This window comes from Mesoplodon mirus (genome assembly GCF_964341445.2).
Source record: "Mesoplodon mirus genome assembly, chromosome: 9".
Lineage (NCBI taxonomy): Eukaryota > Metazoa > Chordata > Mammalia > Artiodactyla > Ziphiidae > Mesoplodon > Mesoplodon mirus.
Window position 1 is genome coordinate 38,560,262 of NC_138985.1, and position 503,902 is coordinate 39,064,163.

The 503,902-nt window shown below is 40.1% G+C and overlaps 4 protein-coding genes, 2 long non-coding RNA genes and 1 pseudogene across 9 annotated transcripts; 3 read left to right on the forward strand and 4 right to left on the reverse strand.

Annotated features, from left to right (window-relative positions):
- Positions 1 to 7,765: 7,765 nt before the first annotated feature.
- Positions 7,766 to 112,427, forward strand: GRM3 (glutamate metabotropic receptor 3; the record flags this gene model as incomplete). The annotated part of the gene is made up of 5 exons (XM_082631574.1): positions 7,766 to 8,233; positions 29,192 to 30,047; positions 87,060 to 88,126; positions 98,822 to 98,996; positions 112,354 to 112,427. 5 exons carry the CDS (start codon positions 7,766 to 7,768, stop codon positions 112,425 to 112,427), a joined length of 2,640 nt encoding a protein of 879 aa, XP_082487700.1.
- Positions 112,428 to 120,337: 7,910 nt separating this feature from the next.
- ELAPOR2 (endosome-lysosome associated apoptosis and autophagy regulator family member 2) lies at positions 120,338 to 299,795 on the reverse strand. Its single transcript, XM_082632908.1, has 22 exons — positions 299,429 to 299,795; positions 211,867 to 211,987; positions 195,645 to 195,840; positions 188,802 to 188,949; positions 185,501 to 185,587; positions 182,937 to 183,042; positions 181,495 to 181,647; positions 180,792 to 180,880; positions 167,588 to 167,768; positions 165,993 to 166,121; positions 160,226 to 160,316; positions 159,520 to 159,622; positions 156,173 to 156,310; positions 154,105 to 154,368; positions 153,209 to 153,382; positions 150,769 to 150,958; positions 149,393 to 149,489; positions 148,735 to 148,836; positions 139,694 to 139,820; positions 135,070 to 135,248; positions 133,902 to 134,067; positions 120,338 to 121,618 (listed from the first exon to the last, which is right to left on the reverse strand). Exons 1-22 carry the CDS (start codon positions 299,615 to 299,617, stop codon positions 121,559 to 121,561), a joined length of 3,090 nt encoding a protein of 1,029 aa, XP_082489034.1. The 5' UTR covers positions 299,618 to 299,795; the 3' UTR covers positions 120,338 to 121,558.
- A 36,664-nt stretch (positions 299,796 to 336,459) lies between these two features.
- LOC309810708 lies at positions 336,460 to 407,974 on the reverse strand. Its single transcript, XR_014295047.1, has 4 exons — positions 407,878 to 407,974; positions 381,415 to 381,479; positions 338,922 to 338,995; positions 336,460 to 337,938 (listed from the first exon to the last, which is right to left on the reverse strand). It is a non-coding gene; the product is annotated as an uncharacterized lncRNA (long non-coding RNA).
- A 138-nt stretch (positions 407,975 to 408,112) lies between these two features.
- On the forward strand, positions 408,113 to 452,652 carry DMTF1 (cyclin D binding myb like transcription factor 1). 2 transcript variants are annotated; one of them, XM_082632909.1, is made up of 18 exons: positions 408,113 to 408,215; positions 418,088 to 418,210; positions 419,604 to 419,720; positions 420,647 to 420,769; positions 426,387 to 426,481; positions 430,475 to 430,589; positions 431,363 to 431,439; positions 436,678 to 436,835; positions 437,953 to 437,985; positions 438,871 to 438,980; positions 441,062 to 441,290; positions 442,514 to 442,665; positions 444,160 to 444,369; positions 447,136 to 447,221; positions 449,714 to 449,869; positions 450,418 to 450,795; positions 451,374 to 451,521; positions 451,674 to 452,652. In XM_082632909.1, the coding sequence occupies exons 3-18, from the start codon at positions 419,612 to 419,614 to the stop codon at positions 451,781 to 451,783; spliced, it is 2,289 nt and encodes a 762-aa protein (XP_082489035.1). In that variant the 5' UTR covers positions 408,113 to 408,215; positions 418,088 to 418,210; positions 419,604 to 419,611; the 3' UTR covers positions 451,784 to 452,652. The 2 variants fall into 2 exon arrangements, with proteins under 2 accessions (XP_082489035.1, XP_082489036.1); XM_082632910.1 differs by lacking the exons at positions 408,113 to 408,215; positions 418,088 to 418,210; positions 426,387 to 426,481 and having other exon boundaries at positions 419,613 to 419,720.
- Positions 452,653 to 452,796: 144 nt separating this feature from the next.
- Positions 452,797 to 474,976, reverse strand: TMEM243 (transmembrane protein 243). 2 transcript variants are annotated; one of them, XM_082632914.1, is made up of 5 exons: positions 474,848 to 474,976; positions 474,018 to 474,306; positions 455,855 to 455,905; positions 454,696 to 454,800; positions 452,797 to 453,406 (listed from the first exon to the last, which is right to left on the reverse strand). In XM_082632914.1, exons 2-5 carry the CDS (start codon positions 474,093 to 474,095, stop codon positions 453,284 to 453,286), a joined length of 357 nt encoding a protein of 118 aa, XP_082489040.1. In that variant the 5' UTR covers positions 474,096 to 474,306; positions 474,848 to 474,976; the 3' UTR covers positions 452,797 to 453,283. The 2 variants fall into 2 exon arrangements, with proteins under 2 accessions (XP_082489040.1, XP_082489041.1); XM_082632915.1 differs by lacking the exon at positions 474,848 to 474,976 and having other exon boundaries at positions 474,018 to 474,819.
- On the reverse strand, positions 463,988 to 465,346 carry LOC309810709. The gene is made up of 2 exons (XR_014295048.1): positions 465,224 to 465,346; positions 463,988 to 464,109 (listed from the first exon to the last, which is right to left on the reverse strand). It is a non-coding gene; the product is annotated as an uncharacterized lncRNA (long non-coding RNA).
- A 14,232-nt stretch (positions 474,977 to 489,208) lies between the features above and the next one.
- LOC309810094 (heterogeneous nuclear ribonucleoprotein K-like) lies at positions 489,209 to 490,660 on the forward strand (annotated as a pseudogene). Its single transcript has one exon. The product of its transcript is annotated as a heterogeneous nuclear ribonucleoprotein K-like (transcript).
- The last annotated feature ends 13,242 nt before the right edge of the window (positions 490,661 to 503,902 follow it).

Here is a 503,902-nt window from a genome sequence, read left to right on the forward strand (position 1 = left end):
TGCCTTAGCAGGTACTTAAACAACTGTGGATCATTTTAGCTTTGTTAAGTTTAGTTTTATTCTCTGTTAAGGCAGGTGTATTTTGGATGTAGTCCTAGGGCATGCCCCTTATTCCAGAGCTTGATTCTTACACATGGAGGGTAAACTTTCTGGGAATTTTATTGAAAGTGCAATAATGCCCAGTGTGTTCTCTCTACTCCAACTGGGCTGGAACTCCAATACCTCTCTGTATGTATGACCTCTGATATAGATATTTCCCTCTCAACCCTGCTGCAGGAAAATGATCTCTGCCAGGCCTCACTGAGTCTCATTCTGTGTATAATCAGCCTAACCCTTGCACAACACAGACCTTAGGCTCACCATTTCCATGCGGCTCTCTGCCCCACAAATTGCAACCACTTCAGAAGCCAAGAACTCTAGTTTCTGCCTCTGGAGGCCAATACGGCTGCCACTGCTCGGTGGCAGAAAAGCACTCCCATGCAGAATGTTGGGGAATAGGGTAATCATGGCACTTGTCTTGTGTGATTCTTTTTCTCAAAGATCACAGTTTGCCTTGTATGTTTTGTCCAGCTTTATAGCTATTTTCAGCAGGAGGGCAAATCTAATACCAGTTACTATGACATGGCCAGATGCAGAAGCTGGCTACAGATACTCTAAAGAGTTCACTTAGCACCAGGCAAAGATAGTGCTGTTTCAAACATTTTACCATTTACATACTCAGGAGAATTTGATAGATGGGGGTGAGATTTTTGCAGAAACATGTGTGATATGCATTCTCTTTTGTAAGGCCTGATTGGAAAGTAATTATTAAAGTCTTCTTAAATCCTAATTCTGTATTTACTTTTCACTACTATCTTGAGTAATTTGCCCTACTTTCTCTCTCTCTCTACTCAGGAAGCAATAAGAGTTAATTCATTGTGCAAAACACTTTGACATTATTCAAGAGGAAGGGCAGTATACACACAGGACATTACTAATAATATCCACTTGATGGATCATATTGTTAATAGGTAAAAATGTTCTCCTGTGAATAATATTCCTCCATTTCTTCCCCTTCACTATTTTGTCCAGAGCTAGAAGGAAAGCTTTTGACAAACCCAGTTTCTGTACTCTGTTCACACTGACAAACCTGTAACTTCTAGTAGACTTGGCAGCTTCTAAGAGGAAAAGGACAAAGGTGCACTCCAGGGGCTTTGGGGGGGCTCCAATTCCAAGGCTGGTAATGGGGTTAGGAAACTTGAGGATGAAAAAACAGCTGAAATAGCAACACACACACACGCACGCACACACACAGGAAAATAATGCACACTTTGATATTTACAAAAATAAAGATTGACTTTGAAGGGAAATAAATGAATCTTTAATATAATATATATTGAATGACCAACCCAAGTTAATATTATTGTTTAAGTAAATTACCAACAATTACCCTAAGGACCAAAGTTTAGCACAACTGTCAACGTTTTCCTACCTCATAAAGACACTTCCCTCTAAATTCAGAAGATAAAGGAAATTGGAGACCTGATGTTTTGTGAGGTGGGGAGGGTTGTCCAAGGCCATTTAGTGAAGTGGGCATGTCTCCTTTTGGCAGCATCAGCATCGCTTTCTGGCTCCATCATCCCAGTTGGTAGTGTCCCCCTCTTCACTGTAGTCACGTAGGGTTCCTGGGCTTCTTTTATCTTCTCTATGAATAAAACAGGCTCACAGGAAAGGGTCTGATCAATTTGTTCCCAGTTCTCAACTTAAGTTTTTGGTTACTTGAAATCTTTTATTTATGGTGGGATTTCAATCTTCCTCAAACTAGAGAAACTTGAGAGAAAGCAGAACTATCCTTCCTAACTTCAAATCTTAATACATAGGCCTGGCCTCCACTCTTCTGCCTTGTCATGCATACGTTCATGGAACATAACCTGTTATTTGGTGTGCTGCTTTCCATTCCTCCTAATCTCTCTCAGAGGGACAATGCATTTCCTAATCTTTCTAATTTCTCCAAGTGCTCTCAACTTTTCCAATTTTACTTTATTTTTTTCCTTAAAAATTAGCAATTTAAAGGAAAGACTAGAGCTACAGAGGCCAAATTTCTCTAGTGCCAAAGTTGAATCTTGACCTATGATAGCATCATTTTGAAAAAAAATAAAACGGATCTTTTCAGCTATCTTCTTTATTCTCTGAATGGAATTTCCAAATCATTTTTTCCAGTCTTCTGATCAATCTCTCAAAAACTTAGATGCTATTTAGAATTTATCATTTGGCAATAATGTACATTAGTTGCTGTGGAAAATACATTGTCTAAGGCATTGACCTTGATATCAAGTAGCTTACAATCTAATGAGGAAAGAAGAACAAATTCCAATTGTTAGATTTCAATTTTAAAAAACTACGTAAATAAATATAAAACAAAATATGATCATCATAATAAACATAGCGCAAACTATAAGGAAATTAAGCAAATGGAATTAGGCCACCTTACAGCTGAAGTAATACAGAAGGCTTACAAGGAATAGAAACTTTAAGCTAGATCTGCTAAGAATGATTGGATATTAAGTAGTCAGTTTCTCATAATAATTTCTTAAACGAAGTAGAGTGGTTCAGTAATACATTATGCTATTAAAAACACCAGTATGGCTACAGCCTCTGTTTACCCATTTGAAAATGGTAGTCTAAGAACAAAGGCCATGTCTCTTGTTGCCTACAATTCTGGCAGCTGAAAACTTTATAATCAAATGTACAGCCAAATTGTACATGCTAGCACTAACCCTAAATTTTCTCCAGATCAGTTGGGTGTGCAGGCTTTGAGCACACTCAGAAGCCTTTCAGCAACTCAAGGACTTATTTCTAGGAAAGAGTAAGAGTGGTTCTGGCATTAGATCACCCCTGGATAAACTACTTATTCATTGAGTCAAACTGGATTGCATTTCTGACACTAAGTCCCTGGGCGAAGTCAAGAGAGGAGGGAAAATATGTATTAGCATATGCAGAATATAGAAATACTTCCTGCCCACATCTTTCAGGGGTTATATTCACAGCAAACCCCTAAGATTCTATTAATGCACCAATTAATAAAACACTGGTGAGCAGGTTGCCTACAGAGAGGGCTACACATGCTTGTTTATGGTTGACACACCACTCATCGTCCCTGAATGGAGAACTTTTGAGTGCAGAGCTGCAACTCTCTGGCTGCGTATGAATGTGGCTGCAGTAGGGAGTCTGTGTATCTGAGGAATGTGCTGCTGGCTGATTTATAATGAAAGGAACATGAAAAGAAGTAGTGGATGCCCTTTCCCACAATCCGATAAACTGTTACACAGAGATAAACAGTTGCCTTGAATTAAGCGTGTTTGTCTATTTTTCAATGTTAAGTTTTAATTTCCTGTTCGTTCCATTTCTTACGGCTTCATTTTAAATAATGCTAAGGATTTTTAAATTATGCATGCCCCTACAGTCTTAATCATTTCAAATTCTGCTTTAAGGAAAAGGTAAATAAGAAAATATTAAGACTATTTAAACATTACTCTAACTGATTTTTAATTGGTAATTCTCTAAGACTGCATTAAGTGCTACTTAAAGACACCCTGTCAGAGGGCTTAAGGAAAACTATTTTACATGACATGGTTGTTAGTCAACTTGTTTTCAAGTTCTGTATATCTAATTTTTAAACGTACATAATATATGTAATATGTCATGAATTGCTTTTTGAATCAAGTACTTAACAATTACCATGTTAGAGGTAACTGTAAACTTATTGTGAAGATTTTCATAAATGGTGGAGATAATTGGAAGAAACAGAGATGAGTACGTTTCCATCACTCTCTGTATAAAAATATCCAAACATTTAAATTATTTGACAGCAGGCATAATGTTCACTTGTTTACAATTAAAGTTTCTATCCTAGGTATCCAGCTCATGGCCCAGCACACACAAAGTAGGTGTTCAATAAATATTTGATGAGTGAATGCATCTCTGAAGCTCTGAAATAGGAAAATAGGCATGTTTCTTATTTAGTATTCTCACGACCAAAAACTTAAGTAAATGTAGGTCAACTTGAGGCCACATTTTTCTTGGCTTCTTATAGACCCGCCTCAGCTACAACTTTCAAATTCAAAGGCATCATTTTCTCCTGCATGTATAAAAAGTACTACCTGCTGGCAGTCCTACCATCAAAGAGCATAATAGGGGAAGATCATTTGGGATGATTAGGTAGGTAATAAAATAAAACAACTGATTTCTGTACTTTAACTCCCACTTTCTATGCCACAAATAAAATAGTAAAGAGTCATTTGCAAACAGCATTATCATGGATGTCTGGATTCCTTCAAGAAATATTTATTGAATATCTTCTGGATTGCAGATACTATGCCAGGCCCTGGATACACAAAGATAAATAAAACACAGCCTCTACTTGTGAAACAGATAGACTGACACATACCACTACTTTCAGCATAATGTGATGTTTCATTTGAAGTCTTCTTTGGCTAAGAGCATCCTCTTAAGCGAGAATTAAGCTTTCCATAGACTACACGGTCATCTTTACTCTTTGTGTAGTCAAACTTCCTTCATATTCAAGAGATATCTACATCTTTTATAGATAGATGGTTAAGACTGCGTTGATGACCTTCTTTTAATTAACTATTCTCTTTTATTAGGCACATAAAACAATTATTTTATAGAGGCAATTTCAGCTTCTTTATCATTAGTGATAATGACCGCAGTGCCTTTTACCTTCCATGGCAGTTTTGCTTCAAAGGGAATTGCACATAAAAATCAAAGAGAGACCAGAAACTGATATGAAAAAAAAAAATTCTACTACAGTATCAACCTCTTTAAAAATTATTATTATTAGATTTTCTGGTGCCCTGTGGCAGATATCCCAGAGAGGCTCTAGGTTAACATTGAGCAGGCCAATCACTGCCGCTCTGAGTGCTGAGGTTCACACCTAAATAAACCAAACCAAACCCAGATGACTTGTGTGTCTCAAGAAAACAGCACTTCACTTGCCCCATGAAAAAGGAACAGAAAGCATGTGGAAAGCCAGGTTTTAAAGGGCACTGCTAACAGGAGAAGGGAGAAATGTCGAAAATGTTGAAGTAAACACTGAACTAGTTCCTGTCTGGATATTTTTGCTGAGTTTTGTTTTTCCCTTCAAACCTTAAAAATCCTAAAAGTTGTGCCATTTCATTTATCCCTAATGAGCAGACAAGGAAACAAATATCAACGGTAATCACAAAATATTTCTTGAATTAGCTACAGCAGGAATACAAAGCAGGAAGTAAACAATTTGACTGGGGAAGGAAGATGGGAAAAAACTCTTGGCCTTTCCTGGTACTGACTGTAAGGTCGTAGATGCTAAGTGGGTGCTTACCAGACAAATGGTGTAGAAGGGCATTCCCAGCAAAGGGAACAACATGAGCAGAAGCGAGGGGTCGGCACCATCTAAGTCATCCTCTGAAGTGAACATAGTTCAAATAGCAGAAGCATAAGGTTTGAAGGTAGATGTGGGATGAAGTCGATGGGCATGGTAAACAGAAAGACTTGAGAGCTTGCCAGGTTCAAGATCATGGAGCATTCCAAGATCAAGACCATTCTTCACCCTAGAGGCAAGGGGAAGTCAGTATAGATTAACAGGAGATGGGCACTCTGAACAGCAATTAAGGTTATACATTAGATAGAGCACTTCCTCCAATGGGGCACCATTCAGATTGCTAACATTTCTTAGTACACCTGAGAGTACACCAGTGGTGTGCCTTTCAGGCATCCTGATTGAGCCGGGGAGCAGCCAGGAGAGACCCCCTCCTCCATAAAACCTCACCGATACACAGTCATGCACAAAAGCGGGAGAGCAGACAGGCACACATGACCACACACACGAGAGCATGCAACTGTGCCCTGTCAGGAGACTGCTCCAGGAGTCCCTGCGCTACCGTCTCTCACCTGACTCTGAATGTAATAAGCTTACGTCATCTAGGGGCCAAGGGGGTGGTCACACAGAGTGACTGTGCTGACCAGTGTTTGCTCTACTGCCAGGGAGCCAGGTGTCAAGAGTACAACACTAGGTCCATTGGTTTCTGTGGGCATGTGACCAGATAGCTCCACACCAGGATTTTAGAAAGTTCCCTGGAAAGACCCCAGGGAAAAAAAACATGATCCCCCAGGAGGGCTTTGCCTGACTCCTAAAAGATGCACATGTTCGAGCCTATCATGTAAAAAGAAGCTTGATTTATGAAACTGTCCTAAGCTCCAACGTCCTGTGCAAACCCCAGAACTCATGCTTACCATGCTCCCTGAAATGTGAGGCCCATGCCAGGAGCTGCCTAACCCCAGCTGGAAGAGGCAGCCAGCAGGCATCGCACCTTCTCCATCACTAATGTTACAACTATGTTACAGGTTATACAATAACAACTTTTAGAATTTTGCACTCGAGGAAGGTTATCTTTCCCTAACTCACAAAACGGTGCTTTGGGGGCTGGCATCAGCTCCCTAGGAATCTATTGCTATGGTCCTGCTAGAGATAACAAGAGCCTGGCTTCATGGGTAAGAAAAAAAAAAAGAAGGTGGCTTTGAAAGATGTTTAGCAGGTAGACTCTACAGAAATTTGTGGCTGATGGGAAGAAAATAGGAAAGGTGGAAATGGGAAGGGCTCTTCTGTGCAGGTTTCTGGCTCGAGAGCCTGGGTACAGAAAAGAACCCTTCACAGAGATAAGGGGGAGTTTATAACAGGTAGACCCTGAGGGGTCAGAGGGATGTGTCCGTTGAGCTGTTTAGCAGGCAATTAACCTAGGAATCAGGTAAGTGGTCGTTGAAACTGTGAACACCAATTAAGGTAGCCCAGGACTGCGGTGGGGCGGGGAATTTGAGATGTAGTCAGACATGCAGCATGAGAAGAGAAGCCTAGGAAGTCGGAACACAGAGAGAAGAGTTAAGATTTCAATTAAGGTCAAGTCAAATGAGGATTACAAAGGGTTAAAGGAATTAGAAACTAGGAGATCGGTAGTCGCTTTCTCCAAAACCATTTTGTTAGAACAGTGGGGGCAGAAACTTGGCTGCAGTGACTGAGAGCATCTGGGGTGACAGCAAGTGGGGACAATACTGCGGACAATCCTTGTGAAGAGGTCAGCTATGAAGGGAGGACAGGGCTGTGGCAGCAGAGAGGCAGACACAGGGACAGAGTTACCATTGTGTTTTGTTTTATTTCCAAATGGAAAGGGAAGAGTGGGTAAGAAGGAGTTGTTTAGAGTTGAAAGACAAGGAATAAAGACTCATAACCAAGTTGTTGCCCTACCAATAGCAAAGTAAATGACTCAGAAGAGGGAGTGAAGTGAACGTAGCATTAGAAAAACCAGGGTCTGACCACTCCCTTCTAAGTACACGTTGTCAGGTCACTTTATCTCATTAGTCCTCAGTGTCCATTTCTGGGAGGTGGGACCACTAAGAGCTACATCACAGTGTATTGTAAGGACTGGGTGAGAATACTTGTTGGAAGCGTGCCTGGTGCAATGGTCCATGTGTGTTTAGCAGATGGTAATTTGAGTCATTATCACACCAAAGGTCTGAATGGAGACCATCAATGTAATCACTGTTGCTTTCTTTACCATTGTTGTTCATTTAATTTTTATCATCTCTTTAGGAATTTGCTGACAGCCTCTGCTAGTCTGTTCCTCCCTTATATGAAGGACAGAACAAAGATCCAGTTTGGAAATGAGAGAGGAGGACTAGCGCGCAGCATTGGCTCCATCCACTGATATCTCCCAGAGGTACAGATACGGGATTCATGAAGATGTTGACAAGACTCCAAGTTCTCACTTTAGCTTTGTTTTCAAAGGGACTTTTACTTTCTTTAGGGGACCATAACTTTCTGAGGAGGGAGATTAAAATAGAAGGTGACCTCGTTTTAGGGGGCCTATTTCCTATTAATGAAAAAGGCACTGGAACTGAAGAATGTGGGCGAATCAATGAAGATCGAGGGATCCAACGCCTGGAAGCCATGTTGTTTGCTATTGATGAAATTAACAAAGACAATTACTTGCTCCCAGGAGTGAAGCTGGGGGTTCACATTTTGGATACATGCTCGAGGGATACCTACGCATTAGAGCAATCACTGGAATTTGTCAGGGCTTCTTTGACTAAAGTGGATGAAGCTGAGTATATGTGTCCAGATGGATCCTATGCCATTCAAGAAAATATCCCACTGTTCATTGCAGGGGTCATTGGCGGCTCTTACAGCAGTGTTTCCATACAGGTAAGATTGGCAGTGCTGCTGATAAAACACTGTACCTCTTTGGTTTTATGTCTTGGGAGAACAAGAGGAGAATATCCTAAGAGCTTCATCAATGGATGATATTAGCCATGCAATTGTTCCTTGCTATGGGTCTTTGATAATATAGATTTGCAGACAGAACAGTACTTTAGCAATGAAAATTGTTTAGAGATATATCAGGTAGCTCCTGTAGCATAAAAAGCTACCCCAAAATTCATTGACTTAAAACAACAATTACTGCTTATTATAGTTTATAAGTCTGAAGATGGGCTGGAGTGAGATGATGAAGGCTATAGGTTCAGCTGCAGGTCACTCTGCTCCCAGTTTGTCCCTTATCCTCCGCCTGGAATCAGTGAGCTAGCCCGGGCATGTTTTTCTCAGAGTGATGACAGAGATGCAAGAGAATGCACATTTCACTGTACAGGCCCCTCCCAAGCTTCTGCATGCCTCACAGCTGTGAACATCCCTCCAGGCAAAGCAACTCACAAGGCTCAGCCCAGAATCAAGGAGCAGGGAAATATGTGCTTACCCACAATACACGTGCTGCTGCTAAATTACATCACAAAGGATGTGGATACACGGCAGAGTCATGACTGGAAGTCATCAATACAATCAAGCAAAAGAAAGTACAAAATCACTGAGCTTTACTTTTTTCCACACTAATTTTTTCCCAAGCATTGTTTTATTCAGAGATAAATTATAAACAATTTCTCATGGTATAAACCTGAAAATGTATGCACAGAAGCCAGATAACTACTACCAAAGGAAAAAAGAAAAACAGGGAACAATTTAGCACATAACTTAAACTAGATAAAAAGCTGATAATTGGTTCTCATCATTTTGTTAGGGAAAGAAGGAACGTATTAGTCAAACCCTTGCAATGCTCACAGGGTCACAGAATTAGAGGCGGAAAAGGGCTGAGAATTCATCATCCTCAAATTTCCCAAGCCCCAGAAATACTGGTTTCAGGAAAACTCCCATTGGTAGATAGCACATGAACTAGAACTCAGATAGATCTTTTGTGCTTTTGGGCTCTTTCAACTGTCCTATGTGATTTCTATATGTCACTTCAATATTTTCCTAGTGAATGTGGCAGTAATAAAAGTCCATAAGAGTCACATAGTGAATACTTTGCCTCCTACCAAATGACTATAATCAAAGCCCCAAGCACTAAAGGAAGTCATAATACACACATGTTGTCTGTATAGGTCACCAACCACTTAAATTGGTTCTATTTGCACTGGAATAACCTTATTTCTATATCAGAGATTCGTGGCATTTAAAATTCTACCTGCAATTCTGTGCTGTTCTAAATGACTACTGCAAATTTCTTTCCTTCTACAGTGTACACACTCATATTATGAGTAATTAGGATAATTGGTTTTTCATAAACACCCTTTGACTTCATTAGATGGATAGAAAATACTGCACATCTCAAAGCATATCATGTTAATTTTGCCACTGTTTCTATACTTGGATCAGGTAAGACGGAACTTGCTATTTAAGAAGAGAGAACTAAAATATGTATATCTGTCATACTTCAATAATGCTTTCACCAGATGAGTGCCAAACATTTTATAAATATTTATATTATACTCAATATTACCACTAGTAAAGAATTACAAGTATGTCTTTCTGACCTTAGTTTCTCCCAATGCAGTAAATAGCACTCCACAGCAGATGTGTAAATATCTATTTATCCAAAATAATTAACAAACTATGCTAGGCAAATAGATTTTTAATCTAATTTTACTTTTTTATTACCTATAAACTCCTCAAAAGAGGTCAGGTTATCTTAAAAAAAAATGTAGGTTATTAAAACCCTGCACTTGTTCACAGGGGAAAAAGCCACTTCTTAATCATCAAAGGACCTGGCTTATTATTTCACTTATCTGGTCCATATCACTATAAAGTCACAAATGCTGATATGGCTTTTGTCTCCACAATATAAATAAAGAAACCAAAACTATCATGCTATACGGAAAAGGTTTTGGCATCAGCAAGACTGGGGTTTGAATTCCAACCCCAGCATTTACTACCTTACCTGTAAAATAAGGAAAAACCATCCACTTGAAGAAGTTGTTGAAAGGATACACTGAGAGAATCTGTGGGAAATGCCTTACCAAAAAACTAACAGATTCAATAAACAGTAACTATTATGGCCCTAAAATCACAGGAAAAAGCAGCGGGAGAGCCACATCTAACAAGAACTCCGTGGCCAAGCAGCCCCATGAAATCGTTGCTGGTTCCCCATGGGCTTCATCCATCAGTTAATCTGTATAAAGCTCCCTGTGTACATCCTGCCCTGTTGCAGGGGTTAGAGAGACCCCTGAAGTCATAGAGAACACAGCCTTGACCTCGAGGAATGTGAATTCTGGCTGTGGGTACAGTACTATCATGAAATAACAGTGACTACAATTCACAATACATTCATGGGGTTCACAAAGTAAGAAATGACCTCTAGGAAGGTTTTGAGGATGACTGAGAGAATGAAAGTTGCACTAGAGAAAAGCTAATTGAGCCACAGTGTGCATGAAAGGCTGGATCTGAGGAAACCCATCAGAAAGATATGGCAGATGTCTGTGAGCAAGAGGGCAAAGACCTTGACAGAAGTAAGGGGATGAGCTAGAGAAGAAAGGAGAGAGAGGGCCTCACTCCCCGCTCCATGGTCCTCAGGCGCTCAGGCTCTGATTAGACCTCACGCTGGTCCCCTCGGCCAAAGTAAGCAGGGAGGTGGAGCCATCTGTCTACACAGTGATCTCCAGGCAGCCTTCCAAGGAACCCTTCACCACAGGGCCTTGCTTGCAGCTAAGCACCGTGAACGAAGAGGTCTTAGGGGCTCTTATATAGCTGAGAATTTAAGTGTGTTATCCTTGTGAAACACATGTCTTTTAATAAGAATTCTAAAAAAAAAAGAGAATAGTCAACAGCAATCCAAAGCAATAGATTCCTAATGGTGATTTTAAGACACTCTTGTACACAAATGAGAGATATTTTAGAAGAGAGGATTTTTCTGGGGGCTCCTCACACTCACGTACTCTTTTTCCTGGACTGATTGATTCTGATCCTCTGGTAACCGTGGTGACAGTGTGTAGCAGGTAGCCGCAAAGATCCATGCCCATCAGTCACCTCTGCCATCCATTTTAAACTACTTATGACTTCCTAAATGTTTACTGGAAAGTGCCTCTGCTTGAACTAAGCTGGGGGAAGAAAAGAGGGTTAAACTGTAGAAAAATCTACTAGTACGAAATCCACCACACAATTTCAAAGACTCCACTTATCTAATTGTTGCATCAAGTCCCAAACCACAGCACAGAGTTTTCAGTCACAAAATTGTCTCTTGAGAGAGAGAATTATCAAGAATGATAAAATCTGTGCATCTTATCTTTTGTGGTTGGCTCAGTTTAGAAGTTATCATCTCCCCATTGGGCCTGAATAGCTTTATTGGTGGGAATGCTTCAGCAGGCACTTTTCTCTCCCGTTTCTGCTTCTCTCATTATCTTCCTACTAAAGAAGAATGCTCCTAGAAGTCAGCAGAGGAGATATCCTCTGCTGTATTCGTTCATACAACAGGCAGTTTGCAGATAGCGAAAACTTCATGAAAGGAGAAATTTTTAATGATTTTCTGAGTTAACCTGTATCACCATTGATGAAAACACGGGATATTTTCCCAACACTCTTATTAAGTAAGACAAACCACTCTGTGGTGGTCTCTTGTCTAAAGCAACAGGACTGATTTTTAAATTTGGTAATCAATGAAAACTAGCATCAAAATCCTTCTTTATTAGCAAATATACGTGGGGTCTATTCACCCCCTCTGGTGAATAAGCTTCTTTTCAAAACATTTTTAAGACTGTATTCTGCCCTCTTCTATAAGCCTGCAATCCACCCACTTGGGGGAAAGTAGTATTTATTCAGGAAGAGAATCAGGCTGGTTGGCTTTAGTGAGGCAATTGTCTACGTGGTACTATTTTGAAGCAATGTTTACATTTGTGTTCTTTCAAATAGACTGTCGTTAGAGCTCCTAAGTTGTTCAGTCAAAACAAAAAAAATGTCTCTTGAGATGTTCCCCCAAATGTTCCTCACTCCTTTCAGAGGGTGTATATTTTCCTCCATCTTTCTTGCCTTACCAAAGCGAAGTTCAGCTGCAACAAGAGGACAGGCATTAATTGACCCAGTTATTGTTACGTCCCAGAGTGTTAAAGTGACCTCAGCGACAAAAGGGTATTTGGGTTAGATAGCTCATAAAAAGGGCAGAAGAGAGCCTTGAAAGAATCTTACGACCTCTTTCCCATGCTTGGGAAACAGATCCTTTTTCAGAATTTTTAGCAATAGCCACATCCCAGGAACTCCTGACCCTGGGAGGTGGCCATTATATCATTTATCATGACATGGATTTGGACATGCCACCCGTTGCTCACATCATGTCTCTGAGAAGAATAACTCAAACTAAATCCCTTGTGGTAAGTTTCCCAGATTTTTTCTACATGGGGTACGAAGAACAGTCCAAAAAGACGCTCACCACTCTATTATTCCTCCTCCACCTAATTCCACAGTGTGAAAGTGGACCTGTACTGGTCAATTTGTATTAAACATCGCCCTCCCTCAAGGATTCATTCCTCCTTTAAATTCAAAGGCTGTGGGGAAGAATCACACATGAATTGTTGTTCTTATTATAGGAGTGTCAGAAAAATAGTTGAAGGACTTGGGGTTACAAAAGGCTTCATACGGTTAGCTGTGTCCGAATATCAGACAGACTACAGAGGGCAAAATAATGCTTTTTCTGGGCTTCCCTAATGGCGCAGTGGTTGAGAGTCCGCCTGCCGATGCAGGGGACACGGGTTTGTGCCCTGGTCCGGGAAGATCCCACATGCCGCGGAGCGGCTGGTCCCGTGAGCTATGGCTGCTGGGCCTGCGTGCGTCTGGAGCCTGTGCTCCGCAACGGGAGAGACCACAGCAGTGAGAGGGCCGCGTACCGCAAAAAAAAAAAAAAAAAGGTTTTTCTGTGGATAAACAAATTTAACCTAGAGCAGAGTTTCTCAACGTTGTCACTATTGGGCTGGATACTCCTGTTGCGTGGAGCTGCCCTGTGCATTGCAGGATGTTTAGCAGCATCACTGGTCCCTCCCCACTGGACTACATGCCAACAGCACCCTAAATTGTGACATCCCATAATGTTCCTATACACTGCCAAATTACAAAGTTATCCCCCTTTCCCTCTGACAATCACTGATTTAGAGCAGGGCATATTCAGGGCCAACATAAAGAAGAGTTATTAGAAACGATAGGATAGTCCTGAAGGACGAGGATGTAAGGAAATGAGTTCTCGGTCACTGGAGTTTATTCAAACAAAAGCTGGCCTGTAACTGAGGAGACCGAAGCAACATATTAGTATCTGAACTATGTTGCATTTAAGGGCATTTCTTACTTTTATAATTACACGTCGCTCAAGCAAAATACTCTATTAGGATGAGTGATTATAAAGGCAGTGTCTGAAACACGAAGCAAAATAAATTACAGACTCTTTTCCATCAGGATTAATTTGAAGAAGTCCAATCCATTGTTACTTCACTTGATTATGGTAGTATTTGTGTGAATTTGGTGAATCAAGCATCTCGACTGTGTACTAATTACAACTAGGGCACTCATAAAATCATTTTTCATCAGAAAATAAGCATTTATTAAGCTTATATATTTTAGGTTCAGCAAGAACACTATTCTGTAGACTCTAGGTAATGTGAAGCAGAGAACATGCAAAATAAAATTTATAAATGTTATTACAAAACAGAAAACAAACTTAGGATTACTGAAGGGGAAAGGGGGGGCAGGGATAAATTAGGAGTTTGGGATTAACAGAGACACACTACTATATATAAAATAGATAAACAACAGGATCTACTGTATAGCACAGGGAACTATATTAATATCTTGTAATAGTCTACAAGGGACAAGAATCTGAAAAAGAATATCACTTTGCTGTACACCTGAAACACTGTAAATCAACTATACTTCAATCAAAAAATTTATAAATAGTAGACATCTTATAAGCCCCTGAGGCATCTGTAAGCAAATGAGGAAATATCAAATCCATACATAAAACAGGTACAAGTGTAAGACCGGAGAATCAGCTGATGACATAAGTCCTAGGAGACCAGAGAAGATGATAGAATGAGCAGAAAGGAACAGAGGTGAAGAGGAAAAAGACTTTTAGATCCGTGCGAACGGAAAGCCTGCCTTTGAAGTGTCCCTGGAAAGTTGCTTTCTCGTCTACCGATGTGTACTACCTGCTTATTCTTTCCTAAAAAGGAGACCAGTGTTTCTTCCACCTGGAATGCACTGTCCCTCAGCTGTCTTGTAGGCCTTGCCAAATCCTTCTCTCCTTCAGTTCTCAGCTCAAACCCTATCCCTTTTGAGAAACGTTGCCCAAGCGCCCACGACCTAAGCACACACTTCCATTACTAGCATATTAACCATAATTATTCCTTTGCATATCTATTTTCCCACCTAACTATAAGCTACTTGAGTTTGGGAACCACATCTTTTGTCTTTGTGTTGAGGGCACCGAAGACAATGCCTCTACCAGGTTGAGAGTAAATGCTTTTTGAACGAATTGAAAGAACTAACAGAATGATATCCTGCTGCATGTCCAGAAGGCATCCCTAAAGGAATCTTGGGTTGCAGATCACAACCACGACCTACCTATTCTAGATCAGTCTGGAAGACCGCAAATGAAAAATCAGCATTTTCCTACAACAGAAAACTGTGTTTGATACAAAAGCCAGATGCTGTAGCAAAGTGAGCTTGTGGGACAAAAGTCCCCCCACCCTCCCCACCTCCACTGCCTACACGTGTGCCACAAAAGGTGCTTTGATCTGAGAGTAGCAAGGGTTCCACTCCACTTGTCCTTAGACTGACTATTCCCAGAGACAACTACCCAAGACTCAGCATAGCTGGGCACCCAGGGCCATTCCAGATTAGGTTAGAGCCCCATCCTTACTCTAATCAAGCTCTATGCAGTCTCTCCACATAAAGAATATGCACAGGGTCCACTAGGCCAGATACCACGCTTGGAGCTAACACAAAAGAGAAGGAAATATCACCCTGTACTTAAGCAAAGCAGAGTGACAGCATTAGAAATCCATTTACCAATCTATCTTTAGTGTCTCTATCACTAGAAAAGTAAAAATGATAGCTGCCTTTAATGAGTTTAATATTGCAAATACAATAATCACAGCACGGATACAACTACACATTTTGACCGTGCCTTCTTTATTTATTTATTTATTTATTTATTTATTTATTTATTTTTGGCTGTGGTGGGTCCCCGTCTCCGCGCGAGGGCTTTCTCCAGTTGCGGCAAGCGGGGGCCACTCTCCTCATCGCGGTGCGCGGGCCTCCCACTGCCGCGGCCTCCCCCGCCGCGGAGCACAGGCTCCAGACGCACAGGCTCAGCAGTTGTGGCCCACGGGCCCAGCCGCTCCGCGGCATGCGGGATCCCCCCAGACCAGGGCCCGAACCCGCGTCCCCCGCACTAGCAGGCAGACTCCCAACCACTGCGCCACCAGGGAAGCCCTGACCGTGCCTTCTTAAAAAAGTTCAGCTCAGTGATTACAACTCCGGATGCAGACGACCTCAGATTTATTTGATCCTTCATTACCTCTCTCCTCATGTCTAACACTGAGATATGAATAGTACCTCTTTCACTGGGCTATTGCATGAATTAAATGAGAAAATACATGAAAAACAGTAAAAAAAAAAAAAAATAGTGGTCCACACATAATGAGAATTAAACATTTTAGATTTTAGTGGATATTATCTGTTAGCTTTTTTAACTTTTAACATCTGCAGTGCAAGAGGAGTAGTTCCAAGAGGAATTGAGGGTCATGAAGGTCAAACGCCAAGTTCAAGCTTCTACCACTTTACAACAGTAAAATCCGGATAGCTTGCCTCCGACACTGCCTCACCCCCTCACGTAGTCTAAGCTTCAGAAAAACCCGACTCAACAGTTATCTCTGATAGAATCTTTTATTTCCTTCCCAGACTTTTCACGCAAAAGCAATCTCACCAAGCTGACGTTTTGAAAACTCCATTGCTCCTGCTCTCCTCCTCCAAAAAAGGGCAATGCTGTTCAAGGACTTTATCACAGAGAGAGAGGCAACAGCAAGAGCAATTCAAAAATGCTTTTGCTCAGCCGCGTAGCACAGGGAGATCAGCTCGGTGCTTTGCGACCACCTACAGCAGTGGGATAGGCAGGGTGGGAGGGAGATGCAAGAGGGAGGGGATATGGGGTATATGTATACGTGTAGCTGATTCACTCTGTTATACAGCAGAAACTAACACAACACTGTAGAGCAATTATACTCCAATAAAGACGTTAAAAAATAAAATTAAATTCAAAAATTAAAAATTACAATAGCTAAGGGAAAAAAAATGTTTCTGTTAACACTGTTTCATTATAGAAATTTCTCGCCAGATGTAATTATCTAAGATGCACTATTTCCTTTCCTTTGCTTTGGAGTTAATTTATTCCTTAATTAATTCTCCTTCTGTCATGTGTTTATTTGGAAACTACTCGTGAAAAACAAGAGGCTACTCTCAGGACTACTGTCCACAGGGCAATAGAATGGCCCATGGCTGAGAACCAGCTTCTGTGGTGGTCACACATCTGTGATGGAGGTCATGAGATGAAAATCAAGGGACACAGGTACTCCTGAAAGATCAGCAAGTGTTTTATAATATGATTACAGATTAATCAGTAAGCTCATCGACGTAGGACTGCTGACACGTTCAATTAAAACAAAGTTGTGATTTTGCTTTAACAATACAAAGTTCTCTTTCCGAATCACTATTAAATATGTGTCTTTTTAATGGAGCAATATGTACAAGGCTCAGTATTTCAATATGCAAAGAGCCAACACTTAGCAGTTTATAATAATTAAAGTCCATTGATTTAATGTAATAGAAGTGCTTTTACTGGTCTGAGAAAAATGCAGTTGAAAACTTACAGAGTATTTTTCCAGTTAGTAGACTTGGAAAATCTAAGAATATGTTCCAAAAACACCTGCAGTTAAAGTCTAAGTAAACGTTGCTACTCCAGGCGGGATAGCAGTGGGACTTTGAACACTAAAATTGTGCTGTCGCTATTTTTGACATCACCACCTGCTATATTATGGTAATCCCTCTGTTACTAGTGACAAAGGCTTGATTCATGCCAGCTCCTTGACTTTACATTCCCGCAGAGGGAACTGTAACACAGGGGAAAATACAATAGGAAGAACACCTTCAAAAATTACGTTCCAAACACAGACCAGATTTCCTTGCCAAGCGGTCAGAATGGCAAAGCATCTTGAGACACTCGCCATCACTTAATAGGGTCGAATTTGCAGGGCACACATCCCAGGGGCTAGCCGGCCCCTCCCAAGCACTACGCCTCCAATCTGGGCAGCTGCCATTAGGTTCACAATGAGGCCTCAGAGAATACAAACCATGCAGTTAAGCTCTCCCAGTGTGGAAAACAGATGTGAAGGAACACATAATCTACAATTTGTTCAGAATTTTTCTACAAAAAAGTAACTTTCCATCGAAATAAAACCACCATGTAAATTAAGCACATATTACCTATGTTGACACAGTAGGTTTTTTTTTGTTTTTTGGGGGGGTTTTTTGCAGTACGCAGGCCTCTCACTGTTGTGGCCTCTCCCGTTGTGGAGCACAGGCTCCGGACACGCAGGCTCAGCGGCCATGGCTCACGGGCACAGCCGCTCTGCCATGTGGGATCTTCCCAGACCGGGGCACGAACCCGTGTCCCCTGCATCAGCAGGCGGACTCTCAACCACTGCGCCACCAGGGAGGCCCGACACAGTAGTTTTAAGGAATATTGTTTATATAAGATTTAAAGAAATGCGACAATAAATACAGGTGGGTGTCATCCAGTGAATTTCAACCATTATCAAAGTTTACTTACCTGACTCTCAGTTTTTGTTTCCACCTTGAAGAAAGTCTTCATGCTCTTTTTTCTGAGATGCTTCCAGGAATTTAAAAGTTCTTTAGCCTTTTTATAGTCTCCAACGATGAAAATTATTTATGACCTGCTTCTTTCCAAGAAGAATTCAAGGTGACCTGTAATGACATAAACAGGAGAACAAATTAAGACATGAGTACTTGAGTAATTACCACCAACCAAATAAATGGTTTTAAGTGGACTCAACTTTTATTTAAACCTCTGATCTTGTCCTTTCTATTATTAACTCACTCACTGTTATTGGGATTACAAGGTCCCTGGCCTTCAAGAACTCACAGCCTGAGTCAGAATGAGTATGTCGTCCATCTGATTACCCTTCCCTGACTCTTTCTTTTCAAGTTGGATGTCATCCACTGTGGCCTTTTTAGAACAGAACTGTGGTCATGTCATTCCCTTAATTAAAAATTCTAATGTCTTTTTTATCTCTTAAAGAAGAAAAATTCAAACTCTTTAGCATAGTGTATAAAAAACTTAGCAGTGCAGCCACTGTCCTTCTATTTTTCCTCACCCTGCTAAACCCTACAGGGCACTGGGTACCCTGATAATATTGAACCATTTGCTGCTCTTAAAGCAAAAGTGCATTTGCCCATCTCTGTCTTTGTGCTCTTCTTTCTGCCTGAAAACTTCCTCTCCCTTCCTCTGCCTGATAACTGTTCACTATCTCTTCAAGATCAAGTCTAAATGTTACTTCTACATGGAAGCCTGCCATGACTCACCTGAACTTGCTCCTTCACCTGTGTTTTAGTATTAGTATGTGTACACTTATCTCAAAATTTTACCCTTGTGATGTTTCTTTGTCCCCAAGAGACTACAACTTCCTAGGAGATAGTGGGGATACATTACTCAGCTTAGGACAACCTAAATTTGAGAATAGCACCTTGTATAATGAGCACTGCTTGAAGTTTGCTGAATGAATGACTGCTGGCTTAGCCATTCTCATGACCTCCAACACTTTTTGAACATTAACTATGTGCTAGCCAGTGAGTTAAGTGCTTCACATGTGTTATCACTTAATCCTTAAAAAAATTCATAAACCAGAGACTACTGAATCCCTTTTTACAGATAAGAAAACTGAAGCTTCAGGAATTAAAATAACTTGCCTAAATTCATGCAGCTAGTGAGAGAAGGGGCTGGTTTGATTCCAGTCCTATGCACCGAATGGTTATACTACTTGCTTTTGTACCCGCCAGTTCTGTTGAAGTAATGAACAGTTAACAAGAAAACCATGAATAACATAGTTCTATTTGCTACAAATAATATGGTATATAGCCATCTGCCCTAAATTATTGCAAAGGACCTCAGAAATAAATACTAATCATTTTTTTTAATTAAGCTACAGCCCTTAGCTCTTCCCACGCTTACCCAACAGCTTTTGGACCTTGGTTAACAGTCAAAAAGGATAGGAGTGCCTTTTTATTGATAGGACTAAATTTATCATATTATGTTATACAAGTGACTTCAGGGCCACAGAAAAATATGGATTAGTTCAACTATGGCTCTGTTAAATCCTCAAGAGGCATTGTCAAAAATCAATATCCAAGGCACTAAAGGATATGTTTTTAACAGGTCTGTTGGTGTCAAGTTATCCTTGGAGTCATCATTTCTCAGGTGTCGCTGGCAAACACTAATGCACGCTGGACCAGATATGCCACACACCTTCTGATCTTACTGTTAGGGACTGCAATTCAAGCCAGTTCAGTTCCATGATTTCTCTTGAAAGTTAGTTCACGGGGGGGAAAGGAGCAAAGAGCAGATACAGGCTGATTCAGTGGGCAAAATACCATCTCGTTCCTCTTCTAAGTACCTGCTAAGTCTAGTTGGAAGCAAAGTCATTCCTGAGATGGTGCCTTGTTAGTAAGGGAGAAAGACAGACCCTTGTCAAATGTGCGTTTCTTACGAGGAGAAACCTGACATGTCTGATGATGCCAGTCTCCCAGAAAAACGTGACCCAAGGGATCCTACATGGTCTGCATAGCAGTTCAGCCTCAGTGACACCAAAATGGCTAAGCTTGCTATTCATAAAATCCTTCGTCACAAAGGAAGAAAATGAAAGTGTCTGCCTATCTGAGTTGCAAACCACAGGTGTCGAGTGCAAATATTTCAGGAAAGGGAGGGATAGAAATCAGGGTTACTGAAAGCCATTTATGAAGGTTTCTGCCATTACTAAGGAGTCCTTTGTCTGGAACGTCCCTGCAAAATCATCAGGACTGAGTCATACCGTTAATGGGAATGGCAGTGTAAATCTTTGACTAGAGCATTTTTTGTGCTCATGGCATGTAAGAATCAGTGACTTCTGCAGATTAAACTGAGAAAACTGGCATTTGCTACCCTCCATTACATGTTTTCCTAAATCCAGATTAATCTCTGACCTTCAAACATGGGCTCCAGTCAACTCTTTTCATGTAAAATATTCCCAGATGTGCTGTAGGCAGTTTGGTCACAAAAAAAAAGTGACTGATCCTTTCTGCAATAACAATATGATTGGCTTCCTTTATGGGCAGATAACTCACGTGATGGGAACAGCTTGAATTCCTCAGGCAGTTTCTCAACAACACATCACCTCCAGTTTCAGTTTAAAATCCAAGCCAATCTGGGATTTTGTACAGCTAATAGTGACGCTTGATCAATCTGAATAGGAGGGTCACTGAGGTCTCTTCCCATCACAACTTTTAGAACTGGCTTTATGTAATTACATGGGTTATAAGGTAGCAGATGGTTTAAAGTACAGCACTCTTCCGGGCTTATATATAATCACTTAATTAAAAGAATGAAACAGAGCAATCAGCACTGCACGTGTGATAAAACAATTAAAGGTGTAGGCTTATTCTTAGAAGACAGCCCCAAAGCGATATGGGAATAGCATCGAATGCAAAGGCAAACCCATGGAGGTTATTATCAAGTCTCCTAATTCCCAGGACAGCAGCAATGGCTTATTTTTCAAATGTATACAGTTCAGCTTTGCAGATAGCACGTTTCTTGGACAATCACTTTAGTGGGAAACTTATTTCTACCGGACACTAGACGTACATATGCCTTTTTGTCTTCTGTTGAAAAAAAAAATGTTTGGCACTGTGTCACCACAGAAGGCATGATGCTCATGTTTAAAATGGATACATCATGGATAACCTGAATGGGAAGAGTGACCACAGGATGTGGGAGTTCACAGGTGACTCAGAAATTTCCAATTCATATTCCCTTTTTCCACAACCTCAAAGAATAGACTACCCGAGCTCTTTCCCATAGTTTACATTCTTTTATTCTCATGATCGAAGCATCACTGAAATGAAGCATGACACCTGGAATTCTAAAGAGTCCCTGTGACTTGCTGAAAAATGTCAGAAGTAAAACTCCCAAATAAATTGGTCTTTAACTCAAAATTCCCAACAGTGAATAAGGATGGTTTGGATGCCTACAGTAGCATCACTTCACAGCTGGCTATTGATTATGGGAAAGACATTCCCAAGAAAGAATAAGAACTGAGCAACTGATGTGAGCGCTGAGTGTTTGGCTGCTTACGTATCTTGTACATAATGCATTTGTCTCCAGAAAAACCTTACCTTATCAGCAGAGCTTAGTAAGTGTTCATTTGATGAAGTCTTCCCTTAGGTATATGTTTATACGATTCCTACTTTTGATCTATGTGATTTGAGGACTAAGGCTCCACGGTAAGACCTTAGTTTGTCTTCCTTAAGACAAAAAGGCACCTTTGTAGCTCAAAGGAAATTGGTGCAATGGCCAGATCCAGTTGGCATAATATTGACTTCCTTTAGTATATTCCTAGTTAGTTACACAGAGATAATTTGGAGAAATTGGTTTTAATGGTATGAAAACCTTTGCTTCAGCTACCTCAAGGTCTAAGCCAGTTGTCTATGTGTCATCTCATTTTGGTGAAAACTTGACAAGGATTAGTGAAGGATCCACCCCGCGCAGAATATTGTTTATAGGTAGTGTTTGAGAGGAGCTTTACACTGCTTGCTGGTGGGTAGCTAGTTTGGGGGTGGGGGAGTTCCCACAGAAATGTATCCTTGCAATTAGGAAAGGTCACATGAAAGAGCAGCAAGCTATCAACTCATTTATCAACTCACTTATTTAACAAACAATATGGAGCATCTCTCTACTCTGCAAGACATCGAGGAAACAGAGATTAACAATGTTCATTCCCTGTTTTTCAGAGTTTTCACTCCAGTAGAGGAATTAGTGAATGATCTAGAAGTAACCATACACTTTGATTAGTGCCATGAGGGAAATACATAAAGGAGTGACAGAGTCTCAGAAGATGGGCACACAACTTGGCCTGAAGTGACAAATCAAGGAAGGTTTCTCAGAGAAGGGGCCCTTGAATGGATTCACTGAACAGACAAGTAGTAAAGGTCATTCTAAGCACAAGGAACAACACATGCAAAGGCTCATAGATTTGAGGAAATAAGTATATAGAGAAACTATATAGAGTTGAGTTCATTTGGAGGGTAAAATAATGGGAAAATGGTAGCAGAAGTTCAACAGCATGTACCATTGGTTTGGTGGACAACTATTGCTGGTGAAAGCCATCCTAAATAACTCCAGCTTAAAACCGCGAAAATGGGACAGAGACAAAAATACTCATTTCAGACCATAGCATCTACTGGAAAACATAATAGTAGCTGGCCAAGCCTAGCACCTTAAGCATTTCTCCTCGGGTCAAAAAAAAAGTCATACATTTGTGACTTGAGAGGTTACAGTGAAAACATTGCACAACATAGTCTGGAATAAATTCAAACCACCCAGAAAGTGGATACCCCAAGGTGTTTAAACATTGAACATAAAACTATAGTACACGCTACATGCAGAAAGGGTTTCTGCAAAACTTGTATGTGGCCTCTCAGGCCCTACGAAACAACAGGCTCTGCCATAAGGTCTTGGTGTTTCTCACATAAATCATAAAGCCAAACCTGATCATGATATTTATAGCTTGAAGCTTTCAAACTCCCAGCTGAAATGTCCCCTGGTTTCTTAGACAACTGTTCTTATCTCTTTAGATGGTCAGTCAGTAAACAAATGTCTATGGAAGCATCTCAAAGTATAGACTGACAAATGAAAAAGTATACTTTTGATAACAAGGAATGATTGCTCATGGTCCTCCAATCAAGGAGTTAGTGCATTGAGAAGTGAAAAAAGACAGACATGCTATAACTTGAAATATATCGTTGCTATATTGTAATGAGAGGAATCCCATACGGCAGAGGCTAAGAGCTTGAATTACGGAATGGATCGAATAAGTGTGGGAAGTGGAGCATAGTGTCAAATGCCTGGGATCAGATCCTGTCTCTATCACCTAGGAGCTCTTCAGCAGGATCCCTAGCTGCTCTGTGCCTCAGTCCCTCAATCTGTAAAATGGGATAATGGTAGTATCAGCCTCATAAGATTGTTATGAGGATTAAAGAAGATAATATATCTACACCAGTAGATCTAAATTCATATATAAAGAGAGCAAACCACTTAATAATCCCTCTTTGACTTTAGCCCCCTTTGGATTTCTGGTGGACTTTTGCAACATTCAACTTTGCATGTATATCCTCATATTTTCCCCTAGTTTTCTTAGTCTTTCTTCACTTGTGTAATTTTAACTTAAATCCACAAACATACACCTCTCCCTATGTAATACCACCTTATTGCCAGAGAAGGAGACTAGACCTTTGGAAAAATCAAGAGACTGGGCTCTAATCTTAATTTTTTGCTTATTGGTTGTGTAAATTTTGGAAATTCACTTCACTCTGTGAGCTTCAGTTTCCTCACTTATAAAGCAAAAGGCTTAGATTATCTTCATGGCTTCTTCTAGCTCTAAAATGTAATGATCTTAGAGCTTATTTATATCTTTTCCCAAAGTCATTGATAAAAATTTAATCTCACTTGACCACCTCATACAGACTTTCTTCCAAGCTGCTCTCTTTTAGTATATTTAACTTTTTCAACCAATTCCTATCATTTTCCCTTTTTTACAAGAGTCCAAGTAATGTCACCAATATCCGTTGAAGTCACAGGCCATGGCTACAACTCCTCCCTAAATGGTTCAACTAATGTTGAAAAGACTCTAGTGAGGGGCTTCCCTGGTGGCGCAGTGGTTGAGAGTCCGCCTGCCGATGCAGGGGACACGGGTTCGTGCCCCGCTCCAGGAAGATCCCACATGCCGCGGAGCGGCTGGGCCCGTGAGCCATGGCCACTGAGCCTGCGCGTCCCGAGCCTGTGCTCCACAACGGGAGAGGTCACAACAGTGACAGGCCGGTGTACTGCAAAAAAAAAAAAAAAGACTCTAGTGAAACTCATTCTTAGTGAATCCATGCTGATTCCTTGTAACTGTCTTGTTCATTTCTAAGTGCCTGCTTGCTCTCTACTGGAAACTCTATTTTAGAAAATTACCAAAGTGTATCATGGTTATTGATTTATATTTATTCCTGATTTATACTTGCTGAATTTGCCCTTACTCCTCCATTTTTACCCTCTGGCAGTCCTCCCATTATTGGTTTCTCAGAAGTTATTAATAATGATTATCTAATTTAATCTGCAATTTCTTCCAGAACTCAGAACTGGAGGCAAACTTACTTGATTATGGGCTTTTCTTTTGGTCTTCTCTCCTACTTGGGTGTGAGAGAACTTTTTCATATATTTGCTTCACCATTTCCAGATTAGGAAACATTCTCACTTAGGAGCAAGAAAGACACTGGGCAGTGTCTTTCTTTCACTGTTTTGGAAACTGCTCTCTCATCCAGCGATTCTCTCTTCTCACCACACCTTCTCCTAAAATGTAATTTAAAAAAAAGAACAACAACAACAAAAATCACTCCATTTTCACATTCTGTGCTTTAGTCTCCCTAATCCTCACAGGTTCCTGCCAATCTTTTACATGGTCCACGAGGCTGCCCAAGGACCTAACACACCTACAGCTTTCATCCTCTCACTAGTCCTTTCAACACGCAAATGCCCCATTGGAGCCTAGCAACCCAGTGGCTTCTTTGGAGGTCTTGTCTCTTGTGTCTTATTGAGACTATTATGTGTTGTCTGAATTATTTTTTAAGTCTTCATATTGCTCTTAAGCTATATACCTTTTTATTAGAGTTTCTAACCATGAGAAGTATATCTTGACTTTTAAAGTGGTTTTTTCCTAAAGGATATAACTAGATCTTTTTTCCTTCCTCCACTCCTACTAAAACTATAATTGGGTAACTTTCTGCCAAAAGTCTACTTTATTTCCCCATCCTAAAACGATCTTTTATTTTTAAAATGATGTCCAATGTAGGAGTCCCCTTATTTCTTCATGGTTTCACAGAAGAAACCATATGGCCAGCAAAGCAAGTCAGGAACATTTCAGATACCCAGTTTTTAGGCAAATGAGGCAGGAAACACCCAGCTGACAATTATCTGGCTATCCCCCAACCCTAGTTTTAAGTTTTATGTTAAAAAGGAAGCTCCTAATAGCAATTAGGTGATCCATGGAGTAAACCACAACATTGCTTCACTTCCTCCCACCTATTCTTCCTACGTGGGTGTCTTTCTGTGCTTCAGACCTCAGATTCGAAGTCACACAGAAGACAGCAGACAGGAGGTGATGAGAGGACAGCCAGGGTCCTTAAGGTCAAAAGACCTGCTTCTGAATCTTGATTTTGCCCTCACTTTCTACTCATATCATTATGAACAAGTTTCTTCATCTAGCAGAACTCAGTTTGTGCATCTCTAAAATGGAGAAAACAATATCCATCATAAAAGGCAGTTGTGAATATCAAAGGAGAAAATATACACATAAATACCCAGTACATTAGCAACTGGTTTTACAACAGTATAAATACATTCTGAAAATGCACAAACCAAACAAAGAACTTTATTCTTCTCTAGAAATCAGGTTGGGGTGGGTGAGGGAGGGAAAGGAAGGGAGATTTATAATCTGCTGATTTCTGTAGTATTTACTTTTTGCATTAAGCATTTTGACTCTTATAATCTAAGGAAACTAGTTTTAAAATGAACAGTTCACCATGACAAAAGGACTTCAACACTTCGTTCTATCATTCATATGCATCACATGTGGTTCTGATGTAACTCTGAACATCATAATTTTGATTATATGATTGCTCCATGCTATTTAATATAGGTAATACAATTGAGATTACACTTATTTCTTTATGAGTGTTCCATTCTCATGTTCAGCTCACTAAATATGCCTCCTTTTTCTAAAGTAGGCTGTAGTTTCCTCATTGAACACACACATATAACTATTCTTTTTATTATTGAAGTAGAGTTGATTTATAAAGTTGTGTTAGTTTCAGATGTGTAGCAAAGTGATTCAGATATATATGTGTATATATATATTCTTCTTCAGATTCTTTCCCATGAGAGGTTATTACAAGATACTGAATGTAGTTCCCTGCGCTATACAGTAGGTCTGTATTGTTTATCTATTTTATATACAGTAGTGTGTATATCAGGTAACTACTCTGAAGATGATGGCAATAGTTGCAGTTTTATTCTAACCCACCATCTTCCCACCCATGTTACAGCTCACTGTGCTCCTTCCCAGCCCAGAGAACCTTCTCCATATTTCCATCATTCTATGGCTACTTCACTGTCTTGTACAGTCTGCCTTGTTTGTAAATTGTTCTCAGATATCCTGGAGAGGTAGAATGAAGCCACAGGACCCTATCCGTCAAAAGACAAGAACTTTTTTCTTCAGCAGCTTTTCATTACTCATATCCCTCCGGGAGAAAAAAGTTTCAGCAGTTTAGGACCCTTTCACTGTGGTTCCTAGATGCCAGAAAATGATGTCTCTGGGCATTTTTCAGGTGCTTTCATTCTCTGCCTCCCTGAGGGGTTCAGGTCCTGATGAATAGAACCTGAAGATTAGAAAACTGTAGCATCCAGAAGAGATGGCCTCTCCAGTGTCACCCAGAAACTCCAGAATCAAGCCAAGCCCATGCACAGACAGGGCTCTTATCACCAGTCTGCCACAGTGGTACTTGCATCCGAAAGAAGCCAGGTACTCAGTACAGAAGTGATGACAGTACTGGCTCAGTGCCATCTCAATCAGACTGAGTAAACAAGCAACACCCCCCTGTTCAAATGAACCAATAGAGGTCATTTTGTTCAGGGTGTCTAGGCGTGAGAAAAGAAAAAGTAAATGGCATACTAGCCTTCATCCATCCACTCACCTCCATTCCCCAAAATTCACTCACATCCTAGGATATATATTAAAAAAGAGTCTTTACCAAATGCAAAAAATATCTGGATCCTAAATCTGCATTATATTGTGTGCTAAGCACCAGATTTTCTTGCTGTTCTCTTTGTAGTTACGTGAGAGGTACCAGGATTTGAAAAGATATGAAAAACATTTTTGATAGCTCTGGGCCACATTAAGGGTTGGTTTTAATAGCAGGCACGATCTCTAAGAACATGCCACGTGGCTGGGTATGACTTTGGCTGTTGGTTTCTGTTGCCAGATGAAATGATGATTAACCAGGACTCAGCTGTCAGTTGTTTGATAGTACTTGTGCTCTTTGCTAACAGCTGCCTATTTCAAGCTGTGCTTCCTACATGTCAAATATAAACCTGAAACCAAAATTTCCAGAAGGGAAACTTCAAAGTACTCGTAGAGTATATTGGAATATTCAACGTTGTTTCCAATTGAAGTCCACTTAGTATATATATTATGTAACTAAAGTCAGTGAAGAGATAGAAATGTTCAGAATACGTGAGGTAGGTAGCCAGGAAAAACAAAAACAAACTTATTAGATTTACACATAATCTGTGTAAATATTTTAAAATGTATAAATTTCACAAATACTCTAAGCATAAAATGTTCCTTGATATGCTAGTGTCACTTTCCTTTTTTATTCTGTAATAAATAAAAACAGTGAAATATTATTGACAGGTAAATTATAACAATTTTACATTTTTTTTTTTCGGTACACGGGCCTCTCACTGTTGTGGTCTCTCCCGTTGCAGAGCACAGGCTCCGGACGCGCAGGCCCAGCGGCCATGGCTCACGGGCCCAGCTGCTCCGCGGCATGTGGGATCTTCCCGGACTGGGGCACGAACCCGTGTCCCCTGCATCGGCAGGCGGACTCTCAACCACTGTGCCACCAGGGAAGCCCCCAATTTTACATTCTTTATTCGAAATAAGTAAACATTTTAAAGTAAATGGTTCTTTTTTTGACCAGGTCCTCGATACTTCCTTATTTGCTTTTTAATCAAAAATATCATAAGAATAGCATTTGTATCCTTGGACTGTGTATAGTCCAAACAGAAACAAAATGTTGAAAAGGCAAAGAGAATGTTGGTCAAGCTCGTCAGAAGTTTAGAAAGTCATATGCCTAAACTTTGGCATGGACCAAAAAAAAATGGATTTTTTTTTTGTTTTGGCTTAACCTAGATAATAAATGTCTAATGTGGACTGTCCATGTGGTATACAGTTCCCAAATTAAACTCTTTCAGAGACTGCTGTTTTTAGCAAAAGAGGGGGAAGTGAGAATTAGACAACACCCAGCCTCTTTCTATACAGCTGCAGCCAAGTTGTCTAAAAACCTAATTTGGCCAATTCACTGTAGTTCATTGTTAGACTGAGTTATAAGAGGACCCCAGAAACTTAAAACAACCTCACTGGGAAACCTGAACAGGATGAATCCTGGTCCAGCGTCTATTATAAAGTCTAGGAGAGAAAGAGGAGTGCCCTTCTCATTTCTCTTTATCTTTTCCCCACCCTTGAATTACCTGTTTGGGACCTACTTCCTAATACTCCAAATACAGTATCCAGGGAAGTATCTGGCAAAGCGTCCAGAAAAGCTTAGCGATCTAGAGGTGAAAAGGGAGCTGGGTAAAGGCCTGCTATCCTTCATCTTTCATGTACAGTCAGTTACCTCCGGGTTTCTAAAAATGGTACCTCCCCTGTCTCCCTCCCCCAGGTGGCCAACCTGCTGAGGCTGTTCCAGATCCCGCAGATAAGCTACGCGTCCACCAGCGCCAAGCTCAGCGACAAGTCGCGCTATGATTATTTTGCCAGGACCGTGCCCCCCGACTTCTACCAGGCCAAAGCCATGGCCGAGATCTTGCGTTTCTTCAACTGGACATACGTGTCCACTGTGGCCTCCGAGGGCGATTACGGGGAGACAGGGATCGAGGCGTTCGAGCAGGAAGCCCGCATGCGCAACATCTGCATCGCCACGTCGGAGAAGGTGGGGCGCTCCAACATCCGCAAGTCCTACGACAGCGTGATCCGCGAGCTCCTGCAGAAGCCCAACGCGCGTGTCGTGGTCCTCTTCATGCGCAGTGACGACTCGCGCGAGCTCATCGCCGCCGCCAGCCGCGCCAACACCTCCTTCACCTGGGTGGCAAGCGACGGCTGGGGCGCGCAGGAGAGCATCGTCAAGGGCAGCGAGCACGTGGCCGACGGCGCCATCACCCTGGAGCTAGCCTCCCAGCGCATCCGCCAGTTCGACCGCTACTTCCAGAGCCTCAGCCCCTACAGCAACCACCGCAACCCCTGGTTCCGGGACTTCTGGGAGCAGAAGTTCCAGTGTAGCCTCCAGAACAAGCACAACCACCGGCGCCCTTGCGACAAGCACCTGGCCATCGACAGCAGCAACTACGAGCAAGAATCCAAGATCATGTTCGTGGTGAACGCGGTGTACGCCATGGCCCACGCCCTGCACAAAATGCAGCGCACCCTCTGTCCCAACACCACCAAGCTCTGCGACGCCATGAGGATCCTGGACGGGAAGAAGTTGTACAAGGATTACTTGCTGAAAATCAACTTCACAGGTAAGCGAGGAGCCTTTAATCATCTTCTATGGTGCGAACAATGAATCAAAGAGGAATCAAATACCTCTGCCCCCGACTAAGAAATCTTTTTTTTCAGAGCTACACAAGGGGTTCAAACTGTGAAATATTCCAAGATGCAATACAATGGCTTTTTGATGTTCTTACTTATTTTTGAGTGAATATCTTGGCTGGTACACCACATAAAATTGAAAGGCCCCCTAGGCTGGATTGATCTGTGGTAGCTGCCTAGACGCGGGCCATGCTACATTTATTCTCTTTCTTGTGATTAGCTGTAGGATATGACACGTGTGATATGGGCATTTAATCTTCTTTAGCAGAATTGGCAACTCTCTAAGGGACATGAACTTCCAAGCTTTCCTTCTGGGTGATTTGACCAAAAGAATCTCGTAACTTTCTCAGTTGGGGAGAGAAAAAAGTCAGTCTTTTCCCAGAGCCTAATTAGGGAGGGAGAGGTAAAGATACTCAGAGCATGGTGATTCCAGGCATTTGAGTTTATGTCTTCTGCTGTACAGCAACATTTCCATGTCAGTATTAAGAGCTGTGGATTTTCTCAAATGATGTTATGAAATGAAACTGTTTTTCCTGGGAGCTTGACTTTAAGCAAACTGAAGACTGATGGAAGTCATTCTGATACAGACGTGAACATCCAAAGGTGTATTCAAAGTGGCTATTGCTGCTCCTTCATTTCTTTATAAATATGGTCTAAACATTTCTCAAAATAGCACTGTGTTTTAATGCACTATTAATATGTAAACAGCAAGAAATCTTTAGAACTGTATTGTCTTCTAAGATGCATGTGATATCAGTGCATTAAGGTACCAGTTTTGGGGATTTTAGCTTAATCCTAAATCCTAAAATGGTAAGTAATATTATTGGGCACAAAAGATTTTGATGCCAAAAATATTACAATGATAAAATGCTTTCATTGTCTAAATTGCTAATCATTTCCCATGCCACTAGGGCATCATTCTAGTCTGCAGAGTCTGTTTCAATTGATTTATCATCCAAGACATGGAATTTTGTATGCTCAAATCATACTACCATTGGAGCAAGTGGCAGTTCTCACATCTCCCTTACAGATAATCACTCAGAAGTCAAACGGCCTGAAAAATCACTGGTAGTACTGAGAAAAGACCTCATGACAACTGGCTCCTATTCTAGAACTCTAACCCCTAAACTAGCCTTGAAAATAAGCACAAAAATTACCAGACTGCATTTTTGCACATCCTTTCTTCATTCCACCCAGAGGGAGCCAAAAGTAGCGGAGATCAATTATGTCAGTATTTCCTCCTATTCATCTGACAGATACCATCTTTATCATTAGAATGACCACTGTGAATGGTAAAGATTAAAACTTTGCTGTGCCCTGTACTCCCACAGGTATATTCCATATAGGAATGTGTGTGTGTGTGTGTGTGTGTGTGTTCTCCATATATTTATTTATTTATTTATTCAGGATTTATCTCAAAATCCCAGATCGTTCACACTGACATCTCCAGAATATAAGACTGCACCACACTCAGTAAAAAAGAATATCTTTACTCTAAATATAAATGAACTCCCAGGTATCTATAAATAACATCTACAATGCACTTAATTCTTAAAGATGAATAAGATGAATTAGCACCCTTCTCCCCTTTCAGACTACCCTTGGGGTAGCCATTTATCTTTATGCACAACAAGTATTAATTAACTCTGTTATTCTAGTATGCAAATATACAAATATATCCACTCATCAACAGCTAATAGAAAGAAACCTCTTGGATTTCAGAGAGCCTTTACAAGGTGTTATCTGTAAGCAAAATATTTTCCTTCATTTCACTGACTGAGTCTTAAATGGCAAAGAAAAGTGAAGAAATAAGGCCATTTGGATAAATAAAACAACAGGACCTTTTTTTTAATTTTTGAATTTTATTTTATTTTTGTATACAGCAGGTTCTTATTAGACATCAGTTTTATACACATCAGTGTATACATGTCAATCCCAATCGCCCGATTCATCACACCACCACCACCACCCCCCGCCACTTTCCTCACTTGGTGTCCATACGTTTGTTCTCTACATCTGTGTCTCCACTTCTGCCCTGCAAACCAGTTCATCTGTACCATTTTTCTAGGTTCCATATACATGCGTTAATATACGATATCTGTTTTTCCCTTTCTGACTTACTTCGCTCTGAATGACAGTCTCTAGATCCATCCACGTCTCAACAAATGACCCAATTTCGTTCCTTTTTATGGCTGAGTAATATTCCATTGTATATATGTACCACATCTTCTTTATCCATTCGTCTGTGAATAGGCATTTATGTTGCTTCCATGACCTGGCTATTATAAAAGAGTGCTGCAATGAACACTGGGGTGCATGTGTCTTTTTGAATTATGGTTTTCTCAGGGTATATGCCCAGTAGTGGGATTGCTGGATCATATGGTAATTCTATTTTTAGTTTTTTAAGGAAGCTCCATACTGTTCTCCATATTGACTGTATCAATTTACATTCCCACCAACAGTGCAACAGGGTTCCCTTTTCTCCACACCCTCTACAGTATTTGTTCTTTGTAGATTTTCCGATGATGCTCATTCTAACTGGTGTGAGGTGATACCTCATTGTAGTTTTGATTTGCATTTCTCTAATAATTAGTGATGTTGAGCAGCTTTTCATGTGCTACTTGGCCATCTGTATGTCTTCTTCGGAGAAATGTCTATTTAGGTCTTCTGCCCATTTTTGGATTGGGTTGTTTGTTTTTTTAATTTTGAGCTGCCTGAGCTGTTTATATATTTGGGAGATTAATCCTTTGTCCGCTGATGCGTTTGCAAATATTTTCTCCCATTCTGAGGGTTGTCTTTTGGTCTTATTTATGGTTTCCTTTGCTGTACAAAAGCTTTGAAGTTTCATTAGGTCCCATTTGTTTACTTTTGTTTTTATTTCCATTTCTCTAGGAGGTGGGTCAAAAAGGATCTTGCAGTGATTTATGTCATAGAGTGTTCTGCCTATGTTTTCCTCTAAGAGTTTAGTAGCGTCTGGCCTTACATTTAGGTCTTTAATCCATTTTCAGTTTATTTTTGTGTATGGTGTTAGGGAGTGGCCTAATTTCATTCTTTTACATGTAGCTGTCCAGTTTTCCCAGCACCACTTATTGAAGAGACTATCTTTTCTCCATTGTATATCCTTGCCTCCTTTGTCATAGATTAGTTGACCATAGGTGCGTGGGTTTATCTCTGGGCTTTCTATCTTGTTCCATTGATCTATGTTTCTGTTTTTGTGCCAGTACCATATTGTCTTGATTACTGTAGCTTTGTACTATACTCTGAATTCAGGGAGTCTGATTCCTCCAGCTCCGCATTTTTCCCTCAAGACTGCTTTGGCTATTCGGGGTCTTTTGTGTCTCCATACAAATTTCAAGATATTTTGTTCTAGTTCTGTAAAAAATGAATTGGTAACTTGATAGGGATTGCATTGAATCTGTAGATTGCTTTGGGTAGTATAGTCATTTTCACAATATTGATTCTTCCAATCCAAGAACATGGTATATCTCTCCATCTGTTGGTATCATCTTTAATTTCTTTCATCAGTGTCTTATAGTTTTCTGCATACAGGTCTTTTGTCTCCCTAGGTAGGTTTATTCCTAGGTATTTTATTCTTTTTGTTGCAGTGGTAAATGGGAGTGTTTCCTTAAGTTCTCTTTCAGATTTTTCATCATTAGTGTATAGGAATGCAAGAGATTTCTGTGCATCACTTTTGTATCCTGAAACTTTACCAAATTCATAGATTAGGTCTAGTAGTTTTCTGGTGGCATCTTTAGGATTCTCTATGTATAGTATCATGTCATCTGCAAATAGTGACACTTTTACTTCTTCTTTTCCAATTTGTATTCTTTTTCTTTCTTTTTCTTCCCTGATTGCCATGGCTAGGTCTTCCAAAACTATGTTGAATAATAGTTGTGAGAGTGGACATCCTTGTCTTGTTCCTGATCTTAGAGGAAATGCTTTCAGTTTTTCACCATTGAGAATGATGTTTTCTGTGGGTTTGTCGTATATGGCATTTATTATGTTGAGGTAGGTTCACTCTATGCCCACTTTCTGAAGAGTTTTTATCATAAATCGGTGTTGAATTCTGTCAAAAGCTTTTTCTGCATCTATTGAGATGATCATATAGATTTTCTTCTTCAGTTTGTTAATATGGTGTATCACATTGATTGATTTGCGTGTATTGAAGAATCCTTGCATCCCTGGGATGAATCCGACTTAATCATGGAGTATAATCCTTTTAATGTGTTGTTGGATTCCATTTGCTAGCATTTTGTTGAGGATTTTTGCATCTATATTCATCAGTGATATTAGTGTGTAATTATCTTTTTTTGTAGTATCTTTGTCTGGTTTTGGTATCAGGGTGATTGTGGCCTCATAGAATGTGTTTGGGAGTGTTCCTTCCTCTGCAATTTTTTGGAAGAGTTTGAGAAGGATGGGTGTTAGCTCTTCTCTAAATGTTTGATAGAATTCACCTGTGAAGCCATCTGGTCCTGGACTTTTGTTTGTTGGAAGATTTTTAATCACAGTTTCAATTTCTTTACTTCTGATTTGTCTGTTCATATTTTCTATTTCTTCCTGGTTCAGTCTTGGAAGGTTATACCTTTTTAAGAATTTCTCCATTTCTTCCAGGTTGTCCATTTTATTGGCATAGAGTTGCTTGTAGTAGTCTCTTAAGATGTTTTGTATTACTGCGGTGTCTGTTGTAACTTCTCCTTTTCCATTTCTAATTTTATTGATTTGAGTCCTCTCCCTCTTTTTCTTGATGAGTCTGGCTAATGGGTTATCAATTTTATTTATCTTCTCAAAAACCAGCTTTTAGTTTTATTGACCTTTGCTATTGTTTTCTTTGTTTCTATTTCATTTATTTCTGCTCTGATCTTTATGATTTCTCTCTTTCTGCTAACTTCTGGTTTTGTTTGTCCTTCTGTCTCTAGTTCCTTTAGGTGTAAGGTTAGATTGTTTATTTGAGATTTTCCTTGTTTCTTGATGTAGGCTTGTATAGCTATAAACTTCCCTCTTAGAACTGCTTTTGCTGCCTCCCATAGGTTTTGGATCGTCGTGTTTTCATTGTCTTTTATCTCTAGGTATTTTTTGATTTCCTCTTTGATTTCTTCAGTGATCTCTTGGTTATTTAGTAACGTATTGTTTAGCCTCCATGTGTTTGTGTTTCATATGGTTTTTTCCCCTGTAATTGATTTCTAATCTCATAGTGTTGTGGTCAGAAAAGATGCTTGAAATGATTTTAATTTTCTTAAATTTACTGAGGCTGGATTTGTGACCCAAGATGGGATCTATCCTAGAGAATGTTCCGTGCGCACTTGAGAAGGAAGTGTAATCTGCTGTTTTTGGATGGAATGTTCTATAAATACCAATTAAATCTATCTGGTTTATTGTGTCATTTATAGCGTGTGTTTCCTTATTAATTTTCTGTGTGGATGATCTGTCCATTGGTGTAAGTGAAGTGTTAAAGTCCCCCACTATTATTGTGCTACTGTCAGTTTCCTCTTTTATAGCTGTTAGCAGTTGCCTTATGTATTGAGGTGATCCTATGTTGGGTGCATATATATTTATAATTGTTATATCTTCTTCTGGGATTGATCCCTTGATCATTATGTAGTGTCCTTCCTTGTCTCTTGTAACATTCTTTATTTTAAAGTCTATTTGATCTGATATGAGTATTGCTACTCCAGCTTTCTTTTGATTTTCATTTGCATGGAATATCTTTTTCCATCCCCTCACTTTCAGTCTGTATGTGTCCCTAGGTCTGAAGTGGGTCTCTTGTAGACAGCATGTAGATGGGTCTTGTTTTTGTATCCATTCAGCAAGCCTGTGTCTTTTGGTTGGAGCATTTAATCCATTCACGTTTAAGGTAATTATTGATATGAATGTTCCTATGACCATTTTCTTAATTGTTTTGGGTTTGTTTTTGTAGGTCCTTTTCTTCTCTTGTGTTTCCTACTTATAGTTCATTTAGCATTTGTTGTAGAGCTGGTTTGGTGGTGCTGAATTCTTTTAGCTTTTGCTTGACTGTAAAGCTTTTGATTTCTCCATCGAATCTGAATGAGATCCTTGCCGGGTAGAGTAATCTTGATTGTAGGTTCTTTCCTTTCATCACTTTAAGTATATCATGCCACTCCCTTCTGGCTTGTAGAGTTTCTGCTGAGAAATCAGCTGTTAACCTTATGGGAGTTCCCTTGTATGTTATTTGTCATTTTTCCCTTGCTGCTTTCAATAATTTTTCTTTGTCTTTACTTTTTGCCCATTTGATTACTATGTGTCTCAGCGTGTTTCTCCTTGGGTTTATCTTGTATGGGACTCTGTGCTTCCTGGACTTGGGTGGCTATTTCCTTTCCCATGTTAGGGAAGTTTTCGACTATAATCTCTTCAGATATTTTCTCAGGTCCTTTCTCTCTCTCTTCTCCTTCTGGGACCCCTATAATGCGAATGTTGTTGCATATAATGTTGTCCCAGAGGTCTCTTAGGCTCTCTTCATTTCTTTTCATTCTTTTTTCTTTACTCTGTTCTGCAGCAGTGAATTCCATCATTCTGTCTTCCAGGTCACTTGTCCATTCTTCTGCCCCAGTTATTCTGCTATTGATTCCTTCTAGTGTAGTTTTCATTTCAGTTATTGTATTATTCCTCTCTGTTTGTTCTTTAATTCTTCTAGGTCTTTGTTAAACATTTCTTGCATCCTCTCAATCTTTGCCTCCATTCTTTTTCCGTGGTCCTGGATCATCTTCACTATCATTATTCTGAATTCTTTTTCTGGAAGGTTGCCTATCTCCACTTCATTTAGTTGTTTTCCTGGGGTTTTATCTTGTTCCTTCATCTGGTACATAGCCCTCTGCCTTTTCATCTTGTCTATCTTTCTGTGAATGTGGTTTTTGTTCCACAGGTTGCAGGACTGTAGTTCTTCTTGCTTCTGCTGTCTGCCCTCTGGTGGATGAGGCTATCTAAGAGGTTTGTGCAAGTTTCCTGATGTGAGGGACTGGTGGTGGGTAGAGCTGACTGTTGCTCTGGTGGGCAGAGCTTAGTAAAACTTTAATCCACTTGACTGCTGATGGGTGGGGCTGGGTGCCCTCCCTGTTGGTTGTTTGGCCTGAGGCAACCCAACACTGGAGCCTACCTGGGCTCTTTGATGGGGCTAATGGCAGACTCTGGGAGGGCTCACACCAAGGAGTACTTCCCAGAACTTCTGCTGCCAGTGTCCTTGTCCCCACGGTCAGCCACAGCCACCCCCTGCCTCTGCAGGAGGCCCTCCAACACTAGCAGGTAGGTCTGGTGCAGTCTCCTATGGGGTCACTGCTCCTTACCCTGGGTCCCAATGCACACACTACTTTGTGTGTGCCCTCCAAGAGTGTAGTCTCTGTTTCCCCTAGTCCTGCTGAAGTCCTACAATCAAATCCCACTAGCACTCAAAGTCTGATTCTCTAGAATTCCTCCTCCCATTGCTGGACCCCCAGGTTGGGCAGCCTGATGTGGCGCTCAGAACCTTCACTCCAGTGGGTGGACTTCTGTGGTATAGTGATCTCCAGTTTGTGAGTCACCCACCCAGCAGTTATGGGATTTGATTTTACTGTGATTGAGCCCCTCCTGCTGTCTCATTGTGGCTTCTCCTTTGTCTTTGGATGTGGGGGTATCTGTTTTGGTGAGTTCTAGTGTCCTCCTGTCGATGATTTCCAGCAGCTAGTTGTGATTCTGGTGTTCTCACAAGAGGGAGTGAGAGCACATCCTTCTACTCCACCATCTTGGTTCAGGCCGAGAGGATCACCCAACAGGATCTTCTTTTTGCCTACTTGTTCAATTACTGACTTTGGTTCTACAATTTAGTTTGGCTGTGCAGACCTGACCACAAAGTGCTATTTTCACCTTCTCAATTTGCTCAAAATTGCCAATCATTCTCCTTCTCTGAGGAGAATAGAAGGGTGAAAAACAGACTCCAACTACAGAAAAGAGGGAATTTAGACCAGCCACCAGGTACATATGCATAGCAGTGAGACTTGGATAAGAAAATGCCTTACTACTTGAGGATACTGAGATGATGAATTAGCTAAATATGTATATTAAATAATAAGGCTAACCTAGTCAGCTATTGAAAAGCACGTCTGTTTTACATTTTTTTTTCTGAAGTAGTATCTCTGATTTTCTAACTTGAATATTGAGGTAGTGGACTAGGCACAATAGTGAATGCTTAGCAAACACTACACAATCTTTGCTCAGATCAAAAAAGTCCCCTTCCAGCCAGCTGCTTGTAGTCCATGCATTTACTCCAGGATTCTTCTGACAGACAGTTGTAGCCAATGCCCTTAGAGCTCTAGCCCTCTCAGGATGGAAGAGCTAAGCCTCCTGAGAATACTCCTCTGTCCCTTGGTATATCCCTACTAGCAAGTTCCAGCAACGGCCACCATGAGTATTCCTTGAAGTTAACCCAATATGAATATTCCTTTTGCAAAAGAGATTTGGCAGAGTATGCTTTGCTAAAGATTCTTATAAACAGTAAATTCTCCTGGCGTAAGATCTAACGACCTCTCTAGACTCATCTCCTGCCACACACGCAGCATTCACCCTTCCTTCCATTAAGACTACTTGCAGTTCGCCAAGCACGCACCTTTATTTTTGCCTTTGTCCCCTCTGTCTATGCTGCTTCCTCCACCTAGAACACTCTCACCCCAGCCCCTTCTGCCCTATCTAGCACCTTCACTTATTCCATCTCAACTGCTACTACCCTGGTCCAAGCCAGCAACACCTCAACACTGCATCCCTAGAATAGTCTCCAAATTTACTCTTGGCCACCTCCAACACAGCCACAACACAACAGCCAGGATGCCTTTTTATAGTGTAAGCCAGAACAAGTCACTCCTCTGCTCAAAACCTCTTAGGGAGTTCCCCCATGTCACTCACAGTCAAAGTCAAAGTCCTTACAATGTTCCGCAAGGTCCTACCTGATCTGCCCTCCCCCCGCAATCCCTTGCTGCTCCTCTGTCATCACCTTTTACTCTCCCTCTTGCTCACTTCACTCCAGCCACCTTTGTTTCCAAACTTAGGGCTTTCCCACCCCCAGTTCCCTCTGATTGTAATGCCCTTTCCCCAGACATCTTACTTCCGTCAAGCTTTACTTAAACCCCAGCCTCTTATTGAGACCCACCTGGCAATCCTTCTTAAGACTGCAACTCACTGCCTCCAACCCCACCATTTCCCTTTAACCTGCTCTAATTTTATTTACTCCATGATTTTTTCACCTTCTCTCATACCACATGAACATTTTCATGTTTATTCTTTATTGTTTGATCTTCACACTTGAATATAAACTCCATGAAAACAGAAATTATTGTCGGTTTTATTCACTGATGTAGCCCAAGCATAATAGATGTTCAGTAAATATTTGTTGATTATAAATAGCACTTAACACCCAAATTCATATTTCCTTCTCTATCTCCATTACTAGATTGTGAGCTTTTTCCAAGGCAGAGAACATATGTTTCATCTCTGATCTCAAATACCCAACACATTTTCGGGTACAGAGTTGCACATTATATCAATGTTTACTGAAGGAATACAGAATGAGAAAAACAGTCGATAGATTTATAATGTGACTTTTTTGTGAAAATTAAATGTGTATGTTTTTTTCATTAACAAATTAATTTCAAGAAAGAAAAGTATATGCCTTCTAGAATGGCTGGCTTTTTTTTAACCTAAGCACCATCCATTAGTTATGTTCTATCTTCGTATTTGAGGCAAATTTAAAACCAAAGAGCATTAGCAGTGGATCTCTTGTTTGTCCCTGTTTTATAGATGAAGCCCCAAAAGTGAAAGTGATTTGCCCAAGATCATCATCTGGCTAGTGGCAGGGAACAAGGTTGAAATCCAAGTCATCAGATCCAGTGCTGCTTTTATACGTAACACAAGAACTCTGGGAAGTTGAGGACTTTGATCCCAAACACCTAACACAGTTTCTGACATACTCTCACTATTAATGGAATGTTTATTAAAGGAATGAAAGACGATCAGTAAATAAGTTCAAAATACGTTTCTTCCTGTGCTCCTTTTTATTATCCCTTTAGTGCTCCTGGGACACTTTCTCAATTATTTGGAGCTAAGGTGATTCATAAAACACCCAAACTTTGGAAGCTGAGCCTTAGACTCTACACCTTAGGATATTAAAAAAAAAAAAAAAAAAAAAAAGCTTCAAAGCATTTTTTATTAGTAAAATTTCTCCATCTGAAAGAGCCAAGTTATCTTGAATTCTAAAATAAATATTTAAATGAGAATTATGTTTCGTGGCACGAGACTTTTCCAAATTATTTTGAATAAATTTCCATGCACTCATCATGTAAAAGGAAAGCTTAAACCACCCAAGGCAGTCACAAACAGAGGAAACAGAGAGGGCTATTAAACTTTTAAAGAAATGCAATGTCACTGCCATTTTATGTGTTCACAGTACAATATAACCTCTTTCACTTTTTATTCTGAGACGAGTCCCAGAAAATGGAATAGACTAAAATCATAGAGTTACAAAAGGCCTTCCTGAAAGATGAACTTGCTTCTACTCCTCACTTGACAGAGGTGGAAATTCAGGATGTCAGCATTATGATCTTCACTTACTGAAGCACATAAAAGTGAACTCACCTGTCAGGGTGACGTGGTAACCAGAGTGCACCCAAACAAAAAGAAAAAAGAAAGCACTCCCACTTACTGTGCATGCTGCCAGAGGTGCTCCAAGACACAGCCAGCGTCAAGGATGCATTATCTTAGGAATAACACTCATAATGTTCCTTTGCGTGATCTGCAGGCCTGGGCTAAAATGTTTGAGAATGGAAAAACTGAGAATTTTACACAACAGGAAATTTATCCAAGATCACATAATAAATAGGTGACAGAGCAAACCATAAGGTCCTGAATATAGCCATTGATTCCACAGATAAGTTTAGACTTTATGCTGGGACCTGGGGACCCAACAGTTACCAAGACAGACGGGGTCCCAGCTTCATGGGGCTTATACCAGCAGCCAGTCCGCAGAACAGTCTCAAAGTATAGAAGCAGAATTAGTGGGGCTGCATAAAAAAGAATGAAATAATGCCATTTGCAGCAAGATGGATGGACCTAGAGATTTTCATACTAAGTGAAGTAAGTCAGACAAAGAAAGACAAATATCATATATCACTTATATGTGAAATCTAAAAGAATGATACAAATGTACTTATTTACAAAACAGAAACAGACTTAGAAACCAAACTTATGGTTACCAAAGGGGAAAAGTAGGTGTGTGGGGGGGTGAGCATAAATTACGAGGTTGGAATTAACATATGCACACTACTATACATAAAACAGATAATCAACAGGACCTACTGTAGAACACAGGGAACTATACTCAATATTCTGTATAACCGATATGGGAAAAGAATCTGAAAAAGAATGGATATATGTATAGGTATAACTTTGCTGTACACCTGAAACTAACACATCATTGTAAATTCATGATACTCCAATATAAAATAAAAATTTTAAAAAAGAATTAGTGGGGCTGCAATAGTAGGGTCTTGCCTTAAATTTTGTGTTCTATTTTGGTTTTGAGTTTTGCTTTGGATTGGAAAATCATTGTGCATCTTATGTCCAGAATAAATCTAAATTCACTGAACAAATCTTAATTCAAGCCTTATTCCCAAGGCTTGAATTATAAGTGAAGAGGGCATCTCCTTGTTACTGCTGGACTTGGTAGTCATAATGGGCTGGATAGTAGGACACACAGCTGTGACAGGATTTTTGCTCATTCGTTTGTTAGTTGCTTTTCTTTCTCTATTTCTTTCTTTCTTTCTTTTCTTTTTTTTTCTTTTTTTTTTTTTTGTGGCACACTTATCTCCTGGTACCAGCAAAGAGACAGACTACTGAGATCAGAGGCCCAGAGCCTCACGGAGATGGTCTAGCTTTGTTCGTATGTTTACAATCGTCCACACCTGAAAGAGGGGCAGAGGCAGAAAATGGGTAGTCCAGCCTTGCTGCCCCATTCACCTCTGTGTCTGACTCATTCCCATAGGTAGAAAGTTCCCTCCTGGTTGGAGGGGTAATCACAGAGCACAGGCTGGGAAGGGCAGATTTTCTGGGACACTGCACTCTAAGGAATATGTGTGAGCTGGCCCCAACCCAGCAAGGCTCTCCTCTTGAAAAGTCCAGGGCCATCCAAGGCACAGCGAGCAAGCCAAAATGGTAATGGCCACATCTTTAGATGAATGGGCTTTGAAGTTCCTGAAAGAGCAAACTGCTCTTGATCTCGCTTCCTCCCCTGGAACATTTGTAGTTCCCACAAAAGCACAGAAACTTGTTCCAGCTCTGCTGATCAAAAGCATTTTCAAAAATGTAAAGATAAATATCCTGTATTTTTTTGGCCCCTTTGTCTCTGGTCAGCTTCCTGGGGTCACCAGAATAAGATCTAAACCCCCAAAGGACACCACTCATGTGATTACTTATTTGTTTATGCATCACGCATCTGTGCTTTGGTAGCCTAGAAGCTTGAGAAATGATTCTCATTGTAAGGTCACACAATGGAGAACAGGAGCCTCTAGAAAGACTAATTGCCCACTTTGGCCTGAGCTTTCTGCTACTGCTGCTTGTTATTATGCTTATATGGTGGTTACTGTTATTACTATGATTATTATTTCATAATCCTTAATTTTTCTTGATCCATTTGAAAAGCCATCCTGTCTATGAAGAAGAAAAACATAATCATCCCCAATAAAGTATGAAAGAAATGGATTCTACCACCTTGCTAATTGGAAAAAAAAAAGTACAATGAATATGCTGTTTCCTCTATGTGTCCAGACTTTGGGACACTGTAGTATATTTACAAGGACATCACCAGTAAAGGTGTCTGGAGGCTGAAGAAAATATTCAGAGCATTTTTTAAAAAAATATAACTAACAATCTTCAAAAACAAGTTTAGCCTACATTCGTGACCTTTGGGACACCCAGTATTATCCCACAATAACCTAGTCTTCTAAATGCTTCTAATCACTGGAAATATTATCAGAGTTGAGTTGAAAATACACGTTTTTCCACTTTCATATGTATTTCTGCTAATATTCATCCTCAACACAACACTGGAACGCCAACATAGAGAAAAGAAGTATTTTCAGTGGGTTCAGAAAAAAATTCCTGACTAGGGTGGCAATCACATACTGAAATAGAAGGCTATTTGTAATGAGGTGGATAGACCTAGAGTCTGTCATACAGAGTGAATTAAGTCAGAAAGAGAAAGACAAATACCGTATGCTAACACATATATATGGAATTTAAGAAAAAAAAATGCCATGAAGAACCTAGGGGTAAGACAGGAATAAAGACACAGGCCTAGACTAGAGAATGGACTTGAGGATATGGGGAGGGGGAAGGCTAAGCTGTGACAAAGCAAGAGAGTGGCATGGACATATATACACTACCAAACGTAAAATAGATAGCTAGTGGAAAGCAGCCGCATAGCACAGGGAGATCAGCTCAGTGCTTTGTGACCACCTAGAGGGGTGGGATAGGGAGGGTGGGATGGAGGGAGATGCAAGAGGGAAGAGATATGGGAACATATGTATATGTATAACTGATTCACTTTGTTATAAAGCAGAAACTAACACGCCATTGTAAAGCAATTATACTCCAATAAAGATGTAAAAAAAAAAAAAAAAAAAAAGATTAGACTGTCATCTAATGGAGCATCTGATTATGGGAAGTCTCCCAGAGTTGGGTTTAGTAAACAATCTTAGGAACCTAGCAAAACTCTCATAATGCCTAAGCAGTGCGCAGAGCTTCCGAAGATTAAGGAAACTGATGTTATATGCTGAGGTAGGCACTGAGGAGATGGCTAAGCAACTCAAGGACAGGTCACTCTTCTGACCTCCCTCTTTATTGTTTTTTTAACTTTTTATTTTATATTGGAGTATAGTTGATTAACAATGTTGTGATAGTTTCAGGTGTACAGCAAAGTGATTCAGTTATACATATACATGTATCTATTCTTTTTCAAATTCTTTTCCCACATCAGTTGTTACATAATATTGAGCAGAGTTCCCTGTGCTATACAGTAGGTCCTTGTTGGTTACCCATTTTAAATACAGCGGTGTGTACATGTCAATCCCACACTCCCTAACTATCCCTTCCACTCACCCTTCCCCCCTGGTAACCATAAATTCATTCTCGAAGTCTGTGAGTCTGTTTCTGTTTTGTAAATAAGTTCATTTGTATTATTTCATTTTAGATTCTGCATATAAGCAATATCATACGATATTTCTCTTTCTCTGTCTGACTTACTTCACTTAGTATGACAATCTCTAGGTCCATCCATGTTGCTGCAAATGGCATTATTTCATTCTGTTTAATGGCTGAGTAATATTCCATTGTATATATGTACCACATCTTTCTCTCTTCCTCTGTCGATGGACATTTAGGTTGCTTCCTTGTCTTGGCTATTGTAAACAGCACTGCAATGAACATTGGGGTGCCTGTATCCTTTCGGACCATGTTTTTCTCCGGATATATGCCCAGGAGTGGGATTGCTGGATCATATGGTAGCTCTATTTTCAGTTTTTTAAGGAATCTCCATTACTGTTCTGCATAGTGGCTGTACCAATCTACATTCCCACCAACAGTGTAGGAGGGTGACCTCCCTCTTACTTTAAACATTTAACAAATGTCCACAGTATCTTTAGTTACTATATGTGACATCACCAGGCAAGAGTACATAGTCATCCTTCACATTTTTTCCCCAAATACCTAGCATTGTACCTGAGGTAACAAAGACACTCCACTTAGGTGTGTTTCATTCAAAAAATTATGATAGTTAAAGGATTCTTTTCACTGTCTAAGATAAATTAGAACTTGATAAGATGGCAGAGTCCCCAGAAGTTATAGTACTAAATAACAATTCAGAATATTCAAATATTTAATTCCATCCAAAAACTATAAACAATTTTACTAGCACAGAGTTCACCCTATATTAAATTTGCAAAATAACATCTCAAATACAAATTTATGTTCATCCACAAACTAAGCCACTGACCCAAGTATGATTAAATGTTCTAAGACTGGCCATTATTATTTTTCTTTATTATTTAAAAAAACATTTCCAGCTTACTGCGATATAATTGACATACAACATTTTGTAAGTGTAGAGTGTGCAACATGTTGATTTGACATACATATATATTACAAAGTGATTACCATCATAGCCTTAGCTTACACCTCCAACCCATCACAGAATTACCATTACTTTTTTTGTGGTGAGAACATTTAAGAACTATTCTCTTTGCAACTTTCAAGTATACAATACAGTATTATTGGCTATAATCACCACGCTGTATGGATACATTAGATTCCCCCCAAACTTATTCACCTTATAACTGGAAGTTTGTGCTCTTTGACAAACATAATTGCTGTATTAAAAAATAGTATAATTTTGAAACTTTTCAGAGAACCTTTGGTTTTCAGGGTGAATTAGTGTCAGGTACAGAAAAGGATGCAAAAAATGAGTAACTAAGTCCTTTCTGCACTCAGGTAGCTTCATGACTAGTAAAGGCAGTAAGAGACTATAACTTACACCATACAGCATTTTATCTTTGGCATTTTAAGAGAGGAACAAGTAGAATAGTGTGTAGGTACAAAGGAGAAATCAACAGAGAGCAGGAGTTTAGAAAAGGCTTCCTAAAAGACATAACACTGGATATGACTAAGATTTCGTTAGAAGTGGAGAGGGAAAAGAAGATTTTCCAGGTGAAGCAATCATTCCACACCAGCATATCAATAACTTTTTAAATGTGTCATTTCTGTTTAACTTGCATTAATTCAGACCTCTTTTGGAAACTAAAATTAAATAGTCAAGAATTGATCTGATTTTTTAGATTAAATCTGAAATGTGCCTTTTCAATCTCTTTCTATAAAAATGCATAAAATGTTCCCAAATCACATTGTTTGTGTTATTATCTTAACCCTGAACTTCAGCTAAAACCAGTAAAGTGTTAATCTGAAGAAGGGATGAAAAGAAAAAGAAACCAGAAATTATTGATGGCTACCTGCCTGACAATAGCCATTTTATATTTCATTCATTAATTCTCACAGAAATCCTGTCAGCTAAGTAGATATTATTTCCCCAAGTTTAAAGATTTAAATGAGACCCAAAGGAATTAAATCACTTTCTCAAATTTGCAAAGCTAAGTAGTGTCCAAAGCCAACGTAAGACTGTTTCCTAATCGCACACAATTTTCCACTATTGCTTACGAAGGAGAAAAAAGTGAGTTTTTACTGAGAAAAAGGAGGCAGCCCCATTGTCATTTGGCTTAGCTTACTGTGCGCAGCTGCAGTTAAAATAAAAAATTGCTCCAAAATGTTCATTATCCAAAAATGAATTTGTTAACTCTGTCATTAATTGCCATAATGGTGTCATCAATAAAGAATGACTCTTAGCTGCAGCCTCCGATTATATACTTCACTCCTTCCTCTGAGAGCATCAAATTGCACTAGATCAATATTCATGATATCATACTGTTATTTCTGAGAATCTATAGTAAATTGCAAAAAAAGAGTAATCAGCCTATAGGTCACTGTGTCTTAAATGCTCTTTAAGACTACATTTTTCTTTCCTGTCACCCCATTGTCTCATTCTAATTATAAACCTTAACACTTAATTAAAAGTAAATTGTTAAAAGAAAGAGGGAAAATACTGGGTCTGAAAACCTTCCAGAATTTCCATCCCAGACCATAATAATTTTGTGGGTTGATTTGTTTCATGTTTTTCCTGTTGTGTTCTTATTGTTGGGTAGTGGTGGTTGTTTTGTAGCACACATCACAAGTCAGGTTTTCTTTCTAAAAAATTTTAATATACCTTTGGTACTTTCAGAAATTACAACTTTTTATTTTTAAGAATTTTTCTGTCACAAAATTTGTTTATAGGTTATCCGATCACTGATGATCACATGGTAGCACTATACCAGCCTCTTGCGGTACTTAAAAAATCTTCTCTGTCCCTAAAATATTATATATTTATATATTATATATATTATATATATATATATTATATATATATATTATATATTATATATAATAAAACCTTAATCTTTGATTATCTCAATTTTAATAAAAATAGAAAACAAAGAAAATTTATCATGTCCCAATCATCAAAAAACAAGCTTTTGGATAATGAGGTTGTTTATATCCTCTTCATTTTTATTCATTAAGAACGCTGTGTCAACTCCAGAAATATTTTAAACAAAACAAAACAAAAAAGCCATATATATATATATATATATATATATATATATATATATATATATATACACACATATATATACACACATATACACACACATATATAAAATGTTTCTAAAAGAAAAGCAAGAGTGCCAACTTCCAGAGATGAGTTCCTTCACTGCTTTTGCCTACCTAAATTCTCCTATAAGTATATCCTATGGATAATCCCTCCTCCATTCAATTCCTCCCTTTTCAGTGCAGAAATTTACTAAGCTCTTTTTCTGTCCTTTTTCTTGCAAGGGTCTTTTACTGATGAATTAATCTAGTAGCTAAACAGTGTAAAAAAAAAAAAGGTAACGGAAAGTCTACTTTATTTTATTTTTCTTTAGAACATTATATCATAATTTTATTTAAAATGCTGCAGCAATATTTAGGATTCTGACAGACACTTTTAGAAGTGCAGTAAGATAAATTCATTTGAAAACAGAAGTAAGAAAACAAGAGGTGGATATCCCAGGAGTAGATATCCACTCCTTTTTGCTGGTCTCTTCAGTTTAATTTAGTCATCCAAGCTATTAGACCAGGGATTGAATGAATTAATACAATTCCATGAGTGTATAGGCTCATCCCTTTTTACCACGTCTCAAGCCACAGTGTGGCAAGGAGTTTAGTTTCTTGTCCCTCATGTTTGATGGCCCATCACAAGAGCTCACTCAGTCAAGAAGCTAAAAATGAAGACTTTGCCAAAAATTCAGAATCCTAAAATCCTAATAATAGTTGTGAAGATGTATGTCATTTAACACTGTTATTTTTTAAAACACTTTTTCTTTTTTTTTTTTTTTGCGGTACGTGGGCCTCTCACTGTTGTGGCCTCTCCCGTTGCGGAGCACAGGCTCCGGACGCGCAGGCTCAGCGGCCATGGCTCACAGGCCCAGCCGCTCCGCGGCATGTGGGATCTTCCCGGACCAGGGCACGAATCCGTGTCCCCTGCATCGGCAGATGGACTCTCAACCACTGCGCCACGAGGGAAGCCCAGTCATTCAATATTAATTGCTGACCTTCTGTACATCAGTCCCAGCTCTAGACACTAGGAATCAAGCAACGAAACCTAACAAAAGCCCTACCCTTGTAGAGCTGATGTTCCATAAATAAGCTAGCAAATATACAGCATGTCACAAGGAGGAAAATCAAGCAAGGCTAGGGGACTATGGAATCCCAGGTGTGTGAGGGCGTAGTTGCTGTTTTATATAACGTGGTCAGGGGAAACTTCATGTATGACCTGGAAGCAAGGGAGCAAGCCATGTGGACACACGGGGGAGAGCATTCCCAGGAAGCAAATAACAAAGCCTGAGGCGAGAGTCTGCTTGAAGTATTCAAAGAAGGCAAGGAAGCCGGGGTGGCTGGGTGGAGTTAGCACAGAAGAGATAGAGGAGGTGAGGTCAGGGAGGCAGTGGGGTCCAGATTCTGGAGGACCTTTTAAGGATTTTGGCTTTTACTCTGAGTTAGATTAGAAGCCATCAGGAGGCTCTGAGAGAGGTGACAGGAGCCACAGAGAAGATTTAGAAGAGGGCACATTTTAAAATTATGATTACCCATCAGAAAAGCTAATAAAGAAACTTAAAGAGGCCTGTCAAGGTTGGCATCCTAATACCTATCTTCTATAAATTCGGAAGATTCTAAGACATTTTAATTTCACGAGAGTAAACCTTTTGTTAAAATCTTCAAAGTACTCAACTAGAACCAGAATCCATTCTGTTGTACGCTACCAACAAAGCACAGATGAATTTACTTTTCATATAAAGTTGTGATTTTTATACTCCTGACTCAAAAATGGACAAAAGTACTTACCCAAATAACAATGTGGTTCTATAGAAGTTTGTGCACTCTCCAGCCAGACTTCCTACCATACAACTGTTGATCATATCTACAAAAAGAAAAAAATCACAGAGCAATGCTTGCTTAGCCCTGAATGTCATGGTGATAAGAGGATATTCTTTTCTCTGCAAACCTGTCTTCCCCACAGCACAAGGCCCCTACTCCACTTGTGTGACTTGAGTCAGTCCTCAAATTGTTCTGGCCTCTTGCACTTCCTGTGCATAATAGTGATAGTAAGGTGGCCTACTTCTGTCCCCATAATATTTATTATTAATGATAAAACCATCATAAAATGTTGTGCGCTTCATTGATCAAAGTATTAAGTCATTTCTACTACAATTATTGAAGCATCTTTCTTATGTCAGACACTGGAAAGGGGACAAATAAAAAGATGTGATTACTACCCTTGAACAACCACTAATCAGCTGCAAGAGGCAAGCATATATCTTGAAACATAACGTGAAAGCAGGATGCAGTAAAGGCTAGAAGTATTAAGGCAATAAAATCACCTGTTTGGTACTTTACATTTTAAAAACATACTTGTACATATAGTATCTCATTTGATTTTTATACCATTTGTAAATGAACTGTGCTTATTAAACACAGTTGAAGGTAATGCAAATTTCAACTGGGGATTGAGAAAAGAGTAGGATTAGCTCAAGAGAGCCCTCTCAAGAGGAACTTGAGGAGTAAGACATTTTAAAATTGGGTAAATATTTGCACAAGTGTAATATGTAAGACACCTTAAAAATCCCCAAGCTAAAGCCATTGCCTTCTCCCCCAAGGATGGAATCTCTTGCTCTTTGGTTTGTGATGACCTTGGATTTTCTATTCTGGGGAAAACTGCATAGATTATGGCCTGTGATGGTTTATTCAGTCTCACTCCGTGTCAAAAGGTCAAGATACCAGAAAATTCTGCTCGATATTTCTTAAGAAAAAAATACTGAAACTCATTATATGATTGTGGTCATCATCAACATTCCGGAACCTAGCAAGCACAAACTTTGCTTTCAAGAGCAACATTGGTATAAAGTGAAATTTCAGAAATGACATTCTGCTAGAAGTTTATAAATACTGCTTTTATCATGAAGAAAAACATTGTTGATGTATCTTGTGTCATCAAGAGTTTCATATTCTGGTTCTGCTTCACTGAGAATGACAAGGTAATCTTGCTTGGTTCCTCCAAATTGGAAACCACTTCACATAACGTGTTGACTGAAAATATTCCCTCTGTAAGTTTGGAAATGTCTTCTTTCCCGAAGCCAGTTTTTGCTTAATAACTTTGTCTAGAAGGTAACCCTAATTGAAGGTTAACTGCATATAATCAAGTATTATGATATAAATGAAATATACTGAACAGAGAATCAGGAGATGTGAGGTCTGCCCCAAGTTGTGAGATTAACCAGCCCTGAGGTCTTGAAGCAAGTTATCCAAGCTCTCTGGTCCTCAGTTATGTCATATCAAATAAAAGAATCTTTCTTGAAAAGAACCTTCCTTTTTTAAAGAAAATTTTAATTAAAACCCTCATTTCTCTCTCTCTCTCTCTCTCTCTCTCTCTCTCACACACACACACACACACACACACACACACACATCACACACAAATACACCCATTGGAATAAGTTCCCATCTTTTTTTCACAAAATCACCACAGAATAGTTTCTTTACTTTATCTTTTAGTACCACTGAAACAATGGATCATTTTCCCCACTTCATCAAAATTTCATCTAGTCAATACTGTTTCTCATCCTGTGGGAGCATCTTTAATCGACCCTGGCCAGTATGTCATTTTTCCTGTTTGTTTGGAGTTCAAAATAAAATTGCCCAGAATATCCATTTTCATGTGAATTTCACCATAAGGGAAACAGCAGGTAAGAAGTAGAGAAGGCAGACCAGGAATTGACAGCAACTCATTTCGACCATCAATTTTTGTTTATAGCACATGAGATGCCATCTGATTGCTTTATAAGCCATCATTAGAGTAAACGTTCATGGTCAGGGGCAACAGTAAATTTACTGAAAAGCTGGAAAAAAACCCATGTAGCTTTATGTCTTCAAATTTTTTTCAGATTGCTAAAATAAAGAATCAACTTTTGAACTTTAAGACATTTTTAGCTTGTCCTAAAAGAACACATAAAAGCAACTAAATCATTCTCTGAACCATTTTTTGTTTCTCTAGCCTAGGTATTTGATTTTCCCTTCCTGCATCGTCCCCACTTTCCAGGAAGTGTCATCTCCAGGGACTGCTGAAGGTAGACTAGTGAGAGAGATTCAGCAGTTTGGATGATACTCTTCTACCTACTTGATGCCTCCATGGCAAATAGGAGGCAAAATAGGAAAAAACTCTGAACGATGTTCTTGATGTTACCTCACAACCATCTGATCCCACATGCTGAGAGGCTTCCAGAGAACTCGCACTGAGCGGATTCTTTTAGCAAAATGGGGTGGAACCTTTGAGATTACTCAAAGTTTTCAAGCTCTTTTAAAAAATTCACCTATTTCTTAAACAGTATTATACTAAGAAATACAATATTGAAGACAGATAAAAGTGGAGTCACTTTGATTGAATTCAGAAAGCACTAGGAACCCTGACACCCATCTGATAGCCTGCTTCCTATCTCTTCCTTCTCCTCAGTTCATTGTACTCATTTGCTAGACGAGGAAACTGGAGACATATTTCAATCAATAAGAGAAAGTTTGTATAATAAATATATATTCCATTGATACATTATATAATATAGGACATATATAATAGGAGCTTCCCTACTTACAGATTTTAAACTTCTTAATTTTTATTCAGATTAGCGAAGTTACGATCTGGAATAAAAATTCTACCCACTCTATCACCATCAAATGAGGGCATGAGCAGTTGCATGTGGCCATCATGTCCACAGCCACTGCACTTTGTTACTTTGAAGTGTTTTTATGAAAAGCGTTTACCCCATTTTGAAAGGTTAAAAGTAGCAAGAATGTTAACAGCTAGTAAGGAGATATACTTGTAAGAGAAAAGAGATGTGGGATCATTTTTTCTAAGTGTTGAGAAAAGTGACCAATTTTGCAACACACATATGAGATCAAGCATCGCTGATCAAGTTCTGCTGATTCTCACAGACAGCATGACTCAGAACGTGGGGAAGCCCATGTCCTTGTGCTGAGCAGTTGTGCATCAAGAAACAAGGAGAAGCAACCGACCAAAGAGGGGAAACTTTGGAGTGCGGGGCTACAGAATTGGTAATTTATCTCTGATGCCTATTGACCTTGTGATGATTCGTAAAAAAGATGTTAAGATTCCGATCAAGAACTGAAAACTGACTCTTCATAAAAGCATTGCTGTTGAAACTTCTGTCCCAAGCCACAGGTGGTTCATTGGTTTCAAAGCCCACGTAAATCTAAACAGAATCAAAGTGAGTATTCAAGTTGTGAGGGAGAACATAGCTGCTGAGAAGATCCTCAGAGCATGTGCAGGGAACATCAAGGGTAATCCCATCCCAGCAGATTTTTGACGTAGAAAAATTGGTGTATTTGGGAAGAGAATAATATGCCCATTTTACCACTTCATATGTTTAGTAAAAATGATGGGACTGTAGGTATAAACTCCCCTCAGTCACTTTGAACTTAGGATCAAAGGATTTATGGACAGCTTTTGGGAGTCCAGTTATATTACAGAGAATATAATATTCATATATCTCATATTATAGAGAACCAGTTTGTTCTACACAATGAAAAAATAAATTTCTGAGTAACACTAAAACCCCCTTATCTTGAATGATGTGGTCTATCTGAAGGGCACTAAAATTTTTATTTTCCTTTGGAGATACAATTTGGTTGACAGAATGAAGTCTAATCACAGTAGCCCTCATTATTATCAGAACTTCTTGAGTTATTTCCAAGTTCTGAGATTATTTTCATTTTTCCCCCTAATTTAAAAATACAACATAAAAATAAATTGTATTGTGTTTCAAGTCATAAAAATCTCTACTCATCTGCTAAATGTGCAAAATTCTCCCCATAAAGCTAATTAACTAGATAAAAGGTCCATATCAGGCTTGAAGCAGTTCCTGTCTCTAAGGGCCTAACTCAGTAATTAATTATGTTTCTGAGAGCCTCTGAAAACACTTTTCCCTTCCTGGGTCTTTAGAAATGAAACATCTTGGGATTCCTCCAAAATATCTTAATCTCTCAATCTGCTTAGAGTCCAGCAAGTTCCTACAAGGAAACAGAGCTAAATGTGAGTCCTTTATATCCTCATCATTTAACCAGTTACTTACCTCAGGGTTCAGATAACACCAATTAAATTTTAAATCAACCTCATTTTTCAGGCATTGTTAACATTCAAGTGGCCATTCGTTTGGGGTCAGCTTAGCACATTGGCTGGGTTGAAATCAAAGATATTAATAAAGCATGAGTTAAGCACTGAAAGTGTAGAACAAATAAACAGATGTGCTGTTATTTAATAGGCCACATCTTGGTCCCTATTAAAGTTCCAAATGTTAGGTAGGATGGGTATGGACATGTCCTACTGGCCGAGACTCTGGCAGCACCGCCTGCCATACCATCATGTTAACTTCATTCCTCTACTGAGGAAAAGACCTCCCAAGAGATATGGCATTTTATCAGCTAGAACCCTAGTTGTGTGTGAGCTGCTGAGGGCAAGATCCTGAAGGAATGTACATGGAGAGGGGATCTAAAGGAATTGGTACCCAGGAGGGAGGAGAAAGGCGAGGATTACCTTCCCCACTGAATCATTTTGCCTAGCCCTCTACTTTGTGCTTCCCCCCAAATCCAGACCAGATGGTTTTTTAAAGCTCCTCTGGGGAAAGTAGACTATAAACCATCTAAGCATAATCAAAAGATGTGCACAAATGACAGTGATTTTTTTTTTTTCTTTTGCGGTACATGGGCCTCTCACTGTTGTGGCCTCTCCCGTTGCGGAGCACAGGCTCCGGATGTGCAGGCTCAGCGGCCATGGCTCACGGGCCCAGCCGCTCCGTGGCATTCGGGATCCTCCTGGACCGGGGCACGAACCCACGTCCCCTGCATCGGCAGGCGGACTCTCAACCACTGCGCCACCAGGGAAGCCCGACAGTGATTTTTTATAAAGCCCATGCATGCCTAGGTGTTAGCACCTCAAATTACATGGCTGTGTCACTGTCACAGTCTGAATGTACTCGCCCCCTCTATATTGTCTCCAGGTTTGCAAAGCTTTCAAGTTATTCTTAAAGAAACAAGAGTAATATAAACTTCAAAAAACAACTAGTAGAGGATGGGGTAGATAATATCAGAAGATATATACCTTCTTGAAGATACAAAGCTACCCTCCAAAGACTACTTGAAATGAAATGTTCTTCCCTTTCCCTTGGAATTTCATAGTGTCACCCTAACAAAGCTGAAGAAAGTTGGAATTTTTAATTACAGGCTCCCTTGCTATGTTTACCAAACAGCTAGTAGCCCTGAGGGTGGAGTTAGGCTGTTTAAAGTCATGTTTTAATCTCCACTGTAATTGCAATTCGATCGCTGGTGTAAATTACCTAGTAGGCTTGCCACCTTCGGTGCCAGCCATTTCCCAGAGTGCGTAATTTTGAATTAAAAGGCTGATATCCATCCAAAAGCTTCCCAGAATGTTTCATGGGCTCAGTGAATTATGCATTAAACAGAATTCTTTAAAAAGAAGGCAAGAGGTTCCTTTGATGTCAGCTGGGCTTTTTCATCATATTATGGACTATTAATTTCTAGACTCTCTTAGAGGTCGTTTCTTGAAATCTATGTTCAATTTAGGACTTATTACTGATCTTTCTCTAACCTTTATATTTTATTTTAACAGCATCATACATCACCCTGAATATGGCAGGTTCTGGCAGAAACCTGGTGGTTAATTTCCTTGGGGGGTGGGGAGAGGGAGAAAATGACAATTTGCTGCAAACACACCATCTGCTGGACAAAACATGTATATCCTTTTAGGAACTTGCCTGCAGTTAGGAAAATGCTTCAAAAGCCTTATATAGGATAAGACCAATTAGGGAGATGAGATGTATATGGGGGATCATCTGTGGGACGTCTCTCAGTTGTATTCAAATGCCAGTGGCCTCCTTTGATGATTTGTTTAACACCCCGTAAGAGATAACCATTGGTTGGTATGTTTGAATTTGAGCTATATTCCCTATTCAAATGTAACATTACAGGTTGTAATAAGCAAAATTGACCCTAAGAAAATAAACAGGATCTCCCTTATGCAAAAGGATATAAGGGCAGTCAAGTTTCCACCATCACGTGCAAATGCAGATTCTGGGGAAATTATTTATGTTTTACAGAATTGCATATTACTATTCTCCTTTTTTTCCATACACGAAGCACTTTGAAATTTGTCAAGAGCTGTGCTTTTCTACACCCTTATAAGTTGGGTGAATATACACTTTATCATTCAACACAGACACTTCTGAGAGTGAAAGAGAGAGCTGTGAATAATTACAGCAGAACAACGTGCATAAACTGGGACTGTCCTGGGCTAATTCAGAATAAAATGTCTCTCTAGTCAGAGGTGATCCGATCTCCTCACAAAGAGAAACCAACTCTCAGTCTCTATCTACTGCCAACTTATGTTAGAGAAGAACAAAAATTAAAAGTTGAAATGATCCAGCACAGTGAAAAGGTTCCAGACTGAGGCAGTGAGTAGAAAAACTTCGGTTTTCATCACAAGTAGGTTCAGCATTGAAATTTTTCGATTCTATTTTTCATGCATTAATTCATCCATGGCTAAATACCATGGGAAAGGCCAGATAAAGTTTCACGAGAACCTAAAAGGGATTTAAGTCCCTTCTAGCTGAATAGATACACTATCACATGGAGGATGCAGAATTTTGAAGTGAGCTTTGAAAGACAAGCAGGATTTGGGCAGTGGGCACTCCAGTAAAGACAGCAGCTTTCAATAAGTAATGGGGCAAATCAAGAAAAGTACAGTGCTTCCCCATCACATCATTAGTACAGCTTTTCCACAAACATTTCTTGAAGCTTACTAAGTATCAAACACACTTGGACACACTGATGGATAAAACAGACATCGATTCTTACCTGCAAGAATACACAGGCGGGTAAGCAGTAGGATTTGAACGTATCTATTTAAGAGGCCATTTCTGAATTAGAGACAAATTTAGGAATCACCGGCATATTTAAACTGACAGGAAACAGATAAGACAGCTTAGGGAAAAAAATGTAGAGGAAAGAGGAAAAGGCACAGAACCAAACCTGACTTACTCTAATACTGAGAAATAGGATGAAGAAATTCTCAAAGGAACAACAAAAACAAAAAGTTAGCTGGTATGGTAACAATTAAAAAAAAAAAGATTAAAAGGATCATACACCATGATCAAGTGGGGTTTATCCCAGGAATGCAAGGATTCTTCAATATACATAAATCAATCAATGTGATAAACCATATTAACAAACTGAAGGAGGAAAACCATATGATCAACTCAATACATGCAGAAAAAGCTTTTGACAAAATTCAACACCCATTTATGATAAAAACCCTCCAGAACGTAGGCACAGAGAGAACTTACCTAAACATAATAAAGGCCATATATGACAAACCCACAGCCAACATCGTTCTCAATGGTGAAAAACTGAAACCATTTCCTCTAAGATCAGGAAAAAGACAAGGTTGCCCACTCTCACCACTATTATTCAACATAGTTTTGGAAGTTTTAGCCACAGCAATCAGAGAAGAAAAGGAAATAAAAGGAATCCAAATTGGAAAAGAAGAAGTAAAACTGTCCCTGTTTGCAGATGACATGATACTATACATAGAGAATCCTAAAGATGCTACCAGAAAACTACTAGAGCTGATCAATGAATTTGGTAAAGTAGCAGGATACAAAATTAATGCACAGAAACCTCTTGCATTCCTATACACTAATGATGAAAAATCTGAAAGGGAAATTAAGAAAACACTCCCATTTACCATTGCAACAAAAAGAATAAAATACCTAGGAATAAAGCTACCTAAGGAGACAAAAGACCTGTATGCAGAAAACTATAAGACACTGATGAAAGAAATTAAAGATGATACAAACAGATGGAGAGATATACCACGTTCTTCGATTGGAAGAATCAACATTGTGAAAATGACTACTACCCAAAGCAATCTACAGATTCAACGCAATCCCTATCAAACTACGAATGGCATTTTTCACAGAACTAGAACAAAAAATTTCACAATTTGTATGGAAACACAAAAGACCCCGAATAGCCAAAGCAATCTTGAGAAAGAAAAATGAAGCTAGAGGAATCAGACTCCCAGACTTCAGACTGTACTACAAAGCTACAGTAATCAAGATAGTATGGTACTGGCACAAAAACAGAAATATAGATCAATGGAACAGGAGAGAAAGCCCAGAGATAAACCCACACACATATGGTCACCTTATTTTTGATAAAGGATGCAAGAATATACAATGGAGAAAAGACAGCCTCTTCAATAAGTGGTGCTGGCAAGACTGGACAGCTACACGTAAAAGAATAAAATTAGAACACTCCCTAACACCATACACAGTAATAAACTGAAAATCGATTAAAGACCTAAATGTAAGGCCAGACACTATAAAACACTATAAAACTCATAGGCAGAACACTGTATGACATACATCACAGCAAGATCCTTTTTGACCCACCTCCTAGAGAAATGGAAATAAAAACAAAGATAAACAAATGGGACCTAATGAAACTTAAAAGCTTTTGCACAGCAAAGGAAACCATAAACAAGATGAAAAGACAACCCTCAGAATGGGAGAAAATATTTGCAAATGAAGCAACTGACAAAGGATTAATCTCCAAAATATACAGTCAGTTCATACAGTTCAATATCAAAAAAACAAAACATGCAATCCAAAATTGGGCAGAAGACCTAAATAGACATTTCTCCAAAGAAGACATACAGATTGCCAACAAACACATGAAAGGATGCTCAACATCACTAATCATTAGAGAAATGCAAATCAAAACTTCAATGAGGTATCACCTCACACCAGTCAGAATGGCCATCATCAAAAAATCTACAAACAGTAAATGCTGGCTAGGGTGTGGAGAAAGGGAATCCTCTTGCACTGTTGGTGGGAATGTAAATTGATACAGCCACTATGGAGAACAGTATGGAGGTTCCTTAAAAAACTAAAAACAGAAGTACCATATGACCCAGCAATCCCACTACTGGGCATATACCCTGAGAAAACCATAATTCAAAAAGAGTCATGTACCACAATGTTCATTGCAGCTCTGTTTACAATAGCCAGGACATGGAAGCAACCTAACTGTCCATTGACAGATGAATGGATAAAGAAGATGTGGCACATATATACAATGGAATATTACCCAGCCATAAAAGGAAACAAAATTGAGTTATTTGTAGTGTGGTGGATGGACCTAGAGTCTGTCATACAGAGTGAAGTCAGAAAGAGAAAAACAAATACCATATGCTAACACATATATATGGAATCTAAAAAAAAAGGTTCTGAAGAACCTAGGGGCAAGACAGGAATAAAGACGCAGACGTAGAGAATGGACTTGAGCACACGGGGAGGGAGAAGGGTAAGTGGGGACGAAGTGAGAGAATGGCATGGAGTTATATACACTACCAAATGTAAAACAGATAGCTAGTAGGAAGCAGCTGCATAGCACAGGGAGATCAGCTCGGTGCTTTGTGTCAACCTAGAGGGGTGGGAGGGAGATGCAAGAAGGAGGGGATATGGGGATATATGCATATGTAGAGCTGATTCACTTTGTTATAAAGCAGAAACTAACACTCCATTGTAAAGCAATTATACTCCAATAAAGATGTTAAAAAACAAACAAACAAACAAAAACAAAAAGAAAAAATATCTCATTCTTCTCTCCAATTTGGGAATGTAGGTAGAGCTCAGAAGAAATGAAGCTTGTCAAGGTGTAGATCAGATGTAGCTTTAAGTTTCCTCCTTATCCAATAATTATCACAATAATTTTAAACTTATGAATACCTTTCTCCAAGGAACCCTAAATGCTCTGTGTGTCCCTTCTAATGTATTTCCCTAGGACTGTTATTAAATTATAAAATGATACATTATTGAAAATTATGCAAAAACACTATTACCATCTATGCTATATTCAGTTTTAGATTTCCCGTGGGGAAATACTCAGTTCTACCTTTTCACTTTCAGTGAGGCAAATCAAAGCAGAGCTACAATTCCAATCTTATTTATGAATATAAAATTACCTCGAAATATAGCTCAGTCATTCTCCCCAACTCCCTCCTGTATGGTACAACCTGTCATGCTGTCCATCATTTTTTAATGAATCTTATTCAATGAGCTGTTTGGGGCCTGCTTCTGATTTCTTTTTATGTTAACCTTTACAGAAAATTTAAAGTATAACTTGGGCTGGAGGTCAGTGCAAGGAACAGCAAATATTTCTCAGATTTCCTGAGCCTAGTCAGAGTTCAGCTGTTGTCTTATTAGGCTTCAGTGTTAATTTGTCCACTCAGTAAATATTTAATAAGCATCCAGTACATGTTAGGCCCGGTACCTACACATTGAGGCTAGAAAGGTGTCAATGTCTACCCTCAAGAAAGTTAGAATCTTTTGGAGAATACACACGAGTAAAGAGGTGACTACAATACAGTGTGATAAATCTACCCTACTTTGGACACAATTAACCTTTCACTTCCTTATTCATTCCTCTTTAGGCTTCTATGGCTTCTATTTCTTTTCACAACACTATTCTTCTATGACTTCCATGATTCCATACCCTCTTTGTCTTCTCCTTCCTCTTTGGCCCTTCTCTCTCAGTCTCCTTGGCAGACTTCTTCTCCTCATCCTGCGTCCAGACTCTAAATATTGGGATGCCCAAAAGCTCCATCCTACCAATCCTCTCTGTATAGTTATCGCATCAGATCCCTAACACTGAACATCATCCATGTAATGATGATTCACAAATGAATTTTCTCCATCCCTGACCTTTCTGCTGGCATATGGAATTGTATATTTAATGACTTCTTTGACATCTCATCTGGATAGCCAAAAAATATCTCAAGTTTAGCATATCCAACTCAAAGGTCTTTATTTTCACCTCTCCTCCCTGCACCAAAACACACACACACACACACACACACATGCACAACGACTCCTTTACCAATTTCAGTTAATGGTACCATCATCTGTTTATTTAAATAAAATTTTATAGCCAATCAAAGATTGACTCTCTTTTCCTCATTCCCAATGTTCAGCTCATGGCGCCACTTCAAAAGATATTTTCTGGGCTTCCCCGGTGGCACAGTGGTTGAGAGTCCACCTGCCGTTGCAGGTGCCCCAGTCTGGGAGGATCCCACATGCCGCAGAGCACCTGGGCCCGTGAGCCATGGCCGCTGAGTCTGCACGTCCGGAGCGTGTGCTCCGCAACGGGAGAGGCCACAACAGTGAGAGGCCTGCGTACCGCGAAAAAAAAAAAAGATATTTCCTAAATCTGACCACTTCTTACTGTCTGTACTCCTCTTCCAAGCCATCCATCTCCATCTCTTGCTTTGATCCCTGAAACTGGAGCTTAATGGTTTTCCTTGTCTCCATTCTTATGTTCTTAGAGTTCATTCTCCACATAGTAGCCAGAGTGAGCTGTTAAAAATGTAACTCTAATCAGAATATCCCCTGAACACTTTTCATTGATGATAGAATAAAATCTAAATACATTACCAGGGTCCATAAGCCCCTATAGGATCCAGTCCCCCACCTGCCATGACAACTTCATATCTTGCACCACTTTCTTTTTATTCTCTATGCATGAACCACACGGGCTTTCTTTTGTCCATCAAACACTCCAAGTGTGTTCCAACCTTAGAAACTGTATTTTCGGCTGCTTCAATCTAGAATATTCTTCCTCCAGAGCCTCGAATGTCTAACTCCTTCCTGTCTTCAAGTTCAACTCATATATTACTTCCCTGAAGAATCCTCCCAACCATCATGACCCGTCATTCTCTACTCCATTACCTTGCTTGACTTTTTGTCATAGCACTTACTGATCACAATTTGAAGTTAGAGTATGTGTTTGTTTGTTTGTTTGTAACCCACTAGGATAATCTCCATGGAGGCAAGGATCGTAGGCATGTTGTTCACACATATAGCCTTAGCATCTGCTGGGTGCTAGACAAATACATGAATCAATTCAAGTTAGAATCACATACTATGAGGATATAAAGGAGTGTCACATATCCTAACTTGGGGGGGGGCAGCAAAAAATAATACATGTCTTGAGACATAAATAAGGATTAGTAAGAGGGAGTCAGGTAAAGGAAAGGAAAAAAGGCAAATACGTGGAACTTTCAGGGAGTGGAAAATGATTCTGTACTCACAGAGCACAGAGCTTGAGAAGGATGGTCTGGGACACAAGTAGTGAGGACACACATTGGGGAGAAGGAAGGAGGGGGAGGGAACAGTTAAGCATCTGTTAGAGAAGTAAAAGGATCACATTGTCAAAGGCATCGAGTCTCCTGTTGAGGAGTTCGAACTATTTTTCATGAAGGCAAAAGCCCACTGACAGGTTTTGATCAAGAGGGGACCTAGCAAATATGGTTTTAGGAAGATTGTTCTTGCCACAGTGTGGAGAATGGATTGGGGTGGCGAAGGGATGGAGGTGGTCTCAACTAAAGTGTGGAAAGTCACTTACTAGGCTGCAAAGTCTCCTTCCCTGGAAGTCCATAAATGTAGTCTTTCTGAGCTGCTTTAGTAAATGGAATAGTAATGGAACCCGCCTCACGGGTTGCTCCTAGAAGTCAAAGAATTAATGCGTGTGAATCAGGGAAGATGGAGAGAATTCAGGGTCTTTTAAAGTTTCTCAACCTCTCCCTTCACCCTAATTAAAAAGATGCAATTTGGGGGGCTTCCCTGGTGGTGCAGTGGTTGAGAGTCTGCCTGCCGATGCAGGGGACACAGGTTCATGCCCCGATCCAGGAAGATCCCACATGCCGCGGAGCGGCTGGGCCCGTGAGCCATGGCCACTGAGCCTGCGCATCCGGAGCCTGTGCTCCGCAACGGGAGAGGCCACAACAGTGAGAGGCCCGCGTACCGCAAAAAAAAAAAAAGCCATTTTTTAATTGCTCACAATTAAAACTCACAAATATGGTCTCAAAAGTTATTAATCAATGAGAAGCTCAAAGCAATAACACTGAATCTATCCAGAAGACATTTATACCACAAAAGCAACTATCTAGTATGCAGCCTTGAGCCAGAAAGGGATTTGGATCTACTGAAGTAGACCATGCATTACACACACACACACACACACACACACACACACACACACACACACACAACACATGGCTGTCTCCTTAGACATTCTCTCGTATTGCAGACTGCGGTATTTCTAGTCTGGATCACTGCTTTCCATGGTGACAGGAGAAAAATGAATTCCTTCTCAAATGTCCCATTTATAGAAATTTTCAAATCACACTCTGAAGGTGTTTGCTTATTTTGCCTAAAAGCCCTGGTTGTCATTCCTAATCTTCATTTAACAATTATTGAAATGCTCACTATGTGTCTCTTACTGTGCTAAATAGTAAGGATGCATAAGACATGGTTTCTGCCTTCAAGACAACTAAATCAGCATGTGAAAATCACGGTAGATGAACTCAATGTTTATGGAAGCACCATGAACAAATATGTAAACTGGACTGCGGAGCCAAGATAGCATAGACCATAGTTCACAACACAGGTGCTGGAGTCATACAGACCAGGGTTTGGTTCTGAGTCATTCACATACTAGTCTCATGACTCAACCTCTTTCACGCTCACTTCCCTCCTCTGTAAATATCAATAAGGACCCACTTTATTGGGTTAAATTAAATGAGATGATGTATGGAAAGCACAAGAGTGGATACTAGCACAACCCAAATAGATGCATACACAGCAGTAATCATAAATATAATTTATGATTCCTTCCTTACATGAGTATAAGAAGGAACTGTTGAGAAGGTACTAGAACAAGGGCATTTATTATCCAGTAAAAGAAGGTGCATGTATGCCAAATGCCTCAATGTCCAGAAGAAGCCTGCAGCCTTAGTCACTTCCCAGCAACACCTACAATCCAGAAACTAGATACAACAATTAGCAATAAAAGAGGAAGGTCTGACCCAGCAATGGCGCCTGATGTGGTCAGCTTCCTGGACATGCAGATGTATGCTTTTGACCGTAAGCTTCTCTTCCTGGCACCAAATCGTTATCTCATTGACCAGATCTCTGATGGGAACTGGGCAAAGACGCCGTAGGGTATCCCCCAGCCATCACACAGTGACCCCAAAACATCTGTCTCCAACTTCATTGCTGTAAGATGTATCTGCCTGCAAAATGTATCCCTGCCGAGCCTGCTTCAATAGCTCCAACTACTCCACCAGAAAGAAGACTTCACTTTCTGTGGCAGTTATCACAGCCAGAGACGCTTGATGCCATTTGCTGAATTCATAGGATGAAAATGAAAAGAGAGAGTAATAGCTGTCATTGTTTGTATGTCTTTATGCATGTGTGGGAAGCAGTAAATCTCAGGAAAAAAAATTGTCTTCCATCTTTCCCCTTTATTCCTGCAACAAAGTTTTTGCAAATTTCTTCTCTCTCAAATCATACATTATCAAGAGAAGCTTTCAGGAAAAAAAAAAAAAAAAGGAATTTACATTCATTCCAATTGCTACCTTGAAAATGCTATTGCTTATTGCTTGCACTTCAAATGAGTTACCATATAGTACATTTAAGGACAATCATACACCCGAAAGCCAGCAAAAGAAATGCTCCAAGGACAATTTTGAACCTGTTTGAAGAAAAGTATTGAAAACTGACCACTGTAGCAGCAGCAGTCAGAGATGGAGGGGCTGAGGTGAAGCTGATACCAGGCTGCCCAGCAGGCCCAGGGGTACAAACACATCACAATGCCTATGATAAGCAACCAAACAATGAACTCGCCTCCAAACTGCAATTTCTGCAGTGCAATTACTCAGAGGCCTTTGATCAAAGATGTATAATGTTCTAGCCCGTGAATGCCAAAATCACAAGTCATCGCCACCTCCTTCCAAAGCTGTCTGTCATTAATTCTGAAGTGGAAAGCCCTCGCTACAGTGAAAATAGTCAAAACCAAAAGAGATTAAAAAACAACGCAAACGAAAAACAAAGCAAACCCACATAACACACACAAATCCCTTTCCACCCCACACTCCACAGAAGGTACTCTGAAATCAAAGTAAAATGGGATCTGCCAAACTCTAGGTAAACCTGGAGAGGAGAAAGAGTCCCCACTGTCCCTGAATTTATTCTTCCCACCCTTCCGAAACTTATGTTCCCAGATGACCATATTCAATCCCATTAACTAGAACAAAGCCTTCATTTTCTACAATATGATTGCAGAGTTTTACAAAATGAACATATGATCGAACTCTTACAGTGATTTAAATTTATACCCCGGTCTCTATAACCAATAATCACACCCTTTCTGGGGGGAAGTTTTGATGTGGAGAAGGTTTCTGGCTCATAACACATGGAAAGGGTATAAATGTTGTGGGAAAGAAAACTAGGTAGTCACAATTTAATTGACATTCAATGCCAATGCCTAGAAATAGCTATGAGTGTGGCTAGTCCTGGTGGGAATAGACCAGACCTGCATTTAGGGCATGGCCAAGTGCTCTCCGATTTCCATCTGGATCTCAGCCTTGGTCTTGCGTGGAGAGGCGAGGAGGTGTTACCTTATCTCTAAGTCATTATCTTAAAATAGATAATGGAAATGAATTAAAACCTTAAACTGGGTTTTTCCAAATAAATTCATTAGGTAATACATATTAAGTACCTCATTCAAGCAGATAATCTACTTCATTTCCAAACATTTTTCAGTATTCAGATGAAAGCTTTGAAGCATTAACCCTAAATATACAAAGTTTCTTCAGAGTGTTGTGACCATATTTATAGCACCATAATAATATACTATAATAATATATACTATTGCCATATATGTTTATAAGAGTTTTATCAACTTATCCGCTGATGTTTGGAGAGGTCCCTTGCTTTCTGCCTCATATTATTCATTCTTTCTTTCTTTTTCTGGTTCCTTTATCCATTCCTCTGGAACAGATTTTTAAGTGCTAGGTACAAAGGTTTTAACAATTAATAAGACAAAAATCCCTGCTATCAAAAATTTCATAGGTTCTCTGAAAGAAAAGGACAGCTAGGAAAGCAGAACCAGAACAAACTCTCCAAAGCAAATGCTTCAAGCCTCCCAGGCTCTTTCTTCTTCAACATCCCCAATGCCCACCTTCTAGCAAAAAGTGTACAGAGGTACAGAGGGACAAAGTCACGGGTTCTTTCTTCCTCATTTCCATAGAGAAAATTATGTCCTGCAGATGAGGTCCAACATCTCTTCACTACTTCTAGCTTTGTGTGGGGTGTGTGTGTGTGTGTGTGTGTGTGTGTGTGTGTTGACACCCAGTTCTAACAGATAGGTAAGGTTTCAGGGCGGTAGGGTGGGATTCAGCTAATTCATAAGCAATTTGCAAAGTTGGAAAGGAAGACAGTATTATAGATAATATACTCTATGGTATCAGGCTGAATAAAGAGCAAAGGGTTTTTTAACTAGAAAGAAATAGATTACGTTATAAACATTTAGGTGGTTTTAGTCTAATTTAGGTCAATGCAGTCTGCAATCTAAAGAACTATGGTTCTTAGATTAGCTATGGTTCCTAGCATAATTACTGGAACAGACCTAAGCCATTAACCAAGGCTCAGAGAACCAGCTGGCTGACAACACAGTGGCTATACAATGGTGGACACTGATTCACTCACTCATTCATTCATTGATTTGTTCATTTAACAAACATTTGTTGACTACCTACCAGAGGGCAGATACTCTAATAAACAAGCCTAGACTTATGGAGCCTGTCTATACACTAGACACTGGCCTAAGTACTATCAATAATGCTCCCAGGAATCCTGTGGGTCACTGAAACATGAGCAAGTGAGGTAACCAGTAAGTGATGAAACCAAGATACCAATGTAGGCAGGCAGGCTCCAGGGAAAAATGATGCATGACACAGTCCCAGTTCACGTGGGGCTCTCAGTATAGACGGGGGCCCCAGAGCAAATAAACAACTTATTGACTGTGAATCATTCTCTGCTAGAGGTGTACCCATGGGCTCTGGAATCCCAGAAGAGATTTACATATGGTCAAGCATCACCTGTTTACTTGCATTCTCCACCCACACAGTTCCTTCATTTACTCCCTCTCTCCTCACTTTGAAAAGAAAATCAAATTTTAAAATCTAAAATTTTCTTTCTCACTTAATAGGATTTTTTCCCTTTCCCTTGATATGTGTTGAGGTAATTACACCTGGCTTAAAACAACTGTTTTTCAAGAACCTATTCTGTATTAGGCATTGTTTGAGGGGTGGAAGTTCAAATACTTCAAGTATGTATTTGAACTGCAACTCCCTCCAACCATAGCTGTTTCTCATTAAGGCCCAGGGTTGCCTGGTCTTTCTCTGTTCCAAGATATGAAAAAAATCTAAACTTTTCTCTCAATATTTTAATAAAGGATGCTAATTCAGGTGTTTTGAAAATACAGTGAAGGACAAATACAATGTATTTCTCAGGCTGATCTTAGCCTATAGATCTCAGGTTACAGTTTCTGTTTGAAAGTTACTAAAGTTTGGTTTCTGCCCTTGAGGAGCTCAGAACATAGTGATAAGATAGTAATGGAAGAGAGAGAGAAAAAAAATTATATGTGAGAGAAAGATGATAAGTTCCAAAGAAAAGGAACATTATACATCACAGAGAGGAATTACACTTCCGGCTAAGATCCAGCAAAGGGCAGCTGATGCAATATTTGTGCTGGCCTTGAAGGATGTGAGCAATTTTACAGGCACTTACGGGTAACAAAGGGCGTATGAAGCACACGGACAGGTGAGTTAAGCTGCACAGGTGGAAAAATGCAGGCTGCATCATGGCAAAGAGAAAGAGGGCTGTTAGGATTTCTTCTGGGTTGTGAAGGGATAAAGTGAAAGATACAAACGGTGAGGCAGACTGGATTCTGCAGGACTGTGCAATTCATTGTGATACTTTATTCTGTAGGGTATAGTTCCAAAATACACCAATACACAAGATGTTAGGCATCCTTCAATAAAATAAATAAAATAAAGTTTGGAAGTCCAAAACTTGCGGAAAGGCTCTATACCATATCAATCTCTGGATGATTCTTAAAACAGATTCACAAGTTAGATGCTCTAAGAACTGGCCCCTGCATCTAGTCATGAAATCTCTTTAGCTCTGTTAACCTGGCTTATTATTTGATCATAGAACTTTTTTTTCTTAGAACATTCGTTTTTACCCCCAAAAGGAACAAAATAAAATTCCATCAATGTTGCTGGATGCAACAGGAAAGCCATTTAGGCCCTCATGCCATGGAGTGATGGTTACTGGTAGTTGTGATGCCTTAAAGACCTTGTACGAGGAGTGTGAACCAGGAAAAAAGGGAGAGACCAGTATAGAAAATCATCTAGGAGGCGATCACAATAATGGTTTTCTATCATGTAGCACTCCCTGTGTGCTCCAGATATCACATGAGGTGCTGTTCATCTTGTACATAGTGTAATGAGAGCCAGAATTAAGGTAAAAACAGCAGTCACTATCCAGTTTCAGGGAAAAAATAGATCAACCAGTATTCATCACCTCCCTTCCCATTGTCTCAGCTTCCTCTATAATGTTTCCCTGTCTTTTCTCCCCTAGCACAGGTACATGTGCCCTGTAACTTCATTTGAAAGAAAACAAACATTTGACATTTGAACGCTGCCATTAAACCATTTTTCCAATAATTGAGATTCATTCCCCTCTCTTTATTGCTCTCTGCCCTTTCTTTAAGATATGTCATAAGCTAAAAACTAACAGGGAAAATGGGTCATTAACTATGCCAAATCCTACTTTCTCCTTTTCTTCTCCTGGGTTCTAACACATAAGGATCAACAGCCAAGAGGAAACAAACTTCAATTTTTGTTAAGAAGTGAGCAAGTGCTTGATCTCCTTCCCACACCCCTCTCCCTACAAGACTGCTCTGATATTATAGCTAGAATACTAGGCAGAGGCCAGAAGCAGCAAAAAGGCTTTGGTTTCCCACAACCCCTCTCTAAAGAGCTGGATCTTTAGAGCAGATTCCAAGCCTACTTATCCAAACATCCATTTGCATGAGGAGTAACTATCAGGACTTCCTCCGCCCTCCGCCCCACCCCCCACCCCATACAGGGGCAACAGAGAGTTTGGAGGAGGGTCAGAGCTGCTAGGAAAGGCCACCGTGTCTGCATAGCCTGGAGACTAGAAGTGCAAACATGGGCATGAAGATGGCCCAGGCCGGCCATGAGAGGTTGGTCCCTCCATCATTTGGCCATGGGAGGGAGAAGAATACCTTCCTGTCTCTCTTCATCACTGCAAGTCTGCCAGATAGGGAAAGACAATCCATGAATGTCGGACTTTGCCAATCACATCCACAGATTCTCTCTTGTGGAGGAGAAAGATAAGATGGAAAAGGTTGTAAACTAAGGAGCAGAAATTCCCCTTTCTTAGGGCTGAGGGTAAAACATGATCTGGGAACAAAAGCATTCCTTTTTCCCCAAAGGATATTATTTTAGGAAAGATGGACAAATCTTCTGCATAAAATTCTTTCTCCACTGAGATATCAGATTCCATCATCAATAATGTATCCAGGATGGCCTTTCACACTGTCCTCTGACTATGATCTCTTTCAATATGAATAGCCCTGAAAGGGGTAACCTAAACAGAATCTAGTACAATACTTTGATGGGAATTGGTTTTGCCTAGGGCTACATGGGAAGCTGGGGTACTGGGAACAAGAAGGCATGCTCAGAAAAAAAAGGAAATGGAAGAGCCCCAAGGACACTTGTGTCTCCTTCATAATTACACACCTGCTTGGATGCTGATATGCAAATACTATCATGTTCTCCATCGATTTCAAGGATGACTTTGGGTAAAGTCCTGGATGTTAACAATGCTCCATCCCCTGGTTTTTCAGTAAAAATACCATCTGGGAAATGTGGGAATTTATACAAGAAAATTATATATATATATATATGATTTTGTAATAGATAAAATTAACTTGGTGATAGAATCCTAACATATCATTTAAGCATAACAATTATACATTATATATAAGTATATATTAATATGTTATATAATAAATGCTATCGATACTATGTCTATATTGTCTAATTATATAATTGATAATTACATATCAATATATTATATAATTATAATATAAGGGATATGTTAGAGTTCTATTAGCAAGTTACTTTAATCTACTTTATTTTAACACAATTGGAGGAAGAGTGGAAGACATCTGAATTAAAATGATTTCTGAGGTTGATTAATTTCTACGAATATTTTCTAAGAAGGAACAAAATAACCAGATTTATGATACCCTTTGCATCCTTATTTTTAGAATAATTCAAAATAGAAATTATGGCACAAATTGGGGTGAAAATGTAAAGCAATTACTTTCAATTTTGTCACCTTAATTATTTCCAGTGGAACAGAAACTCTTTCAGGGAGATGTGGGTTTGGGATTTTTAACAGTGTGTGAAAGTGCTTGATGCCCTGACAAGGTCACTTAAAATATGGGAGTTCAATGACGCAGCCCTCTCAGTGAAGACGAAGACCCGGCTACCCTACGGTGGCTGAGGAAAAACATGACAACGTAACAATAGACCCGCATGCTGGGAGGAGAAGTAATTTATTTTCCCTGTATTCTCTTTGCAGGGTATCACCCAAAGAGTCAAATGCATGTCCAGGCATGCATAAAGCAAGAGACTAGAAATTAATTTGCTGCCCCCATAGAACTTGCAGTTACTGCATGCTAAGCTGATGTGCTTATCTTTGGAAGTTCATCCTCGAAGGCTGAATAAAATTTCTGCTGTTCAGCTTTTTATATGAAGTAGTATACTGTTTGCTTAAAAATGGAAAGCTCATTTTATCAAGTATTCTTGCGACCGTGATTATGTTCTTCAGAATATTAGCTCTGCAACTATTTTTCAAATGAGTATTTTTTATAGTTTGCACTGCTGACTTACTATCACCTCTCTGAGAGGGAGTTTCTCAGGCGTTTTCACCTTCTGTCCATATCACGTTTCACTCTCCTGCAGGATTTAGAACTAGAGTCCAGCAGGCGAAGTGATTTAAGGGCAGGACAACGGGAAATGGGTGCCTTCTTTTTTTACAAAGTCATGGTCCTGTACTTGCATCCAACTTTGTTTTGGGGGAAGCATATTTTTAATCTATGTTCTACTACGTGACGTAGTCACCTTTACAAACACGAGGACAGATTAAATTCGTCCTCAGAATTCAGAATTTCTTTTCACAAAATTGAAAACCTTTGGTAACTGTTGCAAAGTCACAGTGTTCTTGGGTGCTTAGGTTTGTGCCAGAGACATGACATTAAAGGGGGAGAAAATTCCCGCAGGGACCCCCCTTCCTGCTTTCCCCACCAACAGCTCTCCTTGCTGTGAGTCTGCTCTTAAAGGGTCTACGACACCTACCCCTGCGACACACAAGAGCGTGCTGCTTTCCTACAAGGTGATTGATGGCAAGGAGACACCCAGCGAGGTTGACTGGTTTTTCAAAAGGGATAAAAGGAAAATCACGGAGATCTGTATGAAATGGGGTCTGTGGTAGAGGTGAGAGGAAGGTGAGGACGGGGGTCAATAAAGCTGTTGACAAACATGAAAAGGAGAGGACTTCGAAGAAGGCTGAAAGGACTCTGTAAGCTGGTAATGACTGTAGGAAGAAAAAAAAAAAAAAGACTAGATAGTCATAACCCCAACATTAAAACACCAATAAAGAATTTCTCAGGCATGGGTGTTTTCAATTTTTAAAGAGGTTTGAGATTATCAAAATATTTCTAAAAATCCAAACAGGTATTACCCTAGACCAGGGTTTCTCAATCTTGGCACTGCTGACATTCGGGGCCGGATAACTGTTTGTTGTGAGGGTGTGTTCTGTGCCTGTGGACCGGTTAGCAGCTCCCCAGGCCTCTGCCCACTAGATGGCAGCAGTAGCCCCCGCCCAGAGTCATAACAACCAAAATGTCTCCAGACATTGCCAAATATTTTCTAGGGGTGCAAAATCACCCCTGGCTGAGAACCACTGGTTTTTAACCTTGGCTGCATAATAATACAGTAAACTATCAAAACACAAGTGCAAGCCCATTTCCTAAGATTGATGTTTAAGCGGGCTCTGGTATGGCTCAGTCGTTGCCATGTGTTTGAAGTTCCCAAAATGATGCTTTTCAGTCTAATAAGTCTAATCATCAGTTTAGGGAACAATCAGTGAACGCCTACTACATGCCCAGCACTGCCTTAGATCATGAGAGTACAAAGATGAATGAGACATTGTCCTTAGCCTCGAGAGGCTTAGGATCTAGTGAAGAGATGGACACACAGTAGATACTTTCCCAAGAGGTACTCCATTTCCTTAAAGTTAAATGTTCAGGACACTCTGTCAGCACAGAGGAGGAACTGGTAGCCTAATGGCACAATGTTTGAGATATCACTACATTTCCACCAGAACTGCTAAAGTTCAAAAGCAGCAACCTTCAGGAAGTAAAGCAACTGGAGCTCACATACATAGCAGTTTCACTACTGCATACATGTACACATATATGTACACTTGTACACCTACACACACACACACACACACACCAGAAATGCACACATGGATTGGAATGGTCACAGCACGTAGGAGATGCTCTCTGTGCCTCTCCCAAATCCCCTTAGCACTCTGTTCTCATACATGTCAAGGGCTTCCTAATCTGTGACTCTCTGCCAGGGAGCTTTCTCTGGCCACAGGGCCATGCTGTGCCTTACCTAGAGCAGCTGAAAGGGCCTGAAGTTACAATTCCTGGAGCAGCCATCAACCAATGACAAACAAGAGCTGTTCCATCCAAGCTAGTGAGTACCTGTGGTTTTCTGTCCCAACCCCCATTCTATGCTCTTTCCCAAAGGACCCCAGGGAGAATGAGGCCCACTGGCGCTCATCCACATACTCTGTATTGGATTCATTCCTGTCTATATCTTATTTCTCCATTTCCCTATAAACTCCTAAATCAACTATTTGAACCCAAATCTAGTCTTAAGGTTTACTTCTGGGATAACCCAGCTAAAGATGCAGCATTATTCATATAAGCTAAAGACTTAAAAAAGAAAATACACGTCCATCAACAGAAGCACGGCTAAATAAACTGTGGCACATCTATATACTAAAATGCTATACAGCGATAAAAGTAAACCAAATATACCTTAACACTACTTGAATGAATCTCACCCAACTTAATTTAGAGCAAAAGATATTAGAAATAACATAATCCATACTTTATGATTACTACATTAATCTAAAGTTTAATATCAGGTAACACTTGTTCATGGTCCTAAAAGGTATGATGGTGGTTATCTTTGGGAAGAAGGAAGGGTAGAACAGGAACAAGGGGACTGGTAATGTTCCCTTTCCTAACATCCATAATGTTACATGGGAGTTTTCACTTCGTGACAATTCTCTTATTTCTACCCTTTTTCTGTATATGTATTCCCATTAAAAGTTTTTAAAAATCCCATCATAGGGCAATGTGAGAAAAGCAGTAGATTATGTAATGGAGATCAGGACTTGGGAAAGAAAGAGTAGAAGAAGATGTGATAGTTACATTAGCTCACATTAAAGAGGGTCCCTAACCAAAGATTTGGGGGCCACCGTGAACCTTCCAGCTAAAATGAAAATAATAAGCAAAGGCAGGCCCTAAGCCTGCTCCCTGAATTGGGGTTGAGGGAGATTGGAAACTCAGTAATTTCCACTCACTGCCATCTTCTCTGTGCCTTGCCTCCACACTCTTCATTCTTAGCCTAAGAGTAGATTGTTCCTTTCTGAGCTGCCTTGAGTGCCGAACATGTCAGCCATGATATGTAGATACTAGGTAGGGAAACCAGTAAAATACATAATGAAGCATCAGAAGTGTTATCTGTGCTCACTCTTCAGGAGAACTGAAGAGAGGTCTTTACCGAAGTCTTAACACCCTAAAACATGCTTGTTCTTTCAATAGCTTTTCTAGAACACTCACTCTCGCTAGCACCTTAGGTACTTACCGAGCATTTTTCATGTGTGAGACAGCACCTCAGACATCTAGAAGGTGCTGTGCCCCGGCAGCTACTCTCAGTTGATAAATAACCATGGAAACGCTTCAGCAATTGTGTTCCTAATCGGTAGGTAAATTAATTACAGATAGCCGAGGATTCATTTTTATTCTTTCCTGTCTTCCTGACGCAGGATGTTTGTAAAAGATTCTGTTGGCTCTAGCCAAAGGATTTTGATTTCTTTACCCCTTGACCCCTAACAAGGTCTTTCAAAGGAAAAGCCATTTTCTGTCTTCTCATCTATGTCTTTATTCCAATCCATCAGAATAGTGCACGGAAATTTCACTGATGGCCTGGTTGTAAAATTGGAGCCATGTTGCTGCTGGTAGCTTTTGCAATCTTCATTAGTATTTATGGATGCGAACCCAAGCAGCGGCAGTTATATTCCCATTACTGAGAGCCTATTAAGAGCCACATTATTGTCCGACCTTAATTGGACTTCTGTCTGAGAGGAAAAAATAACTGATTTAATTTTCTCCTGCTATTGACCTATGATATTTGTAAGGCATAGACTTGCCTTGTCTCTATGAAATGAGCCCTAGGAGGGCTGGTCACCTTGGTACAAAACTTCTCGAATAAATCCATTTGAAACTGGGGTCAGAACTGATCGTTTGATGAGCTAAACTGAGAAGTCATTCTCCTGACTCAAGGCCAGATCAGGTTCCTTCTGTAAAATGAGGACCTGATTTTGAGGCACTAGGGGCAGTGAAGCAGATTTTGGAGAAGGCTCTAAGTCTTTGTGGGGAAAAATAAAAAATAAAACTCCGCCATCTTTCCAGTTCTTCCCCCCACCCCTTTAGTTTGGGTTTTTTCGTGCTGTTACAACAACGAAGGTGAAGTGATTTACTTTTCCATGTTGAGTGATGCTTGCTCCCTTGGGGAGATTCAACTGGAGAAATAGGAAACTCCAGAGCTTCCTGTACAGCTCAGCTCCAGAGAACCATGCTTCCGGTTCACTGGACTTGAACTATTTCCCAGATGAGTCATCTGACGCAGAGGCAATGCTAAGCGCATCATGAAGGCGACAGGATCAATACTTTCACGCTGCTCTGTCACTTCAAGTCGCCCCAGCAGCACCTGAGAAAGCGCTTGGTTTTCCTACCTGCCTCTCAGGCTGGTCGTGTTTGGATCAGCATTCTGGTACAGGATGACTATTCTCCGTTGTGAAATATTTGACCGATGTGGTTTCCTCTTTCTTCTAGGTTCTCCTTTCATTCTTTTTCCTTCTAAGTATAGACATAGCAGCCCTTTATTCCAAACTACAGATCAGGACACTTCTGCTGACAATGGATTTTTGTTTAAAATTTGTAATGTGTTCATTTGAAAGACTTTAATATGCTTTCTTGATTTAAACGATTTAGACACTAGACCACATTTTGTTAGATATTTAACAAGACAAATTTAGTAAGGGGAAAATTTATATTAAAAAACAAAACTCCACCAAAGGACTATTTACTTGTTCACCACCCAGTTGTCAAGGACTTGTGATAATATTTGCAGCAGTATCATTTTCCTAATTTATTTACTTTGCAAGCTGACCTAGCTCAATTATTCTTTGTACTTTTTTCAACTTTATAATTTATTTTTATCAAAAGTACATAATTTTTTTACGTGACTTTGACAAGCTTATAAGAAAGAGCAATAGTCTCTTGTCACCCTTTCCCAGGCCAAGTTCGTTCAATTATTTACTTTGACTCTTTTGATAATGTCCTCCATTTTCTCTGTCTTTCTCAAAGGTCTGTTGATTGACTGTTGAAATTCTACAGAATGTTCTCAATTTTTTGTTTTATTTTCTACTTTCCTTCTCAGCATTTTTGTCAAACTTTAAGAGTTTTCTCAAATTTAACTTTCAATTCGTATACTGAATTTCTCTTTCTGCTTTCATTTCCAAAAGTTCATTCTTGTTCTCTGAATGTTCCTTTTTAAGAATAGACTGTAGGGCCTCCCTGGTGGCGCAGTGGTTGAGAGTCCGCCTGCCGATGCAGGGGATACGGGTTCGTGCCCCGGTCTGGGAGGATCCCATATGCCGCGGAGCGGCTGGGCCCGTGAGCCATGGCCGCTGGGCCTGCGCATCCGGAGCCTGTGCTCCGCAACGGGAGAGGCCACAACAGTGAGAGGCCCGCATACCGCAAAAAGAAAAAAAAAAAAAAAAAAAGAATAGACTGTACCTATCTCATACACACAGCATCTTTTCTTATCTCTCTGAGCTCATTATTGTTTTAAAGCTTTCGTCTTTTGCTCCCTTCACTGCCTCTATTCTATCCAAGTTTCCTTTTCTGATTGTTTAAGTCTTTCTCTTTCAGGTTGGAAGTTTACTCAACTATTGGTGATCCTTGACTGTAAATGTATGTTTTCCTTTTTTATTATTATATTTTGAATAGGTAATAAAATCATATGCTTCAAAACACAAAAAACATATAAAAGAATTTGGTAAAAATTTCCCTCCTATCTTTGCCATGCATCTGCTCGCTTTGAATCTCTTGACATTGATAACTGCTATCCCTGGGCATCCTTCAAGAGTTCCTTTATGCATAGAAGAGAAAAAAGAACAGATTCTTCTGTTTTCTCCATTTACATAAAAGATAGCATATTAAATGTTAAATTAACTGTATTATACTTTGTTTTACAGATAATTGTGTGACTTTTAGATTTTTTTATAGCTTCAAAATATGTGCAACATAGAACACTTCCTCATTTCTCTTCAGAGCTGTATAGTATTCCTTGTCTTCAGGTAAAGTGGGTCTATTTATGGATATCTCATACAACTCCACTGGTTCTTTTCCATGCATTCATGAGTCAGGACCACAATGTTTTAATGATCGAGGCATTATAATATGTACTAATATCTGGTAGTGCTAATGCTCCCTCACTGCTCTTCTTTTTCCTGGCTATTCTTAATGAATTATTTTTCCATATGAACTTTGAGGTCAACTTTTTTTGTTTTTATAAAAAGTTGGAATTTTTATTGAAATTTATTATTTATAAATTATTACTATCATCATTATTATTATTAAAATCAACTAAGAGAGAATCAAATACTATCCAAGAACGTGGTATGTCTTTTCACTGATTCCAGCATTAGTGTTCACACAGGTCTTTCACTTATTTTGTTAAATTTATCCTGAGGTGGTTTTTTTTGTTTGTTTTTGATGCCATTTAAGTGGAATGTTTTCTTTCGATTATAATTTCTATATATAAACTATTTTTTCCAATATGTCTTAGCAAATCTTTTAGGAATTCATTGTATCAACAGAAGCAACTGATCATTACTACATTCCCAGTCCCCACATGGGAGAGTCAGGAGAAATAAATCTTGCAGCATTAGTCCCCTAGAATGACAAGATTAATTAATATATTTTATTTGTGTTTGGAATAGTATATCCTCAAATTTTAATTTTTAAATATTTTTATTATGAAATACTAAACCATACAAAGAATATACTTAACTCAGTGCAATTTATGAAGCACAACAATAAAATAATCATCCATGAAAAACACCCCATCCAAACAAGAAACAAAATATAATAAATTGGTATCCACCTTTGTGCTCTTCCCTATCCCATCCTTTGCATACCACCACTCCATCCCATATGCACTATCCTGAATTTTGTCATTATCATTCATTTAGTTTATTCATTACCATTCATTTATCACTTCTGTATGTATTCCCAAATGATACGTTTAGATGTGTTTATCTTACAACTTAGTGTTCCTTATCTTAGAACTTTATGAAAGTGGAGTTACATTGCCTTTTCACACATTATAGCTTTTAAAATACATTTATCTGTTGTTACTTTAATTTCACAACAATATATTATTGTTAATAATCCACAAAATAATTTGTGATTGCTGTTGGAAACTGGTGTTGATTCCAGTTTTTTTTCTCACTTATATACAGTACTACCAACATTCATTTACATGTTCCTGGTACATATGTGCAAGAATCGTACAATGTGACAAAACGTTCACAATTCATTAATTCTAGGTGACTCCAATGCAATCATGTCCATTATACTTTTCTTTCATCATTACTGTGGGTTTGAAATTTTTCAAAATAAAAAGGTCAGAAAGTAGTTGACCTAGCAATCCCACTCCTGGGTATATATGCAACAAAACCTAAAACACTAATTTGAACCCCAATGTTCATAGCAGCATTATTTACAATAGCCAAGACATAAACAACCGAAGTGTCCATCAACAGAGGAATGGATAAAGAAGCTGTGGTATATATATACAATGGAATACTTCTCAGCCACAAAAAAGAATGAAATTTTGCCATTTGCAGCAACATGGATGCACTTGGAGGGCATTACACTAAATGAAATAAGTCAGAAAGAGAAAGACAAATACTGTATGTTATCACTTATATGTGAAATCTTAAAAAATACAGTAAACTAGTGAATATAACATAAAAGAAGAAGACTCACAGAGAGAACAAACTAGTGGTTACCAGCGGGGGGAGGGGCAAAATAGGGGACGGGTGTGGGAGGTACATACTATTGGGTATTAGACAGACTTAAGGATGTGTTGTACAACACAGGGAATATAGCCAATACTTGTAATAACTGTAACTGGAAAGTAACATGTAAAAATCATATAAAAACAAAAAATTAAAACCTAAAAATAAAAAATAAAATAAAATTGCCACTAACAACAACAATAAAAAAGGTAGGAAGCAAAAAAAACTGATGAAACTCTACCTATATTCTGCACGCACTGATTTAAAATAGCCTACAGAGCAACAGCCAGCTCTACCCACCACCAGTCCCTCACATCAGGAAACTTGCACAAGCCTCTTAGATAGACTCATCCACCAGAGGGCACACAGCAGAAGCAAGAAGAACTACAATCCTGCAGCCTGTGGAACAAAAACCACATTCACAGAAAGACAGACAAGATGAAAAGGCAGAGGGCTATGTACCAGATGAAGAAACAAGATAAAACCCCAGAAGAACAACTAAATGAAGTGGAGATAGGCAGCATTCCGGAAAAAGAATTCAGAATAATGATAGTGAAGATGATCCAGGACCTCGGAAAAAGAATGGAGGCAAAGATTGAGAAGATGCAAGGAATGATTAACAAAGACCTAAAAGAATTAAAGAACAAACATAGATGAACAATACAATAACTGAGATGAAAACTACACTAGAAGGAATCAATAGAATAACTGAGGCAAAAGAATGGATAAGTGACCTGGAAGACAGAATGGCGGAATCCACTGCCATGGAACAGAATAAAGAAAAAAGAATGAAAAGAAATGAAGACAGCTTAAGAGATCTCTGGGACAACATTAAACACAACAACATTCACATTAGAGGGGTCCCAGAAGGAGAAGAGAGAGAGAAAGGACCTGAGAAAATATTTGAAGAGATTATAGTCGAAAACTTCCCTAACATGGGAAAGGAAATAGCCACCCAAGTCCAGGAAGCACAGAGAGTCCCATACAAGATAAACTCAAGGAGAAACACGCTGAGACACATAGTAATCAAATGGGCAAAAATTAAAGACAAATAAAAGTTATTGAAAGCAGCAAAGGAAAAACGACAAATAACATACGAGGGAACTCCAGTAAGGGTAACGGCTGATTTCTCAGCAGAAACTCTACAAGCCAGAAGGGAGTGGCATGATATACTTAAAGTGATGAAAGGAAAGAACCTACAACTAAGATTAATCTACCCAGCAAGTATCTCATTCAGATTCAATGGAGAAATCAAAAGCTTTACAGACAAGCAAAAGCTAAGAGAATGCAGCACTACCAAACCAGCACTACAGCAAATTTAAAGGAACTTCTCTAACTGGGAAACACAAGAGAAGAAAAGGACCTACAAAAACAAACCCAAAACAATTAAGAAAATGGTAATAGGAACGTACATATTGATAATTACCTTAAATGTGAATGGATTAAATGCTCCAACAAAAAGACACAGGTTCACTGAATGGATACAAAAACAAGACCCATATATATGCTGTCTACAAGAGACCCACTTCAGACCCAGGGACACATACAGACTAAAAGTGAGGGGATGAAAAAAGATATTCCATGCAAATGGAAATCAAAAGAAAGCTGGAGTAGCAATACTTACATCAGATCAAATAGAATTTAAAATAAAGAATGTTACAAGAGACAAGGAAGGACACTACATAATGATCAAGGGATCAATCCAAGAAGAAGATATAACAATTATGAATATATATGCACCCAACAAAGGAGCACCTCAATATGTAAGGCAACTGCTAACAGCTATAAAAGAGGAAATTGACAGTAGCATAATAATAGTGGGGGACTTTAACACCTCACTTACACCAATGGACAGATCATCCAAACAGAAAATTAATAAGGAGACACAAGCTATAAATGACACAATAAACCAGATAGATTTAATTGATATTTATAGAACATTCCATACAAAAACTGAAGATTACACTTTCTTCTCAAGTGCGCACGGAATATTCTCCAGGATAGATCACACCTTGGGTCACAAATCCAGCCTCAGTAAATTTAAGAAAATTGAAATCATTTCAAGCATCTTTTCTGACCACAACACTATGAGACTAGAAATCAATTACAGGGAAAAAAACTTAAAAAACACAAACACATGGAGGCAAAACAATACGTTACTAAATAACCAAGAGATCATTGAAGAAATTAAAGAGGAAATCAAAAAATACCTAGAGACAAATGACAATGAAAACACGAAGATCCAAAACCTATGGGATGCAGCAAAAGCAGTTCTAAGAGAGAGGTTTATAGCAATACAAGCCTACCTCAAGAAACAAGAAAAATCTCAAATAAACAATCTAACCTTACACCTAAAGGAACTAGAGAAAGAAGAAAAAACAAAACCCAAAGTTAGCAGAAGGAAAGAAATCATAAAGATCAGAGCAGAAATAAATGAAATAGAAACAAAGAAAACAATAGCAAAGATCAATAAAACTAAAAGCAGGTTTTTTGAGAACATGAACAAAATTGATAAACCATTAGCCAGACTCATCACGAAAAAGAGGGAGAGGACTCAAATCAACAAAATTAGAAATGGAAAAGAAGTTACAACAGACACTGCAGAAACACAAAGCATCCTAAGAGACTACTACAAGCAACTCTATGCCAATAAAATGGACAACGTGGAAGAAATGGACAAATTCTTAAAAAGGTATAACCTTCCAAGACTGAACCAGGAAGAAATAGAAAATATGAACAGACCAATCAGAAGTAAAGAAATTTAAATTGTGATTAAAAATCTTCCAACAAACAAAAGTCCAGGACAAGATGGCTTCACAGGTGAATTCTATCAAACATTTAGAGAAGAGCTAACACCCATCCTTCTCAAACTCTTCCAAAAAGTTGCAGAGGAAGGAACACTCCCAAACTCATTCTATGAGGCCACCATCATCCTGATACCAAAACCAGACAAAGATACTACAAAAAAAGAAAATTACAGACCAATATCACTGATGAATATAGATGCCAAAATCCTCATCAAAATACTAGCAAACAGGATCCAACAACACATTAAAAGAATCATACACCATGGACAAGTGGGATTTATCCCAGGGATGCAAGCATTCTTCAATACATGCAAATCAATCAATGTGATACACCATATTAACAAACTGAAGAAGAAAATCTATATGATCATCTCAATAGATGCAGAAAAAGCTTTTGACAGAATTCAACACCGATTTATGATAAAAACTCTTCAGAAAGTGGGCATAGAGTGAACCTACCTCAACATAATAAATGCCATATACGACAAACCCACAGAAAACATCATTCTCAATGGTGAAAAACTGAAAGCATTTCCTCTAAGATCAGGAACAAGACAAGGATGTCCACTCTCACAACTATTATTCAACATAGTTTTGGAAGACCTAGCCATGGCAATCAGGGAAGAAAAAGAAAGAAAAAGAATACAAATTGGAAAAGAAGAAGTAAAAGTGTCACTATTTGCAGATGACATGATACTATACATAGAGAATCCTAAAGATGCCACCAGAAAACTACTAGACCTAATCTATGAATTTGGTAAAGTTTCAGGATACAAAAGTGATGCACAGAAATCTCTTGCATTCCTATACACTAATGATGAAAAATCTGAAAGAGAACTTAAGGAAACACTCCCATTTACCACTGCAACAAAAAGAATAAAATACCTAGGAATAAACCTACCTAGGGAGACAAAAGACCTGTATGCAGAAAACTATAAGACACTGATGAAAGAAATTAAAGATGATACCAACAGATGGAGAGATATACCATGTTCTTGGATTGGAAGAATCAATATTGTGAAAATGACTATACTACCCAAAGCAATCTACAGATTCAATGCAATCCCTATCAAATTACCAATTCATTTTTTACAGAACTAGAACAAAAAATCTTAAAATTTGTATGGAGACACAAAAGATCCCAGAGATCCAAAGCAATCTTGAGAAAGAAAAACGGAGATGGAGGAATCAGACTCCCTGACTTCAGACTATACTACAAAGCTACAGTAATCAAGACAATATGGTACTAGCACAAAAACAGAAATATAGAGCAATGGAACAGGATAGAAAGCCCAGAGATAAACCCACGCACCTATGGTCAACTAATCTATGACAAAGGAAGCAAGGATATACAATGGAGAAAAGACAGTCTCTTCAGTAAGTGGTTTTGGGGAAACTGGACAGCTACATGTAAAAGAATGAAATTAGAACACTCCCTAACACCATATACAAAAATAAACTCAAAATAGATTAGAGGCCTAAATGTAAGACCAGACACTATAAAACTCTTAGAGGAAAACATAGGAAGAACAGTCTTTGACATAAATCACAGCAAGATCTTTTTTGATCCACCTCCTAGAGTAATGGAAATAAAAACAAAAATAAACAAATGGGATCTAATGAAAATTAAAAGCTTTTGTACAGCAAAGGAAACCATAAACAAGAGGAAAAGACAACCCTCAGAATGGGAGAAAATATTTGCAAATGAATCAACAGACAAAGGATTAATCTCCAAAATATATAAACAGCTCATGCTGCTCAATATTAAAAAACAAATAACCCAATCCAAAAGTGGGCAGAAGACCTAAATAGACATTTCTCCAAACAAGACCTACAGATGGCCAAGAAGCACATGAAAAGCTGCTCAACATCACTAATTATTAGAGAAATGCAAATCAAAACTACAATGAGGTATCACCTCACACCAGTTAGAATGGGCATCATCAGAAAATCTACAAACAACAAATGCTGAAGAGGGTATGGAGAAAAGGGAACCCTCTTGCACCGTTGGTGGGAATGTGAATTGATACAGCCCGTATGGAGAACAGTATGGAGGTTCCTTAAAAAACTAAAAATAGAATTACCATATGATCCAGCAATCCCACTACTGGGCATATACCCAGAGAAAACCATAATTCAAAAAGATACATGCACCCCAATGTTCACTGCAGCACTATTTACAATAGCCAGGTCATGGAAACAACCTAAATGCCCATTGACAGACGAATGGATAAAGAAGATGTGGTACATATATACAATGGAATGTTAGCCATAAAAAGGAACGAAATTGGGTAATTTGTAGAGACGTGGATGGATCTAGAGACTGTCATACAGAGTGAAGTAAGTCAGAAAGAGAAAAACAAATATCGTATATTAATGCATATATGTGGAACATAGAAAAATGGTACAGATGACCCAGTCTTCAGGGCAGAAATTGAGACACAGATGTAGAGAACAAACGTATGGACACCAAGGGGTGAAATTGGTGGTGGGTGTCGGGTGGTTGTGTGATGAATTGGGCGACTGGGATTGACATGTATACACTAATATGTATAAAATGGATAACTAATAAGAACCTGCTGTATGAAAAATAAATAAAATAAAATTCAAAAAAATTTAAAAATAAAATAGCCTAATGAAAAATAGTGGCTATAAATGACCCAATTTCATTCCTTTCTATGGCTGAGTAATATTCCATTGTATATATGTGCCACATCTTCTTTATCCATTCATCTGTCGATAGGCATTAGGTTGCTTCCACGTCCTGGCTATTGTGAATAGTGCTGCAATGAACATTGGGGTACATGTGTCTTTTTGAAATATGGTTTTCTCAGGGTATTGGGTCATTTGTAGAGATGTGGACGGACCTAGAGTCTGTTATACAGAGTGAAGTCAGAAAGAGAAAAGCAAACGTATATTGACGCATATATGTGGAATCTAGAAAAATGGTACAGATGAACCTATTTGCAGGGCAGGAACAGAGACGCAGACACAGAGAATGGAGGAGTGGACACAGGAGGGGAAGGGGAGAGTGGGATGAATTGGGAGATTAGGACTGACATATATACACTGCCATGTGTACAATACATAGTTAATGGGAACCTGCTGTATAGCACAAGGAGCTCAGCTCTGTGCTCTGTGATGACGTAGATGGGTGGGAAGGAGGTGGGGGGAGGCAGGTCCACGAGGAGGGGATATATGTATACATATAGCTGATTCACTTCTTTGTACAGCAGAAACTAACACAACATTGTAAAGCAACTGTACTCCAATTTTTAAAAAGTGCCTATGTTTTGTAAAAGCCAGAGCTAAAGTCCTCATTTAGGCTCTTTAAAAAACCTACCAATGCTCTGTATATTCAAACGATTAAGAAAAAAAATGGAAATTGAAATATTATTACCAGATTTTCATGAGTAGGAATCAATATCAGAATTCTTATGTTACATCAAGCTAAGTTTGTTTATTCTATGCTTAGAAAAGAGGCATTAAAAATTTCAGGTATTCCTTTTACATGTTACAAATAAGTAAAATGTTGACTATTTTAAAACATTTTACATCAAGTGTTAAGACCCTAGATGTGTTATTAGTTTTGTTATTCTCAACTAGGCCACCAGTCTGTTCCAATATTCAGTTAATGATATCAGATGATTTCCGAAAAAGATTTATAAAAGGAATGTTTTACATCTTTAGTGTATATATTATTAGCTCACATGCCAACAATCTTATCAATAACCCTCTCCGGCTCAGATTATGCAAAACAACCAATTTTCTCACCTTTCAAATATATTATTTTTAAGAATCTTTACATTCAAGAATAGCTGTGAAAATAGTGAAATATTTAAAGCTATAAAATATATTTATTTTACAAATCTTTTCCAGAATGACCTAACAACATCCACTGAACAATGGTGGAGATTGACTGTAGTTGAGAATAAAAAAATTAATAACACATCTGAGGTTCTTATACTTGATGTAAACTATGTTAACATATTCAACATTTTATTTATTTGTAACATGTGAAAGGAGTCTCTAAAATTTTTAATGAAATTTTTCTAAGCATGGACTAAATAAATTTAGTTTTATGTGATCTAAGAATCGTGATATTGATTCCTACTCCTGAAAATATAGCAATAATGTTTCAACTCCTATGTTCATTTGTTCTAACATATTAAAACATAGTCTAAAGCTGTAGTAGTTGCAAAAAAGATCATACTGCTGTGGAAAGAGATCAAGAGAAACAACAAATAACAGAAATGAATTATCCCACAATTTAGTATCTGGCAAATGTTATAAACCAGTAGAAAATGATCAATTTATTTAGCATTTTTACATTTATTTATAATTTATATTTATATTATAATTTGTTGATTAGGAAACAGAGTCAGAAAGGTTAACTTGCCTAAGGACATACAACTATTAAAAGGCAGAGATGAGAATCACGCATAGTCCGTCTAAATCCAAAATTATGCACTCATCTATGACTACAGCGTGTCTCGCTATGAACTTGAAGCCAATCCCCAACTGCAGTACAGACACACACAGACATAGGTGATGGGTTTGAAGAATGTGGCAGAAAACTAGGTGAAGTTTAGCAAAGTCAAATGTAAGTGAGATAACAAGATCACTAGCAGAAAATAAATCATAATAAGTGAGGAATAAATGTGGCATATTGAATTACATTTGCTACCAGACTTTATATATGGTACATTACTGGAAACACCAAGCCTGACACTCTAGAAGCATCTATGCATCCTACGTAGGCAAGAGCTATCAGGTGCAATGTGAGGTTTTCTTTTACCAAGGACCCAAGCAACTCATTGAGGGGCTGTTTCCTCCATAAAATAACTAGACCCAAGAAGAGTAAGCTGTTTCCCACTGGCTGGAACAACATGAGCCCCAGAGAAGACAGAACGGAGCTCAGGGAGGAGGTAGTAAAGACAGCAAAGACCTGCAGAGTAAGAGACTGCAGTGTCCTGCAAATTCCCCTTTCTCATCCATAGCTGTAGTTGGGCACATCAGCTAAGCCACATTTCCCAGCTGCTCTCGAAGTTGGGTGTGACCCTGTAACTAATTTCTAGTCAATAAATGTGAATTAAATCACGTGCCACTTCCAGGTTTATACTTTTAGGAAGCAAGTGTACCTAATTCGTACTCTTTTTCTCCTTCCACTGCATGGATGCTGATGAGAAGGAGGCCCTAGGAATTGGTACAGCTTCAAGATGGAAGGAACGTGGGTTCCTGAATCACTGTGTGGAGGAGAGATACCCACCGACCAAGACCTTAGCCTACTGCACAAGGGAGAAATAAACTTCCATTGTGTTTGAGCCCTTAAACAATTTGGGGTCTATTTACCAACAGAGGCAAGCCTACCCTGACTAATAAAGTTTGTCTCTGCAACAGAGACATCAGCCTCATTCTTCTACGTTTAAGGAAAGAGTAAAGGTCGGCAGTGTGAAATAGGAGGCACAGAGTAGACCAGAGAAGGTGGCATAAAAATGGTGAACAGAATGGCAGCTGATGTTGGCAAGAGAGACACGATGAGCAGCAGCTGGAAGAGAAGAGGAACCAGAGATGCTTAGAGACGTGCTGCTCTTAGGCACTGGCTGTAAGAAAGGGACAGGGTTGAGGGTTACCAATCCTGTACAGTTAGGAACAAACTTTAAAGCAATTACCTAGCTTCTACTGTAGGTGCCTTCAGAATATTCAGGTTGTATGTATGTGGATAGGAGTATGCTATACACAGACACATGCAAATATGTAGTCAGAATGAATAGCCTCCAAAACATGAAAATACTACAGTTGAAGGATTATGGATGAGTGTTCTTTTTTTCTTTCCTTCTGAATTATCTAAACTGTTTAAAAGAAACATACCATCCATTTATAATGAAAATTTTTTTCTTGATTTGAAGGAGAAAAATTCCTCCTTTTAATAATATAGGTTCATGAAAATATTTAATTTCTATTCATAAATATATAAATACGTAATAGAGATGAGATTCGCAGTTTTGTCCAATTCCTATTGTGGAATCTTTCAAGAAATGAATATTTATATACCACCTAAAATATGACTACATGTTCACCGGTTCCCCTGTTAAATTATCAGCTCCTTTGAAGGCAGACACTGTATTGTACTCATGATTATCACTGGCACTTGGCACACAGGAGGCACTCAGGAATGTTAAGTGAATGAATTTATGAATGCTTGAAGACTCCAGTAGTTTTTAATATGCAAATTCAATGGTAATTGATAAATTATCTCAGTCTTGGAATTCCTATTCCCTGTTATCTCAGTTTTGCTAAGTGTATGATATAAAGTCATTGACTGATCACACTTAAGACACCTAAACAGTGTTCTTTTTTTTCTTTTCTTTTACTTTACATGTCACAGCTCCATTCAACCCAAATAAAGGTGCAGATAGCATTGTCAAGTTTGACACTTTTGGAGATGGAATAGGACGTTACAACGTGTTCAACTTCCAGTACATGGGCGGCAAGTATTCCTACTTGAAGGTTGGTCATTGGGCAGAAACCTTATCAGTAGATGTCGACTCTATCCACTGGTCCCGGAACTCAATCCCCACGTCCCAGTGCAGCGACCCCTGTGCACCCAATGAAATGAAGAATATGCAACCAGGGGATGTCTGCTGCTGGATCTGCATCCCCTGCGAGCCCTACGAATACCTGGCTGACGAGTTTACCTGTATGGATTGCGGCCTTGGGCAGTGGCCCACTGCAGACCTATCTGGCTGCTTTGACCTTCCTGAGGACTACATCAGGTGGCAAGATGCCTGGGCCATTGGTCCAGTCTCCATTGCCTGCCTGGGTTTCATGTGTACATGCATGGTTGTGACTGTCTTTATCAAGCACAACAACACACCCTTGGTCAAAGCATCAGGCCGGGAGCTCTGCTACATCTTGTTGTTTGGGGTTGGCCTGTCCTATTGCATGACATTCTTCTTCATTTCCAAGCCGTCACCAGTCATCTGTACATTGCGCCGACTAGGGCTGGGGACCTCCTTCGCTGTCTGTTACTCAGCCCTGCTGACCAAGACAAACTGCATTGCCCGTGTCTTCGATGGGGTAAAGAATGGCGCTCAGAGGCCAAAATTCATCAGCCCAAGTTCTCAGGTTTTCATCTGCCTGGGTCTGATACTGGTGCAAATTGTGGTAGTGTCTGTGTGGCTCATCCTGGAGGTTCCAGGCACCAGGCGGTATACCCTTCCAGAGAAGCGGGAAACAGTCATCTTAAAATGCAATGTCAAAGATTCCAGCATGTTGTTCTCACTTACGTACGATGTGGTCCTGGTCATCTTATGCACTGTGTATGCCTTCAAAACGCGGAAGTGCCCAGAAAATTTCAACGAAGCCAAGTTCATTGGTTTTACCATGTACACCACATGCATCATCTGGTTGGCCTTCCTCCCTATATTTTATGTGACTTCAAGTGACTACAGAGTAAGTCTCGGAATGGTTTCTCCTTTTCCTTCTTCTTGTATCCTGCCACTGTTTTGTTATGTATAATTTAAAAGAGACTCCTTTTATTTCATTTCAGCAATTAGGTAGCTAAATTATAAATGCCATGATGCACCACCATATTGTATATGGAAATTAATTCAATATGTTTTAAAACATTTAATTAGTGCTTGCTATGTGGAAAGCATTGTGCTAGGCACAGAGAGGAAGATAAATGTAAATGGTATGGTCATTCAAGCAATTTATAATCTAGTGGGAGAAAAGTATAATACACACACACACACGCACACGCACGCACACGCCCCTTAAAACTTTTAATTTAATTTAGAAAGTGAATGACAAGAGAATAAGACTTTAAATTAGACACGAGAGGACCTGGCTACCACAGATCGATCTGTAAATTAAAGCAGAGTTGCAACATTAGCCAGGATCAGTTTAAAGATCTAAAAACTTTCACTCAAGCTTCAAATAAGCATAATTATTTCTCTAAAACAAGTTAAAATATGATATTTGTTATACTTTTTCTACAACTTTACTTCCTGTAGATGTGGTATATGTATGTAATCCCTGAATCAGTTAAAACTTTTACTGTCTGTATCCAGGTAACCTAATTAAGTCATTATTCATATAGTCTCCAGTAATATTTAGTTCAGATTTCTGGGCTTCAATATAATGACCATCTCTCCTGAAAGAAATACTTCATGATTCCATCAAAATTTCTCAAGTTGTTGAAACCATCAATCAGTTGCTCTCACATTTATAATTCTCATTTTCGTATCGTCCAATGAGTGAGTATAAGAATTTTTTCCTCTTAAGGCAATTGGTTTTTATTCTCTATATTTCTTAATTCGTCATTAAGTTTTCCAGAGGCCTTATGGTTTCCTTGTTACAACATGATTTCACAAAATAAACTGCCTCTGTAGGTTGGAATAGTCCTCAAATGTTTCTGTTTACCAGCACTTCCTACGTTACCAAGCTCTTGAATATTGCAGCTCAAAAATAAGACAAAGCTACTTAAAGCAAGAGATCAAGAGACTGGCAAAGCTTGATGTGTCTAGTCTAGTAAATTATCCACAACGTTGTGACTGAAACCTATGGACCACCTTAAAGGAGCAGCAAGAAAAATAAAGAATATACATTCAATGTTGGGATAACGGTCAGGCTTTCTATAAGACTACCTATAAAAATCTTTGAAAATCTGTCAAAAGAGAAGACATCAGAACTAAATCAACAAAATCAAAGGTCAGATTATATGCACACGGGAGTCCGTATCTTTCTAGTGTGGGGATTAAATGGAGAACAACAGTTAATGCATTTTAATGCCCCCAATTCTATCTTTTGTCTTTCTATACACATCCTCCTCCTATAGATCTGGAAGGATTTTTTTTTCAGTTCTTAGGAAGCCATCCTTAGTAGACAGGACTTGGGGTATTGGAAATGCAAAATAGTTACAAAGTTATTTGTTCTATCCTCACGTATGATTTGAAACTATTCATTCTCAAAAAAGCTAATGAAAAAATAAAACAAAAATACTACTGAGAAAAAAATTTAATTTTATTGAATGAACTAGCATTTATTCCTAAAACATAAAAAAATGACTTCTTCCTTTAACATGATAGCAATATCATGATTAAATGAAATTAGCTGAAGATACCAGAAGTTTTACCACATGGCAGAAGTTACAAGGAAAATGGGGCAGAGGTTGTAGAGTTGCGTGTTTTAAGGGCTATGCTAGTTAAGGCAATGAATCCCACAGAGATCATCTGAGGTCTCACTTATCCTTGCAAATAATCCCAATCCTAAATTTACAAAAGAAATAAGACAGTAGCCCAGAGCCTCCAACACAGAGGTTTTCATATTCAACCACACACTGAATCAACTGGGTAGCTTTGAAAAAAAAATATTGATACCTGGGGCACAGCCCTAGATATTCTGATTTAATTGGCCTGATCTGTGGCTTAGACATCAGGATTTTTCAAAGCTCCCCAAGTGACTCTCATTTGCAGTCAGGATTGAAACTCCCTGCTCTGATGAATCACATGCTCTTCTTGGCCCACAGATATCTCTAGTTTGGCCTGCACTGTTTTGAAATGTTTGCCAAAGTAAGAAAATTGAGAAATTATACATAACTATCTAGATTCTTGGCTTCTCTTAACAAAATAAAACATGGGGACCCACAATTAGCTGGTTGAGTAGTGCTTATGCCTCTAGACAGAGCCCTCTCACTCCTGTTGCCCACAACGCCCACCAGCCCCTGAATGCTTACACGTGGCTACCCTCACGTATGAATCTGCATAGCCCTATAGGTATTTGAACTCAGGACCCTTGTTTTAGACTGCGATTTAAAATTTCCTGGAGGGAAACCATGAGGCTCGGATAGAATCAGCAGCATTAGAAAGGTACCCAATAATAATCTAAGTACCAGCATTAGGAATTTGGCCATCGGTCAACAAGGTTTATGACTCAGTACTTTGCCACCCACTGGGAGTTATAAAAAAATATAAAGCACTATTCTAGTCTTCAAAAAGCTTACATCTCAGTTGGGAAAAAAATAACAAGCACGAATAAATTCAAGATTAACACAGAGTAGTTTATAATTAAATTGCTGATATAAACTCTTAAATGCCTATTTGTTTCAAAAAAGAGTTGGATCAGTAAGAGCTTGGTCTTTCCAGGAATCTCCTTAAAGAGGTGGGATTTCATCCTGTACCTTGGTAGGAAAGTGCAAGTAAGGTAGTTAGAGTATATAGGGCCTACAGGGAATATTCTTGAGGCAAAATAGAAATGAACCAAGAAGAATGCAATAATATCGGTCATGCTCAAATGCAAGATAGGGGGAGTCTAGTGAGAAATGAATGGGAACTGGCAGCTTGGTCAGATTATACCAGGTAGAGGAATTCATTTAAGTAATGTTTAAGGGCTTTGAGGTCTTGTGATTTTTAAATTTTTCTTGCTTTCTTTTGGTTGGTTGCTCACTTGGGCAAAAAGTGACATGATTAAGGTAAGAGGGAAAGAAAGGAACTAAGCCTTCCTGACCAAATTCCAAGACCTTATTCTACTAAGTGCTTTTGCATACATGAGCTCACGTATTCTCATTAGCACCCTGGAAAGCGAATTTCATTATCCATTAGAAAGATGAGTAAACAGACTCAGAGGGCAATTAACTTCCCAGGTGGCACAGTTAAAAAACAGTAGGACTAGTTTTTTGGATCCAAATCCATGCCTTTCCTACTATATCACACACTTATCTATCCTTAAAATGAAGAATGGACTTGTAGGAGTAAAACCTAGAACAAGCAAGACTAGTCAACGCTGTAAGAGACATCAAGACAGAGCAAGCAAAAACTTGGGTAAGAATACAAAACTTCAAAGGATCTTTGAGAAATATCCAGCCTGCCTCCTTCTGTATCACAACAAAACCATCCCAGAGACCATAAGAATCAAACATCGATTCATCAGGGATCCAATACATAGTTCAAATGGTGTAAAGAAAAACTAGGTCACGTTTGGGTGGAAAGTTTACCATAAAAAGTTTAAATGGTAATTACTGAGTATTTCGTTCATTCATGTCTTCCAAAAGTATCTGAGCATTTATTATGGGTCTTGGGGATACAGCTATCAACATAGACAAGCCCCTCCTCTTTTATAACTTACAATCTGGTGGGGAATGAGAGGAGGATAGAGATGGTGAGTAAATAATTAACAAGTGAAAATTCACGATAACTCATGCAGGGGTGAGTACTATGATGGAAGGGAGCGGGGTTATGCTACTACAGTGCTTCCCAAACTTTAAGGCGCATCCACCTGGGAATCTTGCTAAAGATTCTGATTCAGTAAGAAGGGATGAGGCCCAAGGTTCTGGATTTCTAGCAAGCTCCCAGATGATGGAGATGCTGCTAGGCAAAGGACTGTACTCTAGGTATCAAGATGCTGGATTCTTACTGGGGTTGGTGCAGGCAAAGCATTTTGCCTAGGCAGACTTGGAGGTGACTTTAGCATTTTTACAAGGTTTAAGTACTTGCAGAGAAATTCCAATTCTCCCATGTTGACTATTTTGAAGATTTAAAGAAATGTATCACATCTCATTCTTTCAAAAAATGTTTGCCACCCCTACTAGTGCCTATTTCATAATACCCTACCGAAATATGGGAAGGAGCCAACCAGGAGAATTCTACCCGCTAGACAGAAGAAACAGCAAGCGCAAACAGCCCTAGGCAAAAATGTCTTAGAAAAGAAAGGTGTATCTGGCTACAGTTTAATGAGTAGATGGAAGAGTGAGTTTATATGAGAGGTAGGCGGTTGGGAGGGTGGGCAGCTAGACCACATAGGACTTTATAGGCCATAGCAAAAATTTAGATTTTGTTCTCTATGGAAAAAGAAACCACTGAAATACTTTTAAATGGAGCAGTTTAATAATCTCATATTTTGTGATCTCACATTTTAGGAAAAAAAAAATCAAGCTGCTAAAGACAACGTATGACAGAAAGGAAAAAGCAGGGGTGGGGAGAGCAGTTAAGTGACTGCGATAGGTCAGAGATGATGGTGGCCAGAGCAAAGGGTAGGATGTCAGTGATGGAGACAGAACCTGTGAAGGACCGAGAAAGGTTTTTAATCCATCCTGCAATCTAACAGGTTAGCCCGCCACAGTTTCGGGGATGCTGACAGAAGACCTGAGACTCCTAACTCAGAGACAAAGGACTTTTATTACCCGCAGCCACCACTGTAGCCGGAACATCAGCATTTGTGTAGGTTCCACAAGTCCCAATTTCCAGTAGGCAGTGCAGAGGGGGCCCGGTAACACCTTCATGAGCAGTCATCATGATAAGATCAGTATTGCTGACTTTTCTTTTTGCCTTCACTTTGAATACATCACAGCCCAGCACTGTTACCGATCTTAACCTTATTTAAAAGGTTGGTATTGTGTTCATCATAGAATTTAGCATGAATTTTTATTTTTAAAAAATACTGCAATAAAATATTATTTGTCTTGGGGCTTCCCTGGTGGCGCAGTGGTTGAGGGTACACCTGCCGATGCAGGGGACACGGGTTCGTGCCCCGGTCCAGGAAGATCCCACATGCCGTGGAGCGGCTGGGCCCGTGAGCCATGGCTGCTGAGCCTGTGCGTCCGGAGTCTGTGCTCCGCAGCGGGAGAGGCCACAACAGTGAGAGGTCCGCATACCACACAAAAAATATATATATTACTTGTCTTGATTACTGAGTTTTGGGTGCCTCCTTAAATGTGTTATCTCAAGCAAGTTCCTCATTTGCCTCATTCTGGTCCCAGGCCTGCCTTCTCCCTAACAGGTCTGGGTAGGATGGTGACTTGGCTGTCTGTAACCAACAGAGCATAAAAATTTGAGTTCTTCCCTCCCCAGAGTTTCCCAGCATACTGGGTCTGGTGCGTATGGATGGCAGCCACCCTTGGGGATGGGGAGACATTGTTCCTCTCCTTCCTTTCTTCTTAGGGCAGCTACAATCAGGATGGAGAGAGTAAGGGAGGAATCAGGCAGCATGGACATCTCCATGCCAGGAAGGAAGGCACATTTGCTCTGTGTTTCAAGCATGCAGCAGCTACGCATGGCTCAACCAAACGAAGGCCCAATGTTTCTGAGCACCCAAAACCCTGAATTGAATGGCAACATCATCATTACTGTCACTGTTCATTTCAACTTTGGGGACCCCTTGACTCAGAGGCCAGAGCCAGATATCGGTAGCTGTCTGCCTGGGCCACGTGGTTTGCATATTTCAGCTCACTTGCCACTGACTTGCACAGACAGTAGCAACTTTTTTCAAGGAGTTCATCTTAATCCAGGGCATTTGCTGTCTCATCGTGACAACATCTCTTAGCGTCTTGCCCGGTTTTAGCATAAGGGCTAAGCAAGCTTTCCAGGGCTGCAGCTGACTGCAAGAATTTGTCCAGATTTCCTCGCGTCAGTCTCATTCTTTGGTGCAGCACTTTTGTCAGCATTTTAAACCCAATCCAGGTCAGGAAGAGCCCAAATACTGGTCAGTGCCTCATCTATGGCTTCCCAGAGCATTATCCTGTTTCAGGGTAATCTGACAGAGAGGGTCAAAGCTCCTTTTCTGCAGCCAGGTTCCATTGTAAAAAATTGAGACTTCTGTCATGGCAGAATGGATCTAAGTTTGGCGTGAGAGACTATAGCAAGGGATGAGCCCTAAGAGGGCCTAGCTGTTGCCATTCTTCCTTCACAAGCACTAGTCGCCCTCTTCCCTCATTTCCCAAGGGGGCCAGCCAAAGTTCAAGTGACTCACCTGGTCTCTGCTTCTCTGAAGCCTTCTCTTTTCAGGGTCAATGTAGGTGCTTGTCTCTGCAACTTTTATGTGAAAAAAGAGTAGAACTTTCTGTCCACCAAGGACCTGAACCAGAATAGGGAGGAAATCCACGCCACCCCCAGAGGTGAGTCAGCAACAATTTCAGTACAGGTCTAGCAGCTCTATCTGAATCTACTTCCTGTTACTCAGCCTGCGAACCATCCCCCAAATCCTCTTCTTTAATGGCAATAAAGTGGAGCACTATTTATTGCCTGGTGGGCTGTACAGTTTGGTCAGCCTGTTTGCTTCGGATCCCCATGGACTGCTCTCAAGGCCTCTTCATCAGCCCACGAGGCCCTCATCCTTCCTCTTTGAGAAAGCCTTTCCAATCTCACTGTCACAACTGTCAAAGACTGAAGGGTCTGAGATTTTACTTGACTGATTCTAACTTAACATGTTAGCTTGCCACAGTCTTGTTGACGCTGACAAAAAGGACTTTGACTCAAAGCAACAGCAGTAGCCAGAGCTCCGCACTGGCTCTGGTTACCTGAGCCCCATTTCCCACAGGAGATGCAAAGGGCACCATGACCACGGCACAGTCAGCGGTGGCATTGCAGGGAAGAACAGTTAGATTAGGGAACCTGAATCTTCTCTAATGAGTGATATGCTGGTCCTTTGTTCCACAGGCACTACCTCTATCTTCTAGGGCTCTTTGCTATAAAAATACCATTGAAAAGAAAGTCCAGAACAAAGGCAGTCGGAGCCGCTGCTTGAAAGACATACAGAAGCCCGAGACCATAAAGGATTCTCTTCCAAAAGAACCAACAGAACTTGCTATTGGATTAGATGTGTGGGTGTAAGGGAAATGGCAAAATGAAGGATGACTCTCAGGTTTTGGGCTTGCACAAGTGGGTGGCATTTGGTGTCACTTAAATGGAGATACTTGGAGGAAAGGATCAAGTTCTGCTTACATATTCATTCTGAGTTGCCCACTACACATCCACAACAATATGCCAAGATGGCAGTTGAATGTATAGGTCTGGAAGCCCAGAAGATAAGTTGGAACTAGTACTGCATATATGAATATCATCCACATAGGAGGTACTTAAGCCACGGAACTCGATGAGATGGTAAAGAGAAGAATGTCCAAAACTGAGTTCTGAAACACTCCAGCACTTAGAATTCAGGTAGAAGAGAAAAAGTCAGCAAAGGTAACTCAGACAAGGAACTGTCCAGTGAAGGAAAGATGTATCCAGGAAGTGATTAACCATGTCAAGTGTTTCTAGGAGCTTGAAGAAGATGAAAACAAAGCAGCATGGACTGGGAGTGTTCAAAGACACAGAACAAATAATTATAGATAAATACAGACTCTTTATAGTGTGAGTTATAGAGGGAATTGAGCAACTGAAACTAGGAGGCTGATACTTGGGCTTTGAAAAAAATTAAAAGGTATCAAATTTAAAACAGGTATACTGAAAAATATGCAGCATAAACTATGACCAAAATGCACCTTTAGTTATGCTTCCCAGTGTCCCTTTAGTAGTTGGTGAGATTAGTCACCCCTCCACCCCTGGATGGAAATTCCAGTGGATACATCCAAACACTGACTGTTCACCTTATGTGAGACACCATCCTAGTGCTGGGGATACATCAATGAATGAAAACTCTCATGACCTTGGTAGGCCCATGAATTTGTGTGCCCTTAGGTGACAAAAGGTCCTACAATCATTTTCAATGGAAAAAAGTCTCTAGTAGGAAATTCAAATGACTTGTCCTATGTAGTTATCAAATCATATCATGACGTAACATTCAGTATCATTTTCTCCTGAGGTCTGGCCTGCCTTGGAGCCGCAGTGGTTGGCTTCCCCTTTCTCCCAGCTCACACTCCCCAGTCCACCAGTTGCTATTTCCCTCTCAGGCCCGGTTAGAGGGTAATAAGGAAGAAGTAGGATGGTTCTTACGTAACAGGATGACTTTATGATCTCTAAGTCTGCAGTGGCTAAAGACACATCCTTGGGGTAACCTGGAAGATGATTAAAGGGTGTTTTCACCTGATCATCAGAAAGGTCCTGCTGGCCTTTTTCTCCCGCAAGTCCTTGAGTGAGTTGGCTGGCAATTCACTACTCTGAGTTGTCACAGTCCAGCTACTCCCCTCTAGCCTCCTTCTGAGAAGGACTCCAGGCCCCTCCATATGGGCCCTAGATGACCCACAAAGGCTCATCTTGTCTGGCATATCACTCACATAGCATTTGTTTTGATAAATTTTTAGAGTAAAGGACTATCTCAATACATCAGCAAGTCTCCTTGCTCTGCTACAAAAGTGACTACTCATTTCTCACCTTCTGGATTTTCAAGACAGGAATCAGGCTCCCAGCCAGAGCATCCTCCAAACCACAGAAAAACCTCAAACCTTCTGTGAAGGGCCACAGTGACGTCCTCCTCTGTAAGCTTTAAGTGAAGAGATGGACACAATCCCCCTAAGGGGTGGAGGGCATGGAATTCACAGCACAGCTTTCGGCAAGATCTCCTCACAGAAGCCTCCTTTCTCCTCTCCTTGTAATGTCTTAAAGTATGTGAGGAGTTTCAAAGTTATAGAAGGTTTTCTTGAAAATGTGCCCATCTGAACTTGTCTCACCCTCACTGGCATATCTGATAGCTTTCACATTGGTACCACAGTCAAAACCGATGCAGGAACAGCACAGTTCTAATATCATATTATACATATATGTAAAAAAAAAAATTACATCAGAAATGGACTTGCTATAAATAACATAGTTATGACTTATCAAGGCTTTTCCATCATGGAATTAGATAGTAGACTTTTCTGGTAAGCTGACAAAAGAGAGAAGAGCCTGAAACTGGGGACCAAGTTGGAGAGCACTGGAGTGGTTAGGGGAGCAAGAGCTTTAAGATAATGAGGAGAGGGCTTCCCTGGGGGCGCAGTGGTTAAGAATCCGCCTGCCAATGCAGGGGACATGGGTTCGATCCCTGGTCCAGGAAGATCCCACATGCCGCAGAGCAACTAAGCCCGTGAGCCACAACTACTGAGCCTGCACTCTAGAGCCCGTGAGCCCCAACTACTGAGCCCGCGCGCCTAGAGCCCGTGCTCCGCAACAAGAGAAGCCACCGCAGTGAGAAGCCCACACAACGCAACGAAGAGTAGCCTCCACTCGCCGCAAGTAGAGAAAGCCTGCACGCAGCAACAAAGACCCAACACAGCCAAAAATTAAATTAAATTAAAAAAAAAAAGATAGTGAGGAGAGATTTACTTTTAGCAATTAAAGTAAAACCAGAGTCTGAAGAATTATGATACAAGCGTAACCTGATTTTTTAAAAATCAAAAACAGAAAGAAGTCTTCTAAAGTTATGTGGCTCTTCCAGTTAACTGTTCAGTCTTCAGCTTCCTTTGATTACAGAAGAAGGTCAGACACTTTAGGGCATGAGAAATTATTGCTATCTGGTAATAGCATCAGCTGGGGAAAAAGGAAAAAGAACTCTAAAATGACTCTAGGACTTACCATAGTTACTCTGAGTAGAAACTGATAGAAGAAATAATTAATTTCCATTTTTCATACTGAAAGTGATTAAATATGTAGAATCTAATTTGGGATTTTCCAGAAAATCTATGGGAGCTGAAGCCAGGATAAACGAGGAGAGCAGAGAAGATGAAGAGTGCAGACCAGGGAATGAACAGAAGAGATAAGAAAACCTAGTTCTGAGGTTTGCTTTCAGGGGAAGCAAAGAGGGAGCAAGGGAGAATTCTGTCAAGGATGGGTGCATAGAAGCCTGGAGAACAGAAAGATGGAACAGTGAGTACCTGATGTATCAAAATTCCAGAGAGATGCTAATGAAATAATTAAAAGAGTAGGTACCCCAGAAGAAAGTTGATAATGTCCCCCAGTGTTGAATAGGGAAACCAAGAGCTGATAGAGCTCCCAGCAAGAAAGAGAAATGGAAATATGAAACAGGACCAGATTTGTTCATAATATAGTAAACCTTAAACAAGCCAAGTTGATTGACTCAAATTATCAGTTATCTGGTCACTTCATCATTGAATATTGATATTTTACTCTTTAAGATTCTGACTTCAGTGGCTCTGCAGAAATATCTTTATACAAAGCAAAGAAGAAAACAAACAAAACAAGAAAATCTGTGTGAAGTCTTGGCAAGCCTTCAGGACACCAAACACGAAGAGTGTTTGCTTACAAATCCTAAGCAATGTTTCCATGTGCATCCCAAACTCAGAAGATCCAATATAATTGCTGTATTGGTTTGGCTAGAATAAGAACAGAACTGTGGATGATCTGGGTTTTTTCAGTTTGCTCTTTTTTCAGTGCTCTCTTGAGTTGGCCACTGTATTGAATTTATAGTCAAGACACTTAACTAGGCAATCTTTTCTTATAGGTGCAGACAACGACCATGTGCATCTCGGTTAGCCTGAGTGGATTCGTGGTCCTGGGCTGTTTGTTTGCACCCAAGGTGCACATCATCCTGTTTCAGCCCCAGAAGAATGTGGTCACACACAGAATGCACCTGAACAGGTTCAGTGTCAGTGGAACTGGGACCACGTATTCTCAGTGTAAGTATGGAACTTGACACTGACCCCTTCATATAGAGTAGGGAGCAGGCTAGAAGGAGAGCAACAGACATAGACAGAAACAGGCAACACATGTCCATCCCCATAATCAATCTCAATTCAGTTTAGTAAGTGCTGGTTTGATCACTGTGTGCCAGGTACTGTGCTGGGTGCTAAGGATACAGTGATAAGCGGAAGAGGTTAAGTTTCGGTTTTGGCAGTATGAGGTCTAGCAGGGATGACAGACATTAAATCCATAACCACAAATGGGATTTTTGACCAAGTTGTAGAGCCAGAGAACCAAATTTCTAGTCCTGACTTTGCAACTAGGTCAACAGGTAACCTTGAGCCATCACTTTACTATTTCCTTCCTTAGTTGGCCTAGAGGGTTGGACTAGATAGGTGCTCTGTAAAGCATGTTCTGTGTCACATAGATGCTGAAGGTGCTTCATAAAAATTCAAAGAGGAAGATAATCAAATAAGGTGGAAAATGCGACATCCTAAATACCCACTTGGAAGTTCAAAGCACCTCCTTTGACATGAGCATGATAAAGGTTTTTAAGAATCTCTACAGCAGGGAAACCTGTTTCACTTTGTTATTTACAGTTTCTTAAAAGTAACTGATCACAGTAAAATCAACTGCACATCCCATGGAATACACTTTGGAAAACGCTAGAATAGATCTTCCTCCTATTTCAAAGACAAAGACACAATGGTTTTTCAGCTGAGAAGGCAGTGCTAACTGAAAGATACCAGGGTAACTCCCAGTCAGAATTCTCTCACCTCCTGGCCTGCAAATATCTGCAACAGTAGCCTTGGAGAATCATTTAATTCTTTAGAGGCATCTAAAACACAAACGTAGCTAAAGGGGACAACCTTTTAAGCCATTTTCAGCTAATCTATGGTATGAAGTAGGAGAAAGTCACTAACAGAAGGATGAGGGGGAAGGGGGGGAGAGGAAGGGGGGAGGGGGGTGGGGGGCAGGAGGACTGGAAGTGACAGAGACAAATGACTGCTTCACAATTTTGCCCTGAGCCGATTAGAAAGGAAACTTCGAAATAGCTCAGCATCACAAAGTGAGCAATCGCATTAGTGCCCCAGTTTCTCCAACAAAGTGCACAATTTTATAGGGCTGCCCTTTTCCTAGCAAACAAAGGGAAGACTGATAGCTGACAGCACATGTTCAGTGATGCGCTGTGCATACCACTCCTCCGTCTCAGCTGCTATAGAGATGGAGACCTTATCGCATTTTCGGCTAAATTTCCAGGTGTCACGAGGGCTGAGTCCCAGGACCTGGTAAAACTTGTGAAATAATTTTCCTTGAACCTTAAAGAAACCTGCTTATTTCTTGAGCAAACAAATCTCTTTTCCAGCAGCTGAACTACAAAAGCTAGCTAGTCCAGACCAGAAAGAACTGGCATATAACTAATAATGATAACTAATAAAAACAACAATAATACAGCTAAGAGGAACTATCATTTATTGTTTCCTTTGTGCTGGGCACTGTGCTAAGTACTTCATACATGTGTGCACGTGTGATATAGCTTATTTAACGCTCACAACTCTTGGAGATCTACCCAAGGTCACACGTATTGAAAGTGGCAGAACCAGAACTTAAGAGCCAGTTTCTCTGATTTCAAAGCCAGGGCACCAAACCACCTTATCATGCTCCTTCATCCAGAAAACAAGCCGGGAAATTTCCCATGAACTACTTACTTGGTAGACTTTCCAGGGAGAACAAAAGGAAAATTACCCTAGGCTATGCAGCATGATTTACCTCTGGGCAGAAAGAGGCTTAGAGCTCTTGGCTGTTATTAAAACAATTTAGCAGAGTCCCTAAGTCTTCCACAGACACTTTTCAGATCTCATACATCCAAACCTCAGTAATTTAGATATGGTGGCATTTTCTAATGTATGTACTAGGAATTAATAAATTCCTGAAGAGTTAACAAGGACACTTTACCCAATCGAGTCTCCCCTCAGAATTTCAGAAATGTCCATTTACACAAAAACAATGTACTGCAACTGCCATGGACCTGCTTAAGCTGTCACTCAGTATCTAATCTGCTAGTGGCCCAACTATTACTTCAAGGTAGGAGTCTATCCAGCCCAACATTTTAGGACTACTTTGTTACTCAGTGAAATTTAATTTTTTTCTTTAAAAAGGTCTAAATTTAGATATCATTTTTCCCACAATTTTCCTCTAATTAATCCAAATTAAAGAAGTGGCAGTAAAGTAACAAAGTGAAGTATTTGAGTGGTATTTCTAGGCATTTCAAAGTGCATAAGTAATGAATCCATTGATCTTTTATTTTTATTTGTAACTCTTTATCTTTTACTCATGATAGTTTAATATTTGTGGGCTCATTTTATCCCATGTGGACAAGATATCACAAGTTCTATTTTATAGGTGAGAAAAGAAGAGAAGTTACTTCTCAAGGATATACAATGATTCAAGAGTTGACACTGGATTTCCTGACTTGTGATTAGTATCCTTCCCATTTTAATAAATTGGAACCACTGTCATGAAATTCATTAAAGTCATTAAATGCCTGAATGCCTTCTATACACCAGAAATTACTAAGCACAGTGGTGAATAGGACAGAATCCCTGGTCCCAGGAAGGTTAGTGTCCGGGGCAGTGTTTTTCATACTGTAGAATGTAATCCATTAGTGGGTCATGAAATTTATTTGGCATGTTTGACCAGCATTTTTTAAAAACGGAAATAGAGGGACTTCCCTGGTGGTCCAGTGGTTAAGACCCTGCACTCCCAATGCAGGGGGCACGGGTTCGACCCCCGGTCAGGGAACTAAGATCCCGCATACCGCACAGCGTGGCCAAGTTAATTAATTAATTAAATAAATAAATAAAATAAAACTGACCTGGACATTTAAAGAAAAATAATAAAAAAGATAAAAAGATAAGAGAATAAAGTATCTTAGAGTGCATCATATGTAACAGGGTAAATAGTATTTCACCAAGTTTGCTCAACTTTACGTATGGGTACCAGGTTCAGGTAAAATATTTATTTCTATGAACTGCAATCAAAGATATTTGAAAGCCACTTGCCTATGGGATCTAGTTCTATGTATAAACGTGTTACTGACCCACTATGATGAAAATTTAAGCAACTGGTTTAATATTTCAGTGCCTGTTTCCTCCATTATAGATTTAGCTCATTTAATATCCATTTCCCTCCTAAATACTGGGAAGTACGCTGTTTAAAGAATCAAGAAAAATCCTTAAATTGCTCTGCATTCATTAAGTACAGCATGTGTTTTTCTTAGGTTGCACATAATTTATGTTCTTCTGGTTAAGTATTTGCAGGCATTTTATTCCAATGGATTATTGTTACCAGTATTGCTGCTGTTTTTCTGACTTAGTGCCTCCAGAGGTAAAAACAAAAACCCCATGTATGGACGAGAGTAAGCTGGTAGAGCAACAGAGTTACCACACACAGACACATTTAGTTATCTATTCCCTCATAACAAAATACCCCCAAATTTAGTGGCTTAAAAGAAATCCCTTTTGTTATCTCTCTTGATTTAGTGGGGCAGGAATTCAGGCAGGGCTTGACTGAGCAGTCCACCTGCTCTGCAAGGCCTTGACTGGGGTCCTTCTGTGGTGTCAGCTGAGACTAAACTGATCTGGAGGGTCCACAGTGATTCACTCTCATACATGGTGCCCTGGTGGCAAGCCTCTCCACATGGGACCCAGACAGCATGACAGAGCCCACCCAGATTCAAGGGGAGGGAGGCAGACTCCACCGCTCAAAGAATTCGTGGCCAGTTTTATTATGCTGCACTCTCCAAATCCCAAATCCAACCAGTACTGCACTCTTAGCAGGGATTAAGTGACATGACACACTTAACCTTATGCAATACCAAGAAGTCACCTTGACTGGAAGGTGCGGCCATATTAATTCAGGGTTAATTCTCTGGCGAGAGAGTAGCAGAGATACCACATCACTCTGGAGCCTAAGTGAGCTCCCTGACAGCAGCTAAGGTGGCTGACAGCAGAAAGAAGATCAGTCAGTGGGTTTTAAAATCTGAGCAGTTGCTCCAAAAAGATAGAAAAGCATGGCCAAACTCAGAAGCAGGCATGGAAGAAAGACCATCGTTAAGGACATCTTGGAAAACTCACCATTTGAGAAACGTTTACATAGTACTATATGCAAAAGAGACCAATTTTAGTTGTATCTGATTAACTATATACAGTGGGAGTCAGAATAATAAAAATAAAGGAAACAGTAACTTTTCTCCACTAAGTATACCCATAGGCCAGTTGTCCCCAATATTTGTGTATTAAAAAAAAAATCTTTGAAATGGAGATTCCCAGGCCCCACCCTTTGTATCATGGGGTCTTGGTAAAGGTCAGAAGTCTGGTCGGTAACAGATACTCCAGCTAGTTCAACAGAGATGGTCTGAGGAAAACGGGTTGAGAACCTTGGCCCAAACCATCCCGTCTGCTTCATCCACTGCTATCAGTGCAGAGCAGGGAGCTCCACTTAGATGCCCTCAAAGAGAAAGGAGGCCCTGGGTTCAGAGAAGGAGGGGCCCTGGAAGTCCCATCCTTTGCCTCATGATGTCAAGAGCCACATCCCAGCACAGTCATCTCCCCCATTGCTGTCCAAACCCTCAAAGGCATTTCCCCCATAGGAGCACCTGGCCACTCAAGAAACATTTACTGAAGGTGGGAATGCACCTTCCAATAGCAGTAGAACTCAGAGACCCTGAAATCCTAAGCTCATATTTATAATGCTGCTCCCACACCCACACACATAAGTAAACATCCTTTGTATTTGGAAAAGGAAAAAAAAAAAAAGAGGTCATTTTTTGTTTTGTTCAGCTTTAGAAGCAAAGGAGCTTCCCACAGCTGATTCCCACAGACAGGCAATCAAGAACGTATGCTGAGAATCTTAGCATCTGCAAATTCAATGATTTTTTCTTTCTTTTAATTAAAAGCCTTCCCTTCAGCACTACACTCGACAGCATCTTGTGCTACCAGCATGGGTGCAGAATGTAAGCGAATGGTGTTATTTTGAGGGAGACAAGCTGGATGCACACGTGAGGTTTGGCAGCATAAAATGCTATAGGCCCTGCGCAGGTCAGAATATTGTTGACACTAATATGGGTTTGCATCAGCGTAGACTGGGGGGAGAAGAAAGAAATGGAGTGTGTCCCACAGTCTTCAGAGCTATTATGTACCCAGACGTGGTCCTACGGGGATGTGTATTTCTCTTGCTCATGGTGATCATTCAGATGTACGTATGTCATTATCATTAAGATCAGCCAAGAGGCTTCTGCTAATTAATGATGCCCAGATTTGGGTCCCGGAGGAGCCATGGGCATATGGAGATTGATTTTCTCTGCCACAACCTTATTCAGAAAGTCACTTGTCTAGGTGGTAATGTGCGAACTGCTCAATTAATAGAATTATTCTTTATCACTAAGCATTTGCACATTATAATAAGAAAGCAGCAGTCTAAAAAGATCGAGGGAACCGTCTTCTAGTTTCACAGTATAATTTGCCACAGAGCTTCAGCAACAGAAAGCAAGTGCCTGAGGATAAGCTTTTGCATTTATCAATGGCCAAGCTTTGAAGATACCCCGGTTGGCCGGGGCAAGCCATTGTTCAACTCTGAACAGGACTTTATTAAAAAAATAAATAAATAAAAGCACATAATGCCAAGTTTCTTCTCTACAGTGCTAGTCCAGAAAAACAGCATAATATACCTGCACTTTACAGTTCAGGGAGTCCCATGATGACTGGCCAGCAAATTAGGAAGTTATTTGGCAACCCAGACTGAAATGAACGTCTTCTTCGCCACAGGCATAAGTATATTATAAACATAAATCCTCTCTGACCAACGTAGGAAGAGCCTAGAGTTTTCAGCAAGTTGAGCCATTTGCTTCCAGGCAGAATACACCTAGTACATCCGAATCAGATAGATGTCAATCCATTTTCCCTTAAGAGAGCAAAGTCCACAGCACTCCTGAGAACCTCATTCGTTCTATTCCCTTTCATTCCCTCATTGAGCACGGGAGGATAGTCTCCAGCTATAATAGGTAACCCTATATACATTAGGAAATTGATGTTTAATACCTCTCCTTCTTTTATTTGACATTTCCATTTACTTCTCTCACAACCACTCTAAAGCAACCCTTAAATCATTTTCTCTTTACCTCTACTGTTTTGCTAGGTTTTCCCCAAGCAGCTATAGCCCACCTTCTTTAATACACAGACTGGAGCTAGAAGGGATGCTAAGGATCATTTATTCTAACAAACACATTTATAGATGAGAAAACCAGGGTTCCATCTATTAGGTACTTTAAGGAATTTGATAACTGAAGTCATAGATAAAACTCTCAAAAGCTGCTCTATGGCTCCTGTGGCCTCTGGATTTTCTGCCCCAGCTCAGTTACAAAATTCATCTCAGAGACTATTCTGACAGTGAGAATCTTAGCATCTGCACATGCAATGATTTTTTTTCAAGTTAAAAGCTTTCTCTTAAGCACCACACATGACAGCATCTTGTTCTACCAGCATGAATACAGACTTGTGTTCCTCTCAAAAGCCCATACCAGGGAGTTCAACAGCATAAATCATGTATCTTTGGCCCCCAGTGATCCCCACACCCAGGCTGCACACAGACAAGGTGTGGCATTGATATTCCAAAGAGGCTACACACTAAGTTTCTTAGAAAATGTGATTTGATGAAGACAAATGAATATAGTTAATGTTTATGTCAGATATAATTTCTCTCATTTCCATAGTTTTTTAAAAGCATCACTTTCTTGAATTACATTACATTGTACAGTTTCCCTTCTGTATTGTACATTAGAACAGAATGTAAACATAGTAGCTCAAAGAGAGTTCCTAAACCAGCAAGTCTGATATTGTATGAGAGATACCTATAGTCATCTGCATTTCCACGTAACCCCAAATTTATTAACGCCTTTGGGAACAGGGTACCATGCTGAGAACTATGTTTATATGTCAATAAAAAAGAAAATATGTATTTAATCAAATACTGCCCATACATTGATCTCAGATGATCAAAACCTTAAAACAAAGCAAAGGGTCTAACCTCAATTTATTATATGCTATTTCTATGACCTCCTTTTCATTTTTAGTGAAATTCTCTGGAGGACATCTATAAATGGAAATATCTCTGTGCCTATAGCAGGAAAATGCCTACTCATATGGAAAAAAAAATTATTTTAACATGTCTGCCTTACCTGGAATAATTTCAGAGGGTTTGGGAGAGAAACCACTAACCAAGTAAATGTGACCAATTTGATGGATAATTCACTCCTTCATTGAAGAAATTTTTGTGCCCAGGCTCAGCTCTAGGCACTGGAGATGTGGTAATGAACAAAACAGACCAACTCTACACTCACGGTGCTTGCATTCTAATCAGGCAAGAGGGGGCACAGACAGACAAACCGACAATGCTTAATAACTCAGGTGCTGATAAGTGATGCAAAGAAAATAATACGGGACATAGGCAAATAAGGTGGACTGAGGATGCAGAGAGTTCCTGTTTTGATAGAGTGGAAGGAAGTGATAAGATGACACTGAGCAGAGACACGATGGAAACAAAAGAAGGGAGCCAGGCATTGTCTGGGGGAACATCTGGGGGAAAGACATTCCACACAGAGGGAACAGCAAATGCGAAGGTCCAAAGTTAGAAGAACATCCAAGAGGCCAATGAGGCTAGAGGGAAATGAATAAAGGTGAAAGTGACAGGAGATGAGGACAAAGATGGAGCAGATCTTGGAGGACTCTGGAAGTCACCGTAAGGACTTTTACTTTTCTGTTGCAAGAACTGAGAAAACACTTGAAGGGTTTCATCGGCACTGTGGCAGGAACTGACTTTAAAAGCATGGTTTTGGCTGTGTGGGCAAAATATAAGACAGCAAGTAGGCAGAGACCTCATTCTGGAGGCTACTGCCTAACCCAGATGATGGTGGCTTAAATCAGGTTGGTAGCAGTGGAAGCTAATACAGTGTGCAGATGCTGTGGATAACTGGAAGGTGAGGCTGACAGGATCAGCTCCACTAGAAAGAAGGAGTAATGTCTGACATTATTTTATTAGAGTTTAACCCTTTTGGCTTTTGATTTGGATCCCTAGATGTAGTAGCATTTATAGCTCCTATTAGTTGTTTGAGCCTTGGGGTGAATGAGTTTCTGCTCCTTGCCTGAAAACACATTTGGATAGAAAAGAGGGTGTTAAGCAACTAAGAGGATGTGAGAAGAATGAAAAATAGGAAGAAGAGTACAAAACATTCTTGAGTCTTTTTATTTACAAATTATTGTGCATCCAACTTTGGTACTTCTTGGGGGAGGGAAGAGAGAATAAAAGAACATGATTGGAAAGGACCGCATGATGTGGCAACAGTGGACTGAGGTATTAAGTTGAAGACCAAGTGGAATTTCTGTTCATGAGGTAATTAAGTTGCATCGCGGTCTATAAAAAGGTACATGCTGTATTTCCTCTTCCCATGAATGTCGTCTCCTAAGAGATGAATCACTGAATGAAGAAGTCTTTGCTTTCATAAGTTCTAACTCCACACTTGGAAACTAAATCTTATGTTTACAGATTTCTATCCAACATCATAATGAATATGATTTCCTCTTAAGACTACTAGTAACAGTTTATGACAATTACTTTGGTCATAAAGGGGGAAACACCCCCTGAGAATCTAGCCCACTTTTATTAATAATGGATTCTCAGTCTCCCACTGAGAAATCTCTGACATAGCAAGGCTACCAAACAAGTGGCTAGCAGTGTCACATCTGCCCAGACAACATTATCAACACATATACTTCTTTTGAAATGGGACCAAGGGGCCCTAGCACAGGTAAATTAAGGTGATGAGTAAAAAACGAGGTTCAGTGACAAAGCAGGAGGACAAGTCAACAAATAACGGATGGAAATTGTATTCCAGGACCACAGAATTAAAATATCTAAACAAGCAGACATGCTGGGAGAAATTATTTGGGGTCACCAGGAGCAAGGAAATGGAACAGCTGGGAACAGACTGGAATGTCCTTTCTGTTTAAATGTTTGTTTTATTTTTTTCCAAGTCTGATCTACTACACAGAGTAACACACTGATTCTCAGGAACCAAGTCTCAGTCACTAAATTGACTAACAGACTTGGCATCCATAAGAATCTATTAAATAAATATGCTTAGCATTGACTGAGGGCCCAGTTAGAAAAAATCGGGTCATTTTCTCCAAAGCCTGGCCAGTCTCTGCTTTACTGGTACAAGAAAAGTGGATTTCACGGCGCTAGACAAAGCTGCCACTTGGCTGCATTGATCTCTAAAGCTTCATCAAGTTTGTGAAGCAAAACGTACCTTTTGATGGGTGTGAATGGTCCTTCTGTGGTCAGCTGTGGAACTTATTAGGTCTTTTTTCAGCTATCTTCACTTTTCACTTTAAATAGCAAAAAGTACCACGTTAGCCTAGAGTAACAGCTGCTACTCACCCCGACTCCCAGAAGAGCCAAAAATAAGCCTGCACACCTCTTATTTCTGACAGAAAGGATGATTATAGAAATCTGCCTCACCTCACTTAAGAAAATAGGCTAAACTTACGCCATTAAAAATCTCGTGAGAATTTCATTAAAATCGTAGAAAAGCTCATCACAAACACACACACGAAAATGACAGCACTTTCCTCTTCCACATATTTTACTACCTTGGGGAATAACAGATGGGCTAATACAGGAGCATATGTAAAATATTTATGAAAGGCAAAGTGATTGAGATGGTAAACTCATAAAACAGTAATTTCCTCTGCTATATCCAGCAGCATGTACCAAAATGGGAATATTTTTAACATAATAAAAAAATGCACTGGCAAAAGCTACAGATGAAACAGAAAAAGAGAAGCAGAAAAATACAAGTTACAATCCCCTTCAATACACTAAAAAGTGTTTAGGGAAAAAAAAATAATTGCAGAGTCTTGTGGGGCTTTTTGCTATTGTTATTCCTTGCAAGAAGACCTTGAATTTGCATTATCTTCCTCTCAAAGAGTGGAAGGTTCCCTTTAATGTCCCTCCAAAGCAGGTAGATTATTCCAGGTTATTCTGTAACCTTCCATAATGATGTCCACAGGGTGTTTAGTACAAGATTATGTGACGCTAATGAGCTTGCGGATTTTCCATGTGGCTATCTTTGCAGCCCATATACTTCTTACCTACATGGTCAAAATATACCCAATTTTTAAGAACTTAGAATGCAGTGAGCAAGCAAATCCTAAGTGCACGCTTAAGAACAGAATTACACTAAATTCCAGAATAGCATGGGGAACATCGGAGTAGGTTTCTGATACCATCTTTAAAAGTACAGGTAGAGAGGGGATTAGACTAGTTCAAGGTCGACAGCAAAGAGCACTAACACACTAATCCCTGGTTCTCCTAGATGTACCCCCATGACACATCATTCCTCTTCAACCTCTGAAAATGAAAATCCTGCACAGAAATAATAAAACTTGATCCCGGAAAAGATGAAGAGCTTAGCCAAAATGTCAAAGGCAGCATGCCTGCTATGGGATGCTCACAGCCCCAGCCAGTTCTTTGCAGACGTGGGTGATGGTCGATGCCACCATGTGGCTTGAGGAGCAGAAAGGCCAACCTGCTCCAAAATGAGGCTGCCAAAAGGCCTCACAATTGCTGGTCATTCCTTCAGGATAATAGATTATTTCTTTCTTTAAACTTCTTGGTTCCCCCCATTCTTTGAAAGGCAATCATTCACACAATCATTCAGAAAATATTTATACAGTGTCTATTCCATGACGAGCAATAGGGATAAAATAATTAAAAAGACAAGCAGAGCCCCAGCACACTTTCTAGTCAAGAGTATAAGACGTAAGACACTAAAGAAAAAAAAAAAAGGCAAGGAAAAAACTCAGCTTTAAAGTGGGATAACGTGACAGAGAGAAACTGGATGGTTACTTCAGACTAGGTGGCCTGATGACAGCCTTTTTCAGAGGGTGACATTTCACACGTGGATGACAGGAAAGAGCCAGATATGTGACTAAGAGAGGGAAGAACGTTCCTGGCAGAGGCAACAGCTATTACAAAAGGCCAGAAACTGAGAAATAGGTATTCTGTGTTTGAGAACAAAAGCAAAAAAGCGTAGGGGCGGGAGCACAGAATTAGGTGAATTCAGAAAGATAGGCATGGTCTGAATCGTGCTGGGATTTATAAACCAGAGTAAGGAGAGCACAAAGAGAAGCCACAGGAGGTGTGTAGGTAGTTGACTTACATTTAAAAATACTCTGGCTACTGTATAGAGAAAGCATTGCCGGGAAGCAAGGGTGGACACGGAGAGCCCAGTAGTGCAACTATTCCAGGGGCCCAGAGAGAGGGAATGCTGGCTTGGACCGGGGCGCTGGATGCAGAGACAGAAGTAGTTGGAGATGGAGCCTGAGTTGATTGGACTTGAGCACGGGTTTGACCCACAAGGAGAGACAAAAAAGGAAAGGAGCTTAAATGTTAGACTTTCGGTTTGGATAACTAGCCAGATGGTGAGACCATTCACTGAGGAAAGGAAGACTAAATGGGGACAGGTTAGGGAATCCAAAGGTATGCGTTGGCCACTTGATTTTGAAATGTCTATTAAACAGCCACATGGAGATGCCAAGTAGACAGGTGGTTACAAGGAAGCTGCAGAGAACGCACATATTGAATAGCCAGGAGCACTCTTGCTTGGACTCCGTTTCCCCTTGTTCTTTCTCTTGCCTTACCTAGCTTTGATGAAGTGAGAATTAGATAAAGTATACTAAGAAGCTTTGCAAAGAATAAATTGATGCCCTCACATTTGGAATTATCATCACCACCACCTTCCATCAAGCATTTATCTGGCACACACTATGTCTTCATTGTAGAAGTTTCAGGAAATGTCGATTATGCCATCCCTGTCCCCCAAGATATTGCAGCTTTTAGTGGGCTCATATTGTAAAAGAAACTGAACCTCATTCTAAAAATGATAAGAGGAAAATATCTCCAAAAGCGTTACCAGGTCACATGACTCCACTGCAACCTTAAGCAGCCACACAGACTTGACTTTGTAATTTTCTCACAAACCTAGACAAGTAATCAGTGCAAAACGGAGAGGCTGGAGTTTCCCTAGTTGGGGCAGTGTCTGCTGAAAGACTTCAGTGCCCCAAAGATGGTGAATGTACCCCCACTTAATGCCACGTAGTATCCAATTTCATACTTAGTTTTTCCTTCATGTTTAAAGAAATTCCTAGGAAAAATGCAATTTCATTGAGCAAGAATATTTCCACTATGATAGTGAACATGAACACTTTAGCATGACATGAAATTGGTTTATCTGATTATTAACCAAGAGCTATGCCCTTAAAGGATGGGACAGCTGACTGGGCAGCTTGACCTGAGCTGTGGTCAGGTAGCCAAGAGGGTCAGCTCCTCCCGGGCAGAGTGTGTCCAGATGGACAGGTCAGGCGATGGGACGTCATCAGCTCCAAAAGGTAATGTGAGGCCATCGCTAACTGATTCTCTTGGCCGTACAGTTTCATCCTATGGAGGATGGGGCTCCTTGCTTTTGTTCTCATTCAGGAAAAGGAAAAAGCGTTCAGGGCAAACCAGGTATCACTTAACTGTCCCTAGACTTCTCACAAAAACAAAACTTTTGTTTAAAACAAGTTCGGAGCTAGGAATTTTATCTAGGAAAACAACAAGCCATAAAAAGAATGAATATACATATCCATATTATACTCACACCCCGACACCATCGTCACTATTGTCATTAACAAGAGCATCATCCCTTTGGAATTTCTTCCTGTCTGCAAACTATTATGAAATTGAAGTTCTTAGCACCCCAGCCCTCAGTAGAATTTTCACAGAGGTTATCCACTGAACAATGAAAATATAGCAAACCATCCTCTACGGCAGTAGAGTTCACAGATGACTTACGGCCGAGAGAGAACAAAATTAATTAAGGTATGGAAAATATTAAGTAATTTAACAGTCTAAGGAAACTGCAGTGAGCTTTCAATTCTGCACACTGTATTTTAACCAGTTTAAAGATTACCAAAGCTAATTCTAAACCCACAAGTGGCTTCTTTCAACAGTGATTATGCTTATCAACTCTCTCCAAGAGGTATGACAGTAATGGAGGTAAGTTCCAGGATACAGACTAATTTTGAGCAGAGCACATTGAGAAGGTTGACCTACTACAGCACTAAATCACCTAGCATTCTCCAAAGCCAAGTTAAAATGAGTTTTTTTACTTTTAACTAGTGTCTAGGATTATCCATGCCCGTAGCTCTGTGGCCCCCTTGATTAATCCAGAATTTTCTGTCCTGCTCTGTTTTCCAGCCTCTGCAAGCACGTATGTGCCGACGGTGTGCAACGGGCGGGAAGTCCTCGACTCCACCACCTCATCTCTGTGATTGTGAATTGCAGTTCAGTTCTCGTGATTTTAGGCTGTTAGATGAAAGTGCTCACGTGCAACTCCGGAATGTGGAAACAGAGCAAAAGATCACCCCTAGTACCTTTTTTTAGAAACAGTACAATAAATTATTTTTAAGGACTGTACAGTATATAGTGACGTGCTAGAACTTTTTAGACTGATTTTAGTGTCCCTATTATTAATAAGTCCCCAGAACATGGAAATAACCATTGTTTACAGAGCTGAGCATTGGTGACAGGGTCTAACAGGGTCAGTCTATTAGAAAATACAGTGGCGATATTAGGTAACTTTTTTTCCTATGAAGTTTTTTGTAGGTCCTTGTTGTAACTAACTTAGGATGAGTTTCTATGTTGTATATTAAAGTTACATTATGTGTAACAGATTGTTTTTCTCAGCACAAAGTACAAAGCATCTGTATTAATGCAAAGATATTGAGAATAAAACCTTCAAGGTTTTCCAGCATGGTGGAAAATGGCTTGTACTTTTTTAAATCATTCCAGGTAATTTGAGTATGTTGACTTTAGACCATTTCTACTTTTTTAATGTTGGAAGAAAGGATCTAACTGTGCTTCTCTTCACGTCTAGATACACTGAACACAAGTTGTTACCCTACGAGGGAGCTGTGAGCAGATGTAGCCTTCTGATCATGTAGATCGCATGATCAGAATTTGACTGATGACAGCATAAATATCAGGGGATTACAGTGGCCAGATGATAATACCCTTGTTGGTTTCTTTAAGCCATATCTGTACGGCAGCCCAGATTTTGCCCAAATATGGCTCTGAGGCAAAGAGAGGGTTCCTCCATCCCTGCATTCCTCTGATTACAAAGGCTGACCTGCCAGGGGAGGTTTGATGGCTCTCATTTCCCAAAACAAGCTTAATGACTAGCAAGGAGCCTGGGAAAGCATCTTGTTATTCCATTGGAAAATCACTCTCATGGTTCATAGCTGAACGTAGCAACAAAAATGTAGTACATCTTCTTTTCCAATGCTTTTCCAAAGTCCCAAGAACAAGGCTCAGGCATACAGACTCGTCTCTAAACCTGAATATTTTACTAACCTAAATAAAGGAGCAAACAGGGAAAGCACGGATGAGCTAAAACTGGCTCATTCTTACCAGCACTGTCCTATTTCTCCTGGTAAACCGTTGAGTCACGAACCACTGATTAATGTAGAAAACTTCACTGAGTACCTATCTGCTAGGTCCTGCACCAGATACCATGGACAGAGAATGTATTCGTTTCCTGTAACTCATCTGACAACACGAACTGGGTGGCTTAGAACAACAGGAATTGACGCTCAGGGTTATCAGGGCTGCACCCTCTTAGCTGCAGGGGAGAATTCATTCCATTCCTCTTCTAGTTTCTGGTGGCTGGCAGCTTCCTGACATCAAATCACTCTGATCTCTACGTCCACCTTCATGTCACCTTCTCCTCTGTGTGTCTCTTATGAGGACACTTGTCATTGGATTTAGGGCCCACCGGGAGAATGCAGGGTGATCTCATTTCAAGATCCTTAATGACATCTACAAAGGCCCTTTTTTGAAACGAAGTACCATTAGGATGTGTACCTATCTTTTAAGGGGCCACTCTTCAACCCACGACAGAGAAAAAGATGATTAACACATAGTTCTTGCCTTTAAGAAGCAACAAGACTGGAAAATATGCTAATGAGGGAACTGCAACTGAGGAAGGAAGAGGGGGCTAGGAGGGACCCACAGGCTAAATAACCAGGGCCTGGATAATCAAGACTGGTGCTACTTTAAAAATATTCAGAAATAATGAGCAGATGCATAAAAAAGCCAACAGGACTGGCCTTGAAGGAAATAAAGTGAGGAGTCCTATGTTAGAAATTCTCTTCTTCCTTCTGGATGCATTTGAATCAGCATCCTCATCAATGTGTCCAAAACTCACCAGATGCTCAAAGACAACAGTGCAAACAGTCTCTAAACTCTCATATTCAAAGAAGAACCTGGACTGGGGGGGAGTGGGTGGGCCAGACTGAGTAACAGATTCAACAGCACTAAATGGCAAAAAAGAAGTCTGTTGGCCTTCCCTGGTGGCGCAGTGGTTGAGGGTCCACCTGCCGATGCAAGGGACACGGGTTCGTGCCCCGGTCCGGGAAGATCCCACATGCCGTGGAGCGGCTGGGCCCGTGAGCCATGGCCGTTAAGCCTGCGCGTCCGGAGCCTGTGCTCCGCAACAGGAGAGGCCACAACGGTGAGAGGCCCGCGTACAGCAAAAAAAAAAAAAAAAGAAGAAGTCTGCTGTGACAGAAACTGGCAGGACTGCTAGATAAGTGTACTCAGAATGAGCATCTGCTCAATATCAAGGCAAAGGCAAGGCTGATGGGAAAGAAAATAAACTCAATCCACTGATGGGATATGACAGGCTAAGGAAGGCAATATCAGTTGGGTTGTTCAGAGACACAGCTAATGCCTAAAGTAATCAAACGGATCATGGATCCTTGTAAACAAGACAATTGGGCTGTGGGTGAATCGTGAGTGGGTGTTTCTGAGAGCTGGGTTTTGATCAGTGGCCACTCTATCTCACTCTCTGCCTTTGCACTGAAAGTGCATTGACCGACAGCTCTCATCACCTTTTTCTCCCCTGCCTCATACCGTGTGTCCTATTCAAAAGTGCATCCCCTAACATGTGATCCCTAGAAGTAATTTTTTTTTTTCCCGGTACGCGGGCCTCTCCCTGTTGTGGCCTCTCCCATTGCAGAGCACAGGCTCCGGACGCGCAGGCTCGGCGGCCATGGCTCACGGGCCCAGCTGCTCCGCGGCATGTGGGATCCTCCCGAACCAGGGCACGAACACGCGTCCCCTGCATCGGCAGGCGGACTCCCAACCACTGCGCCACCAGGGAAGCCCTAGAAGTAATTTTTAAAAGAACTTTCAGCATCTGTATGGAAAATAGCAGCTATAAAATCTTTTTTACATGAGGCATTTCAAACAAATAGGTTGTGGATTGATTTTTTTTTTAACTCCAGTAATGACATTTCATTCTCTCAGAATATAAAACTCACTGAGCCGATCCATCTTTGCAAAAACATCCTGAATTTAAGGAACTCAAGCAGAATGCTCTATCCCACTCATAAAAAACATATCAGAACCTAATGATACGGTTGATTATTGTTGGATTCCTGAGAGTTTGCCATTTCTGGAATGCTCCGTGTCCTCTCTAGTTCAAGTATTAATAGATTCGCTTGCGCACTCAGGCTTCTCATGGTAAAATAAAAAGGTCCCATTTTCAAAGTGTGAGGCAAGCTGGTTTGCAGTCCACACAGAGGACAGATTAGGAGAGTGCCTGAAAGGAGTTAATTCAGCCAGTGTACCTTTATAGTATGCACCCCACACTGCCCCACAGCTCGCCCCCTCTTTATCCACGCACCCACCATTGAGAGTTCTGGGTGCCAGAGCTCTTTAGCAAAGGGCTAGAAACATGGAGAAGCCAAGAAAAGTGAGGCGCCAGGAAGATGGAACATCAGTATGGATTCTAACCTTCACAGCCCTAATAAGGCCCAAACCCATGAATAAGGCAGTTATCACTCCTGTTCTGTGACTTTGAAAGCTTAGATTTGCACAGTTCTCAATGGTTGGACTCATTCATTTAAGCCAAGCAATGGTAATCTCAAATCAGCCGTCTGAGATAAAGGAAATATTACTCCCCTCCAAACGAAATTTACCAATATCCACAAGCTATTTTAGACAGGGCTCTTCATCCAAGAGTCACCGTTAATAAGAGGAGGAAAGGGCCTCCCTGGTGGCGCAGTGGTTGAGAGTCCGCCTGCCGATGCAGGGGATACGGGTTCGTGCCCCGGTCTGGGAGGATCCCATATGCCGCGGAGCGGCTGGGCCCGTGAGGCATGGCCGCTGGGCCTGCGCATCCGGAGCCTGTGCTCCGCAACGGGAGAGGCCACAACAGTGAGAGGCCCGCATACCGCAAAAAGAAAAAAAAAAAAAAAAAAAAAAAAAAAAAATAAGAGGAGGAAAATTCCAGCAAATGAAAAGCCAAACTGGGACATTTCGTTCAAGGCGACTGGAGGTCTGTTTCTTGAACCATCAATCACTGAAGGAATCCTACATGTCTTTTGCTGCTCAGTCAGACTTAAAATAGGATTTGGTACATGTGTGTGGACTGAGGTGTGTGCAGCCTGAACACATGCAATGGACCCTCCAGGGCTGGCAGGGGACCCTCTCCAGCGCCAGAGCTCAGGAATCTAGGCTGACACTATATGCATCAATATACACTACGTCCACATAGTTACTTGAAATAAATCTGTACGTAAGATTGAATATTATCTCCAAATCCAGTTACCTTAGCAACAAATGTTACAGAAACCACAATGAGAAAAGGCTTTTAAATCAATTGTGTTGGTTGACTTTGAACCAATTCACTTGTTTTTACTTTTATCATTTCCTAATCAATATCCGCAATCAAGTCCCAGAACTATAAAAGGAACTCGGAAGAGTACCTAGCTTGGTCACCTGGTGGGTGATTAAATCATCAAGGGAGGGCGATGGGTTATTTTCTTCTTGATCCTCTCTAGAGACTTGAGAAACTTGGAAGGTGTAAACTCCTAAAGGGCAACAAATCTGTGCAAACAGATTCTTCCAAATAGTTTTGTTTGTGGGTTGTAGTGACTAAAACCAGTGGTCAACAAACCACGGCTCACAGGTCAAATCCTAGCCTAGCATCTGTTTTTATAAAACCTGTGAGCTAAGAATGCTTCTACATTTTTAAATAGTTGGGGGGAAAAATCAAAAGAAATGTAACATTTCATGACCAGTGAAATATAAATGAAACTCAAATTTCCACGTACATAAAGTACATTTATTTGAATGCAGCCACACCCATTTGTTTGTAATATTGTCTGTGGCTGCTTTCATACTACAATGGCAGAGTTGAAGAGTTGCAGCAGAGACCACATGACCTGCAAAGCTGAAAATATTTACTATCTCTTTCCAGAAAAAGTTTGCTGGCCTCTGATCTAGACAATTGCAATAGTAACATCAATTAATATCAATTGCAATAGTAGTATCAATTAATTTTCAATTATTCGCCCCTATCTTTTACTTCCTTCATTTATGACCCTAAAATGAACTCATCTGAAAATGTTAAACCAAAATAAAATCCAGCAAGAGTGTACTCTCTGGCCAGTTACTGTGAAGGCGAACTCCATTTTAGCATCCAAGGAATAAGTCAGGTGTTAGGATTTTTTTCAGTTTACTCCCCTTGAGTCCTTTTCTTTAGGGTGACCTTAATTTAGGACTTGGGCATGTAAACCTGAGATAATGTTCATGGTGAGTAGAAAATAGATGTGAGGATATGTAAGTCCTCTGAAGAAGTTCTACTCTATACATCTTTACTGTCAAAAGGTAAATGTGAGCAATACACTGACTTTAAACATGCCAATACAATGAAAAAAAAGTAATGGAAAGTGTCTTGACTGTGTTGAGACCTGAGTTCAAGGATGAGGACCTTTGAGACAGAATCAGATCAAGGAATGGGCCAGATGAGGCAATTTATACTTTTCACCTACTAGAACAGCTTGATTCTTCTGTATTGAAGAAATGTAAACTGGTCTTGTCTGCACTGAAGCAGACAGCACTCTTAAGTGACAATAAAAACTCTAATGCAACTGGAAACATCCATGAATAGATAAACAAAGTTTAATTCCACCATTCAACGGACTATTACTCGGCAATAAAAAATAACTACTGCTACCCACACCAACGTGGATGAAAGTCAGAATCATTATGCTGAAGAAGCCAGACATAAAAGACTACATTCCCGTCTGACTTCATTTATAAAAAAATCCAAACTAAGCTGTAATGGTTAAAAATCAAATCAGGGGTTGCCTGGAGGCTGGAGGTGAAAGAAGAAAGGAAGGCTATAAGAAATCTTTGGGTGTGGTGGAAATGTTCTGTATGTTGATTATGGTAGTGATGTAACAGGTATATAAAACTTTCAAAACTCATATTGCACATGTTTAATGGATGGAGTTTATTGTTTGTATATCATTCCTCAGTAAAGCTGATTAAATACCACTCATGCAGACTTAAAAATAAATAAATCAATAAAATAAACTTGCCAATAAAATCATCTTCCCACCCCAACTCCCAGGAAATTTACTTTCGTTAGGAAGAGAGAAATGATCTGCATATTAGCCTCCCATTAGGAATGACCATGAGTCACAGGAAGTAGCTCTACTGACACATGTCAGATGACAGTTGACCAGATCTGTCTTGAAGAACTAGAGTCAATCGATGACCCACCACCTGGGAACCTGGAGACCCCAAATGGTAAATGACTAGACCCAAGCAATTGTTCAACATAACCATTTAAACCACCTTTTCTCTCCTGGGGAAGAAAATAATGACAAAAATCTACACAAAAATACTATGAAACATTTTTAATCCTGGAAAGGACTTGATTACTGGTAACCAAAGAGGGGAAAAGTCAACAAGAATAGAATCCAATCTTTTAAGTCAAGTGAACACATATCAAATTGCTCAACATTGTTAAATGGCATGATATAATTTATCCATAGAAGACACAGTCTCATTCAGTGGAAAGCTGATTTAAATGTTTTGACAGATCGCTAAGAGATATTATAGGTAACAGCTGACTTAATGGAGTATTTAAGCCTTCAAAACTGCCTTTTAGAAAAATAACAAATAACTTCTTCTACCACTTAGAGGGGAAAGGAAATAACAACTGTCAGTTAAAAATCATAGAAACGTGATTAATTTGTTTATGCCTTTCAACATTCCACTGAGCTCTGCAAAGGCAAAACATAAAATTAAAGTGAGTTTTATAGCCAGGATTGATCTGAATATTTTCCTCACAATATTCCTTCTGTCATACTTCTTCAGTGCTTGAAATAAAATGACAACCCACTGGGATCCAAAGGAAAAAGTCAGCTCTTTCCAAAGATGGGACTGAGCTGCCAAAATCTATTTTATATCTAAAATTAGAAATAAAATAAGTATATCCTTGAATACCAACTATATTTTCAGAGAGTTCATTAAAATTTAAGGCATTTTTGACACGTCAGAGATTTTAGTCCAGTGACAGGAGAGTAAAGAAGCTACCTGGGAGCAAATCCCAATTATCTCTATGGCTTGGAACATAATTGTTGAGCACAGCAAAGATGAAGAGAGAGGTGACAGGTGACTATGCGGAAACTTCCTGACTCTGTCCAGTCTGTATGACTTTGCCAGGGTTCCTCTAAAAGGGTGCACTTCAAGTGTATTTTCATTCTTCTGTTTACATTTTGATCAAGATGGGGAAAGGGTCATCAGCACTGTTAGCAGGATAAAAATGAGCAATGCCAAAATAATTTCTTCGTTATAATAAAATTTAAGAAATTAAACGTGGAAGACGTTTATGTAAAGCAATGCCCTCCGTGAACTTCACAACAAACAATAAAACAATGGCAACCTCACCTATACTCACGAATCCGACAGTAGTGATGTACACAAAACAAACATTCATTCAACAATAACAGAATGGTCCAGTGTTTTACCCACCGGTCAAATAAATTCAATTATTTCTTTTTATCTCATTTGCCACAAAACTAAGGACGACCTGCTGAATCAAAAGTTACAAGTCATACCTCATTGACAGACTTGGGGCAAAACATTCAACAAACCCTGCCCCCATGCCCTGCCTCTCTCGGCCAATCACCAGGCTTTTAAAAAATCTGGATTAAAACTATAAAGATCACTGTTTATTGGAAACAAACCAGAGCACCTTAGATTATAAATGGTCAGGAAACTCCCCTCTTTCCCACTTCTAAAACAATTAAGTTTTACACAAAATTGGTCAAATCCAGCTTCATTCAAACTTTTTTCAACCAACAGTATTTCAGTCGCACTAATACCAATATAACCTGTCCAGCATAGGAAATATCACAATTACCTGGATCATTTTTGAATAAGAGCAACAACACTTATTTCATAACTGCTTCTGGGACAACCACATTCTTATTCTGAATACAGTTATATGCAATTTTCTAAAATTCAATCCCTGCCTTGCTAACTTAAAAAGAAAACTTCCACGGAAGTCATAATCCTTAAAGTCTTTGGCAGGAAAATAAGCATATAACCTTTGATGCTTGACATAGGGTAAATGTCCCACTGTCATTTTCTGGAGACCATGAAATTATCCCAATACCTTTGTACAGTTGTCTGTACTTATAGACAAGCCAGCCCACTTTCTTCTCATGATTTTGCAAGTGATTTGATAAACAAGCTTTCCTACTCATTCTAAATTATACTTCAAGTATTACATAACTTGTTTCAGGCCATTTGACTTTTATAATAGTGTCAGCTTGTTTGTACCAGTGGAAAGTCAAGGCTTCTCCTTATCCCCCCTTTTTTTTTTTTTTAAGAATCCCACTTTCAGTCAAGCCCTTCTTACCAGTTCCAACAAGGATGGCATTTCAAAGGCGATTATAAGTTAGATAACCCAAGCACATGCTGACTCTTCATTAAGAATTACTGCTTACTTAGGCTTCTGAAATCAACAAGGATACCCTATGGAAAAATGAAAAATCTATTGTCTTTCTTTGTTCACCATTTTTAATAGAAAACATGTTTTAAGGTCTGTCAGGAAAATAAATAATGGGAAAAAATAACTGTCCCTTAAAAGTTTTTTCAAATCTTCCCCAAAATATAAACAAAGAAAAGACATAAACGGGATCACAATGCATATGCTCACATCAGCCCTCCAAACACACTTTTTATACAGAATTCATAAAGAAGAAAAGTTACCCATTAATTATATGGCATGCATCAGCAGTGCACTCGTGGGCCTAACCTTGGTTTTGAGTTATTTGTATATACAGATAAATCTCTTCCTGAGTTGAGCTTCATCTTCAGTTGAGACTCAAAACATTTGCTTTCTTATTTTTGGCAAGACACTTGACCATGTTATAAGGCAATCTAACATTTCAACCTCCTTCCCTTTTCAGCGGCATGGCCCTCCTCTGTGACATCATCAATGTGCCGGATATGAGGACAGGCTCTAAATTATGGTCCTGTAAAACTAGAGAGCAGGTTTCTTTGTTCATTAGTCTGAAGGCTACAGCACTGTCTTTCATATATTTGGAGATCTTGAGGATTTCAGTTGAACAGATTCAAAATGGTCTTCTTTGTCCTATGGGGGAAAAATATTAAGACAAAATCAACTCACTAAAATTCCAATAAGATTTTAGGAGCTTACATATCCAGAAACTAAGTTCTAAAATCATTTTAATCTATGTACCTGCCACTTGTAATTAGGATTTTACATTTAAAGGAGGGTGGCAGATATAAAACAGATAGCATGCCTACCTTGAATGATGCCTTTTTTTAACTTTTTATTTTATATTGGAGTATAGTTGATTTACAATGTTGTGTTAGTTTCAGGTGTACAGCAAAGTGATTCATTTACGCATACACATGTATCTATTCTTTTTCAGATTCTTTTCTTCACTGAGGTTGTTACATAATATTGAGCAGAGTTCCCTGTGCTATACAGTAGGTCCTTGTTGGTTATCCATTTTAAATATAGCAGTGTGTACATGTCAATCCCAAACAGATGTCCAGGGGATAAGACACACAATCCAAAATAGAAGCAAACACATGACTGCAATAGACACCAAAAGATGAAGCTGTGATTCTTGTGAAGAAATCACTGAGACCCATGCAAGGGGGATATTTGATCCGGGTGCTGAAACAGATGACCTATCCATGCAAACTGTAGACAGTAAACCAAATATTCTCAAGATAACACAGGGTAAATAATAAGAAAAAAGGAGAGCAGAAATAAAGATAACACCAATAAGACACAAGATCATTTGGGTTCATTGATATGTTTTAGGAAAATCTTAGGGAATCATGCCTACTAAAGATATTAAAAACAAGTCATCTCGGATAATAAATCAAAATTTTAATGCAACTATATCATTGCTGGCATTTGTTATATAATACATTCAAAATGTAGCCTGTTAAGATAAGTTATTCTTCTTTAATGGGGAAAAAGAGAAATAAGAGGTGAGGTTTCTCCCAATGTTTTCATTGTTAGACAAAGCTTTCCGAAGGCTGTTGGAATGGGGTGGGGGAACTATGCTGTTGAAGAGAATAAAGATGAAGAGAACTAGGATTGTTTTAAAAATAAAAGAAATATGAGGCAGATCAGTCCTGGGTGCACATGGATGTGTCTCTAAAGCAGAGAAGTGAAATGAGAAAACAACAGGAAATGGATGTTGAGTATCTGTCAGGAAGAATGAGGTTGCTGTTGTGTCTTTTCTCATTTGAGTGGAGAAATCAGAGACTTCAGATCAATTTAAGGCCACATGGTCAGGATTACAGAAAAAAATCACAGCATGAACACCAGCATATCCCATTTCCCTGCCTCTACCGAGACAACAAGCCCCTGGGAGAGCAGCCTGCAGATCGCAGCACCCTAACCCACTGGCTCTGGGAGAGCCTGCCTGAAGTCTCATGTTTACCAGACTTAATTTTCTAGGAATAACCATCGATAATTGAAGTATTTATTAAGCACCCATGTGTTACAGGAACAGGACTAGACTTCATGGGATACAAAACGTCTGCTCTCAAGGAGCTCACAGTGTATTACAGGAAAGAGTGTTAGAGTATCAGCCATGAACTATAAGAGAAAGCTGAGCTTTTTGTGGCCCCACCTTGAGAAGATTTGATTCAACTTGTTCTTCAGGAAGGGGAGGCAGAGACCTGTTGGTTATCCTCAAGGTAATATTTCAAGTAAAACACTGAAAACAGTCATGTTATCAGGGCTTCATAGGGCTTTCGTTACCATCTCCTCTGTGTTCTGTGTTCACATGGGATTTTGCTCCTATGGCTGATGTGGTGGGATATATACACGCGCACGCGCACGTGCGTGTGTGTGTGTGTGTGTGTAGTTAACACTACTAACTGACTGGGGCTTCCTAATGGCAGGAATTGTATCTCGTTCACTTTTTAATTCCCATAATATGACCCAAGGCCTAGCACATGGTTGGCTGTCAATCAGTGGTTATGAAAATGTACTGAAACACCACCATGCAGAAGGAAAAAACCTGGATTGGAACTCAGAATACGTGGTTTCTAATTCCTATCTCACCCTCTCTTGGACAAATAAGTGAACCTCTCTAGGTCTCAGTTTACTCATGCATTAAATAAAGATGCCATACAAAATGATCTTTTTAAGCTCTAAATTCAAGAATCTACTCAAAATCCAACATCACCCAGAAGCTTCTCCTTAGCTTGTCACTACCCACCTAACTGTACTCCATTCTCTTCTGTACTCCAAGAGACCCTACTCAATACTCTTGTCATACCGGATGATCCTGTGTATGTGGGTTGTGTGTGTGCATGAATGTGTGTTTGATGTGCATGTGTCTTCCATCAATAAACTAGTCTCTGAGATTAACTGTGTCTAATATGACATCTCACCAAAACCCAGTGGAGTGTCTAACAGATAGTATCCCATAAATGACTGTGACATGAACAAAAGAAAAAGGAAAAAAAATCAACTGAAGATATGTTTTAATTGTTAAGAAAAGTCAAGTAAAGTAAATCTATAAATGAAACCCCACAAATCCTGTGCATAAGGAAATACCAAAGTATGGCCTTTAGAACAAGAATAAGGATATATATAAGACAAAGTAAACCTTACTTGACACAGTAGTTAAGAAGTGTATAAATTTTTTTGCTCCATGAAATCATATGTAACATTTTTAAAAGTGGGACACATATAAAAAAAATTTAAAAATAAAAAGTAAAAAAAAGTTTAAAAGTGGGACACAATAAAACTTGTACAATGGCATTCATAGCAGCTTTATTCAGTCAAACACTGGAAATAGCACAAGGGTCCATCAAAGGGAGAACAGATGAACAAACGTGGCAAATCCATACAACAGACTACTCCTCCACAGAGAGGAATCTGCTATAGATAAACACAACAAGGTGGAAGAATCTCAAAAAGATTTTTTCTGAGTGGAAGAAAACTTACACAAAAACTACACTCTCTGTCATTAAGATCATGTGAAGTTCTGAAACAGGCAAAACTAATCTATAGTTTTAAAAGATCATCACAATAGCTTTCCTTGGGGATGGGGATTGAGTATACACAGAAGGACATGAGTTTACTTTCAGACATCAGACTAATTTTCTATATCTTCACAGGATTTAGGGTTACACAGGTATATTCATTTCTCAAATTTCATCACATCATGTATTTGTGAAATATACATTTCACTCTGTGTAAACATTTTGCCTTTAAAAAAAACTTAACATATTGAATTCTCTCATCAATTATATGTAAACTGAAGTGTTTAGGCATCAAATGTATTGAAGTCTGAAACTCACTTTGAAACACATCAAAAAAAAAGAAGATATATCAATAAATGGATAGAGGGATGGAGAGATATGTAACAAAGAGTAAGATTTAGGTGGTGGATATATGGTTGTACCACTGCACAATCCCTTCAACTTTTCTGTAATACTTCAAATTTTCATCTTAAAAAATGAAAAAAAATCATTACATTGACTAAAATTGCTATTCAAAATAAAATGTGGCACACTGAACCTTCTCAGGGAGAAAAGCTCTACCCTCCCTGTTTCCTGTGACTGTTTTCAAGAATCTTTTCAAGCTTTCACTTCTCTGGCTATAATATAAAAACAGAAGAGGTACTGTAATAGGAGGAAACACTTAATGTTTTAGGTAGTGCTCATAATGCCCACTTATTCTTTTAGATTCAGCTCAGAGATGACTTTCCCTTAAATGCATTCCCTGGCACCTAAAGGCTCCCTTCATTGTAAGATACCACCCTTACAAATAGGGAATCAAACACATATATATGGAATCTAAGAAAAAAAAAAAAAGGTCATGAAGAACCTACGGGCAAGACGGGAATAAAGACACGGACCTACTAGAGAATGGACTTGAGGATATGGGGAGGGGGAAGGGTAAGCTGGGACAAAGTGAGAGAGTGGCATGGACATAGATACACTACCAAATGTAAAATAGATAGCTAGTGGGAAGCAGCCGCACAGCACAGGGAGATCAGCTCGGTGCTTTGTGACCACCTAGAGGGGTGGGATAGGGAGGTGGGAGGGAGGGAGACGCAAGAGGGAAGAGATATGGGAACATATGTGTATGTATAACTGATTCACTTTGTTATAAAGCAGAAACTAACGCACCATTGTAAAGCAATTATACTCCAATAAAGATGTTTAAAAAAAAATAGGGAATCACAAGATCACAGCAGGTGAGAAGTCTAAGTCAACTTGTGATGGGAGATAGTTTTTCATGGGCCTCCTGTGTTTCTGCATGTCTTATGAAAAGACACTGATAGTCCTTTATTCTAGGTGATTTTCCAAAGATGTTTCTGTAACAGCCTTGGATGATATAGATAAAGTCTCCTTCTAGAATAAAGGAAATGTTTGCTTACAACCCAGAAAGCTACAGATATTGTCTTTCCCTGTGGAGCAAATGGCAGACATACGTTGGGCCCATCATAAAAGACTCATGTTCTCCAAGCCAGTTCCTCTACAATAACGTAACCCATTCTGTATACAGGCGTCATCTAGTCCACTTCACTGTGTGGGAAGTGAGGCTTGAGGAACCAATACAAATGCTGTGATTTTGGCCAATGCTAATGCTGTGAGTAATAAGCTGTGTTTGGTCTCTGACCCAGAAGACTCATTCCACCTTCCAAAGTGTCTATGAAACTATGGCAGGCTAATTTGTTGGCCAGTGAGTAGAGTGCGATTTCATTACCTTCACAGTTCTTCGTTGTTTGGCCAATGAGAAGAGGAAGTTAATAAAGACATTTCTAGAAGAGAGCTTCACACTCTGGTTAACGAGATTTAAGGAAAGTCCCTGAGAATTGGGAACAAACATGCTGACCACACTGTATGGCAAACAAGGCAATAAAACAGTCCTCCGTTTTCTTGCCTGGAAATGAAGAGGAGCTGGGGAGCTGGTTGTGGGCTGCGCACTGGGAAGTGGGTTCAAAGAGTTCACAGTTCAGCTGACTGGATGGTGTTAGTTCTCCTCTGGCAGGAGGACAGCCTCCCAGTCAGGCTCAAGTGTGCCTCACAGGAGCAACCAGCACTAAAAATCATCCCAACAGGAAAAGAAGGTTTCACCCCCTTTCAAACAACGGTTCCAGAAACATGCACCTACGATCAGCGCTAAAGAGAACATGGAAACCACTTATGGGGAGAAACCAGGTGAAGTGCTAGAATTTGGGCTGCTTCACTTTGGACACGTGGCAGGACTCCGTGATCGTTAAGAATGGAAACAGCAGGGCCATCCTAGGGCTCAACGCTGCTGCCACTCTATCCCGCCAACTTCAGATCCACCCAAAGATGCAGTAAAAGGTCTCAGGGGTTTTGCAGCGGGTCCTCACCACAGTTACAGAGCCATGGCTTCCCTCTGGGGGCGCTTTCTGAGATGAATTCCCAGAGGAAAACTTAGTGAGGCAGTGACCACTACTGGGGCTCTTGCTGCCCTGGATTGGGTTTATAAGGTGGAGGATGGTCACTAGAGAATGAGAAACTGACCCCAACACATCTAGATAAGTTAGTATGGTCAGGCTCACCCGGGAAATGTCCCTTATCCTTTATATTTAAACCAGGCATTAACTTAAATGTGACAATAGAGCAAGAAATGAGGTGAATTCCCTTTTAAAAAGACTCCAGTATGTGAGTCAAGCCCAAATCAACAAAAGAACGTAAGACCTGCAGCCTTCAGCACAGTCAATCGGGCTGTGACTTCTGAGTCAAAAGGTCCCCAAAGGTGAAATAGATGATGTCAGGAATGATGACCTTGCCGATCAACACAGAACTTTGAATGGACCAAAACCACTGGCCGTTTGGTTGGCTTGTGAGCGGCTGCTGGAAAACAGCAGCAGATGCAAAGCCTTGCTGCTATCACAGAGACTCCTCCCCCTTCACCTTTAACCCTTCCTTCCCCAACTATGCTGACTTGGCTGCCTTAAGGAGAAACATGATTAGGGGAAGGACCAAGTTTTCCTGTCACCAGGAGTGACTGCAGACCATAAACACCCATCTGAGACCGCAAGGGAGCCTGGGGAAGGGGAGGGACTCAAACATTTCTGACTCTGCTTGTTGCAGGCACCGAAGTCACCATCCTACCTGAATGGGTGAGAGGAAAAGGGCCTGAAAGTTTAACTAATGGGGTTCAAGCTAGGTTCGCAGTGGGGGAGGGAAAATAATGTGACCTTGTGTGAAGGGTTCTGCGTGCCCATTCAAGATGCTGTTGTTGTGTTACATCTGAATCTATAGTAGGAATTGCGGGCGTGTGCTTGTTCTGCCTTATCTCATAGGCCCCAGAGGACAATCCCCTGGTCAAGAGCAGCCACGTGAAGAGAAGGGCTACTTGGATACTTAGCCCAAGCGTTGCCAACTCCTCTGCCATGTGCAACAAACGTGTGAGTCAGAATTGCACACAAGCTCCTCTACCTTCTGATGCCTGAAATTGTCACTATAAATGATGTCCTGTTGGTGTCAAGTCAGAGGCCTCAGTCTCAACAGCCTTGCCTGTGTTACCAGACCTGCCAGCAGAGATGGCTGATAAACCCTCACAAAATTCAGGGAGCTGCCAACTAAGTAAACATTCTTGAGACTAGGTGGGCAGATGTGCAATGCTTTATCTATCTTCCAGTTGAGAAAAAACAGCCCAGCACCTTACTGCACTCTGCTGTTGGACACAGTATGGTATCACTTGAGTAGTCTACTTGCTCCGTCATATCAGCTAATCCACAAAGTAGTATCTTTTGAGTTAGGCCCAAGCCAACAGGCTATATTATCAACTGCCCAGTGAGGTGAGTAATGCTCTCTACCTTGTGGCCTCACAGCCCTAATGACCACTTTATGATACAATTCTTTGCAATTAATGATTTTGTCAATTGGAGACTGTGGCAGTGGGAAGCAGCCTTCCCCCAGAGGCAACCTTTGGGGTTTTAGACTCAACACCTTGATGTGGCCACCATGTACATATAGCTCTTTTGAAAAACCAGCTATTAGCTTGTTACTGAGCTCTTGTCAAAACTGAATGCCATTACCACACACACTTTGGGACTCTACAGCCTGACAGTCCTACTCTTGGTAGGTCAACAAGGTGGGAAGCGTCCAATAAGTCTCACTTGTCAAATATGAATGGTATATTCAAGAATACAACTGGTCTGACCCAGCAACATCTCAGCCTCACATGAAAATATGGAAGCAGACTCTTTGAGAGAAAGGTTATCCCCTACTCCTCCACCCCAAATGAAGCCACTGGCTCCATGGGGTCCTGGGTTCACCGAAGTTCTACTTCATGCCTGGGCCTGGTTCACTGATGTTTTGGTTGAGCTGAAACCCAATGGTGTCCACCACCTGCTGCAGCTGTCCAATCTCAGCACAAGTATGCATAACTGAAAACCAACAAGATTGCTTGGCTCAGTGGCCAGAACCCAAAGCCCTTCTCATAGCTGTGGCCAATACTTCTTCTGATAAACCTTGTCCTATTTCTACTTACTCTTGAGCTATTGCCAAGATTTAATAGCCACTGTCAACAAACTATTTGGTCTGCCATTTGGAAACCCACTGACTCTTTACTTCTCTTTGGGGCAACAAATCTGGAAACAAATCTTAGCTGTTGATCAAATCATCTGGGTCACTTAGGTAGATGCCCATCCTCTAAAAAGACCAAACAGAGGTAAGCACCTTATAGAGACTGCACCAGACAGATTGCCACAAAACCTACACAGCATTTGAATCCTGTCCAGCATGGCCATAACTCTGCCTCCACACACTGAGTACAAAGTGAAGGACTCTATTTTTCTGACGCAGAGGTTACCACAGCATGCAAGACTTGGGAGTCATACCAAGAGCTGACCAATATTTCCCTGACAATTGATTAAATCAGACCTTTGATCACCTCTTGGGGCTATCGGTGGTGCCTCATCACTGTTGACAGCCATTCAGGTCATGGTGTTGCTGTTCCAGAGTGACTGGCCAACTCCAGTCACACCACCGTGGCCCTTGAAAAACATCTGTTTAATGTTTATGGTTTTATGGACCATTTTCAGCCTAACAGTGGTGTCCCTTTTTTTGTTGCTGTTGTTAAATCACAAAAGCTACCAGAAAAATGGACTGGGAGTAGAGGTACTCAGTGGACCTTCCACACTTCCTACCATTGAAAGGGATCATTGATCACCGGAATAGCCTTCTCAAAAACTGACTCAAGAAGATTTCTGCCTCTATCTCCCTCACCTCCTCCTGGTCCACACATCTTAGTAAGGCAGTTCAGTTACTAAATATGGCTATTTCCAGAAAGGGATTAAGAGATTATCTCCTCTTGGCTGCTTCATGGATAATTATTAGTAAAAATATATAATAAGTAAGAATACATCAATACAACCTACATAAGATTATATACCCATATGAAAACCCAGGATTCTGCCCCGACCACTACTGGCATGATGGGTCCTTATTTAACCCAATAGCAACCCCCAGGAGGTCTGGTGGTAGCCCTCCCAGAAGGGAGCCTAGAAGATTCAAATATAATTCTGGTTTAGCCACCTGTATTGTTTTGTTGGACTGTCATGATCCTAGATCAAAAGGATAATAACTACTTGGTTGACTACACAGCTCATCAAGACCTCGTACCATCCCACATGGACAAAGGCAGAAAACACACTAGGTCGCCACACGCATTTTTAAAAGCCCTTGACCTTCTTGCACCTGGACGTTTGGCAGCACAGAACTCCAGTAGGGGGTGAGTAGAAATAAGGTGGAGCTTTAGCTACGGAAATGGGACAAACTGATTTGTACCAGTGGAAGATCAACAGTGCAGTCTGATAATAAGGCACCTAGGAGGGAGGTACCTTAGGCCCTGAGAGGTGCAAAGGATGAAGGGATACTAATGACTATTTGTTTTTCAAAGCCACCCTGTCACCTTCCTCTGAAGGAAAACACCTTAGTGTTCCTCTCTCAAACTGCTGCCAGTGCCTTAAATTTAACTGACTACTGGGTCTACCAAATCCACCAGATGCTCAAACCACAGCTGGCTGCCATTCCCCTTAGATGTACTGAAAATTCTATCAGAAACAGCAGGGATGATGCCAGCTTCTGCCCCAAAATAACAACGATCAGCATGTCCATCCCCATTGCCATCACTCGATCATTCCATGGAGTGGACAAATACCACCCAGTCTGCGGCATGGACAAACAGGAAAAGCTGGACAAACTGCCCTCAAGCAGTCTCTCCAAAGACAAAGAAGAGACACAACTGTTTGACATGAATCGGGAACGCTAAGGTTTACAAGCCAGCAAGGGGGTCGCAGGCACCATCAACCAGTGCTGCCTCACTAAGTAGGTCCCCCTTGGTGTCCCTAACAACTGTAAATAATACTTTCTTTCCAGAGGCACCATGTGTACCTCTAGGACTGTACTTTTTGTATAGAACCAGATGTTAACTTCTCTCCTAAAAACAGCATGGCTTGTACTTGTATTCTAGGAGTGGTCATAAGTGGTCATAATTCAACTGTTTATGAAAACATCCTCGATAGATCATTTAGCCCTTAGACAACTGCAAGGCTCTTTTCAGTAACAGGCTACCCTTGGTTACTCAGAAGAGATTGCTGGAGGGATAACTGACTTGTTATTCACACTCACTCCATGGGTAGTTATTCAATTAGAAAAGATGGAACGTAAAAAAGAATGAAATAATGCCATTTGTAGCAACATGGATAGAGATAGAGATTACATTACTAAATGAAGTCTGTCATAAAGAAAAAGACAAATACCATATGATATCACTTATGTGGAATTTAAAATATGACACAAATGAACTTATCTACGAAAGAGAGACAGACTCACAGACATAGAGAACAGACTTGTGGTTACCAAGGGGGAGGGGGAGGGGGGAGGGAAAAATTGGGAATCTGAGATTAGGAGATGCAAACTATTACACTGATAGATAGGATGGATAAACAACAAGGTCCCACTGTATAGCACAGGGAACTATATTCAATATCCTGTGATAAACCACAATGGAAAAGAATATAAAAAAGAATACATATATGTATAACTGAATCACTGTGCTGTACACAGAAATTAACACAACATTGTAAATCAACTATACTTCAATAAATTTTTTTTGAAAGAAAGAAAAGGCGGTACAAAATTTGTTTCTGACTCTAACTGAAGTAATCCATGACACCACTTCAGCCTTTGAAGGCATTCAGGTCAACATCAACCCACTGTCCATACACTGTTATGGACAATATAATTGCCTTACACTTCCTCCCTGAGTGCCAAGACACGATCTGTACAGTCACTAAAATTCTTTGTGCCTGGACTGTCTTGTTGGATTGCCATCTTCCTAGACCAAAAGGATAATGACCACCTGCTTGAGGACACTGCTCACCAAGTTCCCCTACCATGGCCCAGGTAGACAAAAGTGGGAGATGTATAGGGTCTTTGTAAATTTTTGAACATGTTCTTAACCCTCTTCCATCTGAATCTTATGGAGGAAAGAGCTCAGTGCCAGTGGAAAGGTCTCAGGCTGAGTGGAAAGGTTAATACAGGGACCTAAAAAGAAAGCCACTTCTTTCTAAGGTGGACCCTGATGATTTACGGCATTTGTTTGGTTAGTTGAGTCTGGAACCCTGGTATGATCAAGGTTAATCATACAGGTTGGCCTCATCTTGCTGTTTGGTGTCTTGTTGGGAGTAGCTCTATTTTTTAAGTGTTATATGAAGCAAATTGACCAGATTTGATTCCAGCCTCAGCCAGTCAGATTAATCAGAGTGAACAGTGGATGGTGTACTAATGGGAAAGTTGCCGGAAGCCAAGATCGTGTAGGAAGGAGGTTTGGAACTGTTGGGAGACAACTCCCCAATGGTTCTCTTGCATTTCTGCCTATCTTATGAGTGAGACACTGACTTCCCTTTTTTCCAGACAGAAAGCAGCCTTTGAAAATAAAGATATCGTGTCCTTCCAGAGCAAAGGGCGGGCTTGCTTACAGTCTTAGAAATAGTGTCTCCCTCTTGAGCAATGAACACGCATGCTACCTGTCCAGTACAGTAACGACACTATCTCCCTTTGGAACAAAGGACAGAGATGCTTGCTGCCCTTTCTAAAAGATTCGGGTTCCCAAAGCTTAAGGCTCCTTTCCTGTAAGGCAGACCACTGTGTGTACAAGAGTCATCTGCAGGAAGTGGGGCTTTGCAACTGGTATAAATGCTGATGTTTTGGCTAGTGCTTCTGCTGTGAGGGTTAAACGGTCCTTTGTCTCTGATCAGAAGTCCCATGTCTTCTAAAGTTTCCACGAAACCATGGAAGGCTCAGTTGTTAGCTTGCAAGTAGGGTAAAATCTCAGCTCTTGACAATCTCTGTACATTCACTGTCCCACAGCAATAGTATCCTCCCTAAACTACCATATTAAGAAAAATCAAATAACCACTAGTTTAAGGGGAATAGGGCTTATTTGTTTTATTTTTAAATGATCCCCTATGATACAGTTATGTGCCTAAATTAGGAAACGATTACTAAGACACTCTCAATAAATGTAATCTTTCACCACATGTCCTTCCTGCTGAAAATCCTTTGAAATGAGTTTTCTTTCTGGTTTCATTCTGTTTTTAATCCTGCATAGGTAAACTGGTAATGTTTCATCTTTTAAGTCAATGGTGAAGAATGTCAATAAAATGTGTTTACACATAATACTTAGGGCTTCATGTTATCTGTTTGCATGTAGTACTCATTTCAAAGCTGACAAATGTGATGACATCTGATAAGTAATATCTCAACATTTTATATAACTTTTATCTCCTCTGTATGAAAAAATCTTGTCATAAAATTAAAAATATAAATAAATGAGATCTTTTATTTATCTAAAATTTTTGTTTTTTAATACTATAATACATAATCTTTGTGCAAATTCAAATATTATAAAACTTCATTACTTTAAAGACACCCATTTATTCAAAACTCTCAAAAAGCAGCTATCATTAGTAGTTTCCTATGCAAATACTAATATAAATGTATATTTAATAGAAATGCAGCAGTCTATGTATTGTTTTCGCTTCATTTACCCTGGACCCATTGACATATCAATACACATAGACATCTCAGTCTTTAACAGCTGCAGAGTTGCACAGCATCCCACTACTTTGATATATGGAAATTTCTTATCTAAGTCCTTACTGATGGTGTTTAAGGTTGTTTCTACCTGGTTAGCCAACAAAAACAATGCTGCAGTGATTATTCTTGTATTTACAGCCTTCTGTACTTCTAAGAGTATTTCTACTGGATAAATACCCACCCTGAATGACAGGGTTTGCATGACTGCTACTGTTAGGTTAATATGGCCCCTTTATTTATAAATACACAGAAATACCAGGTTAAAATTCTGCTCTCACCTTTGTTGCCAAGGATTTGAGTTTTCCCAGTAGCGACTGTTTATTGGAATATACAACTTCCTCTTCATTATCTTCTCCTTCCATGATAGCACAGCTGTCTGCAGCTGGGAGTTCACACTCTTTTGAGTTTGTCGTCATTACTAATTTGGAATATTTGTACTCCAGTCTAAGTAGCAGCAAATAAATAAATAGATAAAGTGGCTGTTTAATATAAATTAATACTTATTTGGGGTGGTCATACACCAGCTAATTAAATCATCGTGAAGTACAGCTGCTCCACCAACACATTCCCTTCACCCATAGCCACAACACTATGTGTTCTCATTAATCTACTGTCTACACACCAATCGTTTCCAGAATTGCAGAGAATCAGTGCAATACAGTTAACGCTATCATACTTATTTTACAGTAATTCAAGTGTCCGATTGTGAAAAACTTTTGAAAAACAAAGAGAAAATTAGAGGTCTGAGCGCATTTTTTTCATTTATAAATATTTGGGAACTAATTTACTGTGCAGTTTTCCAAAGTTTAGTTCGTAGAATGAGAATATTATATAGGTAAGTGATTTATTTGGTCTTTACTATTTCTATCACTCATTCCTTTCTACTCCCCACCCCAGATATTACAACTGTCCCTAGATAATACAGTAGAGAGCTTTCACAGCCCCACTGACATGTAAATCATCTTAAAAGAGCCAAAACATATAATGTATCAATATACAATTGGAAGTTACACTCAATACTCAACTTCGGATTCTTAAAGTCCTGGAGTATATACTTAGTCTGTTTCTTTGCAAATATCTGCCCACAAGAAATTGAAAAAGAAAAGATGGGGCAAGAAGGCAGAATGATGTCATGAAAAGAAAAACAGACACGCAGCGAAAATCTGCCTTCCTTTCTGAGCTCTGCTTCCATCTACCTGAGTAGCCAGGACCCTCTCTTCCTTGTTTTATAAAAACAATGGATCTAATTCAGTTATCTCTAATGTTCTCTGATCTCTGTTATCAGAACAACAATCATTTCCATTTGCTTTCTTAAAGGCCTTTCCTGTAACTCCTTCACTAGGAGAAACTGCTTGCGTCTCTGAGAGAGACTGTTGGATATAATGATTAACTCTAAACTATTCACAACAAAAGAGATTTCTCAGTTCTTATACAGAGGTTACTTACTTCTGATTCTTTTTCCAGAAGTAGCAAGTTAGAGCCACCAGCAAAACAGCTGTAAAAGCTCCCACACCTGCTCCCACTTTTAGCCAAAAGTCAACTGTTTCGCAGGTTGACAACTTTTTCTCAGGCAAAGAAATTCCTTTAATGCACCATTTAGGTTCGTTCCACACATATAAGGTTTCCTTTTAAAAAATGACATAAGAAATGAGATTTAGAAGGAGAAGCGTTTTGCTAACCGTTATTCACAGTAGGCAGAGAAGATTATTCGGCTTTCATCTAACTGCAGCTCCAAAAAGAGAGGAAAGGGATATAGAAGAGAGAGAATAAGGAAACGATGAATGAAAATGTAACGAAACCACGAATTGTCAGATCAGAAGGCTTGCTTCATGCTGAGGAGGTTGAATAAAAATGACTCCATCTGGATATATCATTTGAGCTATTTTCTTCAAATTTCTGATGAGTCCTGACTTCTTAAATCATGTTTTTAAATGAAAGCTTACATTGTTCCATATAACTGACTGGAACGGGTTTCACCCACTCATCCCGTAGGTCCATTTCCCCAAAAAGCCTCCCCACTGAATGGAAGAGCAGACCCCGGACACAGGACATGTAAGTGCAGCATGACTGGCAGGCTTTGGTGTGGGGTAGGCACACAGACTGCATGCCCCCCTTCCCCTGGCCAAAATAAGGAGGGTGTTATTCTGGGTCATCACTACCCACATGAGGGACTTACTCTCGTCCTCCCAAAGCAGATGACTCAATTTTGTTAGGGCAATGTTTTCAAACTGCTCACTGCAATCAACTAGTAAATAGTAACATCAATATACTGGGTCTCAAACAGCAATGTTTTTTTAAATAAACAAGTAAGACAGATTAGAAACAAAAATCAGAGTATAGTGCGTGGTTCCTTATATATTTCGACATACACAATGACAGGTAGCAATTTGCATGATGATTATATCCAGTGACATTAAATGACACAGGCATTAACATTTTTTGCTCATTGTGTCTCCCTAAATTTTCTGGTGAATGACAGTCATTTATCAATACCCTAACAGAAGCCTAACACCATAATGTTTAATGTCACACACATGCACACACTTTTACAGTTGGTCCTGAAGTGAATGATGTGCAGGAGATTCCCATTTACTCTGAGGAAAAATTTCAACCAAGTTTTGGATAAGAACTTTTTAGAAAGGACATTAGTAATTGAAAAAAAAATTAGTGTAACATTTTCATGAAACTTAGTGTGAATAAATTATTTTTTGAATGGCTCACATGATTTTTATAAGAAAGATGAGGGATGAGGAGGCATGAGCAAGTTGAACTGCTGCCTCTTCATCTCAAGGGCATTTCCAACAAGAAAAAGAGACTATGAAAGAGTTTATATGGTTGTATCAATACGCCACACCCAATGCAAATGGCAAGCTGTAATGCCCAAGGACAGTCTTCTAAACAGACCATTAAAACTTCATAACTAAAAAGATACATACTTATAAACCCAGAATTTTTCACTTTTCCATAAGCTCCTCAAATTGTTAAAGAAAAAATAAATTAAGCTGTTGGCAGAATTTCTTAGTCATTCTATAACTTAGCCATTCTATGAATTTCTTAGTCGTTCTTTTAATTAGGAAGATTTATCCTTTCATTAGGCCATGTCTTTGGCAAACAAGAAAATGGCTGACACTGCCGCTGAAAAGTTTATTCTTCCAGCATGTAGGGATATTTTGTGAACAGGGTGAGATCAATTTGTTGATAAATTTTAAAACTTACCTCTCAGTGATAACACAGTATCTCTTCAAATCCCTACTACTGTATAACATTTAGAAGTAATGCTTAGTATGTACTTAGAACCTGGTATAGATTTTTGAGATCCATTTTGATAAGAGCTTTTATCACAAGTCATGTAGCTCTTTTAGTTTATATCAGCTGTATGTGGAGGACTTACAGTGTGTACATTTAACTTCATGTGCTTCTGGATTATACGTCTTTACAGAATTGGAAAAGCAGATTCTCAGTCAATATAAAGTGAAAAACTGTAAAGAATGAAGCAGGCAATAGGATGGAAACGCAGAATTATTAAAGCAATTAAAAGATACTCTTCGCAATATTTTGCAATCATTGTTTTTTTCTATCTTGAGGCTTTGGCATCCAAAGAAATCCACCCTTGTTCACTGACATAATGGAAAATGCAGTGAAAGTTGTCATTCGTATTGAAAGCTCACCAAAGAGCAGACTTTTCGAAATATATTTTTCAGAGATTGGAGGTGAACATACCCACTTACTGCATCGAACCCATTTGTTCGTTCTTGCAGTGGAATACCCTAAGGAAGGACATTTCATATTGTACTAGTTGAAGCTCGATCTCATTTGGCAAATATTTTCAAAATTGACATCTAAGTATAACAGAAGGGCATATTTAACTGATTTTGGTATTTCTCAAAGTAGATTTGGAACTATGGGTGGGGTATGGGGGGAATTACATACCTCAACATGTCAAACACAACAAAGTGTTCCAAAAGGTATTATTCTTAAGGCAAAAACAGACATTTAAAAAGCACATCACCTCGCAACTATCTGTTCCTAACATTCTTATAAGATGTTGAACTGAGGTTTTTCAATGAAGACAGTTTGAATGAGATAAAACTAGAGAAACTGTTGCCACCCCACTGTCTTAAACTTCTAATCACTACCTTCCAGAAGAAAAGTATTAAAGAACGTTTGGATAGAAGGTCATTTAGCTTTTCAAGACTCCTGAGTTAAACTTGGTGGCCAAAGAAGGAAATGCAGCTTTTATTTTTGATTTATTCTTTAAAAAAAGGATTATAAGATAGTAAGTTTAGCATAATTTTAGAGAAAAGATAAAGATTAATTTCCACTGTAAAGCATAAAAAAATGTATCATTATTATTAGGAGGACTAAAAGGAAACCATTTTTTTTGTGAGGCTGGAATTTTTATCCTTGACCCACTTAAAACTGTTGAAAAGAAACTGGCTCAACCGTGCCCTCGATGTGTGAGCAGCATTGTATCTGTGTGCTCTGAGCCAGAATGAGCTATCTACAGGTAAGCACACTTAACTGAATTAAACATTTCCTAATTTTCTGATTAGTTTGTCTATTTGGAGACTTCTCTGTTTTGTATTAAAGTATTAACAAAAACATTTTATATTGTTATGCCTATACTTTATCATAAAATATGAAAATAAGTATTGTTCCATAAAACAATTTTATTTTTAGGCATATCTCTATGTGTCTGAGTTTGTGTTTGTGTACTAGGCTTCATGTACAATGTCTTTCTTACTACAGGTTCACTGTCATTCAAGTATGAAAAATGCCAATGTAGAGAATAGTTCTCAATGTTTTTTTTTTTATTCTTAAAGGTGGACACTACTGCTTCCAAATACACTGAATGTATGGCTTTGGGTGGGGACATTTAGATTTTTTCTCCCTCTTCAACCCTCCAACCTGCCAACTACCAGCTCCTTAAGACTTTCCTTGAAAGAACAGCTCCCCTCTTCGATCCCCTTACCCAGTGAGCACCCTCGCGTATTCCATGCTGACCCGAAAGTCAGTCCTATCCCATCTACCTTCTAGATCTCAGAAATCCCATTGGAATCTCTGATCCTCTGATGCCCATTCTCCAGTAGGGTCCCGACCACTGGTACTGATTTATCCTCTCATCTGTGCTTCTTCAATGTCATTTCAATGGAATTTGGAGAGAGTGAAGTGGTAAGTCATCTTCAAAGAGGTAAAGCTTGGGTTTTTATATGGTACTAGTCAAAGCTGGTGCAGGGAAGTGGGTAATCTCAAACACTATTAGTAGAAAAGCAAATTGATGCAATCAAAGCAATTTAGTAACACATATCAAGAACCTTAAATATGTCCATCTCCTTGAATCCAGTTAATCCCTTTCCAGTAATAAACTCTAAGGAAATAATCAAATGTCTAACAAAGATGTTCATTACAGAGTTATTTACAAAAATATGGTTTTTAATTTTTTCTTAAATGTCCAACAGGGGAATTATTAAATCCCAAATTGCATATATAATAGCACATTTGTCAATAACTAAAAGTCATGTTTTCTTAAAAAAATTTAATGACAAGGGAAGTGTATTAAAGGCATAACGGAAACAAAAAAAATACAGAGAATAGAATCCCAACTTTACTTTAAAAAACAAGTAAGCAAACGAAGGACTGCAGAGAAAATATAGAGTAGGATCTTGATTTACATATATGTGGGAGGGGTGCACATGAGATTCACTCTTTATGTATGCTTCTTGTGGAGAGTCAGTTATATCATCCTCATCTTAATTATACCTATAACTGCATTATATAAACCATATTTGGGTTTAATTATATCATTTCCTTATACTCTGGGTAAATATCCATAGTCTACAGCTCCCTTGCTATAATTCATTTTCCCCAATTCCAGTACACACCTTCAGCCACCTCAACATATGGGAGTCTAGGTATCAAACTTGATTTTAAATACATATTAATATCTCATTAAGTTAACTGTAAGCTTCAGCCATGCTACTGAATCTCAGTTTCTATGGTGTAAGCAATGCTGGACTAAACAATTATATTTTCAATGACACAGTTCTGCTTAGATAGGTTTGCCTCTTACCTGAAATCCCCTCTTACAGGCACCCTCAATCTCATGGAAGTCATGCTCTGTGCACAGAGGGCAAGCTTCAGCACTCTCCCACAGGAAATAGAATGTACATCCATCACAGGTACCTGCTGGACACTTGCTGAAATAAAACATGAAAAACAACAAACCAACGGCTTTTGTAACACCTTCAATTGAGTCCAATCAACATTTGAATGCATGCTGCATACATACTGGGAAGCAATGCGTGAATGCTGAGGAAACACATGAAAAATAATCTAAAGGAGACAAAAACCACAACAAAATACCACTTTGCACCTACCAAGATGGTTAGAATCAAAACAACAGATATTAACAAGTGTTGTGAGGATGTGGGGAAATTGGAACCTTCACACACTGCTGATGGGAATATAAAATGGTGCAGCACTGGAGGAATCTGGCAGTTCCACACACAATTAAACACAATTACCATACGATCCAGCAATTCCACTCCTAGGTAAATATCCAAGAGAAATGAAAATACTATGTCCATACAAAAAACCTTGTATATGAATGTTCATAACAGCATTATTCATAATATCCAAAAGGTGGAAACAACCCAAATGTCCACCAGCAGATGAATGGATGAACAAAATGTGGTATATCCATACAATGAAATACTACTCAGTCATGAAAAGGAATGCAGTACTGATACATGCCCCAACTTGGATGAACTTCAAATATACTACGCTTAGTGACTGAAGCCAACCAAAAATTCCACAAATTGTATGATTTTATTCAGATGAAAGTCCATAACAGGGAACTCGATTTCAACATTTGAAAGTAGGTTAGTGGTTGCTCAGGATCAGGAAAGGGGCTAAGATTTAGAGAGGTAATAGCTAAAAGGTATGGGATTTCTTTGTGAAGTGATGAAAAATTTCTAGAATTGGCTATGGTGATGCTTGCACATATATGAATATACAATAACCACTGAACAGTACACTTTAAATGAGTGAATTTTAATGGTCTGTGAATTATATCTCTAGTGAATTTTAATGGTCTGTGAATTATATCTCTATAAAGCTGGGGTTTTTTAAATTTAAAGAAACAGGTACAGATACTGACCAAAAAAAAAGCTGCCGGAAAGTTTCTTGGTGAATCCTTACTGATTGAAGCAAGAAACTATTTGGAAAGATTCTAATGGGAATGACTATTTTGTTCATGAATCCATTAAAACCAGGGGAATACTGTTCCCTTAGTTTGCCTACTGCAATTCCCCTAAGTCAAGCTGTGTAAATACAGGGCATTGCCCTGAAAACCTCCTTCAGACCTCAGCTGATGCAGAGTAGAGGTGTCCTGAAACAACTAAAAGCAAAATGATAGACACACAATAATAGAGAGAATCCAAAAAACATCCCTTTTTAAGTTTTCATTTCAAATGCCTTTCTGATCATACAGTACCCAAATCTTTAATTTGCAGTCTACCAGAAAGGTAAAATTTCATACTATCAGTTAATTAAATATATTCTAAGGTACCCTAATATGAACACTGAAACAAACTTACATGCCTGAAAATGTATGCATTTTTACATGTCTATCTTTCTGAAGTGTCCGTGTACTGCAGACTAAGTGGACATGGGTGGGAGGTAAACAAAAGCAACGTCTGTACGACGTACTTCAGAAACAGAGACCCAGATTGTCAAAACTAAGAACAATGGTGAAGAGCGACTCTTCGGAAAAATGACTTGACTCTCTTATCTGCCTTAATTTCTCTGTTTGTAAAAAGAGAGTAATAAATATATTCAGACTAAGAAGCAAAGAGAGATTTTTTTTTTTAAGGAAAGTACAATAGATGAAAAACATGCCACTTAAAAAATTATTCCTACCCTCTCCCTTCCAGATCAGTAAAAGCAACTCAAAATTGCTCTTTTGAAAAAGATTGTGTAATCAATTAGAAAAATTCTTCAAGAACACATTATTTGCATAACAATGCTCTGCAACTTTCAAAATAATTACACTTTTCTGATCATTTAGCAAAAATTACCAATAGGTTTTCCTGCTCAAGTCTTTCCTCCGTGAATTATTTTCTATTTTATTTTTCCAACACAGAAAAACTTCAAAAGGAGAAAAAACTGTTTATATCGGGAAGTTGAAAGAGTAAGTATGCTAAAGTTTGAGAAAAAAGAACTCAACAAATGAAAAAAAGGAGAAAATTAATCAAACTGGCAAAAAGCTCTACAGAGAAGACTTGGGTTACGATTCTAACTGGACTTTCAAATGATTCTGTGTTTTTCCGTAAGTGATTCAACCTCCCTCCCCACCATATCACTTTTATAATTTGTCAAAAGCAGAATGTCTGCTATACTGCAGTCATAGGGTGGTTATAAAGGATAAAATGAGAGAACAATTTGGTAAAGTTTAAAGCACTGCAAAACATAAAATACCATTAACAATGCACATCACTTTCTAAAGAACTGGTAGAGCCAAAGAAACAAACAAACAAAAATCAAGATGTTGATATAATTTATAAAGCTGCCGTTAGATGTCAAAATACTACAATGATTCAGTGCCTTTCCTTGGCAGACTTCACTTTTTAAAAGAAACTCTTAGGTTAAAAGCAGTTTAGTTTAGAATCAATTCTTTAATTCTTTTAACTCAATGAATCATTTAAAATGTGGAACATCCAAATTTGATTCTTTGTTATAAACCTAATTGTCACAGTTTGAATCAGGCCTTCCCTGGGAAATAACAAGAATGTATGAAGCAGTAATAATTTCAATAGTGCTTACATATATAAATGAAAACAGAAAAAAAAGATGAAAGAAAAAAAGTAGTAAGATAGATAAATCTTTTATTGCCAGATATGTGAAATACCTTTCCCCTTGCTGACCCGTGTCACCATCTTTTCCTCCCCACCAGATTTTTACAGGTGTCGCTAATTGTGTTTCTACATAACTTTTGCTCTACGTGATCACCACAGAAACCAATGAGTACATGTTCAAAGAAACGAGACAAAGTTTGTACAGTCCGGCATCCTCTGGCACAGGCAATGCTCTCTGACCTCCTGGTGACTCCTTTTGGCTTTGGAATCTCAGGAAGGCCTTTCTCTGCCAAGAATGCCTTGTCATTGGCAAACACCCTTCTTGTGTAGGGTCCATAAAACACCACTGCATCTTGCTCTAATTTTGTTTGCCCTAAGGCTGAAGAGCATCAATCACTTATGACAGTTTGAACACAAGATATTTTGACCTAGAAGTCTTAGATCTATAAAATTTTACCAGTCTCCTGCAAAAATCTCCCTTTCTAAAGGTTCTACCCTTGGTTAACTCGCAAAAGCCAGCATCTGATGAAGACATGGACAAACTATATTTACTGACACTACCTAGTCCCTTTTTTTTTAACTTTTTAAAACAGTTTAATTGAGATATAGTTCAAATAGCATACAATTCACGATATAAAAGTGTACAATTCAATGGATTTTAATATATTCACAATATGTGCAACCATCACAGTCCATTTTTAAATATTTTCAAAATGAAAATTCTTTATTCATTCATTTGTTGATGGATATTTAGGTTGGTTAGCATACCTGGCTACTGTAAAGAATACTGCCTTAAAACATTAGGGTGTAGGTATGTTTTTGAATTAGTATTTTTATTTTCTTCGGATATATATCCAGGAGTGGAACTGCTGGATCATATGGTAATTCTATTCTTGGTTTCTTGAAGAACCTCCATAATGTTCTCCACAGTGGCTGCATCCATTTACATTCCCACCAACAGCATACCAGGGTTTCCTTTTCTCCATTCTTGCCAACATTTATTCGTGATTTTGTTAATGATGGCCACTCTCACTGGTGTGAGGTGATATCTCATTGTAGTTTTGATTTGCATTTCTCAAATAGTTAAGCCATGTTGAGCATTTTCCCTGTGCCTGTTGGCCATCTGTATGACTTCTTTGGAAAAAAATGTCTATACAGGTCTTCTGTCAACTTTTAAATTGTTTTTTTTTTTATACTGAGTTATATGAGCTGTTCATATATTGGGGGGATTAACCCCTTATCAGGCGTATCACTTGCAAATATTTTCTCCCAGTTAGCAGGCTACCTTTTCATTTTGCTGATGGTTTCCTTGGCTGTGTCAGGCCCCAGGGCTGGGGTGTTCACTGTGTGGCTCAAACAGCTCACTCCTCAGGGAGGATCTCCAAGCCTGTGATGTCCCCCTCCTCTTCTGTGTCTCCTCCCAGGGGCACAGGTCCCGACCTGATCGCTTCTCTTCCCTTCCTACTCGACTCCATGTGGATCTTTCTTTACAGTCCTGGTCATAGATGGCCCCTCCTGCCAGTCTCCAGTTTGTTTTCGGCAAGAACTGCCCCATATGTAGATGTTGGGTTTTTTTCTTTTTCTTTTTTTTTTTTTTTGCGGTACGCAGGCCTCTCACTGTTGTGGCCTCTCCCGTTGCGGAGCACAGGCTCCGGACGCACAGGCTCAGCGGCCGTGGCTCACGGGCCCAGCCGCTCCGCGGCATGTGGGATCCTCCTGGACCGGGGCACGAACCCGTGTCCCCTGCATCGGCAGGCGGACTCTCAACCACTGTGCCACCGGGGAAGCCCTATCCTCTGGCTTTTAATAACTTAAAATGAATAGACAACTGTTTTGGCTCTAACAGTCCTTCCCCAAATACCAACAAAAACACTAGGCTCCAATAGATCCAGCGACTTTGATAGAGAGACTCTAAATCAGAGCCTGTGAAGAAACCCCTGGTGTGCGTGACCTCTGAACACAAACCTCTGTCCTCGACCGCTGTCAGGACCGAAGTGTGAAGCACCCCTTTTGTGAGAGACAATCTCCTCAGAAGCTCCACTTACAATGAAAATGAATTTGGATTTTGAAGGAGGTTTTCACAAAACGATTTTGGATTTATTTATCAACTACCCAAGCAATTAAATATGGTCCTAAGTTGTAAGAAAGAAAGGAGGAGGATTTTCCTCTAACTCAGAACATTAATAAAGACGACCCTGTTTGAGGAAAGATGAGTCATTAAAAAGAAGGCACCAATAATTGGCAGATCAGTTGAGCTGTCCCCCGGATAAATGTGCTATTTGCCTCTGTTTAATGTGCTTCTTTGCAAATCTCTGCCTATAAGGAAGAGGGGGAAATGACAAGATGAAAGCACGATGGCATGAAAAGAACAACAGACACAGTCAAGAAACCATTCCATCTTGACTGCGCCACTCTATAGCTATGCGACCTGGGTCCTCGGTGTTTCCTACTGTATCAAGTAAATGGGTTTGACTGAAGGATGTCTAATGTGCTATGACATCTCCATTACCAGAGTTAACATGGTTCCCTCTACCTGTTTTCGAATAAGGCTTTTTAAAAATTTTTTCAAACCTTTTTAAAACTTTGCTGTTAAAACTAACAGCAATTTCTCATGTTTTTGAAAGAGCACTTTGGACACATGCTTAGGTCTAAATTTTTCCTAATGAAAGGAGAATCTTGGATTCCTCTAACCATGTAAGATCATGATTAGGGGTTTGGAAAGCCTTTTAGGCAGAAGCTGGAGAGGCATCTATTTACGGATATTAGGGGTCGATTGTGTTCGCAATTTATTCTTTGGCCAAAGTACAAACTGCAGTAGATAATATCAAAAGTCCACTCTGACTCTGATTTCATCTGCCACAGACATCATGCTGTTAAGTTTAATTGAAAACGTCTCACACCCTCCAGACACTTTGTGGAATTAGAAACCAACTGCATCTGCCAGACCAAACAGACAGGCTGGTGTTTCCAACTGCTGGTTAGTAGGCGGCCCAGAATATTTGCCGCTCCTTCTGCACTGCATGTGAGATGCACGGAGAACACACAGTTCCCTTTTTCTCCTGCCCTTTTCACTTTCTGTAAAGACATTCTCATTGATATTTTCCCTGGTCACCAAGACACAGAGCCCTGGCCAACATTACTCTTGCCAAAGTCGCCTTTGCCTGGTTTGCCAAGATTCTTGGCCAAGAGAGAATTCCAGGGGATGGCATCCCTTCCGAACTGCCAAGGACTCCCTACAGTGACTTCCTGGTCAGCGTATAAGACTTCTTTCTGCAAGGCAATTTCCTGGTTAGCACCTTTCTTTCTCTCCTGGAGAACTTAAAGCTCAAAAAAGAAGAATGCAAATTAAGTCCTCTTCAAAAGTAACCTAAGTAAATTTGGCTCTGTTAACATTTCTTTACTGTTAGTAGGAAATCTTTATTCAGCCCTACAGCTTAAAGAAAAAAAAAATTCTAATTATTTCCAGACAAGCTGCTGTTTCTCATGTTCTGATCCTGATCCCAGAGCTCCCCCTTGTGCCCTGACGGAAATCGATTCAAGAAAGAATGAAAAAAGTGAGAGGGTAGCATGGACACATATACACTACCAAACGTAAAATCGATAGCTAGTGGGAAGCAGCCGCATAGCACAGGGAGATCAGCTCGGTGCTTTGTGACCACCTAGAGGGGTGGGATAGGGAGGGTGGGAGGGAGACGCAAGAGGGAAGAGATATGGGGATACATGTATATGTATAGCTGATTCACTCTGTTATAAAGCAGAAACTAACACACCGTTGTAAAGCAATTATACTCCAATAAAGATGTTTAAAAAAAAAAAAAAGAAAAGAAAGAACGAAAGGCCAGCACATTTAGGTTGTGGGGTTGAAAGCATTCCCTAGAGCCGTGGTCCTCAGACTTCAGTGTGCGTCGTAATTATAAACACAGCTTCATCAAAATATGGGTGAAGGCATCCACCCTGTAGACCACGACCTTTTAATTTAGCTTTTCAGAAAACTAAAATGCAAAACAACATGTGAGAATCTATGTCAGAAAACAAAAAAGTCAAATCTCCAAAATGGGGGTTAAGACCAATGGTTCTCAAATTTCAATATGTATCAGAATTGTCTTGTGTTTTTATAAATATTCCTGTTCCAAACAGTCGGAAATTCTTTAGCTTTCAGGGAAGGCCTCGAAATCAGTTTTAAAATAGACACCCCGCTCTGATGCTTTTGCAAAAGTGTTCCTATAAAAGGGTTTCATCTTCAAGGAATTCATGGAAAAGACTCTGACAAGCACAGGTTTCTGGTAACTGACTATACTGCTGAACTGAATGAATAAGCATTTTCAGAACTCTAATGGAAAACTGATGAATTCATAAAAGTGCTAACAAAAGATCAAGATGAAAAAAAATTAATTACATGGGACTGAGTGAACTGATGAGGATGATTATAATTTTTGTGACTTTCTTTGAATAAAAAAATGTGAGCTAAAGTATTCAAATGATTGATTGCTTTAAATAAATAAATAAATAAGAATAAATTTTAAAATTAAAAAAAAAAATAGACACCCCAAGGTCTTCTGCTGCATGTGATCGTGGGAAACCCTTGCAAAGACAGTCAAGTAGAAAAAACTGCCTGAGGTTGAAGGAGTAACTTAACGTTTCCTCTCCTCACAAGGAAAAAAATTAGTTTCTAGATGCCATCATTTAACATCATGAGACTATTACTTTCTTATTACGTTAAAACATCAGAATCCACCTTGGGAGAGTTAGAGTGATACATTTTCTAGAGGACAGAGTTAGTCTTCAGTAACATTATCTGCTTAAGTCATAGAGGCTCCTGGAGGAGGCTTCAGAAGTCATCCAGGTGGACTCCCGAGAAGTGAGTTGCTAGGTCTGAGAAAGGACCTCAGAAGTGCTATAGAAAATAAAACAAACCTCTGAACTCGAAGTCACATGGTGAGATATCAGAGCATAGTGAAAGAATCTCTGGATACACCTTCTCATAAAGAAAGTGTGCTTGCTGCCTCAACTCCAGCGTGAACACTGGCCCAGGGATCCTCCACCACACGATGCCCTTGAGCACCAGGCTCCCTCTGTTTCTTTCACTGATGTCCATTACCTTTTATTATGTATTGTGCTCATCACATTCTTCTCTCACCTTGAAAAGGTGAGGAGAAAAATTAATACATACATCTACGAGGACCAGAGTAACAGCACTGGTTAAGAGGTGAATGCTACTATGCCTTTACGCACAGAAATGAGCCCAAAATACTATGTTATCACTGTAATTATTTTTAAGATGCCCAAGTAACTGGAGCAATGCTTAGACCACTGATTTCCAATCCTGATGTAACATACTCAGGATAGCTTAAAATCTCACAAAAGGTTACGGTGAAACTATCAAAAACAAAATTAAGTCAATCATTTTTTTAAAGATAAATTTTTGCTAGCTTGATGGAGAAAAATATGCAAATCAAATTATAATCCAAAGGTACCTTAACCCTAAAAAGACTAGAAATAATCTACATACTAAACAATGAATAACTATAAAAAATAAAAATCAGGAGACATTTAAGCTTCACTCATGCCATGAAAACAGTCTTTAAGTTTACAGTTTTGAGTCCATGAAATTGCTTCTTTTCTCCTACTGTTCCCACCCAAAGTGGCTGTATTAATCATATCTAGACTGTGGACAGCTGTTGCCTCCATGTCAATCAGTTAAATGAACTGTGTTACATATTGTATAGGTCAGACTCTACCTTGGTGATTTCGCCACCAGTGATCAGAAAATTGAAGAGCTGGAAATGCATCTAACATGACCCTCATCCCCTTATAGAGAAAGAAACTATGGTGCACAGGTTAGACTGCTTAATCTAAAATTTAGATCCTAGATTCAGATGGTCCATTGCTGGTGAAGAACTGTAATCCAGGGAAGTTCCTTATCCAGCTCTCAAGAAAGTAGAGGCTAGATAGTAAGACTCAATCCAAGGATACAAACAATATAGTTATATATTACTCAAATAATTTTGAAGACAATTAGACACTCAGGCAAACCAGACGAGAATATGTCATTGAGGAGACCGGGAAGTGCTGAGATCGGCAAGGGCCTATACCTCTTTACAGGCACCCAGCACGTCTGTACAACAAAAATCTACAGATTCTTTGTTCCCTTTCTGCTTTATATCCATAGAGAACGTGTTTTAAAATAGTAAGATTCTGGAGAGTTTTTCTTCCTAATAAATACAAATATGGAAGAATCATATAGAAATAAGACTACCTGGGTACTGAAATGGTTCCAGCTCCCGGTTTAGCGGGATTACACCTCATTTTCACAGCAGTTGATCGGCCTTTAACACAAGAGGTTGTAGCTGTAGAAGACCTATTGGAAAAGAAATGCTATTTCACAAAACATATATGACACACATTTCAAAGACAAAAATATCCTGTGTATAACTGCTCCTATGCTTTATGAATAAACGAAAAAATGTATCAAAGTTCACTAATTTAGAATTTTAATACATATTGAGTTCATTTACTTTCACTGCCTATGAAAAGCTGACTGCTCCCCAGGTAAAGTCATATGCTATCATCAAAGGATTTAAAGCTATTGTAATTACCATCAAAATTAGAAGCAAAAGAATTTTTTAAAAGATTAGAGGTCATAGCGACTTAGGCTGATGTTTTGATGTGTGAATTACAATTGCTGCCTAGACAATGAAGTAGAGTCTCTTTATTGTCTAATTTAGAAGATTACATATATGAGGAAAATAACATAATGCTTTCTACATATTCCCCGTTTCCTATTTTTTTACTAAGTCTTTCACTTACGAACCAATTACTGACTGACTATTAGGTATAAGCTACCATGCTAGGCACCCTGAAGTGATGTCCTTATGATTAAGAAAACAGTCAAGAGAAGCAGCGTGTTCACTCACTTATAAAAGAAATGCACATCTGGTATTTGGCTTGGTGAAACGGGGAACATATCTTCTTTTATATTAATATTTTGCAATGTGGTTTCAACAGTCACTCCTAGACGAGAATAAAAAAGAAACTATTAAGCAATATGGCAAAACTAGGCTTATTTAGTCTCTGTATACCTAAATAGAAAATAGCTTTATTTTGATACTGTCATTTTACCAGAAATATCCTCTTAAATTAATGCATTCTTGGTAAGAACAATAAACTTTACAAAGTTTCCAGAATAGAAGATAAAAGATTCTACTCCCTAGTTTTGCAATTTTGCTTAAGTCACTTTACTTCCTTGATTCTTATGTCTTGAATTTGTAAAATGCGTGCAATAATTTAGATGATCTCCACTGTCCCTTCTAGTTCTAACATTTCAACAATCTACTATTATCATTTTCAGCCTCTTGTGAGTTGTGTCAAATGAGCTGGGCTACTTTGCTAATGCAGCTTTTCATTCATTCACATTCATTATAGACACAACTGACAAAACAAAATTTTTTGTGCCCTAATAATTTCCAGAAAAATACTCCAAAATTTGTTTAATCTAGGAGTAAGGCGTTCCCCACCCATCCACCCCAGGCAAAATGATAGCAGAGCCAAATGCAAGCAACCTTGGTTCTAACAGAGTTCTGATGCTGAGCACAAACTCAGTACCTGTCCTTGGTGCTGAAAATTATAGCTAAATTCCCCTGGAGTCTCTCACGACGGTTCTCAAATTCGGCTGCAGATTAGAATCATCTAAGAAGCTTGTTACATTGTTAGATTATCATATGCCTTGTTAGATCCCTAATCCCTACCCCAGATATTTTAATGAACTTGATCTTTAGGAATTACTAATTAGGGACCTGAAATATTCTTAAAGCTTCCCTAAACTTTCTGGACCAGAAAGACAGGAGGGACAGATGGGGAATAAAACTCAGCACATTGACTCTTGCTGTTTGTCACCAGATTACTTCTGGTATGAGAAGAGATGATGAAAACTGGTGGCAGATATTATGATTTAGGTTTATGCTGTGTTTGTTTACTCTTCTTCTGTTCACAGTTCTGGGAGTTTATTATTATTTTGCTTCATAAACTCCTAGAGAATCTGATGAAAGGCACAGACTCTCAGAAAACAACATATCACACAAGTTAATACATAAATTCAGAAGCTTCTTGTATTCCCTGAGAACGATCAAAAGATCTCACTTGCAGGGGCTTTTTAACCATGTTATAAAGTGATGGTTTAGAATTACCTGTAGGTTTTAATCATCGATGGTAAGCACCCATGCAATGACAAGTTATCAGGACCATAATTTTAGAACAAATGCATGCATGCGTATACGAACCAAATTAAACTTACCTAAAAATGTATCTGCCAGAATGATGGATTGTGATGATAAGGCTGCTCGGAAGCCCTTACTTTCAGAAGGAATAATAGTTGACTGACATACAAATGCTCCTACCAAATTCGTGTAATCATCTGACCCTGCCACCATTTCCTTTACTGTGAAGTCTGTTATATTGTTGGTGCAGAGAGCCAACTTCTTCCCCTAGGAAAATAAATTCATAAAGAGGTTTCACTGAAGGTCAGTCTCTAAACTGGATCTCAGGTAGCTAGTGATTCTACCAGAGCACTGGCTCTCTCCTCACCACAATTCTGGTTTAACTGGTAGGGTGTGGGCCCAGGCACCAGTACTTTTTCAAAGCTCTTGAGACAATTCCAATGTTCAACCAGGGTTGAGAGTCACCGAAGTTATCATGAATACAGTAATTCAAGGCTGCACTGCTCCCCCAACTACAAGCATCATTTGTACTGGATGAAAGCCATCTGACTTAAGGAAATATAAGTCATCTGTGAAATCTTCAATTCTTAGGACAACAATGCAATAAAGGAACCAGAAAACTGCTGGTGAAGGTTTTAATGCCAAGAAAAGGGACTTGCTCTTCCTTCTCCTGTATAGGCCTGTGTGTGGCAGAAAAGTAACGTCAAGGCTGAAAAAGAAAACATAAAAGCCTAGGACAACAACTGAACAGTTGGTCACTACAAGTGTCTTTATTCACCTACTCTTAGACTCAACGATGTGGATCAGCTCAAGTACACAGTATGTTGAAGGGTATACAGAAGCTTACTTTTTTTTTTTTTTTTGCGGTACACGGGCCTCTCACTGTTGCGGCCTCTCCCGTTGCGGAGCACAGGCTCCAGACGCGCAGGCTCAGCGGCAATGACTCATGGGCCCAGCCGCTCTGCGGCATGTGGGATCTTCCCGAATCGGGACACGAACCCACGTACCCTGCATCAGCAGGTGGACTCCCAACTGCTGTGCCACCAGGGAAGCCCAGGAGCTTACTTTTTTAATCATTTGGAGGGTAGTGAGAAGATATAACTTATAAAATGGTTTGACTCTTATTTGTTTTTAATATGGTATGTCTAAATATACTACAGTCCCACTGCAAAGGACTGTACCTTACTCTACAATTTCTATGAAGAAATATATAACAAAGAACAGAAACACTTTTATTGGTCTCAGATGTAGAGTGTGCACAGATGGGCACAAAGAAAAGAACAAAGATTTCTCTTCCTTAATGCAGCGAGCAATCCTAACCTATAAAATGTTCTCCCTCCACCAAGCCTGCTCACCACATTACAGGTGCAACATATTGTTACTAAGCTTAAATTAAACTCCTGACGTCATAAGAGAAGAACAAGGAAAAAGAGCAGAGAGACACTACTGAGGAAAAGAAGAAGAATACAAGAATAAGAGGAAAGGAATGTGAATAAAAAGGAGAAACAGAGAAGGAAGACAGAAGAGGAAAGCAAAGACAGTGGTAACACAGGAATGAGACTGAGAAGAAGTGTGATATACAGTGGAATTAATCTTATTCACTGCTTTACACAGCATTTAACCCAACAGGCATTTAATTTTTTTTTTTTATTGAGTGAACCAAGTGACTGATCAATCGGGTGAGTTGCTGGATCACCCCATGTAAAATCAGGACAGGACAAACGTCATACCATGTAAAATGTATAGACCTTTTCGTTTGAGAACTTCTGTAGCCATGAGACGTCTTTTTATTTCCCTTACACAACCTTTGGCACAGCATTTCATAACGGAGACCATTAGAGACATAGGAGTTAAAACGGAAAGAGACATGGAGGAAAGGCCTTAGTATATTTTCACCTTTGCTAACAGGGAATACACACACATACACCTCAACCCCGACCTTCTATGCCCACAAAAATATTGGACATGCAGTCCTGTAACTCTCCCATTACCAGTATCCATTCAAGTTCTGCTTCCTCCCAAAGAAAATTAAGTCCCATTATTTATTAGCAGAGGCTACCTCATCAACTGGCACTTGTGCCCTGCTTACGTCCTTTTTATTTTTGGACAAACTTCCTCTGGAAAGTCCTTTCTTTTTAAAACACAAACTTGACCATATAAGCAACAGTCAAACTTTCTCAAACCTTAACTTCCTGCCTAAAAAATAGGTGGGATTGACAAGCCTGACCCACTTTTACAAAAATGAAAGAACCTCAAAGCCCTTGCTCCATAGCTCCAAGCTTTGGGGGTTCAACTGACTGGATAAGTGCTTTGATGGACTGAGAACCAGACAAGGTTGCCCCTGGTGGAGAAAACTGCCAACGTGCTAGGAAGCAACAGAGGATTTAAGCTGTCACAGCTCAGTTTCTGACATTTGGTTGTTAGTTTCCATAGAGATTTTATTGGTCCATCAACACAGAAAATAACTCAGTCAGAGCTGAAACATAGCTCCGTCTCACCCTGCCAGCCAGAACTCACCTCATGCCCACATAAACTGATATTGAAGAAATGGAAGTATTTTGTTCCTTTGGAGGTAAAGCTGGGACCATTCATTAAGGAGCCCACACTGCTGAGGTTGCTGAAGTCATAGTGCAAACTCTGATTTTCTTTTTCATAGTAGAAAAAGCAGTCACTGTAGCAAACTGAGTGGTCCTTTGATTAAAGATTAAGAAATGTAAAAAAAACAAAACAAAACAAAGCAAAAACAATATGGCAGGAAAGAAAGCATTAGCTGCTATGAAAAAATGTGTTTCCAGAAAGTTCTAGGTTTAAAAACTATTTCAGTTATTTTGTCTTAGTTATGGTATATTTTACCACACTAATATAGAAAATTTCTAAACTCTAGATTTCTCTACGTGAAGTTCAGAAGTGTTAGTTTTTAACAAAGTTATTCTAAGATTAGTTTCTTATAGAAAGGTATTTTAATAAATAGCCAAAATGTCCTGTTATGCCAGTTTAAAACAGACATTAAACTATTTTTTCCTTCACTCATAATACAGCATCAATCTTTACGCTTAAAATGTTATGAGATATTCTTGCTGTTCTCCATATACGCCTACAGCCTACATATAGTGAGGCACCTTACTTGCTCTACCTTAATGGAATACACAAGAAATCAGTTTTAATATTTTTGGAAAGCATTCTTATTTGGATGCTCTTCTTAATATTTTATGCCCTCAGTAATTAGCACTTTCATGGAACATATTAAGTGCTCAACAGATGTAAGATGAGGTAAAATAAGAAAGGGAATGAAAAAGCCATTCATAAATAAAAATAGCAACTTCACAGCTCCTGGAGAAACATTAAGAGGAAGCTTTGAGTTTGTCTGTTAAAATATGCTCTCCTGGGGATAACTGAAATACAGACCCACTTACCTGAGTGCTTCTACTCCCAGGCCCACAGAGAATACAAGCCTCCTTGCCATAGACCTGATGTATGGACAGGTAGGTGTCAGGTGGACACTCCTTGCACTGGTTGGTTTCTTTCTCAATGTAGTGGCCTGGGGGGCAGGGGACACACGATGAGCCCAACTGTTCAGAACCGAGGGCACAGGCACGGCATGAAGACGCCACCCCATCAACTGCATTAGCGGCAGTGATAGAATAAATCTTCACCATGTCATTGATGAACCGTCTATTCTAAAAAGAGAGCAGAAAGTAATGACTTCTGCCTTGGCGCTCAGTTACACAACCAGATTGTTTTATGCTCGTACCACCAAAATAACTAAGCAAAGTGTCCCAGCCAGTGGATTAATAGTATTCCTTTTTGGTACTTTTTAAAAATATATTAAATCTTAACACTAGAAAATCATTTCCACAGTAATGGAGTTCCAGGAATTTTGCCATGAAATTATGAAATTATGTCATAATGGGTACAAATTCAGGCATATGTATAGACTTGATGTCTGGAAAAACCAATATGATTTAACAAAAGAGCAACCTTAGCTCCCATCACTGTTTATTCAGACATAAGCCTAAATGATACAATAGGTTGTTTGCAGTGTGGCAATGTGGAAAAGACTTGGACCAGGGATTAAAAAGTCCTCACCCAAACACTAACTGGGTGATAGTGGTGCAATCACATCACTTCTCTGGGCTTTTTTCCTCCCTCTCTAGCACTTTCCTTAACCAACATACTCTGATTTCTACTGGATGCATAACAGAGAGTAAAAACCTGGGTCTTACTATACTTTTCTTTCTTGTGACACTGAGTCAATTAAGGTCTAGTTTTCATCAAGCAGTGAGCACCACTGAATCAGTAGAGCGCTGCTTCTTGATGCTTTCTGTCTGGGGCAAAGACAGAAGGGAGGCAAGGAAGCCTTCCACAGCATGTTCACACCCCACAAGGTGGGAATTCTGAGCACTCATAAAAGAGCAACTGGAGTCAAGTGAAACCTGGGGAATGGGTTCCCCAGTGAAAACCTGAAGAGAGGGGCTTCCCTGGTGGCGCAGTGGTTGAGAGTCCGCCTGCCGATGCAGGGGACAGGGGTTCGTGCCCCGGTCTGGGAGGGTCCCACATGCCGTGGAGCGGCTGGGCCCGTGAGCCATGGCCGCTGAGCCTGTGTGTCCGGAGCCTGTGCTCCGCAACAGGAGAGGCCACAACAGTGAGAGGGCCACGTACCGCAAAAAAAAAAAAACAAACAAACAAAAAAAAAAACCTGAAGAGAAAAGAGAAAATGCTCTACATTTGCCACCACAATGTTAAGGCAGCGTCTTTAACCATGATTTACCTTGTTCTCACCCTGGGAATGTCACAGCAATGGAGATCCACAATCACATGTAATTGAAGCATATAATGGAAAATATTGAGGGGAGGATTAAGGTCTATTCTACCACGGAAAGTAAAATAGAATAGTTCTGTGTGTAAAGCCAACAGTGTGTACATACATACTCGCCAAGCTATAAAAGGAGACAGTCATTACTGTATGAAGTAATAAACCAACATCAGATAATGTCTCCTGGACAAATGTCAGATCATTCAGACGAAGGGGAAGAAAGTCACCACCTTCCCAAAGTCTCAGAAAGCTTTAAAAGTAAGTTTTTAAATAACTACAAAATAAGATTTTCTTTCTCTTAAGCTTTTACCAACTATATTTGTTCAAAGTATAGAACAATTCGAAGATACATTGTGTTGTTCCATTTCATACATTCTTGCTCTCAAAACACAAACCAAAAAAAAAGTACCATTTTTATACCAGTCTACTCCATAACCAAATGATTGATTCTACATCAGTAAAAAGCTAAGCCTTTGATTGATTCTACATCAGTAAAAAGCTAAGCCTTTTCCTGTATGGACAGGTAGGTGTCAGGTGGACACTCCTTGCACTGGTTGGTTTCTTTATTGTCTAGGGACAATACAGAGATTTGAGTGACCACTTTGTACAAATCTCCACAGGGAAAATCATCTTTGTGGCTTTTTTTTTTTTAAGTGCTTGGAACTTACATCTTGACCCTGATTGGTCCTCTGAAATGCCCACGTAAATGTAAATGTGGCATTCTTGAAGATGACATGGGTATAAGCTTGTTTTTCTTTGGTTCCACCCCATGATTCGACCACGTTGGTACTTTTTCTATTAATATCCTAAAATACAGTAGAAAAAAATACATACAAAAAAGCATCAACTCAGTATTAATATACATGTATATATATTACAATCATATGTTTGTATTTACAGTAAACCCTACAGCATTCAGGAATATTTATCTGCAGAGCATGTAACCCTAAAGCCCTCAAAAACTTCCCTTCAAGTCTACACAAGCATTTACTAGCTTAGTAATTACAATGTATCAACCACATCATCAATATAACGTGAAAGAGGTCTCAAATCATAGCTATGTTTAAGGAATTTTTCTGTTGGAGGGAGAGGTGGTGTGTATGTGTATGTGTCTGACTCCAGCTTAGGAAATATATGCAGAAAGGGAAACATAATTCCTCCAACTTCTGACAGTAAACTTCTAGGATCCTCATAAAATGACAAGGCTTTCTTTCCATCTTTTATCTTTTCCCTGAGGGATTCTGATAGGCGGCTCTTATACAGGAATTCTAAATTCTCCCTGAATTATACTTGCAATTTCCAGTGCAGATTAACTAGAATGTTATTTATGTTCATGTAATCGTCTTTTGCTTATACTTGAATTCTAAAAAGATTAATTTGTGTAACATTTTATTTCTGATTTCCTTAGCTAAATTCAATATTTAGAATATTATATAAATGTGTGACATTCCACCAATATTATGTCATTAACATGGTCAGAAAGCAAATGCAATAAGCAAAGCAAATAATGTAATACACATCTAATTTATTTGAAATGGAAAACCAAGACTAACTCTGAATTTTCTAATTAGTCTTCCCTGCAGAAACCCTAATAGATGACTTAGGAATCTGGATAGGTTTTTGTTAGCTATCTGAGATGTTGATAATACAGTGGCATGGCTCAAGACATGTCTCTTTCTTTCTATGATATAAACGCTGATGACAAGCATGTTATAAATAATCAGATATGCTATAAAGACATGCGTCTTGAGTTCACACCACAAGTAGGAACAACAGAATACACCTGTCATACGTTACAGAATTCCCCACATTACCAAACAACCAAATAATCACACGTGCCACTTCCTAAAAGGAGCTCATAATATACAGACAGTGTTTTGCTGAACACTTTCTGGATGTTCATTCCCATAATAAATGGAACATACTGCATTACTGCAAATAATACCACCTTACCTTTGTAAAACACTACATGATTTTGAAAGCATTTTGATGTGTTATTTAGGTGATGATATCTCAAAGATTGCTGTGCAGAAATCAAATCACAGAGTAAAGAAAACTAACGGATCCAGCTATGAGCAAAAACCTCTTAAGACTGATTTACCAAAATAAATATCTATGATCCCTAACCTCAGGAATGCTAGATCAACAGAGAGAGACAAATATATGAATACATTCACATAATTAAAGTAGGGTTTTCTCAAAGGGTTTTAGGAGCACACTGGAGGGAGTGGTTAACTTTACTTAAAGGAATAAGAGAAAGCTTCCCAGAAAAGGTGAGGTTTGAGCTGCCCTCGAAGTATGAACAGGAGTTCACCAGACAATAGAGCAAAATGAAGAAAGTCATTCTAGCTTAGAGTGTGTCAAGGCATGAGAAGTGAAAAAGTACAGTGTTCCACTAACAAATTCAGGGTGTCTAAAGAGGGGTGAGTAGTAACAGCAGTTTGGTAACAGAGGCTGAGCAAAGAGTACAAAAGCCATACAGATGCCATGCTAAGGAATTTTAAGTGTATTCATAGGCTATTGGTTCTCAAACTTTACTGCATTTCAGAACCAACCTCAAGGCTTGCTAAAATACAGAATGCTGGGCCCTATCACCAGAGTGTCTCATTAAGACTAGGAAGCGGGGTCTTCCCTGGTGGTGCAGTGGTTGAGAGTCCACCTGCCGATGCAGGGGACACGGGTTCGTGCCCTGGTCTGGGAGGATCCCACATGCCGTGGAGCGGCTGGGCCCGTGAGCCATGGCCGCTGAGCCTGCGCGTCCGGAGCCTGTGCTCCGCAATGGGAGAGGCCACAAGAGTGAGAGGCCCGTGTACCGCAAGAAAAAAAAAAAAAAAAAAAAAGACTAGGAAGGGGCTCAGAAATGTGCATTTCTAACAAGTTCCCAGACGATGCTGGTCCAGGAACCACACTTTGAGAACCACTGCCACAGGCAATAAAAAGCCACTAAGGATGAGGGGGTAGATTTGTTGTGGCTGCCTCTACTATTGTTTTTATGTTTATAAAGATAAGTTTGACAACAGCATTTATGAGAGGATGGGGATGAGAAGAATACATAGAGACTATTGCTGAGAGATAATGGGAGTCTGAATTGTCATTAATGGCACTCAGTATGAAGAGGAACTGATACATTGAAGAAATAAGGAGGGAGAGCTAAGAGAGCCAACGACTTCTCGGTTATTTGTGGTGTCATATATAGACATGCTGAAGATTATTCATCTTCTTTGACTACCACAAAGTCCTTTTTTTTTTCAGAACGAAAGTCTGCCTTCATTTAAGCTATTAGTAATCATCAACAAATATTTAAATCTCCATATATCTTGTATATCATGGAGGAAACTGTTAATGGACTGTTAACTAGCTACTAAAGGATTGTTGGAAAAAAGCAAAACCAAATCATGTCTATGAAGTCACTACTTAATTATAACATTAAAGTCTGAGCCAACAACCTTCTAATACCTCCCTGGGGTCTTAAGTAAATTTTGTGTTACTACTCTTTCTCAAGGTATTAGCTGAGATTTACAGGACATCTAGGGAAAAAATGGGCAAAATTATGACATGTACATAGCAAAATCCTTTGTCTACATTTATTTACTTAACAAGGAAGAGGGTTATTTTCCCCAAAGCTCTCCACCTCCACTGTTTTGTGCCCTCACTTATTAATACATGCTTCTCCCTCCTGATGGTTTGAATTGCTGAATGGTTACTAGGGGAGAATTTTCACTCTGCTGGCGGCATATTTTTCTGAAGGACTCTCCTATGGAATTGATATTTCCTGGCTTCTGTCTGTCACCCAGGCCCCATCACTCAGTTCTCTCCACAAGGAATGAACACTTTCTTTGTGGACTTCACCACACAATGTTTAATGAGTTCCTTAGGTATCTTTTTAATGTCTTTGGAAGACCCTAAAAATGGGAAGAAAAATGGGATTCTTATCGCCATTTGTATAAATAGGGTCACACTTGAAAGAGAACACTAAGCGTAGAAATCCACCTGTGAGAGCCCCTCTTCCACTTACCACCATGAAGTACAGAATACAGTCGGCTGAACAGAGGGTCTCAAACACAAACGTTATTCTTCCCAGTTCAGAGCCCATGGCTCCCGTCATCGATGTCGGTGGTCTATTTAACAGATTAAAATTGCAATATTTACAGCATGTTCTGAATACAGTGGGAAAAAGTTAAGTCACTTTTTGCATTAAGCTGAAAGCCACGCTCTTCTCTCCGTGCAGTCTACTGCTGCACGGAGTCTACACAACCATGGTAATATGCTCAGATCTCCTGGTGTAAATGCTGCCACCCAGCCTACAGCAAGAAAAAGACTCCTGCTGGGCAATTCAACATGGGGGGCTAAAAGGATTAAACAATTTGTAACATACTACTTTACAGACAGAACTGCAAGAAAAACAAATAAATAAATCAAGAGATTCTCCTGCAAATGACTTAGACTAAGATCTCTGAATTAAGCATCCAAGAGTCACGGTTTTTGTAATATTTGGATAGAGTATTTTTTAAAACTTTGGCTTCATCTAACTAACATACAATTAACAGTTATAGTTTCTATAGATATTCTTAAATATAATACATTATCCTACACAGCTTGTTATTTGCTATGTACACCACAATATTAATATATTTTATAAAGGCAGCCCTACTTCACCTATTTCTGTAGGGAAACAGGCATGAGGATTCCTACAGAAGGGAATCAGAATTGGTTTTCCTTACTTAAATCCTGGGATATGCAAGTTTAAGATCAGGTAATCATTATCGGAACCTCCAGCCCCACTCTGGATATGATCTCCAGCCACCTCCCAACCTAGAAATGATAAAGGTTATCTTTGTCAGTAAAAATTCCAGTAATGATTTCCGACAATCTTTTTATATAAGGCCACAAAAAAAAGAATTCCCAATTTTAGATTGCAGGTGCAAACTGCATGCAGAAGTAGACTCCTAGATACCAATAAAAACGTTGCATATGATTCTCCAGGAAGAATCAAGTAATGCATATTTTTGCATCAAAGGTATTTAATGGTCAAATTAACAACAGTTTTCTCAAAGAGGTATGATTTTTTTAAACTAGAACAGACGGTCTTTATCCATTTCCATATACTAAGATGAAAACATCCTAGTCTTCAGGTAACCAAAGGGAAATAGAAACTTCAAATTACTTAATGAAGATGCGGGGTCTGGAGCTCTTTCTTAGAGTTTGTTGTATTGTTGTTCCCTAATTTAACCCCTGTTCTGCATTCACTCACTTACTCACTCACTGAACTGGCTTTCACTGAATGCTACGAACCATGACCTACTTTAGGGATAGAAAGACAAGACTGGGTCCACCCTCACTATGGAATCAGTAGACTATGAGAGACATAGCTAACAACTGTTAATAGTATGAGGTAATAGAGATGCACATAAAAGGTGACGTGAGGTCTGTCTTCTGCAGAGAAACAATCAGCATGCCATGGGCTGAAATGGCCACCATGAAATGAGGAAAGGGGATGCAGCCCTCACACACCATCAAGCAAGGTTATTAACGAATGGCAATGCTTAACATGGACACATGTACCTCCAAAAGGAAATGTCAACTTCTGCTACTTGAACAGGCATAAGAGAGAAACTGGGAAAGAGATTAATATCAGTGCTGTACTGGTGATGTGGCAATGTTCGAAATGTTATCATCAGCAGTTCATAGAAAGGTGATATGTGGAATATACATAAATCAAGCTAGTTCAAAAAATGGTTATGTACGAAGCTGCCTGAGTAAGAGAGAAATGCCAACTGTTTTGCTCTCTAAAGGTTCATGTGGTTGAAAAGAGAGATAAGCAGCTATCACTTCCTAATGCTAAGAGTAGGACAGCCACAAAACAGTCTGACCCAGTGGGACACCAGGCCCTTCACTACAGTGTAAGTAATGTGAGACACAGTTAAGCATAGAGAGACTGAAAACTTGTGGTGGGGGCCACAGGGAGAGGGATATTCCCACATGGAGGAATTCTACACCAAGAAAGGGGGGATTTACAAAGGTTTCTTCTAAGATCATTTCTTAGTGCTCAGCTGGCATGCAGGGCAATGGACTAGCAGAGAAGGCCAAAGAAAAGAAAGGAGTACATGGATGACAAGCATGGAGGTTTGCAGGGGACCAACATCCTTGCAAGAGGAAACAAATATTTCTCATGTCTGAACATTGCCTGTTGCCGCAGGTTTTACTGTATCCCCTCCCAAGAAACATATACTGATATTCTAATCCCCAGTACACATGAATGGACATTATTTGGAAATAGAGTCTTGGCAGATATAATCAAGTTAAGATGAGGTCCTTAGGGTGAGCCTTAATCCAATATGACTGGTGTCCTTATGAGAAGAGAGAGATTTAGACACAGACACACAGGAAGAACACCGTGTAAAGACAGAGACACAAGGAAAAGATGCTCACACAAAGACAGAGGCAGAGACGGGCTACGCTGCCACAAGCCACAGAGTGCCTGGAGCTACTAGAACTTAGGAGACGCAAGGAAGGGTCTTCCTACAGACGCTTTGCTTCGGAAGGAACACGACCCTGCGCATGCCTGCCTTTCAAATTTCTAGTCTCTGGAAAGTGAGAGGGTAAATTTCTGTTGTTTTAAACCCCCCAGTTTGTGATACATTGTTGTAGCAACTTTGTCTTTTGCTTTATCCCTCAGAATGAATCGCACATTTTCCATGTTTCTATACACAATTTCTATTTTTTTAATAAATTTATTTATTTTAGTTATTTATTTTTGGCTGTGTTGGGTCTTCGTTGCTGTGCACAGGCTTTTCTCTAGTTGCAGCGAACGGGGGCTACTCTTCATTACAGTGCATGGGCTTCTCACTGCGGTGGCTTCTCTTGTTGTGAAGCACGGGCTCTAGGCACATGGGCTTCAGTAGTTGTGGCACGTGGGCTAAGTAGTTGTGGCTTGCGGGCCCTAGAGCGCGGGCTCAGTAGTTGTGGCGCACGGGCTTAGTTGCTCCGTGGCATGTGGGATCTTCCCAGACCAGGGCTCAAACCTGTGTCCCCTGCATTGGCAGGCGGATTCTTAACCACTGCGCCACCAGTGAAGCCCCACAATTTCTATTTTAAGATTTATTTTTGTTTTAGAAATCATATTTATATTTATTATAAAATTTTGAAAGCTACAGAAAAATTTGAAGATGAAAACTAAAATTATTTATAAACTCATCACTCAGAAAAAACTACTGTTAACATTCTGAGGTGTTGCTTTTCACTATCTTTTAGATGCATACATGTTTTTACATAACTGAGATCTTATTGTTGATAACATTTTGTTTCATAGTTTTATGAATTAACATTATTGCATAAGCATTTTTATGTATAAAGTCTTCACCAACATGCTAAATGACTAAATTAATAGTTTATCATGTAGACAGATGTAATTAATTCCCATAATTTACTAAATCACTCATACTACAGGACTTACCTCCTATTGACCATACATTCAATGTAACCATTTGGATTGTTTTACCTTTTAGCGAGCAGAAGTGACACTATAATGGAGATATTTGGGGTAAAGTTTTTCTGTATTTTTCTAGAAAAGAATACCAGTAAAAGAACTACTGGGTCGGGCCTCCCTGGTGGCGCAGTGGTTGAGAGTCCGCCTGCCGATGCAGGGGATACGGGTTCGTGCCCCGGTCTGGGAGGATCCCATATGCCGCGGAGCGGCTGGGCCCGTGAGCCATGGCCGCTGGGCCTGCGCATCCGGAGCCTGTGCTCCGCAACGGGGGAGGCCACAACAGTGAGAGGCCCGCATACTGCAAAAAAAAAAAAAAAAAAAAAAAAAAAGAACTACTGGGTCAAATAAAAATATTTTTAAACAAATATTCTGTGCTGTTATCCTGATTTTGAAAGCAATGTGTATACATGAGGAATATTTATTAGAGTAAACGAAATGAAAAAAATGAAGTAATTCAGACTTCTCAGAAACCTCCCACCCCCAAGTGATAAACTGAACATTTCAGTGTGTTTCTTTTCTCTCTTTTTCTAGTGCATAATTTTCTCAAAAATATACTTTAGGTTGGGCTTCCCTGGTGGCACAGTGGTTGAGAGTCCGCCTGCCGATGCAGGGGACACGGGTTCGTGCCCCGGTCCGGGAAGATCCCACATGCCGCGGAGCGGCTGGGCCCATGAGCCATGGCCACTGAGCCTGCGGCATCTGGAGCCTGTGCTCTGCAACGGGAGAGGCCACAACAGTGAGAGGCCCGCGTACCACAAAAAAAAAAAAAAAAAAAAAAAAAAAAATATATATATATATATATATATATACTTTAGGTTTTATTGTATAATTTACTGTATTTTCTGTTTTTCATTTAGTATTATCTTCTCACTTTTCTAATAATCATTATATCATAAATACTTCCTTTCTGTATCTAGTGTTAAAGAGTTAACAATATGTTGTATGGTTATATCATCATTTTATTTAATCATACCCCATTGTTGAAAACTTTGTTTTCTCATATTTTTGACTCTCATAAATAACACTAAAATTAACATATTTGTGCATAATTTCTTTCTTTACACCACATTGTTTCCTTGGTATAAATTCCCAGAAGTGGAATTATTGGGTTGGAGAATGGGACCATTCAAGATGCTTGAAACGCTGCCCAATTGTTTTCCATCTGCTGTCATTTTTAATGATTACATAACATTTCATCCAATTAGTACAGCATAACTTTTGTAAACATTATCAGATTGTGGAATTTAGATTATTTCCATTTTTGGTATTATAGGTAATGCTCAATGAAAGCTTCATGAATAAACACTAATTTGTTTACAACTCTGAATTCCTCTTGGGCAGAATTCCAGTACATGAAGATGTACTTCTACATATCTGTTCCACAACTGTGGTAAATTCAGATTGACAATACAAAAGAACCTCAAAGTATTGCAAGTCACACAGTCAAGTTGGTCAAAGCACATCCACTTTAATTCCATGATGGAGTAACAACTTCATGAGACAGGCTGCCCTGGGCCTCTCGCTTTGACCCCCATTATTTTGAGCACTGCTTTTCCCAAGGTTGGTTACTGAACCACCAGTCACAAAAATATACATCACCTTTTACCTCTGTATTTTTCACATTACTGTCTGCTCTTTCAATATCACATACTAAATATTGCAGAGATGTATACTTTTTAAATTAATAATTGAACATTTCTGAAAATCAGAAAAAATTTAAATTACAGCCTCTAGTGAATGAGTAAGCAAGTGGCTAAATCAAATATTGTTATGAGAGTTAGACTAAGAGTAACTTCTTTAAAAGACTAAATAAAAGTTTCAGATAATCTTCACTAATAAGTGAATACACACACATGCACACACACACACAAATGTATCAGTGCTTTCAATACATTCCCATTCTTATTTTTCCTATGTCAAACTGCCTCAACTTAGAGTTCAACCACAGGATCTTTTTGGAACATAAACCCTTATAGTCGGGTAATTACTGCTGTGTTATTTTTTTCTTCTCCCTTAGGATAAATTCCAGAAGCAGGATTATTAGTTGATAAAGAATAGTATTCCATAATGTTCATTATGTATAAAGGCTTTTTTTTCATGCATCTGTTTAACCAAAATTATTCAAGGACCTACGATTTGTCAACCTGAGTACTCATGTGTACATCTCACTTCCTACATCCCAAGCCTGTTTATTTCAGATAGGTGCTGGTTTAAAACAGATATGATTAGAAAGCTTTTTTTTTTTACAACGATCTAAAATACAGTATTGAGAAAAAGTGAACTGATAAAAAAAATGCCAATGAGCTTATAAAAGTAAAGGGCACATTTTAGTGTAAAACCCTAGTATCTATAACACCTATTTCTAGTGTCAAGTTTAAAAACACATACATAGATACTGTCATTCATTTGACCAACAAATATTGCAGAATAACTAAGTGGTAGGCTCACCATGCACTTAAAATGTAAGAACAAATAAAATTCAGCAACCATCCTATAGAACTCTGCCACGTTTCCAAGTTTTCAGTAAGTGGGGTTCATATACATTTGTAAACACGATCATAGACTTCATAGGCAAGGGGAGTTAGAGATGATGTAACCCCTCCTCATGGCTCAGTGCTGAGCCAGAAAACCAATCCAGGCAGAAATGCTTTCATACAGTGTTATATATATATACACTATGACTCTTCCAAGTGGCAAACAACACAAATTTCATTGCCTCCCTTGGTGATCTATTCTGGTATTTATAACAACCATAAATGGTGATCCTCAACATCTACTTCAAAACTGACTCCAAAAAAATGCAAAATAGTTTATATTCTTAGAGGGCAGTCATGTGGCTATGACACCATATTTACTATTTTTATGTGAGGTCTGGGAAGACAGGCAAGTAGCCAAATGATAAGATTGAAGTTCCTCATAGCCATATTTAGTGTGTTTTTACACAGGTGAGTCCAAAAGTCTCTACCACCAAAATACATTGAGAAGGCTGATTCTGAACTCACCATTCATTCCGTCACACTTTGAATTCCCGACATTGAAGCAGGAGGTTTTCATGTTGCCAGGAAGGACATTCCACCATTTATATTCAAACCCAAGTGCAGGCTCTGTTCCTGCTGGACATGGTCTACATTCTACAGGAGACAAATGGGGCAGAGAATTACAATTAAATCACATCTGGATAATTTCCTCTTGCTCTGTTCCAAGCACTACTAAACTTTAACTAGCAGAGAGGCAAGTGGAAAGGAGAGAGAGTAAACCACAAATTCCCTTAAGAATTAACAACTTTTTCAAGAGCAGTCTGGAAAGAAAAATAATTCTGGATAGAGTATACACATAAATACTTGATTAACATGAAAAAGGAAAAGAACACAAAATCTTTTAAGATAATTTTTCCTTGCATTTCTGGGAATAACTGCTAACACTGAAATTACCTTCCATAAGAAGGGTGATTCTGAAATAAGTTCACTTACATGTGATCTTAGAATCAGTTTCCTCTACCTCATAAATAAGGAAATATTCCACCCTTCCTACTAGTTACTAAACTTAACAGACTATTACACCATTTAATTATGGACTGATTACTTGAAATTCAAAATATTGGCTATACTTAAAAGTGATGATGGGAGCTGAGGGGGTGTGGAAAGAGTTAGATTTATAAATATACCTAATTTAAATGAACATCTATGACACTAAATAAAAGGGTCTCTTACAATCATTTTTTTTATTTAGCCAAGACACCTGGAATTATCACAACAGTAAAAGAAGGGGAGAGAGAGAAAATGTTCATTGAGCAAGCATTTCCTGGTACCAAAGTACTGGAGGAGACATTTTTATATAACCTGCTCAGTGATGACGAGCTAGATATTATTGTCTGCAATTTTACAAATGAGAAAATTGAATTCAAATTAGTGGCTAAATGACACTATTAGTAGCATGCAGCAAGTGGATTTGAACCCAAGTCAATTCAACTCTCGAGTCCTTTTTACGCTCTCAGAGGCTCTGGACATTAAGTATACAGCACAGCTATATTCAAGTAAGATACCTGCCACAAAAATGCACTGTAATCTTTATCTAGTAAAACTAAAACAAATTCCGTAACCACTTTATTATTGTTTGGTAAGTACTAAATTTTTCCCAAATGTACACTTTGAAACAATCTACTTAGGAGCTATTTTAATTGCTATCTGATCAAAATAATCAATTTTTGCTATTATTATAGCATAAAATGTGATTATTCCAGTTGAATAGAAGTATTTTATGCTTGTATCAATATATGTGTGCACACACACTGGAAAAAGAGCGCTTATCCATAATCACTTAAACTGGTGGAATTTTCTTATAAATATCCAAAGCATCATCCCATTAAGAGGTTGTGTGTTACACAAAATGCCATTAAAAACTATCCTTATGCTATGTTGAATAAGCTACTGCAGTCTCACAATTCCCTTATATTTCTTAACTCTTCTTCAGTCTGTGAGATAAGAAAATTATGTGTTTTTAAAATTTCTCCTTAAAAACAATTCAGGACAATGTCAATGTGGTCCAACAAGTTTATTTTACTCAAGGTCCAACTCTTGAACCAACTGATATCACGTACCCTTTGTTCCATCCGAAAACGTTCCAGGAGGGCAGGGATGGCAAGAAGAAGATCCATTGTTATAAAATCCAGGGTTGCAAGGTGGACAATCCTTCTTCTCTCCAGAAGGGGGCAACCTAATAGCATCTGTGAGATCCTCCCGGCAGATTTTGGGCTCTATCCACTTGTACATTATCTGTGTCTGGGTGCGGGGTGGGGGGTGGGGAGAAAAAAAAAGGCTTGCAAGTCATGTAACATGCTTTATTTGCTTTAAACTTCCAATAACAAACATGTTAAATTGACATGGTAAAGACTAGGTAAAGTCCAAACAGTGATAGAATAGAAGGGCCAGCTGAAGAGAATCTAAAACTTTAGTAACAAAATGAGACAAAAAGAAAAAAAAACACTTCGGTGGGGAAATGACCATTACCTCCAAATGTTTTTACACTAAGCTGCAGGAGGCCTTCCGTCATACACAGCATGGCCTCATCATGAAATTTCTCTCTGAAATATACAGAACATGCCTGCAGCCCTGACTCTTCTAGCCACTGTTCACTTTATTCCCTAACTGCCCTAAGTTTCTATGCAGACTCCCTTTCTCACGCTGAGACCCCCACTACTCTCTTCCTTTCCCCTTTCTACAACACACATCATCATGCTTTGCACACAGTGATCACAAAACAAAACGGTTATTTTTTTAAAAGAGTATCTCTAGCTTCACATTGCAATCCCGTTATTTCATAAACACTGGTAGATGCTCTTGGAGTCTTTTCCAATAACCTGATGTTGGACTACAAGAGCTGTAGCTAAAATATTTCCTCCTGAGGTTTCTAGGCCCTGTCACCTGTGCTCCAAACAACAGGATTAGGATCACCTCTACCTTCATGGAGGGTAGTCTTTTCAACTTTTCCTCTCTCTCACACATGCACACCCCCAAAAACAAAACAAGATACAACTAAGTAGCTACAACTCAGCCAAACCCAGAAAACTGTGATTATAAAATCATTGTCTTTTGGAACCAGAAACATTAAGTGGGTTAGCCATTTCAAAACAAAATTTATATGCACGGTGAAAAACATAAAAGCCATTCTAAATGCAAAGAGAAAAATCAACTCTTTCATAACTTAATATCGTTTTTTTTTTGTGTGTGTGTGTGTTTTTTTTTTTTTTTTGCGGTACGCGGGCCTCTCACTGTTGTGGCCTCTCCCATTGCAGAGCACAGGCTCCGTACGCGCAGGCCCAGCGGCCATGGCCCACGGGCCCAGCCGCTCCGCGGCACGCGGGATCCTCCCGGACCGGGGCACGAACCCGTGTCCCCTGCATCGGCAGGCGGACTCTCAACCACTGCGCCACCAGGGAAGCCCCTTAATATCGTTTTTAAAAAGAGTTCCCTCGTTAGACATATGGTCGGCTGCAAGTACTGTTTCTCCTTTACAACAGCTTCTGCAATGATAAGTCTAATATTGAAGCAGGAGACCCAAAATTAAAGGCAATTCTCTATAGTTATTTCCAGTTAATAAGAAGTCATCTAGAGTGAGCCTTTACAGCCACTCGATTTCATTCTCAAATATTCCCTTATGGAAGAACAGGTTACCTTATCTAATGAAGGTTGCTTAAGAACACGGTTTAAAAAGTAGAAGTCTCAACAGCAGTATAAAGAACATTTTTTTTCTTTTTACAACTCTCTCTCTCTGCATTTATGGCCTACATCATGATACAGCTTAACCAGCCACTTCCCCCATCTGCCTCGCTCACCATCTGCCAAATGATGGCTATTCCTGCTGGAGTTTCCTAAACAGCTGAAAAAAGTAAACAGGTCCTGTATCCAACAGGGGCTCTCAATTCCTCTGAGAAAGGCCATGTAAAACTCAGAGAACGTAAGCAAATGAAACCTCATTACATTTGGGGGATTGTCGTTTTTAAGTTCTGGCTTAACAAGCATAGAAAACAAATTTCCAAGGCTAGGCAATTCACAGATTTGCTGATTTATTTTGACATTAATTAAAATCGCAATGAGTTATGTGTGAGCTACTGCATTGTTGGGAAAAGTTGGCTCCCATGTGGGAGTGGGCATGGTGCTGAGGCTGAGCATCAACGGTTCATCCTGGGGGCACCATGCCATCTTCCCCACCACTTCAGGAGCTCAATTATACTACGCACGAGTTTATAAATGAGGAAACTTCGGATAAGACCTCTTATACCTGCCCAGAAGTCATACACAGCTAGTAAATGGTAAAGGAGCACTAGCCAGGGAGAGTAAAAATACTCTCAAGTGAAGGTAAAAATAATAAAGTATGCAAATACATTTTTGACAGATTGGCTAACCACATGATTTTCAATCCAAGCACAGTACATGTTTAAAAATTAGAAAATATGCACCACCTTTAAACATTTAAACGTTGAAAAGTCAAATTTCAAATGCTCTGCAGTGAAAGTTTTCTTTGCAGAGCCTCTTGCTTCACATGGCAGATTGATTCTGTGCCTCTCTTTCTAATGGGGCAGATGCTTTCAAGTCTGGCTGACTGGGGAAAGATAACAATTAATATTAATGATCTTTAGCACCAGACGGCTCACAGTGTAGGTGAAAAACCAACAATCAAGTCATTCTTTGGCAAGTTGAGATAAAATTAGGAAATGCTTTATGAAACCAAAACCCTAATTGAGCAAAACTGAGCAGACTGCCATTAAGATTACAGAAGAGCTACAGTCTCCAGGTATATTTAAAATATATAAGCATGAGTAAAATATGTTTTAAAGAAATGCACTGGGGGTATTGATGGGAAGCTGGTTTTCCCATAAAAATAAAATTCAAAACTGGGAAGACTGAAGTTTAGACAAATTTTGAGACTGGGTTTGTCCACGGTTGCCAGCTTTCTTCCTTCGAAAGTTGCTGCACAAACGCACTAAGGCTTTGTAGACTGGCTGAGCTTATCTAAGCTAAATGACATGTTGTTGCAAAGGGTTTACTGATTGTCACTTCAACCTAACAGCCCTGTGCATCATGATGTTCTAACTCAGATATTCCCAGTCAGGCAGGCTATCACTTGTCTCTCTGCCTCTCCCAAACCTCAATCCTCTTCCAGCTGCAAATCACCGGGCATTCATCCTTTGTCTCTCTTGTTATTACCACCCCATTCTGCCAAGTTGTGTGTGACCCCTCCTTCAGAGCCAGGCTCAACATCACATCTGTGCTAAGCACGTCCTCAGCCCACCCTTCTACATAGCAGCATTCACTTGGATTCCTTTTCTATGAAGCCTCTGCTGTTTTCTGTTTTCCCCTGGGGTTTCCTCCCTGTCCCTTTTCTAAATGCTTAAAAGTCTGGGTCCTCTTCTTCCATTATGTGGAAGACACCATGGGGATTTAACATTGTACTGGGAAAAAACAAAAACAAAAACACACTGCACCGGAGGTTCTAGCTGGGGCTTTAGGCAAGAAACTGTTCTAAAATTAAATATAATAAAAAAACACTAAATTGACACTGTGAGTGGATGAGTTGTATGGTATGGGAATTACATCTCAATAAACCTTTCTTTTAAGAAAAGCTTTTAAAGAAGACTGTCATGAAATTTTTATTTTAAATTCAGAAATCTCGGGGCTTCCTTGGTGGCACAGTGGTTAAGAATCCACCTGCCAATGTGGGGGACACGGGTTCGAGCCCTGGTCCAGGAAGATCCCACATGCTGCGGATCAACTAAGCCCGTGCGCCACAACTACTGAGGCTGCGTTCTAGAGCCCATGCTCCACAACAAGAGAAGCCACCACAATAAGAAGCCCACGCACCGCAACTAGAGAAAGCCCACGTGTAGCAATGAAGATGCAACACAGCCAAAAATAAACAAATAAATAAATTTATAAAATAAAATAAATTCAGAAATTCCTAGTCACTGAGAAATGCCATGTTGTTTCCTATCATCCTAATTAAGAACCACAGGCTCCAAGTACATTCCACTTGCTTAAATCATATAGGAAGAAAGGCTGATCTAAAACCCATACCCCTTTATACTCTTTTTTTTTTTTTTTTGCGGTACGCGGGCCTCTCACTTTTGTGGCCTCTCCCGTTGCGGAGCACAGGCTCCGGACGCACAGGCTCAGCGGCCATGGCTCACGGGCCCAGCCCGCTCCGCGGCATGTGGGATCTTCCCGGACTGGGGCATGAACTCGTGTCCCCTGCATCAGCAGGCGGACCCTCAACCACTGTGCCACCAGGGAAGCCCTATACCCTATTTTTTTAATGTCCCCTCCATCTTACTTCTGCTTTATAACTCAGAAGGACTGTGTTACAGACACTGAGCACTTGAAATAATTTGTAATACTGAAGTTAATTAAAGGGCAAAGAAAGTACTACATAATCTGATACAAAAACACTAGCAAACCCTTTATGATCCAACAATTTCCTGGACTCAGAGATGAAGAAGTTCCATGGTCGGCTGTCTCCTCTCAAGAAGGCTTCCTTCTAAAACAACCTTCCCTACCAGGCACTCTCTAGCTTTGCCAGGAAGTTTCCAATTTAACAAAACATGCCGTTCCAGAACTGGGCAACTCTGGTTGTCAGAACATCATTGCATACAACTGAAATTTATCTTCTTTAAGTTTGCCTGATAAACCAAATTTTGCCTTATGGGATAACAAAGAAACGTCTATTTCTTTTTTTTCTAAGACTTCCCTTCAAATGCTTAAACTTATTATTTGGGAAATTCTTATTAAGTATCTACTACGTGTAGAAGAAAGCATTATAGGAAGTTTAAATATTAATAAGACAAATTGTTTGCTCTGAAGGAGGTTACAGTTTAATAAGACAGATTCACAACCTGCTCTAATATAAAAAGAAAAATATACAAAAAGCATACAAAAGCATCAGATTTGGAAACAGAGTTGGGTTAGAATTCCAGCCTTAAGACATAGCTATGAGTAGCTATGACCTTAGGGAAGTTACTTAACCTCATCAAGCCTCAGCTTCCTTGTTTGCAAACTGGGTATACTAATGTCTAATTACATAGCTGTTGAAAAAAAGAACTGGCGGCAATGTGTGAATACACATACACACACACACACACACACACACACACACACAGAGCAAGCATGCGGATAAATATGTAAAGGGCAGCTGCTTCTGCTGTTGATACCATCACTACTATTTCTATGACTATTGTCACCATCATCATGTCCAACATGAAATGTCATGGTTATTCAAAGGAAAGAGATCAGATCTCTTTGGGACAACTAGCAAACACCAGCAAGGTAATCATGATTCCTCCATCCGGCGGTGTCTTTCTTCCAAGCTGAAAAAACATTCCCAGAAACTTCAACCATACTTCATATGAAATAGTTTAACATCCTGGCCTCTTTTCTCTAGATTCTTCTCATTTTGTGAAAATTTCCCCAAGCCTCTACCAAGGACAGAACACAACACTCTAAACGTGTTAATCATACATTCACTCACCAGTTCTCTCATTCACTAATTTATTCAAAAGATGATTCACTACCTTCTGCATTCCAGGTACTCTACTGGGCCTCAAGATTGTTTTTAATGATTAAGAACATGTTTCTGTCTACAGGAAGCAGAGGCTCCGGTGAAGGAAAGAGTCATCTTTACAAGTATTTGCAATAAAGTGATCTCATACCAAAACACTAGCAAACTATGATCACCATGTAAGTATCAAGAGAGGTATGTATAAAATTACGTGGGAATTCCCAGTATTTCAAGACAATCTTGCCAGAGCTACCTTATTTAAGAGTGGACGTGTTCTGTGAACCTGTACAGGGTCACTCTCGTTTTACTGTGGTAACAGACACCATCTATCTCTCTTTAGGAATTGACTTGTGTGATGCTGAAAGGAACTGGGATATGGTCTGGCCTCCCCAGCCATAGGGATTAGAAGGTGAACTAAGCTGTCCAACCAGAGTAGCTCACGGGTACTGGACAGAATGGCTGGTCTGAGATGGGCTCGTGATTCAAGCAGGGCCAGAGTCTTTCCGGAAACTCCGGTCAGCCCTCCTATAAAACGTTGTGACGGTGACAGTGGTTTGGGTAGAGATGTCAGGGGGTATCTGGCACCAGAGCAAAGAACCGACCTGAGAAGGAAATCAAACTGAGCTCAGAATATCAGCGAGAAGAGCAAGAGAAAGTCTTGATAAAACTCTTCGCTCTGCAATGATTTCCCAGTCACATTAGTCAAGAGACTCCTGCCCTGCCTTCCCCCACTCCAATTCTGAAAAGTATTTTTAAAATTCATTAAATTTTCTAATCATCCCCAAGTACAGAAGCAAAACTGACACCTTGCTTTGCCACCATTAAAAGGAAACATGTATTGCATCCAAGAGTGGTAAGGGTAGGAGGGACCACTTTTTACCCTGAAATAAAACAGACCAAAAAAAGTTACTCTGTCTAGTTTTGGTACCCAAGATAAATAAAACCTTAAGCTTTTCTGTAAGTTGCTGACTCCTTTACAAAACTACCTTAACCCCCTGACTTTTACAGGCAGATATAAGACAACCTCTGTTGATATGATGAACAAGAGAATTGTTAGGAGTTTGAGATTATCATACACACACTACTATATATATAAAATGGATAATCAACAAGGACAGACTGTATAGCACAGGGAACTCTACACAATATTCTGTAATAACCTATATGGGAAAAGAACCTGAAAAAGATAGATAAATGTATATGTATAACTGATTCACTTTGCTGTACAGGAGAAACTAACAGAACACTGTAAATCAACTATACTCCAATATGATCTAAAAATTAAGAAAAAAAAAAAGAATGCCTATTATATTCCCCTCAGGCCTTGGAAATCCGGGCTGGTTCACAGCTCTGGAGCCTCAGTAGCCTTGGTTCCCAAGGCTGGACTCTCATGGGGCTGAGGAAGCAGGGAAGGATGTGCCAGCAAAGGAGCTCCCCTTGGACCTGTAGTGCCTGGTCCCCTCTGGATGGGTCCACAATCTCCAGATCCAGGCAGACCTTCCTACAGCTATGCCACGCCTAGTGCAACCAAAGAACTGTGGACTGCCTGGGCCGGAAGAGCACTGAAAAGTCACCTGGTCCCCACGTCTCCTGATGCTGAGGTGCCCATCTCCAGCCTCCTTCCTTAGAGTCGCTGCCCCCATGGATGAAAGCAATCTGCACATTTTTTTCAGGGGTTGGGATTGGTCCGGGGGTTGTAGTGGAAGGGGGAAGATGTAAAGAAACACAAGCCATTGGGTGTCTGTTGTACCACACTCCACTCTCCTTTACAACCCTGGAACAGGACTTTCACCAAGCCTCTGGTTACCCCAGGAACCCGAGTTTGGCATGAAGAAATGCTGCTACCTTGTGGTCGTTTCCCATAACTACAACTTTAAAACCGGTGCTTATGGGCACTTGACATTCACAAGGCCTGTGGAGCTCTAAATGATACCTGCCTTCAACAAACGTCCTGGGGTAGTACTCGAAAGAGAATTCGTAAAAGGGTAGACTTTCAAGAAGCCAACTTCAAAAGGTAAATTTCCCACACACTGATTCAAAAAAAAAAAAAAAGCAAACAAGCACATGGAAAGATGCTCAGCATCGCTTAATAGTAGAAAAATGCAAATCAAAACAACAACGAGGGGGGCTTCCCTGGTGGCGCAGTGGTTGAGAGTCCACCTGCCGATGCAGGGGACACGGGTTCGTGCCCCAGTCCGGGAAGATCCCACGTGCCGCGGAGTGGCTGGGCCCGTGAGCCATGGCCGCTGAGCCTGCGCGTCCGGAGCCTGTGCTCCTCAACGGGAGGGGCCCCAACAGTGAGAGGCCCGCGTACCGCAAAAAAAAAAAAAAAAAAACGAGGTATTACTTGGCACCAATCAGAATGGCCATCATTTAAAAGTCTAGGGACAAAAATTGCTGGAGAGATGTGGAGAAAAGGGAACCCTCCCACGCTGTTGGTGAGGCTGTAAATTGGTACAGCCACTATGGAGAACACTATGGAGCTTCCTTAAGAAACTAAAAATAGAACTACCCTATGATCTGGCCATCTCACTCTTGCGCGTCTCTCTGGTGAAAGCCATAATTCGAAAACACACTTGCACTCCAACCTTCACTGCAGTACTATGTACAATAGCCGGGACCTGCAAGCAACCAAAATGTCCATGGACAGATGGATAAAGAAGACGTGGTACAGATACAGAAGGGAATGTTACTCCACCATGAAAACTAATGAAATAATGTCATTTGCAGCAACATGAATGCACCTGGAGATGATCATACTAAGAGAAGTAAGTCAGACAGAGAAAGCCAAATATCATGATATCACTTATATGTGGAATCTTAATAAATGGTATAAATGAACCTATTTACAAAACAAATAGAGTTACATATGCAGAAAACCAACTTATGGTTACCAAAGGGGAAAAGTGGCAGGGATAAATTGGGAGCTTGGGATTAACATACACAGAGTACTATATGTAAAATAGGTAACCAACAAGGCCCTACACTGTAGAACAGGGAACTCTGCTCAATATTCTATAATAACCTAAATGGGAAAAGAATTTGGAAAAGAATTGAGACATGTATATGTATAACTGAATCACTTTTCTGTACACCTGAAACTAACACAAAATTTTAAATCAACTATATTCCAATATAAAATAAAAATTTTAAAAAAACAGCTTAAATGAAAACCCAATTTTCAATTTTTATATTCTTGGAAGGTTTTTCCCCTTTAAATATCTGCTGTATTTTTTAATTTTCTGAGCAGGGTCTTCTAAAGCCTGGATTCTCTTATAAATCTTTTTGGCAATTTAATGTTTTCTCTTTTTAAAATACTTTTATATCTGAGACTTTCTTTGACACAAATAAAATTTGATTTTACTAATTTGAGCTCATTTTTCAAGCACAGAGATCTTCCTGACCCAGCTTTATAAATTTACTATTTGGTATACTTAACCCTAATGTCTTCATGCAAGTTAAGGATTTTTCAATAATATGATGAAAATAAGTTATGTGAATTCATATTCTTCTTGGTATGAGTTAGGGTATATAGAAATACTTTGTTAAATTTATCTTCCTATGGCAAATATATAACAACTATACTGCTAGTCCAGATCAACTATTCTCCTAGCTGCCATCCAATTATAAAATCAAACATTTTACATATAGTTCTTGGGTTAGCCATATATCCAACTTAACCATATCATTGGGTCCACAGTTCTCTGTCTTACCCATAGAGAGAGCTTATCCATACGGAGATCATCCATCGGGAGAAGCTCCATCAAATATCTTGTTAATATTAAAAGATGCCCTCTCGGGCTTCCCTGGTGGCACAGTGGTTGAAAGTTCGCCTGCCAATGCAGGGGACACGGGTTCGTGCCCCGGTCTGGGAAGATCCCACATGCCGCGGAGCGGCTGGGCCCGTGAGCCATGACCGCTGAGCCTGTGCTCCGCAACGGGAGAGGCCACGGCAGTGAGGGGCCCGCGTAACGCAAAAAAAAAAAAAAGATGCCCTCTCTTGAAGAATACTTGCCCATTATCACGGGTCAACATTCTTTTGGGCTCAAATCTCAAGCACTGAATCTGTGCACGTGCTTGTATGTAACCATATGGGGGTACCTCATGCAACACAGGTAAAAAGTGGGTTCTACGCAACCTTTAGAAAACAAAATATATGTAAAATTTCCAAGCTAACTCACTACTATGAAAGCATGCCTACTCTAGCACTAGCCTGTGGCGTTCAGGGCAACTCCCTGCTCATATCCTCATATTCTAGTCACACTCAGGCTCCCTCCCACGTAAGGTCTTCACCATCCTGCTTCCTCCTGCAGAAATGCTCTCCTCCCATGCCCTTGCCCAGGTTTTACACAGCTCTGAAGCCTTCCCTGATTTGATCAGAGCCCCCCCAAAAAAACTCAGACTTCCCTGCACTAATAACAATTGGAAGTAATAATTCATTTTCTTTGACAGACTACCTCTTCCTCTAAAGTCTAGACCAGTAGTTCTCAAATTGCTGAGATCTTGGACCCGCAGAATCAGAATTACCTGGGAACTTCTTAGAAATGTACATTCTCAGGCCCTGCCCCAGATCTACTGAAACAGAAAATCTGAGACAGGAACCTCCAGGTGAGTCTGATGCTCAGATTCTGAAAGTGGACAACCACTGCTCTACCATCTATGGAGACGTGTATCTTCTTCTCCCTATCCTTACATGGCCCTGCTCTCATCACTCAGCAACTCTGTTTATAACCAACGCTCCGTAAAGATTCACTGAATAAATGCGTGAATGAGTACGCATTTCACATTTTTCATGATGTAAATGAGTCCCTTAATCAGGATTAGAATGGTTCCAGTTACCAATTTAAATTTTCCTTAAAAATGTCTCCTAGAGGCAGGAAGCAATCAAATAATGAAGCTTCAAAAACTTGAACGTTCCTGTGTCGTATAAATTTTAATGTTCAAAGTCTGTATACCTCAAAGAGCCACTTCCCTTGACGATCCTCTCCAAGCATGGGGAAAATAAGATCAAAAAGAGTATGATAGGGCTTCCCTGGTGGCACAGTGGTTGAGAGTCTGCCTGCCGATGCAGGGGACACGGGTTTGTGCCCCGGTCTGGGAAGATCCCACATGCCGTGGAGCGGCTGGGCCCGTGAGCCATGGCCACTGAACCTGTGCGTCCGGAGCCTGTGCTCTGCAATGGGACAGGCCACAACAGTGAGAGGCCCGCGTACCGCAAAAAAAAAAAAAAAAAAAAGAGTATGATAGGACAAAAAGAGCCAAAACACAGTCGTTGGACAACCTGGGAAACATCACTAAGCCACTGGAAAATCACCAGGCTACTCCAAGCAAGAATAACATACCTCTTAAAAAGATGAAACCACAACAAATGAAAATGTCGAAACAAACAAAAATAGAAAAAAATTCAAACGCACATGTGTTATTCACACTTCTTCACTATATCTGTTATCTAATTAAGTTCCCATTGCATTTTGTTCACTTCTGAAGCTAGGAACATTTCTCTTGAATTAAGTCTTAAAGCAGTTTTTAAAGAATCACTGATATAAAATAGATAACTGATAAGGACCTACTGTACAGCACAGGAAACTCTACTCAATACTCTGTAATTACCCATATGGGAAAAGAATCTAAAAAAAAGAGTGGATATATGTATATGTATAACTGATTCATTCTGCTGTACAGCAGAAACTAACACAGCATTGTAAATCAACTACACTCCAATAAAAAAAAAAAAAGAATGTCTGAGTTTATGGTGTGCTGGTACACTGTTTTGTTCTATACCAAGAACAAGTTCAGAGTTTACCCAGACACAACAGAAAGAGCGTAATTTGTGTGTATGTGTGTACACAATATGCCTGTGGGTGTACACATGTGCATATACGTGTGTGTGTGCGCATATGTGTGTATTCTGTGCATTCAACATTTAATATATTTTAATATATGGCTTTACTTCCTTAAGCCCAGGTCAACTAGATTTTGTCACTGTATTCACTGACATAATAAAAACTACTCACTGACATAATAAAAATATGAATTTTGAATACTTTCATTATAGCAAAATCAAGATCTATTTGTATTCTGGATCTCATTCATTTAAGCTTCAGTAATGCTGAATTAATGACTATTACATAAAATAAACTAAATTTAATTTGCCTTACTCATTAATAAGGAAAGTTTAGCTAAGAAAAGTTTAGTTAAAGAAACATTATTCCAGGTTACTTTCAACCCACCTTAATGGCTCTCTACGTATATTTTCCAAATAGAAATAGGCCTCACTTGACCATTATAGTAGGGCATTCAAGATCTTACTTCATAACTCCTTGTCACTTAAAAGCTGTTAGAGTTACTGTTCTAATTAAAAGTAATAGATGTACTTCTAATCATTGAAATTTTCCATTAATTTAAACTGGCCTTCCTTTGACTTATTCTGAGTTAGTAAGTACTTGCTGTACTATAAAACACAAGAATATACTTGGTCTTAAGTATTCAAAAGTAAATTATTTTTTAAAAAAACCTAAGGACTAAGGGTAAGATTAACAATTATATAAATATAAAAATTATAGATTAGAACCTAAGGATACAAAATTAAGAAAAGAAAGTAATACTGACATCTCTTTGTATGTTACAAACTAGGTCAAGAAATTAAATGTCATTATTTCAAAGATGCAAAAAACACACAAAGAATGCTGCAGCACAGCCACCTTAACCTCAGTTTCTCCTACTGACATAGGCTGGTATGGCTAACTTTTTATTTTTTTATTTTTTTTTACGATTTATTTATTTTATTTATTTTTGGCTGTGTCGGGTCTTAATGGCAGCACGTGGGATCTTCGTTGAGCCACATGGGATCTTTCATTGTGGCAGGCGGGCTTCTCTCTAGGTGTGGCTGCAGGTTTTTCTCTCTCTAGTTGTGGCGCATGGGCTCTGTAGTTTGCGGCACGCGGGCTCTCTAGTCAGGGTGCCCAAGCTCAATAGTTGTGGTGCACGGGCTTAGTTGCCCCACAGCATGCGGGATCTTAGTTCTATGCCCAGGGATCGAACCCACATCCCCTGCACTGTAAGGCAGATTCTTTACCACTGGACCACCAGGGAAGTCCCTAACTTTTTAATTAAGACAATGGCAGGTCAACTGCAGAGTTCCTGTGTGCATTATTCCTCTGGCTAAGTGCCATTTATATGGTAATTACTTTGCATTTTCTAAATGCAGTTACACAGCAATCTGCCATAACTGAATCAGCCTATGGCTGCATGGCTTTTATTGACCAAACCTACTGAGTAACCAAATAATTAAAGAGAAGTTACACAGTATTTCCATCCTGTGAGTCACAGAACACACTTTAAGGCTGTGCTTCTCCTGATATTATTTCTGACAAAAATGTAACTGTTAAAAATAGCAGTAGTTGATTGGACACTCATTATGTGCCAAGTACTATGCTAAGAACCTTAAATTGAGTATTTCATGTATGCTCATGGCAGCCTTATGAAGTAGGTACTGACATTATTTGCGTTTTACAGATGAAAAAACTGAGATTTAGAGCAAATAACTTGCCCACATCACTAAAAAGCAGTAGATACGAAAATCAAAGCTGGGAAGCTGGGCTTCAGAGTCTAAAACCTTAAATTTCCTTCGTGCTACTTACACACACGTACTATAAATCTATTCATTTAACTCTCTCATGAACAAATTCGAGTCTGCTCAAATTGGGAAAAGGGTAGATAAACGTGGGATGGAGCTGACTGAACACGGCCTGTACCTTTCCTTCCTCATCACATGGAGTGTGGATCTGGAAATAGTCTTTTGTGGTACAGGGAGGGCGCTCCTTACACTTGCTGGATCCTTCTTCTGCAACATGAAAACGAATTTCAGAAATGAGTCATTTATGTTGTGACTCTAAGAAAAGGCAAACATGAAAACAAACAAACAAAAAGTAGACAAGTGAAAAGTAAAAATAACTGCACCAGAGGAATTTAGGTAGAACTAGCTAGGCCTAAAGAAAATAAAGGCCTGTATTTTTATTTTCCCTAGAGCAATGTTTCCATGATACACAAGGAGCATATCACAGTTTTTCCAAGAAGACATTAGATTTCCTCCATTATCACAGAATGTTGTAAATTTGGAACAAATTACAAGTTTCTAAGTACATCTCCATGCCAAGGAATCATCTAAAAGTACAATATGAACCTTTTTAGACAAGTATAAACATATCCCAAATAGTTACCTTTGTGGGGGGGGGGGGCGTGGAATAGAAAACATTACAAAGAGAAAAGTCCTGCAGAAAGGGGTAATCAGGCGTCCTATTTTACCCACTCAGTATGGATTCCGTTCAGCACTTTGGTTTCTGGCCCACTGTTTCCATCACATCGTATGTGTGATTTCTGGCTTGTGACTATATACTCTCAACAAACATAAATTTAGAAAGAAAAGAACAAAGAGTATCAACTGGAGACTCATTTTACCTGAAAACTGGGAGTCCTCGTCACACTTGGTGCATTCTTTGGCTCCTTTCTCAGAATAGGTGTTTCTGGGACAAACTTGGCAGATGAATGAACCTGGTTCGTCGCTGAAGGTGCCAGGCTTGCATGGAAAGCATTCTGATGTGTATGCCACCCCTGTGTGGTAATGGGAACCAGAGAGAGCATGGGAGGGAGGACCCGACAGCAACAAGCACATCAGCGAGTCCTTGCTGCCTCTACCAGAAGTGAGAGAGAAGTGTTAACAACAAGCTTAGCCCAGGTCTTCTATATCCCATTAATTCAACACCAAAAACGTATTTACTATGTGCAAGGAACTGGGCTGGATACTGAATTGAACACATAAGTGGAGCAAACACTTCAACAAGAGATTCAGACTTGACAGAGGTATACAGTCAATGTATAAACTCAGCTGTCAAAAGACAACTCCACTAATCAGAAGTGGCATAAACTCTAAGTCTCCCTCCAATTCTATACCATTCTCTCATCTTTGTGGCCACCTGCTCCTTTTTTCTCCACTGTTCACTACGTAGCTGACAAGACCTAAGGGACCCTGGGAAAGGCTCCACTTTTCTTCTGGCTTGTAATTCCAGCCTTTGCCAGCAGATGTCCCTATGACTAATGAGTTAGCGTCGCAGGAACAGGTGACCTAGAACGTACTAAAACGTTAAGCCAAACTTTAATAAAGGAGAATCAACTGCTTTAATTAAAAGTAGCCCTGGGCTTCCCTGGTGGCGCAGTGGATGAGGGTCCGCCTGCCGATGCAGGGGACGCGGGTTTGTGCCCCGGTCCGGGAGGATCCTGCGTGTCGTGGAGCGGCTGGGCCCATGAGCCGTGGCCGCTGAGCCTGTGCCTCCGGAGCCTGTGCTCCGCGGCGGCAGAGGCCACAAAAGTGAAAGGCCCACGTACCGCAAAAAAAAAAAAAAAAAAAAAAAAAAAAAAGTAGCCCTAATTGAGAATGAACCACGCCAGGGTTTACTGGCTACTCTTCTAAGCCAGAAAATGCACAGGTGGTTCAGAGAGGCAAAAGGTGTAGGAGACAGTCAGGCCAAGATATTTATCTCACTGTTATTTTTAGGGATATAGTGGTGATCTGAATAAGCACTATGCCAGCACAATAGAGACTTCTCAAATGAATAGTAGGATCTTATTAATAAATATTATTTTCTTTTATTTAAAGACACCTACAATTGTCATTATGCTTACTTTTTCCACACAGATTAAATAATTCAGTTTAGGGATAGGAAAAAAAAAATTCCCAGTCAATTTGCCAAGAATAAAACCAGGGTCTCTAGGCCTATATGATGTCTAACATATTAATTTCTGTCCTAAATCCCTGTGAGCCAGCAAAACCAACAAAGTAATCAATATTTTAACTAACTATTAAATGTGACAGGTGACTACCAGAGCAGACTGCCGTGAAATACCTTCAATTGTGATATTTTTTACCAACACTGGCTTGACTGCCTTGGAACCCATAAGGATGCCTGTAGTTCTCCAGTACAATATGTTTGTGCCTGATTTCAACATTACCTATAAAGAGAACACAAGATACTCAGGTCAGATAAACCATGCTACCTACAACCATATCTAGAAGCTAATCTCTTAAACACTTTTCAATGCATTATAATGAAATACCATTATTTGGAACCCACAAATTTAAATCTACTGTTAATTGAGACCTAAGTTCTGCTTCAATTCTAAAAAAAAAAAAAGTTTGCCAGCCCCAAAAATATAGTAATCATAAAAGGAAAAGAAAATTCTTCAAGCATGATAAAAGATAAAATGATTTTCAAATCATTTGCGTGAAGTCTTGGTTTATATTTCAAAGGGACTCATTTTAGACAGGGAAAGGCACTTAGCCCAATTACATATTGATTGGCTGCTACTATTCAGAAGTAGATCTTTGGGCTCTGAAAACAAAAAGGTAACAGAATGAGTTTGCTTCATTTTAAAATTATTTAACAAAAAACACTGCAACAGCAACAAGAGAAAAATAGGACTATTTTAATAGAATAACCCGATTTAACTCTATGACTCAGGAACTTAAATGATACCACGTCTAATATTTGCTTCCTTTGCCACCAGAACATTTTTATATTTATAAATCAAACTACTTTTCTGATCAATTTCATGCTGATTCAGTCAAGTAAACTAATGTTAAGGGTGCCTTGCTTTCTCATTTGCCACCCTACTCTTCTATGCAGTCTCTGGCTGGCCAAATTCAAGCAGTATAAAATTAAAACATATCTGACTAATTGACCCTGCCAGAGATTCAGAGAAGTACTGTGTTAAGTACTTTCCTTTTGTGTTAAGTCTTTGTAAGTGAAGAAAGTGTATTTCTTGCCAAGGGTTACTTGTACCTTCAAAACCCAGCGGACTTAATGCTTAGGTGAATGGATCTTAAGTGGTACTAATATCACTTCCAGGCATACAGATCAAAAAAGTACTCTGAAAGGGTGCATCATATTAATCACTCAACGATGAGGTACCTGGACTTCCCTGTTGGCGCACTGGTTAAGAATCCGCCTGCCAATGCAGGGGACACAGGTTCAATCCCTGGGCCGGGAAGATCCCACATACCACGGAGCAATTAAGCCCGTGTGCCACAACTACTGGGCCTGTGCTCTACAGCCCACGAACCACAACTACTGAGCCCGCGTGCTGCAACTACTGAAGCACGTGCACCTAGAACCCGTGCTCCACAACAAGAAAAGCCACCGCAGTGAGAAGCCCGCCCACCACAAGGAAGAGTAGCCCCCTGCTCACCGCAACTAGAGAAAGCCTGCCTGCATGCAGCAAAAAACACCCAATGCAGAAAAAAAAATTTTTTTCAAAAAAAACCCAAAACAAAACAAAAAAGGATGAGGTACCTGCTACAACACAAAGGCAAGGATGGGCAGTCCCTTATTGAAACAGTGTCCAATCTACACTGCAGGCACCACACTAGGCCCTCCCCATGTATCATCTCATTTAACTCTGCAAGACTGGTCCCATTTCTCTTATGAACTATCAAAGAGATGAAGCCAATTGCCTAAAGAAACACAACTACTATAAACCAAAGTTAGATTTTAAATCCATGTCTCACTCCAAAGGCCTCAAATAATAATAGATTCAGAGACTGTGTTACCTGATAATTGCCTTCAAGCACTTAGAGTTGTCCTTAAAGAAATAAGTAGTTAGTCTACCAGACACAACCAGAAAGGGTAGAACTTTGAACAATGGGTGATGAATAGATAGACAGAAAGCAGGTTTCAGCTCCAGACATAGATGAATTTTGTAATACGTAGGGCTGTCCAACAATGGGGTCAGCACAGTCCCCAACAAGACAAGCTTGAAAATCATTTGTTGGGGAGACTGCAGAGAAAGTTGGATGAAAGAAACTCAAGGATCCTTCCAATGCCAAGAGTCACTGATTCTCTTTCATGTGATTGCCACATTAGTAAACTTACATACTCAGAGGTTCTGTATATTCATTTTGAGTAGACTTCCTATTAATGTCCCTTTTAAAAGGAGGAGAGTTGGAGTGTGATGGGAAAGAGCAGGAAGAGGAAGCGAAGAAGAAAGAGAAAGGCATGAAAACAATACTACAAAGAGCCTGAGTGCCTGAGTCCATGAAACTTAGGGACAATTTCTTTGCTAACTAGAAGTTTCTAAATTAAAAAACAATTTTGATCTTTTTTTTTCTTAAAATAAACTTTAAAAAAAAGGGTGGGGGCTTCCCTGGTGGCGCAGTGGTTGAGAGTCCGTCTGCCGATGCAGGGGACACGGGTTCGTGCCCCGGTCCGGGAAGATCCCACATGCCGTGGAGCGGCTGGGCCTGTGAGCCATGGCCGCTGAGCCTGCACGTCCGGAGCCTGTGCTCCGCAACGGGAGAGGCCACAACAGTGAGAGGCCCGCGTACCGCAAAAAAAAAAAAAAAAAAGGTTGGGAAAAGGAAGGAAGGAGAAGGATGGGGTTGGTGGGAAGCGGAGGACAGAGAGAAACTTACAGAATGAGAGCCCCATGCTCCACTGTCGGTGAGTTTTACCCACTTGTCAGCAGTGGTGTCCATCTCCTGGCACTGATCATTTTGAATCTGTGGAGTAAACACAAGGGCCCCAGTAAAGCTTCTTGAATGATGGCTTTAATCAAATTTGTTACTCAGCACAGGACAGGCTGCAAGAGCTTCTTTCAAGGTCTACAAAGCAATGGCCATGAGTAATTCTCAACAAGTAAACGTGCCAAGACCTCTGGAGCCTAAGTGACAACTGCATATGAGTTAGTAGCTCTAAGTAAACCATCCTCATTATTGTAACAAAAAGACTAGGCCACTAAGAAGGCGGGGGCAGCGGGGGCTGCTAAGCACGAGTGGCAGAGGCAGAGGAAGAGAGAGTTAGCCTTGAAAATCCACATAAAGGGGAAAAAGTCATCACAAAAATGTAAAAGCTTGCATTCACCAGGCAGGCCCGAAAGTATAAAAATCAAGTTTATTTTTATAAGATTTGGGGCCGTTAAATTTTTAAATTAATAAATAAATGAAATCTGCTTTGTCTTCCTTTCCCTGGGACTTAACCCAAATGTGTATAGGTAAGTGGCTACAGCCAAAGTCAAAGCCCCAGCTGGTATTTGGGGACACATGTTAATGATATTCTATGCCAGTGCAAATGAATACAGCTAATATCTTTAGCACCAAACACTTTGTACTTTTCAGACAATTCTTCCCAAATACCTAGGAGTTGGGACATACTCTTCCAGGCCTATGAAGAATACCTAGACATCAAAAATTTGGCCACCTTTACAGTCTTGTGTAACAGTCAGCAACAGAGTAGGGTTAAAATAACATCTCATCAAGTATACTTCTGCCCAAATGGCTATTTCTCTCTTCTCTAAATCATTTTTCCACTTCATTCATCCCCCTGACTAATTTCACAGATAGCAGCATTAAAATATTTTCCAGGGCTTCCCTGGTGGCGCAGTGGTTGGGAGTCCGCCTGCCGATGCAGGGGACACGGGTTCGTGCCCCGGTCCGGGAGGATCCCACATGCCGCGGAGCGGCTGGGCCCGTGAGCCATGGCTGCTGAGCCTGCGCGTCTGGAGCCTGTGCTCCACAACGGGAGAGGCCACAACAGTGAGAGGCCCACGTACCGCAAAAAAAAAAAAAATTTCCATACAAGTCTTGACTTACTAACTAGAAAACGGATCCTTGCAACAGCCAAATGCCAGACAATACTGACTGCTCCTGAGGACATCTGCTTTAACTGAATTCAAATGTCATATTTATGTTATAAACATAATGACAATCCTAATGCAAGTGGTAAGCCACTTTTAAACAGATAGGAACCCTGAATATATATACCTTTGGTGGTCAATGTTTAGATAAACTGAAAGGTTTTTTTCAGCTGATATCAGACATCATGCGTTATCGTGACATTCTCTTGGCATTCTACAGATCTGAGTTCTCCTGTTATTCTAAAAGTAACTGGTAAAGGTATAACCTTGGTCTAATCATTTATTGTCTCCAGATTTCAGTTTCATCATTTAAAAAAAAAAAGTGTGGGGCTTCCCTGGTGGCGCAGTGGTTGAGAGTCCGCCTGCCGATGCAGGGGATACGGGTTCGTGCCCTGGTCCGGGAAGATCTCACATGCCATGGAACGGCTGGGCCCGTGAGCCATGGCCACTGAGCCTGCGCGTCTGGAGCCTGTGCTCCGCAACGGGAGAGGCCATGGCAGTGAGAGGTCCGCGTACGGCAAAAAAAAAAAAAAAAAAAGTGTGTGTGGAGGGGAGAGCTGAATGAAACTCCCAGCTCCTAAAATTAAATACTTTACTGCTTTCAATTATGAATTGCTCAAGGTGCATCTACATCTTTCAGTCTTCAGACATTTCCTTTCCACTAACCATTTTGCAGGATGGCCGTAAGGTGTTGACCCTCTGAGTCAATAAACTGCAACTTATAAAGCTGAAACATCAGTAAAAGAAGGAACATGAACTCACCATCCCTTTTCAGTCTACATCCAGAAGAACAAAGGTATCATTGAGAGGAAGTAATGAAATTTCATGCCTTAAGAGTACCTTTACTGACAACTCTCAAAGGACTTAATGGACAACACAAAACTAAATGCTTATTCTAACAATTATACAATTATCTTGCTTCTTAACTTTATTTTAGTAATATTGCAAAAATGTCCAATGGAATAGGGAATCATTCAGTCTGAGAAGTATCTTACAAACAAAATGCAGCTTAAAAACTCAATCTGTTTGAATACTGCTTAACATCTTAAACTCATCAAAGGATATTAGAGCTGCGAGGCTCTTTAAAAGGTCTTGTCTACAATCCACTTCACAAAAAGGAATGCTGAGGGCTAGAAAGTTAACTTAATTGTCCAATAACACACAACTAGCAATTGCAGAGTTGGGACCCGAGCCAGAATCTCTTGACTTTGAGCCTAAGGCTCATACCTTCATGGAAAATATCTCTTCCTAGCAAACTTTTGATTTAGAAATTTCCATTATCAAGAGCAATATAAATTTGTTTTAGCATTATCAGTACATTTATTCCTGAAATCTGGACCACAGAAACATTTACAAGATATTTTCCCAGTTGCCTGCACAACACACACTTTTTTTTGGTTTAAGAAGTCAATCTGAGAAGTTTTTCTCAAGTATCTGAGTCACTGCCACAACAAATATTTGCAAGATTAGATACAGTTTATATAAATAGTTAAATAATTTTAATGGTAACAGCCCATTCTGTTAGACTATTGTTTTTTCCTATATTGTGTAATGTTATTTAATCTCTTGTCAGAGACATCAACTATCTCATCCATTGATTCCACTGGATTGTACAAAACCGGCAGAATCAGAAACACACAGACACTCCTAACTGCCCATGAATACACTTAAATAACTCAAATATTTGAAATTGCAAAGAGCAAAAAAGCCTTTTAAACAAAAACTAAAATTGGTAAAAACATATTTTTAAACAAAGTAGCATCTGTAGGTAGAAAAAAATTTTTAATGAATCTTGGGGAAAATATCTGTCACACAAGAAGTCTCCACTAAATGGTCTCCTAATAATCACATCCAAAAGGAAAAACAAGCCCAATGTTACTTTACAAGGTGAGAGCTCAAAGTTAAAGAAACAATATTAACCAGAAAATATTATAGACAAAAAATAACACTTCTTTTCATATTGAAAGCTTCAGTTAACACAAAAACCAAGGAGGCATACAATGGAATGGGAACAAATGATTAAGAGAAATTTTATATGAATGTCCTTTAAAAAGTGAATTCTAGAATATAAAAGCCCTTACAAAGAACTCAAAGAAGATATTGTTGTCCACATACTGGTACTCAAAGAAAACATAGCCCGACTTCTTGAGGTGTACAGCGTAGATCAAGGATACCGTGCAGTCATCACGATTGGACTCTATGTAATTTCCACGAGGGACCCAGGAAGAGCTGTAGAAACAAAACCATTTCATGTCAGCATTCAGAAACCTTTTTTCACAAGTTCTGTAACTGAGATTTAAAAGCGGTTCCATTGACAAAGCACAGCAGAGGAGTCTGAAGCTCATGTGGAACTCACAGGCCAACACCATTGCTGGAAAAAGGTTCATTTCTTGTGGCACATGACTTCCTAAATGGTGGCATGGTTAAACAATCAAGTTGCTATGTAACTGTTATTTTTCACCAAAAATTTGATTGCTAAACAGATGATCACTAATTCCAGTTGTCTTAGATGGAGTTATTCTCTCAAACAATATCTAAAGTTTTATTTACAAACATATACTTGGCAGGGGAATGCAGGGGTTCCTTGATTATGAGAGAAGATATAGTCCTAGAAAAAGCCAATTTAAAGTGAACCTAAATAAAATATAGATCACAGTGTCATAATATATAGTAGGGGTAAAAGTCTGATTGGAAATTTTATCTAAAAAATAAAATGAAATATTAAGAAAATACACTAGTGAATAAAAGTTGGGTTGTAAATCTAACCATCTAGTTCTTAGATTAATCAATAATGAGTCACGTGCCAACTTTTGGGCCAAAAAAAATTTCCAACCAAACCATATGACAGCACAACTTACTATCCTTCTCTTCAAATTTAACTTTCTATCTGGATGATAAGTGAGATTTTGGCAAATTATTTTCTTTTTACTAACAGAAAAAAAAATTTTGAATGAAAGACTGAGACTTCCACATCCCATCATGACGCACTAATTGGCATTGGATTTGCCCTTTTCTTTAACAATCTAGTAAACTAAACAAAACACGTGAGCCATGTTCAGGCATTTGACAATAGGCAGTGAAGGACTGAGATTCTTGACAGCAGGAAACACATGAGACAAAGCCCAAATTGACCCTGACCTCACCCTTCAGGACACTTTCCAGACCATGGCACAGGGAGATAGCACCCAGGCAGAGCACAGTGATCTCACTGAGCAAAGGAGCAGGGATGAATATTTGGGGCAGCTGAAACAACTGGAATGTTCAGGCCTGAGATGCAGAGAAAACAGGGGCTCCAGAAGTCCACACGGAGTTTCTCTGAAGGTTCAGGCTTGGGTCTGGAGTGGGCAGGCCTACCAGCGAACAGCCATTGCAAAGCTAAGACATAATCAGAGAGGTCACTTTTATGGGAGTCACTAGAGCTCCAGGACAGCCAGAAAGGAGAAAACGTAATAACCCCATTGGACATTCATCTGAGATTCCAGAATTGCCACACTTCAGGAATAAGGGCCATGCCCTAGAGTAGGTATCAGCAAACTTTTTCATAAAGGGCCGGAGAGTCAGTAATTTTGAATTTATGAATCTGGTCTCTCCTGCAATGCTTAACTAGGCCACTGTCGTTCAAAAGCAGCCATAGACAATATATAAATAAATGAGTGCAGCTGTGTTCCAATATAACTTTACTTCCAAAAACCGAGGGAGGGCCCACAGGCCACAGTGTGCCCAACTCTTGCCCTAGAGTAAAGACCATGACCTAGAACTAAGTGTGAAACCAATATCGAGCCACTCTAAAAAAAAATTTTAAAATCAGACCTGACGAGATCAAGGCATTCTTCTTGTAAATAAACTGCCTTCCAGAACAAAATCCAACATCTTTTAAATGAAAGAAAAAAAATAATCCACATTCCCTACATCTTAACATTCATGATGCCCAAGATACAATAAAAATTTACTAGGAATGCAAAGAAGTGGGAAAGTATGACCCTTAATTGAGAAAAAAGATAATCAAAAGAAACAGACAGGGGCTTCCCTGGTGGCGCAGTGGTTGAAAGTCCACCTGCCGATGCAGGGGACATGGGTTCGTGCCCCGGTCCGGGAAGATCCCACATGCCGCGGAGCGGCTGGGCCTGTGAGCCATGGCCGCTGAGCCTGCACATCCAGAGCCTGTGCTCCGCAATGGGAGAGGCCACAGCAGTGAGAGGCCCGCGTACCGCAAAAAAAAAAAAAAAAAAGAAACAGACAGGGGCTTCCCTCGTGGTACAGTGGTAAAGAATCTGCCTGTCAATGCAGGGGACACAGGTTCGAGCCCTGGTCCGGGAAGATCCCACATGCCGCAGAGCAATGAAACCTGTGCACCACAACTACTGAGCCTGCACTCTAGAGCCCGCGAGCCACAACTACTAAGCCCACGTGCCATAACTACTGAAGCCCACAAGCCTAGAGCCTGTGCTCCACAACAAGAGAAGGCACAGCAATAAGAAGCCTGTGCACCGGAATGAAGAGTAGCCCCCGCTTGTCGCAACTAGAGAAAGCCCATGCACAGCAACAAAGACCCAATGCAGCCAAAAATTAATAAATAAATAGATTTATAAAACAAACAAAAAAAAACAAAAGAAACAGACATGTATTTAAGACAGCTCTTCAAAATATAATCAACAACATCAGATAAAAGATAAATACAGCGAGTGAAGGGATGAGGAATCTCAACTATTTTAAGGGAAATAAGAACCATTCTTAAAACTAAATGGAAATTCTAGAACTGAAAATTACAATACATGAAATTGAAAATTCAACAGATGAGCTTAAGATCAAGTTTGAGACTGCAAAAGAAATAGTCAATGACACAGCAATAGAAACTATGTAATCTGAAGTCTAAGAGAAAAAAATTGGGAAAAAAATAGAGGCTCAGTGACTTTTGGACGACACCAAGTGGCCTAACATACATGCAATTGGAATCATAGAAGGAAAAGAGGGAGAGAAAGGGGCAGAAAAGCATTATTGGTGAAATAGTGGTTAACATAATTCTCAAATTTGGTAACAATATCAACCTACAAATTCAAGAAGCTCAGTGAACTTCAAGCAGAGTAAATACAAAGAAAACCACACCATCACAGTCAAACTGTTGAACAGCAAAGATACACAGAACATTTTATAAGTAGTCAGGGAAGTAAAACCACATTACGTAGAAGGGAACTAACCATACAAACTACAGCTAATTTTTTTATCACAAATATGGGAGAGATTCAGAGGTAATGGAACATCTTTAAAGCATGGAAAGGGAAAAGTAAAAGCCCAGACTCATACGTCCAACAAAATATTCTTTGAAACTGATGCTAAAATAAAGATATTTTTAGGTTAAACAAAAAAAAGCTGAGAGAATTTGTGAGCAGCAGACCTGCATTACAAGAAATGATAAAGAAAATTTTACAGGATGAAAAAAATAATACTGGATAAACATGCCAACCTATATACAGGAGGAAAGAGCACCAATAATGATAAATATGTAGATAAGCATATTTTTATCTCTTAAGTTTTTTAAAAAACAATTGATTTTTTAAAAAATTTATTTATTTTTGGCTGTGTTGGGTCTTCGTTGCTGTGTTAGGTCTTTCTCTAGTTGTGGCGAGCAGGGGCTACTCTTCATTGAGGTGCACGGGCTTCTCATTGTGATGGCTTCTCTTGTTGTGGAGCATGGGCTCTAGGCACACAGGCTTCAGTAGTTGGGGCTCGCGGGCTCTAGAGCACAGGCTCAGTAGTTGTGGCGCACAGGCTTAGTTGCTCCACGGTATGTGGGATCTTCCCAGACCAGGGCTCGAAACCGTGTCCCCTGCACTGGCAGGCAGATTCTTAACCACTGTACCACTAGGGAAATCCCATCAATTGATTCTTTTTAAAACATTTCATTGTATTATTGGGTTTATAATGTGTTCCTAAATATAATATATAATCGTAGCTCAAAGATGAGGGTGTAAAGGGAACTACACTGGTGTAAAACTTTACGTATTACATAAAACTTACATATTATATAAAAGTACAATAATAATGCTAATAACACTTTAAGAATAGATATTGTAATTTGTGGCCTTTGTAAGATATCTGAAGATATAAAAACACTAACCATAACAGAAAACAGTGATAAATTGTACTTTTTCAAATGTTAAACTTTTATCATAGGACACCATTGAGAAAATGAAAAGGCAAAAGCTACAGACAGAAGGAAATGTTACGCACACATACATGTATTTCTGCATGCATATGTGTATATGTTAAATATTAAATAAATATATTCATGACATGATCTCATGTCTAGCATACACAAAGAACTCCTACAGCTCAATAATAAAGTGACCCCAAAAAATAGCAAATGCGTAAAACATTTTGACACTTCACACACACACACACACACACGCACAAAACATATAGACAATGGACAGACATATGAATAGTGCTCAACACCTTTATAAAGAAGGGAAATGCAAATAAAAACCACAAGGAGATATTATTTCTCATACACACACTTAGACTAAAATAAAACAAGACTTGACAATACAAATGTTGGTAAATATGTACAACAACTAGAATTCAAATGCACTGTTGGACTCTAATGCTACAGCCATTTTGAAAAGCTCTTAGTTTCTTATAAAGGTCAATGAACATCTTTCCATATGACCCAAGCAACTAAAAAGAAGTAAAAAGAATACAATATTGGGGGCTTCCCTGGTGGTGCTTCCCTGGTGGTGCAGCGGTTGAGAGTCTGCCTGCTAGTGCAGGGGACACGGGTTGAAGCCCTGGTCTGGGAAGATCCCACATGCGGCGGAGCAACTAGGCCCTTGAGCCACAACTACTGAGCCTGCGCGTCTGGAGCCTGTGCTCCGCAACAAGTGAGGCCGCGATAGTGAGAGGCCTGCGCACCGCGATGAAGAGTGGCCCCCGCTTGCCACAACTAGAGAAAGCCCTCGCACAGAAATGAAGACCCAACACAGCCAAAAATAAATAAATTAATTAATTTTAAAAAAAGAATACAGTATTGGGTGGACAGAAAAAAAGGAAGAAAGGAAAAAAGGAGGGAGGAAGGAAGGGAGATAAGCAAAAAAGTAAGAGGCTGAAATTTACACTGAGACAGTTATACTCAATACACTGAAAATTTTCTGCTTATCATTCAATCTCTTTAATGAATAAACAATTCCAAGTTTATTGGAATTAGAAAAAGAAGCCACATCAATATCTCCTGCCCACCAAGACAAAGATCTGAGGTCTCATAACATCCTACTAGTACCTTCCTCTAAGGAACTCTTTTATTTAAAAAAATTGAATTAAATTATACACACACACGTTTCCCACGTTACACAAAAGTACAGTGTTCCTATGAAACCTTTCGTAAGCGGAAATGGCGCAAAGCAAAGAAGCAACTACCTTAGGACACATCTTACTAATGGATTTACAAAATAAATCAAGATAAAGCATAGATCTCAGACACAGTTCAAAGTTACGGGGGCTTGATGCTGAGATGCTGCATGCAGTTCCAGGAAAGGGCTTGGTGCCACTCTCGCTGCCCATGGTGCACACAGCCGCTATGACAGCCCCGCTTGCTGCAAAACCAATGCTGAACAGTATTTTTGCTTTTTGCCCTTTTTTTTTTTTTTTTTTGTAAAAGCGAAAATCCTCTTCAGATTTCTTTTGGTTAGCAAAAAACAGGTACTAATATAGGTTTTTCATAAAAGCGAAATGATATAAAGCAACCTTGGGAAAAGCAGGGGATGCTTGTGTGTGTGTGTGTGTGTGTGTATGTACATAGATAAATATACATCTTGAACTGCATGGGTCCAATTATACGCAGATTATTTTCACTAAAGACACATTACAGTACTACTTGATCCATGGTTGGCTGAATCCGCCAGATGCCAAAGGGTGGATACAAAAAGCCAACTGTTAAGTTATAAGTGGATTTTCAACTCAAAGGAGGATGAGCACCCATAATTCCCACATCGTTCATGTGTGTACATATACACAAATGTACATGTATATACACACACATATACATTTTATATATAGTTAGAATTATTAGATATAACAATTCTGTTAATGCTATCTAACGTCACAACCCTACGTGATGAAATGACTGTTATCAGAAGAGTAAAAATGTCACCTGGCAGAGAGAGAGACAGCTATATAAAGCAAGGGGGAATGGAGGGAAGGTAGGAACGAGGGAGGAGAAAACACATCTGTTATCACAGCTAAATAATTCCCCAGCATCTTTAGCTCATGGTAAAAAAAACTGAGTCGTGAGAAACCATCCTTGTCAGAAGGTAGCCCGAGGCCTAAAGTTAAATTCTCCTAAACATGGCCACGTGAAAGGGGAATGTTACATAGTCGATACAAGAAAACAGGAAGGGTAACAGCCCAAAGATAAACATTTTGTGTTTTTTCAAAACAGTTTATCATTCCTCCAATGTTGTCACAGGCAAACCTAATAATCTCCTGTTAAAAAGGTGGAAATTAAGTAAAGCTGCTTTCCACTTTAGGTGTTTAACCCACTCTGTAACTGGAGACACTCAAGTGTCAAAATGAAGGTTATACATTTTTCCTCTCAGGGGAAAAGAAAAAACATTGAAGTTATTCATTAAAATTACAGAAGGGTTTGTAGAAACACCACTGACTTTCATATAGTTATGCATGTATTATTAGAAAATTAATTTGTTTTCTTAATAGCTTTATTGAATTTTTTGCATACAGTATCTATTATGTCCTAAGAGCAACTATTTTAACCTCATGAAAGTTCAGCTACATTACTCATAAGGACTGTTAAAAAAAAACTGTGACTATTTGCAATTAGTTTATCTATAATCCCAATCACTATCAAGATTATCCTCAACATCTTTCTGGAAAAGAGCAACCACACCCTTCTCAAGGCTCCTCTGGATTCTTACTTGTTACAGCCATCTGGCCTGCTGTCAGAAGGGCCGACCACAGTGTCCATGAATGTTGCAACGTTGGAAAATCCTGCTGGCAATTCATCCCATTCATCAAATTTGATGCCACTGCCCAAGGAGTAGGTGCCTTCACCACACTTACTGCATACCTGATTCTTCATTTCTAGATACTCCCCAGAAGCACAGGAGAAAGCTGGAAGGCAGAAGAATGTATAATCCATTAGTCATCACACCCCCCATCAATTTCCTCCCCTTCACACTGTCACCAGCCTTATTTTTATAAAGCTCTGATCAGGTCACACCCTAATTAAAGCTTTCCAAAATCTCCCTTATCACTACATGCACTTCACAGTCTGACCCCGACCTATCTTACCGGGCTCATCCCTTGACCCATTCTCTTCCAACCATAACAAAATTCTTATCACTCCCAGAATATTTCATCCTCTTTCTCGCCGCTGTGGTCTTTCTTCGGAGATGCGGACCAACGCACCTGCTCACCTGGAAAACTCCCATTCCTAAGTCAAAAAATGACCCTCTTCAGAACAGAAGGTGGGGCCTTACCCCACCAGGCAGTCAACTGTGCCTCTCTCTGTGCTCCTACAATACTCTTCTCATAATACCCCCCTTAAAGATAGACAGACGGATGGATGGATAGATAGGTATCACTTATCAATTGATGTGAGACTTCAAGCTTCCAGAAAGCAGGGATCATTGTTATTTTTGAATTCCTAATTGTACCGGGCAAATACTGAGTGCAAATAAACGGATGAACCAGTGAGTGACGTAAACATAAAGGGGATAATGAGAGGGTAGTGCTTCACATGCAATAGCTAAACAAGTATCTCCACCATGAATCCATGTTTTCACTATTCACGACTCCCACTGAGTTATTTCCACAACCTCCTTCTTTTTACTGATGATGCCAAGTTCTGTGCTAATGCTCAGAAGTACAGCCAGAAAACAGCAGCCACAGGCAATGCGCAGGACAGCTGACACAGTTATAGAAAAGACGGCAATTCTGCCGCTAAGTTATTATTCATTCAGCAAACGCAAACCTATGTCCCCCAAGAGTGGGGCTCTGTGCTCAGAGCAGTATTAGTGACTCAAACGTAGCAAAGAGCTTTCTAATCCTTTAATCAGGATATTAAAGAAACAAGAACAAAATAAGACCTCTAAATTATCCAGTGAAGAAAAACAAATCTCCCAGCCGAGAGCGAAGCAGCAAAACTTCTCATTTAGGTAAACTCCCTTTTAGAATACATTTGGAAATGTAACAAGAAATAAAACAAGCTAATTTTGAAAAAACGAATTAAAGAAATAGAGCTAAAACCCACACTCATCTACTTACTTATCCACTGAATAAATGTTTTTCTTCAGAAAAGCTTAAGATGCTGTACAATGCATTTCTAACCCTCAAATCAACATCCCTAAATTAGCAGAACATCAGAAAACAAGGAAAGGTTAAGCAAAAAGTATTGCATGCTGGCTATAAGGTCAAAACTATCTTGGGGTCAAGTTGTACCACTCCCTAAATCTGTGACCCTGAGTGAAATACGTCACCTCTCCGGGTCTCAGTTTCTATCTCTGAAAAAATAAGATAATAATCATAGTGCTGCCTGATAGAGCTACAATGAGAAACTAAAAAATAGTATAAAGTGGTTAGCACGGTGCCTTGCCTTTAATAAATGCTCACAACATGTGATTATGATCACTACAACATATCAAGAAACAGTTATAGAAAAAAATTTATTTTACTTTTTATGGTTTATAGGTCTTCTAGCAAACTGATAAACAATACCATAAACCAAGAGCCCACATTACACTAAATCAAAGGTCAGCAAACTAGAGCTCACAGGCCAAATCCGGCCTGCTACCTGTTTTTGTAAATAAAGTTTTATTGAAACACAGTCATAACCGTTCATATACATATTGTCTATAGCTACTTTCACACCACAGTGGCAGAGGTGAATAGCTGTGAGAGAGACTGCACTGCCTGCCAAACTGAAAATATTTACTTTCTGATAAAACAGTTATCTTTGAAGACAGTTTAGTCTAGTGTCCAAAACTGAACTTTTAACTTAAATAGTAAGAAGTAACTTTTTATGATAAGTTGTTAAAAGGGACCCTAGACTCTAAAAAGGAGATGATTGTGTTTGTGATATTTCAGAGAGTGTCCATTGCCCTTTAAAGTCATTAAGAATATCGCCAACTCTTTCGGAGGTATTTCTCTAAGGTCAGAAGGAAAACTGAGAGATAACATTAACAGTAAATGTATTGAGTATAACACAGCCAACTCTTTTTACTCACGATAGTTGTACAAAGTTATCGTGAAAACTAAACTGGCAAATAATGAACCATTGCTCCTGGGGAAAATACAGGCTTAGGCCCCTGTGATTCTCTATCAATATCTTCATCAACAAGTCACAGTATCATCTTCATCAATATCTTGTTTTACGGGTTTTTCAGCCAGAAAACATCTTATTTAAAATATGTTGTTGATTCATCAACATTAAACTTATGGCCAACGGCACTAATACTTATAATTGAACTAAGCTTATTTAACTAATACTTATACTTGAACTAAGCTTATTTAACTAATACTTATACTTGAACTAAGCTTATTTAACACGTGAATTTTCTCCAAAAGGCAAGGGACAGCCTTCTTGCACTTAGGATCACCAGCCAGCACTTCAGCACTATTTTAAACAGTAAGATCACCAATAAAAAGCATAAGAATGCAAAAAACATGGTATTAAATAGACTGTGCAAATGACACAGTTGGCAGTATGCAAAATGAAATAAGGAGGCAGCCTGTCACCATCTTCAACCTTAGCTGGGACCACATGGTCGGATGACTCATTTTTACTGCTCTGTACATGTCTGCAAATGACAGTGAAAGTATTACATGGACTGATTTGAGAGTTACAAATAAATTTTTAAGGTAGGTAAATTTGCAAATATGGAATCCATGAATAATCAGGATTGATGTGTTTTAATAGATCTGTGAAGGAGGAAGATACTATGCCCATTCACCAGAAGCAAAAATTGACGCACAGTACATTTAAATAACCCTATTAGAAAATTATCCAATTAACAAGTGGCAAAGATGATATTCAAATTTAGCTCTCTGATTCCAAAGCTCATGTCCCAAGAAAATTCAATTCAAGCAATAATTATTATAATCATTGCAAAAAGGGCAAGTAATGTCAAATTAATTCATTATTATATTTCACATCTTTCTTCATTTGCTGTCTTGAACTGTTAAAAAATATTCATGTGCATTATAAAGCAATAACAATTCCCTACCCCCAGGTATCTTATGAAATTTTTAATATATTATAGCTGAAACACACACATTTACCAAATATTTTAGCAAGTTACTAACTTCCATATGCCTCAATGTCCACACCTATAAAAGGAAAATAATAGTAATATCTATCTACAAGCATTTTGGGAGTAAATGAGATATTCCATATAAAACATTTAGCAGTGTGCCTGACATAAAGCACATAATAATTGTTAGCTGCAATTATTAATAATATAATTCAGGGGTCTGGGACAATCAGAATTCTGCCACTGGATTGATGGTTTTACATCTCTTTAGAATAATTCCATGGTCAAAGTTAGGTGAATAGTTATAGGGCCTTTAGTAATACAGATGAGCTAAAGAGTCTACAGCTTTTTGTATTTTAATTATTGCCTCCTCCTCAACCTTTTTTTCCACCCTGGAAGGCAGCTCTAGAGCCACATGTCAAAGGAAAGGAAGAGCCACACGTTCTTATTAAACACAATTTACTCCATGAGATGATGTCAACACAGCCCTACCGACCTCTTCAGGCAGGCATCAACAAGGACCAGCTTTTCCTTTCCTTATTCCCTCTGTCCTAACCACATCTACTTTCTACTTTTACTCTGCTTTCTTGGCCTTTGGTTTTTAGTTGAATTAGAAGGGTTTTTATAACCTTGAGGACTATACTCTTCATTCAAATTCGCTTACAGTACAACATAAGACTTTTTTAAATTAAAATATAGTTGATTTACAACGCTGTGCTAGTGTCTGGTGTACAGCAAAGTGACTCAGTTATACACATATATACATATTCTTTTTCATATTCTTTTCCATTATGGTTTATTATAGGATACCGAATATAGTTCCCTGTGCTATACAGTAGGACCTTGCTGGTTATCTATTTCATATATAGTAGTTTGTATCTGCTAATCCCAAACTCCTAACTTATTCCTCCCTCACCCCCTTTTGACTTTGGTAACCATAAATTTGTCTTCTATGTCTGTGAGTCTGTTTCTGTTTTAAAAATAAGTTCATTTGTGTCATATTTTAGATTCCATATGTAAGTGATATGAGATGTATGGTATTTGTCTTTCCCTCTGACTTACTTCACTTAGTGTGATAATCTCTAGGTCCATCCATGCAGCTGCAAATGGCACTATTTCATTCTTTTTTTACAGCTGAGTACTATTCCATTGTATACTTGGACCACATCATCTTTACCCATTCGTCTGTCCATGTACATTTAGGCGGCTCCCATGTCTTGGCTGCTGTAAGTAGCGCTGCAGTGAACACTGGGGTGCATGTGTCTTTTTGAATTAAGAGTTTTCTCCAGAGGTATGCCCAGAACGGGGACTGCTGGATCATATGGCAACTCTATTTTCAGTTTTTTAAGGAACCTCCATACTGTTCTCCATAGTGACTGTACCAATTCACATTCCCACCAACAGTGTAGGAGGGTCCTCTTTTCCCCACACCCTCTCTAGCATTTGTTATTTGTAGACTTTTTAATGATGGCCATTCTGACTGGTGTGAGGTGATACCTCATTGCAGTTTTGATTTGCATTTCTCTAACAATTAGGCATGTTGAACATCTTTTCATGTGCCTAGTGGCCACCTGTATGTCTTCTTTGGAGAAATGTCTGTTTAGATCTTCAGCCCATTTTTTGATTGGGTTATTTGTTTTTTTGTTATTGAGATGTATGAACTATTTGCATATTTTGGAAATTAAACTCTTGTCAGTGGCATCATTTGCAAATATTTTCTCCCAGTCCATAGGTTGTCTTTTCCTTTTGTTTATAGTTTCCTTTGCTGTGCAAAAGCTTATACATTTGATTAGGTCCCGTTTGTTTATTTTTACTTTTATTTCTATTGCTGTGGGAGACTGACCTAAGAAAACAATGCTACAATTTATGTCAGAGAATGTTTTGCCTATGTTCTCTTCTATGAGAACTATATATACTCTACTATACATAGTATATATACTATAGAGTATATATACTATATACTACTATAAAGATAGAAATATGCAGGTGTGGAAAACAACATTTATATCCATCTGTCCCCAACCAGCAAATGGCTGGGCAACTTACTTAACCCTCCTTGCCTCCATGCATTCACATTCCAAGGATGACACAGCTTTCCCCTCCTCCCTCACAGGACTGCTTGTGGTCCTATGAGAGACTGAAAACCACTCTGAGAATAAAATATGACATGAAAATTTAAAGCTTTACTGTCATCATGCAACCACCCCGTACAATGTACCAAATAATAGTCTCTGAATTGAATCATTTATATGCTGATTATCATCTATGATTCATGCCTAACAATAAAGAACATCTATTTTTAATCTTTTCATCACAAGGACCTCTTAGTTTTGCTTTTCTTCCTTCAGAGACCTCATGCTATGGAAGACGATGGCTATGCTATGGAAAATGATGGCTATCAATTACCTTTATTCATAATTCATCCATTTTTGCTACTTTAATTCAAAGTTATTACTAAAACAGCAATAAGAAGCAGTAATAAAACTTTCAGTTTACTTGTTCAATGAGATGTTGATGGTATAGGGAGCCTATGCACTCTCATTACAGGTAAGTATATGGGAATCACACTATATTATGTCACTCAACAGATATTTCTTATCTAGTATTTAGTAGGCAAACACTAGGCACCAAGGATATTTTGGTGAATAAGATGGAAATAGTCCCTACTCTCATGGAGCATCTAGTCTAGTCTACTCTAGACTTATCTTCCTCAAAATAGACTGAATTTACATTTCACTAAGATCAATTCACTGTAAAACTATCGTATCTGTTAACGTAAGTTAATAGCTAAATAAAAAATAGTTACAAATATTCATGGGGAAATGATTAATTAAATCAATTCCAGAATTAAGATGAGCCAATACGTCTATTTTCTTCAATTGTCTCATTTCATTTACATAAGATAAATAAAACAAGGTTAAAGCTGCAGGCATTGTCATTACTGCCTATACAAGAAGAACACTCTTCCAACTATTACTATTATTCACAGCCATTAAGGAAAATACAAACAGGGAAAATAATGCACAGATTGTGGGTCTCAAAAATGATAAATTTTACCTTCATCAATCATTTAGCCAATCAATTATCATTATCAGATTATTAAAGCTTCAACTGCCCGCCAGGTTTATAATTCTTCCCACAGAAAACAAAAAGGAAGTAAGCAATGGCATCTAAAAAGAAGGTGAACATCAGCTTCAATCCAGCGAATCTCGGCTGCTCTTCTTCCCTCAGTGCCAGTGACAAGGAGAATGCTCAGACATTTTCTTTTCTAAATTCTTATTTGTGAAATTCTTAAAGAAGAAAAATAATTTCTCTCATTTTACAAAAATGAAAGTGAGACAGGAAGACTCCAAAACAATACATTAAAAGAGGCCATTTCTTATGATCCAGCAATCCGAATCCTGGGAATATACCCAGACAAAACTATTCAAAAAGATACATACACCCTTATGTTTGTTGCAGCACTGTTCACAATAGCCAAAACATGGAAACAACCTAAATGTCCATCGACAGATGAATGGATAAAGAAGATGTGGTGCATGTATACAATGGAATATTACTCAGCCATAAAAAAGAACAAAATAATGCCATTTGCAGCAACATGGATGCAACTAGAGATGGTCATACTAAGTGAAGTAAATCAGAAAGAGAAAGACAAATGCCATGTGATATCATTTATATGTGGAATCTAAAGTATGGCACAAATGAACTGATCTACAAAACGGAAACAGACTCATAGAGAACAGACTTGTGGTTGCCAAGGGGGGTGGGGGAAGGGAGAGGGATGGACTGGGAGTTTGGGGTTGGTAGATGCAAACTAGTACATTTAGAATGGATAAACAACAAGGGCCTAATGTATAGCACAGGGAACTATATTCAGTATCCTGTAATAAACCATAATGGAGAAGAATATTTTTAAAATTCACACATATTATACACATATTATATACACGTGTAACTGAGCCGCTTTGCTGTAGAGCAGAGATCGGCACAACGCTGTACATCAGCTCTACTTCAATAAAACTTTTTTAAAAAGAAAAAGAAAAAGAGGCCATTTCTTGCTGATGTTCTTATTCACTGAAGGCATTTCTTCCCCTTGGCTGAAGGGAATCTTTGATCTGTTTCACTGAGATTTTATTTGTACTACGTGTGTTTTTCTTGTCAAGATCCACAAGGCAGCAATGCAGGCTGATTGTGGGTACATCACCTGTCTGCCATGTTCAAGATAAGGTTGGAGGAGAATAACAGAAGGTAACACTGTGCAAATTCTAACAGCAGCAGGCACTGCAGTGTACCTATGAGGAGTATATATCCATGATCACTGAGGAGCTATACTGGTCTACTCCACTCTAGTTCACAGGTGATGGAATATGAGGCATGATGTGATCATAGAATGAATAAATTATGATATGTAATAACACTTAAAACTATCAGAATGGGGCTTCCCTGGTGGCGCAGTGGTTGAGAATCTGCCTGCTGATGCAGGGGACACGGGTTCGAGCCCTGGTCTGGGAAGATCCCACGTGCCGCGGGGCAGCTGGGCCCGTGAGCCACAACTACTGAGCCTGCGCATCTGGAGCCTGTGCTCCGCAACAAGAGAGGCCGCGACAGTGAGAGGCCTGCGCACCGCGATGAAGAGTGGCCCCCGCTTGCCACAACTAGAGAAAGCCCTCACACAGAAATGAAGACCCAACACAGCCAAAAATAAAAATAAATTATTTTAAAGAAGGCTCAACATTAAAAAAAAAAAAAAAAAGAAAAGAAACTATCAGAATGACCAAAAGGGACTTTCGAGATCACCTGGTACAAACCCTCCCAAAATGGATGCCAAGTTTCTTCATCTGTGTGACCTAGAGCATCTTAGTTCAACTTTTCTACCGTCACCACAGGCAGACTCACTATCTATGAGTCTCATGACTCCTATGACTCTCTACCTAATAAATAGACTCCCTGCAGTACCATGGAGCTAAAAGATTTTATTATAGCTAAGCTAAGAAAAATCCACTGTTCGTATTTGAAGTAAAGAGGAATAGCATTCAAAAAACATACCTCTGCCCCAGAAGTCAAAAGATGTGAGTTCTAGTTCCAGCAGGGCTGCCTGGCCACATGTGGAGTTAACACACGAGCTGCTGTGCAAAGTCTGAAGTGGCACAGTTAAATGATCAGAACCGAATTCTTAAAGCCTGATGCTACCAATAACCACCTTTAACTTTCCATTAAGACTTGGGGATGAAGATGGGGGCCACAGAGATGTTTGTAAGTTCAGATTTGTGAAATTCTTTGACAGAGAAGGGAGAAAAAATAATTTTCACCTCTCATTTTACAAAAATGAAAGGGAGACCGGAGACATACAAAGCAGTACATTAATACAAACCACTCTGGCCAATGTTCTCTAATTCACTGTTCTCTGAAAAGAATATTCAGTCAAAGGACTGCCTCTCCATCTGTGAAAATGGATTCTCGCCTCTAACATTCTTTCCCGCGAATGGGTCCTCCAGAACCCTAACAGCTAGGATGGTATGACAGTCACTGCGCTTTGCAGAGAAGACTGATCAGCCAGAATACCTGCTCTCCCTCCTCCCCACCCCCCCAAAAAAAATCACCAACTCCTGGTGTTACATAGAAAACTGATCCATGTAACACCACAGCTATCATCCCCATTAAATTAGTGGAGCCTAGATTAAAACTTCCCATCTTTTTTACAAGCAAAAGCTAACTAAGGTAGATTCCATCTTTTAAAAAAACCCACAAGTGTAGTTTACTGTGGCTTCTTGACTTCGGTGTTTGATGGGGAAGAGGACAAATTCCAGTTCATCGAGCGCAGGATGACACAAGGTTTATGGGAAAAAAAAAACTAACAGCGAAGGTCAGGGGAAGGACAATGTTGAGAGTATTTGATGAGGTCACCAACGGGGGCAGAGCAGTACATCTGGGAAGTCAGTTTTCTCACCTTCCAATTAGGTCCCAACACTTTGATTCTTATCATCCTGAACTTTTCCTCCTTAGAAAGTGTTGGTCACCCTGTACTTCCTGAGAGTTTCTCTGCCCTTGATTTTGCCGTTTTGAGGGCTGAGTTCTCTCATCTCCTCATAAAACACTTTTTTCAAAGAACCTCCCTCGACCACAGCTCCCATCAAACACAACTGATGTAGAGCCTGTTTCTGATCTGTTATCGTAACACTCTCACGCGTTGCTGTCTTTCACCCACCACTAGCGTGTTGCTGAGCAGATTTAACTCCAACACTCTTCCCACCTGGAATTGGATGCATCAACATCCCAAACTAAGCCTATTGAGGACAAAATGTTTCCGTCCTTTCATATGTAGAATAAAGTTTTACTAATCTGATTAGATCTCCGTGTTTCACCTATGGAAATGAAACACCGAAGACAGTCTCTAATTTGATGGCACCAAGGTTATTCAATCAACAAATATCCCAGTGTTTGAAGCTGCCTTAGGATCCAGGAGAGGATGACAGCTCCTCTCCTCTTGGGAAGAATGAAACAGGACTCTATCCTAAATTAAGCATTTCTGTAGTTGAAAAAATACCGATATTTTTCTAATACATGTTAGATAATGAACGCGTACTCTATGTATGTTTTCTAGACATGTCTACAGTTTTCTAGACACAGAAGAAAAAAGCTAAGCAACTCATTGTATTTGAGGATATAACTACAAATGTGCCTTACATTCAGAACGTTATTCCCTTACCTTTCAGAAAAATAGACACAATTAAGAATAAAATCTACACGCAGGTCAGTAATCAATTAAAATAAACCCCCAAGCAATATATCGGAGGCTTTAGATGCCATCTTTTAAAAACTCCACTTACCTATAGGAGATTTGCATCATATTTCTATCAAGAGGTAAATGTAAGGTGACCACAATGCCTCAAGAAGGGGCCTAACAACTTGTTCAACAAACACTGTAGTCCTGTCCAAAGAGGCGCGACACCATAGGGGTTAAGAACACGGACCCAGGAGGTAGGGTGCTCGGTTTCAAATCCCGGTTCTGCCTTTGACCTACCTGTGGGAGGTATCCCAGTGCCTCCTTCACAAGGTCGTTGGCATGACTGGGTTTGACTGAACACCTGTAAAGCATTTACAGCTGTGCCTGACATACAGCAAGTAAAGATTGGCTATTATGCATTTTATTGTTACTTTCACTAAGTTATATTATTATATAATTATGACTCCAGGCACTATAGATTACATTTATCATTCCATTTAAGGCCCGCAAACACCTGCGAATAGCTGTCTCCAGGTTAAAGTCCTTGGTGTAACACACTGAGCCTATGAGATTTGTCAGAACCTCTGTCCCTGCTCACATTCTCCCTGAGTGCCATCCACACAGACCTCCCAGAGCCCCCAGGAAAACCCAGTGCTGCCTCTAAGTTGCACCTCTGCCCGCGTTTCCTCTGCCTCAAATGCCACTCTGCTTCATCGAGTGCATGAACACCTTCCTTGAGGGTTCGCCTCAGAGATCCTCAGAAAACTAACACGTACGGCCCGTTAAGTATGGCATTTAATCCCTGGCTCAACTCGAAGTCAGGGCACAGTTCTTCACATCAACCTGCCAGGAGTCAGATAACTTTCCAAGGTGATTCAGTCTGCATTTCAAACTCACACCTGCTTCACTGTGAGGTCCTCTTGACTCCCTCCCTCCCCAGCAAGATCACCCTAGGTATTTGTATCTATCTTGCACTTTGCCCCTATACTCGAAATAATTTATTACCCATGGGCTCACTTACTAGAATAAAAAGTCCTGGAAAAAACAGGAATCTCTTGTTCATTTATTTTTGGATCCCTATCATCAATACTCAACAAATGTTTAGTGAACGAATTAAAACTCAATAAATACCTGTGGACTAAATATTTTGCTCAAGACATACAAGCCTGTTGCAGATCTGGGGTTTCATCTGAGACGTATATCACACCTGGCCACTAACTGTGGGAGGCCTGGGACTGGACACCCATGCGGTAATGCTCCAACTGAGACTTACAGAGCAAAGAAATTGCATGAAATTAGTTAAATCATAGCACAAGTAACAACGTATAAAAATTTACTAAATTAGCCTGCCATGTGTATTTAAGTCTGTGTTCCTCCAAAAACGTTATATGCAGAAATTAGCAAAAGGGTGCAATTACACATTGGATAAAAGAGTCCTATAATCAAATATACTTGGGAAACTCTGGGTAAAACAGAATGCAGTTAACACACAGTAAATGTTTTATAAATAATTACCATGTTTCTCAGAGATTTTATTATGAAAATGTGGACTGCATCCCTCCATCAAGGGGATACAGCATTCACCATTTTTTAAAAGTATTGGTATTTCACGACAAAAAACCTCAACACGCTTTTTTTGTTTACATGAAATATTTCTTGGGATGAGTATTCCACAGAACAGACTTCCGGCATGATACGCAATCACCATTCAATATCAACGTACTCAATTTGCCCAGAGGCACTGGCTGCCGTACCAATAACATCGCTACACGACTGAAATAGACTAGGTATTGAGTCCTGCAGAAGAGCCTACATTTCAAAGAGCTATGATTCCCCCCAAAAATGGATTTTTAAATATCCCACCCAGGAAGCTAAAGCCAACTCTCTTTCCATGAGAATCCTTCCTCTCTTTCAACTCCAAACTAGAATCAAAAGATGTTGACTCAAACTGTCACCTCTGCTTACTCCTTAAGGCCCATGAGATGTAGGTTATGACAATAGATCAGAGAGACACAATGGAAAAAGGAAAACAATTGTAGTCAAGGGTTTTTCTTCTAATCTGTATATAGCATTTCTTAATCTAAGAACCAAATATTAGTTTATATAAATACTGAAGTACAAGATTAAACAATGCCCACAATACTATAACCTGATGCTAACATACCAAATGGGATTACAAATATCTTAAATAGTCATCCCCAATTAGAAAATGATGTGTTAAGGTTGAAGTCATGGGCTGAGAAATATGGGAAGGAGTAAGCAAGAGAAGATACACACTCCCCAAAGGAAGAGATAACTTATGTTTATTTCCCTTCAGTGCTCTAGACTTTTCTGAAAATATGTAAGGCAATAGGTAAAGGAATTCTCTCCTCACTCCTAGTAGCCAGGCTTTTATTTCTAAGGTTTGGTTTGAAACAAAAAGTCCCTTCTCCCCTCTGTGGTTGGTGAGAGAAGAGAGAGAAGAAGGAGAGAGAGAAGGTACCCCATCCAGGCAACCATTCCAAAATGACTATTGTTTTTGACAATCTAAGAAAGTCAAGAGGACACCCAGAGAGTCAAGGGAAGATTTTTTAAACTCTCATGCAAGAGGGAAGTGACGCAGCAGTGGAGAACGGATGGAGTCAGAACAGGGGTTATATCCCCTCGTTCTGGGAGGAGGCAATGAGTGCTGTGTTCAGGAATGACATGCCACCTGCAAGCTGTGCCTGAGTGATGCCCACGGACACGAGACTCAGCACCAGGGCTTGGAAGAAGCAGCAAAGTTCCCTGGAGCTAAGCCTGGAGCCAGCAGAGAGAAGGAGCAAGATGAAGGCATTTCAGCGGCCCACTGCAGCACTGCCTAAGACACTGAGGTTTCCAGAGCAGGGGGACGGCAGGACAATGAGAAGCTGTGTCAGTTAATAACCAGAGGTCTCTCCATCCCACTTCCTGAGGGCAGCAAGCCTCAAGCTCACATACAGTCCAGCAATCGGCCACAGCAAAAACGGATGCCTGACTTCTCATTAAGCTTCACGCAGAGCCTTGTAGCCAGATTTTACATGATTGTTTTTAAAAATAAAGATATAATATAGCTTGCCCATCAATTCTATTTAAAAAAATGCACAGGTGCTACATAAACATTCCCATAATCCCTTTCCTAAGGAAAGGCCTCCTCTACTGCTTCTTTCTGAGGAAGGGGGAAAGATCTAGCTAATTACATTTTGAAGACTCTATAGGAATTTCCACCGAGGCCACATTCTGGGTTTTGCTTCACTGAGAGACACTAGGATCTGGGGAAATTATGTCTCACACAACCATCGCCCTAAATATTTTTCACTTACTTGAAGCTGCCGTGTTCCGCGTTTTTCTTTTCTTTTATGTGGCCCAACTCCTGGGCCATATCATCAAAATGTAACTGCTGAGTCTAGTGTCTGTGGGCATCACCCCCCCATCGCAGGTCTGGGCATCACTCAGGCACAGCTTGCAAGTAACATGCCACTCCTGAACCCCAACACTTTTATCCTCTTTTATCCTTGAAACACAAACATCGAATACCTTCCCTTGATGATGGCCAGCGACAGAGCGTTATGCCACACCATCCCCACCCCAATAGGGCCCTGGAAGCTCCGCCAGGCTGTCATCTTCAAGTGGCAATCTAACTCAGTGGGTAAGAGACAGGCTCTGGAATCAAACATGTCTGTACTTGAACCCCAGATCTGCCATGTCCTGGCTATATGACCCAACCTGCAGTAACTTACTTCACCACTTTAAGCCTGAGTTTTCTCATCAGTAAAGTGGAAATACTAACACTAGTTATCTGAGATGGTTGTTGTGAGGATACAACAGAAAATCATGCAAAGCTCCAAGCACGATGTTTAGCATGTAATCTGTATATGAGAAATGGTAGCTATTACTAGCAGTAGAAAATCTAAGCCACTGAAGGAATACTCAGTTATTACCATAACTGCCTTCAGCAGTGAGTTTCAAAATAACTTGCCTTTACCATACAAAAAGAAGTCACAATCAGAGGCCAGACTAATAAGTTCCAGAGCTGATATAAGTATACGACACAAAAATACGTGTAAATTCAGATTTCAGACAAACTGCCAAGACAAAAAATGCCCCAGCCATCACATAAGTAGTATCATTTCCAGGTATCATTTTTTAAAGTAAGCACTATCATCATTTAAAGTGATAAACAACTAATAGTGAGTTTACTAGACCAAGTTCTTAGAGCAGTTCAAGCTGGCATGTCAAATTCATAACATTATCTGTGGAAGATCATAGTAAATAATGAGCAAAAACATCCCTGGCAACATTCAAATAGAAATAATTTGTATTGAAGCATCAGTTCTGAAACAGATTTTTAAACCCTTGGTCAATAAATTTAATCACTAGTGTCCTGGTAAGTGTTGAACAACCGGCTCTCAAGAGGCACCTGATTTGTAGTGTTTGCCAATTCCCATGGTGTAAATACTCCACCATGGCCCATTTCAAAGGAACAATGAGTTCTCAGAAGCCAGTGCCAGCCAACAGAAGCACACCACTTAGATACAGAGTAGTATTCAAAATGGTTACACACTCCACCTCAATAGGGCTGTTTACAAGGAACCAAGGAATAAGCCCACAAGTAAAAGGTAAATATAGATAAATGATATACGGGTTTTCTAGGAGGGTGACAGAAGCAATTTTGCAATGAGCTAATTCCACAGGCAATACTCAGGCTGTTTCCCTTTTAACTGCAATCCTCCCTCACTGAGAGCTGGTCCTCTTTCTGCACAGGTGGTCACATATACCCCAGCCTTGGATCATCTTCATATCCACTGACACCACTATCCTCATAAGATTCTTGCTAGACCCAAGTCTTTCTCTGGTTACCTGGGTTCTTAGGTTCTCTCTGTATTCATTTAATATCATTCACCAAGAAATAATGGCTTTCTTCCTTAATTTTCCTCCTAAGATTTGCCATCTTCCTGTCTCTCTTTTATCAGTAAACCCACACCTATGCTAAAACTCCTCCAGCCGGTAACAGAGATACAGTTTCTCTATGAAGAGGAAGGAATTAGCTCCCCGTTTAATTCATTTGCTTATCTGCTCTTTCATTTGGGAACAAAAGAACTCAGCTTTTAGGAACACCATTTGGAAGGCTGAAGGAAAACCAAAATAATCTCTCTGTCTTATTCCAGCTTTGAACTCTAGGACACCCCAAGATGACTTCACTGCAGGAACCTGTGACTCACCAAACTCAAGAATTTTAAAAAGTAGATTTTATAAATGAAAATAAATTTCATGACATATTTCTGTTAATTCAAAATGTTGCACTTCAAACTTGCTTAATTGCTAAAAGACAAGCTGTTGAATGTGATAGTCATCAATTCTCTACTCTCTCTGTACGTTACACTATAAAGTCAAATTATAATATTTCTATGGGAAGAAAAAAATAAAAAAATAAATCCATTGCCGGATGAAAGTGTGTGTATGTGTGCTGGTAATGAAATCATAACAATGTGACTGTACTTAATGCCACTGAACTGTACACTTAAAAATGATTAAGATGGTACATTTTATGTAATGTGTTTAACAATATTATGTGTACCAAACGTTACTACGTGTATCAAAAATGTTTGAAAAGTCTCTTAAAATGGAAAGAAAAAAAGAAATCTATTAAATAGAAATTCTGGGCTTCCCTGGTGGCGCAGTGGTTAACAGTCCACCTGCCGACGCAGGGGACACGGGTTCATGCCCCGGAACGGGAAGATCCCACGTCCGCGGCTGGGCCCATGAGCCATGGCCGCTGGGCTTGCACGTCGGGAGCCTGTGCTCCGCAACGGGAGAGGCCACAACAGTGAGAGGCCCGCGTACCGCAAAAAAAAATAATAATAATAAAAAATAAAATAAAATAAATAGAAATTCTGCCACTCTGCCCTTTAGAATTTCAAGTAGGACAGTAAACCAGATTAAAACAAATAAATAAAAATAACACCCTTTAATATTGCCTGTGTCTCGTTACAGACCAGACATAAGGGCACTGAGTGTTGAGAAAGGATGCTTTTGCTCTGCTAGATCAATGTTCTTTTTTTCAAAGGTCTTTTATATATGCCCTACAAGTAACTTCTCGGGCTCATGTGAGGGGCTTGTGGTTTAATCAGGAAAACAAACGGTCAAAAAGTCAAAACGTACTGCATTCTTTGCCTCTCACTGGGTCAGGCAGGCCAGAGCAGTCCACTGCAGAATTCGGAATGGCAACTCTCCATCTGGAGCCACTGCTATCACATTCTGTATATTCAAAGTGGTAATCTTCCTGCAAATAATCACAAACACAAGCCTTTGTTAGAGCCAATTTTAATGGGACAACTGCGCTTTCTCAGTCATCCCCAAACCTGCCTGGAAGCCTGGTTCCAAACTGTTCTCTCTGCTTGATCCTTACTCTTCCCCCACTCCATCCATACCAAGCAGTACTTTGATCAAAAATGTATCATGCCAGGCACTGAGTAGGCGCTGAGGACCTGACAAGGGCCATGACAATCAGGCGCTCATGGGGTGACCAGCGAACTGTACTCTCACCCACCCCAAAAGGCAACAGCACACAGTCCCTATTTTTTGCAGGCTTCTTAAGCTCTAAATAATTGATAGATATGAATATAAAAGTAAAATAACCCTAGGAAATTGAAGGCTGTCACTGTCCCAAATTTTTCAAAGAAAGAAATAGGAGAGCTGTTCCCATTGACCTAATTTCTCACTCTGTTTAAAATTTAACAGAAGGTTGAATGATTAATCATCCAAATACTAACTAAAAGACTACCAGTTTTTAAAGCAGCTCTCCCAGGCTCCATCTCCCCCACCACAGCAAGCTGCCTTCGATCACAGACTGTAACACAGACCATTTATTACAATCACCAAATAAGACCAACCCACTTGTCTCTGGCCTCTATCTTCACTTGACCTCCCATGCTCAGAGCACATTACACCCGTGAGATGCTTGAGCTGAGAGGAACGAGGACAAAATGTCATTAGACGTTTCAAGAATGAGAGAAGTTATAAATCTACTCCAAAGTATTTCAGTTCAGTATCTTAGAAGTTGCTAGTCTGCTTCATCTACTCTGTTTGCCTCCTTTACTGTATCAATGACAGGAGTGAATGGAAATATTGCCACATAACCATCAGGAAACCAGGTGGGGAAGTCTGTGTGTGTATATGTGATATGTGTGTGTGTATGTGATGTGTGTGTGTGTGTATACATGGAAAGAATACCAGTTAAAAGGTAGGTTCTGGAATCAGGTCTGAGTTTGAATTGACATTTCATTCCGCCACATGCAGTCAATGTGCTATATTGGACAAGCCACTTTACCTCTCAAAGCAACCATTTTTTTCATTGGTAAAATTACAATAATAGTATTTCCTGTCTTGTATGGCTCTTGTGGCAGTTAATTGAGATAATGTCTGTAAAATGTTAGGCATTTAAGCTACACTGGGTTAGCACTTATTAGTGGTAGAATTATTATCCTTCTTAAGGGCAATGTGGGTACAGAGGATGATACAGAGGAAGAAGCTAGTGGTAACAGGATAAGGCACAAACAACCTGAGTCTCTGTTTCCCCTGCTTCAATTTCCGCACACACTTATGATAAACGAGAAGGGACTGAGAGTTAGGGAAGGTGTAATTACCGGGCTGGAAGCAAAGGCCTTATGCTGCATTAGGACTCTCCCCAGAATTAAGATTCAGTTTATACTTCAGGCAATCATCTCTGAAGAGTATTTTTTTCCACTCAAATTTTTTTTTACAAAGTTTGGTAACAGACGATTTAAGATTGTTATTTGACAAGAGTCTAGATTTCAGATATGTTTTACTGTCAACTGAGGACGAACCTACATATGTAAAAAAAAAAAATCAATAAAAGCTGCCAAATGGGAAAGGCTTTCCAGAGGGAAAGATGGGAGGAAGGAGGGGGAAAAGGGAGGAAGGGAAGTAGGAAAAGAGGAGAGGGAGGGAGGGAGGAAAACATAACAAAGGTCACTAAATTTGACAACATACAAATGTTAAACACTGTACACCAAAAGTCATCATAAAGAAAAGTAAAAGGTAAACAACAAAACAAACTGGTGAAGAAACACACAGCAAAGTTTAACTAACTTAAGAATACTGGGTTTCTGAGTTCTGGAAGTGAATGGTGGTGATGGCTGTACAACAATATGAATGTACTCAGTGCTACTGAACTGGACACTTAAAATGATTAAGATGCTAAATTTGATGTTGTGTATATTTCACCACAATTTTAAAAATTAAAAATGTGAAATAAAAAGAATACTGGGTTTCTAAAGATCGGTAAGGAAAAGGACAAAGAACTATTGGAAGAATGGTCAAAGAACACAAGCAATTCATTAAAGAACAATACAAATGGCCAAGGAGAATATAAAATAAAGTTGAACCTTGCCAAAGAAATACAAATAATGATTTTCATCAAGTTGGCATGACATTTAAAATATATATATTTTTAAAACTTCCTGAGGTAACAGTGCAGTAAAATGAGCACTTGTGTGCGTCCAATGAGAGGATAAAGTGTGGAGGCTTTCTGGAGAGAAACAGTCAATATGTACCCGGATCTTGAACGTGTTCAAAAATTTGAACCCCAAATTCCACTTCTAGCATCTAATCTAAGGGAGAAAAATGTTTCATGTGTTCAGTGATTTATGGCCAAAATTGCTCATGATAACTTTGCTATAGGTTGAGGGAGCATAATTAATAGTTGAGCATTATTTTCCACATGTACTTATATCATTAAATACTCATAATAATGAATGTGGATTAGGAAAAACAGGTAATATTATTCCCATTGTTCAAAAGATACTCAGATTGGATAAGCGATTTACTCAGAGATACCCAGTTAGTAAGCAGCAGAGCTGAGAGCAGAAGTCAAGTCTTTTGTTTACTGACCAGTGTTTTCAGTTTATACAACGCCATTGTGCTTAAAATAGAAGGTTACTGTTTTAAAAGAGAAGGAGTGGTCAAAGTTTTGAATATAAAATCCTGATGGTTGGAGCTTCCCTGGTGGCGCAGTGGTTGAGAGTCCGCCTGCCGATGCAGGGGACACAGGTTCGTGCCCCGGTCCGGGAAGATCCCACATGCCACGGAGCGGCTGGGCCCGTGAGCCATGGCCGCTGAGCCTGCGTGCCCGGAGCCTGTGCTCTGCAACGGGGGAAGCCACAACAGTGAGAGGCCCACGTACCGCAAAAAAAAAAAAAAAAAAAAAAAAAAAAAAAAATCCTGATGGTTACAGAAGTCTAACAGTAATCATAAGGATGTTTCACATTCAAACAGAATACGAGAGTACACAGGTAAGCAGAAACCATTTGATTTCCCTCTCTTTATGTATTAGTTTCCTATGGATGCTGCAACAAATTACCACACACGTAGCCACTTAAGACAACAGAAACTTATCCTTTCACCGTTCTGGAGGCAAAAAGTTCAAAATCGTTATCACTGGGCCAAAGTCAAGATGTCAGCCAAGCTGCGCTCCCTCCAGGAGCCCTGGGGAGAATCCATTCCATGCCTCTTGCAGTTTCTGGTGGCTGTGCCATTCTCCGCCTCTGTGGTCACACTGCCTTCTTTCTCCTCCCCCTTGTGATTGCATTTAGGACCCATCCAGAAAGCCCCCCATCTCAAGATTCTTATTCACATCTTCAAAGTCTTTTTTTGTCATATTCACGGGTTCCAGGGATTAGGACACAGGTATCTTTTGCAGGGGGGAGCAGTGGGATAGTACTCGGCCTACCACCATCTCCTAGTGCAGAAGAGCCTAGGCCAGGCATGCAACCGCACGATGGTTTTCTTATTCCTCTTGTTCCCAGTTATGTGCATTAAGAAGACTTTCCTATTTCCATATCCCACTGAGATCCTGGTCCCCATATGTAAAATTCAGGTAATTTGTTATCATCCTTGCAAAATAATGGTGCTGAGAATTCTGGCATGAATTTCAAATGAAGAAAGGCCTCTGAATAAAATATGTAAGCTCAAGAAAACTCTCAGCCACCACTGCCTCTGTGTTGTTCAGACTGCCCCTTATGAGATGAGAACAGCAGTAAGTACGTGGAAAAAGAATGTTGTGTTCTCTGGCTGCAGTGGTAGATGTCATATGCCAATTAATTTTCCTATGGTTCTTTATTCTACCTGCCTCCTCTAGAATACCCTTGAAATCTAAAGAGCCACAGCTATTAAGTTACAAAATTCTTAGGACTCCAGCAGGAAGCTATAATGTGTTTATTTATAATGTAAAAACACTGAAATGCAAACGTACTTCATGCAGAGGGCATCACTTGGGTCAGGAATTTAGACTGTAGCCCCTGCCAGATGGGTTTTATTTTTTTAATTATTTAACAGGCTATTTGATCTGGGCCGGTAACAATTTTTTTTCATCTATTTCTGAAGTCAACCCTTAAACCCATAGCAGAGATTTAAGAAATAGTGTGATGCAGTAAAATCACTAAAGATACAATATATGCCCCCAAAATATTCTGAATGGTATTCAAGGTACTGAATAAAGAGAACTATAGCACATACATTTTCAGATTTATAGATAACACCCCATAACTCTGGCCACAGACCCAAGAAAACATTGAGCTAAACTGATCCCTTGGAAATGGGAATTTTCTGGATGTCAAAGAGCAATTAAAAAGAAAAGGTAAAAATTTTCTAACACAAATATAACATTAATACATGTCAAAGATTTTACTTAAGTCATTAACAAGTCAATCTGGAAGTTAGCCATTGCCATCAGTTCAAAGGAGAATTCAAAAAATACACATAAACAGGCAATCAGGAAAGTGAAATGAATTAACTAAGAGATGCAGAACTGGGAAATATCCTGAGGGCAACAATCAAATGCATTCCAAAGTATAAAATGCATTTTCATTTCTATGGACAAGAATCATTTGTATTACTATCAATTTCCTACATCTCACAGTATTGTAAAATAGTTCAAAGACAGAGAAAGATGCAGGCCCCTACAAAAACTGATCATTCAGCAAGGTGCTCTAAACAGGACAGCCAGTCATCTTTTCTGCCTATTTCAACATGTTTCACCATTTTTCCTGACAAGAGGGGAAATTCCTGACAATTTTTCCAACATTACAGGGCTCCTGACATTTTATCACCAAACCTAATGATGTGAGTCAGAGCACACTCTAAACAACAGAACATCCGCTGACAAGCCACAATCTCCAAATTATAAACTGGAGGAAGGGCTTGGCCTGACCCGACTCAGGAGATAGCAGTTATTTAGACATGTCTACAAATCACAAAACATTGGGGAATGAAAACACTGCGCCAAATAACAAAATGATGGGATTCCCTGAAAACCTTCCATTGTAAACATGTGGGAACCGAGGAAAGAAATAACCAAAAAGTAATACACCTGATCAGTGTGGATGAAAAACTGTGGGTCACTATCTGCAAGAACAAAGTCACCAGCCACTGCCTTCGATGACCTTCAACACACCTTGAAAGGAGTGCAGGGTGGAGATCAGGAATGAGGCTTTCTGTGCTCTGGGAAAAAACTGGCAGAACAGGCCTTCAGATAGTTAGACATTTTCAGGAGATTTTATGGGCCCAATTTCTTCCATCTTCTCTTGTCTGGAAAAGCACTAAAAACACTAACGGAGATATCCTCTCCTAGGGACTAGCAGCAACCTTCTGCCAAAATGTGTGCTTGACTGGATGTAGCCCCTTCACCAGAATCACATACATACTGCCCTCTCCTGTTACCTCTTTGGAGCAGTTCCTCAGAGCTCTCTGAGAGGCTGCCTCCCAGGCTATAGTCCTCATTTTGCCCCAAACAAAACTTAAGTCACAACTCTCACGTTGTGCTTTTTTTTTTTTTCAGTAGACATCAGCAAACACTTAAGGGAAGATTATCCCTCAGTATAAATCATGATCACGCACACACACACACACACTCACTCACTCACTCACAACTCAAGTATAGGCACAAACTCGCAAACTGTGTTATCTTACACCTAAACAGAAAACGTCGGGATATACACAGATAAATATTAGATGCCCACAGGACCCCCGACAAAAGACTTTCTCCTTGACCAATCTTTAGTCAGGCTCCTCTGAACTCTCTTCCCAATGAAGCCTTGACCTCTAGACTTGTGTGTTCAACTCTGCATCACCCAGTTTTATCAAGAATCCTGTCAAGTCAGTTTAGCTAGAATCCCCCCTCACCCCTGATGTTTCCTCTTAGTAATTTTCATCCACCGACCCTCACCCTGCTCCTTGACTATAAATCCCCACTTGTTCATCCTGTATTTGAAATTGAGCCCAGTTCGGTACTGAGGTCTCTTTTCCCCTACTGCAATAGTTCCTGAATAAAATCTGTGTTTACCATTTTAACTACTGACCAGCTCTGGTTTTCTCTGACACCCTCTAACACAAAAGTCATTTTACTGCAAAAGCCTCACAGTGCTCAAGGAAAACCTGGGGTATCATCTCCCAATTATGATGACAGTTGCTATAGTTTACACAGAGACTAGACAATGTTTCAAATAAATCTCACATATAAAAATAATATGCATACATGTATATATATGTCTTGACATTATCTTGACAATACACATATATTGACATTAACATATATCATTTGTCATGATTTACACCTGTATCAATATATATCATTTTTATATATTAACATTAATATATGTCATTCTTTACTACATGACACTTAGTTATTAAATAAGTACTATGGCCTAAATGCTATGGGACAGATTTAAAATAAACATAGCATATAGTCCCTATACTCAATAAGCTTATGATTTTGTTGGAGCAGACAGGACAGACACGGACACACACACACCCTACATAATTTTATAAGAAAGCATAAGACTGAGGAACCAAAGTGGAACGGTGGCATCACAAGACAGTGTGCAAGTAAAAACTATCTGGTAAAACTTACCAACAAAAATCCCTCAACTCTACCGTGAAGTAAAATGTGTACCACTTCTCAGTAAACTCATCACAGCCAATTTTTCCTTACGCCCTTATCTGATACCCATTTCTTAGCAACCAAATGGCTTGCATTTTAGGGACCATTTTTCTAGAAAAAGGGTAAAATGTGCATGATGTGATCTCATTATATTATGATTTCAGAGACAGGAAATTTCTGTAATCTCGAACCACCTGAAAAGGCTTTGAGGTGAAAGCCCTGAAAAACAGATGGGGTTTATAACTACTCTAGTGCTTACTCATAAGCTCCCTCATAACTAGCTAGTTTAATAAGGTGTGATAAACGGTGAGGCCAAGTCTGAAGATAATATGCCTGAAGATATGCAGTGAAATACATTAGCCTAAGATGGAAGGATAGATAGGTGAGTGTGTAAATGAACTAATGAAAGAACAAACAAACCAACAAAGCTGCCTGGTCTTCAGTAGGATGAGATGTGTTCACGTCAGTGACCCTTCACGAGAAAATCAGTTCCCTGATGCTCCCTGCCTATCCTCTGCAGTCAATTAAGAGCTGACCACAGTTAATTATAATGATCCAATAGATGAGCACAAATTCGAGGTTACAGAGTCAAAAGCAGTAGAGGTAGAAGAAGAAGAAATAGTGCTGATACCTAAGAGAACATACACAGAGGGAAGGGACCAAAGAAAGCAAACAGAATTCATTTTCTTCATATAAGGCTCCTTCTCTTTGAGTATTTTTATGTGAAATGTTGACAAGAGCATTTGTCAACACTGTATTTGATGAGACTGCAACTCCTCTGGGAGCAAGGCCCTCAAATTTAAGTGCTCAGCAAAGTGTGTGGCACCCTTATTTGAGAGAGCAAGACAGCAGGAAGGAAAAAGGGAGAACGTGAAACTGTAGTGCTCGGCACAAATATTCCAACTACTATTCCAACGGATGAGGGCACACATCCTACTACGTGGGAAAGTCAAAAACAGGAGAGGGCTCCCCTGGTGGCGCAGTGGTTGAGAGTCCGCCTGCCGATGCAGGGGACACAGGTTCGTGCCCCGGTCCGGGAAGATCCCACATGCCGCGGAGCGGCTGGGCCCGTGAGCCATGGCCGCTGAGCCTGCGCGTCCGGAGCCTGTGCTCTACAACGGGAGAGGCCACAACAGTGAGAGGCCCGCGTACCGCAAAAAAAAAACAAAAAAACACAGGAGAATACTCAGTGCAGATACACATGAGACGTAATAAACACTTTCTGAGCCTACATTATCAAGTACATGAACACACAGCACTATGCAGAAACATTTATATTCTGATTTTTCTTTTATAAATGGAACATGAAGTGAGTTACCATGGGAACCTAAGGCTAAGTAAAGCAACATGTATCTGATCTATTTATGACACATTCTCTTTTCTGCATTTGCAGACACGATTGCTTTTAAGAAATTATTTTGACAACATTCATGTTTCAAACCTGAGTTCAATGTCTGTCTCTGTAAACAAGGCCTTATAGGTACTCAATTCATTTTGTCCTGCAATACACATTCCTGGCACATCTCCCCCGTGCCACTGTGTAGATGCTGGGGATACCACAGGGAATGAAGCAGTCAAGTCCCTGCTCTCGTGGGGCTTACGTTTTTGTAAGAATAGAAGTGCCCAGGTCGATGGACATTTAGGTTACTTCCATGTCCTGGCTATTGTAAATAAATAGTGCTGCAGTGAACACTGGCGTACATGTATCTTTTCGAATTATGATTTTCTCTGGATATAAGCCCAGCAGTGGGATTCCTGGAGCATATGGTAGTTTTATTTTTATTTTTTAAGGACATGGAAGCAACCTAAATGGCCATCGATGGAGGAATGGATAAAGAAGATGTGGTACATATATGCAATGGAATATTACTCAGCCATAAAAAAGAACAAAATAATGCCACTTGCAGCAACATGGATGGACCTAGAGATTGCCATACTGAGTGAAGTCATACAGAGGAAGACAAATATCATATGATATCGCTTATACGTGGAATCTAAAAGGTGGTACAAATGAACCTATTTACAAACCAGAAATAGAGTCACAGATATAGAAAACAAACTTATGATTACCAAGAAGGAAAGAGGGGGAGGGATAAACTGAGAGACTGGGATTGACATGTACACACTAATATACATAAAATACATAACTAATAAGAACCTACTGTATAGCACAGGAACTCGACTCAATACTCTGGAATGACCTACATGAAACTAGAATCTAAAAAAGAGTTAAACATATATCCACGCTGAAACCCCAGCCCAGCACCACTGTCCTTCCAACTGAATCACCTCCCCCAAACTAACAGCCACCTCCCTGCTCCCCCAAAGGTGCCCTCGGTGGATGTTACACCTCACATCAGGACCCTTACCCGTCTCGTTTCAGCTAATTTTCACATCTGCTTACCCTAGAAATGAGATTTGCTGGAACATAAACTTTATCCACAATATCATTATCATTACTAATAAAAACGCTAACAGGGCTTCCCTGGTGGTGCAAGTGGTTGAGAGTCCGTCTGCTGATGCAGGGGACACGGGTTCGTGCCCCGGTCCGGGAAGATCCCACATGCCGCGGAGCGGCTGGGCCTGTGAGCCATGGCCGCTGAGCCTGCATGTCCGGAGCCTGTGCTCTGCAACGGGAGAGGCCACAACGGTGAGAGGCCTGTGTACTGCCAAAAAAAAAAAAAAAAAAAAAACCACAACATTTGCAGACCCCTGTAAGCTTTCCAAAATAATTTTCATAACATTATCCTACTTGAATTGGTCCAAAGCATAGCCCTACATAGTAGGCAAGTATCCTATCTCCATCCTCATGGCCACTGCCCTATTTCAATCACCATCTTCTGCAGCCTGAATGACTACCAACAACCTAACTGGCATCCTGCTTCTACTCCTGTGCACAGCCACGACACTCTGCAGCTAGTTCTCATTATGTCATCCCTGCTCATAACTCTGCAACAGCTTCAAATTAGCCTAAGGATAAAGTCCATGAAAGGCCTTTCTTCATTCATTTTCTCTCTGCTTCTCCAAGTTTCATTTCTCAACCTTCTGCATGTATGAAACATTGAAATAATGGAATCAAATATGCTATATTCTTCCTTCCCTCCAGGCCCTAAACATGACTTATGCTCAGACTGGAAGGCTCTCTCTCTGCCCAGACCCTGTAACAGCATAAAGAAATCTCTATAATCACAAAGCACCGTGTAGCAGGTTCTCCTTCAAGCCCACGGCTAACCTTTGCAGGACTAAGGGCAACAGTATACACTGAGGTGCCCCTTCATGTTCTATACTCACCCCACACCTTGAACAGCCTCCTCACGTATAAGTGGTGACAACAGGCAGCACATCCAAGCTCTGTCAGTGCCCCTCGCACAGTAACACAGTCTACCGTCAGGAGGATGGACCTAGGAAAAGTCTTTCAACGCCCTGGAAGTGGACCTGGGACTTTTAATCATTTAATTCCAAAGTCATGTTAGCCAGAGTATGGTATAAAAGGGCGGGGGAAGAAGGAAACACGACGTCTAGGTGGGCACATCTCCTCGGCACATAGGTTACCAGGCAGGAGGAGGAACACAGCCAGAGGAAGACAAGAGGGGGCCTCTGCCCCAAAGACCAAGGTGGGGGGTCCTCCTGCCTAGTCTGAAGGTGGTCCTGATTTCTCTTATATAATAAGATCCAAAGGAAAGACCAGCAGGAAAGGTATCTACCACTTTGTAAGACAGAATTTTCAGGGAGTGAAGGAAAATCAGTCTACTTCTTGAAGAGTTCTTGGGTAGAGGTAACTTTTTCTTTTTTCCTCTTTCACTTTTTTTTGGGGGGGCCTCACCCAAATAAAACTGTAAATTGGTATATAAAAGTCCAATATTCCAAAAGGGAAAAAAAACACAAATCCTGGAAATTGATTTTTATGTCTAATATATGGTTGTGAGCTTATCTGTATATAATATAAAAATCCAAATTTTTTCTAATCAGGCTGAAACTGAAAAGGTGACTTTGCTTCTGCAAAATGTGAGCAACTACTTACTATTTAACATGCACCAAGAGAAACTGGTTCAAAAGTTTCAGAAATGTATTAAACATAACCCATGACACATCAATTCCACTTCCACTTCTGGGCACATAACCCAAGGAAACCATAATAGGTTGCATCATAGCATTATTTAAAATAGTAAAAACTTGAAAACACTCTAAATGTGCACCAAATAAGGGACTGGTTAATAAATTATTGTGCACTCATGATGGTATTTTATAATTCTAAAATGATAATGCCACTGCCACATTTAATGATAAAATTATAACATATTTAAGTATAATATAAAGGTTATATAAGACAATATGTCTGAACTTATGGGTGGGGCTATGTACAATAATAATACATGGAAAAATGAGTGTAGGTATGTATACCAAAAGATTGACAGCAGTGAACTGAGTACAGAACATAGTGATCTTTTTTGAATTGAAGTATAGTTGATTTACAATGTTGTGTTAGTTTCTGGTGTATAGCAAGTGATTCAGTTATACATATATATATATATTCTTTTTCATATTCTTTTCCATTATGGCTTATTAGAGGATATTTCATATAGTTCCCTGTGCTATACAGTAGCACCTTGTTGTTTTGGAACATAGTGATTTTTTAAATAAATTTATTTATTTTATTTATTATTTTTGGCTGCATTGGGTCTTTCTTGCTGCGCGAAGGCTTTTCTCTAGCTGTGGCAAGCGGGGGCTACTCTTTGTTGCAGTGCACGGGCTTCTCATCACGGTGGCTTCTCTTGTTGCAGAACACAGGCTCTAGGCATGTGGGCTTCACTAGTTGTGGCATGTGGGCTCAGTAGTTGTGGCTCGTGGGCTCTACAGCACAGGCTCAGTAGTTGTGGTGCACGGGCTTAGTTGCTCCGCGGCACGTGGGATCTTCCCGATCCAGGGCTCGAACCCGTGTCCCCTGAATTGGCAGGTGGATTCTTAACCACTGCGCCACCAGGGAAGCCTGGAACAGAGTGATTTTTATTTTTCCTTTTGTGATTCTGTATTTTTAATTTTTCTACAGTTAAAAATGTACTACTTCCCCTAAGTTCAGGTAGTTGCTTTGCCAAGACATAAAAAAAAAAAGTTCCTGTTTCTCCTGACTTTAAAATAGGTACTGGATGGGACATGCAAAATTTCAAAGGATACTATTCAAGGATTATTCCATTATAATTCATTAGTTGCTCAGTCTAGATTAGTCTCTCTGATGGGTGTCAATCACTAGCAAGGCTTTAAGGGTAAAAGTCACGAGACATAGGTTATAAGTTCTGTAGAAGGTAGCATGGAAACGAAGACCCAGAGCTAAGTACTGTACAAACAGGCAGATACAAGGATTCAAAGTGGGTACAAAGTGGATAAGGAAACATGGGAAGCGTTGGATGGGAGAAAAGAGAACAAGACGGTGAAGGAACTCTGACAACACAGTTTGCTGATTTCACAGTTTGGCTCAGGAAAGGGAAAACTCCACATATGAATTCAGCTAAGCCACTGGCAGAGTTCAGAGAGAAAAGATTTATAAAATACAATTTAAAATCAAAAGCTAATTCTTGTCAGTGCTGCCACTTGAAATTGAGCTTTACTTGTAAAGAGTCTACAGAAATAGCATAGGTGATAAGAGGCTACGAGAATTTTGACATCCAAATAATGTTTTTGCTTGCAAATTGTGTGAGCTAAATAAAAACAAGCTAGTTATTTCTTTTGCACTCAACTGACCCTATAAGAATCTCTCAAATTAATGGAATTTTTTTAAAAAATATAGTATAATCCTAATACCTATTGTCATAACTACATTCCTAGAAATCAAACTTTAAAAATCTGTTAGAGACTTCTCTGGTGGTCCAGTGGTTAAGATTTCACCTTCCAATGCAAGGGCTGCGGGTTCGATCCCTGGTCAGGGAGAGAAGATCCCACATGCCTTGCGGCCAGAACACCAAAATATAAAAGAGAAAGAATACTGTAACAAATTCAATAAAGGCTTTAAAAATGGTCCACATCAAAAAAAATCTGTTAAAAGATTTTCTTTTTAATCGGAAAGAGTAGATGCCCATTGTTCTGTCCGGCTAGCATCCTTTTCCCATTTCTTCAAGTAGCAGCATGACTCCTGCCCTCACTACCCTTTGAGGACCTCTTCTAAGATTCTAGGCAGCTCTGATTGGGCAGCCAATCCCAGGACTCTGAGCCCTGGCCAGGCCCTGCTATGGACACGTTACCTGGCCAGTTTTAATAAACTATTCGTGAGTGCTGGCCAGGATGGAGAACACCTACTACAGCTTCTTTTTCCCACTCTGCACAAAATGCAAAAAGCCAGACTCTGCAAAATTAATAATAGCAAGTGATGGGGGGAAGAATGTCAAAACTTGAATAACAACTAGTACAATGGTAGTGAGTTTGCTGGTTTCTTTTCTTCCTTTATCTCTTGGCTTTGAGCTAAAAGTGGGCCCAATCAGAGAACTGTCTAGTAGATGTGGATTATAAAATCTCATCATCTGGCCAGAAGACCAAGAAAAGGGTTCCCTGTTGGCTAGATAAGGGCAGGGCAGTGGCGGGGAGGCGGAATGTGCTTTTTTTCCCTTTTTTCCTCTGTCAGCCTTGCCCCAAGGCCAGCACCACTTACATAAGTACACTGATGCCACCACAGTGACACAGGTACCTAATACCCCAAGAGGAAACCTGTCTCTCTGGATAAAGGAACTGGAACAAGGAACCCCTGCTGTGCAAAGAGTTGACGGTGGCAGGGGAGGGGTTATCTTCGTTATCCTTTTTCTCCCTTCCTTCTCTTGCCACTTTGCCCCAGTCAAGTGAATTGAAGAGAAGCAGTGGGCTAAAACTACACAGTAATCCATCTTTCTACCCAGACAAAACACAGAAAGGAGTCCCTTAGAAAATATCCCAGAGTAATGGAGGACCTCCTAGTTGTGTGTATGAATCAATCACACAACTCCCAGGCTCACCCTCAAGCTAGGCGTGTGTGGAATATAATTAAAGTGGCACAGCAAAGTCACAGAGAACTCAACTACAGTATAAACCACCACTCTAACTCAAGCCAGGGGCAGACAACTCCCCCTGTGCCCCCCACCCCCGCCTCCGCCAAAAAAAAAAAATAGCAAAAGCTTTGAAAACTGAATTAACACTGGAACCACCACACACAGATGGTGATCTGTGATCTGAACCTAACCGGTCAGCTGCCTGCTAAAACAAACAAACAAATAAAAATTTCTATAGAAGATTTTAAAAAGGGCCCAGAGTCCCACAACATAATATTTAAAATATTCAGAATACAATCCAAAATTACTTGATATATAAAGAACCAAGAAAATCTGACCGATGATCAAGAGAAAGACAATCAACATATGACAACCCCAAATGCACAGATACTAGAATTATCAAAGCAAGAATTTAAAGAAGCTATAACTGTCTTCCATGAGACATTTATTTTCAAAATTTATGTATCATTAATATTACCAAGTTTCTATTATGCAAGTAATAAAAATTTACTGTAGAAAAATTAGAAAATATAGATAAAGATGGCTTTCCTCAATTTTCCTGTCTACCTGTAATAAAACTGTAGTATCTCCTCTCCTTATGTGGTAGGACAGTGAGCATAAGCAAACTTACTGAAATCACTATAAAATATGAGATGATTATTCATACACAGATATAGCAATACTTAGGTTTACATGCCAGGAAGCTGTAACTGAATTATATTTCTGGCCACCCACTATACTAGGCACTAGAAAATAAGACCTGGAACCACTTTAGCTCATTGCAGTTGACAAAGACGTTTCACACGTATTTTCTGATTTGATCCTCATGGCAACAATGGGAGGGAGGTAGTACCACATTTCCTCAATTCGAAGATGCAAATTTGAAGACTTCTGAAATCCACATCAAAAGACACTTGTCACTAACTATGCACAATGATGTAACTCACAGCCTGTGCCTGTGCAAACTGAACAATAGGTCAACTATCCATTCATGTGATTATCACTTCAGTTGAGTTGTTTGTATCCCAGGAGTGGGATTTTATCTTTATTTGCTGTCACAAGGTCTGAAGAAAAAATTACACAGTGATGTGGCACAGAAACCGTAAGTACCTAAGACGACCTCGTGCCCAAGAGGGAATGCAATCAGGCGGAAGTGGCCCATAAGAACAGACCACAGAAGTTTAAAAGCTAGGACAGAACCTCTTCATGCATCCTGAAGGACGGTCACTGAGATATTAACTGCCAAACACTTCTGAAGAACTCCAAAGAGACAGTGTTTAATTACAAATGACAAAACCATAAATGTAACCTAGTAGAAAAAAAAGAAGCTTTTAAGGATATTTATAAAACAGGGCTCAAATCACTTACATTAAGAAATACAAAAATTTTTTTAAACAGAAACTATAGGAAACAGGAGACCATAGTTAAGTCCAGCCTTAACTATGTAACACCCTAAGAACTAAGTAAGTATATAAATTGGCAGATTCCTAAACCCGGTTGAGCCGGGGCATGGGCCAACAAAACAGAAGAGTCTTGATGGTGATTACAGCCAGAATGTGGGGACTTCCCTCGTGGTCCAGTGGTAAAGAATCCATCTTGCAATGCAGGGGACCCGGGTTCGATCCCTGGTCAGGGAACTAAGATCCCACATGCCGCAGGGCAACTAAGCCCACGCGCCACAACTCGCATGCCACAACTAGCGAGAAGCCCATGTACCACAATGAAGATCCCACATGCCTCAACAAAGATCCCGCATGCTGCAACTAAGACCCGATGCAGCCAAAAATAAAATACATAAATAATAAACAAATCTTTAAAAGGAAAAAAAAAAGGCAGGATGTGGAGAGAATGCAAGAGAGAGGGTAGAATAGTAAAAGAGGAAAATTAGGCAGACATCAATGTCATGCATGGAAGGCAAGACAGAGGTTGCATCAGGTCAAGCCAATATAAACCAGGATCTTGAGCACAGATTTAGAAAAGAAAAACATCACCCCATCTCAGGGACCCTGATAGCAGTGATTCACAAGAACCTAGATATTTCAGGTGAAGGTACAGGCTCACTCTTTGGCAGAGGTATTAGAGAAGAACAATATATAATTAAGTAGATATATTTCTACTATTGTTGATTTGGGGAAAACTATTGTACCTTTAACACAGTGGAGATTTCTCCAAGCCCCCCAAAAAGTTAATAAAACTCTGGTGCCCTTTAGAATAAATGGTGATTTAGAAGTACAGAAATAGGGTATTTTGAGAATTTTCTGAGACTCAAGATTTCTGAGATCCAGCAGCACCTGTAAGGCAGAGCTAAGAGTCAAAAATAGCACAAGTAAAACTGTCTTCACTCTATTGCAGCTCCTAACGTGAGCAATTTACTTGTTAATATGTGTTATGGGTACTTCCCTCTTTTATTACTGGCTTTTGGTACTGAGCACTTCCTTTCTCAGCTGGAGCCCCACCCCTGCTCAGCGGTCTTTCTGTACTTCTCCCCTCATCAGCTCACTTTCTTGTTCTCCTCATGACAATTCTAAATTTAACACTCATATTTTCAAGCCATATGCTAAAGCTCAGTCCCTTCACTCTCAACATATAACCTTGCATCCGACCTCAAAAAGAAAAGAAAAGCCCTCCTGGCACGAATTTCCCCAGCTGTCTGTCTCCGTCTGTGAGTGTCTGTACATGCAAAGACTTCCTTAACCTGCTTGCCTCGGGTCTCAGGGAACAATGCATCCTTCCCACTTCACAAAACGAGTATCTCTGACTGTTCTTGAAGCCTCAACCTCTCCTCAAATATGTTCCATTCATTATTCTCCCTCTCTCTGACTCTCCCCCTCAACACATAAATTATTCATGTCTCTCCCATTATTCAAAACAAAGAAATCTCCACGGACCCTGTCTGTTGATGATTCATCATGCCCTCTTCAAATCCATTCTCCACCCTCGTTTGCCCCAAGTTAGGCCCGGAGAGGCTGACCGCCCTAGACTGTATCACTCAAACGCCTTTGTCCTCTGGATTCTGGTTATCTTTGCCCATCGGGAGGCACGAGCAAGAGATCAGAGGGAAGGATTTCCCTCCCTTCCCCCTTCCACAGCCACGGAGCTTCCCTAAGGCCACTGCCTCCCTCCCGTTGCCCTGGCAGGCCTTTGAGTGCTACCAGCTTCCTGATCTGTTCCCGCGAGTCCCTGATGCCTCTGTGGTTGGTTGTCTTCAAATCAGTCCACACCTCCATACAAAGTTTCTTTATTAAACGCTTTTCAGTTGAACTTTCTGTGTGAGCTGTTTTCCTGCTGGGGCTCTGAGTGATATACCTCACGTCCTCCTCCAGCTGCTTTCCATTTCTTCCCAGCCATGCTTCCTCAAAGGGGGGGTCTAAACTCACCATCTACCATTACTGTCTCTCATTTACCCCTCAGCTTAGTATGATCTGGCTTCTACCTCCCATGAATCCAGTAACCTCATCTTTCAAGTAGGGTATTCGAGACCATTTAGGACCTGGCTCTATTCCAGCTATATCTCCCACCATCTGCCATGAGACCATGTGCTCCAGCAAATGGCCCTAGAGTTGTCTTTGGCCTCTTACAGGAGTCTCTGCCTCTGGAATGCCCTTCTCTGCTTCAGGCAGCTAGTGAACCCCTAAGTCACTGTGCAGGGCTCAACTCAGGAAGTTCCTCATTCTGGGAATCCTTCCCGCACTTATCCACCCGTCAGCAGCCAGAATTAAGGGTTCCTCATTGCACACCCAGACCCTGTATACAACTCCTTCACTCATCACATTTTATCATTGTGATTGACCTTGTAAACCCACCAAACGATTCTCTCTCTCAGAGCAGAATGACCCCAAAGTCCCCAGAAAACAGAGCTTGAGGAACATGCTTAGGTGATAACACTTTACTGAGAAGCGCGATCCCAGGGAAAGAGAAGTGAGGCCAGAAAGGAGATGAAGGCAAACACAAGAGAGTGGATCACCAAGCTGGCCACGGCTTCCTTACAAACTGATTGCTCAGACTGGCAGAATGTCTTCAGAGAGGCAATATGAAGCTATGGGATCTCCAAACAGTCAGCCCAGAAACAGGAAGAAAGAAGAATTTATCCACTCATTCCTTCTCTCACTGGTCAAAGTTCTGCTACAAGGGATGTAACTCCCCACCACTTGCAGGCTGTCACTGTGTCACCAGATAAATACATATTAACTAACTTATTAGAAAAGGAAGAATTTATACCTTTGCCCAATTGATAAATCTCAACTGAGTAGTCTAAATCTCTCAATGGGTAAGCCCATTAAGGCATAAATATCATAAATGGTGTTACCTGAAGCTAACGCTGAGGTTCGTGGGCAGAATTAACTAAGAACTAGATGGCCGGAATCCAAAGTGTTGCAAATAAGTTTGACTTTCTAATAATTTCTTCCCTTTCAGAGTGAAGTCTAATACCCAAAGTGAAGATGTTTTATTTATCAGTCAATGTTTCTCAGTTATCTGGGAGGGACAATCCACATCGTGCAGGACTGTTTCATTCATCTGATCCAGATTAATCTGACAGTTTAAAAATGAGAAATGTTGCCATTCGACTAAAACCATTATTTCTAACGGTAATATAATATTATAGAACTTGTAATAGAAAATGGATCCAAATTCTATGCTACATTAATAAAGAGCAACTAATCAAATGTTCATTCTTACAATCATAGTAAACATTCTCTGAAGCAGTGCAACTCTCCAACATTACAATAATGTTCACCTTTGTATTTCCCCACTCACTCTACTTTTATACCACTCAGTACTATGTAAGTAAGCCCCAAATTATGGAACCTAAATGAGAGCAAAACAACCGCCCCCAGTCCCTTTTTTGATGAGACGGCATCTAAATCATCTGTGATCATAGTTACCCAGAAGCAAATAAGGTAGGGTTAACAATTAGCCATTTCAACAATAAAGCGGAAAAATTAGCCTGTGTCCACACTCAGCTCTGGCAGAGACCTTGATAATCATGAGTGAAAATCTGGGTCCAGGCCACATTCACACCTTTTGCTTAAGCCAGCCCCCTACAGGACCCTATGACCGGAAGGCATCTTGAAATGTCACTTAATCCATCTCCTCCCCTGCAGGCAAGATGATAACAGTTTCCTTCCAAATTTCCAGAACCACCTTCAGAACTGGAAGAGTTGAGTCTTTTCCTCCTAATTCCAGAGAGCAGTACCAGCTGCAGGGCAGTCTCCATGCCTAAAAGAACTGGACAGTGATTCCCCAGAGGTTCGTGGCTGAGCTCCAGAGAGCCACTACTGGAGAACCCAAACCTCATCAAAATGAACTCAATGAGCCTGTGCTCCACAACGGGAGAGGCCCACGTACCACCAAAAAAAAAAAAAAAAAAAAAAAATTTGGCTTTGTTTCCCTATTAAAGAATTTGTAAATGGATTTTATAAATTTATTTATTTACTTTATTTTTGGGTGCATTGGTTCTTCGTTGCTGTGCGCGGGCTTTCTCTAGTTGTGGCGAGCAGGGGCTACTCTTCATTGTGGTGTGCAGGCTTCTCATTGAGGTGGCTCCTCTTGTTGCGGACCTCGGGCTCCAGGCACACGGGCTTCAGCAGTTGTGGCACACAGGCTTAGTAGTTGTGGCTCGAGGGCTCTAGAGCACAGGCTCAGTAGTTGTGGCGCACAGGCTTAGTTTATCTGCAGCATGTGGGATATTCCCGGACCAGGGCTTGAACCCGTGTCCCCTGCATTGGCAGGCAGATTCTTAACCACTGCACCACCAGGAAAGCCCTGTTTCCCTTTTAAATTATGCAGGCTATATGTTCAGGGTCCAAATATCTTTTTGTTTAGCCATAATGAAGAGAGTAAAATAGCACATACAAACGTGCCTATTTAGAGATGGGAGATTTCTCACTCGGTAGCTTTTGGCTACCTTGGATCACAATTCGGGAGAGTCTGAAGCAGACAGGCTGGCAGCAAGCCAGCACAACGAGGTTCGGTGGGCTACGGGAAGCTATTTTTTTTCCAAAGTCTTCCGAACAATTGTAAATGTAAACAAGCACTCTAGGATACACAGCTCATTTTAAAAGTAACATTTGCACATACTTTTTGTCCTTTATATTTAAAAAAAAAGAAACTGCTGTTCCATTGCCAATGTTACTTACTACCACTTAGACATAAGTGACGGGAAAGAAATTCCTAGGGCAGAGGTGATTTTGTTTTTAGCCCACACTATATCCCCACATGGCAGCTTTGACCACCATTCTGATGCTTATTGTTTGTGTCTGGATTCTTGGCTTCAGATTTGAAGTGGAATGCTCTGAGTTCTGCTCTGTAAACTGAGATCCCAAGGAGCAGAAAATGTACAAATTTAAAGTACAGAGAAAATAGTACCGCCTTATTATTGTAGAACAAGTTGTGGAGCACAGGCTCCGGACGCGCAGGCCCAGCGGCCATGGCTCACGGGCCTAGCTGCTCCATGGCATGTGGGATCTTCCCGGACCGGGGCACGAACCCGTGTCCCCTGCATCAGCAGGCGGACTCTCAACCACTGCACCACCAGGGAAGCCCTGATACTATTTTTAAAGGCTACTTTGCATTTCCAGTTATTACAAAATATTGGCTATATTCCCCGTGTTGTACAATACATCCTTGAGCCTATCTTACACCCAGTAGTTTGTATCTCCCCCTCCCTAAACCCTATACTGCCCCGCCCTACCTCTGGTAACCACTAGTTTTTTCTCTATATCTGTGAGTCTGCTTCTTTTATTTTTATATTCACGAGTTTGTTATATTTTTTAATCCCACATATAAGCAATACCATGCAGTATGTATCTTTCTCTACCCGAAATCTTTTTAATCAAAGAATGTCATGATCCTCTCTCATCTTAAAAATGCCACAACTGTAAAAACTACAGACATGCCTTGAGAGCAGAAATGAAATCCTATGAAATGAAGCACCCAGAACCTGAGTTCACTTCAACTACCACGTGGTACCCCTGCCATGCAATGACCGCTGGGAACAGAACAGTGAATGAGACATGGCCCTTCCTCTAGCACAAATGGAAGAATTCAAGAGATGATGAGTTAGGTCAATACAATACCATAACTAGTGAGTGTAGAACTTCAAAAGAGGGAAGGAAATCATCCACCTTGGTGATTAAAATGAGAGGAATCTTACAAATATTTGGAGGGCAGCTAATCAGTTCTAATGATGATAAAACTCCTATTTCAACAAGTATATTTTTATATTAAATTAGAACTAGACTATTGTCTCACACTTTCACAAATCATGATTGCTTACAACAGCAAACGTGGATCTCACGTTGTGATAGAGTCCAAACCCCTTGCCCATCATCCCGACTCCTCCATAATCTAGCCCTCAAAGCCTTCTCAAAACCCAGCTCTTAAACAACCCCAACGTTCCAGCCAAACTGGTCTAATCATTAACCTCTAAAGGTACCATGTGCTCATCTGCCCTCTATTATGAACGCACCTCACATATACACGTGCGTGTGCGCTTGCACGTGCGTGCGTGCACACACACACACATACACATTCCATTCCGTTGAATTCTTCTCTCTTACAAACCCACTTAACACTCTTCTCAATGGAATCTATTCCAAATCAAAATCTCTCTTTGATCTCCTTTAACTTTTTCACCTGCACCTTTGATACGGTTCCTCAGATGTCCTTTCTTACTACAAGTCTTAGATTCCTGGCCAAAGTTTAATCGCCTGTGAAAGCAGGAACTAAGTTTTATATCTCTTTGTATCATCTGAGCCTAGAATAACACAGATGTTCAGCGAATTCTGAATTCACAGTATTGGTGATTTTTCAGTCATATCCCTTTACCCTGAACACAGAGGGAAGGCCGGGAGAATAACCCTAGAAAAGAGATACCCACTTGGGAAGCGAGGAAACCACATTAGACTTCCCTTTCTTCCAAACACACAGAGAGTTGCAATGATAAGTATAAAACATTCTCTTGAATTAAGAGGCATAACAATGAGTAAATCAAAGTCACTTATCAAGTGTTTTGAAATTCCAATATAAAAGCTGTCAAATTAATATAAGGTCCTCATCAATCATCTTAGATGCTTAAATGATGTGGCAAAGCATGAATAAAATGCACATCTCCGAGAAAGAGCTCCACTAACACATATACTTTTTTTTGTTTGTTTGTTTGTTTTTTGCGGTACGCGGGCCTCTCACTGTTGTGGCCTCTCCCGTTGCAGAGCACAGGCTCTGGATGCGCAGGCTCAGCGGCCATGGCTCACGGGCCCAGCCGCTCCGCGGCATGTGGGATCTTCCTGGACCGGGGCACGAACCCGCGTCCCCTGCATCGGCAGGCGGACTCTCAACCACTGCGCCACCAGGGAAGCCCCACATATACTTTTTAATAATTGAACTGGTTAAACAATCCTTGTCTAAAATATGATAAAATTTCCCTTTAGGGCTTCCCTAGTACCTTACAACAAGAAAGCCATTTCTAAGGAATTTCCCCAGTCACTGAGCTTGGGTAGTGGGGGGAGCAGGGGGAGGGAGGCTGGTGCAAGGCAGTTACACTAGCAACACAGAAACAACTAAAATAAAAAACTGCTTGGCGTCTCAGGAATTGAATGGGAGAATGGTGGTGAGAAAAAGTTGACCTTTCAGCTGGTACTAAAAACAAATCTGAGTATTATAGACATACTTAGCAGTCAGCCCATAAATCAATACCTCCAGGACCAAAGTAAAAAAGATAGGGCTACACTTCCTAAGCCCACCTTATTTGTTCATTCATTCATTCTTTCATTCATTCATTCCAACATGTTAAGTACTAATATATCTATTAGAATACCTTGGGCTACAAGTAACAGAAAACGCCTTCTCAAACTGGTTTTAACAAAAAAGTGGAATGTTGTCATATAAGAGGAAGTCACCAAGACACGAGACTTTTCAAAGTTAACTTCAATGGCTCAAGGATGTCCTCAAAGACTCAGGTTCGGGGCTCCCCTGGTGGCACAGTGGTTGAGAGTCCACCTGCCGATGCAGGGGACACGGGTTCATGCCCCGGTCCGGGAGGATCCCACATGCCGCAGAGCGGCTGGGCCCGTGAGCCATGGCCGCTGGGCCTGCGCGTCCGGAGCCTGTGCTCCGCAACGGGAGAAGCCACAACAGTGAGAGGCCCACGTACCATAAAAAAAAAAAAAAAAGACTCAGGTTCGGACTGCAGCTGGCCCTTGAACAATGCAGGAGTTAGGGGTGCTGACCCTCAATGCAGCTGAAAAATCATGTATAACTTCTGACTTCCCCAAACACTTAACAATACTAATAGCCTACTGCTGACCAGAAGCCTTACTGATAATATAAACAGCTCATCAACACATATTTGATATGTTATATGTATTCTTTTTTTTTTTGGCTGTGTTGGGTCTTCGTTTCTGTGCGAGGGCTTTCTCTAGTTGCGGCAAGTGGGGGCCACTCTTCATCGCGGTGCGCGGGCCTCTCACTATCGCAGCCTCTCTTGTTGCGGAGCACAGGCTCCAGACGCTCAGGCTCAGTAGTTGTGGCTCACAGGCCTAGTTGCTCCGCGGCATGTGGGATCCTTCCAGACCAGGTCTCAAACCCTTGTCCCCTGCATTGGCAGGCAGATTCTCAACCACTGCGCCACCAGGCAAGCCCTGTTATATGTATTCTTACAATAAAGTAGGCTAGAGAAAAGACAGCCTACTTTACAGTCATATACATAATACAGTATTAGAAACATTGTTACCTTTTTTTAAAAAATCCACTTACCTGTGATGATAGGCTGATACATATTTTCTCCAATTATGAGAGAGAGGCATACTCTATGGTAATGTAAGTCTTTGAAAGCAAAGTTATAAAACAGTAAGATAACACATTATTAATTTTATATTAAATATCATTCACCTTATGCCTATGTAAGGATAGACTAGTACGTACATACACTCTATGCATTCATGACATACCTAGCTTTTTCTTAATTTTTTCAATATTTCTAGGCTATGCAGTTAATCTCCCAGTTTTTTCAAATGGTCGCATATCTCCAAAAAATTTTCCAATATACTTACTGAAAAAAAAAATGTGTGTTTAAGTGGACCTATGCAATTCAAACCCGTGTTGTTAATGGGTCAACTGTATTTCTCCTTTCTATCAGGGTTCACTTCATACTTAAAGTAGCCACAAGTTGGTTATAGTAGTTCCAGGTATCATCTTCACACAACAAAATATCCAAAAACAAAATAAACAATCAGCTCTTTCAATTTTTCTTTCCTCTGGCTACAGAAACTTTCCCTCACTTCTCCCTGGCCAGGACAGAATCACACATCCACTTTTAATCACTAGCAAGGGGACGATCTCAACAATTGGCTTAGACCATTCGTCAGCAAACTATTTAACTCTGCCGTTGTAGCAGGAATAGACAACATATAAATGAGTAGAAGTTGCTATGTTCCAACTATATTTACAAAAACTGGTGGAGGGCTGCATTTGGATTCATGTAATTGGCTGACTCCTAGTTTATACTAACAGAAAGTATTCCTGGAATTGTATATATAGTTACTTCCCCAGAAGCACATGGTACACTCGTAAACAAAACTGAGGTGGAAGGGAGGAAGACAGGAAGGAGCAAATGGGCGCAGCAACCAACTGGGCCACTATAACCTGTTTTGTGCTCCATCATAAGGCCAGGCTGCCTGTTAGTCTTTTGTGATTTCTTTCCTTTTTTCAAGGCTTATAATAAAACAATGAAGTGACTTTCCTCCCAGAGTTGGGAATGGGGGCAAGGGAAAGAGCATAAAATAAATAAGAGTCAAGAAAAAGAATGTAACTAGCAAATAAAGCTGAAAGACAGGAGAGGAGTCATTAAAAGAGATTCTCCCCGGGAACCTACTGTTGTGGATTAATTCATTTTTGCACAACCATTAAGCATGTATTTATTACTAGTTAAACATTTACTGAGCACTTAAAACATGATGCCAAAGGCTTTACATGAATGATCGAATTGCATTTTCACACTGATTCCATGAGATAGATTCCCCATGTTACAGAAGAAGACGTGTAAGCAATGTGGTCAGAATGATAGTATAGGGAAACCAGGCTAGGTACCTCCCTGAGCCAGAACTTTAATTGCAATGAAACCAGTCACTGAGCTAAATGCAAGGGAACTGAAAGACAATCAGACAGACAAGATCCTCACCTTTGGGAAACTCCTGTTCTAGTTAAAAAGACAAATCAACAACTAAAATAACAGATTATTAAGGTTATGACAAAAATTGGAAATAAATAGGGTGTCCTACTTTAGACAGGGTGCTCACGGAAGGTGGAATTTATGCTATGACCTGAAGGATGAGATACAGCCAAGAATGGGGGGGAGGAGCTCGTCACAGAGTGAAGAACATTCCTAGCAGAGACACCAGCAGCTACAAAAGCCCAGAGGAAGGGCTTCCCTGATGGCGCAGTGGTTGAGAGTCTGCCTGCCGATGCAGGGGACATGGGTTCATGCCCCGGTCCGGGAAGATCCCAAGTGCTGCAGAGCGGCTGGGCCTGTGAGCCATGGCCGCTGAGCCTGTGCGTCCGGAGCCTGTGCTCCGCGACGGGAGAGGCCACAGTAGTGAGAGGCCCGCTACCGCAAAAAAAAAAAAAAAAAAAAAAAAGCCCAAAGGAAGAAGAGGGGTGGGACCTTGCAGAAAGACAAAGAAAGCCAATCTGACTAGGTTTTGGAGAAACGGGAAAGGAGTGGCATGAAACGAGAGGCAGAGAAGCCACAAGAGAGAGTCTTGCAGACAATCGAGTGGACTTTGTATTTTGTCCTCAGTGCGATGGGAAGTCATTATAGAGTTTGAAGTAGGAGGATCATTTGAAATCATTTTCATTTCTTAAAGAGCATGCTGGCTGCCGCCCAAAGGATGGAAGTGGAGGTATGAAAGGAGGGCCACCAGTCGGGAGGCTAGTGCAGTTCTTCAGGCAAGAGAGGAAAGTAGGTTAGTAAATTAGTTAGTAAATTCCAGATATATTCTGACTTTTTTTAAATTGACATAGAATTCATATACCACAACATTCACCAATTTAAAGTGTACAATTAGGTAGTTTTCAGTAAACTCACAAGGTCATACAACCACCACCACTGAATTACAGAACATTTTCATCACACTCTCCAAAAAAAGAAACCACGTACCCCTTACAAGGGGACACGGGTTCGAGCCCTGGTCCGGAAAGATCCCACATGCTGCAGAGCAACTAAGCCCTTACAAGTCACTCCCTATTCATCCCTCTTCTTCTTCCTGGCAAACACTAACTGGATTGGTCAGGGTTCCCCAGAGAAATAGAAGCAACAGCATAGATAGCTAGAGAGCTAGACAGACAGACAATGATATAATAAGGAATTGGCTTGCACAATTATGGAGGCCAACAAATCTCAAGATCTGCTGTTAGCAAGCTGGAGACCCAGAAGAGGTTGTGGTTCAGTTCCAGTCAGAAGACCAGTAGGCTCAAGAACCAGAAAGAGCTGATGATTCAGCTGGAGTGCAAAGACAGGAAGAAAACTCATTTCCCATATCATGGCAATCTGCTCAAGTCCCAGAACAAGAACTCTGGCCTACGAGGAGTTCCCTCTTACTCACAGGAGGGTCAGCCTTTTCTTTCTATGCAGACTTTCAACTGATTGGATACAGGCCACCCAAATTAAGGAGAGAAATCTACTTTACTGTCTACTTATCCAAATGTTAATTTCTTCCATAAGTAGCCTCATAGACACAACCAGAATAATGTTTGACCAAAAGTCTGGGCACTCCATGACCCAATCAAGTTTACCATCACACTAATCTACTTTCTCCTAGGTATAATCTGAATATAGAACAGACAAGACCCTGAGACCAGCTCAGAAGTTTTGACTATCTCCTGAAACAATTTTCAATATGATATTAACCATATTCAAGCAAACTCACAAATTTAGCTATATTCAGCATTTAATTTTATAAGGCTTTTAAAAAACATTTATATACTTTACAAATTTCTCTCTCTGAGCCTGTTACTAGTTTTTCCAAGAAGTGAGTTATGCTATAATTAAATCAATACACAGAAGGGAAAAAACAAAACTTGGATTTTTCTGCATACGTCATTCTTTATATAGGTGTTTGTTTAGAATAAAGAATCTGGAGGGGAGGATACTGGATACATTTTTCAAAAAGTGTCATCAGGGCTTCCCTGGTGGCACAGTGGTTAAGAATCCGCCTGCCAATATAGGGGACACGGGTTCGAGCCCTGGTCCGAGAAGATCCCACATGCTGCAGAGCAACTAAGCCCGTGCACCACAACTACTGAGCCTGCGCTCTAGAGCCCGCGAGCCACAACTACTGACCCCACGTGCCACAACTACTGAAGCCCGTGCGCCTAGAGCCCATGCTCCACGACAAGAGAAGCCAACGCAATGAGAAGCCCGCGCACCGCAACGAACCGTAGCCCCTGCTCACCACAGCTAGAGAAAGCCCGCGTGCAGCAACGAAGACCCAACGCAGCCAAAAATAAATTAATTAATTTCTTTATTTAAAAAGAAAAAAGGGTTGTCAAATCAAAGAATCTAGAGAGTAACCTAAATACACTGTTTCCCTGAGTAGGTGGTATTCATATATAAATTTAAATAAGAGCCGATGACCATCACAAAGAGAAGCTACTGTAGTACTCCAGGGATGTATCATATTAGCACTGAATTTGATTTCAACTAAGAAAGAAGAGATCAGAAGCTGCCGGTCTCCCCTTCTGCTCATCCTTTATGCTTAAATTAACTATTCCGCTGTCTCCCACAAGGAACTGCTAGACTTAAGTGGTTCCAGGAATGATTTGAATGTTCAAGATTAAAAACTCCAACCTTATTTATCCACCTATATCTCCACGCATTTAGAAAATTTAGGCAGAATTAGTTCAACCAACATGAGAAGACATGGAATCATCAACATCCTCACTTAACAGTCTGTGAAGCTGATGGGCTTTCAGGTCAAGTCAAAAAACTCAGATCCTGGGCTTCCCTGGTGGCACAGTGGTTGGGGGTCCGCCTGCCGATGCAGGGGACACGGGTTCGTGCCCCGGTCCAGGGGGATCCCACATGCCGCGGAGCAGCTGGGCCCGTGAGCCATGGCCGCTGAGCCTGCGTGTCCGGAGCCTGTGCTCCGCAGTGGAAGAGGCTGCAGCAGTGAGAGGCCCACATGCCGCAAAAAATAAATAAATAAATAAATAAATAATTCAGATCCCTCCAAAACTGATCACAATCCTTGATCTGACTGAAGAAGTATCATCAGTGTCTCTTCAGACCATGGGCACTTGACCAAGGTTATCTCTGGGTTCATTCTAGATCACATGTGGACCAACAGGTCACATAAGTAGCTCTCAATCACGTGTTCATCTAGTCAGTTGCATCACACAAAGTGATTTGCTCTAGAAACCCTAACCTAATCACATAGTTTGGGTACTGAATCATTTGTTTATGAAAAAGCCTTTAATATGGATTTATATAGGAAACACGTGGTATGTGATTAACATCTCCCAGCAAATCAGAGAGCAGCTAGACCCACTGTCTAGGAGCTGACACAATTAAACAGCACTACTCAAGAATGGACAAACGAAAAACTAGATTTTCGTTAATGGAAGGTCTAAAATATACATCCACATAATTAACAAAAATATACTGTTCCTTTATACACGTGGCATTGTCCTTGAGGATATAAAAGAAATGTAATTGCAAACTCTACCTTCAAGAGAGGATTGCATGAAAAATTCTGAATTCATCAAGAAGGTATTCTGTTAAACGATGATAATATAAGAACACTCAAATTTGTTTTATTCTATTATCACACAATTTGTACATATCTTTCCTTTAGTTTATAAAGCATTGTAGGGACTTCCCTGGTGGTGCAGTGGTTAAGAATCTGCCTGCCAACGCAGGGGACATGGGTTCAAGCCCTGGTCCGGGAAGATCCCACATGTCGCGGAGCAACTAAGCCCGTGCGCCACAACTACTGAGCCTGCGCTCTAGAGCCCGTGCTCTGCAACAAGAGAAGCCACCACAATGAGAAGCCCACGCACCACAACGAAGAGTAGCCCCCGCTCACCACAACTAGAGAAAGGCTGCGCGCAGCAACGAAGACCCACTGCAGCCATAAACAAATAAATAAAGTATTGTTAACATCCATTAACTCACAATGACCTGTACTGCGAGTCCCAAAAATTGGTGGATGATGAAGCATTATCTGTATTTCTACAAAGAAGAAACTGAGGTGCACAGAAGTCAAGCAGTTTTGCCTAATGTTTGATGGTTCTTGGTGGTGGAACAAGAACACAAATCCAGGGCTTCCTACCTCTGGATCAAGTCCAGGGTTTCCCAACAGTGGCACTTCAGATATCTGGGGACAGATAATTCTTTGTTGTGGGGAGCTGTCCAGTGAACTTCAGGGTTTCAGCAGCATCCCTCACCTCTACCCACCAAATGCCAGTAGCAAAGCCTCCCCTCATCAAGTCATGACAATCAAAAATCTCAGAAATGGCCAAATGACCCCCTGGGGCCAAATTCACACACCCACCACTGACAGCCACTCATCTATCTAGTCTACTTTCTAGGAGTTCTATTCAGGTTAATTGAAACTACATTTACAGTATAGGACAATTCTGATTCATTGGATCACCAATTTTTCATAAGCCAAATGTAAAATATGTATATATAACAACCATATATATAATATTTATGTTATATATATGTTTTATAACAACCTATCTTACCAAATATTTTTTAGTATTCCATAGCTTCTTGATTGTTTTTTCAAAGAACCTAAGGCAACTATAATGCCTCATAACCAACGGGAACATCAAGCTACAGGTGTAGGAAAGTGACAGTTAATAGATAGTGGTGGTTAATGGAGAGATCTGGAGCGTTCATGGTTTAAAAAACATTTTTTTCTTAAATATATTTGCATTTTAGTGAGGTTAATAAAAAATAAAAGTACCAAACTAGTACTCCTATTTCCATTCCCTCTCTTCCTAATTCTGGTATTATCCATTTTGACAGCTGTGGAACAGAGAAAAAAAAAGACACCTAATAAATTACCCAGCCTATATCAGCCAAGAAAAAAAAAACAGCTGACAAAGCCCCTACTTTGGTACCAAGAGCCTTTCCTTGGCATTCCCCAGTGTGGCCACTTAAGAATATCAAGCATGTAATCCTACTTGATTTATGCAGAGTATTCAGTACTTTGATATTCTAGCATTTTTTGGAAACAGAGTTTGTTTTCACCACAATGTCACGCGCTTTGCTCTGCTACAGGAATAAAGAAACCTCCCTAGCAAAAGACCTAGAAGTGAGACATGAAAAATGAAAAATGGATACCCTCATCAGTAAACTCTCTAGGGTAACTCTTAACTAATTTTAGTAAATGATATATTCTATCAATTACCGGCTTGATTATTCAATGATAAAAAATCAGGGGAGTATATAAAATGCAAAGTAAAGAATACAGATGATTTGAAACCAGAGCTTGAAGTAACAGATTAGGTCAGTTCCCACAGTCATGTGTGCTGGATCAACTCTCTGCTCTGTTAATCAGAATTCTGCGACTGCTTCTGGAAGCAGCAGAGCCAGCTTTACCAACAACACCTACTAAAGCCTGGAGCCTCCCCAGGGAAGATGGAGCCATAACAAGCCCTGTCTATGAAAACAACATTCATACAATTTTAGCACCGTGTTTTGCCTGTTTTAAGAGGCTGAATCTAGGTTACATAGAACAGATTCTGTTCCCCGATGTGAACGCCTGTGGTTGAGAATAATTTCATGACCTAAAACACTGAGGATAAACTCTTTGCATTTTCATAAGGAAGATCCACACCCATGATATGACTGATGCTCCTTCACACTGCATTTGTTTTCAGAACAGACCGATTTCATGTCTAAAGGTCAATACCTAGCAAAGATGATGCAAGAATAAAAACAGTGCCATAAGGAACTTCCTGAATTTGACTGAAAAACACATCCACAAGAGCCAGATTACCCTTGCAGAGAACACATTACTGTCCATATGCAAGGCAAAAATGCCGTGTGAACTATCAAAAGCTCCATGGGATGCCCATCCCTGCAAGCCGTCATGTCACCCCTTGTGAAATTGTCCTGGTGACTACTCGTCAACAAAGGCTGGGCTCCCTTTTTTTAAAAAAAAAAGGGACAGAAAGGGAGGCATTTCTGTGGTTTATTTTTTAATTTTTATTTTATACTGGAGTATAGTTGATTTACAGTGTTGTGTTAGTGTCAGGCGTACAGCAAAATGATTCAGTTATACATATACATGTATCCATTCTTTTTCTGATTCTTTTCCCATATAGGTTATTACAGAATATTGAGTATAGTTCCCTGTGCTATACCGTAGGTCCTTGTTGATTATCTATCGATATTTTATATACAGTAGTGTGAATGTGAATCCCAAACTCTTAATTTATCCCTCCCACTCCAAAAGGGAGGCATTTGAAAAGGAAGTTGTGAGGTCAAAGCAGCACATCTTGGGGACTTCCCTGGTGGTGCAGTGGTTAAGAATCCGCCTGCCGATGCAGGGGACACAGGTTCGATCCCTGGTACGGGAAGATCCCACATGCCGCGGAGCAACTAAGCCTGTGCACCACAACTCCTTAGCCTGCGCTCTAGAGCCTGCAAGCCACAACTACTGAGCCCACGCACCACAGCTACTGAAGCCCACGCGCCTAGAGCCCGTGCTCCACAACAAGAGAAGCCACCACAGTGAGAAGCCCACGCACCGCAATGAAGAGTAGCCCCCGCCTGCTGCAATTAGAGAAAGCCCGCGTGCAGCAACGAAGACCCAACGCAGCCAAAAACAAACAAATAAATAAATAAGTTATTTTTTTTAAGTGGCACATCCTGAGTGACTGCAGACTTCAGAGGTGACTATTTAGGAAAAGCCCCTCGTTGTCTGCACACAATTGTCTGAAGCTTGGTTTTCCAAGCCAGAGAGAGAAAGCTCCTGAACCCCTGTCCCAGTCAACAAGGTGTCCTGTAAATTCAATTCATGTCAGAGATGCCTGAAGGAGGCTAGAAAAACAGAGCAGTGTGGATTCACTCGCTGGCCCAGACTCAGCGTCTGACTCAGCCCTGCAGTGTCCCCGACTTGCTGGGGCACCTGAGCCAGCTATCTACTGTCGTCATTCCTCTGCCTCTGAAATAAACCTAAGCAAGTGCCAAACACATTCTACATACTGTACAGAACAGACCAGAGGGAATGAACCCCACCCGTCATCGGCTTCACATTACAAGCTTCAGCTTGGCTAAGTGAAAACCCAGGAAAAGCATTATCATTTCAACATTTTCAACAAGAGAACAAGGCATCATCCACCGACCCATGTCAAAAAGTAGCTGCACTGGGCTTCCCTGGTGGCGCAGTGGTTGAGAGTCCGCCTGCCGATGCAGGGAACACGGGTTCGTGCCCCGGTCCGGGAAGACCCCACATGCCGCGGAGCGGCTGGGACCATGAGCCATGGCCACTGAGCCTGCGCGTCCGGAGCCTGTGCTCCGCAACGGGAGAGGCCACGGCAGTGGGAGGCCCACGTACCGCAACAACAACAACCAAAAAAAAAAAAAATGTAGCTGCACTGCTGAATATCTGGCCAAGTTCACTAGAACAGCTGACCTAGAACAGAAGCATGTGCTGGGGAGGAGAATGGGGGCAGCACCACAGACTGAGGAGTTCACATCTCAGTTCAGTCTCTTACTAGATGGGTGACCTTGACTTCGCTGAGCTTCATCCAGAAAAGATTCTTTATTATCAGAAACAGTGTCGCTCAGCACTGGGGGAGGGTTAAATGAGACAATGTGTACCAGGGATAATAGTGCCTTGTGTATTGTTTTTCTCCATACATGAGGCTCCCTGGAAACCACACTGCCAAGAAATGACAAAAAGGAAACCTTGTTTCAACTGGAAGAAGGAAGCCCACCACATCAGGCTCCCAGATTACTGTGAGGAGAAAAGGAGGCTGTGCAGGAAAATGGTGAGACAGGTGTGTCTCACACCTCCCCGGTGAAGCTGAAGTCCCAGAAGGGGGAGATGTGTCATTGGACAGACTGAGGAGACTCCGGTTTGAGAAACGAAGCCGCTTTATTTTCCATGCACATCTGAACTTGATGGAGTAAACTGTGATCCACCAGAGCTACAGGTCAATGCGGATCTATTCTGGCAGATTTGGCTGAAGAGTCTCAACACAGTGCCGTGTTTTTTTCATGAAATGTTACTAGTCCCAAAGTCAAGGGTCCTATGAGTTGGGCAAAGGTCAAACTAACGTTCCAATTAGGAACATCTCAGTCCAATCCAATGTTTCTAGTCACTTCTAGTCTAAAACTCAGTCCAATCCAGTGCAGAGCCAAGGTGCCCGTCCCTTCTAACACAGACTGCACCTGTGCACAGGTACTACTTCCTCCTTTGATGGGGAAGGAAGGGTCTGCTCCCCCTCCCTGCCCCACATGCCGGCTCCATTGAGGATGGCAAGGAGAAAGCAAGGGGGTAGGGTCAGCTTGTGCAGCAGTGGTCCCCATGATGTTGGTCACTGCTACTTCTCCATCCTATGCCCGTGACAAGTAACTGTTGCCATTAGCATAGCGTCTCCCCCATATGAGCGCTAAATACTGAAGCTTTCTACCACTCAAGTATTCTTGGTGTAGGCAAAGCAGGCCACCAGGCATTGTTCTCTCCACAAAAGCACACAAGATGCTGCGAGGGGAATTTGTGCATCTCCTCTAGACGCCAGCAGTGAAAAGAACAACACTCCCTCATCAAGCGTGTGTATCCTCACTTAGCTGGGGTCCATCTACCAGAGAAGCCCAACAATGCCTCCCACTCATCTAACTGCGCCGTCCTTAACATGGAGGTCCTGAGGAAATCACAGCCCCCCTAACCTCCAGTCTGGGGGGATGCTGTAAAGCTCTGGCGTGTGGGGCTAGATGCCTCCACCCTCTCCACACCTAAGTGCCCCATCCTCCAGCTCTTCATGCCACGACAGCATGGGACACTTTTCTGAGCTGCCAACCAGGAAGAACTCCAGATGAGACATGAACCACCCTCCTTCAAAACCTCCAGTGCTACACACTGGACTAGATGTTCTCTCCGGCTTGGGGGCTTGGTTTTGGAGAGGAAAACATGATGAATGACCCTCCCAAGAGGAGGGAAAGACGAGATTACTACATCACAACCTCATTCTCTCCAAAGGCTTTCTATTCCTACATAGGCGAGTGAAGAGAGAATTACAAAAGTTCTACAGGTCTGCCCTCTCTTAGCAGGCCCTGCTTTGTGGGACTGGTAACACAGTCCTTTCTCTGATCTAAAATATAAGGGATGCATCTCCTTACACTCTCAACTGTGAGGTGACTCCAGAACAAAGGGGAACCGGGAAGGGCATCTCTTAGTGTTATTACAGATCACCCTGTGACACCCTTAATAACAGGGGTTAGAAACTTAGGTGCTCACCTCCAGCCTTACCATGTACCAACAGGGTGACAAAGGTGGGGCAGTCACCTGACCTCCCCGAGGCTGGGCTTATACTCCTCAAAAGAGAATAATACCATCTGCCCTGCAAATTGCACAGTATGACACAGACTGATGAAGGCATTTTGAAAACTATGAAGTTTTAAAAACACATGGGAATATGCCAACACAGAAACACCACCCTGATTATTTTCAAAGAAGGGTAAGGAAGAAGTGAGGTGCTGGAAGGTACAGTCCTACATTTTCACAAAGGCAAAGACGGACTAACGCTGCAGGGACCAGCTGAACCCACCCTTTTCCCAAGGGCACACATGTATGGTTCCAGCCCTGGTACCTGGGTACTGGTACCTTGGGTCCTGGATTTCTGACGTTATGGCTTACAAATCTCCAGAACCTCAACATTCACTGAGACTGAGAGCTCAAAAGTGCCTGAAAGCTCTTGGTGATTCAAATGCCTTGTTTTCAAATGAAGGAGCTGGACTCCTGAGCATATATCCAGAAAAGAGGAAAACTCTAATTCGAAAAGATATAGGCACCCAAGTGTTCACAGAAGCTCTATTTACAATAGCCAAGACATGGAAGCAACCTAAGTGCCCATCAACAGATGAATGGAAAAAGAAGATATGGTACATATATACAATGGAATACTATTCAGCCATAAAAGAGAATGAAATAATGCCATTCGTAGCAATATGGATGGACCTAAAGATTATCATACTAGGGCTTCCCTGGTGGCGCAGTGGTTGAGAGTCCGCCTGCCAATGCAGGGGACACGGGTTCGTGCCCTGGTCCGGGAGGATCCCACATGCCGCAGAGCGGCTGGACCCGTGAGCCATGGTCGCTGAGCCTGCGCATCGGGAGCCTGTGCTCCGCAACGGGAGAGGCCCCAACAGTGAGAGGCCCGCGTACTGCAAAAAAAAAAAAAAAAAAAAAGATTATCATACTAAATGAAGTCAGAGAAAGATGAATATCATATGATATCACTTATATGTGGAACCTAAAATCTGAAACAAATGAACTTACTTACAAAACAGAAACAGACTCACAGACACAGAAAACAAACATGATAACCAAAGGGGAAAGTAGGGGGGAGGGATAAATTAGGAATTTGGGATTAACAGATACAGACTACTTTATATAAAATAGATAAACAACAAGGACCTACCGTATAGCACAGGAAATTATACTCAATATCTTGCAATAACCTATAATGGAAAAGAATCTGAAAAAGAAGATATATATGTGTGTGTGTGTGTATGTAACTAATCACTTTGCTGTACACCTGAAACTAACACAACATTGTAAATAACTATACTTCAATTTTTTTTTAAATGAAGGAGCTGGAGCTCTGAGAATAAAGCATTCAATAAAGCATTCTCTCCGAAGGCAAGCCGTGCTATGCTGGAGTAACAAGCTGGTTTTTCTCCGAATGTGGGAAAGGTAAAACACAAAGGAACCACATGAAATAACCCAGAAAGCGGCCTCTGCCTCTTTGGCAGGGTCAGACAGGAATAGTGGTGCTGAGAACACGTGCACTTCGCTCAGCAGCTGTGAGAGTTGAACGTGGCTCTAAGGAAGCAGGCACCTCCCAGCTTCTCCTGTTGCTACAGAGGTTCTTATCTACAAAGCCATCTTAAGAACTAAGTGTGAGGCTCTGCCTGGGCCAGGAGCTCACTAATTGAAATGTATTAACACCATTGAGTCCGATTATCCTTTCAAAAGGGAGAGAGCCAAACCAGGCGCCCAGCAGCAGAGAAGATAATTAAGTAAAACTGTTTCTCACAGATAAATAATGGATATGACAACAGATGCCCCTCTTTCCTGGATGGGTGGGGACAACAAAAGAAGAATGTGCTTGTTTCCAAAATGAATGCAGAATAGCTCCGGGCTAAAGATCAGCCCCCACTGAAACATCAGATCTGAGAACAGACCTGGCCTCTGTGCCCCAGGATGAAATAAAAATCAATGCTTCTACACACGTTACTTATTTCATTATGTACTTGCACTTTGCCTTACAAAAGAAGCTAATACAAATTCAATATGTGTCCACATTGCAAACATAATGCCGCTGCCTTGTCAGCCAAGGGCTCTCACCACAAACTCTAAGCATCTTTGACGGGCCCATGTACACAAGATGCTGCAGAAAGCAACTCTTCCTGGGAGCCTTGAGCCTGCCTGCCCTGTCATTTGCTATTATTCTTGCTCAGCTGCAGTGGATTAGAGATAACAACAGTCACCCAACACATTTTATCCTAACACACACTGTCAAGGTCATGCGCTGATGGCTACTGGAGGCCCATCATCAGCTGCAGGCCTAATTACGGATAGCGCATTTTCACCATGAAAGCCATGGGGTATACTAATGGGAGAGGAAGCCCTAAAACTGCCATGCACGAAAGGTCTAAAACAGAAAAAAATGAGATAATTTCAAGTATTTTCCTCCAAAGAATAAATACTAAGACTACAAAAGAAAATTGCTAACTTTGGGAAAATGAATCCTACACAGTATGCCAGAGAGAGAGCTATGATTCCTCTCCCCAATAGCCCGGAGCTACGAGTAATGAGATCTCTAAGGCAGCTTCCTAATTCTTCCAAATAGCGGAGGGAACGTACTTGCATGTGTGTGCGTATTTTATGGGCTGAGTGCAGGTACCCATTAAGGCCAATTTCAGCCCTGTCTGTGCTCTACAATGTTTCCAAAGGTTTATGAAATGTGATCACAAAAAGCCAGTTGCCATTCATCCTACAGGCCCACAGTGAGGCAGCTTACAACAGGAGCTCAAGACATATATACTGAATAAAGGAACAAAAACAAAGGAGGCGGGGGGGGTGTGTGAAAAGCATGCCAATTGCTTCTACTTTTTAAAAATTTGTTTACTATAAGCATCATGGCATATAATACTTCAATAAAAATGAAAGACTGATTTATTACATTATTAAAGTCTTTATTTCCTAAACAAGGTGAGAAAGAAACTACCCAGGAATCCTTTTACATTTGCAAAAGGACAATATTGAGAGAAACAAATGGTACAGGTGTTAGATCCTAGTGATAGAGGTCACCCCAGGGCGAAACACACACCAACTTATCCTGGCATTTGATGAAGAGAGTGGTCAAACCACAACAAACTATCCCTATAGGTGAAAGCTGAGTAAAAGTTTTTATGAATGCTGCTTAAAATATAAAGTAACAGCTCAATGAAAATCAAAGCCATGTTTGTACATAAAATTATTCCGGGAACTCACATTTACACAGGCAACTGATTGCCCAAACAGTGCCAAAGTAATTAAATGGGGGAAAAAATAGTCTTTTCAACAGATGGTGCTGGACAACAAAATACTCATATGGAGAAAGACACAAAACTCAACCCATATGGTTAAAGCTATATAAAAAAATTAATTCAAGATGGATCATAAACCTAAATGTTAAAGTTAAAAACTATAAAACTTTTAGAAGAAAACAGGAGAATATCCTGGTAGGTAAGATTTCTTTGGCAAGATACAGTATGCAACAATTAAAAAAGAAGGAATAAAAAGTAAATTAGACTTTATTGAAATTAAAAATTCCTGCTCAACAAATGATAACATCAAGAAAAAAGAATAGGCAAGTCATAGACTGGGAGAAAATACCCTGGAAACATACTTATGGAAAATAATTCACCTTCAGAATATGAGCTCCTACAATTCAATAGTGAAAAGAAAAAACAACTAATTTTAAAATCAGCCCCAGACTTCCACAGAAACTTCACAAAGATATACAAATGAGCAAAACACATATAAAAATTTTTTTCATTATTGGTCACCAGGGGAATGCAGATTAAAACCACAGTGGGGTACTACTACTCAACCACTAGAAAAGCTACAATAGACTAAACATTCAGAAAGTTGACAAGGATGTGACACAAATGTAATAGTCATATCTTGCAGATGGAAGTGAAAAGTGGTACAACCATTTTGGAACAAGAGTTTTGCCATTTTTGATACAGTAAAATAAAAACCTATCCAATGGTTCAGCCATTCTATTCCTAAGATTTTACTCCAAAAATATAAAAACAAAATGTCCACCAAAACAAAATCTTGTACAAAAATGCTCATAGCCACTTACTTTATTCATAATAGCTAAAATCTAGAACCCACCCAAATGTCCATCAACAGAAGAATGGATAAGCAAATTGTGATACAATTACACCAGGGAATACTGCTCAGCAATGAAAGAAACTGCTGATATATACAACACTGCAGATGAATCTCAAAAACATGATGCTTGGGCCTCCCTGGTGGCGCAGTGGTTGAGAGTCCGCCTGCCGATGCAGGGGATACGGGTTCGTGCCCCGGTCTGGGAGGATCCCATATGCCGCGGAGCGGCTGGGCCCGTGAGCCATGGCCGCTGGGCCTGCGCGTCCGGAGCCTGTGCTCCGCAACGGGGGAGGCCACAACAGTGGGAGGCCCGCATACCGCAAAAAAAAAAAAAAAAACATGATGCTTAGTGAGAGAATCCAGACACACAAAAGAAATATGTACTATATAACTGCATTTATATAAAACTCTAGAAATATGTACTATATAATTGCATTTATATAAAACTCTAGAAATATGTACTATATGATTGCATTTATATAAAGCTCTAGAAATATGTACTATATGATTGCATTTATATAAAGCTCTAGAGTCAGAAAAGTTGTTGCCTCCTAGCAGCAGTGCTGAAGAGAGGATTAACTGGAAAGGAACAGAAGAGAGCTTTTTGAGTGATGGAAATATCCTCTGTCTTGACAGAGGTATGTGTCATATGATACGTGCATCTGTCAAGACTTAAATTGTACACTTAGGATTTGTACACTTGATTGTATGTACATTGTACCTCAAAAAAGTAAACACATATTTAACTCTAGTTAGTAGGTTTGCTTTTTCACAGTGGTATGGGCTAGCAATTCTGAAATACTTTCTGTGTGTTCCAGACTTGAGCAAGTAAGTACAAACACTGGATCTACTGAAACCAGGTTTCTCACTATTGGAAAAGGGAGTTACAAATACAGAAAGGAGAAAAATGTGGATGTACTCTGTGTTGTTTCATTGGAATTGAAGTTACCAGCCTAAACTTGTAGGTTTTAATATGAACAGATAAATGTAGAAATAAATAGGATATATATGTATATATGTGCGTGTATATACATACACACAAACACATATTTTCTAGCTTTTTCTACTAAGAAGATCTAGAAAAAAAAATGTAGAACAAACATGCTTGGCTCCCAGATCTCAGTTTCTAAATACCATCCTCCATTAAATGAATCAGGGTTCCTTGGAGAAATAGCTAATTCAAGGGCTGAAGCAGAAAAAAGTATACAATAAGCCTAGAACATCTTGTGCTACAGGAAGGAAATGTTCAAAAAATGAATGGAACCAGTAAAAGTGACACAGTAGCTAGCTTGCATGGGTTTCAATTGGCAGAATCTGGGTCAATGTGTGAATGAAAATAAATAAGCAAAATTACCGACTAAAATAAGATCAGCCCATAAATCAATAAAGCCTTTTTAATTGCAGTATAATTGACATAACATCAAATTAGTTTCAGGTGTACAACATAATGATTTGACATTTTTATATATTCAGAATGATCACCACAATAAGCCTAGTTAACAACCATTACCACAGAACAAAATTTTTGTGATGAGAACTTTTAAGATTTCCTCTTAGCAACTTTCAAATACAGTGTTCATAACTATAGTCACCATGCTGTGTACTACATTCCCATAACTTATTTATAACTGGAAGTTTGTACCTTTGCACCACCTTTACCCATTTCACCCACCCACCCACCTCCTACCTCTGGCAACCACCAATCTGTTCTCTGTGTTGATTAGCTTTTTTTTTTTCTTTTTTTTAAGATTCCACATGACTTATCTCACTTAGCATAATGCCCTCGAGGTCGATCCATGTTGTCTCAAATGGCACGAGTTCCTTCTTTTTTTGAGGCTGAATAATATTTTGCTGTATTTACGTACCACATCTTTACCCATTCATCCATTGATGGACACATGCTGTTTCCTTATCCCGGTTATTGCAAATAATACTGCAGTGAACATGAATTTTCAAGTTAGTGTTTTTGTTTTCTTTCGATAAATATTCAGAAGTGCAATTGGTGGATCATATGGTAGCTCTATTTATAATTTTTTGAGGAACCTCCATACTGTTTACATACCTACCAACAGTGCGTGATGGTTCCCTATTTCTCCACATCCTTGCCAACACTTATTTCTTGTCTTTTTGATAACAGCCTTTCTGACAGATGTGAGGTGACATCTCATTGTGGTTTTGACTTGCATTTCTCTGATAATTGATGGTGATGATTGATAGCGATGTTGAACATCTTTTCATGTTCCTGTTGGCCATCTGCATGTCTTCTTTGGGAAAACATCTATTCAGTTCCTCTGCCCATTTTTAATCACATTGTTTTTTTGGCATTGCGTTGTATGAGTTCTTTATACATTTTGGATATTGATCTCTTATCAGATATATAATTTGCAAATATTTTCTCTCACTCAGTAGGTTGCCATTTCATTTTTTGATGGTTTCCTTTACTATGCAGAAGCTTCTTAGCTTGATGTAGTCCCACTTATTTATCACCTTTTGTCACCTTTGCTTTTAGTGTCAGACCCAAAAGTATCATCTAAGACTGTTGCCAAAGAACTTAATACCTACGTTTTCTTCTAGTTTTATGGTCTCTGCTCTTAACATTCAAGTCTTTTATCCATTTTGAGTTAATTTTTGTGTATGGTGTAAGATAATGGTCCAATTCCTTTCTTTTGCATGTGGCTGCCTAGCTTTCCCACCACCATTTATTGAAGAAACTGTCCTTTCCCCACTGTATGCTCTTGGCTCCATTAAAGGCCTTCTTATCCACAGAAGCTCAACTTATAGGTATAGAAAGAATAATGAAATTAGAAAACCATTAATCGTTGCTAAAATAAGTAGGTAAAAGTGTTTTTTTAAATTGAGATATAGTTGATTTACAATATTATATTAGTTTCAGGTGTACAGCAAAGTGATTCAAAATTTTTATACATTATACTCCATTTAAAGTCATTATAAAACATTGGCTATATTCCCTGTGCTTTATAACATATCCTTGTAGCTTATTTATTTTATACATAGCAGTTTGTACCTAGCAGGTAAAAGTTCAGTGAGGACCAGCATATTTACAGAGTCTAAATGTATCAACCACAAATTACTAACTGATTCCAAAGGGGAAACAGTAATTTTAGAGTGGAAGGTCCTGGCCAACTTAATGAAATGATCACAGTTTATGTCATCAATACTGGGGCAAACTGATATCACATGTTTCCTGATAAGATGTACTGGGAAGGACATAATATTACATGTGCTATTTGTGTCCAAAACATATAACCTCAATTTAATCATAAGGAAACATCCCAGAAACCCAATTTAAAGGACATTCTACAAAATAACAGGTCTGTACTCTTCAGAAATGTCATAATCAATAAAGACAAGACTGAGAAACTGTTCCAGATGGAAGAAGGCTAAAGAGACATGACAAGAAAAGGCAATCTGGAATGCAAGACTATATACTAGATTGGGGGGGAAATAGCTATAAAGGTCATTCTTCGAACTGATGAAATTTGATTATGAACTGTAGATTAGACAGGAATAAAGTGTCAATGTAAAATATCCTTTTTTGATCATTATACTATGGTTGTGTCAGAGAACGATCTTATTCTTAGGAAAGGGACACAATGTCTCCAAGTTCAGAGAGAAAGAGAGAGAGAGAGAGAATAAAGCAATTGGAACAAAATGTAAACAACTAGTGAATCTGGATAAAGGGTATACAGGAGTTCCCTGTACTATCCTTTCAACTTTTCTTTAAGTTTAAAATAATAAAAGTAGGGCCTCCCTGGTGGCGCAGTGGTTGAGAGTCCGCCTGCCGATGCAGGGGATACGGGTTCGTGCCCCGGTCTGGGGGGATCCCATGTGCCGCGGAGCGGCTGGGCCCGTGAGCCATGGCCGCTGAGCCTGCGCGTCCGGAGCCTGTGCTCCGCAGCGGGAGAGGCCACAGCAGTGAGAGGCCCGCATACCGCAAAAAGAAAAAAAAATAAAATAAAATAAAATAAAATAATAAAAGTAATCAGAGAAACATGAGTAAGACATATGAAAGCTATTTAATAAACAGAAAACAATATATACAAGTAGTAGTACACTGAATTTAGGATAATTGGGAGGAAAACGAACATACTAAATTCAGTGATTCATGAATTCAAAAAGTATTTGCATCCTTAATTTTTGATAAGCATTACTGGGTTAAAAAAAAAAAGACTTACAAGACATGAGAGCATTTATCTTCATCAGAGGAAAAATAACACTAACCAACACACAAGATGAATTGTGATAATTACTACAATAAAGGTACAAGTTTAACCAGTACGCAGAAAGAGTATTTCCCTCAGCTAGGGAGATCCCAGGGTGGCTTCATGGAGGAAGGAGAGATCTGGTCTATGGGCAGGATTTCAACACACAGAATAGAAGTAGGGAACAAAGTGCAAAGATGTTCCACACAGAGGGAACATCATAGAGAAACGCATTGCGGAGCAAATGTGGGCTTTATTGCACGAATTGTGAGGAGATAATTTGGCTTGGAGTAGAGAGTATGAGAAGGAGCAGTAGGAGAAAAGACTAGAAAAAAAAAATGTGAAGGCAGATCATATAGGAGCTTTGAATGCCAGAGGTGTCTGGATCTAATTTTACAGTCAGTGGAGTATCCCAGCATTTGGGGGATTAAGAATCATGAGGGGGGCTTCCCTGGTGGCGCAGTGGTTGAGAATCTGCCCGCTAATGCAGGGGACACGGGTTCGAGCCCTGGTCTGGGAAGATCCCACATGCCGCAGAGCAACTGGGCCCGTGAGCCACAACTACTGAGCCTGCGTTCTGGAGCCTGTGCTCCGCAACAAGAGAGGCCGCGACGGTGAGAGGTCCGAGCACCGCGATGAAGAGTGGCCCCCGCTCGCCGCAACTAGAGAAAGCCCTTGCACAGAAACGAAGACCCAACACAGCCAAAAATAAATAAATAAATAAATAAATAATTTTTTTTAATGTAAAAAAAAGAAGAATCATGGGGAAGGAATGGCTATTTCGCGCAGAAAGTCAGGCAAAAGGCTAATCTAACAGTTGAGGAAAGCAGGCATAAGGGTCTGCACCAAGGGAAGGTAGAGAAAGAGAGTGGTGTTCCTAATCTTCCTCTGGTCTTCTCGCCTCTAGCTATAAAAAGACTCAAGAAACCACCAGCTGTCAAGCGAGCTAATAAGCATGAAGTGTGTTCACAAAGCGTTTTATAAGTTCATCTTTAAAGCAGCCTATTAACAGTCTCCACAGTAGAATGGAGATATTTGTACAGATTTATTAGCTCTTCTGTTTTTCTCCAATAAGCCTAGGAAAAGCTTTAAAGAACATCCTTTAAAATTCCAGTGTATACTACCAAATGTAAAATAGATAGCTAGTGGGAAGCAGCCACATAGCACAGGGAGATCAGCTCGGTGCTCTGTGACCACGCAGAGTGGTGGGATAGGGAGGGAGGCTCAAGAAGGAGGGGATATGGGGATATATGTACACATACAGCTGATTTACTTTGTTATACAGCAGAAACTAACACACCATTGTAAAGCAATTATACTCCAATAAAGATGTTAAAAAAAATTCCAGTGTATAAAACTCTTTTTTTTTTTTTTTTGGTACGCGGGCCTCTCACTGTTGTGGCCTCTCCCGTTGCGGAGCACAGGCTCCGGACGCGCAGGCTCAGCGGCCATGGCTCACGGGCCCAGTCGCTCCGCGGCATGTGCGACCTTCCCGGACCGGGGCACGAACCCGTGTCCCCTGCATCGGCAGGCGGACTCTCAACCACTGCGCCACCAGGGAAGCCCTAAAACTCTTCTTATAAACACTATCTTTGAAGTCTCTTCTCAAGGAAACTCATTTTTTGAAAAAAAGAAGAAAAGCCTAAAACCAAAGCATTTCATTCCTCCAAGTCTTTTTTTCTAGATTCAGAAATAAAACCTATGCCTGTGGCTATTGTCAAACTTCGCAGTAAAATTTACATTGAATATTTCCTACATCTCATCCCTCCATAGCTCATTTTAATTCTTATAAACAAATACATTCTTTCCAAAGGGGGAGGGGAGCAGGGTGGAATTAAAAGCAGGATTCTTGATACTACTCCGTGCCTCACCAATAGTTTTGCCAACTTTGCAATCCGTGAAATTAGGATTCCAATAGTGCTAAGCTGATTTTACAGATATAAATGGAGTAAAATAAAGCTCCAAGGTAGGGAGTAGAAACATACTAGCAGAAACACTATCTACAACTTCCACCTGTGCTCATGTTATCATAGAACTAAAATGACAGGCTACATAGGAGAAGGCCCAGCACACTCTCACTTTTGTTTGGGAAAAGCTAAACAATATATTAGTATACATTTCTATTGAAAGCCACCAAGAGCTTTTAAAATTTGAATTCACTGAGAAATTCTCCTGTTTTTAGGAGATTCCATGAGAAATGAACCTTAGGGTAGAAGAAAGGAGAGCCTCATTCTGCTACCACCTTTATTATTTCTCTAGGGATACCACTACCACACAATTTACACAGTTCATAAGTGGGTGCTATTACAGCTTATAAATATCAAACCAATTATGTAATACTGCCACTCTTTAAAGTTTCAAACAAAAGGAAGCATGAAGAATCACGGAGATTTTCATTCATCTTATTACGTTCTATAATTTGGTAACCAACAGCATCCCACCCATGATTATGGATTGTCTATCTTTATTTCTCTTAACTCCTGGCCATAAAACTACTACAGAAATCAGGTGATGGCAGGTAAGAGCGCAGACTTTTAGCAACACCAATCGAGGCATCACTCCCCAGCCTGCCATTTGGCAGCTATGCAAGTAACTATGCAACTGTGCAAGTTACTTGGCCTCTCGGAATTTGTTTCCTCATCTGCAGAAATCAAAATTATAAGTGGTAATAAAAATCATTATTTCTAGTAAAATAAATAACTGCCGTTGGATTTAGTGCTTGGGTGGATATGAAATGTCTGAAAGATAAACTAGCTAATGTATACAAAAATAAGATGCTCCATAGAGAATCCTTGCAAGGCTGTGCAGTTTGAACACTGTATAAACACACCCTCCTGAGAGGGAGAGTGGGGTCTTAAACCCCAGCCTGCACTGCCCCAATAGAGTCATGTGTCCTGGTGAAGGCTGTGCCCTCAGAGAAGGCACCTTCTCCTCCTCCTTTTAACTCACACAAAGCCACAGTATTAGACTAGATGTTGTCCCAAATATGCACTCACTGGTACCTATTATTCTTAAACATCATAAAGCCATGGGTACGACCAGAAGAACTCAGAAAGCTTTCATTCTCAAGAATATCTTCTAGTCTGCAACGACAATATTTTATTAATGAAGAAATAAATGGAAACTTTCTAATTTAACAGATGTAGTTACCCAGGCCTCCTAAAAAAATTAAGAGAATGAATATTCCTGGGTGAGGGTTAAGGGTCAGCTGCAGAGAGGAAACACAAATCAAATCAAGTTATCAAATCAAAGAAAGATAGCTGGCAAAATGTAACTGCTTTAAAGTTCCCCTCCCCTTCCTTTGACCAAAAAAAGATGGAAAAAGCCATATAAAGCAAATAAGGACCAACTCAGACCTCAGTGCTGAGCCTAACTTTGTACCTACTCTACCTCGATGACATTCCAAAAAACACTGATCCTGCATAGAGAAAAACAAACAGGCACCCAAGCTGATGGGTTGTGATGTATAAGAAATTAAACTATCGATTATTTTGTACCGAGTCACTTGTGCCTAATATAACTAATCAAATCTAAAACAAATCCCATAGAACAAATGAAAATCCAAAGACATCCTTATCAAACTGTTGAGAGGAAATGATAAAAACCTAAGTAGCTCTCTGAGGAAAAAATCACAAAGAACACTGTAAAGATCACTAAACCAACATTACTGCTGAGTCAGAATGTACTATATTTCCCTCTACAATCAGAAAGTGGATGAACCTTTTCTTTTTTTTATTACATTTTTTTCTTCCATCACATTGTACCAAACATTAAATTCGCCAGCAAATAGTAGAGACAGATTTCCATTGCTACCTAGAAGTCCTTACACGTGCTCTATTTATTCTCTTTAAAAACTATATATTAGTATATTGAATATAGATACAATTATGAGACATTACATTAAAATTAGGTATTTATAATTTTGCATTGTCCAAGTTCATATGAGTAAAATGTCACTTTAATAATAAAGGCTGTAGAAATTTTAAAATACTGCCACAAAACGAGCTGGCAAATAAACCATGTGCTTGATGCTATACCAAGCAAAATAATAAAGGGCAGAACATTTCCTGGACTGGGTCTACCACCTCTGTATACCTGAAAATAGCAGCCAGCTTTTTAAAATGCATAATACTGCTCAACACTCTGGTAATATTCAATTCGTCTTGACTGACAGTACCAAGGTTCAGAAGAATTCATACTTGAAAACAAGGATTGCTGAAACTTATTTCAAACTCCTTTTACCAGATTCTCAACACATTTTTTCCAGTTTCAGTGAGTTCTCAAAATTGCCAGTTGGCTTTTTAACTTCAGCACATAAAAAATATGGTCTCATATTATCCAGCTTTTACTAATTTGGTATCTTGGTAGCTTTCACAGAAGTGCATGGCAACTACCTGTAATGAGAAGTGTGGTCAGTGGGTTACTAGAGAGTTGGTCATTGAATAAGCATATTATATTTCTTACCATCTCCTCAACAGGAGAACATTACAAATATATTTATAAGAAGGGAGGGAAGATGAGAGAAGAAAATAAGAAATAGGGTCTATACACTGTAAACATCTAGCATATAACATTTATACCAGTTGTATATTATATACTACCCAACAGAAATATAAGCTACAGATGTTAGTCACATACATAATTTTAAGTTCCCTAGTAGCCTGATTTTAAAAAGTAAAAAGAACAACACAAATGGAAAGATATACTGGGCTCACAGATTGGAAGAATTAATATTGTTAAAACAACATACTACCCAAGGCAATCTACAGATTCAATGCAATCCCTATCAATCTACAGATTCAATGCAATCTACAGATTCAATGCAATCCCTATCAAAATACCAATGGCATTTTTCACAGAACTAGAACAAATAATTCTAAACTTTGTGTGGAAACACAAAAGACCCCAAATAGCCAAGACAATCTTGAAAAAGAAAAACGAAGCCGGAGGTACCACGCTCCCTGATTTCAAACTATACTACAATACAAACCTGCAGTCAACAAAACAGGATGAGGCTGGCACAAAAACAGACACATAAATCAATGGAACAGAATAAAGCCCAGTAATGAACCCACACTTATATGGGTAATTCACCTACAACAAAGCAGGCAAGAAATACAGTGGGGAAAAGACAGCCCCTTCAATAAAAGGTGTTGGGAAAACTGAACAGCCACATGCAAAAGAATCAAATTGGACTATTTTCTCATGCCATAAACAAAAATAAATTCAAAGTGGATTAAAGACTTAAATATGAGACCTGAAAACATAAAACTTCTACAAGAAAACATAGGCAGTATGCTCTTTGACATAAGTCTTAGCAATATTTTTTTGGATATGTCTCCTGAGGCAAGGGAAGCAAAAATTAAAAAATGGGACTACATCAAACTAAAAAGGTATGTCTCCTCAGGCAAGGGAAGCAAAAATTTAAAAATGGGACTACATCAAACTAAAAAGCTTTTGCACAGTGAAGAAAACTATCAACAAAACAAAAAGGCAGCCTACTGACTGGGAGGAGATATCTGCAAATGATATATCTGCTAAGGAGTTAATAACCAAAATATACCAAAGACTCATACAATTCAACATCCAAAAAAACAAAGAACCCAATTTAAAAATTGGCAGGGGACCTAAATAGACATTTTTCCAAAGAAGACATACAGATGGCCAACAGACACACAAAAAGATGCTCAAATCACTAATTATCAGGGAAATGCAAATCAAAACCACAATGAGATACCACCTCACACCTGTCAGAATGGCTATTATCAAGAAGACAACAAATAACAAGTGTGGTTGAGAATGTGGAGAAAAGAAAGCCCTCATACACTGTTGGTGGGAATGTAAATTGGTGCAGCCACTATGGAAAACAGTATGGAGGTTCCTGAAAAAATTAAAAATAGAACTACCATACAATCCAGCAGTTCCATTCCTGGTATTTATCCAAACAACATGAAAATACTAATTTGAAAAGATATATGCACACCTATGTTCACTGCAGCACTATTCACAATAGCCAAGATAAGAAAGTAACCTATTTTAAATTGGTAGTCATTCTGTATCCTGATTTTCTATTTTCTATTATTATATAAACAAGTTTCTCTGCTGGCAAAAAAAAAAAAAAAGAAAGAAAGTAACCCAGTGCCCATCAACTGATGAATGGATAAAGAAGATATGGTACATACATGCATACACACACACACACACACACAATGGAATACTACTCAGCTATAAAAAGAAGTAACTCTTGCCATTTGCAGCAGCATGAATGGATCTAGACAGTATTATGCTAAATGAAATGTCAGACTGAGAAAGACAAATACCATATGATTTCATTTATATGTGGAAACTTAAAAACAAAACAAATGAACAAACACAACAAAACAGAAACAGAGTCACAGATACGGAGAACAAACAGGTGGATGCTGGAGGGCAGTGAGGTGGGAGGATGAATAAACAGGTGAGGGAGAATAAGAGGTACAAACATCCAGTTACAAAATAAATGAGCTATAAGGATGTCCTTTAAAAGGATAAAAAGAAACAGTCCAAATTAATTACAATAATATATTTTACCCTAATATCACTTAAACATGTAATCATATAAAACTATTCATGGAAAACTTCATTATTTTATTTGTATTTTACACTGACAGCATGTCTCAGTTTGGACTACCCACATTTCCAATGGTCAACAGCAACACGTGGCCAGTGACTACAGTACTAAACAATACAGAGCTATACTTTCTGCATGTAATCAGTTAGTTTTTATTCAATTATATCATGCCTCTCTATCCTGAGCTAACAATTGTTTTTGCATTTAGAATGTGAATAACACTCTGAACACATACCGCACTGCAACAAAAATATTATGGGAGCTAAATCTAATGTAGGCAAGGATTAAAAGAACGTTCCAACTGGGTATGTTTCAGATACAAAAGTCATATCTGAAATGGGTCCGTTGGCAGAAGGTAGCATTAAATGTGCAACTGTTCATAGCAGAGAATAAAATTCACACAGCCTGGCACTGCTGAACAGACCAGGGAGTGAGGCACTAGACTAAAACCCAAGAATTTTTTTTTTTACACTAATGACCTTTTTTTAAAAAAATATCATTATTGGAGTAAAATTGCATTAAAATGGTGTGTTAGTTTCTGCTGTATAACAAAGTGAATCAGCTATATGTATACATATATCCCCATATCTCCTCCCTCATGCGTCTCCCTCCCACCCTCCCTATCCCACCCCTTTAGGTGGTCACAAAGCACTGAGCTGATCTCCCTGTGCTATGTGGCTGCTTCCCACCAGCTAACTATTTTACATTTGGTAGTGTATATAAGTCCATGCCACTCTCTCACTTCGTCCCAGCTTACCCTACCCCCTCCCCGTGTCAAGTCCATTCTCTACATCTGCGTCTTTATTCCTGTCCTGCCCCTAGGTTCATCAGAACCTTTTTTTTTTTTTAGATTCTACATATATGTGTTAGCATACGGTATTTGTTTTTCTCTTTCTGACTTCCTTCACTCTGTATGAAAGTCTCTAGGTGCATCCACCTCACTACAAATAATTCAATTTCTTTTTTTTTATGGCTGAGTAATATTCCATTGTATATATGTGCCACATCTTTATTCATCTGTTGATGGATACTTAGGTTGCTTCCATGTCCTGGCTATTGTAAACAGTGCTGCAATGAACACTGGGGTACATGTCTCTTTTTGAATTATGGTTTTCTCAGGGTGTATGCCCAGTAGTGGGATTGCTGGGTCATATGGTAGTTCTATTTTTAGTTTCTTAAGGAATCTCCGTACTGTTCTCCATAGTGGCTGTATCAATTTACCATCCCACCAACAGTGCAAGAGGAGTCCCTTTTCTCCACACCCTCTCCAGCATTTATTGTTTGTAGATTTTCTGATGATGCCCATTTTGACTGGTGTGAGGTGATATCTCACTGTAGTTTTCATTTGTATTTCTCTAATAATTAGTGATGTTGAGAGGCTTTCCATGTGCCTCTTGGCCATCTGTATGTCTTCTTTGGAGAAATGTCTATTTAGGTCTCCTGCCCATTTTTTGATTAGGTTGTTTGTTTGTTTTTTAATATTGAGCTACATGAGCTGTTTATATATTTTGGAGATTAATCCTTTGTCCACTGATTCATTTAAAAATATTTTCTCCCATTCTGAGGGTTGTCTTTTCATCCTGTTTATAGTTTCCTTTGCTGTGCAAAAGTTTTTAAGTTTTCACTAGGTCCCATTTGTTTATTTTGGTTTTCATTTCCATTACTCTAAGAGGTGGGTCAAAAAAGATCTTGCTGTGATTTATGTCAAAGAGTGTTCTTCCTATGTTTTCCTGTAAGAGTTTTATAGTGTCCGGTCTAACATTTAGGTCTCTAATCCATTTTGAGTTTATTTTTGTGTATGGTGTTAGGGAGTGTTCTAATTTCATTCTTTTACATGTAGCTGTCCAGTTTTCCTAGCACCAGTTATCGAAGAGGCTGTCTTTTCTTCATTGTATATCCTTGCCTCCCTTGTCATACATTAGTTGACCATAGGTGCATGGGTTTATCTCTGGGCTTTCAATCCTGTTCCATTGATCTATATTGCTGTTTTTGTACCAGTACCATATTGTCTTGATTACTGTAGCTTTGTAGTATAGCCTGAAGCGGGGAGTCTGATTCCTCCATCTCCATTTTTTTCCCTCAAGATTGCTTCAGCTAATCGGGGTCTTTTGTGTCTCCATACAAATTTTAAGATTTTTTGTTCTAGTTCTGTAAAAAATGCCATTGGTAGTTTGATAGGGATTGCACTGCATCTGTAGATTGCTCTGAGGAGTAGTCATTTTCACAATGTTGATTCTTCCAATCCAAGAACATGGTATATCTCTCCATCTATTTGTATCATGTTTAATTTCTTTCATCAGTGTCTTATAGTTTTCTGAGTACAGGTCTTTTACTTCCTTAAGTAGGTTTATTCCTAGGTATTTTATTCCTTCTGGGCTAGCATGTCTTAAAGGGAAGCTCTGACACGGGTCTGCTGCCCCAGTATTTACATATGGTGTCCAGTCTTGGTGCCCGCTGCACAGGGGATGCTCCTTGACAGCCTGGCTCTGTGGCCACGTGACTTGCATTCTTGGGTCCCACAGGACTGTAACAATCAGAGAGACAGGTCTTGGCAGGCTACCAGCCCCAGAGCACTGCACAGACAGCAGACTGAAACACACCCCCGACCTTTCTGTGAAAGCGGCCTATTTGCTTGCTCTGGAGTTCAGACTGAGGGGCAAGCTTCAGGTTTGGAATGCATCTGGAGGCCAAGAGGTGCTCTCCGAGAACACAGGCCAGGGGATGCCATCTTTCCACTCTCTCTCTGCTTTGCCACAGCTCGCTGGTACCTCCCAAAAAAAGAGCTTCTACACTTGTCTGGATCCCCAGTTTTTACAACTGTCCCACAGGGGACTCCTCCAGATCACCCAATCTGGAGGCCAGCAGGATTTATGATTGTGGTCCCATGGGACTGGATATATTTGTAAAAGCTGCTGCCTGAGGGTCTGGCTTCCAATCAGCCTGAAACTAGATGCCAACTGAGATCCCTCTCTTTGGACCACTGACGGAGCTTAGCACACCCTCACCCAATAGGAGTTAGTAACAACAAATCAAGTTGCTTGGACAATCTCAAAGGTTCGAGAGACACCAGGAGCTAGGGCAAGGTTGAAAAATAAGTTTCAGCTCCTCCACAAGGCCACTCCTCCAAGGCTGGGAGAGGCAGCTATTTCACCTAATACATAGAAACAAACACAGAGATTCAAGAAGTGTTTGGCAAACTTCCTCATCAGCTCTGCTATTACTCTAAGCTACTTAGCTTGTGTTTCCAGACCTCAGCATCTAGTCTTATAAGATGAAAGTCATGTTCCTATAAGCAGGAGTGTAGGCAAAAACGACCAAGACTCTGCTTTCTATCAGAGTTTTTATACAATCACCAAAAGAAAAGAACAGAGCTCAAGATATTAACCCAAGCTTGAGTGGTCCTCTCCACTAATCTAATGGCAAAAACTGGCATTCTAAGTCATCGCATACACCATGGAAAACAATGTGAACACAACAAAAGGCTCTGAGTCAGAAGGGAAGTAGCTGTCACAAAGGTAATGTACTAAAGTCCTTCTCTCACTCTCACACTCACATTTATTGAGTTTAACTCATATCTACAAATGATTCTTAATCACTCAATGAGAGTGGTTTTCTGCTTCCTCCTAAAATCTCCAAGTTTTCCCTCGGTTATAGGAGACAGCAGATTAAGAGCAGCAAGAAAGGGAAGAAGGGGGTTAGCTTCCTAAAGCTGCAACATGGAGAAGTACCAGCTGCGACGGCGTGAAGGAGGAACAGATGATGAAGAAGATAATGATAAACCAGGGGTCCAGAGTGGGAGTAGCAATGACAGACTCTCAATTAATGTTGGATTAACTTCATAAGCATCTTCATAACGATGAGCCTACAACATCAAGATAAATTTAAATTAAGTTCAATTCTGTTTTATTTTTTTTTAAGTTCTACCAAAAAGGGCTACAGCAGATTCTCATTATTTGCAGATTCCTTACTTGCAACTTCTCCTACTCACTAACATTTGTCTGTAACGACAAAATCAATACTCATGGCACTTTGGCCATCATTCACAGACATGGACAAGGCGGCAAAAATTTGAATCATCCAACATGCATCTTCCCAGTTGAGGTCAAACAAGATGATGCTCTGCCTTCCTGTTTCAGCTCTCATACTGTAAACAAGTGTCCTTTTCATAGCATATGCTGTGCCAAGTGTTTTGTGATTTTTGCCTTTATATGGGTAATTTTGCCCTTTAAAATGGGCCCCAACCACGGTGCTGAAAACGCTGCCTAGTGTTCCTAGAAGGGTGCGATGTGCCTTATGGAGAAAAAACATGTGTTAGATAAGCTTCAGGCATGAGTTACAGTGTTACTGGCCATGAAGTCAATACTAATGAGTTAACAATATATATTAAACAAAATGTCTTTAAGCAGAAACACACATAAAACAAAGCAGGGTGGAGAGAGGGTGGCTTTAGACTGCACGAGTGGCTGGACAGTTTCGCATGACCACCGTGGCACATGCCCCGCCCTGAGCCATGCAACCACTCCAGCCACGTGTGCTTTACCCTGTGGCAATGACTGCCACAGCTGAGGTGAGAGCTCAGCTGTGAGACAAAGAGGTGGCTCAGACCCAAAGCAGAGTCTAAGCAGGACAGGGGCAGCCATTACTGGTGCTTACACAGGCAGTGCATCAGAAGCACTACCAATCTCTTCCTGCGGCCAGACCACCACAGCCCACACCCCAACCAAGCCGAGTGCTGGCATCAGCCCTTCTTGCCCTGCTGCCTTCTGGGTCGACAGTGCTGGTGCTGGGAGGGAGGAGAGCACACATCGAAAGAGCGTGGAGCCAGCTCAGACCCAACCCTCAGGAATTCTGCTCCAGCAACTTGGGATCCGATCCTGTCTCAGACAGGGCAGCGATGGCCACTGAGCAGAGGGGAAGCCCTGGTTTACTCATGGCTCCAGCCCTAGCTCCTCCACTTCCAGCCCCACCTCCTACCAAGGTGATAGCTGCCAGCACACCCTGAGGAAAGATGTGACTTGTGTTCATATCAAATCCAGGTCTGCATGGGCACATGCAGACTGTACAGAGACACTCCCGTTTAAGGACACCCCTACAAAACCAAAATAGGTAACTATTTCACCCAATTTCATAGAGACAAGAGAAAGTTTAGCAAAATGAGAAGACAGAGGAATCTGTCTCAATTGAAAAAGCAAGAGAAAACCCCTGAAAAGACAACTAACAAAACAAATTAACAATTAGATAAAGAGTTCAAAACATTAGTAATAAAAATGTTAAAAGAATTAAGAAAAAGGATAGATGAACACAGTGAGAATTTTAACAAAGAACTAGAAAATAGAAAAAAAAGAACCAGTCAGAACTGAGGAATACAATAACTGAAGTAAAAAACACACTAGAAGGAATTAACAGCAGATGCGGTGATACAGAAGAATGCGTAAGTGATCTGGAAGATAGAATAATGGAAGTCACCCAATCAGAAGAGTGAAAAGAAAACTAAATTTTAAAAAATGAGAACAATTTAAGGGACCTCTGAAACAACATTAAGTGTACCAATATTCACATTATAGGAGTCCCGGAAGGAGAAAAGAGAGAGAAGAGGGTCAAAAATGTATTTAATGAAATTATGGTTGAAAATTTCCCAAACCTGAAAAATGAAACAGATATTCAGGTACAGGAAGCACAGAGGGTCCCAAACAAGATGAACTCAAACAGACCCACACCAAGAAATGTCATAATCAAAACGGCAAAAGTTAAAGAGAGGGACGAACTGAGAGAGTAGCACTGACATATATACATTACCATGTGTAAAACAGATAGCTAGTGGGAAGCTGCTGTATAGCAGAGAGATCAGCTTGGTGCTTTGTGACAACCTAGAGGCGTGGGATGGGGAGGGAGGGAGGGAGGGAGCCTCATGATGGAGAGGATATAGGTATACATATAGCTGATTCACTTGTTGTACAACAGAAACAAACACAACATTGTAAAGCAATTATAATCCAATAAAGATATAAAAAAAGGAAAAAAAATTTTTAATAAAAATAAAGAGAGAATACTAAAGCAGCAAGAGAAAAACAGTCATATACAAGGGAACCCCCACAAGGCTATCAACTGATTTCTCTGCAGAAACTTTGCAGGCCAGATGGGAGTGGCATAATATATTCAATGTGCTGAAAAGGAAAAACCTGCTACCTAGGATACTCTACCCAGCAAGATTATCATTTAGAATTGAAGAAGAAATTAAAACAACTTCTAAGACAAGCAAAAACTAATAAGAGTTCATCTAAACTAAACCTACCCTAAAAGAAATGTTAAAGGGTCTTCTCTAAGTGGAAAAGAAAAGGCTACAACAGGAAGTAAGAATCTATAGGAAAAGGAAAACCCCACTAGTAAAGGCAAATAGAGAGTAAAGGCTAAGGATCAACCACTTAAGTAATCTAGTAAGAAGATCAAAAGACAAAAAATTGTAAAATCAACGATAACTATAATAATCAGTAAAGGATAAACATGAAGATGTAAAATATGACATCAAAACACAAAAAGTGAGGGAGGGGAGTAAAAAATGTAGGTATTTTAGGATATGTCTGAATTTAAAAGACTACCTGTTTAAAACAAGTAGATATAGTTATAGGTCAACATATATGAACCCCATGGTAACCACAAATCACAACCCTACAAAAGGTACACAAAAAATAGAAAGGAACCCAAGCATACCACTAAAGAAAATCATCAAACTGCAAGGGAAGAAACTAACAGAAAAAAGTACAGAGAACTACAAAACAACCAGAAAGCAAGTAACAAAATGGCAATAAGCACATACCTATCAGTAATCCCTTTAATATCAATGGACTAAATGTTCCGATGAAAAGACACAGGGTGGCTGTTTGGATTTTTAAAAAAACAAGACCCATCTATATGCTACTTAACAAAGACTCACTTCAGATCTAAAGACACAGACTGAAAGTGAGGGGATAGAAAAAGGTACTTCATGGAAATGCAAACGACAAGAAAGCTGGAGTAGCAATATTCATATCAGAAAAAGAAATAAAAAGTATCCAAAATTTTTTCCAAAGGGAAACATGTCACTATTTGCAGATGACTTGATACTTTATATAGAAAACTCTAAAGTCATCACTCCAAAACTATTAGAATTAATAAACGAATTCAGTAAAGTTGCAGGATACAAGATTAATATACAGAAATCTGTTGCTTCTCTATACAGTAATAATGAACTATCAGAAAGAGAAAGCAAGAAAACAATTCTTTTTAAAATTGCATCAAAAAGAATAAAATACCTAGGGATAAACTTCCCAAGAAGGTGAAAGACCTATATTCTGAAAACTATAAAACATTGACGAAAGAATTTAAAAATGGAAAGATATCCTATGTTCTTGGAATGTAAGAATTAATAATGTTAAAATATCCATACTACCCAAATCAATCTACAGATTTAATGCAATCCCTATCAAAATACCCATGACATTTTTCACAGAACTAAAACAAATAATCCCAAAATTTACAGGGAACCACAAAAGACCCCAAATTGCCAAAATAATCTTGAGAAAAAAGAACAAGCTGCAGGTAACATGCTCCCCGACTTTATACTGCAAATCTACAGTATAGTCTAAAACAGCATGGTACTGACACAAAAACAGACACAGATCAATGGAACAGAATAGAGACCCCAGAAATAAACCCACACGTTTATGGTCAATTAATCTATAACAAGGGAGGCAAGAATAAACAATGGAGAAAAGACAGCCTCTTCAATAAGTGGTGCTGGGAAAACTGGACAGCGACATGCAAAAGAATGAGATTAGAACATTTCCTCACACCATATACAAAAATAAACTCAAAATGGATTAAAGACCGAAATGTAAAACCTGAAACCATAAAACTCCTAGAAAAGAACACAGGCAGAACACTCTTTGACATAATTCATAGCAATATTTTTTTGGATCTGTCTCCTAAGGCAAAAGCAATAAAAGCAAAAGTAAACAACTGGGACCTTATTAAACTTAAAAGCTGTTGCACAGCAAAGGAAACCATCGACAAAACAAAAACCTACTGAATGGGAGAAAAAAATTTCAAATAATATGATCAATAGGGGTTAACATCCAAAATATATAAACAGGTCATACAATTCAATATCAAAAAAACAAACAACTCTATTAAAAAATGGGCAGAAGCCTGAGTAGACATTTTTTCAAAGAAGACTTACAGATGGTCAATAGGTTGTGAACTGCAACACTTTAAAGATCGTTGGACACAAATAGGATATCTGCTTTAGAAGTTCTCTGACACCAATTTTAATCCCAGCTCTTTCCTACTCTCTGCCTAAAGTTTTTCCAACAAACACAAACTATTCAATTCCTCACTAGCAAAAACTCTGTTTTGAAAGGCCACCCGCTTCAAATCATCCAAAAATAAAAAATATTTTTCTAATATCAATAACATCCCTTTATTCCGTATTTCAGATTGAGTGCTTTACACAACAGGTGTTCTTAAAGTAGGTTGTCTGTCCGTTGACAGGCTGCAGTGGCCAGATTCTTCATTAAAGCACTGGACATAACAGCAGTAATTTCCTTTCTTGGCAACAAATCTCTCTCTGAAGGTGTGATTACCCTCATGCTCTCAAGTCTTTCCTAAATTAGTGGAATCTGCGTGATGATTCACTGTGAAGCTGAAACCTGAGACAAACAAATCTAAACCCACGAAAGCAAACAGGGAGAAAATTCTTTAACCTTCAAAACGCAGAGACACAGTCACCATTTATCAATGACTTTCATAACAATGACACTGTTTGTTATCTTAGCATTTAGATGTAGAGGGATATTTGAGCCCCAAACTATATCTTTGTTTTTGGAATGAGATTATTTATCACTGATAATAAAGTTCTAAGTTGGAAAGTTTTAAGACTTGCAAGGAAGGGGGCACAAGAGAGTCAGAAATCACAGAAAACATTGAGGCAATGCCAAAATAACTTACAGTTCATGTTTCAATTGCTTTTGTCAGTTATGTAAGAATTGACCCACTGAGTTATTGGTCACAACGTATCACGTGACTATCCTGAGCTGCAGAACCTATCCTCTCTCCATCCCCGTTATGGTGACCAGCGACTGCACAAGGTGGGCTCTTCATGTCCACATGAAGAGAGAAGGTTAAAGTTGAGAACAAGGTGGGTAATCATCTGCAAGCTGTAACACCAACAGTAAAAACTTTTCTAAACGTCAGAGACAGACCAGACATGGTCAGAAGAATGTAAACCTCCATTCCAAAAGCTTGCCCTCAAAAAGTAACCAAAAAAAAAAAAAAAAATCAACTTTCCAACAAGTATACAGATAGAAAGAAAATATTCTAGAATTCCTATCCCACTGAGCCCCTCACATTTGTTTTCCACAGAAGTGAAAATAAATTACAGTGGAAGATGAATTGCCAGAAAGAGACCTGTAGAAAGATAAACAATGTCTTTACAATGAAGAGAAATTTTTATTTCATTTCATGTATTAAATGTGAAAAGACACCTAGGTAGACTTCTCCATTCCTGACAATCTCATTTCTCAAAAAAAAAAAAAAAAAACTTATAAGATTCAGAAATTGGATACATTCCATTTTGGGGGATTTGTCCTAAGGAAATATCTAAAGATAAATATCTAGATATAGAAAAGATAGAGCTACGACAATGTGTATTACATAACTGTAATATCAAGAAGTGGAAAACATTCTAAATGATTGACAAGGGGGAACTGCTACAATATATTTTGATACATCCACACAGTGCAAGTCTGTGTACTCATTACAAACTGTGTACATCTACCCCTGATACGGGAATATAGCTCATGATGTGATAAGTGTAATGTGATTCCATTTTTATAAAATGCATGTATGACTGCATATATATGGACCAGATATACACAAAAGTATGAACAGTAATCATCTCAGCATGTTTGGCTTGCTTATATTTCCTGATCTCTTTTATAATAAACATGTATTATTTTTATACAAAGAAAAAAAGAGAAAGATCATTCAGAAGTAAAATACAAAAACAAGCAGATAAAGACTAAATGACTTGTCATTAACATCCTCAGCCTACAGTAAACAGATGTTCCATTTCATACCACTGGAAAAGTCACTTCCCATTCTGACATTTAATGCAAGAAAAATGCTAAATGCTTACCTAGGTTACCATCGATTCATACAATTTGTTTCCCTAAGATATAAGAATATTTTACCTATGTATAATAAAGACAAATCAACTGAGATGTCTAAGAAATGAGGTGTGCTAGTTAAATGATCTTCAAAGGGTAAAAACAATTTCCCTCAAAAATGAATCAGTTCTGGGCCTCCCTGGTGGCGCAGTGGTTGGGAGTCCGCCTGCCGGTGCAGGGGATACGGGTTCGTGCCCCGGTCTGGGAGGATCCCATGTGCCGCGGAGCGGCTGGGCCCGTGGGCCATGGCCGCTGGGCCTGCGCGTCCGGAGCCTGTGCTCCGCAACGGGAGAGGCCACAACAGTGAGAGGCCCGCGTACCATAAAAAAAAAAAAAAAAAAAAAAAAAGAAAAAAAAAAAAAAGAATCAGTTCTATTTCCTCTACAGGTGAATAAAGGAACAAAATTCAATCTGTCTTTGATGAATGAGGATATGAGTACCTCAAAAGTCAATGCAAGTTATAAGACTCTGGACACAGAGAAACTATGGAGAAAAGACTAAGTGAATTTGTTCTGATTGGAACACATGCCATGGAAATGGGTTCCCTGAATAAATCCCAGATGTGCCCTTGTTTTCCAGTGATCTATGTCTGTCTCTAAAGTATAACACAGAAGATCCTAGGCAGATGGTTCAAGAAGCTCTCAGTTAATGGCAGTTTTTTCTAAGTCATTGGAGAAAGTTTATATATAGCAAAATAAATACTGAGACAAGAAGCATTTGTGAACAATATGTAAGTTTTAAGCCACATTCATACAAGAGAATATAGGATTTTTGCTCATTATCAAAACCATATACCAATCACTTAAGGAAGACCTGGAAAAACATCTGAGCAAGGCAGTAACCAAAAAAAGCAGAGAATGATAGACTTCACTACATAAAGACGTCTAAGTCCCCTGTGACCAAAATACCACAGACAAAATGAGAAGACAAATAGCAAACTAGGGAAAAACATTTATAACAGATTGTAACATATCAAGACTTACATCTTCATTATATACTTTTTAAATTCTAGTTATTAAGAAAAAGACAAATTCTCTTAAGGCCATGAAGCAGGCATTCAAAAAAGGACAAAAACAGTAAATATGGTAAAATGTTTTATATGAATAGAAATAAAAATATATTATAAATAGTTATCATTCTTGTTAAAATGACAATGATTATGAATTTTTTAAACGAGCAAAAGAAGAGGAAAAAGACACTGGAATATTGCTGGTAGGAATGTAAATCAGCCTAACATTTCTGGATGGAAATTTGGCAATGTGCGTCAAAAGCCTTAAAAATATTTACTCTGACAAAACAGTTCTATTCCTAGGATTTTAACCTTAGAAAAGTAACGAAGCACTATTTGACAAAAATAAAGAGATATTCATCATAGCATTACTTAAAATAGGGATCAAAAGCTAAGCTTTTATCACAATAGAGATTGGCAAAAAAATTCTGTTTATTAAAAATCATGATGTACCAGAATACTTATACACATCAGAAAATATTCTGGAATGTTAGGTGGTAAATATTGCCATAAAACAGAATATATAATATGATTCCCAATTTTTCTCTTTCAAGAAAGTTATTTTTTTTACACAGTTGTGTTTTTATATACATATGCATATACGTATGCATTAAAAAAATACTAAAAGGACCTATGCCAAAATGTAAACTGGGATTATTGGCATTTCTGTATTTTCTATAATAAATAAACCACTGTTGACAGAAGAAACTACTTTTTAATAAAAATAAACAATTCGGGCTTGCCTGGTGGCACAGTGGTTGAGAGTCCGCCTGCCAATGCAGGGGACACGGGTTCGTGCCCCGGTCCGGGAGGATCCCACGTGCCGTGGAGCGGCTGGGCCCGTGAGCCATGGCCACTGAGCCTGCGCGTCCGGAGCCTGTGCTCCGCAACGGGAGAGGCCACAACAGTGAGAGGCCAGCGTACCGCAAAAAAATAAATAAAATAAACAATTCATAGCAGCACTATTTACAATCCCCAAAGTGTGGAAACAACTCAGGTGTCCATCAGTGGATGAATAGATAAACAAATTGTGAGACATACATAAAATAGAATATCAGTCATCCGTAAAAAGGAATGAAGTACTGATACATGCTACAATGTGGATGAACCTCCAAAACATTATGCTAAGTCAAAGAAACTAAACATAAAAGGTCACGTATATGATTCCATTTACATGAAATATCCAGAATAAATAAATTCATAGACACATAACGCAGATTGGTGGTTGCCAGAGCTTCAGGGAAGGGGAAAATGGGGAGAAACTGACTAATGGGCACAGGGTGTTACTGTGGAATGACAGAAATATTTTGGAACTAGACAGAGGTTGGTTGCACAACATCGTGAATATACTAAAAACGTCACTGACTGTTCACTTTAAAACAGTTAATTTTATGTTATGTAAATGTCACCTCAATATTTATTTTTAAAATTTAAAAAATAGTAAAGGAAAAAAATTAAACAGCTAATCATCATATTCCTCCTTAAAGTTTACCAGACTGTTTCAATCACTTGATACTCTAAGAGACCATTTCCTCAACCAGTGAATTCCAGGTATGCTAGTTTGTCTGTCTGTCCATTGGTCTCTCACTCACTCACTATTTTTATTACACAAATATTAATAGCTAACATAAATATGGTACTTACTATGAATTGTTCTAAAAGAGGTCACATACGTTAAGTATACCAAATCATCACAGCAACTCTATGAGGTAGGTGTTATCATTATTATTGTTATTTACTGTTATCTCTCAGATGACAAAGAGAAGCAAAGAAAACTAAAATGACTTGCTCAAGTAACAGCTAGTAAGTGACAGGATTGGGATTTAAACCCAACCAGACTGGCTGCGGAGTCCTATGCTCTCAACTGGTATGTTCTACCTCCTCTCAAAGAATCCATGGGTCTTGGTAGAAAAATTAGAAACTGAGGTAAGTGTGTAAAGTTGGGGGGAAACTAGCCATAATCTTCCCACGCAGGAATAATCACTGTAAATCTGTTGCACATTTTTCCAAATCAATACACACATCTAAATAGCTACACCAAAGTCTGTATAACATACTTTTTAATCTGCTTAATATATTGTAAACCTTTTCTATGTAAATGTATTAATTACACTGCTATGTCATCACATTTAATGGTCCCACGGTATCCCACTTAATAGAAGAAACAATCTATTAAACCAGCCACCTATTAAATGTTTGGATCATTTATGAATAATGCTGAGTTGAACAACCTTATCCACACATCATCGTTCAGTTAACCGATTTACTTAAGGTAATTATAGAAGTAGATATAAAATACTTGGTGAGAATATGTTTTAAGGTTCTACACAAACATTACCCAATTGTTTACAGAAAGTATTTAATAGTTCATACTCTCATTTGTAGATTATCAGAGTAACTTCTCTTGTCACACTTCTTTTTCAGAATTTTCCCAGCTGATTTCAAAGATATATTCTATCTTACAAACCTGAAGATCATTTTATTCCCTACTCTACCTCTCCAACAGACATACACTTTCAGTGGTGGGAAACTGTATTTGGATCTTGGAGGATTCTTTTAAAAGTACAGCTCAATTTGTGGAGCATAGACATCTTTACAATGTTGAGCCTTTTTGTCTAAAAGTATGGTATAACTCTATTCAGGGGTAATTCTTATAAAACATGCCTGTGTGGCATGATCATTTTCAATAAGAAAACAAGGTCTCAGCAGTTGAAGTAAGGTCATAGGTCAGTGAATAAACTAAGGAGAATTAAAATAAAAAGCAAATTTCACCCAAGCCTGCCTCACATCACTAACCTGTGACTCCTTTCCTGCAAAAAAATCCTAGGCTAACTGTCTTGGATTTAATTTATCACTGAGATTGAGTCCTCCTTGTTCTAGATCATCTTATAACCCAAGGCAGAATTACAGAAGGCAGAGACCTTCCAAGTCCCCGAAATCTTGTCTTAAGGAATGTTAAGTATCTCATGCTCAATGTCTAAAAAAAACTGACTTAGATGACTCAATGAAAATTACAGAACCAGTCATCTGCTGGTAAAAAATGCCAACACATGTCTGGGTCAGGGTCAAACTGAAGTAGCACAAGCTGGATTCACTAAGCCTTCTTGTTGACTACTTATAAAAACAATGCCTATTTTCTAAAAACTACCAAGTTACACCTCTCTGCCCAGTATGACCATACTGGACATGAAGAATTCCACATTCAGCCAAAAGTATCCAACAAGAAGCAAAGATATACTCCGTTTCCCTAAAATATAAAACTAGACAAAAGAAATTCATAAAATGTTGAGTTTGGAAACGCCTTTACAGATTATCTAAATCAATCTTCCTTTTCCAAATGAGATCAAGTTCAAGAGAAAGCAAGCAACCCAAGGTCACACAGCCAACTAGCAGCAAGAGAAGTCCCATAACTGGGTCTCTTGACTCCCTTGGTCAATGACTATCCCACCACACTTTGGTGCACGCAGATCCAGCTGAACAATACCTCTCTATTAACTGATTTCCAAAAAATAATTGCAATAAATAGAAGGCCTTTCTTCTGAATAATTAAAATTAGACTGTATGCTTTTTAAGTTGTAAATTAAGGCTGATTCTGTAAACAATACTTAAGAAACACTAAGCCTTTACCATTAAATAATTTTAATAAAATAAAAACATTTCCTTTCAAACAAAACCAAATTTGAGCATAATTCTTCAAAACTCCTCAAAATTCATAAAATATGCATGCTAGACATATGACACATTTTTCAAGGAGCCAATTAATTCACTGAAAAAATTATCAATTGGAAATTGTCAAATAGTGCAGGAATAAAGGTGTACATTTCTGGCAGGCCAGCCTCGGAAAGAGAAAATGCAGCAGCTGGTACAAAGGAAAACCTTAAACAAACATATTCTCCTGTTATATTTGCTTAAATAAACCAGTCTACCAAAACATGAAATCAAGACCTACGCATATATCTGCTTCCATATGCTCTCTGTATTACATCAGTACAGTCACTGAGAAAGCGCTGAGAAAAACATGTCTTTCTACAGTCACTGAACATGAGAAAGTAAAGGGAGAAGCTGGAAGGGTTGTGATTTTGTGAGTGCAGAAGAACATCGAATTCAGATTTCACTGAGCTGTGGTCATCGATGAAGTTAACTGTGGAGCCAGAACAAGAATCCATCCTAACAAATCATCTGCTATAATATGGTTAGTATTTGGACTACTGCCAGGTTTAATTTGTGGAAAACCCGCTGAGGAGAGGCCTGCTGCTATTTTATTTTAGAGAAGAACTAGCTTTCTTATTCAGAGGTTTGTTTTTTTTTTAATGTTTAAAGTTAAACAATATGAAAAAAGTTGTAATTATTTAAACCAAATATACAATGTTAAAAAAATCAAGGCTGTATCCAAGAGATTCACTCAGTGGTTATCTTAGGGCACTGTCAAAAGTTAGGTTTCCGGGCTTCCCTGGTGGCGCAGTGGCTGGGGGTCCGCCTGCCGATGCAGGGGACGCGGGTTCGTGCCCCGGTGCGGGAGGATCCCACGTGCCGCGGAGCGGCTGGGCCGGTGAGCCGTGGCCGCTGAGCCTGCACGTCTGGAGCCTGTGCTCCGCAATGGGAGGGGCCGCAGCAGTGAGAGGCCCACGTACCACAAAAAACAAACAAACAAACAAAAAAAGTTAGGTTTCCAAGCCAAACAGTAACTCGAAAAATATTTAAATAAGTACCCTATTTAACGCTAATTTCTGCCACAGATTTTTCTTCATTTTAAAGCATTGTTCTCTGCCTTAATACTATAAGGAAGTAATAAGCCCACAAAAAATATTTGCTATTCCTCAATTAAATTTACACTTCTCCCTTGCTGCACTAAGAATTTAGAGCTAATGGGTCCATGTACTGATAACTGCAATCATTATCAGTTATGAGCTGTATTTTAACAGCTTCCAAATGAAATCCACTATAGTCACAAACTGTTTTATAAGGCTATCTTAATGGCATACATTCCAACTAAAGCCTGATGCTAGAAGAGAAGCAACTCTTTAGAGAGAACAGGATAGCCAGAAATTTGCTGGAAACATTTCATTAGATCATACACCTAGATACACAAATAGAGACAATTTATATGATGCTTTTTCTTAGTGCAACACAAAACTTCTTAAAATAAACAACTTAATTTCTCTGTATAAGGGTGATACATCTTGGGGTCAGATGTTGGCCTTTATCTAGGGTTAGGCTGTTCTGCCATCTTGATAACACCAGGGAGATAATACACAGAGTTAAGGTAGGTGTCTTCCTAGAGAAGGCACCTTGATTTATCTCTTCTCCCTAAGGTAGACAAAGTTTGCATCTCCTAACGTACTTGTTCTACTACTTTAAACATGAGAGTAAATGAGGAGTCTGAGAAAAGTCTGACCTCATGTTCATATAAAGTATTTAAAAAACCACCTCTCTAACTCATTTTATATTTCTTTTCAAAAGGGTGATTCACAGAAGGTCCAATTCAGCACGTGCTCATTTTATACATGAGGAAATCCACCTTCCTTGCTCCACCCTTCTAAGTGACACCTGCTACCAGGATGACTAAATTAAGTAGCCAATAACTATGCCTAAATACCATCCAGCAGAAAAATGTTAAATATTATTAGATTAAACCTTCAGAACTGAGCCTATGGGAAAGTAAAGGTGTTACGTGCCCCCCTCCCCAAATTTTTACAGTGAGTCCTGAGTACCTCAGAATATGAGCTTATTTGGAGATAGAATCTCTACAGAAATAATCAAATTAAAATGAGGTCATTAGGGTGGGCCCAAATCCAATATGACAGATGTCCTAACAAAAAGGAGAAATTTGAGCACAGAGAGAGGCAAAGAGAGAAGACAGATGTGAAGAGACATATGGAGAAGACGACCATCTACAAGCCATGGAAAGAGGCCTGGAATAGATCCTTCCCAAGAAGGAACCAATCGTGCCAACATCTTGATTTAGGACTTCCAGCCTCCAAAACTGTGAGACAATCAATATCTGTTCTTTAAGCCAGCCAGTTTGTGGTACTTTGCTATGGCAGCCCTAGAAAAGTAATACAAAAAGATATCCCCAAGCTAGAGAGGAGGGACAGTCATGTGACATTAAAAAGTGTCTCAAGGGCTTCCCTCGTGGCGCAGTGGTTGAGAGTCCGCCTGCCGATGCAGGGGACACGGGTTCGTGCCCCGGTCCGGGAAGATCCCACATGCCGCCGAGTGGCTGGGCCCGTGAGCCATGGCCGCTGAGCCTGCGCGTCCGGAGCCTGTGCTCCGCAATGGGAGAAGCCACAACAGTGAGAGGCCCACGTACCGCAAAAAAAAAAAAAAAAAAAAAGTGTCTCAAGTTCAAGAGGATAGAAAAACAAAGGTGTGCTTCATCTTCAATCTTAAAAACTAAAAAATAAAACCAGAGTCAGTAATCATAGAACAAAATCTTGCTACTGGAAAGAACCTTAAGTATAGTCCATTCAGCATTACTGTTGGCAAGTAACCGTCTGCACAGCCCCCTTCAGCTCCTGCCACTTTGCTCTTCTCCCATTAACAGCAAAGCTCCCCGAAAGAACGGCCTCTTCGCACCGCGTCTGCCTCCTTTCTTCTCTCTCTCCTGAACCCACTCCCTGTCGAGCTGGTTGACTGACTGACTGTCTCTACCACTCAACCAAAACCGCTCTTTCAAGATCACTGACGACCTCCACTTCGCAAAATCCAAGCATCAATTCGCAACATTCCTCTCACTAGAGACAACAACCGTGTTTGATTCAGTCCATCCCTCTCCCCTCTTTCAGCACTTTCTTCATTTGGCCCCTGGGACACCATTCTCCCCCATCAGCTCTCTGAACTCTCCGGATGTGTCCCAGCACTTGGTCATTGACCTCTTCTTTCTCTACCTAAAGTCCTTCCTAGGAGATCTTAGGAAAGCCTATCACCTCTTTCAAACACATAAAAATATATTTTGTACACAAAATATACACCGAATCCAATAGCTTCCCATGACTCCACCCCACCACCCTAATCTAAGCTGCGATAATGCCTCGTGAGACTGTTGTGATAATCTAACTGATCTGTTCTCACCCAGGTCTCCAGCATCTATTCTCCACATAGCAGCCAAGTTGATCTTTTTACACAAAAAGCATATCACTTCTTGTAATACCCGTGGAGGGTTTTGAGCACAGAATAAAAAGCAAAGTCTTTAACAGGCCCTAGAAGATGCCATGTCATCTGCCACACCCCATCCAGATGTGTCCTCTGCGTCTGCATCTCCTGTCTTATCTCCCTCACTCATTCCACTCTAGCCACACGGGGTCACTCTCCTCTGAATATGGCAGGAGTACACACATCTCGCAGCCTTTGCCCTTGCTACTCCACGTGCCTGGAAGCCCTTTCCGCAGATGTCCACATGGCTTGATCCCTCTCTCCATCCAGGTGCCACTCAAATGCCACAGCACCAAAATCCCTTTCCTGACCTCTTAAGATACCTCCTCTGTCCCCTCACTTCCCTTATTTTTCTTCTTAGATTTATCGCCACCCATCATATATTTGTGTGATGTCTATTTTCTACCATGTTATAAACTCCATAAGAGCAGAAACTCTGTTTTTTTGTTCACTGATGAAGTTAAACAAAAGAGGAGCTGGATAAATATTTGTTCAAAGAGCAAACGAACATCACATGGCCAGCCAAAGAGTAGGTATTAAATAAATGGCACTTGGAAAAATAACCATTAGACAAGTGATTCTTAACCACAGCTGTACACTGCAATCTGTTTCCTGGACCCTGGTCTCAGAGATTCCTAAATTAGAAACAAATTATCAGCCTGTGATTCTAATGTGCAGCCAGGTTGAGAACCACTATATTAGATATAAGTTTCTTGAAAGGTTTTTTTTCATCTTTGGTACCTCTGGCACAGTGGTTGGCAAAGTGATTAATAATGTTGATTAAATGAATGAATCCATAAGAAATAGTCATTTATAGTGTTTGCTTGTTTACTTCTATGAAGATCTAACTAGTTTACAAAGTCCTTTCCAATGATAAACATCTTTAAAGGTTACAATTCTTGGGCTTCCCTGGTGGTGCACTGGTGGGAATCGGCCTGCCGATGCAGGGGACGCGGGTTCATGCCCCGGTCTGGGAAGATCCCACATGCCACGGAGCGGCTGGGCCCATGAGCCATGGCTGCTGAGCCTGCGCGTCCGGAGCCTATGCTCCGCAACAGGAGAGGCCACAACAATGAGAGGCCCGCGTACCGCAAAAAAAAAAAAAGAAAGAAAGAAAAAGTTTACAATTCTTTCTTAATCTGAAGAAAGATGTTCCTCACTATAACCTCTACTCACTAGCCCCAGGTCTGCTGTTTGAAATACACTTGAAGTCCATTCTCTGAAGGTAGCTGGTAACATATTTTAAAACAATCATAACAAGCCCTTTCATTGGGCTTCTTCTTTAGTCAGGACAAATGAAAGCAAATGTAGGCAGGGTTATGCTCCAGATTCATTCTGCTGGGCAGTGTGTATCTCAGCCACAAATAAGGACATTTAACCCAGGTTTTGAAAGATAATTAAAGGTTAGCTGTCCTGGAAAGAGGAAATGGCTTTTCAGACATGGCCATGAGCAAAGGAACCAAGGATGGCAGTGCATGATAATCTCTGGAAACTGAGATTTGTGGTTAGATCGCAGAATAAGAAAGAGGCTGAAACAGGAAGGGAGTAAAAGGCAGAAAGAGAAAGTTAGAAAGGTTGCCTAAGGCCACATGACAAACAGCCTTGTATACCATATTAAAATGACTTATTTTATGACTAACTGGATCCACCTGGAGTTTAGAGATGAGAAGAGGACCAATGAAATCAAGTCAACCACTATCAACCAATCAAAAATGAAAGCAAGAAGAAAAACTCGTTTCCAGTAGAGAGGAAGATGATGAATTTGGTTTGGGATGTATTTAATTTGAAGTAGTCCAGGATATCCTACTAGAAGCATCTTTGAAGGAGCTGTCAAATGCTTTTGGAACTTGATGGAGAATCAAGCACTGGAGGTTGCATTTAAGACTCATTTAAACAAAGGTTGTAGGTAAGACAACAGTTGAATGAAAAATACTAACAATGGTTCTCCATAGTGGGATTGCAGGTGATTTTTCAACTTTCTTGCTTGTTCAACCTACTCAAATTGTTTATAAGTATGTATTGTTTCTATTTAAAGAAAAAATAAGAATGAATAGAGTAAAATATGGATAAGATCATTCAGGGAGGACATGTACACATGCAAAGAGAAGAAGATAAAAAGCAAAAACCTGGGAAAACCAGCATTTAGAAAGAAGTAACAGAAGAGTAGCTAGCTAAAGGAATAAGGATATAAGACTGAGTGATACAAGATTTCAGTATCTCAGAAAACAAGAGAGGAGCAGCCTGAAAACAGATCCAAATGCTGCAGAGAAATAGAGTAGGATGAGGATTAAAGAAACCACTGGTAATTAGGAGATGATTACATAACAAGAAATGTAGGGAAATGACTGAGACAAAAGCCAGACTACAGTGAGCTGAAGAGAGAGTAGGAAATTACAGAAATAGAGGTAAAGAGTCTGGTTTTGAAGGGAAGGTCAGAAACAAGTCATAACTGGAAAAAAAGGTCAGGTGAAGGACTAGCCTACCTTTATCTGTGTCCACCTTGGAGACTGCAGAACTCACTACTACGAAGTCAAGTGAGTCACATTCATTCTCTCTGTGCTACCAAAGTCATCATCTACTGCTACAGAAGAAATAACCCTAAATGGAACAGGTCAGCCTGTGTCACAATCATAGTTCATATCAGTACCTTCTGCCTTTCTGGAGGAAAAAAAAAAAGAACCAGAATTTGCAGAGCCACTATTATTCAAAAGAGTTCTTACCTTATTCTAAATGCAAACATGTTAGTCAACCAAATTCCCATCACCTCTTACAAAAAAAGAAAAAAGAAAAGATACAACTAAACCTAGCTATCTTGCTGTATTTATGCTTAGAGAAATATAATTTCAAGGCTTGCTGTCAAGTCTGTTGACCTGGTCAGAAGCTCGGCGGGTGTCCCTTCTCGAATGAATGAATGAATGAATAAATAAATAAATAAATAAAATCTAACTAATAATGAGTATATTTAGTTGTCCTTCCAAATGAATACAAAGACTGTTCTCATTATCCACAGAGTCTGCAAACCAAACAGTCATCACCATAAATGAAAAAAAAAAAGTCCTCGTTTTAGACTCTGAATGAGCAGCGGGAGGTCCACCTTTCTCACCTGCACTCTGAGAGACATGTGTTCATTAACTGATAATGAAATGATCCACAGGCAGACAGGCAGGCACGTGGAAGCAGTTCCAACAACAAGTTTATCTAACTGACTGACTAAATGATTAGCTCTTGCAAAAAATCAAGATTTGTCTGAAATATCACTAAACACTGAGTAGAACAGAAAACTCAATTAACTCCCAGAATATCTCGGAAGGCCGAAAGTCCCCTAGTGCTTAAGCTTACATTTTAGGCTGCTGCTGTTGCACTTTATAAACAACCTATTTGGAGTACTCACTAATGAGTTCTTGATATTCATAGATTACATTATCATACTGGAGCTTCAGAATATCAAGTCCTGTGATTACAACTGTCATGTTAAAAATAGATGGGCGTGTGTGGTAGAGCCATACGATGGAATGTTACTCAGCAATAAAAAGGAACAAGCTATTGATACAGACCACAGTGTGAATCTCAATATCATTATGCTAAGTGAAAAAAGCCAGGCCAAAAAAAACAAAACAAAACAAAAACAGTGCATGGTTATATGATTCCCTTTATAGAAAATTCTAGAAAATGTGAGAGAATCTGTAGTGACAGAAAGCATATCAGTGGCTGCCTGGGGGCAGGGTAGAGGAAGGGCTGCATTACAAAAGGGAGGCAAGAAGCCTTTGGGGGTACTGGAAATGGCTATCTTGATTATAGTGATGGTTTCACGAATGTATACATATGTCAAAACTGACCAAATGGTAAAAAATTCCAAAAAAATTCAAAAATTCAAAAAAAGAAAAGGAAAGGAAAACATTAAAACAGTTGTGGTAAAATGACAGAACTACAGTCCATCCATTTTTATTCTCAATTGTCTTTGGTATATACTGTTCTTACAACAGAGTTTGACCTTTTATTTTTGAAGTTTTACAGGTCTCCGGTTTAAGACGTCATCAGACTAACACCCCTCGCCCTCAGTTTCATCTCCAGGACCATACAGATAAAGATAGAGGCTGAACATGCCCTAGGTCCAGTGCCTGTCATGTGCTGCTTACCGTGGAAAGACTACAGGCAGCTCTGTTACTTCAGAATTCTAAAAACATTCTCCTAATCAAGAATCTAGTATAGACAGAACGAGATCCCCTCAGTTGATCAGCACAGCATGGGAAGAAGACGTGCCTGACAGAAGAAGTTGGTCTAGGGACGCTGCACAGACACCTCATCCCAGAGGCAAGAGGACTAATGGCCACGCACACAGCTGTGTGGGGGTTAAACACAGTGGAACAGGGAGCTCCCCTGGTGAAGACATGTGCAACACTAACATCTGCCCTGGAGGAGATGGTGGATTCTGAAACACAGGAAAAGGGGATTAATACCTTGAAAAAAAGGAAGAGTCTGAAAACGATTGACTAAAGGAGAAAAAAATTATAAATAGCTGCTTGGTGCACTTTAATAAGACTCAGTACATAGTCTCTTGGAAGCAGCTGTAGGGAGCTGTAAGTATAGACCAGTTCTATGTAGGCAGAGTGGAAGGCAGTGGGGTTCTGTGGGGTTCAATGAGGTCTCTGGAGACAAATACATCCCAGTCTCGTGGCTCACTAGCTGTGTCATCTTTTTCAAGTTATTAATTGCCTTTCACCTTCAGTTTCCTCATCTCTAAAAGCAGACGCATGGATTGCTGTGAGGATTACTGGGTTTTCCTTGTTCTTTTGTTTTTTTAATTAGTCTTGCATGATGATTCTTTTCTATTTTTAATTTATTTATTTTATTTATTTATTTTTGGCTGTGTTGGGTCTTCATTGCTGCATGCGGGCTTTCTCTAGTTGTGGCGAGGAGGGGCCACTCTTTGTTGCTTTGTGCGGGCTTCTCACTGCAGTGGCTTCTCTTTCTGCAAAGCACTGGCTCTAGGCATGCGGGCTTCAGTAGTTGTGGCATGCGGGCTCAGTAGTTGTGGTGCACAGGCTCTAGAGAGCAGGCTCAGTAGTTGTGGTGCACGGGCTCAGTTGCTCCACAGCATGTACAGTCTTCCCGCACCAGGGCTCGAACATGCGTCCCCTGCGTTGGCAGGCAGATTCTTAACCACTGCGCCACCAGGGAAGTCCAGGATTACTGTTAATATAAAGTGTTTTACACATTTAATTGCTCAATAAATGGCACTTGTTATCAAGAAAATCGAAGATAATAAACTGACAAAATACTAGAATTAACAAGGCTGCTTTGTAAGAGACTAGGTATGCAGTTAATTTTCAAAACACGATGGCTTTTCAACACAGGGAAAAATCAAAAGGTAAAATGGTAGGGGAAACTGCCACAGAAAACAGTAACAAAAAAATAGTTCGGGCTTCCCTGGTGGTGCAGTGGTTGAGAGTCCGCCTGCTGATGCAAGGGACGCGGGTTCGTGCCCCGGTCCGGGAAGATACCGCATGCCGCCGAGCAGCTGGGCCCGTGAGCCATGGCCGCTGAGCCTGCGCTCCGCAATGGGAGAGGCCACAACAGTGAGAGGCCCGCGTACCGCAAAAAAAAAAAAAAAAATTAGGTATACAAAGACTGTGCTGATGAAAAACACAGAATGCTTCAAACACTGAAGCAAATTCGACCTTCAAATATGAAAATAATACTGTAAAGATGACATTTTTTCCCAAATAAATGAAGAGATTTAACAGAATCCAAGAGAAAATTCCACGGAGAATTTTTTTTTTAATTTTTCAAAATTATTCTAAAGTTGAACTGGAAGACTAAATGGAGTGAGAACAGCTGAGAAATCCTGGAAAGAAAAGCTAAAGTATTGTATAAAATCATATTATAAAACTCTGTAAGCAATCTTGGTAAAAAAAAATCAATAGATATAAAGTAGCCCAAAAGATATCAAATAAATGTGTTTATATAATATGCCATATGTTATACATAAAATAGATTATAAAGAATATATATGTGTGTGTATATATGTGTGTGTGCGTATATATATACACACACACACACATACGATAGATGGTATAGAAAACAAATCAGTGGAGAAAGGATGGATTATGGATTGCTTGAATACTATTTGTGAAAACTGGCTATTCAGAAAATAAAGTCCAAGGTCTACCTGACAACAAGCACTGAATAAAATTCTACATGAATTAAAATGTGGGAATAAGTTCACAGCATATTGTTAAATGCAAAAAAAAAAAATTATCAAACTGTATGTACAGAATAGTCCCATTTTGTCAACATACATGATAATTCATAATGAAATATATGCTGAGATATCTGATAGAGTCAGTAGAGCCAGATGGTTAAGAGTATGGACACTGCGGGGGTTAGCCGGGGCTCACAGTAATTTAACCATGCAGGAAGTATTAGGACTGAGCTCATCAGAGTCTGGAGGATTGGGTAAGTGAGTTAATACATGAAATGCCTTTAAACTGTACCTGGCTATTGCTCTTTTTATATGTTATTCCTATTACAAACACTAAGATATTAAGAGTGGTGTGCTTATTCGATGGAATTAAGGGTGGTTTTATTACTTCACTTTTCTAAATGCACATACGGGCTGGTGGCACAGTGCTTAAGAATCTGCCTGCCAATGCAGGGGACACAGGTTCGAGCTCTGGTCCGGGAAGATCCCACATGCTGCGGAGCAACTAAGCCCGTGCGCCACAACTACTGAGCCTGTGCGCTAGAGCCGGCGAGCCACAACTACTGAAGCCCACGTGCCTAGAGCCCATGCTCCGCAACAAGAGAAGCCATCACAATGAGAAGCCCGCGCACCTCAACGAAGAGAAGCCCCCGCTCTCCGGAACTAGAGAAAGCCCGCAAACGGCAACGAAGACCCAACGCAGCCAAATATAAATAGATTAAATAAATAAATTTATTTTTAAAAATAAATAAGTAAAATGCACATATACTGCTTTTCATTTTAAAAAGGTCAAACGTGAAAAGTGAAACCATAAAAAAAAATGTTAGAAGAAGTGATGTTAGCATTTATCTGCTCTTTAGCTAGCAAAGCACTTGCTAGGGTACCAAGCTCAGATCTACTTAAGCATCTACTGATTATCTTGGCTCAAGTTATCTTCTAGTATGCTTTATTGATATGCCCAAGAATTATCATAGAGCAGTCTGTGCTAAATTTACATTTCAAATGGCCAATTCCTCCCGTTCTCAATCTTAGAATGTTAAACATCAAAGGGCATTGCTTTATGTTTACAATGTAGCAATCTTAGAATACAGTGCTAAGGATGACATATTAAGAAAGAATGTGTCCTAAGATTAACTCACCAAGGAGAAAGATTTATCTTCTCACCTGTTACAGTAGGAATGTGTATACATTCATTGAACTGCCCCTTAAATCTACCACAGTAATATAGGCACAGTGCAGTAAACCAGAACTCAGGACAGCAGTGGCCCAGGACAGCAGTCTGTCCCAACAAAACAGGAACCATGCAACTTTCAGAGTTCAAAGCAGCAGCACATGGCTCTACAGATATAAAACATCTTTTTGGATGAACTAAATACTGCTTTCTTCTATCTATTACCCACTAACCCTAATCTTGTCCTCTAAATGAGCATTGTAGCAATGCCCCTTAAGCATGACTGCACTTACTGTTATTTGAAGTTCACTATTACGGTCCCCTTAAGTCTTCTTCAAGCTAAACAGCCTCAGTTCCTTTGATCAGTCCTCAAGTATTTGGAGATACTCTCCAAATAGTTCATCTTCCTAATTCACACCTTAAACCAACATCTCCCTATTTCAATGTCCCTCTTCAAATACTGCACCTAAGTTGTATTACTGACCTGTTAAGTATCCACTTTCTATGAGCCAAGCACTCTGCTCATATTAATAGAAACTAGGAACCCTCCCACCAGCCCATCATTGCTGTTAGCAGCTACATGACATCTGTGGCTTCAAAATTACTTTTAGGCAAGAATTCCTCACCTTATGCTTGAACATCTAAATTTCAGAACCAAAAAGGACAGTCTACATTTTGAACAATTATGTTTACCCATTATTCTAGCCTTTTGCAATCATTTGAATCCCAGTTCTGCTTTCCAACTCATTAGGCATCTTTCCCAGCTTTGACTTGACAAAATTTGGTTAAGACTTCTCAAAACCAAACTACTGATTCAATAGTAAAAGCAGAACAGTAACAGGACGGAGACTAGATACTAAGACCAAAGGTATTACATTGGAAAACTTCCTTCAGCTTAGCATCAAGTCCTTAAATTAATAACCTCAGGGTACATTTGTTCAAATATCCAAGACTCTGCCTAGTTATACCATCATTCAGCACATACTTCTGCATGTCGTCCACAAGGATATGATATTTCTAATGCCTAACCGAACATCAAGAATCACGTGTCTGTATCATACTGCAGATTTACTGGTCACCTATCCCTTCGACCCTCAGCCAGTTTCTGTGCTATCCTTCTCTCCTGCTCGTGCCTTTTCAGGCTCATTCTCAGTCACTTCTTGCTCTGCTTGCCTCTTAAATGCTGGTGTTTCCCTGAGGTCTCTCCTCAACACCTGGTGCTCACAGTCTAGGTGACGCCATCAACACCACTGGCTTCAACTACCTCTTATGTGCCCCTGGCTCCCAAGTCACCTCTTGGCTACACTTCCGAACATCCACCTGTCTCTGGGAGAGCACTTTAAACTCAGAATACCAATAATGAACTCATCCTCTTTCTTCCAGCAGCCTCATTCACCTCCTAAATTTTCAGTCTCAATGAAAGGCAGAGCGTCTACCAAGTGGCCCAAGGCAAAAACCCTAGAAGTCGGGTAGACTGAAATTTATCACTCAGCTGTCCAATCCATCACCTAACCCACGCCCCATTCTGTCATTTGCTTAGCTCTGACACTTCTTTCTTCCCCGTGAGAGAGGCAACATCCCCTAACTGATCTTCCTGTCTTCAGTATTACTCCCCTTTTATATCCCTCCACTCGGTAAACAGAATAATCTGTCTAATCTGATGTCAGTGGTTCCCCAAAGCTTTTCTCACAAAACCCTCAGTCTCTACCTTCCTCATAATCTAGTCATCTCTTGCCATTGTCACCCAAGTGCCTTCACTCTAGCCCGTGAAATGGTCATATGATTTAATTCCTCTGTGCAGTCATACAATCAGTTTTCTTTGACTGAGATAGGCTGGCCTCTGTGCATCCTGTAAAGCACTTCTGGAAATCTTTCCAAACTCAGATCAAACAGCACCTTCTCTGAGACCAGGGTTCCTTAGTGGGATGCAGTCCCTCCTCTCTGTGCTTCTATAAAACTCTGTCAGGGCTTCCCTGGTGGCGCAGTGGTTGAGAGTCCGCCTGCCGATGCAGGGGACACAGGTTCGTGCCCCAGTCCGGGAAGATCCCACATGCCACGGAGCAGCTGGGCCCGTGAGCCATGGCTGCTGAGCCTGAGCGTCCAGAGCCTGTGCTCCTCAACGGGAGAGGCCACAGCAGTGAGAGGCCCGCGTACCGCAAAAAAAAAAAAAAAAAAAAAAATCCATACATACATAACAAAATTGTAAATCAACTATATACATCAATTAAAAAATAAGTAAATAAATAAATTTTTAAAATAAATAAATAACACTTTTCACTGTTGGCTAGGGTATAGCTCATATTTTTCAACCTAAGATTTCTGCTTCAATTTTATCTTCAATAATCAGAAATTCAGAAAACATTCTGTGTTGTTGCTTATGATGATCCTTTTATACTACAAAGAATTAAAAACAATCTAACTGCCCAAAATTAAAGTTAATCATTCATTCAGCACAGTGCCAGGGACTGTTTGAGGTGGTAGGGATACAGTAGCTTATTTAAAAAAAAGAAACAGGAAGGGAGGAAGGGAAGAAGGGAGGGGGGAAGGGAGGGAGGGAGGGAGGGAGGAAGGAAGGAAAGGAGGGAGGGAGGGACTGCCTTGTCTTTATGGATCTTTGCTGAGAGTGGGCTCATAAAAACAAACTATCAATAACTAATTTAAATGTGTATTATGATGGATGCTGAAAAGTACTACGGAGAAAAACAAAAGCATGAAATGGGGATAGACAGGAAGAGGCTGCAATTTCAAGTAGGTGGCCATCTTATGAAACGATGACAACTGAGTAGAAACCTTCAGGACATGAGGGAGAAAGGCAAGCAGATAGCTGAGAAGAGAGCTGCAGGCAGAGGAAAGAAGCAGGGCAGAAACCCTGAGAAAGAGCTTCCGTAACACGTTCTGGAAAGAGCAAGGAGACCGGGGAGGCTGCAGCAGAGGGAAGAACGGGGGGAGTAGTAAGATGACATGAGAGGCTTAAAGGAGGCCGGATCATGTTGGGCCTGCAAGCCAGCATCAGAGCTTCGGTTCTGAACGAGGCCTTAGAAGAGCTCTGAGCAAAAGATAACAGCTTTTGACTTATGTTTAATGTGACCTCTTGACTGCTCTGCTGAGCTCTAACTGGAGATCAAGATGGAAAGTTACAGCCAAAATCCAGGCAAGATACTATGGTGCTGTGGCCCAGTAGGTACAGGCCAAGGGGTGAGAAGTTCTGACTCTGGCTATTTTGAAGGCAGAGACAAGAGAGTTTGCTACTAGACTGGATATAAGACATGGGAGAAAAAGAAGCCAGGGAGAGTCCAGAGTTTGAGACCTGAGTTACTGAAGGGAGGACTTGGCATTCAAGGAAATGGGGAAGACCACACTGGCATTGGCTTGGGGCAGTGGAAGGAGCTTGGTTTTGGACGTGACAGGTTTGAGGTACTTATCCAGGCAGAGTCGTCGAGGCTGTGCTTGTCAGGAAGCCACGGGATGGTCCACGCAGGAGATGTAAATTTGAGAGCGGTCCATATGCAGATGGTATTTAAAACCAAGAGACTGGATGACATCACCAAAAGTGTGAGGAGTCAGGGTGACCGAAAAGATAGGACGGTTAAGGATTGAGGCGGGGAATCCTCCATGTAAAGAAGTCAGGGAGACGAGGTGGAACAGGCAAAGACAGAAGGATCACAGCAGAGCAAGAGAAAAACCAGGAGAGCATGGTGTGCTTGAAGCCAAGTAAACGTTGCAGCAGTGACGAACAGTCAGCTGGGTCCGGTGTCCTAATAAGGCAGGGAAAGGTGAAGAATGACAGCTGGACTTAGCAAAGAGGAGGTCATTGTTGACCTAAAAGAGCATTTTCAGTGAAAGGCTGAAGTGAATGGCTCATAAGTAAACAATGGCAGATATTCAAATGATGCTATATTTTGCAATATATCGCGTATTAAAATATTTTATAAATATTACCAAAATACTTATAAAGAAACATTAATGTCATTGGGAAATGCTTACAATAATAGGAAAAGATACAACTTCTCCATAAAATATGCACTCACTCATGGTTTTTAAAAAGGAAAAAATAGGGCTTCCCTGGTGGCGCAGTGGTTGAGAGTCCGCCTGCCGATGCAGGGGACACGGGTTCGTGCCCGGGTCCGGGAAGATCCCACATGCCGCGGAGCGGCTGGGCCCATGAGCCATGGCCGCTGAGCCTGCGTGTCCGGAGCCTGTGCTCCGCAACGGGAGAGGCCACAAGAGTGGGAGGCCCGCGTACCACAAAAAAAAAAGAGGAAAAAATATATAGGTAGGAAATGTGCTGAAACATTAAATGCAAGATATCCTTAAGTGGAAGAATTAGAACTGACATTTCTTTTTTTTATACCTTTGCTGCTCTAAACTCTTCACAATGTACAACTTCTATCGTTAGAAAAAATACGCCTATAAAATGCTTTTGCCAGTAAATGAATTTTCCTACCCACATCCCAGTCCTTTCACATCTCAATCCATCCCCTTAGAAATGGTGTTCTTAGCTTACACAAGAATAATAATATATGGCAGTGCATTAAAATTTACAAAGCATCTTCAAATACATTAGCTTGATCCTCACAGCAACTCTAATGGGGGTAAGGCAGAAGTTACTATCTCCATCTGCAGACACAGAAAGACTCAAAGAGGTTCATTTGCTCAAGGCCACACAGGGCTCAGATTGGAATAAGTTCTTCAGTTACCTTCAAGACTACTTCTACTATAACAAGGAGATGCTTTGCAGTTGGAGCAAAATGTAAACAACAGTCCTCCCCCATAAGTAACAAACACTGGAAAACATTTACCAAGAAGGTTAGCCATACCCTCTTTTTTTTTTTTTTAATTTTTTGCTTTATAACAAATTTAATCAGTTATACATATACATATGTTTCCATATCCCCTCCCTTTTGCGTCTCCCACCCACCCTCCCTATCCCACCCCTCCAGGCGGTCACAAAGCACCGAGCTGATCTCCCTGTGCTATGCGGCTGCTTCCCACTAGCTATCTATTTTACTACCATGTTTTCTATTCCAATGTCTACCTCAGAGAGAGGCACTTAATCATTTCCATGTTCGCTTCTTTTCTCAGGCTGTAAGCTCCTAGAGAGGGGTGACCATATCCTCTGCATCCTGTGTTATCACCAGCATCTTGCCTCGTACCTGGTGTATAGAAGATAGTTGAGTAGCACTTGCTGATGTGCTTCATGGTGGGGGGAGGAGCTCAAGCTCCATTTGATGCAATTATTTTAGGAGTTTCTAACATGCCCTGCAGAAGCAGGAAGTCAGACAGGGTTACAGTTGAAGGAATTTTAGCAATAAAACAGGTTCCTGGGTTTCACACAACTAAACTGTATCCCTCACTCCCTCACTTTATACCTAGGGCAGTGGTCTCCAACTTCAGCACGCCTTGTAATCCCCTGGAGAGCTGGCTGTGACAGATTGCTGGGCCTCAATCCCAGAGTTTCTGATTCAGGAGCGTGTGTACGGGGCCTAAGAACTTGCATTTCTAACAAGTGCATGGGGAATGTTGACAGTCCTGGTCTTAGGATCACACTTTGAGAACCACTGACGAAGGGAAAAGAACTTCATAGAAGTGAAGTTTTGAATAAGTTAAATAGTATCCTGAACTCCAGAGCCATAAACTGACTTGAGAATAAACTTCAATATATTCTGATCACTGGGCTTTTGTTTCAGAGTCTGAAATCTGGTACAATTAAGAGAAGGTGTCAGATATGGGGATATATGTATAGATGATTCACTTTGTTATAAAGCAGAAACTAACACACCACTGTAAAGCAATTATACTCCAATAAAGATGTTTAAAAAAAAAGAGAGAGGGCTTCCCTGGTGGCGCAGTGGTTGAGAGTCCGCCTGCCAATGCAGGGGATACGGGTTCGTGCCCCGGTCCGGGAAGATCCCACATGCCGCAGAGCAGCTGGGTCCGTGAGCCGTGGCCGCTGGGCCTGCGCTCCGCAACAGGAAAGGCCACAACAGTGAGAGGCCCACGTACCGCAAAAAAAAAAAAAAAAGAGAGAGAGGTTGTCAATTAGGATTAAATGCCTTATAAAAATCAATTCCTTTCTATAGCTGAAAAAAGTGGAAGCCACTCACTCACTCTATGATATTTTCAAGGCAGTGATTCGTGCTCCCAGAGAAGAGGACCTGCACCTTACTCATTTTTAAAACCCCCAAAATGCCTTAAACAAAAAGACAGTTAATCACTGCTTGCTGAATAGGATGAAATTCCTACCCTAATGAGTCTATTATGTGTTGGGTGGGGTGAGAGGCAGGTGTTCAGAGCCTCTGGTAAAGCATATGGCACCTTTGAGCGACTTAGAAAATGGCACCCTCTCTGGGCATATGACTCCGAAAAAGGTCCTCCTTCCTCTGGATGGATGCAGACCTGTGCCAAGACAGCTGGCTGGCCACCCTGAGCACTGGCTGGATTCCAGCTCTTACGTGACCCCACAGGTGGGTACCACTCACCCAGCTATACAGGGCAGGCCTGCATGTGCAAAGCCTTTGTAGGACAGTGTATGGTTGCCCAAGAGCAAACAATGGGCTGGGACTGGGATCCAGGGAAGAGAAGAGAACATCTGTCTGTAGTACTCCAGAAAAGGTTAGAGGAAGTTAGAGGAACTGACCTAGGCCAAAAGGCTTCCTCTGGATGAGGCGTTCTAAAACCACCACACACAACGTCCTACTCAGCTTTTGGGTCTTAGTTTAAACATCTTTTCCTTGGGAATCCCTCCCACCCCAACCAGACTAAAAAGGCTATACATGCCGACCGTACACAGTTCCCATCACAGAACTTATGACAGATGGAATTACCTGATAGGTGGTGTTGTTTTGAGTCTGCCCACATCAGATTATACAGCTCAGTATGGGGAAGGACCATACATTTTATTCAACATTTTACTGCTAGCACCTGGTACAGGAGTACATAATAAATATGTGTTTAATGTTGAAATATTACATTTAACTTCAATTAAGAAAGGCAAAAAGGGATAAGGATTAGCCACGGTTCCTTCAGGGGGAAAGAAAAGGCCACCCAAATTTAACTGGTGTTTTCTGACAAGCAAGAATTATTCTAAGACTCAAGGCACTGCTGAGGAATACACTCTAATAGGAATATGTGCCACTCTATACTATGCTCTGCTATTTCCATCCCTTGCGCTAAAATATGACACTTCACAGATCTGTCAACTCTTGGTTTTACATTGTAAATATTGATGGTGTGAATACTTGCTCACATTTGCCTAAAACATGAGAAATGGTTCTGAGCGTAAGAACTTGAAATGGAAAATTCACCTTCACAAGCATAACAGGCAAGATTAATTATGTTAACGGCTTGAAAACAGAGGCCAAGTCCTAACTTCTGCAGCAACAGTGTGGCTTTAGAATCTCTAACCCCTTAACCCACAGCCCATGACCTTCAGAGGCTTCCTGCAGAAAGGCTAAAGGTTATTTCTCAGCTATGCCCAGCAAAGTCTAAAACAGAAGATATGACCATTTACAAGTCTACTGACTTCTGTGGACACGGAAGACCCAAATTCTTACCAAATCTCGGAAGGCTATAATGATAAAATCTACTCTATCACTACTGCCTCGGCCCCCAGTTAATACCTCCACAGGAACCACTGGCGCGTTAAGCACCAGGGAGCTAACTGTCAAACTCAATCTTCTCTTTTCAGGTCTCATCTCATTCGAATTTCTTTGGACCACTGACACCACAACCAACTCCTTTCTTCATCAAAGGCGTTTCTCCCTTTCCCCATGACTACACTGTTGCATTTCCCTGACACTTGCTATTCCTTACATGTCACCTCTGTGGGCTGCTTGGTTCCTGCCCCCTTTAATGTTGGTGAAACCCAAGTTCTAACTTTCGTCCTTTGTTCTCACTCCCTGGATGATCCCATCCAATCCAGCAGTGTCAACCTTGCCTTTCATTCAAGTGATTCCTGTATCTCCACACCGGCCCAGACCGTGGCCCTGAGCCAACTGGACCTGCTACCTAACTGCCTACTGAACTCTCTAGAGGTCAGCTCTCCAGAACCAAGCTCCTTATCTCATCTTCCTCACGCTCCTCCTCACAGAGGGTGCAGGTATCATCCTCATTCCTTTCCCTCACCCTCCACATCCACCCACTGTCAATTCTATCTTCTAACATCATCCCTCTTTTCCATTTTCACTGCTGGTCATCATCTGAGGTTCTGTCATCCTTTACCTGTACTCTTACAATTGCTCCCGGCAGGTCTCACCTCTTTCTATTTCTCAGCCCTCTCATGTGACCTCCATACTGTTGCTGAACTAAAGTATATTGCATCACTCCTGATTCTTTTTTTTTTTTTTTTTTTTTTTTTTGCGGTATGCGGGCCTCTCACTGTTGTGGCCTCTCCCATTGCGGAGCACAGGCTCCGGATGCGCAGGCTCAGCGGCCATGGCTCATGGGCCCAGCCGCTCTGCGGCATGTGGGATCCTCCCGGACCGAGGCACGAACCCGTGTTCCCTTCATCGGCAGGCGGACTCTCAACCACTGTGCCACCAGGGAAGCCCACTCCTGATTCTTAAATCCTTCTATTGCTCCCTGTCACCCACCAAATGAAGACCAGCTTCTTAGCATGACAGGAGGTCCCCTATGATCAGGCTTCCACCTGCCTCTCAGCCTCATATCTCATTAAGCTTCTCGTAGCACGCAGCACTCCAGTTATAACTAGTTACAGCATAACTGTTCTGTGCTTCTGCCATTTTCAACCTCTGCTCTACGTCAGAAATATCCTTCCCCAAACCAGCCCAACCTCACATCTGACCCTTGTTTGCTCGGCAAATTCCTACCCATCTTTCCAGGCTCACTCACTTCTTCTACAGGGCCGTTTCTGATCCTCCCCACTAGATTATGGCCCCCCTTTTCTCTCATAGCACCAAATCACTTCACTGCAAATGTTAGTTTACACATCTGGCTCATCCTTAGCCAATTAAATTTTATTTTTTAATTTGTAATTTCACATCAGCTGATATTTCACCTGGCACTTTAGTTTAAGCTCAGTAACTGTGGAATGAAAACTGTTGGCAAAGAAAGTCATCATTGAATCAAGATTCAGAGAGACCAATAGAATCACAGACGTAGGACTGTAGAGAAGTGCACTAAGAATCAAGCTAGTCTGTGATTTAATTTTCCAGATTTAAATAATGCATACATAATCCACTTAGTTCTGTTCTTTTCATGCACTTTTCTCTCACACAGTCTATCTTCTAATACCTTACTCCAACTCTGATTCATCTGTTGGCTTTTATCTTTTTTTTTCCTCTGGCAGCCCCATTAAGTCCTCTTCTTCAATGAGTCAAAAATTCCATTACATTCAACTCTTGGATAAGCCTATCCTCTGAACGTCTGAAGTCTCATTGTAGACCCTTCCTGAAACATCAGGATCTAGGTCTGCTAATCTAGCAATCATCAAATCTGATATGTATGTATGTATGTATGTGTGTGTGTGTGTGTGTGTGTGTGTGATTTATTTTCCTTTAACTTATCTTCATCCATCTTATCCTCACAATAGAGACAGGCAGGTCCCTTTTTATTACTATCATTTTACAAGTGAAAAGTAGATACCCAGAAGCCCAGAGGATATTTATCCTTTATAAGTTCCCCCATAAACAGTTTGAAGAAAATTAATTCTGTACTTTCTGATATCCAGTCCTCATTTTTTTTTTTTTTTTTTTTTTGCTTAAACACCATTTATCAAAGTCACATCCTATTGTTGTCCTTCAACCGCTGGCACATTGACTGGACTTTTATTGCTGTCTCCCCTTCCTGTTTGTACTTGTATGTCCACCCTGCTGACTGGATCCCCAGCTGAGCATTCCAAAGTAATCATTTTTCTCCTCTTTTCAGCTCCATAATCCAATGACTTTGACAAAGGAAGCTGTATTATATTTGAGTTTCACCCCAAAGTCCAATCCTCTAGCAAAGAATCTAAGTGAAACCTTACCCACATCCCAGCTGTCTTTTGGAAGGGCCTCTTTTCTGAACTCAGGCAATCATAACTAGATTCCTCCCAGGCCAATTTTCTCTGCTTCTGGTCCTTCCCCTTTTGCTGCTTTCTGCCAAAACCAGGCAAGGTAAATGAGCGTCCCTGTAACTTAGTTAAACGTGATTACTTTCATAAAAATACTGATACATGAGGACGAGACTAAAACTACTGGCAGCAATGAGGCTTAGAATTACCTGAGGATTTTCCCTTCAACATCCTCTCCTGTTATTAAGAGTTGGCTTTAGTTTCCAGCCTCAGAACCCTCACTTTTCACGGCTTTCACGGTCCTCCCCACCACGCGGTGCTGTCCCTTACGTGGGGCATTCATGTCCTTTTCTGTTACTAAAGAGGAGAAAGGGATACACCGGCAGGAGTGGGCACCAGAGAGTTATTTTAACTATGTCTTTGCTCACAGGAGTTTGGCCCACATTTCCATAGCTGCATCTCAGAGGAAGGACCCTCCCTACCGGTAAGCAGAAGCAGAGCCTTAGCCTCAACACCTGAAAAACACCTGCCCTTCTCACATTCCTCTTAAAAACAGAGAAAAACAATGATCAACTGCGTTAATTAGCTCAGTGGGTTAGACCGGGTGCCGAGAAGCAGATTCAGCCCCTTGGCCCCTCCTATGTCCAAAGGAACCTCTAACTCTCCATCATCTTCCAACTGTTTGTCAGTCATAAGGAAGAATATAACTGGATCTGTGCATCACCTTTCTAAAAATACAACTAGCCACACACAGGCTCCAGAGCATCCTCCCATATATTTTATTTATTTCCATAAATTCAAAATTGAAACCTCAAGGAACTGAGTCGCATGCAATTTCTAAAGTCAGTACAATTAATTGAACACAGCCTTCCTGAACCTTCCGCCATCTCCCTGCCTCTGGTTTCAAGATTTGTCTCAGGTGGCAGACTCTTACTCCATTCTGCCTGGGTATACAGGGTAGAACATGTGCTCACCTAAAGGATCAGTCTAGCTACAGTGGCCAAGCAACACCCCCACTGGCCCTGACTTTCACCTGTTTCAAGTAGAGTCTCCAATACTAAGAATTAATTTTACAAGAATCTTAAGACTTTTCACTTCAGAAAAAAAAAATAGGTTTTGCATATTGGGACTGGGGGCTGGAGGCAAGGTTTTAAGTTTGTCCTGTTACTATTCAGTCTGAAGATGCCCAAGAAGCAGCTTTCTGTGGAAGAATGGACTATTCCCAGGTGATAGGAGAATACAGATTAAACAACTAATTATACTAATAAACTCTGAAATTAAACACAGCTGTTCATTGAGTTCTTGCCCTGATTTCCCCAATTATAACACTATTGTGTGCTGGCACACATGCCTTTGATCTGATTCTCTTTCATTTCAGTCTGTCCTGGGACTGAGACCATGGGAAAGGAACGTGAAATCCATGGATGATGGACGATGTCTAGAACGCAGATATTCTATAATTCAAGGCCTGGGTAAAATTCAAAAGTGACACAAAGGAACAAGGTCTGGTCTTGTTTCCCAGAGGGGCTATTAGCTAACCCATTTTTGCTATGTTAAATTAAAATGACCCATCACCCTGATTCTTAGCAATCTCCCTAAAAACCGTAACCACTCCTCATATCCTCCCCAACATAATCACTCAAAGTAGGTCAGAAATGTTGCTTCCTTCCCCTCATTGATTTTCATTAAGAGGATGCACTTTCTGGAACACTAAAGGGAAAGATAAACATCCAATACAAGTACCAGTAATGCCCCTTGTACATTTTTGGCATTGTTAAGTCCAGTTCCCCTAAAAGCAGGGAAAAAAATCACATCACCTATAATTTATCTTTCTTGGCTATATATCAACAATAATCTCAAACTTTAAAATACACAGTAGCAATGCTTCATCCCAGGTGATGAACATCTCCCGAAAGGAGCATATTCACTCTGTCTTTTCTAATTTCCTAGATCACCAACCCACCTCTTCCCTAAATACACACTTTTTTCTTCCTAATTCACATCCACGCTTTGCCAGAAGGACGCCAAGTGACACCACACACTGGCTTAGCAAGTCCCCAGGGCCTTATCTGGAAGCTGAGAGCAGGGGAAGAGGAGGAAGGGGCTTGTACACACTGGGGAGTGGAGGGAGGGGGAGGGGGAGGGGAGCGGGACGCCCTCGGCGGCCGTATCTGGCTCTCTGGAAAAGCTGTGAAGTGAGGGGTCTCCAAATCCCCCTGGCGAAGCTTCCCCAGTCCCCTGCCCTTGCTGAAAGCTCTCCCTCCGCCCCAGGTCCTCAAGCCTGGCACTCCAAGACGGCGCCGCAAAGTCCTTCAGAGCCCTCAAAACACAGGAGCGCGAAACGCATCCCCCAAAAGCCAGCAAAGCCACACACCCTCTCTTGGCCAGCTTCCCGGGGCGGGCAACTTCATCCCTGGAAACAAACGAAAAGCACGGTCCTCCAAGGAAGAAAAGAGGCAGAGAGCAGTAAACGGGCACGACCCTCACCCCACATCTCCCGCGCCCTCCTCGCCCCTCCCCCTCAAACTCCAGGTAAAAGACCAGGTGCGGCTCACCTCCAGGCAAGGAGGAAGCGGGCGGCCGGAGGAGGAGGGCAGGTCCCCAGCCCAGGCCGCTTGACAGCCGGCGAGCGCCCAACAGCAGATCCAGGCGGGGCTCCAGGGAGGCGAGAGCCCGCAGCGGGGAGCCCCGGCCGGCCGCCCCCGGCTCCTCCCCCGCGTCGGCCCCGGGCGGAGAAGCAGCATCTCCGTCCCGCTGTGGTCGGCCCGCCGGCCGGCAAGAAGGCAGCCTCCCCGAGTGGGGTGCGCTCCGGCTCCCGGGCCGCGAGGGCTGCGCGGTCGGCTCGACACTCGCTCACCCCCTGCCCGGCTGCCCGCTGTCAGCTCTGCTGCGCTCGCGGCCCGGGCGGCCGGCGCCCGTGCTCCCGTCACGCCGGAGGGAGGGACCGCGGGGCGCGGGCGCGGCGCGGGGGCGGGACGCGGGGCGGGGATGCAGGAGCCCTGAAGCAGGTGGCGCGGGCGGGGCTGCGGCCCTGCCCGGCGGCTCCTGCGGGGCTGAGCGGCCCCCGGGGGAGGTGCGGGGGGGGGAGCCTCATGACGCGAGAGAGGCCGGGGTGCCCTCGTGGTGTCTCCCGTCCCCAGTCCCACCAGGAGGGGCGCTCCGGGGGAGGGGGGGAAGCCAGAGAAAAATCCAGGACATCAGGACATTGTTTTCCGGCGGCGGGTGTTTAAAATCTTCCTACTTCCCGCGTCACACACAAACACACACGGATGCGCCCCAGGAGCATCCCTTCGTAAGGATCCACGCTAGCTGACGTCAGGCCGAATTTTGGGGTGATTAGGATTTGCATGAAATGGCAGGGAAGAAAGGGGGAATGAAATTTAGATGCAGTTTGTGACTGCGTTTTCCCACCTATTTTATGAAAATAATTACAATACCTAACCCATAAGGTTATTACGAGGATTAAATAAGTTGATGCACGTAAAGCCCTTGAAGAATGCCTGTCAAGCAGCAGATGTGGTGCTTATTGAAAGTAGTAGTAACCGTAATTATTGCTACAGTTGGTGTTACTTCATGGGGATAACATGTAAACTTGGGCAAGTAAGTCCTCTTGTTTCTGCAGGAAGCAGGTTCTCCATCTGTACAGTGACTGGGGTGGTCTTCATTTTTTCTTTCATTCAAAAATATACTGATCCGGGTGGTAGGCACCAAGTGGCAAGCAAGATGAACATTAAGCCTTCGTTAGTGTCAGGGATCTCAAGGGTCCCTTCGTCTAAATTCTGTGAATGGGTGAGTTATCCTGTCGTTCAAAAGGAGCACCCGAATTTCTGATAATCATGTACCTGGAGAAATCTACCTAGCAGATCCAGCATAAGTTGACTTGAATTTGTCTGCGGCATGGTCTCTAACGTCCTTTTTTTCTTTTAATTAATTAATTTATTTATTTTGGCTGCATTGGGTCTTCGTTGCTGTGAGCAGGCTTTCTCTAGTTGTGGCTCGCGGGCTCTAGAGCGCAGGCTCAGTAGTTGTGGCGCACAGACTTAGTTGCTCCCCGCCAAGTGGGATCTTCCCGGCCTAGGGATCGAACCTGTGTCCCCTGCATTGGCAGGCGAATTCCTAACCACTGCAACACCAGGGAAGTCCCTCTAATGTCCTTTTAATAAACATTTCCACGTGAAATGTGAAAGTTCTTTTCTCTCTCTCCCTCTCTATCTCTCTCTCTCCCCTGTCCTGTGTGTTCTGATTATAACAATAATGCATGTTTACTGTAAACATTTTGAAAAATATTGAAGACTATCGGGAAGAATATAAAAATCACTTGGGATCCCACCACCCAGAGATGACACTATTAGCGGTATTAGCATGTTGAGGAATTTCCTTCCTGGTGTTTGTGTGTGTACTGCAAAATGGGAATTATCATTTGTAACCTGCTTTTATTTTTGCCTTAACATTAATATTTTCTCAAGTCATTAAAGTCTCTGACAGCACAACTTAAGTAACCATATAATATATTCTACTGTTTGGATTATTTGTAATTTACTTTTGTATATTAGGCACTGTTTCTCAAGTATTTGATGTTATTAATAATTCTAGAATGAATGCCCTAGTACATAATCTGTGCATACATCTTTTAATTTTCTATGATGCCTTTCAGAATTGAAATCTTTGGATTACATAGCATGTGCATTTTTAAAGTTTTTGATGAATAGTGCACAAATTCCTTAAAAAATTTTTATGTCAGTTGTCACCAGCAGTTTATGAGTACTTATTTCACAGCATTCTAGATTATAATACTTCAGATATTTGCCATTTTGGTAGAAGAGAAAAATGCTAGTGTACTAATATTTTTTAAATATATAGCATTTTTATGATTAGTAACGTTACTGAATTCAGGTTCAGCTGCCCGCTGCTCAAAATCCAGTACTGGAGAGGCAAGTGTTGGTAGAAAGGAATGGTTGCTTTAATCAGAAGGCCAGCAATCTGGAGAGAAGGTGGACTCGTTTCCCAGAACCAACTCCCCAGATTCTGCTCAACCATGAGAGTTTTTAAAGGGAAATGAGGGAAAGAATCTCAGTGAATCACCGAGGCACGAGGTTAGATTCTTCATCATTCTCCACTGCATGCAGACTGGCTGACTCCTCAGTATCTCTCTTCAGACATTATCTTGCCCATGTGATCTGCCTACAGGATTGCAAAGGGGGCTGCTGGGGGTAGAGAGCTGGTCTTTCTTTAAATACTTAATTTGTCATTCTTACTACTTTTAATCTAGGAAAAGAATCAACAGGTTAGCCAAGGCATGGTATGTATTCAGTAGAACACAAAAGTCAGGAGTAAAGTTAAATTGCTTAGTGATGTCATTTCTATAATTATGTTCTTTTAGGGTTAGAGAGGAACAGGAATGGACAAACAGGAAAGGGGCAAAAGAGCTGCTTTCAGTAACACTGAATAATTTTTCATATATATTTACTGGCTATATATTTCCTTCTCTTGTCAGTGTGTGTGAATTTTTCACTGGTAGTCTATGACCATTTTTCTATTTAATTTAATCTTTTTTTTATTGATTTGTAAGCAATCTTTGTAAGTTTTATATATTACACCTTTGCTTACCATATATGTCACAAATACTCTTCTCAGTGTGTAGTCTTCCTTTTAATTTTGTTTCTGGTGACCTTTTCTGCAGAAGATTGTCATTTTTATGTACTTAACTATTTCATTTTGTGATTTCTTCATTTTATGCTTAGAGGTACAGTACTTCTGCAAGATCAAATAGATGCCTATATTTTCTTATTTTGTTATTACTTTCTTTATATGTTTTTATTATTTAATCCATCCAGAATTTGAGTCAAATTACATTATTATTTTTGTCATCTAAGTGAGACCTAACAACATGGCTAATGGATTGAAAACAATTTCTTTCCTTGTAAAAACAAAGGTCATCCCAGTCAACCTAGGTTAAATGACAATTACAGATTTTCCTAAATGGGACAACTTGCCACTGTCAATAAATGATTTTCTCATAGGAGGCTCACCTAGAGAAAACATGTTGACCTAAAGTAATTAAAACCAGCATACAGACTGATAGAGAAAGGAAATTCCAAGAAAATTTTGTGGTTCCTTTGTAGCTGTTTATTTTAGAATTTAACAGCAGATTATTCAAATGGTTTCTGATTATCTGACCAATAGCTTTATTCTTAAAAGTCTAGTTTTATTAAGTACTTTAATAGAAAATTCCCAATGGAATTTTTTTGGGGAGAGTTTCAACTATGAAGGTTTAAAAAGTTAAAAGTCACTAGATGGTCATGAATTTTCCACTTTATTTTGTGCCATGTGTACCTGAAAGTTGAACCAAACTTTGTTAACAATCAACAAAAGCCATAGCTATAGCCCAGTGATGCTAAACACAGATTTATTTTCTTTTTTTTAACTTTAAGCAGATTTTGGTCAAAATAACCCCAACTTTTTAAAGATTGCCTAACTACACGAAGGTTATAAAAAATAAAATCTGAATGAATCTAAGTAGCAATTTTTTTAAAGTCAATTTTAATCAGTCAAAATGAAAAAAAAGGGCTTCCCTGGTGGCGCAGTGGTTGAGAGTCCGCCTGCCAATGCAGGGGACACTGGTTCGTGCCCCGGTTCGGGAGGATCCCACATGCCGCGGAGCGACTGGGCCCGTGAGCCATGGCCGCTGAGCCTGCGCATCCAGAGCCTGTGCTCCGCAACGGGAGAAGCCACAACAGTGAGAGGCCCGCGTACCGCAAAAAAAAAAAAAAAAATGAAAAAAAAATAATGGAAAGTGTTTTCTGTATCTAATTAGCAAAAGATAATTATGGCAAATGTATGTTGTGGGTTATACACTCAAGAGAACAGGTATTTCTGGAGAGCAATTTGACAATATGTATTAAGTGTCTTTAATATAGTTATCCTTAATTTAGTAATTTTTATTTCCAGGACTCTCATTTAAGAAACCGATTAAGTAAGGAGCACAAAGTTTCTCTATAAGAATACTCACTGCTCTCTAATACAGTTCAAAATGAAGTAATCTAAGTGCCCCAAAATAGGAGAATGGCTAAATGAATTATGCTACTTCACATGGTAGGATTATAGAGACATTGAAAATCATGTTTCCCAGAGAATATGAAATGAATTGAGGAAATGGGATCATTTAATGCTAATGTAAATCTTAATAAACAGTATATTCCCAAGTACAGTGTGTGTCAGGGGAAAGGAGGGGATTGAAGTATGCTTTATGGAAGGAATATGTCTAGAAGAAGATAAACCTGTTAGCAGTGATAATCTTTTAATGGTGGCATACAGACATTTTTTTCTTTCATTTTTACCGATGTTTTCAATTTCTCCATAATTATCAATATTATATATTATTTTTATAATCATTATGAATTATTTTAAAAGTTTCTATCCTTTAAAGCCAATCAATCCTGCCTGAAAAAATCATCAAAAATGTATACCAGAATGTAAGAACAAAGAGTTTCACCAGTGTTACTGGTAAAAGAAAATAAATGAAACCTAAATATCTAATACAGAAACTTCAAGTAAATACTGATATTTAATGGTATATTATCCCAACACAAAGAATTTTTAAGAAAAGTGTCTGACAGAGGGATAAGCTTTTATGAAAATGCTTTCAATTAAATGGGAAAAATCATGACATAAAATTTATATAGATACATTCAATATAGTAAAGGTATAAGACATGGACAGAAGGATATGAACCAATTTCAGGACAGTGATTGCCTAGTGGAAAAGACAGGAAAGTGGGATCGGGGAGAAGTATAAAAGGGACTTCACTTTCACCTCTAATACTTTATTTCTGAAAAGAAAGAAGAATGAAATGGAGGTACTCTTATTATCCCCATTTTACAAATGAGAAAATAAAGGCACAAGTTGCTCAGCATGATACCGTGTGAGGTTTCAGACACAGGCAGTCTGATTCTAGGACTCACCCATTTAGGAGGTTGTTTTTTCACGCTCTGTATTTTTCTATATTTTTGAAATATTTAAAAATTTAAATTATTATATAGAATAGGAGCTTAACTAGGTTTTAAAATCCATATTAAAAAGACTGAGGGCTTCCCTGGTGGCGCAGTGGTTGGGAGTCCGCCTGCCGATGCAGGGGACACGGGTTCGTGCCCCGATCCCGGAAGATCCCACATGCCGCGGAGCGGCTGGGCCCGCGAGCCATGGCCGCGGAGCCTGTGTGTCCGGAGCCTGTGCTCCGCAACGGGAGAGGCCACAGCAGTGAGAGGCCCGCGTACAGGAAAAAAAAAAAAAGACTGAAAAAATAAACCAAATGAGGGACTTCCCTGGTGGCGCAGTGGTTAAGAATCCGCCTGCCAATGCAGGGGACACGGGTTTGATTCCTGGTCCAGGAAGATCCCACGTGCCGCGGAGCAACTAAGCCCGTGGGCCAGTGCTCCTCAACAAGAGAAGAGAAGCCACTGCAATGAGAAGCCCGCGCACTGCAACAAAGAGTAACCTCCACTCTCCGCACCTAGAGAAAGCCCACGCGCAGCACCGAAGACCCAACGCATCCCAAAATTAATTAATTAATTAATTAAAATAAATAAACCAAATGATTAATAATGGGTGTTTTTTGAGTAAGATGAATATGGGTGATATTTTTTCTATTTCTTTTTACTTTTCCATATTTCCAAATGTTTTACAGAAAATACGTATTAGTTCAACTTTTTAAACAAGAAAGCTGGGGTATATTAAAAAAGTATGATACTTAAGCTATTCTATCTTACACTGTATATTACACATCAATTTGTTCATCATATTTTAAATAACTGTGGGAGAAGAAGAATGAGGAATTAGTGAGAATAAGTGGAGAGGATTCTAAAAGCAACAAAAAAGATGATTCAAAAAATGGAAAATAGGTCATATGCGGAAAGGTTAGGATAACTTGATTTACTTGATTTACTGTCTCTAAGTCCATGAAAGCCCTTCACCAGTGAGAAATCTCCTTTGCTCTCCATGTCCTTCAGGTATCAAGTAATAGTGTGGAGTCAGACAAACTTGCTTTTGAAATTGAAACTCCACTACTTACTGGCTGTATGATTTGGGGAACAGTGCCTTATCTCCCTTGGCTTCAGTTTCCTCATCTGTAAATTAGAGTTAAAAATACCTGACACTGTAGGCTTGGTGTGTAATGAGTTAATATACATAATGAGTTAATGTACCCAAAGCATCACCATGCTATTGGTATATTTGTAGCTCTTTATAAATGTTCCCTTCTTAAACTATTTACACAGTATTTCTCCACTGGAGTCCAAAAACCACCAGGAAGAGGTGAGGGAGGGGTGCCTCCAACATCTTCTCAGGAGATTAGAAGTTTTCTCTGAAAGTTTTTGTATTTTGTATTTGCACTTTGTTGATAATAAAGAAAAAATTATATATATATATATTCACATATACAGTTTGATTACTTGTATGTAATCTTCAGCATGAAATGTTAGTACCTTTGTTTGCACTTGACTTTATGATTCTAAAGGCACCTGATTCCCTGCAGGCCAGCCACACTGGCCTCCTTGCTGTTCCTTCAACCTACCAGACATGCTTCTACCTCAAAACCTTTATGTGTGTTTGTTCCCTCTGCCCAGAATGCTCCTCCTTCTTTGGGTCTTGACTCAAATGTCATTTTACCAGTAAGCACTAGCCACCTTTTCTAAAATCCCTGTCATTCCCTATCTCCCTTCCCTGCTTCACTTTTCTCCCTAGTGCTATCATCATGCTGCCCATTTTACTTGTCTGTTTCTCCTTACTAAAATGGAAACTCCATGAAAACAGAATTTGTGTTTGCTTTTAATGGCTATATTTTCAGATCTAGTGCATAGACACTCACTAAATATATGTTGCGTGCACTGATGCATTATGTAATCACCATAAATGAGAGCAATTAATTTTTTATCATTAATATGAAATATTTCAGACACACAGCAATTAATTTAATAGGTTCTAAAAATTATCCAAAGATCAATTTGGAGGGAATCCCCAAATTCTCAATTTCAGAAACAAAGGATCAGTTGCAGATAATAGAATCCAGTTTATTCAGTATAAGGAGAAAGGAATTTATTACACAGTATTGGGTACCTTGCAGATCTTCTTGGAGGGCCAGTAAACAAAGCTTGGATCTATGCAGCCAGGTAAAACACAGCTTGGAGTGATACCCTACCACTCACAAAACTACTGTAGTGGAGGGCTTCCCTGGTGGCGCAGTGGTTGAGGGTCCGCCTGCCGATGCAGGGGACACGGGTTCGTGCCCCGGTCCGGGAGGATCCCACATGCCATGGAGCGGCTGGGCCCGTGAGCCATGGCCGCTGAGCCTGTGCGTCCGGAGCCTGTGCTCCGCAACAGGAGAGGCCACAACACTGAGAGGCCCGCGTACCGCGCCAAAAAAAAAAAAAAAAATACTGTAGTGGAAATTCCACGGCAGCCTTCACATACCACTCAGGCCTGTGACGCCAAGGACTAAACATACAAACCTCTATGCCTACTAGAGCAGAAGAGCCAAATACCCCTGATGCCGTGTCAGCCAGAAAAATAAATCTTTGCTCATGCAGCTGCCGTCTCATTTTGCTCAATTACTCCTTCTGAGTCTTGTGTGAGTGTACATTTCCTCGGCAAACCTAGTTTTAATGTAGAATCTAGCTATAAGGAAATCTTGAAAATGTTTTAGCTGTCTCACCTCTTTGGTTCAGAAAGGCACACTAAAAGTGGGACAGTTTGCAGAGAAGTGAGTCAAACTGCAATTCTGCAGCTGTCCACCCTCTTGCTACTCAACATGCATGAACACTCTTATTCCTGCATTGAAGCATCCATCTCTGGGTGATATTCATTTCTCTTCTATCTCAAAGACAAGCCCATTGTGATATCCCAAAATCTATCAGATAAATTATAAAATTATCACCAATCCACCATATATTAAAAACTAGGGGATTACTCTTCAGCAATAAAAAGGAATGAACTATTGACACACCTTATAACTTGGATGAATCTCATAGGCATTATGCTAAGGGAAAGAAACCAATCCCAAAAGCATACATACTGTATGATTCCACTTATATGACATTATCAAAAAGACTAAACTATCATGATAGAAATCAAATCAGTGTTTGTTGGGGGTTAGGGGTGGTGGTAGGGAAGTGTGACTATGAAAGGATAACACAAGGGAAATTCTGGTATCTTGATTGTGATGGTGGTCACACAAACCAACATATGTATTAAAAGTCATAGAACTGTGCACCAAAAAAGTCGATTTTCCTGTATGCTAATTTAAAAATTAATTATTTTTTAAAACAGTACAATTCAGAGAATACTAAAGTCATCAGCCACTAAAGCTGACATTAATTAAGTTTTATAGACATTAAATATTAATTTTGAAAAAATAGGGAAACAAAAGAGGAAAAGATTAATATGTTAGAACAAGGAAGAAAATATGAGCAGGGACAATCACTTTCATTTCTGCAAATGCTTCTGAGATTATCTTTGGTATTGATAACTTTCTTCCTCCAAGTTCCTTTTGTGCTCAGACAGCACCTCAGTCATGGTTCTTTGGCTGGTGAGCTAATCCGAAGCTTAATGCCTGAGGGGTCTGAACCTTGGTGATACTAGCTGTATGGGTTTGCTGTGGTCTGCCATTAACTTTTGGCACTGGATATTACAATACTAGGAGGCACTCCAGAGGAATCCCTGAGCTCCATCTTAGAAAATTACAGTAACCCACTACAGTAAACTTTTTTTTCATTCCTGGTCCCTTGGCAAGCGGGGCCCAAAAAAGTCAAATGGCAGTCTCAAATCCCAACTTTCAGTTCAATTTTCTCCCCTGGTGGAATATTTATCCACTGAATACTAAGACCTTCAAACTAGCAGGACTTGAACTTGAGAAGGAAAATTTTGTGCTTTAGTCATTCAGTGTAATCATGAGATACCACCCACACTTTACTCCTCAGTTTCTGGACCAATGTGTCCTGCTTTGGGGAGAAACAGCGTCATAAGTTAGTCACTAGTTCAGAGAATGTATTTTATCCTGAAGGATACCACCCTAATGTCAAAAGGTGTTATTTCCCAGCTGACACAGTAAATCAGTTCCCTGGATCATTCTGCTATGCTATAAGTCAGGTGCTTTTGGGTGAAGGTTTTCTGGAAATACCAGTGAACCCCAAGAGCAGCGACCTTAATTATTTTGCTGTGAAATGAGTCTCTTGATTAAAAACAATATTCTGTGAGAAAACATGATGTAATAAGGCATGATGTAAGTAAGGCAGTAAGTCAACAGAATCAGCATAACGGCCCAGGAAAACAAACCATAACTAGATTGTGTTTATTCCAGTGAGGACAAAACACTGTTCACTCCATAATGGAGGGGACCCAGTATAACGAACCAGCAGCTAGTCTGGCCCCCTCATTCTGTTATGCAATATCAAGAGCTCCCTACTGGTCTCCATGGCTGGCTGACCGGCATTTAGCCACAGTGGGAGAGCCAGGTCAGCCTCAGAGAGAGGCAATCGGGTTTTTTATTGATGCATATGCAGTCAGCATCACTGCTATGATGGACCATTGTTTATGAGCTCACTGACACAGTAAAGTCACTAGGGAAAGAAGGTGACTGACATCAACAGTGAGTCATCTAGTTTACCTGGTTATTGAACGTGTGGTGAAAATTCACAGGGGACATTAATATTCCCTCATGCTAGGCCCATTTCAAGAGGCTCATTCCCATACTTCTTCCCCAATCCTCCTCATCAGCGAGCCTCAAATCCTGTTCTTTCCAGCTCCTTCACCATATGGCCAAACCTTTAGCTATCACCCGTGAGTTGGTGTAGAACTCACATCATGTCATCTCCCTGGTTAAGTTCACCATGAGGTTTTGGAGGTAAAGGAGGAGTTCCCTTTATTGTCCTTCAGAGCCACTCACGATTTATTTGTTAATCAATATAAAAGCAGAAGACCAATCCTTGAGTTTTTCAACACATAATTCTAAGGCCAGGAAGCATGAACTAAAAATCAAAGAAAAATTAGGGCTTCCCTGGTGGCGCAGTGGTTGAGAGTCTGCCTGCCGATGCAGGGGACACGGGTTCGTGCCCCGGTCTGGGAAGATCCCACATGCCGCAGAGCGGCTGGGCCCGTGAGCCATGGCCGCTGAGCCTGCACGTCTGGACCCTGTGCTCTGCAACGGGAGAGGCCACAACAGTGAGGGGCCCATATACCGTAAAAAAAAAAAAAAAAAAAAAAAATCAAAGAAAAATTAAACCACTTGGAAGCAGACCATTACGCTGAGTGAGATACTAAATGTCGATACAATTTTTTCCTATGACATACATTGCTCCAAGAATCCTCTGCAATAACAAGCTTGCCTGTGAACCATATACTCAATATTTGCATGCCTATTAGCTAATATTGATATTAGTTGGGACAGGAGCATTGTTAGCAACTAAAGCTGAGCCATCAGAAATCCTGTGACCTGACAATTCTTTAATCATTTTATCCACTTCCCTACTTTAAAAGAAATGCAAGTATGATTGGCATGCACAGATTCTGCAAATCCATTTACCTGGATACCTCAGATAAGAGCAGGGAAGGAAATACATTTTAGCCCTTAAAGGTCAGGGATATGCAATTCTTATTTCATGTGAGAGGCTTCAGTCAAATAATTTGGGAGAAAAGACTAGGTGACTGGATGCAGATTTTTTTTTTTAAGGTTTTAAATGTTAAGCACTGTAAAGAAGTCAACAGCTGAACCTCAGGAAAGGACTGGCCTTTAAAGATCACTGAGCCAAATCCCATCTCAAATCCCTGAATCCTCTCGGCAACTCTCCCTCAAATGACTTTTCAGACTTAAAAAAAAACTTCAGTAACTGAGAAATCACTACCTTCACAGGCAGCCATGTAAGGAAGTCCTTCTTCAGGGTAACAAAATATCTGTCTCATTGTCACAGTTCTAACTCTGGGGCCCAAACAGGGCCAGCCCCATTCCTCTTTCAATGACAACCCTTCCGATAGCTTCTTCTATCATAATCTTCTCTTCTCCAGAATAAATGTCACCAGGTTCTTCCATCATTTTTCACATGATTTGACTTTACGTTCACCTCAGTTTTCCAATATTCCTCTTGAAAGTATACATTTAAACTGAAGTAGTAGCATAGATTTAGTCTATAAGAGAGAAGTATAATTTACCATATTCTAGAGAGGCTCTACTTGTTGTTTCTCTTCAGTTTCATGTCCAGGGGGATTTTCTGAAAGTTGCACTAATGTTCACTGTAATTGCTAACATTATTAGGAGCTCAGGATATGCCAAGCACCTTGAAGAGGGCCTCACATGCATCTTCTCGTTTAATTCTGCTGACGTCCACCTGTGACGTAGATACTATTTTATCCCCACTTTCAAATAAGGAAAATGAGGCTTAGAAAGAATAAGTACCCTACCCAGGGTCAAATACCCCATAAATGGAAGAATTTGGATTCTATCCCAGGATTTCTGGAAAAGTAGTAGCAGCTACTGAACACTTAGTATGTGCCAGCACTGTGCTGAGCTCTCACCTCAAACTGAGTAGCTAGTAGTATTATTCCCATTTTACACATAGGGAAACTGAGGCTTAGAGGGGTATAACAAAATGGTTAGAAATGATGAACTAGGTTATCTGGACAAGTTCACTTTATATACCCAGATTCAGGATTTTTATTTACCCCTTATAAAATTAATCTTACTAGATTCAGTCTATTACTCTACTCTGTCAAAATTTTTTAGAGATACTGATTTGATCCAAAGTATTTTTATCCCTGCTCTGTTTTTACAACTGCAAGTCTTATAGGAAAGTTTTCCATGTGTTCAAATTACCAACAAATTACACTGCATGGAAGGAGACCTAGGAAAGAGTCACGCACAAGCCACTGGAAACCTCTCTCCAGATGCCATCAACGCACTCACCAGACCGTATCAGCCAGTCATTCAACCTTTAATACACTATTTATTTATTTATTTTAAATTTTTAATTTTATTTATTTTTGGCTGCATTGGGTCTTTGTTGCTACATGCGGGCTTTCTCTCATTGTGGTGAGCGGGGGCTACTCTTCGTTGTGGTGCACATGCTTCTCATTGCGGGGGTTTGTTGCGGAGCACGGGCCCTAGGCACGTGGGCTTCAGTAGTTGTGGCATGCGGGCTCAGTAGTTGTGGTGCATGGGCTTAGTTGCTCCGTGGCATGTGGGATCTTCCCAGACCAAGGATCAAAGCCATGTCCCCTGCATTGGCAGGCAGATTCTTAACCACTGCGCCACCAGGGAGGTCCCTAATACACTATTTAATCTAGGCCATATTTCTCCATTTTGTCCACAAGAACACAATTTGTTAAGTGTCCTACTGAAATACAGGTTTGTCATCCCAGCTCAAACTTAACAACACTACCAAGAGAATATCATATTAGTGGGAAGAAATTTAGAGATAGTAAATCTATCTTGGATCTTAGTGATCACCATTTGTTTCTAAGTATTTGTTATGTTTTCAGAAATGAAACACTAAATTAAATATATTTGAAGTTGCTTTCATGCTCATGATACTATATTTTTATTCATGTAATTAGAGATAGCATTTTCTCCAAGATCAAAATGATGTGTGAGTTCCAGCGTCTCCCCACTCAGTCTTCTGAGTTGATTTTTGACTTGAGTTGATTTTTATAATCCATGCTTGTGATCTTGACCCCTTGGGCATCTTTAAGATTGGCAGTATAATTTTAGGGTTTTGTTTGCATTTCGGATTTCGTTAAGCTGACAGTTTTACTTTTTCCTTAATTGAATTACCCATTAACTGTCAGTAAATTACCTTCTCCTGCAAGTCATCCAGAAGTTTTTCATAAATAGATGCTTGGCACCTGAGTAATAATCCTTCAAGACTACGAATCTGTCATACAATCTTTCCGGGCTTTGAAATGCCATAATATATTCAGTAGATATGGCAGTTTTCTGCTACCTCTGATTTCATTGCTTGGCCTTTAACAGTCCTTCTTTGTATAAAATCATGTTTCCTTTCAGTTCTGTACTACAATGTTACCTCTTTTTAAAACATTTAAAGCAACATTACAGATTCAAACTTAAGTTAATTTAGGCATCCGAATGCTACCACATATGACTGTAACGTTATTCACAAAGATAATGACCACTAAAAGGCATAGGAATTGGGGCATATTGCTTTTGACACTGTTTTTAGGAAACACCCAGATTCCAAGTATGTCAAAATGTGAAAAATATGTAACTCTGATAATTGAAGAAAAACCATAGTTATGCTAATTATTGAGTTTATGTGACAAATTGTGCCATATTTCAAAGTAGTACAAAACTGAGAATTTTCAACAGTATTTTCCTGCCCTCCAGTCCCCATCTACAACCTAAAACAGAAGATAAACATGTTTGATTAGGAAATAAAAAAGGTCAGACATCTAACATTATAAAATGCTTTGTTCAAGATACTTTGTATTTTTCAACTGATTACCCAATTTCCTCACATGTTTTTGTAAATCTGGTGTCCTGTCCCAATTAGTTTTATTTTAAATGTATCTGTAGAGCTATTACCCCTTTGAGAGATACAAAAGGTCACTTTCCTTTTCTAAAACACAGAATTATTCAACAGAGTTAATAACTGCATTGCTAATGAAATTCTCACTATACCTCTGAGAGAAAATGCTCCTTCAGATAGATTCGGACCAAGTTTCATTTGTAATGTTAATGTATTTTGCCTGAGAAAGCCTCAGCTGTGTCACTTCCCCACATGCTGGCCAGATCCTAACGAGGTTTTGGTACTACAGTGAAGAAAGACACACATTCTCATTTTTCATCTCAATTCAGAAATAAAAATTACATTAGCCATTTGTAATATGCCTATTAGTGTTCCTTTGATAATTTTCTGATCCTTAGCATTTATAAAGTAGACCTTGAATTTTGATACTACAAATCCTGACTGACATTTAATGATTCTTTTTCTTATTAATAAAATGGGGTGGCCTAAGAAATTTATGGAGATGCTCTGTTAAACTAATATCATAACCTAAAAAATAAGATAAAATAACCAAAACTATCTGAGCAGGAACCAGCCCGGTTCTTCCTCTTTAAAATGAGGGGGAAATTTGTTTCTAAATATCGTGCCCTCAGGGTTAGGACTCAGGCTTGAATCTTACTCATGGAAGGAAAAACCAAGATGTGGTTTCAAACCTATTCAGAAAACAAAATTTTTTATAAGCAATGGAAGAAAGTAATTATGTAAACCACATCAAGCCATCGTCAGAAATGGAGATTATTCATATCAGACCCTGAATAAAACACCAACATGTTTCACACTCCCATACTTCATCCCATTCTCATTTACCCCTGTTTACATAATTGCTAGAGTTTAACTAGGTCTTGATTCTACTATTAGCCTCCCATAAAGGACACATTTTAAACTGCATAAAATTGAGAGGTTTATGCATCTATTAATAACTCTCAATCCTGCTACTAATTTAAGCTCAAATTACATGGCTTAGAATTCACAGCCCTTCTTGCTCTGCCCTCAGCCTAACTTTCCATCCTTGTCATTAACCATTTCCTTAAAACTGCTTATGATCCAGTCAAACATAGTTATCTCGAGCCATTCCATGATTTTTTATCTCTACACCTTTGTCCATGCTCTTTGCTCATTTACCGGAATGAACTTCCACGCAGCTCCCTCTGTCTATCCTATAAATTAAGCTAAAATAACACTTTTAAAATAATTATTTGTATTAGTTCCCCATTGGGTATGAGCATTTAGTTTATACTATCTTTATTGAATTTATTATTCATACCTATAAATGATATAAATGATCTTTGATATCCAGGGACCTTTCAATATACTTACTGGCATCTTCTGCAGTGTAACAGCACCTCATATTACATAGTGCCAGTAAACATGCATAAGAGAGTGAATAAATGAATAAATGTCTAGTCTATGATCTTACATTTACGTTATCTATTATTCAGAGGATCCCCTGCATTCTTTTCATGCCAATCTAAATTTATTATAGGAATATATTATTTTCAAAGACTAAAAAAATCCATTTTCAGTAATATGACACACAACACCATGACCAACCCTTCCACTGAAAATAATTAAAATAATAAAAAATATTTTTAAATACACCTTGTATTAGCAAGAAAGTAAGGACCCTCAGAAACCAAAAACTAAGTAAATGTAGGAATCCAGAGAGGTAAGCTGAGCTTTGAGTCTGGCTTTCACTTTGAGGACATTTGCCCATGAAGGTGAACTTGAGTTTCTGTATTCACAGGTAACAATTCTGGGAGCTACCTGACCAAGATGAGGAGTCTGATAGGCGATGCCTTAATAAATCAGGTACCCCAGAGGCCTAAATCCTCAAGGTATATGTGAACTAGAAATAAATCCAGAGGACAACAAGGAAAATGGCCTATTATAAAATGTGTCATTGGGTAGAAGGAAACACTACATCATCCCTTGGAATTCCTACCCACAAGCTGGCCCTCACTTGAGCTTGTAGCCCCATGTCATACTAGCCCAATCTCATATTTTCTGGATATAATCATACATCCAGAAAAATCCTCCAGCAAGAAAATTTACTTTAAACTGTTTCTATTTTGGTAGAGTTCCCCAATATTCGGCAGGAGCAAAGGCAAATAGTCAGTGGAGCTATAAATTACAAACACAGGGCTTAAAAAATTCGAACAGATAAAATCCCAAACATATGAACTTATAGTTTAAAAACTCACAAAATGCACCAGGAAACAAGCCACCTAGAGTCAGAGGTAATAGAAACAACAGACAGCAAAGTTAGATATGTAAAGATTCCAGATATTGGAATTAGAAGACAAAATATAAATATTAAACTTGTCTATTTTAAAAATTAAGAGGACCCTGAAAATATAAGGAAAAAATAAGAGAATATATTTTAAAAATACAAAACTGGTTTCAGAGAGAGAGAAAGAAGGAAGGAGGAAGGAAGAGAAGGAGAGAGGAAGGGAAAGAGGAAGAAAGAAAGGAAAGAAGGAAAGGACAGAAGGAAAGAAAGAAGAGGGTAGGAACTACACAGAACACTTAGAAATTAAAACTATTAAAATTGGAATAAAATACTCAATGGACTCTCCTTTCCCATTCTATTTCCCTTTCTCTTGGTCCAGCTCAATAATTCAACCTTGATTTTTTTCCAATTAGCAAACTCTCCTTATCTAATAAAGAGTATCTACAAAAACAACTACCACTAAATATCATACTTAATGATAAAAACATTCCTTCTGCAATCACGACAATGACTAGAATGCCCAATTTTTCTCAACTTTGTACTGGAGTTTCTAGCCAATACCAAAAGGGAATGAAAGGAAGTAAACAACAGAAAGAACAGAAGGGAAGAAATTAAAATATCATTACTTTCAAGAGATATGAGTGTTATGAAAATCCAACAGTACTATAGATAATTTCTAGAATAAGAAGGCTTTTGTAAATTTGCAGGGTAAAAATCTGTTACATTTTATACACCAATAATACAGAGTTGAAAAATATTTTTTAAACTAAAATAAAAATTTATGGAATACTCAGAAATAGACTTAATAAAAATATGCAAAATCATTATGGACAAAAATAAAACTGTACTGAAAAACATTAAAGAAGACCTAAATAAATCAAGAGGTACACCATGCTCATGAACTCAAAGACTAATATCATATAGATGACAGCTCTGTAATTGTTATGTAAATTCAGTACAGTGCCGATAAAAATCCCATCAGATGTGTGTGTGTGTACAGATTAACGTGTTGAGTCTAAAATTTGTAGTGAGTTTCAAGGATCAAAAAATTGTCAAGACACTATTCAATTGAGGAAGAAAAAAAGTTTGGAGAAGTTGCCTTACTAGATATCAAGATTTTTAATAAAGTTATAGAAATTTAAATCAGGTGGTGTTTACACAGATTGACAATTAGAGAAATGAAATAGAATGAAATGCTTAGAAATAGACTCACCCATTTATCAGCTGATATATGACCAAGGTGTTTTTAAAAATTCATGGGAGACAAATGGAATTTTCAACATGGTACTGGGATAATTGAGTATCCGTAAGGGGAAAAAAATGATAATGTATCCTTACCCGATACCATAAACACTCAATTTCATTTGGATTAAATATCTATGTGACTGTTAAAAATATAATTAAAATACAATATAGGAAAATATTTTCATGACCCCACAGCACAGAAAATTTTCTTAAATAAAATGTGCAACATGAAGGAAATGATTGATGGAATTGACTACATAGAAATTAAGAACTTCTGTTTCTCAAAAGATACCATAAAAAGATTAAAAACAAACAAAAAGACACAAACAGAAGAAGATATTCCTGGAAGGATTTGTAGCTAGAATATATAAAGAATTCCTATGAAACAATAAGAATGCATAATCCAACAAAGTTTATTAAAAGTATCCCTCCAACAGATTTAACCTAACTATATACAAAAACTTCCTAAATCTCTACCTCAGTGACCTCTAGCCATATCAATTTTAGTAAATTTAACATTGAAATAATCTTGTTTTTCCTAAAACCTGAGTCATCCAATCTCAAAACTTGTAGTCACACTTAACATTTACCTTACTTTACTTTCCATATTCAATTATTTACCAAATACAGTCAGTTCTTTCTCTGCAAGTTTTCTCACATTTTTGTCCTTTCCACTGTCATATCACCGTCATGATTCAGAACCTCATTTTCCTGAACTTGTGGTAAACTCCTAACTGGTCTCCCTGCCTCAGTGTTCTCTTTTACACCTTTCCTGCTTGCTGCTCAGCAGATCTAGATTAACCCTTTATTTTTCAATGAAAGCACATTTAATCATAACCATATAATAAAATGTTGTTGAATCTGATCTAAGAAAAGGGCTTTTTGATTATACAAGTCATGAAACCTGATATATGACAGTGTTAGCACCCCAACTTGGTGGAGAATGTAGGGATTCTAATTGGTTAACCATATAGAAAAGAATAAATTATATTCCTAAAGCACACCATATATATCAAGAAAATCGTGTATTGAAAAATAAACATTTTTATATAAACAGCTCATGCAGCTCAATATTAAAAAAACAAACAACCCAATCCAAAAATGGGCAGAAGACCTAAATAGACATTTCTCCAAAGAAGACATACAGATGGCCAAGAAGCACATGAAAAGCTGCTCAACATCACTAACTATTAGAGAAATGCAAATCAAAACCACAATGAGGTATCACCTCACACCAGTTAGAATGGGCATCATCAGAAAATCTACAAACAACAAATGCTGGACAGGGTGTGGACTAAGGGGAACCCTCTTGCACTGTTGGTGGGAATGTAAATTGATACAGCCACTATGGAGAACAGTATGGAGGTTCCTTAAAAAACTACAAATAGAACTACCATATGATCCAGCAATCCCACTACTGGGCATATACCCAGAGAAAACCATAATTCAAAAAGACACATGCACCCCAATGTTCGTTGCAGCACTATTTACAATAGCCAGGTCATGGAAACAACCTAAATGCCTACTGACAGACAAATGGATAAAGAAGATGTGGTACATATATACAATGGAATATTACTCAGCCATAAAAAGGAACAAAATTGTGTCATTTGTTGAGACATGGATGGATCTAGAGACTGTCATACAGAGTGAAGTTAAGTCAGAAAGAGAAAAACAAATATCGTGTATTAACGCATGTATGTGGAACCTAGAAAAATGGTACAGATGAACCAGTTTGCAGGGAAGAAGTTGAGACACAGATGTAGAGAACAAATGTATGGACACCAAGGGGGGGAAGCCAGGGGGATGGGGGTGGGGGTGGGATGAATTGGGAGATTGGGATTGACATGTATACACTGATGTGTATAAAACTGATGACTAATAAGGACCTGCTGTATAAAAAAATAAATAAAATAGAATTCAGGACCTCCCTGGTGGCGCAGTGGTTAAGAATCCGCCTGCCAATGCAGAGCACACGGGTTCAAGCCCTGATCCGCGAAGATCCCACGTGCCGCGGAGCAACTAAGCCTGTGCTCCACAGCTACGGAGCCTGCGCTCTACAGCCCACGTGCCATAACTGCTGAAGCTCACATGCCTAGAGCCCGTGCTCTACAACAAGAAAAGCCACCACAATGAGAAACCTGTACACCACAAGGAAGAGTAGCTCCCACTCGCCACAACTAGAGAAAGCCCACATGCAGCAATGAAGACTCAACGCAGCTAAAAATAAATATAAATTTATTTAGCCAAAAATATAAATAAATAAATAAATTTTAAAAAATAAATTTAATTTAATATAATTAAAAAAAATTTTTTTAATGGTTAAAATGAGGGCTCCCCTGGTGGCGCAGTGGTTGAGAGTCCGCCTTGACACGGGTTCGTGCCCTGGTCCAGGAAGATCCCACATGCAGCGGAGCGGCTGAGCCCGTGAGCCATGGCCGCTGAGCCTGCGCGTCCGGAGCCTGTGCTCCGCAACGGGAGAGGCCACAACAGTGAGAGGCCCGCGTATAGCAAAAACAAAAACAAAAACAAACCCCAGTAAACTTATCTAAAAAAAACAAAAAGCACCTTACGGTTCTCAACATATAATAGGCATTCAACAAATATCAGCTCCCTACTACCACCATTGTGCTATCTAAACATCTGAATCATTTATAAATACAAATGGGGGCGGTGAGGGGTGAGCAACACCGGACCTCAGAAGGCACGCAGGTGCTTAATTTGCTTTCATTCCATAATTACAAGGTCACCAGGTCTTTGAAAATATATTTATGTCTGTTGCAACAAAATGGAGGTCATGGTAATTCTAACTTATGTTTTCTTTGTCTATTAACGTCACTACATAATAATCATGCTAGTTCCTTCCCCTCTTATTTTATATAGCAGCCCTTGCCAGTTGGATGATAATCACCGTGTCCTGTTATTTGTTTCCTGTTCTTTTATATAGTTTTCTCAGGACCCAAATCCCAAGTCCCAACTCCATCCTCCTTTAAGATGTCACTGACTGCTTCACATGCAGTATCTTTTTTATGCTTATGAAAAAATTAACCTGTTATACACAAGTTCTTATGACTGGTTAGGTTTGCCCTCTTCAGCTGTTGAACATGGAAGGCAGTCTGCAATCCCTACCAGTGATCCGGGCATCTGAAATTTGAACCTGGAATACATGTTATCTAATACATATACCATAATTTATACACTATTTCTGGGAGTTAAATGTGCCCCTATTTGTAAACAACTAACTCACAATGGAGCTTTGGATTCACCCTATTACTAAATCATTTATTTAACAGAATGAGTCAAAAAAGACTTCTTGCCTTAATCCATTCTTGATATCCATGCATAGGAAATTTTGACTCTCTTTTTACTTTCATAGTACCTAATACAATGATATGCACCAAGCTGATCATCAATAAATAATGTTGACTGATAGATTCTTATTAAAGAACATGACAGAGACAATACGAAGGTCACATTTCCCTACTCTTTGCATCTAGGTCAGGTCATGTAACTACTTTTGGCCAGTGAAATGTGGGTGGTCATATACCTCACTTTCTGGCCTGACCCCTATAATATCCCACCTGGTCCTCAACCCTCTTTGCTAGTTAGCTGGCCAAATGGAGGGCACTGAAGGACTCCGGAGGCCCTACTGGAAAGTAGAACCACCAGATGAAACAGGGCTGGATCCCTGACTCAACATTGTAGGAGAGAACCCCTGGGAGAGCCATCTGACCTGCTTTGGTCTGTGACATGAGTAAGAAACAAAACTTTTTGTATTATGTCACTGAAACTTGGGAGCTGTTTGTTAGCAACTAATGTTAATTACCCTAATAGCATGAACCACTTTACTTCCTGACAGTGTACATGTCAAAATAAAACACCAAACAGGGCCTCCCTGGTGGTGCAGTGGTTGAGAGTCCGCCTGCCAGTGCAGGGGATACGGGTTCGTGCCCCGGTCCGGGAGGATCCCACATGCCGCGGAGCGGCTGGGCCCGTGAGCCATGGCCGCTGAGCCTGCGCATCCGGAGCCTGTGCTCCGCAACGGGAGAGGCCACAACAGTGAGAGGCCCACATACCACAAAAAAAAAAAAAAAAAAAAAAAAAAAAAAAAACACCAAACAGAGCTGTAAAATATTGCTAAAAGAAATTTTGAGAATTCAGGTAAATGCAGTCTTTAGATTGTGGTTGTCCTAGTCAAGACCGTATCTGTGTGTTACAAGCATCATGTAGTTGTGGTCTTCCTAAATTTTAAATAGGAAAGATATACAAATGTAAAATCAATATACTTTGGGAAATATTTGGCAGATATCAAACCATTTTATTCATAATAATCCCTAGTTTCTGGTAGTTCCAAAGCTCTTATAACTTTAGTCAAGCCTTTAAGACTCTGAGCATAGTTTCTTCCATAATTTAGAATGAATACCCCTTCTACCTTTAAGGCTGAGCTGGGAAATTTAATTGTTATGGTTAAGGATGCGTACGTTGGGAGACAATTCCCCATTTATTTTTATGTTTCTTCACATTATGTAAGCAGAGGCTATCTTTTCTGGGATGCTTGTGTAGAGAGCAGTCTTGAAAGATAGAGATAGTATGGCCTTCTGGAGCCCAAGGTAGGTTTGTTTGGTGTCCAGATACCATTTTGGAAAGGTATAGAAGGAGGGGAAATAAGTTTTAAATCTAAGAATCTGAGTCAATCAGAAGAAAATATTTAAACCAGAAGATATTGTAAACTGGCAAATTTAAGGTTTATACCTCATCCCGTTCTCCCCCACTTCTATCAGAAGACATAGGAAACTGTAAGCCTTCATTTTATTGGCACACGGTACAGCTGGCCCTTGAACACACAGGTCTGAAAGGCACAGGTCCACTTATACATGGATTTTTTTCAACAGTGAATACTACAGTACTACACGATCCAAGGTTGGTTGAGTCTGCAGATGTAGAACTCATGGATATGGAGGGCAGACTGTAAGCAGATTTTTGAGTGGGTGAAGGGTCAGTGCCCCAACCCCGGTGTTGTTCAAGGGTCAATTGTATTAGTAAATTTGCAACCATTGGTAAATATAGGTCTATAGCAATTCCATTTTTAAAAAAATCCTAGTTAAATAAAGACACAGACCTACTTGAGAATGGACTTGAGGATATGGGGAGGGGGAAGGGTAAGCTGGGACAAAGCAAGAGAGAGGCATGGACACATATACACTACCAAACGTAAGGTAGATAGATAGTGGGAATCAGCTGCATAGCACAGGGAGATCAGCTCTGTGCTTTGTGACCGCCTGGAGGGGTGGGATAGGGAGGGTGGGAGGGACGGAGACGCAAGAGGGAAGGGATATGGGAACAGATGTATATGTATAACTGATTCACTTTGTTATAAAGCAGAAACTAATTTAAAAAATCCTAGTTTTCAAATACTAATGTTTGTCAATGATAACATAGCTACAAAGGACTAGAACCTACATGAGTGGTTTGAAAGTCCTCTGATGCAAGAATATGAATTTTAAATTGACCAGACTATCAACTCCTTGAGAATGGCAACTGAGCTTTACTATCTCTGAACCCTCGCAGTGACAAGCAAAGCACATAATGAACAAACATTTGAATATAATTTACTATCAGCCTATTATGGATCATTTTGGAACCTATAGCTCCACTCTGTGTCTTTAAGTCTTTGGATTTTCAAAACCTTATTATAATGTGAAAATATCCTCAGGAGGGTCATTTCTTTAGCTCCTATTACAAAATATTGTATCAGGATTAACCTAAGATTGAGAGTAAGAGAAGAGAGCAGAGTTCTGGGAAAGGATAAATAAAACTGGAAGGAAAAAATTTGACAGGTCAGACAAATTACATCACCATTTTGCCTTGGGCCAGCCCTGAAAAAGGGCTTGCAAGAATAATAATTTTACTCCTGAAAGGTATTTTACACTACAACAGCGAAAGTAGTAAACTAGTATGACTGAGAAATAGCAAAAGAAAAACAGTATCTCCCCAATTATTCTGTCCCATTTCAGACATTATCCACTCTTTTGAGTTAAAGTATTTGGGGTTGGTAGAATGATGTACCCCACTGGAAAGATGTCCATGTCCTTAACCCTAGAACCTGTGAACATGTTGCCTTAGATGCCAAAAAGGACTTTGCAGCTGTGATTAAGGATCTTGACCTGGGAGATTATCCTGGATTATCCAGGGTGGACCCAAGGTAATCATTAGGGACCTTAAATGTGGGAGACACAGGAGTGTCAGTGTCAGAGTGATGCACTATGAGAAAGACCGGACAGGCCATTGCTGGCTTTGAAGATGGAAGGGGATGTAGGAGACGCCTAGATACTAGAAAATGCAAGACATCAGATGCTCCCCTAGGGCCTCTGGAAAAGAACACAGTCCTGCCAACACCTGGATTTTAGTCTAGTGAGAACTATTTCAGACTCCTGACCTCCAGAACTGTAAGATAATAGATTTGTGTCATTTTAAGCCACTAAATTTGAGGTAATTTGTTTCAGCAGCTAACTAGGAGACCAATCTAGTGTTCACTGAAGATTTTTTTTTTTAATAAACTTGTGCATTTATTTATTTATTTATGGCTGCATCGGGTCTCTGTTGCTGTGCGTGGGCTTTCTCTAGTTGCGGCGAGTGGGGGCTACTCTTGGTTGCGGTGCCCAGGCTTCTTACTGCAGTGGCTTCTCTTGCTGTGGAGCACAGGCTCTAGGCGTGCGGGCTTCAGTAGTTGTGGCACACGGGCTTCAGTAGTTGTAGCACACGGGCTCTAGAGCACAGGCTCAGTAGTTGTGGCACACGGGCTTAGTTGCTCCGCGGAATGAGGCATCTTCCCAGGCCAGGGATTGAACCCGCGTCCCCTCCACTGGCAGGCGGATTCTTAACCACTGTGCCACCAGGGAAGCCCCTGAAGATTTCTTTTAAAATGTTAAGGTAATTCTGGGGAAGAAAAGCAAGGCTGACATAAGAATCAAACTATGATTCAGCCAGTATATCCGTTTAATCCCTTGAAAAGAGGTGTGTGAAACAGGTCTTCAGACAGACATTATCAGGAAGCACTCCATCATGGCATCTCTCTACAAGACACATCTGACTGAGCAGCCACAGTGGATTTTCCCACGGGAGACAAGAGGCTAGACAAGGGCACCTCGTGACAGAGGCACTGAAATGGAGAAGGATCCTAGGGGCTTTTTTTTTTTTTTTTTTTTTTTTGCCATGCCAATTATTTTTTTTTCTTTTTATTAGTTTCTGCTTTATAACAAAGTGAATCAGTCATACATATACATCTGTTCCCACATCCCTTCCCTCATGCATCTCCCTCCCTCCCACCCTCCCCATCCCACCCCTCCAGGCGGTCACAAAGCACAGAGCTGATCTCCCTGTGCTCTGCGGCTGCTTCCCACTATCTATCTACCCTATGTTTGGTAGTGTACATATGTCCATGCCTCTCTTTCGCTTTGTCACAGCTTACCCTTCCCCCTCCCCATATCCTCAAGTCCATTCTCAAGTAGGTCTGTGTCTTTATTCCCGTTTTACCCCTAGGTTCTTCATGACATTTTTTTTTTTTAATTCCGTATATATGTGTTAGCATACGGTATTTGTCTTTCTCTTTCTGACTTACTTCACTCTGTATGACAGACTCTAGGTCTATCCACCTCATTACAAATAGCTCAGTTTCATTTGTTTTTATGGCTGAGTAATATTCCATTGTATATATGTGCCACATCTTCTTTATCCATTCATCCGATGATGGACACTTAGGTTGTTTCCAGCTCCGGGCTATTGTGAATAGAGCTGCGATGAACATTTTGGTACATGTCTCTTTTTGAATTATGGTTTTCTCAGGGTATATGCCCAGTAGTGGGATTGCTGGGTCATATGGTAGTTCTATTTGTAGTTTTTTAAGGAACCTCCATACCGTTCTCCATAGTGGCTGTACCAATTCACATTCCCACCAGCAGTGCAAGAGTGTTCCCTTTTCTCCACACCCTCTCCAGCATTTATTGTTTCTAGATTTCTTGATGATGGCCATTCTGACTGGTGTGAGATGATATCTCATTGTAGTTTTGATTTGCATTTCTCTAATGATTAATGATGTTGAGCATTCTTTCATGTGTTTGTTGGCAGTCTGTATATCTTCTTTGGAGAAATGCCTATTTAAGTCTTCTGCCCATTTTTGGATTGGGTTGTTTGTTTTTTTGTTATTGAGTTGCATGAGCTGTTTATAAATTTTGGAGATTAATCCTTTGTCAGTTGCTTCATTTGCAAATATTTTCTCCCATTCTGAGGGTTGTCTTTTGGTCTTGTTTATGGTTTCCTTTGCTGTGCAAAAGCTTTGAAGTTTCATTAGGTCCCATTTGTTTATCTTTGTTTTTATTTCCATTTCTCTAGGAGGTGGGTCCAAAAGGATCTTGCAGTGATTTATGTCATAGAGTGTTCTACCTATGTTTTCCTCTAAGAGTTTGATAGTTTCTGGCCTTACATTTAAGTCTTTAATCCATTTTGAGCTTATTTTTGTGTATGGTGTTAGGGAATGATCTAATCTCAAACTTTTACATGTCCCTGTCCAGTTTTCCCAGCACCACTTATTGAAGAGGCTGTCCTTTATCCACTGTACATTCCTGCCTCCTTTATCAAAGATAAGTTGGCCATATGTGCGTGGGTTTATCTCTGGGCTTTCTATCCTGATCCACTGATCTATCTTTCTGTTTTTATGCCAGTACCACACTGTCTTGATTACTGTAGCTTTGTAGTATAGTCTGAAGTCAGGGAGCCTGATTCCTCCAGCTCCGTTTTTCGTTCTCAAGATTGCTTTGGCTATTCGGGGTCTTTTGTTTTTCCAAACAAATTTTGAAATTTTTTTTCTAGTTCTGTGAAAAATGCCAGTGGTAGTTTGATAGGGATTGCATTGAATCTGTAGATTGCTTTGGGTAGTAGAGTCATTTTCACAATATTGATTCTTCCAATCCAGGAGCATGGTATATCTCTCCATCTATTTGTATCATCTTTAATTTCTTTCATCAGTGTCTTATAATTTTCTGCATACAGGTCTTTTGTCTCCTTAGGTAGGTTTATTCCTAGATATTTTATTCTTTTTGTTGCAATGGTAAATGGGAGTGTTTTCTTGATTTCATTTTCAGATTTTTCATCATTAGTGTACAGGAATGCCAGAGATTTCTGTACATTAATTTTGTATCCTGCTACTTTACCAAATTCATTGATTAGCTCTAGTAGTTTTTTGGTAGCATCTTTAGGATTCTCTATGTATAGTATCATGTCATCTGCAAACAGTGACAGCTTTACTTCTTCTTTTCCAATTTGGATTCCTTTTATTTCCTTTTCTTCTCTGATTGCTGTGGCTAAAACTTCCAAAACTATGTTGAATAAGAGTGGTGAGAGTGGGCAGCCTTGTCTTGTTCCTGATCTTAGAGGAAATGGTTTCAGTTTTTCACCATTGAGGACAATGTTGGCTGTGGGTTTGTCATATATGGGCTTTATTATGTTGAGGAAAGTTCCCTCTATGCCTACTTTCTGCAGGGTTTTTATCATAAATGGGTGTTGAATTTTGTCGAAAGCTTTCTCTGCATCTATTGAGATGATCATATGGTTTTTCTCCTTCAACTTGTTAATATGGTGTATCACATTGATTGATTTGCGTATATTGAAGAATCCTTGCATTCCTGGAATAAACCCCACTTGATCATGGTGTATGATCCTTTTAATGTGCTGTTGGATTCTGTTTGCTAGTATTTTGTTGAGGATTTTTGCATCTATGTTCATCAGTGATATTGGCCTGTAGTTTTCTTTCTTTGTGACATCCTTGCCTGGTTTTGGTATCAAGGTGATGGTGGCCTCGTAGAATGAGTTCGGGAGTGTTCCTTCCTCTGATATTGTTTGGAAGAGTTTGAGAAGGATGGGTGTTAGCTCTTCTCTAAATGTTTGATAGAATTCGCCTGTGAAGCCATCTGGTCCTGGGCTTTTGTTTGATGGAAGATTTTTTTTTTTTTTTATAATGCAAATCTACCATTGCATCTGCTGCTTTTTTTTTTTTTTAAATTAATTTATTTATTTATTTTTAGCTGTGTTGGGTCTTCGTTTCTGTGCGAGGGCTTTCTCTAGTTATGGCAAGTGGGGACCACTCTTCATCACGGTGCACAGGCCTCTCACTGTCGCGGCCTCTCTTGTTGCGGAGCACAGGCTCCAGACGTGCAGGCTCAGCAGTTGTGGCTCACGGGCCCAGCTGCTCCACGGCATGTGGGATCTTCCCAGACCAGGGCTCGAACCCGTGTCCCCTGCATTGGCAGGCAGATTCTCAACCACTGCGCCACCAGGGAAGCCCTGATGGAAGATTTTTAATCACAGTTTCAATTTCAGTGCTTGTGATTGGTCTATTCATATTTTCTATTTCTTCCTGAGTCAGTCTTGGCAGGTTGTGCATTTCTAAGAATTTGTCCATCTCTTCCAGGTTGTCCATTTTATGGGCATAGAGTTGCTTATAGTAATCTCTCATGATCTTTTGTATTTCTGCAGTGTCAGTTGTTACTTCTCCTTTTTCATTTCTAATTCTATTGATTTGAGTCTTCTCCCTTCTTTTCTTGATGAGTCTGGCTAATGGTTTATCAATTTTGTTTATCTTCTCAAAGAACCAGCTTTTAGTTTTATTGATCTTTGCTATCGTTTCCTTCATTTCTTTTTCATTTATTTCTGATCTGATTTTTATGATTTCTTTCCTTCTGCTAACTTTGGGATGTTTTTGTTCTTCTTCCTCTAATTGCTTTAGGTGCAAGGTTAGGTTGTTTATTCGAGATGTTTCCTGTTTCTTAAGGTGGGATTGTATTGCTATAAACTTCCCTCTTAGAACTGCTTTTGCTGCATCCCATAGGTTTTGGGTCGTCGTGTCTCCATTGTCATTTGTTTCTAGGTATTTTTTAATTTCCCCTTTGATTTCTTCAGTTATCACTTCGTTATTAAGTAGTGTATTGTTTAGCCTCCATGTGTTTGTATTTTTTACAGCTCTTTTCCTGTAATTGATATCTAGTCTCATAGCATTGTGGTCAGAAAAGATACTTGATACAATTTCAATTTTCTTAAAGTTACCAAGGCTTGATTTGTGACCCAAGATATGATCTATCCTGGAGAATGTTCCATGAGCACTTGAGAAAAATGGGTATTCTGTTGTTTTTGGGTGGAATGTCCTATAAATGTCAATTAAGTCCATCTTGTTTAATGTATCATTTAAAGCTTGTGTTTCCTTATTTATTTTCATTTTGGATGATCTGTCCATTGGTGAAAGTGGGGTGTTAAAGTCCCCTACTATAATTGTGTTACTGTCGATTTCTCCTTTTATGGCTGTTAGTATTTGCCTTATGTATTGAGGTGCTCCTATGTTTGGTGCATAAATATTTACAATTGTTATATCTTCTTCTTGGATCGATCCCTTGATCATTATGTAGTGTCCTTCTTTGTCTCTTCTAGTAGTCTTTATTTTAAAGTCTATTTTGTCTGTTATGAGAATTGCTACTCCAGCTTTCTTTTGGTTTCCGTTTGCATGGAATATCTTTTTCCATCCCCTTACTTTCAGTCTGTATGTGTCTCTAGGTCTGAAGTGGGTCTCTTGTAGACAGCATATATCTGGGTCTTGTTTTTGTATCCATTCAGCCAATCTGTGTCTTTTGGTGGGAGCATTTAGTCCATTTACATTTAAGGTAATTATCGATATGTATGTTCCTATTCCCATTTTCTTAATTGTTTTGCATTCGTTATTGTAGGTCTTTTCCTTCTGTTGTGTTTCTTGCCTAGAGAAGTTCCTTTAGCATTTGTTGTAAAGCTGGTTTGGTGGTGCTGAACTCTCTCAGCTTTTGCTTGTCTGTAAACGTTTTAATTTCTCCATCAAATCTGAATGAGATCCTTGCTGGGTAGAGTAATCTTGGTTGCAGGTTTTTCTCTTTCATCACTTTAATTATGTCCTGCCACTCCCTTCTGGCTTGTAGAGTTTCTGCTGAGAGATCAGCTGTTATCCTGATGGGGATTCCCTTGTGTGTTATTTGTTGTTTTTGCCTTGCTGCTTTTAATATGATTTCTTTGTGTTTAATTTTTGACAGTTTGATTAATATGTGTCTTGGCGTATTTCTCCTTGGATTTATTCTGTATGGGACTCTCTGTGCCTCCTGGACTTGATTAACTATTTCCTTTCCCATATTAGGGAAGTTTTCAACTATAATCTCTTCAAATATTTTCTCAGTCCCTTTCTTTTTCTCTTCTTCTTCTGGAACCCCTATAATTCGAATGTTGGTGCGTTTAATGTTGTCCCAGAGGTCTCTGAGACTGTCCTCTGTTCTTTTCATTCTTTTTTCTTTATTTTGCTCTGCAGCAGTTATTTCCACTATTTTATCTTCCACCTCACTTATCCGTTCTTCTGCCTCAGTTATTCTGCTATTGATCCCGTCTAGAGTATTTTTTATTTCATGTATTGTGTTTTTAATCGATGCTTGATTCATCTTTAGTTCTTCTAGGTCCTTGTTAACTGTTTCTTGCATTTTGTCTATTCTATTTCCAAGATTTTGGATCTGGGAAATAGAATCTTGGATCATCTTTACCATCATTATTCTGAATTCTTTTTCAGGTAGACTGCCTATTACCTCTTCATTTGTTAGGTCTGGTGGGTTTTTATCTTGCTCCTTCTCCTGCTGTGTGTTTTTCTGTCTTCTCATTTTGCTTATGTTACTGTGTTTGGGGTCTCCTTTTTGCAGGCTGCCGGTTCGTAGTTCCCGTTGTTTTTGGTGTCTGTCCCCAGTGGCTAAGGTTGGTTTAGTGGGTTGTGTAGGCTTCCTGGTGGAGGGGACTAGTGCCTGTGTTCTGGTGGATGAGGCTGGATCTTGTCTTTCTGGTGGGCAGGTCCACGTCTGGTGGTGTGTTTTGGGGTGTCTGCAGACTTTTTATGATTTTAGGCCACCTCTCTGCTAATGGGTGGCGTTGTGTTCCTGTCTTGCTAGTTGTTTGGCATAGGGTGTCCAGCACTGTAGCCTGCTGGTCGTTGAGTGAAGCTGGGTGCTGGTGTTGAGATGGAGATCTCTGGAAGATTTTTGCCGTTTGATATTATGTGGAGCTGGGAGGTCTCTTGTGGACCAGTGTCCTGAAGTTGGCTCTCCCACCTCAGAGGCACAGCACTGACTCCGGGCTCCTCAATTTGGGATGATGTGTTGTGTATTCATGTATTCCACAGATGCAGGGTACATCAAGTTGATTGTGGAGCTTTAATCCGCTGCTTCTGAGGCTGCTGGGAGAGGTTTCCCTTTCTCTTCTTTGTTCTCACAGCTCCTGGGTCTCAGCTTTGGATTTGGCCCCGCCTCTGCGTGTAGGTCGCCGGAGGGCGTCTGTTCTTCGCTCAGACAGGACAGGATTAAAGGAGCAGCCGCTTCGGGGACTCTTGCTCACTCAGGCCGGGCGGGAGGGCGGGGCATGGAGTGCGGGGCGAGCCTGCAGCGGCAGAGGTCCGCGTGACGTTGCACCAGCCCGAGGCGCACCGTGCGTTCTCCCAGGGAAGCCGCCCCTGGATCCCGGGACCCCGGCAGTGGCGGGCTGCACAGGCTCCCGGAAGGGCGGTGTGGGCAGTGACCTGCGCTCGCACACAGGCTTCTTGGCAGCAGCAGCAGCAGCCCCAGCGTCCCACGCCCGTCACTGGGCTCCGCGCTTTCAGTCGCGACTCACGCCCGTCTGTGGAGCCCCTTTAAGCAGCGCTCTTAATCCCCTCTCCTCGTGCACCAGGAAACCAAGAGGGAAGAAAAAGTCTCTTGCCTCTTCGGCAGCTCCAGAGTTTTCCCGGACTCCCTGCCGGCTAGCTGTGGCACATTAGCCCCCTTCACGCTGAGTTCTCGCCGCCAGCCCCAGTCCTCTCTCTGCGCTCTGACCGAAGCCCGAGCCTCAGCTTCCAGCGCTGCGCGCCCCGGCGGGCGAGCAGACAAGCCTCTCGGGCTGGTGAGTGCCGCTCGGCACCGATCCTCTGTGTGGGGATCTCTCCGCTTTGCCCTACCCAGGTATGTGGGGAGTTTCTTGCCTTTTGGGAGGTCTGGGGTCTTATGCCAGCGTTCAGTAGGTGTTCTGTAGGAGTTGTTCCATGTGTAGCTGTATTTCTGGTGTATCCGTGGGGAGGAAGGTGATCTCCGCGTCTTACTCTTCCGCCATCTTACCCGGAAGTCCCCCTAGGGGCTTTTTATGTTCCCCTTTTCCTGAGAGATTTTTTAAGTGTGAATGGTGAAAAAGGATCACAGCAGTAAATATTCAGGCTGGTGGGATAGTGAAAAAAATCAGTCATCTCAAAACAACTTCATCTCCATGGTGACTTCAGTAATTTAGGAAATAATGGCCTGTCTTAGATATGAATATGTTTTTCTTGACTTTTGGAAAATACGTGCAAACTTACATTTCACAAGGTAAAAAGAGGCAGGTGACAACTAATTATTTATTGACTAAATATTCTATAAATATTACATTTGAAGCTAAGCTACAAACAGCCAGAAAATAATGATGCATCAATTTTTTCTTTCTATTCATTGAGCATTTTTCAATTAAAATTAATGCTAAGAAAGAAACCAAATTAACAATGGTTGTCTTTAGGTGGTTGGTCTAGAGAGTTACATGTTTTTTCTTTCTACTTTTTTATATTTTTCCAATCTTATATAATGAATGTGTATTAAATTTGACAAATTATCAGGCCTTAAAAAATTAGTGAGGAAAGGTTTTTTTTTAATGTAGTGAATGTCAGTAGTTGAAAAAATAAAGTCACCTCTTGATCATCAGGAGGCAACTTTGCATCAGTGATCTGTAAAAGTTCCCTGTAGTAATTATAATCCTTAAAATATGCTGTGAAAAGGGAGACCAAGTAGCCTACCTTTCTTTAGGAGACAGTCATTCTGCTCTGTCTTCTGAGAACTTTGCCCTATCTTTCCTAATGACAGAGAAATCATAGATTATTTAAATCTACAAGTAATCTACCAACATGAAAACATAATATTATTGAATTTATATTGACAAAAAGAAGGATGATCATGGAGAACTTAAGCTTTGTCTGCAATGTTTTCATTTTTGGAGCAGGGGTGGGCAAACTTTTTCCATAAAGGGCCAGAGAGTAAACGTTTTAGGCTTTGCAGGTCATAAGGTTTCTGTTGCAACTGCTCAACTCTGCCTTTGGAGCGTGAAAGCAGCATAAACATGCATGCAGCAGAGTTACTGTAATGGACTGCAATTTTTGTTTTTGCATGTTATGGGATTGTCTCTTGATTTTCTACCCATGGGTCAAACGTGAGAGAGAAAACAAGTATGCATGAATATAAATGTGGAAAATCAAAGTGGTCCTGAGTCTTGAAGTACACACCAAAACAACGTGATGAATTTTGGCCTAAATTAAGTTTAATAAAGAAGTCTCAGACCGGAAATCAATATACACGGGCTCTTGTTCTACAGCTACTCCCAACAAACTTAAATTTGGGGGGCCCTCAGTGTTTTCCTGTGTAAAGTGTGTCAATGCATTCTGAATCCCTCATCCCTAGCCTCCAGAGAACAGCCATCACAGTCACACAGTTATTTTTATAGATGCTGGAGCTCCTCTCACTAATATATTTCTTAATGCCTCAGTGAAGGGAGTAATCGCTGGGCATTCTCTAACATTACAGTGGAGGAAGTAAGGCAGTGTAAGACTGCATATGATTAATCCACTCCAAAGTTCCCACCTCCCTAAAACTTTGAATTTCTTCCTTAACATCAGGCCTGGAAATTCTGGCATCTCAACCTCAATGAATGTAGACAAGCACTGAGTCCTAGTTTCATTCAATCAACCAAGCAAACTGTTACAGCCACTTCCGGTTGCTTGAACCAATGCATTAAATCCAGACTCTCTGTGAATTCGTATCAATAAACTTAGCCTAATCCAATGTTATAGTCCATCTATCTCAGTCTAACAACCAGAAAATCCATTCCCACATAAATTCACCAAGTTTCTGCCAGTATATAATAGCAAACTTTGCAATTCTTTTGAGCATAGCTATGTAAGCAGCTTTTGGCAGGAAAGCGCCCTTTGCAGGAAAGAGCTCTTTGCAGGAGGCCCCTTGGTCTTGTCACTAACCTTAAACCAGGCGCCCCCATGCTCTACTCATCTCTGGCCCTAGCACACCTCTCAAATCTTTTTTTTTTTTTTTTTTTTTTTGCGGTACGCGGGCCTCTCACTGTTGTGGCCTCTCCCGTTGCGGAGCACAGGCTCCGGACGCGCAGGCTCAGCGGCCATGGCTCACGGGCCCAGCCGCTCCACGTCATGCGGGATCTTCCTGGACCGGGGCACGAACCCGTGTCCCCTGCATGAGCAGGCAGACTCTCAACCACTAGCGTCACCAGGGAAGCCCCCTTTCAAATCTTTTGATCACGCATACTTTGTCTAACTTGTTGGTCTTTCCATAGATCAAAGAAGTAGAAATAAAGAATAAGTAATTAACAGATGACCAGGTCTCTTCCCTAGCTTCCCCTTCAGTAATCTCGTGAATAAACTGTGTGAACAAGATAGCATCTAAAGATCACAAGAAGTCAACAAGCCTGCACGCAAGCCTGAACGCGGTGGGGGATGGCGATGACTCTGACCCCCTACCTCAATGATTAACTGAGGTTACTTCCCTTCTTCTCTTTAATAGCTTTCATGGCTGAACAGAATTTTCGGAGATGGCTTTTGGGGGACACTGAGTCCACCATCTCCTCAGATTGTCAGCATTCTGATTAAAAGCAACTTTCCTTTCTACCTCTCTTGGGTATTGATTTTCAAGCAGCCAGCAGCCAGACCTGAGTTCAGTAACAGCTACCCCCTCCTTGTACTCATACCCTGTACTTGTTCTGACTTGAGTCGTGGAAGTCATCAGAGATGGTGCTGGTGGGTCCTGACAAGGCTAGGCATCCTTTTGTACTGCAGCCAACTTAGGTGAGGTCATTACAGGGCCCTGGAATAAGAGAAAGCCCGTTTCCTCAGTTACAGCAGGAGGCAAAGGAGGCTCAGAAAAACTCAGGGGTTCCAGACTCTCTGCTCCATCTGAATTCATACAGGGGCCCCACTCCAGGTCCCACTCCTTCCCAATCAATGTCTTAACTTTCAAGTAACAGATGGGCACTTTATAAACCCAGCTTTTACTGTAATTCTGCAACCAATTAAATTATGGCCTGATCTTCAGCAAAGTCAGCTTAGTGGCTACAGAAAGTAAAAGATTCTTTTAGGGTGGCTATAGAAACTCTCTGAATCTCCAACAGTGTCTAGTTGAGAGTTAAAAGCTCTGAATTTATCATTTTCTCTCAGTAAGCTCATCAGTTCAATCAAGGAGTTACCATACCTTCTAGATTTCATAGTTTTCACTACAACCAAAAAGATATGTATGACAGCCACTTGGTATCCAAGATGTTTGCTTCAGCAAACACTTCATCATAATCAACCACAAGAGGTCATTTAATTAATCATGATACTAGTGCATGTCATGGACTATTAACAACTCATTTTTTATTGCCAAGGCATTAAGAAGTAATTCAAGGCCAAGAACATAATTGAACCAGCTCCAGAATTCCACCTTTTAGGATATGTTTCCTGGGACCATTTCTATTACTACATGTTGGGATCTAGTTAGGAAAACAGACACCAAAGTAAATATTTCAAGAGGGAATTCAATATTATATAAGGAATTGGTTACACAGGTGTTGGTGGGCTGAAAGGGCAAAAACACTGAAACACTGAGGTAACCCAGAGATAATAAGTATAGCTACCACCCCTTAGGCTAGGGAAATACAAAGGAGAGTTTAGATTATCAGAGCCTAGAATCTCAGAAGAGGGAGACCTGGCTGCTCCAGATATCTCTAAGCAGACAAAGGAGCAAAATACCCAAAGAAGCTGGAGCCTGGAACGAAATGCCCATGTAGGTGCCTTATTAACGGGAATAGCAAGCCCACAGGATGATAATACCTTCTCTCCTCCTCCTAACTTCCAATTTCTTTGAAAGGCCTGCTACTCAAGAAAGCTGGCAGGCAAAGGGTTCTGGGAAATGTAGTTTGCAAAGCCTCAGCTACATCATCACAGAGCAGACTAGAATAGGTTAAATGTGGAGTGAAATGACAATAGCTAAGTAACTGGTATACTGCCATCTCCCAAGGGTAGACTCATATTAATGAATTCAGGAGACTGAAGCATTAAAAACCAAATGCCCACTTAGTATTATACAGTTTTTTAAACTGCCATATAACTAGAAATGCATGACGCCAATAGGATCAGCACATTCTCTCTCTTCAGAGGCAGAGTTCCATGAGGGTAAACAAAAGAAGTTTCGACCCTCAGTTCCAATTTAGCCTTTACATTTAGAGTTCTAGATATGTGTAAATACTAATACCCTCCATGAATGACTCTGGTGTCAAAATCCTGATTCATCTTCTCATTTTTAATTAGTCCATCCAGAATACCGCCTGTGCCTCTGCCCGTTAAAATCAGGGAAATGAAATCTACTACTTCTTCAGTTCTTCAGGTTCCTTGTATTTAACAGAAAAAAAATTAATTTCTCAAATTATGTGGCATGACCAATCAGGATTCTTTGTGGCTAGAAATGACGGAAACCTAACTCAAACTGGCTTACGCAAAAAGTAGAATTCATTAGTTCATGCAAATCTGTCTATGTGTGTCTATCAGGTACACCGGTATTCGGTTATCCAGGTGAAGAAGATAAAATGAAAAGCTCTTCCTCATTGTTCTGGCCTGTTGTCGACTTTAGGTGCCTGCTCTTTTTTTTTTTTTTTTTTTCACAAATTTAATCAGTTATACATATACATATGTTTCCATATCCCCTCCCTTTTGCGTCTCCCTCCCACCCTCCCTATCCCACCCCTCCAGGCAGTCTAGGTGCCTGTTCTTGATGCTTGATAGTCTGCCTGTGACCACATAGGAAGGACATACCACCTCCCATGCTCCAGTTACCTCCTCTTCCGCCTATGCTCAAGCAAAATACAGTTGTCCCTTGAACAACACAGGGTTGAGGGGCACTGCATTATCCAAGTATGACTTATGTAACTCCATTATCCGCAGTTCCTACATATCCCCAGTTCCACATCCGAGGATTCAACCAACCTCAGATGGAATAGTACTGTGGCATTTACTATTGAAAAAAAATCCACCTAAAAGAGGACCTGTGAAGTTCAAACCCATATTGTTCAAGGGTCAACTGCATACAACCACTAGACCCTAAGGATAGTTTCAGCAGTTCTTTATTCAATGGTTCAACTGAAAAGTGCCAATTGTAGAGGACAAGGGAGTGAAGGATACGGGATTGGTCACTGAGCCTCCAATGCAACTACCTCATTCCTTTGCACTACAGTCAGCCCTCCATATCTGAGGGTTCCACATGCAGATTCAACCAGCCATGGATAGAAAATATTTGGGAAAACACATTCCAGAAAGTTCGAAAAAGCAAAACTTGAATTTGCTGCATACCAGAAACTTTTTATATAGCATTTACATTCTATTAGGTATTATAAGTGACCTAGAGATTATTTAAATTATATAGGAGGTTATGCATAGGTTACATGCAAATACAATGCCATTTTATATAAGCGACTTGAGCATCAGTGGATTTTTGACATACGTGGGGGTCCTGGAACCAATCCCCAGGGGGTACCAAGGGATGGCTGTACTTAGAGCGGGGAGGCCTCTTTGCTAGCTGGGGCCTCTGGAGAAAGGAGGCCAAGCACAGGGCTCTGACTTTCCGTGCTCTCTCCCTTCTCTCCAACAATACCTACGGTCCTCTTTTCACCCTACTGGTGTCGCCAATTCTCTCCATATTCTGAAAAGCTGCTTCCCCTGTCTTCTTACTTCCTACAAATCATGTTGAATACAGAAGTTTTCTCCACCAGCCTCTTGGCTCTGCTAGAGAAGGAGTGAACACAGGTCTCAGGTCTTTTGGCAGAAGGGGTAGAAAGAGGTGAAAACTCTAGCTCTGTCAGTAGAAGAGAAAGAACTGGGAGAGGATCTTCTAAAATCTAAAATCAAGGAATCGTAACAATAATTGCTAACATTTATATAATATTTACTACGGGCCAGGCACAGTTGGCTCACAGATACAAATATCAATTCACTTAATCCCCACAAAAATCTCATCAGAAATCCTGGGTCCTCTACTTATTAACCATGGGATAGGCAGGACACCCTTTACCTCACTGAAACTCTGCTGAAAATGTGGATAATAGAAGTAGCTACCCCATGGCTCACGGGGTTGTTGTGAGGATGAAATAATAAAATACATAAAACTCTTGGCTGGCCCCTACCTAGAACAGAGTAAGCACGGAACAAATCATTAACATAGTTTAAAAAAAAAAAAACTTATGGGGCTTCCCTGGTGGCGCAGTGGTTGAGAGTCCGCCTGCAGATGCAGGGGACATGGGTTCGTGCCCCGGTCCAGGAAGATCCCACATGCCGCGGAGCGGCTGGGCCCGTGAGCCATGGCCGCCGAGCCTGCGCGTCCGGAGCCTGTGCTCTGCAGCGGGAGAGGCCACGGCGGTGAGAGGACCACATACCGCAAAAAAAGAAACCAAAAACTTATGAAACACATCTTACGTGTGTAAGATGTAAGGCTAATTAATTTCCTTTATAAATTCCCACCTACCTGGTATGAATGAATCTTATAACTCCCCACAGATTCCCCACATTTCTCTTGGAGTTCTGCTTCTCCCAACCAGGGGGTGGGGGGAGGGTAGGAGGGAGAAGGGGTCTTCTTAGGGACACTGATTTTCTTTGCAATCCAGTCCAATTGTATCATGACTTCTCTCCAATCTTTACATTTTTTCCTAAGTTCTTCCCTTTTCCCCTGAAGACCTAAACTTTTGAAACTCAGAACTCAGGAAAAGATTCCTTTGTCTCTGCTATACACTGTTTCCCTCTGAAGGTAGGAGCATAAAATAGTGCCCCTGAGTCCTCAAAGTATGGTCCTCAGACCAGCAGCACTGGCATCTCCTGAGAGCTTGGTAGACACGTGCAGATCTAAAAAAAAAAAAAAAACAAATCTATGAAATAAAGCAATATGCATTTGGGACTCTGAAAAAAAATCTAACTATAGTCAAATCTAACTGTAACCAATTAAAGTTAAATATTGAGATGAGGAGAGGTTGTTTTGCATTAATATCTGTGATGGTTAATTTTATGTATCAACCTGAAGAGTATTTTTGAATGTGATTCATATTTAAATTGGTGAACTTTGAGTAAAGCAGATTGTCCTCCATAATGTGGATGGGCCTTATCCAATCAGTTGAAGACCTGAACAGAACAAAAACACTCACCTCCCAAGGAAAAGGGAATCCTCCAGCAGACTGAGTTTGGACTTCATCTGCATCATTGGCTCTCCTGGGTCTTGGGTGTACCAGCCTACATTGCAGATTTTTGAACTTGCCAGCCTCCATAACCACGTGAGCCAAATTCTTATAATAAATCTCTGTACACACATAATCAGAATATATATGCATCCTATTGGTTCTGTTTCACTGGAGAACCCTGATTAATACAATGTCCAAGTTAGGAAATAGATTTCTCCTGGTAAAAATGTTTCAGGGAACCACACAGTAAAGACCACCATCTTAATGCCACTCCAATGTCTCCTCTTAAACGGCTGAGAGCACCCCAGTCTGCATTAAATGTCTACACAGATCTCATTTCTTCAGAGATTTTCTACTTTGAAAGCAAAGAGAACTGGAGACTGATTGGTTAATTGATTGATGCTTGCTGATTCTTACAATTTAATTCTGTTTATATGTGTAAACTCCTGCCATTCTACCTTGTTTAATGTTGATTAAACATTAGACTTACAATGTTGGTTATTCAAAGTCAAAATATTCTTCACATGCCTTCATTGTGATTCTCACTGCAACTTAGATTTTTCCAGCTGTGCTCTAACCCGTTTCTCAATTGTTACAGAATATGTTATAATGCTTTGCACATAATAGGCAAAAAACATTTACTGGTTCACTTACTTCAATCCCATATAAGAAAAGCTCTCCATCTGTCTTCAGTCATTTCATATGTATATATTTCCGGTATGAAAATCCTGAGATGACAAAAAGCAAAACAAACTGATTCTTATTCTCCTTCAATGACTTTCAGATGAGCTTATTTCAAGTTTTAAGGTCCAAAGGCACTCTTTGTTGGACGAAAATTGACTTTAGGAAATATACTAATACCTCTAGAGTTAACACATAGAAAAGTCTGTCTCATTCATTCACTGAATATGTTAAACTCACAGGTTTGGGCAGCGCATCAGGCTAAATGCTAAAAACACACCACTAAAGACTGACCCACAATCCCTTATCTACAATTTGGAAGTTCTCAAAACTGCAATTTTCTTCTGAAATTTTGTGCCAAAATTCATTTGGCTGCAAAACTGGATCTCAGCTAACACAAGGCTATTTATGGTCTTTACAGTTTCCACTCAACTTGAATGTTTGGGTATGCCATTGTCAAAATATTTATGTATTTGACTGCAAGGGAAAGATCCAGACCCACCAAGCCTATTTCATATTAATGATTTATGCACCATTTTACCTTTTCAAAAGGTGGGGGTGGGGGAATCTGATCCTGAAACATTTCTGACTCCAGGCATGTCAAATAGGGATGGCAAATCTGTTCTCAAGGAATTTATAGACCTGTGCACATTAGAATCACCTGACCAGCTGTTAAAGCGTGTCAGTTGTCACTCAAGATCTTTTAAAACAGAAGCGCTGGGGAAGCATCAGTATTTTTTTAAACTCCCCAGGTGATTCTCATATATATCCAGGTTCAAGAGCTACTGTAATTGATATATAGAATGATAGGATGCTGATTGGGTGCCTTTGCGGGTGCCGTCCAGAGTTCAGAATCCCATCCTTTAAGGGATATGCGGAAAAAGTGCACTATGTTGAGAAGAGAGTGACCAGGAGAGTAGGGGGTGGACATTATGACCTAAGAAATCATGATATCAGAAAATAACTCAAGTAATTGGAAACATTAGATGGAGAAGAAAAGACTTTCATAAAGTATATATAACATCAGCCTATAGGATTTGATTTTGTCTGCAGGGTTCCGGAAGATAAATCAAATTCTAATTCAATAAATATTTATCAGACACTCAGTGCTAAGATCTATGCCAGAGACTTTCATATAATTACTTTAATTCTCAGTTAACGCTATCCTTACCACAATATGAAGTAGGTATCAGCCCTCTTTTACAAGTGAGGAGACTGAAGCCCAACAGAAGTAGAGCATTTTGCCCAAGATCACAAAACAATTAGCGAGTGGAGTCAAGATTCAAAACTAGTTTTTCCAGACCCTACATTTACTGTTCTTTCCATAACTCCCTCCAAGAGCAAAAGACACAAGAAGGCAGATTTGAGGGCTTTTAATAAGAGAAGATTTTCCCAATCATTAAGATGTAACTAAGAATGGCACGGTCAGTCATGGGATATAGTGAGTTCTCCATAGTGAGTTCTCCATTATTGGAGGTAATCAAATAGAAGTTTATTGACTATTTAGCAAGAATATTGTAGAAGGGTTTTGATGTCAGATAACACATTGGATGACAGATTTTGAGACTCTCCCAACTCTGAAACCCTTAAATCTATGACTTTAAAACACACAAGTAGAATGTTAAATAACAAAGCAAGCCAGCATGCAACTAGGACCCAAACATATAAGTGATATAGGAGTTTCACAAACAGGCAAGGGTTCTGTGAACAGTGTGCCCAGAAACAACTTCCTGGAGGTGCCTTAAAGAATGGTTTGGGGGACTTCCCTGGTGGTGCAGTGGTTAAGAATCCGCCTTCCAATGCAGGGGATGCGGGTTCGATCCCTGGTTGGGGAACTAAGAGTTCGCCTGCCACAGCTAAGGAGCCCGAGAGCCGCAACTAAGGAGCCTGCCTTCTGCAACTAAGACCCTGCACAACCAAAAATAAAAGAATTAAAATTCACTTATTAAAAAAAAAGAATGGTTTGGGTGTGGGCAGGGTGTTTCATGAGGAGAGAACAGCATACACAGAGGCACGGAGGCAAGGAGATGTATTTGGGAGACAAGGATTATTTCAGCCCATCTTGAGTAGAAAGCTCATGTAGAGAGGTAAGATTGAGTACCAAGATTAGAAAAATAGAATTGGCTAGAGGGCTCTGAGGGATTTTTTTTTTCTCCTAACAATGGACAGTCTCTAGAATGTTTTTTTCCAAAGGATCATAAGAATAATACATATTTTTTAAAAAGACAAGAAATAGGAGATGGCTACAATCATACAGGGCCCAAAAAGAGGTCAGTAGCAGGAAGATTAGAAAGAAAGTGACAGGAAGAATCATCAGAACTTTTACATGGATTTTAAATGGATTAATAATGTACTTGTAAAAATAAAACTATGACTGTACTAAAAGAAAATTTAGGTAAACTCTTTTATAGTCCTGAGGTGGAGAAGGATTTTCTGAGCATGATTCCTAAGTAAGAAATAAAGGAAAATACTGACATTTTTGATTACATAAAACTTAACATTTCTGGTTGGGTAAAATACAGCATAAGTTAAAAGACAACTGGTGAACTTGGAAAAATATTAGCAATATGTATATAACATTACTAGGACTTAATATCCAAACAATATCTTTAATAAAAGTGTTTAAAAAACCACTCTGAAAGAGATGAACAACCCAAAAGAGAGAATATATAAAGTACATGAATAGGCAATTCACAAAATAAGTGAAATATTCAAAACATCAAATGAGACCTAGGAGAAAGAGGCACTTCCATAAACCAATGGTAAAAGCAAAATTTTGTTAATTTAGCAATAGGAATAAAATAATAAAATCTGTACATTTTTGGCCCAATAACTTTACTTCTAATAATTTAGCCTAAAGAAATCATCAGTTAAGTATAGAGATATGCATCATGGTGTTGTGTATAGTAGTAAAAAGTAGATAAGCTAATGTTCTATAACAGGATATTGGTTAAATACATGAAGGTACATCCACTTATTTGGATGCCATGAAACCATTAAAAATTATTTTCTACACATAGATTTATGAACCTGAAAAGACGTACAAAATTCACAAGGCAATTAACAAGTTAAGAAGACTACCAAAAAACATATATAATATAATCCCATTTTTGAAAACATATTTGCAAGCACAAATGTATAGTGTCTGGAAGAATGTACATTACAATATTGAGAAAAGGTATCTCTGGATGGTGAGGTTACTGATAATCTTTTCCTCTCTTCTCTATACCTGTTAAAATATATGACATCTTATATCTCAATGAATTCTTTAATAGTTATTTTACAAAAGCACAATGAGGCCCTTTTTACTTAGGAGATAGGGAAAGAATTAGCCTGACTTAACAACTGGATATGGGTGACAAGAGAGACAGCAGAATTAATAATGGTGCTGAAGTTCTGCCCACAATTAATGTGAGAATAAAGCGGAACTGAAGAAAGGGTGACAGCAAGGGAATCACTTTGGAGTTGAGAAATTGAATTTCATGTTTATCTTTGTGTTCGAGATGACATGAAAGACAGGTGGAACTATCTGGCAAGCACTCTTTCTTCGTTTCTCTGGCCAACAACAAAATGATGAATGTGGGAATCACACAGGTTTCCGCCTACTCTGTGTTGAAAGTAGGGTCCTATCCTCAGTGGATGGTTTTGAGGCAGGGCAAGGACTAGGGTGAGGCGAGTGAGATGTAAAATTTAAGGGGTGCCAAAAACCTCAGAGATCAACATACATAATATTTTATGCAATATTTTAGAACATCAAAAGTAGCCAAAAAATCCACGATGAACAAAATATCTAAAGTTTAAATAAAGATATGATCTTATTATTAATTTTTCATTCCTTTTGCTCCAGGCTCTGACATGCTCAACACGAAGCTACCACTGTTCCCGCCCTTATTTAAACTTTTGATGTTCTGTTTGGCATTGATTTTTTGCATTAATTTCAATTTTTTAATACTGCATGAAGATGTTACGCATATTCATTACTGAAGGGTATTTTTAGTGCCCCTTAAATGTCGTGCCTGAGGCAGGGGCTTCATTTGCTTCACCCTAGTCCCAGCCCTGTTTCAGAGAAATGGAAATAATTTTACCTGTGTGTATTACTTTACTAGTGCTGTCAAAACAAAGTACCACAAACTGGCTGGCTGAAATGAAATTTATTGTATCACAGTTCTGGAGGCTGTAAGTCCAAGATCAAGGTGTGGGCAGGCTTGCTTCCTTCTGAGGGCTGTGCTACAGACTCTGTTCCATGTCTCTCTCCTAGCTTCCCGTGGTTTGCTGGAATCTTTGGTGCTCTTTGGTTTATAGCTGCATGACCCCAATACCTGCTTTCAGGACTTCATGGTGTTCTCCCTGTGCCCGTGTCTGTCTCCACATTTTCCCTTTTTTAAGGACACTGGTCATATAGGATTAGGGGCCCACCCTACTCCAATATGACCTCATCTTATTTTAAGTAGTTACATCTGCAATCACCCTATTTCCAAATAAAGTCACATTCTGAGGTACTGGGGATTTAGGACTTCAACACATGAATTTGGGGGTGGGGGGACACAATCCAACCTATAACACCATGTTTAGTAAATTTTCTATTTGCTTTCATCTGGTATCCTTTAGAAGCCTCAACACAGTTAATCCCAGAATCTCTGCTCTGCACTCAGCAATGAGCAGGATCGATTTACAGCCTCTGGCTTCCTTTTGAGTACAAAATGCTATGACTATTTGGACTATGAAATCTATGTCTGTTGAGAAGCAAATATCTCGTAAGCTGGAGGATTTGTACCTGCCTCAGTATTACCTACTCACCAGTGCATTATTTCTGACTCTTACAACTCAGGCTCTGGAACAGCAGGAAGCAAAGAAGAATTGAAAAGCCAGTGAGCAGCATGAACCCCGGGAGCTATGAGAAATCCTAGGGGGTACCCCAATGCTATCTCCAGTCACACACTCATCCTCCACTCCCTATAGCTCATATCCAGTCTTTAAGAAAAAATGGAAGCATTGTGACTTGCATTTTTACTTTTGCCTTACGTCACTAAAGTAACAGTGACCAGCCTTAATTGAGTGCTTTTACAGACATGACTTGACTTAATCCTCATGAAAGGTCTATTGCATGATGAATATAGATCTCAGACCCAATTCTAGAGGTCTATCAAAAGAGAGTAAAGCCAGGCTTCCCTGGTGGTGCAGTGGTTGAAAATCTGCCTGCCAATGCAGGGGACATGGGTTCGAGCCCTGGTCTAGGAGGATCCCACATGCCGTGGAGCAACTAAGCCCATGAGTCACAACTACTGAGCCTGCGCATCTGGAGCCTGCGCTCCACAACAAGAGAGGCCGCAATAGTGAGAGGCCCGCGCACCGCAATGAAAAGTGGCCCCCGCTTGCCACTAGAGAAAGCCCTTGCACAGATACGAAGACCCAACACAGCCAAAAATAAAAATAAATTAAAAGAAAGCTCAACATTAAAAAAAAAAAAAATGAGAGTAAAGCCAGTCCAACCAGGGTCAGACACAAAAGATGACCCTCCAAACAAACCTCACTTCCACCCTTTTCTGCCACTCACAGAGACTGCCCACGCACTGACCGCCCAATGACGCAGAGTATAAATTGGGAGCCCTTTTGTAGAGGCACTCCTGCTGAGTCAGTAACTTTCTAACAGATGCTTAACAAACACGATCTTAATAGGAAACTAGTATATGTTCCCTGGCCAGTGTGATCATAGTTTCCATGAAGGTCAAGGCAGTGAAGCTCTGGCCATAATCTCACTCAAACTCTATTTGAGTACCAAGGGGTTCACTCTGAGCCAACAGTGGTGGAGTTGATCAATTCTGTTTTTATAAAATCTATAATCTATAAGACTTTCTCCTCTTCCCTCATCAAGATCTTTGCACAAATGTTTTTCGTAAAGAGAGTTATTAGCAAGGATGGTAGATAAATGAGCAGAACGGACAAATGTTTTTCACCTAATATAATTTAACATTTTGTTTGTTTTTAATTTATTTATCTTATTTATTTTTGGCTGCGTTGGGTCTTTGTTGCTGCACGCGGCCTGTCTCTAGTTGTGTCGATGGGCTTCTCATTGAGGTGGCTTCTCACTGTGCAGCACGGGCTCTAGGCGTGCAGGCTTCAGTAGTTGTGGTGCGTGGGCTCAGTAGCTGTGGCTCACGGGCTCTAGAGCGCAGGCTCAGTAGTTGTGACGCATGGGCTTAGTTGCTCTGCAGCATGTGGGATCTTCCTGGACCAGGGCTCGAACCCGTGTTCCGTGCATTGGCAGGCGGATTCTTAACCACTGTGCCACCAGGGAAGCCCTAATTTAACGTTTCAATGAAGCCACTTAATGATATGCAACAGATAGGACAACTTGGTCTCTGTAACCCATGATAATTAACTCAAGGGGTAAACAACTAGAATATTAAATAATGTTGGCCCAAGGGAAAAAGAGGAATGAGAGAAAGAAATGCAAAGCTTGAGACATCTCAAGCCATGCTGCGGTATCATTCACTTTTTGAGGGGATTTGCAGGAAGGAACAGTAAGAAAATTAAAAAAGAATAGTAAGTAGGCCTATCTCCTTGTTATTTGTTTTTATTGTCATTCTTTCATGACAACATAAAATTAGACATGGTAACCCTCATGGAATTTTGTTTTATGTATTAAAGGATATTCCATATTTACTCAACTACCTTACCATGCTGATTTGTATTAAGCTTTGTCACCATTGACATCTTAATGTTGTCATTCTTCATAAATTGTTTGCAAATTCTCTAGAAAGCATTATTCTGGAATGTTCAGGATAGGAGAATGAAATATCCCCTCTTAAAGTCACCTTCTGTCCCGTTATCGTTGCCTCCTTGACGAGTTTTACAATACCTGCTCTCCCCTCCCCTTATGCCACCATCTCTCAATCTAGTTTTAGTCAAAGCATAAGAATGCTGTGATGTAGATCTGAAATCATTTTACCACTGTCTGTAGTGATTTCCCAGGGCCTGACGTACTCTTTGACTCTAACCTTCAAGAGATGCACAATTTGTCTTTTAAATCTTTTAGTCAAAAATAATTTTAAAGTCATTTCAGAGCTTTGAAATAGAGCATAGAAACAAAAATTAAGCACAAAAATATGTCTTTGATGTAAAATGTTATTCCTGTAGAGAAGATATATATTCACTATGTACTGTGCTCATGTATGCTCACGACATTATTTCTGATGGGATATCTGAAACCAGACTCAAGAAATAGCCTCTTTCGTGGAAGAGTAGCTCCATCCTTGTACTATATGCTCTAGGCTCTCTTTGTTACAAGGAGGGTCATAAAACTCAATCTACTCCTGTTTCCTGTAATTTTCACCTCTTTACTCCCTTTCTTCTAGGATAAAAGAGCTGTGATGATCCCTTTCTAAGGCAAAACATACTCAATAATAGAGTAAAAATGTACCTAGCTTTAAAAAAAAAACTTGATAAAGTGGAAACATACAAAATAGAATAATTCATCAGAGTCCTAATTATGATTCAACTACCTATAAAATTACATTTACAAACTTATAAAATTATGTTTATAAACAATTTTTCCATTATTATTGGAAGGAATATATCTATAATTATGGGAGTAAAGTTTTGGACTTTCAGACCTCACTACTGCCCCATCAGCAGTAAGCAAAGTTTTAAGGGACCTATAAATCATTAACATTAATAATGGGTTCTTTAGAAAAAAATTATATTCAGTCTTCCCATTTTGAAGGGAAAACACTACATTATCATTTAATGAGTAAGTAGCTTTTTTATTATAACATCTTGGTGAAATAATGGCAATTTTCCCAAACAGAAAATGAACAAATGCCTCTAGTCTCCACTAACTGAACCAGCCCTTTCTTCCTAAGTATCAGGTCCTTTCAGAGTCTTCTGAATACACTATGAAAATAGACAAGAGTCTGGCAGACAGAATCTTTGGAACTATTACGCAGTTCAGTCAACTGGCATCATGGGAATAAATAATGAGATGCTCAAGCCCGGCTCAAAGGCAAACATTCCTGCAAAGGTTCATACATAGGTTAAAAACCTGTCCACATTTCATTATATCCTCAAAGTTCAATACTACACTAATTACCATTAAAACCTCCCATAGTAAACACCGTGATATAAGAAAATGGGTGAGAAAAAATCTTACACTGTGATTTTCATCTACAATTCTGAAATATTGTCCTGGGTGGGGAGCAAGGGAGTCTCAGCCAGTGACCTCATCTTCTTTCTGAGGTGTTCTGGCAGCTCATGGAACCTTAGCCGTTAGCACTGGAAAAAGGCCCAAGAGAGATCAGAATACTCCTGACATCATATAACCAAGCATGTTATATACTTAGATCTATATGTGGACTTCCCAAGGTCTACTTAAAGAAAAAGAAAGAAAAAGGTATATATGAATATGTAGATACATATGTATTTAATGTAATATATATACATTATATATGTGTTACATATATATATATTACATTAAAGCAATTCAGAAAGACAAAAGGGTGAGGAACGCAGAATAAGGTGGGTTCAAAATATTCCCTATCTTCAGAATTCTGCTCCTTAAACGAGTTCTAGCATTTCCACCTGGAAAAAATCTCTTTTTAAACTTAATCCAGATCTAGAAGAGGAGATATATCTGCCACTCCAACCACCTTATGCCAACCCCTATCTTCTCCCCAAGGAAGGAGGAATTGCTAAACCAGATTGATAAGGCTCAAGTACTCATTTGGCCACCCTTAAAAGTATAAGCATCAAGCATTTAAACGCATAAGGCACACACAGGTCCTCTTTTGACCTTCTTTCTTCTTGGGGTTGGGTGTGTAAATAAACCTGGAACTGCCACCACGGAAAGGCAGGTCCTTCCAGGTCTTAGAGAACTGGTTATTGCTTCTCGCTACGGTAACTTGTGGCTTCCCAAAGGGTAGTGACATGTCAAGATACAGTTTGGGGGTGGGAACAACAGGTGGGAGGCCCTGCTTTGGCTTCCATGAATGCTTTTAAAATAAAGACTGATAAATCGGAATGTGTCCAGAGGTCCAAAGAGGTACAAACGTAACCCTCTGGGAAACATCGACCTAGGCTATTGTGGATCAGATAAATGCCCATGGGCCAGCTGTCCTCCACCTTGTCCTCTCCTCTTGTGAAAGATGAATTGTAATTCAAGGAAGCATCCATGGGATGAGGCAGGACTTGGTTCTGCGGGCTAACCGGACCCAAGTCTCACATACACTCGGTCTACAGACGCGCATCTTATTCCCACCCACAAAGCTCCGCTGGAGGATGGTACCTCTCCTCGCTCCCTGGTACCATCCTCACTCAGGCTGTAGCCCTTTTAAAAACTCTTTTCGCTTTCCGTGTTCCTTGTGACCTGATATCTTTAGATTAACACGACTGGCGGAGCAGAGAAGGAGACACACAGCATGATCCACCTAGGCCCTGCACCCTTCACCCCGCCCCAAGGACTGCCCACTTCCTAGAACTAATAGAAAAAGTACAATCAATAATGCATTAGCCAGCCTTTTCAAATTCCTCATGGGTCAGCAAGCATGGGCACTGCTGAATTTCACACTTGAGAAATTAACCAATTTTTGATTTTATTTCAAAAGTCAGAGTAATAAGGAAAATACTTTTTTCTTTTCCAGGAAATTCATTTAAAAATTGGCATCTCACATATAATAATAACACTTACAGTAAATCTGGAGCTAAAGTAAATAAGAACTTTTCTCCCTAATCATCCTACCAATCTTTGAAAATCCTTAGGTATTAATTTTAATTAATAATATCTCCCTCCCACCAGCAATAACAGTCACATAATATGGTGATTCTGATAAAATATTGCTTATATATGCAACTGAAATATTAAAAGTTTAAAATTGAGAGATAAAAGTACTCCAAGACACTAGTGTGATTATATTCATTTCTGTATTTTTGAAATGGCAAACTCCTGGAATCAACCTAAATATCCATCAATGGAGGTCTAAATAAATGAATCACAGTACATCCACAAAATAGTATTACATTATGCCCTTTGCTTTTTTACTTTTAACTAAATTTTATATCCTGGAGATCTTTAAACCATAAAAAAAAGAACTAGGTAGATCTGTGTGTGTTTTTCTGGGAAAATCTCCAAGACACATAAAATTTTTTTAATGATAACATGATCCCATTGTTGTAAATTTCTTAGAGAGAGAGAGAGTGTGTGTGTGTGTGTGTGTGTCTGTTTCTCTGTATGAAAGGCATATTCTTTCATTCAACAAATATGTATTATGCCCTGTTATGTGCCAGGCACTGTTTTTTTTTTTTCAAGACATTGTGGAAACATAGAGGAACAAGACAAAGTCCTTATTCTTATGCAGCTTATTTGTGAATGGAGGAGAAAGACAGTAAGCAAGTAAATAAATAAGATACTTTCAGATAGTGATCAACACTATAAGAAAATAAAACAGACTAACGGACGAACTGCATAGGATCATCTAAGGTAACACATGAATGCCAGACAAGATCAGGGGAGAGTCTTTCAGGCAGAAAAGCCATCTGATGCAAGACCCTCAGACAGCACAAAGCCAGTGAGGTGAAATACGGTTAAAGGAAATGGTAGAAATAGTGGAAGAAGCAGGTAGGGCCAGATCAAGAAGAGTGTTCTAGCTCATGTGAAGGAGTTTACCTTTTATTCTATATGCAGTGGAAAACTAACAAAACTGGGATTGGGTGATGAGGGAAATGACCCAAAATGACATACATTTTGAAATGTCAGTCTTAAAAAGTGCATAAACACTCCCCATGCCAGTCCTTAGGATGCACTAGAAACATCTAATATTGAGGGAGAAACTTTTTCTCCATTTTTTTTTAGCTATGTGCAAATAATACTTGAAATGCTTAATGAAAAAAATGGGTTAATAATGTAAGGTGGCAAACCAACGCTGAGAATGTTTTCTTGTTTCTTTTTTTAATGTGCAATACTTTTTTCTAAGCATACCTGTCTATAATGTCATCAATCTTCTCCAGACTGTGAGCAAGAGTAATGTCGTATTAATATCAACTAAGATCTTCAAGCTTCTAAACTCCCCACCAATTCAGGCAAACCTTACTTTTTAAGTTCTCCCTCTCTTCCAGCCAACCCAAACCAATTACTTAACCTCTCTGAATCCTAGCTTGGGCTTCTGTAAAGAGAGAAATGATAGCAACCTTATATATAATGAGTTAATGCAGGAAGAATTCAAAGTTAGGTACATACTGGACTGACCCAGAAAGTTAATACAAGATACAGAGGCTCACTGAAATAGGATAAGACCTGAACATCTGCATTTTGTTGAAAGTTTCCAGGTGATTCTGATACATACCCAAGCTTGAGAACCAGCAAGTTAACATATTTGCCTAATCTAGTGCAATTCCTGGCATAGCAAGCTCTAATAAAGAAGTGTTTTCTTCTCACCCTTCCTGCTTCTGCCTCAACTACAGAGTAGGTGGTTTCCTTTCTATTATCTGTCTCACCAACTCTTCAGTGAAATTAACAGAATAAAAATTAAGAGAGAGAAAATGTAAGACCCTGCACAAATAATAAAAAGTCATGTGTGCAAATATTAAGTATTATGTGCCCTACAATTACAGCCATTTAAAAAATTTGCATATGCATGAGATGGGTGGGAATAATGTGAGACCTAGCCCTCTCAATGAGTGGGAGTTGATGGTACTGGATTTTCTCCAGGCTCTCTGTGCCTCCTCAACATGGGACAGTGATGCACTTGCATCCAGACTTATCCACACCTTTGGCAGTGTCTCCCGACACCACTGGCTGACTCAGCCTCCCTGGAAGTAAAGGTCACACACTGATAAGGCTGTCGCTGTGCTCATCATAACAGAGCCACCGAAGTTCCTGTGTCCCTCCCAGACCTGGAGGTACCCCCTGAGGCTCTGGATCTTCCCACCACCTCAGCTCAGAAGAGCTGCACAAACTCTGGGGCTCCCAGTGGAGGGGTCAGATAAACACAACTCAAGGTTACATCTTGTGAGAGATGAGACACAGAAAGGAGCCAGCAGGTAAACTCCTTGCTTTTCCGGGTCCTCCCCCTACCCTCCTATCTACATCATACCCCCATTCCCCAACCCCCATCCCCATATCAGATTGATGGTTTCATGAATCAGCCCCTAATGCCATCCTCAGGCCCCCAAATACACTAGAAGTGAGCTGTTAAAACTAGGCAGTTGGGGCTTCCCTGGTGGCACAGTGGTTGAGAGTCCGCCTGCCGATGCAGCGGACACGGGTTCGTGCCCCAGTCCGGGAAGATCCCACCTGCCGCGGAGCGGCTGGGCCCGTGAGCCGTGGCCGCTGAGCCTGCGCGTCCGGAGCCTGCGCTCCGCAGCGGGAGAGGCCACAACAGTGAGAGGCCCGCGAACCGCAAAAAAAAAAAAAAAAAAAAAAGATGCTAGGCTTATTTAGTAGTAGTAGTAGTAGGGTCTTTCTCTCCCCATAGCTTGTAAATGTTGTCTCTTAGATTTTTTCTAAAATTCTTAACAATTTAAGTTTTATAGTTAAGTCTTTTAAAGTGGAATTTACTTTTGTATATGTGAAACATAGGAATCCAATTTCATTTTCTTATACATGGATGACCAGTTGTGCCAGCACCAATTACTAAATAAATCTTTTCTCCCTGAATTAAAATACTCCTGTCATATGCTAAATTTTAATGTTTCCTGCTCTATGTCTGAATGAACAATTTGTCTACTATGCCAGTTTCATATTACTTGGGTTGTAATGGCTTTATACTATGTTCTGATATCTGCGAAGTCTCCCTCATTATTCTTTCAGATACATTTCTCGACATTTTTAAGATTTTTTTTCTTCCAAATGAACTTCCCAGTTACTGTGTCCAGTTCCACAAAACAAATCCAAGTTGGTATTCTAATTGGAATTGTATGAAATGTATAAAGTGATTTGAGAATAGTTTTTTATAATTAAATCTTCTCATCCAAGAACATGCTATGCCTCTCAATTTGTTCAGACCTTGATTTTATATTGAAAATTTGATAATTTTCTTCATGTAGAGCCTTCATTTGTTTTGTTAATTTTGGGGGTAAATTGATTGCTTTAATGGCATCATAGAGACCGACTACCTTGCCCCACCCCATGTAACTTGCTTTGGCCAACAAAGGGGGCAGAAGTGATAGAATGCTAGTTCTAAGCCTAGGTCTCAGTATGCCTTGCATACTTCTGCTTGCTTTCTTTTTTTTTTTATAAATGGTTTCTTTTTTATTATTTATTTATGTATTTGGCTGTGCCAGGTCTTAGTTGTGGTGTGCGGGATCTTCGTTGCCATGTGCGGGATCTTTAGTTGTGGCATGCGGAATGTTTTCAGTTGTGGCATGCAGGCTCTTAGTTGTGGCAGGCAGCATCTAGTTCCCTGACCAGGGATTGAATACGGGCCCCCTGCGTTGGGAGCACAGTGTCTTAACCACTGGACCACCAGGGAAGTCCCTCTGCTTGTTCTCTTGTACCTTTCCCATAGCCATGAAAAGAGCTTCCTCTGTAGCCACTGCCCCTTCAACCTAGAGAGACCTTACAGCAAAACCACTCAGCCAAGCCCAGCCAAGAATTACGAGTGAAAACACCTGTCAAGATGGTCCATGCCAAGATCCTATTTGCCATTCCCATTGTGCTCTTGGGAGGAACACAATTCCCTTGCTATCTCTGCTGTGACTTATACTGTGTACATCAAACACAACCAACCCTGCCATTTTGACCACGGCAGATTGGACCAGATATTCCTGTCTATGCTAAAAGCAGACATGGTAAGCTGAACATTAGAAAGAGCTAATCCTTTGAGAAACTTAAAATAAAACTCTGCCCAATAGGGAGTCCCTGTATCAAATGGTAACGTATCAACACACTTCGTTCCTCTTGTTAAAGATGAAGTAATATGTACACAGAAGTGGGTCACTATAGCCATTGTAAGGTAAACGATTGCTCTACTAATCCATGTAGCTTGCTTACATGCCAGTTTGGGGTAGGTAAAACTGGCATGTAAGTAAGCTTACATTCTCTTGGGTTTGACCTATGAATACCAACAAATCTCTATTTTCTAACCTTTTATTTTCCAACAACAAAAATAATAGCTGGTATATTTTAGTTTTTACCATAAGCAACAAAAATAATACCAAAGATATCCAGTATTTAATTACACATATGTCATTTTGTTAAATCCTAATAAATTAATCTTCCAGGTAGTTGTTATTATTGTTCGCTTTTTACAGGTGAGGGAACTGAGGTTTAGAGAGGAAAAATAACTAGTTCACTGTCATATAGCTTGGAAGCAGAGGAACTGGAATACAAATCCAGATCTGTCTGGCTCCCAGGATGGTCTTCTATGCTTCTATAGCAGTCGTTTTCAAAGTGTGGTCCCCAGATCAGCACATCAGCATCACCTGGGAACTTCTTAGAAATTCAAATTACTGGGTCCTACCCAGACCTACAGAATCAGAAACTCTGAGGAACGGACAAAAGAAATCCAAGTTTTAACAAGCCCTCCTCACCAGGATTCTGATGCCTGCTTAAGTTCCAGAACACTGCTCTATACCATACTACCTCTACAAAATGATTTTAAAGGTGGAAATAAATTCTGTGAGAAGAAATGATCTGAAAGTCTTCCTGAAGACTATAAGCTGAGCTTTAGAGGATGAAGAGAATAAAGTGGGTATAAAAAGGAGATGAAAAAAATTAAACATACTCTAACCATATAATCCAGCAATTGCACCCTTTGTTATTTATCCAAAGAAGTTGAAAACTTATGTCCATACACAAAGCTGCAGATGGATATTTATAGCAGCTTTATTCATAACTGCCAAAACTTGGAAGCAGCCAATATGTCCTTTAGTAGATGAATGGATAAATAAACTGTGGTATATCTACACAGTGGAACATTATTCAGTGCTAAAAAGAAAAGAGCTGTTAAGTCATAAAAAGGCATAGAGGACATTTAAATGCATATTATTAAGCAAAATAAGCCAATTTGAAAAGGCTAATTACTTATAGTTGTATGACTCCAACTATATGGCATCTGGAAAAGGCAAAACTGTGGAGACAGTAACAACATCAGTGGTTGCCGGGGGCTGTGGGCTGTGGGAGGTGGAGCAGAGATATTTTCAGGGCAGTGAAAATACTCTGTATGATAATATAATGATGGATACATGTCATTAGACATCTTCCAAACCCACAGAAGGTACAACATCAAGAGTGAACCCTGGTGTAAACTATGGGCTTTGGATGGTTATGATGTGTCAATGGAGGTTCAGCAATTGTAACAAAATACCCCTCTAGTGAGGGATGTTGATATGGTAGAAATTATGCACATATGGGAGCAGAAAGTATATGAGAAATCTCTGTACCTTCCTCTTAATTTTGCTGTGGATCTAAAACTGCTCTTTAAAAAATCATCTTAGGGCCTCCCTGGTGGCGCAGTGGTTGAGAGTCCGCCTGCCGATGCAGGGGATACGGGTTCGTGCCCCGGTCTGGGAGGATCCCATATGCTGCGGAGCGGCTGGGCCCGTGAGCCATGGCCGCTGGGCCTGCGCATCCGGAGCCTGTGCTCCGCAACGGGAGAGGCCACAACAGTGAGAGGCCCGCATACCGCAAAAAAAGAAAAAAAAAAAAATCATCTTAAATAAATAAAAAATAAAAATACTAAGTGCCAAAAAATACTTTGCCTAGGAAGGCTCAAAGTCAAAAGAGTGATTATGTGGATGGAAAGACCAAGACCAGCTTTCACGGAGGAGGTAGTCATTACAAGAGGCCATAAAGAATGGTTAGAATTTGAACAAAGGGCAAAGGGCAGGACCATCTAGGTCGAGTTTCTCAACCTTGGCACTAGGAATGTTTTGGAAGAGATTATTCTTTGTCATGGGTGTCTGTCTTGCGCATTGTAGGATGTTTAGCAGCATCCCTAGCCTCTACCCACTAGATACCAGTGGCACCCTCCAGCTGTGCGAACGAAAAAGTCTCCATTGCCAAATGTCCCTGGTAGGAGGAAGAAGGAAAGGGCAATATCGCCCCTGGTTAAGAACCAGTTAAAGAACCAGGTGAAGGGAACAGCACATAGAAAGGCATGGAGACAAAAAGCTCAGAGCCTGAGAATGGTTTGGTTAAAATGCAGTGCTGTAACAACAATTCATTATGAAAGTCGAAGCTGGAAAGTAATAAAATAATGAAAGATGGGACTAGAAAAGTCTTCTGTAAACACAAGTCTTCATACTTTCGGCTTAAAAGTTTGGGGTATACTCTGTGAACAAAGAGGAAATACTGAAGGTCTTTGATCTGGAAGGAAGTAACAGGTTAAGAGCACTAAGATTTGTGGATAATGTTGCTTGGAAAGAATTAAAGTGACTGTTTAATGTCCTTCTTTGATGAGAAGTTTTAAAGGACTGTTACATAGTTAAACCATTAACATTCAATATATTCTTCATCAGCTAAAGGGTGGTGAATGTTTCTGGTCAAAAGTTTACGTATGTATAATATATTTCACAATATAATCTTGTTTCTTAAAAAGCTCTTAATTCTTAAATTTGACAAAAAGGAGATTTCTAGCATTTACCCCTGTTTTCTCTATCATACTATGAGCCCTGAAGAGAGTAACTGTCCTCAGCTCAGAACTGGCATACGTGGGTAGTCAATATATTTTGTTCAATGAATAAAATTTTTGACAAAGGATAATGAAATATACATCATGTTCTAAGATGTAAGTGAAAATGACTTTTGCACTTCTGCATTACCTATGTACAGTGATTACACTTCAATTTTCTTGCCTTTAGAATCTATCTCTGGACTCTTAGACCCCTCAGCACAAAATGTTCATGCCTGTATTTCACATGGCTCTCAACATAATGCCATGCGCTGCTGTAGCACTGGGATAATAATATGGTCATTAATGCTCAATTAGCTTTAGCAACAAGTGGATTGTTGCCTGAACAGATTTTTGAAAGAGGACACTCTAAAATTAGTTTTGTTCAACTAAAAACTTTTTTTAAAAAAAGACTTTTTAGATGTGGACCATTTTTAAAGTCATTATTGAATTTGTTACAATACTGCTTCTGTTTTATGTTTTGGTTTTTGGCCCCAAGGCATGTGGGATCTTAGCTCCCTGACTGAACCCATACCCCCTGCATTGGAAGGCAAAGTCTTAACCACTGGACCGCCAGGGAAGTCCCTAAACTAAAAACTTTTTAAGAATTGGGGAAAAAATTAAATCATATGAAAAAGAAAAGCAATACATTTCACAGGATATGAGATATATTTATTAAAATCTTAAGTAGACACAAATGTAATAAGGAGAAGGTTATAAGGGCATTCCCATTCTAATTCACACAATGCAAAAAATGTTAGGATTGTTCATTCTCTTCTATTAGTGATAGTCCTATTGCAGCAGATCATATAATAAAAATAGAATCTGTATACTTTCCATAGTAGCAATGCCCTTGCTGTGATTTTGATAAGCACATCTTTAGCTATGCATTAATACATAAATAATAATACAATTTTTAATTCATAGAGCTCTCTCAAAAGGAATCACATGTCCTGAAAAATTATATTCAAAGTGACCTGAGTGGAAAAAGATTTTCCACTGTGAAAAGATGTCCTCCCTCCCCCAAAAGTAATACGGGAATGAAAAGCAGCAACCAAATAAGGCATGTCCAAATCAAATGTAAATATGGAGTCAAATATTCTACATACTTTTTGAAAGACAGAAGAGACTTCTTTAGGAAGATGGTTATTTTTATTAACATATAAATGTGTATTATGACTTCTTGTAGGATATTTTAAAGGGGGATCTAGTTTGATTGAATCTAACCTACTGGAAAAGAAGTAGTTCAAAGCTAAGATGAATAAAGAAAATTAAAAGGACAGAGAATATCTATGGAATTTTAGCTGCTTTGAGCCAGCATGCAAAGGTTATACTAGCTCATGACTTAAGACAGAGGAGTCCTGTGCACAGCAAATAAGAAACGTACTGATCCAAGCAGTCAAGGTTGCAACCCCCTCCTTCTGAGCGTGGGCTGGATTAGTGGTTCACTTCTAACAAATAGAGTATGGCAAAAAGTGATGGCTTAGGGACTTCCTAGGGGGCACAGTGGTTAAGAATTTGCCTACCAATGCAGGGGACACGGGTTTGAGCCCTGGTCCAGGAAGATCCCCATGCTGCAGAGCAACTAAGCCCGTGCACCACAACTACTGAGCCTGCGCTCTGGAGCCCGCGAGCCACAACTACTGAGCCTGTGTGCCTAGAGCCTGCGCTCCGCAACAAGAGGAGCCACTGCAATGAGAAGCCCGCGCACCGCAACGAAGACCCAATGCAAACAAAAATTAAGTAATTAATTAATTTTTTAAAAAGTGATGGCTTATCATCTGAGATGAGGTTCCATAAAAACCATGGCTTCTATATTTGATGTTCCCTCTCACTCTCTCACTCTCTCACACTTTCACTCTTAGGGAAGTCAGCTGTCATGTTAAGAGCAGCCCTCTGGAGAGACATAGCAAAGAACCGGAGATACATGGCAAGGAACTGATTATCAGCCAGCAAAGAACAGAAATCCTCAGTCCAACATCCTAAGAGGAATTGAATGAACTCAGAAGTGTATCTTTCCCCAGTTAAGCCTCAGAAGAGACCACAGCCTCATCTGACAGCTTGACTGAAATCTCATAAGGGACTCAGAACCAGAGGCATCTAATATCTGACTCACAGAAAATGAGAGACAATAAATATTTGTTATTTTAAGCCACTAAGTTTTAAGGAAAATTTGTTAAGCAGTGATAGATAACTAAAATAAGGGATGGTTTGGAGTCCTGAAGAGAAGCTAAAATAGAACTAACAGCAATAGCTTAGCACTGGCTCCATGATGAAAAGAATATATTTTTGAAGTGTGCAACTCGGAGGATTGATCCTTTGTCAAGAAATAAGATCTTGAGACCAAGGGGTAATGATGATAGAGGAAATTGGAAAAGATAATTCCATGTTCTAAATAAATTCCTCTCAACTAAACCCAGTAAAATGAGAATTTACTTTTAATTTTGCTTAAGATACATGTCATAAAATCTCTTTGTAAAACAGAAACATTTAGTTGTACCTTGGAACAAACTATTCTGGACTATATTAAAGAAAAAAAGCAGAGAGGGAAATGGGGAACTATCAGAGGAAAAGAAAGATCAGGGAGATATCTGTTCCAAAGAGCTTAGCCTTTGAGAAAGTTCACTACTTGGGGTTCCCCCCTGCCCCTGCAAAAGAAAATCCAAGACCCACTACAGCACTTACCCTGTACTGCAGTTAGTGGTATATCTGTCTTCTGTACCAGAAAATGAGAAACTTGGGTAGAAACTGGGACTTATTTATAAATGTATTCCAACACATTTTTAAAGTGTAGAACATAGTAGGTATTCAAGTATTTGGTGAATAAATAAATCAACAAATAAGCAACTCTAGTGGCTTAAGGTTCCTTATATCAGAATACATATTGAACTTATCAAATCACACAGGAATGGAATATTTCAGCTTAAGAGCTAACCAAGGAGTTTCTGGTTCCACTTAAGATGGTGTAAGCCCACTACACCCTAACTCTCTCGGTGAATTACAACTAAAACTCCTGCAACGGAATACAAAAAGCAACTATCTGAGGATTCTGAAAATAAATAAAAGCAGGCATATTGAGGAAGGCAACCAAAACTCAAATAACAGCCTGAACCCCAGGGTTTCCCAGCTTAGACCTAAGGGCGGCCCAAATCCTCGAACTGTGCACCAGGTATGGACATGAAAATTTCAAGAGAAATACTCTTTCTGTTCAGAGGATGGAGTAGTGACATGCTTGAGAGCATAGGTGAAATCTCGGTTTTGTTTTGTTTTTCTTTTTCTCTATCCCAGCCTTCCCCAAAGCAATCCCCAGCATGAAGGCAGTGATAATCGTGGTCGTATGGGTCCTAAAGCTCTGAGAGAAAGTCTTTATCTTCAGCCAGAAGACCCAGGAAAGAGCTTGCTCTCCACCCCAAAAAGTGTAGGGAAAATCCAGGAAATCTCTTTCTCTCTTTTTCCTCTTGCCCCTATGCCCCAGTTATGGGAAGTGCACAACAGTGTGGGGAGGCCAAACTCAGAAACTGCAGCTTTCCAGTCAGAGGACTAGGATAATGGATCCTTAGATGCCGGGGAAATCATAGGGTATCTCAATCTGGGTGTATGAACCCACACAAGTCTTAGGCTCACCCACAAGATGTGCATGCACAAAAAAGACCCAAAACAGCAAAATGAAGGCTTTAGAACAGAACTACATTATAGACTCCACCCAGATCCCAGCCTCATATTCAGTGGGACACACATGGGATGGGATCCAAGTAGCTGTAAAGACTTTAAAAACTGAACCACTGTCCACAGAAGACAGTCAGGATTTGTAGTCTGAGCTGACTGTCTGCTAAAACAACAACAACAAAGTCAACAATTTCCAGAGGATTTTGATAGCATAATGTTCAAAATGTTCAGGATAAAATCCAAAATTACTAGGCATACAAAGAACCAGGAAAATCTAAGCAGCTCTTAAGAGAAAGTGCAATCACCAGATCCCTAGAAGCAGGTAGAAAGACTAAAGAATGTAGAGTTCTCCTGTAAATCTATAATTATGCAAACTTACTTGATTATATAAGCAGTTTCACAAACTAAGAACCATGAGATGACTAATTTTGGATAAGGAAGCCTCTGGGCACAAAGGAGGAACCCCTAGAAATCATCAGAACCTCAAAGTGGGCTCTGGCTACAATCACACTCCACAGACTCCAACAGTACAAACCGACGGAGGTCCAGCCTGGCTCCAGCACTTGTCCACTTGCCAACTCCGAAATCTTGACGAAGTTACACTTAAGTAACTTCTTAGTGCCAGTTTTTAATTTGTAAAATGGACATAAGACTACCTGCCTTAAAGGTATTTAAAAGTACCTGTTGTGAGGGTTAAAACTTATACAAAGCACTTAGAGCAATTCCTGGGGACATTTCAGACTGTGCAGAAAAGAAGGCAAACGGATAGCATCGCTTGTGTGCTCTTATGCCTGCTCCTTCCGTCTCCACCCCCTCTAAGCTCTTATTATGCAGCAGACGTTGTATTAAATGCTCCACATGCTTCATTCCATTTAATGCTCATAATGCCACTGTGAAATAGGTAGAACTATTTGCATTTTTCAGATGAGAAAATTGGATTAATTCACTTTACGTCTGCACATATTCACAAATACATACACACACACATCTCCAATTAGGCCACCATTATGTCTTAATTTTATTTGTGAGTCTTTCTGTCTTCCTGGGTAACATTTTAGGTGTCTTACTCATCCACTGTATATTTATTTTATAGATTAAATCGCAAATGAAAACCCCATTTCCCTTATTTTAAAATTTCTTGGGTGGCAACACACTGTTCCCTCCATATACCACCTACCTGACTCTTGATTATTTTCCCCTTTAAATATGTTATTTTATAGACTTTTTCTGACCCCTCTGGATCCAGGTCTTTGGCCTCACGATGGGCATACCATGGTAACGTGCAGAAATCTGGCCCAAGGCAGGTGTTTACTGCATCTGGGAGTATGCATTCTTGGAGGCAGTGTGGGAACAGTTTTCAAGAACCATTTCATGTTCTAAGCACAGAAACATTATAGTAATAGATCAGACTCTCCCTGGTGTTTGGAAAAGACCTGACTCCTTTGGAATGTTTTCTTTAAAATAAGTTGATCAACTTTTCTGTACCTAATGCCAATGGATGTGTCAGCATTGCTGATTTGGATACTAATTACATGATTTCATAGCTATTCTGGGAAAACATGAACATACTGGAAACAGAATGAGGGATGGTATGAAAGTGTTGAATGAAAAATGGAGACAAGCCAAACTGTTAATGACCTCCATGCTGCTCAGCAGAAATCATCTCTCATGTTCTCTGTTCAAACAGTTAGAATCTAGGGATGACAGATTTCCAAGTTAATGGTTACTTAAGAAGTAATTACAAGAAGTCATCTCTCCCTATAATTAAAAAAATCTAATAAATAACCATTATTCAACAAATATTTTATTGACCAAATTTTTGCCTTGCTCCCTATATGAAGAAAGCATGGTAGACTTCATATAAGAATAAATTAGATGTAAGGACACAATAATCTCAGGAAATTCTTCAAAATTAAGTGGGAGGAAGAGGTAGAAGTTAGAGAGACATGAGAGCAGAAGTACCTATGGGGGATAAGGAATCATTCTATGGGGTTCCTTCCACTGCCAACATTTATATACAGGTGAAATCAGGTAAAACTATATTACATGCATTCTTAAAAATAATTAAAATGTTGAATCCACTGGCAATCATTATATTTGAGAGAAAAATCAACTCAAACTGACTTTAATGAAAAAGGAATATATGTCATCAAAGACTCAGTTTCTTGCCATCTCTCCATTCTGCCTTGCATAATATAGGCTTTATCTTCAGGGTCTTTGTACTGGCCTTCCTGGGAAGCTTCAGAGTTTCCCCGCTGGTGGCAGAAATATGAATACAATACAACAAACTTTATATGTTGTATCTTAACATCTAGGACAAAAGAGATGTCTCCTCTGCTATTTCCTGCAACTGGGTTTTTCTTTTCCTTTCTTTTAAGAAGATGACTCAGCAAGTGTCACCTTAAAAATTGTTCTGATTTGGTTATGCACCCACGTCTGAAACAATCACTGTGGTCAGAAGGATGGGATACATAGACTAGCTTAAGTCAGCACTGCCCACGTGTTCTACAACAGATGTGTGATGTACCCTGCTTTACATTCATAAACCTCCAGGTCTCAATAATCAGATCATTTCCTCCTTCCTTAATGTTTAGCACCCCTTAGAGGGACTCTGAGGACATTCTGACAACTGTCTTCCATTAGGACCAACACAACACATTAAAGAGGGTCTAGTAACATCAGACCTCAAAAGAGAAGGGTTTGATATTTCAATCTCTACTCTCCGAGGATGCATCTCTTCTCCTATATGAATTACCCACCTCAGTGGGCAGCTCTCCATACCAAGGAATCATGGGAAAGTCTGTTTTTGTAAAGATATATTTCCTCCAAAGAAATAGGTTCCTACTGGTTTATCTTTGTATAACATGCACTCTGAACAAAAGTTAAGGATCTATATCCCTTGACCCAAAGAAAGCCAGGCATGTTCACTTTTAACTTTTTGTTAAATATAACAAATAAAGAAAAATGGACAAATCATAGGCGTACAGTTAAACAAATTTCATTAACTGAACACAGTTTATAACCAGCATCCAAGTCAAAATATAGAACATGACCACCAGCCCAGAAGACTCCTCTAATGCCCCTTCCAGTCACATAACCCCTACCGACCAAGACTAATTAGTTTTCAGTCTTCTAACACCATAAATTGGTTTCACCTGTACTGACTTTATCTAGATGGAATCACATAGTATCTACTCTTCTCTGCCCAGCTTCTTTAACTCCACATTATGTTGTTTCATGTAGTTATAGTTTTTTTCCCTTATGGTTATATTGTGAGACACAAAAATAACTGCTGAATTTATCATATCACTTAGAAAAATAAATAGGAAGGGTTTTCAAATAACATAAGCTTCTTTCAAACATGTAGCATGAAGTTTGATTCCAGAGTTCTAGAAGCTTTATAGGTAGTGAGATGATAATGAGAGCAACCCACTGATCAGACCCTGACAATAACAGCTAACATTTATTAAGTGCAGCCAGAAACTGTCCTAACTGGATTATTTTATTTAATCCCCACAGCTTTATGATGCTTTATATTTAATAGATGAAGAAACTGAGGTCTTAGATTATGAAACTTGTCTAAGATCACAGAGGTAGTGCATGTTACAGCAATACATGTTTCTGGATATGAATCCAGAAAGTCTCTGGAGCCCATGTTCTTAGCAACTAAGCCATGCTCATCTCTGAAACACTAAATGAAATAATCCTTTCCCACTATTCAATGAGATGTATATATTTATCTTCACTATACTACAAATCCTTCTTTACATCAATAATAATAATAAAAGGAAAAATACCTTAGAAGACATTCCACTACTTTAAAAAATAATGCCTGATACACCATATTAGCAAATTGAAGGAGAAAAACCATATGATCATCACAACAGATGCAGAGAAAGCTTTCGACAAAATTCAACACCCATTTATGATAAAAACCCTCCAGAAAGTAGGCATAGAGGGAAATTTCCTCAACATAGTAAAGGCCATATATGACAAACCCACAGCCAACATCGTCCTCAATGGTGAAAAACTGAAAGCATTTCCACTAAGATCAGGAACAAAACAAGGCTGCCCACTCTCACCACTATTATTCAACATAGTTTTGGAAGTTTTAGCCACAGCAATCAGAGAAGAAAAAGAAATAAAAGGAATCCAAACTGGAAAAGAAGAAGTAAAGCTGTCACTGTTTGCAGATGACATGATACTATACATAGAGAATCCTAAAAATGCTACCAAAAAACTACAAGAGCTAATCAATGAATTTGGTAAACTCGCAGGATACAAAATTAATGCACAGAAATCTCTTGCATTCCTATACACTAATGATGAACACTCTGAAAGTGAAATTAAGAAAACACTCCCATTTACAATTGCAACAAACAGAATAAAATATCTAGGAATAAACCTACCGAAGGAGACAAAAGACCTGTATGCAGAAAATTATAAGACACTGATGAAAGAAATGAAAGATGTTACAAACAGATGGAGAGATATACCATGTTCTTGGATTGGAAGAATCAACATAGTGAAAATGACTACTACCCAAAGCAATCTACAGATTCAATGCAATCCCTATCAAATGACCAATGGCATTTTTCACAGAACTACAACAAAAAATTTCACCATTTGTATGGAAACACAAAAGACCCCGAATAGCCAAAGCATTCTTGAGAAAGAAAAATGGAGCTGGAGGAATCAGGCTCCCTGACTTCAGACTATACTACAAAGCTACAGTAATCAAAACAGTATGGGACTGGCACAAAAATATATATATAGATCAATGGAGCAGGATAGAAAGCCCAGAGATAAACCCACGCACATATGGTCACCTTATCTTTGATAAAGGAGGCAAGAATATACAGTGGAGAAAAGACAGCCTCTTCAATATGTGGTGTTGGGAAAACTGGACAGCTATATGTAAAAGAATGAAATTAGAACACTCCCTAACACCATACACAAAAATAAACTCAAAATGGATTAAAGACCTGAATGTAGGGCCAGACACTATCAAACTCTTAGAGGAAAACATAGGCAGAACACACTATGACATAAATCACAGCAAGAACCTTTTTAACCTACCTCCTAGAGAAATGGAAATAAAAACAAAAATAAACAAATGTGACCTAATGAAACTTAAAAGATTTGCACAGCAAAGGAAACCATAAACAAGATGAAAAGACGACCCTCAGAATGGGAGAAAATATTTGCAAATGAAGCAACTGACAAAGGAGTAATCTCCAAAACATACAAGCAACTCATGTAGCTCAATATCAAAAAAACAACAACCCAATCCAAAAATGGGCAGAAGACCTAAATAGACATTTCTCCAAAGAAGATATACAGATTGCCAACAAACACATGAAAGAATGCTCAACATCATTAATCATTAGAGAAATGCAAATCAAAACTACAATGAGATATCATCTCACAACAGTCAGAATGGCCATCATCAAAAAATCTACAAACAATAAATGCTGGAGAGGGTGTGGAGAAAAGGGAACCCTCTTGCACTGTTGGTGGGAATGTAAATTGATACAGCCACTATGGAGAACAGTATGGAGGTTCCTTAACAAACTAAAAATAGAACTACCATATGACCCAGAAATCCCACTACTGGGCGTATACCCTGAGAAAACCATAATTCAAAAAGAGTCATGTACCAAAATGTTCATTGCAGCTCTATTTACAATAGCCAGGACATGGAAGCAACCTAAGTGTCCATCAACAGATGAATGGATAAAGAAGATGTGGTACATATATACAAAGGAATATTACTCAGCCATAAAAAGGAATGAAACTGAGTTATTTGTAGTGAGGTGGATGGACCTAGAGACTGTCATACAGAGTGAAGTAAGTCAGAAAAAGAGAAACAAATACCGTATGCTAACACATATGTATGGAATCTAAAAAAGGGGGGAAAAATGGTCCAAAGAACCTAGGGGCAAGACGGGAATAAAGATGCAGACCCACTAGAGAATGGACTTGAGGATACAGGGAGAGGGAAGGGTAACCTGGGGCAAAGTGAGAGAGTGGCATGGACATATATACACTACCAAACGTAAAACAGATAGCTAGTGGGAAGAAGCCACATACCATAGGGAGATCACCTCGGTGCTTTGTGACCACCTAGAGGGGTGGGATAGGGAGAGTAGGAGGGAGGGAGATGCAAGAGGGAAGAGATATGGGGACATATGTATATGTATAACTGATTCACTTTGTTATAAAGCAGAAACTGACACACCATTGTAAAGCAATTATACTCTACTAAAGATGTTAAAAAAAATGCCTGTAACTTCAAGGATGACATTAAACAACATGTTAAAGAACTTATACTATGTTAATATTAAAGACATACTATGCTAATATTAAAGAACTTATATCAACATATGAAAGAACTTACAGACTTGGTTTGGATGCCACACTGAACATTTCCTCTTTCTTCCTTCTCTTAGAGTACCACAATTTTCATTCCAATATCCTCCTTCGCCCATTCATTCCATGTGTTTCATGGATATATACTGGTGCATTTAAGTCTGTTTTTCTTCTTTTTTTCACCTTGATCTTGGATTTCTTTTTTTTTTTAATTTTATTTCATTTATTTTTTTAAACAGCAGGTTCTTATTAGTTATCCTTTTTATACATATTACTGTATATATGTCAATCCCAGTCTCCCAATTCATCCCACCACCACCACCCCCTTCCCCACTACGTTCCCCCCTTCATGTCCATATGTTGGTTCTGTACATCTGTGTCTCAATTTCTGCCCTGAAAACCGGGTAATCTGTACCACTTTTCTACATTCCACATATATGCGCTAATATACGATATTTGTTTTTCTCTTTCTGACTTCCTTCACTCCGTAAGACAGTCTCGAGATCCAACCACATCTCTACAAATGACTCAATTTCGTTCCTTTTTAAGGCTGAGTAATACTCCATTGTATATATGTACCACGTCTTCTTTATCCATTCATCTGTCGATGGGCATTTAGGTTGCTTCTATGTACTGGCTATTGTAAATAGTGCTGCAATGAACATTGGGGTGCATGTGTCTTTTTGAATCATTGTTTTCTCAGGGTATATGCCCAGTAGTGGGATTGCTGGGTCATATGGTAGTTCTATTTTTAGTTTTTTAAGGAACCTTCATACTGTTCTCCATAGTGGCTATATAAATTTACATTCCCACTAACAGTGCAAGAGGATTCCCTTTCTCCTCACCCTCTCCAGCATTCGTTGTTTGTAGATTTTCAGATGATGCCCATTCTAACTGGTGTGAGGTGATACCTTGTAGTTTTGATTTGCATTTCTCTAATAATTAGCGATGTTGAGCAGCTTTTCATGCGCTTCTTGGCCATCTGTGTGTCTTCTTGGGAGAAATGTCTATTTAGGTCTTCTGCCCATTTTTGGATTGGGTTGTTTGTTTTTTTAATATTGAGCTACATGAGCTGTTTATATATTTTGGAGATTAATCCTTTGTCTGTTGATTCGTTTGCAAATATTTTCTCCCATTCTGAGGGTTGTCTTTTCAACTTCTTTCTAGTTTCCTTTGCTTTGCAAAAGTTTTCAGTTTCATTAGGTCCCATTTGTTTATTTTTGTTTTTATTTCCATTACTCTAGAAGGTGGATCAAAAAATATCTTGCTGTGATTTATGTCAAACAGTGTTCTTATTATGTTTTCGTCTAAGAGTTTTATAGCGTCTGGTCTTACATTCAGGGCTTTAATCCATTTTGAGTTTATTTTTGTGTATGGTGTTAGGTAGTGTTCTCATTCATTCTTTTACATGTACCTGTACAGTTTTCCCAGAACCACTTATTGAAGAGACTGTCTTTTCTCCATTCTATATCCTTGCCTTCTTTGTCATAGATTAGTTGACCATAGGTACGTGGGTTAATCTCTGGGCTTTCTATACTGTTCCATTTATCTATATTTCTGTTTTTGTGCCAGTACCATATTGTCTTGAATACTGTAGCTTTGTAGTATAGTCTGAAGTCAGGGAGTCTGATTGCTCCAGCTCTGTTTTTCTCCCTCAAGACCACCTTGGCTATTTGGGGTCTTTTGTGTCTCCATACAAATTTTAAGATTTTTTATTCTAGTTCTATAGACAATGCCATTGCTAATTTGATAGGGATTGCATTGAATCTGTGGATTGCTTTCCATACTATAGTCATTTTCACAATATTGATTCTTCCAATCCAAGAACATGGTATATCTCTCCATCTGTTGGTATCATCTTTAATTGCTTTCAGCACTGTCTTATAGTTTTCTGCATACAGGTCTTTTGTCTCCTTAGGTAGGTTTATTCCTAGGTATCTTATTTCTTGCAATAGTAAATGGAAGTATTTCCTTGATTTCTCTTTCAGATTCTTCATCATTAGTGTATAGGAATGCAAGAGATTTCCGTGTATTAATTTTGTATCCTGCAACTTTACCAAATTCATTGATTAGCTCTAGTAGTTTTCTGGTGACATCTTTAAGATTCTCTATGTATAGTATCATGTCATCTGCAAACAGTAACAGTTTTACTTCTTCATTTCCAATTTGTAATCCTTTTATTTCTTTTTCTTCTCTGATTGCCATGGCTAGGACTTCTAAAACTTTGTTGAATAATACTGGTGAGAGTGGACATCCTTGTCTTTTCCTGATCTTAGAGGAAATGCTTTCAGTTTTTCACCATTGAGAATTATGTTTGCTGTGGGTTTATCGTGTATGGCCTTCATTATGTTGAGGTAGGTTTCCTCTATGCCCACTCTCTGGAGAGTTTTTATTATAAATGGGTGTTGAAGTTTGTTCAAAAGCTTTTTCTGCATCTATTGAGATGTTCATATGGGTTTTTATTCTTCAATTTGTTAATATGGTGTATCACACTGATTGATTTGCGTATACTGAAGAATCCTTGCATCCCTGGGATGAATCCCACTTGATCATAGTATATGATGCTTTTAATGTGTTGTTGGATTATGTTTGCTACTATTGTGTTGAGGATTTTTGCATCTATATTCATCAGTGATATTGGTCTGTAATTCTCTTTTTTTGTAGTATCTTTGTCTGGTTTTGGTATCAGGGTGACAGTGGCTTCATGAGTTTGGGAGTGTTCCTTCCTCTGCCATTTTTTGGAAGAGTTTGAGAAGCATGGGTGTTAGCTCTTCTCTAAATGTTTGATAGAATTCACCTGTGAAGCCACCTGGTCCTGGATTTTTATTTGTTGGAAGATTTTTAATCACAGTTTCAATTTCATTACTTGTGATTGGTCTCTTCATATTTTCTATTTCTTCCTGGTTCAGTCTTGGAAGGTTATTCCTAAAAATTTGTCCATTTCTTCCAGGTTGCCCATTTTATTGGCATAGAGTTGCTTGTAGTAGTCTCTTAGGATGCTTTGTATTTCTGTGGTCTGTTGTAACTTCTCCTTTTTCATTTCTAATTTTATTGAGTCCTCTCCCTCTTTTTCTTGATGAGTCTGGCTAATGGTTTATCAATTTTGTTTATCTTCTCAAAGAATCAGCTTTTAGTTTTATTGATTTTTGCTATTGTCTTCCTTGTTTCTATTCCATTTATTTCTGCTCTGATCTTTATGATTTCTTTCCTTCTACTAACTTTGGGTTTTGTTTGTTCTTCTTTCTCTAGTTCCTTAGGTGTAAAGTTAGGTTGTTTATTTGAGATGTTTGCTGTTTCTTGAGGTAGGATTGTATTGCTATAAACTTCCCTTAGAACTGCTTTTGCTGCATCCCATAGGTTTTGGATCATCATGTTTTCATTGTCATTTGTCTCTAGGTATTTTTTGATTTCCACTTTGATTTCTTCAGTGATCTCTTGGTTATTTAATAACGTATTGTTTAGCCTCCATGTGCTTGTGATTTTTACGTTTTTTTCCCTGTAATTCATTTCTAATTTCATAGTGTTGTGGCCAGAAAAGATGCTTGATATGATTTCATTTTCTTAAATTTACCAAGGCTTGATTTGTGACCCAATTGTGAGCTATCCTGGAGAATGTTCCGTGTGCACTTGAGAAGAAAGTGTAACCTGCTGTTTTTGGATGGAATGTCCTATAAATATCAATTAAATCTATCTGGTCTATTGTGTCATTTAAAGCTTGTGTTTCCTTATTAATTTTTTGTTTGGATGATCTGTCTGTTGGTTTAAGTGAGGTGTTAAAGTCCCCCACTGTTACTGTGTTACTGTCAGTTTTCTGTTTTATAGCTGTTAGCAGTTGCCTTATGTATTGAGGTGATCCTATGTTGGGTGCATATATATTTACCATTGTTATATCTTCTTCTTGGATTGATCCCTTGATCATTATGTAGTATCCTTCCTTGTCTCTTGTAACATTCTTTATTTTAAAGTCTATTTGATCTGATATGAGTATAGCTACTCCAGCTTTCTTTTGATTTCCATTTGCATGGCATATCTTTTTCCATCCCCTCACTTTCAGTCTGTATGTGTCCCTAGGTCTGAAGTGGGTCTCTTGTAGACTGCATATAGATGGGTCTTGTTTTTGTGTCCATTAAGTGAGCCTGTGTCTTTTGGTTGGAGCATTTAATCCATTCATGTTTAATGTAATTATCGATATGTATGTTCCTATGACCATTTTCTTAATTGTTTTGGGTTTGTTTTTGTAGGTCCTTTTCTTCTCTTGTGTTTCCCACTTAGAGAAGTTCCTTTAGCATTTGTTGTAGAGCTGGTTTGGTAGTGCTGAAATCTCTTAGCTCTTGCTTGTCAGTAAAGCTTTTGATTTCTCCATCGAATCTGAAAGAGATCCTTGCCGGGTAATCTCGGTTGTAGGTTCTTCCCTTTCATCACTTTAAGTATATAATGCCACTCCCTTCTGGCCTGTAGAGTTTCTGTTGAGAAATCAGCTGTTAACCTTATGGGAGTTCCCTTTATGTTATTTGTCATTTTTTCCTTGCTGCTTTCAATAATTCTTCTTTGTCTTTAATTTTTGCCACTTGATTACTATGTGTCTTGGTGTGTTTTTCCTTGGGTTTATCCTGTATGGGACTCTCTGTGCTTCCTGGACTTGGGTGGCTATTTCCTTTCCCATGTTAGGGAAGTTTTCAACTATAATCACTTCAAATATTTTCTCGGGTCCTTTCTCTCTCTCTTCTCCTTCTGGGACCCCTATAATGCAAATGTTGTTGCGTTTAATGTTGTCCCAGAGGTCTCTTAGGCTGTTTTCAGTTATTTTCATTCTTTTTTCTTTATTCTGTTCTGCAGCAGTGAATTCCACCATTCTGTCTTCCATGTCACTTGTCCGTTCTTCTGCCTCTGTTATTCTGCTATTGATTCCTTCTAGTGTAGTTTTCATTTCACTTATTGCATTGTTCATCTCTGTTTGTTTGTTCTTTAATTCTTCCAGGTCTTTGTTAAACATTTCTTGCATCTTCTCGATCTCTGCCTCCATTCTTTTTCCGAGGTCCTGGATCATCTTCACTATCATTATTCTGAATTCTTTTTCTGGAAAGTTGCCTATCTCCACTTCATTTAGTTGTTTTTCTGGGGTTTTATCTTGTTTCTTCATCTGGTACCTAGCCCTCTGCCTTTTCTTCTTGTCTACCTTTCTGTGAATGTGGTTTTTGTTCCACAGACTGCAGGATTGTAGTTTTTCTTGCTTCTGCTGTCTGCCCTCTGGTGGATGAGGCTATCTAAGAGGCTTGTGCAAGTTTTCTGGTGGAAGGGACTGGTGGTGGGTAGAGGTGGCTGTTGCTCTGGTGGGCAGAGCTCAGTAAAATTTGATCCACTTGTCTGCTGATGGGTGGGGCTGGGTTCCCTCCCTGTTGGTTGTTTGGCCTGAGGCGACCCAGCACTGGAGCCTACCTGGGCTCTTTGGTGGGGCTAATGGCGGACTCTGGGAGGGCTCACGCCAAGGAGTACTTCCCAGAACTTCTGCTGCCAGTGTCCTTGTCCTCACGGTGAGACCCAGCCACTCCCCGCCTCTGCAGGAGACCCTCCAACACTAGCAGGTAGGTCTGGTTCAGTCTCCTATGCGGTCACTGCTCCTTCCTCTGGGTCCTGATGCGCACACTACTTTGTGTGTGCCCTCCAAGAGTGGAGTCTCTGTTTCCCCCAGTCCTGTCAAAGTCCTGCAATCAAATCCCGCTAGCCTTCTAAGTCTGATTCTCTAGGAATTCCTCCTCCTGTTGCTGGACCCCCAGGTTGGGAAGCCTGACGTGGGGCTCAGAACCTTCACGCCAGTGGGTGGACTTCTGTGGTATAAATGTTCTCCAGTTTGCAAGTCACCCACTCAGCAATTATGGGATTTGATTTTATTGTGATTGCACCCCTCGTACCGCCTCATTGTGACTTCTCCTTTGTCTTTGGATGTGGGTTATAATTTTTGGTGAGTTTCAGTGTCTTCCTGTCAATGACTGTTCAGCAGTTAGTTGTGATTCTGCTGCTCTCGCAAGAGGGAGTGAGAGTATGTCCTTCTACTCTGCCAGCTTGAACCAATCCTGCTGCATTTAAGTTAAACAGCATACCCCATCACCTGGTCACAGTAATTAATTCAGACAAGGGCACATGATCCAATTCAGGTCAATGAAACAAGAGATGTTTGCTGGAAGCTTTGGGGAAGAGAGCATCCTTGTTTTCCTGCCGAAGCTACTTGAAGAGATACTCTTGATCCTTCTGATCAGCAAGGCATATGGAGGTGAGGCCTAGAACTGCAGCTATTTTGCTATCATAAGGGAAGTCAGCCTGAGGATGAAGCTAAGACATGGAGGAAGGAAAAGCCAGGAGAATCACTGATGAATGAAGAGAGCCCAATAAAAGCAGGCCTGGAGTCCCCCATCAAGTTTTCCATTGAAAACATTACATAACAACATTCAAGACCACAGTACTATAGCTACATGATGAAACTACCCACACCGGTAGTAACGTATTTCAACCACTATCCACTTAACTTCCCTGCTGGAAAGCTGTTCATTTCTTCTGTAAAACTCACTGATGAAAACCCTTGTTACACTGGACGGTCATGGCTAATACTCTTCTCCTTTATGCCCACACACTTCTATTCCCATCAGTTGAATTGTGTTGTCATCAAGTCAATTGGGTTTGGTCAAACCTGTTTATTCCAGTTGAGCTTATTACTGTAAATATGTAATTCAAATAACTACTAAAAAAATCAACAAAACGTAAGTGAAAAAACAAAGTTGCTGTTTCAATAGAAAGTAAGTTAAATGTTTTAGAAATACTAAATAATAGAATCACACTGTTTCATTCACTTTAGTGACTCAATAAAGGTGAATCTCTAAGAACTATCGTCATTGAATTAGGTGTTGGCCAGGCACTCCAAAAGATAAACTAAAAGAAATTATAAAACATAGGAGCCTTCTCTCAGCTCACTTCATGAATGTTTTAAACTTTCCAACCTACTTTAAGGAAACAAAACTGAGAAACGTAAGTGAAGACTATTGTGGGTCTACATTATGTATACATGAAAGAAATTACAAAATTCCCACGTGCACAAAAAACAAAAACAAAAACAGAAAAACCATGACTGTATTCCAAAAGTTTGGCAAATAAGTGTAATTTTTATGTTTTAAGCTTGAATTACATATTTAATACATTAATTTTTTTAAGATTTCCTGAAAAAAGGAAAAGAAAAAAGTTTTAAGAAAAAATTCTAGGTTTTAGCCACATTTTTGATAAGCTAACAAACTACCAGTCCCAGTTGTATGAGGAAAGAGTGTTCCTCCTATTGTTCAAAAACAAGTAAAGTTGCAAAGTGTACCTGTGTTCCCAGCCAAGTACACTGGCCCCAAAATGAGATATGGCAACAAAGTATGGGTTATCACAAATAAATCCAAGCTTATACTGGAAATGATGATGGAGTATGGCTTATGCAGTCACAGTGTCTTCTATTATATTATATCCCTAAAAACTGGAATGATGTCTCTCTCATAATTGGTGAACAAAAAATTCTTGTTAAATATTTTTCCTGGATGTATGCTATTTTTTATTTAAGACTGCCATTTCAGCAGCTGGAAATTGCTAAATCATTATAATGATAAATCATTTTTTATATTATACTGTAAGGGACCTGAGATTATTCCTCACTACTTTTTAAAAAAACTGAAGTACAAGATAAGGCCAACAAAAATATATCCTACTCATTCACTTCTTCATTATACTCAGCCTCTTTTTTGGTCATTTGTCTTACCCAGATAGAATCCTTCTAACATACTAATTGTTGTAACATACTAAATGCTCTAACTTCAATGTAATTGTCTCAGTGTAACTGAACTATTAAATAGCTACAAATAAGTTTGTCTGTAGTTCCAGAAAGGTACCATTTAATTTTTATTTTACTCTGAAAGGTAAGGCTACATATAGATAATGCTAAATTTACTGCTATGTAAAAAAAAATGCTGAAACAATGCTCTTTCTTTATTGTTTTTATCATCTACGTTATATACTTATTTTTCCAACTACTTTACATCTATTAGTTAAATATTTGAGTTAAAATTTAAAGTTCTGGAATAGACAGTTTTCAAAGTAACTAAGATAATATAGAATAAAATTTGAAAGAGATGCAATTCCCTTAAGAGTAATAATATAATTGCTATTCCTGTTCACATTTTTGGCTGGTTACCTAGAGCTACAAATACATTTGGACTTTCAAAAAATACACCATAAAAGAGTGGATATATGGGGCTTCCCTGGTGGCACAGTGGTTAAGAATCTACCTGCCAATGCAGGGGCCATGGGTTCGAGCCCTGGTCCAGGAAGATTCCACATGCTGCGGAGCAACTAAACCCATGTGCCACAACTACTGAGCGTGTATGCCTAGAGCCCGTGCTCCGCAACAAGAGAAGCCACCACAATAAGAAGCCCGTGCGCCACAACTAGAGAAAGCCCACGCGCAGCAATGAAGACCCAACACAGCCAAAAAAAACCAAAAAAACAAAAAAGAGTGGATATATGTATAACTGATTCACTTTGCAGTACACCTGAAACTAACATAACATTGTAAATCAACTATACTCCAATATAATTTTTTTAAATACATCATTAAAATCAATCTTTAAAGCCTGTATTTTTCCAAAGATTCATCTATGCTCCCTAACTCCACCTTCTCACCTCCCCCACACATCTCTCAATCCCCTGGAATTTGGCTTCTGCCCCATCATTATCATCACCAATAAGCTCCATGTCACTAATTTCAACTGATGTTTTTCAATCCTTGGATTACATTACTTGATCTCTCACAGCCTTTAACAGTTGGACCAATTATACTCTCTTTTCTTGGATTTTTTGAGTCTGCCCTCTCCTGTGAGCCTCCTACATTTCTAACCACCCCTACTTGTCTTAGTTGCAGGTTTATTCTCTTCTACCTGGCCATTAAATGTTGGAGTACCCTCAATATCGGTCTCAGATGCTGTCTTCATCTCACTCCTCACTTTTTTTTCCTAGGAAATTTCTCATATACACAGTGGTTTGATGACACTCTATTGCACTAGCCCTTGCAATGCAGATCACAAAGTTGTATCCTTGTCCCAGACAAGTCATCTGAGCCCCAGACCCAGTGTTACAACTGCCTAATTGTGGCAGACACTGAAAACACTGCTCAGACACCACTTCCTTCAAAAAATCATTCGCCATCCAACTGTAAAGAATGGCAAGCTGACAGCCTTTGGCTGTTGGCTCCAACAACATCCATCTCAGGTTTCAAGATAAAGGCATACTCTTCTTGGGCTGGTCCCAAGGCAATGAGGATGGAGAAAGGCAGTAGTACAAGAGCTTAACCATGTCTACAAAATGCATGACCCCTCTAACTGCTAATCTTTGTACCATAACAACCCATTGGGCTGGCAGAAACTTCGTCAACTCTGCTTCATGGTTTGATGGCTCTCCCTGTGCAATCTTGCTTTTTTCCACTTTTCTTTCATAGATGTAACACCTCAATAAACCCTTTTAAACTCCTAACTCCATCTCAGCATCTGCTTCCTAGAGAACCCAATATTTTGTACCGTGAGTCATGCAAGAAAGCATATATGGATAAACAAAAGTGAACACAAAGAGTGAAGATCTTTATAGTACATATTAACACCCACCAGAAAGTATCCACTATAAAAGAGGCACTAAACATTTAAGACAAAATGAATTGACTGGTTGATGTTGGCCAGGCTTATTCAGCAGCCACCCCAGGGTTAGCCAAGACGTTTAACAATGAAGCAGTCAAGGCAGCAGAGATGAAGGTTATGCATGGGTATCTACAGCCTAGATTCCCACTGCTGCCTCTGAATGTCTTACCTGCCAGAGACAGAGACCAAAGCTGTGCCCTTAGTATAGCACTAGTCTTTAAAGAGACCAACTGGTCACTTGGTAGCAAGTTGACTTTATTGGACTTCTTCTACCCTGGAAGGGCCAGCAATTCTTTCACATAGAAATAGACACCTATTATCAGTGCGTATTTTCTTTTTCTGCCCTCAAGAATTCAGCTAGCACCACTATGCCTGATCCATAGGCATGGAATCTTACACAACATAGCATCTGACCAGGGAACACACTCTACAGGAAAGGAAGCATGGGAGTGAGTCCACGAGCACTGGATACACTGGTCACATCACACACTTCACCACCTGGAGGTTGTCGGCCTGAATGAGGAATGGAATGGTCTTGTAAAGACACAGCTGAAGCTTAGAGGTAATATCCTCTGAGGCACTATTTTTCTAGGACACAATATATGTTTTGAATCAGAGCACTTTACATGGTTCTGTGGTCTCAATAAGAATACATGGGCTCAGGAACCAAGTGTGGAGGCAGGAATGGCCCCACCTTCCATCATCACTCCCAAAAATTTGGGAGGACTTAGAAGCATTTCATCTTCTCAACTCTGTGCTCTGCAGGGAGCACACCTACCAGGCAACACAGCAAGAATCCTATTGAACTAAAAGCCACAGATGCCACCTGAGCTCTTGGGGCTCCTTGTGTCTACAGACATGGAGAGCAGTCATCATCTCATCACAGGTAAAAGACCATGATAAGCAAGAGATAATAGGGTTCTGTGACACAATCACAGCAAGGAGGAATAAGTGTGAAATCTAGGGGATCCACTTGGGTAACTCTCGGTTTCTCTCTTTCCCAGTTGTGACTATGATTGGAGAAGTGTAGCAACCCTAGCCTGAGGAAGGTATGATTATCGGGAACTCTGACTCTTTGGGAAAGAGGGTGGGGTGTCACACCACCAGGGAGCTCACTAAGACCAGCAGCGATTATATCTGAGGTTGCAAAATGATTCCAATAGAGAAATGTAGCAGTAGAATTGAGTGATCAAATGACAGGCATACTAAATTCAAAAGAACGTGTATTATATGGTTCAATACCATATTTATGTTGCAAATAACAATGTACTTCTAGGAAAGGAATAGCATCTTTCTCATTAAGTCTTGTTAATTTGAACTGAATTGGTTTTCATTATTTTTTGTATTTAATGTGTGAATTTACTTTGAGATTATGAATGTGCAAGATCTATACGCATAAAGAGCTTAAATCTAGTTTTATGGTTGTATTTATATAATATTTGTCATCACTGAGGGTCCATGGAAACTGGTTTCTCTGAAAGAGATTTGTTTTATATTACCGGGGTATGAGAAACACTTTACAAAGCATTAGTACCTGAGTGATGATCTGGTCTCCTTGAGTTTCCTCTAAATCAGAATACAGACAACTTGGAGTCTGAGCTAACACAGCTTTCCAGAGAAAATTACATGACTCTGGGGGGAGGCCAAAAAGGCTCAGCAAGCAGGCCCTGGTCCAGTTGCTGCCATAATGAGCTTTCTTGATCCTAGTATAACAAAAGTGATCTGTGACAATTTGGTACCACTAAATGATTGCTACTCAACGTGGGAAGTTTAACTTTCTCAACGTTAACAAAATTAGAAGTAGATCTATTCTTGTAGCCATTCCACATGGACTTCTTTCTCTCATGTTAAAGTTTAAAAGTTTCATTTAACTCATTTCTGACAGTAAACCTAAGAGTATTCTCCTATATGAGTTGGAATGTGATCCTTTCAAAAATCCAAATACTACTATAATCATCAATGAGTTAATCCATCAAATACTCTGATTTTCACTTAGATTATGGGCAACTGAAACCTAAACAATTTAATTAGGGTCATAAAATATCACTGAATAACACAGTAACACAGCCAAGATAATTATTTTGGCAATCTAAAAACAGGACAGATTAAGATGCTGAAGAGACTGGGTGGTTATCTACATCACGGCAACTAAAACAGTTGTACATTGATTCAGATGTCTCCACAGAGAAAGGCTGGAATAAAAGGAAATTACCTAGGTTTCTCTTATCAATGTGGAATCAGGAATTTAGCAAAACTCAGAGGAAGTTGCGTAAATTAAATAAATAAACATCAATTTCCTATTTTCACACCTAATTTTGTGAGAGAAAACCCACCCCCAAATCTAAATAGCAACTGGCAGAGATCCTTGCTCAGAATCATACATTTAATATCAATGGGAACAATAAACTTGAGGATCTGTGGACCAGACAAAAGCTATTTCATGCAAACTGGTACCTAAACTCTTTTCCTAAAATAAATAAATAAATAAAATTACATTGAAATAAAAATAAAGCAACAAAACTTTTCAAAGTACACATTAGGAAATCCTTTCTTTTATCTAAATTCCCCATGTGTGATCGTAATATCCCTCTGTTTCCTGTTGATATGTTCACCCCAAAATGGAAAAAAGTCAGAGATGGTGAAAGTACATGGGTACTGGTATGGCATTAATACTTACACACTTGACTAATCAGAGTTACATAGACAAGAAATCTGAAGAAAATGTGCTCACAAGCATGGCAGCGGTTGGAGAAAAGATGACTAGGGTAGAGCAACTAGCTACTCCTTCAGCTCCCCACAAGGTGGCATTACCTTGGTAAATGCCTCACAAGGCTTAGCTGTCAGTCTTGAAAGCTCAAAACCCTGATTTGTCTCAAAACTACAATGATGCACCACTTCACACTGGTCAGAATGGCCATCATTAAAAAGTTTACAAATAATAAATGCTGGAGAGGGTGTGGAGAAAAGGGAACCCTCCTTCACTGTTGGTTGGAATGTAAGTTGGTGCAGCCACTATGGAAAACAGTATGGAGATTCCTCAAAAAACTAAAAATAGAATTACCATATAATCCAGCAATCCCACTCCTAGGAATATATCCAGACAAAACTATAACTCAAAAAGATACATGCACCCCTATGTTCATAGCAGAACTAATCACAATAGCCAACACATGGAAACAACCTAAATGTCCATTGACAGATGAATGGATAAAGAAGACATGGTAGGAACTTCCCTGGTGACGCAGTGGTTAAGAATCCGCCTACCAATGCAGGGCACACAGTTCGATCCCTGGTCCAGGAAGATGCCACATGCCACAAAGCAACTAAGCCCACACGCCACAACTACTGAGCCTGCACTCTAGAGCCCATGAGCCACAACTACTGAGCCAGCGTGCCACAACTATTGAAGCCCACACACCTAGAGCCCATGCTCTGCAACAAGAGAAGCCACCGCAATGAGAAGCTCGCGCACTGCAAGGAAGAGGAGCCCCCGCTCACCACAACTAGAAAAAGCCTGCGTGCAGCAACAAAGACCCAATGCAGCCAATAAATTAATTAATTAAAAAAAGAAGACGTGGTACGTATATACAATGGAATAACACTCATCCATAAAAAAAAGAATGAAATAATGCTATTTGCAGCAACATGGATGGACCTAGAGATCATCATATGAAGTAAGTCAGAAAGAGAAAGACAAGTACCATATGATATCACTTTTCTTTTTTTTTTTTTTGCGGTGCACGGGCCTCTCACTGTTGTGGCCTCTCCCGTTGCGGAGCACAGGCTCCGGATGTGCAGGCTCAGCAGCCATGGCTCACGGGCCCAGCCTCTCCGTGGCATGTGGGATCTTCCCGGACCGGGGCACGAACCCGTGTCCCCTGCATCGGCAGGCGGACTCTCAACCACTGTGCCACCAGGGAAGCCCTGATATCACTTTTATGTGGAATCTAAAATACGACACAAATGAACCTATCTGTGAAACAGAAACAGACTCACAGACATAGAGAACAGACTTGTCCTTGCCAAGGGGGAGGGGGATTGGGGAGGGATGGAGTGGGAGGTTGGGGTTAGCAGATGCAGTAACTTCAAACTATTATATACAGAATGGATAAACAACAAGGTCCTACTAACACAGGGAACTATATTCAATATCCTGAGATAAACCATAATGGAAAAGAATATAGAAAAGAATGTATATATATGTATAACTGAATCACTTTGCTTTACAGCAGAAATTAACAGAACATTGTAAATCAACTATACTTCAATTAAAAAAAAACCTGATTTGTCAGTATACCATGCAGCATCTCATTAATCCAGCTCGTAAAGACTGACACATAAACTCAATTTCAAGTATATTAATTTGCAAAGGAAAGGTTTACTGCTCCTGGGTGCTATGGCCTACACATTCTTTACCTATAGGAACAATACATGGGAAGCTAAATTATAATCAAAACATTTCTTGGTGACCATAACCTTGGAATGAGTGGTGTCAGTTCTATGCTATCTCTGGGCCAAAGCATCCTGTCGCTATGCACAATCTTTGCTTCTTTTCTGAAATTTCAGGGCTGGCCAAGCCCCCACACCATCTGACTGTCATGTTCTTTCTTTAGCTACTAAATATAGTCAATCAAGTTACAGTTCAATGTTACCTGCTGGTCAACCACTCTTCCTTTTTAGAGAAGATTCTTCTATTCTGTCCTATGATCTTTTAAAAATTTTAATTCTCAACAAACAATCTAAAGTCTTATGAGAAGGAAGGGAGCTCACCTTCCCTGCTAAGTATTCACAACACATAGAAACCCTGAATTTCAAAAATTCCTCCTTTAGCCTTCCCTCAGATGTCTCTGAACTGTCATCTGGGCCAAAGACTATTTTAAGCAGAAGAGAATTTGTGAGAAAAAGGGGGATGATCGAGAAGGGTTAGTACCTGGATATGGAATAAAAATTAGCCATAGTTTGTTCCCAGATGAATATATCAGAAGCTCAAAAACATATACAAGATGAAAGTAAGGATAAGAAAACCAAAAAGAGTGAGAAACTAGAAAAGTGAACAGAAGTCACAATTAATTCATGCATAGTGAAACCTAGAACATGGAGTCGGTGAGAAAACAGTGCAGGCAGGAACCAAGAGTCAGAGTAGGACTAGGGCTGCCCCACTGTACATTCCAGGGGGTGCCTTTCACATCACCATCTACGTGAATGGTACCTGCTACAGCTTTGCTGTGTGCATGCTCAATATTTACAGAAGCCCTGGACATCAGATCAGCAGGAATTAAGGAACTGAGAGGGAAGGGAAAAACAGGCAGGACAGGTGTGAGACGATTTAAAATTCTTCTATCTCTCTGTCCTAGTTAGGGAGCTTTTCTATAGTTCTGCCAAGGTAAGAAACACATTCTTTAAGTAAGATTGGTCTATGACAGCAAATTGAAGCCAGCTACATAACCTACTGAAGTGAGGAGGGGTAGGTGGGGAAGATGGCCAATCCCAAGAAATGCTGTTTACAGCTAGCATTTTATTCCATGTCTCACACTGGACGATGTTTCCAAACATATATTCTGATCCAGCCCAATGCACCATTGAAAAAATGCTTCTGTGACTAAGAAATACTTCAGAAATGAGTAGAATGTATTCCCCTGGTGGGAATTTACAATTCTCAATAATTTATAATGACTCATACATAAAAGCCTAACATAGTTTATTTGGATATGAAATATCTTTCTTTTGTAACACTGACATTCTGTGGATCACGCTTTAGGGACAGGCGATTACTGTCATGTGCGATAACTGCTTAATTCTCCCTCGGGACTTATAGTACATTTACGTTTAGAAATACTGTACTCCTAACCAAACAAGATGAGAGAAAAAGAGATCAGGGGAAGTGTATCCATTGGGAAATGGTTTGGGCTGCTAGAACTGAGGCTCAATTATAATAGCTAAAACCCATTAGGATCTCAATCTCTTTCTCTCTCTTCTTTCTCTGTCTCTGTGTTTCACTGTCTCTGTCTCTGTCTCTCTCTCTCTCTCTCTCACACACACACACACACACACACACACACACAAATTCTGGAGGAACACAGTTGGGGAATGCTATGTGGTCCTACAAAGTTATAAGGAACTTACCTTCCATCTTTTAATTCTGCCCTCCTTATGTCATGGCTTCCACACTCAAAGTTACATAGTTGTTCCTAGGAAGAAGGAGCAAGACAAGGCATAAAAGGCTCTCTGCTGAGCTGAGTCAGCCCACCACTTTTTTTTTTTTTTTTAGTTGGGTTAAATTTTACATACAGTGAAATATACAAATCTTACATGCACAATTCAATGGATGTACTGTATAACCAACTTCCCCTTAAGAGAAAATATTTTCATAATAGTAGCAAATTACTTTGTGTATCTTCCACTCAACTCCAGTCTCATAGGGAGCCACTATTCTGGTCCACTTTACCATAGTTTAGTTTTGTCTGCTCTTGAACTTCATATAAATGGATTCATCCAGGGTGTTCTTGTCTGTGTCTGGATTCTTTCACTCAACAAAATGATTTTGAGATTTATCCATGTGATAGAATTTATCATTTGTTCATTTATTTTTTGAATTTTTGCTAAGCAATATTCCATTGTATGAATATACCACAATTTTCATGCACTCTCTTGTTGGTAGACATCTGTGCTGTTTCCACCTTTGAGCTTTTATGAATAAAGCTCCATGACTACTCTTATACAAGTCTCTTTGTGCTGACATTATAAATTTCTGTCCACTGAGAGGCCTGGGAACAGCAATGTTCCAAGAGTAATGACTACACTTGGTGCCCAGTTCTTGACTTCTAAATACTGCCTTCCACTAAAAGAGAACCAGAGCTTTTTGGAGAAATGGCTAATTCATAAAGTGGGGCAAGGGAAGTACAAAATGAGCCTGGAAAAGAGGTTTGTTTGTTTGCTTGCTTACCGACTTTATAATTTTTATAAATAACAACTTTAAATTTATTTTCTAATCCATAAAAACCCATGCATCAAAGAAAGAAAGGAAGAGAAGGAAGGGAGGGAGGGAGGAAGAAAGAAGGAAAGGGAGAGAGAAAGAAAGAAGGAAAGGGAGAGAGAAAGAAAGAGGGAGGGAGGGACTTCCCTGGTGGTCCAGTGGGTAAGACTCTGCACTCCCACTGCAGGGGGCCCAGTTTCGATCCCTGGTCAGGGAACTAGATCCCCCATTATGCCACAACTAAGAGTTCTCATGCCGCAACTAAGAAGTCTGCACGCCGGAACAAATATCCCGCGTGCCTGCAACTAAGACCAGGAGCAGCCTAAATAAATAAATAAATATTTAAAAAAGAAAAAGGAGGAGGGAGGGAGGAAGAAGGAAAGAAACAGTGGAGAAAACTGGCAGGCACCACCTTCATCAAGTGATAAAAGTGAACATTATAAAAAATAAGTGTGGTAGGTAGAATAACGTACCCCTACATAAAACTCCACATCCTAACCCTCAGACCTGTGAATATGTTACCTTAAATAGAAAACAGAACTTTGCAGATGTGGTTAAAGTTAAGGACCTTAAGGTGGGAAGAGTATGCTGGATTATCCAGGTAAATCCAATGTAATCAAAGGACCCTTAAAAGTGGAAAAAAGGGTCAGGAGAAGGAGTCGGAGAAGAAGATATGATGAAAGCAGAATTCAGAGTGATGTGATTATTGTTTTTAAAGATGAAAGGGAGGGACTTCTCGGGTGGCACAGGTTAAGAATCAGCCTGCCAATGCAGGGGACATGGGTTCGAGCCCTGGTCCGGGAAGATCCCACATGCCGTGGGGCAACTAAGTCCGTGCGCCACAACTACTGATCCTGCGCTCTAGAGCCCACGTCACAACTACTGAGCCCACGTGCCACAACTACTGAAGCCCGCATGCCTAGAGCTGGTGCTCCACAACAAGAGAAGCCACGCAATGAGAAGTCCGCGCACCGCAACTAGAGAAAGCCCGCGTGCAGCAACGAAGCCCCAATGCAGCCAAAAATAAATATTTTTTTAAAAAGATGGAAAGGAGCCACTAGCTGAGGAATGCAGGCAGCCTCTAGAAGCTAAAAAAGAAAGCAAACAGATTTTCCCCAAAGTCTCCGGAAGGAATTCAGCCGTGCTGATACCTCCATTTTAGCCCAGTGAACCCATTTCAGCCTTCTGATCTCCAAAAATGTAAAATAAATTTTTGTGGTTTTAACTCAATAAATTTGTGCTAATTTGTTACAGCAGCAACGAATACAATGAAATGAATCAAAGTTTTATTTTGATAGGATAGGATTCAATGACAGGAACCTGGCATTATTTCTGTGATATTTCTGAGAAAGGCACAGAACCTAAATTTAGTGGTGAGCACATATTAGACAAACACAAATGGTGGGACATTTTATAAAACTGGTCTGTCTGATTGCTGTGGTTAGGACTTCCAATACTATGTTGAACAGAAGTGGTGAGAGTGGGCATCCTCGCCCTGGTCCAGATTTTAGCACGAAGGCTTTCAGCTTTTCACTGTTGAGTATCACGTTAGCTGTGGGTTTGTCATAAATCGCTTTTATTATGTTGAGATATGTTCCCTCTATACCAACTTTTGTAAGGGTTTTTATCATGAATGAATGTTGAATTTTATCAAATGCTTTTTCTGTGTCTATTGAGATGATCATGTGGTTTTTGTCCTTTCTCTTGTTGATGTGGTGTATCACATTGATTGATTTGCATATGTTGAACCACCCTTGTGACCCTGGAATGAATCTAACTTGGTTGCAGTGTATGACCTTTTTTATGTGTTGTTGAATTCGGTTTGCTAATATTTTGTTGAGAATTTGTACATCTATATTCACCAAAGATACTGACTTGTAATTTTCTTTTTTGGTAGTGTCTTTGTCTGGTTTTGGTATCAGGGTGATGGTGGCTTCATAGAATGTCTTTGGGAGTGTTCCTTCCTCTTCAATCTTCTGGAAGAGTTTTAGAAGGATCAGTGCAAGTTCTTCTTTGTGTGTTAGGTAGAATTCCCCAGTGAAGCCATCTGGTCCTGAACTTTTGTTTGTAGGGAGTTTTTTTTTTATTATTACAGATTCTACTTCATTTCCAGTGATTGGTATGTTCAAGTTATGTATTTCTTCTTGATTCAGTTTTGTTGGTATGTATGTTTCTAGAAAGTTGTCCATTTCCTTTACTTGTCAAATTTGTTGGCATATAATTGTTCACAGTATTCTTTTATGGTTTTTTGTACTTCTGTGGTATCTGTTGTGATTTCTCCTCTTTCATTTCTTATTTTGTTTATTTGGGTCTTCTCCCTTTTCTTCTTGGTAAGCCTGGTCAGAGGTTTGTCAATTTTGTTTATCCTTTTACCAAAAGCTGATTCTTTGAACTAGAATTTGATTTATCTTCTGGAACCCTGCAGACAAAATCAAATCCTATAGGCTGATGTTATATATACTTTATGTAAGTCTTTTCTTCTCCATCTAATATTTCCAATTACTTGAGTTATTTTCTGATATCATGATTTCTTAGGTCATAATGTCCACCCCCTACTCTCCTGGTCACTCTCTTCTCAACATAGTGCACTTTTTCCACATACCCCTTAAAGGATGGGATTCTGAACTCTGGCAGGCACTCCCAAAGTCACCCAATCAGCATCCCATCATTTATATGTCAATTACAGTAGCTCTTGAACCTGGATACATATTAGAATCACTTGGGGAGTTTAAAAAACATACTGATGCCACCCCAGCACTTCCGTTTTAAAAGATCTTAAGTGACAATTGAGTACTGACACGCTTTAACAGCTGGTCAGGTGATTCAAATGTGCACAGGCCTATAAATTCCTTGGGAACAGATATACAATCCCTATTTGACATGCTTGGAGTCAGAAATGTTTCAGAATCAGATTTTCCCCCCAACCTTTTGAAAAGGTAAAATGATGCATAAATCATTAAGATGAAATACCCTTAGTGGGTCTGGATCTTTACCTTTCAGTCAAATACATAAATATTTTGGCAATTACATACATAAACATTCAAGTTGAGTGGAAACAAAAGAGACCATAAAAAGCCTCATGTTAGCTGAGACCTAGTTTTGCAACCAAATGAATTTTGGCACAAAATTTCAGAAGAAAACTGCAGTTTTGAAAACTTCCAAATTGTAGATAAGGGATTGTGGACCAGCCTTTAGTGGTATCTTTTCAGCATTTAGCCTGGTGCGCTGCCCAAACCTGTGAGCTTAACACATATTTGGTGAATGAATGAATGAATGAGGCAAATTTTCTATGTGTTAACTTTTAACTTTAGAGGTATTAGTATATTTCCTAAAGTCAATTCTCCTCCAACTAATAGTGCCTTTGGACCTTAAAACTTGAAATAAGCTAATCTGAAAGTCATTGAAGGAGACTAAGAATCAGTTTGTTCTGCAAGGCCGGAGGCATAACCCTCCCAAACTTCAGACAATATTACAAAGCTACAGTAATCAAAAGAGTGTGGTACTGGCACAAAAACAGACATATGGATCAATGGAACAGAATACAGAGCCCAGAAATAAACTCACACACCTATAGTCAATTAATCTTCGACAAAGGAGGCAAGAACATACAATGGAGAAAAGACAGTCTCTTCAGCGAGTGGTGTTGGGAAAGTTGGACAGCTGCATGTAAATCAATGAAGTTACAACACTCCCTTACACTATACACACAAAAAAAACCTCAAAATGGCATAAAGACTTCAATATAAGATATAACACTATAAAACTCCTAGAAAAGAACATAGGCAAAACATTCTCTGACATAAATTGTACCAATGTTTTCTTTGATCAGTCTCCCTAGGCAACAGAAATAAAAGGAAAAATAAACAAATGGGACATAATCAAACTTATAAGATTTTGCACAGCAAAGAAAACCACAAACAAAATGAAAAGACAACCTATAGACTGGGAAAAAATATTTGAAAATGATGCAACTGACAAGGGCTTAATTTCCAAAATATACAATCAGCTCATACAACTCAACAACAAAAAAAACCAAACAACCCAACTGAAACATGGGCAGAAGACCCAAATAGACCTTTCTCCAAAGAAGAGACACAAATGGCCAACAGGCGCATGAAAAGATGCTCAACTACAATAAGGTATATACCACCTCACACTGGTCAGATGGCCATCACTAAGACCTCTACAAATAAATGCTGGAGAGGGTGTAGAGAAAAGGGACTTACACTGTTGGTGGGAATGTAATGTGGTACAGCCACTCTGGAAAACAGTATGGAGCTTCCTCAAAAAACTAAAAATAAAGTTGCCATATGATCCAGAAATCCCACTCCGGGGCATATACCCAGACAAAACTATAATTCGAAAGGATACATGCACGCCTATGTTCATAGCAGTACTATTTACAATAGCCAAGACATGGAAACAACATAAATGTCCATCGACAGATGAATGGAGAAAGAAGATGCGATATACATATACAACAGAATATTACTCAGCCATTAAAAAAAGAACAAAATAATGCCATTTGCAGCAATATTCATGGACCTAGAGATTGTCATACTAAGTGAAATAAGTCAGACAAATATCATATGATATCACTTACATGTGGAATATAAAGAAAAAAGGGTACAAATGAACTTATCTACAAAACAGAAATAGAGTTACAGATGTAGAAAATAAATTTATGGTTACCAGGGGATAGGGGGCGAGGGACAAATTGGAAGTTTGGGATTGACATACACACTACTATATATAAAATAGATAACTAATAAGGACCTACTGTATAGCACAGGGAACTCTACTCAATACTCTGTAATAGCCTATATGGGAAAACAATCTAAAAAAGAGTGGGTATATGTATATGTATAGATTCACTTTGCTGTACACCTGAAACTAACACAACGTTGTAAATCAACTATACTCCAATAAAAATTTTTAAAAATTAGAAACAAAAAGCTGGTCTGTAATCTTCATAAATGTCAAGGTCTAAAAAGTGAAGGAAAAGACCAAAGAACTCTTCCATATTGATGAAGAGTAAAGAACAATGACAACTAAATGCAACCCATGCTTTGGACTGGATTCTTTTTCTGTAAAGGACATATTAAGACAGTAGGTGAAGTTTGAGGATTAGATAGTAATATATTTATTATGATTATGTAGGAAAATGTCACTGTAGGAAATACACACAGAAGTATTCATTGGTGATGGTGCATCATGTCAGCAACAGACTCTCAAATGGCTTAGGGAAAAAAGTTAATTATACTGTACATGCAACTTTCCTGTAAGTTTGAGATTAATTCTATTTCAAATAAAAACTAAAACAAAACTACAGAGAAAAACCTTTATCCATAGATTAAGTCTTCAGAAGCCTATGAATAAAGAAACTTCCTAGTATGAATTAACTTGCTCAAGAACAGGTAACTAGTCAATGACAGAAGATAACATGAAATGATAGATACAAGTTTCTGGCCTAGATTTATAAAGATTTTTCCCTGCTGGAGACAATTCTGTTTTGTTATTTCGGGTCATTTTAAATTGTCCAGTTCTTCATCTCAAAAATTTCAGATATTTCTGCCTTCAAAGTTGAGTTTAAATCCAGTTTCTGATTCTGTTCTCATTGTGTTGCTCAAAGCAGGCACATGGAGATCATTGATCTCTTTGGGTTAAGGTCGCCCTAAGCCAATTCTCCGGTGGTGGCAAGGTTGGGGGCGGGGTAGGGGAGGTAAGAGATAAGAAAGGGAGGGTATGGTTTTTCTTCTATTTAATTCTGTCTCTGCTTCTCAGAGCATTCTTCCCACCTCCCATCTCTCCCCAGATGAAAACCCCAAATGAGAGATATGTACCAAAATGTTTTGAGAATGTACAGTATTGTGGGAGAAAGAGAGAACCATTATCTTTCCTTCTCCCCAACCTAAGAAAGTATAATGACATAGTCCATATATCATTCTATAATTTTTTCACATATTGTAAAAAAGTCATTTGCATTATGACTTTTTCATGTGAATATTTAAAGCACCAGTGTTTGCAGTATTCTCTGAATACAGTCCGTGAGATAGCAGTTCTAATTTAATATCCTTCCATTTCTGTCAACAGCTCAGCTAAGTAATGACAACTCCAATAAGCAGCATATGCTCTTCATTCATCTTATCTCAAATAATTGTTTGAGCAAACAATTATTAGTCACTAATTTGCCATTTGTCAGAGATATTTTTTTTTCTTGGTCAGAGATATTTTTATTCATGTATTTAACTACCAAATCCCTAGTCTGGGGCTCAGATATATTGTAACATCTTATCTTATAAGTACCCTTTTGATTCATGAACCTAAATCTCCATCTTTTCCCCTCCCTCTTCCACAGTCTCCCACCTCTGCCGAGCACTTTACTAGCCCCTTCCACTGCATTCTATGGCATCTCTGTTCAATTGTAAAAGCTCTCTGCACCCTCAAACACTTCTAGAAGTATTTTTTCAGCTATAATTACACAATCTACATCTGGCTTTTCCCTGATGATATCTTTAACCTTAAAATCTGTCATAGTGGGATAATTCTTATTTTCTCCAATTTATATGAAAAAAGAGTTAAGCATTTCCTTGGGCTTCCCTGGTGGCGCAGTGGTTAAGAATCCGCCTGCCAATGCAGGGGACACGGGTTCAAGCCCTGGTCTGAGAAGATCCCACATGCCGCTGAGCAACTAAGCCTGTGCGCCACAACTACTGAGCCTGCACTCTAGAGCCCGTGCTCCACAACAAGCGAAGCCACCACAATGAGAAGCCTGTGCACCACATTGAAGAGTAGCCCCCACTCTCTACAACTAGAGAAAGCCCATGCGCAGCAACAAAGACCCAACACAGCCAATAATAAATAAATAAATAAAAATTTAAAAATAAAAAAATGTTTTAAGAAGTTGAAAATAAAAAAGAGTTAAGCATTTCCTTAACTCCCACCACCCTTTAGCTGTCCTCATGCAACTTCCATTTTTTGCCTTCCATACCTTATGCAACCTGCTCCCTCTACTGGTGCAGCCTGGCTTTCTAGGCTACACTGTCCTATGATTGACGAGGGTATGTCAAAGGGGCACAGAAGCCAACTCAAATCTGGAACAATTTGAGCAAAACAATAAAAATTAGTATCAGGTTATAACCCAAAGTATGTAAGTGCCCATGAGTTCATACTGATATAAAGACATCACTGAGTAAATTAATAAATGGAGAAGAAGAAATAAATCTCCCATGTAGAGCAATTCTAAATAATTGATGTAGATATTCCATCCTCAAGAACAGGGAGAATAACATCCCACTACTTAAGTGTGGGCTGAGAAGAGTGACTTCCTTCCATAGAGTACACGGATGGGGGCAGAGGGTGTTGGCAGGAGGGTGACTTTACAATGGAGGAACCTGACAAAAACTACCTCAGCCAGGTGATCAAGATCCACATTAACAGTGGGAAGTCATGAGGATAGTATGTACCTCTGATATGTTGAAACTGGCACTTTAACTCGGTGGTCTTCCTTCCAAAAACTCATAAACCAAATCTAACTATGAGAAAAACATCAGACAAATTCCAACAGAGGTACATCCTACAGAATATCTGACCTGTACTCCTCAAAATTGTCAAGGTCATCAAAAACATGGAAAGTCTAGAAGCTTTCACAACCAAGAGGAGACATTACAACTACATGTAATATGGTATCCTGGGATCCTGGAACAGAAAAAGGGTATTAGTAAATGCTAAACAAATCTAAATAAAGCATGGATTTTAATTAATAATACTGTATCAGTATTGGTTCATTACTTGTAACAAATATACCATATTAATGTAAGACCTTAATAACAAGGGATACTAAATGTATGGTATATGGGGATTCTGTACCATCTTCTCCATTTTTCTATAAATCTAAAACTCTTCTAAAAAGAGAGTTTTTTGGCTACATCTACGGTTGGTCTCTAAATCTGTACCCTTCCTTTCTCACTGTCTACCAATTAAAATTCCAAATTTCTTAGTTTAGTTTTCAAGGACCTATCAGATTATAAAATACTGTCCTCTGATCATTTGCAATTCTTCCTACCAAGAGGTGAAGTATTATCTATACATGTGGGCTTGGCCACTGACTTGCTAATATGAAACAACTAGAGGCTTAGAAAGTGAGCATTGAGGCTTGTCTTCTTTGCTGCTCTTGGAACATTGCTGCCATTTGGACAATCTGAAGCCAGACGCCTGAAGTGACAACATGGAGGAGAACTAAGCCACACCAGCCATCAACCTATCAACTAGACATGTGAATGAGGCTACCCAATCCCAGTTAATCTTCTGACTTCAGCTGCAGGAGTAAGCCCAGGTGAAACTGATCAACTGCTGACAGCCCCAACTGCCAACCCATTAACAGTGAACTAATAACTGTTTTTGTAAGACACTAAAGTTGGTGTTCTGTTACACAACAAATTAGCCAAGGCTCACCGATATACTCCTCCATTACCTTACCTCACTGAAGTCACATTTCCAACCTTGTTTTCCAGAATTCCTCTATGCTCCACTCAAATTGCAGGGTTTTTATTCTCTAGAAATGCTTTACACTTTTCTGAATATTACCTCATGAAATATTACCTCCCTCCACCTAAAGTACCTTTACTCTCACATCTCTATTTAAGGAAATGTCACTCATCTTCCCTTTCTACACGAAGTTTAATATATAAATATTACGAGGGGAGGAAATTTGGTTCATCAGAGTTCTTCTTAGAAAGTGTCTAAGAAATGCCTTGGTGTGAAGGGTAAGAGCTTGAAGGCATTGTATGGATTAGCATATAGACTCAGCTACAGAAACAAAAACCCAAAATACAAATAGATTAAGAAGAAGATAGAGGGCTTCCCTGGTGGCGCAGTGGTTGAGAATCTGCCTGCCAATGCAGGGGACACGGGTTCAAGCCCTGGTCTGGGAAGATCCCACATGCCGCGGAGCAACTAGCCCCGTGAGCCACAAATACTGAGCCTGCGCGTCTGGAGCCTGTGCTCCGCAACGAGAGGCCGCGATAGTGAGAGGCCCGCGCACCGCGATGAGGAGTGGCCCCCACTTGCCGCAACTAGAGAAAGCCCTCACACAGAAACAAAGAGCCAACACAGCCATAGATAAATGAATAAATAAATATAAAAAAAAAAGAAGAAGAAGATAGAAGTTTACCTCTCTCTCATGTAACAGGGCATAATCAGTCAAGGACGGGCATGGGAAAAGTCAGGTGTGCGGAACTCCATCATGTCAATCCGTCTTATCACTCCACTATTCCTATAGCCTTTATCTGTGTAGTTAAAAATGACTCATTACCACCACACCCACATTCCAGCCAGAAGGAAGAGGTGAAAGCAAAAAGGAGGGCAGGCTCATTCCTTTAGGGAAAATACCCTGATGTTGTAAACATCAGTGCTGCATACAACACTGCATACAAGAAACCCTAGCTGACATGTGAGTACCGCCACAGCTCCTTTTATTTTATGATTTATTTTTGAAATATAGAAACATTATTTATTTGGAGATTTGCCATGCATATTAAAATGCATGTTAGCATTTTTTCTTTTTCTCATTAAAGTATAATTGACTTACAATATTTATTAGTTGCAGGTGTATAACATAGTGATTCAATATTTTTATACCTTATGAAATGCTCACCACTATAGGTCCAGTTACCATCTGTCACCATGCAATGTTATTACAATATTACTGACCACATTTCCTGTTACATTACATCCCCATGACTTATTTATAACTGGAATTTTGTAACTCTTAATCCCCTTTACCTATGTCACCCATCCTCCCAGCCCCCCCCACACCACCACTAGTTTATTCTTTGTATCGATGAGTCTCTATCTTGTTATGTTTGTTTTTTAGATTCTGCATATAAGAGAGGTCATAAGGTATTTGTCTTTCTCTGTCTGACTTATTTCATTTAGCATAATACGCTCTAGGTCCATTCATGTTGTCACAAATGTCAAGATTTCATTCTCTTTTATGGTTGAGTAATATTTTATATATATATATAATATATAATATACAATATACATACATCTTCTTTATCCATTCATCCACCAGTGGACACTTAGGTTGCTTCCATATCTTGGCTATTGTAAATAATGCTGCAGTGAACATTGAGTGCATACATCTTTTCAAATTAGTGTTTTCTTTTTTTTTTCTTTTTTTTGCGGTACGCAGGCCTCTCACTGCTGTGGCCTCTCCCATTGCGGAGCACAGGCTCCGGACGCGCAGGCTCAGCGGCCATGGCTCACGGGCCCAGCCGCTCCGCGGCATGTGGGATCTTCCCGGACCGGGGCACGAACCCACGTCCCCTGCATCGGCAGGCGGACTCTCAACCACTGCGCCACCAGGGAGGCCCAAAATTAGTGTTTTCATTTTCATTGGATCAGTACCCAGAAATGGAATTACTGGATCATATGGTAGTTCTATTTTTAATTTTTTGAGAAACCTCCATACTGTTTTTCCATAGTGGCTGTACCAATTTACACTCACACCAACAGTGTACAAGGCTTCCCTTTTCTCCACATTCTCACCAACACTTGTTTTTTCTTGTCTTTTTGAGAATAGCCATTCTGATAGGTGTGAGGTGATATGTCATTGTGGTTTTGATTTGCATTTCCCTGATGATTAGTGATGTTGAGCATCTTTTCATGTGCCTGTTGGCCATCTGTATGTCTTCTTTGGAAAAGTGTCTATTCAGGTCCTCTGTTCATTTTTAAAACAGATTGATTGTTTGTTTGCTTATATTGAGCTGTATGCATTCTTTAAATATTTTGGATAGTGACCCCTTATCAGACAGACCATTTGCAAATATCTTCTTCCATCTGGTAGGCTGCCATTTCATTTTGTTAGTGGTTACCTTCACTGTGCAAAAGCTTTGTAGTTTGACATAGTCCCATTTGTTTATTTTTGCTTTTGTTGCCCTTGCCTGAGGGGACAGATCCAAAAAAATATTGCTAAGACCAATGTCAAAGAGCAACCTGCCTATGTTTTCTTCTAGGAGTTTTATGGTTTCAGGTCTTACATCTAAGTCTTTAATCAATTTTGAGTTTATTTTTGTATATGGTATAAGAAAATGGTCTAGTTTCATTCTTTTGCATGTAGCTGTCAAGCTTTTCCAACGCCAGTTATTAAAGACACTCTTTTCCCCATTGTATATTCTTGCCTCCTTTGTCATGGATTAGTTGACCATGTAAGCATGGGTTTATTTCTGGGCTCTCTATTCTGTCATTGACCTATGGGTCTGTTTTTGTGCCAGTACCATACTGTTTTGAATATTATAGCTTTGCAGAATAGTTCGAAATCAGGGAAGAAGTAAAACCGTCATTATTTGCAGATTACATGATACTATATATAGAAAACCCTAAAGACTCCACCAAAAAACTGTTAGGACTAATAAATGAATTCAGTAAAGTTGCAGGATACAAAATACACAGAAATTGGTTGCATTTCTATACACTAAGAACAAACTATCACATATATACACCATTACATATAAATAGATAATCAGGGACTTCCCTGGTGGTCCAGTGGTAAAGAATCCGCCTTACAATGCAGGGGACGTGGTTTGATTCCTGGTCAGGGAACTAAGATCCCATATGCCACAGGGCAACTAAGCCCACGTGCCACAAACTACAGAGCCCACGTGCCCTGGAGCCTGCGTGCCACAACTACAGAGCCCACGTGCCCTGGAGCCTGCATGCCACAACTAGAGAAGAGAAAACCCACACGCCACAATTAGAGAAGAGAAAAACCTGCACGCACAACTAGAGAGAAGCCCACGCACCACAACGAAGAGCCTGCGCTCCACAATGAAAGATCCCACGTGCCGCAGCTAAGACCTGATGCAGCCAAAAATAAATTAAATAAATAAATAAATAAATAAATAAATCTTTTAAAAAATAAAATAAAACAAAATAGATAACCAACAAGGACCTATTGTATAGCATAGGGAACTCTACTCAATATTCTGTAATAACCTGTATGGGAAAAGAATCTGAAAAAGAATAGATATATGTATAACTGAATCACTGTGCTGTACACCTGAAACTAATACAACATGGGAAATCAACTATACTCCAATATAAAATAAGTTACATTAAAAAAAAAGTGACCAAGCCTAGCCAGATTAACCCTAAGCCCTACAGTAAAATCTATCAGTCAATAATCTCTCCCTCTGCTTCCTCCCCATAGCTTCTAAACATAGGTTTTCATTGTCTCGCTCTCATGAGACAGAGAGCCAAGGAAGGCCAGGTATTTTAAGAACACCTCCAGTGTGAAAGAGAAAAAAGAAACAAGAAGAAGGAACTTAAAAAGAAAAAAAAAAAAGACCTACCAAAAAGAGAAATTAAGAAAATCCATTTACAATTGCATCAAAAAGAATAAAATATCTAGGAATAAATTTATACTCTGAAAACTATAAGGCAACTGACAAAATTAAAGATGACACAAATACAGTATGTCCCTTACATATGAATGAGTTCTGTTCCAAGAGCGCATTTGTTCATAAGTCCAACAAAGTGAGCCTAATAATACAATTGGCTATACAGTACTGTACTGTAATAGGTTTATAATACTTTTCACACAAATAATACATAAAAAACAAACACAAAAAATAAAACATTTTTAATCTTATAGTACAGTACCTTGAAAAGCACGGTAGTACAGTACAACAGCTGGCATACAGGGGCTGGCATCGAGTGAACAGGCAAGAAGAGTTACTGACTGGAGGAGGAAGAGGAGGTGGGAGATGGTAGAGCTGAAGGATTGTCATTAATAGGAGATGGAGGGCAAGCTGCAACTTCACTCACACCTGACGATGATGGCACAGGTTCTGGTTCCTTGCTGGAGTCAATTCCATCTACCCTCTTGAAAAAACAATCCAGTGATGTCTGGTAGTAGCTATTTTTTCTCATCGTAGATGACACAGTAGTATTGGATTGCATTCTGAATGGCTGTTGCAACCTTTATGTACTATTCTATGTTCGAGTCCTGTGCCTCAAAAATTAACAATGCCTCCTCAAATAGAACTAACTTACATGATTGGACATGCGAACGCATGTTCGAATCTTTGAAAGTTCGCATCTTGAAGGCTTGTATGTAGGGGACTTATTGTAAATGGAAAAATATACTGTGCTCATGGATTTGAACAATTAATATCGTTAAAACTTCCATACTATGAAAATCAATGTACAGATTTAATGCAATCCCTATCAAAATACTCATGGCATGTTTCACAGAACTAGGACAAATAATCCTAAAATTTGTATGGAACCACAAAAGACCCTGAATAGCCAATGCAATCTTGAGAAAGAAGAACAAAGCTGCAGGTACCACAGCTCCTTTTATTTTTTTATTTCTTTTTTTTTTTGCGGTACGCGGGCCTCTCACTGTTGTGGCCTCTCCCGTTGCGGAGCACAGGCTCCAGACGCGCAGGCTCAGCGGCCATGGCTCACGGGCCCAGCCGTTCCGCAGCACGTGGGATCCTCCCGGACCGGGGCACGAACCCGTGTCCCCTGCATCGGCAGGCGGACTCTCAACCACTGCGCCACCAGGGAAGCCCCCACAGCTCCTTCTAAAGTCCACAACTTTTAAACAAACAAGGGTTCTAGGGGCAGGATTAAGCATGGTTGAAAAAACATGGTTTCTTTAAAAAAAATCAGTGTAGATTTCCTAATTGTGCTACTTACAGCAACTTTGAGGTTAGCAATTTGAGAGAGCTTTTAATTAGGCTTAACATAGTGTTAGTTTTGGCTACTGGAAATAGACACGAAGTATGAATCACTTTCTTAACAGAAATGTAGGCTAAATGTAACCATCACAGATTTTTTTTAATTTTTATTTAATTTTTTTTTTGCGGTACGCGGGCCTCTCACTGCCGCGGCCTCTCCCACTGCGGAGCACAGGCTCCGGACACACAGGCCCAGCAGCCATGGCTCACAGGCCCAGCCGCTCTGCGGCACGTGGGATCCTCCCGGATGGGGCATGAACCCGCATCCCCTGCATCGGACTCTGCAGGCAGACTCTCAACCACTGCGCCACCAGGGAAGCCCCCATCACAGATTTTAAGAACTTCACCTAAATTTCTTCTCAGCCACATTTTCTGTACTGACACCGAGACATCAGTAAAGGAAACAGGATGAACTAGCCAATTTCCTTCCTTCCAAAACAGTCCAAATAGACTATAGTTTATAATGTCAGTGGAAATGACACAGCAGATGGACAACTGCACTTCTGACAGATTGCAACATGCCTGATTACAAAATAATTCGTTGCTGAATAGGCCTCATCACCAGTAGAAGCTCTCATGGAGAAAGTTTCTTTAGAATCAAATAAACATAAAGCAAGAGTCATCAGGATGCCCTATGTGAGCCTCCATGTGTCATTTTTCCAGATGTTAACCAGGTACAAGAAGGCCCTCTTAGAAGAAATTCCTTGTGGAACAAGTTACGCCTGCCCTTCTGATGTAAGCTGTGGGAGAAGAGACGTTAGAAATGTCTGGTCAACCAGGAAATGCAGAACATGACTCTAACTCTTTGAGCTACTGGCGGAACTTCCATTTCCTGCCCAGATATTCAGGTAACCTCTATGTTACTAATTACTGACATGTAGAATTCAGGTAATTTCTATGACTATTTCATATTATTAGTAACGTAATAAATATGGGAATATCTATTGCATCAACATTTCTTTTCTGCACCACCATGGCTTAAAAGTGCTTGCATCAGTTATATTTTAAAATATGTTGAAAGTAATATGTAACAAGAATTTTCAGCTTCTAACCTCTAAGATTTTCAAAATCCTAATCTTTTTAATCCTTCGTCTCCTGTGAGAGGGCTCAACACCTCTGAACTGTGCCCTATTACCACTTCTGTGCCCCCTTGCCACTGTCTTATCTCCCTATCATTGGAAAGGACTCAGGTGGATACTCCACTTCCAGCCTTTTGAAACCCAGAAGCATCTCTGTAGTCTTTGGAATGCACTCTGCTGAGTTACTTGTCTACTAAAAATACTGGTAATTTCCAGGTACATGTTTCCTTCAGTCTCCATTCCCTATGGTACAATTTTGTAAATTGGAATTCCAGTCCTAGGTATACATTCCATACCTCCCAAATTTCAAAATCTATTCACAAATAAATAGACCAAAAGACAATGAACTATGACATGTACACATACTTGTGCAAACTTTTATTATGTAAAATCAAACACCACTTAATATAAATGCTATATATTAATTATTCCTTTAGTATAATCATATCTTTGAGCTATTCCTCAAAGGAAGGAGTTGCTGTTCCTTCCTGCACTTTCTTATACCTGTTATCCTTCCCCCACCATAAACGCAGCTTTGATAGTTTTCCATGCTCTGATTCAGAGGAAGAACATATATACAGGCTAGAACCAAGAAGTCAATTAAATTTCTGAATGGATTTTTATAAATTTATGTGAGACCATATTGAAATCCAGAACTTTTCATCTTTAAGAGCCAGGAACTATAAAGGAAAAAACAAGGATTTTTGAGGATTCTAAAACCTTTCATTTAAAAAGTAAGAGAAGGGTCTAGACCACCTAGATCAGAGTTTATATCATAAACCAGAGCATGGGGAAAATGTTAATGATATAAGAGCAGTTTTTCCAACCAAAAGGAAATTTAATTTAAGTGTTAATAGGTACCTGAGAAGGACCCCCCCTACTTCCTTCTTGGAGTCAAAATACTAGGTTAGAGGAAGAAAAAGAAATAGAAACCCCAGCTAAGTCTGCGGGGATGCCAAAGAAGAAGGGAATACTTTCTGGCTTTTCAAGGTTTCATCCAAAAGACTCCATGTTCTGGTTAGCTAATGCTGAAAAAAAATTACTCTAAAACATAGTGGCTTCAAACAACAATAATCATTTTATTATTACTCATAGTTTCTATGGATCAGAATTTTAGGAAAGGCTGGGATAGGCAGTTCCACCTTGCAGGTGTCTCATGCCTTTGCAGTCAGATAATGGTGGGCACTGTAACAATGGATAGAGGGTGCCCACAAATTCCTTCAAAAGGTGGACCCCAATTCCTATCCCCTTGAGTGTGGGTTTACCATGACTCACTTCTAATAAATGGATTAAAATATAAGTGACAATGTGTGACCTCTGAAACTAGGCCATTAAAGGCACTGCAGCATCCTTACTCTTGGATCACTTGCTCTTGGGGAAGCCAGTTGCCCTTTGCTTGAGGACACTCAAGCAGCTCTATGGAAAGGCCCACATAGTGGGAACTGAAGCCCCCAGCCAACAGCCAAGGATGAAGCCTCTTGCCAACAGCCATATGAGTAAGCCATCTGGGAACTAGATCTTCTAGTCTCAGTCAAGCCTTCAGATGACCGAAGCCCCAGCTGACATCTTGATAGCAAGTTCATGAGAGTCCCTAAGAAAATCACCTGGCTAAGCCCTCTTGAATTCCTGACCCATATAAACTGTGAGATACTAAATGCTTGCTGTTTTAAGCCACTACATTTTGGGGTAATTTGTTAGGCAGCAATAGATAACTAATTTGGGAGGGGAGGCTGGAGCAGCTAGGGGATCTCCAATCATCCTTCTTTTTTATGTTTTTAGTGCCTCTCCACGTGGTTTTTCTGAATGGACTGGTTTGGGCTTCCTCACAGTATGGCAGTTGGACTGCTTATATGATGGCTGCTTACTTGTTGGCTGCCAGGTCTTTTATAACCTATCTTCAGAAGTCATATAGCACCACTTCCTACATACTTTATTGGTTAAAAATGGCCACAAAACCTGTCCAGTTTCAAGGGGAGAAGTCATACACCTCCACCTCTTGATGGGAGGACTATCAAATTGTATTATATGAAGAGCACATTGGATGGGAAATACTGTGCAGCCATGTTTAGAAAATGCAATTTTCCACATTGTAAGCCTTCCACATGTAAGCCAAGTACCACATCCAACAAGGCATGTGAATAACAGATTAACAGTTATAAATTTAGGAGTCATCAGTGTATAGAGAGCAATTGTAGCCACTGGAGTGGATGATATCACTTAGAAAGAGGATAGTGTGAGGAAGAGACGTAGGCCTAGGAGGTCACCATGAAGAACTCTGAAATTTAAACGCCAGGCCAGCTAAGAAGCATTTAGAGAGGTAGAAGGAATGCCAGAGTATTGTTATCTCAAAGCCAAGAAAAAAAGAGTATTCCAAGAAGAATGACATAGTCATTTAAGGAGCAAATGCTGCTGAAAATTAAGGTAAATGATAATAGAATATTTTCATGGATTTAACAATGTGGAAGTCGTTAATGATCTTCAGAGGCATGTTGGAGGCAGAAACCAGGCTATAATGGTTGAAAACACAGAAGAAGGAATGAGCATAGTCCTGTGAGGGAGATGAGATCAAAAAACACAAAAGAAGGGATTAGCTTTGAATAAGAGAAGGAACATCTCTAGGATTGGAGGAAAGTTTAGGATGAGCTCAGATGAGCACATAAGCAGGGGCAGGGGTGGGGGCAGCAGGCTGCTGAGGAAGTTAATGCTTAAAAGTCTCTGTAAAGGTCATTTGTTGAGAGAGTAGAACGAATAGCTATTAGAGTCTGAGGAGGTCCCTGAAGGCCTGTTGCTGAGGAAATGACAGACTGATTCATTGCAAACCTATAGTGTATAATCTATGACTTTAAAAAAAGTTACTTGGGGTTGAATTTCACCTTTTGTTTGCTTAAACAACAATAAAAAGTAGTGAACTCAACCATTTTGATTCCTATTTTAAATTTAATAAAATATCTGATAATATCAGATTTTCCTACCAAATGAATATGGAAACGGTAGGAAAACACTGGTCACTTACTGCATCCTACCATTAGGTATAAGCCACCTATCCTAGGAATATCTAACTTCTAAATCCTTCACTCAATTTATTACTTTATAAAAGTGTAGTTGTGATGACGAGAGAGGTCAGAAAGGCCTAAAAGCAGAGGGTTTCAGGTTTATTTTCATTTTTACCCATCGCAAGAGACAGACTGCTTATACTATACCTACTACGACCTTTTCAAATAACACAGTTATTTATAACATTATATATGAGGCACTGTTGTATCACATATTTCCCTGCAATTGGTCTACAATGGTAAAGCAGCATGGGTTCCTTTGAGACTCTTGTGAAAATTTATTACAGGCTCAAGATCAAGAGTGTGCTCAACAGAGAATGATTCCACAGCAGATGGCTCTTTGGAAAAGGAAAAGAGAGAAAAGACTGCAGTATCATGTGAAAATGGGCTCTTGTTCAACAAAAATGAGCTTATCCAATTATAATGGAAATAGAGAAAGGAGTAACAAAGGCTGTAATAGCCTTATGTCTTGCTACACCAGGTTGAACCATCACAGACTAAAATTCAGCATAAATGTAACCTGGTAAGAAACATAAAAGACACAGGAAGAAAACATTAGTGATACTCTCACTGCTGAAGTTACATATCTTTTTTTACCCTAGGTTTGCTAATATAAATATAATACTGCTGCAGTGGCTACAATTATATGATTATATATAATAATAATATTCACAAGTCTGAAAGATGGCCCATAGAAACTCTGCTTTCCTAATCCTGTTACTCCCAATTTCATTCAATTAACAATTATATATTACATGTCTTCACCAGGTCTGTCCACTTAAGGTGCAGTTGTTATAACAAAGGTATTATGCTCTGGAATTTAATTTACTATGGTTATATTTAATGTAAGATAGATATTCTTTATGAAACAGAAACAGACTCACAGACATAAGAGAACAGACTAATGGTTGCCAAGGGGGGTGAGGGTGGGGAAGGGAAGGATTGGGAGTTTGGGGTTAGCAGATGCAAACTATTATATATAGGAGGGATAAACAACAACGTCCTCCTGTATAGCACAGGGAACTATATTCAATATCCTGTGATAAACCATAACGGAAAAGGATATGAAAAAGAATGTATATATAACAATCACTTTGCTGTACAGCAGAAATTAACACAACATTGTAAATCAACTATACTTCAATTAAATAAATTTTTTAAATATATATATATATAATGTAGATATTCTTAAACTAGGTAGGTATCATAAGACTAGGTTGATATTTCACGTAATTTGGGGGGAGGAATAGCTTGCTTGAAAAACAGTGTTTCCTACTGAGTTTAGATTTTACCTCTAACAATTTCAGGTCAAGAAAAACCTTTACCTTGCATGTGTCTGTATGTATCTGTTGCATGTATATTAAGGGTATGCAATGCATCCTTAAGTAAGAGGCCATATCACTTTCTCTAGTGCTTAAAACACTTTGCCCAGAAACATGAAAACAGGCCAACTTCCAAGAAACAGTTTCAGAGAAACAAAAAATGTAAAACAATGGAACTTATAATATCCCTTTCCATACCTTTCACCAATAGACTACCACTATGAAACGCAGTTTAAAATAAGTTTAAAAGATATCTAGAAAGACTACTTGCTAGCTATTATGCTTTCAATATAAATCTTAATATATTAAAGAATTTTTTATATCCCAATTCTCTTCACTGAAATAAAATTGTTGCCCTAAGAAATCCTACTCAACAAATAAGGCAACAATTCTCTTTTCCTGCTTTTCATTATTTCTTGTTATGATGGATAAAGACAAATAATAATATCTGACATTTTTGAGCACCTACTATTTGCCAGATATGTTTCAAAGTGCTTTGACTAAGCAAGACCAAGAAATTGGTCCATCTTTCCTAATATTTGCAGTTTAGATCAAACTGATGATACTAAGTGATTTGATTCATATTTTGTCTTAATCCCTCATTAATTTGTTAATTATGAGCAAGTTTCATGGGCAGTTGCAATAATTTAGTAAATTACAAGAGTTAACTAAGAATTTTATACAAAGACACGTTGGAAAAAAACTACTATAATGTAAGCTCCTCCATCCCTTGTCTCTCTTGACCACTACCATATTCCTTATGCCTAGGACAGTGCTCAATACAAAGGATGTGCTCACGAAGGTCTGCTGAATGAAAGGAAGGAATGGGTGTATCACAAATGTGCAAACTCCTGGAAGCTATAAAGGTTACGCAGGTTCCTTGTTTCTTTCTCTGTCACTGCATATTCTGGGCAAGGGAATTAGATATACATCGAATAAAAGAGAAGGGAATTAATCAATGACAAGTCATTAAATGTGAGAGGGCCTTTCACATTTGAATTTCAAAGCATAATTCCTTTGGTTTTATGATTGTTGAGGCTTGTCATTTGTCTACCACAGCTTATCACTAACAAATTAAAGGCATAGAATTCCCATCTACTGTTGTAGATACTGGTCTGGAAAAAAAAAAAAAAAAATCTTGCTGAACAATAAGGACATCTGCTGGTTAAAATGCAACACTTCTATCCTTAAAATACTGCATCTAGATGGACAAGATTTGGTTGATAAAGTTTAGAATAAGGCCAAACTTGTGGCATCTTGTTAAAATAACCTCCTTCTACTAAAGTAATAATAAAGGTAACATTTGTTTGTTTCATTCCACAGTTGCCCGAGTAGTGACACAATCTGGAAAAAGACTGAGCTCTCCTGCCAAAATATAAAAATGGCTAGGTTTCCTGATCTCCTCCTGGTTTAAGACACAATTATCTTCGAACTCAACAAACATCTAAGTGTCTGCTAAGTTAAGGCAGTGTACCAGATGCTGGCATACTGAAGCTATAAGACAAGGCAGAGGCAGCAGATGGTCCAGCCTTAGGGGAATGGGGTTAAACTCAGTTAACAACAGCAAGAGACTGAGCCTACTACTTACCAGCACTGTGCCCTCACCATTTTATAAACATTATAGACCAGATGCTTTCTACAAACACACTCTTTCCCACACTAGCTGAACAAATGCCTTCCCACCTCCCGCCCCCTGCTCTGGTAATTTGTCACCTTTCCAGTCCCTGCTCAAGTGTCTTCTCAGAAAACCCAGCTCTGAACTCCCTACATAAAGTTCACCTTCAGAGTTTAGAGCTTACCACATTGGCAATTACTGGTTGATTTACCAATATATGGTCCCTCTCCCTTCTAGGCCAGACTATAAAGGAAAAGATATTTGAATCTGGGTTCAAACATTCTCCCAATTTTAGTAAAGTAACTTAACTGTTTCTGTTTCATTTTGCCCACAAAATTTTCAAGGACAGAATGAAAACTTCCATCCTCACTTGCTGGGAAGATCTGAAGTCTTAGTTCTCCATTCTCCTAACTGGAAGAAGAACCAATTTTTGCTAATGTTCCATGAATAGGCCTCAGTAAAGACCTACTGCAAAAGAAAATGAAGTGAAGAGGTAACCAGGCTGAAAGATTAAAAGAGGTGTAGGGATGAGACACTGACATGAAATGGAGAGCAGGAAAGGGGTTATGAGATGGAGTGCCATAAGTCCCAGACAAAAGCCTGGGGGAGGAATCTCAGACAGAAGAGGACTTGGAAGAGCCTGATGTGTTGGCCTAACTAGGGACAGTTTGCTCATTCCTCTATTAGCACAGGAATCCCCATCAGCTTGCCGGAAATTCTGGCAGGGCTTCCAGTGTATACACATCAGTTGTATTAATAGGACTCAGAGACTGTGTAGAAAGGAAATGGGCTACTCAATAATTATATTTTTCATTTACTTTGAACAGAAGTCCTTGCAAACATCTCTTTATTCTGAATCATGACATCCAGGACATGAGACAATCATTAAACAATAAAACCAGCCTCTCAGTATTTGAAACACTTTTATATTAACATATCAACCTTTCAAAAAAGGAAGGTCGGGCTTCCCTGGTGGCACAGTGGTTGACAGTCCGCCTGCTGATGCAGTGGACACGGGTTCGTGTCCCGGTCCGGGAAGATCCCACATGCCGCGGCGCGGCTGGGCCCGTGAGCCATGGCCGCTGAGCCTGCACATCCGGAGCCTGTGCTCCGCAACGGGAGAGGCCACAACAGTGAGAGGCCCGCATACCGCAAAAAAAAAAAAAAAAAAGGAAGGTCATTTCATCAATATTCTATTGCTGATGAGGTTCATGAAAGTGTTATAAAAAATCTGGAGTCCAACAGAGCTAATCATAACTAGCAAATGCAGTAAATACCATAACTGTGCTATACTTTTATAATACCTTCTATTTATGAAAGAACTATATTTCACTTTTTTTCTACAAAATATTTAATTACTAATTAGGTAAATCCTAGGATAATATTAAAAATCTCATGCATTCCCTAGGTACGTATTGACTAAGTAGTGAGGTAGGAAGCACCGAGAATTATAATTGCAGAAAGTTGCTCTAGGTTTAAACTTTGGATAGTCTTACGTTGATAATGCATGTTAAAGATATAGAGGTGTTACTATCATAGGTTTACTTTTTAAATTATGTATTAAACTAATACTAAAATACACTTGTTTTCCCCAAGTAAACACCAATTGACCTTGGGAAAAGGTAATTATGAAAGAAACTCACCCAGAAAGGAAGAATTAATTATGAGCATGCACTTGACTTTTTTTTAGGGAATTAACAGCAAAGTGCAGACTAACCTAAGATTTTTCAGAAGAGGATGGGTAGCAACTATAATTTAGATAACACTCTCTTATGCCTCAGTGAAAAAGAATCCTACACGGTAATGCTTTCTGGAAAATGTAGCTAATTAAGAACCAATTCCTCATAAATGGTAATGTTAATAATTTTACATATGTAACTATTATCTCATTAGAACTCTACTTTGAGTAATTTAATTGCTTTTCTGGTTCACGGGTTTATTAGTGTCCATATTTAAGTGCTTACTACATATGACAGGCTCTGTGCAAAGCATGTTGCCTACACTATTCTGGGAGATAGATTTTAGTATCCCCACTTTTCAGAAGCAAACGAAGCTTAGAGATACGAAGTACCATACCCACCGCTAAGCAATAAAGTCAAGATTCACACTCGGGTCTGACTTCAACATCTATACCACAACACTCTCCTGCCTCGTGGTGTTGGTTACCTATTATTTATGTACTCTTTTAAACATTGAATGATATATGCCATAACCACAGTGGGATGCAGAGATTACCACAAACTGGTAATAAAGTTAGATGCAATAAAATGCTGCTCTTGACAGTTATTTTTGAAAATTGGTCAAATGTATCCTTCTTCCAGTTCAGTAAAGACTCTGGAAACTGGTTGTAATAATTTTTCATTATAAAAAGACTGTTGCCGAAGTGTACTTTTTGAGCTGCAGAAGGGTAGTTCAGAGCATAGGCTCTGGAGCTGAGGCTTTCATTCTGACTCTACCATTTATTTGCTGTGTTTCCTTGGACACATTCCTTCACTTTTTTGGTTCTTGTCTAAAATGGGAATCAGTTGTAATAACTATACTGAAGCTTTGGCACTTGTGAACATTAAATGTGTTTAATATATGTAAAGCATTTAAATGACACATAAGCACTCAAAAAATGTTAGCTAAACTTGTCCAAATCCAGGCCCTTTTATATTTTCTTTTTTTTAAATAGACCTTATTTTGGGGGACAGTTTAAGATTCACAGCAAAATTGAGGGGAAGATACAGAGACTTCCCACACTGTCCCTGCCCTAAACATGAACATTATCAACATACCCCACCAGAGTCGTACATTTATTTGCAAATGATGAACCAACATTGACATATCATTAACAACCAAAGTCCGTGGGTTACATTAGGATTCACTATCTGTGTTGTACATTGTAGGGGTTTTGATAAATGTATAATGCCATGTATCTACCATTACAGCATTATACAAAATCATTTCGCTGCCTTAAAAAATCCTCTGTGCTCCACCTATTTCTCTTCCTCTGGCCTCAAACCCTGGCAACTACTGATCTTTTTACTATCTCCATAGTTTTGCCCTTTCCAGAAAGTCAGATAGTTGGAATCATTCAGTAGGTAGCCTTTTCAGATAGACTTCTTTCACTTAGTGGCATGCATTTAAGATTCCTCCATATCTTTTCATGGCTCGACAGCTCAATTCTTTTTAGCACTGAATAATACTCCATTGTATGGATGTACCACAGTTTATCCATTTACCTATTGAAGCACATCTTGGTTGCTTCTAAGTTTTGGCAATTACAATGAAGTTGGTATAAATATCTCTGTGCAGCTTTTTATGTGGAGGTAAGGTTTCAACTATTTGGGGTAAATATCAAGGAGCAATTAATGGATAACATGGTAAGAATATGCTTAGTTCTGTAAGAAACCACCAAACTGTCTTCCAAAGTGGTTGTACCACTCTGCATTCCCTCTATCAATCAGTGAGAGTTCCTATTGCTCCAAAGCGTCATCGGCCCTTGGTGTTGGCAGCGTTTGGGATTTTAGCACTTCTAACTGGTGTGTGATGGTATTTCGTTTTACACTCTCTTTTATGAAGTGCAACATTTGTGAGTGAGACAGTTACCCCGAAGAACAGATAATGTGGACTACTGGTGAAAACTGTGTACATTTGACTTAAAATCGAAACAAATATGTATCTAACTAAACCCATTTCAGTGTGTACTTTTCCCCCTTTCTTCAATGAATTAGTGTCACTTCCACGAAGTCTTCCAACTACGTTTTGTATTCAAAAGAAACCGGAGTTGCAAAAAAAAAATTTTTTAAGGCCAAAAGAGAGGAAAAGAAATCACTAAGCATTATCAACTTCATTAGTTAAGATCAATTCAAAACGTAGTATACACACTCTTGACGGCTTTCATTTGACCTTTACAACCGATGCTCACTACACTCCCATTGTGACAATGTAGTGTAAGTCTACGCATAGCTGCTGGATGCAAGTACATTTGTCAAATCTAATTTCTAAACTCCTCTCATCCCACTAGCAAAAGAAAAGCAGCGTACAATAAATCAATTTTATAAACAAGTGAAATGAATCCTAAGAAGAGTTGTAACAGGGTTCCGACCACTAAAATCTTCGGACCTCTTTGGGAGATTGGGATTGACATATACACACTACTTTATATAAAGAGCTACCTAACAAGAACCTACTGTATAGCCCAGGGAACTCTATTCCCGACTCTGTAATGACCTATATGGGAACAGACTCCAAAAAAGAGTGGATATATGTACATGTATAATTGACTCGCTGTACAGCAGAAACTAACACAACACTGTAAATCAACTATACTCCAGTAAAAAAAAATTAATTAAAAAAATTTTCAGGACTCTTTCAAAACAAAAATCTCTGCAGGAGTCTCTGGAAGCTTAAAGACTCTGGGGGCGGGGCCGAGTATTGGTCTTCCCTGAAAGCTCCCCAGGCTAGCTGAAGAGCAACCACTTTAGAAAAGCCGTGCTTTATAAGGCGTACCGTGCACGACAGAAGAGCATATTCACACAGGATACATTTCACCAAGAACTGCATCATACGCCCAACGGGTAACACCTCTACGCGCCTACGGCAAGGCAGACCAAGTCAGAAGGGCCAGACATACAATTCCCGGTTATCGTCTACACCCAGACCCCGCTTTCTAACAGTTCCACACGCGAGGCTCCCTCCGCTCCGAGGCCCAGATTACGAAAGTCGGCTGGCGAGGCCCAACTGTCGCCGAGCCAGGAAAACCACAGTTGCGCCAAAGAAAGAAGGTCCTCCTTCATGGCATCAGTCAGTACCTATTTCCTTGTAGGAGGAGGAGAAAAGAGCAGACAACGAACAACTCCCACTCAGACGGGGCTCGAAGCTCAAATAACCAGGGACCTTTTTTCGCGCTCCGACTTGGCCGGAAGTGACGCCACGGCCAGCGCACAGGGCCGCCCCCAGGGAGAGGAGGCCGGGCGGGGGAGCGCGCGGGGGCTGGGGGCGGGGCGCGGCCGTAGCTCCGTTTCCGGTGGCTTGTCGCGCTCGCTCACTCCAGCTGCAGCCACTCTTGCCCGTGGCTGCTTCCTCCATCCTGGTATTTTTTGGAGCCTCCATCCTGGTTCTTCCAAAGTGCCCGGACCCAAAACAGGAAGTAAGTGCGATGGAAGCTTCAGGTCCCAGGCGCCGCTAGGGCCGCTCCGCCCAGTGGAGCCTGTCCGGCCCCCTTGCTGCCCGCCTGCTCTCGCCGGCCGGCGCCAGCTGCCGGCGCTCGGGCACCGCGGGCGGGGTGGGAGCTGGGCCTTCATGACGCTGAAGCTGCAGACCCCGCACGCTCACGCCAGGGCCTCCCTCTCGGGGCCGGGCCTGCGGCGGTGGCGTGGGCAGCAGAGCAGGATAGCGAGCGGCCGCCGAGGCACAGCTAGCGATCCGGCGGGGGCGGAAAATGGCGGCGGCTTCGGAGGAGCTAAATGGCGCCGGGACCCCTGGGGGTGGGGTGGGGTGGGCCGGGAGCTTGGCGAGAGAATCGGGCCCGGGAACCCCGAGAGTAAGGAAGCCTTCCTTGCTTTTTCGTAGGGTTTCTTTTTTACGTTTTTGTTACCTTTTCGGTTTTATTTGGTACTGTGAAGGAGAGGTGAGCTTGGATGGGATCGAGAGAGTTGGGGCTTGTCTCGCGCCACCCCACCGCACCCCCTATTTTTTCCTCTTACCTTTTCGCCTCTTCGACTCTTCTCCCACCTTTTGGGGTTCATTCTCGCTCAGCTGTCCATGGCCTAAGCGGAAGGGATCGGGGTTGCTGGCCGAACCATCTCTGTCAGCCTGAGTCTCTTAAAAGGGAAAGATAGGAGCTGAAGTGCGGGGAGACAGACCTAACCCGGCAGAGAACGGGAAAATGAGCCTGCAAGATAGGGATTGTCGTATTTTGACGAGTTCCGAGGAAGTTTTTAAATTTTTTATTTTCTTCGTCCTTTAAAATAGACTTTGAGAATCTTTAGGGAGTCTGTGGCATAGGTTTGAGGGTAGAAGTGGCCAATTCTATGCAGTTGAATGGTACAGCATGTGTTTTTAGAATAAAAATAATTCGGTGTAGATAAGGAGAGGTGATAAATCTGTGAACTGTAAAAGTCAGGGCTCCCTTTCCCTGATTGAATTTGGAAATTCACATTCAATGGTTATTTTCTCGTAACTTGATTCATCGTTGTGCACCTTCTTTATGACCGTAGGTGAGGCTGCTTGTTGGGACATTTGACAAAAAGCGTATTCTGTAGGATTACTTCCTAATGTTCAGTATTTTAAACTTACAGTAATACCGTTTGGAAGTATTTTATCTTTTACGGATTTTACCTTTATTTTGATTTCCCGAAGACAACCATTTATAGCTTTTAAGCTCCAATTCAAGTAAGACATTCTTGCATTGTGTTGAAAGTTTTACAGGCAGAAAAACTATTTTTCAGGGAAGGATTTTCATATTTTTCCATTACTTCAGATTTTTTTTCTTTGAGCTGCTGTTAAACTTGTGTTTCAAATAACTTTGAGTGTCACTGCATTGTTTTCTATTTATTTATTTAGTAATTTGAATAATTTACCAGCATTTAAACGTTTAAAGACCGTGCTGTTAATACACCAAAAACTTACCTTTTTACTGTGATGCTGTAGTGCTGGTAAGATACATTTATTAGGTTAAGATTTAGAGACTTAGATAAGGTTCAGGAAGAAATTAAGTTTATGTTCCTTACCGTTACAAAAATTGTCACTCTGTTTGACTAAAATTTGGTGTGAGAATAAAGTTTTTTTCCCTTCATTCACAAGGGACAAAAACTATCCTGATCATTTCTGGGGGGAAAATTACGTGTTATGAAGAAAAAATATTTCATGTTTTATGATAATCTTATTTTAACTCCCATATACTAAGTAAGTACTTTATGTGCCACCAAACAAGCTAATTTTTTTTTTTTTTTTTTTTTACTATTTTAGTTGATAGGCTCACCCCAAAATATGCTTTTGGGGACTGATCTAGAACCTGCATATTCTCCGTGAATCTATTTAATTGATTGCAGTTGAGCTAGATGGTGGAGCCAAAATGCTATTGCCCTGTCTTCATCAACAGTTAATCAGTAAGTACTGGGCATTGCATACGTATATAGAACTTTAAGTCCACACTTTGAGCAGTTACATGAATAAATATATGCTATATAAACATTTTTCTCTGGGTGTTCAGGTTTTAGAAGTATTTTGAGGGGAAGCAGTCACGGGAAATGGTTACTGGTAGAGAATTATACCCCAAAAGAAGGTAGTTGTCTTATTTAGTTTTGTTTTTTTTTCCCCCAAGTTCTCTTCTTTTTACAGGCTTTTTTTAAGATGTAGAAAAGTTACCTCGTTTCACCCCAAGGCAGAGGGAGAGATAAGTGTATTTGTAAGGTTAGCTAGATGTTACTAGTTAATATTGAAATAAAAACAAAACTAGTCCTTACTTTTCCACATAATATTTATCTTTCTGCTCACTTATTTATCTCTCCAACAACTACAGACCCTAATTGTTTTTGTTTTTGTTTTGCGGTATGTCGGCCCCTCACTGCTGTGGCCTCTCCCATTGCGGAGCACAGGCTCCGGACGCGCAGGCTCAGCGGCCATGGCTCACGGGCCCAGCCGCTCCGCGGCACGTGGGATCTTCCCGGACCGGGGCACGAACCCGTGTCCCCTGCATCGGCAGGCGGACTCTCAACCACTGCGCCACCAGGGAAGCCCCAGACCCTAATTTTTATTAATGTTGTAAGAAACTTGTATGTCCTGAAAATAACATCTCATTATTTTAAACAGTTGTTGTTTTCATGCTCCATTAAGAACATTGACTTAAGTTAACACTTGTGAGGATGAGTAAGATAATGTGAAACAAGTGTCCCTAGGAATTTACAGCCTGGCACATAGATGTTAAAATATTGAGTGGGGGGGGGGACTGTGTTTTGTTGTAAAGACATCAAAACTTTGAAAAGATTAGGAAGAGTTCCAGTTTTTTAATATCTCATATAGAAGCTGCCTACTTAACACTGAGTTGTTAACCTGCCTTGTCAAAATGGAGTTTTCTTTTTTAATTGTTTTCTCTTACCACCATCATTTTTAGCACCTTTTTTTCCCCCTCATATAAAAGGATTCTTTAGGAATTGGTATGTTTCTAAATGCTTTGCAAATTCAGCTCCAAAGCCTTTTCTGTCCTTAAGTGCTACGCAGTGACCTGAGAAAGTGATAAACCTATTGCCAAGGGCATTAAATATAAAATACAGAGAGTTATCAAATAGATGTGGTATTTTCTTTCATATTATTTCTCCCCTTCACTTTTTTTCCTTTTGTGAAGAGGATGCTTGTAATAGAAATCACAAGTAGGCTTTGTTTTTGTTTTGATTCCGTAAAGGTAAATGATAAACTTAAATAAAAGAAGACACCTATCATGTCTCTTTTTTCACGTTTATAGAAAGATCCCATTCCACGAATGAATACCAGAAAGAAGTAGTCATGAAAAAGCACACTGGAGAGCTCTTTATGAACACTTTAATTGTCTTTTTGTTTGGCGGGGGGGTGGGGTGGGGTGGGGTGTGTGTGTGTGTGTTAACCTTATGCCATTTTTTTTAGCTGTCATTTTAGTTGTGTGCACTGTGTTGTCAAGCCCTTCTTCCAAGTAATCGGTTGTCAAAACTAATCTTTTTGACTATCAGGTGTTAGGCAGCAAAAAAATGCTCTTTAGTTTTATTTACTGTCTGTGTATTTTAGTATCTGTTGCAGAAGTGCAGTTTAAAAATCGGCGTCAGTGTATATGAGAACTATAGTGATAATGTATTCCCTTTAAAGAGCTTCTGATGATGCCTTGCTTAAAGGGCTCAGTTTTCAATGGCTGAAATCTTAAAATGTAGCCAAATACACATTGCATAGCTCTTAAATCATGCACCGGGTAAAAGACAACATTTTTGTTTTTTAATATGGTTGTATTGCCAAACCAGGTATGAAATGCTGTACCTTGAAATGAATCATACTACCAAGTAATTTTTTTTACTATTATAGTGTCATTGTTTTCAGTAGTTGGTAATTGAAATCAACATCTTAAACAATTAAAGCCTATTATAATAAACCCTGTTAATATCTTTATTGACTTTTTGTGTGTGTGTGTGGTATGCGGGCCTCTCACTGTTGTGGCCTCTCCCGTTGCGGAGCACAGGCTCCAGATGCGCAGGCTCAGCGGCCATGGCTCACGGGCCCAGCCGCGCCGCGGCATGTGGGATCCTCCCGGACCGGGGCACGAACCCGTGTCCCCTGCATCGGCAGGCGGACTCTCAACCACTGCGCCACCAGGGAAGCCCCTTATTGACGTTTTATGGTATACAGTCATATTATCTTAAAACCAAGTCATAATGAACATAGTTAGGTACCTTAATTCAGTATGCTTGTATGTTCATTTATAGTTCTCTTTCTCAAACTTTTCCACAAAGTATACAGAAGAACAAATCCCCAGGGGCCTGGGACCATAGTCCAAAGCATTCAACCTCAACTGTGAAGTGACCCCATTCCTATATTTAATAAAATCAATATTTAAGATGTATGTGGCTTTGTCTGTTTCCTGATATCCCTCTATGTCCCCATGTTCAGGATATAGGAATTTCTTTTTCTTTTTATTAACTTTCGTTATTTTTACTTTTAAAAAATATATTTATTTTTGGCTACATTGGGTCTTTGTTGCTGCACACGGGCTTTCTCTAGTTGTGGCAAGCGGGGGCTGCTCTTCCTTGCGGTGCGCGGGCTTCTCACTGCGGTGGCTTCTCTTGTTGAGGAGCACGGGCTCTAGGCACGCAGGCTTCAGTAGTTGTAGCACATGGGCTTAGTTGCTCCGTGGCATGTGGGATCTTCCCAGACCAGGAATTGAACCCGTGTCCCCTACATTGGCAGGCGATTCTCAACCACTGCACCACCAGGGAAGTCAAGGAATTTGTTACCTATTCTCTTCCACTAAGACTTTCTATTTAGCAGAGTTTTCATTCTTTCAAAATAAAAATATTTCAAAACATATCTTTCAGATTTTTTATTGTATGTTACTAAGCAAATCCCCTTATAAGCATTTCCTAAGGCGTTAGTTACGTACCACCTAAGGTATGATAGTGGCCAATATGGAGTCTACAATAGCAAGACCTTGAAAACAAAAATGTTCAGTAATAGTCTAATGGTTAGATAAGTTTAGGTACCATGTACCCATTTAAAGTGCTATGGAAGAATAACTAGTAATATCGGAAAATGCTCCCAATAAAGTTAAGTGCAAAAAAAAAAGTTATGAAAGATGTGACAGTATGATCGCAGTATCATAAAAACAAAAATAGGTATGTTGATATATGGCTGAAAGGTTTGGAAGATTATCACCAAAAAAAAAGGAAAATGAGTAGTTTTCTTGTTATATTGGGGCAGGAAAAAAGATACCTGAAAACTAAATGTGTCCTTACTGCCTTATTAGTTGAATTATGCCAAAAACTGCGTCAGCTAGTGTTTCTCAATCTTTGCCTCATCCAATAAAATTCTGGTGCTTTATGTTCTGTAGCTTGCTTGATTTCCCCTTATAAAACTATTTTATAATGCTGAATGTTTTTCACACCATGTAGTCTCATCCCATCTTGCAATGAAGAATCACATCTTCAAGCATCAAGGGTCAGCAAGTGTTAGCTCTGAGCTTCTCATGATCTCTAATAATAGAATCTACCCTTCCCCGTTTGTACTAGTCCTGTGCTTGGGAACCAGTAAACATTTATCTACAGAAACTAGTCCCAAAACCAGGAAGAAATGCCACTTTTCTTGGTTTGATCTAGTTTTTAGAAGATTATGACACTTGGTTGCCTGATAAACCAGGACAATTATGTAGACTCAATTGATGGAAATACCAGTTTAAGATAATCTAATGAATAAAAACTTTACATCAGTACTGGAATGGAGTAGAATAAAGGATTCTTGTCTTTAAAGTCTATGTTAAGTAACAGATCCAAGAGTAGTAGGTTTTTGGGTTCTACATTGAGTAGGGTCATCTTGTTCATTGGGAGCTATAAATGTAAACAAATATGTTTCTCATTTAAATGTGAGTATAATAACTGTTCTGTACCACATTCCAGGTATTCTTTTCTTGATTTTACTAAGGTATTATTAAGATATCCACCAAATGATGGAAACGTGCCAGAATGCCATTTCACCAATTAAAATGGCTGTTAAAAATTTTTCCTTTCATGTTCTCACTTCTAGTTGGTTAAAAAAAAGTAGTGCATATGGTATAACCCATTTGAGAGAAAGAAAGGAAGATTTAAATAGGCTGATGGTGGACTTCCCTGGTGGTCCAGTCATTAAGATTCTGCGCTTCCAGTGCAGGAGCCGCAGGTTGATCCCTGGTAGGGTAACTAAGATCCCACATGCCTCGTGGTGTGGCCCAAATAAATATGTAGATTGTCTTTTTTTAAAAATGTTTTTAAAAAAATAGGCTGATGGTGTGTATTTATTTGCCCCAAAGGGAACCAAAATTTTGATGTTAGAATTGGAGATCTGATATATTTCCCTATTAAACCAAATGGGGAACGGGTTTGAAGTTAAGCATAGTTTCACGTATAATGATGAATTACAGTACAAGGCCCTAAATTACTCAACTTTGTACCTTACTATCGTACGTTGATTTATTTACCAACATTTTTCAGTTACTCTAATAGTCATATTAAAATACAGATGTACTCTTCCTATAACTAACAGCTGTCTTGACTCTACCATAGATCTTCTCACTCTGCTTACTTTGAGAGCTAAACCTTGTAAAAGACCTGTTTTGTATTACCTTCCGTACTTCCAATTCTCTGTATTCCAGTAGGTCAACAGTATTCTACTTATTGCCAAATCAAGTAGTCACTTCTCCATCTTATCCTGTCAGCAGTATTTAACAGTCACCTACTTAATGCTCCTTGAAAAACACTCTCAAGCCTTTTAAGTAACATCTCTTAGTTTTCCTCCTGTATCCCTGGCTGGTCCTTCTCAGTCTCCTCTCCTTGTTTGTGCATTGCTTGACTTCTGCTTCAGAACTCTAGGCTGTCTTCTCTAACTTCTCTAGGTGATCTTATCTTTAAAAACAATTTGCATTGCTACTAACTCAAATTTACAGGTCTCATCCCTGCCCGTTGAATTCCAGCTTCCAACTATAAACTTGACACCTTCATTTGGGTGCCGTATATCTTAACTTGTTAATATTAACAGTAATAAAAATATTTAATAAATATCTTCTAGTGCCCCAAAACTCAGTCAGTTATTCAAGCCAAGTCTAGGAATCATCTTGAAATAGCTCCTCATCTCTTAATCTACTTTCAGCAAATCCTGTCAACACTACCTCCAGAATAAATCCTCTGTCCACGCTCCTTTCTTTGATCTCTGCCACCTATTCCAAATGACTATCATCTCTTGGACAGCTGCTTGTTTCATGACTTACTCCCTTATCCATTCTCCATATTGCAGTCTGAATGATCTTTTCAAAATGTAAATCATATTTCCCAATTTAAAACAGTCCAAGGATTTATAAGCCCTTGTGAGATGTGCTCCTGTCTTTTTCTCCAGCCTTAAATTCAGCTACTCTCCCTCTTGCTCGGAAGCCTCTGCCATAGTGGCTTTCTTTTTTAATCCCCTCCTGCCAGGCCAAATCAGGTCCCACCTTGGGGACTATGCTGTTAATCTGTTGGCTGGCTTACAGTACTTGCTGTTGAAGAAATGTAAAGTAGCCATTAGGGTAAGCTTCCCTATTTGTAGTATGGTTCTATTTCTATAAAAAGTGTATGTAGCAGGAGGAATATATTGACATATATGAGTAAAATAACTGGAAGGAGGCATGAGAAACTGACAGCATTGTTTACCTCCAGGCAGGGGGTCTAGGGAACTAGAGTGGAAAGTAGACTTCACCTTTACCTTTTGAATTTTGAACCATGTAAATGTGTTACCTTAAAAAGTAAATTGAAAATAAAATTAGGTGAGTTTCTTAAATATTAATAAATCCAGACTCTGTCGCTGTAAGTACAAGTGGGGAAAAACCCCAGGAAGGTAAGTCAAGAGCTTATCTTTGGGGGTTAAAAAAAAGTAGCCACTATATCCCAGTGCCTAGAGAGTCCCTGTCACATTGTACATGTGATATATATTTGTTGATTGAACAGATGTGCTAGTTAATTTGCAAAGCAGTGTAGAAGCATTTACTCATCTCTAACATGAATTATCAGACTTTTAAAAATGAACCTAGATTCCTGATTTAAAGCTAGTACACTGCATGGGATCAACCTCTAACCCCAGTACAGGTTATCAAGAATGAAATACTCTCATCTAGTTATTTCAGACTCCTTTTTCCTTGTACTTACCTTGTATCTTACCTTAAGATACCCTTCCTTGTATCTTACCATATCTTCTCAAATCCACCTTTATTTTCTCTTTTTCCCGAAGTTTTAGATTAATTTAGGTCCTAAGATGACAGTCATTAAATTGCTAGACCAGTAACCATTTTGTACCTATCAAATGAGGAGTTGTGCTGGGGTTTTTTTTTTTTTTTTTTTTTCCTTTGTTGTTTCTTTTTAAATAAAAATACTAGTGGCAAGGTATTTTTATTTACTACCAGGAGTAGAGTTTACACCTCAGTGGTTGGAATATAAATTTGTACATCCCTTCTGGAAAATAGACTGCAGCATGATTTAAGAGTTTATTTTGTTGTATTCTTTGATCTAATACTTTTCAGTAATTAATATTGTTTAAGGAAATAGTGTATGAATGTTTCAGTGTTTTACGGAAATGAAAAATTGGGAAGAACGTAAATGTCCAGTTATAGGCTATTTGTTGGATAATGTCATGTTTTTTATGCAGTGGAAGTTTTAAACGATACAGAAAACTTCAGTTAAATACCTAGGTTGGTTTCCTTCACATTTTTCAATGTGAATGAACTCTAAAATGCAGTATATAAAATTGCTTCTACAGTGTAGTCTCATACACAAACACACACAAATCAACAAGAGTGAAGTAATGATTTTGGCAAGTTTATGGGTGGTTTTAACTTCTTTTTTCTTTTTTTAACATTTAATTTCTCCATCTTCTACAGTAAGTATTACTTTACAAACCAGCTTTTAAACTTTTTAATGGATTCTGAAGTGAGAGCAACAGGAAATCTATTAACTGACTGGATGTTTCTCTAGCAGGATCTGTACCTTTTGCACTACAGACTTATTTATATATAGCAGTTCTCAAAGATACCCATCCTAGAGAGGAGTTCTAATTAGAATACTGCAAAAATGAGAATTTTAATCATTGTTTTTTGCTGAAACATCCCCTTGAACCTTAAATCTTGCTGTGCTTTTTAATTTTCGGTTGATCCTTTGGGATGAAGATGAGAAGTTTCTTGAAAGAAACCTTTAAAAATCAAATCATTTCAGATTTTGTAAGTTTCACAATACATTCAAAAGCTTTCTTGTAATTTATGTTTTCTGGCCTGATTGTTTAGGATTCCTTTTTTCCCACAGATCCCTGGGCAGAGTTGTTAACAGATATTATGTAGTTTCTAATGCTTTAAGATGAAATATGGTACTACATTTAAAGAGAGATGTTAATTGTTATAAAGAAAAATATAGTTACTGGTAATATTTGTGGTATTGTTGGTTGGTATATACCCTAGGTCATGTTACATGTACCCAGGTCTACAGTTCATAGAACCACTGGTGTAATTCAACCTATTTTTTCTGAGAAAATTTGACTGCCTGTTGAGGGGCAACTTGGGCTGAGAAACTGCCTATAAACTGACTTAGTAGGCATAGGATCCCATCATTTCTTCCCTTCATTGGAGAATTCTTTCAGAGGCTGATTTCCAAAAGGTCTACTTACGGAAGAATTCTGGTATTGTCCTTCCTCTTCTAGTTGAGACATCACAGAGGCTTGAGGCTAGATTGTCATCAACATACTGCTAACACACAGTTGTTTGTTCTCAGTAAGCCTTAGTGTATAATGCTGTTACTTTTTCAGAGTGTTGCAGAGGTAGGAACATGGAGGAGAAACAATCTGGATAACATGAAAGTGATGCTGGTGGCCAAGGGAAGGCAACTCGATTCTGTGGGAAGGGCTATAGCTGATCCATCTGTTTTCTAGGTAAGCATTCCTTTGTTCCAGGGACCTTACCTCATGATTTGCAAATTTTAGTCATAACTAAATCATGACCTCCACTTATCTTTAATTGGGGAATGGCATCTTTACCATTGTAAAATGAATGATGTCCTTTTAAAACAGTAATTTGTACAGTAGAACTTGAGTGAATCAGTAGATCTTCACCATGTAAATGTTAATAGTTCTTAAGTTTTTCTGCTAAGGGAAAATGCATTTGTGTAAATGGCAAATATATGTACAGACTAACATCTTGTATATAGCAACCAAATAAATATTGAATGATTAATACACATCAAGGCTTATGTCCTCTGTATTATTTAGTTGGTAAAAAAGTATGTGGACAAGACCAAAATAGAGTATTGAGGCAAGAACTTCATTGAACATTACAAGGTAAACCCGAAGACTTCAATCAGGCCATTGATTACAATATAGGGCATTTCCCCCTGTCAGCCATGAGATACTGTATTCAAAGTGCTGCTTATTCAGTCTGTCTGAACAAAAGGGAAATAATATATGTGTAAAATAACAGGTAAAGGCACTTTAAGCAAAATCCAGTTCTCTATTTCAAAAGAAGACCTAGATCCATGTCTATTAGGAAAACAGTTTGGTCAATGACAAATATATGTACTTGTTCAATATGAAGAAAACAGCAGGAAGAATTATTTAGTGTTCCTGTTTTTCAGATAATAATAGAGCTTAAATACTTGCAAATAGTGTTTTAGAGAAGTAATTCTTAGATTAAGAGAAAAGTTGTGATGGGTCTTCTGGTAAAGAATCAGAAGGTAAACACCTATTTGAATATATCACAAAGCTGCCAATAAAAAATAACTAAAAAGTGGTGTGAGTTTTTGCTGATATGACAGACAACTTGGAACAGGTAGTCTTTCATTGGATGTGATAAAAACAACTCTTAAAATAGTGAGTGCTGTAGGTTTTTAATTAATCATCGCATTTAGATTCTTGCAGATTATTACAGCTAATTCTAAATAATTGGTATAAACTTTTTTTTTTCTTTTTGCGGTACGCGGGCCTCTCACTGTTGTGGCCTCTTCCATTGTGGAGCACAGGCTCCGGACATGCAGGCTCAGCAGCCATGGCTCACAGGCCCAGCCGCTCCGCGGCATGTGGGATCCCCCCGGACCGGGGCACGAACCCGTGTCCCCTGCATCCGCAGGCGGACTCTCAACCACTGCGCCACCAGGGAAGCCCCTATACTTTTGAAAAAAAGTTTTGAAACCTGAAACATCATTGCAATTTCACATAAAGAATACTACAGGCAGATACAAATTGGGGGGGGGGGCGGGATTCTGTTGGCTACTTTATGTTCATACTTGGAAATAATTTTTTAAACCCTAATCTGAAACCTGTTCTTACACAGATTTGAGTATGAGCACAGTTGAAGAGGATTCTGACACAGTAACAGTAGAAACTGTGAACTCTGTGACTTTGACTCGGGACGCAGACGGGAACCTCATTCTTCACTGCCCTCAGAATGGTAGGAGAACCTGCTGACATAATTGTATTGAGTTGGCCAAAACATTCGAGTTTTTCCGTAAGATGTTATGGAAAAACCCAAATGAACGAACTTTTTGGAAGTTTTTTTTAATTCACTCACAGTATAGGAAGTTGTTTTTTTTTTTTTAATAAGCTTCCCATGGTTTTTAAGAATATAGTTCAAGTTCTTTAATTTGGTACATAGGCCTCCCATCATCTCAGCTTTCCTTGCAGCTTCATTTCCTGCCACATTTCATGTAGCGGTATTCCAGCAGTTCACAGCTATTTTTATATTCCTAACATACTTAAGCTTCTCAGACCTCAGTATGACTGCATGTATTACTCCTACTGCCAGTTAATAATCATTTCCCCCTGCCTTCTGTTTCTTTTTGAAAGTTTAAGACACCTTTTCTAGAAACCCTTCACCTCCAGTCTAAATTAAACACCTGTGTGCTCATATAACAGCCTCTTCCTTCCACCTTCATAGTTCTTATTACACCATTTTGAAATTGTTAGTTTAGTCACCTCCTGCACTGTACTATGAGCTCCTTGACAGTCAGGGTATCTCTTATTGTTTTGTTTCTCAAACTTAGGTAATGGTAGGCATTCAGTGAATGTTGTGAGTGAATTAAATAACCGACCCTTGTCTTTACGTGTGAAATATTTGGAAAGCCAGGTAGTCAACAGCACAAAAGTGTGATGTTTTAAAAAGTGGCACCTTTGTTCATAGTTCCTTGTCATAAAAATAAGAGCTGAGGTGCTGCAGTAAGCGTAGAGAGGACAGTGAGTCTCACTTGCATGACTGGCTTTAGTTGACATAGCAAATCAGTAAGAAGATTATTTTACAGTCATTACTTGTTGAAGATTTTGTTTTCTCCTTGTTGGTTTGAAGATTTTGAGATTTTTGTTTTTGTTTTGTTTCATTAGAAGCTGATGAGATAGACTCAGAAGATAGTATTGAACCTCCACATAAAAGGCTTTGTCTGTCTTCTGAGGATGATCAAAGTATTGATGATTCCACTCCTTGCATATCAGTTGTTGCACTTCCACGTAAGTCACTGAGTATTAACATAGTTTCCTTCTGAATCCAAATTTAGATTCCAAGAGATTAAATTGGCATTTCAAGGTAGACTTGGACCCATTATTTTTCTCCTCTTAGTACAAAAAACCTCCTTTTAACCAGCACTTAATGAGTGCTTATTTATGTGCCAGGCATGGCTCTGAATACTTTTACATATATTGCCTAGTTTAGTTTAATCTCTCAACCTTTTTTTTAATTGCCCCCCACTCCCGAGAGCCTTTTTAGACCATTTTTTCATCATCATGCTCTCCCCCATGAAATTGTAATACCACAAATATACAGTTGTTGTTTTTAATGTACTATATATATATATATATATATGTCCTTGCTTTCTTAATAAAGAGAATAAGATCTTTTCACCTTCTCCCAAGAAGCATATTCACCCTCATTGAGAAAACACTCTCTAGAGTGTTCCCTGTGTTATAAATGAGAAAACTAAGGTATAGAGAGGTGTAATAACTTGTCTAAGGTCATACCCAGGCATTCTGGTTCTTGTAGTTTATGTTCTTTTCATGTGGTATATGGCTAAATGGAAGTTAGACCGAAGCCTAATAAGTTTATTCTCACTAAGAAAGTTCTTAAGGGACTTCCCTGGCGACCCCGTGGTTAAGACTCTGTGTTTCCACTGCAGGGGGCATGGGTTCGATCCCTGGTCGGCGAAACTAAGATCCCGCATGCCGCATAGTGTGGCCAGAAAAAAAAAAAAAAAAAAAGCAAAACAAAGAAAGTTCTTAAACTGTTTATATTCCAAGATCATTTAGAGTAGACTGGATTTTAAGAAGATGTAGTATTTTGAGTGGAATACTGTTGGTGAAAGACTACAACCCACCAACTGTAATGTTAAATTATTTCTGGTTTGTTTAGCAAAGAATATGGAATCTTGTTGAACTGTGGTGGCCCTCCAAAGCTGGAGTAGATCAGCCATAAAAAGAAACGAAATTGAGCTATTTGTAATGAGGTGGATAGACCTAGAGTCTGTCATACAGAGTGAAGTAAGTCAGAAAGAGAAAGACAAATACCATAGGCTAACACACATATATGGAATTTAAGAAAAAAAAATGTCATGAAGAACCTAGGGGGAAAACAGGAATAAAGGCACAGACCTACTTGAGAATGGACTTGAGGATATGGGGAGGGGGAAGGATAAGCTGTCACAAAGTGAGAGAGAGGCATGGACATATATACACTACCAAACGTAAGGTAGATAGATAGTGGGAAGCAGCAGCATAGCACAGGGAGATCAGCTCTGGTGCTTTGTGACCACCTAGAGGGGTGGGATAGGGAGGGTGGGAGGGAGGGAGCCGCAAGAGGGAAGGGATATGGGGACAGATGTATATGTATGACTGATTCACTTTGTTATAAAGCAGAAACTAATAAAAAAAAATTTATTTATTTTTTAAAAAAAACAAAGCTGGAGTAGATATCTTAGTCCTTGGCGATGGGGTTGGGGCACAGGGCTGTTGGGGGCACTCTCTGCACAAAGGAGGGTCTTGGCATATCCACAAACTTTTATTTTGCAGTCAGCATCAAGCAAGATCACATTGTCATCTAGTGGAAAGAAACTAAGACTAGGTTTTCATTGTGGAAACTCATGTCTTCATAAGCAGATATGTACTCTGTATTTGGAGTTAATTGCTTATTGAATTGAGCAGAAAAGAAACCATATTATATAAGTTTACTATGAGACTGTTGAGAAATGGTGTTAATGTTAATATTGCTAATATTGCTTCCACCTGTGGAATATACAAGCATAATATATTTCTAATTAAATGATCTCTCCTTCTAATGATAATTCATATGATTTTTAAAACTCTCTCCTAATTTGACTATTATTATGTTATGACTCAATTTTAGAACATGATTAGGCTATCTGTACAAATACAATCCTATGTAGACATTTTCTAAGCTAGAATTTTTTTAAATTCAGATATAACTGACATTAATATTATATTAGTTTCAGGTGTGCCTAATGATGTGGTATATGTATACCACATCATTATGTATATGTATATATTGCAAAATGTTCAGCACAATAAGTCTAGTAACATCCTTCACCACACAGTTATCAATACAATTTTTTTTCCTGTGAGAAGAACTTTTAAGATCTACTGTCGTAACAACTTTCAAATATACAGTACAGTATTATTAACTGTAGTCACCATGCTGAACAGTACATCCACAGGTTATAAAATAAAATAAAAATATTTAATTCAGCCAGGATTTTTGAGTGATTATTTTGATGTAAATTTTGACTGGTTAATTGATTTGGTTAGAGTGCCTTGAACATTATTGTAGGTTTGAACTACACGATATTTTGTTCTATTTTATGGTGTGTTGACATAAAAGCACATGAGCTATTTGATGTTGGGTCATAGCATCACCAAAGAGGACATTCTGGAGCCTAATTTACAATAAGACTGAATTTATGAAGAGTGGCTTGAAGTTCCCTGGATTTGTAAAAAGTATGTTGATAAAAATCAACTTAGGAAAGTTTCTACATTTAAAAAAAGTCACACAGGGCCTCCCTGGTGGCGCAGTGGTTGAGAGTCCGCCTGCCAATGCAGGGGACACCGGTTCGTGCCCCGGTCCGGGAAGATCCCACATGCCACAGAGTGGCTGGGCCTGTGAGCCATGGCCGCTGAGCCTGCACATCCGGAGCCTGTGCTCCGCAACGGGAGAGGCCACAACAGTGAGAGGCCTGCGTACTGCAAAAAAAAAAAAAAAAAAAAAAAAAAAAAACTCACACAGAAGCATGAAGTCCTATATCCATCACCATCATCTGGGACTGATTAAATGCACGAGTAATTTATGCTGGACTTCTTGGAGATGAATATTAGTTTTAATGATTTAACTTTAATATTCAGGTTTCCTTTACATGCTTTATAAAACTGATAAAAAGTTATCTGAGCCTTAAAAGTTCTCTTAACCCTCATGTTAATCAGTGCAGATAACTTACCACTTCTTTTTGCAATCATCTACACACATTTATTCCATTACCTATTCATTGTTAAAACTCTTGGTGATTATTGGTTTAGAGGATTGTTGGGGTTACTAAGCCTCTGATTCCTTTTGTTCTTCACACGGCCTCATTTGTCATTCCCATAGCACTCTTGCTATTGCATATTAACTGGAGTCTATTTGTAATTACTTCAGATTTTGTTTTCCTACCACTGATTCCTATCTTCCAGATTACTTCCTCTCATACTTTGGCGATCCTTTGCCCCACCGGGACCCATTGACCTTACCACTTTTAAATTATTCCTTCTTCACTTGTATCCTTGTTTCCTCCTTACCTAGTTTCAGTTTTCATTATAATCATTATAATCTTTGTCTTGCATTTATCCTCAGGTCCTTTTTTCCTCCCCTCACCTCATCATTCTTTGATGAAGCCACAACCCTGGTTCAATTTGTCTGCCTATTTATGTCTATACTGGTACAGCTAACTGAAAGAGATTGGAGAAAAACAGCACAAGTAAGCTGACCAGTCTCACTTTAAATTTATGATCATTAACTTGAAATGGGCTCTTAGTGTTGCCTGCCAGTCATGCCATACTTATCTAGTGTTCTTTCTCCCACTCTAAGATGACTGTTTAATACATTCTGAAATCTCCAATACTTCTTCCACCTTTTTCACTCTCAACTGATAGCCTTGCTTCCTCTTAGAAAATTTAAGTGGCCAGAAAATAATTTCTGTAAGTTTCCACTACCATAGATACACACTGACTTGTATCTATGTCCATATATTCTGTGTTTTCACCCAGTTAAGGCCAACCCTTCAGTGTACTAGACCCCACCCCTTTTGTCTACTCAAGGACATAGTTGTAGCAATTCTTTCCTTTCTCCTCTGAATCATCAATGTTGCATTCTCTATTGGATTATTCCCATCAACATTTACAAACATACTATAATTTCTTCTTCAAAACGTCCTGTTAGCCCACTGTGGGCTCCCATCCAGTTTCTCTCCTTCCCTTTAGAGCAGAGTTCCTTGGAAGAATTGCCTATCCTTGCCTCCGTTTCTTCTTCCTTTGTTCTGTAAACGCACTCCAGTGAGTCTTTCACCTCTATCACTACACCAGAACTGTTCTCCCCATGTCTCCAGACACTTTCTTTTTTCTTCTTCTTCTTTTCTTCTTTTTAGTTTTTTCCAGAGATCTTCTTGTTGCTAAATCTAATGGTGATTTTTTTAGTCTTTGTCTTACTTGATCTGCCGACAATTTTCAATAATTTTATCACTCCCTTCTCCCTGAAACATTTTGTCACTTGGCTTCCAGGGAAGACATTTCTCTAGTTTTCTCTCTGTCCACTCCTTCTTAGTCTCTTATGCTGACTAGTCGACATCTCCCCAACCTCTAAATGTGGAGTGCCCCAGGACTCAGTTCTTAGATTGCTTCGGTTTTCCATTTTTACTCACTCCCTAGAATTCATGGTTTTAAGTCCTGTCTCTGGTAATGACTCCCAGATTTTTTCCAGTCCAGACTTCTCTTGACTCTAGAGGTTTAGTGGCTATCTCAAACGAATATGTTTAAATCTGAGCACCTGAAACATCCTACATTTTTAAACTTGCTTCTTCTACAATCTTCCCCATCTCATTAATGGCAGGTACATTCTTCCAGTAGCTCAGATAAAAAACTTTAATTCCATCGTTGACTTTTCACTTTCATATTTGGTTTATCCGCACATCCTCTTGGCTCTACCATCAAAATGTATCCACAATTTGAACTACTTCTTATCACCCTCACTTGCCTTCACTCTAGTCCAAGCCACTGACCTCTCTTATCTAGATTATTGAATTCGCTTCTTCACTGATTTCCCTCCAGCCTGTGCTGCCCTTCAGGCTCTTTTCCCCTTAGCAGCCAGAGTGATCCTGTTACAATAAAACTCAGTTTATACCACTCCTCTACTCTGAATCTTCCAATGGTCAACCCACTGGAAGAGAGTTAAAGCCAAAGTCTTTACAGTGGTCTGTGAGTCCCCACACAGTATCTTGATTGGTCTGCTCTGGCCAGCTACACTGTCCTCCTTGCTGTTCCTATGAACAATCTAGGCAGGCCCTCATCTCAGAGCCTTTTTGCACTTGGCTTTCCATCTGCCTGAAGTGCTTTTCCTCAATATACCTGCATGATATATGATATATGATATATGGACTTTATGGGTAAAGTCCAAGTGTTGGTGACTTTTCCTGGCCTCCTATCTAAAATTCAAACACTCCCCCCCACTCCCAACACATTTCCTTTCGTGCTTTATTTTTTCTCCTTAATACTTCTCCAGCATAATTTCGTGTTCATTTTGTATCTTTCCCCCTAGGCTATAAGTGCCGTGAAGGCAGAATTTTTGTTTTTTTGTTTATTGTTGCCGAGAACAATGCCTGGCATGTATTAGGTGCACAGTAGATATTTGTTAAGCAAATATATGTATATGAATGTATACACACACACACACACACACACACACATATATATGTGTAGATATATTGGCAAGGAATATGTTAAGAAATTAGATGATCACATACTTGTTCCTTGGGTATATTTTTTAATAATTAGAAGCTGCCATTATTATTCTAGAGTTGAACTGTTCTTTTTCTTGAAGTTTCAGAAAATGATCAGAGCTTTGAGGTGACCATGACTGCAACCACAGAGGTGGCAGATGATGAGATTACTGAGGGAACTGTGACACAGATCCAGGTATAGTAAGTCTTTTTACTGGATACAAGAAGATTATCCTTTACACATACTTTAGGTGATAAAATGATGAGAATATATTCTGTCTGACAGAGGAGCAACCACAGAACAGAGGTTGGACTTATTCATTCAGATTTCCAGTCCCCACATATGTGAGTCTCAGAATTGTAAGCAACGATAGAATTTTAAAATTCATTCCCTGTAGAGTGGTTCACATCTGTTGAAGCAGATGATGCATGGGCATTCTTTATCCGCTTGGAGTGATCTCATTTGAGCTGTTAAATAACTTAAAATTTTATCTACCAGTTATATATGATACTGATTGGGATATAAAACTTTTTAAGATAAGTTTTACCCAGCAGTTATCTGTAGTGACAGATTTAGAACGGCTCCATGTATTCTCTGCCCTAATGTGAATGAAAGCTGGTTATTTCAAATAGATTTTAATTATAACAGTTGTAGTTAAGGTAGTTCCTTTTGGTGCCTGTAGGACTAGATACATTTTACTGCATGTTTAGAGGTTAAATAATAATTAGCCCTTTTTCCTACATGAACTTCTTTATTTGTCTCATGAGTTATTTCTGCCAAAAGTAATCAGAATTCTTTGCTGTCTTCAGTAACCAACAGCTTAAATATATTTTACTTGTAAGTTTATTTCTGGCTGATTGTTCTTTCTTTTTACTAGCTTGTCCTTTTGCTTCATCTCTTCATTTAATAAAATACTTCTAAGTAGACAGTAGACATTGTACCATTATTTTTTGTATGTGAAGCATCACAGTGACCCTTCAGTTAAGAAGTAAAGTTACAAGTTGATATGTAACATCAGGGACTAAGGACATCTCAGGTAGGTGTACTGTGAATGGTTTGCAGTGGGGAGCTTCAGAGTGGTTCCAGAATGACAGGATTTCCAGAGAAGCAAGTCTCCAAAATGCTTCAAACAGCTTTGAGCCAAGCTGGAGATCTCATAATCTACCGTTGGGTTTCAGTGGGAATTTGGACAGGATTTTTTTTCTAAACCCTCGGAAATAATAGGGCACATTCTTTCTTCAAAATGGGTCTTGTCAAATTCATTTCAGATTCAAAGACTATGTAGTCTCACTTCCATTCCATTTTTAGCACATTGAAAATAACTATATACATATGTGTGATTTGGTTTACAACCTAGTCATTATAAGATTGAGCAGTAGCAGTGCTAGTTAGACAAGTTATACGGTTTTGTGTGGATCATTTCCGAAGACTTAATGAATTACAATTTAATATTAACCTCTTGGTTTGTTATTACCATTTTTATGAATGAAATAATTAATAATTTCTAAATTTTTTAATAAGATTAATATTAGGTTGGGAGTGAAAGTCAGCACAGTTAAAAGTTCAGAAATAGTGTGCTTTTTGCTGGGCCCTTTTGTGTCAGTCTAGGTGTAGTTATTTCACGTAGTTTAGTAGCTAATGCCCCTTCCCTCATTCCACTGATGCGACGAGCTTGAAAAACAATTAGAAACTAAAAAAATTCCCAATGTATGTAGTACTTTGTGGTTGCAAGAGGTATTTAGTGAATGAAATACTTATTTTTAGATTTCTAAGCCTGTATGTGTTACAGATGGGAAATCCTATAACCAACTCAAAAAGGCTTCATTTAGAAAGCAACAGCATGCTAATAAAGCCTAAGTAACTTTAAAAGATTTATGTATAAAATAGCGAAAAATGGGGGTAAAATACTGTAAAACTTATTACTATTTACTAAAATACTTATTACTAAACTTATTACTAAGTATAGATAGATAGCCTTTCAGGTACCTAAGTCTCCTTCTATACTCACTTTTATTGACAGTGCTGAATATTACTACTAAAATTTAATAATTATTTACTTCATTTCACGGCTTTTCATGTTTAACATTATATGGTTTAAGTAATAATTGTAAGTCTTCTTCAGAAAAATTTGAGCCATAAGGCATTAAGTGTTTGCCCAAAGACAGCGATTAATTGGCATGACCGGTTTATTTGTGAGATTCATAGAGTGGGCTTTGCTGTATATTTACACTCACTTTGGAAAATGGTGATTTTATTCTTTTAACGAACTAATTAATATAAGAGATCATCTCAGGATATTTTTTACATTACATTTCTTAAAAGTAGGTATTATATGTATCAAGATCTTTTGATAGGTCTCTGTATTGCCCTTGATGAATAACTCCTGTGTCAAGTCTTACAGAATTGTGATCTTCATAATATAAGAGGCCTTCGATATCATCTGTCTAGTCTGTCTCAATTCTCAGCTTTATAAAGTCCTCTTAATCTTTAAAAGAAAAAGATCTAAAATGTATGATGCATAAATACAGGGTTATAAAACTTCTCATTTTTGTTCCAGTGATTTCTAGCTTTTGCCTATGGTCTTAGAAAACAACATTTTTATAAATACAAAATATTCATTACCACCAAATATAAAAATAAAGTAGGTGACAGTAGAGGCATGGCTTTTCTCCTCATTGTGCTTTGATTGTTCATGGACAGTTTCTCTGTTTTCGAAGGGAGATGGGTTTCATATCTTCTTGAAAGTAGAGATCCAGTTTCTGCCTACTCAAAAAACAGTTCAAACTTTGTTAGGACTTACCTCCGGAAAGTGGCATAGGTTAGTAGTTGATCCAATCCAGAGACAGAACTGGGTTGAGTGGTCACTAGGCATGTGACTCTCCCCTTATCCTGGTCTGCCTGTAATAGGTTTATACCTGATATGGTAGCACTGTTGCTTAATCTTCTTCACTTACACTATAGCTCTCTTTAGCCCAAGGCCAAGTCTCTTAAAAACAGCTTTGTTCCTGCAGAATTTGCTGGATTAGGTATGTCCTTAATTGAAAATGTACCTGGTGAGCTTCCCTGATGGCGCAGTGGTTGAGAATCCGCCTGCCAATGCAGGGGAAAGGGGTTCGAGCCCTGGTCCAGGAAGATCCCACATGCCGCGGAGCAACTAAGCCCGTGCACCACAACTACTGAGCCTGGGCTCTAGAGCCCACGAGCCACAACTACTGAGCCTGCCTGCCACAACTACTGAAGCCCGTGCGCCTAGAGCCCGTGCTTTGCAACAAGAGAAGCCACCGCAATGAGAATTCCACGCACCACAACGAAGAGTAGCCCCCGCTCGCCACAGCTAGAAAAATCCCGTGCACAGCAACGAAGACCCAGCGCAGCGAAATATAAATAAATAAAATACATAAATTTAAATTAAAAAAAAAAAGAAAATGTACCTGGTGATAGCTTCATGAATATACTGAAAGCCACTGAATTGTATACTTTAAAGGGTGAATTTTGTGATGTGTGAATTGTAGCTCAATAAAGCTTATTTTTTAACTACACATTTCTTGTACAGACTGTTTTACTGCAATAATGATAAAAAGTAGTACCATATAGTTCTTTGAAAGAAGGTACATGAAGGAGGGTAGGAATCAGCTCTAGAGGTTGGCTAAAACAAAGTTGTCAGTAAACAATAAGCAAATCATGATTTTGCAGTAACATCTTTTGAGTTAGCCTGTTAATCCTTTAGATTTAGCAACAGATTACATTACAGATGACTATATATTTAGGTAGCAAACTACCTGTGAGGGCATGAATAATCATGACATCAACCCCAGCATTTCCATTTTATTTTATATATGAGTTTGTTTTACATATATAAATATACAAATGGCTTTGAGTATCCTGTATTAATTTAAATGCTTAATGGAATCTTAGCCAATATCCTCTAAAATTCAAGCTGCTAGTACTGACTTACTTGCTTAATTGAAGGTCATATTTTGTTAATGCAGATAATTGTGTTTTCATACTATCTTATTAAAAGAACAAGAAAATATTTGTCTTTATAAATTCAATATAATTTTATTATATCTAAAACAAGTAGATTTCACATTATTAGAGTTTTATAGTGCTTAGCATTAAAAACAAAGATGAATCAGGTTGGGTATTAAATCAGGCTGCTACTTTTTTTTTCTCTTTTACCTTTTCAAGATTCTACAGAATGAGCAACTAGATGACATATCTCCCTTGGGTAATGAAGAGGTTTCAGCAGTTAGCCAAGCATGGTTTACAACTAAAGAAGATAAGGATTCTCTAACTAACAAAGGTAAGAGATACTGTGAATTTTAGTGTCCAGTGGAAAAAATGGACATAAAGAAGAGCTTGTAGTCATAAGGATTCTGAGTTGGGCCTTCATAATTATGGTTGAGTAGTTACAGTAATTGAGCCTTTCTAATTGAATTAAATTTGGCTCTGAGTGGGACCATGAAACCAATATTCAATTTTTCAAAGTTCTGCTACTAACTTTGGTCTGATAAGTGGCTTAGAGGTTTAAAGTAACAGTGTTTATAGTGCTGCTGTGCTCATAAGGATTGCTAGGAAGTTACTACAACAAAGTGGAGGTTGTGTATATGCCACTCTGAAGTAAGGAAAGGAAACAAAAAGTAAGTAAATTGATTGTTTTCAACCACTGTACAGTAAGTACTCATTAAGAATAAACTATTCACTTGGTATCCAATATATTATGTTTACCTTGTCCTAGAATCTTTTATACATGTTTTGTTGCCCATAAAATTTATTTTTCACTGGAGGAATTTTTCAGAAAGTTTTGAGGGTGATTTGGCTTTTTTATTTATAAGTCCTATACTGCTGAAAGGGTAAGAGATGTAACTAAGAGGAAGTAACATTTTTTATGAATCTTTTACTTATCATTATCTCTACTTAGTAGGGTCAAATGTATTCTTTCTTAAAAACCAGAGGTCACAAAAGCAACTTTACCTGGGGACTTTTCAGATTTCAGATGAGAGACATTAAATTAGCTACATTTTATTCCTCTCAAGGGATAATATTTTCTATAGCATTACTTGTTTTCTTTTAAAGGACATAAATGGAAGCAGGGGATGTGGTCCAAGGAAGAAATTGATATTTTGATGAACAATATTGAACGCTATTTGAAGGTATCTTATGGCATATTTTTTTGTTTCACTAATTTTTTTCATCGCCAATTGCAAAAAATATCAAAGCAGCATATTGTATATAGTACTTAGGAGCTTTTCAGTAATTATGTAATGGATGACTGGCTAATATGTTGTAGATTAATAATTCTCAGTTGTATGATTACAGTATACTTTTAAGCACATTTTGAATTCTCAGTTTAAAATAGCTTTATTGCTTTAGTTAATACCCTGAAGTTTAGGCAGAATTTTAATAGCCTCTCAGAATCTTAAAGCCCCATCTTTTCAAGCAGCCTATAGATTTAAGATTTAAATTTATGTTGTGTAAAGTCTAAGATATGCATCTTCTTTGAATGAGTTTATGACATCACACTAGTCTTTCCCCTTTAAAAAAAAATTTAGTTCATTTTCATATTCAGGCTTATATCCTGTTACTTCCGTCATCCTCTTCATTAAATGTCTGATGAAAACAGAATTTTTGAAGCACTAGAAATGTGAATTGCTTTAACAAATAGTGTTGGCTTTCATATGCCTGCCAACAGTCCATGTGGAAATTCTGAAAACAGGTGAAGAATGATATAAGGCTCTGTACCCTGTGAGTGATAACATGTTGTTAATTCTGCATGAGAACAAAGAAGGAAGAGTTTATTCTCAGGGTTAGGACAGTTATGGAAAATATTTGGAAGAGCAGGATTTGAGCTGAGTTTTAAGAAAGGGGTGGGAGTTAGGGGTAGAATAGGGCTGGAGGGAACAGCATAAGTAAATGATGAGCGTTGAGGATTCAGAGTTCCAACCCAGAGTATGTTAAACTAACCCCTTTAACCTGAACCAAGATAATTAGCTTCTAGAACTTGGGCTTTGAAGTCCAGACCAAAGAATTAGAATTCTATCCTATAAGAAATGAGAAGAACTGGTAACTCAGTTTAGTGAGAGTTCGGTCAGGTAGATCTGTGCTCTTCTCAAGGAAATCTTTCCAGAGACTTACTGACCATCCCAGTAATGGAGTTATGTTCAAATAGTGCATGTTTGAAATGGAGACCATTACCATTGTTTGGGAATGGAAAGTGTACAGAGTTTATTTAACTATTCTCTTATTGTTTGATACTTAGTTTATGTACAATTTTTTACTATTTTAAATACACTGCTGCCTAGAATGTCCATGTTTTTAAGCTTAATTTTAAGCTGCACTCCTCCCAAACTACACTTTATAAATTATAAAGAGTAAAAAACTTTAATTCTTTATTAGTAAAGAAAGTTCCTTCCCACCAAGCTAATTGTTTTAAGAGAAACAGAAATATAGTGACCATTGAAATGTATCTAGAAGTGTATTAAAAGTTGTCCACTGATCACAAACACTTAAGTTAAAATTGGAAAAATTCTACAGGTTTAGATAAGGCAGCAACGAATTGGTAAAAACACTGAATTTGGGGAATTAAGAAGCTGGTTTCTTGTGTAGGAGATTGGATTAGATGATTTCCAAGGACTCTTTCAGCTTTATGATTAAGACTTTTAGATACCCATTTCAGGTGACCAGGTGAGAAGTAGTAAGGACTTTACGGTAGTTGAAATAGAATTAGCAGGGAAAGACAGATAAGCAAGTAGTCTCTAAGGAAGCCTGGTGACTGAATATTGGTGAAGAAGGAAAATGAGGAGTGGGAATAATTAAGGGTTTTTTAAAAATTGAGGATGTTTGGGAGAATGATGATAGAATTGTCAGAAGTAGGAAATGTCCAAAAAGATGTACTGATCTTGGGAAAAGCTAATTTGTTTGATTTTGATTTTTGACTGTGATTTTCATTATGTGGTACTCTTACAGGAACATTGTGGAGCTATTTGTAAACCAATTAATTAGGTGTCATATATTCCATATTTTGGGTAAAAGGACAAGGTATTGTCATAAGCAACAACGAAAAAAGGGGCAGAAAAATATTTTCATCTCACTGTAATATCATCCCACAACACAGTGCCTTGCATGTAGGTACTTGTAAATATTTAGGTTTAATTGTTTGCAGAATTGAAACTGCGTAAAACAATTTTAGAAAAGATTCTAAAATTTTAAAGTTTTTACTGTGAAGTTTAATACATTCAGAAGAGTGTTTAAAATGCATATCAGTGTAATTTTACCTGTTTTGAAATTTATGTAAGTTGATTCATTCTCTGGGCATTCTGTAACTGGCTTCTTTTGTTCAATATTGTGATTTTGAGACCCATCCCCTGTTGATTTTTTTTTTTAGCTTTCATCATGCAAATATATATACCATAAGTTACACATTCCACAGTTAATGGTCATTTGGGTTCTTTTTAGTTTTTTGCTATTAATTTGTACAGATCTTTTGGGTGTAAATGGTATTTTATTATGGGTTTAATTTTTATTTCTCTGATTACATATTTTTATATGCTTGTTGGCCATTTGTGTTTCCTCTTTGAAATTCCTGTTTGTGTCTTTTATCAGTTTTTTCTGTGGGGTGGTTTATCTTTTTAATTTCTGTGATGTTCTTAATGTATGCTGGATACTAATGGTTTTTTAGTTGTGTTATAGATATCTTGTCCCAATTTAGTGGCCTGTCTTTTCCTTCTCTCTAGGTATCATTTGATGAAAGAAGATTCTTAATTCCAGTTTCAAAATTATCATCTTTTTACGTCTGTGTTTTTGCATGCTTGTTTAAGAAATCTTCCCCTGCCTCAAGGGCATAAAGATATTCTCACATATATAGTTTTGCCTTTCACACTGATTTTTTTCCTGTGGGTATGAGTTAGGGTTTCAGTGTTATTGGGTTGTAGTTGTTTTTGTTTTGTTTTGTTTTATATGGATGATAATTGTCCCAGCATCATTAGGGAATGTCAGTCTTTTCCCAGTCTACAATATCCATTCTGTTCTACTCAAACTTCCACAGATATGTTTCTAGGTTTTCTAATTTGTTCTTAGGTTCAGTTTCATGCCTGCACCAGTACAGCTCTGTCTTCAGAAGTCCCAATATCTGACGGGGCAGGTCTCTTCATGAGTGTCTTGGCTGTTCTTTGGCCCTTTGCTCTTCCATTATAAATTTAGAATCAACCTGCAAAGAATGAAAAACTGTTGGAATTTTTATTGGGACTACATTGAATCTGAATCAATTTGAAGGGAATTAACATCTTTGTAATATTCTGACTTCCTCTTGAAGAACATTTTATAGCTCTCCGTTTTAATTAGTTCCTCTTTAATGTCAGTTGATAGTTTTATGTTTCCTCTATAAAGGAATTGCATAACTTGCCTAAGACTTAGTCTTAATGCTTCTTTGATTTTGATGCTATTATTAGTGGGAATTTTAAAAGATTTTTTATGAGCTTTGTCTAGAAATACAAATGACTTCATTGATTTTGTAACCAGCATACTTGCTAAGTACTCTTAAATAATTTTTGACTATAGATGTTTGGGTTTCTACATATATAACATCTGTAAATGATTCTTTTCTAATCTTTATACTTTTTTAAAATTGGGGTATAGTTGATGTACAATATTATATAAGTTTCAGGTGTACATAGTGATTTACAATATTTAAAGGTTATACTCTGTTTATAATTATTACAATCTTTATGCTTTTTGAATGTTGCATTTTATGATTGCTCTTACCATACCTATTGAGATTTTACTTTTTTTTTCCATAAATCTTATGTGATTAATTGCTAATTTTTCTGAAATTAATACAAACTCATATTCCTGGAGTAAGCTTACTTTTTCCATTGATTATTAACCTTTTTAAACATTACTGAGTTCAGTGTGCTAAAATATTTTGAGGATTTGGGGGATTTTTTTTTTTTTTGGCGGTACGCAGGCCTCTCACTGTTGTGGCCTCTCCTGTTGCGGTTGTGGCCTCTCCTGCTGCGGAGCTCAGGCTCCGGACGCGCAGGCTCAGCGGCCATGGCTCACAGGCCCAGCCGCTCTGCGGCCTGTGGGATCCTCCCAGACCGGGGCACGAACCCGTGTCCCCTGCATCGGCAGGCGGACTCCCAACCACTGCGCCACCAGGGAAGCCCTTGGGGGATCTATTTTAATGACTGAGCTTGGCCCGGAAGATCTTTTCTGAAACTCCCCTTGTCTGGTTTTGCTATTGAGATTATGCTAGCCTAATCAAATGAGTGGGGAATTGTCCCCGATTTTTATCTTTTTTTTTTAATAAATTTATCTATTTTTATTTTTGGCTGTGTTGGGTCTTTGTTGCTGTGTGTGGGCTTTCTCTAGTTGCGGCGAGCGGGGGCTACTCTTCGTTGCAGTGCTCAGGCTTCTCATTGTGGTGGCTTCTCTTGTGCGGAGCACGGGCTCTAGGTGCGCAGCCTTCGGTAGTTGTGGCACGCGGGGCTCAGTAGTTGTGGCTCACAGGCTCTAGAACACAGGCTCAGTAGTTGTGGCACACGGGCTTAGTTGCTCTGCGGCATGTGGGATCTTCCCGGACCAGGGCTCGAACCCATGTCCTTGCTTTGGCAGATGGACTCCCAACCACTGCGCCACCAGGGAAGTCCCACCCCCTTTTTATCTTTAGGATAGTTTAAAATCAGAATTATGTTTCTCTTAATTGTTTGGTAAGATTTACCTGTAAAGTCATCTTGGCCTGGTGTTTTCATTGTGGGAAAATTATTAATAACTGATTAAATTTTCTTCATGGTCTGTGTTTATTAGATTTTCTTTCTCTTCCTGAGTCAGTTGGTAAGTTGACTTGTTCTAGGAAATCATACATTTATATAAGTTTTCAAATTTATTGCCATAAACTTTTCATAATGTTCAACTATCTAATCTCTATAGCATCTCTCCTTAGGGGCCATTTTTCATCTCTAATATTGTTTTGTCTTTTTTTTTTTAAGTTTTGCCATAAGTTTATCTTTTTGTTTTTATTTAGTCTCATGGATCTTTTCAAAGAACCAATTTTTAGCATTGCTCATCCTTTCTATTCTTGATTTGATTATATTAATTTTGTTCTTATGATTTCTTCCTTTTCTGCTTTCTTTAGATTTAATTTTTTGTAATTTTAAAAGGGGTTGGCAGGACTTTATTGAATTATATACAACTTATTTTGGGGATATTTAAGTATCATTGTATTATCTCTTGCAGCATTTTAAACTTTATATTTGACTTATTAATGAATTATCAATATGTTATTTTTCTAAATGCCATTGATGATTTTAACATAAAAAAACTTTAAAAAAGCATAGTATATCCATATGCATTTTATCAGAAATCCCTAAATCAAAGAAATGTAACCCATTTAGGCACGCGGAATAAAAGATGCTACAGAAATCATCTTTGAGATGTCAAAAGACGAAAGAAAAGATTTCTACAGGACTATAGCATGGGGTCTGAACCGGCCTTTGTTTGCAGTTTATAGAAGAGTGCTTCGCATGTATGATGACAGAAACCATGTGGGAAAGTATGAAAACTTGTAATGCTGCATGTTTTCATGTAATTTAGGGGAAATATTTAAGGAACTATTTTTTTAATAAAATTATGATCAAAGCCTTAATTGGAGATAGTTATGAATTACTGTTGAGTGATGTTAGTATTTTTATTCTCTAGGTCTGTTTTGTAAATACGGTGAAACCTCATTACAGTAAGGCCTCTTTTAGAAATTAGAATCTAAATTACTTTCTATAGGTTTAAGACTTAGCTGACTTAATACATCAAAGTCTGCTTTGTACTAAAGTAACATTATAAAAAGTATAGTAGTGGTTAAAGATTTAGGAAGTGTAAAAAGAACTCTAAATTCATTGGTAACATTTTTCCTATTCATTTCTATAGCATAACATTTCCTAGGTCAGTGACTTTTTTTGTTTTTTTAATAAAACCAGAGTAGAAAATAAATTTCTGGATATAATGCATGGATTTTTGTTATCGGTAGTATCTGTGGTAAGCCATCGTATCTTCAATGCAATGATAATATGGTGTTGTTGACATATTTTAAATTTCTCTTTGGGAGTTTTAGGTGGTAGTAGTGTGGCTTACTAGATACTGCTTTTAAAAAGAACATTGCATTGGCTATATTGAGTACTTAGCCACTAAAAAGAAAGCCTTTACGTGGAGCAAGAATACATCAGTTGTCCATGCATGGGTAGAGAAAATAAAGAGAACTTAAAATTTTCCAGTGACTTGTGAGAATTGACCATAGATTTTCTTTTTAGCTCCAGTTTACCATGTCATCCTTAAGTCTTTCAGAATAGCTATGATATTAGAGTACCTAAACCAAACTTGAAATAACGCAAGGGTTAGGCAACATAGGAGAAAATATGTTTTAAGTGTTGAATTTTCCTAGAGAAAATTGTTACAGTGCTCACTTATATTATAGCTTAAACTATTTGTTGGGGTTTTCTTTAATAGAGGCATTAATTTTGATTTTTTATTAATCTGCTTTGAAATTGGTTACTTTAAAAATGTTATCAATATGCTAAGTGACTTAACATTTGGCTCCCTAAGTGAAATTCTGATTTTTATTAAGTTTTTTTAGCATTCTTTGTTTAACTGATCTTTTCAAAATTTCTTTAAATTTCTAGATACACACCTGAAGAAATTGAAAAGCTCAAGGAGTAAGTTTAACTTTAACTTTCTTTTTTTCATTAATTCTGATAGTTGTGTTTTAATTTTTTGTTTTCTAAAGTTTTACTTTGAAAATGTCAAGAGATTTTTGGTAGACTGGTATAATTTAATCCTGCTGCTAAGCATAGTTGACCATGTAAAGAACTTATCAAATCTGTATCTGCACAGAGTAGCCATGTCCATAAGTTGTCTTCTCTTGTTGTTAGTAACTAAATGTAATGCGTCCTTAGACCAATAATAGGGGTTACAAAAGAGATTAGATCGCCATTCTTGGTGACCTGAAGACTAAGGGGAACTTACACACCAGGATCAAAACCAGGGTTGTGCTAATGGCTTACTTTAGAATGGCGAGTTGGCAAATGTTTCACTGACTATCTGGGCTGACTCTACCTTATACAGTCTTATTTTGCAGGAAACATAATTTTGGGACCATAAAGTATGGGTTAATGGATTGTATGGATCATGAAAAAAATAACCCGAAGGCTGATCCTGTTTATGATAATAAGGACTTGTGAAACTGTTTCAGGTGTCTGAGAAGAGCTTGTTAGGAGTGCTCAAAAGGGAAAAATCTGGGGATTGCCTGTGAGATTGTGTCAATAACCTGAGGGGAAATTTGGTCTTTTTTGAACACATATCCAAGTTACTTATTTCTTCTCTGACCCAGGAAAAAGGCAATTGCTGCCTGTTTTTTTTTCACCCACAGACAACTGTGGACCCCAAAAAAAGGCCACACTTTCAAACTTTGGCTCTCAAAGTATTGCTGCCCACAACTTCCAAACCAGTCAAATGGGAAGAAGAAGAATGAAGAATAAATGATGAAATTAAAAGGGAGAAAACAGTTGAACCAAATGCTGATTGGCAGACTCTTGTTTTAGGCTCCGGATAAAGCATGGCAATGACTGGGCAACAATAGGGGCGGCGCTAGGAAGGAGTGCCTCTTCTGTCAAAGATCGGTGCCGACTGATGAAGGACACTTGCAACACAGGTACTGTGAGTGCCACTGGTTTTTTTTGTCACCATTTGAGCTTCCTGCCCCTTCAGATACTGCTTTCTCTTCTGTTCTGAAAAGAGATTTGCCATTCATTGTAGTTGAGGTTTTATTTTCTAGTGTCCTTTTTCTTCAGATAGACCCAACTAATCCTTTATTTTTGTGCTCTGTGTAGTAAGGTGATATTTTTCACAGGGACACATCTCCTCAGTTTCAAAGGTTTTTTTTTAGATCTAGCATGTTTCCATTTTGTAGCAATTCAGAACTGCTCCAGTTGGGGAAGTAACTATTTTTAGGTCTAATAGGTACTTTTAAGGCATATATGTAGGAAGTAATTTTAATTTAAGCCCATCTAACTATTGATCTTATGTTGGTAACAGCTTATCAACTCATATTTATGAAAAACTTTAGTTCTAGGCAGGTCCCAACTTAGGAAGAAGCTGTGTTCCAGAGGTTTGTATGTATTTTGCTTATTTCAAATTCAAAGCACGTTTTTCCATAGAAAAAACTCATGATTGGTGTTTCAGTCCCCAGGCCAGACCACAGATGCTCAGTCAATTCGTGATGTATACAGATGTACTAATTGATGATAGATACTGTTAAACCTAACCTTTATGACCAACAAGAGTATTCAGGCTCCACCACCAACTCTCACTTACCTTTCTGAGCCTCAGTTTCCTCTATAAAATGAAGAAGTTAGAATAGATGATTTCACAGTTCCCTTTTCAGCTCTAATTTTTTCTGAAGGATCCATAATCTATGCTCAGTCTTTTAATTAGAAAAATAGTTATCAAGCTAGGCTTGAGCTTCCAGGGAATATAATTTTCATCCTCACCCACTACCCTGCTGAAGTGGAGTCAGGAATGTTTCTTCCTTAACCACTCCACCAGCACTATTACCTATAAGGCACTGAAAACATAAATTCCACCAACTCTAATTCTGTAGTGAATGACAGCTTAATGAATGAAGCAGGAATGGGAGCTTTAGATTTACGATGGGACCCCAGAGGTTCATGTAAGACACTGAGTATAGAACCCCTTTTGTGAGCATAATGGAAAAACACTGTGCCATTCCCTGATTGCCAGCCTGAGGGAATGCTCTGCCTGTTAACTTGCCTTGTTGCTATGTATCGTTTTGGATCAGGAGTTTTCTCTTTGGACCACGCCATGAGATGGCAGTCTGAGTTTCCCCTTCCTTTTTTGCCATGCTAACATAGGGGAGCAGGACTTTGTCTTGAATCCATGATATCCAGAACTGTGCCTAGCACATAGATATTCAGTATATATTTGTTGAATGAATGAATGCCTGAAAGGCAAGCACATAGCCTTTTTGAAATTTTCCAGAAGTTTTCAGCTACCAGTAACAAAATGGAAACAGAGTGGAAGACATTTTTAAGAGGTTTTCTTTTTTTCTCCTGTTTTTCTGCTTAAGCTTTTCTAAGAAAAAGACTAGTAGGAACATGTGATATTATTAGTGGGTTTATGGGTTCAAAAAAACTGAAATAGAAATATGTTTGATTATCAGTCTCAGACTTATATTTTATCACAGTAGCTTGGAGTTGGGAAAGGAGACGGTATAAACCTAGTTTTTATTTTTACTGAAATGGGTGGGAAGCCATAGGTGTTACTCTACTTGTCCCTTCTCTTTCATTCCTGTAAATAATGGTCTCTGTTGAGCTTATTACTTCACTTCTGCAGAGCAGGGAATCTTAGGTGGGACTAAGAAAAAAGTATGAATTTTTGTGTCCATCAAGCCATCAATGGAACACTTCCCAGTTAGGACTTAATATAATTTGAGAAAATATAATTTTTTCTAGCTATGTTTTGAGTAGTTTTTCTTTCCTTAAAGAGTCAGTCAGTGCTTTCTATTAGGATTCTATATTTTCTTTTGTAGTTCTAAGAACTTTACTGGTTTAGTAACTGTCTTAGCAGGTATATGCAGGTTTTCCATGTTTCATTCAGAAATAATTCTAATACTACTGCATACTTCCCATCAGTCTTTTGAAATACAGGGCTGAATCTGATTTGCAAAATAAGGAGAAGGTAGCAGTGGTAGTCTGGATGATTTCCTTCTTTCAGGGAAGTGGACAGAAGAAGAAGAAAAGAGACTTGCAGAGGTGGTTCATGAATTGACGAGCACTGAGCCAGGTGACATAGTCACACAGGGTGTGTCTTGGGCAGCTGTGGCAGAGCGAGTGGGTACTCGCTCAGAAAAGCAGTGTCGTTCTAAATGGCTCAACTACCTGAACTGGAAACAGAGTGGAGGTACTGAGTGGACCAAGGAAGATGAAATCAATCTCATCCTCAGGTTTGTGTCCTAAATCTTTTAATAACAAAAGCTGCTTAATTGCTGTGGCTATCTAGATTGGCTTTCCTCTTTTGGTTTCCATAGATGCCTAATGTCTGAAAAGCATCCTTTCCATAGAGAGCCACTGTTTAAAGTCCTAAATATTTCATATTGAGCTCTTTTTTGTTTTGTTTTGTGTTTGTTCCTTTTTTAGTGGATTTAGTGCTCGTGTAAAGTACCAGATTGAAGGCGTGGAGACTGAAGTCCTCTCTATATCCGCAGAACAGGTATGGCACAGGCAGCGGCAGTGCAGCTTTTCCACTGTCCCACCAATGTGCCTCAGTTCCTAGCCCAGAGGGACCATGTTGAGGGTAAGAGGGCTATCAGTCTCCATGCCCTTCAATCTTTGGCTACTATGCTAAGATTGCCCAGTCTACAGTTACCCCACACCTTTAAATTGGACCAAATTAGACACTTCCATTTCATACATATCCAAAAATAGCTTTAAGGTAATCCCAAGTTTAGTTTTTACATTAGTTGGTTTAACCATTAAGACTCAGAAACTCAAATGAGCAAAAATACCAGCAAGAAAATATCTGATACACTTAAGTAGTAGAAGCTGCTTTTGTGGCTACACCCTACTAAAAATCAAGATCATGACAGTTAAAACTACAAAACAAATAGACATTAAAACCCCAAATTTAGTTGTACTATTTTGTATTGATTGTGGTTTTTTGGGTTGCTGCCTGAGTATTGTTTTTATCTTTTTATCACTTTGTTTTGGGTTTTGTTTTTAATAGTTTTTTCCAGCTAGTCATCTTTATAAATAGTTCCTTTCTAAGTAATTTTGTTTATTTTACAAATGGAAAAGCTCAGATCTAGGAAATAACTTATTATAACACACTATAAAACATTGTAGAACACTATACAACTAAACCTGCCCTTATCTTATTCTAACCTTTAGCTATTCCCTTTCCTTCACGGTGCTTCATCTGGTTCTGACCATTTATGGTACGGCCCATTGGTGGTACCATTAACAAGGCTGCTACTGTGATGTTTCATAGCTCTTAGCTGTGGAAGCAGGTCTGCACTCCTGCAATCCATCCTTTCCTATGTACCTGAACAGTAGCATCTCAGTGACACAACCTGCCATTCCCTTTATTGCCAGTTCCGTCATCTGTAGTTAGAGGAGGGTTCTTATGGAGAAACAAACATCTAACAGATGCTTATTTTGTAACTTGTAGGATAGCAGAGCTTGATGTAGCTGATGAAAATGACATAAACTGGGATCTGTTAGCAGAGGGATGGAGCAGTGTCCGTTCACCACAATGGCTTCGAAGTAAATGGTGGACCATCAAAAGGCAAATTGCAAACCATAAGGATGTTTCATTCCCTGGTAATGTATTTTTTGCTTCTTAAGTCCTTCCTTTGTCTTACCGTATTTAGTCCTCAAGGAATTAGAGGTTAGAAGTTCTTTGCCTCAGCTGAAGAGATATGAATCATAGTAGGCTTTTACTTCCTCTGCCCTATTTCTTTGGGTAACTGTCTTCCCCGAGTTGCTATGATTTATAATTCTCAAAGCACCAAAGATGAACTATACACATCGGGCTTCCCTGGTGGCGCAGTGGTTGAGAGTCCGCCTGCCTATGCAGGGGACACGGGATCGTGCCCCGGTCCGGGAGGATCCCACATGCCGCGGAGCGGCTGGGCCCGTGAGCCATGGCCGCTGAGCCTGTGCTCCGCAACGGGAGAGGCCACAGCAGTGAGAGGCCCGCGTACCGCAAAAAAAGAACTATACACATCTACACACATTCTTATCCTTTCACATAAACTATGAAGAGAAAATAAATTTTGCATGTATATTTTCACTGTGTACAAAGATGTAAGAACTTACATTTAAATCAACTTTTACGAATTTCATAATTTCAAATAACTGGGTTAGAGGAATTCTGTGATTTTGTAGAACAAAAGCTTGCAAATTTCTAATTTCCTTTGTTATGTAAATCTAGAGATCTTAGGTTTACTGAAGTGAGATACAGCATACTTTCCACTTCACTGTCTGCTTTGTTCTTAGACACGGAACTAAATTGTACAGTCTGTATGATTTAGGTTATCAGATTCCCTCCCATTGGTATAGTGCTCCAACGTCCATTTTTGCAAAGGAAAATTAAATGCTGAGGAATTTGGCTTGATAAAATGTGATTTTTTTAAAATACCCAGTTATAAATTTATTTTACACTTTAAAAATTATAAATTCTGGTATAACCAGGAGAGTGAATGAATACTAATGTAACATGAACCCAGCTAGATTGCAGCATTACCTGAGAGGACTGATGTAGTTTATCATGATTAGTAGAGGAGTTGGTTTTCCTGTACAAGAACTCAAGGCGGTTGCATACTGTTTGGAAAAGCTCAACTGCTACTCTGGAGTTGTAAGTTAGACTCACAGCCAACTGATTATGTTCTTGCAGTGGGTAAAAAGTGCCCAGGGTTGGGGGAGGGAGAGTAGTAGACTATTCATTGCTGAATGAAAATCAGTTAATTAGCATTACCAATATTCTCCCTAAATAATAAGAATTTTATCAAGAAGTCCTAGGACATAGAAAATGTCTTATTTCCACGTTCCTTACAATGGCTATTAATTCATCTTTGATGGCAAAAACTATATCACGTTATGAATTTTTTTAATCTCTTTTGACGGATGTTTCCAAAAATTTCCAGAGAGGTTGTAGTTTTTAAATATTTTTATTGTTATTTTGGTAAGGTCACATATCCAGTATACAATTATTTATTCCAAATACTTTCCCTCCTTACCCCCCACCTCCCTTGCTGCTTAGATGGTGGTCTGTCGGAGAATCAATGTTCTTTTTGTCTACCCATCTCCCTTCAGTCTTGATAAAAGGTCTTAAACAGTTACATGAGAATCAAAAAAACAACCCAACGCTTTTGGAGAATAAATCAGGATCTGGAGTTCCAAACAGTAATTCCAGTTCCAGCGTACAGCATGTTCAGATCAGAGTTGCCCACTTGGAAGACAATACAGCCATCTCTCCAAGCCCCATGACAGCCCTGCAGATTCCAGTCCAGATCACCCATGTCTGTAAGTAACCTCCAGATTCCATGCTATCTGAACTATATGATTTCGTTAATGGCTCTGACACCTTTCAGTCTTCTAGAATGTTGACAGAAATTTACCCAAGTTGAGAAATTAAAGGAGATCTAAGGCATTTTTTGTTTATTAGCTTGATTAATATTTGCACAAAGGATGAATGTGTGACAGGAAAGACTGATAACCCACTGCCCAGCCACTATAAACCATTTTAAATCATCTTACTTTCTAGGTGTTATAAAGAATTAATGGTTAATAGAAAACTACCTAAAATACAGTCAACTAAGCAAAGAAAGAGAGTCCCTAGGATGGCACATCATTTGTAGTAATTCACCAGAAGACACACAAATGAAGAATGGATTTGAAGTCAAATGTAGAAGACATGGGTGTTGGTGAGGTTGAAAAACATTTTCTTCAGAGAGTAAAGAACCAGTGTCCTACGGGAACTGTTTTGTTTACCCCTCTCTTTTCCCTAGCCTGTGACTTTTTTTGTGTGCTTAATGAGATGAGAGCCCAGTGATTGTTATAGGGAGAGGAAATTTATTTCCTAAGATCTAAGCTAAGTTGATCTTTCTACCTTTCCATTACAGAGGGACAGAAAAGGAATGAGGATAAAATTCTCAGAACCATATTATTTTTCACTTTTACCTCACTTTTTTTTCCCTACATAATGTTATTTGCCTATGGAAAGGCCATTGCCAAGAGTTTATCAATCACTTGGTGTTATTCTCAATCGGGATTATTGGCCTTTTAAGTGGGACCGTTCTTTCTTGGCAGGGATGTCCTTCTGCACACTACGGGATGTTCAGGGTCCCCTGGCCTCACCCACAAAATGCCAGCCGTGCTTTCCAGTCAGTATGACAAGTAAAAACACCCTACAGATTTTCATATATACTCTATGATCCCACTTGAGAATCACTGGGCCACTTATTGGCATTATTAACACTGTATTTCTGGGAATTCCATGGCGGTCCAGTGGTGAGGACTCTGTGCTCTCACTGCCCAGGGCGTGGGTTCAGTCCCTGGTCAGGGAACTAAAATCCCACAAACTGCACAGCACAGCAAAAAACAAACAAAAAACAAACGGACAAAAAAACAAAACAAAAAAACCCTATATTTCTGATGTTTAAATTAATTATGCTTGTCTTATTCTTAAAGTTCTAATTTAAATTTGGTTATTTGCTTTAGCTTTCTACCAGTGCAGTAAAGCATGAAGAATTTATTTTCTTTAGCCCTGCTTGTTTTGTTTTGTAGTCTTGAGGATTGCAAAGCAACTGAAATTACTAGTCCACCATAAATGTGAGAGCTACTGTTGGCTAAAAATTTTTTGTGCATGGAGAATGTTACAGATTTCCTTGGCTGTTGGGTTGACAATACTTATTGGGGAAATAGCAAACGTTTTATAAATGGTACCTTAATATCGTTCACAGCATGGCTTTTTTTTTTTAAGTACTAGAATAATTTTATTTCTTACAGCAAGAAATGTGAGTATAGTAAGAGTTTTACAACACACCCATTATTCTCGTCATTTGGGCTAAAATCTCACGATTGTTTCTTCCTTTAGGTTAGAGGTCAGGGATTAGCAAACTTTAGGGCCAGAACAGTTAATATGAATATATTAGGCTTTGCAGGCCACATAGATCTCTATGGAATTTTCTGTTTTGTTTTTCAACAATCCTTTAAAAATGTAAAAACCATTCTTAGCCTTGAGCCACATCTCCAGCCATAATTTGCTTACCTTTCATTTAGGTTATTTATCTGAAATCACTTCAAATTATTCTAGGTATGATCTTAAGAATCCATCAAATAGTAAGAGAACTAACCTGAATTCAGTGCATTTCTTTTAAACTGAGAAGCATTATAGTTAGAATATAATAAATTAACAAACATTTTACATTAAAAGTCAATTTCAAATCATTTTTCACATAGATTTACCTACAGGTGGGACTGAAAGCACCAAAAGACATTACATTTCTTCGCATTAGCCCTAGTTCTGTATAACCTTGAGCAGACACTGATCAAGTCTGAGCCTCAGCTCACATATCTGTAAAGAGTTTATACTGTCTGATCTCTGAAATGCTATGTAGTCTCCCTAGTGTGGTCATCTGAAACTATATATATTTCATGTTTCTGATCCTCACAACAACTATATGAGGTAGACAGGGCAGATAAAGTCTCTGAACATTAGTTTGAGTTAAAGTAAGTTATTTGCCCGGGTTTACATGGCCAGAAGTGATGTCACTACAACTAAAGCCTAGTGTTACAGGACACCTATATATTCCAGACATCTATACTTCTTACCAGAAGGTCCAGGAAAACTTACTTTTTTATCAAGTTCCTGTCTCTTGGCAGGTTAGCCTTAGTGTATTCCTCTTACTTCCTAACATTAGGAATATTTTATGATCTATAGCAGGGGTTAGCAAATACTGTCTCTGTCATAGCTACTCAACTGCCCTCGTAATGCAAAAGCCACCGCAGAAAATACATAAACGAACAGGAATGACTGTGTTCCTATAACACTTGATTTATAAACACTGATAGTGGGCTGGATTTGGCTGTGGGTCATGGTTGGCTGACCCTTATATCTGTGCCATCCCAGACAAGTCCATTAGATTTCTTATCTAATATAAGAAATTTAAATGACTTCGGGTTTCCAGGCAAATTATTCAATATGAGATTGCCCTCATAATTAATTGGGTACACTAAGAAAATTTAAATTTACTAAGTGTTTATTTATTGTCCTTGTTCTTGCCACAGCTTCAGCAGACTCCCCGGCTGCTACTGTTGACTCGGAAACAATAACACTAAACAATGGAACACTACAGACATTTGAGATTCTTCCAGTGAGTAACTACTTTAAAAAGCAGATACTGGCCATTTTATGCATAAGAAAGATCAGTTGGTATCAGTTTTAGAAATGTTATATAAGCAAACAAAATGTAAAAATTAACCTGATTGTCGTTAAGTGTAACTATATCCATGGCTTTGAAAGCCAAGATGGTTAGAAGACAACATAAATCAGACTTCCACTTTTATAATTCATCTTTTTTTTGCATCTATATATAAGCCAATAATATGTTCTTTTTATAGATGAAAATGACAGTGCTAACAAGTAGGGTACATGCTATGTATTTTTATTGAGTCATAAACAAATATATACTGAAAAAGTTCATATTGGTTATTTGAGGAAAAGTTTATGGAATGAATTATTTAACAACAGTCAGTAAACACTGTACTAGCCCATTGGGGGATACAGGATTTAAAAGTCCTAGTCATAAATGATATAGCCACTTAGGCAAAGAATCTTGCAATCCCTAAAAAGGTTAAACATACAGTAATCATATGACCTACCAGTTCTAACCCCAGGTATACCTAAGAGAAGTGAAAATATATGTCCACATAAAAACTTGTACATGAATGTTCATAATAACTAAAAAGCAGAAACAGCTCATATGTCCATCCACTGATACATAGGTCAATAAAATGTGCTGCAGCCATACAAATGATTATTTGGCAGTAAAAGAATGTGCTGCCACGAGGATGAACCTTGAAAACATTATGCTAAGTGAAAGAAATTAGACACAAAATATATAGTGTACAACTCCCATTTATCTGAAACGTCAAAAATAGGCAAATCTGTAGAGACAGAAAATAGATTAGGGGTTAACTATGCTAAGAGGTTTTGGGAGAGATGGGGCATGACTGCTAATTTAAATGTAATTCCTTGGAGGGGTGGTGATGAAAATTGAAAAGAAAAATGCCCCAGTTCTTTCCTTCTTTCTAAAACAGGTAAACCCAGAATTATTAGCTCATTTTTCATGAAGAAAATATAAAGTATATTTTATTTAAATTATGTCAAGATTTATTTGCTGTGAAGAACATAAGGGGTATTAGTGCAACAGTTTATTTATCCTATCCACAGCCAAATCTCAGGAATGGCCCACCTAGCAAAAGGTTCTCTTTTGGAACTCCTACTAGGCCACTTGCTTAACTTAAGCCTCAGTTTCCTAATCCATTGGTCTCCAAAATAGGGATGTGTAAGAAGACCATTTGCCATAGGTGGAAAACAACTCAGCTTTACATGTTCTGCCACCTCACCCTCCCTTTCCCCCTGGCCTAATACACAATATATGCACATATATTTAGGGTAGGGTATGTGTTCAGGTTTTAACTTACAGGGTCACAATCAAATATTTAGAGACTTATTTGTAATAAAGCATGATAATGTGCCTCAGCTTCAAAAAATTATAAGCATTAAATTTATTTAAGCATATTAAATAAAATACATGTATATGACATACATGTACATGTAAAGTATTTATTATACTGCCTGATCACATGTGATTAATAAATACAACCTTTAGGAAAACAGCTAGCTTTCACTTTTATAAAGAGGGAGGGGAAAAAGTGAGTTGAGTCCCCAGTGTGTGCCAGGCACCATCACAATCATTTCTAATCCTCAACAGACCTTTCTATGAGTAGTTACTATATCTGCTTTAGCATTACAGAAACCTAGATTCAGTGAGTCAGTAGCCACAAGAGCTGTTGTGGCCTAAGTCCACAAGACCACATCAGACTAAAGAACCCAGGCTATATGACTTTAACTTCCAGCTCTATTCTAAGTGCAAAAACTTTTCCTTCAGAGTGTTAGGATAAACCAAACTCAGATTATCACGTAGAAGCTTATGGTTGTGAAACGTGTGTTGTTGTTCAATAGTTTTGTTACTTTCATAAAAGATCCCAAAAGATAAACGTACTGTCAGTGAAACAGCTTTTCAATTAGAAGTTTTTTCTTTCAACAAGCACTAATTGCTATTTCTATACATTTTCTCTGAACATAAAAAAATTTCCTAAAATTATACTATGAAAAAAATCGATTCAAGTAAGTAAACACTGCCATAGTGCCTTTTGGAAAATGTGAAGCTTTTTTAACTGGTTTAACTGGAGACTGCTAGTTTTTATGTGCTACAGAGAAGGAATAAAGAGGGGAGACGAGGCATGCTGGATTACTGTGCTAGAAACAGTGGCTTATGAGACCATGTCTTGGACCTGAAACAGATAGCTGAGACCAGACCATAGACATACAGGGAGTGAAGAGTAGGATCAAGCCTTTCCTGTTAAACCTGCAGGCCGAGAAATGACTTACAACAGATAAGTGGTCCAGAATATTGTACCCTTCATTTTGTTATTTGCCCCTTCATGATTGGTAAGTACATTTGTGGCTAGTAAATGAAAGTCCCCATTTTGGATGTAAAGCTAGACTTAATGGGTACTAAGTGTACTTACTCAGTGGTTTGATGCACCTGTGTTGATCTTATTTTTCTTCTTCCTTCAGTCTTTCCATTTGCAGCCCACTGGCACTCCAGGCACCTACCTACTTCAAACAAGCTCAAGCCAAGGTCTTCCCCTAACTCTGACTGCTAGTCCCACAGTAACCCTGGCGGCGGCCGCTCCCGCCTCTCCTGAACAGATCATCGTCCATGCTTTATCTGTATGTCACCTTACATAAATTCCTTGATTTTTCTAGCTTCTGTAGAAAAGACTCGCTAACTGATAAGTACCACCAGAGATGGACTCATGTGCCTTCAATTACAGTATCTTGGGTGAGGGGGAAATAAATGTTGAGCTCCGTTCAAAACAGTTTAGTATCGATACCTGTTAGGGACCAGGATTAGCTGATACAAAATATAAGAGCCAATACTAATGTAGTACGTTTATTTAAACAATTCTTCCTACCACTGTTGTCCCAGGAGCAATGTTTTACACCTTCCCTGGGGTACATCCCTCGTTCCCTGGGTCTCCTTACATGACATGGACTTCCGTTAGGGGAAAAGGGATATTAGGAGAGCAGAGGTCCCAGTGTGTAAAGAATAGGAGTTCTAGAAAAACAGTGATAAGAACACTGAAGTTCCAGAGGTGAGAGAGAGGCACGGAGGGGACAATAGGGTGCCACTTATAAATACTATTTGTTGTCTATAACTTTAGTCTGATGGGTACTTTTTCATTTTGCCACTGATAGTTTTCTTCAACATTTTATAGCCAGAACATTTGTTGAACACAAGTGACAACGTCACAGTGCAGTGTCACACACCAAGAGTCATCATTCAGACAGTTGCCACAGAAGACATCACCTCTTCTATATCGCAAGCAGAACTGACAGTGGATAGTGATATTCACTCATCTGATTTTCCTGAGCCTCCAGATGCCCTAGAAGCAGACACTTTCCCAGATGAAATTCATCAGCCTAAGATCACTGTAGAGCCATCATTTAATGATGCTCATATATCCAGATTCAGTGACCAAAATAGCACAGAACTGATGAACAGTGTTATGGTCAGAACAGAAGAAGAAATCTCTGACACCCACCTTAAACAAGAGGACGCACCCTCCCCTTTAGCCCGGGCTTATGTTACTGAGGTAAGTTGCACTTAAGGAAATAGCCTTAAGCCTCAAACCTGCAGTTTGGGAAAAGCCTAGAAATCATTTATGGAAAGATGTCCTCAGTACCTCCTATTTTCTTTAGACACACAAAATAAAGCTCAAACCCCTACCTGACCTGAAGTATCATTCAACCAGCAGTGTTGCTCTTACCACAGTTCCTCACTAAAACCTTTCCTTCTCCACCCGCTGTAGACTGAGAAATGTTTGTTGGAACCCATGGAAGCATTTTCCTGAGGATGGTTTGTAACAGGTCTTTGTGGTTCAGTTTAGGAACCTCATCCCACAGTGTTACAGCATTGTTTCTTCTATATTCAGGATCTATAACTGAATTGGTTCTTTAAAATTATTTTTTGCTAGTATGTAATACATTGGAGTATGAGGTTATTACTTTTGTCCATTTTAAGACCTTAACTTTGATTTCTTTTAATTTTAACTTTAAAGTGGGATAATATTTGAAAGTTAAGTCCCTTCAAGCCTAAATGTGTTTGGGGACTTAAGGAAAACTAATAAGGAATATGAGACAGAATCTCATTTTTTTAATTATTATTACTTAGGATTTAGGGTCTCCTACCATAGAAGAACAAGTTGATCAAACAACAATTGATGATGAAACGATACTTATCGTTCCTTCACCACATGGCTTTATCCAGACATCTGATGTTATAGATACTGAGTCTGTCTTGCCTTTGACAACACTAACAGGTACTGTAACTCCTTCGAGTGCCTGGTAAATCTTAAGGTGGAAATCTTCTTGTTAAATTTTCACTTTGGTAGAAGAACACTTGCTCTAAATTCTTGACATGGATTAGAGGATATATACATTTAAGACTAACTTGAAACTTATCTCATTACAGATCCCATATTCCAGCATCATCGAGAAGAATCAAACATCATTGGATCGTCTCTGGGCAGTCCTGTTTCAGAAGACTCAAAAGATGTTGAGGATTTGGTAAACTGTCATTAGGTAATTCTTAGAAACAGGTAGTTCAGGCAAAGAAGCCACACTGTTCATTACAACATCTCCAAAGAAATAGGAGCAACCCCCAAGAGGCTTAATTTACCATTCCTCTGGCTTTTAAATAGCTACAGTGCTCAAGCCACATACAGTGTTGCTGCTATGACTTTTTACCTCCTTTAAATATATCATCTGAGGTCTAGTCTTATGACAGTGTAGTTGAGTGGAGCACTGGGGTCTTTCTTAACTGTAGAGATCCTAGTGATTAGTGTTACTTGTCAGCAGGGAATTTCATTCACTTTAGCTAAGAGAAGTTTAAAATCACCAAAGCTTAACTACTGTTTTAAAAGCAGTAATATTCATCTCTAAAGATCGGACATGGCACTCTGTCCAGTCTCAAATAGGCCTGTTTATATTTCAGAGAAGTTACATCAACACGGTCTAGAGCTTACCAGTGACCTTCTCCACAAAGATTATCTTCTAAGTAGTTTGAGACTTGGGGTGTGGTGGTTACTTTTGGTTTACCCATTGCTGGCAGTGGGAGCTGATTTAGGCTGGGCAAAGAGGAAAGCATTAAAAAGTTAAGAAAATTCACTACAGGCTTGTTTGTTTGTTTTAATATGGATGAGAGTAGGAAGACAAAGTTCATGAGAAGCTAAGAGTTTTCACCCCCTCAGAACCTGCTGTCATCAGTTTACAAAGTTAGCACTTTGAAGTAAAACTAAATGGGAAAGGAAGTAAAGTTGCCTATCCTATGCCATGACCTTTTTTTACATGTGTTGCTATATATAAGTTACCCAGGAAATAGTTGAGGAGAGGATCAGCGTTTGCCGTTCACTTAGTGCATTAACTGATGGGGGTTTGATATAACTTCTCCCTCTCAGGCAATTTAAAAAAACAAAATTTGCTTCTGTAACGAAAGGAAACAAGTCAAGAGTCATTCCTATACCAGAGAAGGTTAAGCCAAAATGAGCCTCTAGGGCTTTAATGAATATGACCCCTATAGAAAAGTCAAAAAAAACTTGTATAAATTATTTTATTTATTATTGTAATTAGATCTACACAATCAAAGTTGTCTTTTCACCGTCTTGTGTTTTTTGTTAACGTGAAATTGTAGTTATAAGCAAAAGTTGGTTGCCTAGGGAACAATAATTGTATATTCAGTTTAACAGAAATAAAAGAGTATTTGTCTTAAAATGCAAGATTGTTTGTTACATAGCCTTTCGCCATGCAATTCCATTATAAAAAATTTTAATTTCAAAAGTGAAAATGACTTGTGCTGTTTGAGCTTTAAGGGGGAATGTTTAAGTGCAACATCAGCTCCTTAAAGAAAAAGCAAAGTGATCTAGGATATGTCTCCCCTGCAAGAGGGAATTTAGATTTACAATTAACATGAAAATCATGTATCAGACTTATGCAGGAGATTGTTCAGCATACCTTATCCAGTTCTTATTCAAGTCCAAATATATAGCTTTGAAGAGACCTGGTAAGTATTTCTCCTTGGCAGACTCACTTTCCCACATCATGGAAGTACAAATTCGCACATATACATAACATGATGATAGAAAATAAGATATAGTAAATTAGGTTTCTAAATTTCGGTTCTAAGTCTCCTTGTCGATACCAGTAGATCTAAAAGAAGAAGAATTAAATAAAAGTTTAAGTAATAGCACTGGGCTGAATATTAAAAATTTAAAATACAACTAATTCTTTTCCACTGTGACCAATTTCATCCATATATACTTTTTCCCCCTAAATTTTGAGATAATGCAGCCAGAATTTTATTCTTATTCTTTATAATTCAAGTGGTACCAACTGAGTTTCTATATCCAAGACCATACTTTATTCCTGCATTCTTTCTCAGTTAACTTTGTTCAGTGTTTAAACCAAGAGTCCACAGTCATTTGGCGGGTCATCCAAGAACAGATATTTTAAATATATTTGAGTAAAACGTACAGCTCTTTTAGGTACTGGAAGGGAGGACAACTTTTTAATTCCTTTAACTTATTCAAACTGCCAACAAAACTAAGGCTTTACACATGCATATATTTGGTTTCAACTAGATCACTGTCAGTCACTTCTGGCTTTTGGCTAGGAGTGAGAGGAGAGCATCTCTGGTAGCTTTTCTCCCAAGGCTCTCAAAGTGGGATGGGCCAATTCTTCCCTCAGGTCATAGGAATATAGCAGAATCAGTGAGTTTGAATCTGGGAAATGTCCTCTGGTTTAATTTTAACTCAGATAAGCCCATAATTATGATTTAAGCCTTATGTGAGTCAGAACAATTATGTTTAAGAGTTTACTGCTTTGATTCTGCCTCTCCTCAAGGGAAATGAAAACAACAGCCAACTAATGAAATGACCGAACACTTGGCAAATACCCAACTGGGAGTCCACCACCATCTTTATTTCTTTACCTAAAAGAAAGGCTTCTTTGGAGTAAAATTGACCATTCTTGTGAAAAGGGTACAACTGTAGCTTTAGGTTTCCAAAGAGATTTCGGTGTTAATTACTTTCATTTGGGGAGATAAAGCTCAAAGATGAAAACAGACTAGTTTTGTAATTATTAGAAACAGAGGAGTAATGGCATTTCCCAAAGCCTGTTGGGCTCTGTATGTAGTTCTTGAAGGAAGATGAATTAAATACATCACATCAAATCTCTGGCGACCTAAGTCTTTTTTTTTTTTTTTTTTTTTTGCTATCAAGGGAGCAGAGTTTCCTTTTAGGGTTACAAGGTTACAACTTCGGGATTTAGGAGAAAAGTAAACTCAGATTCAAAAAGAACCCTGCACATGCTTTGGGGGAGAGGGGTGGCGTATAATTAGAGACACCCTTTTATACAGATTGTCTCCCAGAGCTGGGAGTTCTGGCCTAGGCACCTTCAGCCCTCAAGGATACTGAATTTAAATTCTAAATAGTACTCACAAGTATGCAGGCAGTAATACTACTCAAAGAGATGCAGACAGCAAAAAATATATTCAGCGGTTTTGGAGGTGGTTGAGGGAAAACAAAAGCACTGATTAGCGTCACCTGTATGAAGAGAAATGATGTCAGGCCTCAGGAGTAATTCCAAGACTTGGTTAGACTGGCATTTAGGCAATGTAATAGTTTAAAATGCTCCACGTTGTAAAATGATATCTACCACCACGTTTGCCTTCTGGAATGTTAATATTTAATAAAATACTAAAATACCTTCAATTGTGTTCTTTCTTTTAGTACTTCTACCTAATCTTCCTAACCTTTTCCTCCTTTATGAAAGGAGACAAACCACCACAGAACAGTAAAACTAGCCAACCTCAAAATAACCTCTTTATCAAAGATTAGATAGCATGTAAACCTCATCCCCAGGATTAACGACTGTACTGAAAAGTTCTAAACTTTTTATTTTGAATACTCCAGCAAAATAATATAACCAAAACTGTTTTTGCTTAACATGAAAAATTCTAAAAAATAGGTTTCTAATATCCTATAGTTCTCTTTCTACCTTAGATATAACATTTTACCCATTCTTTTTATTAAGAAGTCATAGAAACAAACTTCACTAAAATTCTCTTATATTTAATGAAAATATGCCAAAGAAATGTCATTCTCAGACTGGGAAATGTAGCTTTGTTTTATTTTATTGTGATAGCACCAAGCTGTAGTATACAGGATGAAAAATTAAAATCTTTTAAAACCAAAGGATAATGAACATGCTTCAAGAACAAAATAAAAGTAAAGGCATTAGCAGAAATGGGGAAGTTGTGGGTTATGTACAGAAGAGAGTTACTGGTAGCCACTGACATAGTACAGATTTACTAAACAAACCCAGAAAACCAAGTTATTTGATTTGTGCTACTTCACCTTCAACCAGGGGGTGAGAGTGGAAATCAATTAGCTACTCCACTTACCAAGTGCAGTTTTGTTTAAGTGTCAACAAAATTGAAAGCATTACTTTAACTATGATTGGACTATTTCACATGTTCATGTACTGGCCCCTTTTTAATTTTTTTTTTTTTTTTTTTTTTGGAGAGTTGACTGAACCACAATATTAAGGTTTTCAAAACTTTGGCTAAGAGCCTGGGTGAGACACAAAGATACTTACTAGAATCAACAAGGATGTTAAGCTGCCAACAACTAAATTGATGATTCGATCCTGAAAGAGAAAAGAGTTTTTATCCATATGATAAACCCATGGCACTTTAGAAAGATACAATGCAAGGCATTGTGGTGTTTTAGAATGGAGGAACCAGGATCCTGCCCCTCTGAGCTTCACACAAACAACTGCCAGAAGGGCAGAGTGTACTGAGCCACCAGAGTAGAGAAGGTATTTGGGGAAGATGGACAACTAACTGGAGAAGTTTTCTGGTTTTTATTTGGCTGCACCAGGTCTCTTAGTTGTGGCATATGTAATCTTCGTTGCGGCATGTGGGATCTTTTAAATGCAGCATACGGGCTCTCTTTGTTGCAGCATGTGGGACTAGTTCCCTGACTAGAGATTGAACCTGGGGCCCCCTACATTGGGAGCACGGAGTCTTAACCATGGACCACTAGGGAAGTCCCTGGAGAAGGTTTCTTGAAGGGACAGGACATTTTTACATTAGGGCCTTTTGAAGACTGGGAAGGCCTGGATGGGGAAGGGAGGCTTACAAATAATCCACAAGCTGCTGGGAACAGTATGAGCAGAAGCAAAGGGACAGGAGCCCTGGGATGGCCAGCCGAGAGCCTTGGTGAAAACAATAGGAAACCAGACTTAGATGATGTCAAGTGCCATCATGAGTTTGGACCTATTTGTGATACAGCTTAAGTGTCCTCGTTTAATGTAATCTAAAAGTAAATGCAACGTAGAATCATCTGAAAGAGGAGCCTGGGGTTCTACCCATCGAGATTTCTTGTTATTCCCATCCCTTCCCCAACCAACTCCAAAGAATGGTTTGAAAAACTGATCTAATCCAATCCTGATTTTACAGGTTAAGGTAAACTTAGGTCCAGTGAGTGTTGTTAAATTATTTGCCAGAATCATACAGCAAGTTAGAAGCGACTTGGAAATAGGATATCTAAATCAGGGTCACTGGTTAGATGGTTTGTTACAGGAACTGAAAAAGTATCAGTAATATATAAATATTAGTAGTATATACTAATATTATATGTATAATGTGTATTAGGTTGATAGAACTTATTTACAGAGCTTACAGAATAAGGTGGTAAGGGTTTAAGACCTGATGAGGAAACACTACGTTATGGCCAATGAGAATATCAAGTAATCTTAGTTCTGAAAAGTCAAAGCGGAAGTCTTTAAAGAATCAGTCTTAAAGACTGTTTTGGTAACGTCTGAGCAAAGAACAGCAGGATATGGAATATGAGCAGCCAAAAAACAAAAGCTCAGAGATGGGAAGGCACAGGAACCTGCACAGAGCAACTGAACACGCATTTCCAAGTTGTCTGCTTCTAAAGATAAGAATCCAAAGAAGAGCCAGGCAGGCAAAGCTGGGAGGGAAGAGTGAAGCAAAGCCAAGTCTATGTGGTGTCTCTGACCTCACCAGGGATAAACCACACTCCAGACCAAGGCCACTGCAATTCAAAGGTTATACAGGACAAAGGAAGCTGAAGTACTCCAGCCACACCCTTACTAAACGTGAGGGCTCAGAACAGGTCTTATCACCACGTCAGCTAGATAAGACAACACAGCAGACACAAGAGTCTGTTTAGGCAAGAGACCCAGGGACAAATCACTGATCACTGTTAACTTATTCCCACACAAGACAAATGTGTATTTAACATAAAGTGTGTTAACAGACAATCCGTTTATGAGAACCCCATTGTTTCTGCCTTGTGAAAAAGTTTCAACTCAACTCTTCTGGTCTATTCTACGAAGCCAAGAGTATTTGCTCCCATCTCCTTATGAGCTCCAGGTATTTGCAACAGTCTGTAAAGGTCTGCATACCTCACAAGAGCTCTCACCAATAGAAGGAGGCCAGTGAAGAGGTTCGGGTGGGAGGTAGCCAACATGAATCACTATTCTCCAAATGGTACAGCAAGTTTGCCAACCAGGATCAAAATGGGGAGGGGAGAGGGGTATAATGGTGAACAGATGGTGCCTACGCCAAAAGCTTTTGTATGTCTTCTAAAAAATCCTGGGGTGAAATGATACTATGACTATTTTACAGGTGGCCACACAGGCTCGGGGAAATAGCTTGCCCAAAATCTCAATACCAATAAGTGATGGAAACAGGATTCAGTGCAACAGCAGATTCCATTTATACTTCTCAGTGAAACAGCAGCCTAGCATGCTAACTGCTGGTCTAGACAGAGAGACCAAGTTGCAAAGAGCACCCCCATTAGCAAAGTACTACAGTAAAGTGTTTATCTTTCAGGAATGAAGACTTCCTCATAAGTGGTTGTTTTAGATTGTTGAACTTATTCCTGGAAGGCTAACTGGTTTCAATCATTCATGAAAATATATCTAATCTTTAGTGAATACTTCTCTGCTTGCCTTCTAGACAGTCAACTGTCTAGAATCCCAAACCATCTTCATTGAATATCAGGTATTCTATTGTTAGGATACAGTCTCTCTGGGACTCCCAAGATGGGACGAACTATCTAGAAGACGGCAGAACTGTTTCTCACAGGGTCTCCTTTCTCCAAGCCAACGCCTTGGCCTTAGGCCTTCTGCTGTTGAAGTAACCAGGAATCCAGACCAAAGAGACAGCAGAGTTAACTCTGGAAGACCTCCTACTTCCTTCTAAACTCTTGCTACGCAGAGTGGTCTGTGGCCCAGCAGCACCAGCATCGCATGAGAGCCTGTAAAAAATGCAGAACCTTGGGCCTTGCCCCAGATCTACTGAATCAGAATCTACATTTTAACAAGAGCCTCAGATGATCTGTGTGCACGTTTAAATTTGTGAAGCACTGCTCTAAAGTTTCGAGTCTAAGCTGAACCATTCTGAATACTGCTAAGTTCAAATCACAGAGTGGAGACCCCTCTCCAGGCCCAGAGCTGATTCTTCAGGGCTTTAGCAGCTCCCCCTGCTTCCAGTCTCCAAAGGTAAAATAATAGAGAATAATTAAATCGCCCGTTAATTAGCATTTCAAAGGGCAGTGTTGGAGCTAATATGCTCCAAGTCAGAACCAGAGTTATCTCCCTATCAGAAGCTAGTTTCTATTAACTCAGTTACTCTATGGCTCACAAAAACTAGCTGTCTGCTCCCCAGTTTTATTATTGCCCTATTTCCATCTAACAAAACCATTCTCCCTACCAGAGCTTTACACTTTGTACTGCTGCTTATTTTCACTCCCCAAGGAAGTCCAGCAGGACCAGAATCAGCCTTAATCTTTTTTTTTTTTTTGCTGTACGCGGGCCTCTCACTGTTGTGGCCTCTCCCGTTGCGGAGCACAGGCTCCGGATGCGCAGGCCCAGCGGCCATGGCTCACGGGCCCAGCCGCTCCACGTCATGTGGGATCTTCCCAGACTGGGGCACGAACCCGTGTCCCCTGCATCGGCAGGCGGACTCTCAACCACTGCGCCACCAGAGAAGCAGCCTTAATCTTTACCCGCAGAGATGACAGGACAGGGAATTCGTTGTCTTCCCACAGACATCGACTCAGCAACAGGCTGAGAGACACTCTTACCTCATGTACGTGGACTTATATATGTGAGCACTTGAACATAACAACATACATATACAAACATATACAGTTTCAAGAGGGACTCAGCATATATTACCTCTTAAGGCATTTATTTATTCACTTAAACATTATCTCAATTATCTCAATAAAGCTGAAAAAAAATTATCTACTATATCCCAGATGCAAATACAACCGCAAATAAAACCATCTCTACCCTCCAGAAGTTCACACAACGCAGAGCGCAAGTGGGCACGAAGGAAAAAGGAGAGGTATCTTGGGCGATCAGGGAGAGACGATCAGAGAAAGTCAAACCTGGAGGAGGAGGACTAGCAGGTGAGCAAGGAGGAAAGAAAAGGGACCTCAGAATGAAGCAACTCCACAAAGACCCCGGGGAGAAAAAACTTCAAGAAGCTGCAAGGATAACCAGTGGGAAGCGGCCACATGGCACAGGGAGATCAGCTCAGTGCTTTGTGACCACCTAGAAGGGTGGGATAGGAAGAGAAGGAGGGAGACGCAAGAGGGAGGGGATATGGGGATATATGTATATGTATAGCTGATTCACTTTGTTATAAAGCAGAAACTAACACACCATTGTAAAGCAATTATACTCCAATAAAGATGTTAAAAAAAAAAAAAAACCTGCGAGGGAAAGGGCTGGGATGCGATGCACAGGTGGAGAGAGCAGCCTGAGCTCAAGAGGCACGTCTTTGTCTTCCTTGGAAATGGGGAAGGAGAAAAAGATGGTTGTGCCTACAATGTGTGTGTACCTGGGATGAGAGAAGGTTAACTCTATGAATCAGTAAGGAATACGTTACCTCCATTTACCAATGAGTAACTAGGTTCAGTCAGACTGATTCGCCCAAAGTCACACAGCCAGATAATGGCAGAAGTCTCCTATTCAATGCTCTTTGCAAAATGCAAGCCTAGGGCCTCCCTGGTGGTGCAGTGGTTGAGAGTCCACCTGCCGATGCAGGGGACACGGGTTCGTGCCCCAGTCCGGGAGGATCCCACATGCCACGGAGCGGCTGGGCCCGTGAGCCATGGCCGCTGAGCCTGCGCGTCCGGAGCCTGTGCTCCGCAACGGGAGAGGCCACAACGGTGAGAGGCCCGCGTACCGCAAAAAAAAAAAAACAAAAAAAAAACCGCAAGCCTAGTGAGCAGTTCAAAAGGTCTAAGAATCCTTAGACTAATACATATGGGCCCTGAAATGAGAGTTAAGAGACCAAGGTTCTCATCTCACTGACTAGCTAGGTGACTTCAAAAGGATCCCTTAACCCATCTGGATCTATCAAATGAGAGGACTGGGCTGATATCTGGCCCTTTCCAGTTTTAACAATTTATGGTTCTGGATCATCAGCTTCAGGCTGCACCTGGGCCAGAGCAGAAGACCTATTCCCCAGCAATCAAAAGGCACAGGAGCCCCCCCAGATTGCTTGGTCAGTCATTAACCAGCATCCTGATACAAAACAAATCTCCAAATTCATTTCAAATGCTACGGTGGTAATGGTGGTTCTGGGAACATCCCAAATAACCAAAAGCTGGCATTTGTCCTCAGCAACTAGGAAAAATCCTGGCTCTGGACAGCTTGGAACACTAACAAGTAAAATCACGCTTCCATTTCCACAGTAATTTGTTTTGCCTGCTTCCAAAATGGATCTAAAGCTTGGGCTATCACAGCAAAACCCTAACCCATTCAAGCAACAGTAAAAAGAGCATGGCAGGGCTTCCCTGGTGGTGCAGTGGTTGAGAGTCTGCCTGCCGATGCAGGGGACACGGGTTCGTGCCTCGGTCCGGGAAGATCCCACATGCCGCAGAGTGGCTAGGCCCGTGAGCCATAGCTGCTGAGCACGCCCGGAGCCTGTGCTCCGCAACGGGAGAGGCCACAACAGTGAGAGGCCCGTGTACCGCAAAAAAAAAAAGCATGGCAAAATTCCTAAAGGTATCTGGGGACTAGAAAGAAGGAGTAAAAGGATTTACAAGGAAAAGTCTGAGTAAAGAAAACTTTTCTAAGTTCAAATGTTAGTACTAAGATTCCTGGCAGCCAAGAAGGAAGTACAATGGGTTTCAAAGCTCTCACTAATGACAGTAAGCACACTGCATCATTAGAAAAGACAAACTTCTCCTGGATCTAAGAAGAGTTTGTTGCACGGGTCTATACAAATTCTGGGAGGCAGAAAGTGCAGCTACTTCATACATAATTGCTTCTTATATTGACACATAAAAATAGCTGAAGGCATAATGTCCTCAAAAGAGTGAGATGCAGGCTGAGAAGTGGGACGGCTGAAATGCCACACACCCAGTTTAACTGCTCATCCTTCAGAGCGCAGCTCAAACATCGCTTCCACTGTAAACCCTTTCTGGACAGCTTCCTTGGGTACTTCTCAGGACGGGAGATGCCCCTGCCTCAGGGCTCCTGGGTCACATGGCCCAGACTTTACACTTACGGATTCATTGGCTGTCTCCTCCATTAGGACTGGCAGTTAATTAACCATGGGGGGAAGGCAGCCGGGAGCCTGGCACACTGCCTGCCGGTGCTCTGTGAATGATGCTTAAATAACAGAACCATAAATGCAAGTGACCGACGGCATTTTCCTTAGAGCGCCTCTTACCAGGAGAGGCTACTCACCACTCATCCGGGGCCTGACTTGTCAGAAATCTCAGCTTCTGGTCAGAAGACAGCTTGGCCTCACTGGTCCAGGACAGACACGCAACACCACCGCAGAAGCCACAGCCTGGCCCTGCAGCCCAAGAGGCCGAGCTCTCACCAGCCACGGAGGCCCGAGCCCTCACGGTGCCTCCCGGGCCAGTGACCCCATGGTAATACCAGGAGTAAACCATGGGCACCTCCAGGTCGGGGTTTCCCGAACCTGAGGACAGAAGCCCAGCCACTCATTTCCTGCCACAGCAGCAAGCACTGGTTTCAGAGGCACGACAGCAACTCCCGCCCAGGAGCCGGTCCTTCCGCAGTGCTGCTCAGCACTCCCAGGGAGAAGCCATGCAAAACAGAAAGCTCCTTTCGGGAAAGGAAAACCCTGCATGGACAACACCACGAGAACATTCCCTTACACGCCCTGGAGGGAGGGGGGGGGGTGGCGGGGGAAGACTGAGAATTCCAGTTTTGTGTTACTTCCACCTTCCTCTGCGACTCCATCATAGTCCTCAGACAACATCACAGGCAGCCCTACAGACCCCATCCCTCCCCAAGTGCACTCCGAGTCAATCTTCACCCTCCGCACCTTCTTCTCCGTCAGCCACCCCACCACCGCTTGAAACCCGTTCCGTGTGAGCAAAGTACTTCCTGGACCACACAGAGTTCTCCTGCGCCCTGGACTTCCCCTGCTGCCTCTGCCTCTCAACTTTCTCCCCAACAGAGCCTGTGCCACCCACATACTCATCCCAGGGTCACTGGGCCAGGAAGGAGTTGGGGGGGGGGGCAAGGCATTTCCTGCTCCCCAGGCCGGAATGAGATGGCAGTTTCAATATCCTCTGCTATGGTCTGAAAGTTTGTGTCCCTCCAAAACTGGTAGTTGAAATCCTAATGGCTAATGTTGACAGCAGTAGGAGGTGGGGCCTTTGGGAGGTACGTAGGTCATGAGGGTGGAGCCCTCACAAGTGGGATTAGTGCCCTTATAAGAGAGGATCCAGAGAGCTCCCCAACCCTTCCACCAGGTGAGGACACAAACAGAAGTCTACAACCCAGAAGAAGGCCCTCATCCAACCATGCTGGCATTCTGAGCTGGGACTTCTAGAACTGAAAGAAAGAAATGTTTGTTGTTTGTAAGTCACACAGTCTGTGTGGTATTCTGTTACAGCAGCCCAGACAGACAAAAACATCCTCTATTTTTAAGATGTCCCTGGCAGTCTCATGCCAACTTCTTCCCTTCCTCTTCTCAGCAAGCTCAATTATTTCAGCACCCGTTTTGCCAAATCCCTCTCCTCCAACCGTCTCCTCCACTGCCCCTGAGCCTGGTCTTCCCCAGCATCCACTGACTACATCATTCCCAATCTGTCACCAAAGACGTAACCTGACCATGGAGTCGGCAGTTTCAGCAATGCCCAGAGCCTCTCTGGTGGATGTGTTCATCTGCTCTTAATGCTTTGAAAACCCAGTCCCGAGTCACTCCCAAACCCTCAGCCACTTCCAGGCTCTGGTGCTAAGCCTTGCTGTGAAGCCTTTCAACTATCCTACCTGTTAACTGCCAGTTTACTTGTCTGTCTCCTCCTCCACACTGTAAGGCCTGGGAGGCTGAGGGCCATGTCCTCCTTGTTCACTGCTGGGTTCTGGGCCACTGCCCATGGCTGAAACCCAGCCCAGTGATGCACTCTCTAAGCTGTGTACCCCACAGAGCCTGGGTCCACCCAGAGGCAGGAGCACCTGTGTCTCACTCAGACAAAGCCAAGCCATGCGGCTGTGGGAGCTGCCACTACCCAGAGTGGAGAGACTCTTCTTCTGAATCTACAAAGGTGGCACCATACCGGTGGGTGGGGGGACACCAGTCATTTCCTTCTGCCAACCCTCTAAATATTCCCAGCATATATGAGATATTCAAATATTAGCTGAAAAAACAAACTAACTGTTACTACAAATTCATGTATTCAGCTGGGCCTTCACTGTATTTTCATGGCCTTTTATTTTGAGTTGACTTTCGCAGTCGCTCTCCAGGAAGTGGTTTGAAGCTCCACCTCCACTCAGGTTCCCAGTCTCACTCTTGAAGCCTGTCCGACAGCAGACATCTTTACAAAAAAAAAAAAAAAAAGATGCTGAGAAAAAGAAGAACTCCCCCCGCCCCCCCATTTCCACTCCTTCTAGCCTGAAGAGGACCGGAGGGCAGCCTGTTCCTCTGCCAATCCTGCACCCATTCCCTGGCCTTATTAGTTATCTCTGTCCTCACATCTATGCTGAATCTCTCCCTCATGGAGTCCATCTCTGGCCCCAAAATCTCAACCCCTCCAACATCAGAACAGCCTTCCCTCCATCCTGCTTCCCACCTTGATGTCTGGCGTCCATTCTCCACCCTTTTTACATGCTTAGTGTGAGGAAGTTAGGAACGAAATAAAACAGGGTAAATGAAGGGTGACCAGCGTGGAGCTGGGGGCTATTTTTTTTCTTTGTTTTTGTGGTATGCGGGCCTCTCACTGCTGTGGCCTCTCCCGTTGTGGAGCACAGGCTCTGGACGCGCAGGCTCAGCGGCCGTGGCTCACGGGCCCAGCCGCTCCGCGGCATGTGGGATTTTCCCGGACCAGGGCACGAACCCGTGTTCCCTGCATCGGCAGGCGGACTCTCAACCACTGCGCCACCAGGGAAGCCCTGGGGGCTATTTTTAAAAAGGAGGTCAAGGACTCCTCCTGTTTGAGCGGGGACCTTTTAAAGAAAAAGGAACGAGACATGCAAGGATCTAGAAGTGTACTGCAAACAAGGCAGTGCAGCAAGTGCAAAGGCCCTGAGGCAGGAGTGAGCTCAGAAACTGGAAGACAAAGTAGGCTAGGATGACTGAAGCTTAGTAAGGAAAAGAAAGGGGAGAACAAGGATTTGTGTAGTGCCTTTGTATTCTCCTTGTAGTACATATATGCTCCATGAGAAAAGATGCCCTCTCCAGCACATGGCACATGCCCCAGGATGCAGTACATCCTTGTGTGTGTACACACACAATTAAGCATTGAATCAAAGCACACATACATGCACACTCAACAACCAACAGCCTCTAGAAGACAACTGTACTTAGCACAGCACTCAAGGCTCCTCCCCCGGCCCAGGCTTTCCTCTGACCATCCCTCCCAAGTTCTAGAGTCTGCTTGCAATGGAACACTCACAGTTCCCTCCCCCTTCCCGGCACTTTCCTGCTCCCACCTCTTCAACACAGTTGGACGTCCTCCTTGGGATTCCCGGTCACCTCCTCCTGTCAAATCTTACTCCTGATTCTGGGTCTAAAAATCGAAAGCAGTCTGACCTGATGTCCCCAGTAGAGTTATCCCCTTCCTCCACGCTCCCTGGCACTTTGCTCCTCCTTTCATTAAAGAGCTCGACCCCATGTTCATCTTCCTTGCGCACAAGATCTTCAGGTCCCTGAAGACAGTGATTATCTTCTCTTGTGAGGGAAAGAGAAGAAAGGCAATCCAATCAGCATGTATTAAACATACAAGGGGGGGGCTTCCCTGGTGGCACAATGGTTAAGAATTCGCCTGCCAATTCAGGGGACACGGGTTCGAGCCCTGCTCCGGGAAGATCCCACGTGCCGCGGAGCAACTAGGCCCGTGAGCCACAACTACTCAGCCCGCGAGCCACAACTACTGAGCCCACGTGCCACAACTACTGAAGCCCGCGCGCCTAGAGCCCGTGCTCCGCAGCAAGAGAAGCCACCACAGTAAGAGGCCCGTGCACCGCAACGAAGAGTAGCCCCCGCCTGCCGCAACTAGAGAAAGCCCGCGCGCAGCAACGAAGACCCAACGCATCCAAAAGAGAAAGAAAGAAAGAAAGAAATTAAAAAAAAAAAAAAAAAAAAAGATTTTCCTTTTCTTCTTCCAAGTCCCAGGGGAAAACGTCTTGTCAGGAAAGCTCTGGAAATGGCCCAGTCAGCAGCCTAAGGGGCAGCTGTCTTGGGACGGACACAGTGAGAGGACGTGACACATGGGAGGAGGTTTGGGCCCCTCGGAAGCAAGAAACCTCAGGCCTTGCCAGTGGGTGTCCTCGGTTCCCCCAGAGCTGCATGGCCCTGACCATGCAGGAGCTTCCCCCCACGCCGTGGCTGGAGGCAGCCCTGGAGACAGTGTCCCCGGGGGTGAAGCAAGGAGACAGCTGACTCTGCGAAATGGCGAGCCCAGGTCATGGGGCTGCTGTCCCGCGGCTTCGCAGAGAACCCTGGGAGTAGCGGCACGTGAGGAAAGCTTATGAGACTCACACACACCCATCCTCGCCCGCTCTCATGCTCTGCGCTCTCAAATGCACCAGGGCCTCCACGGCTGCCTGTAGCTCTGAACACCGACCTCTCCCTTGGGTCCCCCCAGAGAAGGTACATGTATGGACACTTTGAAACATTTCCCTTATTTCACAGATTCACGTTTGGAAGCATCTTTCAGTTGTGAATATTTCTGTCATACCCACCCTGCCAGATTCTCCTCCCCACAGGAGGAGAATACTTGAAATATATTATTCACAGTTAGGCATACTTGAAATACATTATTTCCATTGAAGCATCACTTAGGGAAAGGAGATCACAGTAAAAACACAAAACAAACCTGCTCCACATGTTTAAGGACCAAAATGATCCCTAGAGTTGGTAGCACAGGAAGTGCCGGATCTTGATGTGCTCCGACCTGCAGAACCGGGAGGCCTAGAGCAAGGGCTAGGACGTCAGGAGCCTGACAGACCTGATTTACATTTATTCTCCCGCCACATGCCTGCCTGTGGCCTTGGGGAAGTCACTTAACTCTTAAGCCAAAGTTTCCATATTTGTACAAATAAATCCATATTTGTACAGTGGTTGAACACGCAGGGTTGCTGTTAGGAATCGGAGATAATACACGTAAAGCCCTAGAACAGACTGCCATTTAGCAGAGTCAGTAAACAGCTGCTCAAGTTAGTATTATGTCTACCTCATCTATTGGGGCATCTTACCAACAAGATTAGGTCCTCAGAGATGAGTGGGACTTGACCCTGGCCCCCATTTCTAGGGCAGCCCAATTTCAAACGCATTCCATCATCCCCATAGGGACCCTCAAGTTTGTCAACCCACGTGGTCCTTATGGCAGTGCAGAAAATATGGTCATTATACCTACACATGAACTGTGGACTGACCCCAAGAAAAAGAAATGACTCCATTTAGTAGACCCAGTCTATTACCACAGAGCTGCAGAAACCTTGTCTACAGAGGGAAAAACTCAGAAGACACCAGCTTCTGAGAGACCAGACCTCAGTCTAAGTTTTTTACACAGTACTGTGTTATGTTTATGGCCTCTTTGCTGAAGCTCAGCAAGGAGAGGAGAGCGTGAAGCACCCCTTCCTGTTTTGGTACCCAGCGCTCCAGGTTTCTGAACACGAGCCCCTGCCTTCTACTGATGGTTTCGGATGTCCCAAGAAAGCAGGTTACTTTTTAGTGATGTTAGATGCTCACTTCACTTAAAATTTAATAGAACTAAGAATATAACAAAAAAGAAGCAGACTCACAAACTAGTGGTTACCAGCGGGGAGGGGCGAGATAAGGGCAGTGGATGAAGAGGGACAAACTTTGAGGTATAAAACAAGCTACAAGGATATACTGTACAACATGCGGAATAGAGCAAATATTTTATAATGACTATACATGGACTGTAACCTTTAAAAATTGTAAGTCTCTTTATTGTACACCTGTAACCTACATAATACTGCACATCAAGTATACTTCAATTAAAAAAAAAACTTAATATATATAAAATCCAGAACTAGGTAAGGCACTGTGCCAAGTGCTAGAAAGGCTGGAGAAATAAGGCAAGTGGCTCCTACCCTCAAGGAGCTTAGACGCTGGCCAGGGAGGCAAGATCTATACAAATCCCTCACAGTACAAGGAGTAAATACCAGGAGACGTCTCTGACCACCAGGCTCATAGGAGGGAAGCATGGATGCAGGCTGGGTTGTGAGGGAGGTTCGAAGGTGGGAAATTAGACTGGGCAGGATTCAGGTATGTGGGGAAGAGAGGGTGCTACAGCAAGAAGAAGAGCATTTGCCAAGAGCAGGGAGGCAGCTCAAGGAAAGGGATCCATGGAGAGGTGCCAGTCTGGACTGGGCATCCACAGAGCAACGGTGAAGACCAGGGATGTCAGCCTCCCTATGCGCCGGCATCCTCTGAAGAGCCTTCTCAAAATACAAATGCCTGAGTGCAACCCCCTGAGATCCCCAGTCCTCTGGTCTAGGGGTGGGGGAGGAAAAGACTTATTAGAACAGGAAAGAAGAAAGTCCTGGTATCTATCATCCTGAACCGTTTCTCCAGCACAAGCAATGGCAACTAAAAGTGGTTTGGCCGCCTGGATGAGAGGCAAGGGGACAACAGATCCGATCCCCTGGGCACCTAGCTCTGCTTTGAGGGAGACAGGTGTTGTGCTCAGAGAATCACCCAGAAGCTGTGTCAAGAGGCTGGAAGCCCGCACCCCTCGGAGGACAGCCTTTGGGGCTCTGAGCAGGGGGAGGGGCAGCAGGCAGACACAACAATCCTAACCACAGCTTTGTTCCTAATTAAGCAACAACCCTCACCTCCAACCCAAAAAAGGCAAGAAGTAGCATTCTCATCTTACACTACTATTTGCAGAAGCCAAATGCTCCAATTCTGAATGGTCTGAATTCGACTACAGGTCATCAAAAGATCTTGATTTTCACTGTTTTTGTTTATTGGCTTTTTTTTTTTTTTGCAGGGAGGGGAGGAAAGGATCAGGAAAGTGCTTTAGAACATGGAACTTTCGCCTTTGGAACCAAAGATCTGAGCCTCGGGACCCACTAACTTGCTCCCTACACGGAGGGTCCCCCTGTATTATCTGACTCCAGTGTATGCGCCTTCCTCCAATGTCACTCACTTTTCTTACATCACATCCAAGTAGGAATAAAGGGACAAGAACGGTCACCACCCTTCTCGGAGGATGAATCACTTATTATTAGTGAAAATCAACAGAAGAGTCTGGTCCAGCAACCGGCTTACACTACATTCCAAGGAATGAAGTATTCCCCCCTCGCCCATTCGCAGTAGCTGTTGGATACTGGTTTGCCCTCTTCCCCAAAGAGAACCATCCTCCCTCTCCCAGCTAGGTTCACCAATCCACTGGCTGAAACTGATTTCGGATGATTCCACAGCCAGCCAGCGAATCAAGAAATCAAGATCGACTCACAAGCCCTGAGGATAACTTAAAGCCTTTCCATTACCCAGACAGAAAGATGGCCCAAAGGAAATTTTAAAGGCAGCCGTGGACAAGAGAGGGGGGAATACCTCCAGGTTACAGTTCATACTAGGAAGGGAGGAGCAGGGGATAGATTCCTAGAGTGACATTTCCCAAAGCGGGTTCTGTGGACACTCAGCTCAGACCTGCTGAGGCTGAAGGGGGTGCAAGGTAAGAACGGAGTAAGGCACTGACTGTGCCAGTGACAAAAGGCCAGCCACCGAAACAGCACAGGAAGTAGTACCCGCCCTGCCTCTCCAACCACAGTCTCAGTGAAAACTGGCACAGTTTAAAGGTCCTGAGAAGTCCCGCAACAAAGAAAAATGTTTCACGATCGTGACTATACAACCACCGTGACTGATCATTCACTTGCTTTAGAACTGCACACTACCCAACACGGGAGTACCAGCTGTATGTGGTCACCGAGCACCTGAAGCAGCTAGTCCAAACTGAGATGGGCTGCAAGTGAAAATACATGCTGCACTTCAAAGGCTTAGTGTGAAAAAAAGGATGGAAAAATATCTCCACTTTTCATATTGAGTACATATTGAAATGATAGTATTTTAGATGTATGGAATTAAATAAAGCATATTATTAAAATTAACTGCATCTCTTTATACTTTGTAAATATATGGCTACTAGGACATTTAAAATCACACACACGGCTCATCTTGTATTTCTACTGGGCAGCGCTCCTTCAGAAAGTGTCAAGCAACAGCACACGCTCAGAAACTGCAGATACATTGTATTATCGTGGCATTTGTGCCACATTTGTTTTCCCCCTGAAAGAGATGTATTACATCCCAGAACTGGGGATGGAATAAAAACAGACGAAAAAAGCTACTGGATATTCTGACCAGGATTGATGCGACAGCCCACCTAGCAATATGTAATTCCAAAGGTATCAAGGAATGAATATCTTTCCTTTTCTTGTCTATTACCCCTTAGATGTTTATGCAACAACAGAAAACTGTTTTGCTTTACCTTTCGCTCCAAGGCTGTATCTGTAAAGTTATTCCTAAACATCACACTAAAGACTGAATAAATCTGGAGCTTGGTATCCTTCAGGGACTGCCCACGAGGGTGCTGCTCCAGGCCCACTGGGCTGTGTATTTCTATAGCAGATGCTAGTATCTTTCACTCACTCCATGACTTTGGGCAAACCACTTCACCTACTTCCTCTGGAAGAGCCAAGCATGTGAACGTCCACAGCGCCTTCTGGAGCGTGTGACCCAGACTGTGTAAGTCACCTCACCATTTACTATCCTAGTCAACTCATGAAACATCGCCAGAGGAGAACCAGTTGTGTGACTAAACACGTGGCCTGCTTTGTAGTTCAGCTTCCCTGCTTGTGAAACAGCAATAACACCACCCATCTCACAGAGGCACTGGGTGATCAAACTAGGGAACGCTGAATGCAGAGCATGCTGCCTGGCACTGAGGAAACACAACTTCCCTCCAGACTCTGCTCCGTGCACTTCAGTCATCTTGGCCATAGAGGGAGAGGCTGGACCTAAAGCTCTGGTCCTTTCTAGGCTTAAAATTAAGAGGCTATCTCTGGTCAGTTGTTAAAAGGCAAATAAGATTACTAAAAGCTCAGAAGACCTGTCAGAATAGGACAGGAAGTGGGCTTTCCCCTTTCTGGATTCTCTTCCTCAGAGGCGAAAGCACGCTGGGAGCACACACATGCAGGGGCCAGTGGAGGGTTTCCCAGGGTCCCGGGGAAGCCTCCCTGCTCTGGCAGTGACAGTCCTCCAGTGGAATGGCTCCACTGTAACGTGTCCTATCCTTTCACTATTGAGGTCCCATCCCTGTGCGCTGCCCACTCAGGTCCTCAAAATCATTTGCTGTCACTGAAGACAGATGCCTCGGGTTTCCCTGGTGGCACAGTGGTTAAGAATCCACGTGGCAATTCAGAGGACACAGGTTTGAGCCCTGGTCTGGGATGATCCCACATGCCGTGGAGCAACTAAGCCTGTGCGCCACAACTACTGAGCCTGAGCTCTAGAGCCCATGAGCCACAACTACTGAAGCCCGCGTGCCTAGAGCCCGTGATCCCCAACAAGAGAAGCCACAGCAACGAGAAGCCCACGCACCACAACAAAGAGTAGCCCCGCTCTCCGCAACTAGAGAACGCCCGTGCACAACAATGAAGACCCAACGCGGCCAAACATAAATAAATAAAAATAAATTAAAAAAAAAATAAAGACAGACGGCTCTCCTTCCTCAGATACGGCATCTCAATTTATACAAAACATGATGCTTCTTCCTATCCTCAGACCAGAAGTCTCTCTCCTTTCTCCATTCTGTACAATTTCTGTATGTCCAATCATTCTGTCAGCCCCACAGAGGAAACTCAAGGAAGCAATTCTGAGAGATCTGGAAATATATATTATTCTTATTTTTTTTTCTTCTGAGTAGCTGATTCTACTGTTATGACGCCTAAAATTGCCTAAGTAATGCTAGAGGTGTATGCTCTTGGAGTAAATAAATCTGCAATAAACAGAGATACATTTGGAATAGTCAATTTCTTGGATGGGTTTCAAATGGATCATAGGTGACAGGGAAACTTACAGTCACTGACTACTTAGGCCCAAGTGAGTCAGAAACATCAATATTTCTAAGTGTCTCTATAAATCAACAAGTCCCTTATGGAGTCATCTACCTCAGTATTCAAGGGGTCAAAGGAGGTCAGAGGTCTGCATCACCCAGAACCCCAACCTGTGCACCAAAGTATGTAGAGGAGACACTGAACTTCTTGGCTCTCAGGACAGTTGGGCAGCCAGATGCCCTGCGTCCGACCCCTTCAAGCAGCTAGCTGCCTCCATTCTCCAGGCCCCAAATCCTCTCCTAATCAAACCCCAATTTAGGGGCATCCATATCTGAAAGCCGAAGGCTGCCAGACACTCTGAATGTAGAATCCATCCTTTAAGATCTTCCCCAAGCTTCCCAAACAAAGCGACCACTTTCTCCCCTGGACCCCAACACGCCCCCTCTACGCCCTCTCATAGCACAGATCAAACCACATCACGTTTGTTCACATATTTCCCCCATCTACCTGGGTTCCTTGGATGCCCCAGGGCCTATCACATAATGCTCAATAATGTTAGCTGACGGGAATTCCCTGGAGGTCCAGTGGTTAGGACTTGGCGCTTTCACTGCTGAGGGCCCAGGTTCAATCCCTGGTGGGGAACTAAGATCCCACAAGCCGTGCGGCCAAAAAAAATTAAATTAAATTTTTAAAAAATAATAAAATGTTAGGGACTTCCCTGGTGGTGCAGTGGTTAAGAATCTGCCTGCCAATGCAGGGGACACGGGTTCGATCCCTGGTCCAGGAAGATCTCACATGTCGCGGAGCAACGGAGCCCGTGAGCCACAACTACTGAGCCTGCGCTCTAGAGCCTGCAAGCCACAACCACTGAGCCCGCGTGCTGCAACTACTGAAGTCTGCGTGCCTAGAGCCCAAGCTCCGCAACAAGAGAAGCCACCACAAGGAGAAGCCCGCGTGCCACAATGAAAAGTAGCCCCCGCTCGTCACAACTAGAGAAAGCCCGCGCGCAGCAACGAAGACCCAGCACAGCCAAAAATAAATAAAATAAATTCTAAAAAATAAGTAAATAAAAAATGTTTAGCAGAAACAGGAGTATCTACTGGACCAGAGCCCTGCTTCTCAAAACCAGGTGTCTGTGGGCTGGGAATATGCAAAGTCACAGGATAAACAAGGAGCAACTTCCTAGACATAAAGCTTAAAACATTTTCTTATAAAGTCCCTTTGAGAAGAGAAATCAAAATCCACATGGAGTTAAAAAAAAAGAAATAAAGTAGTAGTCTCCTGGCAGGCTGGCAGCTTCCATATTTAGGGTCATGCCCCAGTCTGTCGGGTGTACAAGTTCCCTATCCTTTCTGCTAAAGAGGTCCCTGACGAAGCTGAGAAACCCAAGAAGCTCTGGACTCCATATGTGCCCTACTTTCTGAGAGGCTGAAAGTACTTTGTCAGGGGTCAAAGATCACCAATGCCACTTTCTAGGTGAAAACAAAACCAAACAAAACAGGCTAATCTTGCCCAAACGACTCAGAAAGTTAATGCTGGGGACAGGAAAAGAGCTCTCTTCAATTACTGGCCCAGGACATCACATGATTAAGCATGTAAGAAGACATTATATTTTTTAAAAGCCTAAAATAATGTACTACTAGTTTGTTTGGGCCTGAGACACTTTGATCACTTCCTGGAATGGAGTCCCATCAAAGAAACCCTCATTTCACACCTCTCCTCTTTTTCTCTGCTCGGCTGCCTCAGCAGTAAACTCTTAAGGGCTCTAGATAAACAGGAAACAGAAGCACCTCTCTTGGGCTCTTATGGAAGCCTCAGGTGCACACCTGAAGCCTCTTGAAGGTCAGCACTCCAGCTGGACCAGCGGATGTGCAAACACCATGACCACCTGGCCTTGGGGAAGAGGGCGTCCGCACTCCCGTTTCAGACCCCCAGCAGCCCAGAACTTTCTGAACTTTTCTCCACTCCCAGCCTTCAAGGCTCTTGGCCAACCCTGTCCCAAAGAGGAAGCAGAGGGGCAGCGCAAGTATCTTGAGAGGGATGAAGCGGGGTTGAAAGCACTTTCTTGCTACAAGGGCCTTCAGGGGCCGCAGAAGGACCCAGCAGGGCTCCGGGTCGGGAGGGGGCGGGGAAGGGGAGGGTGCGGACAGACACACAAACACAAGCACCCAGGCCCCGAGTCCCGGGCCGCACTCACCTTGGCCGACGTCTCTCCGAACAGAGGTCTGTTGTCGAGCCCACTGGTGCCGTAGGTCCTGGTGGAAAAGTCCTCCATTTTAGGGTTTCTTCACTGTCCCGAAGCCACTCAAAGCCGAGCCAGCACTGCCTCCCGAAGTCCCGGGTCTACGACTCGCGGCGCCGCCGGTCACCGAGCGCTCATAGCCGAAGCCCAGGGGGGCCGGAGTCCCGGCGGCGGGGGTGGACGCTCAGACCCACGGGACGTGGCCGCTCCGCCCGAGCCCCGCTCCCCTCCTCATCTTGAACAGCTGCCGCAGGAAGTGAAAAGAAACAAACACAGCGTGGCCGCCCCGCCCGGCGGCTCCCGCTTCCCCAAATCTCAGCGCCCGGGCCCCAGGCTCGCGCCGCAGCTCACGGAGCAAATCGGCTTCCCGGGAGCTCCCCGCTTCCCCGCCCTCGCCACTCCTCTCCGTGACACGGTCATTTCTCGCGCTTTCTAAACGTTCTGGTGATCCCTTCACTATCAGAGGCGGGGGAAAGTTTTCCTGGAAGAAGGCATTACCAGCCCTCTGCACCGCTCCACCCCTCTCGCCCCAGTGGCCAGCGGCCGCAGAAGTGAAGCCGCCGGAGCAGAGCTGAGCGCTCCGCGCGCCCCTCCCGCAGCGCTCTGGGATCAGGTCGCGGCGGCGTCGAGCGACTCGGATCCCCGCTCAGGTGTTGCCTGTACCAGAGGGCCGGCGCGCCTCCCGCAACTCCCCTGGAGCTCTCGGGGCAGGAAGAGGGGATCCCGCCTCGGCCCGGCACGGGCCGACCACCCTCCCGGAAGCGCCCCGCGCCCGCAGGCCAAACCTCGGCGTCCCCAGGCGCCCGCTCGCTGGGGAGTCCTGGTCGCACTAGGGAGCACGGGTCCCGGTCCACGCCGACGCCGGGAGGCAGAGCAGAGACTCCGGGGCCGTCGCGGAGCGAAACACCTTCCCGGCTGGCAGAGAGCGGGCGCGCGGGCCGGGCGGTGCGCGGCGGTTCCCCGGGCCGCTCCCCCGGCCGGGACCCGCGGCCACCGTCGCAAACCGACTCGGCCCGCCCAGGCCACGTCACGGCCGAGGCCGCCAATCCCGCGTGCCAAGGCGCCGCATTGGCTGCGGAGCTTTATTTCTAGAGGTGCCAGTTTATTCCCCGCTGGGCGGCAGATCTCCTTCGCTTGTTTCTCAGCCTCTTAGTAATTAGCTCCTGCGCGACCCACGTGGGCTGAGCACATTTCGGAAGATAAACTTGCAGTGGGCTGAAGCTTCTTAAAAACAACCAGCCTGCTTTAACCACCCCAGTCTTTGCACCACTAGCACGGAAAGGGGGTCGTTGATAACTATGGTTTAGGGTTGTTCGTATGTTCGTCCTGTGATAGGGAACCTATGTCCTGGACAGTGACGGTCGGGAGGTAATACGTGCTTAGGTATGTCTTGGACTTGTCCACTCATCCTGCTGCTGCTGATGCTAATTAAGCATATATATGCAGCCACAGAGAACCAACCCGTCGTTATGTCAGCCTTTTCGGGTTTGAGAACGTGGAGAACCGGAGGTGGACAGGCCCCCTAGGCAACATAGCGTCACTCTACATTTGGGATCATTTATAAGTATTAGGAAACAAATGCAACCACGCTAGGTACCCTGGACACTACGGCTCCTACACTGAAAAAAGCTGTGACTACATTTGTTTGCAAGGAGAGCCCGTGTTGCAACATTGTAGGCCTGTGACACTTAGAATCCAAGCAAAGATTCCACGTGGTCCCTCTAGAGTTTGGGACAAAGGATTAGGACAAGGGATGGACTAAGAGCCACAGAGCTACAGATGTGAAATTTGCAACACTGAGTAGAATTGGGCATGGTGCCTATCTGATCTACCAGTTATATATTTTATAAATGATCTTCTCTTTTTTTTTTTTTTTTTTTTCTGGTACGCGGGCCTCTCACTGTTGTGGCCTCTCCTGTTGCGGAGCACAGGCTCCGGACGCGCAGGCTCAGCGGCCATGGCTCACGGGCCTAGCCGCTCCGTGGCATGTGGGATCTTCCCGGACCGGGGCACAAACCCGTGTCCCCTGCATCGGCAGGCGGACCCTCAACCACTGCGCCACCAGGGAAGCCCTGATCTTCTCTTTGTTCAGGACTTTTTGTTCTAAGGGGAATGCTACACAATCTTGCACCCAGTTCTATTAGAAGTTTGACCCAATAAATAATTTTAAGTCACTCACATGCTACCACATTCATTCAACAAATACTTCTGAGAACCTGCTCTGTACCAGGCAACCACCAGACAGGGTAATACAGTAATCAAGAGACAGTCAAGGCCATATTGTTGAGGCTGGAGTGCAGATAGAGACACGTGATTACAGCGTAGAGAAAGGAGGAGGTACGGTGGAGTGACTAATAGCACAAGCTTTGAGGTTGATCATATCTGCCCTCAAACCCTGATGCCACCATCTATAAGCAATGTGATCTTGGGAAAGTTATCTAACATCTAAACTCTCTTGAGCTCCTTCCTATGTAAAAAGTGAAGATAATGAAAAATGGAACTAGAATATCTAACTTCAACCGTTTTGTTTTTTTTTAATAATCTAATAGGGAATATTTCAGACACTTGGCAAGTAAGTATCCAAATGATAGTTGTCATCAATGGTGACTAGTGCTGTGATCTGGACGCTAGGGGTGCTATGGAGATATATGGGAGGGCACCCACCAGATTTGGGTGGCAGGGAAAGCTTCCTGGAGGAGCCTTCTAAATCAAGACCCCCAAAGAAAAGCATTTGTTAGCCAAGGTGAGGAGGAGAGTCAAGAAGACAGGCCAGAGAGGCTAGATATTCGTGTAGGGTGTATTTGAGAAGGAATGTTGAGTCAGGAATAGTGACCGTCTTGCTCAAGAGCTGCTTATTCTCTTGTCTCATCAATTTCCTGTGCCTCTGTTCCATTGCTTTTCCTAAAAACCAGCTTCCTGGGCTTCCCTGGTGGCGCAGTGGTTGAGAGTCCGCCTGCCGATGCAGGGGACACGGGTTCGTGCCCCGGTGCAGGAGGATCCCACATGCCACGGAGCGGCTGGGCCCGTGAGCCATGGCCGCTGAGCCTGCGCATCCGGAGCCTGTGCTCCGCAACGGGAGAGGCCACAACAGTGAGAGGCCCGCGTACCGCAAAAAAAAAAAAAAAACCAGCTTCCTCATGACTACTGCTCACCCCACACTATAACATACCAGTGGCTTTAGTTTGTGTTTGGTGCTAAACTCGGGGAAAATGTATCCTATCACTCCAGTGCCCACCAGTGTTTTAGTAGGCATAGTCTCTATCTTTGAGTTCAGATTCTCACGAGAAATTTCAATTGGCTGAGTCCAGATGATGGACTGATTTCAAGTTGCATGAGGTCTTCCACCCTGAACAGCCAACAGGTGGGACCAAGTAGCACATATTTTCTAGGGACCACCCCCTTGAGGAGGGTAGGATAGAAGATGGTTTAAATAAAGAAGAGAGTGTGTATGTATCAAGTCAATGATAGGATTATCCAGTGTCTTGCTGCTCACAGTGTGGTTCCTGGACCACAAGCATGGCATCACCTGGTAACTTCTTAGAAATGCAGAGCCACCCCAGATCTACTAAATCACAATCTGCATTTTAATAAGATCCCCAGGGGATTCGTACACACATTGAAACATGAAAAGCGCTTCTTTCATATGCCTCTATTTTTACAAACTGGGCCACAGGCCACATACATGACCCTCCCAATAACCATCACTTCTTATTTCTTGATCTGCATTGTGCTTCACCCACTCATTCCAATGCAAATTCTGGACTTTGGCAACACCCATGTTTGAAATAAGCCCAGATACACCATTTAGTAAGCCTTCTCCTCCAATCCTCTTAAATCTTTCCCTCCTGGTCAATATATCAGTCCTTTGGTCACTTTAGTGTCTCTCATCCTTTGGTCTCTTGACTTTTTCTCAGTGGATCTGCTCTCCCACTTTCACTTTCTTCCAGCTTAGATTCTGTGTTCTATCGCTGCAATTGATCTTTTGATATCTTCAGTTCCCTTGTCCCATTTATTTTACCACACCTGGGCAGAAAGTCCCCTGAGATATTAATCCTTCTGCTTTCTGAACACCTGTGGCCAGATGTCTAGCACAGCTGGAGGGGGAAAAATCATAAATGCCCCTAATTAGAGTAATTTTACATTTTAGGCAGTCAACCTCAACTGTGCCCTTAGAATCATCTGGAAATCCTGTGTTGCCTGGACAACTCTCTTTTGTGTTGTCTACTCTCCCTGACCCTCAGCAGATGACTCAGCTGCCTACTTCACAGGGAAGAAACCAAAGCCATCCCACGAGAATTCCCTCGACTTCCCAGCAAACCTACACGTTCACCTCTGTGCACCCCCTTCTACTCCTCCTTCCGTCCAACGAGAATGGAAGAGATGCCTGTCTTTCTCTCGTGTTTTACATCCCATTCCATTCCACAGTCATAGGGGTCTCACTGTCATGTTTATATTTTTTCTGTGAAAAGCATTTAAACATGCTCAGTTTCACTCGTGTTAAAACAAACAAGCAAAAACCTTGCATGAAGCCTGTGGCTCCCTCTGGCTACCACACTCCTCCACAGCCTCCTGGAACTCTTGGTTGCCTTGGTAGCCGTCTTACCCCTCCCCCTCTCCCTTGACAGGAAAGCCTACCTCCCACTATAAAGGGAAAGAACGCCAGATGTTCACTTGTAGCTGGGGGAGGGGAATGTGAGTTTTAGGAGTGAGTCATTAGGGCAAATCTGCTGGGGGCTTTTAGGAAGGTTTCCTCCCTGATAAAAAGAGAGGCACGTGAAGAGAGCTATCCCTCTAGACAGTGTCATGTGATGATGTGGTATTTAGAGATGCTTCTTCCGTCTTAAGACCATGAAGGGCGGCCAAGAGTATCCCAGAGAAACCAACTAGAATCTTAACTGTGAACCGCCCACCTCTGGGCTTCTTGTGTGTGTGTGTGTGTGTGTGTTGAATGGGAGTGTCTCTATTGTCTAAGTCATTTTTATTTGGGTATTCCCATGCTCACAGCTGAAAGCATACTGACACATTTTAAAGCCAAACTTTCTGTGAAAAGGTCCATAGAGATTATATCCACTTCCTTCCCTCCCGCCTTTGCCTCAGTCACTGAAATCTGGTTTAGTAGCACTGTTCTTTTTTTTTTGGCAGTATGCGGGCCTCTCACTGTTGTGGCCTCTCCCGCTGCGGAGCGCAGGCTCCAGACGCTCAGGCTCAGCAGCCATGGCTCACAGGCCCAGCCGCTCCGCGGCATGTGGGATCTTCCCGGACCGGGACACGAACCCGTGTCCCCTGCATCGGCAGGCAGACTCTCAACCACTGCGCCACCAGGGAAGCCCAGCAGCACTGTTCTTTCATGAAGGTCCGCGTGCGGACTTTATTGCTGAATCCACTGGACCCTTTACAGGCCTCCTCCTATCTGGCCTCTCCACAGCACTTTGCATTTTAAAATTCTGGAAATAGCCTTTACTATAGCTCTTCTGGTCTTCCTCTGCATGTCTCTTAAATATTATCTCCCAGGGCTCTGTCCTTCGCCTTTTTCTCTTCTCACTACATGTTTTGCAAGGGCCAGTTCACATATATCCATGGCTTCAATTTATATCTCTATGCTAATGACACACAAGCCTATACGAATGGACTTCAGCAATTTGTCAGGAAATAGATAATTTATGAAGAAAGCCACTTTTGAAGTTAAATAACTCATTCATTTCAGGTATGATTTAACCACATGTTTCTCCTCTTTCATTATCTCTACAGTAAAGCTCTCCTAAAGAGCAGTGCCTCTCAATTCCGCCTGGACATTAAAATACTTAGGATTTTCAAATACCCTGATGCTTGGGGCCACACCCCAGGCCAATTATATCAGAATCTCTGGAGATGAGACTCAGCACCAGTATTTTTTAAAGCTCTGCAGATGATTCTGGTGTGCAGCTAAGTAGAGAAACACGGCTTAAGAACAGAGTATTGGGCTCAGAATCTGGGCCTGGGTTTCACTGTGGATCCTTATTATATTATCTGACAAGTCAATAGTATAGCCTGAAGAGTTGACAGACCTTGGTTTGAATCCTGGCATGATTTTTTTTTTTTTATTAACCAATTCTATTTTTATTTCCTGGGAATTGTTAATGGACTTTGCCAGTGACATTTACATAATTGGTGAACTGGTTTGAGATGGAGCTTCACTTGAGGGGTCATTGGCAGTCATAACATCAGGTCCAATGATTCTAAGTAAATAGAATAGATGCATGATATTGAACCAAGTTACTTAACCCCTCTGGGCCTCAGTTTGGACATTCGTGAAATCAGCAAAACAATACTTGCCCTGTAGGGTTCTGTGAGAATTAAATAAAATATTTTAAACACCTGACACATAGTTAAAGCTCTGTAAATTATGCATATTACACATTTACTACAATGAATATAATGGAGATTGTAGCAAAATGGAAAAAATGAATATGACAATGTTAAAGGGAAAAACAAAATATAAAATAGAATCTTTACAGTATACAGTTGACCCTTGAACAACTGCAGCGGTCAACTTATTTGTGGATATTTTTCAATAAACACATAATATACGATCTGTGGTTGGTTGAATCCTCAGATATGGAACCAGGGATGCAGAGGGAAGGCCAACTGTAAATTTATACGCAGATTTTCCACTGCACAGAGGCGTGGCACCCCAACCCTCGAATTGTTCAAGGGTCAACTCTAATTGTGTAAAATATCTTTGCATGTGAACCAAGACTGGAAAGGAACATGGAAAACATAAAAACAGTTTTTTTAAATTAATCTTTCTAAAAATAATAATAATAAATTAATAATAAATAAATAATATTAATCTTTCTCTGGTTTCCTGAACGGTCGTGAAGTTCCAGGCTTTTGGAGAAGATAGGAACACTGGAAATAATGCATTTGTACTTCTTTCTTGTTTTCCTTTTTCCTTTCTTCCCTTAATGTATGCTCAGTAGAAACAGGGGCATCATATGCTCCTTCATAGCCAAGGGCAACAGTTTTCAGAAACTGAAATTAGATAGAGGTCAAGAAAGGAGGAGGCGAGAAGCAGCGTCCATAGTCATTCCAGGAAGTGAGAACTAGGAAAAAATCAGAATCCAGTACCTGTCAGCAAGGTGGGTTACAGCAGGAATGAAGTAATTACCCCCAGGCCGTCTTTATGGTATATAGAATGATTTCGAGAGCCGGATGGAGGAAGGGTCGCCCAGCAGCATTTTGAAGAGATGTGTTTCTCCCTGTTCCCAGGGCTCAGGGACCAGAGGAGGGCGAGGCAGGGAATCCGTGCCTGAGTCTGGTGGGACTGGATGTCTCTTTAAGGGCAGGGCGTGGGAGAAACACACATCTTCGAAACTCTGCTCTGAGTATGACCGTCACAGCCTCATTCAGCTGACTCCAGAAAAAAGGTGAGGGGGTAAAACAAATCAAGATGGAATAAAGGCTGCAGTACCAAAGAAAAGCAAAAAAAGAACAAGAAGGAGGGAGAAAGTGTCTTCCTACAACAAGGGGGACCAGATGGAAATAACTTCTGGGGGCCTTTTCAGGTTGAACAGGAGACAACAGGCCCCTAGTGGAGTCACCTGTACTAAACTCCACATAACAAACCAAGACTTGATACCTAACCTAATTGCAGTTTTGACCCCCAGGAGTGTAGCCTTTAACAAGTCCACCTGGAATGCCCTGGTCAGCACTGGTGAGGTAATCCCCTCAGAGGCCCTTGGCTTCCCCTTAGGAAGACGACCTTGCCTGAAACAACGCATTCCTTGCTAATAATTTCCTTTTTCCTCCACCTTGAAAAACCTTTCCTCTTCTACAACTTGGTGACAGTCCTTTCTGTTGCTACCTGGGAGGATGCCCGATTCATGAATCACTGAATAAAGCCAATTTGAACCTTAAATTTACTCGGTTGAATTTTAACAAGGCACACATAGTTTGAACAGTCATGTGATAGGAAAATGGATTCACAAATAGAACGAATTTAGGCATTGCAGCAGATTGCACCTTTCAGTCTGAATGTGCTCCTAGGAGTGGATAGAATCTGTGGGTTTATTGCTAGCATTTTTTTGAATAGAAGAATGAGATTTCCACACACCCCCTGCAAATCAGGCAGGTGTCATGAAAGAGCCAGCTCAGTGATCGGGAGTCACTTGCCTGGTCTGAGCTTAAAAAAGTCCGCTTGGGCACTAGATTCCTCAACTGTAAAAGGAAAGATTATATTCTACCCTGACAGATCTAAAATGCTAACAAACTGTGAGAATAACTGGAGGATGTATTTTGAAAATATTTTTCTATTTTGAAATGCTTATAGATTTACAGAAAACTTCTGGGGGTAGCACAGAGAGTTCTAGTACATACCCTTACCCCCAGCTTTCCCCAATGTTATCATCTTACACAACTACGGCACATTTATCAAACCCGAGAAATTAGCGTTGCTATAATACTATTAACTAAATCACACACTTTACTTGGAGTTTCCTATTTTTAAATAAGGCTGCTGTGTGGTACAGAACTGTGGCTTTGTCAGAGGCTCAGTTTTATATCCAATAAAAACTAAGGAAGGGACTTCTCTGGTGGTGCAGTGATTAGAAATCCGCCTGCCATTGCAGGGAACACGGGTTCGAGCCCTGGTCCGGGAAGATCCCACATGCCGCAGAGCAACTAAGCCCGTGCGCCACAACTACTGAGCCTGTGCTCTAGAACCCGCGAGCCACAACTCCTGAAGCCTTAGCGCCTAGAGCTGGTGCTGCACAACAAGAGAAGCCACCGCAATGAGAAGCCCGTGCACCTCATCGAAGAAGAGCCCCCTCTCGCCACAACTAGAGAAAGCCTGCGCACAGCAACAAAGACCCAATGCGACCAACAATAAATAAATAAATAAATTTATTTTTAAAAAAAACAAAAACTAAAGAAAATAAATTTCCCCGGAGGATGTGAAAATTAAATGAGATATGGTAGGTGAAATTGATTTTTGTCCTCCGAGGTGCTATTCACGGGAATGAGTCACATATGATAAAAAGACATTTTTTAAATAATTGATTTAGCACTGCTCCTGAAGTGGATAAAATCTGAAACAGGGTCTATTGCCCACAGCTGAAACACTGTTCTCAATTTGAAAGTGCAAAATTTGCACAGAGAAATTAGAACAAAGAAACAAATATACTAATTTAAGCCAGTCCTCTTGAATAGGAGCAAATAGATTTTTTAGCCAATGAACAGTTTACTGAAGTTCCTATAATATTGTAACTTCTGAGTTTTAAACTGTATGTGTGTATTGTTTTTAACTAATCAATTTCATGATTTAGAAATTTGAAAGCACAGTTTCATGGACAAGGTAAAGAATTTTTTAGGTTTTGAACTAAAATACATTTCTTAAGAAGGCTCAGGAAAAAATGATGGGAATGACATTAGGCAGTTATTTTTTGTTAACATTTCATTCAAGATTTAGAATATTCCTGATAATGATTTTGAGTAAATTATTTAAAAGTCAGGCATTTAGCTTTAGGAGAAGTGTGTAGTATGCCCTGGCTTTGTCACTAATTGCGTCACGTTCAGTTATTTATTTAACCTTACAGGTGTCATTTCCTCATTATAAAGGAGCACGATGGGACAGATCGCTTTTTAAAGATCTGTGACACTAACATCGTGCGACTCTTTGGCCATAAGAGAGGAAGGCCTGAAGTTAAAGAGGAGAAAGAAAGAAAAATATAAATGTAGTTCACAGATGCAGTGTAGTTGTATTAGCTTTTTATATAGTGACATTGGATATTTTTGGTCTTTTGGGGGTGTCAGGGTTAAGATCCTTTTTCACAAAGGTATTTTCTCTGTGACAATTAGATATTTTTAGGGCCGTAAGCACAGCATCGCACACGCTCAAGCCCTAACCTGCTAGCCTTTCTGAGGGTGCCCTCCCCATGTGGCTTAAATTGTTCTCTAAATAGACCTAACAACAGGGTAATCACACTTCTTTTCTTTTTTTTTTTTTTTTTTTTTTGCGGTACGCGGGCCTCTCACTGTTGTGGCCTCTCCCATTGCGGGGCACAGGCTCCGGACGCACAGGCCCAGCGGCCATGGCTCACGGGCCCAGCCGCTCCGCAGCACGTGGGATCCTCCCGGACCAGGGCATGAACCTGTGTCCCCTGCATCGGCAGGCGGACTCCCAACCACCGCGCCACCAGGGAAGCCCCACTTCTTTTCTTAGAATAATGTCATTTTAATTTTTTTAAGGGAGACTAGACAGGAATCCAACTATCTCATTGCTTAACAATCCAGGTTCATAGTGAAAAACCTCTGAAGAAGTAAATAGTATCGCTTAAAAAAATATCTATGACGTCTTCTGTCAATAATGGGAAATTTGTCAAATTAACTTTAATTGCAAAAATACAGAAAAGTTAAAAAAAATGAAAAAGTTAACCTTTTGTCATTCTTACTTCTGACTTGTTAAATAAAATAAATAGAACATTACAGAATAGCTTTATTTTACAGGGAAGAACTTTGGGGAAGTTTTTTATTTTTTGTTTTGTTTTGTTTTTTGTTTTTTTAAAGAAACACATTAAGATCCAAAAGAAAAACTTAAATAAATAACAACCAAGGTAAAGAAATTCTCGTACAACATGTCCATCCAACAGCACACCCATTTTTCCTTCTTCGAGAGTCATTTATATTCTCCCCCGTGAAAACACTAGCACCACTTCCCCTTGGCTGGATTCCTTGACACTCCCTACAGTGAGAGAAGACATCTGTTACTGAGCCTCTATTTAGGGAAAAGGTATTAACGCTCAGAATACACAAAGGAAGAAATCTCATCTATAACACCCAGCATGGTATTTTTCAACCCCATCCCCTAAAAGAGCGATCTGAGCAGAACCTCTGAATATCTGATATAATTAGCTTCTCTTGCCAACAGTGTCTTCTGCTCCCTCCTGTAGTGGGTTGTATTGTGGATTCCCAAAAGATATGTTTACCAAACACCTGTGACGGTGACCTTATTTGGAAACAGGATCTTTGCAGGTAAAATCAAGGTAAGAATCTCGAGATGAGATTATCCTGGGTTAACGTGTCCCTACATCCGATGACAAGCACCCTTGTAAGAGATGAAGGCTATGTGAAGAAAGCCCAAGGTTGGAGTGATGCAGCCATTGGATGCCAAGGGATGTTGGCAGCTACCAGCAGCTAGGAGAGAGGCATGGAACAGATTCTCCCTCAGAGCCTCCAGAAGGAAACAACCCTGCTGACACCCTGATTTTGGATTTCTGGACTCCAGAGCTGGGAGAGAATAAATGTGTGTTGTTGTCAGCCACCCAGTTTGTGGTTATTTGTTACAGCAGTCCTACGAAACTAATATTGGGCACTTCTACTGGGAACTGCTTCCTCTCTCACTAGAAATGTTGCAAGAATTTAATAAGGTTGGCAAAGCTTTCTCCTGTAGTAAGTCCCCCAGAAGAACCACTTGTTCCAAAGTGAAGAGGGTCCTAAGGAAACCATTAAGTAGGAGTACAGAGAAGGAAACCTATTGCCTGTAGAGAATGACACTTTCCTATACAATAAGGACACTGAATTTTTAATAGACACAGAGAACTTTAGTGTCTTCCTACAATGCTATCCTTACACGCTACACCTAATTCAAGTTGCTACCTTCACTCACACTTTTGAAAGTCTTCTTTTGTAATTGACTTTAGAACCTGTTGGGAAGTTGTATTAGTGTTCTCTAGAGAAACAGAACCAGTAATTTATATATATATATACAGGGAGTCGGGGGGAGAGAGAGAGAGAGAGAGGGAGACATTGATTTATTATAAAGAATGGGCTCATGCAATTTTGGAGATTGAGAAATCCCACAATCTGCCGTCTGCAAGCTGGTCGTGTGGTTCGGTCTGGTCTAAAGATCTGACAACGGGGCTTCCCTGGTGGCGCAGTGGTTGAGAGTCCGCGTGCCGATGCAGGGGACACGGGTTCGTGCCCCGGTCCGGGAAGATCTCACATGCCGTGGAGCGGCTGGGCCCATGAGCCATGGCCGCTGGGCCTGCGCGTCCGGAGCCTGTGCTCCGCAGCGGGAGAGGCTGCAGCAGTGAGAGGCCCGCGTACCGCAAGGAAAAAAATAATAATAATAATAAATAAAGATCTGACAACAAGGAGAGCTGATGATGTAGATTCCAGTCCAGATCTGAAGGCTTGAGCACCAGGCATGCTGAAGACAGACGAAGGCAGACGTCCCAGCTCAAGTAATCAGCAGGAAGGGCCAAGTTCTTCCTTCCCCCACCTTTTTGTTCTATTTGGACCCTCGACAGGTTGGATGATACCCACCCACACTGGAGAGGGCAATCTTCTTTACTGACTCCACTGATTCAAATACTAACTTCATCTGGAAGCACCATCACAGACACACTGAGAAATAATGTTTAGCCAAATATCTGGGCACCCCACGACCCAGTCAGGCTGACAGTTAAAATTAAGCATCATACAGGTTATGCAAGCAAAACAATATCATTCATTTATAGTCACAATTCCAAAGTTATTATCAAATCTTTCTTCTTAGGCAATTTAAATTACAATTAAAGGAACGAATACTGAACTTGAATCCACATGGCTTTTAACTTAAAAAATTAGGTAGATAGATAGATGGATCCTCAAAAGATGAAGAAATTTCACTATTTATAACTTTATACCAACCAGACTGGCAAAAATTAAAAGTGTGACAGTACCTTGTTTTTTTTTTTTTTTTTTGGCTGTGCCACACAGCATGCAGGATCTTAAGTTCCCCAACCAGGGATCGAAACTGCACCCCCTGCAGTGGAAGCACAGAGCCTTAACCACTGGACCGGTGGGGAAGTCTGACAATATCATTTTTAAGCAAAGATATAAAACTTTAAGACATCTACATCTCTGCTGCTGGCCCTTCTACCGGAAGAACTGCTATACTCATTAGATCATAAAGATGCAGGTGCCAATACTTCTCACCCCAATAATTCTAAACCTAGGTGTGTAGAAGTAGCTCTTACACAAATGCAGCAAGAGACTTGCAAGTTTCAAGGTAACATTATTTGTGATAACCAAAGAGTGGAAACAACCCAAATGTCCATTAACAAAAGAATGGATAAGTCAGTGGACCAGATCTATACAGTGGAATATAGCACTCAAAGTGAGTGAACCGCAATTATATACATGTACCATCATGACAATATGGATGAAGCTCACAACCATAATGGTGAACAGTAACCAAAAAAAGTAAGTTGCAGAATGCTCATGAGTATGTAACACACTGGAAGCACCTGCTCATAAACCCTTAGGCCTTATCATTTCAGCACAGGCCAGTCCAACCCCTAACTGTCAGTAATTTCAACCCTTTGCCATAGGGGTTCCTTTGTTTGCAAAGCCCACTCTGCCTGCACACGAGGCAGGTCAGAAGTGCCAGGGAATTAACACCCTCCAGGAGCCAGCCCTCAACCAATGATCCACAGGACCTGTGTATAAATACTTGGGAGGATTAATTCCAAAGTGTATACTCTACTCGTCTCCTCAGTGCGATTAAGATATAGGCGCCCACAGGGCTAGTAACTTCTTTGTTGGCTGCTTTCTCTTCCTTGTCTCAGTTCCCCACTCCCTTGCTGGCCTTCTGTGGCTGTGATGGTTAATTTTATGTGTCAGCTGAGCTAAGCGATGCCCAGATAGCTGGTAAACGCTTTCTGGGTGTGTTTGGGAGGATGCCTTGGGAAGAGATGAGCATTTGAATGGGCAGACTACGTAAGAAGGTGGCCCTCACCAATGCAGCTGGGCATCACCGCACCCGATGAGGACCTGAACAGAAAGAAAAGGCAGAGAGAGGGCAAATTTGCTTCCTCTGCTTGAGCTGATAAACCCATCTTCTCCCGCCCTTGGACACTGGCGCTCCTGGTTCGTGGGCTGTCAGACTCAGAACAAGATTTACACTATTGGGCCCTGAGTCTCAGGCTTTCAGGCTCGAACTGAATTACACCACCAGCTTTCCTGGTTGTCAAGCTTGCAGACAGCAGATGGTGGCACTTCTAAGCCTCCACAACCATGTGAGTCAATTCCTATAATAAATACAAATCTCCTCTTATATGTATCTATATATATCCTATTAGTTTTATTTTTCTGGATAACCCCGACTAATGCAGTGGCTTGCCACCCAACTAAACTACTTGTATTAGAACCTGTGTCTCAGAATGTGCTTCTGGGCAAACAAAACTAAGACAGTAGGGTTCTATTTGTATGTGATTCAAAAATAAGTAGAATGGGGCTTCCCTGGTGGTGCAGTGGTTGAGAGTCCGCCTGCCGATGCAGGGGACACGGGTTCATGTCCCGGTCCAGGAAGATCCCACATGCCACGGAGCAGCTAGGCCCGTGAGCCATGGCCGCTGAGCCTGCACGTCCGGAGCCTGTGCTCTGCAACGGGAGAGGCCACAACAGTGAAAGGCCCGCGTACCGCAAAAAAAAAAAAAAAAAAAAAAAAAAATTCTTTCCTGGGACTTCCCTGGTGGCACAGTGGTTAAGAACCTGCCTGCCAATGCAAGGGACACGGGTTTAAGCCCTGGTCCAGGCAGATCCCACATGCCACGAAGTAACTAAGCCCATGCGCCACAGCTACTGAGCCTGCACTCTAGAGCCCGCGAGCCACAGCTACTGAGCCCACGTGTCACAATTACTGAAGTCTACGCGCCTAGAGCCTGTGCTCCGCGACAAGAGAAGCCACAACAATGCGAAGCCCGCGCACCGCAACGAAGACCCAACACAGCCAAAAATTTTTAAAAATAAATTAAAAAAAAAAGAATTGACCTGCCAATGCAGGGGACACTGGTTCGATCCCTGGTCCAGGAAGATCCCACATAACACGAAGCAGCTAAGCCCCTGTGCCACAACTACTGAAGCCCGCGCGCCTAGAGTCTGTGGTCCTGCACAGGAGAACCCACCGCAATAAGAAGCCTGCGCACCGCGACAAAGAGTAGCCCCCAATCGCCGCAACTAGAGAAAGCCCGCACGCAGCAACGAAGACCCAACGCAGCCAAAACTAAATAAATAAATAGATTTATTTTTTAAAAAGGTCTAGCTATGACCGGCTGAGGCGGCGCGGCAGCATAGGGACGGTAGCCTTGCCCGGCTACTACTGCAGCACTAGGGTGTCAGTCGGTCCCACCCAGAACATTTCAGTTCTGCCCTGCAAGTATATATTTAATAACTGATTGGTGTGTCCCTTTAATACAAGAAAATGGAAACTGAACAGCCAGAGGAAACCTTCCCCAACACCAAAACCAATGGCGAATTTGGTAAATGCCCTGCTGAAGATATGGAAGAGGAACAAGCTTTTAAAAGATCTAGAAACACTGGTGGTTGAATTATGCATATTCTGCTTCAGAGCAAGAATGCTGGGGCAGTGATTGGAAAAGGAGGCAAGAATATTAAGGCTCTCCGTACAGACTGCATTGCTAGTGTTTCAGTCCCAGGCAGCAGTGGCCCCGAGCGCGTGTTGAGTATCAGTGCTGACATTGAAACAGTTGGAGAAATTCTGAAGAAAATCATCCCTACCTTGGAAGAGGGCCTGCAGTTGCCATCACCCACTGCAAGCAGCCAGCTCCCACTCGAATCTGATGCTGTGGAATGCTTAAATTACCAACACTATAAAGGAAGCGACTTTGACTGCGAGTTGAGACTGTTGATTCATCAGAGTCTGGCTGGAGGAATTATTGGGGTCAAAGTTACTAAAATCAAAGAACTTTGAGAGAACACTCAGGTAACAATCCAGCTTTTCCAGGAATGTTGTCCTCAATCCACTGACAGAGTCGTTCTTATTGGAGGAAAACCTGAAGGGGTTGTATAGTGCATAAACATCATCCTTGATCTTATATCAGAGTCTCCCATCAAAGGACGTGCTCAGCCTTATGATCCCAGTTTTTACGATGAAACCTATGAGTATGGTGGTTTAAAATGATGTTCGATGACTGCCGTGGATGTCCCATGGGATTTCCCATGCCGGGAAGAGGTGGTTTTGACAGAATGCCTCCTGGTCGGGGTGGGTGTCCCATGCCTCCATCCAGAAGAGATCGTGCTGATAGGAGCCCTCGCCGAGGACCTCCTCCTGGACAAGGGGGCCTGGGTGGTGGAGAGCTCGGAATCTTCCTCTTCCTCCATCACCACCTAGAGGAGGAGATCTAATGGCCTATGACAGAAGCAGGAGACCTGGAGACCGTTATGATGGCATGGTTGGTTTCAGTGTTGATGAAACCTGGGACTCTGCAGTAGATACATGGAGCCCATTAGAGTGGCAGATAGCTTATCAACCACAGGGTGGCTCTAGATATCATTATTCCTATGCTGGGGGTCATGGCTCATATGGTGATCTTGGTGGACCTATTATTACTACACAAGTAACTATTCCCAAAGATTTGGCTGGATCTATCGTTGGCAAAGGTGGTCAGTGGATTAAACAAATCCGTCATGAGTCAGGAGCTTCGATCAAAACTGATGAGCCTTTAGAAGGGTCCAAAGATCAGATCATTACGATTACAGGAACACAGGACCAGATACAGAATGCATAGTATTTGCTGCAGAACAGTGTGAAGAAGTATGCAGATGTTGAAGGATTCTAATGCAAGATACTTTTTTCTTTTTCATAGTGTGAAGCAGTATTCTGGAAAGTTTTTCTAAGACTAGTGAAGGAGTCCTGCATCACTTTTTTTAATCTGCTTCTGTTTAAAACGGCAACATTCCTCTGCTTCATAGGTGTTCTGCATTTGAGGTGTAGTGAAATCTTTGCTGTTCACCACATGTACTGTTTTAGTTCCTTACAAACAGGGTTGGGGGATGAGGGGGTGTGTGCAAAACCTAACTTTGAAATTTTGAAACAGCAGCAGAGTGACTTTTCATTTTTGTTCACTGTTGGTGGTTTAAAAAAAATCTCCCCATGTAATTATTGTGAACTCTTTGCTTTGTGGTCACTGTAACATTTTGCGGGGGGGGGGACAGGGAGGAAAAGTAACAATAGTCCATATGTCCCTGGCATCTATTCAGAGCAGTGTGCACAATGTAATGCTCTTTTGTAAGAAAAGTTTTAGATTTTTAAAATAAATTTAGTGAACGTATTTTTGGTGCTCATTTTTTTTAAAGATGGTCGTTTTTCAAATGGCTGAATTCCCCTCAACCTGCCCCCAAACTAAACACTAAGTTTAATTTTCAGTCCTCTATTGCATATAAATAAATGCCTCTCTTCTTGGACTTAGGCAAAATATCTTGACACATTCAGTTCTGGTGATTTCTTAAGTGATTTCAAAGTCCATTGCTTGGGAGGAAATTCCACCACACATTCATGCTTATAATAAGCTGGGGATTTTTGTTTGTTTTTGCAAATGCTTGCCCCTACCTTGCAACAATTTTCTGTTTGTAATTGTGAAGAACCAAGGTGGGGAGCAATACAACAGATGGAGTAGTTGGTATAAGTATATACCAGAAGCCTAATTAATGGCGGCAAGTTTTATTAGTCAGAATAATACTTGGTTATGGAAGTGACTGATGCTAAATAAATTCTGATTATTTTTTATTAGATAACTTTTCTCCTATAGACTTAAACCGTCAGCTTGGTAGTATCTATTAGTTAAACTTTGTAAAAAAATATATACATATATTCTTGTTTTTCCATTGTATGCAAATTGAAAGAAAAAGATGTACCATTTCCCTGTTGTATGTTGGATCATGTAGGAAATGTTTGTGAACAATTCAAAAAAAGATGAAAAAAGCTCCTGTGGATGTTTTGTATAGTATCTTGGCATTTGTATTGATAGTTAAAAGTTCACTTCCAAATAAAACTCTCATAATGCTAGATTCGATGTGGGTTTGAACAAGGGTTGATTGCCACCTGTAAAATTTGTTAAAACATTCCTCTTGTAAGGAAATACAATAATCTTAAATTATAAAAAAAATTTCTTTCCTTTTGAATGAGCATTGCACTTAAAGCATTTAACAATTAGTATATGCTTATTTTAGAAAAAAAGCTTGTGCAATAAAAAAGAAAAAGGTATGCTCACTATATCATCTATATTCATCTATAACCACTGTTAATATCTTGATGTCTATCCTTCTGGACTTTATATTCTATTATAGATTTTAAAACAAAATTACATTATAAAGAAGTGCTACTAAATGATATCCTTTTAAAACTTAATATACTGGGGGCTTCCCTGGTGGCGCAGTGGTTGAGAGTCCACCTGCTGATGCAGGGGACGCGGGTTCGTGCCCCAGTCTGGGAAGATCCCACATGCCGCGGAGCGGCTGGGCCCGTGAGCCATAGCTGCTGAGCCTGCGCGTCTGGAGCCTGTTCTCCGCGGCGGGAGAGGCCACAACAGTGACAGGCCTGCGTACCGCAAAAAACAAACAAACAAACAAAAAACCTTAATGTACTGGAAACATCTTTTTCTTTTTTGTTATTTTTTTAAAATTAGATTCCTTTGCAGGAATAAACAGAAGAGATTCAACAGCTGCTAGATCAGAAAAAGGAAGAAGAGTTTACTGTAAGTATGCCTGGCACTAAGGGATACAGGATCCATGAGACCCTAGAAGGGACACTGGCAGCAGAAGCTTGAGAAGTTCCCTCTAGGGTTCCACCGCTAAAGTGACTACACATCAATGTGTATTGGGGCGGCGCTCTCTTCTTTATACTGACAGGCTTCCCTGCCGTACGTATCTTTTTCAGGTCCTTATAGCTTCTGCTTTTTCAGTTTCTTCTTTCCCGTGACTTCAACCTATCAAAACCTTTGGCTTTTTCGTGACCCACTATTACCCTTCTAGCCTCTCCTTATCTGGTGGAGTTTCACCTTTAGCCTCACTCTGTCAACCACTTAAATCTCTCTGCAGTTTCCATTTCAGGTTCACAAGACTGAGATTCTGATAGATCCTGATAGTCTCCTTAGGGGTGGGACTCTTGTGTCAGGACTTCAGATATGTTAATGGTCAAGAGGCTGGCTGTCCTCGGGCCAGATGCCTGCCCACTCCTGGTCTGTTTGGTTGTGTCCTGCCCCTGCCCCATGGCCCGCGCTTTATCCTTTCCTATAAAATGTCTCTGATTAGAGTTGTGGTGCCCTGCTGTGGAAACTTTAGGTATTACAGTCACCATAATTTTCTTCTAGAATTGTTTTCAGATTACGGGTGCATTAATTTAGGATGATAAAATCAACTCGAGGCTGATAACCAGAATTTTAAGAATGGAGTAGAGTGGAATGTAATGGAACAGAACAGAATGGAACTGAACAGAAAGGAACAAGACAGAATAGTATAGCATAGAATAGAACAGAATATATGAGTGCATCGCACTTCTTATGATTGAGTATTGTTTCATGAAACATTTCAGATGTGTGTGTGTATAAAACAATGTATATGATATTCAAAAAAAATTTACAAACTGGCGTGACACAGGAATAGACACACACGGTAAATAACTAGTACAATTGAACTGGTGGGAGACAGCTGACCCTCAACCTGTTATGGATGGGCATGGTAGTGATAAACGTGTTTCTTAATATCAGTCATGTCAAAAGAATTTGAAAGACACTGTTCTAGAACTCAATAAAGTTATTTAACTTTAATTTTAATGAGTGCGTCCTGTTTATACAAATGAGCTATAATTCATGCAACCTAGTGGTCCTGCCTCTTTTTTATTTTTCCCTCCTCTTTACTCCCAAGGAATACAAAACAGTCCCGCCACTACGAGAGGCCCTAAGTGATTTGGATACACTCTTAGGACACAGCTGTCTTGCATGTGACACACACATTCATTCTCTCCAACCCTCCTTGCTTCCATTCTTCTCCTCCTCCTCCGTCTTCCCCCCGCCCCCTCTCACTCTCTCTCTCTCTCTCTCTCTCTCTCTCTCACACACACACACACACACACACACACACACATTGAGCATTACTGTTTTTAACCATTTTCCTATTACTGTCTGTTTAGATTGGCTCTGCCATTTACTGGGTGTGTGACCAGGTGACTTAACCTCTCTGTGTCTCAGTCCTTCATCTGTAAAATGGGCATGATAATAATAATAGTACCTTCCCCTCAGAGTTGTCTGGGAGGGCTGAATGAATCAACCTATGTAAAGTGCTCAGACGAGTGTCTATGACATAGTAAATACTCAATTCAATGTTAGCACTTATCATTACTTAGATTGTGTCCAGTTTTTCACAATTACAAGTAAAAATATTGATTCAATGAATACTTCTGTAACAAAATCTTTGGAAACAGACTTTATTAAGTCTACTTAGGGAAATAGAATTGCTAGGTGAAATATGTACATTTTTAAGGTTTTTTTTAAAGAATTTTGCTATATTATCTACCTGACAGGATCTTCTACCACCAGTGTTTGAGAGCCCATTTCCCAGAAACTCTAGTCAACACTAGGTGTTATGATTTAAAACAAAAAGTCCTGGCAATTTGATTGGGAAATAATGATATCCATTATTGTATAAATTTGCTTCTCTTTGATCACTAGTGACGTAGAATAATTTTTCAAGTGCTTATGCATCATTTATATTGACTCTCCAGCAGAGCACGTTGAGAGTGTGTCTTGATGTTGGGTTACTTTTACATGTGACTATGTCCCCATTAATCTGTGAAAGTCTCACTTTTGAATCTTCCACTCTAGCTGAGCACAAGTCCTGCACACAACTGGTCCCAATACATCTTAGTTGAATTAAGTATCACAGTCACCACATCTGATTTCTGCAATGCTTTTTTTTTTTTTGGCGGTACGCAGGCCTCTCACTGCTGTGGCCTCTCCCGTTGCGGAGCACAGGCTCCGGACGTGCAGGCTCAGCGGCCATGGCTCACGGGCCCAGCCGCTCCGCGGCACGTGGGATCTTCCCAGACTGGGGCACGAACCCGTGTCCCCTGCATCGGCAGGCGGACTCTCAACCACTGTGCCACCAGGGAAGCCCGACTTGAAGGTTTTTGAACAGAGTCAACACAGAGCAGTGTTTTAGGGCAAATAACCTGGGGGAAATACAGAGTAGGCTGGAGAAATAAGAGATTGGAGGAGGGAAGTCAGTTAAGAGGCTATTATAGTATGCAAGGCCTCAGGCCTAACTTTGGGTCCTGGCAGTGAACACGAAGAAGTTATGGCTACCAGAGCCGGTTGTGAGGAATGGCTGATAGAAAATTCCCCACAGGAAGCTGGTGACACAGACCCTGAAGGTGGAGGAGGTGAGGAAAGTGTCCAGTGAAGGGCAGACAGTGGAATCACAAAACAGGGGAGGGGAAAGGAGGAGAAACACTTCCTCCTCTGAGCTGAGGAAGATTTCCAAGAGGAGGAGAAGGAGGTCACGCCTTTGTCTTTTTCTTTCTTTCAGTAAAGTCTGGTGCAGTGGGAGGTGATCTCCGGCAGTGGTTTGGGCAGGAGTTTTGCAGTCAGACATACGTAGAATGATTTTTAGTCACAGATTTTTAGTTAGTGGCTCCACCACTGATGGAAGGGATGATGATCAGCAAGTTACTTTTATTTTATTTATTTTTTAAAATAAACTTATTTATTTTATTTATTTTTGGCTGTGTTGGGTCTTCGCTGCTGCGTACAGGCTTTCTCTAGTTGTGGCGCACGGGCTTAGTTGCTCCGCGGCATGTGGGACCTTCCAGGACCAGGGCTCGAACTCGTGTCCCCTGCATTGGCAGGCGGGTTCCTAACCACTGCACCACCAGGGAAGCCCTAGCAAGTTACTTTTAATCTAGTTATGCTTCTGTTTCCTCATCTGTAAATGGACATGTTAATGAAAACTTCTAACTAGGTCCCTTGTGAGAATATTCACCCAGAGCAAAGATAATAAATAATAGCTATTGGTAAAACTATAATTATTATTTTCATGTATTTCTATTTTTATATGTACTGAGAGTGTAACCACAGAACTAGCCCAAACTAGCCCTATTCTGAGTTGTTCTTTAGAGACAACAGAACAAAACTGTAAGTCATGCAGCCAAAGTATGCACAGAGGAGACAATTTTGACCTCAAACAAGACCTGGAACCAAAGTTTCTCCCCTCATGGAACCAAAGGACCAGACATGACCTAAACCTGAGCACTGGAACCCTTTCAGAAACGAACAGTCCGCTGTCCAGGAAGATCCGGTGCTGAAGCCCCGTTCCCGCACCTGACCATAAATGGCCTGCCATTCCAAAGCCTGCCAATCAAAACCTGCCCGCCAGCACTTCCTCATACCAACCCCCTCGCCTAACTCTGTAAAGGGTGAGGGAATCCCAGATGGGCAGAGAGATCTGAGGTTTGCCTCTGTCTCCTGACTTGGCCGCCCTGCAATAAAGCCTCTTCTCCCTGCAAAGACTGTTCCCTCGGCATTGGTATCTGGGCACGAAGCCCACTCGTTCGTGTACAAGGATTGAAGGGGTTCAGCACTGTGGCTGGAGGCTAAAAAGTGGTGAGGGTTAGACAACCGTGAGGGAAAAGGAAAAGGGAGGGAGACATTTTGTGATCAAACATCTGATTTCTCCTTTTTTCTCTATGTCTCATTAAAATTTTTTTATTAAAGAAATTTTCAAATACAAATGAATCTGTATACAAAACAGAAACAGACTCACAGACATAGAAAACAAACTTGTAGTTACCAAAGGGGAGAGGGAGGAGGAGAGGGATAATTTTAGGAGTATGGGATTAACAGATACAAACTGCTATACATACAACGGAGAAGCAACAAGGATCAACTGTATAGCACAGAGAACTGTACCCAATATCTTGTAATGACCTATAATGGAATATAATCTGCAACAAACAAACAAACAAACTACAAATCACTATGCTCTATACCTGAAACTTAACACAATGTTTTAAGTCAACTATACTTCAAAAAAAACTAAGAAAAAAAGGTAAAGAAAATTTCAAACACAAAAGTAGAAAGAGTAGTATAATGAACCCGTTTGTACTTAACACCCAGCTTCAACATTTTGCCAACCTTGTATTATTATTTTTTGGATGGAATTATTTTAAAGCAAATTTCAGATATGATTTCTTGTAATCTTTTTAAAAGAACATGAAAATCAATTACCAGCAGTATTAGGGATGAGCTATCTTTTATATTTTTTTATTTTTCCAAAAATTTATTTATTTATTTAATTTTTGGCTCTGTTGTGTCTTCGTTGCTGCGCACGGGCTTTCTCTAGTTGGGGTGAGCAGGGGCTACTCTTTGTGGCGGTGCACGGGCTGCTCATTGCAGTGGATTCTCTTGTTGCAGAGCACAGGCTCTAGGCGCGCGGGCTTCAGTAGTTATGGCACTTGGGCTCAGCAGTTGTGGCTCGCGGGCTCCAGAGCACAGGCTCAGTAGTTGTGGCGCACGGGGCTTAGTTGCTCTGTGGCATGTGGGATCTTCCTGGACCAGGACTCAAACCCATGTGCCCTGCATTGGCAGGCGGATTCTTAACCACTGCGCCACCAGGGAAGTCCTAAGCTATCTTTAAGAAACACTCCACTAGTTTTTTTTTTTATATATACTGAATTAAATAAGGGAAAAAACTTAAAATGCACTGAAGAGTTAGCAAGCAAGAAAGGACTTCTCAGAGTCAAAAAAGCTAAGTAAAACTAAAAATTAGAGAAGTATGCAAAGAACTAAAACTGGTTTTCACCTTGAGGATTTTAACTTAACCCAACTGAGCATGAGTTTCCATTCTTAGTGGTTTCTAAGGATGCAGGGGACAGTGCCCCAAGCCCAGGATCCACACAAGGCTGGGAGCATAATAAGAGATTTCTATTTTCCCACATTTATGCTGGGTTTGTTTTTGTAGGTCTTTTTCTTCTCTTGTGTTTCCCACTTAGAGAAGTTCCTTTAGCATTTGTTGTAGAGCTGATTTGGTGGTGCTGAATTCTCTTAGCTTTTGCTTGTCTCTAAAGCTTTTGATTTCTCCATCGAATCTGAATGAGATCCTTGCTAGGTAGAGTAATCTTGGTTGTAGGTTCTTGCCTTTCATCACTTTAAGTATATCATGCCACTCCCTTCTGGCTTGTAGAGTTTCTGCTGAGAAAGCAGCTGTTAACCTTATGGGAGTTCCCTTGTATGCTATTTGCCATTTTTCACTTGTTGCTTTTAATAATTTTGCTTTGTCTTTAATTTTTCTCAATGTGATTGCTATGTGTCTTGGCGTGTTTCTCCTTAGATTTATCATGCCTGGGACTCTCTGTGCTTCCTGGACTTAGGTGGCTATTTCCCTTCCCATGTTGGGGAAGTTTTCGATTATAATCTCTTCAAATATTTTCTCTGGTCCTTTCTCTCTCTCTTCTCCTTCTGGGACCCCTATAATACAAATGTTGGTGCATTTAATGTTGTCCCAGAGGTCTCTTAGGCTGTCTTCATTTCTTTTCATTCTTTTTTTTAAATTCTGTTCCAAGGTAGTGAATTCCACCATTCTGTCTTCCAGGTCACTTATCCGTTCTTCTGCCTCAATTATTCTGCTATTGATTCCTTCTAGTGTATTTTTCATTTCAGTCACTGTATTCTTCATCTCTGTTTGTTTGTTCTTTAATTCTTCTATGTGTTTGTTCTTTAATTCTTCTAGGTCTTTGTTAAACATTTGTTGCATCTTCTCGATCTTTGCCTCTTTTTCCAAGGTCCTGGATCATCTTCACTATTATTTTTCTGAATTCTTTTTCTGGAAGGTTGCCTATCTCCCAACTTCATTTAGTTGTTTTTCTGGAGTTTTATCTTGTTCCTTCATCTGGTATATGGTCCCCTGCCTTTTCATTTTATCTATCTTTCAGTGAATGTGGTTTTCGTTCTGCAGGCTGCAGGATTGTAGTTCTTGCTTCTGTTGTCTGCCCTTTGGCAGATGAAGCTATCTAAGAGGCTTGTGCAAGCTTCCTGATGGGAGGGACTGGTGGTGGGTAGAGCTGGGTGTTGCTCTAGTGGGCAGAGCTCAGTAAAACTGATCCACTTGTCTGCTGATGTTTGGGGCTGAGTTCCCTCCCTGTTGGTTGTTTGCCGTGAGGCAACCCAACACTGGAGCCTACCCGGCTCTTTGGTGGGGCTAATGGTGGACTCCAGGAGGGCTCACACCAAGGAGTACTTCCCGGAACTTCTGCTGCCAGTGTCCTTGTCCCCGTGGTGAACCACAGCCACCCCCCGCCTCTCCAGGAGACCCTCCAACACTAGCAGGTAGGTCTCGTTCAGTATCCCATGGGGTCAATGCTCCTTCCCCCTGGGTCCTGATGCGCACACTACTTTGTGTGTGCCCTTCAAGAGTATATTCTCTGTTTCCCGCAGTCCTGTCTAAGTCCTGCAGTCAAATCCTGCTAGCTTTCAAAGTCTGATTCTCTGGGAATTCCTCCTCCCATTGCCAGACCCCCAGGTTGGGAAGCCTGATGTGGGGCTCAGAACCTTCACTCCAGTGGGTGGACTTCTGTGGTATAATTGCTCTCCAGTTTGTGAGTCATCCATCCAGCGCTTATGGGATTTGAGTTTATTGTGATTGGCCCCTCCTACCGTCTCATTGCGGCTTCTCCTTTGTCTTTGGATGTGGGGTATGTTTTCTGGTGAATTCCAGTGTCTTCCTCTCGATCATTGTTCAGCAGTTTGTTGTGATTCTGGTGCTCTCACAAGAGGGAGTGAGCTCATGTCCTTCTACTTCGCCATCTCTGTTTAGGCTTAATTCTCTGTTTCCATGGAAACAGTATTTCTTTATTCTTTCAGAAGCACCTTTAGAGAAATGACCTGACTGCCTTTATTTTTAAGCTCCTCTCAAAATGAAAATTTGTTCCAACGTGGATCCTGAAGGTTCAGCAAAACTGTTCATGAATGACTGGTTTTATTTCATTTTTTTCCAGCTTTATGGAGGTATAATTGACCAATAAAAAGTGTATATATTTAGAGTATACAACCTGATGATTTAGTATATGTATACATTGTGAATGATTACCACAATCAAGTTAATTAATACATCCATCACCTCACATAGTTACTTTCTTTTCTTTTTGTTTTTGTTTTTGGCACTGAGAACACTTAAGATTTGCTTTCTTAGCAAATTTCAAGTATACCATACAATATTATTAACTATAGTCACCATGTTGTGAAATCCCCAGAATGAGTTCATCTTGTAACTGAAAGTTTGACTAGATTTGGAAACATCCCTTGAAGTTTTAGAAATTCCTATTAAGTAAATAGCTATCTCTGGTCTCAAGTGTTCCTTTCATATTCAAACCCTGTACAGTTACATTATTTTTTTCTTTAAGAGATATAGGCTACTTCTCTCCTTTTTTTTGAACCTCCTTTTATTATCCTAAAAATGTTCTCTTCCCTACAAAAGAGGAATTGCTATCTAAATTACATTCTCCTATGAATCAGATTGTTTATAAATGTGAGTCTGATAATTAATCGGTTTAAAATTTCATTCTTTTTATCCTGTATTTCTAACACTCAAAAATAAGAATTTGTGAGAAGAAACAAATTGTGCATATGATTATATTTAATAATCCATTTTTTTAATTTCAAAATTTGAGCTATAATTCACATATCATAAAACTTACCCTCTTAATTATACAATCCAGTGTTTAAAAATATATATTCACAAGGTTATGCAACCATCATCACTATCTAATTCCAGAACATTTTTATCACTCCAAAAAGACACCCCACACCCACTAGCAGTCTTTCACCTTTCCACTCACCCCCCAGCCCCTGGTAACTACAAATTTACTTTCTGTCCCTATGGATTTGCTTATTCTACGAATGGAATATTTATGGAATCATATAAATGGAATTTCATGTATGTGACTTTTTTGTTTGCCCTCTTTCACTTAATGTAATGTTTTCAAGGTTAATCCATGGTTTATTAGTACTTTGTTCCTTTCTATTCCAGTCTCTTTATCCATTTGTCTGTTGACAGACTTTTTGACTTGATTCCACATTTTGGCTACTGTGAATAGTGATGCAATGAACATTTGTATGTAAGTATTGTTGGAGTACCTATTTTCAATTCTTTGGGGTATATATTTGGAAGTGAAATTGCGGGGTCATATAGTAACTCGATGTTTAACATTTTGAGGAATTGCCAAACTGCTTTCCAAAGTAGTTGCACTATACTACTTGGCCATAAAAAAGAAAGAAGTAATGCCAGTTGCAGCAACATGGATGCAACCAGAGATTATCATACTAAGTGAAGTAAGTCAGAAAGAAGAAGACAAATATCATATCACTTATATGTGAAATCTAAAATATGACGCGGGGGCTTCCCTGGTGGCGCAGTGGTTGGGAGTCTGCCTGCCGATGCAGGGGACACGGGTTCGAGCCCTGGTCTGGGGAGATCCTGCATGCCGCGGAGCGGCTGGGCCTGTGAGCCACAACTGCTGAGCCTGCGCGTCCGGAGCCTGTGCTCCGCAACGAGAGGCCGCGATAGTGAGAGGCCCGCGCACCGTGATGAAGAGTGGCCCTCGCTTGCCACAACTAGAGAAAGCCCTCGCACAGAAACGAAGACCCAACACAGCCAAAATAAATAAATAAATTAATAAACTCCTACCCCCAACATCTAAAAATAAATAAATAAATAAATAAAAATAAAATAAAATATGACACGATTGAACCTATCTACTAAACAGAAGCAGACTCAAGGACATAGAGAACAGACTTGTGGTTGCCACAGGGGAGGGGATTGTGGGAGGGATGGAGTGGGAAATTGAGGTTAGCAGATGTAAGCTATTATATATGAAATGGATAAACAACAAGGTTCTACTGTATAGCACAGTGAATCATATTCAGTATCCTACGATAAACCATAATGGAAAAGAATATATAAAAAAAAGAATGTATATAGGGGTATAACCGAATCACTTTGCTGTACAGCAGAAATTAACACAACATTGTAAATCAATTATACTTCAATAAAAAAAATGTAGCTGCACTATTCTATTCCATCTGCAATATGCAAGGATTCTAGTTTCTCCACATTTTCCCCAACACTTGTTATTTTACTTTTTTTTTTTTAATAGTCATCCTAGTGGGTATAAAGTGGTTTCTCACTGCGGTTTTGGTATGCATTTCCCAAATGACTAATGAGCTGGGTATCCTTTCATGCTCTTTTTGGCCATTTGTATATCTTCTTTGAACAAATGTCTTTGTAAGTCCTCTGCCCATTTAAAAAATATATATTTATTTATTTATTTGGTTGCACCAGCTCTTAGCTGCAGCAGGCAGGCTCCTTCATTGTGGCAAGCGGGCTCCTTAGTTGCAGCTCTAGGGCTCCTTAGTTGTGGCATGAGAACTCAGTTGCGGCATGCATGCGGCATCTAGTTCCCTGACCAGGGATCGAATCCAGGCCCCCTAAATTGGGAGCATGAAGTCTTATCCAGTGTGCCACCAGGGAAGTCACCCTCTGCCCATTTTTTTTTTTTTTTTTTTGCCCATTGTTTTAATCGGACAGATTTTTAAAAAATTTTGTCTCACTGTTTTAAGAGTTCTTTATATATTTTGGATGCTAGACCCTTATCAGATATACAATTTGCAAATATTTTCTAACATTCTGTACGTTATATTTTCACCCTCTTGATAGTGTCTTTTGATGCAAAAACGTTTTTAATTCTGATGAAATCCAATTTATCTGTTTTTTCTTTCCTTTGTTGCTTGCACTTTTGGTGTCATTTCAAAGAATGCTTTGCCAAACTTAAGGTCTTTTAAAAAGAAACCTTAATAGAATCCTTTCTTCTTCCTCACTAGTACAAGCAGTATTTATGTACTAGTCAAGTACTAGCAGTACTTTAGTGGACCTGTGGATCTTTTACTTTCATGTTATTATGAACCGATTCTATCCCTTAAAATTCATATGTTGAAGCCCTAATCCCCATTACCTCAGAATGTGACTGTATTTAGGGACAGAACTTTTATAGAGACAATTAAGTTAATATAAGGCTGTTAGGGTGGGCCCTAATTCAATATGACTAATGTCCTGGTAAGAAGAAATTAGGGGGCTTCCCTGGTGGTGCAGTGGTTAAGAATCCACCTGACACGGGTTCGAGCCCTGGTCCAGGAAGATCCCACGTGCCATGGAGCAACTAAGCCCATGCACCACAACTGCTGAGCCTGCACTCTAGAGGCCGGGAGCCACAACTACTGAGCCAGCGTGCTGCAACTACTGAAGCCCGTGCACCTAGAGTCTGTGCTCTGCAACAAGAGAAGCCACCGCAATGAGAAGCCCGCGCACCGCAACAAAGAGTAGCCCCTGCTCGTCACAACCAGAGAAAGCCTGTGAGCAGCAACGAAGACCCAGCACAGCCAAAAATAAATAAATAAAATAAATAAATTTATTAAAAAAAATAATTCTAAAAAAAAGTTCTAAAATTAGCTTATGGTGATTGCATAACCATGTGAATATAGTAAAATCCAGTGATTTATACACTTTAAATGGGGGAACTTTATGGTATGTAAGTTATATCTTGACAAAGCTGTTAATTCATGTGCTGTTAGTAATACAGAATTTTTCTGAGATATGAAGACATAATAGTTATCTTAACTCTTCCCTAGGATTTCGGTGGTAAATTTTTATATACAGTAAATATCACTAAAGGCAAGTCCAAACCACCGACTAGTACTAAGAAGAGGCCCCTTGTATGCTCATCTGTTGTTGGTGCTGGAGTTCTCAGCATCCAGTATATTTTAATTTGCTGTTAGCTGCTTTGTGAAGTGACTACCTGTCTACTGTCCCCATCCCCTCATTAAAAATAAGAAAATAGGGCTTCCCTGGTGGCGCAGTGGTTGAGAGTCCGCCTGCCGATGCAGGGGACACAGGTTCGAGCCCCGGTCCGGGAAGATCCCACATGCCGCGGAGTGGCTAGGCCTGTGAGCCATGGACCGCAACGGGAGAGGCCACAACAGTGA

Excerpts from the sequence above, each read along its gene's own strand:
- DMTF1 (XM_082632909.1), top strand. The coding sequence starts at position 419,612 with ATGAGCACAGTTGAAGAGGATTCTGACACAGTAACAGTAGAAACTGTG. Across the intron at positions 431,440-436,677 it reads ATATTGAACGCTATTTGAAG|GCACGCGGAATAAAAGATGC; the intron begins GTATCTTATGGC and ends TAACCCATTTAG. Across the intron at positions 450,796-451,373 it reads CCCGGGCTTATGTTACTGAG|GATTTAGGGTCTCCTACCAT; the intron begins GTAAGTTGCACT and ends ATTATTACTTAG.
- TMEM243 (XM_082632914.1), bottom strand. The coding sequence starts at position 474,095 with ATGGAGGACTTTTCCACCAGGACCTACGGCACCAGTGGGCTCGACAAC. Across the intron at positions 455,906-474,017 it reads TCGGAGAGACGTCGGCCAAG|GATCGAATCATCAATTTAGT; the intron begins GTGAGTGCGGCC and ends TTTCTCTTTCAG. Across the intron at positions 454,801-455,854 it reads TAACATCCTTGTTGATTCTA|GTGACGCTAATCAGTGCTTT; the intron begins GTAAGTATCTTT and ends CTCTTCATACAG.
- ELAPOR2 (XM_082632908.1), bottom strand. The coding sequence starts at position 299,617 with ATGCTGCTTCTCCGCCCGGGGCCGACGCGGGGGAGGAGCCGGGGGCGG. Across the intron at positions 156,311-159,519 it reads GTATTCTGTACTTCATGGTG|GATATTAATAGAAAAAGTAC; the intron begins GTAAGTGGAAGA and ends ACTGTATTTTAG. Across the intron at positions 149,490-150,768 it reads TCTGGCAGATACATTTTTAG|GAGTGACTGTTGAAACCACA; the intron begins GTAAGTTTAATT and ends ATTCTCGTCTAG.